This window comes from Molothrus aeneus, chromosome 1, assembly GCF_037042795.1.
Source record: "Molothrus aeneus isolate 106 chromosome 1, BPBGC_Maene_1.0, whole genome shotgun sequence".
Classification (NCBI taxonomy): Eukaryota; Metazoa; Chordata; class Aves; order Passeriformes; family Icteridae; genus Molothrus; species Molothrus aeneus.
In genome coordinates, this window is record NC_089646.1 from 81,422,067 (window position 1) to 81,998,782 (window position 576,716).

The window sequence follows — 576,716 nt, forward strand, 5'->3', positions numbered from 1 at the left end:
TGTTTTTCTCCTTAAAAAGAAAAAAGAAAGTTTTTTTACTGTCTACATAAGAATTAAGGGTAACTGGAAAATGGAGAAAATAAACTGCTCTCCATCACAATTGGGAAAAGAAAGTGTCAGTTTAAGGTAAAGGAGCACAAAAAACATTTCCAGTAACATGGGTAGAAATTCGTGAAGACTGTGATGTCTTCCTTAGCTAGATGCTTTTAGAAACAGATAGATATCTGCCAAGAAAAACATGTAACAAAGCTAGCTACAGCTCAATTTACCAAGGTAAGATGGTTCTAATGGTTTCTTGCAGTCTCTTCCAAGTTTGACAAAATTGGAGGTCCATGAAAAGTCTAAAAATGGGACACCTTTTATGTATTCTTTACCCTTTGAAATGTTCATATGCATCCAGTATGATATGTGTGGGTTTCACTGATATTTAGGACTTTTCCCCATCTAATGTGATTTGAAAGGCATGGCGATACTTAGGAACTTCTGTAGTCATTAACCAGTAAATATGGTTTTTGCCACCCATAGCAGAAGGTCACAGGCTTGGTGGGTACCTGGCAACATGGGGGCTTAGGACATGTCTGGCTCTGCCCTGGTAGGAGCTGGTTTTAGCTGTGGTAGAAATTTCCTGGTGGACACGTGCCTGATGCTTGCCTAACTTGGCTTCACTTTGGGAATGCTGGGCGTGTAGTCACTTAGATTTTCCTGCATATTTTCTGATTTTTATCATCATCATCATCATCATCATCATCATCATCATCATCATCATCATCACATCATCATTATCATCATTGTTACTGCTATAAATTTTAGTAATATTTTTACTAGATGATTTAGATAACAGGCTTATCATAAATGGCTAGTTGCGTGTATGTGGTATATCGCCTCTTGCATGTAAACATAATCTTTTCATATGAGAGTCTGATGCCTTCCTCTGATTCAGAATTGCTCAATTTATTCAATGCATTATTGTTTTAATTTTGATCAGATACTTGAAGGATAAGATAGATAGTTTTAGTGCCATATTTCTAAGATTGGATGTAAAAATTCTTTAAATATTGAATAACTGGGACATGGATATGTGTTGGTATTTTCTGAGGCACTCCTATTTATTAATAAAAAATTTTAGCTAAAATAGTGGTGTTAGAAGCCTGTTACATCATGACTGATGTATAAATTGTTGGAGCCTTTACAATATGAAGAGCCACAACTCTTCTACAGAGGCCATAATTAATTAAACTGATAAAAGGGAACAACTTCTCTTAAAAGCCCAGCCTTGTCCTCTGGCTACTTGTTAAAAATATGATTTGACTCCCAAGTAACTACCTGTACAGATTTTTTTCTTAAATCTCTGAATAATGGGGAAGAAAATGCAGACAGCTATGAACCCAATGTGTCTACTGGAAACGATGACCCAGTCACACTTTCATACTCATTAACTGAATCCCTGAAAATGGAATGATCAGAAGATAATCCAATGTCTTGAAGGGATATTAATCCTTTTTTCCCTTTGTTTTCATCAATATATTTTTCTTCTAACTTTTGCAACTTTTTATGCTTCTTTTGTTTGTAAAAATTTATGCCAAATTTTTTCAACGTGTTCAAAAGCCAGAGAGGTTTATTACACAAAGAATTTAATTAAGCTTTTCCAGAAAAACATTTATTTCTTCATCCACTATTTTTTTCATCATGACATCTTCAATTAGTTTTCTTTATTTACCTCAGATAGTACAGAATGGACTTTGGAAATTTTATTTTTTATATAAATTAACTTACTCATATTTGCTTTGTTAAAATGAAGAAAAAAATGGGGAAGTGCTAACCTATTATCTATGAGGTAAGGGTGTCTGAAATGTTAACATTTAGCAGATATTGACCAAAAGCATTATATAATATATCCTTACTTGTTTTAAATAGTGGCCAGTTAGAGCTGTAACCAGAAGCTGAAATGAGCTGCAAGCCGTGAGCTGGTCTGGCACTGTCCATTCACACTTAATTGTTTTCACTGGTGCAGTTCTGTCATTGTACTACTTTCAGTCCCTCAGTAACCTCAGCAGAACTCTAGAAATAACAAGGCTCACTGACTGACCATTATTGAAAACACTTGAATGACAGCTGTACTTCTGGCTTGTATCTCTTTGTTAAAGCATCAAGCTCAAAAAGGTCCTGTCACTATTCATCATCAGATCTTAACCTTAAGGCTCAAAATAGCCACTTCAAACTGAACTGGCAAGAGTCTCTTCCATTCTGATGCTGCTGACCAAAGAAGTAATCAAAGTTGTAGAAACATGTTTGGAAATCAAAACTCTTCTGTGTAAAGGTGGTAATCATGACAAGTTTTATAGGTTTTTCCCAACTCCACCGAAGATCAGTGGAATGCTGTTTTCATTTGTAGGCATAGTGTTTTGTTACATTTTTCTCAAGTGCTTGTAATACTAATTTTATCTTTTCTGTTTAATACAATCTGATGAAAATTGGTCTGTTATTCTTCATGTATTGCAAGAGGTACTTAAGCACATGCAGATGATGTAGAGTTATTTTGGGTAGCAAAGATGAAGAGCAGCTACAAATTCTGCGGAAAGATCTCAGAATGTGGAGTGAACGGATGATAAGAGAGAAGGTGAAATTCCATGTGTGCAACCATAACGGGACACACAGAAGAAAGCAATCCTAACTTCACAAGTGATGGATTCTGAACTTGCTGCTGTCACTCAGAAGCAAGATACTGGAACTGCAATAACTACTTTTGTGAAAACATCAGCTCAGCTTTCAGTGGTGCTCAAAGTAAGTACTGAATGTTAGGAATTAGTAGAAAAGGATAGAGAGAAACCAAGATAACCTCCTATTGCTTCTCTTTGAGGTTTAGTACTATGTAATTCCATAGCATGCTTAAGCCTAAAAGGCTGCTTACACTCTTGATTCCTCCTTTTTCAGGACAGACAGAAAATTGAGATTCAGAGAAGTGGATGTGGTCTGGAGAGGACAAATAGGTAATGACTAATCACTTTGCCTTATGATAAAATGATGACGGAAACTAGGTGGGAAGCTGTTCAAAACAAAAGGGAGTGCACCCTTTCAAAGCACACCTCAGCTGTGGCATTCCTCGGCCTAAGAGGCTGTAGGTACATCAGTGATGGAAGAAATTTTGGAAACCTAGCTCTATGAAGGACTGTATAAATGTACTGAGATCCTGCATTACTGGATGTCTGTAAGCCATTAATCACTGATGGGCAGCTGTATGCTTGCCTTGCTGAACTCCTTCTTAAGAATCTCTTATGGGTGACCACCAGAGACAGGTTAATTAGGCTAGATGGAGCATTGCCCTATTCTATCTCCTATACTAAAGAATTTGAGTGCTCTGGGTGGAGGGACTATCTGAATATTGTTTGGCAAAGGGTGAGTTGATATCAGGCATAGTACTGAGGAAACACTTTATTATTTGGTTGACTCAATGAAGGACAACATAATTTTGCCTTTTCCTTTTTTCCTTACCCTTCATTTTGTTTTTATCTTTCTGCTTTTCCTCATCTGCTTGCTTTTCATCTCTGCTTCTCTTTAAATTATTTTTCCTTTGTGCCAAACAATCCTCCAGCCCTAAAGAAAAACAGGGCTAAAAAAAGTAAGCACCCACACTGGTGAATAAAATCTGTGAAGCACTTCCAGCTTTCCTTCTTTGTTCTTGGCTCTCTACTGTGGAGCTGAGCTCAGAGTTTTTGTTCACCCAGCTATCAGACAGAATCAGGAGATGCCATAGGGTGAGATTTGAAGGGAGTTATGATTCTTGTTTAATGTCATTCTTTCTTATTACTATCTACTGAGGAAATTGCAGTTTGTTGTATGCTTGTTCATCAGCTGTTCAGAGATCAGGTTAAAAAGTGGTTCCAGAGCAACAGCACTGTCTGAGCTCCTGGTCCAGCATTGGTGAGATGCTGGTGGAGTCAGCCTCATTTGTGCTGGGTCTGTTATGCTTTCACTGTGTTTTCAGTGTTAAGATAGCAATAACAAACATTTGGAGGGATAGAAGTTTTTTTGTTTTGATTCAGACAGTGGTGCAAGCTTCTTGGTTTTTTCCAAGATGAAGCTTTTCTAATCAGGTCACCTTGAATTGAACTAACATAAACAAGTGGGATATTGATGAATTTTTGGAAGAGCTGTACTGCTTTCTTCAAATGGGTGGAATTGAAGTTGTCCCATGACAAGCTCCATTGAAAATTCAGTATTTCTTGTTATGCTTTTACTAATCTTTTTAGAAAGTGCTCTAAGTGATATATACACAGCAGAACATTTTCCCCCTTCTCTATTCTAAAATAATCAAAAGGACTTTGGTAAAAGACAGGGAATGTGTTTGAAATGAGATATGAGATGTTAATTTGGCCTCTACTCTGCCTTGGCATTGGAATAGCAATTCATTGGCAAGTTAAAACATTCCCTTTTAGCTCCTGATGACCCAAACTAGTTTGAGCCCCCAAGGTGTCAGTCTTTCTTCATTTAGCCTTCCTTCCTTGAGGCCATTGCTACTGGTTTTATAACAAGCAGGGTTTGGTATCATCAAACCCAGCTGTACACATGCTGAGTGATTGCTGTGACATAACAAATTACATTTCCAGAGGCTTTAGTAAAATGCATTTTCATTTATAATGTTACCAGAAAGAAAAAAAAAACCAAAAAACTCAAAACAATCAGCATGACTTGTTCTTCAGCACTTCAGTTACAAAGAAGGGAGTTAAAAAGCCTAAATACCAAGGAAAGATGTATGTTGTTAGATAATTAATTTCTGAGAAACCAAATATACCCTTAAAGATATTTTAGTCAGACGTAGTTAGACACTCCATTCCTGGGTCTTGGCATTGTTAAGGGATTCTCAGATCTTTATATCTGATTATAGTAGCTGAACATCTTTGGCTTTTTTTCCCATCAGATTTGTGGAGTTTATCTGTAGCAGCCTCCACAGAAAATCACAGTGTGTAACTTTCTATCAAACAGGACTGTCATTGATTTTTTTTTTTTTTTTGCTATAACATTAATGCCGTTGGTAGTTCCAAATAAAACCAGAGTCCTGCTGTGCTAACCACTGAGTAAATACAGAGTTACAAACTCATCTGTGGTTTTCTCAGGTATGGTATTTGTAGATGACAACACATTAACAGCAGTAACCGGTATTGTTGTGCTCTTAAATAGATGAAAACCCCCAGTACTCCTGATGTTGAAGAGTTAGGCAACATAGGATATATGTTAGTTATCTGTATTTTTGGATGAGTGATCTGAATTTGAGAACTGAAAGGAAAACTATAATTTAAAATGAAAAGACTCAATATTGGTTTTCTTTCATGATCTCAACTAACAAATCCAAGGAGTATTTTGGCACACTCTAAGTTCTTTCCTGCTGATTTTTCAGTTGTATTTGGCATACAGAATATGCATTTGAATTTTGTTTTGTGTGATTATTCATAGAGAGTTCCAAACAGAACGTAATTGATTCAGGTTTAAAGGATGCTTTTCATGCTGTGTCACTTTTAAGACTTGTGGTGTACTGCAAGATGCCACTAAATACAGCAGGAACTTTGAGCTTTATTTATTTATATTATCTATTAGTCTTCCTCTAATTGCAAATCCCACTGGTGTGAAAGAAAATTGCAGGCACTTAATTTCCTTAAAAGGGTCTTGGTTGTATCAACACAGAAATACTACAACCCATTCTTGCTCCCACTCAAGTCAGAAAAAAAAAATCTTTCCCAAGTATTTGCTACTGAACAAAACTCCTAAATGCTTACAGGTTTTCATCCTGCATCTAATGAAGAACAATCCTGTTAAATTGGGAGGCTTTGCCTGACAATCTGCTGTAAGGAATATCTAGGGCATTCCTGATGGCAGGTCCATGTCTGCTGATCCTGGGAACATCAACCATTAAATGATTAGTAGAAGTGTTTGGAAACTAATTTCCTCAAACATTGTGAAATAAAATTTTAAACCAGCAGTATTTTGTCCATTCACATTGCATTTGATCACAGCAGCAGAATGAAAGCGTGTATGACCATACAGAAATTTTCCAGTTCATACAATTTTTCCCTCAAATAATAGAACATCTCTCCAGTTCCCTCCCTAAAACAAGATAAGTAAAAATGTGAGTAGTGTAGAAAACTTTAGATAAAACCTGAGGTCCTTTACTGAACAACCTGAGCAAGTAAAAAGGCAATAAAATCAATTATACCGTATGTCTAGGGGATCTGATCTGTGCTTGTTTTCTCCAGAAATGCCAGGAGACATGGTGGAAGCAGCATGATCAGGAGGGATGGAGGAACATAGTTCACACCTCTTCCAGGATATGGAAAGCAGGGGGAGCTGAGGGTGTCACCATTCAGACATTGGAGACAGCCTAGGGAAAATCTTCACTTATCTTTCCATGGAGCTCCTTGCTTCCATATGCAGCTGCTGTGACTTTGCATTTGCTTTTGTCTCATGGAGAAATTACTATGCAGAACTCTCCCAGAAGCTGATGCTAATGAATATGTGTCAGACTGATTTTGTTTTTTTTTTTGGTTACATGATTTATTATAACCAGAAACTCCCAATTGTCTACCATGTTGAGTGACTGCTTGCTATTGTCCCATGCATGCACACTTTGGAATGAATGTGTCTCTTCCTTTGTGCTAGTTATCCACTTTTACTCAAAATGAACAGCTTTGGGGAGATGTTCTCTCAGAAAAGTCCTTAACTTGTGAATTAGTTTTTATCTTCTGGTCCAAGTTGCTGTGTCTTTGGGACATGATACATAGCCTATTTTTGTGAAAAGTCAAGGATATTGGCAGGCATGGAGGCTTTGGGTTGCAGTTGGATGACTGTTATTTTTTTCTTGGGATAATTCAAGTACTCTTTTCCATTTTTCAGCTGAGTTCTATTATCAATGCCTTCATTTTGATAGTACAAGGAAGTGATTATTATCAAAAAGAAGATAGCATTACACATGTAGCTCCTGTGTATTTCTTCCTTTACTTACTCTCGTCTTTTTAATTAGAATCTCTATCCCCTGCTGACAAACCCGACTGTAATCTGACATTTTTATGCAAATTATTTCATTAACAGTTCTATCACACTACTACTATTTTTAAAATTTTAGCCTTTGAATTCTTAGTAAACATATGGCTGATGGAAGAACAAATGGTGAACGGGCTTATTTTGTTTACACAGGAGCATCAGTGCACACACCAATCCCCCAGCCCTCAACTTCTGTTCTGTATTGAGAATGTCCACTAGAGACAAGAGGCACTCCAAGGTGTGTAGACATTAACCCTTGGTCTCCTTTTGTTATCTTCTGGAACTATTTAAAGTATGACAGTGGACTTGGAAGGTGAACATGGGTTTTGGTCTCCCCTGTCAACTTGTGTCTTTAATGAACCCCCAAGTCTGAATAAGTAGTAAAACCACTTAGTAATTAAATTGGAGCTTGGCATAACTGCAAAAAATAGTGGTTTTTTTTTTCTTTTCAATAGCATGTCTGCACACCCCTCTTCCTGCTTGAGTGTTCTGCAATGAGGCTTATTTATGAAACTTCAAGTTTTACAAGTCAAATTCTGGCTTCTTAGAGCAGAGTCAGACTAGGTGTCCCCTTCTGAAGCAAAACCTCTTACAAGTTTTCAGAGTGTCCAATCAAATATTTATTATGCAATATTTTTAACAAAACAGTTTTTATTATGCAAAATATAAAGAAAAAATATTTTGAACATGTTACTTCTGATTTAAATAATTTCGATAACTACAATGTTTTTAGGCTATGGAGAGGAATAAGAGTGATGCATATTTAATAACTAAACTTATACTATACAGAATACTAATTATTGTTGAGGGCAATAAGTCAAGCACTCAAATGTTAGGTAGTAATAGTTGGTGATTTGACTTTAGCTGGGCAGTGGGTAAGCACCAAAGCCACTCTGCTACTCCCCTCCTCAGGTGAGAAAATATATAATGAAGGGCTCATGGGTTGAGATAAGGTTAGGGAGAGATCACTCACTCATTGCTATCACAGGCAAAACACAGGTGACACAGCTTTGGGAAATTCACTGAACTCATTTATTACTTATTGTTGCCAAGCAAAATAAGAGTAGGGTAACAAGAAGTACAATAAACCCTAAAAACACCCACCGCTCCTTCTACCCACCACTCCCTCCTTCCTGGGCTTTATAACCAATTTTATACTGCAGCCCCAGCAGGGCAGGAAGATGGGAGAAGTCCTCCATGGACATGTCAAACATGACTCCATCCCACAGGCTGCAGTTCTTCACAGACTGCTCCAGTGTGAGGCCCTTCCATGCAATGCAGCTGCAGGAGCAGGGTGCTCCAGTGGGACCCCTGTGGGGCCCTGTGTCCTGTCAAAAACCCGTTCCAGTGGGGGGGCTCTTTCTCTATGGGCCCACAAGTCCTGCCATGAGCCTGCTCCAGCCTGGGCTTCTCATGGGGTCACAGCCTCCTTTGGACATCCCCCTGCTCTGGGATGGGGCTCTCCAGGACCTGCAGGTGGATCTCTGCTCCCCTGTGAACCTCTGCAGGCTCCAGGATCTCTACTCCCCCTGGACCTCCACTGGCTGCAGGGGAATCTCAGCTCCAGCATCTGGAGCATCTCCTCCCTCTCCTTCCTCACCTTGGTGTTTGCAGGGCTGTTGCTCTCACATATTCTCACTCCTCTCTTCTCTGGCCACAATTACTTTTGTGCAATAACTTTTTTTTCTTTCTTTAACATTACATCCCAGAGGTGCTACCACCATCACTGCTGGGTTCAGCCCTGGCCAGCAGTGTGTCTGTCTTAGAGCCAGCTGGCGTTGGCTCTGTTGGACACAAGGGAAACTTCTGGTAGCTTCTTAGAGAAGCCACCACCTGTAGCCCCTCCACTACCAGAATCTTGTCATGAAAACCCAATACAACTAAAATTAGTATCACCAAGTGGTCCTGTTTTCATTTTCCTGCAGTGCTACTACTTTATTACTTCCAATTTTGTTCATTATGGAATATAATTTTGCTTATACCCTGAACTGACAATGTCACAATGCAGGCTGATATATATATATTTACACACATATATATACATACACACACACATATATATATACAAAAGAATGAAAAATCAACTCATAGTAGAAACTAGCTGCACACTTTTAAATGGTCTGCCTGCAATAAATGGATGTGCTTTACTTTGCCAGCAAAGCTCACAGCTGTTTGGGAAATGGTGGGATCTCTTTAGTTTGGGGATCACTATGGGACAGAGCAAAAAAATGAAGGCTTAAAGTTTGACAGCAGAGAGTTCAGCTCAACACAGATTCTTAGCAGATTTTTGGTATTGCTTATGGGCAACTTTTGAAACACATCAAACTAATGACACTTGCTGAATTCTCAAGATGCACAAAAAAATGTAAAAAAGTGGGCTGGGCTTCCTTTCAAGTCAAGAAAGACATAGGTACCTCCTTATACTCTCATTGCTCTATCTGGCCTGAGTTCAACTAGTAACAACAGAAGATCAGACTGTGAGGAGGGTGCTTTAGTGTCTCAGTAAAATCATCAAAGGAACTAAATTCAGTTAGGTTTGCAGTGTGTGTGTTGGTGTGTGTGTGTGTTGGTTACTTGTTTCTATTTCTCAGTAACAAACACTAATTTAATTTATTTTCTCTTTTGTCTTTGCCTAGTACTGCTTCTGTAGCCACTTTCAAGTTGTTAAGCATTTTGCTCTGTAATAATTCCAGATTATAAAGACTGGATTTAAACAATGCCATCTAGTTCTTTCCTAACAGGCAACTGAATACAGTGTAAGAGCAACTGAGGAAAATATCACTTCAACTGGATTTGTAACTTTTATTACTCCTATCAAATGATCTGACAGGAAGTGCATAGCTGGAAAAATGCTTACAATATGTCACACACCTTGTTAAGATGCTGCCTCTCTTCCCTCCTACAAAACCCCCCTTGACAAGTACATCTACCTTACAGTGTTCACTGTCAGTCTTAGAGAGTGAAAAGGCAGAGAGCAAGTGAGATCTTGGTCACATAAATACGCTGTCTGTGCCTAACTAAAGGGGTATATGAACTCTCATTAAAGACAGTCACACTCTTTATAGGAAAACCCATTACTGATCAGTCTTTTTTTTTTGTTAATGTCTATTTGATTTACGTGCATTTTTTACTGGATTTAAGATAAGCTAAAAGCAAAACAATAAGGTTCATACAGGGGTTCACAGTAATTTAGATAGATAACTTTTTAAAAGTGACTTAGATGTTGGCCTACTTCGGGAATTTACTATTAAATAAAATTAAATAGCACAGACAATTCCACCACCACTTGGTAAGCTTCTTATAGGGCTCCTAGTGCTAGATCAGTGCCACAGAAATGTTGTCTGAGTTATGAGGACTTCACAGCTTGTTAAAATTCCTTTTAGAAACTGGGAAGGTCTGATTATATGACAGCAGGAGTTATGCCAAGTATCCTCTCTATCCACTCATCCCCAAAAAGGCCAGCACAAAACTGAAGTCTAGATGAGCTCTATGTCATCTATGAGCTCTGAGTCCTGTGTTTTAGACTTCTTGGCAGTGATAAAATTTCATTTATATATGAGTGTGTGTGTGTGTGGTGTGTGTGGTGTGTTTGTGCTCTCTATCTGAATTCCACTTGTACTGCTGGGTGATGTAGTAACACAGGAATTCAATATTAATGATTAGGGACAAGCAGACAGAGAGGAGCAACTAATGGATTGCTAATATATACTCTGGCTTAGTTTGAAGAGGTGCCTTGGGGCTAATATAAAACAAAAATGAAAACTTAAATTAGTCTATATAAGAAAGTTGTATAAGGCAGCAGAATAGATTACCAACCAAAGTAGAGGAGAAGAAGCAAATATTTTTATTATGTATTAATTTAAAAATCTTTGAATCTTGATTTAAATTTAATAGCCCTTATGTCTCAGGTTTGTAACTTTACATCATTTCAGTCTAAATTCTGACCTATGTAAGAGACCAGAGTTATTAATATTTCCTATTATTTCTACTCCTCAAACTTTATGACTGGATTTCTCCAAGGCATTCTTCATTCCCACTCTTATCTTCCTCTTCATTTTGAAAGTATCAGTTCAGGGAATTGGCTGAAAGATAGAAAAACAGACACATAAAAATTGTTTGACTGACGGTATTCATTGTAAAATACTTTTTTTTTCCTGGAGGAGATATGAAGGTGAATCAGGAAATGGATGGCATTTTCAGATCACATGAATCAGTACCCAAGAATTCATCATTTTCACCAAATATTTAACTACTTTTAGGGACTTGAAGTTAGATGCTCCTTATTTAGAATTCATATAATAACTTCTTTAACTGCCTTATCTGTCAGAGACTTTAATAGAAAGAAAGCAGCAATTACTAAAAATCAGGTCAGAGGTTTATAAATGTAAGTGCACATTTATTTATATAGCTGTGTTGAAAATATCTTATGCATTCATAAAAACAAACCATTTTGTCTATAAAGAGCCTTAATAATAGAAATGCCTTGAGAAATATTACTTTGTCTTTTGATCACAAATGGTAAACATAAACTCATCAGTTCTCAGGAGCCAAGTTTTAGACTCTCACCTAGCTTTTCCTAATTTATAGATATTATGGAGACCAGTCAGCTGAACCTTTAAATACAGAACTTAACATGAGTCGGTAACTTAATGGAAAACAACAAAGTTTGTAATTATTGACATTTACTTCCCTATTATTTAAATGAAGAATTGCAATGGTGTCTTTTGCTAAGACAATTAAAATGATGCTCAGTCTGACCTTGCCCTGTGTCTCCTACTGGGCATATACAGCTACAGCCTTTCCTGCCCTACTTTTTAACAGTGTACTTCCCTACCAGACCCATCTGAGGATGAGGATGGCAAACTTAAATCCTCTGGGTCATCTGCTTTCCTGGGATGAAGATGTCATTCCTGTTTTTGCACACAACAACATCACAAGTCCCTGGTATTTAAATATGGCAGACTTTTGATGATCCAGCCTTGCAAGATGTTGCTCAATGCAGGTGGGAATGCTAAGGGCTCACTCAGCTCAAATGCAGCAGGGCAAATACTTTCCTGAATCTCAGTGGGAAAGAAGAAAGAAACACTAATGTAGAGCTGATGATTGGGTATTTCAACAATATTGTGTATGTCAGGTAAATTCAAGACACCAGACTGCACAAACTCTCTGCATTTAAGCATTGATTCAGGCAAGGGTGCTTGTTTGTATGCACCATTCTTCTGCCTGGTCTGCTCTGGAAAGGCTCTGGTCACAGGTAGGGTTTCTCCTCAGTAATAAATGATGTGGTTAGAAAACACAAAAGTAGGCAATTAACTGTGAGACTTCAAAGTTTTCCTCTGCCTGTTTTTCATGAATTAAACAAAAATGACTAATGTTTTCAATGGTCTGGAAAAAGTAATATGCAATGGTAATAAAGACCTTAAACTCTGTGATCATGAAGCAAGCAAAGACCTTTTCCTGTGATGGAAGTATAACTCAAGGTTCAGTTTTACTGCAGCTCACACCTTCTTCTTTTTCTATTTTTTTTTCTTTTTAATCTGACTTAAAGTTTCAATGTACTGTATCTGACTGTTTTTCTAAATGGTGAAAGAGATGCTTACTATCCAAGGTGCTTTTGATGGGTAATGGGAAGACAGGCCTTCCCTTACACTGTGACTTTCCCACCTAAACAGATGGAAATCCACCCCCTTCCCTGCTTTCTAACACTCTTTATATCCTGCCACCACAGGAATGAGCTGAAATCTGGCTTCCCACCAAACTGGCCAAAAGCCTGAAGGTGCTGTGCAGCTTTTCCTCTTCCAACTGCAGTACCATGACTGCTTCCACACACTGCCATCCCTTAATATGCTGGGTCTGTTTTGTTGGAAGGAGAGATTAAAAATTACTAACAGCGAGAAATATAATGTCAGGAAAATACGAGGCAGAAGAGAAAGACGAGCTCCATACTGGAAGAAAAGCTGGATGCAATGGACTTGGTCTTCTTTTTTTCCCTTCCTTAAATCAGATAGCAGATAGCTTCTACTGCTGCTTTCTCCCTTGCCCTTAGCATAATATTCCTAGATAATTTAAGAATATCCTTATTTATTTTGGATATAGTAACACAATGAGGTTTAGCCTAGGACTGAGGCACCACTGTGCAATTTATGAAGAAACAAAAACTGTCAGCGCCTACTTGCAAGGGTACATCTGGGGATTGCATCACCTAAAATTGCTGGGCTCACTCACTCAACTCATCTGGTTTAACTCTGTAACTTAGACATAGCACAGAGTTACATGTAATATTAAAACTGTTACAGTTTTTAGCCTTAATTTCAAACATGATTAATCTCACAGGCAGTTTCAGACATCTTTGCCCTTGAGCTTTTAAAATAAAATTAAATAAAATTAAGCATTGACATCATGACTATTCTTGTATGAAACTAGTACAGAACTATAAAGTGCATGACTAAATGCTCTGTGGGTGATATAGAGTCAATATGATTCCAGTGGAATTTTTCTTAGAATGTGCTGTATGTCATTAACACAGTATGATATAAAGATATAAATGTGGTGAGTTTTGGGATTTTTTTTTTTTTTTTACTTATATGCCTATTGTTTCATAGCCAAACTGCAGAGGAATTTTTAGAGGCTAAAATGTATATCATTCAGGGGGCTAGAATTTTGATTAGGTTTTTTTGGCAGTTGGTTTTGGATACACGGTGCTTTCTTTTCACAGATAAAGTAGGGATGTTTTATTTTTTTTTTTACACAGCAGTTGGGAAACAAATATATCTCCTCTTTAAAAAGAAAGTCTAAATGTATTGTAATAGGCGGAGGTACATAAGAAATGTAGGACTTGTTGATCTGAAGATGTCTTAATAACACTCCAAAGAAGTTAATAGTGTAGGTATGTAAATCATCTTATATCTGTTCTTACTTTGATGGCAATTTTTAGATGTAAAATGAATTCTTATATTTTCTGTATAAGTATTTTCTGGGTCAGAAGGAAATCTCATGAGAAAGTGACCCCAGGCATTACAGTAATCACAGTAGTGGCTTCTTAGACACTATTGTTATTTATAAGGAAACATCCTTGAGTATCAGGGTTACATGACACTATGAAAAAAAATAGTTTGGCCTTTAGTATTTGGGTTGGGTTTTTTTAATATCAAAAAATAATCAGAAAGAATGTTCCAAATTCCAGGACTTCATTTTAATGATAATTTCAAACTTCTGTTAATGTTTCTACTTGAACAAGTTTCTTTTATACCCTAGCCAAAGTAAAATTGAGCTCGAAGTTTAAGGCAATTTGGACTTGGAACATTTGGCTTGCTGATAAGTTTTGATGCTAGTTGTTTTAATTAGCTAACTTTTATAAGATTACTCTAGCATGGATGAATTCCATGGTTTTGTTTGTTTTAATAAACTCTAACTGCTTTTAGTCTTCTAAATTGCTTGGTCTTGCTGTGAACAACAAAACTCAGTTTCTACTGCAGTTTGAAGTAGAAATGCGCAAATGCTGTCATAAAAGAAAAAAGCTCCAACTCTGATGGAATTAATTACAATGCACACATGAACAGAAATAACCTCCTAGTTTAATACAGGTGAGCTGACAAAACACAAAGGCATGCGCCGAAAACCCGGGGAGCACGAAAATGCGAACGCACGTACCTGGGGAGATGCCTACGCGCCCCGGCTGCAGCCCCGCAGTGCCACGTCTCACTGTCCCACGCACGCCCCGGGACCTTTATAGGGGACTCTCACAGGGCCTGGAAATGAACTTTTGGGGCTGACACGTCGATCGTGCCATGGGAAGGGGGAGGGAGGGGACTGGAGGGGGCGGAGAGGGACTCGCCGGAGGCTCTTACGTGGCCGCAGAAATGTCATTACCCCGCTCCCCCTCGCAGCGGGGCCGGGGCCGCTGCTGCGGGGCTCCTGTTGCCTACGCGGTTGCTCGCCGCACGCCGGAGGCGGGGGGCCGGGACACTGGGGCTGGCCGGCCGGCTGTGGCACGGCGTGAGAGGGGTGCGGAGAGCCGGCGGGCGCGCCGCTTGAGCTCCCGGGGCGCTCCCGTGCCCACGCTGTCCCGGGGCAGCCGCTGGCGCCCAGCCCTCCTTCTCCTCCTCTATCTGCTGCTCCCCGGTTTTGCTACATCGCCCTGGCCCCGGAGCCCCGCGGAGCTCCGGGCACCGGCCGGGAGCCCCTGCGGACCCGGCACCGGCAGCGCTGCCCGTGTACCACCGCCTCCCCTCCCTCTTGCTGTCGCTCGCTGCAGCTCGCCGGGATTTGTTGTGCTTAGTTGTACAGACGCCCCTGCTCAGGTCTGATGGAAAAGGAGCAGCCTCAGGTCATGTTTTTGTGAGCTGCGGTGATTAAAGAGTAAAAGGAAATAAAAAATAAAAAACCCAAACCCCAAGGACAAATATCTAAACCAGTTGCAACTTCTCAGCTGGCCCGGAGGGGGGAGCGCGGGGGAGGGCAGGGAGTAATGCGAGATCGCCCCAGCCCGGGGCAGCGCCGGCTGCGGGACGAGCCGCGCCGCGCACCGCATCGCCGGGGCCGGGCGGCCGTGGCTGCTCCGCCCCCGCGGCGGAGCGCTGGGTCCGGCCGCCGGGCGAGGCGCGCAGCTGCCGCGCCGCAAACTTGGTGGGAGCGAGCGGAGCGCGGGCGGCTCGGCGGGGCTGCGGCCATGGCGGCGTGAGGCGGGAGCGGGCATCAGCGAGGCGGCGGCGGCGGAGCCCCCGCCTGTCCGGCCGCCCTGCCCGCGGCGAGCAGCCCTCGGCGCCTCCAGGTAACCCTGCCGGCTCCTCTCCCCTCCTCGCCGCAGCGGCGCTTTGGGAACGCCGCGGGCATTGCGCGTTCCCGGCCGCCCTGTCCGTGACCGGGGCCGCCTCCCCGCTCCTCCACCGGCTGCGCCCCGGTGTCCGCCGGCCCCCCGGGGGGCTCGGAGGCCGGGCGGGCTGGGGTCCGGGCGGAGCGGCGCAGGGTGCCGGCAGGGGGAGCCGGCAGCGAGGCGGAGCGCCGCTGCTGCTGGGCTCCGGAGCCGGGGAGCGCTGCCGGCGCTCGGAGCCCGTCTCGGGCATTGCCCGGCCCCACCCCCGAAAGTCCACCGAGCCTTTCAGAACGGGCGGGCGTCCTCCTCGTAGACGGTGCTGTTCGCTCGGGACCAGAAAAAACAGACGGACAGGGAGCCGCATCTCCAGAGGGGCCGGAATCCGGACCGCGGGTGCTCCGCGCGGCGGGACCCCCGCGCCGCTCCTGCCCTCGGGGTCGCGGTCTCGCCCAGGAGAGTGAGGTGCGTGGCTGTCGCTGAGCCCCGGCTGCGGAGAGGCAGCCGCTGGCTCGGGAACGTTTCAGAGGGTTTTGTCACACTTCAGCAAGTGAAGTTTGCTCAGGCTCATCTTCTAGCGAGAGAAGAAGTGGCGTGAAAGGCACCGTCAGTTGTCTGAGAAACGTGGGTCTTCAGTGGGATGTTCGTGTAGTGCGGTTTGAAACCCCGATGTGCTTTAATTCTCGCTGTTTTATTTAACTGCACTGTCTTCGGTCTGTGGCGTGGCTCTATTTTGGCACTTTCTGAATTGGGGAGTTAGAGTTTACCATTCCACAACGATGCAGATGGAAGCACCTCAGTCAATTGTATCCATATATTGTTCTGTGAGGATTGCTTACCAGATAAATGACAACTATTAGGGTTTTTTTGTATCACTCCAGATGCTGAGTCTGCGTTGTAGATTGACACAACGATAATCTGCCCGGGATTACTCCTAGGGGGCAGCTGCAGTGGGGGGAGCTGTCAGTGTATCTGCTCCTTCAGCAAACTGGACTATTGGCAGGAGAGGTCTGTGCAGGAATGCACAGCCTTGTGAAGATGGTTAGAATTTGCAAGATTATAGCTGTGACAAACATCTTAAAACTAAAATGTGGCATTAAAGTTATAGTGGTAGTGTGTTCTGGGAGCCCTAAGGTAGTGCATCTGAAAGTCTTACTCTCTGAAAGCTGACTAACCACTCTTGGTTTGAATTTTGGTGTAAAAGCCTGATGTGATGCTAGCCCAGCTAGATTGATGTAGAGTAGATTTTTTTCATAGTGGAAATTGCACTCAAATCTTATTTCTAGAAGTTTGAACATCTCCTGGTTGTTATATAAGGCTGACTGAGTTCAGTAAAGTTTGACTTAGAATTGTTGAACTTGCTGAGGTCATATATGTAACACATAGTCAATCAAAAGCGTATTGCTGCCTTGAAAGGCTGAGGTATGGCCTTGGCTACTTTGCTTAGTAGAGTGAAAGATGTGGGTAAATTTCTGGATTTTGTGCTGTGTTCCCACCTTCCTCTCCAGCAGGTACCAATAATATAACTTTATTACATTTACTAATGAACTAATCTCGCTTTCTCATTTTAATGCTGAACAGCTGTGAGGAGTCCTGCTGAGAGCTAGGGTTTTGCTCTGGCATGTGGCAGTTTACTTCTGTGTTTGAGAGGTTTTTTTGAACTAAGTAGGGTAAACACTGTCTTCTGAGTTGTACTGCTTATTCCTTGGGATATTATTACAGATTTGTTTTGGTTGACAAAGCTGAAGGCATTAATATCTGAAGTGTCTCATTTCTTTTAATCTTTAACTAGTGCTGTTTTCATAAAATACTTACAGGTAGTAGGAGTGCCTGTGCACTTTGTAATGATCCATAAACATGGTTGTAGCAGGTTTGTTGTACTCATTTCCTCCTGGGCAGAGATGCAGAGGGTGGTAACTGTATTGCTGCTGTTTTCAGAAGAAAGAGTTGTGTGGTCGTTTGTTTTTCACTTTCTTTTCCCCAGCTACTTAGTGAAACCACGTGGATCCTGACTTCTGTTGATATAGTCTTGTACAAATACAGGATTTTCAATGAATGAAGTTCATTACTTTTCAGGGAGTAGCTGTACACTACAATCTGTGAACTGCAGAAATACAACATAATTCTCCTGCAAATTTTGGCTCTTGTGTTAGAGGTTGCATGCAGGAATTCAGCCAAGGGAGCAGCTGAGCTCCTGGGGTGAGCAGGAGCAGAGAGACCCGTTTCTGCCCTCTGGTCTGCAGCAGCTTTATCAGCAGTGTTGGCTGGGTCTGATTTCTGTGCTGTGGGACACGTAAGTGGATTGCTGATACTGCTATCAGTTAATAGTAGGTGTGTACTACCAGTACTATCTGTTGATAGTGGGGAGGAGGGTGTGTGAAATCTGATACTGTGCTACTTCATGTAAAGCAGTATCTGGTAGTTGGTTAGTATGTTGTGATGATGGACTTCTGAGTAGCAGTGAAATATGATTTAGCTTTAGATTTAACATCTGGTTTATAAAATTTTGATATGCTCTTGATGTTTGGTAATGTATGTTCTGAAGTTACTATGGCTCCTGAGATGAATTGCTATGGCCATAATTATAGAAAGCAGCACTGAGGAGCTTCTCCTTTTCTATAAAATAATTTAATGGAAATGTTTAATGGGTATTCTTGTCAATGCAGAGTTCTCAAAATTATTGTTAATCAGTCTGTTTCTCTTTATTATCATCCTTTTATCCTCTCTGGCATGTGTATGCATTCTGATTTGGAAACAGTGTTAAGTTACAGCCTCTATGTTGGTTCTGTCCTAACGTGTTTTGCAAAGCTGTAGCTGCTTCCAAAGAACGAGTTCTTGGGGTTTTTTGGTTTTTTATTTTGTTCTGATTAGTCAAATACTATAAACATTTTTCAAACTGACGCTTCTGAGGTATGTTTGCCAACTATTGGCGGTAGGCTGGATTTAATTTTCAGGCTGCAGCATTGCAGCTGTGACCCGTGAAAGGCAGGTGGCACTCTGCTATCTGCAGTTCTTACAGACACCTGGGGAATGCCACGGCCCGAGCTGTGCACTTCAGGTATGGCTTGCTGCTAAATCTGTTGTTGATAAAACGGCAAATTGTCTTCAAAAAAAAAAAACAAAACAGGTTGGGTCTTTTATTTTAGTTTTCCTTATAAATATATCCTATGACTTATTTAGGAAATTTGCCAGTTTGCATCTAACTATAGCACATTCGCTTAATATTTGTCAGGAAGGTAGCAAATGTAAACCAAGTTAATGATCCCCAAACTGCAGTCTAATTAGAGTCTTCTTGATTTTTTGCTGGAATGTATATTCCAAAGTATGAAGCACTCAAATCTTTTGTCTTTTAGTGGATTTGTTCATGTATCTATTCTCAAATTTGTGTTTTTCCACAGATACTTTAATGCAATCCAGTTGTCTGCTGTGTAGTATCAGCTCTACATAATAAATACATTAATAAAATTAATCTCTGCTTGGGGAGATTGATTTTGGAAGAAATTTCCTGGTGTCCCAGTATATATTAGAAAATCAGGCAACTCACAGAAAAGCTGATGTTTGTCAATGATAGTAGCAGGAGACTGGGATCGATACTTAGTCTGCACTGAGGCCTTTGCAATGAAACTCTTAAGTTTAACTCAACTGTTGAAACTTATCTTTTCAAATATTGTCATTTCTTTGCCAAGAGTTTGAATGACTTGTTCAGAAAGTTTAAATGCTGTGTAGCATGTTAGCTGTGCTACCATTTCCAGACTTATCTTCAATTAGCTTATCTGTTATGAAATTTCTTGCATGATAGCCATATAATACAGCTTTTCAATCCTTTTACATTTTTCTTTTTAAAATCAGGATCGGTCCTTGAGCTCCAGTACACCTTAGAATTGTTGGATCTTAATTTCTGACAGAACTTGTCAATCTTTTCATGGTTACCAACCTCAGTAGTGGAGATTAGTTTCATTTAGGGGATGTTGATTAAGCAGCTCTGAATCTTTGGCAGATATTATTCTGATTTTTTAATCCCTTGCTAGATGAATAGCAACATGCATCCATTTTGCAGTATTGGTTTAGTTTAGGAGAAGCTCAGAGAAATTATAACTTTGAAAATACTGAAATGTAGCCTTTTACTTTCCTCTCTCTCTGTAATACTGGGATATGTTCTTAGGCATTACTAAATATATGTGATGAACAAATTAGAGCACATGTGATGGCTGCAGGAGTGGCTTATAATGTGAATTGGGTGGGCTGAAGAAATGAGCTGTACTGTGAACTGTGTTGATTTTCCCACTTCTTTTCTCCACCTCTTTCCAAATTTCAAAATTGAGCTGCTGTCTTTTGTGCTGTTGCCCTTCTCTGAATTGCTAGTCTAGCTGGAAACTGAGAATGCTGTTGAAATGTGCTTTCTTGTTAGACTTAGGATTAACTGGGAATCAGGAATGTTTAAAATAAAGTTAATTATAAGGCCTCTGTAGCTAGGGAGAGAATATTTTAATAATTTGGGGCCCTGTTCTTCTGACCCACAGTAATCTTATTGCTGAATCAGTCATTTCTGTTAGTGGTGAACTCTACAGACAAAGGCATGAGAATAAGTATTTGTTTCTAATTTTAAAAGTTACTGGGCAGTTGTTTTCCATTGTGTCTTCTTCAGCATACAGTCTCTTCAGAAATTCCTGTTGCTTTTTATTTCACTGTTTATATATATTTTTTTTACTGCGTCATTTTAGTGACCTGCTTTCACTGGAAACCTACAAACATTTGCATTGGCAAATGTTTTGAAGGGTTCCCTGGGAGCATGGCTGAAATGACCTTCTTGTGGGAGAAAATGTAGGGGATGAAACAATTTCTGTTGACCTTGTCTGATAGAGAAATTGCCAAGTACTTGAGGAAAAACTCCTGGCCTTGCCATTTATAGGAGGATAGGTTATATCTGTTGCTTTGTTTCTCTCAATGTCTGGCAGTTTTAGGGTTTCTTTACTGAGTTGTAGTCAAAACTGAAGACTGGAAAGAAATTATCCACAGTCATTGGCCTATTGCATTACTTAACATGAGTTCAGTTGCTGATGGTCTCTTCTCTTGACGGTCTCACTTGTTTTCTCATTCTGAGCTTGCAATAGCAATATATGGTTGTTTTCTTCGTTTTTGTCATATAAACTGTGTGTGTAATCCAGATTTTAGCTCCTTCTCATGCTCCAGTGCATGCTTTTCCTTGTTGCTTTTTAAACCTAAGCAATGATACTGAAATATCTAGGAGACAGTATGTACACAAAATTGTTAGTAGTGTCAGGTGTTACATTACCCAGTGCTGCAGAATGGGACTCCTAGCTTAGCCAAAAGATGAGATTTCTTTGGATAGTTTTCTGATAGTGCTCTTCAAGGTGTATCAGCCTGGGGTAGCCAAGAGCCTCATGACTCCGATGATCCTCATCAGTAGCTCTGATGAGGAAGTTGCTAAAGATGATGTTGGTACTGTTGTTATCTGTTGTGCTCATTTTATGACCCTGTAAATCCATGTCCTAGCTCTCACTTGATAAAATACTTCAGAAAAACCCAACCGAGCAGAGAACCCCCTTAATTCCTGTCCGCTGTTGACAACTTCTCTTTGTGACCTGAGCACCATGGTGTGCCGTGATTCCTGAAGGCAGGCAGATAGAGATGGAGGATGCTGTGCCATCAGAGAGTCAGAGAGTGCTGTTGTAGTTTGTTGTCCTCCTTGGAAATTCTAGGACTGTGTCAGGCCATTGCCTACTGTGTCCTTTTAGTTGTGCCAGCGTAGCTATTTTATGTGGAACCAGAGTGTAAACAGTATTAGGGAACTGATCCTCTTAATGCTTTGCCTTTGAAGTAGCCATGGCCACCAATTTCAGTAAGGCCCCACAGGCTCTGATCTCAGTGTAACTGCAGGTGTGCAGTCACTATTGTCAGGTGAGGAAGGAGAAGAGGATTGTGTGTGCAGAATAAAATTCTAATAACGATGAAATGTGGAGGATTTTGCCTCGGTGTTTTAGAGTGTACCCAGACAGCTTTTTTTAATGTCAGCTTTATAACAGGCAGCAAGCTCTCTTGTGGAGGCTGCCAATGGACTGAGGCACAGCTTTATGCCTGTCTTTAGCAGCAGTCTAAACTCACCTCCTGAGGAGCGAGGTACCTGAGCGGCAACGCCTCGTTGCACTGCCCTTGAGTGTGTCAGAAGTGGGAAAATTCAGGGTAATAACCTGTTAAATACTGAAGTTCAGTCTTCCAGAGCTTGTCTGCCAGTCCTTATTCTACAGAAAAATGGTAATAGGTTCTGATGCATGCTGTTGGAATTGATAGTAGAAAGCCTCAAAACCCTTCTACATTTATGTGCCAGGAGCATGAGTTCACGTGTACAGTTCTAGAGACACACAAAAGGTGAAATTGGTGTTTGTGGGAAGAAAAACTTCTCTTGATGCATATGGGTAGAAGTCTGAAAATGCTGCTACCCTGGCCTCGGGAGACTTGTCTAACTGATGTAATTCTGTTGTAAGTCTTGGTCAGAGTTTACAGACTTTCTTGAATTGTCCAAGAAAGTTGCTGGATTTTCCAGTTTATCTTCTGTTGCTTTCCTAAGCGCATAGTGTCAGACTCTTTGCCTATGCATTAGCTGAATCTTTAATATAGAAGGCAACTCAGTGGAGCTTGGGCATCATCCTTTAATGGCTGGTTACAAAAAAAAAGTGCAACCATCAACAATAGCAAAAAGAGATCTGGGCTCTAGAGCTGAATTGCTGTTTTTTTTGGCATTGTTGTCTATTGTTTTACATTAAATTAATGGTCTGGGTGGGGGAACTTAATTTTTTCCTCCAGTAGTCTTTCTTTAAGTGAGTTTGCAAGTAGGTTTGATTAGAAAATTCCATTTTTGCTCACTTATCTATATCTGTCAAGGGAGATTGTTTTGCAAATTTATTTAATCTGAAGGCCAATGAGATCAGTATTGAATTTTGAAGAAAAATAATCTTGAACTAGAGGTAAACACTTAATTCTAATATTTAACTTGAGCCTTTATATTTTTCTCTGAAACCCACAATCATAAAGTGCTCTTAAAATAACTTGAGCAAGCATGTTATTTTTCTTAGAGTACCCCTGTGAACTCATTGCTGGCAATGGTTCTCTGCCTCTTGGGAAAAGGACACGTAAGTCTTTTTATAGGATGGCTGTTGACAAAGCTTGTCCTTCAGCTTCACTTGTAGAGCTGCTGTGTTGTAATTGTTTTTTTACCAAAAGGCTAAAAAAAGAACTGGTTTGCTGTGGAGGCATATCACTAATATTTTAATAAGAGGAAATATAAGACTTGTTTAACTGGAAATATAGGGAACTCCATTTGTTAGTTTGTGAGGAACAGTTCATATGCTTAACTTACCTTTCAGATTTACTGTGAATTCTGTATAAACCAGACCTGATTTATAATTGCATGTGTTTTTCATTTTTGGGATTTAGCATTTCCCGTAAAAAAGTAATTTAAACAAGAGGTTTGGGGTTTTTTTTCCCTGTTACTTTCATCAACCTTGACCCTTTTTATAAGCCCCAAATTTCTAACAGTGCCAACACTGAAAATTTTGGTAATGGCATGCAAAGTAAGTGGAGCAGTTGACACCAGGCCTGTTCCCAGCTCTCTGCACACACTGACACCTTCAAAGACTTATCCGTAGCTGTAGATCTAGTCTAGAGAACCTGATTACAGATGAAACCTGAGGATCTAGAGATTTCTGGTTTTAACTAGGAGCTTTAGTTTGCTTCTTGCTAAGTTGGTTGCTTGTCTTCTCTTGTCCCTTTCTACATTGTGAAAAGTGTTGCTTTATGATGTCTGGGTACCTTTTCTCCTTCTTGAGTATTTAGAGACTAAAACTTTCTAAGCATTAAAAGAAATTTTGCACGTGTTGAATGTTCTTGCTTTCACATAAAAACTTATTTTCTACAAATCAATCTTCATTTGAAGAAGAGTGTTTCTGTGTTTGTATTAATATCTATAGATAGTTGATAATTGGAATGATCAGTCTTCAAAAAAAATTGTCTGTTCCTGAATATCATTCATGTTGTCTTTTAGGTACTTTAATGCCACCTTTCATCCCAAAATATTAAGAAGAGAAAAAAACCACAACCTTTGGCTTAATAGTAGCATCTGGTTTTACTTCCATAATTGTCATAGTTGCCCTAAAATCATTAGGGTTGTGTGAACTGGAGTGCTCACAGGAGCCTTACTTTTGTGACTGAATGGGAAGGATTTGAGTTAACAAGACTTAGTATTATATTTTTCAAATTTACCTGTCATATTGTGATTGAAGTGAGTTTGGAATTGCTCTGCCAGGCAGCTGACTAGGGAGAAAGTGAGGAGCAGAAGATAATCTCTTCAGCTTTAGCAATGGCAACTAGTATACAAACTAGTGGTTTCTTCTTCTGAAATCTTTTATTTGGCTCCTTTTTGCCACAGTAGTTCCCAAGATTCACCATTTAAACAGCATTTGGGCTTATAACTGTAGTCTTTATGTTGCAACATGTGGAATATGTAAAATTTTCTGAAGAGAGAATGTTCATTGATGTTTCATCTTTCTATAGTTTTAAGCCTAATCAACAAGGAGGGAGTTGTAATCCATGAAATAGAGAGCAGCTAACAGGCAAGCTCTAAGTGATGTCCAGGTGTTAGAAGAACAAATTACTTGTTGGTAGAATTGCCTTGTTAAGGTTTAGGGCTGGACATGCTGCAGTGATCTCAGACCTAGGGGGAGGTTAACAAAGCTTGGGAAGAAGGATGTACCACTGATAGTGAACACACAGATGCAGAATTTAAGAGCCATGAAGACATCTGGCAGAACTCCCAAGACAATGAAGAAACTAACAAAGCAACTGTGCTGAAATCAGCTCTGTCAGGGTAAAGGGTAATTCTGGCATGGGCAGATTGCGGCCACCAACTCACATACTGCTGACCCAAGAAACTCTGTGACTCAAAAGAAGAGAAGCACTGAGCATGGGACTAATTAGCATGGGAAGCAAGAGAATAATTTACCAATAGAAAGAATACTAATTAATAAGAGAAGTATGTAACTTGTAGCCAATGAACACTAATTCCTTTGTTTGCTAAAATGTATAAATAGTAAAAAATTTTGATGGCTGGCATGCTTGATTTGAGTAGTATCACTGAGCACCCATGCTTGTGCAACTCTGAAATAAATAAGCAATGTCTCCCCTGAGTGTGTAATTATTGGCTTATTACACACTGGGTAATGAATCCAGTTTTTCTGGACAACACTTGCATGTTGGTCCCAGGAACTCATCAACAGAGAAAGTTGTTGCATCAATTTTCCATAGTCCAGTTTTTCTGGGGAATATACCCAGGTGTTCAAAAGTGAATGGAAGTATAGCATCCTTGCCCCAGGGCATCTATGGATGGAATCAGTTTTGTCTGGCAAGATCACTCCCAGTGCATTCCACTGTAGCTCAGCATGGGAAGTGAAGGATCCAAGTCAATATTCAGACTCATTGAAATAGTAAGATACTTCTCATACTTCTGGCAGTCATATTTTCATACTTGCAGTCCTATAGAAAAGATTTTGTAGAGTCTGTATTTAAATATCATCTGTGAACTATGTTTTCTTTAAACCTTCTTTACTCAAAGTTCTACTTCGGTAAGTCCTGAAAGATTTACTGCTAAGTCTTGCCAAGTTTGTAATGTTTCCAGACCTGTTGGAATGAGTCCAGAGGAAAGCAGAGCTGGAGCACCTCTCCTGTGAGGACTGACTGAGAGAGTTGGAGCTGTTCAGCCTGGAGAAGAGAGGGCTCTGGGGAGACCTTGTGGCACCTCACAATACCTAAAAGGGGCCTTCAAGAAAGCTGAAGTGGGACTCTTTGCAAGGACACGTAGTGACTGAACAAGAGGGAATGGCCTTAAGCTAAAGGAGAGTAGATTTAGATAAGATATTAGGAAGAAATTCTCTGCTGTGAGTGAGGGTGGTGAGGCACTGGAGCAGATTGCCCAGAGAGGTTGTGAGCTCCCAGTCCCTGAAGGTGTTCAAGACCAGTCTGGATGAGGCTCTGAGTAACCTGGTCGAGTGGAAGGTTCTCTGGCCATGGCAGGTGGTTTGGGACTAGGTGATCTATCTGAAAGGAGGTTGTAGCAAGGTAGAGGTTGGCCTTTTGTCCCAGGCAACTAGCAATGGGACAAGAGGAAATGGCCTCAAGATGGGCCAGGGGAGGTTCGGGTCAGACATCAGGAAGAATTTCCTCACTGAAAGGGTGGTTAAGCATTGGAATGGGCTGTCCAGGGAAGTGGTGGAGTCACAGTTTCTGAAAGTGTTCAAGATGGGACTGGATGTGGCACTTAGTGCTGTGTTTAGTGGACAAGGGGGTGTTCCATCAAAGGTTGGAATAAATGACCCTGAAGGTATTTTCCAATCTTAATGGTTCTATGATCTTTAAGGTCCCTTCCAAACCTAATCATCTCATGATTTAAGGATTCTGGTGTCTTATGTTGTGTGGCATAAAGCAAGCTGGAGACACAAGCTAATTGCCTTCCTCTGGCATTTCTGTTACAGGCAGCTGCCTGTAACCTGTAGGTCACATGTTCCATTCATTCAAGGTTCTGACCCATCAAGGGAAAATGAAGTATAACACATATCTGGAGTAAAACTACAGTGTTGATAGTTACTTTAGTAATGTGTGACAAATGTATATGAATTAAATGAACAATGTGCTAGACAGAACTCATTTGAGCAATAATTTCTGTGTAGAAATTGTTGGATGGGGCTCAGTGACCAAAATTATTCTAGCTAGATAACTGGTTCATAGTAATGTTCCCTCCTTACAATAAAACTTATCTATAATTTAAAAGATTCATATTAATAGTAAAATGTATCTGTGACACTTGTGATTTTCTAAAGAACTCCTTGAAAATACAATTTATAAATGCTTCCTCTTTGAGCCATTCATAGAGTAAACCATTGAATCTGGTTTACTCTATGAATGGTCAAAATTACCTACACCTTACAGTAGGAGTGCTTGCTTGGGGGTAGGCGTGTTTTTCCCTCTCTACACACATGCATTCACTTCAGTTTTGCAGTCTATTCTAGTTTGTCAAGTAGTGGCACAGGCTAGATAATAGATAATAATGTCTTCATTTGTATTTTCAGATTGCTGCTGTAGTATCCCACAATGTAATAGTGGAAGGACAGAGAGGCCTTTCTGCTGGGAAGAACTTATCAGCTTCAGCCCAGTGGTTAGTGTGCAAGATTGTTCTGAAGACAAAGTGAATTGAAACAGAGATCTGGACATTGTTCTGATAGTTGATAGTTTTATTTTGAGCTCTGAAGAGCTCATCTCTTTGAAGAACAAAGAAATATTGGTATCAAATATTGATTGTGTAATATCCAAAATTCATAAGCTTCTTAACTTTATTCTGGCAAGCTGGACTGCAACATTTGCTGGGGAATGAAAAAAAGTTAATAAAAGAAATACCATTTGAATTAATCTTTCATTATTAGTGGGATCTTTTAAAGGCAGATGTGATTAAATGATTTAACTGGATTCAGAAAATATAATTGAATCAGAAGAATTTTTGTAAATTATGAAGTTACGTTAATTTAGATGAACCAGAAACATGGACAGGCTAATTGGACTATGTTAATGTATACATATACTTATCTGAAAGCTGATGAACACTTTGTAAGTGCAAATGTTTCTCCACAGTTTGACTCTGATTTGATGGTATATTTTGCCATGCTCTTACTACAGGCTGTGGTTACGTGTCTGTGTTCTGTAAGATTTAAGTGCAGTTGTTATGTTTTAATTTCTAAATTCTTCAGGTTCTGCTGCCTCAAACTGCAGCTGTAGTTCTGAAAGTGGCATCAGTAGGTCCTAGTATGGTAATTAAGATAATGTGCTGTAATATGTTGCTTTTGTAGGGCTCTTAATTAAACGTTAGGTTGCTTAATGTTAATGAAGAGGGGTAGAATATTGAGGGTTGACATTTAGCACTACTTCATTATAAAAAAAATTGGAAATAAAAGTTCTACACTGTTTGTTATCTTCGTTTTAGATTAGCAATGCTAATAAAATGAGCTCTTATGCTCTGTTGAGTTCCTTTTTGCTGTGTGTACATTTTAAGGCCAAGCCAAATCAGAATATCCCTTGCTTTACTGTTTAGTAATTTGGCTCAGTTCTTGTAGATCTAGATCTGTCCTGTGCAGGATAATGCCCAAGGCGTAAGGCGGGCTGGGGCACTCCAGCATTCTGCTTTGGGTTAAATGTGTGTAAATGTATTAATGAACAAATAGTTCTCTATCAGTGCTGGTGTTGTTAGCTGATTCCTCTCTGCCTAATCCATCAATGGTAAGAACCTGTTGTGAATTTTGTAACTCGGTGGAATTACTCTTCTCTGCTTTCACTCTGCAGTGAGTCAGCCAAGATGGTGTCCCAGCAGGGGAAGTTGTGTCTGTGAGCAAGCTGAAGGTTGCCATCAGGAGGTTGCCAAATGTCCTGTTAGTGCTATCACATCCAAGACATGCAGGTCACCTTTCCTGCATTCCCATAGCCCAGGCTGAGTGTATTGCTGTCAATACTGAACTCTGAGCAAGCAGGGGGCTTGGGCTGGCAGGATCCTGCTGGCACTCACAGAGCTGTCAGTTTTTTTCCTGCTGCTTTGTGTCCTGAAGCTCAGGACAGAGAAGGGCAGCTGCTGGTGTGTAGGTGGGTGGGGATTTTTCAAGGAGCAAACAATGATGTAGGTGGGTCGGGATTTTTCAAGGAGCAAAGATAATGATGTAGGTGGGGAGAAACAGCTGGTAGAAATAACAGGTGGGATAGGATGTTTTGGGTGAGTGGGAATAAAGGGCTTCAGAGGAAACTAGAGCCTGTGTGCCATAGGAGGGCAATATGGTGGGAGCTAGTAGATGGGCAACTGCAAAATTGTGAAAGCCTTTCTCCCTTCTCTCCAGCACTGTATACACACCTGGCACCCCACTGGGAGCACAGTGTTACCTTCTTAGTCTCACCCTGACTGCTCCAGCATCAGACTCCTTTTGGACTGGATCAAAAACCAAGGTGCCAGCTAACCATTTCCACTGCTGCTGCACTGCTTTTCTTAAGTGCTTAGAGGTACACAATTAGCTAATGAATGCTAAAACAGAGTTTCTCACACACATAGCTGCTTGAAGCTTGATGGCTGTGTTAATGTCAATAACTGGCAGGCAGGAGAAGTTGCTATATAATAGGAACTACAGAAACCAAATTCCAAGTTGGAAAACTGGGTCAGGCTAATTGAAGTAATGTCACCAGCTCTGAGGGTGGACAGGGTTCTCCTTTGCATGTTGAAGGTCTGTGGATCCACAGGGCTTTCAGCTGTTCTCCAGGTATGAACTTCCATGTACCTTGTTTTTCATTTGTTTTGTGGGGTTTTTTTGTGAATTATTATCTGCTTTGCAGTAGAAGTCTAATGTGGATGATATGATCCTATATATGTGTTATGGAAATAAACATAAATAAAAAAGTTAATTTTTCAAACTTATGAAATGCATCCTGGTTTGTGGTACCCAAAAGAGATCAGCAAAACCATCCCATAAATTAAAGCATACACTCAGTGTGAAATGATAACAACTTTGTTTTATATCTTGGACAGAGGTCTTTGGTTTAGTGTGGCTGCTTCATAACCCAGACTCTTTACTCTCCACCTTTTATTTCTGGAAAAATAAAAATGTAATGTTTTTTACCAAAGCAGTCAAAAAGCCAATATTTTTATTTGCCTGAGAACTTACGATCATCAGGAGACTTATTAATGCTTAGTTTGGTGTGAGAACACAGTTGAAATAGGTTGGAAAATGATGGCGGACTTTTGCCTGAGTTCTATTTATTGTGGAGAATATGGAACACAAAATATTTGCTTAAATTATCTGTAATACAAAGTATACTCTGAGATAATAATTAAAAATTCAATGTAGCTTCTTTATTCCACTGTCAGCACATCCAGACTTTCCTTTTTCCTCTGTGTCTTTAAATATCTTCTTGAAAACCTTTCAAAGGTAGTTTTATTAACCTAACATAGTGCAGATGTTGCTAGTTTGAGAAATAAGTCACAATGACTTGTGGTATTGTGTCAAAAATATCATTTAGAGGTTTAGAATGAGGGGAGCAATTAATGAACAGTCTTCACTACAAACAAATGTCAGAGACTCCTCCAGGGCTAAGCTGCTTCTGTGCCATATTCATTAATTGCTCTTTTGAGCAAAGTTGGTGTTGATGAGTGGATTTAATTAAGTATACCTGAGAAAATCCACAAAAACAGATGAGAAGTATTAGAATGAAAGATTTGCGTTTGATTTAATAAATAAAGACCTTTTCATTCTCAGGGGGTCTTCTGCTTCATGTAACTGTTTCTGGCTGACATTTCTCCCTGCCTGCTGTGTTGTCCTCACTGGAGAGTGGCAGACGTGTCTTATGGTTTGCTTCAGGATGCATGCCAAATACCATGCCCATATTTAAGTCTCTATTATTAAATATGTATTAAATCTGTCATAATGGAAGATCTCTCTCAGAACTCTACCTGTTGAAAAATGGCAGGAGAGAGGGAAGAAGCACATGTGAGTAGAAAGATAGAAATCTTAAACTGCTAAAGCTCATTCCAAACTTGCTAACCCTATAACCTTGCTAAAAATACCTCCTTGGGAAAAATCTCTGTATTCATATGTAAAGAAAAAAACAACAAAAAAACCCCACCATATGTAAAGCTGGATTTTTTCAATGTACTTTGTGGCTTACAGGTCTAAATTGAAACTTGATGACTCGTGGCCCCCAAAATACATGTTATTATGTGAAATACAGTGATACATGTATCAGCATGGGGTTTTTTGTTACATTTTTGGTTCTATTTTGACACGTGTGAGAGTCTGCCTAGAAGGAGAAGGCTACTTCTGTATCTTTTTTCTGTGCATTGAAATGAAAATTGCATTAATATATAAAAAAATACTATTATTTTGTGTTTTGATGAGAGGGTTCAGGGCGAGAGGGCCCTTTTTTAGTTATACTTTTAGGTATTTGTTTTATTTTTATTTGTACGTTCTATTATGTAAAGTCAATCAGAATGTGAAGAACGGTTTGGTGAAAGTACTCATAATTTTCAGTTTTGAGCCAAGTGGTAACTGGAAGCTTTAATAGCCTTTCAGTACCACTTCAGAAATGGAGATGTGCCATTGGACAGACATGTCAGAACTTAGTAAAAATAGCATATCCTACAGTGGCATTCATCCAGAAATCTAAATTTAGCATTGTATCCTGGATATTGTACTGCAGGTGGTCACATGCACTAAATTGTATTCAGCACCCTCTGTTATTCAAGCACATCTCAGCATTCTTATTTTAAACATTTTATGGTTTTATGCAAGGCTACCTTACTGTTATTACTCTGGTTCTTTATATGGCATCAAAATGTGAGACATGTTTCATAGGACTTAAAAAAAAAGCCTTAGCCAGAGATGTTTAGTGTCATGGTTCTGCGTGAATGGAAGTCAGTGTCACAATTCCAGCTGACTTCAGCTGGGAGTATTAGTAGATCCTGACTTCTTTCTGATAATACATATAAACACACAGCCAGTTGGCAGGTTTGAGTGTGATTTATTTCACATTATTCTTTTTTGCTTGTAGCATTCCAGTAGAGTTTGGCCAAATAAGCTTGAAAAAAGTTCTATCTGTGCATTAGGGGAATGTAAAGCTTGAGGAGAAACAGAGCTCGGGTATTATGGTTTGATTAATTACTTGAATATTTATGCAAATTACAATAGGTTCTGATGAGTGTCATATGGGGAAAGTCTGCTCTGACCTTTTCTTTCCATTATTCTGCCCTCTTCTTCCTGATTCTGGAGCAATACCAGGACACAGGATTTTTAATAACTGTGGGCAGCAGGTTTCTTTAAAGCCCACTGGAATGACTTGTAGAAATAAGATAGACTTTTCTTATGACATAATTACTGAGTACAGGTGTTTGTTATTGTGTTTGTTTTCAGATAGGGAAACAAGCATATGTTTCTCACTCTCTCTGTAGATGACTGTATGTGTGTGGGCAGGGTGTGGGAGAGAGACGACAGAACTCTGTGTGTATGTAAATATCCTCTTAGAGGACAAACACCTAGGAAAAAGATGGTTTCCTTTAGTTTTTATATTTTAACTATATGCAATCATAATTTTTTTTATTCAGAGAGTATTACTTAATGGTTTGGAGGTTATAAATAGACTTCTGACTTTTTAACATGGTCTGTAAGGTGAGAGACTGCTGCTTCACATTTTCAGATTCATCTGCAGATCTTTATTGCTTTGGTCACCGTTTTTTTTAACAGCAATTCCTTGTCATATTGAATACTTGTGAGTATTCCAACAGTTTCTTGGGTGATAAAAGAAATTATTCATTCTTAATTTAGATGATGTCTGATATTTTCATTGTTTTCACTTGTAAGAGTTTAGGTAATGCTGGGATGAAGAGGATAGATTTTTAGTGTAATATTCATGACTAGAGTGAAGAGAAAGCCATTCATGTGTACTGAAGGGGACACAACGAGTACAGTGGGTAAGATAGAAGTGTGATTTCTCCAAACATTCATAGCAGAAGCTTATTCTGTTTATTTGCCATTGTAGACCACTGGTAGGCTTCAAAACAGTGATAAGACTGAGCAGCACTTGTGCTTTAAAAAAGCTGACAGGGAAGACCCCTGCACAAGCAAGTTTGCATTTTTACGTATAAGTCTTTGCTATTGTAGGAACAATAAGTAAAAAAAAAAAATCAGGAAGAAAAGTAAGCTTTTGCTCTCCAGTATAAATCTGGCATTAATGGGTCTGTAGTGTGGTGTGGTGTCACAAGGATCTCTGCTGCTTATTTGCATCTTGGAGGAGCAAATGTTACAGCCATGAAAGTGAACAGTGTTACAAGGGCAGCAGCCACAGTGAAACTTAGTGCATTAGCTGGAAGCAGAAATGAGTTCTGTGCATCTGGTTTACTTTCCAAGTGAAATTGATGTATGTGGAGAAGTGCAAGCACCAAAATGAGCCTTCTAAGAAAGTATTCAGTACAGGATGAATTTTGGGAAAGCTGAATGCTGTGTCATGAGATCTAATGAAGTTGTACTTATTGTCTTAGCATGACACCTATTATAAAGGCACATAAATAACAGGTTAAGAAAAATATGGGCCTATAATGCCTGTCTCCTGTCTAAGAGAGAAACTAATATGTACAAGCCTGTGAAACCTTTTGTAAAGGAGTTCAGAGTGCTTCAGTGGAAGGTGCTGTATGGGTAAATAGGTCAATTATGTCCAAGTTCAGTGAACTTATTTTAAAAATAATTTTAAAAATTGAGCACTAATAAGATTCTAATACTCTGATTAAGAAAAAAATCCCATGCTGTTCTAGTGTTAGTGTGAACAGCAACATGAACAGTTGAAAAACACATTTAAGATAACCAGAATTTTATAAAAAGAAAGACTGGAGATACCAAAATTTTTCTAAATTCTTCTATGTTCTAAGACTTAGGAAAAAAAAAAGCCAACAGCACCTTCTGCCCCTTCCCTGAAAATGACTATTTTAATGCTTATTTCAACTGCAGCAGTTGTGCTGGCCTAGATGGGGGCTAGAGGAAAGAAAACTTCTGAAGGCTGAGCTTATTCATGGACTCCTCTTCCCCCTCAGCCTCTGTGCTTCTCAGTAAATGCACCCTGTGCGGGCAAAGCATTTTTGATTCATCTCTCTGAACAACCACATCTGTGGCTTAGATGGCACATCTCTTTTTATAAGCAGGATTTAAGCTTCACAGAAGTAAATTATTCCCATAGTGTTGTGAGTTTTTGCACTAATTTTAGACAAATATGCTTTAGATGTGGGGAAGAAAGTTCTCTTTCTTGTTTAGGTGACAACTGGAGACTTGCATGAGAAGTAGAAAATGTGGCTAGTTCTTTATGATATGACATTTTAGGACAGATTGACAAACAGCTTGAACGACATTTGAAATGTGATATTTTGTAAGAACTCACTGCTTTGCTGTATGTAAACACTGCTGTGAGAAAAACAAGCTTTTATTTAAAAAAGAAAAACGATGAGGGAGAGAAAAGCAAGTTATGCCTTAAGCTATTTCCTTGTATGATTAACACCTGGACTGCCTTCAGAAAATGGCTTGTCTTTCTGCTTTTATAATTTCAGAGTGGTTATTGACTGAGCAGTAGGGGGCTTTTTTTCTTTATCTGGTGCCTTACTGAGTTCTTTGCAGCCTCCTGACTCTGTTAGGAGGCTAAAATTGCAATTTTAGCTATCAGGCATAGAAATCATTAACAACATTTATTGACTTCTAAACAGTCTGCTGTTATCTCAATGCTGTCAGATCACCTTTGCCCACTTTCTACAAAACATAATTGAAAACAATGAAATTTTTCAACTTTTGTGGACAGGTTACAGACTGGAGAAGATTTTTATCTGAGAAGACATCATTCAAGATGAAGCTGTAAGAAGCTGCATGTGCTAGAGGTAAGGACAGCTTTAACAAAGAAATCTCGACAAAAAAAAACCCCCGTGTGCCTTTTCTACATTGTCCTTTGCATTAAACCAAGGGATGTTTTGCAGAGGTCAAATAAGAAAGTTGTAGTGGAACTGACACAAATCCATTCATGCTGACTTCAGATTTCTAGATTTCAGTATCTGTAGCTTCCTTGCATAGCTCAGTTCTGTTTTACAGTAACAATTAATGCTCTGGTTTTGTTTCTTTAGGTTTGATTTGTGTATGAAGCTCCTTTGAAAGAATAGGATAGATAGCATTGCCACTGCTTCAGGTGAGGAAATGAGTGAGAAAAATTAAATGCAGCTTTAAAGTAGTCTTATGTATCGAAGAGCATTCTCCATGAGGAGTAATAATATCCTGTCAACTAAGAAATAAAGAAAAGGTAAAAAGAAGATAATTTAAATTAAAAAGCAAAGAAATCTTTTAATAGACCAGAAAGTAGGGCACAAAGAAAAAGGAAGCATACTGTAATAATATAAACTCTTTTTTAATGCATTAGCAAGTCAACACATTTCTCTTATATTTCACTTTGTCTTTGGAACCAATGCTACATGCAGATACATCTAGCTGGAAATATGTGATTATTTTTAATTAGAACCTTGCAAGTTTCTTTGCATATTAAGTACAACAGAGGAGTTAGTAAATTGATATATGAGAATGTTAGAAATAAGGTAAAAGTAACCTGGATGGTTATAGTTGTTACATACTGACTTTGACAGTCTGTACTGTAAGTTCTCCCATGTTTTGGAGTACATGTGAAAATTGGGAGTGGTGACAAAAATCTGCTTTCTAATGCTGTATAATAGTATCAGTTGGAGCAAGCCTTTGGCCTTCCAGATATGGATTATATCTGTTCTGAGGATGACATGGCTGGAACCATCTCCCACCCTCCGCCCCAAATTATGTGTTGATAAAGAAAATAAAATACTACTCCTGTTTGTTAAGCTTTGTTTCTTTTTGTCACTTCTGTGTGCTTTTCGTCTCATAGATTGTCCCTCCTCTGTACATTTACCAGACAGTAACATCTACTGTCTGGTAGGAGTCCTGTACCACGAGACACTGGGAGCTTAAAATGCTCATCAGATATATGTATGTGAACTGTATTATTTGTCCTGATCTTGAATCTGTCTTTATTATTATAGTTTTTGCATGCTGAATGTATTGTACTGCTGAAGGGAAATAATTCTCCCTGCCATCCATTGCTCTTTTTTTCAATTTAAGCAGGTTTTACCAAGTTCCTATCAGGTTGGGGTGCAGTGGCTTTGTGTAGATTAAGCATTAAAAATTGTGTGAGAAGGATAAAAGAAAGGTTGAGAGGAGTGGTCAGGAAGTAGCAGGGTGTTAGGAGATGGGTTTGGAATGAGTTCAGAGTGAAGAGGCTGATCAGGATGCATGGGAAACGGATACGTTGTTCTCAGACATAAGATGCGGAAGGCTGGTATCAATTTGTTGGGAGGAATGTGATGAGAAATGAGACTTGGATAACTGTTTGAAGGTTTGAAAGCAGTCTTTGATGTATTGTGAAATACGTGTCCAGTGACATTTCCTAAAACCAAGGATGGCAATGCTGTCAGCTCCACTTCAGATGAAGTCTTGTAATTTTTTAATGTTGCTACTGTGTGAATAACAGAAAGTAACACTTCTTCTGAGCAGTAGAAGTGTTAAGGCTGTGGTGTGCACAGGGAAGGTGCTTGAGCTGTGCTGTAAAGTGGCACCTGAGGCTGTGGTGTGGCACGGGAAGCCGTGTCACAGCCACTGCTGCAGCCAGCTGTCAGGGGCCAGGCCTGGTGGGGGACTTCACACAGAGCTGGTGGTGTTAGCACCGTAAATAGCTCTGGGGCACTGTCCTGTTGCATCACCTCAGAAAGAATTGAAATGGTCATCAGGACATGCCCACGGTGGGTACTCCCTCCAGTACTCCTTGGGCAGAGGTTTGCCTTCAGCTTTGCCGAAGTGCCTGGGGTCTCCCTGTGGTTTCTGAGATCGTTGTCTCTGTCACTGAATGTGCGTGGAGCACAAAGGTAGCCATACGCTCACGGGTATTGTGAACTCAAATTTACTGCCAGAATGTGAATTCCAATCATTATGGGGCACATGACATTTAAATAAAGAAACAAAATGCCTCAACCTTGATAATTCAACTTGCTGCATTCATATTCATCATTTTGGTTGTGCAAGGGAGGGAAGGAAAATTTGCCCTGACGTGAAGTGCCAAGCTCAGCTGGACATCAAACTGTAGCAGGTGTTCTCGAGGGATGAAGGACCTGCAATTTGCAGGAAGCCTGCTTGGGAGGAGTAGAGGGCTGTCTGCTTTTGGACAGCAAATTTGCAACTACTTGCTGAAACTTTTGCCCAGTGACTGTAGCTGCTGTTGGCCTCTTTGAAACATACAGAAGCTTGCTAGCTGTACCATGGTGATTAGAAAATATTAATTTTGTTATGCACAAAAATCCATAATGAAAGTCCTTAATGAAAGGTTGACCATTTTCTGCTACTGTTAATTTCTAAACGTTTTTTTTTTTTTCAGATGTAATTGCTGCTATGATTACAGAATGGCAAATTGAGTTTGGGGACATATGCAATATTCTTTTACCACTAGTCTAGTCAATAATTTTTAATGAGAGAAAGAGCTTGTTGAATACCCAAATTGGTTTGTTTACTTCAGTAGCTTAACTGCATTAAAATCAAAGAGCTTGCATGGGCAGGGGGTAATCTGTGTCATTGCTGGACACCATTAATCACTCCCTCGACTGAGTGCAACACTTTTGAAAAGTGACTTATAGATGATTGAATAACTTTACTCTCTACACCATTAATGGCTCCCAGCAGGCTGCTAGTCTGCAATCACAAACATCTGTGCATTTGAAAGTTTCCACTTCCCCAAACAGAGACGTATTTTACAAAGAAAAAAAGAAAAGAGAAGAAAGAGGAGAATTTGTTTTTGTGTGAATGGTCTTTTGGAAAAAGGGTGAGTGGAAAATGTTCATGCTTTAATTCTTTGTTCATGCTTATATGTTAAAGTGTCATATGAGTTTACCTTGAGGTCTTTATGCTCTTAATGGCATTAGAAGATTTTTTTGTTTTTAATTTGTTTTTGTTGTTTTTACTCCATAGGATCTTTCTGACATTTGATATCCAGTAGTGAAAGAAAATGTATCCTGATTGCCTAGTAACTCATGGATGTTTTTGTTTTAACTGTGTTTAAAGTAAATGTAGCCACTTACCCCTAGACACTGCACAGTGTGCATTACTTATTCAAAGCTGACTTCTCTTTTGGAAACCAGCTTAACAGAACAGAGAGCAAAAATCCTTTCTCCAGGCAGTCTGCTACTTCTAAAGTAGTCTTTTAGACAAGCATTTAATTATTCAGGAAAAGAGTGCTGGACGTTGGCTGTGTTTCCTCTCTACAGAGTGTCACTGTGGTTCCTCACCACACCTGACCCAGGTGGGCACTGCACAGCTGTTGTGGCTATCACAGAGTCACTGAGTGAAGGTTGCTTGGGACTGGAACAGATCGTCCAATCAACCACTCAAGTTCAAACTGTGTTTGTTTTCCTTTAGCTTCTTCAAGCACATTTTGCAGACTATCTCAGCTTTTTACTTTTGAGGGCTTCCAGTACTTGTCCTATATAACCAGTAGAGTATTAATCCAAGAGTAACATATTAAAAGCATGAGATTGATGGTGCTGTTTCGCAGTTCACTTTTCACTGTTCTTGCAGTGAAAAGACCTCACCTAAGAGGACTTGATAGGTAGAAAAAAAAGGATGACCCAAAGGAAATAAGAAGGAAGGATGCCTCCTTTATTCGTCAAAGATAATTGGTTCTGTACTGAAGACACATTTTAAGTTATCTATGGGTAAGGATATGACAGGAATAATCAGTTTCATGAAGCAGTGAAAATTTACTGTGTAATTGAAAGGTGAAAGGTTTGCATCCGTTAATCAGATTGGTACTGGGGTAAGATAAAGATAGCCTTGAGTTAGAAGTCTAACAATTAATAATGAAAAGGAAAGTGAGATGAATTGTGTGTGTTCCCTAGCAGCTATGCAGAATGGGACTCCTAGGTAAGTGTCTGTTACCCCAGAGCATGTTATAACCAAAAGTTGATGTATAGTGGGAGGACACCTTAAGCTTCAGTTGAGTACCTCTTTGACAAAGCTAACTATGATTTTAGGAGACTCGGTATCTTTGCCTATTCCAGCATTGCTACTACGAATGAGAAATATTGGATCCAGAGTTCCCACTTCACTATCAGTTGGGGAGGCAGATTTTTTTGTGTTGTCTCAAATAACTTGTCCAGCTACTTAGACGAGGCATCCTAATAGGTCTTGTGTCCCTGAAAATTTTTCCTATGAGTTTTTTTTTATTTTTCTGTCAGCTTCTAATCTGTTTAACATCTGTAGCTTGTGGTTTAAATGTACTCATCACTGGTGTCCTGGACTGAGCACCCAAGGGGTGAGGTCCAATTCTGAGCAGAAGATATGAGTTTTGAATATCCTGAATGTATTCTGGCTTGTCGTCTGAACTGGTAATTCTTACTGATGGTAGGAAAATGGTAGGAAAAAAGCATGGGTGACAGAGTGGTCATATTGAGCAATTTTTTGTCCACTACACTCATATATTTACTTTGTTGCACTACCTGTTTCATTTTTTTTAGTTTCAGAAAATTACTTGATTATTAAAAGCAAATCCACAGTAAGATGGAACTATCCCATGAACAAATACTTCCCTGTAGAATTCCTGTAGCCAGAGGAATTTTAGCAGCTACAGTAGTAGTGAAGTGGCAAGGATTGATCGCAAAACTTCTTTGCCAAGAGGGGATTTTGTTTGGCCTTATGTCTGGCCATACTGCTGGTCCTGATCTTGTTAAATGCTTTCCACTACCCAAATTATTTTATATGTATATATTTGTAACATACAAGAGAGGGGCTTTGTGTGTCAAGACCAGGAAAATGAGTTTTCATTCCATCAAGGCAGAATCGATAAGAGGAGGATCATTAGCTACTTGCACTTGTCCTGGAACATAAACTACAATTGCTATTAAAAGAATGTGGCTGAACATTAAACCTGTCTTTAGCATGAGCATCCAATAGAACATCATGAGGAGAGCACATAAATCATAATAAAGTTTTATAATCCTTTTCCTTTATAAATTAAAGGACATTAAGAAATCTTATTTGTTCTGTGTGATTTTTTTCTTTCTTCCTTCCCACTTCCCCTAGTGCTTGCAGGTAATGTTGGATTATTCAGCTGCAAATAGTTTGTTGTGAATTTCTCCCTAATATTCACACTTTCATTTATTCTTTTTTTGTTTTTATTGTTAGTGACTGAAACTTGGTTACTTAACTGCTCTTTGTATTCTCTGCTGCAACTGTCAATGCTAGTGCCCAATTCTGCTGATGGATTTAGTGATACAAAGCTGGGCTCCAATCACCAGTGTTTTCTGTAGGCAGTGGGCAGATGGTGATATCCAGGATCCATGATGAGCTGAGGCTGGATCCATGCTGATACTGGTAGGCACTGGCTGTGGATGTCATGTTCACTCTTCACTTGTGAGTTGCTGGTTTATGTAAGCTCTGAGCTTGTCCAGTGAAATTTTTCATAGCAGCTTCTGAGCAGCCTTGCTCTCATGGGGGCGGGGAGGTCTCCCTGTGCCAGCCCCAGTGCTCTGGCTGTGCCTCCTCTGATGTCTCCATACAAGCGAGACCCTGGCTTAGCTGCAGGAAACCTCTGGGATTGTGGCAGAAACAAGAGACTGCAGTAACTGAAATGTGCTCTACACGGTTCTACAGGTCCTCTAATTTGGAGCTTGTGTTTACAGACCTTGATAACTGAAGCTAAACAAAGCCAAATAGCCTTTAAGAGATGTAATAAAAACAAACAAGCATGTACATCTCTCTTCCTAGGTGCTTTCATTACAGCAATGGCTTGGGAGTGAGGCTGTAACTAATCCTCTAAAGTGTCAGCCTCCGTTATTTATAAATTGCTTTCTCATCTGAATGATGGAGTCCCACCCTCTCTCATGCTTGCAGCAAAGTTGATTTGGGTTTTATTCCCCTGTCTTCTAGTTGGTGCTAAAATGTACAATCATATGTTGTGCTTTTGACAAAGTTTCTTCTGCATCTATCTTTGTTGACATCAAGCACTATTAACAAATTTTTTTCTCCTGTTTTTGTAGAGAATTGTCTAACTGAAAACTGAACTGTGTAGGAGCAGGGGAAAATAGCATGTATGAGCAAAGCCAAGCCTTTATTTAAAAAAATATTTTAAAAAAATTTAAAAAATTCCAAAACTTATTAGTAATTAACTAATTATTAATCAATCTGAGCTACAAACAGAAGGAGGTCTTGTATTTTGTGACAACATGTCTATAGTGTTCTGAACCCTTTGGTTATTGTCTGGCTTAGGTGTGGCAGCGAAAGCTGTTTGCAGTCTTGTGCTTGGCATGGAAGTGGCCAACAGGTTGTAAACAAACAGGTTTTATGCATCACTGCTGAATTCCATACTGCAGTGTTACTGTTAAAGCTGTAGGTTTGTGTTGATACATGAGTCAGCTTCTGGTAAAGCAAGGGCCTGGAAGAAAGATTTTTTTCTGGAAACAGTACTTGTAAAGGACTGCTTGGAGTAAGGTACTAGTTAGGGCTTTTTAAAAATAATGAGTTAATAAGACTTGCCTTTTAATAAGATAAGATCAACTGTGTAAGATACATTTGCGATATAGCTCCGAAGTGTCTATGTTCCTAAATCATTACTGACTATTTTGTTCTTTTCATCCTCAGATGGGAAATTTAAGTACAAATATCTGTATTTAATACTCAGCACTAAAAGTAAAGTGTATGTTTGATCAATAAATTAAGGAATTATGAAAGGAATTTTGGATGGTCTGAGTTCACATGTCATACAAACACAACATGATCAATTTTGTATGAAAAAAATTGATCTTTTTGTCTACCAGAGGAAAAAGAGTAACTTCTAATCAAAACTACAATGGGATAGTAATAAGAAATAAATTGGGAAGACTTCTTTTGCTATAGGTCAATTATGCCACATAAAAAAGAAAGTACAACATCCCTAGGTGTATTAATATAATACAACACTGAGAATGTCACCAGTGTTCACTTTCACACTTAATTACACCAGCTTTTCCTGGAAACTCTTCAGTAATACGGAATCAGAGACTGTTCTGAGCTGGAAGGGACCCACAGGCATCCTCAAGTCCAACTCCTAATAATAATGGTGTCCAGTTTTTGGGGTTTTTTTTCCTCTCTCTCTTTTTTTTTTTTTTAAATCACAATGATTATTCAACAGGGAACAGTACAATTGCTCTGGAACCTCAATACTCTGGTACAGAAAATTGAAATTATTTTAATGTCATGGTAAGTGCAGGGAGGTCCTTCTCACAGTGTGGATAAGTGTCCAGGGAAGTCTGGCCTGGCTGCAGCGTGAGCCAGCGATGCAGAGTGATCTGCACTTGTAATGCAAAGTGTTGTGCAGGCGAGCCCAGTGTTGCAGCCACCATGGATTGTGTAGCAAAGAGCTGGGAGCCCTTTTCCACTGGCAGCTGGAGTCCTGCCTCTTTGGCTTATGCATGGAGAGGTCAGTGAGAGTTTGCTGGCACAGGAGTTTCTTTCTGACAGCACTTTAAGCACTTTTTGTTTTCAGTCATGTAAATAGTGTGTGAGCAAGATCAACTATGGTATAAAAATGGGAAAAGAGATTAATATTTTCTGCTTTGCTAAAGAACAGGTCGTGGAAATGACTTACCTAGCTAGTGTGCTAGTCAGAATTGGGCTGTTATCATCTGGTTTGCACTAGAAACTGTGAATGATGCTGGCAAAATAAGTGAATAGAAGAAACTGGCATCAAAGCTAACTACTTGCCCATATCTTAAGGTAGAAATTAAAAACTGACTTTTTTTTTTTTATGCTTGCAAGCATAATTACAGCTTGACTGGTATCCCTATAGAAAACAGATTTTTGGTGTTGGGTTACTTATTCTGGAAGATAGACTTCCAGAATAAAAACAACATGCTCAGGCATTTAAAAAAGTTTTTTTTAAAGTATATGCAATAATGATTTCTTAGCTTCAAGGCTTTAGGATAAAAATAGATAAAAAAGTGAGTTGAAAAAGCCTTTTCTGTCCAGGCCAATGGGTTGTCTGCTCTATATATTTAGCTGTATACAAACAAAGATATGAAGATAAACCTTCCCCCTTTGCTCCCCCCAAAAAAACTTTGAGGGGTGTTGTTCTTTGTTTAGGAGTGGGCTAGAAAAAAAGAATATTGCTCAGCTTCAAGCCTTGGCTGTCATCTCTTTTAGCATTTGTGGAAATACTCCCCAGCTTCCAGGAACGGACCTGTGAAATCTGTGAGATGAAGACTGTTTTTTAACAAATGTAGTCCTGGCATTAGTTTGTGTACTTACTAAGTTACATTTTGACTATAAATTCTTATTTTGCAAAGTGCAGAACATAATTTGTTGCTAAACAAATTGTAAGCTAATGTAGGCTCTTTTTTTTTTTGCAACAAATAATTTTTGATGCTCTTATTTATTTTTTTTATATCAAATACCATCTGTGTTCTTTATTATAATACTGTAGTTTTAGCAATTAGCACTACATTGCTAGTGCTGTACCACATATGTTAATAATTTCTTTCCTAGTTGGCATTGATCTTTTGTTCCATGCTGTTAGTTCTGAAGTCTGGAACTCTGTTGCTTACCTCTAAATTACTGACCCTGGAGCCATGAAGTATGTTTCAGGTTGTTTTGATATTACGTAGATTAAGTTTAGAATATTTTAAACTCCACAGTGCTGTATGTGTTGATTTATTTATTACTTAAATACAACACAAGTTATCTGAGGTAGTGCAGTTTTTTTTCAAATGCAGAGGACATTTGCAGTGTCTCCTGCACTGTCTGGGAGTTACTGCTCCTTGGATAATTAGTGTGGATTCATTCACTGTAATCCTTATGCAAGTAACTTCTGGATCAATTGGTGTGTTTTATAGTCAGACCTCTTCAGGAGTCAAAACTCTGCAGGAAATGATCTGATTTCCTCATTCCCACTTCTGTAACACTGAAGATGATGGCTAGCTAAGGGCACTTCCAGAACATAGAAATACCATTTCCATGTTGTTTGACTCGGCTGCATTGAATGCATCCTGGTATTAAACAATAAAACAATCATCTTTGTATGATCAGAAGCAGAGAGGTTTGACTTCTTTCTTGATGTCCTCTCATGCCTCTTGTTATCATGTTCTGAATGTGCCCACACAACACTTAAAGGAAGAAGGAAGCTTGTTCTGTTTGTGGTTCAAGCTGGCTGGCAAGGAGCCAGCTCCCATCTGAAGGCTGTGCAAACTTTTTAGTTCATTGCAGTGTCAGACTTAAGTTAACACAATTCTGCTGTGTCTACAGGTCTTATTTTTTCCCCTGGGTTTGTTGGGTAGCTTGGAGCTCCTGAGGTATGACCTTTTCTTCAGTACATGACATAACTGTACTCTTTATCACATATGCCTTTTTTTCCTTTGGCAAGCAATGAATTGAGATTCTGCTTAGAAACTTTAAGGCTCTTCACTTTTTCTGCTCTACCTACATGCCCAGACCCATTTGCTGTTTGGAACTTCTAACAACAACAGTTAATGGTTTTGGCTTTTTTTTTTTTTTTTTTTTACATTCAGTAGCTCTGTTACTGCAGCACTTGAAAAATGGGGTATGGAAGAAAACCAAAGTAAAGAATTAGCAATTTAGAAAATTTGTAGCTAGCTTTAGATTTGGAAAATCTAACCCAGAGGTTTTATGTTTGTGTCTTGACTGTTTAATTCACATTCCGTCTTGCAAGCTAGGCACTCAGAAAACAAGGGAGGTGCCTCTGGGAAGTTATGTATGAGACTTGCTAATCACAGTGGAGTGTGGTAGTAGTGCCCCCAAACTTTGGCTGGAAACCTCAACTCCATTGTTCTCTCCTCTATAACCCTCAGTGTTACTAAAGTGAGAACCTATGTAAATGGCTTCTCCCTCCTCCAGCCTCTCCTATAAATAGGTGTGCAATCAAAGTGCAGGACTGAAGATGAGAGGTGTTGGAAAAGGACAGAGCATCGAAAACAGTCTGAGGAGTGAAACTGTGAAACTCAAGCAGCTTCCAGCACTGGCTGATGAGCTTGTGCATGTAATGCAACCAAATCCAAGCATTAAGTGACAGACCAGTAGTGGCTGAGAAAACAGGGAGTGGAAGCAGGAATTTGAAGTACCTGTTGTTAGCTTGAGCTCTGCAAGGGCTATCATGCAAATAGGATTTTCTGCTCTACGTGAAAATTTTGGGTCTGTGGACTGACTGCACTCTTTTCATACTTATCAGGAAGGACCACTTGTTGCAAGAACTGAGTTGATGGCAGACCACCTAATTCCTTTGACCCTTCAACTGGAATAGCAAAAGAAGCCAAAGTCACATTTTGCTTACTTTTTTATTGCCTCTCTTTAAAGCAGTCATGATTTTCTTGAGGCTATGAACAGAATTCATTTTCATCATCAACACTAACTTTATGCTGGTTTCAGAAGCTTGGAAGTGATCTTTATCAGAAACTGGAGGCTGATCCTTTTCAAAGAAGGTGTGATGAAATCAAAGGGTACAGGCATTAATCAGACCTGCTTGCTGTCAATCAGGTTCTGTGTTCCCTGGATAATCAGAAACCTTGCCCGCTGCTCTGTCTCTCTGCAAGGCTAGCTATGCTTTTACAACTAGAGAAGAGAGAAAATACTTTTTTCTTTTCTCAAGGTAGACTAGATAGCTCTGGTGCTTTCTACACATCTATTAGCTGGGGCTGAAAGTCATTCATTAATTAGCAATGTTCTCTGTAGCAAGGAAATATTATCCCAGTTGTAAGATTAAAGTATGACCTGCTCCTTTTTAGTGCCAGATCTATTTTTCAATATTTGTAGTAATTTGTTTGAAGGGCTTGGCCTGGACACCCATTAAAATGCGTTTATTTTTAACACTTGCTCCAAAACCTTATAGCAGTTTCTTTTTTAAAATGTGCAAGGCTGTAATTTACAGCCCCTGCTCTGCAGCTCTGTTGGCGCTGTCAGGACCTACAGCTGCTTCAGCTAATGAGTGGGTTGGCAGGTGTGATAGCAGTGCCTGGACTGTGTCTTTTGATTCCACAACACTTTCTTGACAATCAAAGGCGGTGTTGACCATGAGTTTCATTATCAAAAAGGGTTTTTTTTTGTGTGTGTTGGTTCAATTTTAACACTTTTAACTTCGGATTCTGAAAGGTGTGTTGTTGTTACTTATTTTAAGGAAATCTGGTTGAGATGAGAGAGTGTTAAGTAGCCATTCTTTTAATTGGTTGCCTAATTTTAGTTTCTCTTTTGTTGTTGTGGTTGGAGGAATAGAGTTGATATGTGTGCAGCATCAGCCTTTTGCTTGTCTTTAGTTCCTGTGTGCACAAGAATTTAGGGGAGTTGCAGATTTAGTGCTTTGTTCTACCTGGTTGAAAGGTCTAATGTTAACCATGAGAGTTATACATATAACTTCTGCCTGCTCTCCACATCAAGGAAGAATATAAGCTATGAATTTTGGTTCTTTGGCTTCAAGTGGGGCTGGATTAGAGGACATGGAAATCGAAGATTATCTTGTTCTTCACTATTGTTTTTCTCTCACTTGTCTTTGTAATTGTTTCAAACCTATGTGTGTGGAAGTCCCAAGACCAAGTCTTCAGTGATCTTGACTATGCAGCTGTTCTGTGACTGAAGTTTTAAAGTTTTTGATTCAATTTTCTTTAAAAATTCTTTTGGGTGAAGGAGGTATTAATCATATCTTTCAGAATTTGGTATTTGGTTTTGTAGCTTAGTTGTAATGAGTGTTGCAATCTCTTGCAGAATTTAGTATGTCTCTTTTATTGGAGATTATGGAATGCATTTTATGGTTGGGGAGGAGGAAGCTGCAGGGGAGTACATTTCATTTTTTCTGCCACCAAGTCAGAGGAGCTCATTTCCAGACACAAGGCTCTTCTTCATCTCCTTTTTTTTAATAATTGCATGGCTACCACCTCAGTTTGATTTGGAAGACTTCACCAGAAATTGGCAGTTACAGGAGGGATGCTCCTTCCTGTTGGTCTGCTGAGGGCTTGTCCTCACATGTACCTCTGGCATATTGTTTGCCAGGTTTGGTGCTGGAATGGAAAGGGCCTTGCTACTGTGACCTGGATGTGCTCTGTCTGTCTGGGGCATTTCAAATTTGTATTCAAAGCACCCAGTCACTGGCAGATTTGATCAAAAAACAATTTGAATTCCTTTTCAAGACATGTAGCTCACATTTACACAGCGTTCAGTCTCCTCTCTAAACCTTACAAAAAGCCTAAAAATGTAGGGATTTCCTTAGATGATGATGATGATATTATTAATTATTACTATTATTATTAGTTTTTTGTGGTGCTTTGCACTAAATTTTAAGCACTGAAAAGAGGAAAGGAGAATATAGATGTGACAGAAAATGTGTGGGATATAATCAGACAAAATAGATGCTGTTGATGATTGTGTGACTGCTAAATGAAAACAAAGGAAAATGTGAGAAGAGTAGGTAAATAAGGATTGTTTTGTAAAACACTGACAGGAGCCTAACTTATCAGGATGGAAAATCATACATAACTTTAGAGAATGTTTCAAGGAGGTTTTTGGAGTATCTGCAGAATGAGCATAAATATGTATTCTGTGCCAGAGGAATGTTTTCCTGATGCCAGGTAATATTTTTGTTGTTCTGACTGTTGTTTTTTTTTTTTTTTTTAATCCTTCTAATCTAAATGAGATTAAAAAAAGCCACAAAACCCTCTTGACTACATTGTTTTCAATATATATGGTTTTTTTCTGGTTCTGTCTATTGACATCTCTATCTTATTGTGGTTCTGAAACTCTGATGTTATCTAGTCATGTCATTGAACTAAACAATATATTTAGGCTTACTGTAAGATTTAGGATTAAAGGAGATGTTTACCAGAGGCCAGTTTTCCATTGTTACAGGTGACTCTTATACTTGTGAAACTGTTATTTTCTTCACTTCTCTGTGTCTCTCTTCTCTCCAATAAAGTGTATAAATCCCACCTTTATTATATTTTTTTTCCTTCCTTTTTAATCCAGCACGTCTGCTGTGCACATCAGGAGAAAAGCATTGTGTGTTTGTGTAAAAAGTGTGTGATATGGATCATTATCAGTGATGAAATCTGTCATTCAGGCCACCCTTACATGAGTTATTGGAGGATAAGAAACTATTTTGCTGCTCTGTGAATCAACTTTGGGATAGACCAGAACACAGCTGCTGAATTTCAAGACTGTTTGCTAAGGGGACACAGGAGTGGAAGTTGGAAGTCATTATAGAGTCATAAGTGGTAGAGTTAGAAGGAAGCTTTGGAGATCATCTAGTCCAATGCCACTGCTGTGGACAGGAGCATCTTCAACTAGACCAGGTTGCTCAAACCCATCCAGCCTGATCTTGATAATTTCCAGTGATGGAGCACCCAGAACGTCTCTGGGCAGACTGTTGTAGTGTTTCACTGCCCTCATGACAAGAAATTTGTTCTTTATGTCCAGTATAAATCTTTCAATTTAAAAACATTGCCTCCTGCCCTTTCATGGAGATCTTGGCAAGAAGTCTCTAGCTGTCTTTATTTCAGCCCTCTTTACGTCTTGAAAGGCCAGAATTTTGGTTTCCAGTGCACTTCTGTATGGAATTTGCTGTCTGGGTCACCAATTATTGTTTTGTTTGTGGCCAACAGAGCCCTGTAAATATATCTCTACTGTTTCTTCGTCTTGTCCCCACTTTTGCATTGTTTCTGCTCCCCTAACCATCCTGTCTTGCCTCTGCAGGCTTTCTCCTTTGTGCTGTTCAGTCCTGACCTGGCCTCCTGAAGCCTTGCTGTCCTGTCTCCTCATAGTCCTTCCTTCCCTTCTGTTCCAGTTAAACCTAATTCATTACCCTTGATAACCTGATTTTTATCCTTTTTTTTTCCTTCAGTAATGCAATGTCCCTTAGTTTTTTACAGGCCAACCTTTGCATTTCTTGTCTGTGACTTCTGGTTTCTTGCCAAAATTGTTTTCTTCCTCCTTCCCTTCCTTTTATCTCAGGTCTAATTGACTAGCAGATCTGATTACATTGTTCCCTCCCTCTCTTGTGCTTTTTTTCCTGTGATGGTCTCTTTAACCAGCCAAAAGAATCTGAGTTTTAAATGAACCCCTCTTGTGGGGATATGTAGTTCTCTGCTTAGGGCTTTTTTTTTTTTTTCCCAAGAGCTACTGCCTCAACTAAACCATTTTGGTCCCTCTGCATAGCTTCCTATCCCTCTTCTTTTCTTCCTTTTTCCCCAAGCAGCTTCTTTCTCTCCTTGGGTACCTCAAGAGAGAGTTGCTGCTAATACAGGAAAGCCTCTGCCTCCCATTCTCAGTCCTTTCTTGTTTCCATCCTTGGTGCAGCTGGATCTACGGGCTGACTTCACTGGTTATGGCCTGAGGAGTGTGCTCTGCAGCATCCACATGTCAGCGAGCTGGCCAACTGTTGCTGTTGAGAGATGTGATTTATAAGAGATATATTTGTCTCATAGTGTTTGACTTTGGCCTGAAGAGAGAGCTAAGTGGAGAAAGGATAGACCTTAGCTGAAATATAATGTGCAGCTGTTCTCCAAACATACTGTGTTTATGACCCAGGATAATTCAGCCAGAACGATCTGGAAACCTTCAGAGATAAAATGCGTCATTTGATGGTTATACTTCTTACTTTCTGAAGCAGCAGTAAGCTTGCACTCTTTCACTTTCTGATAGGTGAACCAGCTGGAACTTAGAGTCTTGGAAAGGCTGGTTTGTAAGAACAGAAGATCTCAGTTCATTTGGACAGGCTGTATTTGCTCCAAGAGCTGGGCCATACACCTGGTGGATGACAACTTTTCCAGGGGAGCCAGAGTATGGCTGGAAAAAACTTCATTCTACCTTGTCGAGTAATAGTGTTGTACTGAGAGGGGAAAAAAAAATCAGCATGATAGATACCACTCAAGATCACTCTGGACATTTTTGTTTTCACCAGCATATGATGAGGGATCAGCTCATAGTGCAAGGACTGGAATGTGGCCAGGACCATGGAGATGGCTAGACAAGTTACTTATGTGCCTGGGATGCGTGGCCTGAGCCTGATGTTGCTTTTTTTCCCCCTTTGTAACCTCTACAGAGTGGAACATACATTCTTATTAATAGTGCACTGGAACAGTGGTATGTAAAGGAGGTAAATAACATTTGTTCTCCCATCCTTTAACACACATATTCAATGCAAAATGCCAAAATATGTGACTAATAAATGGTGCAAAGTTTCTGTAAAGAATGCTAATAGGTTTTCTGTGTTCTCACTTCCACTTGAAAGTGACTTCTAATACTCCAAACAGAAAGTACTGTACACAGCAGTAATTTTCTGTATGCTTACTAGAAAACTTCAGTACAGGATCTGATTATAACCTCTCTGTCAGCTTCAGTCAGAGGTGCTGAATTTTAACCCTAGAACACTTTGATTAATGTGGAAGATTATGCTCTCTGGCCTGTGCTCCAGAACAGAGGGAAATTTAAATGGTGGACTTGTAAAAATATTGTGTCAGTCAATATTTGTCTTTACACAAACATACTGAGTTTGGAAAGTGTTGTAGCTGTTCAGCTTGAGGAGGAGTCTAGTAATTATGTGGCAGTAGATTTTCCTTTTCCTTCTTCAGCTTGGCTCAAGGTGCTGCCTAGCGAGATTATCTGTGTGCTTGCTGCCACGAGCAGGGCAGTCCTAGTTCTGGCTGTGTGCTGGGTCTTCCTCTACTGAAGGTGCCCTGATTCACCCCAAAATGAGAACAGTTTTCTGTTGCTCAGAGGAGTGAACTGGCTTGCAAAGCATCCCAGTGAGCTCCAAGGAGTGGACAAAGAAGGGTGAGGGTGGAGTGAATCCATCTACTTACTCTACAGCAGTACACTCTGCTTAGCTCGGCCTCCTTGCTTGACATAGCAAATTCAGGTGGAATTCAGAGCAGCAATAAGGAGATGCTAGGTGCCCCATCCTTCCCCTGTTGCCAGAGGCAATGGTGTTTCTCAGAAAATAGTCTGGTGTAGTCTTCACAATGGTGCAGTGTGAGCAAGACCCTGTATTTGCCATGATCTTGGTCCAGGCAGTGACTGAACTGTTCAGCTGCAAGTTCCCTGAGCTGTTCAGTCTGCACTTGCCATAGGAGGCTGCATTGCAAGTGGATAAAAACAGAATCTGATGGTGTGAGGTGTCAGGCAGCCCTAACAGTTGGCAGGACCATCCCACCAGATCCAGCAGCTCTGCTGGTGCACAGCGCAGGCAGGAAGGAGCTGGGCCTTAGGGGAATGAGGGGAGAAGTGAGGAGAGGAAAGGATAGAGTGAAATGTGGCAGGGGAAGAAGTAAAAACAAATTGTGAAACAGAAAAATGGAGTAGAAAAAAAGCTATTGCATGGATTTTATGTTGCCTTATTTTTTGCGTTATTTTGTAAAGGACAATGTATTAAAAAAAAAAAAGAATAGTTAATTACTCAGATTCCCAGAACTCTGGTCTGATTGCCTTGCACTGCACTGCAGTGCTTGAGAGATTCTCCTTTGTATTTCACTGAATATGTTTTGAATGGTCAACTGTAGATTTGGTTTTGGTGTGAGGTGATATGGAGGATCGCACTGTCTGTGTGACAGCTGGCGAGAGCACTCCCACTGTCGCTCCTCCAGCCCAGCCTTAGGGAGGAGGCAATACCAGAGTTATGCCTGGCCTTTTTGCTTGCTTGTTCTGTGTGCCACCATGGGAGCTGGGCACTTTGGATTGGTTTTCTTTTTCCTTTTGGGGTTGGTTTGTTCATCCACTGGCTGTAGCAGGGATCAAGGAGAAGGGTGGATATTTTTAAACATGGTAGAATAGGATGTGAGTTGAGAGGATTTCTTATGTACCCATCTGACCTGAACAAAGATTTGAGGTCCAGCAGTAGGCTTTGGGGGAGTCATTTTTCATGGAAGTTTTCTGAGAGGGCTTGCACCTAGATTACTGTTCTAGTCCCTGGCTGCTTAGCTGAAGCAAACCTCTTACTACAGTTCTAACTTTCATTTTTAATCACAGACCTTGAATCACGGACACTAGATTGCTTGCTAGTAAAACTAAACAAAAAGCATGCTCTTTATCTACTAATGGATGCTCACACTATGAGACCAGACTAGAAATAGAATGAAGTGAAGCAACCCAAAACATATATGGTATACTTACAGACATTTTGTTTTTATTGTAGGGAAAATTTTAATACAGAAACATAGCCTCTGTGTATTTCTTCTTCACTAATTTTCGGTGGCTTGATGTCCTTCTCATTTCAAGGGTATGTGGCTATAGTTACAGGTGGTGAAACCTAGACTGGGGAACAGCCTGTGGAAGAAAGGCTGGTGGTAGAGGAGGTCCATTTTGTGTGAAATGCCAATTCATAAGTGGATCCACAGATTTCTACAGTCTGAACTGGGTGCTACATGGTACCTGTGCCAGACAGCAAGTGTGTTGCCATGCTAGTGTCTGTTTATACCAGCATTCCAGTTTTGACTTTGTTATTTATAATTTGACTGGATTGCTATAATTATTACTCACTCTTAGACCAATAGCTATTGCACCAGATGGTGAAAGTGATCATGCTATGACTCTGCTTTGCCTTGCTTAAGAGTTCTCAGCATCCAACTGTGCCTGCAGAAAAATTCTTCTAATAGAGATGGGTTCAACCTTTGACTGAATTCTCTGTCAAAGGTTAGAAGTGTCTTTAAACAAAACCAGGCTGTATCCCATAGTTAGATACCCATAATAACCAGCTAGGGAGTATACACCAGGTATTTAGACAAGCTAAATCTTCAGGATATATTTCAGAGGATTCATCTATTTGTGTGAAAATTAAACTTCATGTTATTTTTATTCTTTGTTGAAGTATATGAAAATTCATGATCAAATTTAGGTGTATCAACTTGGTTGTTGTAAGGGGAGCTTTGTGGACAGTATGTTATTTAGAGCTGTCACATTACGAGCTGCAGGGAGGCTGGCCTGGATTATAAATTTGTGCATGAGGACTCTGCTAGGCTTTCCCTTAACCTGACAAGAGGGGTGTGAAGAAGCTTTGGGTGCCAGCATGTGATGGGAACAGAGCTCACTGTAGGTTTTAGAGGGAGATGCTGGAGATGTCCCCTTGGCAGGGGGGTTGATGTAAAGGAAGAATGGGGTGAAGGAGATCACTTCCATACAGGAGCAGATGTCAGAAGAGAGGTGTAGTCTGTCACTGTATTTAGATGAGCGCAGCTTTTGCCCAATTGGCCCTCTGCTATCTGTATGTCTTGTTTTTTTGTTTTTTTTTTTTAAACCAGGGAGAAGAAATTACAATGCTCTTAGTTGTACTTTGAGACTGTGATTCCCTTTTCAGACTGTTTTCAGAGCTGCTTTGAAGCAGTTTCCAAAACAGTATTTAAAGATAAAATTGATTAAGGTTTATATTTTAAAAGTATAACAAATTTCTCCACTTAATAAAATTCAGGCAGGTATGCATTTGAACCAGTAAAATATTAGATTGAATTTTTATATCTGTGCTGAGTCTGTCTGAAGGGCAGACGTGGGAACAGAATATTGTCACTAAGCTCTGCCTTCAGGGACTGCAGTTGCACATTTTGGAGCTGTCTCCAGGCCACCATTGCAATCAATATTTGCTGTAATCACAAATGAAATGAGGGAGTCTTAAAGTGGTGGGTGCATTTAATAAGATGTTATAATAACCTAGCAATGAATTGAGGATCAATTGAAACTTTTTAAACTGGTGCTGAATTGATTTAGTGATTTGCATTTGGCTTAGTAGTGTATGACTGTTGACAATAATTTATTTAAAAAATTGCATTGCAATTTCCTCTTAATTGCACATGGTATGCTTCAGGGTGGCAGGGAAGATATTAAAATATGAGTAACAGATGTGATGTTTGCTAATGGAGCATCACATCCTGTATATCTTCCTCATCCTGTTATTTATTTATTTTAGAAAGAAAAAATCCACTTCTTCCTATGAAGTATGTGTTTTGGTTTTTTTTTTCCCAGAGGGCTGAACTAGTCATCGTTTCTCATAAATCAGTAAGTGGAGAACAGCCAAGTATAGCAGTTATCTACCATAACATTATTATTACTGTAGGGTTATTAAGTCTCAATTTGGCCTTCAGAATTTTAGCTGTGCACCACTGTTTGGGATCTGAGCTAAAGATGCCTGGAGAGAATTAAAACTTCTGCATTCATGTCTGTGAACTCTCTAAGAAATAAATCCTTTATAGCTGTATTCTGCCAGATGTGCTCTGTTCCAGATGTGGCCAGGTAAAGTTGCTCTTGTCCTAGGGTAGCTCTAGGGAATTCTGTTTACAAGGGCACTGCTGTTATATTGACCAGCTCTGACAACATGTGCAAATCTGTATGTTCTGTGTCCTGTTGCTGCTGACACTCTTGCTCTTCCTTCTCAGTGCAGACACTGTCTCTCTTTTGTGCCATGGGATGACACAGCACCTGAAGGAAGCCACAATTCCTGTTGTTGGTTTTTTTTTTTTTTTAATGCAGATACAATTTTGGAGATCTGGTGATGGGAAGGTACTAACCATGATTCCCAGGCACTTCTCTTGCAGCCTCTCACCCTTTCCCTCGATGAGAGCAGTGTCTTGATTAAAGACTTGAAAGAAATTCTTACTTTAACTCATTGTTAATTCAAGTTGGATTATACTTCTTCTAAGATAAATTGCCTTAAAGTATGACAAACTTGAGATTTTCAAAAGTTTTTTTCTCCCCCTTATTTAAGAAATAGGAGAAAAAAACCCAACCCCAGCATGCCTCCCAACAAACCATTAACAATTATTGATTATTACCAGTAGCTGCTTTCTGTGCATTTACTTCTTTCCTCAAATATCAGAAAGCTTGAAAGAAAACTGTTTAATAAAACTTGGATACGAGAGAAAATTGCTTTGCTGAAAGCATAGGAACTTTTTAGCTGTTTTAGTTTCCTGTAAGTTTTCTCTGTAGATCTACTGAGAAGTAAAATGCCCTCTTAAGACAGAGTGCTAGTTGCGTTGTGATGCAATAATATCCATCCTTTAAAGTCTTTTTCGTATTCTAATATAAGAGTTGTCTTTACTACCTCTGCTGATACTTAGAACTGTAGCCCAGTGTGTTCTGCTGGTGAGAACCTGGTGTTCCTATTTTGTGAAAAGTGATCTAAGTCTGTTGCAGTTCATCTTCACGGTCCATGTAACTTGTTGGTGTGAACACATATTTTAAATACTTTTAATAGTTTCTGTTAGCTATTCCTGTGTGTTTCCATGGAGACAAAATGGAGCTTTTGAAATAGTATTTTTCATAGAGGAATGCTGCAGTTTTGTGCTCTCTTTTGTTAGTAATTCTGACTAATTCCTGTTAATTTCTATGACATCATATGAGTTTTCTGATTTGTTTCCTCCCTAGTTGTACCGTTCAAATTATCATAACAATTTCTTTACTGTTCCTTAATGGCCTTATAGGACCACACAATGCATACTGCATGAAGTAAAGGTAGACCAGCAGATACTAGAAAAATGGCATTATGCAATAGATGTCAGGAAAACCTTCACCAAAAAGATAGTTGCTACTCCTGCAAATGAAAAATAACAGGTGCTACTTTTCCATTGCAGTTATCATCCATATAATCCTATGTGTGCTGGGTAGGAACACTGTGCTGAGATGAATATCCTGTATAGAATAGTCTTAATGTAATCACAAATTTATTACTGGAGAATCCTTCTTCCCTGTTGTAGACAGAATTATTGTGATAGTTGCTGGTGATGAGCAGATACATAGGAATGGTATGAGGTACTTCCACTCATGGGCTTTGTGCGTTTTAGGGCAGTGCAGGCTTGGTGCCTGGGTATCCATGTTGCTGATGTCATTGCTTGATGGGATGCATCACAAATGATAGAGGAAATTGATATTTAATATCACCTTTATCTACCTGCATGACCTCTGTGTAGCATAGGAGTGATTTAGTTGTGTAGAAAGATGGAAAGGTGTGCTGCGTTACCACTAGATTTTTGCTAGGAACAGCCTTTAGAGCATTAAAGTGGGACCTAAACTGGCTTTCTGGGGTTTGTATTACAGCTTTGCTGTATTGATACAGAGTGTAATACAGAGTATAAAATCCCAGGGGAGGCTGTGGAATCTCCATCTTTGGAGTTACTCAGAAGCTACTTGGACACTGTCATGGCTCAGCTTAAACAGGGTTTGGACCAGATGACCTCTAGAGGTCCCTGACAACTTCAGCCTTTCAGTGATTCTGTGATATTTTTGCCAGTGTAGTTGCCTCTTCAATGAAAGAAGTAAAGTGGCTATATTGGTAAGGCACTCCTAATGTAGACCTGATCGGTAATCATTTTGTGCGTGGTTTGCTATACTGTACCTTTTTTGTCTGTGTGGCATTGCAATAATTGCTTTGTCCCATCAAGAATTTAGGCACAGAATGAGGGTGCTGTATAGTAAGCTGCGTTTTGGTTGTCTGTGCATTCTCTGGTCTGAAATTTAACAGACCTTGCTCTGACATCTGGAGATTTTGTGACCACTGACATCCAAGAGAGCATAAAAACTGAAAAATATAAAAGTGCCTATAGGTTAAAAATACTGAGGAATTTTTATACTGTGTTGTACTTCTGCTGGTGAAAAAAGTATTTCTGGAAATTGTTTGTGGCAGGTGTGTGGCAAGCGAAATCCATTAATGTGAAAACCAGTAGCATTTGTATATAGCTGATAACAGCATTCCAAAACCAAGATTGCTAGCTTCTGATAAAATAAAATACAGAAATACCTGTTTACCACTTTCCATTTTGGCAAATGGACAAATTTGACTTCATTTAAGTGAAGTGCTTCTCAGCTCTACCCTCCTGCGTCGATAAACTTCAGTAGTTGAGCCTTGCCAAGATGAACTTTTGTAGTGTTCTTAAGGTCCTTAGTAAAGTTGTTCCTAAATTGACCAGCTTTTTTTGGAAATGGACAATGAAAATAAAGCTGGACAGGTAGTAGTTAGATGAGACCTTAAAACAGAGTTTATTGTAGGAGCAAACTGTCCTTGACAGTCCAGCTGCTTTTCTCATAAAAACTTCTGCAGACTTCTCTGGGTGTGGACAGTGAACAAGCTGTGAATCTTTGATGTTTGTGGCCTTGATGCCTGGCTGGGTGAAAAGCTGTCTGGAAGAGTAATGAGAGGAGCTACAGTTCACCTAGCCAGATCCTGACCCCTCCTTTAGCCTGCCGACGGGGGGGACTCGCCACATCTGCAAGTTGTGTCTGACTGGTAAACAACTGCAAGTAGACGGCAAAGAGGTTCAAAGGAGGGACCTGTCTGCAGGCACTTCCTAGGTGATTTTTCCTTGATGCCTGTCACTTTGTTATTAAAATCTGTCTGTTTTGTGCTGCATAAAACATTCGTGTGTGTTGTTTTATGGAGCACTGTGTTCAGTGCAGTCTTGTGTACATTGAGCACGGAGCTCGTTGCTGAGCAAGGCACTTGTGTAGCTGTTCAAAAACAGCCCATGCAATACACACAGAGACAAGAGAAAAGCATATTTCGTCTTAGAACATCCAGGAATTGCTTGTCTAGCTAACTTCAAGGAAAATAATTTTCTACTGGAAACATTCAGTTCATGTTACTGTGGGTTTCTGAATTTCATGACAATTTGTGGGTTTTTTGAAACTCATCTAAGGTGAAATTGGACTCTGAATTGCATCATGCACTTCAGTGCTAATGTGAGTAGCACTTGTTGTATTTTTATATTCACAAAATAAGACACCTAAATTGACTGTTAACACCTTATCTGGGCCAAGTCTTGGTTACAGAATGCTGGGTGAGCACCCAATCATTTCACTTTCCCAAGAACCAGAACTGGTTGTCTTTTGTTAGAATGTTTTTCTTTGTACTTGGATAACTTTTTTTTTTGGTGTTTTTATCATACAAAACCTAAAAATTTAAGTAATTGTTCTGCAACTGAATAGTCAAAATAGGAGTTTATTTAGACATTTTCAAATAGAAGCTTTAAAATATAAGTCTTTGACGCTTTCTTTTATAAAACAAAAGCATGTAGAAATGAATAAAGTGATTTTTGAGGGAAATTTGGGTAAAAGTTTTCAACCCCCCAAATCTGTTTATATAAAAATCACTTTTATTGACTCTTTTGTAATGCTATATGTCAAAAATAGCTATTTAGCATAAAAGTAATCTGATTTTGTGGCCTTCAAGGAAAAAGCTATTTGTAATTGTGAATTTTTTTAAGAAATTAGTAGAGCTTGGGAATATGCATGTGACAATATAGTAGTGTTTTGAGGTAAAATTTTGTTGCTGCAATGAATGAATAAATACTTTATTAGATAATGGCTGATTAACATGTTGAATCTGGCATATCTAGAAATGTGTACTTGAACCAGAAGGATTGTGAGGGCTTACTCCACTTTGTACTTCATAGAGAAGGTGTTTTAACCCTTTGAATGTGCAAAATATCCCCAAGTGAGAATTATTTCAAGTTCAACGTAGCAACTTGTACATTCTTCCTGAATATATAGGGCAAAAACATAGAAAAGGTTGGGATCAAGATTTTCATGAAGCTTTTAAATGAAACAGGAAAGGATCAGTAATTTGGAAGTAGCCAAAATGACCCTTCTAGTATAAAAGCTTGGAGTTTTCTTCTGCACACATATTAATTACTCACTATTAATCATAAACTTAAAAGTCTGCCTGTGCTTTCAAAGTATGTCTTGAAGGTTTGTGCATGAAGGAATACAAACACAGGTTTTCCAAAATGAAAAATAATTAAGATAAATGTTGAGAGAGGAGCCAAGTATTCGAATTTGGCTTCGGTTGAATTACTACTGTCTCAGGACCCGTGGCACAATTCCTTTGTGTAATAAATTATTCTGCCTAATGTGTTTAATTTTTATAGAATCATACAATATTCTGAGTTTGAAAGGACCCACTAATCATAATATTTGAGAACTAGTGTTTAAGCACACATTAATAAAATGAAAATAGTTGTAAAGATGGTCCTCAGTAACAGTTCATTAAGTAACAGTTCATTAATAGTGGGTCATGCTGAGTTGCCAAATCTGACTTCTCCAGGTACCGAGTGGTGGGCACTGGAGAAGTGTGACTGACATGCACACACATATTCCCAGGCTGGTTTTCCCATATCTATTTCAGGGACTGATGGGTTGGAAACACTAGTGACTTGAGCTTCATCCCTAGTGTAAGGGGTTTGCTGGGATGTGATCAGATTCATGCCTGTCCTGCTATTGATACCAATGCTAACCAACATAAAACTCAATTGGTATGTCTGCAGCATAGATAAACTCTGAAAAGAAAGTGGTGAAATGCTGCCCTAAGCAAATTGACCAAGGCTTTCCACTGGCAAATATTTTGCAGCAGCAAGTGAGGAGAAAGGAGCATTTTTTTCTGATCTATTTACAAGAAGTTCCACAATAATCATAGCCACAGAACTGTGTGGGCATTTCCTTGTGTAAACAAGCCCTGCCCTCTGTTTGAAGAGGATAAGTGTGCAGTCTTTTGCTATGTAAGAGAGACTTTGGCCATAGAATGTTGTAGATAAGGAACTCTGTTTACTCTGTATCTTAGATTTGCCTTGTGAATTTTGAGTCACAGCTCAGTTTATGGGTATTTAGGGAGTGAGAAACAGCAGCATTTGGTTTATAATTCAAACTGAAATTATTTCTTTACTGCTTGTTAATTGTGTGTGTTCACGTAAAGAGACTGGAAAAGTGATGTTGACAGGAGCTTGGAGTAACTCTACCTGGAGTCATAGGTGTTAAATGTACAAATTTCATTAGAAGAACTGAGTCACTGGTTAAAGGAACTCACCTTAAAAACCAAAAAAAAAAAAAAATTAGGGAGATTCTCTTATAGAGAGAGAGGTTAAACATTTGGATTTCTAGCTGATGACATTTTTGGGTCTAAACTACTATTCTGTCTCACAGAATATAAACATTTATTATCTTCCTGGTGCACAAAACACCTTTGTGCCCACTCTGTGGTTCATGGGAAAATGATTTGACCAGGAACTAGTTGTTTGGCCAATACTTGTCTCTACAACATAGAACATCTTGCAACATTATTCATTTTGAGGAAATTTAGGGAGAAAACTAGGAAAATATTTCTAAAATTTTGTATTTAAAGTCATGTGGAATTTCCTATATGAAGAAAATCTACTGTAGACTTGGCACACACAGACATTAATATTTTAAGTTTTTGCTTCTATTCTACTCAAAGTGCACTTCCCAACTGCCAAAGGAATTTTGCTTTCCAGTTTCCTTTAAGGGCATGAGTGTTCTTTTAATCACAAGCTGGCTGTTCACAGCCTTCTTTAAAACACTTGCTCAGCTGCTTCCTAACTGAGGATCAATAGCTTCATAGATAATTAAACTAACCATCTCTTAAAAATAGATGCCATCTTCCATATCCCTTATACCCCCAACCTCCCACTTATCCTATTTGACAGTCTCTGCCTATGCTGGTTTGCCAAGCTGGGTATTAATACTCCAGTGCCAGAATGCCTGGCTCGAGCCAGTGAGGGATCCTGTGCAGACAGCTGCACTGCAGGCATTGTAACTTCATAGCTTGAAATGCAGGCACTTATTTATTTATCCTAAATATAACTAACAGCAATAGAAATGCATTTTTTTTAAAAAAATGCACTTAATTATCAGCCCAGCTGTTGCTGTTATGAACATTTTCTAGGAAATACTGTTTCAGAAGTTCTGATTTAGTTTTTTTACTTTAAAAGTAAAATTAGTATACACTAACAATACTTTTGAACCTTTAGACACAATATTGAACTTGTGATTTCTATCAAAACACAATTAGGTGACTGTCACAAATGTATAACCTTGAACAGCTAAACTGACCTGAAATTTATAATTATTGTTATGAAACATGATACTGTTCTGCAATGAAAGACATTAAGCTGGTGTAATAAATGCAGTCTTCATGTATCATTCTTATTGAGTTGTCTTACCAGCTTTCCTGGAATAAATTATACTTACTCTATTGATATTTTCAATTGGAAGACAAAGCAAGTATATTCCTTAAGGTAATTCCTGTGTTCTTAGAATTTTTACTTTACGAAGTTTAACGTTGTCAACTCAAATTGCCTCAAAGAAGTATGGAATTGAAATCCAGACTTTGTCTGTTAAAGATTGAGAGGTTGATAATGGGGATTAGACAAAATCTCTAAAGAGGTTGTGTATAAAAGGCAGATTATAGGCCTTTTGGTTCTGTCTTGTAAAAGTATAGATATTCACTTTTTTATCTGTGAAATGAGATGCAAAACAGTGGTGTAAATTTGTACAGGAGACAAAAACATTTCTGTGTTTCATTTTCAAAACTCTACATTCAGTCAGTGATTGCTCATCAGTACCATTTTACTTTTGTATGACTTGCTGTGATGCCCAAGATTTCTGGGGGAAAATAGTGCATAAGAGTGAGATTATTCTTAAAAGGCATTTAAAATTTTGCATTCTGACATACAGAGCACTGTTGCCTCTAAAGTAGCTTGAAATGTAGAGGGTTTTATCAGTGAAGCTCTAAGTTTGCAGCGTGTAATTGAGAGGCTATTTTTAATTGTAAAATTTGGATGAATAGTAGAATGCTATGTTCAAAAGTCAGTATTTGTCTTACAGGAAATCCTACTTGGTTTCTCTGTAAAAACTCTGTCAAAACAAATTAGTGTGGCTTGCATATGGGCCATGATGAAAGACCTGGTAGCATTTGTTGTCTTAGTACTTAAAATTACCACTGACACTGAATAAAAATTAATGAGAAATTATGACTTAGAGAATAGTAGGAACATAGGTTTTATAAAGTCACTGTGTATTTTGTTATGTGTAGATAAGTTAATGGGTTTTTTTTGTTTGTATAAATTTGTCTCCAAAAGCATTCAGGAACAAATTTGCTTTATCCTTTCCACTACCAAGTATTTCCTTTACGCCAAACGTAAAGGAAAGATATGTTTAATATGCTTAATAAATGCATTCCCATTCCTCTACTGCATCTTTTTTTGTTAGTGGAACCCTTTTTAATATTCCAAAATACTGAAGCTGATACAAAACTAATTTGTATGAATTGTTCCATGAATACATATTAGAACATTCAGATGTAGTGTGAATATTCTTAAATTATAATTGTGTAGTTAGGGTGAACACTTATTTTACTCAATTAAATTTAAATCTTAATATGGTCATTTGGACCTAAGCTCGGGAGGGAGGTGGCATGAAGGGAATCAGTTTTCTCTGTAACAAAATGAACTTGTTTTTATGCCCCTCTCAGCTTCCTTGCAGATTAAATTTTAATCAAATGTTAGTAACATAGGAACTTTTAAGACATTTTTTAAAGTACTTAACTGTTAGCACTATTCCAATGGACTTTAAAGAAACAGTTGAGGAATTTCTAATTAGTAAGGGACTTTAACTCAAGTGCTGACAGGTTTTTAATCAGCTTTTAAATAATATGCAATGAAACTTTTTTTTTGTTCCCAATATAAAATACATTAAAGGAAAATTATATTAAATAAAATTTAAATTAATGCCTTAAAATCTTATCTATTGTACTAGTAAAGTTAATAAATATCTACTGATGGCTTATGTTATAATTCTGATATGACTGCCAATACCCAGTTGTTGCAGATGATGGAGTTATTTTCTGATATGGTTGTGTTTGTAAATGATAGTGTAATATTCTTCAAACTGCATTGGCAGTTAGTCAATGCATTTCTCCATGAAGTCTCTTTTACTAATGGAAATACTTGGTAGTGGAAAGGATAAATTATTGTTTGCTCAGATGTTTAGGGTTCAGGCTAATAAAAGTAAATTAGTTTAAAAAGTACTGGAAATGCCTGGCCTGGGATACACACAGGACTAAACCCCACTGCTCTTTCTCGTAGGAGAAATTTTTCTTACCCTCTTGTGTCAGGAGTGTTTGGTGGGTCTCAGCATTTCCAATCTCCTCCCTCCCTGCACTGGGCAGCAGATGTTCCTGCAATGAAGAGACTCAACAGCACGTTAACGATTCCCAAAATATTTTTGGCAGCCAAGTACTATCATACTGGGTGACTTGAGGAAGACTCTTAGGAGCATTGTAGGAGTGGGAATTCTTTTGGGATAGCAGATTTGTCAGAGGGCACAAGTAGAGATGAGAATAATCTTCTCTTGAAATCAAAACCTTATTTAATTTGAAATTAATGGTATTTATGATACTGGATGATGGACTTTGGTAGTGGTGGGCTATGAGTTTTTAAAAAGAAATAGGGAGGGGAAGAAGGAAAAGAATAGGGTTGTTATTTTAAAAAACCCTACAAATCAACAAAATACTTTTCAATACAAAATACTTTACAATGCTTGGGAAAGGTGGGAGGTGATTATTTGTTTGACATCTAATGAATTTGATATAGTTGCATGTAGGGGGATAGAATATAAGTAAATAAAGGTAGTATAGAAAGTAATCTTAACCCCTAAAGAGTTGCAGCTGGGTTAATTATTAAAGATTAGGAGCAGGCCTGACTTAAACAGGCCGCAGCTGCAGCCAATAAGAAGAGTGTTATAAAAAAGTGGATTGGTTATTTGAGGGCAACTGGAGTCAGTTGGCTACTGCAAGGATAAGGAAGATTCAGTGCCTAGAGGAGCTGCCTGCAAGAAACATCAAGGAGGTATGAAACTCTAGCGATATAGAACCTTTGCAATATAACAACAATAGAACTGTTGCAATATAATGACAACAGTTGCAAATGTTATATGTGAGCTGGAGTCTCTGATTAATTTTTGTACTTTTATAGCCACACTATTTCTAATAAGAGCAAGGAATTTCAACTAATCTCTAAACTTGTGAAATTAGGATATGTCCTTTAAAAGTCAGCACTGTTTGCCACACTATTTTCCAAAACTGTGATGGCCTAACACAGAGACCTGAAATTATCTTCTTGTTTCATAATTTGATGCTGTACCTGTGTGTCTGCCTTTGAGTATGCATGGATGATAACCCACAAGGGTGAACAGCAACATCTGAGTGTGGTGTAGTGTTTTCAGCATTGCTTTCAGCTGGTCTAGGGGTGTTTACCACAGATGTGTGGTGGGTTGACCATGACTGGCTGCCAGCTGCCCATCCAGCTGCTCCTGGGGTCTCTATGTTCCTCCTCCATGTTCCTGGCTTGGTTCCCCTGGCTCAGCCCTGGCTGTGGGGCAGTGTTTTGCCCTCCCTTGCCCAGGCTTTCCCTGGGCCTGAGGGGCTCAGCCGTGCCCTGCGCTGGGGCCGCTGCAGCTGTGTCAGTGCGGGAGCTCCAGACAGATGCTTCACACAGAGGCTGCCCCTTCAGCTCTTGCTGCTGACATCTTGACACCTGCACCCAGGTACAGGCACAGGTGTCAAGGCTCTGTCACTGACAGGGGAGGGCTTCATCTCTGTCCTGCAACACCACCTGCTCCCAGCCATGGGGCACCAGCCTTGCCTTGCCCGGCTCAGGTGGCTGCTGTGCTGTTGTAGGTCACTTCAAGCTGCTGTAAAGGCCACTTGTGGAACACCCTACAGGTGAAAAAAGCAGTGGGGGGGAGCAGTTGTTCTGCAAGCTGTATCCTCTCAGTTGTACTTGCCAAGCAGCAGTGGTCTGCACAAATGCCGATAGATGCTGTCCCTAGTGGCTTTTTTGTTCATCTCTAGAAACAGGGAAGAACAGGAGCAGAAATAAACTAGTTTTCTGTTTAGTATCTGGTCTCTCTGATTTCATGGCTTTGTCAGTGATGGTGCCTGGCCTGCCCTGGCTGGTGGTAGCTCAGGATCAGAGGGTTCCTGCCAGTTTCAAGGGCTTCTTTAGGCGAGCCTTGCCCAGGGCAGAAGGTGGTTGGCCTCCGAGAGGCGCTGGACCCTCCATCTCTGCATCTAAGGTGTCCTTCTCCAGTTAGAACATTTTACATCTCAAGGACCTAAGAGGATAAGTTTTGCATCTTGTTCTACTTGCTTTGCTTGATTTTTGTACAGTGTTTATCTTGCATGGTGGTACTGAGCAGCTTCTTAAGGTGATGTGTGCAAAAGTAGAATGTTTCCCCACTAAATCCTGATTTTGAATTTCTAAGTACACTTTCTAGAAGACAGAAGACTTCACAAATGCAGTTGAAAGAGATGATCCTGTTTTTCTTGCAGAGATAATGCTGGGTTAGGACTTCAAAGAATGCTTGTCACTATCAGACTGTGCTTAGGTAAATACCATCTTTTGTTTGCATGTGTTTGGCCTGAAAGTGTATCCCAGAGTTCACTATGGTGTGTTACTCTGTTACAAGCACATAATTATTTTGGAAGTAAATACAAAGTTCTCGTTGCATTTTAGTAAAAGTGACCAGCAAATATTTCCTTGTGGCAGCAGTGTGAAATATTCTCAGCACCCAGCTTTTCTTCTTTCTGTGTCCATGCATCCAGATTGCCAGTAACGTGAACAGAAGCTCAGCTGAGATCTGCTTTGAAGTGGGCTCACTTTTGAAAGGAGAGCACAAAGCTGCAGTGCTTTTCTTTCTTTTCTCACTGTTGTTCTTATCTTTCTTCACTGGATCATGGTGTCAGGGACATAAAAATTGCCTGGAGTAAGAGTTACTGTTCTATTTCATACAAAATTATATACGGGCATTGAAATTGTGGAGTAGTAGTTCTGGCAATACAGACCTCTGAAAATGATTTGCTTTTAATGTACTTAAATGCTGTATGTTTAAATGGTTAGACTCTAGTTTAAGAAAAATAACAGAAAAATAGTGCTTACTTTTTAAAAAAACAGTATTTGCAGTCTGAAGGTGTTTTTTTATGTCAACACTTTAGAGACCAAGATTGTGATTTGTTTGAAGTTTATTGGTCAGTGTGAAAATTTACTGTGAAAGCTGTCTGTGTTTGTCAAGTTAATTTTTCAGGGGTATGAAATTCAAACTTTGCAAGTTTAAATATTTAGCCTAGAGACTGAAAGCTGGTGTACTTCCTATCAAAAATGTTTTAACTCAAATTGTAAGCATAGTGAATTATCCCAGCGTTCATGTGGGTAATTTTTATTCTGTTTATGTGACTTATTAATGCTTGTTATGTTCCAGTGAACTGCAGGATGCTAAAATAAATCAATACATATTATATTTTTTCTTTAAGCTGGTTATTTAAATGTATTCAATTAGTTGATAGTTGAATTAAGAAATTACTTGGATGTCTTGAAAACAATACAGTTTAGTCCATCACATTTTTTATCTATTAGTCTTCAGAATATGTTTGCATGTTTGTTAAATTGTTAATAAATTGCGACTTGTTCAGATGTCCCCATGCTTTGACATTCTATGGAATACTGAAATTGCTGCATTTTGAAGTGGGATAACAAAGCTCTCCAGAGCTTGTCAAACATGAAAGGAGAGTTATAAATTGGAACTGCTTAAAGATTTATGCACACACAGCTCACCAGAAGTTTTGTGAAAAATTTTAAAATTTATGGACTCTTGTGAATGGTTACTTAAAAGTTAATTTGAAAATATTTCTGCAGTTGAGAAATCTGACTCTGACTGGAACTGCAAGGTGCTACAGTCACAGGAAGTGATAATGTGGTAACTTGGCTTCATTTCTCTAATTTGTGGTCAACAAGATCCTAGTATTGTAAAAGTGGAAAAATCAGTTTCAGGGTGCCTATGGATTTGTGTAAAGTTTTTGATTTATTTGTTATACTATATCTTTCTGTTTTGGTTGGCTTTTGTATTCAAATAGCTCTTTCTAAACTAAATGTGTCCTTTGTTCTCTTAGCCAGCCTGTTTTTTCATATGTGAAATAGTTTTCCTTAAATAGTTTATAGTTGTAGTTCAGGGTATCAGTTTTGCATCTGGGGGTATCTGGATGAATATATAGATGAGTATAATTGTGAGGACAAAAATCATAATGCAACCAAGATGGCTTAGAGTTAATTGATCTGGGGGTGGGTTGACAGAACTCTAAACACAGCCAGCTGTGTGCCCTGACAATGTTCTTGGTTACATCCATGGGAGTAGAGCCAGTAGGTGAAGTGATTATTCCCCATTATTCGACACCTATTAGACCATGTGTGGAGTCCTGTGTCAGGTTTTGGCTCTGCTGGTCCGAGAATGATGATAAGCTTGACTGAATCCACAGACAGACAGTGAGACCATCAGAGGACTGGAGCATGGAAGGGAGGGAAGAGACTGGGTTAATTCTGCTTGAGTTGTGCAGACTGCAGAGGAGGTAGTGTGAGGAGGCCTAGTACATGCAGACATATGTGCAGAAAAAGTGAGAGGTAAGTCCTAAATTGAAGCATGGAGCGTCCAGTTCTGAGTAGAGAAAAAATCACTATGAAGATATTTGAGGATTGGAACCTCTTGCTGAGAGACAATGTGAGCTCTCCACACTTGGATGCTGTCAGGACCATGCTGGATGAAGCCCTGAACAGCCTGGACTAAATTCACTGTTGTCCCTGCTTTGAGCAGAACATTGAACTAGGTCATCCTGCATTTCCAAGCTGGAAGGTATTGTGATTTTATGGGATGCTAAGTGATGAGTGCAGGGCAGGACACACTGTAGCTGCTGTGCAAGTGCTGTAAACTGCTGAGAAGAGTTTGGCGCAGAGCTGCAAAAACTTGTTAGAGCAAATCTGCAGGCAGAATTCCTGTTGTGAGGCTTCACAGTATGCAATTGTAGAAATCTGAAGGAAAAGTTCATATTATTCAGAATAAATTTTGCATCTAATTGGTAAAGCTATGTGATTGCTGAAAGTTTTTATAGAAATTACCTGCAAATTCTACTCCATACTAAAGAGTTTCCTGCCTTCTTTTCTCTAAAGCAAGGAATGTATTTTTCTTTAAATGTCATACACATGCACATTTGAATGGTTTTGGTTTATTCCTATTTGTCCTTTCTAGGTTTCTATTCCATTTTTGGTTCTTAATCATCTTCCATCTCGAATGAAAGTAGCTCCCTGGATGCCTGACTGCTTCTGATTTTGGGCTGCTTCACTTTTTTTGCTTCTGCCTGGCTTGAGATAGATGGTGTTTTTTGTTTCCCACTCACCATTTTTTTCCACTTAAGTATTTGTGTTTGTCTTGATAGAATAGTTGTTAAAACTCCTTGCTATCACACCAGTGACTTCATGGGCCAATTCTGTCAGAATTCTGGGGTGCAAGCTACCATGTTTCTTCAGCTAAAACTAATTTTATTGTTAAAGGTTTGTTTCCTCTATGGGCAGTTACTGCTTTCTTGAAGTAATTTTTTTTTTCTGATTATAAGAAAAAGAAACATCTCCAAATCACATCCAGGTTAATCAGTGCTACTACAAGTAATCATTATTACTATATATTTCATGTTTCCCTTCTATTGATGGCTGAAGGAGAGAAGGAAGAAAACTGTATGTCTGTTCCACTTATGACATGTAATAGGATCCTTGCAGAATAGGGAGTATTGGGTGGTAAGGTGAAACAGGAGAAAAACAGGAATGGGAAGGGAAGTATTTTGGATGTGGAAAGGGGGAAAAACTGCTGGTTGACACATGGTGTTGGTGGCTTGAAAGCTTCAGTATTTGTTCACAGGAGGTATGCACACTTGGTTTGGGCATCTCTGAGAAACAGGACAGAATGAATCATTGTCATTTAGCAGAACAGATGCTGAAGATCAATTCTGGAATCAGCACCACATTGACTTCATCATAAGAGTTGAAGAGAATGGTTTAAAAAGCCAAAGGCATCTCCTAAACCTTGTGTATTTTAGAGGCTTGAAGGACTATACAAGTATGCTGTCACCATGGTGCTATTTATTCAGCTCTTTGATTTTTGTGTTTTGCTTTTTGTCTTAGTTCAAAGCTTCTGTCTTCTGTTGTGGTCCTGGGTTTTGTATTGGGACCATATAACATACTTTCTAGATGCCTGAACAGTAAGTAACAATAGGAATATTATTTCTGTGGCCTGTTAAATGTTTGCTACATTTCAGGCCTCTGCTGACATGTCAGGGTGGTGGAGTTGCAGGTGTGTTGTGCTCCTGCTCTGGGTTTACTGATATGAATCTGTTCATTTTTTTTCATACTCATTGCTCAGAACTCACACTTACACTCTCTATCTTCTAAAATCCTTATTAGAGAAGAGAAATTTTGGGTGTAGAATATGTATGGGTCTCTTGCTCTGAGACGCAGTTTCAAAAAGTACCAAGTCCTTCTTTTATACATTTGAGATTTGAAGCATTTCCTGCCTCTTCTTGCACGGGGGATTAATTAACAAACCCAAAATGCCAACCAAAACTCACAACTGTTAGTTGTCTGAAGTATACCAAATTTTTCACTGAGGGCTAATTGAATAGTTAATGAGAAAAACAGGTTAATTTTAAATAGGAAGGTATTTTTTTAAAAAATGAAGTGTTCCTTAATTTGGGTATGCATTTCTTTCCCTAAAGCTGTTTCCCTTTGCATATAGAAGTAGATGTCTAGAAGTTTGGATGCTTTCAGTTGCAGAGACCAAAAAGTCCCCTGTTCATGCTAGTTGCTCAGATGTTTCCCCTCAGAAAACTGGGATATGTGGATAGGTGATTAGGTATGGATGTGATATAAGCATACCTTATTGAAAATGCTGATTTAGAAGGTGACAGTGTTAAAATACTTAATGTTTACTTAAAAAGAACAAAAAAATCTGGCCTAAACCTTTTAAGGCCCCAGAATGCTAGAGAAATGAGATACTGACAGTTAAAATGGACTTAATGCCCCATCTCCTGAACCAGAATTAGGAATCTTACAGGATTAAAATAACACATAGTAGCTTTGTGATCTAATTTTAGTTTACTCTGAAAAAATTGGGGGAAAACAATGTAGATATCTTCGGTAGTTTTTGTTGTGGGGGTCTTTTTTCTTTCTTTTAGTTTTACTCTTGTTTTTCAGGTCTATATATAAGATCTACATTGAGTTAGCATTCATTGATTTCTCTCAAAAGCAAGTTTCACACATCTTTGTTTAATGAAGGTGAAATTTTCTTTTGAAAATAATGATCATAAAGATTGTTTTTCACCTTGTGAAACATTACTTCTGGGATGACTAACACTAAAAGTAAATAAACATCACCTTCTGGTTTTTGGTATGAAATCCCAGTTTAAATGTCAGAAGACTTAATTATAAGAGCACAACTTCATTATGAGTTGTGGAAGTGATGGCTATCTTTTATTTTTTTCTTTCATCCATTTGCTAAGGCCACTTTAGTTATCAGATAGAAGCAGATTGTTAGATTTGTAATGGCTAATTTTGGTTTTTTGTCTGAAAAAGTAGAGCCAATCTGAATCTCAAGATATATCTGATATTCTATCTGGAAGATATTAAATTGAGCATTCAGCTTGTAACTCCAGTTGAGGATGCACTTTGGAGAGCTTGGCTTGGTGAAAAAGAGACCCCAAACAGGGATTTTGAATTGGACAGTATTTTAAGGAATTTAGAATTTATAGTAGAGAATTAAGAGTTTATATGGACTGTGAAAAATGCACTGATTCCCTGTAGAAACACCAAAACTGAAGCATTCAAAACACTGAACCCTCTGGCCCTTGACTTTAGACTGCCAGGGTGGTAATGGTTTGTCACAGTGAGGTTTCTGAATAAAATAAAGCTGTTAATAAATGACATGCATGGTAATTCAGTATAGTGTTCTAGTTAAACATTTGCATCTTTCTGCCACTCTCATAGATTAGAGGGGACTGTTGAACATCAGTGGTAACAAGATGCACCTCATATGCATGCTAATGGATTATAACTTTTTATAGGTGCAATTTGTACCTGTCTCTCAGTGGATTGGGAAGTGGTGCATGAGGAACAGATCGTTAAGCATCAGTAGCCAAGCTTTGTTAATTAGCACATCTTCCAGTGCCAACTCTCTTTGTCCACAGAGAATGTAAATTATTCTTATTTTCTCCCTCAATCTTTTGGGCTTCTCAAGCAATGTGTCTTTTCGACTGGGAGATAGAGACTGCAGATTTGTAGTTTTCAATTCTCATGATTAATTGAAGAACGTGCATGATTTATTCAAAAGCAGGGATGCTGCCAAAAATGATCTAATTGGTTAAATAAATAACCCTAAGCTTTTATTACTCAATGTGTTTTTTATTGAATTATTAATGCTGTATCACCCTCCAAATCAGTAAGAGTTAATGACTGATTTGCCTGAGGCTATTAATATTTTTCCAATAAGTGGTAAACTGCTATGACGACTTCTTTTGCTGACTTGTATCTCACTGTATTTGTTCACTTGGTAAAATGCTGTTGATCATAAGAGAAAGGACTGAAAAGCAGCATCTGAATTTCAGCTTGTTTTAGGTTTTTTTTTTGTGCCTGATGAAATATGTAAGTAATCCTGTTCATAAAATAGATTATGAAGTACGTTTTGGGATAGGGGAAACAAAAAAGAAGTATTTTTTGAGAACCATTTGTTGTCAGTAGGATTCAAAGAAAGAGAAGCATAATGCATTTACTTAGCACCTTTGCTGTGAAAAAGGAGGAGGAATTTGAGCATTGTATGATTTTGTAGTGTTAAGTAATATTCACATATATGAACAGAGGTGTGCACAAAGAAGTGCTTCAGTGTAGTATGGAATGGTTCTGAGCAAGTGCCCAGGAAAAAAAGATGAAATAGGCTCTGACCTTAGCAAGGCACTAAAGATCTTGAAAATTAAGCTTGAATCCTATTTCTTTGTATCTGTTTAGTTCTGAAACAGAAAACCATCACTAACTGTTTCTAACTACAGAAATAAGATAGGTAATCATCTAGTTAACTGTATCAGATGGCCATTATGAATGTGTATGAAAATGTGGGTGTACCTCTGAAAACTAATTAAATAAAAATTATTTTAAAACCAGAAAAATGTTTCATGATATTGACTACTAGTGGATGATATTACCCTGTGTGTATCCAAGCTAGTGTTTCTTAGACCTTTTTGTTTCAAATGTTAGCTTTTGTTCATCATGTCAGGGGTAAGTCAGGTGGCTGAGAAATGCACTTTTTCATATCAGATGTTCCAACGTTTTTTCCCTTTGAAACTTTTCCAAGTGGGTTACATTGCAGCAAATGACTGAGCCTTTTCCCTTTTCTCAAACCTTTATTTGAGAGTATGAGTAGTCACTAGGAGATGGATAAATAGAATAAGAGGAAGGAATAAAGCCATGGACTCTTCATGATGGAGAGGAACAGACTGTGTGTGGGGAAGACAGCTGAGTTTTAGGAAATCACAATATGGCATTTGGGAACTGTCGTTTGTGAATTCCTTAAATACAAGAAGAGAGAGAAACTTGAAGCGCAGTGATATCCAGGCAGCAGTGAAGTCCTGGCACTTGCTGTGGTGTGAGGTGGTGAAGGCGAAGGATGACAGATCAGGTCAGAAAGGAAGTCTGTCTAATTCACAGGCAGCAACTCTCTAAGGAGGCATCACAAATATTGCCATCCAGCATCTCTAGTTCAAGAGCTGCAGAAACTGGCAAACCTGTGGTATTCCTGAGACTCATCTCTAACTGCTCTTGGAGATGCAGTGCTAGACACACCTTTGGCCTGACCCTGTGGGGCATTTGCCAGCTACTTAGGGACAGTAGCATTGATGCTGGAACCCATTTGTGCAAAGAGAATTTGGAATTCCCTCAGCTCTTGGCTGTTTAAATTTTGGATGTCACTATAGCTTCTAACCTGAATTTGGGATTGTCTTTGAAAGGAAAGAGTGTAATAGTGCTTCAGTATTCTGGTAGTTTGTTAGCTTCCAGTGCAGCTTCTTGGGGTCATTTAAAAAGTGCATATACCATTGAGTAACTTTGAGGATGTGGAGTCAGAAAATACGTGAAGGCTGGGAGGGGTAAAGTCTCTTGGTCACATTTGTCCTTTTCCATTCTTTTCTTTTTTATGTGATAATACTGTTGCCATGAAGAGGGTATTGGAGTCTGAATAAATACTTAGAGATTAAAGTAGAAGCAATGAATTAGATTAGAGTTCCTAAGGCAGATTTGTGCATTTGCATTTTTCATACAGTCCCTGTAAACTAGTACTTTTTTTTTTTTCTATTTCTTGTTGCTAGGTGAAAGACCCAAGGGAGGAAAAAAGATGGTGCCTGCCCTCTCAAATTGTTATGCTCAAGAAACAGTAGACTGGTGTGTGGAGGGAAAACTGGGACTGGTCTCTAATATTTTTTTTTTACCAATGGCCTAAGTTTATTTATAATAATAACAACTAAGTAGTCTTTTTAGAAATAAATACTTTAAATTACTTACCGTTTTCAACTGTTTCAGTAATAAGCTGATACAAGAAGTCTATTGTTTACATTAATAATCAGGTCAGGTTTTGTCACAAAAATTTAGTCAGGTTAAAAAATAAACAGTATTTTATTCAGTGCAATGAAGGGAGTTGTTTTCTTGGCTTTTATGAGGATAGTTAGCTTTTGCACAGACTTTTATGAAATTCACATGCATAAGCCAATCTAATCAGAAATGTTCCACATTAGAAAAATATTGCAGTGGCTCTCAGAGAATCCAGAGGTGAGGTTTAATGACTTGATACGTCTTTTGCATTTTCAGTTTAATATTTATGGTTTTGTGAGGTAGTTTTGCTACTGGAAGAAATTGAAACGTGTGTGTACAGAGAAAGAGACAAAGGTAGGGCATGCTGTATTCTTTTTAAAATACTAGTAGTTCTTTGCTAAATACATTTTTTTGGTTGCTACCTTGCTTTTGGTTATTTTTTTGATAGTGTGAAGGTAAGTGGTTTTTTGCATATTTAGATTCTTGTATAATGGGATCTTAAAGCCCTTTCATCTTATAAAGAAACTTAGTGAATGAAACTCATGTTTCTTCAAAATAAGGGGCTGGATTTTGAGTTAGAAGACCACTGTAATCATAGCAGTTGATTTGCTGGGTGATCTGCCTGTGCCTTTGGGATGGAGCCATTAGAATGCAGCATTCTACAAGTGTTTTAAACTCTTGCAATGGATATTATTTCAGTGGTTTTAATTTTAAGATTTTGGCTCTTACAAGAATACATCTACCTGAAAAAGTAATTTCTAGGTTGTTGTAATCAGGAATTTGAGTTTTTCACAGTTCTGCTCAAAGATGTCCTAATCCTGACATAAAAGGTTAGAAGAAAACTTCAAACAGAAATGCAGTGATATGGTACATCTGAGAACTTTTTTCAAGTCACATCCTGGTGGTCCATGCGTGGAAACTCTTTTGAACTCCCTGTGAAACAGACTTTATCATCATGAGGATGATTGTGGATCAAACCTGTAGAGAGAGAGCAGTGTGCACTGATATTTACGTTACCGTGCTTTTACATCAAGGTTATTGTCTGATGGGACATACCTCTCCTGAGGAACAACAAAATGTTCAGGGCTGAGCTGGCACCTAGAATAGGAAAAATCCCAAAACAATGAAACAAAACAAACAAACAAAAAAAAAAACCAAACCCAAACCAACCAAAAAACCCCCCCAACAACCAAAAAAAAGCCCCAACCTTTGTTGCAACTTTCTTGAAACAAATAATGAGAATGAACTAATTGACACAGTGGATTACTCATAGCATCAATGCCACTGAGACTTCTCAGTCTGAAAGCCTTGAATTCAAACAATGGAAAATGGCATGCTGCCTGTCCATATTTGCCCTGTAAACATCATGATCTGTCATCTTTGTAAATGGCTCTGCAGCTGATAATCTCCATTTTTTTAATGTTTGGCTTTACATTTTGGGGAATAATCCTAATAAACATATTTATTATCAGACAAAAATTAGGCTATGTATTTTATTATCTATATTTTTACTTCATGGTGTTTATTTGCCCACCATTAAACACATAGTATAATTTTTTTTCCCCATATAATAATACAGCCAGAAGGTTCTTGTGTTATTAGCCACATGTTTGTGCAGGAAGAGAAGGTTCATAAAGCCAGTAAGATATTTTGCACTGAATTTTGTTCAGTATTTTAAAATGAGTTTTTTATAGCTATATTAGAATTCTAGTAATAGCTGGTCTGGTCACTTCCCCTATTTCTGTGTGACCCTTTGACAAGTCAGAGTCAAAACTTAAAGTCAGGATTTCCTTTCTGTGACCAGTGACTTGCCACAGAACCATGTAGTCCATCACACAGTTGATTTTCAACTGTACTTCATCAGCTGACACTTGGCCATGCCCTCCTAGCTGCTCCTGTGAGACAGTCCAGGTAGGACACCTTAGTGTATGTTTTGCTATGGGATGTATTTTTTTTTCTGATAAAATGGGAAAAAGACTTGTCTATCCCTTGCTCATCTCTCTCCTCTCAGTATCTGATAAATCACATTAATGCTATTGACCTACTCTTTAAAGAGCAGTTTTTCAGTGCTTGAAGGCTGATTGTTTTCATGCATATGAAATGGAGGTAATACAAAAATCTGCCGCATGTGCCTCGTTTGAATGAGTTTATGTGAGTGTAGGCACTTTTCCACTCACTGTTTTACTGACTATGTCAAAGGATATGCCAAAGAAATCTTTTAATATTTCATTCTCAGTTAGTAGGAAGTAATGAAGGAAATTTGTGCCAGGCTGTAGTTGCTGTCTAAATCAATGGCCTCTCTGCTTACCCAGAAAGTTTTTTCTTTTCTTTTCTTCCTTTTCTCCCCAGGTGTCCTTTCAGCTTGTGCTGCTGAGGACCCCACAAGAGAGAGACCATATCTGGTGTATACAGGCATAACAGTGTCAGTGAAATGAACTTGAGTTTTTCTCTTGCATTTTAACAAAAGCAAGCCATATCTCACTTCTAATCTTTCCCTCTGATTTCTTCTTGTTAGTTTTGGACTTCTTTGTTTTTTCTGTACATGTATGTGCCCCCTTCTGATTAGAGTACTGCTGACTAAGGGTACTGAATGCAAAACAGATCTATTAACATAGTTCAGTGATATGCAAATGCTTTTGCTGCTATTCTGCTGGACACAAGCTATCTGTAAGTATAACCATTTGGAGTGTATTTTCTATGCTCCAGACTTTGGAGAAATTGATTGGATCGACTCCGATGCCAAGCCAGTGTAGGTTTGGGATTTTTTTGCAAGTGTTTGGATTTTTGCTGGAACTGTCAAGACTTCTAAAATCTTTTGTGTTTAAGAACATTGAGAAATGTGAAAAGAGAAACCTGGAGATTAGAGATACCTGCCAGTTAAGAGCTAAAATCTGATTTGAAACTTCAAATACTAACTTGGATTAAGTAGTGGTTTTAAAATACTACTTTTTTTTTTTTTTTTTTTTTTTTTTTAAGCAGGTGGTAATGTTTGACTTTCAAAACCAGTGTGTTTGCTGAGTTCTACTCTGGTCAAAATTGGATGAGGTATTTAGTCAGAGCTTCTATTTCAGTATACTGGCAGTAGTTCAGGTGTTGGCATGTGCTCTACTGTCCCCGCGTGAACTGTGACCCTACCAGGAACTGCATCTCAACATGGACTGCGTCAAACTTCGTGTCTTCCTGTGAGTTGCTGGTCTGACTATTCTAAATATAAAAGTGAAACCTGTATTTGTAACTTCCTTAATTCATTTTAGGTAGGTGAGAGCTGTTTTGAGTAAATCCATTTAGTGGTATTTTTTTCTCTTTTTAAAATTTTTTCCCCCTGTGATGATATATTTTCATTTTTTCTTTTTTTTTGGTGAGCAACTGCTTCCTAAATGCAAAAAGTGAAAATATGAACATCTATATTTAATAATTGGCTGATTAACATATTTTTTTAGATTCTCATCAGGGTTTTAAGTATTGACACATAGTGACTATTACATAATTTTTTTTTTTTTAAGCACAAAAATGAGTTTGGGAACGGTAACTTTTAACCTTGTTATTTTTCAAACAAGCAACCCGTTCCATTGTTAAAGATGTATTTTGGATACTCTGACACCAGCTTCAGTCAGGAGCAAATATGCAGCTGAATGTGTTTAGGCCTAATACACAGTGTTGTTATTACATCCTGAATGCTTTGGCACTTCCCCAAATTTTTCAGCTGGAAATCATGAGACAAATGAAAATGGTTCATTACTACTCTGTGGTAATTGCTTCTTGCATCCCTCCTTCTTGATTTCCAGCTTCAAAAGAATGTGGTTGATGGTCTGTACGTGCATTATTTGGGTTGTACTTGCTTCTTCCTCAATCACATGTGTTGGTTATACTACTTATATCTATGTTTTACTGAAATATCTGCATGAAAGAGAGATGTTTGCTCTGATATAGAGGGGATAAGATAGTAGAGTCCAATTACAGGGACTTGTGGCATGTACATTTTCGGCTAATTATGCAGTGGTTTCATGGCAGTAAGCCACTCAAGAGGAATAATGCTGTAAAGCAGATTATCATAAAAACATGGAGTTTAATATAGAAGTTTGGAAGATAAGAAACAATGGAACCAGTGTAATCTCTTGTCCTTTGATTTTTATCCTTGCTTTTCAATGCAAAGTCGGAAGTGGTAAGTGTTATGTTTACAGTGAATTTTTGAACAGCTTGAGCTGACTGGATTTTATTTTGTTCTATAGAAAAGCTTGCTCCCATCTAGACTAGAAAGAGGCAAGAAGCACTGTGTGTGTACTCAAAAGGGTATCAGCCTGTCCATTGCATGTGGGTGTAGGCTTGGTGTGTAAAATGGTTGTACTGCAGGGATGTCCGGAGATGTGAACATGAGGTGAGCCACCTTTGTCCAGAGTCTGCTGTGATGTTTAGGAGTTCAAGATGTTGGAGGTGCAGGGGTTGCAAGATGACAGAAATCTTATGACTGAGGAATTAGAACTTAGCAAAAAAGTGAAGCCTTTTAGATTCCTAAAGTATCTGTGATCTGTTCAATATATGAAACTGGAGAAAAATTAAACAAGGAATGGTTTTATGAGCTTTAGTCTCAATAAAAATATTTAAAAAAAAAAAAGAAAAAAAAGAAAAAAAGGGAAACAGGATGCGAGGAAAAAGCTATGACATAACCAAGACAGTCAAGATGAAATAATTTGAGTGTGAGCCTAGAATAAGTCTAGATAATATTGATGCAGAACCCAGTAAGGTCATTGCACATGCATCACAGATAAATTTGAATTGTAAATAAATGTTAGTTTCCAAGGCACTGTTGAGAAGTTTTAGTCTGAAGTTAAATTTGTGTTGTCCAAGATGAAATTTCTGTGGTCATAATAAATGCCAAATCCTTCATGGTTTGTTAATGTAAAAAATCAGAACACACACCTCCCCTCCATGTACAAATGTCAGTGAGCTGCTATATCAATATTGCTGGAAATGGAAATGAGAGGGTGTGATTTGCTATATGAGGAATAACTGACCTTGTCTTTCCCACAAACAGTATGTGGGCTTTGGAAGTTGTCTTTTTGCAGGGCTAGTTCTTTCCCTGGTTTCACTCATGCCACAGGAGCACAGTTTTCTAGAATCTGGTGTTATGTTGATGTGGTGTGGTATTGCAGACTTAAATGTGTGTTCTGAAGATGGTTGTATTATTTCACAACTCTTTGCATTTCTCAAGTCTCCTATTAATGTTAGAAGAACTGGAATTGCTGTTTGTTTTGACTAGCAGGTAGTTGTATGAACAGGCTGATCCTGTTAGATATTTAATGAAAAATATATTAATGGTTGATAACACTACAGTCATTGCTTTGAATTTTATAAGCATTAAGTAAATATTCACTGTTTAGTGCTAAATGTTAAGGGAAAAATAGTGAAGCCTTGTGTTTTAAAAGAACTTCTCAATGAGGAGAAAATTTCTTTAGGTACTCTTTTGATTGCATGGCGATAATAAATGCTAAACAACATTTACTTCTTTTTACCCCCAGTTTCAGTTGCTTTATGCATATTTTTTTAAAAAATACCTACATATAGATAATTAAAAGTACACTGTACTTGCCCTGAATTAGCTATGGAATGCTCTTTATTTATATGGAATGCTCTTTATTTATATTAGATGCTGAGCTAGTTTCACGAAATCAAATTCTGTAGGTATGTAGTTACTTATGGTGAGACAAATTTTTAAAAACGGAAATAGAAGTAAGTTTAGTTTTCATATTACATGCATCTCAGCAAATTTGTGTTTTCTGTAATTATATAAATTGTTAGGTATTACTCATTTTTGGCTGCGTGCCTCACAAAAGCGTGCCTGTTCCTGTTTTCCATAATGCAAGCCAAGATGGGCAGTTTAGCAGGCAATCTCTAAGCTGACAGAATGCCAGCTTTATAAAGGAAAAACACTTCAAATGCATAAGTGATGAGCACAACACTTTTTTACTGAAGCTGGGTGAGTTCAATGCATAGAAAATGCAAGTTAGAGATAACTGAGTAATACCTTCTTTGTAACCTTTAAAGCAGCCATCACACTGAAAACTCTGTTACTGTGCAGAGAAACAGCCCTGATGTGGCATTTGTTTTCACCTGCTGTACACTTAGAGTAGCAAGCCATCTGTGGCTTTTCATGGTAGATGGTTGCACTGTCTTAGAATGCACAGGGGAAATTTGTGCAGCTCTATCTCAGCTTAAAAGCACTAAAATGGTAAGTCATGAAGTTGCTGTCTTTTTAAATAGAAAAATCCCATTGAAACTGGAAATATTGTGAGCTGTCTTCTTCTACATGCACTTCTAATAAATATGTAAGATTTATATTTCTTTGAGTTTCTTAATGGCAGAGAAGAACTTTTTTTTATAAATTAAAATGGTTTATTTTATTTTAATGGTTTTGGTTGGGTGTTTTTTTGTGTAGCTGTCAATGTTTTGTATATACATGTTTTTAATATATAACACACATACAGTGAGTAGATGTTGTTTTATGTAGGAAAAAAGTACTACAGAAACAGACTTGTAAGACAAATTTTAGTGAAGATAAGTGGTGAGCTGGTTAGACTTTTACATTGTTTACTTGATTCTTGAGGAGCAAGATAAAGAGGAAGGAAATAGGCAAGTCCTTTGTTTCTACTTTAGCCAAAAAAAAAAAGAAAGTAGTATTTTACAGAGATATCAGATCATGTTTTTATGTAAAAAATTATTTCCTGGAGACAGTCTTATAAATCTCAAAGCCTTGTAGTATTGTTTTGTTTCTTTGCTCTAAGGTACACAGAGAAGTTGTGTTGTGTGGCTTTCCTGGTGTGTCCTTTTGGGTGTGCTTGGCCTTATGGCATTGTTAAAGCTGGGCACCTGAGTGTCCAGAGCAGCTGCCATCCATCCAGTCTTCCTTGATGCCATTCCTTCCACAGCAGCCTGGTCTCAGCCTCTGTCTTTTCTTTTTAACTTCTCTTAAGGATGATCCTCTGTGACCCACACAGACACATAATTTATTAGTTTATGAACTGTAAAAATTAAATGTCTGTGGTTTATAGGAGGTCATCCTGTCTGAAGTATTGCTTATTTCTGAATTACAGCTGGTCATTTCAAATTGCATAGGCCTGTTGTACTGATCAGTGGGACTCCAGTTTCACAGCATGACCATGTCTTTTCCTAATATAAATCAGCTACATTAAATAGAATATTTTACTGAGCTTCTTGAAATCAGTAAAATGACTGAAACGCTTAGTGCTGAATACAGAGTTGCTTTTCTTTCTGATGTTCTTGTGATGTTGTAGAATGCTTTTTGTTGAGATAGGGATGAAGTTGTCTCTCTCTAATGAGTACTTAATTAATATGAAACCACTTCATCTTCATTGTTGTTTGGACTTTCTTTAATCATTGTGGTACAACAGTAGAATAAATAGGAAACAATAAGTCTCATTTCTTGCTTAAAGGGATTTTGGATTTAGATTGAAAAAAGAATTGTAGTCTTTATATGAAGAATCTCTCGCTTGTTGTTGTTTTTCCTCTTTTAAGGATTTGGACTAATTTACTAGGAATTTTAATGTAGGAAGGCAGGGTCTGGCAAGTGTGTAAAGCATGATACTTCTTTTTATTCTGATGATTTTATTGTTGTGTTTTCTTGCCACGTGCAACTTAAGTTTTATTTAGATGATACATCTTTTCATCCACAATCCAACCATGTATTTATGGTGTTCTGCTTTCATGAAAAGTGAACCTTTTCATCTTATATGACTGTATCTCCTTAAGGATCTTATCTTTTAACATAAACAAATAAAATAGATTGCCAGTATTTCCTGGTTTCTACACTTCTGATGGTGACTGAAGCCAGTCTGCTGTTTTCCTGTGATTTCTCTTCTGACATATATTGCTTACATTGGGTTACGTACACTTAGTGGATTTCTCACCTCACACTCAATTGCATTGACTTATATCCATGGAAACAATTTATTTTCTGCATGGGCATGCTCACTATAAATATTGTATGCAGATTTTGATGAAGAATATTTTATTATTTAATATTTTATTTTGTGGTAATTATCATAAGAATTGGTCTCTGTCATGTTTGTGCCCTCAAGCAGAGGAAAAAAGGGAGATGTTTAATAATGGAGAGCTGTAATGAGAACTGCTCTGTTAACCATAGAGGAAGCCTGGAGCAAGGCCAAATGTTTCTACCTTAAAACAAAACGATGGATGGTGAATTGAAGGGAGTACCCAGGAAAAGTGAAACAAATCTGTCTTATGTTGTAAACAACTGTGATCTTGCAAGTTGGTTTTAAGGCATCAGCAAATTAGAGTAGGAAGAGACAGGAGAACAGGGAATGGATTTGCAGATGCTGATGTGCAGCTTCTCTGAAGAAAGATGGAGTGGGAGGAAGGCCTGGTGATAAATTAGCAGCAGGGGCTGGTTGAAAAGGCAGGTTGAAGGTAAAACTGGCAGTAGGTTTGGGGAAAAGATATGCTTGGAAAATGCTTGTTTACAGTCATGTACCTGAAAGTGTAAGAACAGGCCACAACTGCGTTTCCCAGCTGTGAAAGATGATGTGATAATTTCACTTTGCATTTCACCTCTCAAGCATATTTGGCATGGATATCAAGGATCAGACTTTAGAAAATGTGCGTACATTAGATAAAAGGCCTTCATTGCTTTGAGTATTTCAGCATGAGAGAATCGCCTGCATGCAATGTTGCTGACCCTGATGTCTGTCATGACTGCAATCTGCAAAAGCCTCCAGCACATCAGAATATTGAGTGGCTTTGGCAACTGCCCTATTTGTGAAAAGCACATGTTGCACTTTTTGCTCACCTGCTGTGTAAAGGTAGTGGAGATGAGAGGGGATAGGGTGCTTTAGAAAAGACACTGCTGAGGTAAAAAGTTACTCACTACTGCATTCTGAAAGAGGAACATCCTTACCCCTTGGAAAAACCCCCAAGCTTACAAAATATTTTGAAAGTTTAAAGAATTCTAGTGCATTTAGACAATTATACCTTCAGCACTTACAGTCCTCTGGGCAATTGTTTTATTTCTTTGGGAATTTTCCTACAAGGTAATAAGGTAATTGTTTCACAAAACATGCTTAGATAAATTTTTCAATGTTTTCAGTATGGATTCAGCTATAGGCTTTTGTGATTTAGAAGTATTCACATTTATGCACCTTTTTCACTCTACTTTTAAAAGTCTTTTCTACTGGTGTATGCAAGAAACAAACATAAAAATTGTGCAAGCCAGAAATTCTGTTTATATAATCTGTATGAAGAAAATGATAAAGCTTTTTAAACCAGTGGGGTTTTTTTAGAGTAAAAAATTATTGAGTTGTAAGCCTGTGTGCTTTTGTTATTACAGCTGGGTTAGTTTAAGCTTGTTTTTGACCTTAGGTTCCCTTGTTCCCTCTAACCTTTTTGAGGCCTCAGAGCTCTCTCGGTTCATGGGAAGCCTGGCACAGAGGAGGAGGACACTGGCAGTGTTTGGACAAGCACTCTGAGTATTTCTAGATATCCAACTGTCACAAATTGTTCTTCTTCGTATACATGAGAGGAGACAAGCTCCAGTAATTTTTACTAAATGTTTTATTTCCCCTCCCTTTTTTTCAGTTTCACCTTTTTAACAGGAAGTAAGTTGTGAAGTTGTGTTTTGCTTCAAGTACCCTTCTGCTGGTCCTGCTTCATCTGGTGAAGTGCTGGACTACTGATGACTGTGATCAGTGCTTAGAAAAAGTGTTAAACCATTAAGCAATTGGTCTTTCCAGCCGTTTTGCTGGAGAGTTTTAACTTTTTCAAAATCCATCTTGAAAAGCTTGTGTTCATGTCAGGAGAAGAGAGCTTCTTCTATAGCCTCTGTATAGTATGCCAAGAGCTGCAACTGATTTAAAACAAAGGTTCATAAAGTCCAACAAGGTTTATTCTAAATAGGCTCTGAGTGTAAGAAAAGCATTTCAGGCACATCAGAGGTGAAGGTTCTGTCCCACCATCATGTATCTAGAAGCTGAGGGAGTTGCAACGAGTGATTGGGCCTTCTGCAAAAGAGAGTGCAAATGAGTAATTGCTGGTGTTTTTCCATGTGTTCAGGATGGCATTTACAGTCTGAGGACTACTAGTTGGGAAAATAACAGATCAAACACAGAGCATACAGTGGTCCTTGTCCTTAGGCCATTGTTTCTTCATGGGTTTGGTGGCACCAGTGTTTTTGTACTCAGATCTCAGTCAATTGTGATTGGTGACTGCTACTTTGCAAGTGAAGTACTTTAAACATCTTGATGGTGATGTGATTAATTGTTTATCATTCTTACAGGTTTAATTTTGGGGTTATTTTTGGAGGAGGGTTTTTTCTGTTTGTTTTGTTGGTTTTTTTTAAGTGCTTGGCACAGAGATTGTGGCCTCTTCTGTGGCCTCTTTTTGGCAGTATTTGCTTCTTGCAATTAAAAGAAACTGTTCTCTGTTCTGGTTAACCCCTTGAACATGGTCCCATTTTATTGGCTTTTGTTGTTTCTGTTGTCCCTCCATTCTTATCTTCAGTTTCCAGATTGTTCTGAATCATGGCTGTGACTTTCATATTTTTCCACTTTTCTCCAAATGTGCTCTTCATTGACAGCAGTTTTAATTGTAGGGTCCATAGTGTTCAGTTCTTCACAAAGAAGGGACTTTAATTTGCCCAGGCCAGGAACAGAAGGCAATTGTCCTGTGAGTGACTTTGTTTCTTGACTCTGAATGCATCTCAGATTCTGAACTTCAGTATCCTGATAGCATCCTAGAGGAGGATGAAGTAGTGTCTCTGGAGATCTATTCTATTTTAGAAGCCAAAAAGAAACTGCAGTGTGTGTATGCCTGGATATTAGAAAACTGAGGTTCTCCAAAATATTGCCTTGGGACTTCTGCTGTTACCTTTCTTTTATATGTATGCTGCAGCATTTTATTTTTAAATGAAAAATGTTTCTTAGTGTGAGCTCTCAACTAAACTATATGTGATGCTCATGACTAGGGATAAAAGTTAAGGCAATTTTCTAGCAGCTGACTTTCCCCCACTGCTTTATAATAAAATATTTAAAGATTTGTAATGGTTTGGATGACCATGATAAGTGATTCTGTTATTGCTCTGTATTTTATATTTGTACATGTGTGTTTTAAGACTACTTCAATTTTAAGGGTGATGGGAGATGAAGTTGGAAATAGTACCTACAAATTTCTTCTTCTGTTTAAGTGTAGATTACCTTTTCAAGCACGCACAATAAAGTACAATAAAATGGTTGTCTCTTGTGTTTAGGATTGGTGGTGATGGTTTTACTTGTGCTTTCTTTTGCTTATCTACTCCTTAGTATTAAAGTTGATGTTCTAGGAAAGGGAAATACAGGGCAACAAAAAAGGGAATCTGGCACCCATAGAAATAATTGTAAATATTGTCTCCTTTTTGTAGCTGGACGTGACCAGGTTTTCTTAGGACTTTAGTGAGAGTTTAGTAAAAAAAAAAATGGTTTAATTAAAATAAATGCTGGATTAGATTAAGGGATGATTTTTATCATGTTTCATATTTATGTTGTATTTTAAACATATTTCTCCTTTTGGTTCAGTTTAATAATCCACGATGTAGAATTTCTTAGAGCTGTTTTGTAGGACTAAGTTATGGAGTTTCTTTTAATGAAAAACCATGAGGGCACTCAAAGCTTGTCATCTGCAGAGTGAGGTACTAGCATTTTAAATTAGGTTTTAATTTGTGTGTGTGCTAGAGAAAACTCTTTCAAAATATGGCAGATGATGTATTTAAAAAGAATTTCAGAGGAGTTGCAGTGCTGTTTGAAGTCTAATTTCACCGACCTCCCTATTCAGAAAAGTGTTTGAGAACTCCATGAGACTACTTTGTTTTTGTTGCTCTTTGAAATGAGAAGCTAACGGGATAACTCAAGATAAGTAATGAAGAATTACATTGTAAAATTAGATAATTAACAGAAGGCAATAAGACTCTGAAAAACTTTGAAGTGTGGGCCATTTGCTACTTTTACCATATGTCTGAAGTTCCAGTAGACCAAAGCGTGCAGTTAATATCAAAACAGAATCAATGCTGCAGTGTGTCTTTGAGCAGAAGTATTAGTTCTGTGGAGATGGAAGGACATCCAGTATTCAGTAAATATAAAGAATTTTGCATCTTGGTCATTTTTCTTGAGGATCAGTTATAACTATTGCCTTACAAACAAGAGTTTAACCATATCTTCATGTAAGTCTGTCTTGTGTAAGTCTGGAACCCATTTTGAGGGGTAGAGAAGTAATTGAAATGATGTAATTTGTCTGATCTGAGCAAGCTGTCAAATCCATCCAGAGGTGGTGTGTGATAGTTCTCCCTTTTTTCATGTCTCAAAACTAATTTGTTTCAGAGGATCTTATTGCATTTTGTAATATATATAAATAGAACCATTTTGTGATACAGTTGATTTAAAATAGGAACGTCCAGGAAGAAAGGCAGAGCAGATGAATCTGCTGCTGTAGGATGAAATTATTGGAAATGTTGGATCCATTAAAAATTTAGTTCCCTCACTAGCTCTCTCAGTATTTTAAGGGTGAGCTTCATCCTGCACTGTCAGTATTTCTTATGAGATGGAGTATTCCTCATTAGTACTTTGGGAATATTTATAGGTATTCAAAGGCCGAAACTGGAATTGAATCACTTCCAGTCCTGTTTATTTGGTGTTTTGTGGAGACCAGTGGGAATGCTTACAGTAATATGCATGAAATTTCTACCACGGTTGCTACTCTCCAACTCTCCCCATTCCTTTGCCATTAAGGGGATATCTCTGGCATCCTTAGGGAATCTTTTTTCCCTAAGGAGGTGGATCATGCATTACAATTAGTACGTATGTAAAAACAAATTGAAAGAAAGTAAAAGCTGCTCCCCTTGGTTATTCTGTTGCAAATGAAGGTGATTCTTCTGAGGCAATTTTAGTAGAGTACATCCTAAAAAAGGCGTGCTAAACTTAGGTTATTTTTCTGACTTTTTCCAATTTTTCTTCCTTTGACTCTTTTACACAGAGGCAAGAGTAAAATATGCTTGATAGAAAACTAATGCAGAATGGGAGAAAATACCTGAAGAAATTGTGTTCCTGTGCAGTATATAGTACACACAGTTAGCAGGACTAGGTGGTTAACTAGCAAGGTTTTAGACAGGTTTCCTCACAGGTTTGGGAAGTCAGAACTTAAGTGCTCTTGAGCAGTTTTATTGATGTTGCATCCCATTGTACTGGTAAGATGCCTTGAAAATAAGCTTTGCTAATTTTGCCGTATTGCTATCAAAAGACTTTGACATTTCTAAAAGTGTCACTGAACAGGATATAGGGAAGATATTATGATAACTATAATTTTCTTCTTGAGCTTCCCCTTCTTAATTTTAGCTTTTATTTAGAAAACTGATTTTAACATGCAAACCGCAAGCCAAGCTCAGAACCTGAAAAAAAAATCAGCAGAAATCTTACATCCTAGTGATAAATCTTCTGTTACAATTTGAAGTAAATTCTACTATACCAGAAAAAAAAAAAAAGGAAACCATACTGCACATAGGCTACCCATCCATAACTATTTTCTGTAGTGACTTTTTTGACTTACAGATGTTTCAAGATAGGCAGAAATGGGTCATGAATTGAGACATTGTCAGGAAACGGCAAATAGCACTGCCTCCTGTGGCAGTTTTAAGCATGTAAGAATGTCTAAACAAGAACAAGATTCTTGGTGCTGAGTTTATTAACCTCCCACTTGATGACTTCTCTTATCCTTTCCATTTCAGTATTAGTTTTGATTTCCTTCAGTTACTGAATCATGATTTCCCCCTCTTCTCTCTCTTAATTCTTGCCTCTCAAGTGGCCTCTGCTTTTGTGTTTACAGACAATCCATTTCTTTCCCACTAGTGTTCTATATATGAAAATGAGCTATTTTCTTGACTACCTGATGAAAAAGTAGGTGATCCTTATACTTTGTGAAATAGGAAGGCAGTCTGTAACCTAAAACTGGTTTATCAAGAAATGTTTATTGGAGTCTTTCATTCTTAGTATTTTTCTGTGCTGCCCTTCAGTGGATAGGAGGAATTACTGAGCTACAGGAGGGTAGGTACTGCTTTGTGATTTGTGCCTATAAAACTGCATTCTAACAGCTTCATATCACCAGCCTGCCATAACAAGATGTGCATAATAAAGTAAAAGCAGAGTGCTCATCTTTTGTTTTTCCCTGATGCTTGGTCTCTGCCTTCAGAGCTGCCCTGTGCTGCATCCCCAACCACTTTGACTGTCTGATTTGCTTTACAAACTTTGGGGATTTTAACCATGAAGTACAAGGCCCATAGGTGTTCAAGGGAAGAGCGTGTTCCAACAAGGAAATAGAAAAAGCTTTCCCATTTTTTCCCAGTAGTAGCGCACAAAGCAGTGCAAAAGATCTATTTCTGGGTAGAGAAAATATTCTTCAAATGCTGCATCTGAACCGTGACCTTAAGAGGATTTTTTTGGGTGACGAGGAGGGACTGTAATGTAGATTAAAACTGTATAATGTTTTTCTGAATTTGGTGCCTAATTTTGGGCAGCTGGGGAGGTGTATTTGTTCTCTCAAAGACCATGTTCGCCAGATGTAACATAGTTAAGAATATGACTTGAATCTTAATAGAGAAAATATATGAAGAAAACTCTTTGCGCAGAAATGTACGGACACAAACAAAAGCAAAAGGCATCTTTTAGCTTTATTTTTGACTGGCAGTGGAGGGTAACAATAAACTGGTTTTTAGGGTTTTTTCCACCACCAAGAAAGGAAAAGGAGTATGAGAAATTAACAGAACTGAAGGTGGGGGTATTGCTTTTTTTTCCCCCCAATAGATTGATTTTGGTGAAGGAAAGACTCTTCTATTAGCAGTAAAATGTAGTCCTCAGACCAGTTCAAACGGTTGCATAATTTTAAATTGATTAAGACAGAGCAGAGCAAAGAAACTTCTACCAGAGTATCTGCTGAGTGCCCTGCTAGGAGCAGTTGCAGTAAGTCAAGGTTGCATATTTGAAAAGAAATGTTCCCTTTGCATTAAGTCCTTTTTCCCGTGGCTAAAAGGAAGAAGAATTTTAAGTTAGAATTTTGTTTAACTGGAGCCTTTACTATTGCTCAGTTTCTGAGTGAGAGAACCAGAGGGGCCTCCTGATTTGTAAAATGATGTGCATTTCTGGGCCAGCACTGACTGTGTGGTGTCATGATAGCAGAAGGTCTCCCACATGCTTACACATTTTTGTTCAATTTTGTCTCATCTGTGGTGATGGTAAGGTAATACAATTTTTTTTCAAAATGTTATGTGTTTTTTAAAATCCTATTACTTTAATGTTATACTGTTTAAATCCCATTTTAACATTGTGTTTATATGGGAAAATGTAGTACACCCTTCTGTGTGGTCTAATTTTCATTTGTGATCTTTGTGTATCAATACTGCCTCCAGTGTGATCTAATGTGGGAGCCAAATTAATTTGTTTTGGAGAAATTCAGACCTTGGGGTAAAAAGTGAGAAAAGTTGTGGGTGAAAGCCCTGCCAATTGCAGCCTGGGCACCAGCTATATGTATTTAGTCTGTGGTAGAGTTTGAAGGTTATCTTAGACAAAGTGTGATTATCTCACAAATTTATCTGCGGTGCAGCTTCTCTTTGCTGCATTGTTTCAAGTTATCTTAGCTTTGAAAGATGATGAGAACTTTGGAATATGGCAGCTTTTCCAGCAGCATTGTTTGTATTTCTGGAGGGAGTATCAGTCTTAAAATGATGATTTCCATATCAAGTTTGGGTGTGTCTTTGATGTTTCTTCTGCTTGTTAGTACTATTTATTTCCTGTAGTCATTCTAGGAAAATTTTAGTGGCTTGCTCTGATGCAGATGTTATAAACCAAATATCTCTTTCTTCTTATATAATTACAAGAGATCAGAAACAATGGAATCATACAAATCCTTGCAGATAAATTTAAACAGGACATGCATCCTACTATTCTGTACTAGTAAGCAAAATCTTTATTTCACAATTTAAATTTTTGGACATTCCTAATGGTGTTTCAAATAGGAGTTTCCTGGTTTTTAGTGAGTTTACAGCAGTTAGTTGTATGTGTATTCCTGATTCATACAATTACATTGTGAATTAACATCAGAATTGTAAGTGTTGCTTGGTGAGTTGTCAAAGATAATGAGAGCCCATACCTGATACTGAAGTTAATGCTGCATTTTAATAAATGTGCCTCAGGCCAGTGTGCCTGTGCCTCTGTTAACTTTCCTGCATAAGTTCTCCCAAAGCTTGAGTATCAAAACTCCAGATGAACGCCAGCTCCAGCTACCAAAATCTCCTGCTGTCTTTTGTGTTATGTTTTTGTATGAAAATGGAATCTCAAACAAACTTGAAATACAGTAACCAAAATCAGATCCAGGTGTTCTTTCTCAGCTGCCTGAGGAGAATGCAGAATCCTGTACTTCATGCTCTACTTAGTGTGGATGTAATAAGTTAATTGAAAATAAGTATAAATTCTGTGGATTGGAGATATGGGAGGAAGGAGAGCTGTGAAAGGAAGTTCACTGTGGGCACAGTGCTGGGCAGTTCTGGGGTCTGTTGCCTGCTATTTTAATCCTAGTGCACAGCAAAGCATGGAAGGTGTTTGTTTTCAGCAATGGCTTATGATGAACTAGGCATTGTAATCAAAGTCTTGACAGGGATCCTGCTTGTATATTAAAACTCTTCTTCCTTAATTTTGTTAGTACCAAACACAAGAAAAAAAATCTGTTGAGGAGCTTGGAAATTATTGTTTGTGTTCTCCCTGGGATGGTGCCCAGGACTGAAGTGTTTACCTCTTTCTATTTGCTTAGCCTGAGGCATTTGTGATTGCTTCAGCATGGTGAGCAGCCAGGGAGATGAGATGGGAGCTTGCCTGCATGTTGGGTGGCAAAGAGAGGGATAGGCTGCTAGAAGAATGTCAAAGCATTGCATGCTTTCATTGCTGATGGGGAAAACATTTGGTCCTGGGTAAGACTATTTCAGACAAGGCTTGGAATATGTCCACATCACAACAACCATATTTTTGCTATGTCTACAGTCACCTAGAAAAATGAACCCTAAACTCCCCAGCATTCAACTTCATGCTGAAGAGAGAGTAGAAGAGCTAAGAATCTTGCTGGGGGAAGGAGGGAGCATCTATCACTTTGGGATTTATGGTACCAGATGGAGTGTGCAGTGTGATGGATATGTTAAGTTTTGTCTTTGTGTCATGCATGCTGAGATGGAAGAAGGGAATGCATCCATCACTGAAGGAGAACAATCAAAGCCAGAAAAAAAAAATAGCACAGAATATGAAAGCCCTGTAGACAAAGAAACTGTTGCTACTTCTCTCTCTCATATCATAAATGATTTCAGTACATTTGGGCTGGGAACCTAAATGGTATAAACTTTGAGTTGTACCAACCAATGTACATGCACACTCCCCTCCCCAGCCCCCCTTCCCATAAGGTTTAAGAAGTCTCCCCCCCATTTGGAAAAGCAGATTACAAGTAAATTTTTTTCCCTGATACATAACAAATAAAATTTATAGACCTACCTAGGATTTAATATGATCTCCTGTACTTAAAATGGAATGGATATGATTTCTTTAAATAATTTTGGAACACTCAGACTGACAAAGTGGATAAGCCAGCTTTTGGAATAAACTGGCGTGTAAAAACTGGCAGAGTTTTTAAACACTGTGCATTGTAATTGCATTTTGTTGGGATATTATTTCTTCAGCTGCACAATTATGGGAGTCTGCTGCATATTAGCAGACACTTTTCCAATAACCTCAGGCTATATGCACTGAGTTGGATTTTCCTCTTCAGACTATCATCTTGGATTCTCCCAGACTACATACCACTGCTTTTTTTTTTCTTTCTGCATAGCAATGCATGCTGTAAGCAATAGTGAGTGTAATACTTTCTGCATTGTTAGGCAGTGAACATTATCAGCAGCTGCAATATTCAGGATTAGCCTTTTTGTTATTATTTGGCATCTGTGTACCTACATGAATCTGTTCAGTCCTGTTTCTCCAGAAGGCAGCTGGGCTCTCTGAGAGAGCACAACCATAAAGGTTTCCTGTAATTGTCACTATCCTCAGGAGTTCAATCTTAATTGGAACTGCAGTGTTTCCAGTGCAGTTCGCTGAGATGTATAAAAACTTGCATTTTGTTTGAAGAACGTGGGTTATATAAAAAAGATGTCTTCACATTTTATAATGGGGGGATGGGGTCAGATCAAGGTTCTCAAAGATATACCACAAATCAGTTCCTGAGTGAGAACTATAATCCAGGTCTCATAACCCCTAGCTTCATCCTTGGTCTGCTACCAAGCAGATGTCTCTGAATTAATTATGCTACAGAAAACATATCAGCTGGTATCCTGCAGTACAGCAAATGTATTTCAGAATAGTAAATAAAATCTAGGACTTCCCTGGGGCTTGAACTTTTTTTTTCTCTAGGAGGTGTCTGTCATCTAAGCTTTATTTGAATTTTTTAAAACTGAAATGAAAAGGTTCACTGGCTTCTGCCAAAGGTCAGAGTAAACATTATTTTTATGGTTATATATTTACAGATGCATTTGCTAAGGACTGATCTTCCATGATATCCATAGTTTTGGTTTTACCTTTCTTAGCTTACTTGCTGCTTTTGGAAAATAGAGGAGCCATGTACTGGTTAATGAAAGAAAGGAAGCAGCTGTCTCATGCAGACTAAATTACATGGAATTCAGTTTTGATGTTTTTTCGCAAATTTTCATAGATTTTGGAACACATGATGATCAATGAAATTTAAGATTTACATGCTGGCATCAGCTACCAGCATGTCACTTAAATCAGAGAATCAGTTAAGACATGAAATTACTTGGAAGAATTCCAGAAAAGGAATGACGTTTTATTCCAAGAGTATTCCAGGAGTGTTGTGCTCCTGTCTGGGTGGGTGGAGTAATGCTGACTATTTATCTTACAGGTGAAAATAGTAGAAGAGGTAGAAGCAGTACAGTGTTGCATATTGGAAAAGAAAGGAGATTTCTTAAGAAGACCATTGCATGGTATCCTTCTGCAATATTAAAATGCATATGTGCACAAACACACAAAACCAAACCAAAATGAACAAAAAAACTCCAAACCAAATACAATACCTCTATTGAGTTTCATCTTAAGGACACCCAAAAATGCTAGGAACGTTTTTTTTTTATCTAAGTCTTGTAGAAATACACACAGAAACAAATTTTGTATACATATGCTACAGTGTTCAATAACTCCTTTCTTTGACTTGCATTATGAAGTTGATTTCTCTGGTCATGACACTCTTGGCCTTCTGTGTCCTCAGTACTAACAGTGTTGTCTGATAGGTACTAAAACGTTATTCTTGTCAGTATCTTGGAACTGGAAAAGTCTGCCTGGATCATCACACCAGTGAAATTAAGGTTCAAAAAACCTTGTAAAAGTTGGAGACATGTAGGCAGCAAATACCAGTGGCAACAGAGCACTATAGACTTCAGTAAAAGACCAGAGAATCACAAGAATAAATAGTGTCACACTCAAGAGTAAAGATTTTCAGAAGTTTTGCTCTCAAACCAGAGAGATTAGAGTTGTATCAGAAGTGATTTATTTTGAATAAAATTGCTCAGTTGTGTAATTTGCAGAAAGTTGGATAAAGGCCATGTTTTCCCTTCTCTTTGAAGTCTTCATGAAAAACATGACTTCAGTGGGAGCAAGACCACAATAATTTCTCTTTTATTACTCTTTTTCTCCATCTCTACCATTTTAAACAAGGTAATACTGTTTGTTCTTTCAGAAGTCTTAATAATGTATTATACTTTAAAAATGACTATTTTGGGATCATGGTGGGGTTTTTGGAAGAACTAAGTGCTGCTGCTCTTGGACTATAAATCTGTGGTGGTTGGTTAAAAGGCTAAATGAACATTAACAGGTCCAGTCACTTTGACCTCAATGGAGTTAAAACAAGTAGCAGGGCAAGTTCAGTAGCTTTAAATGAGTTATTAGTCAAATTCCTGCTAAACCAGATAAATGTTATGTCATTCTCTTCTGTAATTTTCATCCAGAGAGCTCTGGCTGACTGGTAACTTCACATATTCTGGTCTGTGCTTTCCTGCTAGCAATATGATTCCTGTCCTGGCACTCCAGCCTCTGCATTTTTTCTATTTTGGCCTAAAGGAGTCTGTTCTGGTTATTTTGACTTTACCATGCCTATGGGGTCAGCCTGACAAAGTCAGGATGAATCACATGTACTGCTCATGTGATTTTCATGCGCCCGTGTGTGTGTGCACATGTCCACAGTTGTTCATGCCTGGGAGCTTGTGCTCAGCAAGGTGAGAACAAAGCTGGAACCTAAGAAAGTCCAGGTACTGCTCCTGTTTTGGATGTAATTTCTGAGTTGAACCAGAAGACACATGTGTCAGGACCTGGAAGTTTCCCAGCCCTGCACGTGAAGCAGGAGCAGGCACAGCACTCTGTACACTGAGCTTCTGCTTTGAAGTGTGTGTTTGCAGGTGTCTGTCTGTTTGGGATGCATTTGTATGGGCTGGTTCTGCGGTCTCAAGCAGAGGTGGCTGGGACATGTTCAAGGATGTTATTGATTTTTTTAATTTGTTCTGCTTTTCCCCCACCAAAAATCCCTACATTTATTTTATTTTGGTTTTATTCTGCCCAATATTGTGATTTGGAAAGCAAGTAAGCAAAATGCTGATTTGTAAGAAGGCTATTCCTATTTCTTTCATGTTTCTTATGCCTAGATTCTGCTCAATAATTGCCATCTTTGTGTGTGCATTCTTTAGTCAAGCAAATAAGCTAGATTTAAGGAGATTTTTTTCCTAATTCAAGGACCTCTTCAGTATGAAGAGAGAAAGATAAGTAGTAATATTTGCTAACATAAATCATAAGGAGAAATGTTAGTATTTGTAGAAGGAACACAAGGTAGTGGATTGCAGTTGCAACCATTCATCCTTGATTGATTCCTGAAAGTAAGATATATTTGCATAATGCAGGCATGTTTTGGGGGCAGGGAAGAGGAAGGAGAATATTTTTATCCTTTTATTCTTACTCTTGTTTTCCTCTCCTTTTCTCAGTTTTGCTACATTTTCAGTTTTGACAAGATTTTCTTTCTTGCCAGATATCAACAAAAGCAAAGAATGTATTCAGTAGTATTTTAATTAGTAAGTGAAGTTTACTTATATTTGTTCAGTTCTTCTGTGCATAGATGGTGAGAACACTGAAGTCTGGAAAGCCCCATCTACCTGGTGTCCCTAACACTTCTACTTTAGCCTCACTGACATCATCCACAGTCACTTGGAACAGAATCCTTAACTCAGGTTGTCAACTTTGTGGAGTAAAACCCAAGGCTGGCTGGTGAAATGATGTGGAGCTGGCATGTTCTCATCCCACTTGGTGTCCTTTTTTGTCTTGTGAGGCGCAGCAGGGGTTGTCATTAGGTGTTGTGTGAAGATCCTGAGTGCCTGGGCAAGCTCCCAGGTGTCTGGGTGAGGCGAGGTTCTGCTGTGGCACGCTGCCTGAGCAGCGCCGTGCAGCTGCAGCAGAAGTGGGAAGCCTCGGCGTGCAGATGAGCCACAGTGTCTAGACACGCTGTGATCGTTTCTTTGCTCAGTTCCATGTGGAGCCAAATATCTCTTCAGGTGTAGCAGACAGAGGTGAGCACAGTGCCTGCACCCATGTAAGAGCAAAGGTGGTAAATGTGTTTGTGCTCTCCACGGTGCTCCTGCCAGATTCAATCACACTGCTTGCTCATAACACTGACTTTTGTGCTGTATCCTATCAGCAGTAGGAACCAGCACTCCCACGTGTTTTGCTTTAAATCTTGTGATGATGTCTTGAAACCTTCCCCTAGTATACACCTAAGTCTATTTTTATCCATTTGCAGAAGTCCCCTTGCTGCCCCATTCCTTTAAATTTGTGGGCTTCTGGGAAGTAAAATGTACCATGGCTGAATTCCCTTCTTGTGTACCTGTGTTTGTCGTTGAGAGTAGGTACAACAGCTGTTTGGGAAGTGAGTTTGTCTGTTGCTTTTCCTGACCATTTTCATAGAAGTTTTTGTGTTAGACTGAAACTGATCATCTATTCCAGAGTCATTTTGAAAGGAAGGAGTGGGAGACAGAGGCATGAAGCAAAGCCACTCTACCCTTTTTACTTTAGCAACTGATGCTAAACCAAAGCAAAAGTAAACTAAAAAATGATTGCATACCTTCCAGTAAAATTGGTTTTTTTTGGTTTTTTTTTTTTTTTAGTTAGACTTCTAATTTTGGTGGCTTTATTTACAGTTTCTGTAAGTCTGGTTTGGTGTGGGCTGTGTAGACTGAGTTAACCTAATTTTAGCTTAAATAAGTGAATACTTAGGGTGGTTTCTGGTGTTATCCTATCCACAGCATGTACTGTATTGTGCTTGATGAGAGTGCTTCCACAGTCACGGGACTGCAGAGTTGCCATATGAAGAAGTGTAAGGGAAGCAAGACATGGCTCTGTAGAAATTCAACTTTATGTATTAGTTTTTGTGTGTGTGCATGTTTTCCCTAAATCAATAAGATGGATTCATACCCTGCTTTCCAGTTTTGTTTAGGTTATTAAGATTAGAATAAAAGAAACCTTGTTCAAGCGTTTATTTTGGTCGAATAAAATCTGTTATGTTTATGTAAAAATAAGAATCACGAAGCGAGCAGGTTCAGGTGCTTATAGAAAACACTAGTAGTGTTAGGCTTGTTTGGAAAAATTGAGGTATACAGGCTTCTTTGTAATGTTTCAAAGTCTAATAATTCAGCTGCTCATTCTGGTGTAGTGAGTGCATACATAAATCACTAGCACACTGCATCTTGGAGATGGGTTGCTTGTAGTTGTCTGTAGAACTTGCTGAACAGTAACAGTTATAATTAATTACTTGACAGACTGAATGTCTCAGAGTAGTTTGTCATCAACATGCACTGGTGACTGGTAGTTTGAGTGCTGAGGTGTTTGAGCATTCTCTGGTACACAGTAGTATAAAAAGCAGAATTTGGTCCTCTTCCAAGTTTTAAATTTGTCCTTGCCTTTCTGAAAAGTGGGAGGCAAAGAAAAGGTGATGCAATGTCTTGTTGAAAATATAAGCTTCTCCTACCACCTTGGTCTATGAAATTGAAAGTGACTTTCTGTACTGCAGCTTTGCTTGATCCCTGTGCCTTGGAGAACACCATCTAAATCTGTTTTTGGCAACTTCTACAGCTGAATTTCACAGAGAGGTCTGTATATGTGCACATATGATATAAATGATATGATAAAATTCTTAATTTGGGATAAAATATGTAAATTGTAATCTGAAGTACTTGATGATAGGGAGAATGAGATTCTTGAGAAATTTTGATGTGGTAAACAGAAATTTGAATCTTTGTTGTCCAGTCTGGAGAGTTCTTCTTGCTGTATGATGTTTCCAAACATTTCTATGGTTATGCATTTGGCAGACTTCCTGAGACTTTCATAGGTCAGGAAAGCATTGGAAAAAAATCACAAACACTTCCAGTCATCTAGTGCAGTCATTTCATATAAGTGAGTAAACAGAGCGGAACAATGACTCCTTTTTTGCCTCATGTCTCTGTTTAGGTTCAAGGGTGAGCTGTTGATTGCTGGTGTGTTTGTTCTGCTCTGTAGACGTTCTCAATCGAGGAAACTAATGCTTTAATTGGACAGAGGACTACTGTTTTTTCTTGTGAAGTGCCTTTTTCTTGAGGTGCTGAGAGCAGGAAACTGCTATGGGATTCCTGTCTTGCTGTTTCACGTAGAGATAGCACATGATTGATTAGCAGTACTTTATTTGGTTCAATAAATAAATAAAAGCAAGATCATTTTTTGAATATTTATCTTGTATTTGTCATTCCTACAAGATGGGTTAATGTCTTGAAATGTCCTTAATGGTGCATCGCTCTCGCGAAAATGCCTTTTGTATTGTTTTGAGATATTAGAGAGTAACTATGTTTTTCTTTTGAACTTTGTTTTATGGAAAGGTGGAAGAATACTGAAGTTTTACCCACCTGAATTTTGTTATGGATTTTACTCAGGGACAAATTTAAGTCTGTGTATTAGACACGTTTAATTTTAGTGCTATTAAGGCACCAAGGCAAAATTTTATAGTAAGGATTTTTCTCAAATTCATGTCTCGTGGATTTTGGTAATTCTGCAGCAAATATTCCTTTTCTGATTCTCATCCTAAGCTGCCAGGTATTTTAAAAAATGATTTTTTTTTTCAATCTCTTTCCATTTGCTTCTTCTTCACATTGTGTAGTTAAAGTGCCTTACATTTCTAATTTATTGGCTTGGGAGACATGTTTTATGTCTGCAGTAAATGTCTGAGAATTGCTGATGAGCTGCCTCCTCAATATCTATTATCTCTCTTCTGTGTTTCCTTAACTCCTAGGAGCCTCCAACGTAGACCCAGGACCCCACTTTGGCTCTGCACAAACGCTGAACAGAAGCAGTACATGATTACAGAGGGATGGTGACTAAAAGGTGGGTAAGAGACTGTATTTTGTTCAGTCAGTAGATGATAATGTCATGGAGGGATGATGTCTGGAAAAAAGACTTGTGATGTGACTTTGTAGACCATTACAGTTGTTCTGCCTCTCTCTTTTCCCTAAGCTAAGGAAATCCATCAAATGGAAGTGGGAGGAATGAATGAAAAAGAACCTGCAATTCTCCTCTCTTCTTACCTCTCTTGAATTGTGCTTAACCTCAAAAAGGGAAACTATGTAAAAATGGGGATGTTTGCTTACAGTGACATTGAAAGAGTAATGTGTTTGAAGGTCACTATTTCAAGATGCTGTTTTGGAGGCTCCACACAAACACTTGAACATCAGTCTAAAAATGTCTTAGGAAAAGGAAGCCTGTATAGCTAAATGACCAGGTAGAGGAGACTATTAAAAGCAAGAGAACATCTTAAAAAAAGCTGTGTCTATGTTCAAAGAAGGAAATAAAACCAAAACGTTCCCCTATCTGGCTAAACAGAAAGTTAATGAATGCTTTTTTAACCACACCAAGAGCGGGAGGCCAGCTGGAGACTCTGTGTGGCCTGTGTGTAATGACTCTATGGCAGGAATGATCCAAGATAAAGCCATGGCAGAAAACTTAGTAATTCTTGTGTGTATGTGCTCACCACTAAAAAGTGTGGAGTGGTTCCTGTTTTGGAAACTTTCTTAGGTTAGGAGAAACCTTCTTAGATTTAGGAGATTGCCTTTCTTTAACTAATTTAATGTTCTCAGTTTAGCAGGTCCAGATGTAGTCTGCCCAGTTGTTTTAGGAATGGTAGAGTGAAATAGACCAGCTTCTGACTGTGGTATGCAGCTCCTTGCTTTTAAGTGTCTCGCCAGTTGAATACTTGAAGATGTCTAATTTCATACCACATTTCAGAAAGCGTTCATGTGGACTCAGGGAGTCTAAAAACCAGTGAGTCACCTGTTTAAACTGAGTGGATTAATTAAAAAATTAGATTAGTATCTCTGTTTTAGAAAGAGCATTGAGTATTACAGTGGGGATACTGAGAAAGGGTTGATTTCTGTGAATTAAAGCCCGATTAAGAGGATGTTTAAGACCTGGTGAACAGGTTAATATTATCCTTCAACTACTTGAAGGATGTTTACAAAGATTATGGAGCCAAAGTTCCTAGTTCTGGCAAACCAATAGCAGGAGGTTAACATACACAGATTGAAATGTTCTGATTGGACATTGTAGGTAAACCTTTTCTGTAGGAGTGTAGTGCAGCACTGAATAAGACATGGGTTTGAGGTGGGGGTGGCACCTCTCCTAGTAGAGCTTTCAAGTCTTAGTTGTACAGTGCTATGGCTGACCTGATCTTCTGTGGCTTTTAATGGCTAGACAGACTGTCTGACTGGAGGACTCCCAGAGATCTTATGTAGCCAGAATTTTTGTGATTTGAAGTCAAATCACAGAAATGGCCTGTGGTCTTTGAAGGAGACAACTGGCATGCAGGTGAAAGACATCGTTGGATGTATTGTTCTACCTAAATGATGAAAATTGATTTCATATTCAAAGTTCTCTTGAAAATTTTTTAAAGGAACTAAACAGGCACAAGTTAAGGAGGAGGACTGTGTTATTAACTTATTAACTGTTTTAATAATTGTTTAAATGGTAAGGAAAAAAGCTTCAGGGGAAAAGTGTGTTGGAAATCACCAATGGATTCCCATAGATAGCTCTGTGAGTGCCCGGGGGTATTTTCATATTTATAAGTGACTTGGGACAAAAGTGTGGTGACAAGGTTTATTTCTGAAACTAAGTTTTATGGGACAAAAGAAGGTAAAAAAAAAAAAGGGGGCAGACTGAAACAAACACAAAAGAACTATGTAAAACCAAATGGCCATTAAAATGATAGAAGAAATTCAGGATCAGTAATGTTAAAGTATTTTGAGTTAGCTTGAGGCCTTGGGACTATAAGCAGCAATTTATTGAAAAAATCACCTCTATATTTTAGGAGCAATTGGGAAGCAAATTTATATCAGGAATTACTCTAAGAGGAGAGAAATTGAAATATTAGACCACTTTCTAAATCTGAAGTGTTTGTGTCTTAAAGATGGTGTGCTGTCCTGGTCTCCTTATCTCAGAACAAGTGAAGTAGAACAGGAAAAGTTTCAGAGAAAGGCAACAAAAACGAAGAAGGGTAGCAGGATGCAGAAGACATCAATGGAACAGTATTCCATGCAAGAACAACTAACTAGATGAGAGCTTCCAGACTGGAAAAGAGAGAATGACCAGGTCCTAATGCTAGGTGTTTGCAAAATTATAGGAGTTGTGAGGTGTGTGGATGAGAAATGAATACTCAGTGCCACCTAATTTTTGTATTAGAAGAGAGATGAGCTGAAACAGGCAGGGAGCAATCTTAAAGCTAGGAAAAGAAGTGTTTTGTTTTGGGATTTTTTTTTTTTTTTTGCATAGTGTGTAAGTTCTGAAATTCCTTGCCACAACATGATGTGTGTGCTGCATGGGTATAAAGAGCTTCTGAACAAATAAGGAAAAGGAGGTGGAAGAAAAAAAAAAGAATTGATAAACAAAGGTACTATCCCCAGGTAAGAAAATTACTGAGCTGCAAATTAGGGAAAGTATGAAGTGTTTTGGGGAGAGTGAAAGAGAATTTTTGCTTGTGGCTGCTCTAAACATCTGCTCTTAGCTGCTTCTGAAGATGGAGTAGTAGGTCAGGCTGGATGTTTTGTCCGAGTTGGTTTTGTCATTTCTGTTGGGTTAAACAGCCAGCCTGACCCACTGTGGTGGTTCTTCAATGCTGTCTTATAAACAGTAAGGTTGCAGGGTGCAGTCCCAGAAGAGAACTCTGTTACTAACACTATTTTAAAAAATGCTAAGCTGTTATGTAATTTGAGGTCTCCCACAGAGCTTGGAGCCTTTTCCCTCATTTTAAGATAAATCCTTTTAATCTTGTTTTGGCACTTGATAAATTACAATTAAATTTGCTTTAATATGTTCAAGCTGTTTCTTTGAGAGTTCAATTCTTAGTCAAAAAATCTCTGTTTACCCTGTTCTCTGTGCAGTCTGTAGTGCCTGTCAGGGAGCGAGGAATTACCAGAACACTTTTTCTCAATCTGTGAGTTCTAGTGAGACCCATTTTGGTGTAGAGACAGTAAACTTCAAGGGAAGAGATAAGCAAGATGAAATTGCAATGCCTAAAGGAAGTACAAAGAGAAGGAGAAACCGCTGATAAATTTGGAGATTCTTTTGTGCTTGTGAATTAACTTGAGAAGAAAAGCATTGGAGTTATATTATCATGATCAAAGGGGAAAGGCTAAAAGTGACAGCATGTCATAATGATAGCAGTTTAAATGTCTGGAACAGATCAGGTTATTGGAAGGAAGATGGTCATGGGAGAAAATTAGAGGAAAGTAGGTGAATTGATCTTAAGGAATTGAATGAAAACATGTAAACAAGGTTGAGGAACTACTGAATAAAGTTCTGAAGAGTTAACAGAATTTTAGGAGCTTAGAGAGGAGTGGATACTGGTAATGAAAGCAGCTATGTTTAGTTTTCCATCAGTGGTTTATGCATGTGAGATGGATGGATCCATGCAAGTATTGAAGAGTGTTCCAACTTCCTCTACCAGTATGCGTATTTCCTCTGGGTATCCTTCCAAGGGGACTTGAAATCAAAAAGAATTTGGAAGGGGATTTTTTTTTTTTATTAGGTCAGAGAAGTTAGTTGCTCTTGGCAAAAATTAATTTTGTTAAAACAGTAGCAAAAATGAATCTAAAGAAGCTGAAATGGAGACTGAGAATTTCTAAGTAACATGGCCAAGACTTGGAAAGACAAAAATGATACCAAAATTTCAAATAGTAATGTACAGTCCTGAGGAAAGAGTATTTTTCTTGGCAAGAGGGGATACAAAGGCGTGGGTTAGATATGGATGGATGAGAATTGCAGAATAAGAGCAGTTAAAAGGGAAATAAGAAGAATTATATAACATAAGTCATTATCAATTTAAAGTAATGCTTAGGTCAGCCATTTCTCCACCCACCTAATTCTTTGACCTCATCCATTTATGAAGAAAAGTTCCTCTTGGGCTTCTGACTCTTCTGGTGTCTTCCTTGTGGCTCTGTGTGTGTAGTGATGAGGGTTTCCCTTTGTGCAGGACATGTGGAATTTTAACAGATGAAGCATAACAATGAAAAGCTTGTTAGTAGTAGTTGTTCTTTGTTACAAGAAATCTGCATTCAGCAATAGCAGCAATAGCAATTTCAGAGTAGAAGCAACTTCATTCTCTATTAGGAACTTTGTGCCTGGTGTGTAACATAACTGCAGATCACTGAGCTGCAAACAGCTTTGTACTGAAGTGATGAATTGGGCTGTGCTTGAATCTGCATATGAGGTGAAGAAGGATCAGGGAGGGATGGATGAGGTCATTGTGCCTAATGGAAAACTCTTTGTTTCTTGCTGCAGAGAATGAGACTCTTCCCATTAAAGCCAATTAAATCTCTGAGATTAATGGCATCTAGAAGCAGGGTTTTAACACCTGGTGTGAAACTAAATGGTCTTTGATTTATAATCTTAATCTTTCTATTTTTTTTCTTATGCTTTAAAGTCTAGTTAGGGGTAAAGTTCATCTTCCCCCCCCCACTGGCACAACTGCCCTCCTTTAGGTCACACTCCTTCCAATAGAGATGCTACCTTTAATTATTCCAGATACCTCTCATTAGCCTAAAGTCTCATGGGATGCTTTCTCTTGTTGTGATGATTGAAAATGTCATAAGAATTTGTAGAAAAGGGCACTGTTTCAAGACTTTTTGAACCGCCTCTGTTGATCCATGTTTGGTGGATTTATATTTTTTTTTGCATGACAGAGATTTTTCTACTCGCAGTGTGTGCATTAAAATATGTATAATCTGTTTGCTCTGGAAGCCCTTTTGGCAATGATGCTGAAGCAGTTTGAATTATTTTTCACTCAGAATTCAGATTGTATCTTTATAAAATGTGGTGAAATCCAGTGCTGGAAAGCATGCAAGATTGACAGCCCTGGAAATTGAAATCCCTGTTAATCCATGTACTAGCTAGCACAGCCTAGCTGGAGCAGACTCTCTATTTTGGCAGCAAAGCTCATGGTTAACCTGATGAGATGACCTCTGTTTCAGTTATTTGTTGTTTACAGAGCACTGAAGGTTTGCAAAGATTTTTCACAGTAAAAGCAACGTGTTTCAATTTCTTTTTTCAACATCTTTCTACATGGTGTGTTTATTACAGGTTTGTGTCTTTTAAAAAAGCAGAGCTATGAACTCTACCCTGAATTTCTTCTGTAAAAGAGGTGTTTGTGTGTGTCTGTATTATTGGTCGTAGAAATTGGTAGGGCTGTAGTGAAAGAAACAGAATGCATCATGGTGACATTAGAATCTAAGGATTTCTGCTAGATCGCTCTGCTGTCCCATCAGCATCATGGTGAAAGTGGCATGTGACAGGAGAAGAAGTTGGCCATATATGAAAGGATGGGGGGAATTCGTTCCTGTATCCAAATGTGCACCTCAGAAAGAGTCCCATCCTCTCTCTGGGGGGAAGCATGCAGGGGTAGAGCATAGCAACCACATCATGCTAGGAAGTTTAGTAGTACTCTTTGCTAAGTTGAGTATCATTCTCACTTAAATGTCTGTCTTCTCAAGTTACGCATTTCCTAACGCTGCCAGAAATTGCCAGTTTTTACGTGGCCAGTTGTATACAATGTATGCAAGTTTCCTTGTTGGGTGTGGGGTTTTTTGTGTGTCCAGTCCCTTTTCTTTTTGAACCTCTCTAGATCAAATCCTGCATTTTATCATTGCATGAGGTACCCAGGGCAAAGGCATTTCTTCTTCAACATTTTCCCTCTGGGCTCTTTGTTTTTAATTCCAGCAATAGATTCCATAGACCTTTCTCATACCTGTGATACTTGTATGTATTTGCATCACTGCTGCATAAAGTGACACTTTTCTGCTCTGACTCTTCAACACCACACCCACAGCCAAAGGGAAGGTTTTATTTGTAAAATATTTTATTGCACTTGTGTTTTACCTTGTGCTATTAGTAGACACCAGTTCCAAGGATTCCTTTTCATTTGTTTGTTTAGTTTTTTTGTTTTGGTATTCCTTCAAGAGCTTTGATCTCGGTCCGTGGTCCTGGAAGTAGATTTAACAACACGTCTTTCTGTAGCAATGTGCAATTGACATCAATGCAGAGACTTAGTAAATAGATGAGAAAGATTATAACTGCAAAAAGCTTCCAGTAGAAGAGATTGAGACTGTGCGATTTTAATATTTGAGAGCATTTTTAGTACCACTGTCAGGTGAAGAAAAGAAATAAAAGCAGATGCAGGAAAGGAAATGTAGTGTTTTAGCATTTTATTGGTGTTTACATGAATACCCTCTTCTGCTAATGACAGCATGTTTTGGTTACCTTAAAAAGGAAGAGGAACTGAGGTCTACAGAGATTAGGAGGATGAGGGTGGATGGAGTAGGGAAGCACAAAAATGTGTACAGGTCCTTCTGTATACGTTTTGGGGGTGTGTATATATAATATATATTTTTGGTAGTCTCGGGCAACACTAAGGATTCTGGAGACTGCACGTCATCCAGCCTTGGCATAAAATGAAGGGATGGTCTGGAAGTTTCCCTTTAAGCAGCTGTGGGGGTTCTAGAAAAATTGGATACAAACAAATCAGCCCAAGAAAGCTAAATCTATGCCTTTACTGTTAGTAAAATCTGAGCAAAGATGCAATCATCCTATGTGTTTCTATTTAGGGGCTGAGGGTGACCTTGACACATTTGGTCTCTGAAGTGTGGATTCCTCAAAAGGAGCAGTCAGAGCTATGTTTCAGTGTATGCAATCTGTGCATACATACTGTATGCTTATAAGATTCCAAAGTGATAAATGAAAAATGATGGCTACAAAGCTACCAAAGTCATTTTGTATATGATGGAGACATCAGTGACACTTCATGTAATTTAGTCTTTGACTGATGAAAGCTGTCAGCCACTGAGCAACCATCGGGATAGATGTCACTAAAGAAATTGAATTTTCACAACATTGTTAGTTTGGTTTTTTTTTTTTAGGGAATAGATTTTTTTCCTGAAAGCTTGTAAATGGAAATCATTACAAAGATCATTATCATTAAGAATTAGATAAACCATGGAAATTAAAGCAATCTAAATAAAATAAGAGGATTTTTCAGGCCGGGAAAAAATAGAGTGTATTTATATCATTATTTTTGAGACACAAATACACAGAGCAGGACAGTGTATGCTCTGAAGAAAACCCACAAGAGGTTTTCCTTTATTGAAACAAGTAAGTCAAGAGCCATTCATTCCTCATTTAACTTTAGGCTATTTGACATCTCCTTATTTGTTGTTTCACATTGAGAGCATTACACCAGATAGTATATGAGTTCTGTTGTGTCAAGTTTTACTACTTTTAAACATACTTAAAAATATAACTTAAATTTTTAACCATTGTATTGAAGGAAGAAAATAAAGTTATGATTTATTCTCTTTAGACGAACTTTTTCTTTCTCTCTCTTTTTTTTTTCCTTCTTTTTTTTTCTTTCATGTTGTGATATATTTTAAGATCTAGTAAAAAATAAGCAAGTTTGTATTTACAAGGTTCAGGCATGTGCAGGGATGTTCCTCATCTGTGTAAAACCTCTGTATGTGAATACATGGGGTCTTGAGTATAAGCATTGTAGTAATAAAGAATTTGACCTTTTGTTTTTGCAAACTCTGATGGTTTGGATATTTCAGCTATAGGATGGTCTTTGAAAATCTTTGTGCCTTCCGTTGTTTTTAATTTTACATGGTTTATTTCAAGAAAAGATTTATTAACTTGATATTTCACAGAAATTTTAAAATATCTGTATCTTACTACAGGATTTAGTGAGTAACTAAAAATGTGGATGAACTTTCAGAAAGATCTAACAGAAACAAATTTTTTTCCTTCTGGCTTCTTATTCCAGGATTCTGATAGCTTTGTCAGGGTTCCCTATGTTTCTGATTAACATCTTCAGAAGACAGAACTGATGCAGAGAGGAACTGTCTGATTTTTCTGTTGCAGTTCTAACTGAATCAGAGATCTATATGCAAGGTCTGATATAGAAGAGTGTCATTTGGATTGGTGGAACTCCCTTTGCTTATAGTCATGGGAGTTAATCATGGGATTAGAGGAAACATTAAACAGTGCTTTCATGTGTGTGTCAAATCTCTGTAGTGTGTGGTAAAAATCTTGTTGATGTATAAATTAAATAAATCATCATCTTTGCATGGTAGTGTTAAAGGGCTACAAAGTGAAGTAGCAGCCTACTTGTCCCTTATGCAATCTGCTCTGGTGGGAGGTGTCTCTGCCTATGGGATGCCCTGACCAGGGTTGGACCTAGGTGATCTTTAAGGTCACTTTTAACCAAAGCCATTCTGTCATTATCTGATACTAATTGTATATTATTTGTACTAATTTGCATAATCTGTGCAGACTGAACCATTGGATGGTTTAGGCCACCTATCCCATTGGATCCCTCTGTTGCTTATCTAAGAACTGGTGAAAGAATCCAGAAGCCTGGTGAGATACCTGTGTGTTTTGAATGCTTACCTTGATAGAAAAGCCACACATAAATGAATAGGTGGGGAACAGGAGTGCTCTGTAGCAGAGATGTGGGATGGGAGCTCTGAGCTGCCTTACATCTCCTTGTCTTTCATATCAGTCTGCTAAACCTGTGAAAGCAGAATATATTGGTTATTGATAGAAAGAAACAAATCAAAAGCTGGTAATTAGCTGGGAGTTGAGAGGAGTTGGGAGTCTGAAATGCATTGGCAGGTGAAGCCATGGGGCTGAGTGGATTTGCCATAAAAGTTGTGGTCTCCTCCATTGTATTTTGGTTGCCTTAGTTCTGCACCACCCTGCATTTGCTGAGAAGTGTTTATTTAATACCCAGTGCCCTTTAAAACTGTACCAAAGACCTTCAGGACTGAACCTACTGCAAGAACATGAAGTTGCCTTTATTATCTAACTGAAGTAGGCTGTCACAATAGTCATTTTGTGACACTTTGGAACTTTTCCAGTAGTTCTTTATAGTAGTAACTGCTTTAATATAATCTTTGTTTTGGAAGTTTGCCTAGTATTAATGTGCAGAACACCCACTAACAGTTTTGTTTTAACAGTAAAATTTTGTCCTTTAGATTGCTGATTCACATTTAAAATGTATTATATAAAGTTTCTATGAGAGCTAAATACCAGGTACTGTCGAGTACTTTTATGCAGTGATAAACTAAATGACAGAGAATTGTTTTAAGTTGGATATAATTTAAAAAAAAAACCCAGCTATTTGAAATTACTGTATCATGGTCTCCTTTCTGGTTTCTCTTTACATCCATGTGCAAATTTTGGCACAGTTTTTAGTACAGTTTACAAATATAAAATAGTATGTCCAGATGGCTACAGCAATAATCTGTGATGCGATGATCTTCTTTTTTAATTATTCAACACATGTGACTCCAGTCTCTCTGTGGCATTTTCCCAATTTATATAGAATGCAACAGCTAAGCTTGCATTACTTTCTTATTGCCTCTTTTTTTACCTGCTTCGATTAACTTTGCCTTTGCTTGAAACTACTTTTGTACATCTTCCAGATTTGACCATCTCCCAGTCCTGAACTTGCGCTTTTAGTTCAATCAAGCTATGTTTCTAAATGGGTTTTTTTAGTGTTTTTTTAGTTTTTTGGACAGCTTTCAAAACACAAGCTTTTGTAATTTAAGAGTATTTTATATATAATGAAGTTTCAGTACATTGTTAATGTAAATTAAGTCACAGCTTTACTTGTAGTTGTGACCCTGGTCCCACATAGATTCTTAATTCTCATTGGTGAAATTTCAAAATTCACTTTCTCTGTGACTGAAAAGCTTGCAGTATGAGACTCAGACCTTAGCAGAAAATGGAAACATGACTGTACTTGGTCAGAGGGGCATCCAGCCCAGCATCTGGTCTTAGGAGTAGACAGCACATGGCTCAGGAAAGAGGGTAAGACCATAGCAAGCAGCAAGTGGGATTTTCCCAGAACATTGTTTCAGTTTTAGGCTCAGGAAGTTCCTGAATTTCACACTGCAAAATGGGAGTTTCTAAATATTTTATAGCTAGCAATGGGTCAATTTTCTGAAGGTCTTCCTGACCCCATTTTGAAACTCTGTAATTTTTTTAAATGAACGGGGGCCCTGTTGTACGGGCTCTGTTCTGAACTCCTGTTACTCTCAGCACTTGAAACTGTATTTCTCCTACAGAACAGCTTGTGTTCCATGTCATGATGGTGTTGACAGTCTGTTGGGCCCTAAGAAAATGTGTTTGGTTTGTCAATAATAGTACCAACTGGAAAAGGAGCAGGCAAGTGTTGTGTAGAGAGAAAAGAGAAGATGAAATGCAAGGATCTATGCATTGATCCCTTATTTGCTACAGTTTTTCCTTCTCCATTTCCTTTTCCTGCTCCAGCTGACACTTTTGGCCTTTCCTGGATCACTTTCACGTCATGCCTTTCCCTTGTTAAACCTCTTCTGTTTCTTCTTTCACTTTTCAGACTTTTATTTGCAAAAATCATTACCATTTCATTTTTTTCCATTATTTTGTAAAAGAAAACTTTGCTGACTTTGTAGTTTGTCAGAGGTGGAGTATCCTTCCTTTTATTGCCTCGTTTGTGATGGGCAGTCTAAGGATCAGAGTTCAGTGGATGTTCCGGGCGTGGTATGGGGAAAGGCTCTCTCAATGACTAGAACAAGGCACTACATATGAGTGGAAGGAAACTTTAAGTAGGAATCTGTATCTTGGGAGGATATCAAAAAGGCTAAGGAGCAATTGGATAGCTAAGAAAAAAAAAGGGATTTCAAAAGAAGTGCTGAGATTTTGTTGGAACTTGGGCTTAGTCTGTGCTGATTTGACTTTATTCCTACCCTAAATAGCCTGTGGTTCTTGCCTGCATGGTCTTGCTGGGTTGGCCTGTACGCTTGCTCAGGGGGCTGAGCTCCACGGGCTCTACACCCCACTGATGAGGCAGAGAAGCCCACAATGTGATAATTGAGTTCCAAGGTGTTGTTACAAACTCCTACCTTCACTCAGGCCAGTGTTCTTGAAGCAGTGCTTCCTTTGCTGAAATCACAAATATCAGCTCTGGGAGAAGTGCTGGGGAAATAGCTTTGATGACAGATTCTTGTTTTATGACTTGTCACCCCTAGCTACAGATATTAGCTGTCTTTTGGCAGAATGTCACTATGAATTCAAGGACTGATTTTTGACTGTGCTAGTCCATGACAGCTGATGGCTGTCTGCCTCTTGCAGAACTTAAAATTCATGCCACTGCAGAAGTGAATGACAGTATTAAAAAAAAGTTGAAGGAACTCAGTAATCATTTTTTTAATTGAAGCTGACTCTCACTTTATGCAAATACAAATTAGAATATGCTACTCTGCTGCATAGTAAACAGTCTCCATTGCTGGGTCCAGTGATAACACTTGATGGTGTATGGCTGGCTTATTTCACTGAAGAAGATCTGTAGCTTCCAGTCTCATCTCAATGTTTAGTGAGGTGATCTTTGAGCTATTGCTCTAATCTAATTGTGTATCTGACTGATATGCAAATTGTTTTTCTAAAGGTATACTGAGTAAGGAATGTATTTCTAAGTAATTATACTATAAAGAGGTATAGGTTCAGGGTTTTCGTGCATTTGACAGGAAATAGTATGTGCTACAGTAAAAACAACTGCTTGGGGGATTTTTTTGGCTTTTTTGTTTCTTGTTTTTTTGAAAGAGCCCTCTTGATGCCTGCTCCTGGCCTCCATCCCTTTTTTCGTCTGAGCTCTAGGGCTTGTCACTACTGGTGAATTGAAAGCATACACATTGCCTTAGCATTTAGCTAAATTTTTTGGTAGGTGTGGTGACAGTGTTCTTTTCTCTAACAATCTTCCTCTCAAATGTTTTGCATTGGTTTGAGGAGTTTGGCTCTAAAAAAATCAAGAAGAATTACAGAAAGAGGCACTGAGCTACATTGCAGGGGTATTCATGATGCCCTCTTTCTTGATTTGTCTACATGCTTACTAGTGATACACAGCAGTGTGGCCTTTTTTTTGGTGAAGAGGAAACAACAGTTCCTGTTTTCTTGTCACTTGCAGCAGCAAGCAAGTGTTCTCTTCTTTTAATAAATTGTAAAAAAAGTACCACTAGCCATACAGTAGACAAACTAGGTATTTTTCATAAAATTGTCATGACCAAAGATGAAATAATTACTACTATTTTAAAGTGTGCGCAGTAGCAAATGGGACGACATCTTTCTTTGTACTCATAATTCTGTTGTCATGAACCAATAGAATGTGCAATTTGTTCCATTAGTTAAATACTTTTCCCCCAGGCTTGTACTAGCACAAAAAGGTCATCTGGAGTAGTTACTTCACATGAGGAATTCTTTTTCCAAATCTTTACTGTTTTGCAAAGATGTGGATCAAAGTGCCCAGGGAAAGTGGAATGAGTCTCCTGCAACAAATTACATGAGCAGTATCTACAAGAGTAAACACTGGTGTGCATGCAAAGAAACCCCAGACCTGCTTGTGAATGCCCATACCCAGTACCTGTTCTGAAACTGGCATCTTTTAACCATGCCAAAACTTGCTGTTTGTACACTTATATTGACATAGACTCACTTCATCTTTTTACTAAAAGTGTAGCTTAAATCTATCACTTACAGAATCAGCAAAGATAGTTATTTGAAAGCATCTTGCTTTGGAACAGCTGCAGCTAGTGTGGCAGCTTTTGCATACAGTGGCTTATTTTGATTGAACAAAGGAAAATGTAGTTTATAATTCAGAGGTAAATTGTACTTTCAACACAGTGTACTTTAAGTGATCTAGAAACATTGACATCCTGATTATTTGACTTTATATGTATGACTTCAGTGCCTGTAGGGAATAGTCTTTAAATGAATCTGCTTGGACCTAGCAGTAGCAGTTACCTGCCTTGCATGCTTAGCTGTGCACACTTTTTCTCTTTTTTTAGTTCAGCTGAAACAGAAAATCTTGATTAGCTCGGTTTTTTCTTTATCAATTACTGTTGTTGGAGAAACCAAAAGCTACATTTGTAAAATATAATACCTTTGCCTAATGGGCCTCATTCATCTTTATATTTCTTCTAGGCAAGCTGGATCAAAAGACAGGGAATGAGGGATAGAATAAGTGCACAAGACCCTTTACATACAGGAATAAAATAGTATATTGAAATAAATTGCATCTTATAGTGCTGCTTCTTCTGCTTTCTTTTTTATTTTGCGTCTTCAGATTGTTTTACAAACTTGTAACATGCAATTTATTGAAAGTGTGAATAAAGGTCTCTGATAGCAAAGTTATGCAAATGACAGGTCGATGTGCAAATATTTGGCAATAGTTAAAAAGCTGGTCGTTGTCACTATTTGGATATATGTTTTGAGGAGTTTTGACCTGACCATTATTGTCATTGTTGAGAGAGATTTACATATGGAAATTATACAGAAATCAAGGAAACTGGCTGATTCTTTTCATGTTCAGCGTTCTCTTGGCTTTGTCTTGTCTTGCCATATTGCTTCAGGCTACCTATCCCTTCTTGGCATGAAAGCTGCACTTTCAGTAAGGAGAGGGCGTGATTTCAGCAAAGATTACTTTGTCTGCTTCAAGTCTTCTGACTTGTTGCAGTGTCTCAGGTCTGTGTAGCTGCTTCCACAGGCTCACTCTTACAGCTGCTGTCTTGGGCAGCGATGGAGCTGGTGCAGTGGTCCTGGCTCAAGGATGTACAGAAGGGAGCAATCCAGCCTGTACAAATTCTGTGAGAAAAGATAGAGTTTTGAAGTCTTTTCTAAGGTGTCTGTTCATTGCTTCATGCTATGGGTGTATGTTGAAAGGTGTATATTTCTTTGTAGGGGGTTTAATTGTATTTTTTGCAAGGGTTGAGGTTGTATGGGTTTTTTGGTTCTTGGGGGAAGAGTTTTGGTTTGTTGGTTTTCCTTGTTTTGTTTGTGCATCTTTAAAAAAAAACATTTTTTATTTTTTACTCTAGCGGTGTATTAGGTGCAGTCTCCAGACTCCTTTCTCCTTCCATGCATTAACTGGTGTAGTGAAATGGGTAGAAACTTAAAGAAGTTGTGATAAGGTTTTTATCTACTGCCTTGATTTACTGTTCTTCTGTCAGTTAGGGCCTCTGAAGATTCTCCTCCAAGTTGTTGCAAGTAAGCTTCTCCTCACAGTTCGCTACAATAATGTAATAAAAATACATCAAAATCATTCATAGATATAAATTAATAAAATAGTGCAATACACATAAACAGCTAGAGGTTGAGGTAGAGAGTAGTTAAGGCTGTTACTCTTTTTTTTCTGAGATGCATGGTCAGAAGTGTATTCACACCATTCTTTTTTCCTCCTCCTTTCTCCTTGTTTTTGGATATTCTAAATGAGAGAGTGTTTCCTGTCTCAGTTTTTGCCATGTGAGATACATGCAGTGCGAGGAAGAGTTCAGCTAGTAAAGAAAAAAGTCTTTGACCCCAAAATTCTTCCACAGCATGACTATAACATGCAAACAACTGTGTCAGAGACCACCTATGGCATGTAAGTAGTCTGTCATGAAAGTGAATGCTTTTTGGATTTAGAGGCCAAGGAAAGGTGGTGTTGTGAAGAAATCTTTGTTTCTGCTACTGAGGTTTGCTCACAGGGGACAGGTGGGAGAAGTCCTCTTGATGCCTGCAGGGTACAAGATATCAGACATTTACATAATTTATATCTTAGTCCTTACTAATACTATTAGTCCCATGAAATTAAGTATCCTTTTTGTAATGGAAACCAAGCCATCCATAACTATTTGTGTATTTAATATTTGGATGAAGGGTGGGGGTCCTTTTCTTTCTTCCTGGAGAAACAGGATTATCTTTTTGCTGTGTTTGCTGAGTAGAGCTGGTTTATTTTGAAACTTGGCTGGGATATGGAACCCTGGTTACATAAAGACCATGGGCTTCATTGACAGCCAGAGAGACAAAGAAGGCTGAGATTTCAGTACAAATGTTTCATTTCATTCTTGTTTAATTATTTTCTATTATATTCACACATTTATGAGTATTTATGAGACTTTCAAAATTAAGAGAAATAAAGTTTTGTTGTTTTTTTGGGGTTTTTTTGTTTTTTTTTTTTGTTTTTGTTTTTTTTGTTTAACATGGAATTACTGTATTCCTAGGTCTTGGGGTATTTGCTGTTGTACTGTGTGCAAGAAAAACATTTTTTGAGACCTTCATGAAGGTATCAGACCTTCATTTTGCTTGCACAAACATAATCTTACAGAAATTTGAATTAAAGTAGCTGTTAGTAGTGCATTTGTATGATCTTTGAATTAGGAATAGGAGCGCTACAACCCACATAAACTACTTGAATTTGTCTAAGAATAGTGCATCATACATATAAATATCAATCTTACAGAAAATGAACTATAAAACATTGGAACAAGTGCTTTATGCACTACATACATTAGTATCCAGAATTTCTATGACCAGATACTGCCTGTTGTAAGCCACAGGCAATTTGTAGGGCCAGATTCTTATTGGTAAATGACATCATAAGACACTACTGAGGAAGGTAAGGATATGAATCTAACTGCCTCAAAGCTTCTCCTTTTTTTGCATTAACTTAAGAAATTTTAGCAAAGAAGCTAAAATTGACTATTAAATTTACTGCTCAGATGTATTATGCCTTTGATCTATTTATTTTAGTTTAAATGAATGAGGATTAGAAGTGTCCATGTCTAGGCGGGAAGACTACTAAAGGCAGCAAGATAAAGTGGTAAGAGAAGAACAGTTAGTCTTATGAAGTCTGGTGCTAGTCATGTAAGGGACCAGAGTTTACTATCCATTCTGCTTTCTGAATGTAGCTTTTAGAGCACACTGCTGTTATTGTGGAGTGTCTTTTCATTAACAGTCCTTTGTTTTATGCATTTAGGATGTTTATTTTACGCAAACAGAATGTTTCCACCTTATTAAACAGCACAGTACAATTCAGTGAGATCAAGCATATTAGAACTCAAAATTGCTGATTTTCTTTTCCTGAATGTCTCCATTAATTAGCAGAGTGACATTTCTGCCTTTATGGAGCTGTCTTAAATCTCTGGTCTTCCCCCATGAAAGGCAGTGATGTCTCATTTCTGCATGTCATCAGCACGCAAGCCTCTGTGACTCACTTAATCTGCTAGTGGTGAAGGTTTCTTTTGGGTTGTATGATTAGGTTGTAACTGGTAGGCACATTTTTAGTGAGGAAATGAAAGGAACTGGGTTGGCTCTAAAATTATAATGGCACTGTACATATTCTATTACTTATATAAGGGTCTGGTTATTGGATGTTGAACTTCAACTTTTTTTCTGATTCAGAATGAAAACCATTGCATTGTTCATTGATATCTAAATTTTCCTAGAAAGGGGTCTTCATCATTTGAGTCTGCAATTCACAGCCTTGTCATCAGTCAGGAAATCAATGGGGACTAAGCCAGTGTCAGAAGCAGTGACCCTCACTGCTGTAAAACAAAAGTGTGTGTCAGAGCATTGAGGTGAATCTTGTCCTGCCCCTTTCTGTGCTGTTCCATACAAACTCTACAGATAGGCAAAAAATACATGCTCTAGGGCTGTTGTTCTCTCAAAGTAGTCATTCACATGAGGGAGCAATTCCTCTTCTACCTTGTGCTTTCAAGAATTCAAAGCACTCCTTTGTCTCTGGGGAAAGCAAGGCAAGAAGCAGTGGATTTAAGTGAACAGGGAAGAGAGATTTAAATATGTTTGCTCTGTTTAAGAGGATAAAATAAAAAATGTTGGAGAACATTTTTTTCCCCTCATGTTACAAAATAAAAGAGAGGGGGTAATGAATATTGATTTTTTAATCCTGCTGGGTGGTCAATTTTCCTAAATTGGGTAACTGATGATAGGTCTGTGAAGTGATTAGAGGAGCAGCTGACAGCATAATTTTGAGTAGTCAGATGCTGCACAAAAAGGAAGCAATGTTGTTTTGTTTTAAACTCCAAGAATTGTCTATTTTTTTCCTATGGTTTGCTCTTGTTCTTAAATAAATTTCTTTGAATTCTCCAGGTGCTTTTCCCACATGAGTGCAAGAAGAGTAGACAGTTAAAAGAAGTGACTGCTGTGGAGGACAGCATGACCACCATGAAAGGAAGCTGCTTCCTCACACTGCTCTTGGCAGGACTTGGGGTGTTAGGAATACTGGAGTCAACAACAACAGAAGATACCCACTGCCACAGAGCTGAGCACCCAATTATTGCATACAAAGGTAAGATGTAAATGCCTAAAATCTTTTCCAGAAGTAGGCTAAGTATTGTGTAATCACTTCATAGAAACCTCTGCTTTTAATGTAGAATGACATGGGAAAAAAGGTGCATTCAGTGCTGTTACATAAAAATCTAGGCTCTATTCTATGCAAATTAAATACAACTAAGCTTTCAAATTTTGTTCAGCATTTGTAGCTGAATATATCACTTAAAGGTGGGTGACCCATTTTCCTTTGTGATTAAACCCAGCCTGTACTGTTGCATGGAGTTACTCCTTTCCAAGTGCACAATTCTACATGTGTGCCCTTAATTTCATGAAGGACTGTGTTCAATAGCCTCCCCTTCTTCATTAAGGCGTTAAACAGGATGGGTCCCAGGATTAACCCTCATGTTATTCCACTTGTTGGTGGCTCAGGTGGGGTAAGGGGTATTAAACATTTACTCTCCAAATGATAGTTCTAGCTAAACAACAAATGCCTTCTTTGATACCTTAGTGGTGGTATTGAGTCCCTAAGCGTCATCCATATCTGCTGCCACTAGGTCGGATCTGCCCAAGTCAGATGTTTTCCCTGTTCAACCTTTCATCCCTGTTCAAACTTCCTTTACTATTGGAGCAGTAGAAGCTGTTCCTATTTTCCTTGACATTCCATGCAAATGGTAACTCCCACTGAACTTAGTTTAACCTGATGTAATCCTTGCATGCCCATATGGTCTTTCTAAATTCCTCCTTGTCCCTGCTTATGCCTGATACAGCCCTTTTTGCATTGGAGCTACATGAGTTCCTTCTTTCACCAGGAGAGACTCTTCATACATGTGGTTGTCATCTTGAGTGTTGGGGTGGAACGCTGAGGAACAGTTGGACAAAGTAAAAAATACTTGGAGGATGTTTTCTGTAAAAACTTGAGGCAGTTAATAACTTATCTGCCTTTTTTTTTGTTTATTTGAATTGAGAATTTTCCATTACTGGCACAACTTAGAGGGAGTTCCAAATAGTTTCTAGTTATGAGGATGTAGGGATTAAGATGTATTATATTACACACCGCATTCCTCCTGTTTCTCTAAGAAAGCACATGTGTAAGTTTTTTATTTCAATGAATTAGAATTTATTGAATTTTAATTGGAAAAAGATTTGTTTCCATTCTTTTCATAAACTTTGAGAAAATAATGTTGTGTTTTTTTCCAGGAACTATTTTGTTCTGGCACTTTAATGGTTTAATAATAGTAATGGTACCAGCTGTCCTGTTCTTCAATACACTGGAGAATGAACTCTGTATCTCAGAACAGCAAACCACCAGTGTATTGTGAAGGAGGGACCTTTATCACTCCCTTATTGATGGGCTAAATAGTGTGAGTTATTCTGATGAAATACCTGATTTCCTTAGCATTCATATTGTGATATAATTCAGTTTAAAATGCTATTTTTTATCAGAACACGCATACACAATACTCTAAATTAAAGTAATTAAAGTAGAACAGTTAAAATTCTGGTACTTAGCTTCTTAATTTCACAAACCAAGAGATCACTGCATGTAACAGTGGTTTTTGGTTTTGTATATGCAACTGTAAAAGAAAATAATTGAGACTCATTAGCAGTGCTATGTTCTAGGAGTTGATTAAAAATGTGTCATTTTATGAATCTAATTCAGCCAATATTTAGGAGGGTTTCTTGAATTTTGCCCGATCCTGCCTTCTAGACCTCTCTTGTTCTCTGTCATATTTAATTTCTAGTGATGTCCTTCCAGTTCTAAGTCATTATGCTAAGGCTTTTTGGGAATAGAGGCCATATTGTTGCAGTTGCATTTTTTGATATAGCCAAAGATACTGTCACAGTTTGAGTTTACCCAAAAAAACCCCAATTTATTTTTACTGTAAATATATGTGGGAAACATAATTATATAGAAACATTAATGATCAGATCTTTAATATGAGATCTAGTAAGATTTTGAATGCCAAGGTCCCTCTTGACCTTTTGATAAAAATAGTATTAATTAGTACGTATCCATGACATACCTTTATGAACCATCATCTCTTGAAAACTATTCTAACAAGCTGTAGTTCATACTTCACACAATGGTCTTCTGGGAGTCCTTAATAACTCTTGAAAGGTATGCGTAGAAACACATTTGCAGTGCAGTATACAGCATGTGATAGCTGGGTAACCTAGTTGGTGTGGGCACAGAGCATTTGATTTGTAGTTGCAGGACGGCCAGTTAATGGAAAACAGATGTTTTGAGACCCCAGGATAAAGTGCCTGAGAGGTTTATCTTTGAATCTGTGTGTTAGGAATGGCTTAATTGGGGTATGAGAATATAAGGAGAGAGATGTGTGTGAAAAGCCACTCTGAATGAATTGGCAAGTTTCAACCAACCTTACTGATAGCCATATTCTTCCTGAGACATTTGCTGACTTTATGAATGCCTATAGGAAGATGCTCTCTCTCTATTGATGTCATTAGTACTGCTAGATCAACATCGAGTTGAGAAATCAATTTATTACAGTTAAAATCCCTTTGAGTGCTGCATTAATGCCCTGGTCTGTAAAGTCATCTTGTAGCAGTGTTAGATCCACCAGAGCGAAATACTGTATGGCTGTAGTACTGTAATGCTGTGTGGCATGCTGAATATCAACCAAGACTGAGTGGTAGGTGCTTTAGAGCTTGTAAACTCAGTACTAACTTTACAGAGATATCAACTCTTTTATTTTACTTATAACTGATCAAAGCCCTCTTTTTTTGTAGTTTCTGGTATGCCAAAGTAGCAATGTACTTATTTGATTTGTCTTCCTTTGAGAGTTAAGGTAGATGAAGTATAAACTATTAAATAAAACTAATGGAGTGAGAGTCTGGTGTAGTGTATGGGTGAACAGCTGCAAAAAAAAAAAAACCTAATAAAAAGACAAAATAATCCCCAGGAGTTGTCACAGTGAAATATGAAATGGGAGTATATCTTCTGAAAGAGCTTGCTTTCTTTCCCACTGCTCATCAAAAATTGCTCACTTAGGTGATGATTCTGTCAGGCTACCTTGTGTAGAGATGCATATACTATTTCTAGCACTGATTTTTCCAGCTTAGTAGTTTTAGTTGAAGACTGTGATATATCTTCTGATAGGAAATGGCAAGAATTTCACCCAGTTGAGAACCAGTTGAGAACTTTTGCTCAAGTACTTTGTTAGCTGGTGGAAGAGGAAAAAGAAGATGCAGTAGCAGGCGATGCACACTCTTTGAAAGGATTTTTGACATGATCTCAAAGATTTCATTTTATGTCCCTCATACACAGTATTAATAACCATGTTGTAACAACCATGTTGTTTATCTGCATAATTAATATTAGGACTGCAAAATGCACTTTTTTGCTCTCCCAGAATCTATAAAAAAGGCTGCTATAAATCAGAAAATGTTGGCAGCTCTAAAATTTCTTATCATAGAGCTTCCTTAAACTAGAATAAGGTGCTTTGTGTCTTCCTTGGAAGCTGAAAATTTCCTTTTCTCATTATTTAAAGTTGTTAGGAATTATCACAGAAAACAGATTTATATAAAATAGACCTCAAAGTATTGGATTGACAGGATCAGCCCAGGAGTGAGCAGTTCAGTGTTTCATGTGGTGAAACTGACTGATGGTGCGTGGTCCCTCTTTGAAGTTCCTTTCTCTCTCTCTCTCTCTAAGGAGGAGTCTGCATCTAGAAGTGGAAAAAATGTGCTAATCTGTTGAAATGCAGGCTTAAAGAAAAAGTAAAAAAAAAAAAAGTAAAAAAAAATCTGTCTTCATATGCTAGGAATTCATCAGCTATACTAATTCCAATAGTTGGAGTCAAGGGCTTATAAATCAACTGTAACTTAGAACTGGGTGAAAGGAAAGAGGGTGCAGATCACAGAATGGATACACAGAGACTCACTGTGAAATCCTTGATCTTTGCACACCTTTCCAAATGCTTACAATGTAAAAAAAAAAGGAAATTAGGCTTGAGGTAGTTTAAGAACTAGGGCAGAAAAAGGGCTTAAATAAGCTCCTCATTAAAGATGGTCTTAAAAATTTTATTTGTATTAAATTTTATTTTATTTGGATATACTTTTTGTTTGCATATAGATATGAAATGTTAGCTCTGTAAGTGTATTAGGGTTTTTACTGATGGTAGTCTACTTGGAAAATAACCATTCTCCTATTATAGTGAAGGAATTATAGTATGGTATTTAACTTGAACAGTTAGAAAAGGCTGTAAAAACCACATTTGCTCTATGGGAAACAACGATGCTTTATAAAGGTTGAACTATTCTTAAGCAAAAAACCCAAAGCAAAACAGTTTAGTGGTGTTATGTTTGTCTAAATATTTCCAGCATTTCATGGTCCACCTGCTCTACAGAACCTTTGTGGTAGCTCTCTGTGGACCTGACCTTTTATTAAATCATATAAAAACTCAACAAAACCAAACCAAAAATGAAAGCAATCAACAAAAAGGATAGAAGTAGTTACAGTGGCCGCTTGTTTCCTCAGACACACACTTTTGCTGAACTTTGAAACACCAGACCTTTCCAAACTCAGCTTGTTCTGTAGACAGACCCTACAGAAGACTTGTTCTGTAGACAGACCCTATCCATGAGGTAGAACTGAAGGGGCCATCACAACTGCTTAGCAGTGTGTGAGTGAACTGGAAAAAAAAAATTGTCCAAAATACAGTTTCAGGTGTGAAATTTTAGGTATTGATTGTCCGGTAGTTTACCTGCATAAAGTTGAATTTGAAATGAAATGCAGTTGTGAACTTGACTTAATTGATACTGGAAGAACAACAGAGATCATATGCTCTGGGGCAAGTCTCATTCTTTTAGACTCTCATAAAATAATCAGAATTTGAAGTTGTGCTGTCTCAACAAAAAAGCATCAATTTACATAATTTTAGAAGCTATATTTAGGGATAATTTAAATACATACTGTGCTGTAACCAAGTTATCTGTTGAATAAACATGCTCAAAAATAGTATGTCTCAATCCATAGAAGAAATGAACTTAAACCCTTCATTTCAACTTGAGGTTAACCAGAAAAGAAAAATAGCATAGTTATTTTTGATTCCTTGTTAAAGAATCCTAAGAAATATATTTTCTTAACCTTATTGTCTGACCACCACAGAATTCCCTTAGTTGATGTTTGGCTAAGTAATATAGACTCAGTACATTGCTCTGCTCATTTTATCCGTGGTTTGTGTATGGAGTGCATGCACTTAACATGTGCCAAGAGGAAATAATATGTGGGCTGAATGAAGGAGGATAAATGGCATATGAACTTGGTTTTGTTTGTACTCTTCTCTTTCTCCTAATCTTGTTGGAAGTTTTCTTTTAAACTAATAGTAGTCTACTAAGCTGCTTAGTTTTTTCTTTTTTTTCCCAGTTTTTCATAAATACATTTCAAAGATGATCTGCCAGAATCTGCAATGGGATTAAGGTGTATTGCTCTCCATTCTGTATTGTCTTTTGGGTTTTTTCTTTAAATGAAGATGATTCATCGGTGAAGAAGCATTGATTGCTAGATGTTGCAACTTCGGTTTGTCTAGATGATAGGACTACAAGATTGTTTGCACTACATTGCCAAGAACCAGCCCCTCTTAAAGAGGAAAATAATTCCTTTACCAGTTCTCTACTTTTTGTATTGAATCAGGTTTGCTTTTACTTTTGTACAGGTGATTAAGCTTCTGGTAGGGAACAGCAACCTTCAACTCTTTACTGTTAATTAAAAAATATCTCTGGAGACTGAAGGTTACTATCCTCCTATGTTTCCCTGAATCACCCAGTGTCATTGATGCCCATTCACATAAAAATGAAAGAATGTCAGGGGATGAATTCTCTAAGCAAAGGACTTGCATACAGCTACTTTTTTTTCCCCTCTGAAAATGATCATTTTTTAAAGCAAGCATCAATTCAAAATTATTTTGGCATCCCAGTCAGGTGCTGGACCTTCATGGAATGCTAATAATTTTCATAAATTTTGATAATATAAAATTATCAATGGCTCCAACGACTAGTGAGCTGTGCAGACATGTCCTATGAGCCTTTCCATGGCTGATTTGTTCATTATTGCCCTAATGTGGCTCTTTAGGGCATGTGCAGTTCTCTGGTTGTTAACCAAGAGCAAAATGAGTGAGAGGCTCCTGCCGCATTCGACTTTCTGTACAAAGTGGGCAGATGGACTTAAAATCTGGATTTTTTGTTCTTTTTCTTTTTTTTCTTCTTCTTCAAAAGAGATGTATTTTGGCTAAAATGTTGTAAATCATCCAAACTGGGATATGTTAAATAAACAGATCAGCAATCAAGAAATAGAGCTCATATGCAGATGAAGTTCTGTCAATTTTTTTGTATGTATGCTTAGAGCAAGAGGGAGCGCAATATTGCTCTGGTTTTTTTTCTGCTTTATCTTTTTCCCCACCAGGTAGAATTTCAATTTTTGCATAAGAAAGGACTGGATTAAAGGGGGCTTAGGGGTGACCTTATCGTGCTCTACACTGCCTGACAGGAGGCTGTTGCAAGGTATAGGCTGGTCTCTTCTCCAAAGTAACAAGTGGTGGGAGAGGAGGAAGCGGCCTCAAGTTGTGTCAGGGAAGACTTATACTGGATATTAAGAAAATCTTTTTCATTGAAAGCATTGTTGTGCATTGAGCCAGGCTGCCCAGGGAGGTGGTGGAGTCACCATATCTGGATGTATTCAGTGGAGATGTGGCGCCTGGGGAATTGGTTTAGTGGTGAACTTGGCAGTGCTGGGTTAACAGTTGGACTCCATGATCTTAGTGATATTTTCCAACCCAAACCATTCTATAATTCTGAGTAACTTAGACTGCTAGGTCAGAATAGATGTCAACAATGGCAGTTACTGGACATCTGATCCTGGGCAACTTTGTTTTCATACTTAGTAATGACATAGTTACTGGAAAGACTCATCCCAGTGCTCTTCCCTTCCAGATCCTGTGCAGTGTTTATGGGGCCTGTATTGCTGTCAATTGATGGCACCTGCTGCCCTTACTGCCTATCACTGAATGTCACCTTCTGCTGCCTATCACTTTGGCTGAAAGACTGGGGAAACCCTGGCCCATCCTTTGGCCTTGCGTCAAGCTCTAAAGTTTCAAGAATTTTAAGAGGTTGGGAGGAAAAACATTACCTAAATTTTTGGTTTTCTTCCTAATTTTTTAAATAACCAGAGCCTTACCACTAACCTTACCAAGATACATTTTGTTTGTTAGATAGCTTGGGGGGAAATAGAGAACCACAATCAGTGCTTCTTCAAAGTGTTGTTTGTTTTTTTTTTCGCATGCTTTCTCTTCCCTGTCTTCCTTCTGTGGCAGTGCTTGTCTGCTGTTGACAAGACTTCAGGACACTGGGTAGCAGCTGATTTTGTGTGGCTGAATGTGGTATATACTTGTTACATGACAATTTGTCGTTTTCAGGTGGGACCAAACTTTGGCTTGTCCTAAGCTTGTCTTTCCATTTCCAGTACTCACTTCAGATTTTGTTTTGATGGATTTATAGCTATTTTCTACCGTTTCTGAGAATTAGGACCTGACTGTTTTACAACCAGCTCTACAATAAATCTACTAAAGTAGTTGTTAATAGTGACGAACCCCTGGAGTTTAGCAGTGTCTTTTAGAACAAAAGTAAGTTCTACAAAGAGAAGGTTTGATTGTAGTGTTTTGGTTCTTTTTCTTTTTTTTTTCTTGCATACTGCTTTCTTTTTTTGGCTTTGGGGCATCCTTTTATTTTTGTAGTGGGGGGAGTGGAGGAGGTGGGGAATATATTCCTCTTTGAAGTCCTGGCTCCAAACTCTTAAAAAGATCAGTGTCAGGCTTTGTTCTCTATACCCTTTGTCTTTACAATATATCTTATTTTGTTGGGTTTTGTATTTCCTCATGAAATATCATCTGACCTTTATTTTGTGAGCTACAGTCTTGGGCAGAATTGATAGATCAAGAAATTTTATTTTGCTGAAACAATGTAAATAAAAAGGTTTATTATGTTCATATAACAACATAAGTAAGAATGCATCATTGCAGAATGGTCAGTTCTAGCAAAAAAGCAAAAATTGAAGCATAGATATTTCCAACAAAAGTAAAAGTGCATAACTGTCTGTGGGCAGTCTGTATTCTGTTTCTGCTCCTAACAATACATGTATTAAAATTGAGCAGATTTCTTTAGAAAACTCCGTCTTGAGACTAAATAATGATTTCCCATAACTATACAACATGGTTTCCTTCAAAATGAATTCTTTGGCTGGCTGCCAAAGCCAGCATGTAAGTGTTAAAATGCAAAAGACTAAATCCCTCTGAAGAGAGTGCATGACTGAGGATGGAAATGTTTTTGGTCAGTCTGTCTCTCCATCACATTCAGGAAGATTGGCAGCAGCAGCACAGGGACCAGAGGTGGTAAATGTAAGGAGTAGCTGCTCTCCCTAGGAAGAGTATTAGGGCTCTGTGCTGGATGAGGTGTGAAGTTAGTGGTTTTTGACTGTGCTGAAAGCACTGAAACCACTTTCATCTAGGTGGGGGTTCAGTCTTTTTTGCCTTACACTTTCTTGTATTTGTATGCAATATGTGCGTTTGAACAATGAAGCATAAACAATTCCAAACCCTTGTTCAGAAAAATAAGAAATAAGTAGGCATTGCAGCAGATGTTCCCGTCTCTTCCCTGAGGGTGCAGACAGTCAGAAACCAAATTCCCTTTAATTATCCCAGTAATAGACATAGGCACATACATAAGAATGCAGCAATATGTACTTCTAGCTGGGGAGCTCTGGCAGGGCAGAGAAAACAGGAATGCAGGCTAGATTTTAGATCTTGAAGGTTAGAGTGCATTGTTCAAGCAGGTGAGGGAGCTGGGGAAGGGCAACTGCTGTGACTGTGTGTGCCCTGCCTGGAGAGCAGTAGACAGGTGGCCAGGGCAGCCACTTTGTGCCTTCTGAGAGAATCAATGAAAGATGCGAGTAGCTGGGTAAAAAGAAGCAAGTTTACCATAGGTTTGAGAAAGAAGTTCAAGTTTTCACGCATTCAAAGTCAAGAAACATATACTGTAGCAAGTACGTTCATTTTCTCTTTTTCCTATTAATAATAAATTACTTACACCCCTGCCTCATTACCTCCAAAATTGTTCTGAAGCTGTAATAGCTGTTCATAAAATGAATGCGCTGTAAACAGGTGGTGAACTTTCTGGAGAATATCAAGAGGTTTATGGTCTTGGGATTTATTTTATTACAAATGATTTAAAATGGAGAGGAGCACGAGAAGCTAGCAGAGCTTCTAGATAAGGCTAGATATAGATATTTATTTCTTGGCTTCTGCAGTTCTCTTTGTATGGTAAAGTAAGCTTCAGGACTGTATTAAGTTTTATTGCTTAGTGGAAGGAAGGCAGCTGGTTTGTTTATGGGATCTAGAGACCTCCAGAATACTGCAACTTGAAAGGGGTCTGTAGTTTTGAGATTGCTTTGTCTTTTGGTTGGTTCTCTTTTTATTTCATGTTTTCTTCCCCCCTCCCTATAAGCAAAGATGAGCTCTGAACTGCAGATGGAGATCTGACATGTTTTCATGTTTCCAAAGGAGAACCAAATGTAGTGTGGTTAGACTTAAAAGAGGAATCTTTTAGTTTGTGGTTGCTGATTTAATCATTTTGGACAACTTTGTAACTTCATCTTTTCCTTTATAGAGGACTGGATTGCATTAAATAACCCTGCCTAGACATTTTTTTTTTTCTTGGAGGGAAGTAGTAATGTTCTGTTTTCTTATATCTTCCTGGGCACCTTTTTTTGGAAACTGTAGAGTTCCTACTGTCTAATCACTAATTACCAGAATGCCTATATTTTTCAATATATTATTCAGATTAAAACATATCAATCATTTCTATAGGAAATATTTTGAATTTTCAATTCTATTAAAAATAAGGGCTTGACTAAACATATAAACATATATTCTTTCATGTCTCAGTTATGATGTGGATCCACATACTTTTAATTCTGTACACAGCCCTGGTATAAATAAGTTCTGTATAGCAAATTAAATGTCTTTTTCATTAAAATGCAATACTGAGTACTGTAACAGATCCATCTGTCCTAATCCTTTCATTTTACAGAAAAGCATCAAATGGTGTTGGACGATGTTGTCTTTTTGTTGATGAACTACTGCTCTTCTCCTCATGTGTTGAGTCCAGCCTGCTTCTGGTGTACTCCATTAGATTGTTAGAGCCTTCTGGTAGCACAGACTATTAGATTTATTTACATCTGTGGCCCTCCTTAGGCTTGACATTTAAATATTTGTACTTTATCTATGAAAAAGTGGACATGCCAACTACATTCTAGTAACAGGTGGACCAGGAATTTTGCTGGAGCATTGAGCTGGGATTGTCTTTTCAATTTGTATTTTTTTTCCAGAAAACATTTGTCTCTTTCTGTGAGGTTTAAATGTTAGGGAGTTGCTTACTCCTTGTTTATTTAATTGACTAAGGTTGTCAATGCAGTCGTTTTTCCTTTTTGTGTATGAAAAATTACAGAAAAAGCAATTTCCTGGTATCTTCTAATTCATCCTGGTGGTGTACCTAAGTGCCTAGTACTTAATGTTGTGTTAGTTGGGCATTTTCTTTCTCCTTCTACTTAACTTCAGCTCTGGAACCAAAAATGAATGCTGGTCCTACCTTTGAGCTCTACTGTTGTAAGATGCATTAATAATTATTTTGTCTGCTCCTGCAATGCATGCTAAAGGAGGACAGCAATAGGAGGATGTAGGAAGGATTAATGGATACCCAGACTGCTGACCCAGGGCTGTAATTGTATTTGCTTTACATCCCACAGCACCTCTGGATGTACAGCCTAGGGAAGGGGCACTCTACAGAATCTCCCTGTGGGATTTTCTCCAGACCTGTGGAATAAGGCCCCACAGGAAGGGCAAGGCAGTCACCTTGGGGATACAATTCTGCAATAAGCTGTCAGGGTCATAAAGCTGAAGAGGTGTATGGTCCTGGAAGCAGGTCTACCAACATAACACTGCATGTAGAAAGCATGTCTGGAATGAAAGGAAAAGCAGCCTGTAATGGGCAGGCCTTCCTGCTTTGCAGTGAGCTGCTGTCTTCCAAGTGCTTGGCTTCCACCATGGGCCTTATGGAAGAAGAGCAGGGCAGATGTTTGTGCTTAGATTTTGTAATATAGTTGAGCATATTGTTTTTGCTGGAGTACTGTAACACATAGAATGAATCTTTTCTGTAAGAGAAATCAAAAAATATTTGCTGTGTTAATTATAGTTGTTTGATGAGGTTTTTTATTTTATGATTCTTTTATCATATTTTTTATTTTCTTTCTCAAAAGAAATGGCACTTTTAATGATTTAATGGATAATGCATCCAACAGAAATAAACTAATTGGGAAAAGTCTGCTCTGGACTGTTTTGCAACAGAGCTAAGCTAAGGTTAGAATAGGAATTTGCTTCAAAGTAAAAATAAAGCATGACTTCTCAAGTATATAAAGAATAAGTTCCATTTGTATGGGTTTAAACACTTTGTACCAAAAATAGAATGACCACAGTTGTGGTGGAACTTCATGGTACTGCAGCCTGAGGAGTGCACAAAGTAGTTTGTTCAGGTGCAGCAATGGGTTTCTTTGCATTGCAATGACAATCAGACAAGCCCTGATGCCTAATCTGAAGTTTGTTTGCAGCTGTGTTTTCAGAAGGTCACCTGAGGGGAAAAAAATAACCTGTATATGATATTGTCAGTTACGTGTTTGTAACTATAACTGCTTTCTACCCAGTATTTACTTTCTTTTTTAGACTTATTGATCGAATTTATTTAAAAAATTGGAGTCATTGCATGCAAATGCTAAGAAACACATGCCTTGTGCAAATTCTAAAAAAGGACTTATATTTTTGACAAACTAGGCCTCAGCTCCCTTCTGGTAAGTGGGAGTGTGAATTGTGATTGATTTCAGAAGTAATACAGCTGTTCTTTTGCTGAACTTTCTTGGTGGAGTCCTCTTTTTAGTTGGAACCTGTAGAATAGTGTTGGCATGTATTTCCTTTCTTCACTTGAGTGGTGGCATCTTTTTTCCTTTCATCTGCAGTGAGTCAATGACTTACCAGCAAGGGTGTGTTTAATACATCTCTATGAGGAGAGAATACAGTATGAAAGAGGTAGGAAAACTGGCCATTGGAAGCATAAGAAAAAAGTATAGGCAAAAGTGAATTGTAAAATATTCTGCAACAGTCTCTGTCTATGCCCTCTTTCTTGCCTGTTTTCCCAACACAGAGCAATGCTTGTTAACCTGAAGTAGTTCTGGTTGAATTTATTATTCACAGATATATTTATAATATAACATTATTTTAAGATGAGAACTTAACAGTCACACTGAATTGATACCAGTGGTACACAGAAATTACTGAAGAAAATCTTGTTTTTCTCAGTTCTAGTTTTACCATAGAGACTGTGCAGTCCTGAAGCGCCACAGCAGAGCGTTTACAAGTGCTCGTAGCTGTGTCCTTCTAGCACCAATGTTGTAAAGAAAGCCCTAGGCAGGACATGCTGAATGAATGAACAGGTGGATTTCCTCTTGCCAGCCCTGACACCTTGCTTAATAGATTCCCCTGGGGTTAATGGGACTGTCACCAGGGCAGCGGGGGTGATGCAATGGAGTCAGTGTGGCACATCCCTGGGGAGACTTCTGACATGTCTCGCTGCCTTTGAAGAGGAGAGTGGTGTAACTTGAGTATCACAGGAGGAGATCTAAGGCTAAAATTATTACACAGCTTCAGGAAGATGGAGTTATTGTATCATCATTAGATTAGATACATTTAATTCTAAACTAGCTTTAGCATGCAGAAATACTTTTTAATTTTCTTCTGATAAGATTAGTGAGTTTGTTGTACTGATGCCACCCAGAGACTTCTGTTAATATTGCAAATCTGCTAGTTTTCAATTACGGTGTTATTTTGTGTTGTTATTGTGGTGGTATTATTATTGTGGTATTATTATTGCTATTGTTGTTATTTTGCTAACAGAGTTTCTTCAAGAAGGTGCTGCTGTGCATATGTTGAAGTTGTGCTCACTATTTTCAAAAAGGACACCATGACACGAGGTGTCACATACATACACTACAAACACTGCTGAAACTTTTTAATATCTATGTTAATTTTTAAATGAAATCAGGAGGTCCTTATGTCTTTGGACTTTGTTATTTGCAAAGTTGTATTATTATTATTATTATAGATCACTTCTGAATTTGGTTCTAAACATACCACTCCATTCCTTGTAAGTAATTTCTCAATTTATTCTACTGTTTACTGTAGCTCTACTTTGAAGTACTGAAGAATGAAACTTAGGTTAGAGGGAACTTTACAATTTCATTTGCAAAGAACTGTAGAGCTCAGCCCTTGGGAGGTCCTTGGAACAATGTGAACCAAACAAGTCATGGCCTGTTGGGCAGATACAAAATTTAAAGTAAAACAGAGACAAATTTCTGGTCTTTCATTTTTTATAATATGAGTATCTAATGTCCTTCTGCCCACCTTTGATTGTTAACCTACTTTGTCTTTAAACCTCTTAAAGAGAATTCCTTGACCTTTCCTCTGAGGGTGGAATCCGGTGTGTTTGCTTTGCTGTCGATTTATGGACCACGACAAACTTTGTTTTATATTAAATTGAAGCTATTAACCCTCCCTCCCAAACCCCGAAGCCCCCAGGAAAACTCGTAACATCCGATTCCCAGCATGTGAAAGAGAGCTGTAACCTTCTCAGAAAGATTTTTTTTTCAACATCCATCTTTTAGTTCCATGAGAAAGTATTTTTCTTGGGAATATTTTTGAGTTATAAGGCCTGCAGATTTCAGTCCTATAACAGCAATGAAAAATTTTTTTGGTTGTTTTTGCTAAGGGTAAGTCTGTCTTGAATGTACCAAAAGGATGTTGGCAATCACCTGCTGTCATGGCTGTATGTGTACCATAGTAGTTTTCCCTGGACAGCTTTGAGTCCCAGACTGATGCCTGCAGATTGGCTAGCATGCCTTCTTAGTTTTAAAGGAAAAAGAAATCCAGGCTGAAGGTGTGTTTAAATAAGTCTTCTCAGTATCAGGAGTAAGAGAGAAGTCAATAAAGGGCTTGGTGTTTTACTGTAATTCACATTAAGGTAGGGCAGAGGAGAGGGAGGGGAATGTCAGGAAGGGGAGGGTTAGGATGGGAAAGCGTAGGGATGTTGCTGTTTGTCACCTGTGATCAGCAAGCAATGCTATTAGGTCATGTGTTGGCAGGGCAGCTTAATTGCCTTACACATTTATTTGTGCTACTGTTGTAGTACACAAAATGTACTGCTGTGTTATTGTGTAAAGCTTGTCATGTTTCATCTGCATGAAAACCATTAATAAATTTAAATTATTACTTCTTACTAGTTTACCATTATGATTTTAATTGGAAGAAAAATAATTTATAGGCCTTTAGTAGCTAATTATGATTTTTTGACTCTAAGGAGATAATTCAAAGCAAAACTAAAAAGTCTTGTTTCACCTATGGATTTTCAGCTAGATTTCACTGTTTTGGTGAAAAGAAACATAATTATTCTCTTAATTGGTTGCATAAGCTTTTATTTTTGCAGTGTACATGGGGTTGGATTGCCTTTTTTAAAATTTTTGTTGGCACTGTTTTTGTTCATTTTCCCTTACAAAAGTGTCATGAAGTTGTAGCTTTATCTCATAAATACTTATTTCTGTGTGACACATGCTGCCACTGTGAGACACATGAGATACAGTTTCAGAGTGTTTTCTGAAAAAGAAGAGCTCTAGCAGCCATTTGCTCTTCCTGACCTTATTCCCTCAAGCAAGAGCACTGCTGAATGCAACAAAGACAGGATAAAATAATTTATATTTTGAAGGGGATTCAGTTTTCAGAGAGATTTCTTAGCAAGTCCTCATTCTTTTTCTCTAGCCTGGGCTTGCCTTGCCCTGCCTGGCCCCTTGCTCCAAACCTGGAAGTGGTCTCAATCACCTGCTTGCTGTACCTTGAAGATTTATTGTGTCGTGCTGAGACAGCAGGAAAAGTGGAAGAGAATTGAGTCTTTGAATTTCAGTCTTCCCTGTAGCCTTCTGGCACTGCAGTACTTGTGTGTCCTGAGCTTTCCCTGGCCTCTCATGCTGTGGGGAGCCACTCCTCTCCTCTTCTTTCAGAATACCAAGGGTCTCACTTGTCCTACCAATGTAGAGCTGGGGTAATTCCATTCTCAGCTGCTTACCTTGTCACTCTTTCAGAGACTGATGTTTCCACAGTGGGTCTGGCTGGTTTTTTTTGTTTTGTTTTCTATTTTTTCCCCCTTCTTTTGCCAGTAACTGAAATTCTTTGTGATTTACCCCTAGATTTCCTCATCTTCATGTCCTACCTAATTTAATGTTTTAGAACTTTGCAATTGGTTGTTTCATATGAAATGCATGATTGAAAAGTTAAAGCTGCAAAATCAAGTGCAAAAAGTTTAGGAAACACCTGATTTATGCTTGCCTGTGTAGCCATATATATATCTATAAATTTTTAAATAAAAATAGATAAGTAAGTATGTATAAGGCTATATATACAGGCCTGTAATATATTTGAGTGTTTTTCTTCCCTCGGAATCCTGCTGGGTTCTCTGCAAAGCATCTGCAGTAATGGCTGATGGCAGCTGTAATCACAGTTATCTAATATGTGGCCATATCCCCTTTCCACCCCAGTGTTTGAATCCTGGTTTGAGCATCCATCCAATGCAGATGGAAATCAACAGTGAATTTAGCTACAAGTACTGCAGAACATGTACAAACTGGCATTGCGAGCCTGAAATTGCCCAGATGCATACGGGCTGACATTAAAAATGCAGAAGTTACTTTTCTGACACCCAAGTGACTCTATTTCACAGTTCCATCTGTTTTTCCAAAGTATATGATGATACAGCTTCTGCACACTGTATTTAATGGTTGTCTGCAATGGCTGAACACGTTTTGACACAGAATAACATTTTTCTCCTGGGCCCATTCCTTAGGAATGGATAGCCCACTTGTGCTAAAACTTTAAATTAGGAACAAATCATCCTGAAACAGACACCAGACATGGATTGTTTCAACTGAGACATTTGCAAAAGCAAAAATATGCTTGTGAGTGAAGAAGAAAGCTTAGAATGAGTGTTTTTACCTGAGCTGCAGCTAATGATACCATTGTCAAAAATTGCACTTCTGCAGCACCCTCAGGGTGTTGGGTTGGTTTTGACTCCATGTTCTCAATGGTCGTGACCATGACCTTGATTTTGGTCTTTCAAGTGGCTGTTTCACACCTGTAATCTTCAATTAGGCCTGAAGCCCATTGAGCCGTACATACTCAGCCCTCTTCACCTTTCATGTAAGTTCCAGCCCACTGCTTTGTGACTACATTAAAAAAAAAGAAAAAAGCTTCAATCAATGTTCTGACAATTTCAGAATTCTAGAGAATGAGGGTTTTGTACAACTGGACTTTTTTAGTGAGCAATTTCTACCATTTCTATTTGTACAGAAATTTTCTATATTCTGTATGTCTATTCTAAAAAAGTAAAAATTAAAGATAATTATGCTCTATTCGCACAATATTGAGTTTATTTAGCCAAACTTTAGTGTCCAGTTAGTGATATGAATGAAAAAAGGATCTACTAGTAATGAAAATACTTAAAGATTTGATTTGCAACTAATTATGTGTGCTTAAGTTTGAAAGTAGGAACATGTTTGTATTCTGAATACTAGTAATGTCCCTTGCTGATTTTCAGTAATTCACATGCTTGTCTGCCCTGCTTAATGTAGCACTAAATTGGTCTGAGAAAGGAAAGTGAAAAAAAAAAGTTCAAAGAATGTCAAATATTTTTCCTTTTTCATCCGTCATTTCTCAACCTTTTTATTGTGAAAAATGATGAAAAGTCAAACCTGCTTGTTTTCCTCATTGCTTTTCACTTAATCAGATCCTTTTGTAAAGAAAAGAAATAACTAAATAGCTAACTAAAAAAAACAACCCTCTAGTCCTCAGCTGTTTTTAATGCATGGAAATTTAATCTAACTTTACTTGAGTATGTCCCAGTGAATTGCAGTTGTACTGTGGTGTTTTCTGTTTTACCCAAGGAGGAAAAACAATTCAGAAAAAAATACGGATAGTTGATTGAAATGTGTATCAGGCCCTATATATTTTACAGGCCTGTATTATAAATTGAATGGCGTGGTGGTGAAAGTCTCCTGTGTTTCCTTAGAGGACCATAAGGGGAAAACTTGCAGACCCACTCGAAATATCTGCAGATTTAATGGTGACTACCTGATGTACTACCCCTATAACATTTATAGTAAAAGTTGTATTTCTTGATTTGTTTTTAGAAATTGCCCCTTGGCTACATGTGTTCAAAGCAGAAGATGCTGTGGACTTCTCACAGTTAACATTTGACCCAGGACAAAAAGAGCTTATTGCTGGAGCAAGGTGAGAAATCTATTTTCTTTTTTGGGTTGCACCAGACTGGATTTTGTTCTTTGTTGATAAACAATATTTAGCCAAATTCCAATATCAATGTGCTCTTGTGTGACTCCCCTGCTTTCTAGACCCACTAAACTGAATGTTATGTATGTTTATTTCTCTAATCCCTGACCAGAGTTACAAGATGGACTGCCTGCCTGGCATCAAGGTTTACAATAGCTTACCCTGTTCTAATTTTTAGGAGGACTGTCCTGGAGTACACAATCCTTGTGTGCATCCAGTAGAACAAGCAGGTGCCATATGGTAATGTGACAAAAGATGCCATTGCACGAGGCTTAGGATGATCCCGAATTTGGCTACACGATGTGGCTCGTTGTGTTGGGATGTTTCTAATAATTATTCACTATGATGCCAGGAGCGATCTGTTAAAGACTGAAGAATTAGTGGTAAAGTTGGTGATAGTCACTGTTTGCACAGTAGGAGAGCACTCTGCAAGCTGTGATCAACAGTGACACTGTCTTAGATGTCAACATTGAAGCAGTGGCAGTCCTTAAATAGTATTTTTTCCCCTCTTAGCGTGTGAGGCATAGTAAAACATCTTGCTTGGCCAAAAAAATGTAACCATCTAAACTTATTATTCACACCCACCTTCTGAATATATTTTGCTTTTGAATTAACAAAGTTCTAGTCACTTCACTTATCTGTTAGGTTTAGCATTGGAATATATTTCTGTTTCCCAGTTTGCTTCTTAGCTGAAAATGAGGTTCAAAATGCAGAGTCATAAAAGGCACTGCAAGAAAATTTTTTCCATGGACCAGTGGAAGTTGCTTATCTACAGGGGAAAGCTTTCTGAGTGTGGAAATAGGCGCATGTGTGTGTGTATATTCATGTATCTTTGGCCCACATGAAGTGGGGTCTTCTGTGCCTTCTTGACGTTGATTTTTCAATTCTGTAAGCTACCCAATGAAACGAGGTGTGAGGTTATCAACTGCTGCTACTCTGTAAGGACTGTCATCATAAGTTGTCTGAGCCTCTCCCCAGGCCCCAGACCCATGGAAATGTGTGTTGGATTTGTTGGATTAGTGCACTCTGTACAGATATTCCAATAACTGTTCAAAAAAAAAAAAGAATACTTTTCTCTCCTTCCTCTCTTATTTTATTCTCTATACTGTCTATCTGGACAATCTGAGTAAAAAATAAGCTCATTTAAACCAGTGCTTTTGATGAAGCTTTTTAAATCACTATGGGATAAGCTTGGGATGATTTTGTTGAATAAGCAGTGACTACAAAAAAAAATCAGCTGTTAATTCTGCTTTTTGCTAAAGATACCATGCATCACAAGATGTATTTTTCCTAAAAGTTAATGATGCTTCAGAGCTTTATATCTCTTGTTTTGACTAAAATTAAAAAAAAAACCATTCAAGGTTATTAAAATTATAACAGCAATTTTGTTTCACACAGGTCAGTATAGATGGCTGTTACTTGTTCATAGAAGGCATTGATTTTCCCTTTCCTTATTCTGCATTTCCATTCTAAATTTTAACCTTTCTGGTGTTGCGTTTGGCCATGGAGATCTTCCTTTCGAATACTTAAGCTTGCCTGCAGTTTTCTCTAATTACATGTATTATTGATTTCAGTACATCCTTTTCACTACACACCCTTCTGTTCTTTAGGCATTGGGCCCCACGAGTCATTGTACATCATGGGGTCCTAGATTCAGAGACTTGCAGCCACTTGTCAGGGTGCTGTAGTCCCAACACAGCAAGTGTTGATCACTCTGATAATCTTACTGATTACACACCTTCTGCATGCAGTCTCCACTGCAGGTAGACCGAATCTATTTATTGTGAATCACAGAATTCACAGAATCACTAGGTAGGAAGAGACCTTCAAGATCATAGAGTCTAGCCCATGCCCTAACACCTTAACTAAACCATGGCACCCAAGTGCCACATTCAGTCTCTTATTAAACACATTCGGGGATGGTGACTGCATGACCTCCCCAGGGAGACAATTGCAGTACTTTATCAACCTTTCTGTGAAAACTTCTTCCTAATACCCAACATATCTTTCCCTTGGTGCAGCTTGAGACTGTGTCCTCTCATTCTGTCAGTTTTTGCCTGGAGAAAGAGACAAACCCCCTCCTGTCAACAACCACCTTTCAGGAAGCTGTAGAGAGTGATAAGGTCACATTTGAGTCTCCTTTCCTCTAGGCTAAACAACCTCAGCTCCCTCAGTTGTTCCTCACAGGTCTTATGCTCTAAGCGCCCCCTCCCCCCAGCTTTGTGTTGCCTCCTCTGGACATGCTCAAGCGTCTCAACGTCCTTCCCAAACTGAGGGGCCAGAACTGGACACAGCACCCAAGGTGTGGCCTCACCAGAGCCCAGTACAGGGGAAGGATGATCTCCATGGTCCTGCTGGCCACCCTATTCCTGATACAGGCCAGGATGGCATTGGCTTTCTTGGCCACCAGGGCACTCTGCTGGCTCATGTTCAGCCGGCTGTCAAGCAGTACCCCCAGGTCCCTTTCTGCCTGGGCACTGTCCAGCCACACCATCCCCAGCCTGTAATCAGATCTGCTCTGATCTTGATTGGTAATAAATGTAGTCAATTTCTTTAAGTTGTTTCTATTTGCCCATGAAGGTAATCAGTGAGTCATGTCTCCCTGTCCTTAACTCATGCATCTTTGGTTTTATTTTCTTTTCCTGCCCAGTTGTGGAGGGAGTGATAGAGCAGTTTTGATGAGAACCTGGTCTTCAACCAGGGTCAGCCCACTCCATCCGTGCACCTTCAGGATTCTGCTTTAGTAATTTAGTGGCATTCTAAACTAGAGAATGATTTTTCACAGCCAGAAGCTGTGTTTTGGTTCATCTTATGTTTATAATTGACTTTTTCCACCGTAATGGATTTAATGATCCCAAATTTCTCTGCCTTAGAAATCAAACAAAGTACTGTTGTGGAAGTTTGATACTATTGGAAATTTTTAAATCCCTTTTCCATTATTGATATTCATGGCAGGTGACTCTTTTTCATTTATGAAGTTCTACAGCCTCTAAAGATATTTATGATTTGTCTTATTGAGAATGGTAGCAAAGATCCCAACTGGGATCCAGACTGCATTCCTGTTGGGAGCTGCCAATGTCATGCAGCTGCATGGAAAGACAGATATGATCCTATGATACCCCAAAAGGTGCCTCCCAGATTGATTGAGAACTTTTGATCTCTTTGCACAAGGTTCTTTGGAGACTTTAAATTGTGCTAGTGTGCAATATTCTCTTTATTTATGCTTGAACAAGGTTTAATGAAATTAGTTATGAATGTAAGGAAGGACTGCTAAAAGGCAGATGAGAAGAGGGTTGGAAATGTGGTGCGGCTAACAAGGCCTGAGCATGTGCACAGCGTGTGCACAGCACCTGCCCATAAATCCATCAGCAAGTGCATCTAGAAAAGGATGTAGCAGTATAAATGGAACAGCAGTGTTGATAGAAAACCAGATAGTTTAAGTTGGCCATGAGTAATTTAGTCAAGATGCAATGAGTTTTGTCACATTTTGTTGAGGCAAACAAAATTAGAACAGAAATAATTTTGATATAGAGGTCTTCAGAAATATGGAAGGGACTTTATTCTATAGTATTCACCATAGCAGGCAATATCTAGGATGTTCATCCTATATTTCTGAGATTAGTCTTGCTTATCCAGTTTGGGAAATAAAGGTGGTCTTCTGATGTGTGTGGGCATTCTGTTGCTGTGCAAAAATAGATGGCTTACAATTGTATCTATCTGCCTTTCCCCGCCCTCAGCTTCCTTAGGTTGTCTTCCACTCCTTGTGAGAAGGTTATAACTGGTTGATAATTTTTTTTTTGTTCTGCAAAACATCCAGTTCTCCTATAGATATTGAGTTGATTAAGCTGGAGTCTTCTTGCCTTGTTTCAGTTTCCTTACACCATCAGCAGCAATCAGTGAATGGTACCACTCCAACGCTAGTATGTGCCTTCACATTAATCATGCAACCCATGCTCCCAGGAAACTGTATCTTTAAAATGTGCCCCAGGCATTGTTCTTAATATTGTATGTGACCTGACAGATAAAAATAACTGAGTTCTATTGCAATCTGAAGCCTTCTTGGGAGTTCATTTGTTTTCTTAGAAAAAAGCTAACCCATATGGCAGGGCAGAATTTACTTTTATAATTAAATGGCACCAGCGAAGGATTACTCTCAGGGCATTAGCTCCTCAGTAAGATCAAGGAAATGAGAAACTACTTGTTTATCTTATTCTGATAAATTCCAATAAAATATTTAGATGAAGTATTTATCTGTGTATTACCTGGTGGACTGATTTAGCATGTAATAAAATATTATAGTGATTTCTGTATTTTGAAATACCAGTAGGCCTAAAGATTCATGGATTTCTCCAAGAACACCCTTGTCATCTTTGCTGTGTGAAAGTGCTTTGCCATATGTTTCTTTAGGAAGGTCAGTTGAAGGGGGAGAAGACCAGATTAGGGGAAGGATAAGACAGTCTGTGAATTGCCCAGACAAATTGTGCATTGCATTTTTTTCCTCCTCATCTCCTGGCAACGTACATAACACATAGCAGCTCTAGTTTTGATAAACCAAAAATTGCTAGAAGTGTTTAATCCATTTTGGCTAAATGAGAGTCGACAAAAAGTATGTCTGAAATCCAGTAGTTTAGGGCAATTTTTAAATTTTTCTTCTTTTTTTTCTTCTTTTTATTTTGTTTTCCCAGTGGTTTTGTTTTATTCAAACCATATGAGAAGAATTATGCCTATTTTTAAAGAGAAATGAAGTTATCCTCTTTTCTCAAGCCTCCTATGCTTGAAATTTTGAAGTGGTAGCAGCCTGGATTGAGTTCATTCCTAAAAATGTCGATTATTTTTTAATTCAAGTTGGGCTATATTTTTAAATGATATAGTTAATATCAGAAATAGGTCTCAAAGCTATCCAACTTTCTTTTTAATTGGCTAATACATACTTAGATATACCTTACCTTTTTTTTTTTTTTTTTTAACACAGAGTATCCTAATAGTGGTGGCTTTCTCCTGTATGTTCTTCTTAAAGTTAATTAAACTTGGTTTTTAGGATTATGTCTTGCTTTGAGGTGGCTTATTGCCTCAGTCACTCCTTATCTCACTGATGAAGGACTGCAACAGTATGGCTTCTCCCTTAATTAGATGTGTGTTTGGGAACATTAATTTGAACCATTACCACTACTTGCCATAATAACAGAAAGCCAAATTAAAGGATTCATTAACAGTGGCTTAAGGATCTCTAATAAAGGAATAAATAACTACACAGGTTTGCTTTTTACTGTTGTCTGCTCCCAGCTGGAGAATCTGAGAGCTTCTTGTTAATAAGGTGCTCTGAAGGCTACAGATACAGGGAGAATATACAGGCAGAGGGAATTGGTGCTCTATTCTTTCAACATCCTTCTGGGTATCACTGCTCATTTAACACTTGGCTCAGGGTAATCAATGTCTGTCCTTCCACTGACTGAACTGGGTTAATCTAACCCAATCTAATCTAAAGTATGGTTTAATGCTAAATCTGTGACAAATTATCATCTAACTGCTGCAAAAAGAGAGAGGTCTTTTCCCCCCTACTGCTTGTCTTTCCTACCTTGCTAACAGGTTCCTGAAAATCTTTTAAAGCTTCATACATCTCCTGCTCATGCCTGGTTCCACTCTGAAGTTTTCTCCTTCTTTGCACCGATGCTGGTAGTAGTCTGGTTGCAGTGACACTAGGCAATTCACTAACTCCACAAAAGTCCTTCCTGTTCTTGTTCTGATTTAATGTCTTGGCATTTTAATTAGAATAGCTGACGTGGTGCATCATCACAGGAGCCCTGGAGTTGACTCAGAGTAAGAACAAAAGAGAAATGACCCCTTTAATAGGGGTAAATGGAACTTTTGTAATTGTAATTTCAGTTTATTAAAAAGAAAAAGAAAATATCCAAACTTTGGATACTTTAGACTTTTCCACTCCCACTGACCTTTCTTGCACCCCACCTCCAACAACTCCAGCAAACTTTATGTGCCCAAGTTGATTACTGTAATAGGAGACCACAAAAAGTTAAAACTGTCTAAAATTTCTGGTTTTAAGCCCATTTCCATTGTTGGGGGTCATTTGGATAAGATGGAACAGCGCTTAAATATAATTTCAAATTAATCTTGAAAAGAAACAGAAGATTAACATATTGAACAATGAAATGGTAACAAGACCGCATGGAATTTGCATGGCCCTTGATGTGAGTGAATACTGTACATTATATGTAATTTCTGCCAAAATATAAAAATGGGGGCATGTACTTTGACATATGTGTTGCAGCAATAAAAAAACTATTAAAGATTTGGCTAGCCACAGTTATGAAATACAGGATTAATATTTTGGCTGAGCTGGAATTTCAGGATAAAGTTGTATCCAACAACAGCTTACTAAATAAATAGGTCAATAACTTTACAAACTCACCTGGACTAAAACATAATACTCAGAAACATCTTTGACCTGCATGCATTGGAGGCAGACAGGTGTCAAATGTTGCGAGGCCATTGCCAGCTGGGCAATGTGGGGAACTGAGTGCTGTGTGTGAGAAGTCAAGGCCAACAGAGAAAGATGTTAATGGAAGTTTGAGATGGCAAGCCATGACTTCAGGAGGAGGGTGACCTCCAGAGGTGCAGAGGCACCTGGTACTTGTCTGCTTTTTCTGGAGAAGCCCATGGCAAGAAATATGTGGAAGTGACATCTGGCTGTTGTTGAGCATCTGTGCAGGAGTGCTGTGTTCTAGGATCTTCAGCATAGCTGGGGCTGTATGAGGAACCACAGGGATTCAAAGCATGATTTACTAATCCAGAGGAGAAAGTATCAGAGAAGAAAATCAGGTTTCACAGGATCTGAGTGGATTAATTCAATTTTTATTGGGATTCTATCATAATTGAATCCTATAGTGACTTTCTTATTCATTTTGACATGTTTATTGTTTCACTGTTCAGCTTATTATTGTGTCAGTCTGCCTTTTGCCACTTTGAATATTAATAAAATATGGCTCATCTTCATTCCTCAAGAAAACCTGTAATTTTAAACATTATTTTAAAAGAGCAATAAGAACAACAAAAATCACTTCTCCATAATTTTTAGGATGGATCAACAAGACCTACTAGTCAGAAAATATTTATCTCTGCGCATATGCTGTTTTCACATCTTTAGCATTTATCAGTAAGCCTCTCATTTCATTATTCTCATTTGCCGTGGCTTCCATTTAATGCAAAATGAAGATAATATATAACTTCTGGCCATTCTGCTTTTTGTTATTGTAGTTTGACCATTTTCATAAATGATTCAACTAGAACACTAGAACACTTGTACTAGGTTTCTTTTATTTCCAGTATATCATCCTTGGCTTTTTTAGATATTTTTCCTATAGACTTATAATTTAGCCAAATATATTTTGTACATTATAGTTTTATTTTTATTGATTATCTCCTTTTGTCCTTAACAGGTTTTTTTTTTAAATTTTCTTTCCACTTGCTGACTTTACTGCGCTGCAAATCTAGAATTGCCTTTCACCCAGAACTTTACCATCTCAATTGTGGAATTGTGAAATTTTGCTTAATAGTTGACTCCTGTGGAGTTTATACTTTGCATTTTCAGTCTTACTATTTTTTTCCTCCCAGTGAATTGAATAAAATTTTCTTCTTTCATGTGAGTTAGTTTATTGAAAGAAGTGAACAGGAAGTAATCTTTTGTTAGTTTATTTCCAGGAGATTTGGCAGCATGTCTGGTCATACCTCGAATGTTTGAGTTTGCTGAAACCCCGATTTCTTGATTCAGGCTTTCAATTGCAAATGCATGTGGGGGCTTAGGATGGGTTATGGGGATTTTCTGTGATATTGTTATATTTTGCCATCTTTTTTTAAAAGGCCTAATCCCTGAATCCATGTCTCCCTGAACTGTGTGTGCCATCTTAATGTTCTTCTAATTCATGTCTGTTTTTAGTGCAAAAGTATTTATTGTTGTCCCATTCATCTTCTGTAGCTTGCAATTTCACAAAAAACAAGGTAAAATGCCGGATTTAACAACCATTACTAACATGATATACTTTTGAATCTTTATGAATTTTTAATTGTTTTTTTTACTTGGATTGTTCAGGAATATACAGAAGATTAGTTTTATACTTTTAGCTGTAGTCATACTGAACATATTCGCTGCAATAGATTGAAATATATTGTTGTGAAGGAGGTGACTGGATCATGCTTTTTGTGTGCTTTCATTCAGCTCCCACTGATACCAGTGGAAGTGTTTACCCTTGGGTTTGAGCAGGCTCTTGACTAATGGGCTTTAATTATAACAGCTGAGTTAGAAGAGTTGTTCAGTGCTGTGAATATAAAGCAAAATGCTTACTGCCTGCTGGATCTCCGAAGGAGTAAAGGATGTTGCTTTATCTCAGTGTTAGTTGTGCTTTCTTCTCATTAAATGTCCTTCTGTTTGCAGATTTATGTAACATATTTGCTTTCCTCATTCATTAAGCACCAAATGGAAACAAATTTGCCAATTACCACGAGTGTCAAATCAGTTTAGTTCCAGCCTGCAAAATTTGTCTTGCTTGTTGCCACCATATTTGGAAAAGAAGCAGGGTTGTGTGCTAAGAGGTAGTATCTGTGCTTCAGAAATGTAATTTCATTTTTCTTTCTCATTCATTGTTGCCTTCAAAGCATAAGTGCACTGGAATAAAGCTGAACCGAGGTTGAAAGATGGCAGTTCAGGGCATAATCTCAAATAACAATTTGAAAAAATGTTTTTACCTGTCTCATGAGGAGAATAATGGCTCAGCACATGTCAAGAAAATTGGCAATGACATTTTCTTTGGACTGCCAGATTTATTAATACTACATTTCCTATGTGTTTTTTTACTGTCATGCTAATTTCTTTAATTTTATTTTAGATATTTTCTCATATGTGTGCTTTCTGAATGAGTTCTCACATGCTAGTGATGCATGCTTTAAAATATTCAACTGTTGGATTTGGAAAGCTGAATGAAATCCTGCAAGTTTTACTGAAGTGGGCACATCTAGGTAGGAATAGCTCTGATTGCTCTCGGAGTGCTAGTTTGACACTTAGCCCAGGATTATTTATGTAGTCACAGTCAATCTGTGCTGTCCATTTGCCCAGTTTATGTTGCTAAGGTGTTTTTACTGTCTCTTGCACATTGCTTTTCTTGTTCAATTTTCCTTCTGCTGGCTTTATAAAGCTAAAAATATTTTAATTGGTTATTGACAGCCACAGGAAATTGAAAAATGTACACTTATTAGCTCTGCCTCTTGATCATTCACATGAATGTAGACATTTTAGTCTCCCTAACACTTATAGGGTCAATTTTTCTAATTTCACACTGAATATATTAATGTGTAGAAGTGTTGTGCTCTACTGAATAGGATAAAAATCTCATTTTCTAGGAAAAAAAAAGGCAAGAAAAATGTTGAGTGTCTGTTTTTGTTCAGGCCAGCACTGCGGTTGTGCATTTATTTGTTTAGAATTTTTAAGTTTGGCACAATAGCTTATGTTTTAACAGGCTGAAATGATGTCAGAATAGAAGATGATAAAAAGACATTATTAATTTGATAATCTGTCCTAAAAAGGCCTCATCAGGCATAAATTTTCAGCAGATATCTGAAGATGAAGTACACATAGCAATTGAAATCTGTATGATGTATGGTCCCGAAAATGAAACATGTGAGACCAGACTGCTCACATATTCTGCAACAGAGACTGCATTTATTTGTAGAGTGAGATGGGGCATTTATGTGCCATTCCTGTGAGTCTGATACTACTGAGTTAAGAGAGCAATTCATACCTGCTGAGGATTCAGTTAATTTTCATTGGAAGGAAAAAAAGTTTTGCACCAGCAGTGAAGTTGGTTTCTTTGATATTGGAGTGAAAGTAGTACAGTGATGGGTGATGGAAGTTTAAATGCACCAAGATGAGGAGCAGACCAAGTATTTATGCTCCCGGCTGAATACTTCTGGGTAGGACATTCTGTGAAAGTGAAGGTATTTTTTGTCATTACAGAGGGAGCGTAGAAGTGTTAGGAGCACTATAATGCATTAGTTCCTGCTGTTTTGGTGAAAGCCTTTCAAGTCCACTTGCATGTAACTTGTTGGTGAAGCTTTGTGTGTGTACATTGTTCTGCAAAGCACTGTTTTCTTTGCTTATCCACTTCTGGTCTCTTCATGATGCAAACCCAAGCATTATAGCTATTTCTTTGTGCTGATTTAACTGTATAATAATAAATATTCTCTTTATTTTACTTTCACATGGATTCTTGCTCTTAATACCCCACCTCCTGCATTTTGAGTAATTCTCTTTAGCAATACTCCTAGGAAAGACTAGTGACATGGTTCCTGTACAGCTACAATTTAAGTAGACCGTACATGTACCAGAGTTAATAAATAAATACTCATAGTTGTTTCTGAGAGTCCATAAATAAAGATAGCCATGATGGTCATGGTCGTTGTCTTTCTGAGTTAGATGTATTTTGGTTTTGCTCTTCTCCCCTACTCTGCTGTCTCATTAAAAAAAAAAAAAAAGAAATGTAAACTACAGGTTCTGACCATCTGTGCCCATTAACAATACCTCATAGTTCTTGGGAAAGAATTAGCATTATTATCTCAAAAAATCTGGCCTGATTCTAATTTTTATTACACGCCTATAAGCTACATGGATTTAATATTGCAGATAATTAATGAATTTTGCAAATATTTAAAGGTAAAATTCACTCATCTCTTTGTCATATGGTTTTTTTTACTTTAAGCGAATTTTTAAATTTCTTATCAATTGGTGTTACAAATTTGTTATGAATAAATTAGGATGGAAGTAATTTATATTATTATTTAAAAATCCATTTTATTTTCATTGTTTTCATCTCTGAAACGTTATCACTTTGTAGTAGCATTGGAAAATCAGAATTGTTTTAAATAAGGTAACAGGAAAAAGAGGAATATGGGGTATTACTTCTGTGAAGATGCAGTAGAAAAAAATGAATAATGAAAAGAAGAAGAAGAGGTGTGATAAGAACTAAGAAAGAAAATAATGTCAGAGGAGGAATATTTCTTGCTTGTGGACCCCTCCCAAGGTCTGTAGGTGCAGTGATGCTGCTGTAGAGAAAAGGCAGAGTGAGAAATATTTTTGCAATAGATGCGCAGGGTTTTGAAATCTGTGCTTGGTTGGTCTGCATGTAGCTCCTGCTGTCTGTGGGAAAACATTCTTAGGCTGTGGAGAAGTGAGACCACATAGGGCAAGACTTTGCTCCAAATTGTGAAAAGTCAGGGGCTTGTGCAGATTTGCCATCTTACTGGGATCCTGTGCTTCAAACTTTACATACATGTGGCTGAGCTAACTGCATGAGGTTCCCATCTTTGTGGGGAGGAATGGGGAGCTTTGATCTGCCTGTGCATGTGTTCTGATGGAGCCATCCAGCACTGGTGACATGGACCTGCCAAACCTCTGGGTATTTCTTCCCATTGAGTCTAAAGGAAGATTGGAGCAATGAATCAGATGTACATGCATGCAGTATAAATATCTACTTCATTCATGTTCAGCCAGACCTTCAGACTGAAAATCTGTTTTAGAAATTAACTAAGTCCCTATCCCAAAGGGCTACATATTAAGACAGCCTCTGAAAGAATTTGAAGCCCTGAATACCTGTCACTTCTAAATTTTTTTCTGCCTTTATAGTAATTAATTATGTTTTCCATTTAAACAGTGGTAACATTTGGGTTTTTCACTGAAACATTAGTAACAATTCATTTTTATCTGCTATTTTTTTAACCCCAGAAACTACCTCTTCAGATTGAAGCTTGAGGATCTCTCTCTAATACAGGTATGTTTTTATTTCTGTTTCCTTAATTCCTCTGCAAGATGAAGGTAAACAGATATTTTAAAGCAGATAATCAAGATATTCATAAGCTTCATAGCTACACATAAATATGCATCTGTTTTTGTCCTTTTTCGGGCCCCTTATTATATAAGTCATATTATCCCTTTTAATTCCAGATTAGCCTTTGTCCCAGGCCATACAGATCTTATGTTGCCTTACTTTGCTGTGATTTTGTTAGAGTGGATTTTCATAATATTCATTAATACAATTTAAAATTAACTACGTTTGCGTTCAGTACTGTCCCTATTAATTAATGAAATAAAACTATACAGCTGAGTACATAAAAGTAAAATTCTTTCAGGTAAGGCTGTCCTTGTGATTTGTCAAACAACTTGAGTATGTTTTAATTAGGCTTTCAGATTTTATTTGCCTTTATAGAAACAAGATCTGATGTTAGCTTATATTTAATAAAAATTGCAATATTAATAAATATTCAGTTTTGTTGCTGGTGTTTAAAGCTGTGACACATGATGCACTTTTAATATACAGAATTTGGACTGTCTACTTTCATCTACTGTGCCATGTTCAATATCCTGACAAATAATTTAAGTGCTAAAGATTCTTGTTGAGAGACTGCACTAAGAGGTGCTGTTGTAGTTTATGCTGTTAATTCATAGATTGAAGTTCATGGCTTTCCTTTGTTAGGACCTATATCAGTAGGCTGAATTCACTAATGAGGGAGAAATCTGTAAATTACAGAGGCTTATAATTGTGCTGATTCAACCAGACCCCTTCTCACTCTAATCAGAAAAAAAATAGAAACTGAGCACAGAAATCATACTGCTGATGTTACAGTAGGTTACTGGGTTTCAGTCTTACGCCTTTAAACAGTTCTTTCAAGTTGACTTTTGGTAAAGTTTCTTATTTTATGTTCAATATTGTAGCACCACTTGTTTGCCTCGCTATCTTCTAACATTCTTCAACAAATCTTTAGAAAATTGTGTTTCTAAATCAAAAGTGTTCTTTTTTATTTTTCCTTTCGCCAGCATATCTTTACTATCCCTACACCTAGTATTCAATTTTTCCCCCTTATTTTCAAACCTACCATTATTACTCCTTCATATTTTTCCTTCCCAGATCTTATCTTCCTTTTCTTTCCTTCTACTTCACTTCTAATTCTGTTAGAGTGTCTCAGGACAGCCATTATCTAAAAGATGTATTTCCTTGGATATGCCAGTTTTGGCAGCTCCAAATCAGCTGTGAGGTGACTGAAGCCTTTCTTTTAATTTGTAGGGTGAATTATTTAGGATTTCGAAACTAGCTAAACAACACATTCAGGTCTTGTCTTGTAATCTGATATTATGTTTAAAATAGAGAGGAACAAAAGTGGGAAGCAATGCAAAAGCTGTATGAAATCCTAGCAGAACAGAATGATGGAATTTCAGGGGAAAAATAAAGCTTTTTGTGGTTTAACCCATTGGTACTTTATGTGCTAGTTAGCGTTTGTTTGGCAAGGGGCTGAGCACTTTGACATTTCATGTGCAAACAGAAGAAATTTTCTTTTAATATTTCTTTCTCTTCACACAGTTTTTGTCATAGTAATAATGTAAAAAAAACTCTCATTAAATTCTACTTATGTTGCTTGCTTTGATTCTTTTTTTCTTGGTGTTTTTTTTTTCTTTTGCATGAGCCAGCTTTTGTAAAAACATTGCAGATATTTCATGGCTAATAAGCCATGTTTTCACATCTGGAAAAAGGGCACACAGTAAAGATATGAGAGGCTTTCAGCATAGCTCAATAACAAGACAAAAAAAGCTAGAAACAAGACAATCCATATACCTGTTGTTTAATTATCTTAGAAAATTGCACATTGTGTGTGGGAATCAGGAGAAAAATTACTGACTTTTTCTCTTGCACAGCAAATACTTCCAACATGGAAGCAAATTGGAACAATTTACATCCTACTTATCTACAGTTTTCAATTAGACCTTTATAACTTTATTTCCTTAGCATTGCCACTTTGTTGTTTGGTTTTTGTTTTTTTCTTTTTGATAATAGCTGATTCATCAGTTGAATCTTTCTTCTTGTACTTTTCTCTCTGGAAAACAAAGGGAATGCCTCAAACTAAATTTTGACCATTGACACACATCAGTTATTTTTGTCCAAGTTCATTTCCTCATCTGTCATGCCTGTCTGTTGGAATATATTAGTTTGTGCACACACTGCCACTGGGAAGACAATAGGTTTTATGTTACTTATAATAAACTTGCAACAGTAATAATCTCATATTTATAGCAAAAGCATATTTGAAAATATATTGTTTACAAATGTCTCTGTATTTTTGGAAAGATAAAGATTAAAAAAAAAGAAGTGTTCTTTTTGGAGTATCATCAGACTTTGCAAGATTACCAGATACTGTTTTATAAGAGGAAAGCTTTCTAAAAGGGAATGCATTAAATAATGACTTCTTGTGTGCAAACATTTTCAAAAATTTCTTTGGGCCAAAATATGTGTATGTCCTGTCTTTTACAAGTGTATGCCTGGAAAATAGTTTGTAAACACAAGATAATCTTCCTTGGAAAAAAACAAAAACCCAAACCAAAACCAGACATCCATTTGAAATTCAAGTTATCACAAAAGAAATGCAGAACATCTATTAAAAGGATCCTGTTTCCACCAGTTCAGTGGAAGTTAATCCCTTGTAAAAGTGGGGTTAGTGTGCTTCCAGGGTGCATCAGACAGGATGTGCATTTAAACATGAGCTGGCGCTGTGTGCTGATACATTGCTGCCCATTGTGGGTGCATCAAAGTTGTCATCCCACATGTCATGGTTCTGCACTCTGTGCTTTATAGGAAGAGCATGTTGTTTGAATAAGCAAGTTTCATATGATAATATCTTTAGCAAACCAGTATTTGATGTATCTCAGCAATTTTCTTTGTGTAGAAGAATAAAGAAAAATAGAGCAAGTGAAAGCCTTTTAAGCTCTTGACGGAGAAGCCGAAGAGTCAAATTGTTCAAAGCTGCCTGCTGGAACAATGCATGCATAATGATTATGGATTAGGGAAGAAGCACTCTTTGGGGTTGTAGAAGGGCAAATATTTTATCTCTCTGCAGCAATAGCAGGCTCACAGACAGAGAAGGCCTGACTCTGCATGGATTTGTTTTGTGAGCTTTGCTTTGTTATTGCTCACCTCAAGTAACAGTAGAATGATCCATAAAAACATTGGCCAAGATGAAAGCTATATTTCCTGAAAACTGTGTTATATTTCTTAAAATATAAAAGCAGAAATCTAAATAGTAGTTTTTAAATGAGTAAATTTATTTTCAAAAATGTACTTTAAAAGCCATGACATCTAGGAAAGGTCAACGTTAATAGTCGGGCTTTGACATTATGAGGTGGGTGGCTGTCACAAGTGTCTGTTCTCACCTTTTCTTTTTTCCAATTTTTTGAAATGAGAGCTTCAAAATTCAAACATTTATTTGTGTCTACCTACATGACAAATTTTCTGATGTGTCTGTAAAGAGTAAAAAGCTAATACATGCTGGTTTATAAAAGTCTTTATGCTACAGTTGCCATAATCAATATAAGCCAGCCTGCATAATCTTTTGGATTTGATTATACAATCTTTTCACAAACATACAGAGTGTAGATCTTTTCTTCTTCCATAAGGTGAACTTCTTTATAAACTCAGGTCATTAAGGCATTTATAGGGCACATGCTTGAGTTTGCCTTTCTCATTTAAATGTTCCATCTATGAAGTCTATTGCTATTTGAGATGCCCAAAAGGTTGAATACAAGCCTGTTCCACCTGCTTCTGTATTTACATAGCTCACCACAGGTCTTATTCTTATTGAGAACCTTCACATCTTTCAGTTAGAACAACACACGCCTCAGAGTACACTTTTAAAGGCAGTTTTAGCCCATTTTTGCTGCAAGATTCAAATCAAATTCTTTATACCAGCTAAGAAGATTGTAGTTTCATTTTTATGTGTGTTACTCAACTTTAAATTCTGGAATCTTGAGGATTTTTGTTTATAGATTTGTTTGTCCATGTGTTTATACATCCACACATAAGGCATGCAAGGCATTCAAGGAATTAAAGGCAAGATTGGAACTATGAATTTTCTGGAAAAGGAGCTACTTTGGAGAGCAAATTTTACCTAAGGGAATTCTTGCTATTGTTTGCATGTGTCAAGTGTGTCTGAAATACATGTTACATGTGATTGTTCACTCTGATAAGAGACATTTATGGTTAGGTGGTAGGCTAAATAATGAGTTAAGTAAATTATACTGTTCTTTGAGTGTATGTTTTGTGTGTACCTATGAGAAATAAACAGGGATTTTTATTCCACGATTGAGGTTTTAAAAATATTCATATGTATAACCTGAAATGCTTTTTCAGACTTTACATGAATTTTAATACAATGTATAATTAAAAAAGAAATTAATTCAAAATATTTTTTAAATAAATCAAATCCTCACCAGGGTTGTAATTCCATTTTGAAAATAACAATTGTTTGCTGTTGTTATAAACAGGGGTTAATGTATCTTTTGTGAGAAGCCTTTGTAACCTTAGTTTGTCTTTGGTTAAGGTGGTACTTAGCCAAGTCTATAAAAAATGGAGGCACAAATCACTCAAACTCTCCTTACAGTTAATTTTTGGGTCAGTGCTCTTCAGTTCCCTTTGCTATGAACAAAATGAAAAGTTGTAAGTAGTTATGTAGGATCAAATCTTTACTTTATGCTCATGATAAACACTTGCAGTTATAATCAACAAATTTAGAGATAAAGGGAATGAAGCTTTAATATTTTAACCTCAAGTTTTCCAAGTCACTAAATAAATAGAATCCTTAAAAGGCCACTTAATTATTTTTCTAAAAAATTTGTTTACTGTATTTCAATCCATTTATTTTGTGTTGTATTTTACTTACAGTCACTATTTGTGTAAAAGATGCCTGATTTGTGAAATACATGAAGGAAACCTGATGAATCATCATTTTATTTTGGGGTGAAGCAACTGTGCCGAAAAGGAAATGAAAGAAATATTTTTTCTGATATCACACTTTAATGCATAAGGGACCTCAAGTAAGAATGTCCTTAACTGATGACAATCATAGTTTGGCAATATTGAAATTCCAAGAAGACTGAGATTTAACATTCTATTTGAGTGTCTAAGCAGGGGAAAAACAGACAAAACCAATGAAAAAAGCTCTCTTGGGTTCACCTGTGCCTGGTATCTGTTTAAGGGTGAGAGGAATAGAGAGCATTCCTCCCTATTACAGGTACTTTTCTCCCTTTTTTATGTGAAGGTAGCATCAGTCACCAAAATACTGTTTCTTCTTAGGCCCTTTACATTTGTGTCTAGGACACACAATGGATAAGCAGAGTGCATAAGTTAGTTTTACTTTTGATGCTGTTCCAAGTTCCTCAAAAGGTTGGAAGTGAAGGGAGAAACTTGTGCTTATAAAATTTTCCAAATAACACTGAGGTGACCAAATCACACAGAGTGACAAAAAAATAATAGAGCTAGTGCAGATGTTTGTTTTGGTGCTAGGGATGAGCAATATGTGCAGAGGTGTTCGGACTGTTAACTTTTGTCTAAATTGGTGCTGAGAGAAGAATTTATAAAAGAAAAAATTTAAGAAAAGGCAAAGGGTGGTACATCTACATATCACAGTGCTACTGCTGTCAAGTACCTCATCCTCTTGTTGGTACCTTTCTGGTGGCAGACTGTTGGATTTGATTGTACAATAAGTGCACAAATAATTAAATTAGTGTATTGGAAATTTAAAGAAGATTTATAAGTATTTGTGAAGCCAGAGCGAGTCCTTTGTAGCACGTATAGATGGACTTGGTGGCTAGTGTATTCCAATTCTTTTTTCTGGGATCCCAATAGTATTTTCATTATCTTGTTTGCTGCTTGCATAACAATAGTTACTGACCAAATGTAAAACTTCATCGAAGCCAGAAAAGGATGAATTCAGCTAGCAGTGGGTAATTTCACATATCTAATCTTTATCCAAATGACCTCTTTTACATGTAGCTGAAAGCTAGATATAGAGCATGTTAGATCCTAAACCTAGATAAATCATGTTAGATCACACAAATCCTGATATTCCCTTACAACATATTTGTGCAGAAATCAGTTACCAGCAGGCAGTGCTTCATTTCTGCTAAAAAAATTTTTCTGGAAACAGTTATTGAAACAGCTGGTGCTCTTAGCTTCACCTATATATTAGTCAGAGGATGGCTACTGTTCCAAAACCATTTAGGTTGTATTTGGCCAAGTCCTGATTCACTCTGCATTCTGAATTTTCTGAATTTTCTTTCCATGTGTGGGATTTTTCATCTGCAGAGGTGTGGTTACACATATCAGCTAATTGTTTAAGGGTTTTTTCCTCAGTGTGATGTTTTAAGTTCATATGCAGACCCCCATTAAAAAAAACTATAGAGAGGGCATGCAGGGCAGCCAACTGGATGTGTTACTCTTCTGCTCATTTCTGCTTGTTATTCATTTACACTTGGCTTCTACAAAATTTTGGACGGTTTTAGTCTCCAGCATCTGTGATTTCCTACCCTTCAGTACAGTTGAAATTTGTCATGTACATTTAAAAAGCATCTACCTGAAGAAAGAGTGCTGGCAATTTGGCAGGGCTTTGCTGCTGGTTTGGCTTATCTGTATGTGTTAGTATTTTCAGAGGTGGAGGAAAAGAGTAGAGTAAGAAAACCAGGCAGAGATGTTATTCTTCATTTATTTGCTGTATCTGTCATTGTTTTGTGCCAGTACTAAAATATGTGTGCAAGTGTATTCCTAGACAAATGAGTCCATTTAGCCAAGACACTTAACTTTTTTATTATCTTTTTTTTCCTTACCTCTGCATGTTAGACTTCTTTCTTGTATGTTTACAGTCATCTTCTGTTCTAGTTTTGTGGTAAAGAAGCAACATAGTTACTAATATTTTTCCCTTGCACTGGAGTAAAGCTTCTCTTTTCTTTAGGTATTAAAAATTTTGGGGGTTGTTTTTGTGTATTTTTTCTTTGCTTTGTTTGGTTTTTTTTAAAGAGAAAGGGGTAGCCTGCATCTCCTGATGATATAATATGAGGGCATTCATGCTCATGACAAATAGAGGTGATATCAAAAAGTATATGTATACATTTTACAGCTGATACTCCTGAAACAGCTGATTTGGATTTTATAGTGGAATAATTTCACCCTTCCTGATACTTTTCCCTGGCATTATCTATGGTGGTCAGCCACACTGCATTACATGCACAAAAGGTAGTTGAGGAAATGGCTTTCTCTCAGAAGGTGACACTCGTTCATGTTTTCACTAAAACTATAAATCATTACAATCACACAAGAGTAATCACCAAGTAGAATCTGTTTGAAAATAAATCAGGCTGCTGCTTTCCAAATCTTTGGACAGTATACAACCCTGGCATACTTCAGCTAATTCTGGACTCGAACAGCAGCCTGTGACAACAGGGTGATATTTATGGAGGGACACAAGCTCTCTTTGGCTATCAGCCTCTTTCAGTGTCACCTCTATACTGAGAAAGTTCAGAAATGTTAGGAAGCTGTAGAAAATGAGAGCAGAAGAACTAATATAGAGACTGAAGGCAGATTGTCTTACTTCTTATATTGTCTTGTCAGGTGGAGAATTTGCCACAAGCAGTTGCTGATGGAGAGTTCCAGCTCTTCAGCAACTGGATGCTGCAGTGCTGAGCAATTTAGAAAAGAAATGGAATATGCAGTATGCTCTGGAAGACATGATATCTGTAACAGAGTGTCTGCAAACATGTTTATTGATTTTTGCTTATGGACCATGATAGTTCCTGCTATGGAACTGCATTGTGTGTTCTGGCCTGTAACAATTAATTAGAGTTCCAACAACAGTTTCTATACTGTGCATATTTAAAGAGCAGGCCTAAAGATACATTTTTTTAGCCATGGGGAGAATTGTCTTTTGGAGTATTGCAGAGATCCATTCAACAGTTCTGCAAGGTTAGGTGGGATAGGGCATAGATGCTTTTGAGTGATGCTACAGAGAGGAGATGAGTTCATCTTACCTCTGCATGTTAGTGGTCATCAGTACTTGGCATAAAGGCATTGTTTAGTCTGTGGTGTCCCCTACAATTGGTTGTTGAAATAAAAAAAATGGTAAAATTAAGAAGACCAGCATTTAAACCTCGAGTAATAGAAAAATGGTGGAGCAGCCTCACGTCCCCTCACTACAGGGCAGAAAAATTTAAGATACACATCTTGACCCTCAGCTCTAAGGAGCCTTTGACTTTAAAGGATGCACCCAACTGCTGAACTATGGGAAGAATTGGCTGTTTCCATAAGGCAAAAGGTTCTGTTCCCTTCCTTCCTCGTGAAGAGGTGTAAATATTTTCAAGGTTAGGAGACTAGTTTTTTGCTGCTACAGTTTAGGAAAACTCAGGATTTTTAAACTTTTAAGGAAACAGAGCAGCCATACTGAGGCTGAGAGACATGGACACTTGTTGCTATAACCTAGGTAGAAGGACAGATTTGAGGAGCTTGCAACAAGAACGTTGGTTGGTCAGGGTTCCATGCAGAAATGTGTGGGAGGGAGGGGCCTACTCTCCTGAATGGTTCAGGGCACAAGGAGAAGGTTCCTTCCAGTGTGTTACTTGCCTGGTCAGCCCAATTTATGAGGTGGATTGTTGCTCCTAAATGTTTGAGAGAGACACTGCTTAGTCATAGCATAGGAAGCTAGACCTGTTCTGAATTGAGATTGAAAGTTGTTTTACTCTGATAGGCTTATCCAATATTTTGGGATACCTTTTGCCTTCAATTATTTTTCTGCTGCCTTTTCCTTACCCTGTTTTTAGTTCTCTTCTGTTTTGGCATGTATCATTTTACCCATCCCAGATGGTACCTCAATATGATGCTTCTTCTGCCAGGTCTGAGAGTGATAAATCATGTCAAACTATGAAAATCAATCAATTTATTAAAACTGAAAGCTTAATGTCCTTTGAAATATTTGGGTTTAAACACATATATGAGATTTTTATATTAAATTTTTTGTATAGCTGTTATTTTGAATTTATTTGAAGGCAGGCAAATCTAGACCCCCACAGAACACAAGCAATTCCCAAATGCTCAGTGGAACAAATTGCCCTCTAAAGGACATAATCTTACCCATAAAGCAATTAAGAAAAATAATGTCACTGTTTATGATGTCAGTATTTTACTTAAAGTTTGCATGCCTTCAATTCACAGCACTTCTAGGTGTTTGTCCTCAAAGTGGAGCTAGGAGTCTGAGCTTAGGTGTTTAGGCCCTCTGTCTGGTGGATGGGGATAGCTCTACACCCAAGCATGGGATCCACTGATACCTGAGTTCTGAACTTTCTGATGCTCCTGAGGAAGAATATTGAGTGCACAGGGAAGAATAAATGCCACCTTTATTTTTTTTTAGTTAAGTATCTCTATTGAATTTGACAATAAGATTTTTTTTTTTCTACATCACACATATGCAGCAGGCTTCCATTGTGAGTAAATAGTACGTAAAATGTGTGTCAAGCTCTTTCAGTCATGGTTTCTGAACTCTGCAAACAATATGAACTTTTGAAGAGTGTGTGACCACTATTGTGTATTCTTAAGCAAGGCTGAATTGAATATGGGCTGATCTATTACAGAGTTAAGTTAGTTATAGGTTTATGTCCTGTAGTTTGGTTTTTTCCCTTTTTTATTTTTCTTTCCTGATTTTAATACTATCTTCTTCAGTCAGTACTTCTGAATGTTGTATGTTTGCTCTAGTGCCTGGGAAAAATTTTTATTTGCTTCTCCAAATCAGGGATGTAATGGTGATTGGTATACTGCTTTTCCAAACAAATAATCAAAATACGAAAAGAAAAGAACAGACCATTACAAAGTTATGGAAAATTGAGAAATTACAGGGTCTGTACTTGGGCCTGTTCATATATATTGAGATATTTATAACAATTCAGATTTATATAAGTAATGAAAATTAAATAGTTCAAAGGAAAAAAAATGTAGTTTTACTAGAGGACCTACAGTTATGTCTATATTCAATTTTGAAAATTACCTCCTTGATGAAAACCTACAGTTTTTTTTTCCCAGGGTATAGCTACTGTTTTAGTAGTCAGAAATAGTCAGCCACAAAATGTTCATGTTTTGGTTTAGGTTTTAAACAGTCTGATTCAGTTAGTTAGGTTTATTAAAAATCAAATGAAAGACGTGAGAAAATCTCAGAATTTCATATATATGTGAGTACCCAGGATAAAGCAACCTTATGGAAATCACTTCTAGGAGAAACCAGTAACTGTGTCAGAAGCAAAACACATTTCTGTTAATTATTAGTTAAATAACAACTTCATTGTGGTATTGACCATTTTTATGTGCTATGTGATTCAGTTTCTTAATACTTTCATTTCTAAGTGCAAACTAAGGTGGGCATGAGTTTTCAGAATTTTGAAATCATCTTGGAGATAATTTGATTAATCAGTAAATATTTCTAGAGGTAGGATGGAGATTAAGTTAAATGTTTTCCATTGTTTTGGAAAAAAACCCACCAGATTTATACTGTTATGTATTTATTACTTTCTGAGTCTTTGAATTGAGCATTTTAAATTAAAGACAGTGTCTGGTACATTTATGTGACATTGGTTTCTGTTAATTGCATTTAAATATGAATGACAGAATGAATTCATTCTGAAGCCACATTGAGTGGAAAATGCAGTAGCTGCCCAGTATTTGTACACAGCATCGCTTCTAGGGTGTCTGTCTGAGGGCATCCTGCTTGTAAGGGTAATAGCTCATAAGCTCCAAGTTTTTACCTAGGTATTTGGGCAATTGGAGAGTGATTCTGTGCCTCCTCCCACTCATCTCAGGGACCTGAAATGATGAAAGATCAAACTGTTCTTTACTTTTTCCCCCACTTTGTAAATACGAGAACTATGAAATCAAGAGGAGAGACTTTGAGGGAAGTGATCAACTTTCCATTGATGAGATAAAACCTTTCTCAGGGAAACTGTGAGGCAGCAGTTCTCTGGCCTCAGAGAGCGGGCAAAGGCTTTCCTAGAAAAATCCTGGGAAACTGTGGGAAGCTAAGAGGAAAAGAATTCAAACAATTATTATCTCTCTTTCAGTAACCATTGTTTATAGATATGGTTCTCTAGAGTGTGTTATTGATAGCCACCAATAGTGTGTGAGGTTTTCACTTTGAGACCAATCAGGTCTTACATCCACCATTGTTTCTATAAGAACTGTAGATTTATAATAATAGTGTCTTTCATGCCTTCTGGATCATGGAGTCAATGCCAATTATTACCTGGCTGGGGGCCTCCTTCTGCAAAACTCTTTCTGACTCCTACGTGCATGGTTATTTTTGTTACTCAGTAGAATTATGCATACTCTTTTTTTCTGAATACCTAGGCAATAAAAATGTCTGAATTAAGTTTTATACTGTCAAATTCACACAAAACTTTTCATAGTGGCATTTTTTCTTACTTTAGTTATGTTAGGATTTATTAATGAAGCTTTTACAATATGTCAGGACAGGTCTGAAGAAACAATAATTCTGTATGTTCGTAGAAGATCAAAAATATGCCATCATATATTTTTGAAGACTGCTCTAGGCATGATTCCAGTCTTTTTTCACACATCTGACAGTGCTGTTACTTATAGAATATTTTGCTATTCAGCATGAGAAAATAAAGCTGAATGAGTTGTACTCAACAAAACTCTGTATATGCATTGACAAATTAAAGCTGAGTGGAGAATTTCACACGCTAATATATATGTTGGCAAAATCCTTTGTAAACTGCTGTGGTTTTGGGTTTTTTTTACATAAAATGGTCATAAAATAGACATTAAATACTGAAAACAGCAAGGGTGTCAGGAGACCTGCATGGATGCACAATGAGTTTCCAACTATACTCAAGCAAAATAAATAAATATTCTAGTGGTGGAAGCAGGGACAGGTGACTGGGAAGGAATACAGAAACCCCTGTCCAAGCTGCCTTGGGTGGGATGAGGAAATCCAAATCCATGTGCAATTGAGTCCCATGAGGGATGGAAAGAGCAACAAGAACTTTATTTTAAAAGAAAGAAATCAGATAAGAATCAGCTGCTTTTGTGTTTCCTCTTGGAGTTGTATTTAGATTATTATACTCTAGCTATCCCATAAAGGAGGCTGAGAAATAAATCTGAAACTTGGGAACCGATACATGGAAAATCATGTGCAAAACATCTACAAAAGCAGGCTTACTGTGTAAACCAAGTATATTTTTCCACTAAAATTTGTAGTTTCACTGATTTTTCTGCTACATGCCCAGCTACAACACACAAAAGGAAGAATTGCTTTCATTTTCAATTGTAGAGGAAGAAAAAAGTTCAGTCATTTTTATTTCTGTAAAATTGCATACAAAATGTAAGACGGTATTATTCATTGTACAATTGCACTTTAATTAGTTGACCTTCAGGAATGATAAATCTACCCAGGAGAATGTTGAAGGAATAATTGTATTTCCTTCACCAAAATTGCTGAAACTTCTGTGATGAAATAACAGGTAGCATGATTAAATGCTGGTTTCTAGTAGCTACATTCTCACTGGGACTTGCAAGTTGCTGAGAGGAGTAGCAGGACAGGCTGGAACACAGGTAAAAATATATTCCTATAAATTAATCCAATCAGACTAAAGCTCTATAAATGCATTTTAGAGTTGGTGCAACATAGAAAACTCACTAATAATGCTAAGGAAGGCCTGTCTCTGCAATCACCTGCGTGAACTGGCAAAAAAAATACATCCTATAGCCTGAGAAATCATGCTAGGACAAACACATCTGGCAGATGGAGTTAGGGAGTTTCCAAAAGGGAAAGTTCAATGTTTACTGCAAGTAGGTAAAATGTGTTATTGGTTTTTATCTGTGAAGAATAAGTGATATTTGCCAGACTTTTTCAGAACAGCAGGTATATGGGCAATGCAGAACATAACAGAAAGGATCATGAAATGCTTGCTGGGAGAACCAGCCATGCATAAACTCCCTGCTGATTCTAAACAGCCAGTTGAAGAAAAAGTGCCAGGAAACTGGAGATTACCTCTTAGAAAAAAAAAAAAAAAAGCCAAACAAAACCCCCAAAAAACTAAAAACACAGATTGAATCTGGTTTGTGTAGAAAATCAGAGACAAATAGATGAAAGAGCTTTAGTCAGTGTAGCACAGAAAATGGAGTCCTAAAAGATAAAATCTGAGGAGAAAAGAGGATTAAAACTAGTAATTTCTTCAAGAAGAACATCTGGTCTGGCTAAATACACTGCACGAAAAACAGCCCTTTTAAAATGGCCACAAAATGGTCACAAATCTAGAGTGTCTCTGGAAGCCAGCCAACAAGAAAAAACCTCAGCAAAAACCTACATGATCACCATGGCAGAGAAGACTCACTGAGCTCTGGAGCAAGGTGGAGGCAGTGCAAATGTGTGATTAACAGATTGGAGGAGGAAGGCCAGTGCTGTTTACCAGGCTGTTACACATAGTTTTCAGCCAGCATTTTTACAGAGCAGGTGATTGAGACTCTCCAGATGCACATCTCTGTGAAGATGTACAAATGGATTTGTGGATCTGGGTGTAGTCATTCAAGTTTCTTGGCTGAAACATAGTCTGCAAAGACTTGAATAAGGCCCAGGGAGTATCTGAAGTCATTCAAACTCCTAAATCATCAGTCAGGGCAGCATGTTGGTGCTGTGCCTCTGGGATCACACAGCCCAACACAACCCCTCTGCTATCTGTATCTGGCCTCTGAAATGATACTGATGCAGATAGTGAAAAGGAGTGGCTAAATAAAAGTAGTTTTTGTCTCAAAAGTAGGAAAGGGAAAAATGAAACAAAGAGCTTCTAAATCAAGTGATTTTCTAATTGCTCTTCCTGTAGGAAAAACCTAATTTTTATATGTATAATGGACTTAGTACAGCTAACAAGCTGATTTGCTCCTCTTATGCAGGGCAGGGTGTAGCACACAAATATCAAACTCCAATTTTAGAAGTGTTAAATCTATCTGAATTGAAACCTCTTTTTGGGCCACCACAGCCCCAAAACATAATGTAACTAGAATAAAATTAAGATAATTTAATTGGGAAACTGCACTTATCAGTCAATCCTGTTCCCAAAAATTCCCTTGATTCTGAGATAAAACAGGATGGAGATCTTCTAGGGAGATAGTAAAAACTGGCTTGGGTGTGATCCTGCACACCCTGCTTTAGGAGAATCTGCTTTAGGAGGGGAGGTAGACTAGATGATCTCGAGAGTCCCTTCCAGCCATTCTTAAGAGATGGCCACTGAAAACATACAATGGATTGGAATAATAGAAGAGATTGACTACTTTTCTGTCTCATTCAGAAGAAAGTTTTTCATATTCCTAATAAATATTTTGTATTTTCTGTATGAAGTAGAAAATCTCAAAGAGGCAGTGAAAGCTGGAAAGTGAAACAGAATTAACAGTCCAACAGCTAGCATACTGCTTTTGAGTGTAAGACTTACTCATGTCTTTATTTGACATCTGATTCACAGCCCAGATTTGGATCTCTCTCTTCTGTAGCTTGAGTTTCCCAAACAGTAGGACTCAGAAGTCTCTTTGGTTTTTCTCATTTTGCAGATACTTAATTCAAGCTCTGAGAAGCTTTATTAGTAAGTTTGTAATGGAACTTGGAAAAGCTTTTAGGAATGATTCAACACTTTCCATAGTCATCATTATTACTATTGTTGGAAAAGCCCTGTCCAGATTTGATGCCTATGTGTAATGCAGGCTTATGGTTTTGAGAGAAAGGAAGCCCACAGGACTTCTCAAATCTGACTTGTGGCATGCTTCTGGGGTGACAGGGTGAAGTGCTGTTAGAGCTGGCTAGTGTTGCTTTTGCTGACATTCATGTGGTGTAGCTGAATTTTTGAAACTCTTCAGGTCTGTCATTTTGAATCACTGCTAGATGAATGAGTGTGTGGGTTTGGATAGTGCTGCTCTGCTACCCTTGCAGCCCGATGCAGACCTTGCTGGAAGTGCTGTAGTGGCTGTGCATTTGTGTGGCATACCAGAGGTACATTAATCTCTCTAGCACGAGGATTTATGGCAACCTCAGCTGTAGGGGCACGGACTTCTATGCAGACTGTGCACCAGACTTCTTAATATCATGGCACTGGAGTAGCAGATGTTTGTGTTAATTGAAGCGTGTTGAGATATCCTTTCCTAGTCTGTGGTATAGACAGCACTTTAAAATGCCTGTTGAACAGACAGTGTAATTGCTGTGTGGAAGTTTATAAATACTGATGTTACTGATTCTGATGTTAATGCACTCTTAAAACAGCCACGGGAATATTGGTTGAGGCTCTTTTCCTGCTGGAGTTTGTTTTTCCTCCTATTTTGTTTTCAGAAGGGGAACACAAAAGCAAGTTCTACAAGTCTTCAGACCAGTCAGAGCATATTTGTTATAAGTCACATCAAAAAAGGTTTATCTAAATCTATGGTTTTTTGTCTTGAAAGTAAATAGACTGTAACGAGTACCTACAGCAATTTTTAGAGAAGTGGAGGAACTTCCTTTGTATTTGTCACCTGCTTGATTAGCAGAGACATCCGTGACGTGCTTGAGATCACGAAGAGTGCTTAATTCTTCTGGACAGTGGAAAGCAAGGTCCTCAGAGGGAGAATGTTTAGTTTCTTATGTAAGTTCTGCTGTTGCTGCTGTCATGAACACTAGGACAGCTGGACTGCTAAAGTAGGCTTCTTCTTGGAGAAATGACTCAGAGAGCAGAAATGTGTCCCTTTTGTCATCCGATTATGCATTATGCAGTGCAACCTCTCTGCAAAGCTCTTGGAAAGGAAAGCAAACAAAAATGCCACCCTTACAGACTCTATCTAGGATATATTCTTCCCTTCTCATGCCTTATTACTATACCAACAATCTATCATATTGAATTATATGCTTGGTAATACTCTGAGAATCCTGAAAATAGCTTATAAAAATGAGCTGACTGATTGGAAATCTGATGAATAATCCTATTGGTAGACAAAGCATATCTGAGGTTGCTCTTTCATTGAAGAACAGATGGGGATCTTATTACACAGAAGTAATTGATTTATAAACTGATTAATGCTCCGAGTAGGTTTCTGCTATTAATAGGCATAGCTATTTATGTCTTGATATGCATTAGTATCTACCTAATGACAAGAAATTTTTCAGCACTTTTCCTTCTTTCAAGAGGCTCTTAGCATTATTTTGCAGGATCTGAGGATCAATACTTCTTTGAACAGAAGCTTTTCAGCAGTCCCTTGGATAGCAATTACATTTTAGAAAAAAAGTCAAATAACATTGCATGTTCATATGGATGCATCCTCCTCACATAAGTCAGTGACAAGCCTAAATGCTTAGTGTCTTTGAAATTTTTGTCTATTCTAAGTTCTTACTTTTCCAGGTGTAAAGTCCAAATCCTCTAATGCCGTTTCTGGAATGCCTGCCAATCTTGCTAGTACAGGCCATTTTGATATCACAGTCAATTTTAATATAGTCTTGTACAAGGAATGTTAACAATATTCCTTTTTCAACTTTGTAAACTCAGTAATGATAAAGATAATAGTGATGATGATGGTAATAATTGCTATTACTTAAAATATGCAACAACCTCCTTTCTTGAATTTCTCTGCCAAGAATAATTCTTGGCTTCCATGTGTTCTTGTGTTATAAGACTGAGCTATTCATCTGGGTCCACTTTTGCCATTTTAAATTGAGACCATAGTCAGGACTTCAGTCAAGCACAGAGGACATTTTTTCTGGGCTTAGGAAACAAACAGAGCTCTCAGAAGTATAACTCTTAAATAGATGAAGATGAATAGAAAATGTAATACTGAGAAGATAATGTTACTTGCTGTTCTGGTTCTAGATGAGACTCTGTAATAAGATTTCTTTTTTGACAAACTGAGAGCCATGTTATTGTGAACAGATAACACAAAATGAAGCAGAGAAGAGCAGCAAGTGTATTTTAAACAGAAAAGAGACAAGTTTTAAAAATATTAAAGAAGAGGAGAGCACACAGTTTGCATTAAAAATAGGTGGCCAGAAACTACTATGAAAGTACGGTGTCTAGACTGTAGTTTTTTACCAAATTAGTTATGTTAAAAACAAGTTGTGAAAATAAAATGTTGCTTTGCCTACAGAGCTTCCTAACATGTTTAAAAAACCCTTATTGGCATTATTTAATGAGAAGCTGCATAGTGTCCTTAGGATTTGTATTTGTATGGAGGGAGGTGCAAGCACAATGAGCAGAGAGAAAGGAGTTAATCAGAGTAATGATTGTACCAACAAGGTGGTAATGTCAGAAGTCCATACAGCACAGACCAGAAACTGCATTAAATCTATGACCCTTTGCTACTTTTGCTTGTAGGGGAAACGGAGAATTAGAGGGGAAATATGCAAAATTTCTATACAATATGTATGCCTTGATTTAGATTCAAATTTATTAATTTGAAATGCAAACTTGACATTTAAAACCTGTTTTTTTTAAAAAGAAAGTGACATCAGATGCTGAAAGTAATCTTGCAGGGTTTCTCAATCCAGATTTACATGTAAACTTAATGAAGCCACATAGATGATATTTATCTATTTTTAACATTCTTCTTTGTATGTTTCAAGGCTTATTATTTCTGTTCAAATAGTAAACATTTCTAATGTCTAAAATTAGAAAGGAAAATTTCATTAGAGAAACCCTCTTTCACTGATTTAATGATGTCTAGTGTCTACCTGTGCCTGGGCTGAGTGTTTCTCTTCTTACATTGCAGTAAGATCTTTCCAGTGTTTGAAAGTGTGGCAAAGTTGAAACCATTTGGTTTCAACTTTGAGGAGGAGATTCACAGATCATGGAGTCCAAACCTTAACAAGAATCGTGAAAGTAGTGTGAGTGCCCTGCAGTGTATACTAATAGGAGCAAACTTTCCATAGAAATCTGTAGATTTATTTGTTAGTGTTTTTGCTGTAGGTCTGTCCTTCTCACTCGTTCAACTTCCCTTGTGTGCAATAAGGCTGTAGAGGGGCACCCATTATTGCTTCAAGGTTGCAAATGAAATCTTCCTGCTCAGGTTCTAGACCATTTATTTAATGGAATGATGGCATACAGGTACCTCACGCTGAATTATCAGCTGCACCTCTTGTAACAAGGTCTTTATGATACAGTGTTCAGACAGCTTGGTTTCAAGTTTAAATTCTGAAGGTTTGAATCAAAAAATGTGATGTCCCATATTCCTTTTTAACTTCAATAAATGGGGAATTTATGGTTCCCTAGATATTGTAGCCCAGAGACAATTTCTCTGTTCTCCTATCTGAAAACTATAATACCCTGACAGTGTGCATGGCAAAGATTAGAGGAATGATGATGATAGTGCTCAAATGTTAGACTTTTTATTCAACAGCTGGATAGCCTTTCAGGAGCTGCCACATGCCACTGCCTTCTCTCCTTTCCACTGTTCCCTCAAAAACCTTGCAACGTATGAAAGGTTAACTTGAGGATAAAAAAGTGTACTGATCTTTTTCACAAACTTCAGTCTTTCATGATATACTGAAGGTTTGAGCATGTAATCCTGACTTGGGCAAAATTCACATTTGTGTCAAAAGAGGCTTTATAGCTACAGGATCAAGAAGTCTGGATATTCTGCTGCCCAGAGATAGCAGCCTTATGTTGGATTCCTTTGACTTATCATTTGGCATTTTCAGATTCATAGACAGGATGCTAAATCTGTTATTAGATAGTGAAGAAGTACTGCTCCAAATGCTGAGTCTTTTTCTATTTTGTTGAGGCTGCATCCATCCAAACATTATTTTCCTAATTTTGAGTGCCTGAGCCTCATATTTTCTTAAGGCCAAGGAACCTTCTTTAAAAGATCACTAATATTTTCCAAATAATTTTGAAATAAAACTCCTCACGGGGTTGAGAGTGATGGTAGTGTTGCTCTGACAGATCCCTAAATCTAATCTCCTTGAAGGCATTTTTGCCTCTGCCATTTTGTCTAATCTATGTCACTGAATGCAGCTGGAGTGAAAAATGTTATTAAAATAGCTAATTTCTTTTCAAACAGAGTTACTTCAGTTGAAAATCTGTGCTCCCAGTTTATAAATCTGTTCTCTCTACATCTTCGTTCAAGCTGAAGTTGGTAAACTACCCTTGGAAATTTCAGCATTAAAACCTGGAAATTTACATTCTCAAGAATGTTGAAGAGGGGTAAGGAAATATAAAAAATAATTAGAAAGTAAACCCAACTCCAAATAAACTTCTGGGCCCAAGAGACGAAAAAATTCTCTTAATGGAGAGGTTGACAATGCTGGGTAGTTTTGCTGTGGAGTGCTGATATTGACACAGGGCTGTTATTCAACTTTCCCAAATCTCACTGTTAAAATAAGAAATGTTCTATGCAGGACACTTTTCATCATGTGAGCTGTATTCTATGGAGTTGTGTGAACTTGGAGATTCTCAAAATACCATGCACCTATTATGCTAATGAACTATTATGCTATTGATAGTGAGAGGTTTCACAAATACACAGCCGTGGGAAGATCAAATCATAGTTTTGAATGTGCTAAAGAAAAATAAATTAGGAAAGTCACTTCATTTATACTTATTTACATTTATTTTACACTGTATCCCACTTATTTTCAAAATAGGCCTGTAATTTCCACCTGGTGTCCTGCGGTTTTTTTGATTGATTCCTATCTGCTCCCCATGCTGCAATGTCTAAGCAGTGTCTTTCAGGCTGTTCAAATTGTATTTTCATACATTTGCCATCAGATAAGGTGTTGTTTTATGTCTAAAGATATACCATGCCTCAATATTTAACATTAAACACCTAGCACAGAGGGTGGATAGACACCTAGGAAAATAGATTTATACTTAAAAAAAACCAGTTGCATCTGATCCTCTGTCATTTTTATTGGCAGAACTTGAAACTGTATGTGTCTTCTTCTCATGCCTAGAAGTTTGAGTGGGGCTCTGACTACCACTAACCTCATTTAAGCCCTGCTATTTCATTTCAAGGATCTATCTGGCAGATTTTTGTCCAATAATAAATTAGTCTGGAGCAATCTTGTGTGAAACACTGGCTTGATTATAGCAGCATATTTCTCTCCTTAAATCTGCTTCCTGGCTTTCAGAATTACAAGATCTTAATTGGAAAGCAAATAGTAACTTGGCTGATACCAAAAGCCAGCATTAAAAAAAATTTTAAAAGAAATAAATAAAAAATTCAAAACCAAAATGCCATGTTACATAGTTTGTGACTAAATTTTAATAACTTGGCTATATTTCAGAATTGCCACTGCTTCTTGAACATCTCAGCTGGAAGCCTGAAACTATTGCAGTATAAAACAGTACTCATATGAGGCTCAGAGCATTTCAATAATGCATCACTGTATCAGATGTGCAGAGCTACTGATGAGCAGAATAAGAAAACAGGATTTTTTATTTGCAAATGCTTATTCATATGGGAAAAACTCATCAAGTGTAGTTTTTCCACCTGAGATACTTAGCCATGCAGTGGGTTTTTTTGATATTTACTTCAGCAAGTAGTTATTTGTCCAATTTTAGGTAAATTTTGTTGTCCTCTTTTACACTGACATTATCAACAATGCCACACAATGTGATTTGGGGTAATGTTGTTAAAGGAAGAAAATGGGAAAGACCTGCCTAAGAAAGCTTGTTCCAACCAGTCTAATAAGCACAGGACAAAATTGTGATTAATATCTCTTTTAGTCTCCTTCAGAGTCTCTCTCCCTCAGTTTTCCCTTGGTGATAGCTGCAGCATTTCTTCCTGGCATCCTGATGACCAAACACTGGTGTTTGCTCTTTGGGCCAACAAGAAATCCTATCTCTGTTTGGTATTATGTAATCTTTATTGGGAATGGAAGACTAACAAGATGGGTGAATCTATTCAGAAACGGCAAAATGAAATGCTTGTTTAACCCTATTCCTAAACCTACAAGGCTGAGTAAAGGCTTAAAACAGTTAAAATGGATTTATTCATTATTCAATTCTAATTGTAACCTCAGTTTTTCTCTGTAATTATTTGTTTGTTTCTTTTTCTCCAGCTAATTTCCAGTTGTGAATTATCTGGATTCCTATGGGATCTCTTAATCTATATGTCTCCTTTCTTGCATGATATTACTTGCTGACTCTGAGCTGTCTGCAGTTTCCCAATTGTCTGTCTGGCTTTAGACTAGCAGATCTTCAATATTTTCAGAAGGGTTTCCGTTCTGGGGCTTAGCCATGAAAAGGATAAATCATTCCCTGTTTTACTGGAGATTGATAAGGGAAACTTTCCAGTAATCATCCCCTTTATTTTTAGTCTGGAATAGAAACTTGTTACTTCTTCCGCAACTTGCTCTTCTCTGGTTTTTCACTTCTTTTGTCATGGGCGAACACTTGGGCATACATTCTGTATTGATAAAAAGAAACCTTCTGAAAATTGTGGAGTTCATCTTAAACATGATGGTCACAGGACCTTCAGGGTAGGGAGGAGACTATTAGAAGACTAGGAAAGACAATTATAGGAAGGTTTAAAACTAGCTGGAGAGGCTAGATGAGAATTTTGATGATGAAAAAAGGGTGAATTCTGTACCTAAGTAAGCTGTGTAAGCAATGTAAGGGAATCTGGGATTATTTAATAAAATCTCAGCATATTTTAAAATTTCTTGAATAAAGTATTGATTTTTTTCCTTCTAGAATAACTTACGTTTTGGTTTTCAAAATGTACCTCAGAAACAAATCCTTTCCTTTTTTATTTGGAGGGTGCCTCAAAATATAGGATGTTAATTTCATTTTTCCTTGTGATAAATTGAAAGTTCTGACTTTGGGATCAATTCACACAAATAAAGTCCATGCTACAGGTAGAGTGATGCTTCTGTTTGACATATTCATAGCTGGTTCCTTGAGTGAGTCAACCTGTTTATTGCCTGGGATGAGGACAAGACACAGCAAAGGGTTAAACAGAAACAACAAAGCAATGTGATTCCTGGTGCTATGGAAGTGGAAGCAGGTGGATGGCACTTCAATGCAGTCATTGGAGTGCCAAGGTACTTGAGCACTGGAAAGTGAATACTGAAACCCAAAGCCTTCATTACTAATTTTTCTTTAGTAATTTTTCTTTACTAGTAGCTTTTCTTCTTCTTCCCTGCCAATGTTGTGGTTTAGGAATGGTACTTCCCAATTCAGTGCCCCCACTGAGACTCCAAAAACCATGTGCTGCTCTCATTTCCAGTTTTCTCCTCCCCCTTCCCACTGTGGCAGGATGAAGTTGAGAATTGGAGATGCAAAAGCAAGGATCACAGGCTAAAATAATGTTTTACTGGAAACAGCAATGAGATAAGAAACCAAACTGTAACAGCAACAATAGTAATGACAGAAGGCATAAGAAAAGAACTGACTCACACAAATAAACCCCCCAAAAATGGACAGTACCAGATGGCTCCCTTCACCACATTTTCTTGACCATGAGGACTGCCTTCTCCATGGAAAAGAGTCCCTGTCCCGTCCCTGATTATGACTGATGTGGTATAAAATAACCTCTATGTCCCTTCCCAGGTATAGTGAAAATTCCCCCTGTCCTGGGTTAATCCCTAAAGGTAGTGTACCTGGATTATTACGATGAACCAACTGAAAATGGCAATTATAAATGGATGTGCATGGAAGACCATGAAAGGAGCAAGCTGCTCCTAACTGAACTCAAAAGACATAAAAATGAATTCTAAAAAAGATGAAGATGGGGCTGGTGACCGAGAAGTATGGAATAGTTGTCTGATCTTTCAGGAATGGATTTAGGAGAGCTGAGATTGACCTTGGGTTACATCTGGAAAGGGATGATAAGAGCAACAAAGGATTCTACAAGCAGCTCAACTGCAAAATGGAGACTAGGGCAAATGTGGTCCCACTGTTGAATGGGCACAGGAAACTGGTAAAAAATGACGTGGAAAAGGCCAAGGCACTCAGTGCTGCCTTTACCTCAGGTTTTGCTAGTAAGACCATACTTCATGACTCTCTGGCCCCTGAGACCCATGGGAAAGTCTAATCTCTTCTTTCACTCCTATCTTTTCTTTTGTCCTTCGGGGCAGCATCCTGAGTATCTCTCCCTCAGCCTTTCTTCCTCCCTGGGTTGCAAACAACAGTCTGTTCCAACCAGATCTAAATGTCAGCAGTGGATGTGTATTACATTTCCCTGACTTCTCCTAGCAGGAGTGGCAAACTAAAAAAGGCCAATGTTGATAGCAAGAATGTGTTTATTGCACTGGCACAATCATGGACACAGAGCGTAGCCAGGCAACAGGAAAACAGGGCTTTCCTTTTCAGACAGGACACAGAACAATCTCTAGATGTTCTTCCCTCTGCTTTGAATCAGGGAAAGCAATTTGCAAAAGAATATGTGCAGAACATGCAAAATCTTGCACAAGGGAAATTTCTGTAGCAAGAAATATTCAGAAGTCAGGGTAACGTAGGTAGAAACACATTCTCAGATTCAGGTAACAAGATTATGAATGCTGACTTGCAACCTGCCTAGAACAGAACAGATCGTAAGTCACTGGAAAAATGCTTTCAGTGTAAAATAAATAACATATGAGTGAAGAAAAGGCAATGTGTGCTGCTTGAACCTGGATATTATCATAAAAACAGAATGCGTTTTGGGTGGAGTCTAGGCTTAACACAGGATTTTGAGTCTTGGTTTTGTTTTACTTTGAAAAAACCCCAAATTTTGTCCATAATTTATAAGCATTTCATATAATTTCCCTTGCTATGAAGAATAACTTTAGTGATATTAATTATAAATTATGCTAGATTTTCTTTCATTTTTGCATAAATTATTTTTAAAGAGCATAAACATATATAATTTTGATGAACATTTATTGCTAGTTTTTAGTAAATTAAGATAAATAGTGGGTGATGTCTCTCTATTTGGAGTTACAATTAGAAGGCTGTATCAGTACTGGGTCAGACCATACCTGCTGTATTGTCTTGTCTCCAGCCTGCAGCAGGTGCCTGTGAAAAGCCTAAACTTTTAATGATAGTTCCTTTAAAAATTTTCTCAGCCACTGGAATCCAGGAACTTCCTGAGGTGAAGATAGGGTCCTAGGTGGGTTTTTATCCAGTCAGCTCTTAAGCTGTCACAGAGGATTTGCAAAGTGGGGTAACCACAGGAACAAAATCACACCATTCAGTGACTGAAATTTTAATAATAATTAAACAATTTTCTCTGTTTGATTAGGTTTTATAGCACAAAATAGAATAATGTGTTGCTGGCAGGGCAGATTTAATCAAGACCTCACTTCCCTGAGGGATATTTTCATATCAATTTCACCCTGTGACATTTAACTCATTTTTTTTGTATCTTTGTTGTTTTATGGAAGAGATTTCTGCAGCTCATCATGGGAATGAAGAACTTCTGGGGTTTAAATCCTTAAATATTCTTTATAATTCAAAGAACAGTGAATACACTTTAAATTCACTATTTAAAATCAGTGAACGATATTCTCTGTGCACCTTTCTCATAATTGTATAACTGTCTATTATCTCTCTCCTCAGATGCCTTTTTTCCTAGCCTAAGGAATCAGTCTATTTAATCCTACTCTGTAAAGAAAACACAAAAAGCTGAAAGTCTTTTGTCCCCTTTCTATGCATCTTTCCTAGTTTTACTTTCAAATTTGAAATTATGGGTTGGGGCTGAAATGCAAAAAAGTGTTCAAAACAAGGGAGTAAATGGATTTGTTCCATGGTACAAGGATGTTCTCTCATGTTCTGTACTTCTTATAATTAATTTGGTTTTTTTTTTTTAATTATTGTAACTCAAGATCTTGTTTTTGAATAGTAATTTTCAGTTCAGAGCTCATCAATGAATACATGAAAATAAATAATGTATCTATTTAAGGTATTTTTTCCTGGCGTTTTATTAAAACTGCAAATTAAATTCAATATAGAAAATTAGCCATTCAGATTTATAAGGGTTTCCTAGAACTCTGGGCAGTCAGTTCTTTTCTCTCAGTAACTTGGGGGCTTTAGCCAGTATTGTCACGTAACTGTTCATTCCCTTTTCTGCATCACCTAAGTATATGTTCAGCATTTATGAGTTCTGCTGTAGATTACTGTGTATCTCAACTACTCACGTCCCCCCCTGAAAATTGACCATATACCTACCCTCTAACTTCTTTACCTCTTTATCCATTTAAGAACCTTGTGCCCTTATTTTCTTGAAGAAATTCTTAAAGGTCCTTTCGTAAGAGAACTTGTCCAATACATATTTCAAATCCAAACAGAATGTAACTTCTGGATATCCTTTGATCATACTTTGTCCATATCTGTTTTTCTAGTAATTTTCTTAGGATTTTATTTCATTCTGGATGGAAGACTTGGCCTTTATTGTGCTTATTGTGGCTCTTGTCAGCATAATTCCCTGGTCTGTTGAGGTGCCTCTGAAAAAACAGAGCATTTTGGGCTCTCTAGAATTTTGATCTCCCATATTCTCTGACTATTCTGTAATTTATATAGCTGCTGAGAGTGTACTGAGTCCCATTGCCTGGGTTAATAATAAAGCCATTAAACGGTGTTGGCCCAAATGTCAGTCTTCAACTCACTGATAAATGGTGACCAGTTGGACTCTGTGCTACTGAATACAACCCTTTAAGCCTCATGATCCAGACAGTTTTTCACTTTTGTTATCAACTGTTAATCCAGTCAGTATCTCAATGGCTGGGCTCTGAGGATACTACAGGAAACACTGGCAAAGATATTGCTACAGGTAAGGTAAAACAGCAAGCACTGTTCTCATCAAAGAAGGCAATCATGTTGTTAAGAGATGATTTTTCCTTGTCTGATCCGTGCTGGTTGTTTCCTTGCAAATTTGCTAGAGAAAGATTTTGCTGTGTCTTCAGTCCGCTCCTTCAGTGCACTAAGGTGCTGCTCTGGTCCCATGGATTTGTACAGTTAGCTTAGTTATATTCAGTTTGGATGTCTCCTAACACTGATCTTCCTCTACATTTAGTAATGCTTTGCTTTCACAGGCTCTGCCAGTAGGCTCAGAGATATTGCTCTTGGACACTTTATACCCAGCAGTCAGGGTGGTTGAATTCACACACCAGACCTTACATCTTTGTTCCCTCTTTATTATTTATGATACAATTTTTGATAATTTGCTTGATAGAGACATCAGCACTGGTGGTTTCTTGGATCTTCCTGGAGCTCATTTTAGAAACAATTTTAGTAATTCTAGTATTAGTTTGCTGTTTTCCAGACCTCAAGTACATTTGTAAGTTGAAGGTCATATACTGTTTAATACTTCAGCACTTTCCTCTCTGAATTGCTTTAATATTCTTGAACAACTAACCATGCTGAAAATGTGTTGCTTTTCATTTTGTCTGTATTCTATGACCTCTTGTAACAACACCACGATGAGGAGAGTTTTTCATCAGCAGCCCCGTGTATTCTGGGATGAGAATTTCTTTGAGCTCTGCCATGCTGAACTTGGGCAGGGGGAGAAATATGGGGTTTTTTTGGTGTGGCTTTATCTTAATCACTTCTTTGATCTCGTATTGCTTCCTTGAACTGTCAAGATTCCTGCTTTTAATGTGTTTGAAGGACTTACTTGTAATATTTATGACTTTTTAAAATTATTCTTCAGTGCTTTGTTTTCTTTATTTTGACACTGCTTTAGTTTTTTGAAAGGTGCTTACTTCCTTTTGTTAACTACTTCTGTCCTGTTAATCTATTCCAAGTTGCCCTTTGCCTCAGGTTAGTTTTTTTTTTCTTTTTTAATTTTTGCAAGGTAGTGTTTATGTGTCTCCTTAAATGCTGCCAGCAATAAATGTAACTCTCAGCTGCCTGACCTAACTCTTTCTTATCATATTGCTTCCTCCTGAAGTTCCCTTTCATGAAGCAAACATGCTGTAGTATCCAAGTACATATTGGTTGCTATTACAGTGCTACCCCTCATGCTACTCAGAACAAAGTTAAGAGCTGTTTTTTCACTCTTCAGCCTTACGTTAAGTTTCTTCATGAAAACCTTGATTCGTGTTTAAAAATTTACTCTTGCTGCCAGGCTATAGTGTTATGGCTGTCCAGATTTTATAAGGGTAGCTAAAGTCTGCCATGCCTACTGTACGCTCTGGCCTCATAGCACTCCTTACAATATGTCTTTGGGGAAGCTACCTTTTGCTCTGGAGAGGATGCCCCTCTATGCACCCAAGTCCCTTCCTAGCAGACCACTGGAGAGACGTTTTCCATTTTGTCTTTCTGCTTCTACCCTTATTTCCTTTCAATAATTAACTTTGAAGATGATGTATAGCATGGACTATGGATCCCTCTAAATGTGTCTCAGCTTCTTTTGTGAAACACATGACAATCAAATCTCTACCTGACTTCATTTTGTTGGCATATTTGCTCCCATACACATTAGTGTAAGTAGAGAGAACCCAACATTAGATCATTTTCCTCTCCTTCTGCTCACTCACCTGCTATGATATCACTGGATGATCTCCAGCACTGTACTGGAGTTTTCCTGGAGGTCATCTCAACACATTCCTATATATCTTTATTTGGTTCTTCAACAGTTTAGTGCTCTCCCTGTCCCTTTGTAGGTGTTTAGAGTGAACCCAGCTGCAGCATATAATTTTCTCAGGAAAGACCAAAGGATGCATGTTCTGTCTGCTCACTAGGGCACATACTCATGTGTGGTAATGAGATACTTTGCCCAAATACAGCATATTTACTCTGACTGCCACTAATATTAGCTAGTGCCCTCTCTTCATCCACTCTTCTTCCACTTGTGGTGTTTGGATTGAGGACCATGCATAAAACCTGAAATGTGAGAAAAGGAATTAAAAATCATGTTAACTTCTTTTGCTAAGATGCAAAAGAAATTCCCTCTGTACTCCCTGTGCAGCAAAATACATTTGCCCTTTGTGTGCAGAAAGAAGTCAACCTGTTGATATTTTTGGTTTGCTCTGTGTTGTTTTGATTTATACAACTGCATGTTGCAGTCTGGAATCGAATCAGATTAGCATTTGTGGAGAACTGACCTCCTAAAATAGACAAAACTTTGATAAGAGATGTTATTGTGGTGGCAACAGTGGGAGGGATTTCCAAGCATGCATTTTAAGTATGTTCAAGCTGTTATGAAATCAGAATTGTTATCTGTTCTCTGCCTTCCATCACATCTGCATTAATCACCCTCCCCCCCACCCAGGATTCTTAAGATACCAATCTCTCTTCATTAAACCAAGAACAAGAGCCAAATGATTGAGATTCCTGCTTGGCTTATCACATTTGGAAAATTGGCATCCTTTTGACAGTAAGACATGACAAGCTACATCTATACTAGAAAAATAATGTGTGTTAAAAGATAACTTTCAGCTAGCACAACATCAAACTTGATTTTGTATTTAGATTGAGATTAAAAACATTTATTGCAAATGCATTACTGCATTTTTTTGAGACAAATTTGTGGCTTTTTATGCTAGGATTACTGTATACTAGAACTTGTTCCTGTGTATTTTAGGAAGCCTTTGTGGAGTTATGGACTGGCTAGGTAAATTGTACTAATTTAATTAACAAATTTGGTGAGTTAGTTCCACTATAGAGGAGTTCACGGGTATGTGTAGAAGGAAGGAATTTACTGTATGAGTAAAACATTAATTCCCAACTGTCATTAATCCAATGCAGCACTTTGTTGCCAGTGGGTTTGTGATGGTGGAGTAAGAGAAGATGAAAACTAGCAAAGAAATCTGTATGCCTTCCTCTTGCTCTTCCTTTTTTTCCATACCAGTATGATAGCTTTTATTTTGCATTACTTTTAGTTTATGTGCTTTCATATTCTGTAATGGAGCTGTGTTTAGTTTCAGCTGTAAGGGGGGCGTTTGGTGCTCCACAATGAGGCATACAGCCATCTCATTTTGTGGTACACCTTTTTTCTGGTATCATTGACTCATGTGCTTCAATACTGCTATTACTGGTTTTACTGTTACTGCTGTTACTAGTTCCAGCAGCTTATATTTTAGGGAATGTTTAATATTCTTGCCAAAGGCAAATTTTTTTAATCTGCAGAAGAATTTATTTTGAACAATTGAGTTTTCTTGCCTGAGGACATCAGCCATCCCTACAAAATTATTGAGATGTCATTTAATTGTCCCAGAAAAATGAGCAAAAAAACCCAATATCCAGTTCAGGTGCATTCAAAATTTTTATTCTGTTGTGCTACTCCATCTAATAACTATGTAAAATCAGAAGTTTTTAACAGTTGTGCACAGAATGCTTCTCAAAAAGCTGCCTACAATGTTATCTTATTTTCACCCCAATCACTTTGTGATTATGTGTGTGGAATTTAGGAAGTGAAATTTTTTGCGAATAAAACAATTGAAAAATTTTATTTTTCAGTACTCTAATTTTTACCAAAAAAATTATTTTCTCGTATTTCCCTCTCTAGCAGAGGAAGATTTCAGTCTGAATGGAGGAGGTTTCAGAAAGTTATAAAGTACCAAGAAGAGTAAGAAGCAGATTATTTTACTAAAGGTGTATTGATTAGTCATAAAAACATGATGTGTGTTAATGGATATCCTCCATTTTCACTCTGATTCAATCTGTTGTGTAAGAAAAGGAACAGGCATATATTTCTGGAAGAGTGATTAAAACCAAAAGAAGGGATAAAGTGTCCATCAGAATCAATACATTTAAGAGCTAAAGTGCCTTTGAGAAATTTTTTTTCCCCTCAAACTGATTTCTGACAAATGGAGAGCATTGTGAATTAAGATATTCACATTGGATTTTAGGTGATTTAAAGACAGCATGCAAACTATTAACAAAAAAGTGCAAAATGGAAGCAAAAATGGGCAAACATATATATAATTTAATTTTAAGATTACATAATTTTTATATATACATGTATGTAAGGTATTTCTGTAATGTACACAACCATGTAATAATTTCAGTTTGGAATGATATGGCATTCAAATTTTTAGGGTGTTTTGTTTCTTATGTTTCTCAGTGGAGTGGCTGGTCCTTGCTTGCACACAACTCACATTGAAATTTATTTGCCACATCTCATTGTAGGATTTTGTGAGATTATTGGGAAGTGTTTTCTATGGAACTGCAACTTTTGAAATCCTTTTGGCTTAAAAGAAAAAGAGTCTTTAGCTATGAATATCATATGGAGAAGGAAAAATTGTTGGGAGGGCAGAGTGACAGGTTATGGCTCCCCATTCCCTAGATCCCTGTGTTGCTGGTGAGGAGGAGGCCGAGTCCAGATTGAAGGGATGAATTTGTTCCTGTGAAAAGCTGGTTGTGGTTGTGGTGAGAAAGTGTTTTAGCTATGTCTGTTTCTGACCATCAGACTCTATTCTTAATTGTCAACAAAATGAATTCATGAGAAAGAGACTGGGTGGGCATCTGGCAGCCAGCCAAGCTGCCTACGGTCTGGCATGCTTGCTAAATGTACACACATTCCAGTTTCTGTCCTGTCTTCCCTCTGCTTTTTCCAGAAACTGACAGATTAATATTGAACATACCCAAATTCAAAGCACCACATTTAACACAGAATAATGGTAGTCTGGATTAATGTAGCCAAAAATTGTGATATTTCTAGGAACATGAGTAGGAAGGAATGCTTTGTTTTTATCCAGTCTTAATCTTAGTCTTATGTTGCTGATGTGAAATTTCTATTGCACTTGAGGAAAGGGCTGTGTAGGTTCTCAAGTCAGAGTTAGCATCCAGGCCAAAAGGATGTCTCTGCTCAAGCTTTACTTGCCATACAGAGTAAGCAAGGTTTTTGTTGTTTTGGTTTTGAGCTGTTTTTTTTTGTTTTGTTTTGTTTGTAGGTGGTTGTTGTGTTGGGGTTTTTCTGTTGTTGTTGTTTGAGAGGGCACTTCTTTGGTTTTTAAAATTATTTTTGTTTTACTTTTTACTTTGGCTGTTGGGTTTTTTTGATCAGTTGGTTTTGCTTGGGTTTTTTTGGCAGAAATTAAGATTGTCTTTCATTTTTCCCCCCAAGAATACTGAAATATATTCATTTTTATATACCTTGAACTTAAAATAGAAAATTAATTTTGCTTATTTGAATTTTTTTGACTTTGCAGTTTTGTAGAGGTGCTCTCAGAACAGCCTGATCCGAGTTTCCAACCCATTTCACAATTCACAGTAAAAGCTAAAGCGAGTGGACTTGGCTCTCATTCTTAAGTTCTTCAGTGTTTCAGACATATACTAAGGGGATTTCCTATTTTTAACTACTTTGTGGCTGCCCCTTTTCTGTAGTGGATATTAAGAATGTTTACAATTTCCCGCCTTTCTTCTGTTCTTCTTAGACAAAACTTGCTTTGATTTTGGAGTGCTTTGCTTTAGTAAAAGCTCTGGGATTTGTTGCACTGACTTCAAAAGATTTTCAGCAGAAAAAGCACAGGAGAATTTTTAAGAAATAATTCCTAGTAATAGATTTTGTAACTTTCTGTTTATAATTATAAGCTAGCTTCCAATATAAACCACTGTTAAAGAGATAAGAGCTATAACATACCCATCAGGGGACCAGTTGTTAATAAGGTGTAATTTGAAAGGGGAAAGCTGATGATATCTGCAAAAGGAAATAAGAGCCCCAAGGCTGCTTAGAAGTGCTTCATTACCAGTTGCACTGGGCATTCTGTTGAATGAGTTTTATTTATCATGTTTTTATAGTTACTTCCACTGAGCTTTCAGCAACATAGGAAGAAAAGTACCAAAGTACAATATTGTTGTTCTAATGCAGCAATCAAAGAGTTTCTAAATCAAGAAATATGGAAAAGAGGCTGCAGGAGTAGAAGAATATTACACAGCTGTTTCAGAAATAAATTTTTCAGTTGGCCTCCCTGCATGAGATATTTACTAAAATTTCTGTGTGTCACTGAAATTTAGGAGATACTCTTCTGAACACTTGAAAGGATCTGAATCTAAAAGTTGTGTAGTTTCCTACAAGCCTACAAGGTCAGCAGGGAGAGAAAAAGTAGGGGAAAAGTTGCAGATTAATTATTAATATATGATGATTGTTTTAGTGACTGCTTTCCTAAGATTCGTTGTCAATGCTGAATGAGATAAAACACCTTTATATGTAACAGGGGGGTGTTTTCCCTTTAAGCAGCTGTTCCATAGTCCCTGCAAAAGTGGCAAATTTGGTTCTGAATGTTTGTCTTTTAAAAATTGGATTGAAATCACCCACCCATTTAATGTTACTGCTACAAGGTTGCTAGATGTCACTGACCTCCACTAATTAATAACTTGAATGATGTTCAACATATAACCTAGACGTGCAAAGTTCTGTGTGCCACTGACATTGCTTCAGACAGTTCACATGTCTCAAAATGAGAGAAGGGCCCTTAGATTCAGGTTTTTTCATAGCCTTACTGTAATCTCACATCTTCATGATGAAATTGTGATTTAGAGTTGGATTCCAGGCCCCCTGGTTCCCACTGCTCCTTCCATTGCAGTTGGAGTAAACGATGATCCCGTGGAGGCATTTTCAAATTCTGAGCAGATATCCTCCTTAGTCCTGAGGCTCCTGTTTGTCTCTCTCACCCTTGATTTCTGTATAATTTAGCAATGCAGTTACAGTCCAATGATTTTCCTATTAGCTATAGGTTCAAGATTTCTGATTTTAATAAGCATCTTTTGCATTTTATGTCTAATGAGAATTTTTCTCAGCCTGCTGGGGTTCTTTTGTCCAACTCCACAGCTCATGATATTATGTATATCTTGATGACACTCACTTATGTGCCTCTCTACTTTTTATTCTTCTCCATATTCTTGCTATTTTGCTTCTCATGTTATTTTAGCATTTCCCTTGTTGAACTGTCAGTTGTGCTGTCATCAAATGTATTGCCAAGTCTTTGGAAATTTTTATTGTGTTTTTCCTTACTGTGTTCAGTTATGCTCAGTCCACTTTCTAGATGTCTTATATACTTATGTGTTATCCTTGAATGGGAAAAATAAAACTTAATCTTGATTTTCACAATCACATTTCTGGGCAATTAACCAGAAGGATGTAGAATTTGTGTCTCTGCTGTTGAAACATGTATTTTTTCTCACTAGCTTTTCACTGGAAAACCGACATGATTTGGTGGCTCTTATATTTCTTCTGTCAATAGCATTCTACTTTTTCTGTGCTTTCATCTATCTAAAATCTTCTTATCTGATTTTTTTGCATATTTAATGGAAAAAATGTATTTTGATGTTCCTTCAACAGATTTTGTCTCTTTGCTGTCTTGTGAGATACCATTTTAAAGTTAACTTTAAAAAATATCTTTATTATTGTAAATAACAGTTGTTGTAAAGCATAGTATTTTCTCTAGAACTGTAGATAGATATTACTGTCGACAGAATCAAGCCTGTCCATCCCTAAAGCCTAATGACAAAGCTATTTGAACAAGTGGAAAAAACAAATGGAAATTGTGATGAAATTGTTTTCTTCCTAATCTGACATTATGTACAAAACTACATGCAAACATACAGAAATACATTTTTTTTTTGGTAATCTCAGTTATCCAGTATCACTTAGAAGGTGTTAATAAATTTCATCCTCCAGTGTATCTCTCATGTTCATATGAGGTTTTTTCAGCTCATGCCTGGAAGCTGTAATGCATCTATCTTTGACATCCCAGGGGAAGAATATAGCATGTTGGCTGTGTCTTTCAGAAATTATTTCAGGAAGGTTTTTGATTTGCACAACGCACTCTGAAATGCCATGGCTTCCTTGACTGCCTGTGGCTGAAAGTTGAGGGGTGGTGATTGCTGGGCACCCTGCATCAGCATGGTTGTCTTGATCAGCAAGTGGGCATGGGGCAGGATTGCCCACATTCCAATGCTGTCTCTACCTTTAAATTTCCATGCAACTTATTAGCAATGAGCAGGTGTACAGGAAAAAAAAACCCCAAACTTCTGCTTGCCTGTGCTGAAGGTCCAAACCAACATTTTGAGGCACTCCAGTACCAGAGGACTCTTGTCACCTCTTACTTTGTTGTTAACCTTAGGGGCTTGAGAAGTATGAAATTATATTGAAATTCCTTTCATTTCATTGGAATAAAGAGAATCCCAATATATCAAGACCTAAAAGTTTAAAACACTATCAGTAAAAAAAGTAATATAACTCAAAATGTTGCTTTCAAAAAGTCTTGGAGCCTACTAAAATCAATCTTATTTGCAAAAGAAACCCCAAAAACCCAGGAAGCACCTCAAAATTCAGTGTGGTAACACAGATGTTAAATCTTAAAGGATTCATATGTAATTTATGCAAAACATTAAATTTACTATATGTACAATAATTTCAGAATGTGCATTAAAGATGTGTTGCGAAATCTTATTCCTACCGGCTGCATGGCTGCCAAGTTTGGTAGTGCAAGAACATTTTGTTGTTTTACCCCTTCAGCACAATCCTACATTCAATTTTTAAATGTCCATAAAAACTGTAAAAGCCTCAAAATACCAGATTGGAACAATAAAAACTTTGAAAGTCACAGTGCAACAGTTTTGGGTTTTTTAATAACTCTCTGGGAGCAGGATTGAAAATCTTAGTTCCAAACATACTCAAGTTTTGAGTTGCTAGCTTCTAGGTTTGGAATTTCATTTTTCTCTCTAAAACTGTGTCTGTTAAATGTAAAGTGAGTGGATATTTTGTGACATTTAGAAATCCTTGCAGAAGACAAAGAGGAGAATGCACAGGTGGATGGGTATCAGGCATTTGTGATGGTTCAGCCTTGGGCAGAGTCCTGTGTCATTCAAGTCAATGGAGTGGCCCAACACTGAGGGTTCATGAAAGTCTTAGTAACTCTGAGTTCTTCTCTAATATGATTAATTTTTTTTTTCTTTTATCATATTAGCTCTGAATTTTTCCAACAACTGTTTATTTGCATAATCAGTAAATCAGATGATTAAAATTTTGGCTGCTTCATGAATTGGCAGGGTATGTACTTCTCATTTTTTAATATACTTCAGGCTAGTATATTTGGAATAAAATTAAGTTGACATCAGCTCCTTGAAGCCATATAAAGCTTTAGATATTACTTGGTTTAAGTACAGAATTATATATCTATCAGGGGATCTCAGTTCTAACTGAATTCCAAAGCCTGGAAAATTCAAGCATGATTTTATGTTTATTTCCATACGTTTCGCAGTGCTTACTTTATAAGAAACTGTAATTTTTTAACTGTGGATGAACAGTAAAAGCTGATTCTGAACAAATGAAAACACACATGATGTTATTCCCAGGAAAATTGGCTGCTACATGTGGCAAAAAAAACTTGGAGGCAAAATAATGCAGTGACTGCAGCCAATTAGTAAAGTTGTCCATATGGTGCTGGACTTCTTGTATGAGCTGCGGGCCTATCACTTCACGTGAAAGCCTAACCAGGATGCCTTAAATCCTCAGAAACCAGCTTTTCCTCTTTTTTTGTGAGTCAGAAGAGGAAGCTATATTAAAAGGAAGTCCCTTTTTTAGTAATTTACTTTTGTTTTTAATTTAAAGAATGATAGTTTCCAAAGATATTTGTCAGAAGCCTATTGGAAAGATAGGCAGCTGCAGCAGCAATAGCTGTAAGGATGAGGGGTCATGACTCTGTGGAAAGCAAGGAAAATCGTTCCTGTGAAGTAGAGACAGGTATAAATCTTCCCTAAGTGGCTTTACATATTTGCTGGAGGCAAGGATGTCATTATACCAAAGCATGCCTTTAAACTTCTGGTAACCATCAAAACCACCACTAACTCTGGGGCGTCTAATTTGCTGCTAATGTCTTGCTGGTGTACTGCTCTGTGGCTACATTCTTTCTTCGGGTTTATGATCCTGACACTTTCTTTACGGCCACTTTAAATTCAGCTTTTGGAATCCAGCATCAAGAGCTAATTAGGCAGGCTGTAAGACACCCTTGCCAAACAAGTCAAAACATTTTGAAGCCATTCATTCCATGGCTGGACTTGATGTGAACAGTAAGGCGATATTGCTCACGTTTGTTGACATATATTATTATGGTTATTGCCATTATACCCCACGTCCCTAGAGTATTGTTTAAATACACGATAGAAGAGATGAAAGCAAGCAGATAGTGAAAAAAGGAAAAAAAAAAGGAAATATCATGTACTTGTTAGTTTTTGGCACTGTGTAATTAAACCATCTCCTTTAATGTTATTTTTGCCAGTATCTAATTAGCAGAGCCATCTGCCTAAGAAGTGCTGGACCATCTGTCTGGAATACTGTTCTGTTCATTTCTTGGTTCTTGACTAATTAACTTCTTTCTCTATGAAATGTAATAGTACATTCTGTTTCTACATTTCCAAGTTCTTATATAAAGATATATATGAATGCATACTGTCTACCTGTATATGTTTTGAATATCTGTGTAGCTACAGGAACACAATTCTCCCAGGAGGTCTGGTTGTACTCAGTTATGTGCAGATTTCACTGTAGGTGAAAGCCACACTTTTTTTTGTTGCCCTGTTGGTAAAACTAATACATCTCTCACTTAAATAATTCTAATTGGCCAGTTCTTTATTGACTGTGTTCAAATCTCAAATTTCCTGTCTACGTTTACTAATTAAAGTTAAAATTATAGAAAGGGGCCACGTTAAAGGTAAGGGCTCTGATTTTTTTTTTTCCTGTTATATTTTGTATTTTTCTGGAAAATTATGTGATAATTTAGGTCAGGAGGGACCTCCAGATGTCTTGCCTGAGGACTTCCTTTGTTGCTGCATGTTGGGCATGTAAGAGAATCCCTTGACAGTTACTTCTATGAACTTTATTTACTGTTTCTACACTTTCCATGTTCCTCTTTTAATGTTCTTCAAAGGTATTTGGATAAATTAGTTTAAATTAAAGATTTTCTTACAGTTTTTGTTGCAGTTAATTTCTTTGCAATCATTTAGTTTAACTTGCTGAAGATAAAATAGTTTAACTTCTACACGAGACTCTTACTGTTCATACAGAGAAGTTACTAAAATATATCTATTGTTCCAAAGAATATTAATTTCAAGAATGTAATTTTTAACTTAACATATATATGGCTGTTAAATGCCCATTTTTCTTTGTTTTGAAGATAATAGTTTCATTGCATATTCTCGAGTTGGAATTTTCTTTCTTCGTGGCTGGAATTTCTCTCCTCCTACTGCCCCTTGAAAATGCCAGGAGAGATTTCATCTGAAGTTTTGAAGTTCTTTACAAACATCAATGCTTAAAACACTTATACAGTTATTTACAACTGAGGTTTTTCAGAAAGCTGCCTGACATCAGTTCGAAACTTGAGTTCAAGCTTAGAGTGTGCACCAAAGCCTTGATTTTGTTCAGTCTGATTTTATGTCAAATCTGTATGGACCTTTGTGGTTCATGCATTTTTTTTAACCTAAGAAAACAATATGTGTTCAAAAGTGAGCTGTGACAACCTCATCAGAGTACATGGGTTAAGTTCAAGTTGTATCTTTCAAGTGCAGTCTTTATAGAGTTTCTCACTTTGACTTTAACAGCATTAAAAATCTCACTACATTACATAATTAAGGTTTATTTATGCATAAAAGAATGTATTTATGAAGGAGATTGGGAAATTAGGAGCACACTAAGTCAAGTCATTAAATTTATAGAGGTGCTTGAAAGACCATATTGATCATAGGATTTATAAAAGCCATGTCATTGTAAATATTATCAACTTGTTATCAGAAATAGACTGGTGTGCCACCTTAACCTATACAGCTGTGTTCTTTGTAGAGACGTGTAGTAGTAGCTGTGTATGACCTGTCCTTATTTTCTCTGGCACTGACTTTCAAATCCCTGTTTACTCTTTCCCAAGAGAGAAAAAACCTGAGTGTCTGTAATTTGGTTCAATGAACTTTGTTGCCAGCTTAAGTAGAATTATAACATTAGTTAAAACCAGCACACTGAATGCTGCAGGTTGTAATTTGAATGTGAAAATTGAAGGTTCTCATTAAGAAAAATAGAAAAAAAAAAGTATCCTAATAGGAAAAACCTTAGCTGTATAGATCTTTGTAGTGAATCACATATCCAACATGGATTGCATGTCATATCTGCACACCTCCTCTGAACTTCATGGAAATCTCATCAATCAGTATTAAACAGGAGAATATGTCAATTTAAGGGAAGCAGTGGGTAACAGTAATATCTGTAAACATGGTTTTGCACTTGCTTTCTAGAATAATGCAATCCATATGTGTCCATCTGATCTTTCAGAATGACAATTTTCAAGTCATAATCTTCTAATGGCAAAACCCACATTGTTATTATTCTTTCGGGACATTTTGTTTTTTCTTTGTGTGCTGAAGATTCAGGACACCTTTTTCTCGTTTTTTTTTTCCCACATTAAAATGACATTCATCTTAAAGAGTTTTATACCTGTCTTTCTCCTGTATAGAAGCATTAGACTGTGTTGAATATCTAAATTTCCATTTTGTGGGAAACTCCCCAGAATTTCCTAAAGATTAGAAAGTAAAAAGAAAGCAAGCTCTATGTAGAAATGTTTGACTGCATTACTGAACTATGTGGGAACCTTAGGGACCAAAGTACAACAGATTGAACTACTCAGCTCTCTTCAGATGCCTTTGTTCTGTATTTCATTTGCAGCCTCCTCTATTATTATCTCCTCTAGCAGAGGAACCAAGGGCTATGGCACTATGAGTACACTTGGTTCCAAAGAGGGGACTTTGCTTTGTCACCAGTGTGTCTGCATTTATTTCTTGTGCACATAGTATTACTCCTTTTTAGCAGGTGTTTTCATGACTAGGGCTTTCCCAGAGAGTTGGTCATTTGGTTAACTTGCAAGCAAATATATTTATATCTAGTTGTAGCAGTTTCTTCTGTTTGGGTTCTTGTATGTGCTGTTAATTACGATGTCCAGAAATATTATAAAATGTTTTAATATTTCACATACTTCTCCTTCAAATTACTTTTACTGTGGACTTAGAGCCAATTGAAAGCTGGGTATTTTGTCACTGAAAGTTGATTTACAATAAACATTTTGTATTTAATGCAATCTTTTTTCCTTCTGTTCGTGCCTGACATGTTTTTCTCAGTTCAGTTTTGGCAAGAACTTTCCTTCAAACCTTCCTTTTAAGTACCCATATTTCACTCTCTTTCTACTCTGACCTCCTCCTGATAACTAACTCTTCTGTTTCTCCAGGCATTTGAAATTTTCTGTGTTGTTCAGAGATAACATATTCAGCACTTGTGCCTTATAACATGGAGGTTCAGTGTGTCCTAATGGATTGATTAGGAATTCAGTTGGTCATCCTATGATCTCTGTTACAGATGTGAATTGCTTTTTGCATTACTGAGTCAAAAGAGTTGGGTCATTTCTGCTTTTTTATCTAACTCAGTATGAGATTTCTTTCATGCTGCTAGATACGGTTTGTTATAAATTCTAGGGTCATTCACAAGAGGATTCTTCCAGAAGTTTTCAATATATTCCCCTGTACACCGTACTCATTTAGCATTGCAAAAGCAAATGCTGTAAATAGGAAGGTTTACGATGGAGGAAGAGAAGTAATTACATTAGTTTTCACAAGTAGGTTTATTTTTTTTCTTGAAGTGAAAAAAACTCATTCTTGGGCTTGTTGAAACACAAATACTCTGAAGGCATTTTCCCCCTTAATTTAAACAGGCTTTTGCCCTATTATTAAATAGAGAGTCTGCTTGCTATTAATACAGTCTCCATTAAAAGACAGGTAAAAAATATTTTCTATATTAAATCTGGATAAATGGTCTTTCATTATTTCCTTGTAAATAAAAATGAAAAGGCCGTAGTTTCAGTAATTAGGCAGCAGTGGTTGCTCCAGAAATCTCAATTCTTCTTGATAAAATGTGCTTTGTGGCATTTTTATCTAAGGAACATATGGATGTGCACCATTGAGGTGAAAGAATGCAGCCTGATTTAAAATGCACTTTGACTACACAGGCATATAAAGGCATTCAAATATGTACATGTATTGGCACATTAACACCAAGCATGCAACCTGCTCCACTGAACAGCAAAGTTTGTAAGTCATAGCTGCTGAATGTTAGATATGGAAATAACTGGAATTAACTCATACAGTAAAACTGTAGTAATGCAGACTAGGCTTTACAGTCCTGGCATAAATCTCTTGAAGCAGTGAGACAGCTCGAAAAATGAGGATAAATTGCTTCTGCTCTGCAGTGCACTGTTTCACTGTTGTCTAGTATGTCTCTGCCCATGGCTTCTTTCTCTGAATGGATGTTTTAGTGCTTCTGGTTAGTGCTGCAGTCATACTTTTAGAGACTAAATTCTCCATTTGATGCTTGAGATAAATATCTCAAAAAGTGCAGTAGGGCACACTTTCCCATTAAGCAAGGTTTCTCAGCAGAGCTAACCTCAGATGCTGTGGTGATGCAGCCCAACTCTGTTGGAGAAAGAGGTTCAGCCTTTCTGTGTGCTCCTCTATCTACTTACCCTCATAAAACTCACAATAACAACAAAAAAAGGCTAAATAGTATTGTTGTAACTGTGGTTGTTTCTGCAGTAGTGATTGATACAGTGAATCATAATGTTGGCCAGCTTTCTTTTGGATTAAAATAATGAAAAACTTCAACAACAAAGCTACATTTCTAGGGAGAAAACTCTAAAGAGGCATTTATGGATAGGATCATCCATAGCTAATCATCAGTATCTCTGAAGCACATAACACAGCTCAGAGGCTTACATTTCTGGATTACCTGTATTTCTAACAAATTCCTTTTGCTTGCAGGCAGTGGAGTGGCAATGTGATGAAGCTACTAAAAGAGCCTGTTACAGTAAAGGCAAATCAAAGGTAAGCATGGGACGGCTGTTCTGCTTTAATAAAAATATTATGTTAATAGCAGATGTAATTCAGTGTATAAATCCCTACCTTATGCATTTTTGCTGTCTCTTTTTCTGAAGAGAGACATAGGAGAAGAGTCTACCACTGATGCATAAGCAAAGAAATAAAGAAGACTATGAGAGATAGAGTCACATGATTCCTGTCTGAAATGGCCATGAACTTTAGCTTCCAACAATTTACTGTTTTGACACCAAGGTTAAGCATATGCATGACATATGTAGTGAACTCTATTCTCACTTCATTTTCTGTGTTGTAAATCCTGAATAACTGTGTAATTACTTTGTAAAATTCTCAGTTTATAACCCTGTGTTTAAGATGAAATTTTATTAACTTTTTTATTTCCTATCTACTGGTACTATGAAGAAAATAATATTAAGTGCACTAACTTCTTAGACATTGAACTTGATGTATTTTTGTACTTAAAACCAATTCTTTATCTGGCCAACTGCAATTTCTATTATTCAGTACAGGAAAATGTAATGCCAAGGTGGAACCTTTGGCTGTGCCAACCTGAAGCTGGCTATCAAATTAATTATAAAAGCAATTAGAATTGCATGCAATCTATGTTTTTAATTTTTATACTGTTTAGTGATTGAAGTTAATTCAACTAGAACATAAAGGGAGAACACATCAAGAGTGATAAGTGCAAAGGAGCACACTTTTACTCAGTAGAATGTGTTGCATACGTTATTGTGCAAAAACTCAAAAAATCCCAAGCTTCAAAAACATATTCCAATAGCTCTATCATCTAGTAAAGGAGGAATCTCTTCTGCATAGTTAGCTAATCACTGACTTTTACATTTCTCCCATTAAACAGTGAATTTCCAGCTCCTTTTTTGCTAAGTGCTAGGAAAAAAAATTGCAGTATATGATTGTACTTCTGAGATAAACTTCTGAGGAAGAATGGCCTCACTTCTGAAGCAGGACCATGTTACACTATGAGGTATAGAAAAGAAAGGACATTTGGAACCTCATATTTTAAAGAAATGTTTAATTTTCTAGGTTGTTATTTTTCCCTAGAAAATTTATGCTTCAATATGTAATATATCCCTCAGGCTTTTATCCTTAGCTTTCATATGACAACACCTGGAAGTAAGGGAATATGGTCAAGTGTCAATGGAGAATGTCACAATGCATTGATCAAGAGGCATATACAGTAGAAACTATTCTGGTAGGAATGCTATGTGTAAACAACAAACATGGCTTTGTTTCACTGTGATTTTCCAAGTTAAAGCTGTGAGAATAGCATTCAACTTGCCTGAAAGTCATAGTGCAGTGACTGTTATCTAACTTGATGGATGGAAGTCATTATAAATTCGAGGCTATAGCAGTATACTTTGGAATAATATGTTGACAACTCTGTTACCACACATTCTATTCAACAGTGTAAAGCATCTGTTGCTACTAAATAATTTTGTTAGGAGAAATGGGCAGCACTGGTGATACACATCTAAAAATGGCCCTTAGTGTAGTTTTTCATTCCTGCAGAGTTTCATTTATGCTCATCATACTTTTTTGAAGAGATGATGATTGGAAGTTAAGCTGTCGCTGTAAAATGGTATATATATACAATTCAAATAATGACCTCTGTGATTGTTTTTTTGTATTGTTATTACTTGTCTAAGGATTTTATTTGTACCCATAGCCATGTTCCTCATTCACAATCTAGAAGAGGGGTTTAGTCTTTATGCTTCATTACATTCAAAAGAAATCCTGGGAGTAAATACTTCTTATTGTAATCACTTGGGTTGTTTTTTGTTTTTTTTTTTGGTGTGCAAACTTTGTGGCCTGAAAGGTTCATATGGGAGTTGCTGGAGAATGCAGAAATACTGTCTGAGAAAACCTACCCTGCTGGAACTTCAACTGTCTTTTTGAACTTTTCATGCCTCTTCTGATTTCACTGATGTGGTCAAGGTTAAAAGGAAAGATAAATTTATGAACAGAGAATAGATAGCCAAATTATGTTTGTCTTTTATTGCCTTATTTCCAAGACTAAAGCAAGGTCACTATACTCTCTGTAGAAGGAGATGCATACAGAGCCTTCCCTTGGAAAAACTGGGAATTTTTAGATCAGGAGGAATTAATTCCAGTCCTGCATTGTCCCTCTTCATAGGAAATCTCTGCAAACACAATTCCAGTTACTGTTATCAGGAAAGCTTGATTGCTTGCCTGTTGTATAAATAAATGCAGTCCAAATTGCAGAGTTGCTGGGGGTTGCATTTCTGTAGCATTTCTCAGGTGAATTCAGATTTCGGGGCAGACACATGTAACTGTAGGAAGACACAGGAAAGACTGGAGTCAAAATGTTCAGGCCAGCCTAGACTGTGGCAAAGGAGAGATGAGGATTGCAGGGATGGCTGTGGGTAGGTTACTCATTCAGATCCTGGTTTCTGTAGAAGCTCTCCTGACCACAGAGCAGCTCGAGAGCAATAAGTTCAGGTGGCAAAACCTGAACTCATGGCTTGAAAGTCACTTTAACTGATGGAGTGAATGCCCTGAAACCAGAAGGTGGCTTTGAACCCTGAAGCAACTCAAGTAGTTTTGAGATAATGGTCAGTGAAACACACTCCTTTTTTTTGTTCTTGAGAAAGAAGCTGCGCGGAATTTTTGCCTGTGGCTGTTATCAGTTGTTCTGAGGTTTATGCTTTAGAAGCCAAGGAGGGAAAAGAGCTGAAGGGGAAAATATACAGGGACATCTGTCACATTTGACAGTGTAATGTGCACTTGACTTTTGAAGGCTGATGTTTGTTACTCAGACTTCAGACATTTATCTACCAATTTGTGCTTTTGCCTAAAATAGCTAGTGGCTCCAAGAGTGAAACATGCAAAATTATGTCCTTGTGGCCAGCATGCATTAGCATGTAGGAATTTAAAACACCAGACAAGATTAAGAGAATAAATTTGCCTATTCATACTGACACTTGTGGTAGGGAATGTTAGAAAGAAAAAATATAAATGCACTTGTTGAGAATGCCAAACCAATGAGAGGTTGAAAATAATAATGCTAATTGAAATTAAGTCCCATCTTTTGCTTATTTAAGATTCTAATGGCTGGGTGTGTAAGTATCTGAACCTTCAATAAAAGTATTTAAAAATTAAATGCAGGTATGTATAAAATGTTAACCTATACAAAAATATTGCTGTGAGAGGATAATTATCTTGCAGTCAGATTGACCTTGGATTGTCAAGGTAGTCTTAAGTAACTACAAGCAGCTTGCTTGGCTGCTGAATTGTTTCTAATAGTCATATTTTTTTTCAGATATGCCGATACAAAAGTGGAAAGTACTTTCTAAATGTATTTCTTTATTTCAGATATATTTTTATAGGCAAATAGGAAAGTATATGGCATAGAGTTTGAGATGAACTGGAGAATAAGACTACATAAAAGATGGCTACCAAGCCTAAAACCACCCCCGAGCTAAAATATCCTTTGGTTTGAAGTCATTTGCCACTTTTACAACATGCATCTCATTTTTGCATGTGTCAGAAGTGAACCAGTACAGTCAAACTTGACTTCAGAGCTAGAAAGGTATCTCTTAACAATTCAAATGACTTAATAGTGAAATCCTTTTTCAGTATGTTTTTGGGTGGTGATAGTTTTATTCACGACCAATTTTTTAAAATTTTCTTTTGCATTAATGTGGATATTTTTTTCAAATTAGTAAAGTAGCCAATTAAAAAAAAAGATATAATTCCATTTTCCATTTTTTGCACTGTGATGCCAACAAGAATTCCATATGAGATATCTTATTTGCGTGGTTGCAATATGGATTGTTGTCTAGTTGGCACAGGATTTAGGAACGTTAAAGAAAGAATCTTGTGATTCCCAAGAATGTCAGAGTTTAAGAAATTTGCATTATTTAAGAACAAAATGAGTGGGTGATCAGTGTGCAAGTAATTTGAAAATGACACTTTTTCAGGGAGATCTGGAACATGAAGAGGAGAGGTTGGATGGGTTGTAATGTCAGAACCCACTTATTTTTCCTACATGTACATTCCATGCCTTTTTGCAAAGGGCAGAATGGAAATAGACCAATGAATGAATTACTGTTTTACATTCTGGGAACCTCCTTGAGCAGCTTTCCAATGAAAAGACCAAAAAAAATCCCCCAAAAAGTTACCTTCTAATTTTTGGGGTTTTTTTAAGTGATGGAGTTAAAGCAGTCTGATAAGGAAACTGCCAAAACAACCAACACTGCCAATCTGTGAAATAACTACTTTTTTAATGGCTTGTTGCATTGCCCAACTCAGTTATATGGTTGTGTATTAGCTTCATTGTGGTTTAAAGAATATTAAGATGCCAGTTTATATAGTTCAATATAAAAACATCATATTTTTTTTACCCAATAGGAATCAAATCTTACTTCTAAGCTGTTTGTCCCTTGCCCTTAAAGACTCAAAGAGAAGCATTTAAAAACTACTTTTTCACAAGAAACTAATGCAAATGTGGGTTTGGGAGGTATTTTTTCCAAGAGGTAGTTTCTTTCCTGAGATTTTACAGGATTTTTTTGAATTTATTTTTAACTTGACTTTTATGAGGAAAGGTATAGAAGATAAATTGTAAAAGTTTTCTCAGAGCCCTTTAAAGTATTTTTCCCATCTTCTTTTGCAGTGTACTTTGTGCCTGTTCAATTTATTTAGGATTATATTTGTTGTCTTCCAGGATGAGAGTCTATTTTCGAGATAAACAAGCAATCCATTTAATAAAACTGTAGGCCAGATAATGGGACTTCTATGCTATTACTCTTGTATGGATTTACTTACATGATTTCACTTAATATCGGCTAGAATTGCATAGCTGTATTTTCATAAGGTTTTTTTCAGACTTTTTATGAGACTATCTTGTGGTGAATGCTAGAGAGCATTCAAATGTAAGTTTCCAGGAAATTTTATTTTCTCCAAACATATTGTTGATCATTTTATTGGATACAGACATTGATTTTTTTCAAGAGAAGTGTTTAAATTTTTTCTCATACAGTTCTGGGAAATTTTTAGTACTGCAGGACAAAGCTTTCTGTTTGAATTAACAGTAGACATTGCTGTTGATTTCTAGCTCCTGAAATGAGAGATATGAACATCACAAAACCTTCATCCATCCTAATGGGTAAAAAAACATGTCAAATTATTCCCCAGGGTGAGCATCTTTGTATTGTGGTAATGAAATTTTTTGAGAAACTTTGAACTTACAGGAAATGAGATGCTTCTAATAAAGCGGGGTAAATTATGAAATTAGTGGTAACAAATCCACATCAGAACATCTCAAGAATTTTATTTTTACTAGTCTTACTATAGTTTTGTTACTGACAACCTGTTCTTTCCCTGTTTTCTTCACAACTTCCTTTCTTGGCCTAATCTGTCTTTGAAGTCAACATCTGATCTCCTGAGACAGTACTGTATTATTTAAGTCAGCATTTATCAGATCATCTCTCTGAACTATCAGTTCAAAATTTAGCTAAGTCTTTGAAATATATCCTGAGAGGAAATCTTCTGTACTAGAGAGGTTTATTTTTATCCTATTAAGAACGTTTCAGAAAGGTTGATGGATGCATGTATGTGAATAAGAAATCTGTGCAAATTGTAATCACTAACTCAGGTATGCTTAAGCCTTGTTTACCTAATTTTTTTTTTTTTTTGTGTGTGGATAAATAACCACGGAAAGCAAAGTGTTATTAGTCTTCTCTGTACTCTGCAGTGTCCCTGAGTATATTCTTTCTTTTTTGTGTGGCAGGAGGAATGTCAGAACTATATTCGAGTGCTTCTCGTTGGAGGCAATCATCTCTTTACCTGTGGAACCAATGCATTCACTCCAATCTGCACCAATCGCACAGTAAGAGTTAAAATATTTTACCCCACAAGCTGGAATCCATGCTCTGAGCCAGCAGATTAAAAGGCAGAGCATGTTGTGGCTGAGAACTGGCTGTTTGGGTATTGATGGGTGAGCTGAGGTGTAAAAGGCTGATTTAGCTGGTGGCAAGCCAAATAGAAGAGCTAACCAATCTCTTTTTGCACTCTTTTCTTCTGCTGTGGGAGGAAAAGTAGTTCCTCCTACATGCCAAGTTTTATGAACCTTATGTGTTTATAAGACTTCTGCCTCTGTCAGGTTTGATTGGCATCAATAGGTTTAGTTATCAAATGTGGTTGGGTAGCTGCATACTGTGTATGTGTAGTTCTGGAGAAATGAGAGTACTTGTATTAGTGATTTCTGACTAATCTCATTCTGGTGAGAATGAGAAATTTCGACTGAGATCTGTCATTTTATGTTCAAAATAAGCCTAATTGTAGCATCAGTAATAGTCATAATAAGTATAAAAATGTCACTGTTTGGACTAGGCTGCCAATTTGTTTCAGGAGGGGAGAATCACTTAAATGCAAAGAATGGCTGTATTACTAAAAAGCTCATTGGCAGATTTATTATATTTAAACCCATTGCACACCTTTATTTTCAAATAGCATATTAACATCATGCTGTGGTTTATGGCTCAAAGTGTTTGAGCTACTAAATCAGAGTTGGTTCTGCTGAGTTGGAAAGCTCCTTTTCTTACTCTCATTTTTCATGTGAGATTTTTTTCCTAAAACACATCAACAAAACAAATAATGTTGCCCTCTGTAGTGGATGCTGTATTGATTCTGGCTATCAGGTTTGGTTTTATTTTTCATATTAACAGTCTTTGCAGAGGTAACTAATTTTTGAGCCCCTTCTAATGGAAAACATTTAGGCGTGGTGGATAATGACTGACATGTATGCTTTACATATTGAAGTGGCAAAAGTGAGATCTGGCAACACTACAGTAAGACTTTCTAAAGTGACAATTTCAGATTGATGTAGAGGTTGGTTACACAGAAAAATAAAGTAGATAACAGGTGTTTGTCATAGGATTTTGCTCAGATTGATGCAGCTTGGCTGAAATGATAATTTTCAGGTAATTTTAATCCCTTTTTCTAATTATTTTACAGTTAAGCAACTTGACAGAGATACATGACCAAATCAGTGGCATGGCTCGTTGTCCCTACAGTCCCCAGCACAATTCCACTGCTCTTCTCACTTCCAGTGGAGAATTATATGCTGCTACAGCCATGGACTTTCCAGGAAGGGATCCTGCTATTTATCGAAGTCTGGGGGCCCTTCCTCCTCTCCGAACTGCCCAGTACAACTCCAAGTGGCTGAATGGTGAGTGCTGATGGACTGTGAGACTCATCTTTTTAACTCATGTTCATCATACTCTTGGTATTGAATTGATTCTGAGAATCTCAATGTTTTTGGAGTATTGCTTATTTAACTTTATTTTGCTTTTTTAATATATTATTTTACTGGTATGAGTACTGTGGAATTTAGTTCATATAGCTGAAGCTTATAGATGTGCCTTTAAATGCACGTCATTTTTGTAGGCACAGGGATGAGATGCACATACAGTGCTCTTACATGGCAAAGCTGAGTCAGCTTTGGGCAGCAGCTTGCATTGAGCATTCTTTTCTGAGTCCCTCAAAAACCTAAGGCAGAAAATAAACAGTTTGGAATGGACTGAATTCTCCTGGCTTTCCCTGCAGGTCCCAGCCTTGACAAGCAGAAAAAGTTCAGCTTTCAAGCTGCTTAGGTGGCAGACTGACATTTTTGACACTTATTATAGCTAAAGGATAGGGAATAGATTACAAAACATATCATAAAATTGTGTTTAGCAGTCAATTTTGTTTCATGGATGTTAATCACATGATGAGGGTTTCCAGCTGGGAGAAGCTGCAAACAGGCAGAGATTCCCAAGATGTGACAGACTGAGTTGCCATTTTGTTTATTACAAAAACAAAGAAGCAGATTCTTCTGAAATGAAAAATATTATTAAACATAAAGTGTAAAATTATGTATATTATAGTTTGCCCATGCCATTCCAGAAGAAAAAAAATAAAAATCATAATTCATGTTATGTGACACAACAGTCACTATTCCTACAGTACATTTCATGTTATGATGGGATTAGTCTCATGTTGGAAATAAAATACAAATATAAATCGTTCTAGCTTCAGAACATTTGGTCAGCTGCAAGTAACAGATTTTATTTTGAAAATATCCATTCTCATATTATGTGAATGCTGAATTGTGGTGGTTATACGTCTGGTATATTTTATTTGAACAGTGAACCCATCAGAGGTAGCTCGCAGAAATTTGTGACCTTTTCTAAAGGCTGGATCATTTTAGAATGTTAATTATCAACAACAAAAAAAGTCCTAAATTGTGTACAACATAACATTTATAGCAGTGCAAAGAAGTGAGGGGAAAAATGAAGTCATTGTATGTATATCCCTGGTCAGGTACCCTTTGTCCACTCAGCTTGGTATTGGAACTAATTGCTGTGCCAAACCTGCGTGCTTTTGTCAAAGGGGAAAACGTCTTCACACAGAATTTGCAGCTTAACAGGGTATTTTTATGCCAAAGGCATGCTAAAATTCCCTCTAGGTTTCTCTAATTAATCATATTCACTGTATTCACATTTTGTCTATTAAAAGCTTCAGATGTACTTATACATTCTCCGTTAGAGTTCATTCTTCTGACTCAAAACTGTTTATAATTAAGTTACCAGGAAACTGTAGCTTTTATCTTTGAGGAGGAAGAACAAGATGACTTTTGTAATTGGAGCCAGATAAAGTAAGTCCAATGAAAGCCTGAAAGCAGCCCAGTCAACTGTATTAAAGGGAGGGGTTATTATTTTCTTGGGTAGCTAGGAGTGAGGGATTCATCTGCTTTTATGTCAATTTGCATGCTTTTATGATTCAATGCCAAGAAGCTGCATTAGTTTTTCAGTGCTTGGATTGAAGGGAAGATTTTGCTGCTTTCACTGAGAAAGTAACACAGATCGATAATCTTGCAAGAAAAGTAAGGCATCAACAGGAATGGAAGCTCCCTAGTCAATATCTGTTATGCATCGGTAGCTCACAGTTACTGTAATTCAGCCTCATTTGAGGTGCTCATGTGCATGGATCTGTCAGTGTTTCCAATTCTAAGTTTTCCTCAGAAGCACCCTGTTTTTTCTCACTAAGATTTTCTGCTCTGTGAATCATGTTGGACCAAATCAAATCATCTCTGGGGGCGATGGTTGTACTCTGAAACACAGCTGATTATCTTGTTCTGTGCTTTATTGCTATGCAGTAAAGACATTGTTGATTTTAGTGGCTGGCACAGCAAATTCGGAGATCTTCAATCCCATCAGTCAGGCAAAAAGGACATGCCTATATGCTGAGGCAGTCTGCTCTTGTTGTTCACGGTACCTTTTGGTGAAGGATCTTGACTTGCAAAGCTCTTAATCACAGGAGAAAACTTGTTCCTAATCTTGTCAGAAGGTCTGTAATCACAGGAACAATGATTTACAGTGTTGGAGAGGAAAATGGAGTTGATGTGTCAGGTGGCTTGGGTGAGATCCCATATTACCATGATGTGATTTCAGCCTCTGGAATCACAGATTTCACCAAATAAAATACATTTACGTTGTTGACTGAGTTTCCCATTTGTTCTGGTTCAGCCAGAGTCACGTATTTATTGTCAGATCCTGCCTTCTGATGGGGGCTTGATAGGTCTGGGAGCAATCCACATCAGCCAAGTACGTAAGTTAGCAGCTATTCACTGAGCATCATTATGATCAGTTGCTTAATATTAAAAGATTTTTGAGAAATCAGGTAACTTTCATTTCTGAATTATCATTTTCTTGATGCATTCAAGACTCATTTATCTGGGGGAGGACAAAGATTTGGTTAGTTCAGTTAGAAGTATTAATTATTCAGCATATGCGTTAAATTAAGCTACAGAAGTATGCTGAGAGAACATAACTGAAAGGGAAAAGGTAAATTAATGTGAAGCACAAAGATTTTGAACAGGCACAAATCCAAAAAGTTAGATGGACAGCACAGCAACATTGCCAACACAGAAACCCTGTTTCTGACTGGAGCTAGTTATTGTGGAGCCATCTTTGAGGCTCTGTGAACATACTGTTTGTTCACCTGCTAGACATGCTTCGGGATTTAACTCCCTGAATTTTGTCTGGTTTGAAAATTTTTATTGGCAGAAATGACTGTTTACCAAATGTTACAGATATCTGCACACTTCCGCAAAGTTTTTCCTGTTTTGGAAGATTTTAGAGTGTGCATGGTCATGTTGTCTTCATTGATGGAGGAAAGAAGCATCTGGTGGTACTTATTAAACTTAGTCTCTTTTAAGATTTACAGTAGTAATTATTCAGCTCCTGAATATCCCTGTATAAGATCAACTGTTCCTTTTTTTTATATTATTATTATTATTTCAGAACTTCCTTCTACTTCTAGGAAAATAAATTGATGTTCTGTTTATCAATGGTATTTCTGTCTTCCTGGTGCTCCTGTAGAGAACATCAAATGCAGCTGGCCCAAAGGCAATGAGCAGTTTTTTGACCACAGTTGTAACCATGCAGAAATTCAGTTTGTCTCCGTGGTGAGATGCCACTGAAGCACCAGGCCACTGTAGTAGCACTCACCTTAGTTCAGCAGGGGTTGGGCTGCCACATGGAATTTATCAAGTGACAGTGCAGGGAGAGACAGCCCCTGTGTGATCCTCTTGCCAACCCTGTCAGTCACTGTTCTCAAAACGAACACGATCACCTAGAGGAGTTAAAGAGAGCTGCAAACCAGCTCTCTCCCCATCCAACAGCCCTGCTGGCTGCAGGATAGGAAGCCTGCAAATGTGAAATAGAGAAACAAACTCTCCTTCCCATAGTGTCATATTTTGGCCATCTCTTTTCCCACGTAAAGGAAAATGGAATGCCTGAAGTTACTCCCATGGATATGTATATATGCACAAACAGATGAAGAAAGTGGAAAGACTATTTACCAGTAATTTATTCTGTAAGGTGTCCTGTTCTGCTGCCTACCCTCTCTCTCTGAATCCATGTTCAAGTGTTTCTGTGCTTCAGAGAAACAATTTGAGGTGATAGAGCACACACTGAGGGTTATGTCTAAAGCAAACATCTCTCCCACTGATTTCTTCTCCTGACCAAAGCAGTCAGCAAGACCCTGAGCTTCAGCCAGCTGCTCAGGTCAGTAAAGGGCAACATGTTGCTGGAATGTTTTAAAATTTCCCTTGTAGTATTTCATGAGAAGAATAGTCTGCCTTACCAGTCTGCTTTGGACATTATTAAATGATAAAAAATAAATTATTCTTTCATTAAGCTGGCATGCTGTCTGTTTCAGTGTCTTTAAGCTGTCAGTGCAACAATGTTTAAATAATATCTGGAGTTGATGTAGTATGCTTCTAATTAGACTTTACTGTAGAGTTGATCTGCAAAGTGCAGCAGGGGCAGAATTTGTCACAGTTTTCTCTAGAGAACAGAAGTAAATGTAATAGTTAGATTTGCTGTCCACAGTTGCAGTGCGTCCAGATTGGCAGTGAAAAGCCTTCAGTGTTTAAACTTAGAAACCTTTTCTGTAGTCCAACATTTACAGTTAGTAAAGGTATTTCTCCTTTCAATACACCTCTTTAAATCACTAAATGTTATCTGATACCACAGTGTGAAAGTTGGCCTTAGTCTATAATGTCTGTTTGCTTCCCTCAGCCAATAAAAGGGCAAAACATTAGAAAAAACAAAAAAAAAAAGAAAAGGAAATGCTTGTCTGTTTCATCACACAAAGAAACCCTAGAACGTTTGGTTTCATAATTTGTCAGATGCCTTTCCTTACAGTTGCATGGGTCTCCAATTATCTTGAAATTATTTCAGCCATTTTCTTTACCCTAGACATGCAAGGGTAGATGCTATCGGAACATATTAAATAAATAAAATCTGTGTTCTAAATGACACAACATTTCATCAGTGGGCAGATGATAGATGATTAAAATTTAATCCTGGATCAGCTGCAGCAATAAAATAAAATAAAACTAAAATAAAATAAAATAAAATTTTAAAATAAAATAAAATAATCTCTTCCAAGTGAGAAGCCTTTCCATCTGAGGAGATGAATGTTTGGATTGTTCTGCTTTACTGGTAGACATAATATTACCATTTTTCCTCTTGCTCTTCTAAGAATTTGGTTATTAGATACGCTTACTAAAGTGGTTCTTCTGAGATCACTTTCTTAAAAACACTAATAAAAAGATTATTAATCCAGAGCAGATACTTTTAGTCTTCACAAGTAATAGTAAGAGTAAAATTCTTACAAAGGTGATTTGGCTAGTGGGATTTAATACAGCTCTGAATCAATGCCTATTATTGTTTGTTAGCAGATTTTTATTATAACTTTTGCTACTAGTACGATATGTAAAGAGAATTTATGATCTAAGAATAAAAATTAGTTCTTTCAATTTTGTTTTTAAGGATTAATGAAAATGGCTATAATAATTCAGTGTTATCCTTTCATTTTTCTGGGTTTTAATGAAAAGCCTTGTAATTACCTAGTGCAAGCTTTTCTTTATTATGTAATATTTCATGTAACTCAAAACCAGTGTGTGCTTGAATGTGCAATGTACTCTTTCAGATAAGAGTCCTGACTGAAAATATGCAAAGCATATTCTGCCAGTTTTGCTTATTTTGCAAGAAGATAAATAATTACATTTCTTTGGTTCTGCCACCCATAAGGTTTGCTCTTTTCTTTTGTATATATCATCATTTTTGCCAGTATCCTAAAATAGGAGTGAAAATACCTGCTGGGTTTTGAAACCTGTCCTTAGGCTTCTTCACTGGAGCAGTTACCAGACAAAAAATTTGAGCAAATTTGAGCAAAAAAAGCTGTGTTTTTCCTTTCAAATCCATACATCTTCTCCCTGATGGCAGTGACAGAGTAGGATAGCAGTAAGCTGGTGTGAGGTAGAATAGAGGTGCCTCCCTTAATTTCCTTTTTCCTGTATAAGACTAAGTTATTACAAAACATCTTCAATTCCTTACCTGTTTGAAATGGTAGACAACAAGTACTACCCATGGAGTTAGGATATTTTTAGTTCTTTTCTTCCCTAGGTAAAGCAGCAAGGTTCACCTACCATTTATTAAAAACGCAAAGAGGTTACTGAGGACAGAGCTTGGTCTTTTGTATCTCATCTAGCCTGCCTCTGTCAGGTGCCAATCAGAGATGCTGAATGAGGAAGGAGGACACTGCTGCAAGCAGATCATCTGTTCCCAGCTGCAGAGGCACAACAGGAGTGTGACCCTCATTAATGCACACAGCTGTGATACACAGTGACCCAGAGAGAATGAAAGAACTTAGGACTGAAATGCATCTCAGTCAGGGGAAGGTGGAAAATTTCAAATTTCAGGGAACATGAACACATGAAAACCAGCATTTATCAAAGAAAGGAGAGGACTGAAAGGTTACCTGAATATGAGGAATAATGTCTTTACTGTGCGAGTAACTGTATACTGGAACACACAACCCAGAGAGGTTGTGGAGTTTCGTTCACTGGGGATATTCAAGAACAGCCCAGACAGAATCCTGACCAATGTACTTTAGGATGACCTGACTTGAGCAGGGAGGCTGAGTGAGATGACCCTTCTAACCTGACTCATTCTCTGATTCTGTATGATTCTGTGACAGAAATATTGGAGATAGAGATGAAATTTCAACAGCAGACATACCAAGCCTTAAGGTGAAGGGGGAAGAGGATGATTATGAAATTGGTTTCCTTTTTGTTATGAGAAGAAAAAAAAGAAAAAGGAAAAGAGGAGCAGGTTGGAATGGGTTGATGCTGTCTGTATGCCAGGCACTCACCAACAAAGCCTCTTTGTCACTCTCCTCCACAGCTGGATGGAGGAGAGAAAATATAACAGAGGGTTCATGAGTTAATGATGGGGAGAGATCACTCAACGAATATCATCATGGGCTAAACAGGCTCAAATTAGATATATGAATTGAATTTATTGCTAACAAAATCAGAGCAGGATAATGAAAAGTAAAATAAAACCTCAAAACCCTCCACCTTCCCCCCATGCCTCCCTCTTTCCCAGCTCTACCTCCTACCCCAGTGGCACAGAGAGACAGGGAATGGGGGTTATGGCCAGTTCATCACCCATGGCTTCTCCCTCTGCTCAGGGAGAGGGATCGTTTCCCTGCTGCACCATGGGGTCCCTCCCATGGGAGACAGTTCTCCATGAACTTCTCCAGTGTGAGTCCACCCCACAAGCAACAGTCCTCCCCAGACTGCTGCAGTTTTGGTCACTCTTCCATAAGGTGTGGTCCTTCAATGACAGGCTGCTCCAGCATGGGTTCCTCTTTCCATGGGCCTTCCATGGGGTCACAGCGTCCTCTCAGGCATCCATCTGCTCCAGCATGGGGCTCTTCCACAGGCTGCAGGTGGATTTCTGCACCCCCATGGAACTCCATGGGCTGCAGGGGCACAGCTGCTTCACCACAGTCTTCACCTCCAGCTGGAGAGGAATCTCAGCTCTGGCACCTGGAGCACCCCCTGCCCCTCCTTCTCCACTGACCTTGGCGTCCACAGGGCTGCTTCTCTCGCATTCTTTGACTCCTCTCTTCTGTGGCCACAGCTGCAACTGCACAATAACTCTTCTTCCTTCTTAAATCTGTAATCACAGAGGCATTACCACTATTTCTAATTGACCCAGCCTTGGCCAGTGGCATGTCCGTCTGTTGGAGCTGCCAGGGATTGGCAGAGCTGGACAGGGGAGAAGCTTCTGGCAGCTTCTCATGGAAGCCACCCCTGTAGCCCCCCTACCAAGGCTTGGCCATGCAAACCAAATGAACAAGTCTGCAGGGAAAGTCATTTACTTGTCTCCTTCCCTGCAAAACTAGAACTGAGAAAAGAAAAAAAAAAAATGGCAGTGAAACTATTTGGAGAGAAATGGGTTAGCCATCATAATTGGGTTTTCTTTCCATACCATAGCAGGTGGTTGGCAAAATCTCCTTAAAGAACACTAGATTCCTCTGTGTCTGGAAATCTGGATTCACTTTTAAGTAACCATCCAAACTTCTGGATCTTTTGATAGATCCCCGTACTCCAAATTTCTAGAGATTTTGAGTGAATTAATGAAATCCCTACATATTTTTCTCACTTACCCCCCTGCCCTTGCATACACGGCTTTGCAAGGTGTCTATTCACTGAATATAGGTGACAAAATCCACTGAACTCCAGGTGTGACTTTCAAGGACTTCAGTATTAGGTTAGAGTACGGAATGGCTGCTGTGACTAAGTTTGCCACTGGCAAATTTACATCAGCAAAATGATATAATAAATTGCAAAGTATTATGCGATGGAAGAACACTTTGCATTGAAAATGAAGAAGATTTATTTAAAATAAACAACAGGAAATAAACCAAGGAATTTCGTAATACCATATTTGAAAACAATTTTTCAGAAAAGAAATAATTGCATTTCAGAATTTATTAGAGTACATCAGTAAAAAAGTAATAAGTGAGCATCCACTTTTATGATTATGCTGAATTGTATTATAAAATCTATCAGCAATATAAGAGAAGATTGGAAAAAAAATGTCTGGGATACACAGTTTTAGTGTATTTTGCTGTCCTTGCTCTTCCATACCTATAAAATTTTCAATTTAGCAAAAGGAAAAGAATGTAAAAAAATCATGGAGAGCTAAGGCATTGCAAAGGAAATAGTCAAAACAGATTGGTAGCCAGCTACTCTATGGCAGGTTGGCATTTTTAGCATGCATCATAGGTAATTGTGAAACAGAGGAAAAATAGCTATTAATAAACCATTTCCAGCAGTTTGCTAGAGGACTTAACATTTTACAGTTCAGCTCCTGAGGATGGATATAGCTGTGATGACCACAAGTTATGTGTTACTTTTGAGACATATAATGCTGTAGGAAAATTTTACTCTGTGAATAAAATTTGTCCCTAAACCTTCATGAGCAGTGATGCCTTGATCAGCCTAATTCAAGGTCTGTACTTTTTTTCCAACAGCTGCAAAGAGCCACAACTAAATGAGTATATTTAATGAATATCCAGAGATGGCAGAATGCAACTGCAACTGGACTTTTTTGATTATGTTAATAAGATGAAAGGAAATAATAAAGACTGGCATGTCTGAAGCTTAAATTCTTTCCATTGTTTTAAGTGTCCCTTTTGAAGAGCATTTCTAGCTGAAATGTGAAGTTTATTCAAAAATGCTCAAATGCATCTTTCTAGAATTTAATGCTATTAAGCATTTGGCTGAATACAATTATTTGGAAGAAATGGGTCTTTAGAGATCAACAGTGTGGTGTGATTCATTGATCTAGTGAGGTCAGTGAAAAAATGAACAAGTTCCAGAGAGATGTCATTCAACATTAGAGCAGTATCTAGACTCCTAAGATCTTGAATATATTATGTATTCATGTATCTTTGTGTGTGTGTGTCTTATATTGTGTGTGTGCATATATACATATATAATATGATCTGCGTCTAAATCAGAAAAAAAATATTTTAGCTTTCTTTTAACATTTCTGGGATTAATTTCACTTTGGATTGGGTCTTCAAATGCCTTGCACTTCAGATGTGAGTGCTCACATCTCACAGGGTCAGTCAGTGGAAGTCACAGCTCTTACTTGCTTAGAGTAGGCTTTGGACCTTTAAATCCTTAAGGTTAATTGCTGTTACCTCCTTAAGGAAAGTTAGATCATTTCCTGTAACTTGGTTAACTCTGGAAGCATTAGCATCCACTAACTCTGTAAATGAAGCCATGTTAGATTGCTTCAGAAGTGAAGTTATACAGATTGAAGAGCAGAAGTGCACTTTCTTGCTCCTAAGTTCAGACAAGAAGAACAGGCAGAGGTGTACTTTCTTGCTCCTAAGTTCAGACAAGAAGAGGCCAAGACTACCTCAGATGCTCTCAAGGAGCTCTTTTATGCTCCTGTTTCCCATTTCTATCCACAGAAAAATTCCTGTACACTTCCTCTCATCCTTTTACCCCTCAGACTGTATCCACACCACTAAATAAAAAAGGCCCAGGAAATAAGCTTATGCATGACACCTTTGGCTGGTGGAAAGGGAGAATAATCTAAAGGAAATCATTGTGTCTTCCTGTTAAGTGCTTTCACGTTAAGAACAGAGACTGTGCTCCCCAGAAAATGCGGGTTTGTCTCCAGCCTTCAGAAAAGCAATCATATTACTTCTTGAAGCACTATCTTGGCTTCATATGGTTGAGTTGTGTTTTCTGCAGTAACTTAGAAGAGTCTGTGGGGAAGCATCCTTGTTGGGCAGTACTCACGCTGCTTTATGAAGTAAATTGTAGAAATTCCCAGGATTTGTGCTGAGTGAGCAAACTTCAGAAACAGCAGTGCTTCCAGTGCTAGCCACCCAGTGCTTTCAGTGCTTGGGCTTGTGCTCTGTGTTGTACTGCTCTGTGATGTACACTGGAGATATCTTTTGGGTCACATTGACAGTCATTTTCTTGCTTTCCTGATTACACTGGTTCCATTTAATTTGGGAAAGTCTAGTCAGCCTGACACATCCATAAATTAAGTATATAAAAAAACCTACAGAGGTCGTATACAATATTTGTGACATTATTACAGGTTGACGTTCTCATACTAGCTGTATTGTGCCACACACCAGAATCCTTGCACTTGTTGTGGTGATCTGATAAATCAGAAATGAGATGTGTTTGCCCTTCCAAGAGCTATTTGCAAAGTCAGCATGAAACAAGAGATTCACTTCATTTGCTGCGTTAAAAACTTACGTGATAAAGCTACCATGTCAACAAATAGCAGTTCACAGCACAATAGTTGGACACACAAGAACTGATTTTTCCTAGCTGAGATGCTACTTTTTCCTTTGAAGTTTTCAGGTGACCCTGTTCATTTTTCCCAAAGAGAGAATGAAATAAACAAAGTCTGATGTGATAGTCTTTCCATATCCACTGAATTCCCTAAGGTATCTCTGAGATTATTACATTTAATGCAAACGAAAGCAGTTTTCACAAGTTTCAACCACAGGTCACAATTTCATTGGTTCATAATCAATAGAGTATAGGTCTTTGCAGATATATATATTGTTTCTCAGTTTTAAAACCATGAAATATGAGTACTAGGTATTTTTTATACATCTATTATGATTATCAGTGCAACTTTAAAATACTGTCTTTGAAAGGCTGACATGGATTTTCAAGAGCCCTGAATACATTCTGAATGTATTTCATATTATTTTTACTTCTACAGTTCTGAAGTTTGTTTTATTTTTGTAATTCATCATTCCTCATGCTGGGTGATTCCAATAGTGTTTTTTTAATTCTGCAGTGAGATTCTGTGGTGCCAATGTAGATATCAGTGGGCCTTCAGTGAGATGTATCTTCAGGCCTCATGGCAAGGCAGGGCCTCCTTTTTTTAATGTTTGTACAAAATATTTTTGTTGGTGGATCAAATTGATTTTGAGTATTTGCACAGTAGGTTTTTGAAGCTTTTGAAGCCTTTGAAGCAAAAATCCCTATTGTAATGAAAGTTTTACACAGATGTGGAATGAAGATTTAAGGTTCTAGTAGGGTTAACATTATTAATAGTTTGGTTCTTTGTATACTGTCAATCTAATTTTATTTCTTATTGTATAAGTGCTGTCCAACTATTTGCCTTCTTTATTCCTTTTTTTTAAAGATACAAATGCACTGATAGTATGCAGCTTAGGAAAGCTTGAGACACCAACGTGTTCTTAAAATTGTTGGGTTGTGATCTGCCAGCAAAATACCTGTGCAGCTCTGAATGTGGAAAAAATGTGGTGTGTTCCAGACTGCTCTCAAGGAAGGACTTCATAAAATAGAGGGTGAAAGTTACAGGGAGGAGTGAGAGCACTATTGGATCTGCTCAGCTTCATACATCTGAGGCAGCTCATAATCACTGCTGCCAAAAACCTGCCCTGGGAGCTCTCAGCACAGCAGATAGAGATGGAAACAGCACAAGAGGCCACATTAGCTGAGATCTGGTCTGTCTTTGAAAAAGAGTTTTCTGACAGTTTGGACTGCTGTGAGGCAGTGCCAGTTTGCTTGCCTTTCTAGTGCCCCTCCAAAGTTCTGATAGGTTTGAGATACTCCTGTAAAATGCTTACATTGAATTGCAGCAGCCTTTTTCTATACAATAGTGCTGTCAAAAATGTTCATCTCTTGATTTTATTTGAAGTGCTTCCTCACAACAGATGTTTCTAGAAAATTTTTAAATTTTTTTTTCCACTTCAGAATAAAATTTGGAAATGAGAAACAAAAGTTTCCTTGTTTTTCAGAGGTATCAGTGTTCTAAAATGGTTCCTTGCACAAGTGGGGCTCTTCTTCACAAATCTGTGTATCAAATTTATCTTTCCTTTAAGAACTTGTCAAGTTGTCAGCCTCTTCTAAGGTCATGGACTTTCCTCAGTTCTAGTAATCCTTACAGGAAATGGACCACATGTTTATTGTCTTTGGTATCCCACTGTTCCCTTTTTTCTTTCCTTTCAAGAAGTATTGCCATCTGTTGCTTTACAGGTTTTTTTTTACATATTCTCTAATTTCTCCTTCATCACCATCGGGTTTTTGATCGATTTTTTGATTAGTTTTCAATAATTTTTTAAATAAGAAAAAAGAAATCTGTAATGCTCACAAAAGCATTAAGCAAGATAGGGTTGAAATGCAGTTATCTTACCATCAAATATTCTTGTGTAGTTCTCTTTTCTTTTAATTACAGCCTCTGAGCACATTTTTACTCACCATCAATTACCACCTGTTATCCTGCTCATCTGCAGTAATGGTATGGTGGCAAAGCAGAAACAGAGTTAAAAGATAAAGCAATTACATTGTAAGAATTTAGTGTCATTATGTGAAGAATGAAAACTCTGAGACAGTTTTGATGGTGGAATACAGTGAGCTGAGCCAAGGCTGCCCAGCACAGTCTTGTTCTATAAACACCTAGAGCAAAACTTGTCAGGCTACGTGCCATGGTTTGACCCCAGATGGCAGCTCAGCTGGTTTTTTTGCTGGTGGGGTAGTGTGAGAAGGAAAAGGCCTTGGTTCTGTGTAAGTTCTGCTCAACAATGACAAAAACATCCTTGAATTACCAGCAGTTTCCAGCATAAATCCAAAACACAGTGCCATGCTTGCTACTATGAGAAGAATTAAAAAATTAACCCAGACAACCCCAGCACAGCCTGATCATGTATCCCATAATCCCAGCTGGACATGAGCTGGTCTATTCAGATGTCATGGTGCCACATCCCTAAAGGATATTAAAAAGTATGTTTATCTAAATATAATGCTTGAAGATAAATCCAACGTCCATGTTAGTATGAGTGCATATATCACAAGAAGGCAATGCATTATCTTTCCTTCTGTTATTTTCAGAACCAAATTTTGTGTCATCTTATGATATTGGGAACTTTACCTACTTCTTCTTCCGAGAAAACGCAGTGGAACATGACTGTGGGAAAACAGTTTTCTCTCGTGCTGCTCGGGTGTGCAAAAATGATATTGGTGGCAAGTTTGTGCTGGAGGATACCTGGACTACCTTCATGAAAGCTCGTCTGAACTGCTCTCGCCCTGGAGAAATTCCATTTTACTACAATGAACTTCAGAGTACTTTCTTCCTGCCAGAACTGGACTTGATCTATGGCATTTTTACCACTAATGTGTAAGTAGACTGAATGATGTATTTTATTTTCTTGCTGCTTGTGATGCCAAAACCTAGAACTTCTGAGCTACTCTCTTCTGCATATGCCAAGTAAACATCATGAATTTAAACTGTTGTTTTGCCCAATCTACTGTTTTCTGTGAACAAGTATCAGTTCCAAATGTTTTCCCACATGAAATGTTGAAAACACGAGAGAAGGAATAAATTCTTATTATTTCCTTACTGCAGGGAGCCAGTTGTGTTTAAGACAATTCTTTCATGGTCTTCACTTATTGTTAGGAAGTAATTAACTTTTATTTTTACTATTGTAATATGCAAATGCGTTATGTATTTATGAAATAAATGATTTATAATTGCAATGTGACACAATCATGAATTTGACATGATGGAATTTGACCATGTCATAGAGAACTCATCTTACCCAAAACAGCACAAGAGGTGCTCTTAGGTATTTTAATATAGTTCTAACATGTTCTTATGTGAATTTGAAGGCCAAACAAAGAATTTAACCTCATTTTAAGTGAATGTGTTATATCAATAAGGTAAAATTAAGGAAAAAAAAAGTACAATTTGGTCTTAGAAATTCAAATTTGTTAAATATTAAAAAGTTGGATGGACATAGAAAAAAAGATACATTTATCTCAGAAATGTCCTTTTTAAATTTAAACATGATGACTGGTGTTCAATGCTCCTCAGTGAGAGCAGCCTCTGTGTTATGGCTGTGCAGCCCAATGTTCAGACCACTGGAATAATTTCTGATTTTGAGTTCTGATTCTACAACCTTCTTGTACTGTCTTGCTGTGTAAATCAGTTTTTTCTAGATTTTAAAAGATCCTTGGGCACCTAAACCATAGGTAAGGCACCCCTGAACACAGGGATGCCTACCTTTTATAAATATCCATTAACCAGTTGGAGGCATTCACAGATTAATGCCAACACATTATAATACCTATGCATTCTAGACAGTGAGCATGAATTTGAGCTCATTTAGGCATCTTCTAGACTGAGGCTCACCCCTGGGCTGGCAGCTCAGGCTGTGAGCAAGACTAGTGATGAGATGCTTGCACTAGGCTAAGTCATGACATTGAATGATGAGCTCAGCCTGTTTCTGCAATGGAATAATGTAGGGAATCTAAACACTCTTATGTAAAGAGAAGAGCAGAGACTTTGAGATTACTGGCGATTAGAAAATTTGCTGTTGTTTCAATCAGTACTTTTAATCTTGTTGTTCTGTTTTCCTATTAGTTCATATACTAAAAGACAGATATTTGTCAGGTGGCTTCCACATTCATTCTTCAACCAGATCTTTCTTGAGAAGTCAAAGTAGCGTGGACATGTTCCTCCCATGAAAAGTCTTATCAGAGGAATTCTGCTCTAGAAAATCCACAGAGCTTTGGCCATGGAAGGGGAATGGTGTTCCTGATGCTTCCTGGCTCTCCTGAAAATGGACTTGCTATTGTTAAGACTACCTTTGCCACAAGAAAGTAGAGAGTATTTTAACCTTGCCTTTACTTTCTTCTTCCCCTGTGGCCCAGTGTTCTGACTGTCCAAGAGAGATGAACTGTCCAAAGAGGAACCAATTAATTATAAAGGTTTGAGGGTACAGTTTTTCAGTTGCTCTGTTTAAATGCCTGCCATCAAATGTTGTAACTAAATTTTTTAAATATTTTTGAAAATTTTTAGAGCTAGGATTACTTCCCCATGCTGACACCTGTTCACAGATTGTGGAACCCATATGATCCACCTGTCTGGCCTGCAAGAGACGGTGGAGAAACACAAGGGTGTCCTATGACAGGGGACAACATATTCCTTTCTGTTCATGAAATGGCATCAGATATAATTTAATGGTATTCATAATTCTTCAGTCTCAATAACTTGATAATTAAAATTAATTTATTGTACCTTGATGCTTTTTTAGTATACTTTAATATGCTTGTGGAGGGAAAAAATGGAAATATTTCTCTGACAGCCAAACATGCACCTTTTATACATCATTGACTATCAAGTCCACTATAGCCACTGCTTCATAAAAAGCTGATTTTTTTTCTTTCAGACTATCCAAAAAATCTATAACATGAGTCTCATGTCCTCATAGGACTTCATGAAATTCAAGAAAACACTGGTACAGTTAATAATATTAGTGAGATGCAGTTAGTGATATAAGCAGGGATTTATCAGCTCCAATGATGATTGATTCTGCAGAAGTTGTAAGCATGGAACTTCAAGTTTTGGACTTCCTTTTGGCTTCCTTTGAAATAAGAGAGACAAGCATAAGAAAGCAATTTGCTCTTTTGTCCTGGTATTTAATCTGTATATCCTAACACTTTTTTCAGTTGTTGGGGTTTTTTTCCAATCATTATGGAGTTTCTATAGTAGGTTTTCTTAAGCCTTGTGTAAATTCCAGGGTAAGCTTAAAAAAAATAGTGGGGAAAAAAGAAAAACAGAGAAGAATTCTGTGTGGATCAGTTGCCAGCAGTTTTAGCTGCAACAGGAAATCTGTGCAATTGACACCTTCATTATCTATTCCATTATCTCAAAATGAGGAAAAGAACAATGCAGCTTTCCATATTAGGAACTTTCCTAGCTTTTAGATTATATTCTTTGCACCATGCAGAATTAATTTATTGCCTTGTACATCACATTTTCAAGGCAAACCCAGGAAATTGTGTGTTTTGCCCAGCTGCCATTTATTGATGTTTATTTTTTTAACATGATATCTTGTAAACAGTCCAAGTTGTTTTCTCTTGATAGGTTTCTGCAACTTGCATTCTTATTGCTGTACAACATCTCTTGGAAGACAGGATTTTTTTTGGATGTGTCTTGTCCAGGCATTCCATAGGATCTAGAGACATAACACACATTGAAAAACCTTACTTATGTCATGTAGTCATTTGTTGTATGGAAGAAACTTCATTGGACCCTGAGAATAATATCATCCTGAACTTTGTACCTAGAAAAGAGGTGTCTCGTGGTATTAGAACAGCAGCACAAAGTAGGAAGTTCTGAGTTTTTCCCCACACCAGCTTCTTGGTAAGGCCAATAAATATTTTAAATGAAATGACTATGCTAAATCAGCTCATCGTTTATCATTATCTTGAGATATCATCTCCTGGCTGATCATATTTGCTACTTGAAGGATTGAAGAGTTATTGCCTTTTTATTTATTTTTCAGCAATTTGACTTAGTGTTATTACATAGGTTAATGTATTTATTTCTTTTGCAGGAACAGCATAGCAGCCTCAGCAGTTTGTGTTTTCAATCTGAGTGCCATAACTCAGGCCTTTAATGGACCCTTCAAATACCAGGAGAACTCTCGCTCCGCTTGGCTTCCATATCCCAATCCTAACCCTAATTTTCAGGTATGGGTATGTGGGAGAAGGACAATATTTTATGTGAGCTTTCCTCACAGTACTGTATGGTTCATAAATTATAAATCTAGTTTTTCACTATATTGTAGCCTAAGACTTAAAAAAGCCTAAATTAAAAAAAGTACTTAGGAGGGCCCCTTATTTCAATGTATTTAATTTTAATTTTATCCTTCCACAAAAATATTTGGGTTGAAAAAACAGATGTACTTTGAAAGGTTGGAGAAAAAAGGCTTAACTTCAATCTTCTGTCAAAATAAAACGCTATGGCTGTCTGTCAAGGTGACATTAACTCCTGTATGAAGTATGATCAAACTACCAATCTCTTTTACATTGTATTCATGCTATTAGGACTTAAAAAATTGAGCAGTGTCTGGCAGAAAGAAGAAAGTGAGAGGGAGGTGGTAAAGGAGGAGTGGTCAGAATTTTATATATTTTTATGTGCAAGGTGGTTCACACTCCCTGAAGAGTCAGATTAAAAGAATTTATGTTATGTTCTTCCCCTCATTTGAACTTGTTGGCCTCAGAGGGTGTAATAATCTGCAGCTGTGTGACAGTGTAAAACCAGTTAGACCAAGGTGGGTCATTTAGAGGAACTCTGCAAAAAGAAAGGTGTATTTCAGTAAGCACATATACATTGTTTTCATCTTTTTCATAGTCCCCACTCCTACCAGGACAGTTTTTAGTGAGTGTGCTTCTTGCAAGGGATATGGAAGGAAAAGCAGCATTAATGTTGTGATTAACAACAATAGCTTTTCATCAAGGTATTTAGTGTAGTCACCTCTATCCAACTTTCACCCTCACTTAATCTCAATGCAATTTCACAAGTTCACTTCTGCTCCTGGAACAGCCTTCCGTAGCTTGTAAGAGTCATAAGATCTTTGCTAGCATGAAAAAGAATCACCCATTGGGGATGGTAGGTAGTTTTAATTACTTCCTGATCTATGCAAATGAAGGAAAATAAGGCACAGCTTACTGGCTAGAGCCATTTTACCTTTCCTAAGTAGTATGTTTGTCATCAGCCAAGTGACAAGACTGTAAGTATGCCAGAAGCCTGCACAAGCAGGCTGTATTTGTATGCACTTTTCACCTGTTGTAGAAACAGGTATTTGACAATACTTTTATTGTCAAAATAGTGATAGGAAGAGAGTCTAAGATAGGCTAAATTTCTTAAGGAGAAAGCCTGAAAAAATGCTTGTATGTAAAAATCCTATCACCTTTCTGACTAGGTAAGCACATCCAATAAAACTTACTAAACTCTCCTTTACAATCTTTGCATTAATGTGGTGTTAATTATTGTGAGAGCAGCCCATACTGGATGGTACTTGCAAAGAAAGATGACAGCCTGATGGCTGTGTAAAAACAGTTTAGGTCTCTGCTGTACTGTTAGTGCATGTCTCCAAGTCCCAAACAAGACAGGTGTTGAAATTTATTTCTTAGGTGGCCTGGCTGATTTTAATGCAGCTGGTACTTCATCCAATTTACAGGAACAGTGACAACAGTTATCTTATCATATCTCACTGAGCCACAAACAGCTTTGAAGGCAGAGCTAGTGTTAAAAGCTGTAATGTGGCCTTTTGTAACAAAATATTGAAGGCAATTGATGTCAACTGATCTCTAGGTATCTCTAATGTCCAAATTCGCTTCTTTTGCTGATGCTGCTTTTTATTCCCTTGAATAACTTTCTGCTACATTTCTGGCTCCATAACTGCAGCAGTGATGCATATTAGAAGCTAGTCTAATGCTTAGAGATTTAACCATTTTTTGTGACTTGACTTTGTGACTTTGGAGTACACAACTCACATGGGTGTACTCTATAATATTCATTGACTGAGTCATTGGTTTCCTTCTGAGAAAGGACTTTTCTTTGGTAGAGCAGTTATGATAAAGGATCAGAAGTTTTGTTTAGTCCCAGAAGTTCTGTGTAGTCCCAGAAGCAGATTTATCCTCTGAGTATTCACCTACTTACTAGCAACAGAGAGAAGTCTGCAATTCGAAGGAAGACTACTGCTATTTAGATATAGTAACATCAGACAATACATTTCCAAGACTGGTTTATATTATTTATTTTCCATTTTAGAATACTATTGGAGTCCCAATTTTGAGGAACATTGTTTTCTTCAGAGATCATTGCTTTTCTCTTTAGACAGGGCAATGTCTATCGTAAGACCAAGGACCATTTGCATTTTAGTGTACTATGGCTATTCAGTTGGAATTTTTCCTGCTTGATAGATCCAAAGAACTTCTTTGGTGTGGTTTATTTTTTTCCCTGGTCTGACATACAGAGCAAGTAACTGTTTCCTGCCAGTTGCTAATTTATCATTCTTTGTCATCTGATCTCCCATTATGAAATAATTTGTTTGACTTTTTTTAACATTTGTGAATTTGGAACAATCATTCAATTTTGGATTGAAAATATGGTAATAATAATAAAAAAACCTGGTATGGTTTTGCACACTATTATTTTGCTCATGCTATAATTCATGGCATAGTTTATGACATAGTAAAGCAGAATGAAAATGGTGACTTAGTTATGCTTTTCACGCCATCCAAATATTTGATAAATGTTGCGAAGTAGTGCTTTACTTTGCTAGATGCATTTATGTCTGAGTAAACATGTTTACTCAGGTAAATGTTTATATATTCCTGTGCATGAAGAAGCTTTCTCTTTTGTGTCCTCAGTTGAACACAAATATGTTATAATTAACTCCCAGTTATTTTGCTTTGTTTATTTGTGTTTGAAACTTGTCCATACAGCTAGTGTATGTTTTCCTTTAAGAAAAAAGCACAGCTTTCATATTAAGAATATGGTCCGTTTTAATGCAAAAAAAGTCTTTGCTGTGGATTATATTTAATAGAGCTCTGCACTGTCCATTTTTGCTACTTAAGACAGAGTCCTAAGAGGCTTCTAGAACTGCATGTTGTACTGTCACCTCGGATTCCTGTCAGACTCTGGCTGTGGTAGGGCGTGGGGTTTCCTTTGAAAATTTGTTATGTCATGAGCACTGAAGTCTGTCAACATTATAAAGAAAACTAGACAGAACATCATTTGGTTTTTTGTATGGTAGTTTTTCTCCTTCCTGCCCTATGAACATAGGATATAGAAAAATTTTTCCGTAATCCACTCTTGCTGGTCAGTCTGGTGCTCTTCCATACTGTTTAGAATTAGGGAGCCTCCATAGTATTGGTCAGGAAAAATTACCTCCCTGAGTCCTTGAACAGTCTGGTTAGCACCAAAATGGGACCTGAAAGTCAAATTTTACATTCCCATTACGAGATATGCTCTTGCTTTTATTTTCTTGTGCTGTAAATCAGAGAGTAAATCTATTGTTATTGTTGGCACATAGAGTCATGCTACTTTTCTGTCTTTACAGTGTGGCACCATGGACCAGGGTTTGTATGTAAATCTGACTGAGAGAAATCTTCAAGATGCACAAAAATTCTTCTTAATGCATGAGGTTGTTCAACCAGTTATTCCAATTCCTTACTTCATGGAAGATAACAGCCGATTTTCCCATGTGGTTGTGGATGTTGTGCAGGGCAAGGACATGCTTTTCCATATCATCTATCTTGCCACAGGTATGAATCTCCCTTGCTGGGATAACTGCAAAAGTTTACGAGGTCTTTGGGTTTTAATGTTCTGTTAATTACTTACGAAATACATGTACAGCACGTTGAGCATCTGCTTTTCCTCTTTGACACAATCACCTGTCTATCTTCTACCTTTTCTGAATAGATCAATTTAGCCACTACAATGTCTTTTATGTTATTTTGTGAACTCTAATTTTGGTGTTTGTTTCCTATTCTCTTTGGAGCTGTGAAGCTTGTAAATGAAATTAGGCGTTGGAAATTCTACAAACAGGGCTTCCAAAGTTTCACCATCTTTTGTTCCATTTACTTAGTTAAAGGTACAAAGTTAAGGGCCCAAGACAAGACGGTTTAGGACTCTCTGATAAAGAAGTAACTTTGTAAATTTCAAATACAACTACTCTTTCTATTCTGAATTTTTTGCTCAAATATATTTTGTTAAATTTCCTTTTAATCTCATTTTTAAGATATTCATTATGCAGTTTTATACCCTGCCTCATTGTTTGCCCATTTATATGTAAGCTTAGCATGAAAAGAAAAACAACCCTCCACCCTCCAACCCTCCAACCCTTCATTAGAGCTATTGCCTTCTTGGTTCAAAATTTCAATCTTAAAAATAATGAGGGTGTTGGAGAACTGTTTTGCAGAACAAAGGCGTCCCCAGCTGAGACTGAACTACTGAATTGGACTAATAAATTTAAAGCCTCAAGGCATAAAACTTAGGATAGTTCTTAAGTACTTGGGCCTATGCACATTAGTAGGGAATAGTTCATCAAAGCAATGGTTTGTTAATGTTCAGTTTGTCTCATTGTGCTCTTTGGAAGCTGGGCGCTAACAGAAAAGCTTTTGATAGATTAAAATATGCTTGGATTTGACCGGTTCTAGTCAAAACAGCCTGCTGGTTGGTAAATCAGAGCGTTTTAAGTGAACTCATGCCAATGATAAGTGGTGTTTGTATTGTAGAGGTGTCCTGACCAAACCTGAATTACATATACGTGCACTGAATTGATTTTATATGAAGAGACTATCACTACGTTGTGGTATATTTACATTATTTACAGTCTTGGAAGCACCTAGAATAATGACTTTTGTCATAATTCTGATTGTCTTTAGGTTTCAGTTTCCCTTGATGTGTAACCATTTACATTTGAGTCAGCAAGTGAGGATCTAAAATTTTACGCTTCATGGTTCATTAGTAAATTGTGTTTGGGAGTGATTCCATGTTCTTTTTGTGCTGCTAGAAAATAGATACTGCTCCTATGCTCCTTGTGATGTATGCTTGCCTTTCACTTTCATTCTTTTCTGTATGTCTGATTCTGATCATTCATGGAAGCAGGGTACTTATCTTAGCTGGATCTTTAGTCTAAACTCTGCACATGCTTTCCTGTAAGTGGACAGTGTATAAGTGTGAGAAAGCATATGATAAAACCCCTGTTCTATTCTTGCAGTTTTCTTGATGTAGTCAATTCTATTTCACATGTATTTCACTGAATCACAGTGGATTTCGTTAACATTCCTTCTACCCCAATGGAGTGTAAGTGTTAAGACTTATTTTCTAAGAAATACTAATACTCACTTTTGGTACAGAAGGTAATTGTACCTTCTTATTGTACTTTCTGCTGCCTCTAAGAAAGTGCATTCAACTCTGATGTAAGTTCTGCCGGTATGCAATTTTCACTTAGCAGTGTAAAGCAGGATGGATCCAAACCAAGCTGTGAGAGATGTACACCACGTAACTATTATAGTTATAATTAATTCCAATGTTCTCCAAAAATTGTCTTTGAAAATGCACAAAGCTTCAGTGGAAAAGTAGGCATACAGATTGGATTTAATAAAAATGAGTATTCTGCTGTCTTTGTTGTTCAAAGACAAAATCCCATTTTTTGAAACAGATGGCCAATAGTTAAGAGAACATTCTTTCTCTCACCTACCTACCCTGTTTTTAGAATACAAATATTACAGGGAAGAATGACCTTGGAAGTATAAATTTATAATCTAATTTGATTAAACCTGAAATAGACGTAGTATTACTGATGTAGTGTTATTTTAGGAGAGACTGGGAGTAAGCAAACAAATGCATTAATCTGCTGAGTCAACAGTCTTCATTTCCTAAACCTTTGCCAAATCATCATTCTGCTAGGAGATTCTGGTGTGCTAGGGCTTAACAGCTACTGCTTATATAAAAAATATGCTTTGGTACTTTGGAGAAACATCTTAATCTTTCACTGTACTGAATTCAAACACAGAATGAAGGGATATATCAATTCCTGCACATTTTGTGCTGCTGTCTTTAGGCAAGAAGTAATCCCTGGAACAATTTTCCATGATTTAAAAAGGAAGATCAAGGAAAGCATGCATGGATGAACTAAAGCATTCATGATGTTCTGAGCTAAAAAACATCTATAACAATACATAATACGTAGAGCAAGCTATAGAAACACTAAATATACGTAAAACTCTCCAAGTTTGAAAGGCCTCTTTCTTCATAAAAAATTATAATCCAATCAATATATCATAGTTTGTTTCCCTCTCTTTTGTCTCTTCTCCCCTATCTTCATATTTCTTTCTTCCATTTTATTTCTTCCCTACACTATAGGTGCATAGGTGTCCCATGGTTAAAAATGTTGCTGTTAGGTTTTTTCAAAATAAGATACTGCAGCAAGAGCAGGTAGCCCTTTTTCAGATGACTTTTTTAAAATGTACTTATTTACTCAAATGAATAAGAAAATTATTAGATATAGTGTCTAGTTTGAGGGCTTTAGGAACATATAATAAACTTGGAAGTTCAGAAAAGGTAATACTTGCACTGTCTGGTGAAAACCTTAAAGGCCATCCTTAAAAACTGCTTGGTGAAAAAATTCCCATTTTTCTGTTCTTCAATCCCACTGTACAGAGAATGTCCCCTCTGTATCCTGAGTAGAAGTGTTATATGCCCAGTGGTAGATCTCAGTTATTGGGATTTATAGGACAGCATTGATGAAATTGGGGTATGACTGACCTAGAAAGAGAGTATGAAACCTGAACCAAGATTTATTGTTGGCTACACTGCATGTATCTAAAGAGTGAATTGTTCACTGAAGCGAGCCACAATTTTTATGCCATAAATCCAGGTTTTACCTGAGGCTTAAAGGTCACTGGAGGACGTTACAACAGGTGTCACAGACATCTTTTTATGAAAATCCTTTTCTTAGGATTTTTTCCTGCTGAGAAGCTGAGAGGTTTCAGTGACAAAATGTAAACAATGGTTATCTGCTGCTGTGGAATGCAACAGGTGCATCTGTGATTGGCCCATCTTGGATGTTTATAATTAATGGCCAATCCCAGCCCAGTTCACTTGGACTCTCTGTCCGAGACACAAACCTTTGTTATTCATTCCATTCTATTCTTAGCTTAGCTAGCCTTCTGAGATGAAACTTTTCCTTCTATTCTTTTTAGTGTAGTTATAATGTAATATATATATATAATAAAATAATAAGCCTTCTGAAATATGGAGTCAGATCTACGTCTCTTCCCTCATCCTGAAAACCCCTATGAGCACTGTCACAAACAGGTTTCCAAGTTCTAAAAATTGCAGTTAGCAATGCCAAGAATAATGACAAATACAATTCTGATGAAGAACATACAGCAATTATAATGAACAAGTAGAGAGGTTTCATGAAGAAATTTCAAATTATGTTTTTGGAAAATGCAGATAGAAATTTCATACATTTGCCTTTAGAAGCGTTGAAACAAGTAGTAAATATCCACAAATGTAACATTTTTTTCTCATGAAGCCCTGAAACTGTAGATTATACAGAAACTAGTCCCAATCTAATAAAGAGATTTGGAGGTTTGCTTGAAACTCAATTTAGGAATGCCATCATAACAGTTTGTATTTCTTCTGTTTGTCTTTGTCGATGGGAGTAAATTGATGCCAAGTATTACCTGATATGATTCCTCTGTGATTTTTGTTACAGTTCCATCTTGTAAATTTTCATTTGTAATCAGTACACTTCATTTTTTTCTAGGAAACAACCCAAGGTCTTAGCAAGAAAAAAGGTTGTGTGTGTTCTTACTTAAAAGTCTCTGATGAAATATTGTCATTTTCCTGGTAGACTACAGCTTCTGATCAAAGTGTGCAGCTTTCACAGTTCAATACACATGGTGTCAGAATATATGTAGTATCTGTGCAGTTGCCATCCTGAAAGTTATAAGCAAAAATATGTTTCATACATGGTGAAGAGAGCAACAAAGCTTAAGTTGGCTGCATTTTTTCCAATTTGGTGCTATTCCTGACTGTATTATCTTAAGTGCATTGAGGTTCTTGGAAGTAATCTGTAAGTAATTTCTGTAGAAAGGAGATACAGACATTTCATCTCAGTTAAGAACCACTTTCTTTGTCTAGAAATTACAATATGAATGCAATAACAATAAGGACCAAAGTAGTTGTTATTCGAGTCAGAAGTCAACTGTGAAAGTAATAGGTAGTCTATTTGCGTCTATTTATACTTTCCAGCTCAAAACCAGAAACAGTGGAATCAGAGTACAGATGGATAATGGGGCATATACACTGTGGCACACAGTTGTCACTTTTTAAAAACCATTTTTCTTTTGTTGTTACAGAAAACACAGTTGTTTTGTTTTTTATGCCTTTGCTTGACAAAGGTATAGTGCGCTTTTACAGAGTTGTAAAGAACCCTTGCAGTGGCTTTAAAACTATTTTCCTGTAAATTGTTGCCTTCTGGCCTTATGCAATGCCATTTCAAGCGCCTTGAAGGAAGGATACTCAAAAGTTACTTTGATTGGGAAAGGTGGGGCATGTTGGAAGACACCAGTGCTGACAGCAATGTGATGATCTTGAACATTTGTTTCAAAAAGTCAAACAGGGAGCCATAAAATTAATAACCTTACTCTCTTCTGCTTTTGCAGTGACACCTATTTCTGATAAAGGAAAACCCTAGCTGAACTAACACTTTGTTTGTATTGTTAATCTTTTCAGGAAAAAAAATCTCTGCAAAGTTCTAAAAAAATATGTAAAAGATTGTATTGTTTTGTCGTGGAAGAGTCTAATGATCACTCTGGGATTTATCCTAGCTTTTCTAAGAAGGCTTGCTGTATATTTCTGCTAGCATATTTTTGTTATTTTCCATGTAGAATATGTCTAAAGGCAAAGAAGGATAATGCAAAACTTTGGGTTTTTCCATGTAATTTAACAAAAGAAATGTTGCTTTTTCCCTGTTTCCCTGTCTTATGTATTGTGTCATTCATACTGGGCTAAGTGGTTTTAAAATGGTACTAAATGAGAGTGGCTACATCTAAAATCATGACTACAGAGTTATAAATTATACTGTGTGGCTACAGAGGATCAAACTGGGCATTTAAAATGTCCAGCAGTACTGATTTCCTTGGCTTTATCACTGTGTATAGAGATGAATCATTCTGCCAGATCCAGTTGGTGAGCTTTCTTAATAAATAGATGGCTCTAAGTAGAGCTGGTTAAATTATTCATTGACAGCAATTTATATGTGAGAATTGCAGCCCTTTATTTGGTTCACAAATTACACAGCACTTATTTGTAGTCATTTTTTGTTATTATAATCAACCCATAAATAGGTCATGATTTTGATTAGTTTGTTGCTGCTATTTGCTCAAAGAGTTTGTTCATATTTTAGTTATCAGGTTCATGAATTGTCTGCTGCAAGTAGATGGTGTTCGGTTTTCTCGAGGGACAAATTTAAGTAGAAGAAGCCCATTTTTCTGTCCACAAATTATCATTATGTCTTTATAATTGCTCAGCTCTGTCAGATAAAGACTATAATTAAGTGTCCGAAGAACATACAGTGTGTGCACTTCTGTGCTGCCACTGGAAATCAGAATTGCTGCAAGAAGAAGTTACTGGCTAAAGAACAGCTGGCTCTGCTTGCATGGGAGAGAGATTAGTGCATGGGCCAGGGGGGGAAACAGATTGTAAAGAGCTGGAGACGAAGTCTCAACCTTCCATGAAAAAAGAACAGCTCCTCTTTGTCATAGTGATGCTGAGCTTTCAAATCCTGTTTGACTACTTTATAAACTTAGAATGGCCAAGTAGCCTTTCCTTCTTTCTTTTTTTTTTTTTTTAAATATCACTTCTTCTTCCTGAAGAAGAAACTAGACTTGACGACCCCTATGTTCATTTATTTTTAGGTAATTCTAATGCAGAAAATATGAAGCTATGAGCAAGAGAGGTATCTTACGTGAAGCTCAGTGTTTTCCTGCTGTCTTCAAAGCTGAGATCTATACCTACCTACAAAACTCTCATTTTGCCCCAATAGGTGCACTGCCAGTCAACAGGCTTGGTCTTAATTTTGGGAACAGTGTTGGAATTAGCCTTATTTTGGGGTGAAATTTGATCTTTGTACCAACTGTGTAGCCCTTCTGTGAGTACACAGTGCTCAGGACTCTTCCTGAGAGATTTGGGGAAGAAGCTTTCCCTTTGAAGGGATTTGACTTTGTCACATGTTGCTGAATCTTCTTTAGAATATCCTGCAGGGCCTTTTATTTTTAAAAAATCCTTTCTTTTAAGGTGGACATGCATAGGAGTGACTCAATAAACCCATGCCAACCAAAGAAGGAAGTGAAATAGTTAGATCATGAGAAGAAAGAAAAGTTTGAACCTTACATGAAACTCAGCTTTGACCCTAAAAATCCCAAAGTTGGATCACAAGTATTTGTCCATGATATATACAAGATTTAGTGGGAGCTGTCAGGAAAACAGTCATTAAGTGGGATATTCTACTGAATTCTTGGTTTTGTTGATGTTTACAAGCTTCTTCATTCTGCATAATTTTTCCTGTTAAACCTCAATAAATTCGGAGATTTACAGCTAAGCACTTAGAATCAGTGGCACTAATAATCACTGGGATTTTTTTCCCCTTGCTCTGGTCATTGGACATGGCAAATCTTAACAAGTTAAAGAATTTCTCAATAAAAGATATGCCTTACTTACTTTGTTATGTGTCTTGTGAGTCATCAAAATGCGAAGATGCTGGATTATATTATTTTGTTATATTTGTGTGAAGAATCCTGTAACCTGCAGGTTGTATCACAAAAGATGGATTATGTTCCATGCATTTTACTTTAATCAAGTCACTGTGTAAGAGTCATAATATTTGGAGCAAATAGTTACTTGTTTACAGATTAATTCTTCTAATTATTATTTCTTATCCCATAAACCTTGGAAATTTGGTTCTATGGCTATGTCCCTTTAGGAGGAATAGTGATGACTGCAACCAGAATAGTGGTTACATCACTTGCCTAGGAAATACACAAAGATTTTCAACCAACAAGCTCTGTGATACTTTCTGGTTATTGCCAGGTATCCTGGCTACTAGACCATTATATAAAGAATAAAATGAAATATGATTGTATGTATTGTATACCATTGCTATGTACTGTGGCTATAGCTACTTTAATGTAGTCAGTAGAGTAATGAGATGAACAACTTCTGGTGAGAGGTTCTGAGATTCTTTTCTCTAATTCCAGCTTTGTTTCTGTTTCTTGTCCATTTAATTTCTTACTTAGTACTATTAGAAAACAAAATCACCATCATTCTTTCCTCTATTTCTCAGCAAAAGCTGTGTTTTACACTGAAATTGCTGCTGAAGTTTATTTGGATGGATGTACTGGATTTGACTTATCTAGGGACTGAGGCACTGGGGCGTGTGCTATGCAAACTACAAATGAGTTTGAGTAGAGGACAGTTCCTGAAACTTTCTCTTCCGTCAAGTTGGGGATGCTTCTGGATCTGCACAGTAGTCAGTTGTCTTTCTGACACTGCCAATAGAAATAACCATATATGACTTGATTAAGAAATCAGGCAAGATATGTTGCGGGTTATTATCTGACAAATAGTTTTCTCCACTTGTGCATCTAAATGCTTCTTTCATCTGGGCACTGAAAAATTTATTCAGTAGGAAAGCACTATCATATTCATAGCATGTATTGGGTCCTACAAGGTATTTATTGTTTTGGTGGTACAAAGTAAGGCAATAAAAAATAATAGGAGTGGTAAGCACTCCCTGTCCAGTCAGATCCAATCAGAGTTTATATATCTCAACTTTGGAAGACTGGCAGAGATCCAGTGTTTTTATTGAATAGTAATTTTTTCCTTTGAGCACAGTGTGGCATTCTTCACTGCTGCTCTGTGTCAGATATCAAGCCTTAAATCCCACAAACCACTTCATCTTGTGATTAATATCTATATTTATTACGTACTCTACTACTTTAGTTAGAGGTTATACAACTCTTGAGACGTGCTCATCTCCATTATTTGAGAAGCCCAGTCCTAGACATTGATTAAACATTTTAGAAGATCTCTTCAAAATTTGAAGTTTTCTTTTCATGAGAATTTTATGGGAAGTTAATATAGACTTCTTTGTTTTGTAGTGAATTTCAGCGACCAGTAACGACCTTATAGTTTTATTTCTTTGTCTTTTTAGAATCCAGGATATTGAAATTGCACGTCTCTTGAGAAATGTAATGTTTCCCATTTAGAACCATAAGAACTCTTGAGTCTTCTTTGCCTCAGGGTTTCATGTTTTGTGTGTGTATGTGTCATTTTTAGTGCAGTAAAAGCTAGATTTTGCCAAAACAGAAAAAGGGGCTGTAATTTCAGTATATTTCCAAATGGGAATTCTCTGGGATAGATGTTATTCACGTCTAGCTCTTGATATTGGATCTGTTTAGTTATCATCTAACTGTATGTAGGGAATAAAATTTTGGAAATAGAAACGTGTTGTCAGCCACAGTCCTCTCAGCTAGTTGTATCTGAACTGCTGCCTAGCTTGTCCTAGTTTGTCTGGAAGTACAAACTAGGTAACTCACTGTCTACTAAGTACAACCTTAAGTACAGCCCTAAGCAGCCCTTTCATAATCACTTCTTCTGATAGTGTTGTTCTGAAAGAAGGACTCATGTCCAAGAGACAAAACATTTGAGACTTCTGAAGACATCTGATGGGAATCTTGGTACTGATGGTCTCATAGCACATGCTCAGAGGTCAGTGTGCATATTGGGAGCATCTGTTTGATTCAGATGTAGTAATAAATATACAAGCAACACCAATAAATATGTACATTTTGTTTTGTCCATAGGTTTGGGGCCCCAAAATGTGTCTTTTTATATGCCAAGTTATTTTAGTGTGATGCAGGACAAAAAAAATAGTTTTACTGGCCTTCTTTGAGGATGCTTACATCATTTTTCATGATTCTTGTATTTATTTTTATTACTGAGTACTTTTTCAGACAGAACGTGAGCAATTTAAATAAGAATTCACAATGAGAATATTGTTTGGTAAAATCAAGAAATGTTTGCTCGATGTTGTTACAAATCACGCCTTGATCTACATAGCCTACTTGACATTTCCTGACACCTCCCCAAGGAAAAAGAAGAAAAAGAGTGTGAGGTACTAGAGCCAAGCTTGAAATTCTTGTCCATCATCTCTTTGCCAATTCCTGAGAAACAGCTTTCTTTTCCCCAACTCATTAAAGCCTCATCTGAAGATTTTATGCTGTAGTTTTAACCATATCCTCTCTGCTTAAATTGCATTTCTTAAACCAATGGCAGTAATTAAAGTATTGTTATTCACATTTTAATATAACTTCCTGAAGGGATTAGAAAGGGTGATACCCCATAGAGACATGATCAAGTAGCCATGCATTGAGAAAACTAGATACATTTCTCAGGGATTATCTCTGCAATAAACACATCAGCACAAGAGAGGAGGCTCAGTCTGCTGCTGACATCATCTGGATGGCAGCAACATTTGTGGGGGGTATGTAGAGCTGAGGTTTAATTCCTCATAATGTTCAGAGTTCAAAGCCACTCCTTGCACCTCCTTGTTGAATGTTTGATCCAGGAGAGAAGGGGCTGCAGTGGATGGGAAGGAGCCCTCCCAAATCCACTCACTGGCACTGTTTTAATGTACATGCAGAGCACACAGTTACTGTGGCCATGTAGCTATCAAACCAAGTAGGTAGAGAATTCAGCAAGAGAGATTATGCCTTGTTCCCTGCTCCAAGGACTATTAAAATATTTTTTCCAATGTCTTTTTTAATTAAGCAGTAACTTCACAAAAATCCCTAAGAACATGGAAGACACCTATTCCTTGCAGGGAATAAAAAAAATCATGATTTTTCTTGGCTGCAACTGAGACTTTTCTGTCTTTGGTTCAACTGTCTCCTAAATACTGAGGGAGAATAAAGTAACTACCTGTCACTGGTTTTGAATTTGTCATGGAATCAAATCAGTGGCCCATCAAACAGCATGAAAAAATAAGTTTCAGCAGGGAAATGAACCTGTTAAAATATTTGTGATTAGATATTGTTATAGTTAAATGAAACAGGAAGTGAAGTTTCAAGTTTTAATTTTTTTCACTTTAGGTGGTGTTATTGTTCAGAATACTGTTCTTTCATAGTTTCTCACACGAAATCTATAGAAAAAAAGTTGACAATTGAATCCAGATTTCACAAGTCCCCAAATTGTTTAATAAAAAGAGTTTCTTTATTATAAATTATGCTTTATTTATTTTTTACTAAAACTTTTATAATTGAAAAATAATTAGACGAGATTGCAAGTAAAATATTTATGATACCCCTTCATAAAGTCTTAAAAATAGATAATGATTTATCTCAGCAAGTAAAAGGAATGTATCACAGAATGAAACATTAATAAATGTTTTCTTATCAATTATAGTCTGTTAAGAAACTGTAGCTGCCATAGCATTTGCTCATAGGTATTCTACAGACACGTTACTTCTAAGTGGAGTGCATGAACTGTTATGGGTACATCAATCTTCAACACAGACAAAATGATATGGATTTCTATCTCAACTCTAAGGCGCATCTTTGGCAAACTGACAAATCTCTATAAGATTGGAAATAGAAGTAGTAGATAAAGATGGCTCAATGAGCATGATTCATTAAAAATATATATATATTGAGGTTGTTGAAATTACTTTTTTTGGTTAGGCAAGAAAAAAAACATCTGGTCAAGATCTAGGAAGGGTAAAACTTTGCCACTAGAGTATATGAGAATCCATCTAATAATCTGAGATAGTTTCATTTTCTTTGTGAAAGAAAGAGACATAATTGATGTGGTGGCTGAGACATGTAATTCAGCATGTACTTGTTATTTAGTATAGGTTCTTGCTTGGTCTTTTCCAGAAAATTGAGGAGTTAGAAGCTTCAACTTTGTAGAAAGTCTTCTGAAACAAGGCATACTGCTTGCTTTAGCTGCCAGTTGCTTTGCATCTTTGTCTCAAGTAGATCTGAATTTCTGTTAAGAGCTTGAATTCTCTATTTGAAAGATTCTTGAATAAGTCTGACTGGAGCTGGATTTAAATTCCAATTTGAGGCGTGAAATGACTGCTGAGAAATGGTACACAAGTTTCCCTATTTCCTAAACTTTTTGATTCATTGGAAATCCTACTAGTGGAAAGGTTATTTTTACCAATTTATAATGTTTTACTTAATGGATTGGTGAATACTGTCTCTGCGAAAAGCAGATATTTAACTCTTTGTATGGAAGCTACTGGAAAAAAGCTTTGCTAATTCAACTGCAAACTGACTATATCCCTGATGCTTTTGAGACACTATAACACATGAGAATTTAATCTACAAGGGACAGAAGTATTCTAAAAATTTTTGAATGTTTACAAACCTTTCCTCTGGAGAACAGTTTCCTAAAGACAGGATTGAGATGGTAATTCTCTGGATTTCCATTAATAGATACATCCCAAAATTGTTCTATTTTCAAATGGAAACAATTTTTTTTAGAATTTTATTTTACTTTTTTCTAGAGAGGAAATTTGTTCTGCAATCATTATTGGATGACATATGTTATTAATTTGTATGTTCTTTCTGTCCTCCCAGACAAATGGCTTTGAAGAAAGGTCTTTATTTTTTAATAACTAGTACCTAGATCAACACTTTTTTATTCAAAAGGTTCTTAAAGTCAATAGTTCAAATCTGTGTTAGAAAGGATAGCCCAAAATATTCCCTTCATAAAATACATATATTAAATTTTGACATAGAACCATGAGAAAGTCCTCTAGTTGAAGAGGTACAACTGAATTTCTCCTGGAATAGCCACTGGGGCATTAAGAAGTTGCTAATAATTTTAGAAGGCATGCGAATAGTTTTTGGTTAAAATTGCTCCTTTCAGATTCTTGATTGTGCATAAATGACTTAAATTCTCTCCCCTGCATGGAAGTCTGGGGACATGTAATAGACCATCAGACCTCCTCTGCTGACAAGCATTATCAAAAATGTATCTCATTTCAGTGTTGATTTAAAATAATTTCCAATACTATAAGGAAGAACATCAATATTTACTTGAAATACAATAGGAAAGAGGGAATACAAAGGAATCAGAGCCAAAGATAATGAACATAAATCTAAAATATTATGTGTGCTTGCTTTTTATGGAGTATCATTCAAAACTGCTGTCGTTGCATCCAAGAATTGAAAAACAAAACTGCACCAGATTGCAGAAATACTCGGGGTCTTACCCAGATAAGAATAATTTAATATAGAGTTTTTCTGTGTTTTTCTTCTACTGCTTTCAAAGCTGCCTTCTGAGAAAGAGTCAAACCTGTCCCATTTCCTAAGTTAAGCAGCTGTTTGGTGTTTGAAACCATTAATACACTAAGCATTGTGTGGTAGAGCTGTTTCTATATAATTTTAAATTACCTTCTAATAAATATATTAAATTGTGCATGTACCTTTTTAACACTTCTTTTTTCTCCTTTCTAATTGCCAAGACACTGGGCAACTGAATGTCCCATTTTAAAATTGCTATGTATTGCATATAGTTTGGCACAAAGCAGGAAATTTTATTTCATTTGTAGTTTCTTTTTCTTAAATTTAAAGTCTTAGCTTCCCTGCTAATTTTTGTTAACTTCTCTGTCTAATAATATACTGGCAGAGCAGCAATGACCATGGACTTTCCTAAAAGCTTTTAAGCTGTAAAATTCAATGCTGTTATATTGCCAAAGGTCCTTAGATTTTTGTTGTTCTCTAGCAATAGCAGTACTGTGTAAACAACCTCTGAAATGCAGAGCGCTTTTATATTGAGCATGGGGAAAGAATGATTTGGTTTAAATTCTGGAATGATAAAAAATTGACACACCCTGTTTTTCTTCCTGTAACACACCTAGAACAGAGATGTTTTTATGCCTGTATTATACTTCACATGGGGACAAAAACTCCAACAACAAAAATATTCCTGATTTTGTACTAAGGTCTCACATGAACAAAGTGCAAGATTTTTCAAGTCCCAGAATGTAGCATTTGAAATTTTTTTTTAAATTGCATCAGTAATTTAATTTACTGAAATTTAATTAGATGTCAATGAGCAATGGTTTATGAGTTTTCCAGGTCACTTGCATATTTTTTTTCCTTCAAGTATCCTGTAATAGAGTAAGAAAAACTAAGAGACCTGAATAATGGAAAGCTTAATCTTTTCTGTTTCCTGCAAGTGATGGCACACAGGGTAACCAAGATTTTGTGTGGCCATTTTGGTGTTTAAAAATAAATCTCAATATCAACCAGGCAGAACAATTTGCAACATTTATCAGGGAAAGGCAACAAAATATTTTTTTTCTGTTTCCAGCTACAGTATGTCATAGAAGGTTTTGTTATACAGTTACATAATTGCTTTTTTGATCTAATAAATACCCTTTATATCTCAATTTCTCTGAGTATCCACCCTTGCCTTGTTGTCATCACGATGATAATGACTTGTAATAGTGAGAAAATCAGAATGGTTTATTGTTTAAATGATTCATAAACTTATCACCTTTCATTCTCTGTTAAGCCCACAAAACAGAACATTCAGATTTTTAACCTCCGTTTTTGTCTGATAGTTGTAGAAAATCACATCTATATAGTTTATTACACCATCAAAATATATTAAAAATAGAAAAAAAGAATAAATTAACTATCACTAATCAGATGGTTCAAGGAGGTTTCAGATGGAGAGACAAACGTTAAACAGCTCTGAAAATAAAGAGAAATTAGAAATAAAATAATTTAAATCTGCATCTTGATGAAGCATCACAATTACATATTCATTTTGAGATTCACTCTTTTCCCGAAAGAATTAATGAATGTACATATAAAAATATTTTTAAAAATTGAATTAAAGTTGTAAATTAAGGTCGGAATTTTAAAATCAAACTATATTATTTTTATCCTCTGAATCATTCTAGAAGTACTATGCTTACCCATAGTATATATTTAATTTTTAAAGAAGAGTTGAAGCTCTGTCTATCAGTTATCCTTTAGACTGGAGCATGATTAAAAAATGTATTCATGTATTTCAAGTATAAGTATGTATCCCAGAAACCTGCAGGTAAAAAAAAAAAAAGAAGTTACAGAGCATGGTTATATTATCTTGTCTTCTAAACACACCCTTGCTTTAAACCTAATTGTACCCCACCCCCATGTGCAAAAACAGATTATAGCCAAAGCTTTAATTATCCATATTCTACTGATGATTTTACTAATTTTAAAGTTATTTTTAGAAAGGGTGGAGAAGAGGAGGATTTAATCCCCATTTTATTCTCTATACCGTATGTGTCTTTTTTGATGTTACACAGATTGCTAAATCATAAGTCCTGGGCTTCCCCTTTTTAGGCTGAACCAGCTGCTGCATTTGCTGTTCCTGCATCTTTTTTTTTGTGTTGAGCGCACTAAAGCCCTTATGCAACCTAATACTTTCTGTTCATTGGAATGATTTTCTGCTGTTAGCCAAATGCACATTCTACTTCACAGTAGGGCTTTTTCCAGTTCCTCTGGTGGAAGACAGCAAATATTGATGATACATTTTTTCATGATGGCTGAATGGTTATAAATCACCTTGCACATTCTTTGATTTTTTTGCTATTGTACATTCGGTTAATCAGTTTTATATTTAGTATTTCAATTTATTATTCTGAAAGACGTCTGCCTTGAAGATGACTCCAATGCCCTATTTTTTTGTTGTTGTTTAAATGGTGTTTAATACAAATGTTATATGATTATTATAACCAGTGTTTATATGTACATATGGATATTAATTAGAAGATGTTTAGCATTAACAGATTTTTTCCTTTAATTTCAACAGTCTTTATACTGTCTTAATGCTTTTATTTTTCAATGGGAAAAATTATTTGTATACAACTAATACTATGCAAAACCAGTGTGTAATGGATAAATTAATGTACTTGCTGAATATAATTTTCCAAAGTCTATTTCAAAGTAGACTTCTTGAAAATATAAATAATTCATATTTGTTTCAGCTACACTTCAAAATGTATTCTCTCAAGTCTCCATCTATTAAACTCCCTGGTCATTGTGCTGCCAGATTGTTAAGTTTATCAATGAGTCTGTTTTCACATGTTATGACATGCAGAGTATTTCTTGCACAGGTGGTATCTTATTCAAATTTAGTTACAAGCATCTCCTGAAGTTGCAAATGTTGCTTTAGAGTCTGTGTGTTGTGTTGAGTGCCCCTTTCCATCACATGGACCCCATCCTTTCCATCTGATTAAGACGTATTATTATTCTGAAGAATGTTTTGTGGGAATTTTGAAAAACAGACCCATAGTTACATTGACAGTTTATAATTTAAAGTATATTTTGCTGTTTCTTTAGATTTTTCTTGGTATATTTAAGGAGATTTTAAGATTTGTAAAGGCACCTTGTTGTGCTCAGAAACTGCAGAAATGTTTGTTAAGTCTTAAATATAGGCATACAGCTGTCCTGAAGAGATATTTGAGACTATTATAAGTTTATTTTGCTTTCAACTCATATAGTTTAGAAGACAGCAGTGATTTTAGCTACATTAATGAAATACGATACTGTAGGCTTCTCTTTTGAAAACTATTGGTTTGGATTCTGTCTCCTGGTGCTGGTTTAGTTGCTTTCTGGAGACCACTACACTCTCCAAGGTACAATGGCAAGAGTTAAGATTGAAAGTCCTTCCCTCTCAAAAAGGAATGGGTAGAGATTTTTTCTCTTCTTTTGAAGAAGTGAAATGCACTTACTTCTATACTGCCTCATGATGATTTGTTTGCTTGAAGAAAGCAGCAATATTTTGTAAACATAACAGCTCATGTAAATATTTATACTTCTCGATAGCAAGAGTTCACTAAAGCTTCCTTGAGTGGTTTTATTTCTGTTAGGAAACTCAGGGAATTACGAGTTTATTAGTTTGTTGCATCTGCTGTTTGCTTTGTATGTTCGTTTTCTGTTTCATTTTGCTGGTACCACCAAAGATGTTATAATGATTCCAGCTGCACTCCTGCAGTGTTTTCCATTGCTGGCTATGATTTACACCTCTTACATCTTAAAATTTTTTTTTGCTTTTAGAAATCATCCTTTCCTTTTGTCCAATTATAATTTTGTTCTTTACAGACTTTGTTGCCTCCAAGCATATTCTCTAAAACTCTGTCTCCGGTTCTCCATGCAGTTCTTCATTGTCTCCTACATATTACATAGCAATATTTCAACAATAATTTTTCTCTTCATTCCCAGTGATTAGATTTCCAATGTTCAGTCGCTGGTTTTGCAAGTCTCTTTAAAACTACTGCAGTGCAAGCTAACAAAGCACATTATTTACTCATTCTTGCCAATGTCATTATCTTTTACTACTCCTCTATAGAGTTGGCCATCCTTAAAAAAAGGCTGTCAGGTGTCTGGATCTATCCCAGTATGTCTTGCTTACAGTCAGGATGCAAAGATGCCATTCATTTGAATTCTTAAATGGCTGTTAGGCTCAGGCTTGATATTTGTGATGAAACTGCAGCTTTCCCTGTGTCTGTGGCAATAAGGTTGCATACATTAAGTTGCTCTGTGGTTACTAGCCTTCTCAGCTGTTTCTTGGCAGAAGTGGACACTTAGTTTGATTATATAACTAAATATTCACTTGAAAGATTATTACAGATCTAAAAAACTCCATGTCCTAGAGCCATGTTCCAGACTTATTTTTTCCCCACTTTTTTTTTACACCTTATTTTGCTTTGCAACTGTGGTGTGAAAATAGCCAGACAGACAACACTTTTGAAGATAGGACTTCTATAAGTTTCCTAATTTCTTTAGGAAATCTGCAGTCTTCGCTGGAGCATTGATTTATAATGATTTATTTAATAGTGATGCAAATATTGTAGTAGATTTGGAAACAGTGGAGCAAAATCCCTGGCTTTTGAAAGCAGTGGAATCACTGGCTATGATTTTCCACTGTAAGGAAGTCTGATATAGCCATGTTGCATGCTGGTATATTTTAAGGATGTTGATAGCTACACACCCTAGCTATGTACCATAGACTGGTGAACAAAACACAAATTCAATCTGTGCCTGTCTCAAAGTTGTGGAGTGAAACCAGATCCTCACCCTAGCTTGGCCTCCCAGGTGGTCCTTGCAAAATCAAAGTCATACACAGTAGGAATTTAAGGCAGAGAAAATAGGTTGCAGAAGTCAGAAGCAGGGGAGTTTATTGAGGCAGATCTCAGGTCACATTCTATTCCTTTTTGTTGAGTTTGCATATGACCCACATTGCTCCTAAGAGCAGTGTTTCTTGCTCATAATCTGTGGGATCTCAGGCCCTGTTTCTTCAATTGAAGCTTCGTCAGTTGTGACTTCCAATATTTCTGAGTGCTGATCCTCTTAGACAACAAACAAAAAAGGAATGGTTTGGGAGATGCTGAAAGAGAGCAAAAGGAAATATGAGGAATGAAGAATGTATGCCAAGATAAGAGGGAAGAACAAGAACAATGAAGATGTCTTGGGGAAGGCATTAGTGCTGCAGTTCTCAAAGTGAGAATATTTTATTTATTTCTGGGGTGATATGCTGCTGTAACCATGATCTCCAGGTCATACACTTGAATAAAAAGAACTGTAAGTTTGCTATCTATAATAAACGAGCCACATGAAACAGAAAGTATTTGTGTTTGATCATATTCTCCTGTCCAAAGCTGTATTTCTAAATTGAATGTGTTTGTAGGCATAGGGGAGGGAGGCCTGCAGTCATGTGTTTTTTCTTCTCTTGGGGAAGGTGACAGCAAATGATTCCGTCTGTAGATCCCAGACCCAGCACAGTGGTAGGAAGAAATATTAGTCTGTAGAAGAAGCACATGCTGAATGCATGTGTACCTGATTTTTGTCTCATACAGGAAAACTGTGACAAGCCAAATACAATGTGTCGTGAATCATACTGAATCTGTTTGCCAGTTAGCATGTGATATAGAGTTGCACTGACTGATCTATAAAGCAATACCAATTAATTTACATCTGTAAAATGATCTCACTGCTCCTTCTTCTTCCTAGTACATTTTTCCAACTTCTATGCTCAAAAGAAAATCATTCCTCTTTCACTCAGTAATTAACACAGTGTTATGGTTTAACCCCAGCCAGCCTCCATGTACCACACAGCCCCTTCCTCACCCCCCTCCCCTCCCCTCAGCACAAACCCAAAACACAGCCCCATACCAGCCAGTGTGAGGACAAGTAATTCTGCCTCAGCCAAAACAGGGACATACAGACACTGGAATTTTGGGACAAGTCTCAGACCATATTTTGACCATGAAACTTGCTGTAATTATAGTCAAGTTTTTGCATCCAGTAATCATCAGTGGAAACACTGCTTGTTATGTTTTGAACTGAGCTGCTTATTGCTTAATTGTGGGGCAAAACTGACTGTTGGCAACAATTTAATTAGGTTTTGAATAAAAGTCTGTTTTAGGTTATTTGGAAAAAAAAAGATCATCAAATTAGATATTTTAATATCAAAAATGTTAATAAAAATTAAAATGTAGTTTATTGGAAGCTTTTTTCCTATAAAATGGTCGAGCATGTTTATATCAAAAAAGGAGAAAAATGTAAACAGGTGCATGAAATGATTACATTAAAACCCGAGAGGCTAGGCAGAAGATTTTAACATGCATACATGATTTGGTATGATCAAAATTTTTCTATGGACTAAGAGGAATCCATTTTATACACTGAGCTAATAATTAATGGTTTTCTAATTCATTTTGACTGTTTAATAGAATTAAATAATATCATGTAATGTTCATTGTATCTTACACATAAACTTCCTATTAACTTCCCCTACTATTTGGTGGACACTCTCCCCTCCAGTACTGCTCCAGGTCTTATGATTGAATACTCAGTCTTTCTCAGGAAAATGAGGAGCTTTTAACAGTCATCTTGGTTCTCCCTCTTCTCTTTACTTTTGGAGTCTATTTGAGGCTGCTTTTTTGTATTTTCTTACAGCTGCTTACTTGCTGTTCCTCACCACTTCCCAAGCAAAGTCGTGTTGCCCTCGCGTTGGGAATGTTGTGTTGCCCTCCCTCAGCCCAGTTACCCTGGAGTGTGCAGTGACTGTGTAGGGGGGCCAGCCCCTGGCCTCAGGCTCTCCCAGGGTGGAGCTGGTGTTGGGGAACACAGACGTGTGGCCACCAGGTGTTCCCTGCCATGGATAAAAGCAGTACTCACCAAGCCAGGGCCAGATACATCCTGAAAGCCTGCACTGCCAGCTCTGAGCCAAACCTCTGGCCTTGTGCTAGGGATGGCAAACCCCCTGTTTTCTGCACTGCAGAACAGGCCTTCCCAAACATTCCCCTTGCCATTATTTCCAACTCAAAAGGGAAGTCTTTCAAGACTTTAGGGCTTATCTCTGTGTGTGTTTGCAGTATTGGATCTTTAATACTTCCTATTGCTGGCACATAAAAGATTGCATAATGCTGCAGCTCCCTAAAATATTTATCGGTGTGAGAATGTGATCCTTTGTGTTCAGAAAAAATGTACTTTGATATTTTTAAATTATTTTAATACTTTGCAAGAGTGAGTCATAAATGTTATCATATACTCTGACACTGGTTTTCAATGCGTTACTGTCTTTCCTGAGAATTCACATTAAGAATAAAACTGAAGAGTGAATGCTAAAAGTTATGATTTTTCAGAGGTCAAAATCAGGATAAGTAAGAAGAAAAGGTTCAGTCTCATTCATTCAAATTCACTGAGACTCAAGACCTGCACATACTCATATACATGTGCTTTATTAAATGAATGTGATACATATCTAAACTCCATAATTTTTAACACAGAGAATACTAAAACAAACTGGAGAAATTATGGAATTGAATGCTTTTTAAACTGCTTTAAATATAGTTCCCAAAGTGTAAAGCAATCCTGTAGATGAAGCAGTAATGCTTGGCATGAATGTGCATATATCAAGCCAGACTTGAAATCTTGTTTTCTTGTGACTACTGCTGTGAAGGCCATTCTGCACTAATAACTTTTTAACTTTTTTCTTTTTTTTCTTTTTCTAATGTATTGCATCACATGAAAACAGACTTTAAAGTTTTCTAAGTTCTTTTAACTGTACTATAATACATAAGGAAACTTCAGTCAAAATAATCCTGCATTCTGAAGCTTCATTGAAAACATCCAACACAAAGATTTTGTCACTGAATGACACCAAACAGGTAGAATTGCTAGTGTGATTTTTAGTAACTCATTTTCCTCTTGCCTTTTCAGACTATGGCACTATTAAGAAAGTACTTGCCCCAGTGAACCAGACTTCAAGCAGCTGCCTGCTTGAGGAAATTGAACTCCTGCCGAAAAGTCAGCGAGAGCCCATCAGGAGCCTTCAGATCCTGCACAGCCAGAGTGTCCTTTTTGTGGGCCTTCAGGAACATGTGATTAAAGTCCCCCTGAAGAGATGTCTCTTTTACAAAACATACAGGTATGAGGAATCAGCTAGCTTTATTTGACTAGAAATAAGAGAAAAAGAAGAGAAAGAGTAAAATACGTGCAGGGGGTTGCAGAAAAATGGGATGGATAAATGGCTGCAAGTAGGAATCCAAATTAATTGTCTCTCAACAATGACTTCCTGTGTACACTGTTTATCAAAAGTGGCTCTGACTACTTGTACTAACTTGTTAGGACTAGGTGAGGCTCTCAAGGAATTGAAGTGTCATTATGTAGATTTTAAATTGTGAAGTGAAACAGTAAGAAATGTTTTATATAGAAAACCGTTATCTGGTAAAGTGCCATATAGCTGCTGGTTTAATATATTTAAAGCTGGGGGCTTGAACAAATGTAGGGGTTTTTTGGGGTTTTTTTAAAGCTGTTTTATAACTGAATAAACATCTCTGTGAACTCATAAAGAAATTGGTAGCATGAACTGAGAATCAAGAGTACTTGGCAAAGTGGCTATTTAAAGGTAGTGTTGGATCAGCAAATTGTAATGTAAAAATGTGAATATTCTACTAGGTAAAAGGGCTATGCAGTCAACAGTTGTTCAATCAAAGAAAGAGGATAACTTATAAATAATCACTTGGTTGTAGACTGTATTATGATAGTTAAGGGACCTAAAGTTCAGCACACAACTTTTTCAATGGGCTATCTGAAAATACATCTGGGTTGCAAAACATGCTATTAGAGATTGTTAATTTCATCTAGTTAGTTGTACCTTCCCTTTGGTATGTGTGGTCCTGATAATTCAGAGCCGTTGTTTTGTGTTACATCAGATAGACACTCATGAACCAGTCATGAGGTTTTGAGAACCGTGACAGAAACATGTGGTTGTTTTTTAGCTTGTTTTTTACCTTGTTTAACATACGTTCCTCTGAAAAGTTGAGCTATTAAAGGAGGGAGAAAGGCTGCCAGTTGCCTTTCTTGGCTGCTACACTCAGGCTCACAGTGAGATTGTTTGTGCAGCAGAGATATTATACCCCCCTAAAAGGCAGCATGACCATTTGCAGGTAGAGACATTTCTGGCCATCACAGGGACCATGCAGTTGGTCACAGCAGGGAAGTGACCATGGGACACAGGTATAGTAAAGCTGTGGCTTGGTGACAGTGGAAGGACATTTCCCAAGGGGACCTGGCTCACTGTGGTATTCACATGCCCTCTGAACAGAGAGACATTTAGCTTTTTCAGGATTCTCCTGAGAGGAGCTGTGAGAGAAGCAGAGAAAAGAATGATCAAAACAATTCTTATCTCATTTGTTATTCCTGTGTTTGTGCCCATGTGGAATATGTTCTGGAGATTGTTTACCCTAGGTGATTGCTTGATTGGCTTCTGGTGATGATGTTTTGGATTCATTGACCAATTGGATCCACGTGTGTGTTTTGGGACTCTCGGGCAGAGAGGTTTCTAGTTAGTTTAGTTAGTGATAGTTCTTGTTAGTGTAATATAGTTACAGTATAATAGTGTAATGGTACTGATAGTGTAATATAGTTACAGTATAATAGAGCATAATAAAGTAAGTAATTATCCTTCTTATATAATGGAGTTCTGCGCATCATTCTTCCCACCCATTGGGCATCCTAACACTGACAGCTCACCATGGGGACTGGTACCATGCAGGATGCCAGTGAAAGGCTACTGGGTTGGAAACAAGACTGAAGGTAGAGGGGTGCCTTAGAAAACAAGTAGACCAGGGAAGGGAAGAATTCTACCTTTCACAGTTTTTTACCAGCCTGTTTTTTGTTTATACTGTTTTATGTAGCATATTTTTGGCATTTTCTATTGAAATAGAAGAACACTTGAATCCCCATTGGAAGTCCTGCAAAGCTTACTTTAGGGAAAATTTTTATATGGGCAAGGCTCTGCTTCAAGCATTTTGTTGGTTTAGTGGCCTACATAGGATCAAGTTTCAGTTTCCATGGAAATTTCATCTTTCCTTGCTTCAGAGGGTTGAAAAAGGATGTTTGGTGGTGAGTATTTACACCAAGCCTGTAGTCCACTTTGGACATTTCAAGGCTGGTGCCTCACTTTGTTTTCAATGAGGTGTGAATGCCCAAGGTCCCTAGTACCTCTGCTTCTCTCAGGACAATTCCCAAGGCGTGTCAATTCTATTCCAGCTGCAAAGCCCAAACATGCTTCTGTCCTTGCAGGGAAGGACTGCTGTTTCGAATCCCAGACCCCATGTGTGGCTGCAGGCTATTCATTCCTCTCCCTGTTTGAGCACTGGGATATAATTGTCTAATTTTTAAAGTTTCTTTTAGAACAAAAGAAAACAAAACAAAAATAAGTGGTGTCTTTCCCATTTTACTGAGAGCAGTAGTTAAATGCCTCAAATACTGCTCAAATGATAATTTATTCCTCTGCCCAGAGGTATATGAAGTCTCATCTTCCAGTGGAATGACTTATTTAAAAGGAGATAAAATGATTCCTTGTGGGGTTTTTCAATCATGTCTTTTGTAGTTGTATGACTTCTCTTGTAGTAATTAAATATTCATTGCACCAAAAGACTTGCCATCCTTGCTTTCTTCTTGGTTAAAGACTTCACCATCAATTCTAGCTCTGTTTTGTGAAAAAGGAGAGGATTTAGAGATGTGATCCAAACAAAAAAAAGGAATTTCCTTTTCATCTATCTTTAGGGACTCAGGTTATTTGAAGAATGCAGATGAAAACTTTCTCTCACCTATAATTTACTTTTGGTTTGACTAGTTTTTTCCTGGTTTATGCTGGATTTTTTTTTTCTTTTTGCATGTGAACAGAGTACAAGTACATTACTTGGGGCTATACATTTCTCCGGGCATTGAAACATCTAAAACTTGCTCATTGCATTTCTGGGTGCTTCAATACTCACATTCTTCTGTTATGTTGCTAACTATTACTTCTATACTGTAGCAATGAGTAATGAGTAAACCCAGCAGGGTAATGGATAAACCTGACTTAAGGTAATGCCTTGGAGCATAGTGGTTTTGGGGTTTTTTTTGGTATTATTTTAAATAATGTATTCACGTTTATCATACTTAGGGCTGTATAACTGTGCCAAAGCTTCATTCTAAAATTCCATCAATGATAACTGGAGTGTCTAACCCCAGATCAAGGATGTGCACTCTTCAGTATCCACTCCACATAATTATTGAGGAATAGGGCATGCTTGTGTATGAATAACAGCCTTTAAAAAGTCAAAATGTTGAAGACGTGCTACCTCACCTGCTCCCTTTGTGTAAATGGCAGAGTGCTCAGTGCCTAATCTTATCTAATCTCTTTCTTTAGGTTTCTTGCTGAGCTTTCAGACAATACAGCTTCAGTCCCTCTGTTGAGCTGATTCTTTCATGAGCTAATATCTCAATGTCAAGATCATTTTCTTGAGATTGCCCATTGTAATTGTTTTTCATTATTCCTTGCTTCATCTTCCCACAGTAGCCTCTTAAAACATGTGGCTGTGTCTTTTATTTGCAATTTATTATGTCTCCTTAATAATCACTCTAATATGCTCTGCACATCACAAGTCTGTTCCTCCAGCACTTTTCAGTGGTGGAGGAACCCTGTGACCTGCTGCTGCTCTGACAGATATTCCATCTGCTTCAGCACACTCCAGTCATGATTCTACTCCTATAAATACTGCTAGCAAAGGCTCTTGAAAATATATTTGGAGGTGAATGTTTTGGGGTGTTTTTTGTTTGTTTTGGTTTTTTGGGGGTTTTTTTGTATTTCTGTTTTGTTGTTTTGGAGGGGTTTTTTTGTGTGTGTTTGAAGTGCAGTTTGCTGCACTTTATTACTGTGACAGCAGACCTTACCATGGGTAAAACCTGTTGTCACACCCATAGTTTAGGTTACTCAGCACTTTCCATTATGCCCTGATGTTTCCATCATTCATGAGTTTCCCATGCCAGTTATTTGGATTACCAGTTTCCATGGGGGGCAGGTGGAGGGTATCTCATGCAGACTTCTGCTAATCTGCTAATGCCTGAATAGTTTTGAACATCCTGTCATAATTGTGCTGGTTTTGAGAGTCAGCTAGAGAAAAGTAATTTGGGGTGTGCCAGTACTTTGGAAAATCAGTTCTCAAAAAAAAACCTGCCATCTTCAAGGTGCAGGAAGCAGCAGAGCAGTTACATAAATTCAGTTCTCCTTAGGGAAAATCCCTAAGGTTTGACCAGGTTATTATCACTTGGATATTGCAATTCACACATTTATCAAACTTTTATAGAAATCCATCAATGATATTCACTGGAGCTATTTTCACAGATGGATTCTCCATCTCTGCTTCTTCAGAGTTGAGTAGGCCAAGCATGAAGCACAACTGACTTTTAAATATGTGCTAATTAACTATAATGTGACATAAACAGAATAATTATCATGATAAGATAACTTAAACTCTCTAAAATTTCAGTTTCTGTGTTTCACTTTGAAGGCTATATGCATCCATAATAAGGAATAAGATATGTAGCATGAGGGTAGAGACTCTGTACCCTGAAACAAAGAAACAGTCAGCTTTCTTTTGTTGGCAGCTGTAGCCTTCAAAAACAACCCCTGGTGGCAGTGATTTTTTCTCAGGCAAATTTGTCGAAGTTATGCTTTGTACTGGCATTTTCAGTGCATTAGTTCTGAAAGGACAACAAAAGTCTATGTCAGCCCAATGTTCTTTAAAATCTTACCAAGCAAGGGTCAAGGATTGATATTTCTGATAGAAGATAGATTTCACACACTTGAAAGGCTTGAAACCTAATCTTGCTATGATGTTATGTCTAAGTAAATAAATAGTGCCATCTGCTAAAAGCTGTACAAATAGTGACTTCTCTGACATGAAAAAACCTGACAACTTCTGGAAATTTTTGAGTATTTTTTTTTTACAATATATATAATACTACTGGGTCACAAGTTTGTCTTGCTAAGTAATGTTATCATAGCTATTCTACTAAAACTAACCTTTTGCTCTTTGAACTTCTTTATTCTTATTTTGGTGTCATTGTGAGCCTTCAGTTAAGCAATCTGTACATACAAGAAAACTCTATCAGCAAAATGCTAAAAAGAGTATTGAATTAACTAATAGAAGAAAACAATATACTTTATTTCATTCCTAGAACTCCAGTAAGATCATTGATTTAAGTACTTCAGCCACTTTTGCATTCCTTTATTTTGCCCTAGCTGTAGATTTTGCATCCTCTGAAATACCCTCACACTCAGTAGGAACCTGTTTTCCTGGTAATAAACATTCTATAACATTAAATAGTAAAATAATTATTCCTATATACTGATATAGGGTAGCTATACATTGACAAGCTAATAACAAGTATGTGGTCTTAACCATTACTAGGTGATCATGTGTCCAGAAGAGCTTGCCAACAAATGGAATTGAGATTTCTCTTTGGAAATAATCATTCCAAAGTATTTCTTTTTGGATATTTAGGTGGATTTCCTGATTTCAAAATATGCAGGCTTTATTCCAGTTTAAGTATGAGAAGTCTGCTGCTGCATTATAATGTCAGAACCACATGAGGACTGATCTGAATTAGTGATTCCAGAGTAATATTCCAGAATCAGAGTCCTCATAAATTTCCCAGACTGGGATAAACCATACTCCTATCTGCAAGTCTAGATTATAAGCACATATTAAAAATGGCAGTTCTTTTTTTGGGTGTGAGATACACTGAAAAGTTACCTTCAGTAGATGTCAAACTTATGGACACTATTAAAGTCAGCAGAATTACGAAATAAGCACAGTTTTAAGTTTTTTGCACTCAAAAGTAGTAGAATATTAGTCCCATACTGCAGAGGGAATAGCTTGACCCTTTCTGCATCTGTGAAGATGAAAGCTTTTGCAGAAAGTGTCTGTCTATCTGTCCTGCAAAATGCATTAGAGACAAACTGTTCATTTACATTTTGCTGCCCGTGAAATTTTAGTGACAACCCTTCAAAGTGTGATCTATGTATGTATGTATTGTGTTTTAAGCAGATATTTTTGTGAAACAAGAATTTTACAGCCTGCTCCCAATTTATTTCTTGAAGTAGCCTTATGAGAGAAAGAAAAATGTCTTTTGCATTTAGTTTGCAGAGATGTAAGTAAACCAGATAGACTTGACTACATATTTGCAATTCAGATTTTATTAGTAGGATATGGTTTTAAACAAAAAAGTGACCTAAGAAAGAAAAATTTAAAACAGTCTTGTGGTTTTCATATATCGTGATGCAATTAATTTTGTTGCTTTAAAGTATCACAAGATTCAGGAATTCTAAGTTCAGTGTGTTTACCCTTAGTAACTATAGGTGCTTATGGGCAAGTTCAGGAAGTGGGGGTTGGACAAGCGGACAGTGAGGTGGCTTGGGAAATGGCTGAATGCCAGCTCACCTAAGGGTCAGTTTCACCTAAGGGTCAGTACTGGGCCCAGGATCGTTTAACTTTTCATCAGTGGCTTGGCTGAAGGGGCAGATGTCTCCCCAGCAAGTTCTCTGATGACACAAAGCTGAGGAGTGGCCGATACTCCAGAAGTCTGTGCAGCCCTGCAGAGAGACCTTGACGGGCTGGAGAGATGGGTGGAGAGGAACCTTCTGAAATTCAGCAAAGGCAAGTGCAGGGTTCTGCACCTGGGGAAGAATAATCCCAGGCTGGAAAGCAGCCCTGGGGAGAAGGATCTGGGGGTCCTATTGGACCAGTTATCCATCCACTGGGAAGAGCACTGCCAGCAGGTTGAGGGAGGTGATCCTGCCCCTGTAGTCTGGTGAGGCCACATCTGGAGTGCTCTGTGCTGTTCTGGACTCCTCAGGACAAGAAAGACATGGAGCTCCTGGAGAGTGTGCAGCGGAGGGCAGCAAAGATGAGTAGGATCTGAAGCATCTCTTCTCTGAGGTGAGACTGAGGGAGCTGGACCTGTTCAGCCTTGAGAGGAGAACACTGGAAAGAGATTTATCAATGGATATAAATATCTGAAGGGAGAGTGTTGAGAGGATGCTCTGAAAATTGTTTTTCACATTTGATCCATATATAGTCACTTGGAAGCATATACATTCAGTGAATTGTGTAATATAAACAACTTTTATACATAAATTTCTGATTCTGGATTTGATGGAAGGACCTTGTGGGTTTAAGGCCAGTATTTTCAGTGATTTTGCAAGACTGAATGGTATATAAATATATTTGGAGTATGCTACAAAAATTAAAATAAGAGGAAGCAATGGTAGTCTGCTCAGAGTGTCTGAGATGATTAAAGGATTTGATTTTCTTACCAGTTCAGGTGAGAGTTAAGCAGTATTCTGAATATTTGACATGCATCTTAGCTTGAGCTACCTGGGATTTTATAAGTTGTGTCCCCACCATTTATCTTCTGGATCATTCATCTGTGTCTTTAGATGCCTGTTCTTCATTGCACACACATATATATGTATACAGCTGCAAAACCAGTAGTAATGAAAACACTGATAGTTACCTTTGTCTGGTATCACATTCATGTATTCATTCAGCAATGGATAGAACTGTGCATCTGGAGCATGAGACAGGCTTATAGCTTCAGTTTTCTGTTTGAATTTGAAGTGATGAACCTGTCTTCTGCAAAATAAGATGGTGACCCCAGTTCAGTTCCTGATATACAAAGTGTCAGGTCACATTTGGTGGTAGTGGGGACTAATGGGGGCATGGATATTTCAGTAGAAATTATTGAAAGGGTCAGGAGACTCAGTTCTTTGAAATGCTGTGTATAGGTAAAGACAGAAAAATGTTTCTTGAACAGTCTTAGAAGATGCACCTCTTGCATTTATATATATTGTATAGTAAAATGTTACAGCTCAAGAGGATACCTGATTAGCACTTTCATATTCATATGGGAATATATTCTTCCCCTCAAAGGAAATTTTAAAATCCCTTCAAAATTAATGGTATTATGATACAGCTTTTAAACTTAGGGTTTTTTTTTTTTTGTTCTTTGGAACACACATAAATTCTTTTTAGTCTAAAAGTCGATGGGATTTTTAACATATTTTGCTCTGAATTGTGTTCAATTCTGCCTTATTTTCTGACTCAATAAATCATCTCAAATATAACTGAAGTAGGACGATTTTTCTGGCTTACTTGATGATAATTATAAAATAGCTGAAGAAATAACCTGACTTTTACTGACTTGCTTTAGAGTGAGGTGGCTTACAGTCAGTAGTCAGTCAAAACCCATTGCTAAAGTGTAGCACCACTGCCAAATGTGTGCCTTGCAGGAGACACACTCTGCTACCTATCATTTACATTTGGTAAAAAAATGTGAAGTGACAATGCAGAGCAAAATTAGCATGTCAGGAGAAGCCAAAGGCTGTTGAATGTTTTTGCAGAGAGTGCTGACTCGATAGGGTAAGTGGCATCAAGAGTCTTCAAATGATCCAGTTTAATTTAATTCCTGAATTTCCTTCCTGGACAAAATTGCCAGTTTTAGCAGTGCTGGGACAAATCATGTGAAGTCTTAGAGATGTGAGCTGGTGCCTACTGGGATTAACAGACAAAACATTCATTCTCTGCTGAAATTGAGATGTAAGGTATACTTCTAGAGACAAGATGACAAAATATATTATCCAGCTCTGCTATTTGCCATGTGACAGTCTGAAAGGGCCCTGTCAAATGAAATACCTAATACCTACTTTAAAATTTATGTAGTTTTTCAATAGTGGCATCTAAAATGACTTTAATTTAGACAGAGATTTGGGAGGAAAAGGAGATAAAGATGTTTAGTAGTATCTGATTTTTGACGTTCCTTAGTTACATAAAATTGACATAAATTTGACAGCCATGTTCTACAGTTTCTTTTGTTACTTCATGTACACATTGAAGCTACTCCTCTTACTGCTGTCTCTTGGGAGAGAGAGTCATGAAAAAAGAAAACAGTATGAAATTTTTCTAAAGACACATAACTGGAATTAAGTCCCTTTAAATTTCCCGTTTCAGATAGAAGTTCTGATTTTTTTATACTTACAAGCTTTATTCTATATGATTTTTTTATCTGTTAACTTATTTTGTTATCTGTTTTTCTTTTATCTAGGCATAGTAGATAAAAATAATTAGTTGCTGTTACTCACACATTAAATCAAAGGAATCATCCCTCAAAGAAATGAAACTGGTTTTAAAAGGTGACATAATTAGGTAGTAAGGATAAAACCTTACCCTCATATTACCTCCCTCTTTTAAAGAAACTATGTCTGCTTTTCAGAGATATAGGTGATCTGAAAAAAAAAAAAAATAAGAAAACCCTCTGAGATGTGAGCCAGGGTAGAGAACAGAAAAGAATTGTTGTGCCAATACTTGAGAACAGGGCAGTTATTTAAGTCAGGTCCTGCCACATCTCCTGAATATGTCTGACAAAATGAGCTGAAGGAGGTTGATGATACTGAATTACAGTTTTCTAGTTTTTTTTTTTCTGTCTGGATATAAGATTTACAAAATCAAACATTTTACAATATGAGACTTAAATATAATAATGTCTGGGACAAATAATTAGCACATTAGTGAAAAAAATCTCAGCAAAACTAGAGTTTCTCATGTGAGGAATATTTCTCTGAAAATATTACTTGTTGCTTTGTTTGAAATAGTTCATATGTTTAGAGGATTAATTTCTGTATTGTGGTGTAAAGAAAACCATGATTGAAGAATAGTAATGCCTCTAATTTGTGGAGGAAGTTATCCTCTTGTCATCTGCATGAGGTTAGCTGAGTTACTAACTTCTTAAAATGATAATTTTCATGTGCTCAGTGGATCTTTTTAACTAAATTCTGAAAAGATTCACCTCATTGCACCTTGCTGCAGTGCGGTCCAAACCCGGTCAGGTACTGAAAAAACCCCACTCAGTGTTCAAACAGAGTGATCAAACATTCTTTGTCATAGCAGTGCAAGAACTTTCTTTTCTTTCATGGAACTAGGATCTGTTCTCATACCAGATAATTGTAAGGACAGTCAAAATATGTTTCTAGCACCTTTCTTAAAACTTCTGAGTGACTTATAATGAAAGTTTCAAGTCGTTCTGATTTGCTTGGATCGTAGTAAAGTGAAAACAAAAGCAAAAGAGAAAATGGGGTCTAAGACCAGAGTGAGAGAAGGATCAGCTTACTCCTACTAAAGAGGTAGTATGTGACTAAGTGAAAGTATATTTCAAAAGACTTTGAAATATTTTTGCTTTTAATGAAAAGTTTCTAAAGCATAATAACTGAGTTTATAAATTTGAACACTTTGAAGTTAGAAAATTGACCACTTCAGCTTTGAGGCGCAAGTTCTCATTTCAGGGTTACCATTGCTAACATTGCCAGTTGTGCATTGTCAGCCTTTAATTTGTTTTTGTATTCTTTTCTCATCAAACACATGCTTTATCAGAGATATTTAGGAGGAGAATACTGGACATCACATCTGGCAAACTTTGGAAGACCAAGACGCTTAAAACTTTCCATAATTTGCATTAATGTTCATTCTCACTTTCTAGATAGTTAAATGGAAACATGTGTTGCCTGAGTAACAAAAATGCTAAACACTCACAGCTGCAGGAGCCAACAGTGGGAACTCTCTTCTGAACAGCAAATTCCCTAAACAAGAAGCTTTATCTTTGGGCTGGAATCCTGATTAGGGGTATCCATACCCATTTTGACTGTTATGCCTCTTAGATTGTGCCCCTTTTGCAGATGAGAACTATGCTCCCACATGGTACTGGTAATCCACATTGCCAAGTGGAATGTGGAAGTGAATTCTTTGAAATTTATAATTATGGTATTTTGGAATAACACTCCAGGGAATTAATGACTCTGTGTTTGGTCAGGTGTTAACATGGAAGTACATGAGGAGTGCCTGAGATAAATAGAAACATCAATAAAACACAAATTAGTTAGGACAAAATCACAGAATACTTGAAATTGTTAGGGGTCTCTGATGTTCATCTGGTCCAGTGCTAGCTGGGCCTCCTAGAACCAATTGTCCAGGGACGTGTCTGGGTGGCTTTTGAATATCTACAAGGAAGGCGATTCCAGAAGCTCACTGGGCTATCTGTGCCAATGCTCAGTCACTCTTTCTGCAACAGTGTCTCCTGATGTTGAAGCCTCCTGTGTTTCAGTTGGTGCCCATTGTCTCTGGTCCTGTCACTGGGTACCACTGAGGACCCTGGACCCTCTTCTTTGCATTCTCACTTTAGGGTTTTGTACATATTGATGAGATTCTCTCTGAGCCTTCTCTTCTCTAGACTAAACAGCTCTCCCAGCTCTCTCATCCTGTCCTCACTGGAGAGGTGCTCCAGTTGTTGAATCATCTCTGTGGCCCTTCAGTCAACAGATGTGATGGGAACAGATAATTAAAGAGAAAAGGATAATGTCCATGGATTTAGTTGAACAAAAATGATCAGTCTAACATTTTTTACAATCTAGAAAAAATTTTTAAATGCATTATTTTTTATTTGTAGTTTATAGGTATTCTTACAAGTATTAAACCAATTATATTGTGCTTCACTATCATGGGAATTCCACCTCCTTTTTTTATGGATCTTTAGCTATGAAACTGCAGACCTATTGCCTGGACTGTTAACACTAGACCTTAGCAAGAGAAGCCTGCTATTTATTAGAGAAATGAACCTCTAATTTTGTACAGTGGATGTTTCAGAGTCTGTATGAAACTGGACCACCATCCTTCTCTGTGATCCATTTCTTTCCCTCCTCATGTGCCCCTAAGAGAGAGTGTTGACTGCAGCATGTGATATGTAAGAGGTGTGATGGCAGCCACCAATGCCCCTTTGAACTAACCTCCAGAAATTTTATACGAGTGCAGAAAACAGATCAGAAAGTTTTCTAATTAATTTCAAAGAGCAGACACTGTCCTCTGATTTCTGAAAAAGATGATATCTACAATTCTAAAACTGACAGAAGAGACTACTGTAACCTCTTGAAATTTTTACTTGGAGCACACAATATACCCTCTTTATGAATTTCTGTAATTCTCTAGTAATTAAGTACAGCAATCAGTCAAGACAACATACCATGCATGCAGACAGAACTTCAGCTATGCACTTAAAAGAAATACTAGTTTTGTATAGGCATTCAAATTAATTTTTCCTCTGGTTTTGGTCATTTTGTCTGTGCCATACCACAACAGGGATCAATTTCACTATCTGCCTATGAAGTACCAAGAGATACTGCATAGTTATTTAGAAATCTTTGGTCAGTACAAATGAAGATAAATGTCCCGGTTATCTGATTGGTTTTCATCCACAGTGCATGCATTGGATCCCAAGACCCTTATTGTGGCTGGGACATGGTGATGAAGAAATGCACAACGCTGGAAGACAGTCTGAGCATGAGTCAGTGGGAGCAAAGCATTACCGTGTGTCCAGTAAGTCCAAATGCATTCATTTGTCTCTTGAAACCTTTGATTCCATGAATTTCATGAAAATGAGCTGGCATAGATTTTTCAAGCTCAGAAAACTACATTTAATGTCATTTTCCTTAGGTTTTCCCATCAGATTTTAGCAGAATACCTAGTTTCTTTTCTATTTCGTATTAAACTACTTCTGTGATAAAGTTATTTAGAGTAATTTCAAAGAGTGGTTGTTTTTTATCCATAATGTCTATTTTTCCACCTTGAAAACAAATGTTTTCTAAGATTAGTGATATTGCCATATTTTTCCCTGCAGAATTTTTCTCCATTATGTCCTTTGAAAAAGTTTACTCACTAATGGTAAAATCTTTTCTTTTAGGATTATTATTGGTAATATAAAAAGCCAAATAACATCTTCTAAAGTCCATGAATTGGAAGGCTGAATTCCATGAGTTAAGGCTCACACACATTATCAACGGAAGTGATAATTATGATAAATGCAAGGTTCATATTTACAGTGGCTTAACACCTCTCTTTAAAAAATATTTTTAATAAATTCCATATGATATAAAAAAAGCATCAACAAACTTGATATTTATCTCTCATTTTAATTTTTTTTTCTGGTTGTTTTAATATTCATTCTTTTCCCTTGCTCAAAAGCATGCAAAAAGAAGGGTTTTTGTGCTATTGAGCTTTTTTTTTTAAGATCCTTGCTGCTTTGTCCTTCTGCCCATAAAGAGGGAGCCATTCCAACTCAGTTCTACTTTCATTCCTAGTAAGGACTTCTTGATCTTGTCCCCCCTCACCAGTGAAGCACATGCATCTATAAACTTATGCTCACATGGCATTTGTGTTCTTATTTCCATGTGTTTACAAGCTGCATTTAACATCTTGATGACACTTCTCTGTCCTAAGCTGGGCTTTGGTAGTGAACTAGAGATGTGCAAAATCAATATAAAGTTATTTCAGCTCTGACTTGTGCTCTCTACATGTGTTGCAGCAGCCTCATAGATACAAACACTACACTGATTCTGGCCTTGAGAACGTGCACCCGTGTTCTGACTATGTTTGACATTAAATAGCAATTTTTAAAACATTTTTTTCAAATTTTTAAAACTTTTAAAAAATGCTTGTGTCATGCCCTGTCATTTGCTTCCACCTTCTCATATAGAGGACTAATAAAATAGGCCTGTGTTGGATTCATCTGCATTAGCATTTGAGCTGAAATCAGGAGCAACTTTGGGGAAAATACTGTGATTATTGAAATGCCTTATTTTGTTATTTGCAAGGGCAGTCAGCCTGCTCATGTGCTCAGTCTTTGAATTGTGGCATTAGGCCTTATTTTCTTTTGTAGATATAGAACCCAAGGCCAAGATGGGGTGGAGGGAGGAGTAATTTAGAAAGCATAATTCCATTCTGTTCTGTTCAACTGGAAAAAGAATTATTTAGTATCCATTATATGACATGTGCACAGGATATGGCAGTCTAGTCAAAGCAGGGGAGTACCTTAGTCTTGCTTAGAAATTTATCCATTGCAGTGAGACTTATCCTGCTGATCTGAGATTCAAAGACCTGATGAAACTCCAAAGAAATTTTGTCCTTGAGCAGATTGAACTTGCATAATATAAGGAAGATTTTAGAATTATCTAAATTGAAAAGTGTGGGTTTACGCCTTTACTATTTTAAAGCCTTTACTATTTTAAAGCCTTACACCCTGAGTAACACATTGTTGAACAGATTGGAAAAACTTCACAGAAACTTTCCTCTGAAGTAACACAGTATTCTTGCAAACTGCAATCAATTACAATTTGGCTTAGTGAGGCTTTCAAATATTTGTTTTTATAGCATTTTTTGTGCTGTGCTCACAGGATATATATGCCAAGATGTAATTAATTTAATTTTGTAGGCAACTGAGCTATCTGCATCCTTAACATGTGCTAGATATATTCAAGACACTGTTGCAAGCAGAAAATAACAGAATATTCAAAACCTACTTTCCCTTTTTTGGTCCCAACTGCTTCCAATATCTTAATTGTTAGTAAAATTACTCATATCTTTTTAACATTGTAGATTTTTTTTAGATTAATGAATGATCAGTTTCTTCTAAAATTGGATCAGAGAGAGGTCTGATTATACAGTAGATTACTCCAGAATAAAAAGTGTGATCAGTTTCCTTGGAGAAATTATTTCCTACAGAAATATTCATATGGCTGAGTACTTATAGGCGTGTCATGGTAGAGGAGAGACGTGAAAGGGAGAGATAGATGAGTGTCTTGCTACCATCTCTGGACTTTGAAGATCAGTTTTGAAAAATATGGTTATTTTGGTTATGTTGCTCTGATTTAATTCTCAATTTGATTTTTAGGTTGTTGTTTCAGTTGGCGTGAGTACAGCAATTGTGCATAACATAAATATGGACACTAATTAATGCTATGGCACATTTGATCTTTTTCCAGTTGGTGATTTATCCTATTACTCATCCAATAATTTTTATAGCAATGAAGGTTCATTGTTTTTTTGCAATATTTTCCAGTGGGACAACTTGCAATCCATCACTTAAAAATATCTAGGAGCTTTTACAAGGAAAGGAAAGTTAAAAAAACGAAAAATTGTTTTTCAGGATTTTGGTTTTGGTTGTGCTTTTCATTTTGTTTGATTGTTTGTTTGTTTAACAGAAGTATGCAACATGAAATGGCTTTATTTTTACAGTTATTCCTGGGGAAAGTGTAGTATGGGATCTGAATTCATTTGGAGCTTCAGGAAACTCTACAGACTCACTAAATTCTACCAAAAGTAATCTCAAACTAAAGATCTCTTGACAGAGTTAAAAACTGTGACCTTTACTCAGAGTGCAGAGGCACAAAGCAGGAATATGAGGTGTGTGCAGAGAGACTTCAGACAAAGGTGGATATTTGGAAGACATTAAGAAGGAAGAAAGGTCTAAAGCTATCTGCAGAAGAGCAAAGGTGACAAAACCAGGGTGGTAGAAAGGGAAAGCAGAGTGTAGCCATGCCGAGATGTGATTGTCATTGACTATGATTTTGCCCTTGAGATGTCAGATGGTGAAAAGCTAATGGGCTTGGATTCTGGTGAGGGCTGCAAAGGCCCCTCATTGGTACATTTTGCTTTCCTGCAGTCGTATGATAAAATTGTTTGATATCACTTCTGAAAGGGAGATATTCACAGAGAGACAGAGCAGGTGAGTCATGGGGAACAGCAGAGACCCCAGTGGGATGATCTTTGCATGAGCAAGGAAAAATAATGAAGAGAGAGAATATGTCACCAATTTTTCTTTCTGAGTTCAAGCTTTCAGCTATGTTCTATGTATACTTCTCTGCTACTTAATATGTACTATGGTACACATAGACCGCTGTTAGCTTGTGTAACCATAGACAGGTTTTAGTTTAAAATGTAGGTGCAACGATAAAGATGTTTTGATGCAGCACAGAAACAGAAAACAGTAAAGGCATTTTCACATCTCTGACATAATTAGATTGAGGACATAGAATTGTTAGTTTATGGACTATAAATATTTGTTAGACCAGCAGTGTAAGAGAGAATGACTCTGCTTGTCACTTAAAAGGAAGTATTTCTTGTTGTCTTACACAACCCATCAATGTAAACTCTACATGAGCAAAGGTTGGTGAGTTATTTTCAATAAATAGCTGTCAACAGATTTTGAAGTGATTATTTATGGTTATGTCGGTTGTAGCTGACAGAATATACACATAGCTGTTCTTGCACAAGGGGCTATGGTGAAAAATAAGCAGTGGGAATTGTAATTAGTAGTGAAATTATGATATCTTTGCCACAGTGGAAAGAAGCAGCCAACATCCAGAGTGTCAGGAGAAACATGCTTTATGTTCTAATTGAATATCTTGTATCTTCAAAGTACTTGTGCAATGTCCACTTCTCTCACCACTGCTAAAATACTAAAAATAGTAAAGGAAGATACCATTTCAGATCAGTTATGACAACCTACAACTGTAATTCCTGTTTCAATATGTAAGCAAATATTCAAGTGTTATGTTCTTGCACGTTGAATGAAAAATGCATGACTACAAGTGATACATATTTATTCTAAGACTGAATTTAAATGCTACTTGCACTTGTTTGTGCTGTTGTTTTGACTCAAAGTTAACATGAAGCAAACAAAAGGCACATTCCTTAGTATTTAAGTTAAAAGTAGCCATAATTTCCATTTAGAATCACAGATTTGTCAAGATTAACACCTTGCTACAAGAATATTATGAAAATTTGCCTTGTCTGGTAGCTGATTTTACCACATCCTGCCCCATTTTCTTTAGAAAACTCATTTTCTAGCAAATTTTTTTTTCATCTGGGCAATGAAGATTTCATATTAAATGTGTTACAGCTGCTTGATAAAAACATTCCAGTCAAGATGAGAATGGTCTGAAGCTTCCAGCCAAAGGGTTTGAGAACTGAATTCTATGGGAGCAAACTGTTTCATCATGTAGGATTAGGTGCTGATTTTTGGAGATGTTTCTAGGATTTATACATAGAATTTCATATGACATTTAGAGACTTTCATATTTAAAACCACTTTTCATCCTTATGAAAAGGACAGAAAAAAAAATCCGTTTCCAAAAAAGACACTCATCAGGGAAATTTGAGTTTGATCAGCCCAGTCTTGTTACCTTTCAGCATCTGTGTTTAGAATTGTTTCATTGGAAGGAAACTGAAAGATCATTTAGTTTGAATCCCCCCTGCCAAGGGCAGGGACACCTTCCACTAGACCATGTTGCTCAAAGCCCCATCCAACCTGGCCTTGAACACTTCCATGGATTGGGCATCCACAATTTCTCATGGGAAACCTGTTCCAATGTCTCATCATGCTCATGTAGAATTTCTTCTTAATTTCTCCTTATCCTCTGCTGGCTCTTCCTTTTGATCTTGGTTTTTACAGTTAGACTCCAGGTTCCATTTTCACTGGAAAATTTCAGGAAGTAGGGATTACAGAAGACAATCAAGAGGTAGGCAAGCACGGTTGTGAAAGGTAACAGTTAGTTGTGATTTCTGTTATTGCTATGGTGGTGGCATCCAGTGGCTCAGATTGGTCAGAAATTGTGGAAATTATGAGCTACAGGAATTATAAGGGGAGGTTGCTCTGGAAGGTGTATCTCTCCAGTGGAGACTGCTATTGTTGGTGGCTGAAGGCTAAACTTTTCATGCACAGCAGAATAAAGAGGTTGTGTGAAGGAACTGCCAAGCCTCAGGTAAGCTTTTCTGTTGTGTTTGTTTCTAGATGAGGAATCTGACAGTGGATGGACATTTTGGGGCATGGTCACAGTGGAAACCTTGCACCCACACTGACGGGGCCAGCGTTGGCTCCTGCCTGTGCAGGACGCGCGTGTGTGACAGTCCTGCTCCTCAGTGTGGAGGATGGCTGTGTGAAGGGCCAACCATGGAGATTGCCAACTGTTCCAGGTATGCATGACAATTTCAGGTTCTATCATTTGTGGTTTAAAAATTTTGAACTTAATCAGAATAAAGCCCACCCTTTGAAATCTCCCCTTAAATCTACTGATCCTGTGCATGAAAGGACAAATGGGACATTAGACAGTTTCTCTCACACTTTGTAGGAGAAAGAATGAGTCAGAGATCACAGAATCATTTCAAATGCTGTGTACCAAATAATGTTGTCCTCAGATAATTTTAACAACAGCTCTGAAAGAAAAAAAAAAAATCAGTGTTAGATAATATCCAAAGTATGATATTTTTCTCAGTTCTGTAATTCATACAAGTTTCTTTTCTGGAAGTAAGAATGCCTTTCTTTTTTGGAGGTCTCATATTACCATTGTAGTCCCCCATTCTGCCCTGGAAAAATGTTTCCATTGTATCTTTCAGGTGTATCACGATAGTGATACCAAGTTCTGTTTCCAGTCTGTATAGAGCTCTTTAGCCACTCTTTTGTCTTCTTCAGGAACTTGACCACTCCCAGAGCAAATCAGTGAGAGCTGATCATTTCAAAGAGACTCAGAACATTACGTATTTTGAACTGCATCAGAAGTTCATGCTCAAAACATTTTACACATATATTTTACATACTTTAATTGCAAGATGAAACATATACTGGTGCATGCTGTTTATTTTCAGTGATTTTTCCTGGGTTTTTTCTTTTTTTTCAACATCACAATCACTTCATGATAGTGAATAAAACTGTTTACATTTCTGCACAAGGTAACTGCAGGCTGTGTAAGTGAAAATAGTCTATTTTAGGAGAATTACTAAAAATCTAATAATATATAGCATCAGGTCAGGAGAATGATAGAAAAGATAAACATGCTGTGAGATACTGAACAATCAAACAACAGCTGACAGGTTTAGAAGGGAATTTGGAATGTGATTTGGGACTGGATTTGCATTCTACCTTTGGCACTATTACACTACTGTTTTAATGTCTTACTTCTGTTAATGCTGCTATATTAGTAAGGCAATGTTTTAACTTTTACTTTTATGATGAAACATCAAAAGGTCAATATAGTTTAGTTTTATTTTTCTTTATTTCTGTTTGTGTTCTACCAGTACAAAACCACAAAAACTGCAAAAAACTAGCCATTTAAAGCTTTGGATAACGCTGAAGTGCATAATTTTTTTTTTTTTTTTTTTTTTTTTTGCCTAGTACAGGATATGGAATTCCTTTTCAGATTTTTGGTCTGTAATATTTCTGTAATATTTTTTCTAGTTTTTTTTTTTCAGGGGCGGGGGGGGGGAGGTGCATGGGAATCCTTTCCAAAATTTCACATATGCAAGGTACATACAAGTGTGTGAACTCTCTTAGCTTTTTTGTTAAATTGCAGGCAAGGTATTGACATCTTATCAGAACCTGAAATTGAAATTGAGAACGAACTGAAAATTAGAACTAATTGAAATTGAGAACTAATGCATTTTAATGCTTTTTGCATTTTAATGTCATAGAGTAATTTAGGCTGGAAGAGACACCTCAGATTGAGTCTAACCATTAATAAGCACTGCTTAGTCCAGCACTAAACCATAACCCCAAGTACAACATTTGCAAGTCTTTTAATGCCTCTAGGGATGGTGACTCCACTACTTCCCTGGACAATGTGCTCCAATGCTTGACAACCCTTTTGGTGAAGGCATTTTTCCTAATATCCAATCTAAGTCTCTCCTGACACAACATGATGCCATTTCCTCTCATTCTGTCCCTTGTTGAAATCAAGAGATCAATGCCTGGGAGAAGAAATCAACCCCCACCTCATTACAGTCTCCTTTCAGGTAGCTGTAGAGAGCTATATGGTGTCCTCTGAGCCTCCTTTTCCTCCAGGCTTTAATCACTTTCGTTTCAGACAAGGTGGCAAAATTTGACATTTTAATCTCCCTGAAAGTGATATGTAATTTAGAGTTAGCTTCAGAACATTGATCCAGGAGTTTGAATATGTAGTTTACCCAGAACAAAGTGACCAAAAGCAACTAAATATCTTCATGTCTTTGTAATTCTTGTGTAAGGAGGTTATTTTAGGCATTGCTAACAGCAAAAGCAAATTCTTTGCAAAGCGTGGAATATGGAATTTCATAGCACCATATTTATTTTGGTTCAGTATTCCTGAAGAAATGGAACATGATGCAGTATTAATGACTTCTACAGAAATATTAGTAGGCCAGAGTCTGCTGTCAGTCACACCTAATCAGCCATTCGCTATGTATAACAGATGACAGAGCCTGAGCTTTTTATTCTACCAGAAATGGAGGCTGGACACCATGGACTTCTTGGTCACCTTGTAGCACCACTTGTGGAATAGGCTTTCAAGTTCGTCAGCGTTCCTGCAGCAATCCAACCCCTCGGCATGGAGGACGCGTCTGTGTGGGACAGAATCGTGAGGAGAGGTGAGTTATCTTTTATCTATGGTCTGTTTTGATTTCTTCTGTGCAGTTGTATTCCACAGGACATTTTCTCATTTATTTGCCTTGGTTTTCCCTTCCCTTTCCTTTCACTCTCTCTTTAACTTCACTGCTGTACAGTACAGTATTCCCATTAACGAGGCTGTGGGTCTGCAGCAGATCTTTCATCTTTTGCTTCGCTTCATTCCTCCTGAGCCACCTGAGAGATCCTGGTAGTGCCAGACAATTGGGCTGAAGCAACGTGCTGCTGTCCCTTGAGACCCTGAAAATTGATTCTCCTTGAAAATTGATTGCACTGTGTTTGAATTGTAACTTAACCAGCCTCAAGACCTGGAATTCAGAACAAAACTTAATAAGGTCACAGCACTGTGTTACTGATGCTGTGAGTTCATATTTTCTGTTGTAAATAAATTAAGCATTTCTATAACATAGAAGGAGGGTTTCAAGGGCTTTGTTTTCTATTCAATAAATATAATACACCTTGAACTCAAATATCTTTAGTAAAGTTTCAAGCTTGGATGGGTTTTTTTAATTGTTTGTATATATTTTTTAACCCCTGAGCAGATCAAGTTAGCTCAGATTTTGATTTCACCATGTACTGTTTTGGCACCAGACTAAGTATTTTGTCACTAGCTCAGAATGTCAAGTTCAGGTCTTTAATTCTATTTTACATGCACCCTAATTACATTTCTAATTTATGTGGACCCTACATGAATCTCTAATTTTTGTGTTTGCAGTTTTAACAGGGATTAAATATTTCTTTAAATCAGGCTAGAATATATTCAGATAAACTGCAACTCTTGCATGCATTATGTTGTTTTCAGAGTCATACCAGAAAGCTAGATAGCAGAAGACTAGCATTGGTGTGAAAATCTGGAGTCCCATCCATTCCAAGAGATGTATGCGGATATATTTCCTTCCAATATGCACTTAGAGCTTACTTCAGTGTTTCTTTATGGATGATGTAGTATCCTGTATTGCTGTTGGATGTAAACTAAAGTCAGTAACCTTTATGAAGAGTTTCAGTGAGGCATTTAATTAAACACCAACTCTAGCATTTCTTCAGATTAAGAGATTCATTGAAGCAAGGTTGCATCACACATTTACGTATTAATGGATCACCAGGGACCTGGTCTTTCTAACTCCTAGATGTAAAGGATCAGTATCACAGAACGTGTGAACATTTCTCGCTGTTTCAAGGCCATGAATATTTACCATTTCATTCTGGAGGAGAGGATTTTGTTCTTCTGTAAATTGCTTTCGAAAATAGGTTGCCCAACCAGAAAGCCATCACCATCAAACATAGATTGTATCTGCTGTTATTTAGCTCAGTCCCAGCATGAATAACAGTTATTGATTTTGAGAGGTCAATCCAGGGCAGGACACAACAAGATTAAACATAGAAAAAAAAATTCAGTTTGGAGAGACTTTGGGATGATGGACTGCAGATGCTTATAGTAATTTTTCATTTTAGTTTAACACAGAATAAAAGTTTGATAATAAATAAAAAAAACCTTGAGAAATACTTTCTTAATTATATGAGCATTATGACAATGGGTGTACTGTAAAAGCAGTTATAAACTGGAAAGTGACTTATGATGAGTTGAAATAATAGCAGTCCAGAAGGATTGAATTTTGGTATGCAACAGTTCTGAAGGAACAATAAGCTTATGTTGCTTTGCTTTTGTAGCCTGCAGCTTATTTGTCCTTTCTATCTCCATCCAGTTCAGCAGCAACCTGGGATGAATGTGCCTGTGAGTTTACTGCAGGATGCCTTTTTCTCTCAGAGTTCTTCTGTCACTGTTTCCTGTCTCTTTGAAAGACCCTTCACCCCAAATAGCCCTTCACCTTTCTCACTCATAGCTTACTCACAATTAACCTTCCTGCCTCCTCCTTGGTTTTGTTTGTTATCCATGTTATGTCCTGATACTTTTAATTATTTTTTAAGTGTCTTTCTTTTTTTCCCAGAGGGTGTGGTAAGTTAGGAAATTTTGTCAAATAATTGGTGAAGAAGCCAGAGGAATGAAGCATCAGTTTTTGCCAGGATTTTTGTCAGTGTTAAGCCAAGTATTTGGATAAATCTTTTCAGAGCTGTAAAAAGCAGAAGGTCCTGGGATATTTGCCAGCCAGGGCCCATCCCATCACCCGCAGGAGGGGAGCAGGGCAAGCCTGGAGATTATGGCCAGACCCAACCAAGAGTCTAGATCCTAGTGACATCATGACAATGAGAGAAGTCTGAAGTCCAGGTGGGAAGCTAAACCACAGGCCAGGGTTAGGATCAGGTGAAATAGAGCTCCTTGGCCCATTGGTGTGGGTGAAGGACCCAGGGGAAGCTGGTTGGGGCCATTAGAGTTTTATGAGTGTCCTGATGTCTCTGCCAGCCTGTGGAGAGTTTTGAGCTGTGAGGGCACTGGAGTACCAGCATTTACAGTAGTATTATTTCCCTGTTTCACTCTCATTGAGTTACATCAGCACCAAATGGAAGCAGTTTCTTTGAGCCCATAACATTTAGGCAGGCTGAAAAAAACATTACATGTGCAGTAACTCCTGAGAAACATTTACTGTTTTTGTATCCAAAGTGCCAAGAAGCAACTTCTCAGATTTTCATATTTAAATCAACCAATGTTTATAAATAGCCTAACAGTTTACTTTTTTGATGACCCAGCTCATATGTAAAATGAAAATATATTTTGTATTAGTAAAAATTTGAATTAATTGGTTTACACATTGAGTGCATTTGTCTTTGTAAATGTGTGTACTCTAATCACCTTCACATGTTCAGGAGTATAAATATAGGATTCAGTTTCCACGGCCATCTATGTGCCAAACTTTGAAACAGCTTTTCAACAAACAGTGATTTCTGTAGAAATCCAGTACATAACTCCATAGAAAGCAAACACAAAACACAAAAAAGGCAGTGTATATCTGAGGTAAATTTACTTTCAGATCTGGATCCCTATTCAGCTTGAGAGTATTTGTTCATGTGTTAAGAGCTAAATGTTTGTCTAGGATATATTTGTTTTAACTCATGAAAGCCATGATAGGATCATGGCTAATGTAGGCAGCTCTGTGCTCGCTGGCCATTCCCTTGAAATCAATGGCAGTATTTGCCAATTTAAAGCATTGAAGATAGGTTAAACTGTTTCATGTTCTGCTGAAGGGGTGCATGGGAAGCAGGGGAAGGCAGTTGAGAGATAATAGCAAATACTTGTATTACAAAGCAAATTCCCCTTGTAGAAGTAGGTCAAAAGTGCAGCTGATGTGCGTGTAGACAGAATATGGAGAGGGAGTAAAAATAACATTGTAACAAAATTTGCTAGTAAAAGAATAATTTTGTAGTTAAGACTTCAGATGGAACACATCTTGATCAATTCCTTAGGGGCTTAATTTTTCTGATTTTTCCTGTACAAGAAATATTCACTGAAGCTGCTGAAAATTCTCTAGATCTTAGTTTTTAGAGTCTGTAGTATCCTGTCTTGACATTACCATGTGGTGAGAATGTTTGTCCTTTCTGTGGAAGATGCTGGAGATATGGCCTCATTAAGTCCACTGGTCCCCCTCCTTTCTGTGCAGAAATAAGGGACATTAAAATGCGAATTCCTTGCTTTCAGTGGATGCACTTATCTTTTATTACACAGGAAAGAATAGCAAAAAAACATGGCAATTAGAAAAGTAAATTGGCTGCAGACAAGGAGTAAATGTTTGAAAGCTCTGGATATTTTGGCGTGTATAAAACAATTAGAAGCAGGACATATTGTTGCATTATTTTGCACGTGGTTCTCAGCAAACATTCAGCTTTTGGGCTTGCTTCCATGAGAAAGAGGGGCTGCTGAGAGTCAAGTGCCTGCTCTGTATAGCACTGCTTGTTTCTGAGCAGTGTGAACAAGCCCAGTCCACTTCAGCAGAGCAGCTTAAACACCACAAGACTTTAGGCTTGCTTGCACTCCCATGGATATTTTGTCTTCTGGGAAGTGTCTGTTCCCACCCTCCTTGCTTTCTCTGCTCATGGTCTTCCACAAAAGCCCCTGGGACCACATGCCACCTCCCACAGTCTCTTGGATGGGTATTTCTGTCAGTGTACCAGTCTCAATCCAGTAGGGCATGTGTATATCACGTGCCTGCCTTCAGTTAGAGGAATCTAGCATTCCCATCAGCCTCAGTATAGTCTGTGCATCCCAGTAAATCACCAGCTGGTAATCACAATACCCACCACAGAACAGTATATTGCACAGGAAGGGGCACACGGGGATGAAGCTTAGTTTGTTTTTCTTAAACACATGGTAGTAGTATAACATAGTTCAAAATTACAAAATATTTGTTTAAATAACATCTCTCTGCGGAATAATAAGGGCATACTTGTAACTGTCATGCAGTTAGCCCATAATACTCAGTGCTGGATAGCAGCACTGAAATAATTGAATAAATTGATGTCTTACTAAAGGTTGAAATCTTTATAGAAACAAGAATAGTAATGTTAGTTGCAATGAGGTTGTCGCTGTAAAATTTGCTGTAGGCACTAATAGCTGTGGACACAACTAGACAGGGGAGTTCACCCTTCCCCCAGTATGACAATTCCTTTATTAGGGCATTTGAACTTGGGCTCACTTCAGGGGAAATGTGAAGGGTCACTGTACAAAACCCACATTTCTCTAGGCTGTTCTCCATTCTGATCTTCCTGCTGTTAGGTTAGGGGAGAGGGCAGTGCTTTCACAGATTCAAGTTTCTTGCATTGCATGTTTTGTTGAATTACTGTAAAACGTTAGCCCTGTGGGTCCTGAGAACAAAATTAAGAGGGGAAGAAAGAGCAAAAGGGAAAAAGGGTTGCTGAGTGACTTGAAATGCAGCCAAGAACAGATATAATGAAACTTGGCTCAAAGCCCCATGCTGGAGCACAGTTCTCAAAGATCAATTGCAGTGATGTCTCTAGCTGTGAAAACATACCTGATGTTTTCAGAGGCTGGCTGGTTGAAATGAAAATAAGATTCTACTTGTATTCTGTGTTGGTTTTTTGTTAGTTGTCCTTTTATTTTTTTTGTCTTCCTGAAAAAAAAAAGGAAAAATTGAAAGTGTTGACTATTAAAAAAAAAAAAACTAAACAAAAAACAAAACTGTTTTCTAAATTGAAGTAGTTTACATAGAGATTTTAGGGCATCTTTTCAGCTGCATCTTTAATTAGTGTTGGATAACAGAATTGCCAGCCCTTTGAAGTGCTTACTGTGAAGGGTCACTGTTATTAGGATTCTTTTCTGTCTCCTGCTGAAGTGAGAGAGTGGGAGGTCAGGCACATAGGCACTAAAAGAGCTACTGCATAGTGGTATGACTGTCCTCGAAGTGAGATCTGTCATACCTAACTTTAGGGGTTCATGAGAGTGAACGTTTATGTATGAGTCAGGTGTCTGAACTTCCACTGTGGTCTGTAGGAATTTAGTCAATACAGGCTGTGGAGAACAGTAATTTGTGTCCTTCTGCTCTATATTCCTTAACTTCTTCAAATCAATCATTCTAGTCTCCCTAGTTTGTATTGACAAGATTTCCATTGCCTTTAATGGCCGCTTAGATGTCTGTCTCCCATGTAGCATTTATAGTCCAAGAAAATCAATCTGTACATTGAGGGGTGTATTTAAATGACCTTTGCTTTGGGGTGACATAAATCATATTTTTAATTGGGCTGTTTCTTTCCATGAGCTGTTGCTCAAGTTAGATGACTGCTTCATTTTTAGATAGCTAAACTGTAAATGCCTTTATTTTAAGGCAAGACAAGTTCCTTAATTTTGCTCCTGCATGGCTGAATATAATATTTCAACTTCATGGCAGATTTGCTTCAGCCTCAGTGTGTCTTCCAAATTAACTTAACACATCTTCATTAAGAACTGAAATTATGCAAAGTTTGTACTAATTTGACTAAATAAATGCTGATGTTACATCTATATTTTATTGACCATACATTCTCAACAAATTATCTAGAAGAAACTATCACACACATTCACACATAAATGACTGCATGTGACAAAGAAAGTGTGCAGTTGGAGTTCTAGGAGAAGAATATTCAGGCACAGAACATTCCTATGTATCTTTAATATAATGTGAACTGTAATGTGTTTACCCAAATCATGCACTGAAGAATTCTGACACCAGATTCATAAATATTGAGGGTTTGGGCATTTTTTCCTCAGTTTCCAGAGGAAAGGTCAATATAAGCTGTGAATAATTTTCGTAACTCTACAGAAGCAGAAAACTAAATGTCACTCCCCTATTAACCTCACTCCCAATCTTTAGATTTTGATGGAGTTGCCCAGACCTAGGGACAAAGTTTGAATTTTAGGCTCCAGCGTGTGCAATAAATCTACTTTTGTATGTTACTTACACCACCAAGATTATTTTTTTGCCCTCCACAGAGTTCCAAATGTTCAAATTCCTTATAATGAAGGATAATGAAGAATTAGAGCTTGTAGATATTGGGGCTTTCAGAATAAAACAAAAAACCTGTTGTGATTATTCTTGTTGAAAATGACAACTGTTCATACTGTCATTTCTCTTTTTGTAGAAAATGAATAACTGGAGTATTAGAGTCAGTTTTGACTGTAGAAGAGTGCCAAGAGATGAAAACTTGTTAGAAGGGCAAGAAGACATTGGATTTTGGATGAATGGTGTAAAAACTGAGGAAATACTGTATCAGATTGATTTGTTCATTCAGGACAGTCAGTATTGTAACAAGAGCTACCCAGATGCATCAGGGAATTTCTTTAGAGTTGTCTGTTTCCGAACTATGCTGTGTGTTTGCTTTATCTAAGTAAGAATTTGGTCTCTTAGAGAGCCCTAGTCACACTAGCTGATGGCCCAAATCCTTTGGACCTGTGTAGAGCTTCCTTAAAAAGCAGCATATGCTATGGCTAGAATTACTGGATGGCACGCTCAAAAAATCAGGAATCTAAGGCTTCTACTAAAACTGAAAAAACTCAGCTGAAGCTGAGACCTTCCCACATTCCTTCTGAATGTATTGTTACAAAAATGACGACTCAATAGTTCTCCCCTCAAGATCCTACTAGGTCTCTGAATCAGTTTGCAGCCTACAGGAAAATCTTTCAAAGATTATAATAGCTAAAAACACCCTTTAAAAGGTAAAGTAGTAACATTATAAACAAGTGCAGTTCTCTATGCCTAGAATCAATGTTGTAGCTTTTATATTGTCCGTAGAAGCAGAAATGCTATGAAAAGCAAGTGTAGCTATCTGAAGATGAGAGAGATAGATCCTAATCAATTCTTAGCTGGAGACTGATAAAAGACTGCCTGCATGAATGTTTGCCTTCTGTTTGGTTGACTGCCACAGAGGCATAGCCACAACTGGTTTTAATAAAGTAGTTTGCAATCTTGCTTGCGTGACCACAGTACAATCGCGTGGCTGCATTGCATGGAATGTTAAAAGTCACTGAATTAACAAACAAATGCTCCACCCACACAACTGCAACCTAAAAAAACCCCACTCAAATGTTTAGTCACACTGTGCAGTGTTACAACTGTTAGAGAAGTGCTTAATGAGTAGGGAGAGGCCTTTGTATAAAATATTTCCCTGTACTTATAGCTATCTAAATTATGCAAATAAGGGAGGTTTGGGGGAGGTCTTGTCTTGATAATAAATAGATTCTTTGCCTCCTTATTTTTCTTCTCACAGGTACTGCAATGAGCATTTGTTGTGCCCCCCTCATGTGTTTTGGACAGGCTGGGGGCCATGGGAGCGCTGCACGGCTCAGTGTGGAGGAGGGATCCAGGCACGGCGCAGGACTTGTGAAAATGGCCCTGACTGTCCTGGCTGCAGCGTGGTAAGCAGTTTCCAGCTTTCTCCTCATCAAATATCTATGGCCATGTGCCACAGATGTCTCTATGTCATAGAATCATAAAATCATTTAAGTTTGAAAGGACCTCTAAGGTTATCAGGTCCAACCGTTAACATACCTCTGGCAACTCCTCCATTGAACCATATTCCCCAGTGCTTCATCTATGTGTGTTTTAAATGCCTGCAGGGATGGTGACTCTGACACTTCTCTGGCCAGTCTGTTCCAGTGCCTGATAACCCTTTCAGTGCAGAAATTTTTCCTAATATCCAATCTAAACCTCCTCTGGCAAAACTTGAAGCTATTTCCACCTGTCCTAACACTAATGCTCTATAAATGCCCATAAAGCATCTATGTCTATAAGCTCTACCCCTAAAGTGAGTAGTCACCAGACTGTTTTTGTCTCTGTGTTGCTTGGTGTGCTGAAATCTGCACAATTTATCAATCAGAAATATATATAATTCAGCTTTTTCACAGTATCATCTAGAATTTAAGTTTCTTGAGGCGAGATTGGTGCAGATGTAGATGTGTTGTTGCAGGTTTATAGTGTTTTTTTTTTTATTTTTACCATCAGAGTGCATAGGTACCCTAGCCATGAGCCCAGGACTCCAGTGTACCATGTTCTGTACAGAAGAGAAAAAGCTAAGTTTCACATGTAAATACATAAGGAGTCAATCAGTGAATGCATGAAAGCACCAGGAAAGTGCTGAGGCGATATTTGATAGCAGTGATATCGGCACAGCAGCAGCCCAGCAGCTGGCAGTCTTTGAATTTACAGTGGGATGATTTGAATGAGTAGAAGTGTTTTATTGACACTCAGTTTATTAAGAGAAACACATGGAAAAACATGTAGGGGATTTTTCTTATATATGAACAAATAGAGGTGGGGAGATAAAGAGGTAGAATAATTTTTTTTCTTTTTACTATTAAACCAATTTTTATATGTCTTAATTTCAGAGAGGCCTAATTCTGAGGTTTGTCATAATCTGTGGTCTGTTTGTTAGATTGGCAGTAATTCATTACTAAAAAAAGGATAATTTATTATCCTGTCAAATTTTCTAATTTGAATGTTTTGTGCATTTTCCCAGGATTTGTTCTCTTTTTAAAATTTATTCTGATGATAGAATTGCATTTTGAGTAGATTAAAAATATCCAAGAGTCTTGTTCTTTTATTTCAGTTAAACTTTAAGAATTAACCCAATAAATTAGAATTCTATCAAGGTTTCCAAAATATTTGTCTCTTCTGATGGTGCACCGAAAAAGCAGACATATGGTCTGGATCTAGTGTTAAACTTTCCTGACTCTCACTGAAAAGAGCACAATATGATGGTTTTCTCCCTCACTTGTTCCTATTTATCCTATAATAATGTTAGTGAAATATAGTGGCATTTTATTTTGCAGAGAATCTTCCCATGGTCTTAAATCAAAAATATGTGGCTCTAATTTGCTTGGAAAGCTCTATGATGAAAGTAGGAAAACCTTTCGTGTAAAAATTTCTTATTATAACCAATTTGAGATTAATGGTACTGGGGTTTGTAATTTATTAACAGCCTTAGCACATACTCTGCTGCACCATGGAATAGTTTCCAGTTCAGCTGTGGAAATGTTGTGGAGATTTTTTATTAATTAGAAAAGTATGGTGTTGATGGTTTATTTTGAGCTTTGGAGTACATAGTTGTCCTGCTAAAACTTGCCACCAATGGAAACCCATCCAGTGTAGAAATCCTCCATAAACTCTGGTGTTCTTGCAAGACAAAGTATATGTGTATAAATTATACTGTGGTATATAGTCTGTGTTCTGTTTAAGTTTCACTGAATTTGAACCTTTGAGTTACTTGTCTTGATTCAGAGGCTTTGCAGCCATAGCAGGGCATAGTCACTATGTGAAGCTGGAGAAAAAATACTTTATTTCTCTCAGAGTTTGTTTCATTAATCGGAGAAAGTGAAATCAGAGATATTTTTATGCCTTCTTTTAATTGTTGAATGATTTAAATATTTAAATTAATAGTCTTATGAATGAGGAGCGCAAATATGAAACTTGTTGGATGTTCTTCTGCTTCAACCAAATTTTTGGTTTTATTGTAGTAGGTAAGTATTTTTCCAAACAGTTAGAATTATTAGTTTTTATAATTGTGAATAAAGGAGAAGTTAATGTGACTTCTTACTACTGTTTTCCATTCTTTACTGGTTGTAGTGATACTCAGCTTAAGTTTTGCAAGATATTTAGTGAATTTAGTTTCTTTCAAAAACCTTTTATCCTGAATATCTCTGAGTACTTGAGAATCTAAAAAATCTTGGGAAGTGTTGTAGTGAAACTGGTAGTAACATACTATCTACTCTTTGTTTTGTCTGGAGTAAAAGATGTTATGAGGCAAACATTTACCACTTGAATTAAAGGCATAGTTGGGGGTAGACTCAGGAACTTAAAGTGCTTGGTTCTCTCAACCATTAAATGATGGCTTTAAACTATAAAGAGACTCTCCAGGTTTCTGGTTTACCTTCTTCAGAGGAACTCCGTGAAACTTTCACAGCATTTGAGCAGCATGAGTTGCAGCTGAAGAGTTCAGTGTCTGTGGCCTGTGGAGAGGAGAAGAAAAAAAAAAGGGTAGAGGACTGGAGAACTTATTATTTAAGAAGAGATACTAACTATGTTAGACTTCGTTTTGTCTTGAAATGAAAATAAATTTTTGATGCATCAGAGTTGTAGGATGGATGAAATGCTGTCTTGGGACCCCTTTCAAGTGTGCTAGTTCTTTGTTTTTAGAACTTCATTTTTAGGGAATTGTGGGAAAAAAACAACAACAGCAGCTGTTTTTATAAGACTTAAGAAAGGGAGCCTTACAGTATGCTTGCCAGCAGTATAAGGGGACCAGATTTAATTTTTTAGGAGAACCTGCCTCTTCTGTTTTCCCATCTGCAACCTGGCTGTGAGACTGCAGTATAGCCAATCCTCATCTATTTTCCTGTCCTTATTTTGCAGCTTTTACCATATTAATGGCTATTGTCTGTGTCCACCTAATGACTTATACCACACAATTTTTAATGAACAGTGTTTCTTCCTTTTAGTTTGATTGTATTTCTCCTAGGCTGCAATATCACAGCAGGCAGCTACTGTCTGTGCTTGTCTTTTTGAATGTTTCTCATCAGTTGGTTCCTTGACTTTATCTGCCTTATAGCAGATAACAGCCAAGCTGCTTGAATATTTTTTATCAGAACTCAGAGTTCCCTACTGTTATTTCCAACTTAATTTATAAGATAATAATGATAAATCTTTTGATGCGTATAAATATTCCACAGAGAGAAAACCGTGATGGTATCTTAAAGATGCATCTGTTGCTTTAATGCACTCAATACATGGAAATGGATGGCCAGAGACTTAGGACTGAAGGCATTTTCACTGAATATAGAAAACCATAAATCAATATGTTACAGGAGAATTAGACCACAGAGACTCATAAGGTCAAAAAGATGAAGTTTGAAATCAAAATCAGGAGTCATAAGGACCTGTCAAAGTCCTTAAGTTAAACAAAGCTACTAAAGAGTGCTTAAAATTGCCTAATAAGAGATAGAACCATCATAACCAAATTTAGGAGCAGCTAAAATCTGGTTATAGAAAGCTTAAGCATATCACAAAACAGGAATTAATCTCATGTATACAGGTGATACAGGCACTAGAGAAGGAACTGTGGAATTCTCTGGACTGTGCTAATGTGACTCAGAGGACAAACATCCTCAGATTTTACAGCATACTCAGATAAGCTATATGTTTCCTTCAGAAAATGCTTCTTTTCCCTTGAGAAGCATTATCTCACTTGAATTTGTCTCAGGCCAGTAATAAAGGAATAACTTTTTAAAAGAATTATTAATAGAATGAGGAATTTAGTTTGAGGTTGAAGTTGGGTGACATGCTTTATGTGTATATTTGTCTGTGTTCTTGTTTCAGTCATACTAACACATACATTAATCTTAGTTTTTGTACTGGGTGACTGCTAAATGGTATATACTTTCCACATAACAGAAAAAAGTTTTGCTGCAAAACAAAAACAAAAAAAAGGAGGAATTTTATGTTTCTTAGAAAATAATAGCTATTTTAGGGGGGTTTTTGTCTTGTGGTTTTGTTGGGTTTTGTTGGCTTTTTTTTTTAATTTATTAGTATTATTGTTTCAACATTCTGAAATTGTTCGGAACACAAAACTTTTTTCAGAATTTTTTTTTTCATCAATTTTTAAAAGAGAATTTGAAGATGGAAAGTTTTCAGAAGTACTTTGCCCATCAGAGAGAACAGTCTGCCTTTTTTTACTTGCCATCTCACAAAATAAGTTTGAAATTTATAGTCCAGAAAAGTGACCATAAAATAAAATTATTATGCTTTTTTTAATCGTTCTTTTTTAAGTTTCCATTTGACTTAAGAAAAATAATCTATTGCATAACCAGAAAACAATCTCACAAGCATGATGTATAAGAAATTGTGCTATTTATATGATGTTTGCCTACTTTATGCTCATTCCCTTTCTCAATCCTTTTTTCTTCTGTAATGCAAAATTTATTGGGTATTAACTGTTTTTATGTTGTAAAAGTTTAACGAAGTAGAACCTCTCTTCTTTTGATGCTGCACATTCTACTGCAATTTTAAGCCATAACAAGTTACTTAAAGAGGGTAAAACCAAAAAAACCCCAAATCATAGGAAATAGTTTCAGAAAAATGCTTAAGCATCTTGATCAATGGTACAAATCTGCTTACCTTGGTCAGTAAAGTGAGTTACCAGCTTGGCATTCATGGTCAAGGTAAATGTGAAATATGAACTGGTTGAACTGATGTGCATATATATCCAAATGTGAGCTGTTTAAGGTGGAATTTGGGCATCCAGCAATCATTTTTCTGTTTCATTTATTTAATTTTGAAAAAGAAGCTAAACTGTTAGGTGTTTGCTTTCTTGCTGAGAATAGTGTGAAGCATCCCTTTTTTGAGAAATGTAATTTTTAAAGTAACTTTAAGCTGTGAAATACATTTTTAGCTGCTAGGAAACTGTCGCTAGGCTACTTCAAACTATCCAGTTCAACCTGTGACAACTGACACTGACTGCAGTCCTGTTCTGAAATTCCTGTAGCAAGCTCTTTCAGGGACTTCCAGGTCATGTAAAATAACTCCTTTCATGGACCAATGCCATCTGATTTGTGATCTCTTTCAAGTCTAATTGTAAGGGTTTGCCGAAGTGAACACATTCAAGAACTTTGCATTGGGCATATGTGTATCTGTCATACAGATGATGAATGTTTGATTCAGAAGTCCGAATGTTATTTAAAAAACATAGGAAATAAATGTTAGTGTAACATGGTCGAGTGACAGCCATGTGCCTCCATCCAGTTAGGGAGTTGTACTGACCAGAGACAGGAAAGCAGATTTCCTTCAGCCAGAATTTGCCCCAGTTTCCTAAAACACCAGGCACACTGGAGTGTGTCATGTCTCAGGTCTCACCATTTGTTGCAGTTTTCAGTGGTTCTTGTGCTGTAGGTGTAGTTTTCATTATTGTTATTTAGATGTAATACTGTCCCCCCAGCTCTCTGAGGCCCTGTCTCTGAGTTGTGCTCATTGCCACCTCTGATAGCCACAGAAAAAGTACCTGAAACCCCCTTCAGTGCAGTGCTGGGCTCAAGGCCTCACTGTTAAGAGATGTGAACTTCTACTTTTCTTTGACTGGATTGGTTTTGGATGTGAATGAAAAAGGAGAAAAATAGGAAGAAAGAAGCTTGGGTACCAAAGTTTTGTGCTACACTAATTTTAAATTGAATTAATGAGTGAAACTGAAACTTGAGGATATTTCCTAAGGACTTGTGCTTCATGGAGCCTAAATTTTTTTCATTGCTGTGGACCTGGAACATTCAGTTATCTCTGGAAAGTAATCTGTAACTTTCACTGAAGACTAAAAACCAAAACAAAAAGGTAGATGGCCTACTTCTAGCTTAGCTTTATCGAGTAATAGAGCTTATGGGATGATGTTGCGGTCTGTCAGGTATTCTTACTCTTCTGTTCATAAGTAAGGCACCCACTCCCCCATTACAAATACGTTTGATGGGAGAGTGGTCTTAGATTATAACAAGGAATTGGGACAAGTTGCATGAAAAACAGGGGCCCAGTAGAGGAAAAAAAACCTAAATTCATTTCTACATTGAGACAGGTTTGCAGTTGAGTCCATTGCTTGCTCCAAGTGGTGTCAGGTGCTGGTCAATGAGTGTACATATCAGCACACGTGTTGTTTGGGACTAGACACACATCTCTTAATTTTTAGCAGTTGGACTGCTAAATCCTACAGGCAGGGGTATGGGAAGGGGAAATGTGAGAGGATTAAATGGATCAACTTAAAAGACTTGAAATATAAACTTATAGGAAATCAGGCTTCATTATTTCCAGTGCTTGTGGATCTAGTTTTTTTTGTATGGGATGTGCAGCTTTATTTGGTACATAAGTAGTATTTCCATGAAACCAGAATTGACATAAACAGGGAGAGCTGTTAAAAAAAAAAAAGTCTGTCCTGGAGTATCCTGGACTTCTTGGACAACTAAAATTGTATTTAATATAGGATGTTTTGTTTTTAAAAAGAAAAAAAAAGACAGTAAACCTCTAATCCAAATTTATGGAAAACAAACTATCAATGGAGGTTGAGACAGGCTGCTTCTGATCACCTGATCTGTGATTTTCAAATTGCTGAACAACTTCAGGGTAAAACATAATTCTGATGTAAATGGAAAGTGCAGTGCAGTCTTAGGATATTACTAATGTAGACCACTTCATATCTTTCTGACATTGTTCTTCAAGAAGATAAAAGGGCTTTCTGACAATCAGAATGGAGCAACTTCAAAGGAAATGATATTAAATTCATGATAGAGTGGTTAAATAGAGTGATTATTAGTCATACTTGTTTATATATCTCTGTTACATCAATGTTAGCTTTATCCATCTTTACCCACTGGACATAAATAGTGGTTTGTCACAGAAGGAGAAACATCAGGTTATTGGAAGGTTACTCTAGATCTCCTGAAGGAATGTGTTTAGGCAGATTTTACTTATAAGTGTTTTTAGCCATTTTGGAGGAAAAATTTGTATTATATTTTGTGGTGACCTGAACTTTTGGGGCATCATCGATACAAAGATTGATTTGCCTGTCATATAGGGGGCACTAGATGTCTCTGAGTGCTGAAGTAATAGAAATCAAGAGTTTTGTATCATAATTGCAGTCACGAACTCAACAGAAGCTCCCGCTTTCACCTTGAAGCACAGCAAGGAACAAGACAGGAGAATGACCCTGGTGTTTGAATTGTTTATGATTCTAGCTATAAGCCAGAATGTTTGTGCAGTGGTGAAAAAAAATTAGGTTCAGTTACAACATTTAGTTTCAGCAAGATATTCCCAAGGAAGACAAAATGGTACTCTAGGGATTCATATATAAACTAATCTCAGAAGGGATGATTGTAGCAGTCTGGACTGAAGCTGGATAAAATCACAGTTTTTGTTTTGTGTATCGCAATAATGTGATTTCTCCAACACTGCTGTTATCTTCAAAGCTGAGCTTATTTTGAAGCTGAATTTATCTGACAGCTTTGTGTCAATGACTGAAGTCATGAAAGCTTATTATGATTTCATCTACAAATTTCAAAGTCTCTTCCATTACAAAGATATGTCTTTTTCAAGTGTGAAGAAACCTTAATTTTGCTGTAGTCAGTTCAGTAGCAACCTTCATTGTACAACTGTAATCAAAAAGGCAAAAAAGGGTGCATGAAGCATAACATTGAAAATTACCTCAGAAACCTGATAGAGCAGTTACATAAAATTCTTCTGTAGCCATGCTTACTGATCTTAAAGGATATGGCCCATGGTGGAGGTGGGCTGAGCTCAGGAAAGTGTTCCAAAGGAAGGAAAAGATTGGGATTCTTGTAAATCAGAGTACACAGGGTTCTAGTGTATGAAGGACTAATACATAAATTAATGACAGGTTTAGAGAGGGAACATTGGGGTTTCTGTGTACTCTATAATGTAGCATACTGAGTTTTAAGGAAATATGGAGCTAGTGAATGGAATTCATTTCTATCCAGGGCATTGTTAAATGATGTAACTTGTTGCAATAAATTGTTGAGGCTTAAATCTTAAGAACCAGTAAAATTCCACACAACTAAAATTGTGGAGAATGTTGGGATAAAGTAGAATTATAATAGACAAAAAATTAGATTTTGTTAGCATAGTAAATAAAATTTTAATGTTTTAAATCTTTTTCTTGGATATTAACAATCAGATTTAGAGCTGTGCTTTTTGCATTCTGCTTATTTCTGTGCTGCCATTTGACAATAACCAGGGAAGGCATGCCTGATCTAGAATGGCATTTCCAATGTTCTTCTTTTTAAGGGAGCATCGACACAGTTTGCTACAAATTGTCCCTCTGATTTATTCTGTTCTTTTTAGGTTTGGTCACCTGTACTTAAAATGACACAGTGCAAACACAGTAATTGTGTTTACACATTTTATACCGAAAAGTCTGCTCACACGTAGACCTTAACACAAAGCGGAGTTTTGTTTCAGTATTCTTCAATTTGACCTCAGTAAATTGAGGGATGGATGAAGCCTGAATAAGTAATATGCACTGTTGCCATTTATAGCTTCACTAATGCAGCAACTCTTGAAGAGTGCTAGAGTGATTTGTTAGCTGAGCTGACTGACAGCAGTCCTTAGCCATCTGAGTGCAATTAAATGGAACTCCATCCAAATTAATTATGTTTGTGTGCCAGCTTTTATTTTTACTTAGTCTTAGGACATCATAGTAATTTTTAATTTATTTGGCTGTGGTAGGATTTTAATTTTCATTGAAAATAGTGTCAGGCAACCCTGTTCTTACACAAGTTATAGGAGGTCGAGAAATAATTTTTAAAACTTCTGGTTATTTATTGATGGAGTTATCAAAACTTCCTTTTATTTTTCCTCCTTGGTTTATCCCATCCTCCCTTTCACACTAAGTTGTTGACTGAAAATACTTCTTCACTAATACTGCAGCCACCAAATAAAAGGCATTTAGTTATTCAAAGCCTCAAATTCATCTTGAACAAATATGTTCACAAGCCTTAAGAAAGGCAAACATACTTTTTCTTTGTGTTTATTTATTACTTTTTTTGTATCTTCAGGGTGATGTGACTAACCTCTTGCAGCATTCTGAAATAATAATATTTAGATCTGAATACTCCAGTAGATGGGATTGTATTCTTCTTGTCTGAGAATATAAACTCATGCAAACATTGAGCTCATTAACCAGAATACAGTGTTTTGTCCTTGCAGGTTGAAGGGCACGATGAAGTCTCACAGTCACCCTATCAAGACCCCTTTTGTTACTTGAAAGCAGAATCATGCTGCATATTTCCTTCGGCTAGAGAAATACAGATGAAAATAAAAATATTAATCCTTCCAAAACGGATATTTTTTCTGATTCAACAATACTTGTTATTTCATCTGAAACATCAGAAAGCTGAAGTTATAAAGCAGGCCTTTCAGTTTATGTTATTAAAATCTCCAGCCTTGTTACTTATAACAATTTCTAGCATGAGAGATCAGTGAAACAAGTTACTACCTTGTAAAGATACAGGTGTTCATTTATCTATTGTTTGAAATTTGTGATGGCTCTACATGGACTGGGACTGCTGCAGAAACAGGTCAGCCCCAAAATGCAGTTTTTTGCTTTGCCCTGTCAGAGAGGGTCCAGATGTAGAAAAGCAGCTGCAGACTATACCCGTATTTTTTCAGCTATCTGATTCAGAGGAAGGACCAATTCCCTTTGATCTCTTTGTAATTTAAATAGATCTCCAGAAGGAAAAGTGGAAAAACCCCCCACCCAAAATAACAGGGCTGACCTATGGTATTGCAGATACTTTGCCAGTTACACAGGCTGGACTGCCAGACACCAGGTCAGATACCAGGCTGTTACTCAGCCAACATCTGTGCAGTGCTCAGCACAACACTCTTCTGGGTTATTGCTCTGTTGCTCAAAAGCAGCCCCATCTTTAGCACATGAAGATTATTTCTGAAGGTAGTGGCAGATTCCAGGATGCTTTGTAAAAGTCTGTTTATATGTTGATCTTGTGAGGACTCTGTATGTAGCTTTGTCAATTTACTGTTCTGGTAATGTCATACTATTGTGGATATACTTATTAGCAAAAATTTTATTTTTCAAAGCTGAGTTTATTCTGCCCCCATCCCTTCAGTACAAATCCTATGAAAAACATGAGAGTTAGTCAATAGACCCACATCTCTTGGCATTGCCTGACTTAGCTAAGTATTTTCACAGCCTTGGATGACATTAGCAAGCAGAAATCCAGGGAGTATATCTGGCTGTTACTCTACCTAGAAAACTTATAATTCTGCTTTAAGCTGAAATGAAATATGCTCACTGTATTTAAAGTATGAGAAGAGATTCATTCAGAAGTTTCTGAAATTTTCAGGCAGTTGTTCACAAAACTAGAAATATACTGTATGTTTTCACATAGGAACGCATAAACCTCCTTGCAAAGGAACTAATCTTCCTATTAAAAATAGTTAATTTATGTATCCTATGCCTTACTGAAAAGCTGATCCAGAATCCCAATGCACATATTGAAGCATTTGTATGAGATAGCTTGGCAGAATGAATATTTTGTTAAAGAGTTTTAAAGTACTTATAAAAAGAAGTAATAGCAGTGAGTATTATCTTCTTCTGAAATGTAGGGCTAAAAGGAATATTAGACATATAGTGAAATCTATCATCAGCAATTTTGTATGAAGTATAAAAATGATCCATTACACAGAATGCAAGAAAAAAAGCAACTGGTGGATTATAGGAGCTAATCCATCAAAAGTCTTGCTGGGAGTCATATGAATGTAATTTTGAAAAAAGAAAAAAGTAAGAAATGGAGTGTTGTTTGGTATTTCTAGTTAGGGAAATATTTTTGCTTCTTTCCTTTGTTTTCAGAACGACTGGTGTTTTATTTGCCAGTTAGTTTTCTAAGTAAAACTGAAGAAGTATAATAATATGATATGCCCTATCTGTAAAGTGAAATCTGGCTTTCCGTTATAGTCCCAAGAAAACTAAATAATATTGCCATAGGAAGAAAAAATATGTATGATCAGAATTTCCTGTGTTGTGAGAGGCAGGTAGCGTGAAATGCGGAGAAGAAATGAAAACCTAAATAACAAGAGTGAAAGATTTTACAAAAGTATTTGTCCTTTCTAAAGCTACAGAAGAGCTTTGCTTAATAGAGTCAGACAAATAGAGATGAAAATGAACTATTAATCTTTTGCCTTTTGTGGGGTAGGTACCTTTGATTATTTGGGGGAAATTTATTGATGAGTTTAGTTCTTAAAACTGCATTTTTCCTGCAGTCCCAGCCTGATAAAGAGCATGTGCTTTTTTAACTTTATACTCACCCGTTTCTTTTTTCCCTCTGCAGCACACCCTCCAGAGAGTTTGTTTTGTTTTTGTGAACATAGGTACAGTGCTTTTCCTGCTGTTGAATCAGTTTAGCCACACAGGGCTACAGCACAGACCGTGTTGAACACCATTCACTGTGAAAGTGACCATTTACTCCTCTCTTCCATTTACCATCTTTTAAGCAGTTAATTATCTGTGAAAGCATAACAGATTTTTGTTTAGCTTGTGGCTGCAGGTCTCCTAAGAGGGAATATCCTTTGAGATACATTGTGAAATGTCTTTCTGCGTCTAAAGTAAACTGTATGAGCTTGCCACCTGTGTCCATAAATTTGTTGACTCCTTCAGAGGTTCTGATAGGTTTGTAGCTTCCTTTTAAAGAAAAACAGAGCATATAATTTTGTTCTCCGGCCGATCATATTCCATATTCCACTAATTTCATGTTTTATTATGATTTCACTGATCTGCCCAATTCAGATGTCATGCTCATTTTTTCAGTTCCCCTGAACTTCCTGAAGTATCTTTTAAAAGTGATGTCACATTTAGCATCTTCCAGGCCTCAGATGGGAAGATAAATTTAGGCAAGAAGCTGTGTGTCACTAGTATTAGTTTTCTTATTTCTGCTTCTGTAGTTACATTCTTTGGTGACTTTTTTTTCTCTTTTTATCTATTTGTGCCATCATGTCTTCAACTAGCACAGCCTGCTGTGTTCTTGCCATTTCTAAATACCCCTTGTATGCATTCCCAGTATACTGGGCAATTTCTACTTTGTAGCAATCTTTCTGCCCCTAATGTCCTTGAAGAAGGACTGCATCTTAGCCTTTAAACCTCACACAGTAATTCCTTGAATAGTTTTCTGGCCTCTCTTCTTGGGGCTTTAGCTGGTCAGAGTGACCCCGAGATGCATTAAAAAGTCTCTTTTCCCAGCCCAGCGGTCAAAGAAGGAGTCAGAGCTCTTCATTTCTCAGTCTCAAGATTGTTTATTGTTCCTTATCTATAAAATTCTTTCTCTTGTCTAGCCGAGGTCCGCTCAGCAGGACAGTCAGAGGCATTCTGCCTGTCCCTGGGGCGGTGTTATGTCTTTATACTTAAAACTACGTCTACAATATCTACAATTACTTTCCAATACCTATCACCTATGTTAGACAGTGAGCTTCTACTCTAAACCAATCTGTAAGTGCCAACATCACTGCAGAAGATGGAGGCCAAGAAGAAGAAGGAGAAAGGCTGGACACACCCAGATTCCTCCATCTTGCCCCCTGAACCCCCATTTTAAAAATCCCAAAAAATCTATTTTTCACCCTGTGACAAACTATTTTTCTACTTAAACTCTTTTGACTTGTAATTCTTCTTTTAAAGGTTGGTAATTGTTTTTCCATGGGTCAGGATCAAAGGCACAGGAGTCTTGGGCTCTGTGCCAAGGTCTCTGAGCCCCCTGGGGAGGGGCTCAAGCCCTCCAGGGCAGCCAGAGGAATTTCCTGGGTTCTGACACTCTCACCATGTTTTTACATTTATTATGCTAGATTCATTATTATTTCCCTTCATTCTTGGTTTGTACCCAGCTTCACCTTTTTGCAGGAGAGTGATATCTCCCTGCTGTTTCGTTCTGATTTCTTTTTGCCCTTCCGCAGATTTCTTGATTGGCAGCAAGCATTTGCTCTCTGCCTCTAAAACACTGCCCCTGGTGAGCTTCCCTCCTGTCGTGCTCTGCTGGGTCACATCCCTCTGCAGGTCCCTCATTAATGGTTGTACTGAACCCAGCTCTCTTCTTTGTTCATTTGTACTGTAGAGGAGGGGTCAGGGACTAACCCTCTAATACTATTCTCTTGAGCAGAGTCACTTCTCAAAGCAGCAGAATTCAGCAAAGAAAATTCTTTTTAAGCTTTTCTGGAAAAAAAAAAAAAGCCAAACCATATATTTTGTTGACCAAAATATATGTACTTTGTAATTTTATTCATATTTCTTAACCTTGGGCAGTTAAACCAGTAGCCTAGTTTGCTTAGTCAAGGGGAAAAGCTGAATTCCTGCAGAGGACCTTTTGCAGCTGCCGAACAGTTATATCACATTGAAAACCTCCAAAATACCCCTTCTCCCCCACTTGCACCCTGATAGCTCCACACTTCCACCCTAAGGGTGGTCAAACAGGAGGACTTGGAATCCATAATCTTGGAAATTTATGGAAAAAATACAGCATTTGGTTTCTGTGGCTGTTCAAAATCATACTATATTTTGTATGCAGTCACAAAATGACACACAAAGTGGTTTTAGTGCTTGATTGTTACTGCTAAAACAGGGCCTTACCCAAAAGGCAGTGAAATCAGTTTAGTCTTCCTCTGATTTCAGGGGTAATTGAGTCAGCCTTAGACTTTTTGTCATTCTGACTGCTTTTTAAAACAGATAAGTACTTGCTCATAAATGGATTCCCAACAGTTTAAGAATAGTTTAACGTCACCATCAGAGATATTTATTATGAATTGAATGCAAGGGGTTTTTGTTTGTTGGCTGGATAATTGTAATTTTAAGCATCTTTTCTTCTTACATGGTTCAATGAGTATAAATATATATTTTTTAAGCTAGCTTCTTTTTTTTTTAATTGTCACTTATCAAATACAGTAAAAAAATAAGTCCTTTGAAGCTTCAAATTTGACATGTTCTCTTGGGGAAATGACTTTAAAGGCTGTGGGAGTATGAGAAATCCCTGATGAATTAACTTTCCAACTCTGTAAATGCACAGAACCAAGTACTTACTTACTGGAATAAGGAACATGATTAGGAAAGCAAAAAGCTCTAAACCCCACAGCTGGAGCACAGATGCCAACAAACACAACTTTGATGCTTCACAGATGATTTTGAACACAAAGCTGTTCCAATTGATTCCTTCCCTGCATTTTCCTTGGAGAAACATTAAGTGCTCTGTGGTTTGTTTGTTGGTGTTCTTAAGTGGTGAAGGGATAATACAAGTTCATAAAGAAAGGTTTTTTCCTAAATGGATGCGTGCTTTCTCAATTCTATTAATTAAAGTTAACAAACCATATGTCCATAGATTTTTAAGTATACAGTACAAACAGTGAAATTTTTCAGTGTTTTTCTGGATGTGAGTTTTTAAAAGTAAATAAGGATGAGATAAACTTATTCTGTGATAGGAAACTTGAAGGTTTAATGCCAGAGAGTTTGTACCATGTCAGAAGACCTTTTTTTTTAACTTCAGAAAAGCAGATTAGCTCTTTAAGGCCATCTCTTAACACTTGCCAATTTAAATCCTGCCGTGGAGTCTAACTTGCAGTTAGTGTTGAGGTTACAGAAGGTATCCATTTACATATAGGCATATCTGAGGCATATTCTGGGTTGTAAACAGGTAGTTTTGTAGCTGTGTAGGTGCTGAAGTACATGGTAGTTGAACATATCGTTAAGTTTTAGTAAGGATCAGTAGCACAGCCATATTGGGAGTGCAAAACAGATACCAGACAGCATTGGTCCTGCTGGGATCCTGCTTTTCTTTGGAGAAGTCATGCTCGTCTAGATTTCCTGAAAGCCATTTTGTTGTGAAATGGTCATGTAGGTAAAGAATGACTCTACCTGTTTCAGTTAGTGGTTTAATTAAATTCTCATACTTTGAATAATACCAGTCATTGCATGAGCCTGAGTTTGTTTCATTCATCAAAAACAGTAAAGCATGAATGGTTTCTCTGAATTACTGCAAGTAAAATTTGTACCATTGTCACCATAAGTCCTGCTCAGTCCCAACTGTAATTAAAAACATGGCAGAATAGGACTTCTGAATCATATTGACAGTATTCCATGTTACACAGACAGATTGAACAAAAAAAACCAAAAACACGAAAAAACCCCCACAACACATTAGAAAACATAAAGATTTATCTTAAAGAGCTTGTTTAATAACACTTGTTATTTGTAGATCAGGAACCAGACAGCACTAACTGTAATGCCTGTTGCATGGAAGAGCATCTTCCTGACTTTCTGAGTTATTATGTTTCTATTTTCTTACACTTACATTGTATCTAGGACAGATAGTACTCGTGTAAGGATTTAAAGTACTGTAATTAATACAAAAATATGGCAAATTTTGAGGGAAGAATTCTCAACGCTTTTTTTTTAAATTCAGGTCATCTTTTAAATGGTTTCAAAATTACAAATAAATCTTGAAAATTTGTATTGGTGAGGGAGAAATAAGTGAAAAATTGATAGTGTATGATGAATGCAATTTTACCTATATTAACACATCCTACAAATTCACAATTCACCACTTGCTTATGTCACAATAAAGTCCTGAATTAAGGAAAGCAGAGCTGAATTGTGCCAGGACCCTTATTACTGCTCTCCTCTTCCCACTACCTAAAATTCTTAAATCCGTGGGCAGTTTTTTTGGTTGGTAAAAATTATTACATGCTGGATCTTCACAATGTAGCAAATGAAGTAAATAATTTCACTCCTTTCAGAAAAGTAGAAAATAAAAAAGAAAGGGGAAACCATTTTTTTACTCACCACTTCCTAAAACTTTGATGGGATTTGAAATGTTGGAGAAAAACTTTCCCTCCCATCTCTGCTAATCTAAGGGTTGGCTGCCCTGCAGATGAGAGAGTAGCTCTACCTTATTAAAGCTTCATGCTCAGAACTTAAGTTTTGATTTACAATATTCTCTATGACTTGATGCTGATGAGGATTCATTTCTATCACTTTTTTCCCACTCCAACATTGAAGTATCATGCTATGAATGAGAAGTCTGAGTTTGATTCTTTCCTGAAAAGGGTATGAAAATTGAAGTTTGAAGTCTGTGGAAAAAAATTACAACACATAAACCAAAAAATTTGAATATCAGTCTCTGCCTGAAACAATTCCTGGACTGTTACAAAAGCATCCACTGAGCATCAACATACTCAGAAACACGTTTTAAACCTTTTCAGTAGTTGTCATTATTTTCCTGAGGCTCCATTCTAAAGAGATTTCCATTTCACAGTCCCATTTGCACCCTCTATATCAGATGAGTATAATTACTGTATAATCACAATCAGGCCCTGGCATTCATAGATCTTTGCTGATATCACACGATAAGAAAGGTTAGATTTAAAGCTTCTGGATTTTTGTTTCACATTTTCTTGTCTTGTAGTTCTGAATTCAAAGATACCAGTGGTAAATAAGTTTCATATATGTTGGTTGATACTGGTAAAGGCTTCATCACAATTACATCTAAGAAACATGATTGATTTCTTTTCATTTAAGGAAATTATGAAGTTGCAAACTCAATCATTCCAATACAGGACCTAGTAACAATAAGAGTTAAAGTTGCACATGGATATTTGAAAATATTCCTAACTGTGAAGTATTTTATGAGAATTTTGTTGCACTTAAGTTAGAGAACAGATTGCTTGGACTACCACCTATTTACTAACACTTATAATTATGTTAAAGGCAAAAAAGAATACACCATTTATATGAAGCCAAGAATTTAATCTTAGTCTGATTACAGTCTTAATGTTTCTTACATTCATAACAGCCTTATCAAATAGTTTAAATTACGTGCTGGTAACATAAATACACAAACTTTTTAGTCTCTGCCTTTCTCTGGTGTTAGGCTGGCCCTCCCACTGCCCCTCAATGTGGGGGTTGATGCTTTCAGTCTGGGGGTGGATTTACAGCAACTGGATACTATCCTGAGCCCTTGGCCAGAAGTATGACATTGATATTTATGATTTCTTTTTTCTCAATTTAGGATGTGGTCAGGAACTTTTTTATGTTTGTTAAGAGGCTTCACAGCCTGCTTATTATTTGTTGATTTTCAAGTCCATATTGCAGCTGAATTTACTGTGTAACGTGTGTTTTACATATGTTGGGTGCTTGCTCTTTGTTCTCTCTGCTTCCCCAAGGCTTGAGAAGAATGGCCTGACTTACCTTGCTCCTGGGGTCACACTCATTTGATGACCTGTAATTGGCCATCAGAGACGTTTATGGCCCTTGGGCTTCAGGTATTGCTCTCTGCCAGGTCTTTCAAAGCTTCCTCTCTGCTGTGTTTTATTCAGGGGTCTAATGGGTCATTCTGCCCTCAGTGACTACATGTTGCAAATGCCCATTAGTTACAAAATACATATTAGTGTAGACATTACATCACACAATTATAACAGAGCTGATGAAAAGTTAAAGCAGATAATAGAGATCTGGTAATTAGACAATTGCTGGTGCTTGCACAAACAAATCTTCTGGCAAACCAGCACAAGCTCAGGCACAGCCCAGCAGGTCCTTTAGCCTAGCATGTTGGCTTGATGCAAAACTGGTGGCCAAGTACAAGCAGCACTTAGTCTATATTTACTGAGCTACAAAGCAAGGAAGCATGTTAGTGCTTTACTTATGCTTAGGTTTCAAGTTTTTAGGTGGACCATTTATGCTGGAATGCAAGAGGGGCTCCTCAGACAATTTAATGGCACTTGCCATACCAATGAAAAAAACCCAAAACATTGGATTTTCAAACCTGAATCCCTTCATATGGACATCAGTGTTTCAGAAATCCCATTTCAACTAAAGATTGGGATAGCTGACTCTGGATTTTATGCAGTACACTTCACATCCACTGGAATAAATCACTTATGGCACGAGCTTATGATTCTTAGTGCTATTTGCCTTATCCTGTGGGCAAATAAAGATGCATCTGGGGTTTTTGATCCTGCTAACAAACATTGGAAATTCTCATTTAACTGCTGATTAGTAGGAGACTCCCTTGATCAAATGCAACTGTTTTATGCTCATATCTCACTGGTTGTGATGCCAGGCAGGCCCACGTTTGTTTTCACTTTGCCGGAAAGAAGATGATACTGTATCACTGTACTGATAAAACTACACAATCTTAACATTACATGTTGCTGTTCTGATCAAGAGCTCCTCTGAGCCAGATGCTTCTGTTTATTACTCAATTAAAGTAGATATAAAATACACAGGTCATCTGCTCATTGTTTTTCTTAAGCTCCTATGCCTAAAATGGTTTTTTTTTTTTAATTAATAATCTTCAGTGTATGAAAGGGGCTCATGGGACCTCATTATAGGAGTCTCAAGGAAATCTGAAGTTGGCATAATGTGAATCCATGTGACCCTCTAGCAAGGAATTGCTTTGTTTGTTAGAAAGGCAAGCAGTCTCTGCACCCACTTCTCCTTCCTGCTAGAAGAAAGGATCTCTTCAGAAAAAACCACAACTTTAGGGTGTAATAATCACATTTAGTACTATTGTAACAAAAGATGATGTTCCTGTTCTCACTCAGTTTCCTCCTGTGCTAAGAATTGTTCTCTGAGGCTAAATTGATAGAAGGAGTGATGGGCATGTAAAGCATTTGAGGATGTTATTCTCATTTGACTTGAAATACTGAATGATTTAAATTTTCTGATGGCTTAATGTCACTGAATCCTACAAAAAGTAATTAGCATTTTCTGTAATGATTTGTGTTTTTGAGAGATGTGAGCAGCCATGTGTTTACAGATCCTGTGTTCAAGTGGAATGTTCTAGCTTGGAACATTCACACATACAAAATGAAATGTCTTTTGCCTCTGAGGGATAAGACTGTGACACATTGGACTGATTCTGTCTGGAATCTTTGTTTAAAAACAAAGAATTACCCTGTTGCATCTGCCATAGGCTCTTTCAAAGGATACACATAGAAAACTTTCCATTTTGTAAAATCAGATACTTTCTTTGTCATCCTGCAAATTGATCACATTAACTTTTTTTCTTTTGTCATGAGATTTTAAAAAACGCTTCCATAATTTAAGAAGTGATTTGGCTATATCAGCTAGAGTTCAAGGAACAAACAACTTCAAAGTTGTGACTTCTCACAGACTTGTCTAAACATGGAGAGACAGAGAGGCAATCTTAGGTGGCAAAACAGCTACAAAAATATTATTTTGCTTGTATGAAATGTAAAAGAAAGAAAAAGGCAAAGTAAAAAAACTCTGTTCCAAAATGGCATCTGTTGAAATAATTTGTACAAGCAATATTTGATGTTAAGAGTAAGAAAGCTGGATGATGATACATGATTTTGTGTACCTTAAACAAATCCTTAGTAAACTTACATGTGGCATTCCTGCCTCCTGAAATCCTTCTAGGCATCTCTTTCATGCCTCTCTCTGGTACAGAAGTACCTGGGTTGAATGGCTTAGGTTTCATATAGCACTGGGATCCATTAAGACAGAGAGTTCATGTACCATTCAGTCTCTGCAGAGTGATTGCTTTTATAAACCAAGCCTTCCCCGACCAGAATGTTCTGTACCTCATCATCACTGATACTGAAATATTTACTAAAACACCCACGCCTTGATAAGAAACCGCTGTTTTAAGATGTACTAGAATCTGTGACCAAAACATAGTCCCACAAAAACACATTTATGAATTACAGAACTAAAAGTTAAAAGATATACCATTTCTTGTGCTCTTTTAAAACTGCAACAGTGTAAGTAGGTGAATTAGCATTTTAGGAAGCCACATTCAAGCCTTCCCTTTGAGGATTTGTGAGAATTTAATCTGCATGAAGATTATTGAAAATTCTATTCTATCTTCTTTCTTCCTTCTCCCTTGGGATCCCAGGGACTGCTTGCAGTCTCTCACACTTTCATCCCCAAATTCTTATCAAATATCTGCATTTTCTTATCAATGGAATTTATTTAGCTGTAGCTGCTTTTGTTTTATGTAGTGACATTAAGAACTTCTTGTGGGTATGCAAATAGCTCAGCGTCATTACCTTTATTGCTTTTCTATTTTTTCTTTTGTTTCCCTTTTAAATATCTTTTCCAAGGCTTCTTAAGGTAAAATAAGAAACAAAGCAGACTGCCTATCCTGCCTATTTTGGCCCATTTTCTACCTTTACTGGTCTTACTGGTGTTGCCTTGTCTTTGAGCATCTAGAAAAAAAGACTTCTTCTCCTGTGAACTTATGTATTTTGGTAACAAATTCCTGAGTATCAGAGAAGGCTGTCAGAGAGAAAGAAAGATGCTTTACCAACTTGTCCAATTGGGGGAAAAAATCCTTCAACACAAAAATCTTTAACTATAATTTTCTCTTTGTGTATGTACAACTTCAGGCCAACTTTGCACCCCTGTCATGGTCTGCATTGAGGCTTGCTGGATGCCAAGGCTGCTCTGTTGCTCCCCTCCTCATCCTGGCAGGCAAGAGAAAATATAATAAGAGGCTCTTGGGTTGAGGTAAGAACAGGGAGAGATCTCTTACTAGGTTGCCCATCATGGCCAAAACAGATTTGACTGGGAAAATCAATTTATTTTATTTTATTTCCAGTCAAATCAGAGTAAGGTAATGAGATTTAAAACCAAATCATAAAAGAACCTTTCCCCCACTTCTCCCTTGTTTCCAGGCTAAACTTCATGGGCATGGAGGCTGAGGTTCACACATCACCTCTGCTGCTCCTTCCTCCGCAGGGGTAAAACTCCTCAGTCCTCCCCTGCTCCTGCATGGGGTCCCTTCCACATGAGACAGTTCTTCATTTACTTAGTCAGCTTGGGTCCTTCCCAGAAACTGCAGTTCTTCATGCACTGCTCCACCATGAGTCCCTTCCAGAGAGTGCAGTCCTTCAGGGATAGACTGCTCCAGCAGTATAATTCTCATCAAACTTACCTTGAAAGTTTTATTTCGTAGGCCAGAATGTTTATAAATAGCCAGACATTTCAATTTTAAAATCACAGTGTGAATACAAAATACTTACATAGAGCAAATTGCCATTTTTAGGAAAATAATAACACTAACACTTTTATTTTCCAGCTGTTAATGTCGTTGTCCTGAAAATGAAAAAGAGCTGATGGTATGCTCACAGACCTGTCAAAATGAAGCCTTTATTATAAAGTCTACTGTGTAAATTCAGGGCACCCATCCTGAACTTGAGCTAAAATTCTGTCACATGAGTTTCAGTTGTATATTCCAGCCATGGTTCCATAGTAACAGGCAGTAAATCCTCTCCACATTGCTAGGAATATTACAAATACATTATCATGTATTTCCCATCCCTCTTTTCCAATAAGTTAATGTGGGTTTGTTTGCATATTGCTCTGATAAGCAAGCACAGCATTCCTAACTACCCAATGGCAGTCTGCAGCCTCAGCATCTGGGAGGCATGTGCCACAGTTAAATTTTCCAATCTCTGGCATGTGACTCAACTCTTGTAGCTTTTAGCTATTTATGTACTTTTTCTAGTATGTTGAAGAGAAAAATTTTAGTAGATGTCATATTCACTGACAAACTGGGGTTTTTTTTCTGCCCAATTTGGTCACTGCAGTGTGAATCAATCCTTTCTCATCTCCTTTTTTTCTTCATCTTATAAATGAGTTTATGTGCATGTTATGTCAAGAAATAGGGCGGAGCCGGCATGCAGAAATTTGCAACAAGACTTGAGATGAGCATAGCTGTGTATAAAGAGAAGCTAAGGATCCTGTGTGTACATTAAGTAGCAAAGTCCTTCTTTAGGACCTTTCATGAGTATTGTGTTCAGAAAATATATATTGTTATATCTCCAACTTGTTAAGAGTCATAAAATGCTCCATTTGAACTGTGCTTTGATTTAATTTGTTCAGGAAACCAGACTGTTCCTGGTCAGTTTATTTTCATTACCACAGTATTTTCTTTCCTATGATTTTTTTACAGTCTATAATCTCCTCCTTTTCTTTTCTTCATTAACTTTCTGGCTTCAATGTCTTCAGCAGTGCCACCTTGCCCCTATACACTGCTTAGCCTTTCTGCTGAGATGTCAAACAAGGTGTAAAATGAGAGAGCTTTAATCCTAAGGAATTTCCCCAGAGCAGCAGAGCATAGTGTTCAGAAATCCTAAGCTGAAACACACAGTCTATTGTCAATTAAAACTTGATCTGTTTTACACCAAGATCATGCCACCTACAGAACAGCTCCTATTTGAGGAGGTGCAAAGGAAGCCCATGGTTATTTTTGATGTATCTTCATACTGGAAACAGAGCATAATATGAAGTCAGCATACAACTAGTAGTTTTTTTTTTCCCCCAGAAACATCTGTCTTACCAGGAATTTGCTGACGATCAAAAAGTGTTTTCTTTGCAGACACAGAGCTTCAAAAATAAAATGTAGACAACTTAAAAGCTTTGTAAATAAACTTTATATAAAACCAAGAGCATTAAAATGTCTAAAAATATAGTGTTGTATGAGAGAAATTGATTTATAGGGAGGTTTTTCGATTGGCACAAATTAAATTGAAAATGTGAAACAGGAGGTTCAGTTCTGATGTGATTCTGACAAATGACAGGCACCATTGGTGGATACAAAGGCAAGATGCAGATTTGCCTAAACAGAGCCATGTGTTTCTTCTGGGAAGCTATAGGAGGTGTGAACTTCTGGGTGAAAGTTGTAGTGGAGATACATCAGAGGCCATATGAGAGACCCATATGCCTTTAGAAAAATTTGGAAGCTAGGTGAGATAACCCACAGCATTTAAAATGCTAACAGAGCCATACATTGAATCCTGTGTTAAATAAACATGATTTAATTAAAAGAAATTAATACCCACTCATGAGAAAATGACAGACAATTGTATATTTATAATTGTCTCTGCAGTTTCACTTACTCAGCATGTTAAGCAGAAACATGAAAATTTGTAGGTAATTTGAATTTATATTTATTATCACAACTAGAAGCCTAGTTTTCAAATATCTGTTTCTTTGTTTCTGCTTTTCAAGCAACAACTTGTAAAATTTTAAACTACTCTTTTGATTGTCCTTTTACTTTTTGGGGTATTTTTTTTCCTCACATATCCAGGGGCTCTAACACATGAGTTAAACTGATGCTTGCTACAGCAATTTAACTAGCTCAGGTGTCCCCCTTTACTAAAGGTCATGTTTTCCCATAGCAGAGTTGGCAGAAACAAATATGTTGGCTTTTTGGTTGCAGTGCTTCCTTGTCCAAGTGATTACAAGCTATAACTGAGGATGATTTTGTGTTTATCTTCTTGACTGTAACAGCAGTGACTGAGGTGTGGGCACACAGTCACATCTGTCAGCTCAGCTGTAACTTCTGCCCAGGGGAAAGGCAGATGTTTGTGCTATGATAACGTATTAAATTGTGCTTAAGTGCATTTTTTGGTTCAGTTTGCTTCCACAGGCCTTGGTCAAGGCCTGAAAAAGATGTTTATAGCACAATGGAATTTTTTCTAACCTACCTTCTGTATCTATTTGCCATAGATGGTGTCCAGTCTCAAACATTGCTTTAAAAGAATTTGGGGAATGGGAGATGTGTTTGTTTCTCTCTTTTCACTTATACATAAAGGAATGGCCTTTGAGCTGTGAAGATATGGATTTTCATATGCAAATTAACTTTCCATCTTTGAATTTCCTCTGAGTAGATGATTGGAACTTTCTGGTATTTGATATTTTTGAAGATGAGATAAAAACTATCTAGGACTGGATGGATCTGACAGCTGAATATTTTGCAATATTCACTGGGCTTCCAAATCCATACTCAGATCCCTTACTAAGTGACTTCATATTCAGAAGGGCAGATCACTGCCTTTCTGCTACCTCATCAGAAAGTGCAATGATCAAAATCTCTGAACCTGTGTCTTTGTGCATCTAAATCAATTTCCAATGGGTTTAAATACTTCCACAGTTGAACACATTTCCGCAAGCAGTTCTGCTTTTTACTGCAGCTCCTAGGTTTGGACTGGCAACTCTGAATTGAAGTTCATGGCTCCTCATCTGTTCACTTTCTACCGTTTCCATCACTTACACATCTGTTATTTAGTAACTGCTCTAACATTTTAAGTGTTATCTCAGGAGTGAGATTATTGAATTTTTCCCTCCAGTGATTGGTTTATCATTTAAGTTGTCCTTTACATGAAGAATACAGTAAGAATACTACAATAATCAGCTTTTCAGAGCAAAACCAGGTTTCAGCTCTTCCCAAAATTAAAAAGTTTTCTGAAATTTTGCTTCCAGTTTTTTATAAAACACAATTTATTAATCTTTATAACTAATGTGGGAAAACCCCAAAAAACAAGTAAAAGAGCTGTAATTGAATGCTTGTTGTCTAAATGATTGCATAAGCAGCTAATACTTTCACACTATCAGGTCAATTTTGATGTACCAGTGATTAATAGCTGCATTTTTTCCTTCAGATTTTGATCCTAAATTGTGATAGTCCAGCTGAACCTAAAAGATTGTCTCATTGTAGAAAATAAGATCAATGATGAACTGTAGGCTGGTAAAAGCATTACTTTTAATATAAGGCTGCACTGATTATATAATGAATGATTGAGGATAAATTAATAAGTATCTGAAAGTGTGATCTCTGGATAGATATAAAATAATAATGACTATTCTAATTTTCTGCATTACTTGGCAGCAGGCTTTTCACACAGTTGATTTTTCAGGTTTAAATAATATGGAAGTAAATGTGTCCTCAGTATGCACATTTCAAGAACTACCTTACAGCTGTGCCTAATTTGAAACTGCCTTGTTAAAGAAAGGAGCCAATTTGCCACATTGAAAAATATTGAAATTAGCATTGGGTGAATCTAAGCATCAGGTACCTAAGAATCAAACTTTTTATGGGTCACAAAGTAGCCAAGTAACTCTGACGTTGCCTGTGGAAACTGAAATTCCAAATTTTCTTCCACTTTTGGTGTTTAAAAATGTGTTGTTAGGGATCTCCTTTTACAACAAGAACATAGCTTTCTTTGTCTATCTAGAAACCTGCATGAAGGAAAACATGAGATGAAGGTAATTTATTAGTGATAACAGATTTGCAGTGATTATGAAGCAGCACTCTCTAAAATTGAGGAGTTGATAGCCTTTTTATGTCTTTTTGACTATTGGATTAGCTCCTAAAAGTCTTACTCTCAGTTAATAAATACTTGGATAGCCATGATTTCCAGCAATTTTAAAAATATATTTTTAGTTAATAATAACTGTTTCAGCAATTTAGAAGATTTTGTCAGGAATTATAGGGCCAACATTAAAAATGTTAAGCTTCTCAGTAAGAGTATTTTGAAACTAATTGCAAAAAATTGAGTTATTATAGCAAAAGAAATCACCCATTTTCCATCTGAATTAATCCTCCTTCCTTTGAATTTGCATTTATAATGAATGAAGCCACATGTACAGATTGTTTGCATGGCCCAGCTGAGCAGTAAGTCCTTGAGCTCCAGGAATTCACTTTTTCTTATGCATTGATCATACCTCCCACAATGGAATTTTGAACAACCTCCTTTTCCCTGCTTCTGAAGTACTGAGTGATCAGGGAGGCCACATCTCTTTTCCTGGTCTTTTCAAATGGCACATTCCTAATTTTAAAGGTAAAATTGCATTCTCTCTCTTTTTAATTAAATTAATAAAGATGTATTCCAAGGGCTGCTATTTACATGTGGATTTTTAAAGCTGAAAAAATCTATTTTGATTCATTTACAAGTAACACATAATTTACCTTTAATGATATTTATATTTCACCATCTACTTGTCATGATGTTACTCAGATTTTGGTCCTGGCTTTCCTACTGCAGTTGAGGCCTTCACTAAGTGGCCATATAGAAATCACTTTTCAGTCAGTTTTGGTAAATCCATGCAGTCATTTATAAGTGGACAATCCCTTCAGCCTTACAGCCTAGATTATTTATGGTCCTGTGTGTTCTGTTTTCATCCAATCCGTAATATCTAATACTTCTTTTCTTTCCACCAGTCTAAATGACAACGCTCAGGCAAAAATAATTGAATCCTTAGTTGTCTGACAGGCCCTTCTGGCTTTCTTAAGTTTTTCTGGGTTGAAGTGGTGACATCCCCATCTTCTCATCCCCCACTTTTGGTGGTTCCCACCTCGCAGTGGGGCTGCTAGAACGAGAGGCATGTTTATTATGTGCCAGATTGTAACACTGCATACAAAACCACAGACAAGGTGGAATTTACAATAAGATTCCTGAACTGGAGAAAATGACCCCTGGACACCAATCTCCTAAGCAGGAACTTACCTGCAAAACAGTAATTTTCAGTAGTAGCAATTTCCTTCAGAAAAGTTTGATGAGTTTGACATAAAATGTAGCTTTTGAGTGGGGAGTTACACAAATGGCTGGTAGAAAATGGAAAGTGCTGGCTTTGTTCACTCCAAAAACTGATGGGTTTATGAAGAGGTGATGAAAATAAGAACTTCCCTTATCAAAGTAAAATTAGCGATATTGAATACAGGAAGGATTTGAGTCCTGAACTGTCCTAATCCCCTGACCTGCCCACAGGGCCTTGAACTCCTCCAAGGAAAAGGGATCCAAATTCAACCTTTAATTCCTTTTAAATTGCCCTTTAGACCAATGGGGATTTTTCCAATTCTTTTCTTTAAAATACAAAAAATTGAAACAAAAAGTTGTGTGCAGTCAGAATTTGCAGCCAAAACCCACATCTTTTTGGTTCAGAAGAAAATTACTTTCCTCCCTCTATCCATCAAAATACTTTTCAAGTCCATTATGGACACAACTTCCTACCCTTACTTCACATTGCTGCAGGATTGCATCTGCAGTGAGCAATAGTCTCTGCAGTCCTGGTTCCATTGGAATCAGGAGAACTCCTCCTATGGATGTCGACTGAAGCTAAAACACTGCCTAAAAACTAGGATGTCTAAGTGGGGTTAAAATACACTGGGGATCTCAGAAATTCATTTAGGGTTTGTTTTCCAAGTATAGCAGTGAAATTTCCAGGGTAGAAGATGTTTTGCTTAATAGATTGAAATTAATGGAGTTTGAGTGTTCTTTCATGTCATGATTTTGGAGGAGTATTGTAGCAGCACCATTACACTCAACTAAGGTATATCTACTGGTATTTGGTTGAAGAACCTGGCTTTTTAAATAGAATAAATAGAATAAATAGAATATGATGGAATAAATAGAAATATGATGAGGGACTTGTCTTTTGTTTGCTTTAATTTGAAAATGCCTCTTTAAATAGACAATACTTTATATTTCTGTAGTAAAAATAAATGAGCCATTTCTTTTTTAAAGTTCACGTAGTGATTTTTTGAGTTTTTTAAACATGGGAAGATAAATTTTATCTGTCTTTTGGTTCCTGGGGAGAGAGAGGGTGTGTTAGTTCTTTAGGGAGCTTGCATTTTGACATGTAAACAAGGCCCCTTCTACATGGGCGCTGTTTTTCTCTGGAGTTTTATAGCCCTGTTGCATTCAGTTTGGCCTTTGTTTTGCTTGCATGTGAGAGCTATCCTTTCTTCTAACTATGAACTGCTGTGGCAAACTCAGGGACTGAGAGATGGCTGAGAGACTGAGGTTCTCATGTCTTGCAGCTCTGTCTTGTCTCAGGTGACAGACATTCTACACCTTTCGATTTATGGATCAGCAACACTGTTTTCTACTGGTGTCTTAATACCTGAAGAATTATTTTGGGCTAGTAAAATAGAATTTCAGCGTGCTGGAACAAAAAGCAAAAATTTCTAAGTATTTTTTAACCAATGGATTGTTTGGTGATTCAAAAAATATTTCAGAACTAATAAAATATATTGAAAGAAAATCATAAAAGATACCTCTTGGACTGAAAATATTTAAGTGCACTGTCAATGTTGATTTAGCTGCTTTGTCTGTCACACTAACAGGTGAGAAAGAAAAACAGAGATGAGAGCCATGGAAGTGCATTCCACACAGACATACCAAATGCATCAAAGAAATAAGAGCTTGTTAGGAGAAGTCCCTCCATAATATAAACATATAAATGGCAATAGAACTCTCTATCTGAATTGTGGTTGTAATGAAAAAAAATGTACTTCAAATGTAGATAATATTTTGGTCTAGTTTTTTAAGGCGATATCAGAGTATCCTGTTTTTTGGTTAATTAAAATCAAATTTAAACTAGGAGTAAAAGTCTCAGAGATTCTCAAAATGTTTAGGAATTTGACTGAAGTAGCTATGCAGAGGCAAAAAAAAGTAGTCAGTTCCATGTCCTCTAGGAGAAAACAGTGAGTTTTGTTGTTTTGTTCAGTGTTATTTAACAATAGTCTCTTCTAGTTTGAAATTACATTTTACTTGTCCTTTTCTAAAACAATATAACGAAATAATTCTAAATTAATCTTGGTAGAAAACAGGATACTAATGTTCTTTTTCCATTTTGCAAAAATACTAGGGAATACTATTTAAGGACAGAAACAAGGGAGCTGCTTAATAGCATAATCATTAACGATGATTCCAGATATATTATGATTACAAATAATCATTTTAATTTATGATGTCTTTTCTCATATTACCACCAATATTCTTGTTGATCATTTTTTATTTAAATATATAATTTTCATAGACATGCATTTTGTGAGGTATGTATTTATTTGTGTATTTTGTGTAAAATTTCCAGTGATCTCCAAAAACCTGCAATTTTGAGTTGTGACCTAAAATTTAGTCTTACAACTCTTACTGCATCTTTACCAGGTATAGCCAGGCCTAAATTCAACTGTCTCCACTGGCTAAATCCAGTCTAAACTAAAAGCCGCAATATGGTGAATTAGACCACAAGTTTTAGAACAACTTACAAAGAGAACTTTGAGAATGTAGTTAAGCTTCAACTATTGCAATGATATTTTTGGAGTCTGTAAATGGTCTCAAGTAATTATTGCTCTGAGTCCACAAGTGTACCCTAAGGACTAATGTGCATAATCTGTCACTGAGCAGTATTTCTCTGAGTACCTAGAGAATCCCCCAGGAGAGCTTGACCCCATCTCTCCCTTCAGTCCATGTGGAATGTCAGAGGTGTGGTTTGGCAGCTGCTCAGTTCCTCTTAGCAGCACTATTGAAGCAGAGTTCCTCACTGCTTTTCTAGCTCTGCCTTACCACCTAGATGAGAACTCAATGTTTCATCTGAGACTTTTATTCATCTGAGACTTACACGTGGTTACTTGATTAATGTGCCCATGATTCTAGCTGGTAAAACTGATTTAGAGAGGGCCATATTCTTGAAATCCCTCTTGGGTAAATCATTCAAGCATTGGACAAGGTGATAAGAGGAGGATAAACCAAGCAGAGGTATCAGTTTCCATATTCCCTCTCTCTTCCTTCTCAAATCTTTCCTGTTAGACTATGTCTTCATGCTAGGAGCACTTAATATATCCATGTGTAATCTGAACTATGGCTTTTCTCTCCCCCTTTTCCTCACTTCCACATCTGAGGCAATTCAGAGCAAGTTCATTGTTCTGTTTTTACCAGAGTTCTCAGCATCAGATCATTTTGATGTTCTCAACGAGCACCGTGTGGTTTTTGATTCCTCCGTGGCAGATGTGGTAGTCAGCAGAGCAATGCAGCACTCGCTGTCTGTGAGAGAAGCCAAGGGGCTCTTCCAGGTCATTATTAGTGCCAGAACTCCAAGGAGTCATCCATTCTGGCAATAGTCCTCTGAATTTTCTCTTGGAGAGATTATTTACTGCTGTAAATATTCTCCAGTTAAAGTACATGTACTTTTGTTTCCCCAGCTTTCTGAGCCTTTCGTGGTTATTATCCAGTGGTTGAATAGATAAGCATGACAGCACTCAAACTTTCATATAAGCTATGCAGCAAGCAAGAGGAAAGGAAACACTAATAAGTAGTCTTCACAGACACTCTTCAGGAACATCTTTCTTTCTATGCTGGTAACAGCATAGGAACATATGCTCTCTGTCAGGGTGTATGAAGGGACTACACATCCTGAAGCATACTGAGCACTGGCAGTCTGTCTTTCTAGAAGCAGGGGAGCTGACATGTTCATCTCAGAAGTGTGTTAGCAAAGCAACATTCAATGCATTGCCACTAAATTAACTTCTTCCTCTACTAGCTATATTTATTTGACAAAGAGTTCATTACATACCTCACATATTCTGCTTTACCTGACCCTCACCTTTCTGTGCCATGTCTAATAAAGAAAACCCTCATATTTCTAGCAGCTTTTGGTTTTGACTGAAAAATATCAGTATAAAAATCAATAGCAAATGAAGAACTGAAACTTTTAGACTATTGTGACTATATTGAAATAAACAGTGTAGTAGCTACTATACTAGTTGATTTTTTTCCTGCTTACTTACTAATAAAGAAGAGTTTGGGATTCAAGATGTTTGAAAGTAATACAGCACATCTCCTCTTCCAAGACATTTACCTTTGCAACAGAAAATAATTTGATTCAGAAAACTGAAATATGTGACAAATGTTAAATGGACTAAAAGCTGGTTCATTGACAAATTGAAAAATGTGGTGTCAATGGGCAGATATAAATTACTGTGTCTAGTAGAGTCTGCCTGAAATCAGTTCTTGGGTCAATAGCACTTAACATTTTTATCAACAGTCTAGACAGTGATATAAGACATTTTTAGTAAAGCTTGAGTAGTACAGAGATTGGTGAGGTAGTAAATAATATGTTAGATAATTGCAGAAGCTAATAAAACATATTTTAATATTGCCAAATACTACCAGCCTCTTGTGTGGGATAAAAATCTATAGGTAGTTGTTAAGCTGTGATTTAGAAAAGGACAGGTTATCAAAGATAATTGGGTCTACTTCGACTCTTTGTACAATCTTGTAGAAGGAAAAAACACTAATGCAATAATGTGCATATTAAAGTCAGACTCTCAGGCGAATGGGATGATGATTGCTTTTGCATGCTGTATTGATAAGATGGCTTCTAGAATGCCAAGTCCATTTTTGGTGTCCAGTCTTAAGGAAAATGAAGAAATAGGACAAATAGAAGACATTAGGGTGCACAGGACCTGGAGATCAAGTTTTAAATCCTGTGTAGGTTTAACAAGCTGAGCTTAGTTTATCATTATATATGGGTATTTGGGCATGAAATTTTTTTTGTAGGCTTGGGACAAGAAACACTCTCAGAATCATTGAAAAAGGCACAGCAAAATTCAGTGACTGGAAAATTAAATTAAGGGGAAAATGCAGCCTCATATTAACTTGCAATTTGTTAGATTTGCAGATTACTAAATAGCAGAACAGCTGATCCAGGGAGGTGATAGACTCATCACTGCTAGACATCTTAAAAAAATAAAGGAAAAAAAAAGCAGAGGGAAAGGCAGATTTAAGGATTTCTTTATTTACAGTTCATGTGCTGCAAGGAGGACAGTCATACATGTTCTGTCCTAAGTCTAAGACACACCTGATTTAAAGAGTTGGGTCCTGAGGAGGCATGGAGAAATTACTTCCCCTGTTGTACCTGGGAGGAGAGAGTTTGCTTGTTCTTTGCTGTCTTCTGAACCAGAAACCAGACCAGGCTGGCACTCAGATCCCAGAAAGGTTGATCCTCTTCCCTGAATGGTGCCTGAGTATGACTTGTGGTCGCCATAGAAGTGATCAAAAGGTTTTAAGGTAGGGAAGGACTTTGCACAGCCCTCGGGGGGGAACAAGAGTAGTCCAGCAGAAGCCTTTGGTCTAAGAGCTCTTTATATATGAAGTAACATAAAACTGTGGAAACACAAGGTTGTCACAAATCCCTGTGGCCTCAGAACTTGAGAATCCTGAACATAATGGAGGGTTCTCCAGTGTATTGCTGTGTTAATGGGACAGGGATTTCTGAGGATTTTTTTTTCCAACTCTAACAGATGGAAAAATTAGAAAGGCTTTCAGACAATAAGCTTCTTTTAGATTTGAAATAGCAACACAGGCTTTAAATTTAAATATGGACTTAAAGTGATTGGTCTAAACCTAGTTGGGTATGTTCATAAGTTACACTATCTGTGCGAACAGGGAGTGGACTGAGGGAAGTACAAGGTAAAAAGGACTATTATCTCCGTGGGAAAGAGAGGATTAGGTAATCTATTGCTTGTTGGAACATGGTGGTATCAGCTGGGGTAGAGATTATGGAAAAAGGAGGTTGTACTATATGATAAACCCATTATTTCTATTGTTTCCTTATTTTTTAGTATTTAGTGAAATTACAAATTTTAGTAGGCTCCTTTTCAGAGGGAGGTCTCTCTTTCTTACAGGCAAGAGGTAGAGAGATAATTTAAAAGTTTTGCAACTGATGCCTATTTTTTTTTTCATCTTTAATAATTTTTCAGTGTGAATTCATTCTGATATTCAATGCTTGTTTAAATTCATCCATAAATTATAAAGAGAATTTGCATCAGATGAAGTATATTTTGTTCTGGAAAATGAATAGGCAGGACCTACAGACCATGATGATACTCATCAGAAGACATAGACTGTGGGGCTTGAGAATACTGACAAGTCTGCATTTGTGAGAATACTGGCAATTCTTCATTTTTTTCTTAAATGTCATCTGTTCTGTTTAGTGCGTATCACTCCACAGGGAATTTGCTTCTGAAGATACGTTTAGCAATTCTGGAGCTATGAGTAGCATGCACCTCAGTGAGCCAGAATCTGTAATATAAAACATATTTTATCTGTTGTCCCTTTTGAAGTATGTAAGCAATATACAAAATGGGCAGTGGTTTGCTTTTTTATATGCCACTAGATGTTACCAAGGAATTATTTGCTGTTTTGTGACATGTACCTGCAGTTTATTAGAATTCTTCTTAATTAAAAGCTTTGGCATATTTACCTTCACCTTACTTGGGGCTATTAATTTATAAAGGATATCCTTGATTACAGTACTTAGAGTGTTTGATTTACTGTTTTTATGGATGTGATAGATCTAATTTGTGCTGATATATTATTGCTTTTAGCAGTGTGGTACTGAGCTTGCATAGAAGCTGAAAAACCACTTTCAGCTTGAGACTGGTATTAAAAGTTCATTGATGATCAATGCCATTAGAAATGTTGAAAAAAAATCCGAGTATGTTTTTTAAAGGGTTGTCTTTTTGTCTGAGTGTTTTTTTTGGTGTTTTTAAGGTTGTATTTGATGATTGTGTTTATGATGGCCTTTTTCTTTCAGGAATATCAGCCTTGCAACACCAACGCCTGCCCAGAGTTAAAAAAGACAACTCCTTGGACGCCCTGGACGCCGGTGAACATCTCAGACAACGGCGGTCACTACGAGCAGCGTTTCCGATACACCTGCAAGGCGCGCCTGCCTGACCCAAACCTGCTGGAGGTGGGGCGGCAGCGCATTGAGATGCGCTACTGCTCCAGCGACGGCACCAGCGGCTGCTCCACAGATGGTGAGCAAAGCCAGGCGGGCTCACCCTGCCCCCTGCGAATGACATGCCTGCACTTCCATTTTCAGCACAGAGCGGAGGTTCCTGCTTGCTGGTGTTGTGTGTAACAGAACTGATAATGAAAAGGAGGGCCCAGTGATCCCAGTAGGGAGCATAGCCTGTATTCCTTCTGGATGTAACATCATCATTCAGCCTAAGCAAGTGTCTTGCATCACCTATTATGAGATTTGCTAGGTTATTTTAATTCTGTTCACAGTAATCCTGATCTTGTAAGATTCTATTACCCCTTATACTCGCCTGAGCTTTTACTAGGGGTGAGTTTGGGCAGCATTAACATATTTCCAGAATATGTAATATTCTAAGAAGCACTTCTGCTCAGTAGTTTGAAAATAACAACTATAAGATTCATACAAGTGTTTAAATAAATAAGGAGTTTATGAACTTGATTTCTCTTATAAAAGTTTGTGTTGTGCTTTTCCTGGTAATTGAAAGTCCTGTTCATTTCTGAGATTGAAAACCAAACCCCTTCAAAATCTTTTCAAATTTAGATGATTTTAAATTGGAATTACTTTGTTTCAGAATTTTCTTATTTTCCTATCAGTAATACCTAGTTTTGTGTAAGTATAAAAAATTAAAACTAGGATAAATTTTGACAGTCATTCTAATTTTATTAATGCATTTCATCGATTAACTAGTTTTAATTGTATATCGATGTATCTTTTAAGGTATTATATTTTAGTCATATAATTTAAAAAATATTGTGCTTTTATTATTATATTTTAATATTTATAGGCCTGTTTTCCACTTACATAGTCTTTTGTATCTTCACAAGACCCAGGTTAGCTGAAGAAAAAAAGGATAACTGAAGGCATTTGGCTTATCTAAGGCCACAAAGAGAGAACAGTTTCTGAGTCCCTGGACTTTTTATCTAATTCTCAGTATTCTTCAGACAGACCAGCTATTGTGAAAGTCAGTTTTAAGCTCCTGCCTGTACTAAGTTTACATGTCAAGGTTTTGGTAGTGGGGGAGGCTGCAGAGTTGGCTTCTGTGATAATATGCTAGAAACTTCCATTCTCTCCCCCCATCACCTCCGCTCCCCCCTTCATCCTGTACAAAACCTTTATTGTTTCGCTTGGCATCTGTGTCTCATTGGAGGGGGCAGGATGTTAGCAATTTTTTGAAGAAATATACAGTAGTGAAGTGTGTGAAATCATAAACCAAAGCTAATGGTACTCCAGATAAGACTTAGTTTTGTGCTCTATGTCATTTCCATTTCAGATAATCTACAATGTCAAATGTTGGGGTTTCACTTATGTCTGGATAGCAAGGCAGATTTTGGCATGGAGAAACTCTTGTCACAAGTGTCTTCTATTCTGTTTTCATCCAAACTAAATTTCAGACTTTATTGAGCAAAGATTTTGCTCTTGGTGTATGACCTGTCTCTTGTTCTTAATGAGACTTCAAGGTGGTGCTGCTGCTTTTTGCTGTCTTCCAGCACTTAGACGATCATATGTTTTTAAAATTTCATGAGATTAAATGAGAAAGAGAATATTTTTCTCACCAGGCAGTGCAGACTTGGGTAAGTTATCACAAGTAGAAGTAAAGGTACAGAAGAATCTAGTTATAATCTGATCTGATAGCTGAAATGGCGGCATGTAAGAGAGGAGTATACAAAAGCCAACGCATGACAAGAGGAGGTCAGTAAGGCAAACCAGAGAAGAGCCACTTTGTTATAGATCCCATTGCTGCAAGAAATTCAAACTTGGCATGGAGACACCTCTCTCAGCTCTGAAGTCATAATCATAAGACCTCTCCTGGAGATGGATGCATAATCTGACTCCTGCAGAATATAGACAGAAGTAACAAACCTAATAATTTGTTAAATAAAGCATTTTTTCAGTGTGCAAGTGATGGGGGTGGGGATGGTGGTTCAGGTGCATTTTTGCCTGATTAGCATGAAGTTTTTTGGGGTTTTTTTTGCTTCTGAACATAATACTCCTGAATTTCCTGGCATTGTACTTTTTTTTTTTTTTTTTGCATCTTGCTGAAGCTGCTGCTTTTATTCATTTGGAAATAATTCATCACTGGAGAAATGTATGTGCATGACCCCAACCCTGTTGCATAGTTATAGAAATGTTCATCTGGGTGAAGGATTTTTGCTGACTAATCCCAAAACTACTGAATATTTAAGTACTTTTTATTGAGTACTTGACAGGGCAGAAACTATTATACATCTGTCTGTTCTTTCTAGTGAGTGCCCTTATGGCTTTGTCATTAATTTGCACTCATTCTTTGATTCATTTTGGCCTGTGAGTCTTTAATTATTCTGTAATGAAAGGTGAAACTCGATCAGTGTTCCAAGTGGCTGCATTAACCAATACACTTCTGGTGACAATAGCACATTTTATTTTGAGACTGTTTGCTTAATAATTTTCTGATTATGGATGTCAGAACAGTATGGAGTGGAACATTTATTGAGGGAGGGATGAGAGGGCACCATTTTGATTTGCTGATGAGATGAAACTTGCTGACTGCATCCAAACTGCGGCATTCAGGAGCTGAAAGCATTCAGGAGCACTTCCCTGCTCCCAGGTTTAGATGTGGGCCAACACAATGCCATTTTTCTGCTCCTTGATTTCACTGGAAGAAAATACATGAATAAGAGTCATGTAGAGTAGCTGTAGCTTTTGGGACAGAGGGAAGTCACAAGAATGGGAAGCCATGAATTGTGGCAGACACCTTCATAGGTGCATTCACCTCGATAGCAAGAAAACATCATAACTTACTTCCACCTGACCAGAGCCTGGATGCTGTGAAACATTATTTTCATTATCTCCATGTTGAATTGTAGCAATTTTCTGGCTTTTACAGAAAGATTAATTCTGGTACAGAGTGCCTGGCATACCTCATTACCAAAGATGTGTTCTGCAGAGATCAGTTTTCTGTTCCTTGCAGATAGGAGCCATTTGTTAGAAATTTTCTCATTGCCTATAATCTCCCACTGTGCAACTATAGTCACGCCGTGTTAAACAGAATCATGTTTCACTGTCAGATGCTAGCAAAGCAAACTTTCTTTGCAGTCTGAGCTTAGAGATAGAACTTCTTGCCGGAAACCCACTAGACTCCTCCTGAGTGTGGTAAGATTTCCATCTCAATCAAGTAAGCAGTAGCATTTGCAGACTGTATTCATGCTTTTCTGATTTGAAGTTTGATTAGGAAGAAATAAAAATAAATCTTGTTCCCTGCCTCTGGGTTTTCATGTAGTGCTCAGATAGGAAAGAGACAGCTATTCCAAATAAACTGAAAGAGATTGTGTACATTGTTGTACATCTTCATGCACAGTCTGTACAATCCAGCATTCAGAGTATAGAAATTACCTTACCCTAGGCTTTAATATGTGCTTATGCAACATATTAAATATCTACATTAGACATGCTGGCTCTCTGTAAGATTATCTGGTGTATAAATAGTAATAATTTTATTGAAAACATAATCTTTTAACCCAGGGATAAATATTTCACAAGGTATGAGGTTGCCTGATACTTCTAGGTTGAATTTATCTTACCAAAGTCTAGACTGTACAGTAGTCTTCAAAGAGAACTTCAGCCCCCTGAGGAATGAGGGACCCATTGAAGATAATCATCTGATATAATGGGTGCAGTTCACCCATAAGGAGATAGATACTGCCTTCTTTCCATGGTGTACAACGCAGACAGCTATGGTGGGCTTAGACAAGACACTTGACTTTGACATGGCCAGAGTGAGACCAGGTTAACTTCCAAAATACCTTCTGAAAGCAATTAACAAAGGCAATACTTCTAATTTCAGGAATTTCTCTCTTAAAGATTCTTTTGTTTGCTTTTTTTTCCCCCAGGCACCTGGAAATCTGCACCTAGGTTCCTAGTTCTTGCTGCTTCCTCTATCTCAAACCTCATAACAATAGTTATTTGTGAAGGCAGGATGTGATTTTGTCTGAATTACTCTCCTAGTGGCTATGATCTCTTGTGAAAAGTTTGATTAAATCTTTCCTTGTGTTAACCACAGGAAATCGATAGTGCATTCAGAATTTTTTACAGAATAGGACATGTGCTGATAATCAGGAATGTCCTGTACTCAGGAGGAGTACGCTTTGAGCTGTTATCTCTTATACTGTCATACTGAAGCTAAGCTGTGGTATTCTGAGCAAGAACAAAATGAATTCTGGAAGCTAGAACTGAATTTGATGACAAATTCAAGTTTGATTGACAAAGTACAACTCAGTGGAACTTTGGGGTTAAGTAATTAAACACAGAAAAGCTGTGTACAAGAAATAAAGTTATGTTAACATGATATCCTCCATCTGCATACTCTTTGGGTTTTTAAAATATGTCATGTTTGCATTGCATTAATGTTTGCCATTACATTTTACTATTTCAATTTTACTATGTTTTGAAGGTTTATAAAGTTTTTTATAAGTTTTAGGTATTTAGGCCTGAAGTTATATAAGTTTTGTGCTTCAATAGTATTGTCAAATAACTTGCAGACTATCTTCATAAAGTGACAACACTGAAACAATCTTTGCTTATCCTTGTTACCTTTGCACTTCAAGCAGTGTTTCATGCTGTCACTTAGAAATGATTCAGGATACCTGAATTTTGGCTTCAGATCAACTTTTCCTAAAGTCATGAACCTAGACTGCTTGGATAATTGAATTTTCTTTGTTAGGTTGGAACTGCAGGACATAAGTCATAAATCAGTCAAGTAATATAATTTATCAGGTGTCACAGCTACTTCTCTCTTACTTAGAGCTGTATTACTTAGCTACAGGCTAGACTAGGGAATTATTATTAAACTATGTGCTTTAACAGAGCCTCACTTTTAAGGCAAATTAATTGAACTTGGCTGAGAATGTTGCAATTTTCAAGCAGAATCAGGCCAACCAAAGTCTCATTACAAGCTTTTGCAAAGGCAGATTTTTTCTCCTGTGCTAGTCAGGGCAGGTAACTTTCATGTTAACATGTCTTCAGACAGAATTAATTTCTTGTGTATTCATGAAGCTATTTCAATTCAACCAAAAAGTTTTAAAAATATACTTATAAATCATAGAATCATCTTGGTTTATATCAGAATTATGTAAATTAATTAGGCAATTGTTTTCAGCTATATTTGCATTATGAAATAAGTAAATCATCACAGGGCAGTACTAATTTCTCTATAATTTTACTGATGCTGAACAAAGCAGAAGTACTTAAAATGAGAGAAAAGTCTTTTGTTTAGATGTCTCTTGATATCTTTTGTCTTCCATGATCTTAGAAGTTAATGGTTATTTTGTCCACAAAATCACTGTGATGGCTTTTACTGAAGTTTTTGCAGTACTTGCTGTTACTTGTGGAACTTTTCACCTTAGACAAGCACAGCTGCTTTTTAAAATTGTACTGGGATCAAGTAGTTAAAGCTGCCCTTTTTAGCCGCAGTGTGTAGCAGTTTGTTACTGGAGTATGACTTCTGAACAACTGAAAATTAGCTTCTTGGTAAGCTGTAAGCAGAATTTTTGCTTCTAGTTGTTCATAGGGCTCCAAGTCAATCATAGGCTTTCTGAGAACAATTTCGTTTAAAACATTTATATGATGAACCTGTCATAAAGGTTGGATCGGAATTTGACTTACAGATGTTCTGTCTGTCTTGGGAAAGCTATTCATTAGTTTATTGATGGTGCTATGGCTGATCATTGTCTTTGCAGATTTTACAAGTATTTCTGTAGATGGGCTTTAATTAAGATTTTGTTTTGGCAGCTAGACTTTTGCTGCTACCATGCCAAGGGCATTGGCCATTGCATCCTGGTTTGACTATATATATTTATCTTGGGAGTGGTAAGCTGAGAAAAGCAGCTTAATGTTGGATTTTGTTGGGTGGCACAATCTAGTTTCTGTCTCTGAAGTTGGATGTAGAACAATCTGAAAGCGGCCCAAACTGCAAACAGAAGCAGCAAGCAAGAAAACCACAGTTTAATGAGACAATTTGGAGTTTTCAATTTTGTGCCTCTTGCTCTGAAAGATTACAATGCTTTTCTATTTATGCCTTCTCCTGTCGAATTTGATGTAAACTGTGATAAGGTTAGGACCTGGTGCTGTATATACACTTACTTTCTGAAGAATTTTTGCTTCAACAAATTCTACGATGTAATATTTTGATTGATTTTATATTGCCCCACATACCCTCTACCACCTCAGTTAAGAAACAGGACTTCTCAGCTGAAGGACTCAGGAACTGGGGCCAGAGCCCCAGATGAGTTCTCTACCAGTGCTGAGTGGAGGGGAAGGATCCTTCCTTGACCTACTGGAAAAACTCTTCCTTGGGTAACCCAAACTCCTTCTTTTCCCCAAGGGCACATTACTGGCTCACATTCATCTTTCTGTCCTCCAGAACCCCAAGATCCTTCTCTGCAGAGCTGCTTTCTAGGGGATTGGCCTCAAAGTATGATTGCATGGGGTCCTTCCTGTGCCGATTCAGGACTTTGCATTTTCCCCAGCTGAACTCCATGACGTTTCTCTCTGCCTTGTCGAAGTGTGACATGACTGTTTGGTGTATCAGCCAGTCTTCACAGTCAAGGCAGACTTGTCCAGGTCATTAATGATGGTGTTAATCAGGACTGAACCTCGTGACTTCTCTGGCCTCTTAATGGCTGATCACTGTCCTCTGGGCCTGGCTGCTCAGCCAGTTTTCAATACATTGCACTCTCAACTTATCTAGCTCATACTTTGTTGACTTGTCTGGTAGGAAGTTATGGGAGTCAGTTTTAAAACCAATACTAAAGTTGAGATAAGTAATATGCACTGTTCTTCCCTCATCTGTGCACCTTGTCCCCTCATTGTAAAAGGCTATAATGTTGTTTAAGGAATATATAGTATTTCCAGAATGCAAACTGATCTTGTCACTTTTCATGCTGTTAACGGCATAATGTTAATTTTTTATTGCGTAGTTTCTGTCTGAAAATTCTAAAATCCCCTTTATGAACACTTTATTAACTACTGTAAAACTGTGAAAAGACTGGTCCTTATAATAAATTTTTTAATGCTTTGAAAAGAAGAAAACTCAGGGGAACACTTGCTGCCGACGAAACTCCACACTGAAAAGATTCTTTTTGGAATATTTTTCTGTTTCAGGTCTAAACTACCTTAGAGCTTTCCCTTAGAAGATTTCACTCCCCAGTCCCCAATTTAAATCCCAAGAAATCAAATACCATAATGTCAGATAAGGTCGTACGTTTTTCCTAGGACTTAGAAAGCTACACATATCCTGCAAAAATATCTTCAAAATACCCTAGTATTCTTATGAGGCTTGTGATGGGTTGAGCAGCACAAAGTGATACACCCTGCAGTGATTTGTGAATGGAATGACTGGCAGTCTAGTCTGATTAATACTTTTCTCATTGTTTGCATTGCTCTTAATTTAATAACTTAAAAACCCCCTTGATTTAGAATTCTGGTATTAAATATGTTATTATTTTGTTTTCAGAGCTCACTGTTTACATAACCTGAGAATTTCCATTATCAGAGTGATGCAAAATTGCATAAAAAGGGTCTCACAGAGCAGGAAAGTGGACCTGTATTCATAATTCACATTCTGTTTCTCTGTACTTGCTCCTCTTTTTGCATTTGAATGTATGTAGTGTTTTTTGAAATGCTGCTTTTAATATCTGTGTAATAGAATCTGGCACAGCAGGAGAGAAATAGTTACCCTCTATAATTCCTGAAAGGTTTTATCCATTTTTAGTCATTTTTATACTGCAGTTCTGCTGTTTTCTTATTAATTTCAGCAGTTTCTTATTACCAGTATTTCTATGTCAATGCATCATCATTCCAATATTGCACTTTATCAAGCATTGAATCAAAACATGCAAACTCTCATTTACTTTGGGATGATTGTGAACATATTTCTTGGGGAAGAAGTTAAGCAGTGTTACTAATGCCATAAGCATGGGTAGAAATAGGGTGGACACTGCAAATAAGAGGCTCCTCCATCATGAATATGCAGAAGGCTGATCCAACAGGACTGCTGTTGGGCAGACTCCTCACAGTATTATTTCTGTCTGTTTTCATGGCATCGTTCAGTAAATCTTCTGATTCTTTATCTCCATTTCATACTTCCACAGTGCCTATGCCTGTGGGCAGGGCACAAAACAATTCCTTAAGAATAGACATTTGTGCTGCAGTTAGAGCTGCCAACAATCCCCCTGCATTTCTCCACTGCTGATGCAATTCATCTGTACTTCTGTTGTCAATACTGAAGCTCTAGCATAGAGAGCCAGCCCCATTCTCTGCTGGCTGAAGTAGCATTCACAGGACCTTCCCTCATCACAGCTCCTTAAATAAGTACTTGTAATAAAAGATGCAGTTATTGGTCCATCAATCTTAGAGTTTCCATTGGGAAAGATGAACTCCTTTGACAACAGTAGGAAATCCCAGCAGAGTTGGTGGAGATGCTTAGTAATGATGCTTAGAGGTAAAGCTACAACTCAAGAGTGATTTCAGTGTTGTGCTTAGTACAGTTGAGGGAGTCTTTTCACCTGCAGGATCAAGCCCCAAAGTGACAGAGATACTCAAATGAACTGCAGATTGTTGGAACTTCACCCAGGGATATATCCAGGTCTATTGGTTGGATGCTGTGTACACGATCTGTGTGTCCCTTCTCACTGATAAGTAGCAGACTTCATCCATTGCTCTTTAATCTAATGCCTTTTCTCTGCACTAAACTTAGAAAATATGTTTTCCATTTGATGAAAAATGATTATTTTAAAAAGGAATTTTCATAGCTGATTCCATAGCTGCTTTCCATAGCTTATATGTGGCTTAGAACACTTAACTCAGTGGAAAATAAACTGATTTTTAAATTGGCAAAACATTGCTTTTCACAAGAGGGTAGTTTTGCTAGACTTTGTGGAATAATTAGTGGACACTATCTAAAGTCTGAATATGGCTAGGATAAGCACAGTGCATGGGATACCCATGAGCCTCTGTACACAGCCAGCAGCAGTGAAGGCTGGGTGGATTAAGTAAGCAGAGCCCTGCAGGAGGGCAGGGGAACTGGCTTGAGGAGTTGTTGCAGGAAGCTCAGTCCTGTCTCCTTTGTCACTTTCTTCCTGTGAAACAGAGGCAATTATATCTATGTAATATATTTGGAGATTTTCTGATGGTAATTCCTGTGCAAGAGAGAGATAATTTTTATCATTCTTTGGTGGAGTAAATTGTCTAGTTCAGTCATTGCGGCCATAAAGCTTTAACGGAAGTGTTGGATCCAACTCTTCTCTTGAGTTCTGTGTAAGTGATTGTGAAATTTCTGTTGAAGAAAAGATTCTTAAGATGAAACTAGGGTTTGGATTGTGAGGCTAAAGGACAGGACCCTTCTCTTCGTAGTATTTACTAATAGAAGCCTAGAAGTAAATTTGAAGAGGAAAAGGTTGTTTTGGGATGAGACACCATTTTAATTCAGTATTACTTTTTTGATCCTTTTTGTATTAGGATTGTCAGGGGACTTCCTGCGTTCTGGAAGATACTCTGCTCATACCATCAATGGTGCCTGGTCACCCTGGTCTCCATGGTCTCAGTGCAGTCGTGACTGCAGTAGAGGTATCCGGAATCGCAAACGGGTCTGCAGCAATCCTGAGCCCAAGTATGGGGGACTTCCTTGCCTTGGCCCATCTCTAGAGTACCAGGAATGCAACATTTTGCCTTGCCCAGGTAAGTTTCAAATGAAATGAAAGAAGCTAAAACAAAATAGCTCAACGTCAAATTTATATCTTCCGTATTTGGTTTGGTTTTGGTTTTTTTTTCCTATTTTAGTTGGTGAGTTTTGGGTTTGTTTTGGTTCTTGAATCAATTACAGCTCAAATGTACCTTTATAATGTGAGTGGATTTGGATAATATTCCCATGTGATGTCAATAAATTTATTGTCAAGAGTATTAATAGCTCTATCTTTTTTCACTTGTGAGTGTGAGACTGGCACTAAAAATATAATTTTAGTATGTAAACTTATAGGAAAATAAAAGACATAAGAATTCTGGCAAGACATGAAATCTGGCCTAGTCTTTATTTAAACTCAAAATATTATTTTCATCACAGTGGTTGCTGGCATTAAATCTGTGTTAGCTTTTAAGTGTAGAGTTGCCAGCAAATAAGGTTCACAGCTGATCACCGAATTAGATGGTTATTCAAGCAGTTCATAAAGATTGTTCTTGGAATCTTGGGTTTCTCCTTAATTTAAAGTTGTTTTATTATTCTATGAAAGGGATTACAAGTAGAATATATGTTTACAAGAAACTGCTTTGGATTAAAAATCATTGTTGTATCTCTGACCTAGGGGGAAAACAATCTTGGTTTCAGTCACATCTCACCCTTCATAAAACAAACATTCAAACTGAAAGGATTTGAGCTTTGCAGAGGCTTTGTAGGAAAAGAAAGGGGAAAGATATAGGAGAACACATGAGGAAAAGAAGGTGCTATTGGTTTAGGAAGAGAGAGTACAAGGTAAGAAACAATAGAGAGGAAGAAAGAAAGAAGACTGAATGACTCAGTTCTTTCCAGCAGCAACAAATAAATTTAGAAATAAGCTTTCATTTCATTAATGCATCCTTAATTGTATTAATTATGCATAGCAGTGCTTCATATTTTCTTGTTGAAGACTTGAAGATTTTGTCATTTACTCAAGTGCGGACCTGATGAAATTCTATGGCACTATACATATTATGTATGTGTACCTCTATTTTAAAGCATATATGAGTATTAGCACATACATATATGGTTTCAAATTAAAACTGTATTCCTGAAATCATGGATATATTGGACATGTTTTTATTTTTTTAAAATGAGTATTTTTCCAATCTTTTTGCAGTGCTTTCCCTAAGCTTTTAGAGCCCTCTAACAGTCACTGTCCATTCCTTGCATCAGAATTTAAGCCAAAGATCTGTGCAAAAAACACTTATCTCTTGAAAACATGAAAAACATGTTTCCATCTTGAATTGAACCTGAGCAATATGTTTTGGCACACAGCCTACAAACCCAGGAGCTCTGTGAACATTCTGGCTGTTCACTGAAAGCAAATTTCTCTGCAGTTTTATTGCTAGCAGGAACAGTAGGATTGTTGGAAAACTTGAATGCCCTGAGGCATTCAAGCTCCCAGCTCTCCTTCTGGTGGGGCAGATCCATGGGGAATTTCTATTGAGGATCCCTGTTTTGATATGGGGAAGCACCCATTGAGCCATTGAAGTTCTAAAAAAGGCACTTGGGCACAACCAGCCAGTGCTTTCTGCTGCAATTTTCTTGCTGTATCCAAGGAGGAATGTAGCTTCCGTTGCTCATTTTCTAGTTTCTCTGTCTGGGAGTGTAAAGAGAGTGTAAAGCTTCTTTCTGAGCATAGAGGCATGACCAGTGAAGGGTGTCCATGTTTTCTACATTAAGCTCTATTGGAGAGAGGTGGAAGGGAACAAACAGAGAGCCAAAAATTTTTCAGAGAATTAGGAAATTGTGGTCCACGTCTTCTCCATGTGGGCACAGCCCTAATGCATGATCTGATTCATTAGTTCCCAGACTGGAATCATAATGCCTTGCTTTTTTGGGATAATAAAATGATAAATGATTCTGTTTCATGTAACTGCACTGTTCAAGTAGTTTGGCAGTAATTCATTAAATCAAAAATTTAGAAGACCATTGTACCAATGTGTGCAAACCTCCCCAGGGATGTATGCAGTAAGTGAAGCAACCTAAAACACAGCAGCTGCTCACTGACTCCTGCTTCCCTTGCAAAGGGAATCTCTCCATGGGACACTGCCCCCAGCCTCCTTTGAAGCACGTGAGTGGTGTGGTGTAAGGTACCAGTTCTGCTCACAAGCTCTGAGATACCTGATTGTATCACCATACTGTAGTAACTGAAATACATTCATTAAATGGACACAGATTGTCTATAATACTGGGCTAGATTTATTGTTCAGCCCTTGCTGTTGATTTTCAAATTAAATGCCGTCTTGAATTTTTGGGGAGGTTTTAAAAGTTTAAATTAGTCAAAAGTTTTCAGAAGTGGTATTTTTATTAAGCTCTGCAGCTATTCACTGCTAGTTCATTTTTTGAAAGAAATTGTTTTAGCCAGTAAAACACACCTGAAAACTTCGTTGTAGAGGCCCTAGTTGTTTATGAGATAGACAATATCCTAGACTAAAAGCCATAATTTTAAAGCAGAAGTTAAAAGTGCGCTTTGAATTTGAAAATATTTTAAAAGATCTATTGATATAAAGTGTGGTGGGCCTTTCTGAAGTGAGAAGCAGTGCCCTAATCTATCTAATAATTTTATTTAGAGACAAATTTCATTTTTCTTTTCAGTGCAAAGCAAATTTGAATAAAGATGTAGAGAATGAAGTATTTAGATGTATCATAGCCTGTAACAAGGAATCACAAAGTTCCTCAGCTACAGAATTACTGTTTGCTAGTAATTAAGAAAAAACATAGGAGACTAAATCAGATCTCAGATAAATCTGAAGGGAAAACTTTGCAAGCACTAGATGTAATTGATTTTTTGAGACATGGCAGAGTAAAATATTATTGCCGAATAAGGCTTACCCATAAATTAGACATTGTCGGAAGGAAATAAATTCTTACTGGAGAAGCACACCAATAAATTTGAATTCTCTTAATTTTTAATGAAAGAGACAGAAAGGCTAAGGAATGTAAGGACATTTTGTTCTGACCTTGACCTGAAAGTATTTTCCATAGTACTAGAATTAAAATTGTAATAAAGAATTTGATGCTAAGATTTTCCTGAGCTCTTCCAGGTTAAGGACAGCTTCACCTGCTCCCTTCTGGCACAGAACCCTTTAGTAACAATCCATCCCAGTCATTACACTTCCAGAAATATCTGGTTAGCTGACAGAGGTGCGATGGAAGCCATAAAGGACCCTTCCTGCCACTGTAAGCTCAGTTCTGCTTTGCTTCCTCTTCTGCTTATTGCAGGCAAGATCAACCTCTCATGATGTAAACTGATGACAAAGGGAAGTGATGGGGAAATATATTGAGCAGTGTTTAAGTCATGCTGAAAGTCAGTAGGACTTAATGCTTCTCAATGAATTAATCTGGGCTCAGTGTCACCCTGGAACATACTAAGTGCTCTGAAGGACTAAAACAATGAAAAAGCCCATGGAGCAATCAAAGTGTACAAGGCTGTCTTGTCTGGTTAACTGTCTTGCAACCCTTGCAACATCTTAAATATGCTTATTAATATATTAATAAACAGAAATTGATAGTTAAATGCAGGATCCAAGAACTTCAAAAAATTACTGAAGTGATCTAGACTCTGCCTTCAGCAAGTTCTGTTAAACCTTTTTTAGGCCTGCAGTGGAGAAACTGAAATTTTTTCTGCAGTAGTAAATGGTCCACTGATGGGCAGATTGGTAGTAGTCCCTGGGCCTTTTGCTCATAGTATTTGAAGGCTGAATATATAATAGTAAATTGAATAGTGCCAGAAAATTGCCAGAAGTTGTACCCAGGTCCTGGAAGATGATTTTTCCATTTTGTTCAAGTTTTAAAATGATCCCTCATATAATTTTCTCTTCAACTAACTATCACTCTCCCAAATCAGCTGCAGAAATAGTTTGTGAGCTAGACTAGTGTAAAGGTATGTTCATAAAGTACTGTTTCCATCTGGGTAAGCTACTTTGAGGGGCAGGAGAATTTGAGCTATTGTTTTGCACTAGCGAATTATGCTTTTAACCTGTGCCTCAGCCCTTTTTTTATGTCTCAGAGATGTGAATAGCATTAAGCTGGCAAGAACTGAACTGAACAGGCTCAATAACTTTGAATGCTCACTGACATTTCTGTTTTCTTTGAGTTACTAATCTGCAGTCAATAATGAATCTAAAATCAGTCATATCAGGATTTTGTTGTCCTTGGGGGATTTGCAAGATATTTACATTATGAAGAGAAATAGATGATGAAGAGAAGTGTTGTTTGAATGATAAATTCTGCAAATCTACAAAAATTACAGGAATTTGCTGACTATAAGATCTGTTTGCCTGACAATGATACAGCCTAAAGAATCTAAAGAACGCTGTCCTAATTCATAGTATTGCACATCTCTTCAGTTATCTCTGTAGAAAAAGACAACTTTTCTTCATTTGTGTTTTGTTTTGTTTCTTATTGCCTTCTCTTATATTCCTTTGCACAGGGACATGGGGATGTGCCTTAATGGGACATTTAAGAGCTGTGTGAGCACCACTGAGTAGCATGAGCTACAGGAGTTCCTGTTCTCTCTTCTCAGGGCATGGTGGAGGATCAGAGGGAAAGAACAGTTGCCATCTCTTAGATGTGAAATTCTGATACTTCATGAAAATATTTTGTGATTTTACTAATTTCAGACTTTTGTTATAGTAGTTCTAGTTTAGTTCAGTTGTGACTTTTTAGCTGAGAAGATCTGAATAAATTCAAATGTCACTAAACTTGCTAATAACAATAATGAGTTTCACATATACAAAAATCCCTGAAAGACTATTTAAGTTATTTATGCATCCCCTAAAGCCAGTTGCTTTTTATTGGTTTTGTTTTTTTTTTTTCTTCTTTATTGTTTTCATTTACTCCGATTATTTTTTCTTTGAACTCACACTTGGCCACAAGAAAACAAGAATGTATTTAAAAGAATAAAATTTATCCTGCAGTAGCTTCATAAATCACAAGGAAAAAAAATAACTCGGGTAAATGGAAGCTGAAGCCCTTCTCATAATGTGCACTGATCTCTCTAGGCTGCTTCTGTAGACAGCAAGAAGAGGGATTAACTGCTCTTTGAAGCAGCTGTTGGTTTTCTGACTTAAAAGTCTCAGTTACGGGTTTAAATCCAAGTCGACCCTTAGATTTTGTTATTGTTCTTTTTTTAGAACCATTTGTTTACCTTGTGTTTCTGCATTGCACTATTTTGACTGTTTCATCCAGCATTGCTTTTATGACTAAAAGGTATCACAGAAATAAGACTTTGCCTTTGTAAACTATGATGTAAAAGTTGCTCCTTTCCCACCCTGAATCATGCAGCAGTATCCCACAGGATTGGGAAAAAGCAGTAGACTAAGTGATGTGGAATGGGGTGATCCCCAGATGTCTGGAAGGGAGCAGTAGGCTGCCCATCATGCAGACAGCTTATAAAGGAGCCTGCAATTCTATCTGTGTTCTCATGAAAGCAGGTGAGGTCAGTGTGTCTGCCCACACTTCCTTGTAAAACCCAAAGTTTTACAAGTTTATCCAGTTTACTTTATTGTCTCTTGGAAATTCTCCAGTTGTGTGGATGTTTTGTCGTGTCCTCAGGAGATCCCATTTCTGTACACTGTTTCTTCCTGGCACATCCTCTTCCCTATAGTGTGTTTTTTTTCATTACAGTGAAGAAATACTTATTAACCTCAGCAACAACCAGCAGGCAAAAAGTTGTTTGCTTTACTCTAAAGGAATGTGCACTGTTTGATAGCGCACTCCTAGCTATAAAAGTACCTTCTTCCTAAAGGGACCAACCTCAGCAATTGTCAGAAAATGTAAAGACTCTCTAAATCTTTCATTGTGCATCTACTTTAATAACTTTCTTTTGTCCAACATCTCTACAAAATGGTTATGTAAAGAAACTGTAGTGACTGGAACTTTCCTTGCTGCTGTGTATTTTTCCTCTTATAAGAGGCAGAAATAACATTAAGGGCTCCATGACAAAAGGAAAAAAAGAGAAAAAAAAATCCCAGATGGTGCTGTGTTGCTAAGCAACTTAAAGAAAGATGAAAGAAACCACAGAGCTCTATTTAGGTCTTGTAAAAAACTCAAGCAGTAAATACCCACTCCTTTGATCTTATTTAACCATGATGATGCCTTATTATCCTCTATTGCCGAAAAGAAAAAGTTCTGGGGACAGATAAAAGAGGTAGTTACAATAGTCCTTGAAAGGTTAGAGGCAGCCTGTCAGTAAATAGTTACTAACAAAAACCAAAAACAGTTATAATTGCACTGTCCAGCTCAACTAGGATCAAATCTAACATTGTCTATTATATTTGTCCTATGCCACCTTCCCCAGACCCACTTCTCCCATTACATCTGAAGCCCAATAGTACAGCCATGATCACGGCACTTGTGGAACATGGTGACGTTCCTGGGTGTCACATTGGTCTCTGCATTCTCAACCATCTGTAGATCGATGGCAATTTCAAATGCAGGTGCATTTGTAATTCTCACTTTGGTCCATTGAAAAATAAGTAGGGAAGTGTTGGGGGTCACTGTCTCCATTACAGTGAACAGTGCACTGGCAATATTTGCAGACAATTTATGTTCTGTGTAGTTAATCTCAGGCAGAATCAATTCTGTTTCATGAAGGTCTATATGCTGCAGCAGACATGCCTCTGATTATTCATTTGAGCTAGTCGAAGATCCCATTAAAGAAAAAAAAAAGAATAAAAAAGAGAGTATCTAGAAAGGTAAAGCCTTTATGTCGTATGAAATTAATAGCTTGGGTAACAGCTTCTGCTTTTATTTGGCATAATTTAAAAAAACAGAAAAAAGAGGCAAGTTCTGAATAAAAGATGCTGTGTCTTGAAGTTGTTATAAAATTGCAGAGAATATTTCATCTGCACTGAAGACAAATAACCTATGGCTTTCTTTGATATGAGTTTGCATAATACTGCATTAATAGAGTTATCTCAGGCAAAAAGACATATTTGTTTTCCAGTGAAAAGTATGAATAAGAAAAATATAAGTAAGAGAACAAGTCAGATACTCTACCAAGATATAGTATTTATTTATGATAGGTGGTATAAAACTCTCTCATGCATGATGATTTGTTGTATGATGTAGTAATCATTGAATTCCTTAATAATGGAAATAATTTATTTAAATTGCATACTTGGAATATAGTACCAGATTATGGAAATCCTATCTGTCAAATCAGTCTTCATAGTCCAGATAAATTAGTTGCAAGAGTTTTCATGACTACCGTTCTTAGCAAGGAAGTTCCAAGTCCATGCTTTCTTGATGTTTAGGATGGCGTTGCAAATAAACAATGCTGGGAATAAAATACAGTATATTCAACAACTTAGTTGTTGAATATTAGTAAATAGTCTTTAGTATGAAATGAGGAATTATCTGTTTGATTAGCAGTTGAAAACTTGAAGCTGTACTCTATCTGAAATTACATTAAAAATGCATATATAGCTTTTAATATCAAAATTCTCCTAGCTCATTTTCTCACTGTTGAAGACTACATAGAAATCATTTTACTCACTCACCAAGTGCATTTGTGATATGCAATCCTGCAAAGCCAAAAGGAGTATTTTTTTTAGTGTTCTATATCTCCATCTAAGAGAGAATTTAAGTGCAAATATAACATAGATATTTTCACTGTAAGCTAATTTTTTAAGATTTGTAACCTTTTTTTTATGGTAAGAGATAATAATGGAATAGCATTTCAGTAAACCAGTAGAAACAATCCATTGAAATTAAAACTATCATTAATTGAACAGAGAAGATCAAAAAGACATGGTAAATAACTTACTTCTGTAAGAATTCAAATGATAATGCTTTAAAAAATGGTTTGAAAAGAAATTAATCTTTTTTGTAGGATATGAAAATTTTGAAAGTTTAGGTTTTTGTAAGATGAATGAAGAAAATATTACTTCCCTGGGAGAGGTACATCTGACTTTGTCACGTGGCTACACATATGAAGTCTTTGGCAGATGGGCTGCAATGTGGCTCTAAATACCTGAAACACATCCTGAAGCAGTAGCATTAAGAACAGGGGCTCAAAGGAGCCAGACTGGTGCAGGCAATGAAATGAACTTTCATTTAAATCTTGTCTAGTGGCCATGTGTCATAAACCATATGACAAATGGGTCTCCCATGAAATCCATACTACATTTCAGAAGAATGTTGTGAAAACTTGACTGGAGAATAGTTTGACATACATACTTGAATAAGTAAATGCAGAAGAGAGTGGGGAGGGGAAAGTAAATGATAATATTTATTCTTCAAAAACTTGTTTTGGAAACTTAAAATGGCAACTCCTTTTTGTCAATGTGTGTTGCTTTCTTAAGCTTCTGCCATTGTTCTACTTCTGACATCTGTGGTAGAGCTGTGTTACGACTGTAAGATTATATTGGCCCATCAAATCCTACAGCTGTGTTAGGTCATTTGAAATGGTTGTAGGGTTAAGGCAATCCACCTGTGTTGAGAAACAAATTCTGAATTCCTCCATCCTTCTGTTGCTATTATTTGGCTAGGTTTTATTTATATCAACAAAAAACTATTCCGAGCTTACGATATTTCTGCTAAATAAGCTTTGGTATTTTGTTTCCTCAAAACTGAGAAAAGAAAAATAAAGATTTTTGCCCTTAAAGATATTATGATACCCCCTAAAAGTGTCTTTTATGTATGAATAATTTTGTTAGACTTTTCCAGCATACCAGGGCCTTTTTAAATTAAATTGCATTGTGATTAAATTTGTGGGAACTATGTTCAGTGACAGCTAAAAATATCCAATAAGTTCAGTAGGCCATGAATTAGATCCACAGAATATGACAAAGATGAGCTGGATTATGTCATGTCTCGCATCAACTTGGAAAAATACAGTATTCTTTGTCTTTTCAGTGGATGGAGGCTGGTCTTGTTGGTCATCCTGGTCAAAGTGCTCAGCCACGTGTGGAGGAGGGCATTACATGAGAACCCGCTCGTGCACAAACCCAGCCCCAGCATACGGAGGGGATATCTGCCTTGGCCTGCACACGGAGGAAGCACTCTGCAACACACAGCCATGTCCAGGTACCCATCCATCTTTGGTCTCTATGTGCCACAGAATAAGGCATTCCCATTTAGGCAACATAGTGCCCTTGATCTATTATTCAGGAGCAAATAATTTCTTTCCTTTATTAAGTGCATGATCAGCCCTTACATGCTACAATGCTACAGTAAATCAAGTACTAGCAGAATACGTTCTACAGGAGACTACCTCCTTCCTCCCTCTTTAAAAATTAAAATCTAAGTTGCTATATCTGAATCTGGATTAAGTAAAATTGTGTAATATTTGAAGTGGACCATGCAAATGGTTTATGAGACTTTTAGTAAAAATATCACAAAGAAGTGCTTTTGTTACAACACCAAACATTCACAGCAAGCAAATTCCTGAGGTTAATATTCAACGTGTGTCATCACATCAGGTGATATCAGGTCCTTTAAGTAGATAATATTTGCCCTGTTTTAATATAAAACACAAAGAAAACTTTCATGGTCTTTGTAAAACTCCTTCTTCAACTTTTAATGTTAAGGAACAAAGACCTGATTTTTTTTAAATGACTGTGGAGTGCTTAGTAGATGAAATGTCTCAGCACTCCTGCTAGTTGTATGATATTATGGATCATGTCTATTTCTGTAACTTTGACTCTGCCTTTTGACTCATCTTAAAGGAAACTAATTCTTTTACATTTAAATTTAAGTGAGAAATTGAGATTAAAATCACTTTCATTTATTGTTATTAAATTATTAAAATAACTTTCATTTATTGCTGATTAGTGGATTACAGGCAACAGCAAAAGGAAAGAAGGAGCTCTGATGCCACACTGTATTACTTGTTTCACTTAGAGCTCCTAGACTTTATAGCAAAAGTTTTCTGCTCATGTGATGAGGCTATGCAAGTGAAGGCAAAAGCCCTTGTATGGCAGACTTTGAATGGATCATATTACTTCTTATGATTCTTTCCTTCTCTAGGCACTACATATCTTCCAGCAGAATAAAAGTACCTACTTTGTCAAAATTAAAGCAGATTGGTTTTAAAAAAAAAACTCCAATTAGGTTAAAAAAAAAAATGCCAAGCATAGAAATTAGTTGATTATTTGATTTTTTGAGACAAATATTGTACATTTGTATGCAGAAGTCTCACAGCTGCCTTGAAATCCTTTAAGGCATCTTTGAAAGGTCAGAACTGGAGTGTTCATTTTGCTAGTATTGTAGCTATTTCTCTTGTTGTGCATTTATTTTCTGCCACCATTCTTCTATAAATGACAGTTTGCAAACATTGATAAATAATGCCTTCATCTCATTTTGACCTGCTTGTGACCCAAATTTTGGAGCAGATGCAGAATTCAGGAGGAGGTTGGTTTCATTCATCTTAGTTCAAGAAAGTGGAAACTCATATAAAACAATAACATTTCAGAAGCTTAAAATGTATTTTTCACATTCTGTAATGTTTTATTGATACTTCAATCTCACTGAAAATTTGCCGTAGGTTTTTGAAACAGCAATCATCTACTAGCTGTGAGAATGGCCCTTGCCTCATGTTTACAATATAGATTTCACAACTGCTTTTTACTGCTCTTATTTCACATGGGTATGGGTCAAAAATAACCACAGTGCTTCATAGATCAAGTTGGACAGACACTTGAACACCTGCAGAGCCATTTTCTTGGGGTAAGGGCCAGGGGAAGACTGGTTTGTCCTTGTGCAGATCTGAAAGCACCATTGCTGACATTCACTGCTTGAGTGACATGCTCAGTGTAAGAGAATAGTAATGACACTTGGAATCTAAGAATGACCATCCAGCACAGAAATGAATATGCAAAAAATGGAAATGATTTATAACCTTTCTTAAGTTGTGAAAAGAGTGAAGATTTTTTGGCATTTGAAATACTCCTTTTTTTTTTTCCAAACAAAACTAGCAGCAAATGAAACTTTCTGGAATCCCGATACTAAGGATTTGTTGAGGATGTAGAGATTTAATGGAAAATCCAACTGAAAGTATTCAAGTATGCACTTAAAAGAAAGTAATAGGCTTTTGTCTGTAAGACACATCGCTTTTTCATCTTTCCTTTTAAAAGCTCTATCACTGAGTTTGTAGTTTTTATTTTAATTTACACAAATGCAATCACAGCAATATGAAAGACAGCACTGCAGTATTGATCAGTAGTGGCTGATTATCAGTAAGTGTAACCAGTTGCAGTGTGTCTGCAATATGTTGCATAAAACAGTATTTTATACCTTAAGTATTTACTGCTTTTCTAAGAGGTGAAAATACTTTCTGTCCTTGGTTTGGTAACTTGCACATACAAATAATGGACAAAGCTGAACATTTAAAAATGGTGGTGTAATACTGCATGAAAGAGATTTAAAAGTTACATTGATTAATCTGATCTTTGTGCAGTGCTGCCTTCTTAGGAATTGCTTTATCTTAACCTGGCGTCAAAGGCCAGCCAAGAGTCTGTAGGAAGAAGATGTGACATGTCATGATTAAGCCGTGCCATGCTAGAGCTGAAAAGCAGTTCAGCAGGTTAAACACCTCTCCAGTTGACCCTCTCTTTTACATTCTCATGACATGTGCACAGAACTGAGGAGCAAGTTCAGAAGCCTGACTGGGGTGCAAGAGAGCCTCAGATACTTTGAAGATATCAAAGGAATGAGGCATAGCTCAGCAAGATAGCTGAGTCAGTACAAAAACATGCAAAACCTGTGGGATCACCTTCGCAGGGATGGCACATCTGACAATTTGAAGTCATGCATCTGTTAGTCTTGGGTATCTTACTCCTCTGCAGCTCTCTGAGCTCCCAACTACTTCTTCAAACCACAGGTTTGGTGTGAGGACCCACCATTGCAAGGGTGACCCTCTGTTTCATGCATGCACTGATGTCCCCCTTCTCTCTCCTCCTCTGTGATTCTGTGTGCCAGATGAAGCTGATCAGCTCAGCACCAGACACAGACTACCTGTCCTGTAGTGTTTGGTGCACTGGAGGACTCAAGCAGTTTCTTTATGGGTCTCCTAAGGAACAGGACAAAACAGTAAACTTGCCCAATCACTCATGTATGACTTAGCATGATCCCTGTGTACTCTGAAGTTCCTATTTCATCATGGGATGTAGCTCCTTCAGCAAAGGATCAAAAGCACATTGGACAAGATGGGGCTGCAGAGTGCACCAACCACCAAGATGCATTTTGGATTCCCACAAGTATTTTGGCACCTCCTGCGTATATCCCAATTATACCCGGACTGGACAAGAATCTTGGCTCTGGCTTAAGCATGCTCTCTGCCATCAGTGAGAACTGGGCCAAGAATTGTAATGAATGGGCAACATTCCTTTAAGCTTGAATGAGCAGGGCTTTATTGTTACTAAATTTTTGGGGGAAAGATCCATAACATATCTTACTTAGATCTAGCAGCTGACACAGGAGGTGATAACAGCAGCTCCTGGATGTGCCACACTAAACAGGAAAGCAGGAAGAAGCCTGTCCATTTGCTTGATTCCCACCTCAGCTCTCCTACCCCCCTGAATTAGGATTGAAATACATTTTGGCATCTGCCTCTGTGCTCCTAGTCGCCACTCTGCAAATTAACCCCTCCCAGGACCTTTCCTAAGAAACAGAAAAGCCAAAGGACAGAGCTGAGTATTTCTGCTACTCACAATAACAAGATCTTACAAGCTGATTGTATCAAGATATTTGTCCTGTTGTTCAAAGAAGGCCCCATCAAGACAGTTACTAATTGTTAATTAAATATCAATATCCTAGTTCCTACCTGACCTGCTAGGTAAATCTATTTAATAAACAACAGCTATTGCTTGGTGTTTTTCAAGACTGCAGTCTCAAGTATTTCTGCTGCAGTCTATTTAAGATGACTGAGAGTTTTAACTTCTTTCCCGTGTGAACAAGGGGAAAGTAATGAGTAAATGTGAACCTTGTATTCTGGAATTATACAAGATATTGGAAGGGGCCCCAAAGACTGTAAAACTTCCTTGGCTTTCCACCTGATTAATGGTGTAGAAAAGCTTCACTAATTCACTAATTGTAATGTTCTTCAATCTAACTTGAATCAAAATTAGAAAATACACAGTTTTTCATTTGAGCCAAAATGAGATTTTGTAAAATTGCTTCATATTGGCATAAAATCACTTAAAATTTTGAAGTAAAAACAAGTTTGGTTTGAAATAGTAGGACTCTATTTATTGTATGTCAAAACCATAAAGCCTATCTCTGTGGGAAGGCTGACAGAAGAAAGGAAGTTTACCTGAGCTCTGTCTCTCCTATATTTGCCAAACTCAGAAGAGTCCTATGAAGGCAAGGCTTGCCCTTGGGTTGTAAGAATGCTGAGTGCAGTAAACTCACACCACCTCATGGGAATGAGATCAATTCACTTCATTTAAGGAAAGTATCTGAGATCACACAGGCATTAAATAAAAATATCTTAATCAAAGCTACATGAGGAGAGGAAGAAATATAGAAAATAAATAGAAGGTGACAAACTGAATGGGGAAAAGAAGATGAGAATCTACAGCCAAGAAATGAACCTGAAATAGGAAAAGCTAAAAAAGAAAACTTTAAAAACCAAAATGCTTCTGCTTTGGGGTTAAATATACATCCTGTTTCAAAATGGAATAGTCTTATAGTTCTCATTGCTACTGGTCCGGTACATAAAAAAATGCAGTGTGTTTGTCCACCCTAATGACCAAGACTGGAAATAATTCCACAGCTATCACTCTTTCAGTCACCCCCACAGAATCCTCCAGCTTCTCATGTCCACCCACAAAGGCCATGGCAGAAGCCAAAACCATGAGATGTCTGTGGCAAATTTACCATCACACCCACATTTCAGAGACTTCTACCAAAGCCAAACTGCCTTTGTTTTATCGGAATGAAGGGGCTGCCCTCTGCTAGATGTTGGTAGCTGGGGAGGAGGCTTTCTGTCCTAACTCAGAAATACAAGCTATTTCTCTCTCACTCACTGCACATGAACTCCTTAATCCCAGTGTCTGCATGTGTGTCCCTCCTGCCTGTTGCAGACAGCTGGTCCGAGTGGTCCGAGTGGTCTGACTGCGACTCGTCTGGCCTCCAGAGCCGCGCTCGGCAGTGCATCCTTGTGTTTCCTGTGGGCAGCCAGTGCACGGGCAACACCACAGAGAGCCGAGCCTGCGGGGTGGACTCCAACTTCATACCAGGTGAGACCACATCAGTCAGCTCCTTGAAGGATTAGTGAAATCTCTCAAGGTTTCAGGAGCAAGGCATAGCACTGTTCCAGACTGCACTGTGCAGATCCATGAACTGAAGCAGAGCTTGCCTTTAGTCAGCACAAGGATGTTGGTCTACTGTGTAGAGACGATGTGTATGTGTAGATCTGGTATCTACATAAAAATCTGTCCCATGGCACCCAGAGTCACTGCCTTGGTTAGTCACTGTCACAGCATTCTGCAGGTCTCTCCCATTCTACTTGGTAGCAGGGGATGAGTACACACAGTAAGCAGAAATAGTTTTCTTTTTATTTTAAATGGTTTTGGGACTAAGATTATTAAAGAAAAGTTGCTGTGGGTTTTGTGGTTTGCATGTACAAAATGGGTGCTGTGGTTGTAAGTCTGGAAATCATTTCAGACAGTCCCTTACCTTGATAACTGCTCAGAAAGGTAAATACTATTAGCTTTGCCTCCAGTCCTTATCTCCCATGACTGCTAAGTACCTGATGAATAGTCACATTATGTATTACTCTCTAGTATTAGTTGAAAGTCATGACTGTACTTTTGTTTTTAAATCACAGGAGTCCTTTAAATCCGCACAACAGTATGGATGGTCACAATGCACTGCTGTTAACAGTTGACTTTCTCCCTATGTACATTAAAAATAGCTAGGGTTCTTTTCACAGACAGAAAAATTTACATTTTAATGTATCATTTGAAATGTAGCTGTGTTTATTCAGTGCTGCAACCTTTTCTTTGAGTGACTGTGCAGTAAACTATAGTACAACGTAACAAAGACCTCAGCAAAGTTAAACTCTGTTTTTATGGATGGTGCATAATGCTTTAACTCCCAAACTGTATTTTCCTCTAAAACCAATGTGAAAAATGTCAGTATGAAAGCAAAAATGCCCACATTGTATTTTCCTTTTTCTAAGGCTTTTGAAGCTCTATTAATATCCACATTCTGTGAATCGGCAGCTTAATCCAATATAAGCTCTACATCTTGTTTTGGAAGGAAGGCATTTTCAGAATCTGAAACAAGCCACCATGTCTCTTCCCTTCTGGTTTGCTGCTCCTCCTCACATTACCAGTAGCACAACAGATAAGGTCATGCCATTACTCCCACCCCAGTGAATCGAGCTTGCTTTCTCTGGTTCACTTGGCTCACTTTTCTCATCCAGGTCCTCTAACTGAGAGGTTTCCTCCGTACCTCTTGGCTGAAAATACCAATCCCTTCAGAAGTGGCAACCTTCGTCTGTTGTAAGAGTAGAGCACACAGTACTAGCCCATTTCTGTATCTTTTCCCTCACTTCATTTTTTTTTTGGAAAAACATTGTCAAAAAACTCAAAATTCTGCATTTTGAAATCTGGGTATACTGTGTCTGCTACCCCACTTTTATACAAATGATCCTTGACCCTTTCAAAGAGGTCCAAGAGACTATAAGGCAGAACTTTCCTTCATAGAAACCGTGGTCTGGAAGTAAGGAGTGGAAAAGCTTGTTTGCCTACAGATTTTATCCTGTATTTTCAAAGTAAAAAATGGTAAGGATACAGGCTGAAATTGCATTTTGTTAGTTTCCTATTGAGACCTACAAAATTAGCAGTTGTCTTTTTAGAAGATGTATAAATTCCCACTTTTCACATTAGTGCTAGATGTGACTTCTGGAAGTAATGAGCACATTTGAACGCAAGGTAATTAAACTGTAGTTAATTTTACTTCAGTAAATCAACTCTTTCTCCACAAGCCTAAACTCCACAAAGAATGTTTCCATGTGCATTTCATCCTTTTTATTCCAGAGATGTTTTGAGCAAGAATTAAAAATAAGTTGTTGCTTTTGCTTGGGAAACTAAGGAGCCTGAAGATGTCATAGGTCCTTTCTATTAATTCTACCCTATAGTAAAAATATTTTTTACCTTTAATTGAAGTGGATGTAATAGAATGAATTTTTAAATCCTTTCTGTGTTAATCTAACTAGAAGTTCTCTGTAATATTTTTTTCTCCTTGGCCTAAGTGGTTTATTTATTTTTCTAGAAATATCTGTGGCACGATCCAGCAGCATAGAAGAGAAACGATGTGGCGGTAAGCTTTGCAGCTCAAGATGTTTGTTAAATGCTGAAATGTTGATTCTCCATTTTTTGATTTTGTTTCACCTTTTGCACTCCCTTATTAGTAATATTCTACCTTCTAAATGCTGCATTCTCATTATTTACACTTGTACAGAAAAAAGTAGTTACTTGTACAGAAAAATGTAGTTACTACAGGATTTCTCATTAAATATCCATCTGTCATTGGTGACCTTTGAGAGTAGAACATGCATTATTGGATGTTTTTATTTTCTTCTTTGTCAGTGTAGCAGTCACCCTTGTACTCAAAAAGAAATATCTATAATAATCTAGTTATCAGAAGGTCAAAATTTGTAAATTTGCTGCTCCGCCTTTTTCAGGATAACAAGTGCACAAACCTCTTTTAGACTCCAAAAAAACAACAGAAAAACAGCCTGCTAACAAATTTAATGGCCCAGACTCTATCTGGGACTCATTTTCAGCTTCATTTTCAGAGACAAAACTGAAAAGTAAATAAAAGGTTCCATTCGGGAGAGTTGTGATGCTAGAAAAATAGATCTTGAAAGGAAAAACTTTTAAAACCATTGAACATAAGAAGAAAGAAGAAGGAAAATGAACTTTTTTTTTTCTGTGCTGAGCTATCACGCTTAGTCTGTGTCGTCATGGCAATAGCTCTGGCCAGTCCTAGTATTCTTCCATGCACAGATAAGCTGCATTTTTAACCTAATAAAGGACAATGGAAAAACAGAGGTTATGAAAGGGTACTTGTGCATATGGTAACTTGTTATGGGAGCCAAGATAATGTCATTTGATTTTTTTTGCTAATTAGCAGTTGTACTCTGAAAACATTTTGCCAAGTTCTACAGCACTGGGAAACCCTCGTAAAGGTGTAGAAGGATATTTTACTGATAGATTGATATACTGACACAGTCAACTGATTCACCTAAATATTAGTTTGTCTTTCTAGGTACCCAGTAGGCATGTAAAGGTTTTGTAAACCTTAGATTTTACAAAAAATGAGACCCATGTGCTGGCCCATTTTTCTGTATCACAGTGAAAAAGATCTAAGAGATGTTTTAAAGACTAGCACCAGTATATCAGTTTCAAATCCTTAATTTGTACATTTAGGCAACAACAAACAAATTTTCAGTCATGCTAAGATGAAATTTCCAATATGAGCTTCTCAGTGATACTTCTCCCCTAAAGTAAACCAAAAAGCACAGCTCCTGTTCAAAATAGCAATGGAAAGCAGTCCAGTTTGTTTATTTTGAGCTAATCCTACTGGTTCCATATCTGATCTGGTTTCTCTGTTCAGTAACATCAGGGGATGATTGTGCTTTAAGTTCCCTCCTACAGTTTCATGCAGCAATGGGCTTCCTCTCAGTTTTAATCCTTGCGTAGGTGGAGAGGGTTTCCCATGGTCTGATGCCATTGTGCCTGTGAAGAGCAGAGCAGATAGGAGGGTGCTGGGCTCTGAGGTGTTGACTTTGTGACTTTGCACTCTCTGTCTGCCCTGCTTAAAGGTGTATTGAGATTCAGGGAGTCTATCTCTCGCCACTTCCCATTTCCCCCTAGAATGCTACCATTTCTTCCTTACTCCCTCTTAAATAAAGAAAAAGTTCCAAGAGCTGGAGAAGGAAACAAACTGGCCAAGATACAAAAGGAATTATAACCAGCAAGAATTAAAGCAGAGATGGAAAAAACATCTGCTGCTGCTTCTGGGCTATGCATCCAGTAAAAGGGATATGGAAAACATTTATGGAACGCAGGAATGGGGTTCAATGATATCAGGATTTTTTCAGTTTTGCCACGAGTCACTATGTATAAGAGAAAAAACTGTAACAACAGCAGAGGAGGTGATACTGTAGTTCACTGAAAGAAAAAAACTATTTATTCATACTATATACATGATTTATACATAACAAGGCTCTGTTACACAGTCTGAAAAAAAACCCCGATGAACTATTCAAACATACGGAATGCAATTAATTTTTCTTTTATTTGTGTTCTGAACTTGTTTAAGCATCTTTCAATGATCTCTACTTAAAGAGATGTATGGATATCTGAGATTCTTATAATGGTCCCTTCAGGGAGGTAAAATGAATTTACTACTGCAGGGATAAACCATCACAATTGAGATGTTTCAGGGAAACATGAAAATTCCCTTATCCTTATTTGAATCAAACACTTGTCTACATTTTTCCCTGAGCTGAAGCTTTTACTGCTACTGCCTCAAAATTAAGATTGCCTTCTTCTCTCCGCTCCACAGAGTTCAACATGTTCCACATGATCGCCGTGGGATTGAGTAGCTCAATCCTCGGTTGCCTTCTCACCCTGCTTGTTTACACCTACTGCCAGCGGTACCAGCAGCAGTCCCACGACGCCACCGTCATCCACCCGGTGTCACCCGCTCCGCTCAACACCAGCATCACCAACCACATCAACAAACTGGACAAATATGACTCTGTGGAGGCCATCAAGGTGAGCAGAGGGCTGGGAGCTACTCAGTGCACCTAGATGACATTTCTCCTTGCTGCTTTTCCGCAGTGGCATTTGAGCTCAGCTTATGCTGATTGTTAATGACAAAAGTAGATTTCACTTGAGGTATTGTAATTGCAGATCCTTTCACTTGTCAATCCTTGTTAGGCAGGAAGTTGGATTTTGCATCTGTGTATAATTTATACAGCAGGTTTTGCTGGGAAAAAAGCAAATCACTCAAGTTGTTTTGTGGGATTTTTTTTCCTAATTGTGTTCCCTAGTGGCTTGTTCAAGAAGTAAATAGAGCCATTTACCATGGCATCTACTGAAGAAATTCCTTTGGCTCTGATAATCCAGTTTCAAGGGCACTGTTCATCTTCCTGCACTATGTCTCTGTATGGGAGATGTACCTCCTGAATACATTCTGGGTCAGACTCTCAGCTACTGTTTATAGCCAAACTACTCTGTGAAAAAGCAGTACAGGTGTACTGAGAGCCTATAATGATATCCATACGATTTCATCATTATTCCCAAATTGCTCTTCTCTTTTTGTGACCTTTTAAAATAACTCTGCTTTTCAGATCCACTAAATTAAGGAAGGATGTGCATTTTGAAAATACCTAGTTCAGTATCTTCAGATTACAAAGTTTATTCATGCATCTGCAAAGCTTTTTTGCAAATGAGGATTTTTCTTATATCCTACTTGGATAATCCAGTTCTTAATTTCTGCATTTTTCTTTCTAATTAAAGACATTTTAATGAAAATTATTAAAAACATCAAGAAAAGATCTTCTAGTCAGCAGTGGAATATGAACCTAATTTAAAGCTTTTTGTAATTCCACATCATCTCTCTAGATAGCTACAGACAAAAAAAACCCATTGCTTTGAAAATTAGTATTCTAAATACCCACATTACTTTTTTAAAAAACAGGTTTTATGCTTTAAGGCCTTCAGACATTTCTGCCACTTGAAAATCAGGGAATTAAGACAGTAAAGAGAAAACAATACTTATTCAGTAAAAAGATAGTGACTCATTCTATTAGGAAGGACTGCATATATATGATTAAAAATATTCACAGAATCATAAAATTAGTTCTGTAATATTATAGGGGAAAATGCCTGGCTTTATTAAGTAGAATTACTTTCTGTAGGAATGTTATTACGTAAGAAGATACTTCTTGCAAATGCAAGTTTCTGTAGATATACAGGTATTTCTCAATGCATTTTTGACTGGCTTGCTATACACAGGTATGTGCCACAAAAACTGCCTTGAAAGAGCACTTAGTGGTTATCTTTCCTGTGTCCTTTTCATTTTCTGATTTCTTTTTTTTTCTTTTTCTTCCCAGGCATTCAACAAAAACAACCTGATTCTAGAGGAGAGAAACAAATACTTCAATCCACATCTTACTGCAAAGACTTATTCTAATACCTATTTTACAGATTTCAATAATTATGATGAATACTAATGGGCTTGTGTATTTTCTGGCCTCCTGTAACTCCCCAGTCCCAAGGCCTGTGCTACTCAAGTGCTCATGTGATTGAGGCTTCAGAGATGAAGTTCAGAGACATTTCAAGCACGATTCAAGCCATCAATGTCCCATTGCTGCCAAAAGCCCAAACCGCCTATTTGATGTTTTCTTTGCAGAATGCAAGGTTGGCCTTCAGTGTCAGGGGCAGCTGTAGCCCCTCAGTGTTGCTGGATCACTCATGAGGATTGCATTGCTTCGCTCAGTTTCATAAATTTCCACTCATATTTCTCTAACAAGTGACTAAGTCATTTCGGAGTTTAAAAAAGAAATTATAATGTTACCCCTTAAATCTGTGCCGGGAGTACAAATCTAAATTCTCTTTTTAGGTGTTGTCTTTTATTTCCTTGGGGTTTAAAAAGGGAGCTTTGCTGTTAGCCCTCTGTGCAGTCTCCTGAAGCTCACACTGCCAAAAAAGAGCTCACAAGGTGCTGGGGATGACAAGAAGAAATGTGGTGGTTTAGTGATCCTCTGCTGCAGCTCTGGGCTCTGTAGGCTGATCTTCCTGGGCTGTAAATCACTCTGACTGCAGTTCAGCTGCTCAGCGTGCAGAGAAGTACTAAGGCTGTACCGAGGGATACAATCTTGTAATTAACCTGGACTCCTCCGGGGTCAGTGGTTTCCAGCTGCGAGCTGAGCCCAGTCACACAAAGCCTTCACCTTGCACAGTTTAATTTTTGCGAGGGTGTGGAAGGGCATGTCCCGCAAGGAGGCCGAGGGAGGAGGGCAGATGGGAGAGGCACACTGGGAGGTTTTTCTCTGTGTCTTTAACAAGCCAGCCTTGCTGCAGCACGTGGATTTGTTGTGGCATTCCACAGGCTTCCTCTCCCTGGTGCATGCCCATGGGACACGCTTGTCTCTGATGGCTGTGGCCACCAGGCTGGCCACAGGGCAGTACAACTGCACTGTGTATTGTGTGCCATCTCTGGCTCTTGGGGGCATGTAGGCATAATCATAGGTCTGCTTTTTTCTTTCCAGCTTTTACTTTATATGCACGTGTCCGACAAAAAAAGCTGGGTCAGAGAATATAGATACATTTGCGAAGGGCTGTCTCATCTTGCTGCCATGTCTGACCTGCATCAGTCAGCCCCTAGAGGAACATTCTTATGGTGTTTTGAGTGATGATCTTGTTGGACTTCATTGATGTACATATTTAAGTTTTAAATTATCAGTTTTAATTCCTTTTGTAGGGGTAGATGAGGAAACTCAAAGTTTTATACCATTTTTCTTTGTCTTGTCTGTTTTCACCCACATTCATGACATTTTTATTTTTGTATCTGAAATTCTATATGTATAACTAAAAAGAAAATTGCAGGGATTTGAGTCATATTTTACAGAGTTTATAGTAGCAAGGAAGCATTTGCTGTTCTCAGAAGCTAGTGAGAAGAAATTAAGTGAATATTAAGGATTAAAGAACTGGGCTTTCATTTTCTTGGTAAAAGCAAAAACCATCACACTAGAATACTAGGGAGGTATGCAAGGAGAAACAGAGTGAAAATGTTACCATTCTGTTTATAGCCCTTGCTAATTAGGTTATGGTATGATAGAGAAATAGAGTAAAACATGTACATATTATAATGATTCGCAACTATATATGAAAAAAAATCAAGAAGTACCAATAAACACTTCCCTAGCCATGGTAAATACTGTATCTACTCATGGCAGTGAGCTACATTTTGGAATGGGGATAGATCTGAATGTAGCACTATGCTTCCAATCTATTCTACAGAAAAATGATAAAATTCAAAGTGGTCTTTAAAATGCTATGCAGTAAAATGAACACACATTTACCATCTATGAAAGTAATTAAGATCAGCCACCTATTTTTTTTCCAGCTGAATAGTTCTCCCTGTTACTAACTCAGTCAAATGAAAGCACCTCGCCTTCACACCAGCTCATGTCCAGAAAGTATAATAATGCTGGGTCTCTATAATTTGTGATTTTTTACTGTACATTAGATTTGGTTTTCCAGGAATAAATTAGCTGATTGCTGTGGGTAAGAGAAAATTTTCTTTGCAAGAAATAGAGGGAAGAAAAACTCTCCTAGTCATAACCAGTATGGTATTTGAATTACTGTGTCCATGCTAAAAGATAAATTTTATATTTAAATAAGATAAAACCTATATTGTTGCTACTGCCAAGAAAAAGCAGCACATGTACATACGCGCATATGAGCGACATTGTTCCTTTCTGCCCCTGTACTAAGAGCACGTTAGTCCAGCTTCTGGATTTTATATTTAGACTATTAGTTTTGAGACCAACACCTTTAAAAGATTTGAACTATGTATTTTTATTTTACCTTTTTTAATTAAAATTACTGAAATTATCTTAATTATCTTCTTTTTCCTAACTCCTTAGTAGTTTGAGGCGCGCCTAACTTTATAGTGATCTATTTTTCATTCTTTTTGTGGGTAAATACATATGTTAGATATGTGTTACATAGGTGTTAATAATTCCCTTGGTTAAGTCTGCATGATCATAGGTAGAAGTCCATTTAGCAGATGCTCAGTCTGCTCACACTTCCCTCTCCTAGAGGGGTATTTCAGGTGTTCCAGATCTTTGAGCAGCTCCCATGCCAATATGTCAGGAAAGTAATTATTTTAATTATTTTTCTTTATGATTTAGCTTCCTAAATTTATCTATATAAATTTATTCTATATCACAAGTAGAAATATATTCAAAATTCTATCTGAAGCAGCAGGGTAAACATGGAAATTTCACAGCACTTAAATGAGAAAAACCAGATGGCAAGATGTTGTCTCACAACCTTGTCAAGCTAGGTTGTGAGACAACAAGTTTTAAAGCCTTTAGATATTTGTGTCTTAGGTAATTTTAAAGGACCTCAGATGCACTGCCTTTATCAGTATTTCACCTTCTGAATTCTGTGTAGCTACCCAGGTAGTTTAGTACAGCTTTTTCTAGTACATGGAGCAAAGCAAAGTGCAGTCTCCATTAATTTTCAACTGACTTTATTTAGCATTTTTTCTAAAATCGGCTACAAAGCTGAAAAAGTAGATTTCATAGAATTGTTTAGGTTGGAAGATGTCCAAGATCAAGTCCAACAATTAACCTAGCACTGCCAAGTCCCCTATTAAAAGATGTCCATTTCTTTTTGAAAGCTCTTATTTTTCTGTCAAAAATATAACAAGTGGGCATTTCCTGCAAACCTTGTTTAAGCCACTAGAGCTCTCAGATTTTCTCAAGGATAAAATTTGGTTATGAAAGCACTGGTTTTTTCTTTGAAAGTGAAAATCTAGTCTCTTGCTCATCAAGTGCCATCCTTAAATATCCTCCATCCTTTCACTTGGATAAAGTGATCTATTTTGGATAAATAATTGTATTACCTCTGAAGCCATTAGTTACTATTACTAACCATGCTTAGACTGATTGCATTAATTTAAAAATGCTTCTCTATTTTGAATGCAAACAGTTTGGCAGATAAATGAAAATTCCCGAAGTTGTTTCCATGTAGCTCTGCTGCATGGAGGGTGAAGGAAGCAAGGCTGCCAGTCCCATTCTGCACGGTATAGACACTCATTGGCCAACTCAAAGTACTGCTATGCCTGAGTACACATTTTGTGCTTATTTCTTATTTTTCTGGATCATAGTATACGTTCCTCAGTTGCTTAGAAAATTGACTCCCATGCTTGCAGATATATCTTGGACGTTGATTTGAGTTTGATGATCTTTATGGCCTTTTTAAGTTACTCTATGTAGAAGCTTTTCCAGCCGTTTGCAGTCACCTGATGTTGAAGCAGTGTGGTTTGGCTAAAACTAATCGAGAGATTTTTTACTAGGATTAGGAATTTTATAAGAGTGGAAGGAAGAATGGGGCTTAAATGGCTTTGATTTCTAGGCTATTAAGCAGCACTGATTGAAGTCTCACATTGGTGTGGGGTACTGTGCATCTAGTTAGCTCTACCAGAGATCCACAGCACACTCTGGAAAAATACCACTCCAGCATACAAATTAAGAGCTACTGAGGCACTTATGTTAGTGAAGAGATTTCTCACAGCATCAGACCATATGGCTGTTCAAACCAGAAAAGAATGTAAGAGGTCCCAGATGTAAGTAAAATGTTAATAGGATTAAATGCTTCAGTATTTTTTTCCTCATAATTATAGAATAAATATATTCACTTCTTTAAATGTGGGACCAGTTTTAATAAAATCAGCGCAACATGAGCACATTCCTAATGTTGACTGTATGCATAATGGCTTTGCTGTATGAGATCAATTCTGTAAACAGTTTGGTCCAAGCTTATCTTGCTCTGCTTGAGGCGTCTGGCCAATTTTAACTGTAGCTGCCACCAGCATCGTCTATGTCTCATCTAGGAAAATGTACTTAGATGGGCAGAGTTACGTCCTGATGAGGGCTTGTGTCTCTCCACCAACAATGCTGTGAGCCTAGAGAGAGATGCTTCTAATTTGCAGTGTAATTTCCATGCCTAGGTTGGCATAAGCTAGGCTCTTGGATATAATTTTACTCATCACATAAGTAACCACACCGAGATCAATGGTATATATGTAACAAGTTACTTATTTTAATGTGTTTACAGAATTGAGCCCAAAATGTATTGCTTCTGCACAAATCCATGCACAGTACAAGATGACTTCAATAGTAAAAAAAACCAGATTCATTTAAAATTGTTCACAAGCAAATCTGCATCTTGATATCAGGGAATAATACGTGTTCATTGTGTGGGGTATTTGAATTCATTCCTTTCTTTGCTAAATAAATGAATGATAAAACAAGATACTGCTTGACTTCATTTAAAAGCAATTCTTCCAAATAAAGAAGGATTGTGAGATCTGTGGACATTTTCCCTTTTTTCTGTCTACTCTTCTCCACAAAAATGAACCCATTTGTGGCTGAAATAGCCTTTAGCTGGACTGTTCTGTGTCACTAAATGAATGCTTTGCATTGTGTTGCCATGCGACAACATTCTCTAACTGGGATGGTACAAAGAGGGAAATACGCAAACCTGGGAGGTTTAGCAGCAATTTCAGCCCCAGCAGAAGGATAAAGGATAGGCAGAAGTGAAACCAAAAACATAGAAGAATGTGACTGGAGGCTTGGCAAACTTGTCAATAAACTCAAAGGAATGCAGGGGCTTTTTGGGAACTACAAAGGATGAGGCTATCCAGACTGTAAGCTCCTGAGTAATCAAGCCAACAAGTAGCTCAAGAAAAAGCAGTCTGATTGCAACAGGTATTTGTGCAAAGTTGCCTGGTGACACTGGTGGCACGGGTAACACTGTCAGCATCAGGTTAACCAGAGGGGGTAGAAATACTCTCGCAAGCAGGGAGCACCGCTATACAGGTGGCATTTTGACAATACCAAATATCCTTCTTGTTGGCAGGAAGGATAAAGCAAGAGGAGCAGATCTGTAGAGCTGGTGTTGAACTTGTGGATTTTGGACTAGCTCCAGGCTAGTCTCACAGGCTGTGCGCCCACAGCCAGCTAGAGTGTCTACCCCTTTAGTTTCCCTCATTTATTAAAGCAAAGAAAATGCACCATAGAGATGGTGTGCTCTTAGACTTCTTGGTGCAAGTTAAAGCACACTGAGACGTGCACTGGGAACTGATAAACCTTTTGTTTCCTGTTGGCTTTTTGGATCCAGGTTGGATACTTTATCACCCACTTTTCCCCTTGCCTTCTCTGCTTCTGGGAAATCGATCACAGCTTCTACCTTGCTGAGTATTTATCAATTTGGAGAAGAGATTTTATGCCAGTAGTGAGGTTTGCTAAAAATTTTTACAGTAAAACTGACATCAAGCGCTGCATGAAAACTGCTATAGTGAAAACAAGTCTGTCTGTCTGTAATTGGTTTTAAACTGAAGGTACTATAGCAGTTCCTCAACTGAAATGATCATCTGAGCAGAGATGGTAATTTTCAAAAAAATATTCAGTGTAACTTTCAGCATTTGATAATCCAGTCCTAGAGGCTGAGAATGCAGAAGGAAGGTGTTATTTTCACTTGGGTTTTGTTATTTTTTTTCCCAAGTAGTCATCCACAAACCTCATCCAACAGTAGATTTGGATTTGAAATTTTGTTCACTGCAATGTAAGAAAGATATTAAACTACTAAAGAGCATCCAAAGGAGGGCAACAAAGATGATAAAGGGCCTTGAGGGGAAGGTGAATGAGGAGTGGCTGAGGGCACTTTGTCTGTTCAGTGTGGAGAAGAGGAGGCTGAAGGGAGACCTCATTGCAGTCACAACTCCCTCATGAGGGGAAGAGGAGGGGCAGATCTCTTCTCTGTGGTAACCAGGAGAGGGAGTTGTGTCAAAGGAGGTTTAGGCTGGATATCAGGAAAAAGTTTTTCACCCAAAGGTTGACCACTGGAGCAGATTCCCCAGGGAAGCAGTCATAGCACCAAGACTGACAGAGTTGAAAAAGCTTTTGGACAGCACTCTCAGGGACATGGTGTAACTCCTGGGGGGTCCTGCACAGGGCCAGGATTTGGACTTTGAGAGTCCTTATGAATCCCTTCCACCTCAGCATATTCTCTGTTTCTGTGTGATTGTCTAATATATTCCAAGATTCAGCAACTATATTTCCTAATGGAAATATAGTTTTGAATGATTTCTCACTGTTGAATGAATTCTCACTTTTGAATGAATTCTCACTTTTGAATGAATTCTCACTTTTGTTAACTACAGCAGTAGACATTGACTGAAAGTGAAAGAAATTTCAAATAGATAGGAAATTTAAAGTCCCCAACTTTTAAATAAAACTTTGATGGCAGGAAAGCCGCAGAAGAAATTGCTTTTATCTCCTTTTGCTCAAAAGTACTTTCTTTTGTCATGGCCCTATGAAATAATCTCTACAATGGAAAAATTGTTTATTATAGTGATGCATCCAAGATAAAATAATTGATATAGAGCTTGGAGATTTTTAGCAATAGCAAACATTTTGGTCTGGTATCATGACAATGCTGTTGCTTATTGCAATAATGGGAGTAAATGATCCCTATACAAATCTTTATAGGGAATCATTTTTCCTTTCCATTAACTTCTTCAAAAACAGCTTTGTTAGCAAAACTTTTCATGAGAGCTGCCAAAGATACTCACGTTTAAGAGGAAGCATTGTTGTGGTGGCTCAAGCATAGAAACACAGGTGCAGGGATCTAAGCCAGTTAAAACTGCAGCCTTGTTCCATTGGTGTTTAGCTCAGTTTGGATTTACACCTATTCAGATAGCTTATGAAATTTTCCCAGCTTGTCAAATTTATCAGCCTTGTGTTCATTGACTTATTTAGTTATCCACAGGTAATGTAAGATAATGCTTTACTGATCATCTGGGACACAAAATAGAAGCTCAGATGATGGGTGGGGACTGTTTTTCCACCTTACATCCTATCACATATTATCCTCTCCAGTGATGGTTTTGGATATTTTAAATCATTTAATTTGATAAATTATCTTTTATCAAATTGGATTCTAAGGTGGAGAGAGTAGATAGTATATCACTTTTCTGGTCTTCATTACTCTGATTTATATTATTTGACTGCCTTTTTTTTTCTTGATTTAGTGTCTTTTTTCAAACTTTGGTAATAAGGCTTTTTCTGCCCCATTCAGGTATTTAATGTCAGCATGACCTGAACTTCATCTCTTTGTGCTCATCTAACAGTTCTCTCCAAATCAGAACACTTAAAATGTGTACTCAAATCTCAGTCAGACATCTGTGGTCTTCTCAGCTGTTCTTTTTGTTTGCCTTGTTTTTGTACAAGTGGAAGCAGCACTAACCTGGAAGGGAACACCAAGTTCTGCAGTGATAAATTTGGAGTCTGTTCTGAAGAAAAGAAAAATGAACTTCTTTAATGTTTTATATTCCCTTTGAAGCTTCCTTCATGATATTATTCAGGTGCCATAGTGTACAAGTATATTTCTCTCCCAGAACTCTTCAAGTCGATGGTTAACAGTAAACACCATGTTTATGGGATTTCTTGATCCCATGAAATGTGTCTGACACTAAAACAGACATAAAACTTGCCATACCACAGACATAGGTAGAAATGTTTTCAAATCTCATTATTTGGCCCCAAATATGGATTTCCTAGACATATTCATAATTTCTCAAGAACATCCTTAGGTCATATTTTTGAATCCTTGTCCATTACTTGTCCATGCCCACAATAGGCCCACCTTTGCCTATGTTTTCCCATGAAATCTTAGTTAGAATTTCTCCTAAGGTACAGATTAGAGTAGAAGATACTTTCTAGTAGTAAAATGTTGCTCTTCAGCACTGTGCTGAAGAAGGGCACAGGTTGAAGAGGGAATTCTACTATTCCTATCATTGGCATTTATGTAAAACATGAAACTAAAGGAAATTTAGCAGTTTGGCTTGCTGGAAGTAGTTTTGGAATATGAATTCCTTCCTTAAATTACAGCAATTAACATACCATAATTAAAAGCTGTCATGCAAGGTAACACCAGAAGTGTCTTCAAGCCTCTTTCCTGGGAGTAAATGGGAGCATCTGTGTCTATACTTCTTTCCTTGTCATGGAATCAAATCTTTCTTCTTCTTTTTTTTAATTTTCTTTCTCACAGGAACTGTCCAAGTTGTAATGGGATTACTTGCTGCATAGCAATCCTCCTCTCTGCCATAACTGAAAAAGCTGGTTTCTGGTCAAAATCTGATTTCTGGTTATGATTTTTAAATCTGATACCTGTGTACTCTCTGGTCATCTGTGACTGGGTTGCTTCAGACTCCACCTGACAAGACATCTCAGTTCCTCAATAAAAATGTGATTACAGAAGGCTCATGTGTGTACTTAGGGACAGACAACATTATTGGAATGTTGGTAGTTTTTCAGATTAAGGTAAACATTTTTCTGAGAAAAAAACACAGTAGGTAAGTGAACACAGTCCTCCATGTTAGCAATCATTTATGACAGGAAAATATGTGAATCAGATCTCAAAATCTTACCCAGGCTTTATGATTAAAATTATTAGGAGAGCTTGATCAAACAAAATCAGAAAGCAGCAAATCCCTAAATCTTCAGTAAACACATAGAAATTTCAGGAAAGGAAAGTTCATCCACCATATCTCTTCAGCAAATGCACTTAATCTAGAGTTCAATATCTATTAAAAATCTGCATTCCATTTTTAAATGCTCACAAACACAAAGTAAATAACTGGGCAATCAAAAAGTGTCCTTAGAGGGGCTGCACTCTTGTCCTTGTTCGAGAACTCTGTGATGAAATCAGCCAGTTATCAACCTGGAAAATTTACAGATAATAGCATTTAAATATTACGTGGCTGTTGTAACCAACACCAGGAGCCTTCCTCAAAGCTTTCTTGGAAAAGCAGGAAGGCTTGTGCTGCTGAGCAGGTCAGGATTTGATTTGTTTCATCTGCACATTTTCTTCCACCAATAACAGGTGGAATTCAAGGCTGTTGTTTTTACATAACTCGTGTGTGTCTGTGAAAAGTCCCTGCTGAAAAGACAAACTGCTGTACCACTGCCTTATGGCTTCCTACCTGCTGTTTGTAGCCTGGTTTTGAACAAAACATGTATATTCTTGTGTTTCTTGGCTCACATGCTCTCTCTCCTGTGCACATGTGCACAAGCACATACCTATACATTACGACAAACAGAGACTGGGACAAGGATTGCTGAAGTCACTGTCAGATCACAGTTTTAGCTTTTTGAGTGTGTAATGATATTATTATCATTCTATTTCCTGTGTTCATGTTTCTTACTGATGCTTGAGAGCTCGCACACCAACTGAGACCTGGTACATAAACACAAAACAGCAAATCAGGTTTCTGTGTGGCAGTTCTTAATGTGAGTTACCTCAATATTTGAGCAGTAGTTGCTGACAGCCTGTGGCTTAAATAATGTATTATTATTACATTAGAGAAAAAGAATCTAGAGGGTTATTCAGACAGTCAATACAAATTCAGTTTAATATCCTCTTGATTTCCTCGTTAATGTAAACAACACGAGCGTTGCAGAGGCCAAATTATGAGCATTAGCAGGGGTACCACTGCCTTGCTAGCAAGCTGGTCTGCCATTCCTGCTCCAAAACATTGTTCTATGAAGTCCCAGTGGGGGTCAAAAAGGGATGCTAATAAAAACCAAAGCACGATGCATGCAAAGCATGCCCCCTCACAGGTGGGTTCTTTTCCTAAGAACCTCAAGTCTCTGCTAGGCATGGAATCTAAGTAAAACTAGCATTTCATGAGGAAAAAAACCCATGCTGACCAGCAGTAATAAAGCACCATGAGACTTTCAAGTTTATGTCTAGTGAAATGGGCCCAATGTAGTGAACTCAGAGCTATCATTAAAGGGTGGGCAATTGTAAGCAGTGAAGCATCACGGGTTTCCTCTAATAGCAGACTCAGAAATATGTTTCAGAAATGGCAACTGCACCTGGAGGTTCTGTTTATTAGAGCCCTGTGTCCAGATGGTAGGCTTCAGTCTGCTTTGTCTGCATAATAAACTCCCGTTTTCTTCTCTGCAACAAATAACATTTCTACAAGAAAATTAGCCACTTTTGACAGTTAGTAATTTAAATTGACTTCAGAAATAACCCCATAATCAGCCCATAATGACCTTTTCCTCACCAAAGCCTAGCTTACTAAAAAATAAAGTATTATTTCACAGTCTGGCTTCTAGCTACACTGCAAGTATTGAAGTTAAAATGTTCTTGTTCAGTACTTTTGTCGTGCTATCTGCTTCAGCCAAATCAAGAAATAAAATAGATGATTACCAAGAATTTTTATCTCTGTGAAGGCATGTGAAATGGCATTTATCTTACCTAACTCTGAGCAAGCGTTAAATTTTGAAAGCCTGTTTAAAGACAACAAATGTAGTTGCAAAATTACTTCAGTCCAAGAAGACTGAAGCAGAGTTTAAAATATTGATGGTAAATATGATTAGAAGTCCTAGGGTGAGAATTAAAAAAAACCAAATAAAACAATGAGTAATGTCTACGAAGATCAAAAGAAGACATGCCATATAGCAGGCAGGAATACTTGTGGCTCTTTCTTAGCAGTGCCAGTAGGTGAGATGGGTAAGTGACCTTTTGCTCTTTTATAGCTGGAAGGGTTGAAATTATTTATAAGTCTGAATCTCACCCAGATCATGAACCAAGTCTACAAATTGTTGTGAGGGATAATTTTTGTTCCAGAGAAGCTGTAGGCAGCTGGCAAAAGAAGGAACTCTTCCTTCACAAGAATAGATTAAAGGTGTCACCTTGGTTTTGCAACAAACACTGCAGTACTTTGTAGGGCATATTTACACACGTATGGGGGATGCCCTTACAGCACTTCAACTCTTTTCAGCAGCCAGAAGCCCACCTGTTCTGACTGGTTAACTGAGGCTTCCAGCTGCTGAGAGCTGCTGAATAAGGTCTGACAGGTGGGATGAGCTGGTCCCAGAACTTTCTTTCTGTAATTTGTTTTCGCTGAGTTGTGCTGGTTGCCCACACCAAGGCACCAGTGGATGTATTCACCCTCTGGTCAGCCCAACCACACCTGAACCTTCCTCCTGTTGGCATGCAGCACCTGGGAGCATCATGACATCTTCCCTACCAGTTTTTTGAGCATCAGTAGCCAGGATAAACAAGAGATGGTACAATCCCTTTTTATTGGTGGGGGCATAGTGGCATGGCAAGATTAAGGAGCAGTTTTATCAAGGCACAGAGCTGAATGGCTCTCACTGAAGGGAGTGTGAGCATTGTAAATTCTCTGAGATAGAAAACTTGTTTTGTGACAAAGGCAGGCATCAAACCATAGCCTGTGACCTAGAGATTTATTCAGAGAAGATAATGTTTTATCTCACAGAGACAGTTTTGAGTTAAAAATGACACAAGGGTCCACATCTCACCTATAACATCCCTAGAAAAGGGTGGGGTCTCATTTTTGCCTGTATGGTCTATTATCAAGGAAAGATCTGATGCAGGTCCAAGCAATTGCTGAAATTTGGATGAGAGCATATCACATTTCAGTGTTCTCTAATTTTTTGCCATGCTGTAGCTCATCAACAGTTTTGGCAATACCCACAGATTTTTCAAGCCTTTTTTCCATAATGTAGTGCAGAAATATGCGTTGGCATTATCCACTTCAGCAGTAGGAAATGTGAGAATACTTGAGCAAGTATATCAGTCCATCATCTCCCTCAAGCTTTTATAAATTTACCTGTGGAACTGGGATGCTATAAATCTGCACATAATTAGGAAAATTCTAACATAATCTGAACTATGCTGTGATCCTTGAGAAAGGAATAACCATTAACCTGTAGGAACTTGGAGAAGTTTAGTGTGCTGTTATTCCCCTCTCACATTCCATGTGCTATCGTTTAGCAATTTCACTGCAAAGATAAAACAATACCACTGGAATGAAATACATTAACACTGTCTGATTGGTAGGTCACTAGAAAAGAATTTTCCTCTGGATGGAGAGAATTTTTTTAATAGGCTTCCACAGAAATCTATTTTGACCCCCATGCTGTTTTGTGCTTTTTGTGTTAGTCAGGATGAAAAAATCCAATATTTCTGTGTCCAGGTTGTGGACACAGAAATTCAGAATTAATAACTAAAGACAAGGAAAAGCTACAAAATCAGAACATCATGCAAACAAACAGACCATACAAACTCTTTGCAGAGTCTTGTACAATATTTTTTGGACCCATGCTTTCCTGCCTGAGGGGAGAGCTTGATTACTGCACCAGCTGTGAAGCAGGATGTCCTTGGAAAGCTAAGACCAGTTACCATTCTCTTTCTCACATCCAGGGACCACCTGTTGTCTGTGGAGTGGCTGTGTGTCCCACAGAAGGGGATAATCAGTATCAAATAAGAGAATGGGGAATAAGGAGGAAATTAATACTTTTTATTAGGGTTATTCATGGTTTTAATAGAGCAGAGGCATCTGAAAGTAGATAGACAATGTTTCTCTGATGTTTTATTTATGTTGTCCCTTGCAATTACCCTGTTCCAAGCTGAATGGATGGATCATTTATTCCATAAAGTGTATTGTAACCTTGGAGTTCTTTATAAACTCTGCTTGTGTTCCTCTTGAGTCTTCTTTCTTTTTCTTTTCTTTTTTTTCTTTGTAATAGCAATTATATAACTCACAGATTAATGTGGTTTGTTAGGCAGATAACACTGGATGTTTAATGATTAAGCTGAGGCATCATTCAGATTTCCAATGGGCAGCCCATTTTGAGAGCTCACCAAGGAGTGATGCTGCCACATAAAATGTAGTCACTAAAAGAATGTAATTTTAACTTCAATTTTAGCTTTATTTAATGGATGTTTTCTAATGGTGTAGAGTGTGTCCTTAATTTGCCTCTCTGTGATGTAGGATCCTTGAATAAGGAATTCAGAGGCAAGGTTTTTAACTTTTTTTTTCCCAGAAGTATTCTTTATTATGGAGGCAATCAGCATTAAAAGCAAGACTGTAAAACACACCAATTTTTTTTGGATATCTGTAGTGGCAAGATGTCAGTTTGGAATGCACGTGCTCTCCAGTGAATGGAGATAAATAAAAAAGATCTACACACAAACATTAATAACTACGTTAGAGATGGGGCAAAGGACGGCCAGAGCTCTGAATTGAGATTTGTAAACTATGCAGAAAAGGTGGAAATTAATATGCTTTTAGTGTAAACAGGGACAAAGGATCACAAATGAAGTTCAGGGCAGAACCAGTGGAACAGTGGTCTCTGCCCCAATCAATACAGTTCCCATCAGGGAGTCCTCCTGAGATGTGCAGCCCTCTGAAACAAGCCAGTCAAGTGCTCCTATGAAAGCCTGAGGTGCCCATACACCTGTAAATGTAAAGTATGGGCATGGAAATAGTATTAGTGTCCATGATTTTCTTTCCTCTGCCAGGAGCAATCCAACCTGCCGTCCAGACCTGCCTAAGCCCCTGAAGGATGTTGGTGGGTGGATTTTCCAAAGGTGAGTGTGAAAGGCTGCTGTAGAGTACAATCTGGCAGATTGCAGTGAGTCCATGCAGCTGTCAAAGGCAATGAACAGCAGAAGTTACCAACAGCACTATATTTTACAGGCAGAAACAGACTAACAAATGAAAGGCAATGCCTGGATTGACTGAGGATTTCAAGCACAGCCATTGGAGGCAGCCTGATACTGGGAACAGAAGAAAACCAAGTCTTTGCCCTCAGCTGCCCTGTCCTGGCTCCCCAAACTGAGGAAGTGTTTCTCATTCTGACGAGCAGGTAGGGTTTTCAGACACAGAGCAAGACTGGCTGCAGTGTGAAGCTGGTTGGAGGTCGTGTGAGGTAGCTCCTAACAGGGGCCGATGCTTGGGCATGGGGAAATAGTTTACCAGCCTGTTTCATGTACTCTGGTTTAAAGAGCTGCCAGATTTCATGCTGAGAGTGTGACAGCTTCCCTCCACCTCCCTATATCCAGCCTGACCCTCTGTTCTTCTGGCTGTACAGTACCACTGTGCTGTACTTGCTTTAGTCAGCTGCCAAGGATCCCTGTGTTGTTGGCTCTGCCGAGTCCCACAGCCTGAGAGCTCCCTCCCTCCTTGATCCTTCAGCCCCCTCTCACAGCTCCACTACAGAATAAATAACAGCAGTCCTGAGGGAGAAAGATGGGAACTGTCAGAGTATGATGAGAGAGAAGGGATCAAACACAGGAGGGTGGAGAGGAGCGCAGGAGCAGTCAGGGATCTCACAGTTGATGAATAGGGAGTGATGATGAATTGCAGCCTCTGGACTGTGAGATGTCTAATCACACACAGCTCTTGGGGCTGGTGACAGAAAGGTGCCTGCAACACCTAGGCCCCATATGGACTAATCTGTACTTTGGATGTGCCTGGATTGGCTGAGGAGTCTCGGTTTGTTCTCAGCTGGGACAGGCTTGGGGTGTGTGCTGTGCTCAGACCTTCTGACAAAAGCAAGAGAGCAGTTAAGGAATAGCCACGTTTTAAAGACTAAAGGTCCAGCTCAGGGTTGTGACTGCACGTGCAGGTTCTCCTCTGAGAGCAGGGGATGGCAGAGATTTCCAAAGCTCAGCCTGCAAAAGTTATGTTGATTGTCAGCTGTTGGCAACTCAGAAAGAAATTATTCTCCTCTTAAAACTAGAAAAGGGTGAAGATGGTATGGGCTGGCTTTCTTCTTCACCCTTTCTCTCAAGAATGCGATGTGCAACCAGGTTGTGTGTAAAAGGCAGGCCACACTGATTAAGTATATTGTAATGATGTTGTACCTGCTTGATATTTTCCAAATTACTTTTGTATGTGACAGCTTGTGATGGCAAGAATTGGACTAAATGTGTATCAGCAGCTCACATATTAATACTTAGATTGGCACACATGTGTCAGGTTAACATGACAATTAATTTTTACTAAAAAGTATAAAAGCAGTTTTGGGATAAAAGCTGTAAGGCTTCTCAGTAATGCCTGGACTGCTGAATTGTGGGGTATGGTGAATACTGGGGTGGCATACCCCTCATAAGAGATTTTTGTCTCAGCCTGCAGCAGTAGGATAAAGTCTCATTTGCAGAAAATGATTTTTTCTGCACACCTTTAAGGTCTATCATTTTTGCTTTATTCTGGAAAGGAGCTAATCACAAATCTCCAAAATAAACTTAATATAGTCTCCTGCTGTTCTTTCACAAAAATTCAATAGACTTTCATCCGGGCAAAGGTTGAATAATTGACATTTGAAGTCTCCCTCCTCACCCACCCTAAACACAAGAAACCTCTGGAATAATTCTCCTATTTATATCATGGGTGTGAAAGTTAAAAAAAAATATTTGTTCCCCATCCCAGTCTTTCTGATGGAATCTTCTAGTTCCCAGCAACACTGCCAGAAGAAGACAGCACCATGTAAGCAGCCAGGACAAATCCCTCCCCTTGTGAGCATCTGTATAGGTCAATGGGGCTGTGAGGGAGGGGGTGGAGTTGCAAGAGGACATTGCTGTCCTGATAGATTAGAAGATGGGTCAGCAGTGCTGGCTCACACTGAAAGAAGCAAGGCCAAGGACAGCTGGGGATAGGGTCATCAGGCCACCCAGCTATCCACACTTTGAGGGTAGACTGAAGAGAGAAGTGGGTGAAATACGGGACATTTAGGAGGGAGCCCAATGACTTTGTCAGATGTCCTCGTTATAGCAGTGCCTGCCAAACCCACAGTAGGGATTTCTGGGCATAGCTGAGCTGCAGCCTCGCAGGTGAGAAGCCAGGGGAACATGTATCCAAGCAGGCCCATGGGGAAGCTTGTTCCAGACTTGTATCAATAAAGGAAGCAATGGAGCAGTGCACTGCAGATCCTAGAGCAGTGGCACTGCCATATGTTTTCCCTGGGTGTTGTTGCAGCGTGGAGGCAGAACAGTTGCACATTTCTGAAGGAACAGAAAAAATCAAAATCTTTTGTAAGAAAATGCTAATTTTAAGAAATTATTTGACATGGAAAAATCACGGAAGTTTTTAGGTAGAGCAACAATTCTGTGTTGACTTAGGCTGATTTTATTTCACTTTCTGTTTCCTCAAACTATTTCAAATCTGATTACATTTCTGCATTCTTTCCTCATGTAATTGCACTTCAGCTAGGCAGTGGGATTTAAGCCTGCATAGAAATAGGTTTTTTTTCAGCATGACTGGTTGATCTTTTGGGGGTTTGCCTGTGTTTCCATTCCAAGGGACATGCAGTTTTCAGATTTACACATTTTACAAGAGGCCACTGTGGTGGGCTGGCAGCTGTCACTTAGACTAGACTCTATCTTTGAAATCAGTAACAGGCATTGCTCTGGATCTGAAAATGTGGCAACAGGAGCTGCAATTGCCAGTTTCTGTGGCTGACTCTCAGATGTGGATGTGAAACAGTGAGTACTAATTTATTTTGTGATATAGATTCTATCTTCTTTTCCTGAAGGGATGTAAAGTGAAATTCAAGTATTAGGAGTTATCTGATTTCCTAGGCATATCTTAATCTCACCTTGCAATGAGTGCTGCTGAAGTGCTGTATTAATTGGGAAGATGACAATCCAGCTCAAAACCAACATTGTTCCATGTAAACGTTTCAGAAAAGAAGAAGAAAATACAGCTGGAGGGTCTTGATCTTTCTCGTTATGTGTTTGCTGCTGAGTGCATGTTACAAACCACTTTTGTGGCAATCCACAGGTGAGATGAGGCGGCACAGCCCTCACTCTGCAGGTGCAGTGCTAATATATTGCCACTGTGGAAGAGCAACTGTGGAGACTCAGCATTGAGGGAGTGGAGAAGAATCATGCCAGGATTCAGTCAGCATTCCTGGAATAATTTTCTGTGTTGTAGCCAATGGCTGATCATAAAAATGAGTAAACAGCAATGTGTTTCTAGTAAGTGCTAGGGACAGGCCCTAAGACTATCTGTCACTTCTAGATACTTCTAAAGTATTTCTCTACTTCTGTTTAGGATAGAACTTCGTGAAAGCTGGTATTTGTCATAATGCAAAGTTAAAAAGAAAAGACACTTTATGTTTTTGAGAGATGTTAATGAATGAAATGCATATTTTTTCCTTTCTTCACTCTGACATCTGTTTATCTTAAAAAAGAAATTAAAAAATAGAGAGAAAAATGAAAGATATGCAAAAAGTAGCATGCAGATGACTCATGCAGTTTAAGATGAGAATAAGGCACTTTCTGTTCCCACCCCCATTTGGTCTGGGAAAGGTTTCATGGGAGAAGGTACAATAATTGGAGTAAGACTGGATTCTCAGAGGGACTTTTTCCTGTTTGATCTGCTCTAGGTGACCCTTCCTTGGCAGGAAAGTTGGACTAGATGAGCTCCAGAGATCCCTTCTAACCCTAACAATCCTGTGATTCTGTGATTTTCTAATGCTATAACTTATATAATATACTTTGCAATACAATATTACACATAGAATTTTATATTTTCTCATGTACAATTGCATGTTATGTATTTATCATGTAACATATTAAAACTTCCTAATGTATGAATATAAAATTACATAGAAAACAATAATTTATTTTTATAAATCACAATTGATTTTTAGTTTTCCCCACATCAACCTGACCTTGTCCAACGCATTTGACACATTATTTTAGTCATGGCATCAAGAGATACTGAAATGTCATTACCTACTCAAATCTGCTTCATGGGAAGGTGTAAGGAATGCTGTACAGAATAATCTGGGGAACAACACAGTGGGCTACGTGCCTGACTTGGGTTAGTTAAAGGTGTGGTTGCTCTGACTGCAAGAACTAAGAAGGGCTATAGATACAGATATACAGATATAGCAGGAACCAGAATATCAAACCTCAGCCACTTTCTTCATGCTAGATATCTTAGCTAATATATTTCCCACATTTAACATGACCCCTTCCAAATTCTTCCTAAATGTTTGGATGAGAGCAAATAATTAATGATGCTGCTGCCTGCCTTATGTCTAACCAATGCCCACAAGGAACCTGCAGCATTGCACTCCTGACTTATGCAGCAATTGGTCTCTGCAGGCACTTTGTGTTGGCAGCCCACTGAAAGCCCTGCTGCCCTCTGCCTATCCTGCTCCCACTGTGCTGCCTAAGGTCCCAAGCCTCAGCCAGTCAGGAACACCAGCTGATGCTGTCCATGCTCTGTAGTGCCCTGAATGCACTGGAATGGCCCTGCCTCATCCCTGCTGGCACAAACCTGCTTCTCTGAGATTGCCCTGCAAAAGGGATCCTTGTTGAGGCTACTAAGCCCCTTCTGCAGCAAAGTTGATCATGCAGGTGTCTTGTCGAAGTATCACACCAGACTCTTGACTGTGGAGAAAGGAAAGGGGCTATGGAAGGACAGGAGCAGGTAGGCATGCTGGCTGGTGTGCAGGACATGCTTCTGCAGCCCACCTGCCTGTCCTGGGGCCAGACACTAACCTTTACTCCCTGGCATAGCTCCAGAAGCAGCCTTTGGGAGCCCACTGTCAGCTTGCGATAACCATGAGCAGTCACGGAGTTCCCTGTCAGCTCTTCTTGACTACAGTCAACTGTCTGCCTCTCTCAGGGGTGGAAAAAATTCATGAAAGCTTACACAAAACTTTTTTAGGGGATCTTTTTCTTGAAAGTAAACAGGTAGAGTATCTTGACTTCAAATATTGATGTTTTGGAATGAAAAGGAGCAGTTGGGACATTGCCGGTGCCTTTCAGCAATCAGTTATCCTTGCTCCCACCAGGTAGCACAGCTTTTGTCCCTCTCATTCAGGAAAGCTACAAATCACTTCCCATTTGATCACATCCTTGTCATAAAAACAAATGAAATCAATTAAAGCTCACACTTCTGCATGCTTGTCGTTCATTTTTAATGATGGATTCATTTGGCACCTACTTCTTTTAGCTCACCAGGAGGACTACATGCTCTCTTTCATTGCCATCTCAGTGCATTTCATTCTGAGTGCTGTTTGATTATGGAAGATGGAAAAATCCTCCAACAATTTTTTTCATGGAATGTGGTCTAAGTTAAGTTGCTTCCCCTGGTGCAATACTCCAGGTTACTGCTCACTGTAGACCTAAAGAGAAAAAAGACTGTGCAGTGTATTTTGGACAAGGACGGTAGGGAACTTGTATTAATAACCAGCACTTCTTTATGGTTAAAGAAGCAAGGTTTTGAGGCTGACATCAACATCCACTGCACAATCAATGTGCCTGGAATTCCCAAAGCGGTATAAAAATGGCTTCAAATTTCATTGATTTCCCCCAAACAATGTTTTGTGTAAGTCTCCATCCAGTTTTTAATTCTCATTTTTTCTAGAATGTTGAGTGCAGAAAATGGAAAATACTTGCCAAAAAAACTGTAAGTATATATTTTCCTCTCATAAAATGGTATATGATTGGATATGAGTTCAAGTAGAATTTCAAATAATTTTCTAATAGGTTCTGTCCAGGCTTGCTCCATAAATCAGACCTATTTATTAAGACTGGGACTCCTTAAGAGAAAACATGAACCTGGGTCATGTTTAAGCACAGATTATGCAGTGACAACAACCCTCCCTGGAAATATATAGCCAGCTAGGGGTAAAGTGGACTCAGGCAAAACTTAGCAGCTTGAAATCAGATTCATTTTAAGGTTTATTCAATATAGAAATGAGGGAATGGTTACCATGGCTGCTGAAAAGCTGGTTTTAATCTGGAAAAAAAGATAAAAGGAATTTTCAGTGAAATTTCAGCTATTTCTTGCCAGTACTCTGCTCTCTCTGATACCTTCTCCCCCCAAGCAAAACCAAACAAAAAACCAAAAATTAAACCACCCCCCCAAAAAAACTAAACCAAAACAAAACCCCAAACATCAAAACCCCAACATGTCAACAATAGAAGTATTCATATTGGAAAATTTTGTCTGGCAAAGTTGGCTAGATGTTTATGGAAGTTTTACACCTGATGCTTTGTGTCATTCTCCTCTGTTGATGTAGTTGCACACCTTTATATCATATATCCAGGGATATAGCACAGTCTTCCTCTTCCCAAGGAATCATGGTGTTACTTCTAATGGAGACCTGAGGCAGTTAAACTCTAATTCCCAAGAAATACTTCACAGCAGTTCTGAGAAGATTTTTTCCCCCCTCAGAGATTCAGGTATTCACATTTTCTGACAAACTAAATATTTAATTTCTTGCTGAAAAGTGGGCTGCTATGACAGCAAACCCCAACTTTCTGCTAAAAGCAGTAATGGAGGAAAACTTCAAATACACTGCAGGCAAACTACAAAACTACAAAAAGGGGGGGAAAAAGTGTAAAGAACTGTAATCTGGTGCACAACATGTCATAGAGTATAATAATATAAAGTTTGTAATTTAAATTCTTTCAGGATTTGTTACAGGCTGAAATCCACACACTGTAGGCTGCTAGCATAAATAGCAGTAGTTTTTGCCAAATGCCATGCTATAGTCATTTGTGTTTTGTCTAATTTTAAGTGTATCCATACCTAGAAATGCTGGCATTTGTTTCTGTGCTCTCTATTGTTGGAGATGAGCAATATTTAATATTAAGCTCCAAAGACAGTTCCCGTGTCAACAGATAAACTCCCAAACCCCCATATCTATTTGAAGCAGAATTCTTAGTGTGTCAGTGCTTAGGGAAATTAGCAGGAAATGTTGCATGCTCTGTACTTTTGAAAACAATTTTTATTTATATATTTCAAAATGGATTAAGCTGCCTATTACAAAGTTCCTATCTTTTAAAACCTGATGCTTAGTTTGTAAAAGAGAGTTTTGTACTTGGCTCATTCTTTCTCTATAATGTATTCATCCAAATCATTGAACTTTCTTAGCTCCTTCAAAATAATTTTTTAATGATGCAGACACTGTTTTGAAAAACATTTTCAACTATTAATACAGGCTAAGGAATAATGGCAACATCATCAGCAACAAAACCCTCCTGTGTCTGTAATTTTACCTGTTAATCATACACATTTGGTCAGATTTCCTTGTCGATGCCCAACTAAATCCATGCATTTAGAACTTGTGTATTAGTTAGTGGGTTTAGTTAATTATAAATGTTTGTAAATTTTAAAAGTTGAATTTCATAGCTGGTTGTCTCAGAGTAGGACATGAGCTTGACTAGGCAGGTTCATTTCTCTCCTGGCACCACCAGAGTATAGATTGTTTTTACTTAGTTTTGATGCTGTCTGTCAAAAAACGTTTAGAATATTAATTTTACATTGAATTAAAATACAAAAGACTATGAAAACATTAGCTTCTTGAATTCCCTTTCAAAAAATAATTACATATTCCCCTGCTTCACCCTTTACTGAACATCTGTAGCAATTTTTCCATGAGTGTGTTGAGAGCAATAATAGTTTTTACAAGATTCAAAAATGTTGCTTATAAAAGCCAGATCATGTCCCACCCATAAAATTTAAATTTCACATTTTGATGCAACAGGAGGTTATATCCCTTCTGGTGCAACATTTAATCTTTGTAACTTAATGGATTATGTGTTATTAAGGGGAGAAAGGAAGAAAACAAGGTAGATGAATGTTCAGAACCTGCTTTCAGAAAGGTGTTTTTCTTGGTGTAGCACCTCACAGACCAGCTGTTTGCTTTCCTGCCCCACTGTGAGGAAGATAACATCACTTGCAGGCTTGGACCTCCATATGGATACTGCAGCTCAGGGCAGCAAGCTGCCAGTGCTTGGGAGCTGGTCCCCAGACGCATCCAAATGCTCTGCACTCCTTCCCACTGGCTGCCAGCAAGGGCATCCATTGCTGCCCTGGCTGTTTTGGCTGGCCACTGTCAGGTGGTTCCATCGCTGCAGCTCTGCAGCAAGCACAGAGATGATGTTAAAGACTGACAGCACTCTCTTGAGTGCAGAACACTTGTAAGCAGATCCCCTTGCTTCACACCTTTCAGCAGAGCCCCAGACAAATCTCCTTTCCTTACTCCTTTTTCCCACAAGAACCCATGTGGGAAGCTGCTGTCAGACATCAGTGTGACTGCTCTTCCTGCCACACGTGCACAGCTGGCAGGGCCAGGCCCTGGTGTTCTGCTGCAAATCATGAGCAATTCCCTCCTTAGGACAGTCTTCCTGTTTTGAAAGAAATGTTTCTCTAGCATAAGAAAACTACATAAGGCTCAAGCCCAGCCATTCAGCCATTAGTCCCTTTCTGTTCTTTTTTGTTTACCATCATCTGTCATAAAAGCTTCCTTTTATTGTTTCCCTTTCTGAGAAATCTTTGGGTAGATGGAAGGAAAAAATCTTTCAGGTCTCCATTATCCTGTTTACAATTAATGTCTTATGCTTAAATAATAGATCAGTTCCACCATCTATTACAGAATAGCATTTATTATTATTATTATTCAAAAGGAATAGCATTTTTTACTTTCATTCACAGACTTATTACTGGGAAAGACACAAATGGGGAATGACTAGATTTTGCTTCTGTGGATAATGAGGGCAGGGCAGTTCTCCTCTGAGGGGAAATGCAGATTATGGAGAAAAGTAATTCTTCTCAAAGGGAAAATGTTTCTGTATAGAAAATATTTGAAGGCCACATCAATTTTGCCCATTTACTGTTTCCTTCTTTTTTTTTCCAGTAGTTTACAACTTGCTGAGGTTACTCCTCGTGCACTGGGCAATGAGATTGATTTGGTTATGGTAGGAAGTAAAGTGAGAACAAAAGGGAAGCATAAGCTTTTGATTTCTCTCGCACTCAAAAAAGTTTAATCTTTCTCCAAGCAACATGAAGAGTTTCTATAGCTTCTGTGAACCCCAGCACACCTGATGGGAACCTGTCGATACTTTGCTCTTGAAAAGTGCAACACTTACGAAGTGATGTGGCAGAATGTGTACTGTAAATTTCTGCCTTTTGAAGGCAGCTGGACATGACATTCAGTCTGACTGTGAAAATTTATTTCTTTCTCTGCTCCCCTGGATAAAAAGAAATTGTTGACAGCTACTGGGGGGTGGGATGTGGAAGGAGAAATTGGAGTAGAGAAAAGGAAAGGCAAAGCCTGAGTGCAAAGGCTTTAATCAAGAAGCAGGGTTTTTTGACTGAGTAAGCTCCTGGAAGTTATGAGGATTCTGTATAGGAAAATAGCAATCTGCTTTAAGACTGAAGGAGAACCAAAGGGGAGTTTTACCTAGTTGAAACAGTTTTCAGCTTCTCTGAGAGGATGAATTATGAGGAAATCAATGAACAGTACAGAGAGTGAAGCAGCTTTGGCCAGCGTTACAATGACAGCGTATCTTAATAAAAGCAGAAATGTGTTCTCTTTTTATTTGTCAAAATTAGGCACTGCATCTCCATAAAACCACTCTAATATTTCAGCTGTCTGAGACTTCACTTGCTGAATGTGCCTCAGTGTATGAAGAACTGCAGCTGAGCAATTTTAGGAAGCTTTTCTTTGCCAGCCAAATTTGTAGGCAGGTGGTAGTGATTGGCCTGGAAATTATATTCTTCTTATTTCTTAGTGTTTCAATCTGTATAAAAACAAATCTTTTTTCTTTTCTTCATGCTGGTCTACAGCTAGCCTTTTCACAGCCATACAAGTAATAATATCATTTTGATGCAATTTTATCGTAAAAGTATTGGGTGAAGTAACTAAAAACAGAATCAGCATGTGTTATAAAAAGCTTTGAGGAAAAAAAAAGTAACAGTTTAAAAAACCAAATTCTCTTATGTCTGGAATGACAAACACTGTCTAAGACAAAAGAAGAACAGGTGACATCTACTTTATTCATGCAAACATATATTTCTTCAGTCAGTCAGGGTGAGATATTATACATCCAATAATGTGTAAAGAAAAAATTTTACTTGAGCTGTATAATTTTTTCCTTATTATTTTTCTGGCTTATCATGACAAATTTAGAAAGTATAAAAAGCAACCATAAGCTAATGGAGAGTTAAGGTTGACATATTCCCATGGTATAATTGGGGTTTATGAAGACAATCATGAACATACTACTTTTTCTTTTTTCTGTCTCTGTCTCCTCCCTTTCTTTGTCCCTCTGATATCTCCCATCTCCAATAATCTACTTTTTTGCTGCCTAGATCCTATCCCAAATTCCCTGTTTGTATATCTGGCTTTTTTTTCTCTTTCCATAAATTCTTTTCCCACTTACTGAGTTTTTGTCTATTCTTTTTCTCCTCCTCCTCAGGCTGGATTACAACTAAAAAAAAGCCTAAAAGGAGAAGAAGAAGAAAAAACATGTATTATACCCTAAAAGATTCTGTAAGCTTCTAAAGCTATGTTTAAAAGAGTTTGGTTGCAGTTGTTCATGTACCATATACCTTTGAACTAGGTTAACTGCTCAGGATAATCTCTAGCCTTGTCACTTTAATCCTTTTTATTCTTTCTCCCCCTCAGAACCTTTCAGTACATTTTGCATGTTATTATACACCATTTTATCCCTTTGGAATGCTTTTACTTAAATGGGCCATCATAAGATTTCCTCCTTGAAGCTGATGCCAGGAGGCATGAGTGGGCAGTACTAGTGGGGATGAAACACACATGGGCATGTACCAGTGAGAGATGGTGTAATCAGATTGTTGCTGCATTTTGTCATCAGATTTCTGACCAATGCAGAGTGCTACACTCAATGCAGAGAGACCTGTGTGAGAGAGACGTGCATGTGATGAGAGAAGATGATGTTTTTTACAGGCATCTTTGAATCCTTGTAACCGAGTTTAAGATACTTGCAATTGAAATTGCATCCAAATATGCTGCGTTCATGACATCTGTATTCCCAGAAAAACTATCTAAGAGTTTATTTAGGAATTATTTCAGCGGTAATTAGGCTTTTTGCTCCTGATTAGATATTTAGAGTGACCCAGTTAGTAGAACTATTACATTGTGTTCAGAGAAAAAAGAATGCATATATACATATAAATATAAAATTTTAAAAATTGTATATATTTAGGAATTCTAATTTTAGATACCTTTGAAGAATTCCATTCTAAATGTGAATTCCATTCCAAATGTGAATGAATACTTTTCTTAAAAGAAATCCTCATTCTGACTGTGTATCATGCTCATTTTAAAGTTTTATCCTTCAGTTTAAAATTAATTTAGCTAAATTCGTGTTCTGGAGTCAGCCAAGCAATTGCATAAACTGGACCAATGCTCAATGCTTTGTTTTTCCAGTATGGAGCTAATATTACTGAGCAACTATGTGTTTTTATTTGCAACAGAGTAAACTGAATTTTTTTGTGAGTTCAGACAACCTGGACAAATAACATCTATTCTTACAGGTTTTCTGATGTTTAGCAGTTTGTTAACAAATTCCATCATCAATATGCAAGGAATAAACTGAAATGGAAAAGATTACTCAGAAGCCTCCTCTCTGAGTAGCATTCTGCACCCTTTAATTGAGAAAGGCAGAATATGTCCCCAAATTTATCTGCAATGTTTTGCAATGTTTTACTCTACACTTTTTTTTTTTGCAGTCTGTTGTCTTGCTAAATTTGTCATATTTCACCCTCATTTGGTTAACTGGATGTCCACATTCCAAGGCTCTGCTTATATTTTACATAACGCTGTGTACTTCGTTTGTGGTTTTCCTTTCACATTCCACGTACACAGCTGTGTTGTAACTTCATAGCAAAGAAAACAATTTTTACTTTGTATAGCTTCTTTTAGTTTAAAGACCTTTGCTGGTTTTGTCTTCTAAATTTAAAGCATAGAATTTTTAATACATTGAAATAAAAAGAAATTGAGGTAAAAAAAGTCCAGGGAAACTTGTAAGTAGTAAGGGATTGCTCAGAAAATAAGGTCATGGAATTTTTATTTTTTTTAATGTAAATATTCTATTTTATCCCTTCTCAAAATAGCATTTATTTTGAATATATAAGCAACTTTTGGAGAAAATGCTCACTTGTTTAATTGCAAGTAACTTAAAACACCTTTAAAATTTATTTACTGTGTATTTTGTTTGCCCTGAATCAATGTAATAGAATAACAAAGACATTTAAAATAACAAATAAAATGATCATTAATATATGCTGTAAGTTTGAATGTAAGAGAAATTTATAAGGGATACCCAGGGAGCTCCAATGATAAACAGGAAATAGATGTTCAATTTTTCTCATTTTTGAGCTCCATAAAAATATTTCCACTACATCTTGGTGAAGTATTAAGGTTTATTTGTAACTTGACATATTTCAGGCTACTAGCCACATGTTGGTGGGGCTTGTACTGAGAAGGATGTTTAGTTATTGTTTGCAGAGTACTTATAAGAAAGGGTCCAGTGGCCCACAGATCACAGTTTTGAGAACCAAAGATAGTTTGCTATAGGCTTGGCCAGGGCAAAGCTCAGGTGTATTTTAAACAGGCTCTTTGTGCCATCATCATCATCAAGGCATTTGGTTATCCCTATTTTGCAATGAAGCTCTCTCACTGACAATACCACAGTCAGATGATGAGGGTTGGCCACATGCACCAGAAGTTCTGGGAAATCTCTTCTTCCAGCAATCCCAAATATTTAAAGACTGCATTTGAATATTTACCACTCCTTCCACAGCTCTCCAAGCCAGGAACTTAAACCAAAGTGCAGGGCTTGGCTGCCTCCTTTGTGCTGCTCTGCCAAGGTTTGCAGAGGACTTCTGTGCCTGTCCCCATGCTGCTAAGGTGAAGCCAGGATGCGAGTGCCATCCCATATGGAAGAGGTGTGCAGGCAGGAAAGGAGGGAGGGAACTGGAAGCAGCTGCTTCAGGGAGTGGAAGGCCTTTTCCAGGACTCCTCTTTCTGCTTTCTCCCAGTTCTGCCAAAGTCATCACATTCTTGCAGGCTCTGCAGTGCACTGCTGCTGTGGAAAATCCAGCCTTGGGTGTTTGAACCAACATAATTCAAACTAAATGTAGTAACATTACCATCATTCTCTCATTGTCAGGCTCAGAAATACACTTCAGCAGTGTTTGAATTTCTTTTTCAGTATTAAGGAATAACATACGTTAATTTTTTTCCTCTGATGAAGAAATACTAAGAAAAAACAGGCAGATAAAATGAAGCAAGTATTTGTGTGGGCATGAGGAAGTATCTAGGTGTTAGAAATTTTTTTAAATCAGCACTTTAAATCCAGAGAAATATGAATTTAGGTTTTGCTACAAGCAAATCTTCTTATGTTAAGATGAATAGCATACACAAACCTTTCTTCTGGCTTATACTGCCATCCTGAGTGGGGGATGCAGGGGAGGAAGAGTACAAATGCCAATCTTGAGATTTTAAAAGTCTAATTTAATACTGTGAGCAATGCCTTAATCACAGTTATACATGGATCATAACCCATAAAATTATTGTGGGGTGAGTGCATCACTGCTCCAAACTGCTGTCAAAGAGTGATTACAGGATTCTTTCAAACTAGAGGGCATATCAAGGAGGGGCCCACAAGTCTCTCTTCTTGACTCAGTAATAAGCAATACCAGCATTAAAAGTTAGGATGATGGACAATAATCTTCTTCAAAAATCTACAGGTGACACCAAGGGGGAAAACAACTGCAAATGCTTTTTAGAAAGTGTCCAATTCAAAGTGATCTTGATAACTTGGAGAAATAGCCCCAAACCACTGAGGTGATGTTCTGTAAAGCTGAGTACAAAGTACTGCATTTAAAAAGAATGACAGAAGTAAAAAATAGAGGAAAAAATGGTCAGGCTTCAGGAAGTGTGGAAGGGATGAGTGTTTATTGGGGACTAGGGACTAAATACAAGTTGAATAACTCAATGCCTATGCAGGAATTGGAAACTCATTTTATATTCTCAGCATTAGTGATTTCTCAGATGGAATAGCGACATCCAACTGCTCAGAGAAAAGCCAGACAAATAGAGAGAATAATGTTTCTAAGAAAAGACAAAGAACAAAAACTTTAAAAAAGAAAAGTTGATAAATTATCTGATTTTTATCTCCTAAAGCACCAAGAATAAAGCATGACCTATATGGAAGCTTACTAAGTGTTATGAAAAGGAAAAAAAAAATCATGACTGGGAGCACGTTTTACAATATTTTAGTATATAAAAGACTCCTATGAAGGAGATAGGCTCAGATTAACCTTATGTCCATACAGAGTAAAACAAGAGACAGTAGGGCTTAACCAAAACTGAAAAAGTTGAAGACTAGCTTGCAGAAAAAGAATTTAGGCTATCTCATTGGTTAGCAAGAAACAGAGATCTGTGTTTGAGGGGTCATTAAAGGAAACTGGAGATACATAAGAAGGACCTACAAAATATCCTTGAACCTGTCTCAGAGCAGAAGAATGCTCTGAATGGCACCTTAATATCCCAGAGTTCTTGGGGTGTCCTGTGCAGGGCTTTTCCCCCTAATGATGCCATAAAGATTTTAACCCAAAGGTCTCTAAGCCTGAGTGTACCTCAGAGAAATCACAGATTCTACATATCTATTTCACATTTCTAGCTTAAATACAAGCTACAGATCAAATCTGTTTCTTACATCAAATTGTTGGTAGGCCAGCTCCCCTTCTATAAATGTTTCCTATAAATGTTTCTTCTTGATATGTGAGGATTGGGCCCAGAGATTAATTTTTCTTCTTGACAGTTTGCCTGAAGTTTTAGTAGAGGAGATGTATGGAAGCTGGAGCCACCTGGCCAAATCAAAGGGTAAATGCAGGTCCCAGCTCCTTTCCCTAATGTGTCCTTGCACTCAACTGTAGCAATGCTTTGGCAGAGATTTGCATTCAAAGAGTCTCTGGGGAATTTTGTTCTTGCACATGGATACAGGTCTTTTTTCATGATTAGTGGACTTATTACTCCTAAATACTGTTTCACAAAGCTATATGGCCCAACTAATTTTCAAGGAGACAAATCACTAAATGTTTAAGTGTAAGATACCAAAATTAAAACATTTTCTTCCAGGGAACAGTATCAATGCAGCTGATCACAAACCACTGGTGGTTCGTGTCTATGGTAATCAATGCTACAGGTAATTTCTTGCTACTCTCAAAGTTCGAATGAGTTAAGCATAAAAAAATTTAAAAAATACTTTCTGAGCAATTCGATGATGAAAAAAAAATGCACTATTGAAAAAGTTTGCCCATGTACAATTGTGTATCACCAGCTGTTTCCTTTCATTTGTATTCAAAGGGCCTGCAGCCCTGCTGTTTAAATTACTCATGGTATTGGCTAAATGGATGGAGTGGGACATGTTATTTGCATATTGATTTGTTTTGTATGGAAATAATTTTGATGAGTTTTTACCTTATTAGATTGTGCATTGTCATAGTGTGTATATGAATACAACAATCTCAGAGTGGGGAGAAGTTTTGAAAAATGGAAATGTAAACACATGGAATTTTTATTTAATTAAAAGGAATTTAATATTTAAGTAATAAACTCTCATGAATTTAGGGACTGGAAATTAGAAAAACACAAAATGTAAGAACTTGTAGGTATCAGGTATGAGCCTGTGTCCTCGGTGTGTAGTCATCAGCTACCCTCAGCTTAGCTCAAAGACACAGGCTGAGGTCTTTTGGGCTGCTGGCAAAGGGTTTTGCAGGCTGGGTGCTTAGTTCTCATCCAGCATGCTCTGTATTCCTGCTCATGAAAATTCTAAACTTTTACTTAAAGGAGTAACCACTGCACAGGGTCTTACAGAAGTGACTCCAGAAGTCTGTGAATGGCAGCATGTTGGTAGTAATACTCAGGGAACAGATTTGACTAACAAGTTTTTCTCCCGATTTCTTGCATGCAAATAAAAAAAATAGCAGCAGTTTAATCTTGGAAGTAATTAATTACCTTATTTGTATAAATATATATCACACTTTTGGCATTCCAGAGGTAGATGCATTAGTGACTGTTTAGCTGTAAATGTCTTTCCACATAAAGCCAATGAGTGTTTGCTTCAATGAGCACTGACTCAAGGCTTATGGGGATTTAAGAACCTGCAGATGTCTCTGTCCTTAGTCACAGTTGTCAGGGGGACCATCTAATGGTGTCATGTCCAAGGCACAGCCATTCTGGCTAATTAGCTATTAGTCTGGCAGAAATCCCTCCTCAATGAAGTTTCAGTACAGCTTGTCTTACTTTCAAGAAGCAAGTCTGATACAATTTCACCAGCAGCGACCATTTGCTTGCTTGCAGGACATTGTAAAAACCTTATTTCTTGCTTTATAATGCTCTGTCAGACTCAAAGGGTAACTGACCAATGGCATTTAAATGTTTTGCAGAGGCACACCTCAGAAAAACATCAGAAGATGGAAACTCCAGTCACACATTGTAGAAAAAAAGGCTGTTTATTTATACTAAATGTATCCTTCCATTCTCTAGGCTTCCTAATTATTTTGCTGTTAATGTGAACCCTAAGCATTTATTAGCAGAACCTCTGCATTTCTATTGTTCTATTTTTTAACATGTTAACTAATCATGTAGCTGCTGCAGAGTTCAGAAATATATATTTTGTATAATTTGAAAAGTGATTCTGAAGATCAACAAACTGCAAAGCTCAGAAATCTGCCAGATGGTCCAAGCAGAGGAAGTACACTACTCCTGCACTTTTCACAATTACAATTGAAATAGTGGGATTTGGAATTGACCTGAAATAATCTCTTGGGTTCCAAACCTTACACAGAAAAAAAATAGATTCATTGTTAATAAATCAGTATTGCTGTTGTACTCCATTGCAACATATACTTTTACTACTGGTGATTTTTGAGAGAGAATAATAAAGCTTGAAATTGTATATTACAAACTGGCCTGCTCAAAATCCCAGGACCCATGCCTTTAGCCTGTTAGAAATCCATTTCAGAACCTCACAGTATGCCCCTCCAGAAATTTATGGAAGTGTGCTTATGCCTCTTGGGGAGCACTCTGGTGCTCAATGCTGATGACAGGAGAAACAAGAAGGGTGTGTAGTGGGTTGATGCTGGCACCCACCAGAGCCTCCCTATCACTCCTCTCCACAGCTGGACAGGGAGAGAAAATATGGAGGCTCCTGGATTCAGATAAGAACTGGGGGAGCTTACTCACCAAATACCATCACAGGAAAAACAGACTCAAATTTGGGATATTAATTGAATTCATCACTAACAAAATCACTAACATCACTAACAGAGCAGGATAACAAGAAGTAAAATAAATCTTCACTCCTCCATCCTACCTGGGCTCTACCTTCTTCCCTGCAGTGGGTCAGGGAGATGTGGAATGGGGCTTATGGTCAGTTCATCAAATGCTGTTCCTGCCACTGCTCAGGGAGAAGAGTCCTTCCCCTGCTTCAGTACAGGGTCCCTCCCATGGGAGACAGTCCACTATGAACTTCTCTGGTGTGAGTCCATTCCATGGGCAACAGTTCTCCATGAACTGCTGCAATGTGGATCACTGTTCCATGGGGTCAGTGCTTCAAGGAAGGCTGCCTCAGCCTGGGTCCTCCACAGGGTCACAAGTCCTGCCTGGAAATCTGCTCCAGTGGGGGCTCCTTTCTCCCTAAGTCCACAGGTCCCTGCCAGGACTCTGCTCTAGCACGGACCTCCCATGGGGTCACAGTGTCCTCTTGGGTGTTTACCTGCTCCAGCATGGGGTTCCTCAGTGGGCTGTGAGTGGATCTCTGCATTCCTGTGATCCTCCATGGACTCCATGGGCTGCTTGCTTCACCATGGTCTGCACCATGGGCTGCAGGGGTACCTCATCTCCAGTGCCTGGAGCACCTCCTTCCCCTCCTTCCGTGCTGACCTTGGTGTCCACAGGGTTGCTCTTCTCCCATACTCTCACTCTACTCTGGCCACATCTGTGCAATAACTTTTTTTCCTTCTTAATATGTTATCACAGGGGTGTTACCACCATTGCTGCTGGGCTCAGCCTTGGACAGTGGCACATTCTTCTTGGAGCCACCTGACATTGTCTCTGTCAGACATGGACGAAGCTTCCCTCAGCTTCTCACAGAAGGAGAGCTTCCCTATATCCCCATCCTACCAAAGTGTGGCCATGCAAACCCAATATAGGGAGGAAACACAGGATGAGCAGTGGGTTTCTCTTCCCAAAGGTTTCAGTGTTGGTGTTTTTTACACATGAAGGCACATGCAGGGGCTGGTTTGGAAAATATTCTGGAATCACATAAAGACTTTTGGTGTTTACCAAATAAATAGAACTTTGTCCAGTGATTTCCAAGAGTTTTAAATTACAGGTCTAAGTTAGTTTAAGTAATGGAAGATATCTGTATTTTTAAAAGTACAGGAATTTGTGCCAGTTCATCAGATGAGTTCTGGAGATCTGTCCAGTTGTTAATGGTTGACACCTGCTTTTGAAACACTGTTTAGGAATTTATAGAATATCACCTCATAATAAAGAAAACAAATTTACAATGGCCTGAAGTACAGAAATGGCTAATATAAAAAAGTAGTTTTTTCTCTCTTTACCTTGAAAAGGCATTTTAGAATATATTTTTAGTTTCAAATTAAAATATCTTGTACTAGAAAGCAACCTGAGATAGTAGCCTAAAGTTATTAGAAAAATACTGAAATTTAATTAGATCTTCAGCTCTGCCATAATGTCATTTCAAGGACATACCTGCATGATCAAAAACTAGTGAAATGAAAAATTGCCAAAAACTCTTAATGAATCAATGAATGAAGAGTCCAACTCTTTACTTCTTAATAACTGCACAATGATAGTGATCAATAATACTGATAATTCAGTGTGCAGGACAATCTGACTTTTGAAGCTTATGTTTGTATGTGGAAAACAAATTAGGACTAATGACTACTGTGGAGTTCTGTACATAACCTAGGACAGCCAGCATGATTTATCACTACTTATCTGCACCTGGTCTCAATGTATGCTCAATCATTTAGAAAAGAAATGAACCAAGCTCACCCCAAACTGCTCCTATCATGGTCAGACCAGCATGCTGCACCTGCACTGGAGGCAAGCTATTATTTATTTCTCCTAACCAGATTTCTCTTTTAATTTAAAACCCAAAACAAACCATGGTAGTTTTTCCATGCTAATATCAGCTGAGGGGTATGTGTGCCATGCCTCTGTTCCTCATGTCATTCTTGTTTTCTACAGCTCTTGTGAGGCAGTTTCATTGACCATGTGCCTGATTCATAACAGTCCAATCTTCTATATTTCATTCAGTAGAAATATTTGGCAGCATAGTCTATATCATCTAATATATTGGAGCTTTAAGCCATTATTGATAACCTGCGAAATAGGCCTTAGACTTTTGCTGGCAAAAAGCCTCTAAGGCAGTTGATGAGCTGCAAATTTCAGGTCTGAGAACTCGAAATGTCAGTAAATAGACATAGAGTGTTTACCTTCTCAGTGATTTGAGCACTATGCAATTTGGCTTTCATACGTATTGCAAACATTAAGTGGAGCCAATTTGAAATGAAATAGCATTATACATTACACAGAAGTACATAAGCACTCACCAGCAAATAAGGCTGGTGGTACTAGGTGACACAGGGTGGGAAGGTCATAAGGTAAGCAAAAGCAAGAGCTGCAGCACCCTCATGGCTCAGATCATGGAGGAGATATGACCTATGACACTCACCTTGGGAGCCACCAGACCACTCAATGCGCAATGCAGGCACTCACCTTGCTCTGTGCAGAGGACCTCAGAACAGTAGAATTTCTCCTCGTGTCCAGTTGAAGTGTTAGTCCATTCTGTTTATGAAATGAGTGCCCTATTTATCAGGTTGCTTGAAAGGTGATGGTTTTATTTCTCTTTCAACCCATGTTCTGAAGGAGCCAGACTGGCTTTTTGAAACAAAATCTATTCACATAAAGATTCAGATCTGAGCAGAGCAAACACATAAATTTAAAAAATTCTTTACTGATGTTCCTGGTACAGTGATCTGATGGTTAAATCCTTTAGTATTGCTGTTCAACCTTTGGAAGTGGAAGGCATAGACTCCTCACCCTCCCTTTTTGTTGTAAGTGGTGTTATTGTCCTCCCTTTTTGGTAAAAACAACATCATTGATTGAGGCAAAAGGGCTTCCTCCTTCTTTTCCTTCCCCCCCCACTCCTGTCTCTAATGAAATTTTGTAAGATTTGGGGCTCTTTTTTTTCAGTGTTGAATCTGCAGGATCTGTTTCTTTGAAACCTTTAGGAGAAAGAAAAATGCAGTTAGCATATTCTACTTTGTGCTTCTGTGTGCTAATGCTAATTACCTACTGTTTCAGTGCTACCCTCCAGTATCCAGTCACAAAAAGGGAGTAGATGCAAAGAGATAATTTTGCCTTCCTTGCTGGAAATTGCTGCCAACATTTTGTTCTTTTTTGTAACATTACCATACTTGCTTTCTAGCCAAGTAATATGATTCTACTGAGCTGTACACATAAATACATGTGTACATTGTAACTTTTTATTATTAGTATCATAAGAGCAGGTCTCCAAGTTGATACAGTCTGATGAGGGTTGCAGATCAAGTTTCTACCAGCTTTGCATCAGGAGTTGTACAGGAGGAGTTGCAAGAATCAGCAGGAAGTACAAGATTATTAATCACAAGGAGCAGGCAGACTGGTGGCTATACAGGGTCTTCATTCTCACACCTGTACCCAGCAGTCAAGCAAAATCATTTGGCTGAATTAAACAGTGATATCAGTACATCTGTCTTCTCTGTTTCGATATGATTTCATATCATAGGCTACTACTTCATATCATAGGCTATTTTGCAGTGTGCAGATTTCTGTTGGAAGTTACAAACATAAAACATTATTGAAATTAAAGAAAAAGCAGGAGCCAGAAGTACTTTAAGTTTGCCCTTCCTTTTAGAATGAATTTCATGCTCCTGATGGAAGACCACCATACTAATTGTCTCAAGGCTTTTTTTTTTTTTTTTTTTTTTGTGTTTTACTATGCATTTTCCCACTTTGATTGGACTGGGATCATAAAATTAATCTTCAGAAAAAACTGAACTCTTTAAAAGCAGTTGCAAATGTATTCAGGATCTTGGCAGGAGAAAAAATAAGACATCTATTAATTTCTTACTCTGGGCTTAGATACTACTGACATAGTAGAACCAAGCTCTTCCAAGACAGGAAATAAAGTTTATTTGAGTGATAGAGTCAATATCAAATTGGCTGAAATAATCTGACAAATCTCAACAAAGCACATCTTACAGCATCACTGTGAACAGCAGAGCTTGTGCAGGCACAATTCCACAGAGGAATTCAAGTATGAAGATACAGGAACTACTGGGGACCTGAAGAATACTCAAACTTGATCTAAGAGAACAACAGTGTTTATCATCCATAATCTATTAAGATGAAAAATAATTTGCCATGCTTTGTGATTTTTCCCAAATAATTTGTTTTATTTTTATATTCATCTTCTCAAATTATTTGTTAGGCAGCTTTCATATGTGTAGTTGAGCCATGTTTGCATACTTTCCATCACAGAAAGTTTTGTATAGCAATTGGAAGGTCTTTTATTTTTTGTTTTGTTTTGTTTTGGAGTTTGCTGCTTGGAATTTGTGACTGAGCACCTTCACTTAAATTCATCCCATCTAACATCAGCCACATTTCAAGACACAGGACTCTTTAGAGTGTGGCTCAGCCCACTTGAGGTCTGCAGCTTTCACTGCCTGCCAGAACCCAGGACATCTCCCCGGCTGTCCTGGATGGCTTGAGGCCGTGCCAGGGGGCTCAGAGACCTTGGCACAGAGCCCAAGACACTTGTGACTTTGATTTTGACCCATGGAGCAAATAACCACCTTTATATGAAGAATTACAAGTCAAGAGAGTTTAAGTAGAATAATAGTTAGTTTGTCACGGGGTGAAATGTAGATTTTTGGGGTTTTAGAATGGGGGCTCGGGGTCCCAAGATGGAGGAATTTGGGCGTGCCCTGTCCTTCTTCTTTCTTCTTCCTAGCCTCCACCTTCTGGGTGATGTTGAAACTTTTGGATTGGTTTAAGGTAGAAACTCACTGCCTAACATAAGTGATAGGTATTGGTAAGTTATTGTAAATTTTGTACATGCAGTTTTTAGTATAAAATATAATACTGCCTCTGAGGCGGGCAGTGTGCCTCAACCTGACCTGCCAGACGGACCTTGGCGGGTCGGAGAAAGAATGTTATAGATAAGAAGTAATAAACAACCTTGAGAACGAGAACAGAAGAATCCTGACTCCTTCTTCGACTTCTGGGCTGGGAAAAGGACACTTGTGTGTATCTCAGGGTCACTCTGACCAGCAGAGATTCTGAGAACTGCCCATGCAGGACTTTTGGGGAAGTACTGAAGCATATATCTGGTGTTATATATCTGGAACTTGGTGATACTTTGGTTCTCTGGATGGTGTTATATTTATCAAAGGTTTTTACTGAAGCTGTTCAGTTTGTCTGAAGAAACACTCTGTTGTTGGTTCTATGAAACACACTAGGTATTTCTCGGGGCTTAAAAGTCGCTGCTAAGCAATATTGTAAATCAAAGGAGAGTCTGACGAAGGGGAGAGAGAATGACGCATCTGACTCCATCATCAGAAGGCTAATTAATTACTTTATTATACTACATTATATACATTTCATCTAAATTGAATCTGCCATGCACTCAATCTTGCTCACAACTGCTCACACTGCACTCATCTCTGATTCTCCCCTGACTGTCCCGTGACAGTCCAACACACACACACACACACACACACACACTTGGCCCTGGTAGGCCAAGGGAACAAAACACCATCACTTTGGGTAAACCATTTCCATATTGCATTCTACTTTTGCACAGCACAGGCACAGCAAGCGAGATAAGAGTTGTGTTTTCCTTCTTCTCTGCTTGTCTCACAGCTTCTCTCTGTTCAGAGGCATGTGAATACCACAAAGCAAAGTTTCATAGTAAGCAAAATTTTGTCTTAGTGCCTGACCTTGCTGTAAATTTAAAAAAGAGCATGGCAGTGCATGGCAGTGTATGTACAGGAAGGGCCTGACAAAAAAAGACAAAATACTGATCATTGAGGAATTTAATAATTCTCACATTTCTTCTGAGAGCACGAATGGGAATAGTAATGTAGAATATATATTTTTTCATAGCTGATAAAAACAAAGCAATTGGATAAAATAGAATCATCAGTGGTGAGCATTAGGGGACCTTTTTATTACAATGAATGAAGAGTGAAATGCTCACGTCTCTGTAACAGAAGAGGCAGATACTACATCTATTATTCCTCTTGCACATCATCCCAGAATAATGTACCCCTAGATGTTTTGTTCTGCCTGATTTTCATTTAAGTGGTTTCTGGAAATTATGGTATAATTTCAAAATGACCTTCATAAATCCTTTGGGAACAATTATTTTAACATTGCACAAAAATTACATCCTGTGATGTCCGATGCTTCATCTTTGAATAAAATAATGCATCCTCATCAATTTAAGTAAAAGAACCTGTATAAAATCAAAGACATCAGTGACTCAAGTGCTTTTTTTTACCTAGATATTTGTAATAGAAATTTAAATTTTCAAAGAACCAGAATCATCATATGTTAATCTCATAAATCTTCTCTGAATAATTTTCAGATGCTTAGTTCATGTGGATCTTAGAGTACCTGCTAGGATAATTTTTTCCATCTATGTGGCCTTGTAAAATTATTTATATGGGGGAAATATCAATATTTTATTTTATCTTATCTATCAAAAAGCCTTCACTTTGACATCCACAGATTACTTTAAATTTAGACCTGATAGAGAGTGACATAGACTGAAGCATTTTCTGCATGAAACTAAGTCTTGCACAGGCAGCCTAAAGAGCCATTTTATGTAGCATTTGCTATTCTTGTCATTATTTATTCTAAATGTGTTTTATGTTGTTTTTCTTCAACCATTAGACACTGTCTTGCTAATTGCTGTGCAGACTGTCCTTCCTTAGGTTTTCATAAGTCAGCCCCTAAAATCTTGCTAATCCCTTTCATTATTCCTTTCCATGCTCCCAACACTGAGAGTGCATTTCTAGAACAATACACTCCAAGCTGTGCACATCATCCCAGTGCAGGAACATGCCAGGTCTTGGTTCTGCAACTCTGTATAGACAAGCTACAAACAGCCTGTACAAGTCTGGCAGAGTCTGTGAGGCGTCATGATAACCTGGGTGGCATTGCTTTGTTATCATATATGTGCCAATTATGTATATTAATACAGCAATTTACAAAGACAATTATATACATATTTTTAGAAAACTACATTAAATTAATTTCCACACTTCAGACCATATTGCATTTTCAGAGGAAGCCTGCAAAGTGTCTTGTCAATTGGCATGCTGAAGACAGCAAATGAGGAAAAAAGGTGTGCCTCTGGAAATATTTAGTGGAGCCATGGCTTTAGACTCCTCTCTGACTGTCAACATGACACAGAACTGTTTGTTGGCAGCAGCTGGAACTTTTTGCAAGGAATATGTTGATCAATATACTGCACAAAGAACTGTCTTGCAGGCAGCAGTGTAGCAGGGAAAAGTATATGACCCCAATGTAGATGGAGAAATTGTTGGCCTAAGCCCCATCTCTATAAGCAGAAGAGATACAAGATCTTTGGTGGGAGAGGGAGGAGGTGACAATGGAGTGTAAATAATCAAAATTCTTGAAAGGGATAAAATAGGACAAGGCATAAAAATGAGCAGAGTTTTCACCATGGTTAGGAAAAAGAAAATTAAAAAGGAGTTGTGTGATACGTGCTGCAAAAATAGAGGAATATCTGAGTGGTGAGTGAGTGAGACGTGCAAATAGTGCAGCCTCTGCTTGGAGCAGCACAGAGAGAAGGTGGTAACAAAACATTCCAGGTACATCCTCAGGAGATGGAGCTGGAGACAAGGTACAGCACTCAAAAAGGAAAGTGAATTTAGGAGGGAGTTTGTGGGATGAACAATAGAGTCCTTGAAGACAGTAGTGCTCTTAACCACTGGGAGCTTGGCATGCTGCCATCTTTTTATTCTGTCTCACTACTCTCATATGTGTCTCAGTCATGACAGGACATCCTGGTTCTGGTCTAGGAAAGAGTCTGAAAGGCAGTTTAGCTCAAAATGTAACTGTTCACTCTTTTCTAGGTCTTTACTGAATTAGCTGTCATCTGCACACCCATTCCTTTGATGAATTTGTTTCCTAAATCACAGAGCTGAATTGATGAAATTTTTGGAGTAGAAGCAGTTTGAGTTGAACTATGATTCATTTATTTCTCATAAAAGCTCATTAAAGGCTGATAATTGACCCAATACTTTCCATCAAATTTGAATTAAATCACACTGGAAATCAGTTACCAAATTCCCAAAGGTATTTTTACTTTGTAGGAAAATGAAAATGAAAAGAGATTGCTCAGAGAAAAATGCTTTAATTTGACATTTCTGAAAAGTGTAGATTTCTGCACTTTGTTCTTCTCCACCTGAGAATATAATGAATGCAAGTATTTCACTATTTTGCTTTGAATTACAAAACAAATAATTTGTTTAGCGCTTTCTAAATTATGGAAATCCTGTGGAACCATGAAAGTGCAGGGGAGGAGATTAAAAAATGCAAATTTCATTTTAGTTGTCCGCTCTCTTGTTTTGAGCATGGTCTCAGTTAAATTAACAGCAGTCATGGATCATCCAAATGCTGAACAACCTTTGGATGCAAAAGTTCCAGAGGGCTGGAGGTAGTAATGGTTGTCTCCTTCCACTCTGATCTTGCTGGGATTTGGAACCCAGCCTCAAGCATCATCACATTATACCAGAGGATATCTTGAAAGGAGCTGAATGGGGACTTGGACCCCTATGGCCTCTTCTGTGTGATGCAGCCCTCTTGCCAACATGAGACAAAGTATTTCCTCACTCTCCCCCCCTCCTCTGATCCACAAATTCACTCTGAGCTCATGTCAGAGGGGTGATAGAGGAGCATGGTACAAGATACATGGAAAACAGATGCTGATCTCTCCCTTTTTCAAGTGCAGAGGAAATTTTAATTTCTCCTGCTAGTTATGCTGGTTCTGCAGTAAACAAAAAAGCACCCAGGTTGATCACTTAAAGCCAAAGTCTTCCCATTTCAACACACACAGTTCCACAAACATAACTTGACCACTGCTGTGAAAAGAAATATTGTACTTGAGGGAAATAGCTCATGTTCAGCTGACTGTAAATCTGTTTCAAAGGTTACACTATTCACTCTTCCTTGTCAGTTTTCAGTTGAAACATTTTGATTGGTGGGAAGAAATATTTGTTTTAGTTGAGTTTAAGTTCAAGAAAGCATCACCTGAACTTCAAAATGAAAACTTAGGGTCAGACAGAGAAAAAATGACAGATTTTTTAGATAGTGGAAGTTCAGTTCAGCACCTGTCTTTCCTTCTGCAGAATGATACACTTCTCTCCAGATTTCTCTCTTTGACTGAATTTCAGCAAATTTCTCATTGTATTACTTCACAGGTTTTCTATTTGTATCTTTTTGTATCTTTGAACATTTGGGATATCTCTAGTTCCCAGTGTACTATTCCTCTGCTCTCAGAGGTATTTGCAGGTTCTGCACATTTGTTTCAAGTTAATTTCATTGTCTAAATCACTAAGGGTTACTTGCCATATTCCCAATGAATATTTTTCTCTGAATTACTTTGTCTGAGAAGTCCCTTTGCATCCCAAGTTTTCAGTTATATGCCAGGGATCTTACAAAGACTGTATATGAATTAATTTTGAGACATGTTTTAAATGATAACAAACCCAAAGAGTTTTCATATACCCTTTCATCTTTGCCACCAATTTTTTAAAAAAAAAAATCAAGTTTAGCTGAAGACATTTCTTCTTTTTAAATCTTTCCACCAATGATTCATTCTTAGACTTGCCTTTTGGTCAGTCACTGGAGACCCTGAAAGTGAAGACTATGGTACAGTTGTTTAATTCTTAATTTCTTTTTGAATTAAACCAGTATTCTCCCTCTCTGTATATATGCATGTTTGTTTGCCTGAATCCATGATACTCTCCTGTAAAGTCTGTTCTGGTGCTCCTGCAGATGGTGATGGCCAATAGCAGGTACCTTGGATAGAACAGAAGGGCAAGGCCAACAAGTAAAGTTACTTTCCCATCACACCCTCTCAGCCTCCAGCAAGCTACTTCTCAGGGGCTTCATGGGAGAGAGATGTCCTTGAATTGAAAAGTCTCAGTAGGACTCTTCTCTCAGAGCTCTGTCCAATTGCTTTTTCAACTCATGCATTCACAAAATCCTGTAGCAAGAAGTTTGAAAACATCAGATATGTATTACACGATGGATATTTCATTTCAATTATCTTGGATATACCCAGGTACTCAATTAAACTGACAAGTCTTTTCCTCTCATTTCTTGTCTGTTTTCCCTGTTTCTTGGCCTTTTTCCTCCCTTAAAATAACTTTGTTTTATAACTACTTTAAGGAGGTAAAAGCCCTGAGGAGAACCCAGCTGAAGAGAGCAATTTAGATAGTTTATGAAGCTGAGGATCTAAAAAGAAGTAACCCAGACAATTACCCCAAGAGAATCTATAATTTTGCTCTATAATGTAGTCAAACAAACATACTATTGAAGAATAGATTAAGATATGAAACGCTGTTAATCTGCAATGATATATTTACATTAGTTTTCACCAGAATATATTTGATTTACTTCTCCTAAATGGACGTTTAATGGACACAGCACTCAGCCAATGACAGGCCATAAATTACCCATCCCAGGAGGGGCACCACACTGGGCCAGGTTTGGAGACAGCCTGCCAGCCACAGAGCTACCTCCTGTCTCCTCCTGAGTTTGGTGGAAGCAGAGGCTACTTAGAAAGTTAAAAATATATTCTTTCCTCTCCCAGTGAATCAAAATAAGTCATGAACACCACGTGATGCTTCCTCACCTCCCACCTGTTCTGGTACACACTCATGTCCTGATCAAACTGATATTCTGCCCAGATCTTATAGGAGTTCTCCTTTTTGCTGTCTAATCCCTGTGTGCTTGAGCTACTACTGTTTCCACCAGCTTTTGGAATCACAGTAAGCTCCCCATTTAAACCTCAGAGTTTAAACAGCAAATATTCTCTCCTCATGTAACATTAGCTAGGACCTGTTCATATACTGAGTTTTTATCTTATCTGAAAAGAATGATTAATCAGTGCACAGAAAACTATCCCTGTTTGGGGAGGGAAATCTTTCTCCTATATTCATGCAAATTATGAACTATTTTTCCATTGCCAGACTTGAGGTATTTCTGGGTAGGTGGTAAAAGGAGGGGTGAAATTATATGAGCAGTATAAAATATATTTTAAATGGGTTAGGAAATAAAAACAAAGGAAACTTTGTCTATAATATTTGAGTTTCTTCTAAAAATATGTCTTGCTGTAATTTCTAGTTTTACTGGTTACAGGGATTTCAATCTACTCCATTTACTCTAGCCTCTTAGAAAAAGATTACAACAGCCTTGGGGTAATTAGAAAGTGATGAAAGAGACCTTGCAGAATCCTCCTTTCAAATATTAAGTATACATGGTCCAATCAGATTAGCTTTAAAGCAAACTTCCAATGCTGCACTTTTTACAGCTTTTATTGTCCACCTGAGCATGCAAATGTTCTTAAACAGAGAATAAGTTTCCTTTTGTCTGAGATCAAAACCTTTTCTGGTAATGAATGATGCCATACAGTTAGCAACATAAGTCATTTATATGCTCTTTAAATCATTGCACAGCATAAGAATCAGATCCTACACCAGATTCTTTTGCCTGCATAACAAAATCAAATTTTTGATTGCTATATGCATTCATTATGCTCTCCAGACATAAAATTGTGTAAGAATCTAACCAGAGACAGAGAGTACAGGATAATCTGAAACAGATTAACCAGAGGAGGAAACTGAACCGGCACAATGAAAGCCAATGATACTTTCCCAAAGACAAATTGCCATTGTATTAAGGGACTAGAAAGCACCCCATAGTCTGGTGTGTGTATATGGGGGACAAAGACTAATAAAACCATTGATTTTATTACTGTTATGATGTTTCCAAGGATTTAGAAATAGTAAACATCTATGTTATATTTTTTTCCAGCAAAAGATGAGGGCAAAAGTTTCATAAATCAGTGACTAGACTTCTAAGGACAGTAGATGAAGAACATGATCATAAGTTAACTGTAAAATGAGTGAATGATAGAGATTAGAAACCACTTAAATTGATGGGCCACTTTATCTAGAAAGTATATGGTGCAGCAAGAAGTACTCAGAAATGAATACAAAAAATAACCAAATATGTTGCTTATGCAAACATTTATTCAGTTCATGGGAACCATCAAGGATAGGAAGATGGCTGAAGTATTACATACCATCATTATTTCAGAAAGCCTTGGGATATACCATAAAACTGTAAACAAGATATATGAGAAGCTACACCTATTTTTGGAAAGGCCTGCCTTTGAAGCAGCTGAACTCTGGGTAGGGAACTGCAGCAATATATTAACATTCACTTAGTGTCCAGTCTGTAAATTAAGTGGAAATTGAAACACATTCTGTATGACACAGTAGATACATTAAAGAAAAGGAATCCACTAAAACAGGCTTGTGCATTCAATAAGACATTAAGACCAAGAATTAGTCATGTTACAGTGTAAGTCAGTTGAAGGGGCTGCTGTGCTCTCTGGGGTCCTGCTGATTCTTTCTGATGTGGATATTCCCTCTTCTCATTCTTGCTGCTTACCTATAGAGGGATATCAGCTCAGGAAAGGCTTACAGGAATGAAAGGGTAAGAGGGGGGTACAAAATGACAATTTCTTTTTACCATGAGGAATAGTGTAAGATAAGGGAAGTCATGGTTTCATAATTTAACTTTTGAATTTCCAGATTATATCTCCAGTATGCCTATCAGCATCACAGTGCACCACACATTTGCTAATGGCTTATGAGCACAACTCTCTCACTGCAGTTAAATTACTTGTAATATATCAAGATAGAAATATGTCTTCAGGAAGCTCTGAGAAGTGGGAACAGAGAGCATGATAAAAACGTAGTGTAAATTTTGCTAGGAGCACTGGATAGCTCTGAAATTACCTTCTAATTTGCTTGCTCATACATTTTTTTAATATAAGCTGAAAAGTTCATATAGGATCTGATTCAGAGAAGACAACCTTGGGACACTTGGAACTCAGGCCAGAGGAAAAAAAAAAAATTACTGGGTAATCACTGGGTAATCAGTATGGGTTTACTTGCAATATTCCAGTCACTTTAATTTTTGGAGTAAGAGCTAGAAATATTGTTTGGAGGAGTAACAACTTTTTATGAGGGTTGTACTCTTTTTTTCGCCCACCAAATCTGACAGTATGGAGGGAACCATGAGCACTCAGGGCAGGACAAAATACTCAGTTCATGTTGTGGAAAAGACAAAAAACCTGTGACAGAGACCCTGATGAAATGGGAATGGCTATGCCATCAAACCAGAATCAGTATGACAAGACTCAGGTGTGTAGGATAGCACTGAACTGGAATGAGGTCTCAAGGACTTGGGTCTGGAGCATTCTCATTTTATACTTTTATAGCTGGCTGAGCCTTCTTCAGTTGGCACTCATCCACACCTAACTCTGTCTTGCTTTAAAGACTCAGACCATGTGTCTTAAAGACCCAGCTTTCTAATGATTTTTCCATCTGCTTTTCAGCAGTTTTATCTAAACCATGTTTCCTTGGCTCATTGAGGACATCATCCCTGTACGTGACCAACATAAGAATCTGAATCCTGTGATTACATTTTTACTTTTTGCATGGACTCCAGCCTCTCTTTGCATACTTTTGGGATGAATTAGGAAGGTGTGATAAAACGAGACTATTTTTTTGAAGGATCTCTGCTTTGGTTGTAGCAAATGCTAAGAGCTGTGTAGAGAATGGAAAAGAAATTGGGGAAAAAGAATAAATAATGGTCTCCTGGCTGGGGATGTTGAATTCCATCCAAGAGACTGGATTATAAATGTACATCTGCCAAAAATTTCTCAGTGTGATCCTGGGCAGGTCATTCACCTAAACTTCTCACAGGTGTTCTGTGGTTGTGTTTTTTACCCACTGTTAGGTATCAGTATGGCTTGGGCTCATGCTGTTTTGTTGCAGAAGTGCCAACTAGTGACAAGTCAGACTGCAGGAAATTTTATTATTTAAAAGACTCAAAGATTTTGAAAAACAGATTTGTTCCAAGTCAGTGTATATTCCTTAGATTAGGTAATTTCTGGTGGGTCAATTTTTATTGAACAAGTGATTTCACACTGTTTAAACAGAGTAGTTAATTTTGTAAGTTGTACTATCATAAAAGAAGTCTATCAGCTTTTTAAATATTTGAAGCAACATAAAAAAAAAGCAAACCTCAATTTAGGCATTGGATATTCTCAAAATTCAATGTTCCTGCCAAGAAGAAATTTCGGTGTGTATTGAAAAGAACCATGTTTGCAAAATCCTGCTTTCGAGATAAATTTTTATTCTAGAGGATGACATTTCATTTGTTTCCATCACTGGTACTTTTCACAATGATAAGCCAATGGTTTGGGGTGTCAAAGACACATTGCTTTATAGTGCTGATGTTCTGAAAATTTAGGGCCCTCAAACTGGCCACTTTAAATTAATGGGTTTTATAACCTTAATGGATCTGTGCCTTGGCTCTCCAGCCAAAAAGTGAGGATAATAAACTCTCAGGATTTTTCTGTGAATATTCAGAGATAACAGTAGCTGCAATGGAAGAGTCTAAGATGTTACTTCTAACTCTTAGCAGGATTTGGATGTTGTGCAGTAAATAAGACCTGGGGCCATACTCTATGAATCTGCAAGTGCCAAGTAGCTCATCAGTAATTAGGTATCAGCTATTTTGTGCCCTGATGCAGCTGAAATGGCACAGACAATGCAGAGTATGGTCATGCACTAAAACAGTATCATAAACATTAACCCCAAGAAACCTAGCTGAGATTTTACAAAGAATCAAATTCTGGTCTCTGCTCTGTGAGAGTTCACAAATTAAGAGAGATTGCAAATTATTAAGCTCAATATTGCTCCCTGAAGAATAATTGCAAAAATTATTTCAATTAAGCTCAGGTTGCCACAGATTCTCCTACAATTTTAGTAAATTTGAAGGAATATATATCTATAAATTATATTGAGACAAAAGATTATATATTTATTTATATTATGCTTACTTTTTGAAACAAATTTTTCAGGGTAATTAATAAAACCTGTAGAAAAAATGTACTCTCCTAATGATTCCAGTGCCAGCAGATTTCAGGAGAAGTCTTTCCTGTCTGCAAATCCTTATTTATTAATTCTAGGTCCTGCTGTAGGCAAGGAAAAGCAGTTACAGAATTTGTTATATGGTATAATAGCCAAAAAAATTTTCATCATATTGAGAAGAAAGAAGTGAATTCTGTCTATAACAAATCCTCAAAATGAAAGTTTTACCAGGCTTTTAAGTTGTAAATTGAGTATAACTGCTGAAGAACTGTTGAGTACAGACAAAATCTTAAATTAAATGGAAGATGTTTCTCTGAAAAGTCTCTCTACCTTCCTAATGAATAAAAAAGTAACTTTCAGGGAATTCCAAAAGGCCAGCACTCAGATTTCATTGCCATCCAAACCTAAGAGAGAAAGGTCTTTTTTTCCCACTCTCCCATGTCTCTTTGTGAAACAACAGAAAATATCCTTTTAAGCCTTACCTAAGAGTCAAGAATACTCTCAAAAGATAATGATTATTTTAACAAGCACAAGAGTTAAGGAAGATTTTTAAAGAAACTATATCCATTTTTAAAAAAGAAAAGAAAAATTACTATCAAAACTTTGTTAATATAATTTTTGTTGTTGTTACTAGTGTTATTATTACTGTGTTAACATTTTCAAATTTGTTAAATGAAAACCTGCTTTAATAGAGAATATTTTTATTCACATGAGGATTAGCTGGCTATAAGGCACTATTTATGCAGCAGACCTTCAAAAATATGATAGACAATACTCTCCTCTTCTGAATTTTTAAGAACTGTATGTATGTCTGTGGGGACTGTCTATGTGAAAAAATTTCTTTAAGAACTGCAGAAAAAAAAAATCGAACACTTAATTTGGAATTACTTATTTATAAATCATGCATGTTTGGACTAACTTGAAACAGAACCTGAACTTCTGTCAAAAATTAATTGACCTATATATAAATACCTGAGAAACAGCAATGAATACAGGAAAGACTTGAAATTGGAAGTAGCCTGACACGGGGTACCTGTATCGCCCTGAAAGAACAGGAACTGAAGAAGCTGCCAACACTGCATAAACAAAGGAGAGCAGCAGCTCACATGCAAATCTTGGGGAGTCCTGGACAGATGTTCTCTCTTTTCTGAAATTATGGAACCAGGAAGTAAATGATCTTGAAATGGAACAAGGAAAGTTACACACAATTCTTATGTTTCGCCTTCAGTTCTTTTGCTATCTAAGCACTCTGCCCCAACTTTTTCAAGTAAACAATCAAGGAAACCAAGGAAGGAGCTGACTGACAGCATCATAAAATGTTACCTGCTGTTTCGCTGTAAAATCTGCAATATAGGAGTATCATCTTAACACCATCACCAAAGTAAAAAGAGCCAGAGAAAAATTATGAAAACCTACTGATTACATTTTTCTCGTTTGTCTAATGATCTAAGAAATAACAGAAAAAAAAAAATTTGTTTTGAACACCAGCAATATTTCCTGCTGAACTGCAAAATAACCCAGACTATAATCTGTAGTAGATGTTACAGTAGATTCATTTTCATCATACAAGATTTTCTGACTTAAGGCAGTTACTCAGACAACTGATGAACTAAACTTACATATTCCTTTTGACTTTATCTGTCTTATTTAGGGTCCTTTCATGTGAGTTTTATACATAATGTCTGAGAGGGACTGACTGACACGAAATAGGCTTCTCTTGGTTGACCGCAAACTGTGCTGCTACACCACAAAACAGAAGCCAGGTCACAATTTGAGTGAAATATGCTTCATTGACTTAGATGGAAAAGACTTGCCCCTCTCAGAGGTCACATCAGTCTCCAAATTGTCTTTTATTATAGCTGGGAATTCAGTAGCAAATGCTTTGTCTCTTTTCTAATGATAAAAAACCTGTTGGTACACCTTACTGTTTTTTCTGCTTTTTCACTTACAATTTCCCCCCAAACATGGAAAAGAAGTTAATTAACTGTGAGTCACATTTCTGCGTGGCTTTTCTGAAAAGCAGTGTTTAAGATCCTGTCTGACGCTTTCTGTTTCTCCACATGGTTAGGGGACTTCTTGGTATAGTGCTAGGTTAAAGCTACACTTTGTGCTCTGCCAAGGCTGTTTTAATGGGATATTGTCCATATGTACTATACATGGGGTCTAACAGAAGAGCTCAGAGCAGCCTGGCTTACTTTTTACTTTATATGATTAACATTTTAAGCAGATTTAGTGCTGCTAGGTTCTGTGGGAAAAATCCCATTGCACTCTGACAAGTGTTTCATAGCTGTTTGTGCTGACATCCAGCACTAATTGGTTTTTGGCACTTTGGAGGACATTTGAATTCAACCATCCACTCTGTAGATTTGTCTGGGAGAGTACTCTGGGGCACCACACAGGCTACACACAGATAGCCCCTAATTAGCCTCTCTGGAGGTACTTTCCCACAGGTACCAGCTGAGCAAGATGCTGTCTGTGTAAGCAGGATGCCTCTGGCTGATTTAAAGTGCTTTTGCTGAATACAGAGAGTGTCTCAGAACTTACTTTTGCTTCAGAGCGGGACCTCTGCTAATGAATACGTTAAAAAAACACAACAACTTTATTTGTTAAAGAAAAGCCTAGCTGAAATCTTCTTGGTGCTTTAAAGGCAGGACTTTTCAGGTTGACTTCAGATCACCTAAACCTGCCAGGTAAGTAATATTCTATGTCTTTACTCAATGCCACAGAAGGAGAAAGAGAATGCCAGTTAAAGGAAGAGACACTGGTGTGGCTATGTGCATGTGGGAGGTGTTACTCATGATGAACACAAGAGGAATTTTACATTTAACTTTCCAATATTAAAGTACTACTTTTGAGATTCGTGTGCCTAGGTCTAGAGCAACAAAGAGCTTACAGGTACCACAGGGGGCTGTTCAGGGCACCTACAAGAGGTTCCTCCACTAATTTGCCTTTTAGGCTGTCATATTGCGTGCTGCATGCAGACATCCTGGGAAGACTATTCTACAAAGGTGTCTTATATGAACCTGTGTAAAGATTTATTTCTCAACTCTTCCCACCCCATGTCAATGCCAAGACAAAGAATTCAAGGTAATGAACATGACTTTGCAATTCCTAGAGATGAGAGGTTATTCATAGAACAGGAAGAGGGTAAGAGCTCTGGGATTAAATCTGTGCCTTCTGGCTGATGTGCCATATCAAGGGAGATAGCTGAAGTAGGAAGTAAAGCTAAGAGTAAATGAGGGGGCTAATGCTCTTATGTCACCAGCCTGCCTACTGAAAAATAAAGTCAAGCCTTTGGTTGGGCCGATGGTGGTTGCTCAGGGTGGTTTGGGTCAGCTGTGCACCAGGTATTTGGCTCGAGGACAAACTGGGGCACAGATGGGAGCAAAATCTTTGCATGCAAAATGTTCCACTTGTAACTAAGCCAACTTGGACTGCTTTTCACTGGGGAAGAGACAGAGTGCTTATAGGGTAGCCAAGAGTGGAGGCCAGAAACTTCAGCATTGTCCTGCTGACTGTCCAGATTTTCAGTGATGTAATGGCACAAATCTTCTCTTAGGAGTTAGCTCTTTTGCTGCTTGTTCTTCTGTTTCCATCCTCTGTGTAGCATGAAGCATATGTTGTGGGAATAGAAACAAGAAGCAAGTCTGTTTTCTTCATTTTAGATGCTATTTCCGGTTCTCTTCAGGGGAATGCAGCTGCAGATGTAGGTGTACTCAGTAAGGGGCGTGAAGAAATGAAAGTTTCCCATGTTGCAAGTGATGGAGAGCTCTTGTTTCCCCCAAACTCTGTAGATAATGAAGCAATAGCAATATGAGGAACAGAGAAAGAGCTTCTGCTTTGTTCTGTTTAGCTAGAAGATTGTGTAAGCAAAATCAGGCTGCCACTACTGCTCACAAGAAGTCAGAGGCCAAAGGCTCAAGAGGTACAAACCATCAGGGAAACCAAACAATGAAGTAGGTGACAAAGTAAATTGCATTATAATTATTCAAGTTGTTTTGGAAAAACAAAAAAAAAATTGGAAAAAAGGGCCTTTGTTAATAATTACTTTCCTTCTTCAGAGAGGCTGCTGGAGAACCTTCAGCAGACTAAATAAACATGCCAGGAAAACCAGCTGAACAAAATATTTTCATTCCATACGTGTCAATCTACTTAAACTCAGCAGAGAAAACATAAATCCTAATGAAAACAAAGTATGGAAAATTCTACTTCAGACTAATTGTGCTGCATTTGCAACAGCTGTAATGTGGCTACCACAGAAAATTATTTACTTCCATTCTCTGAGCTGAACTTCTTTTTCATTCTCAGGTTTACCTTAAAGAATATGGATGTAATTTTCTTATTCTGAATGCAGATATTGCCACTGAAGTACCTCCAAATTCACTCAATCCACTGGGCACTGGAACAGCTGTTTACAAAGCAGTCTGTATCATCCAAAACCTCATGAGACAAGCAGGAAAATTTGGTTTCTATTCACTGCTGGAAAGAAGGCATGGTTGCAAAATGTGGAAGAAAATGCCCTTTAATATAAGCCATTTCTTCTCAGAACAATATGACTTTGTTCAGAGTTAAGTGTTTCAAAGGAAAACTAAGAACCCTGGTAAAGTTACTTGTGAATAGTACATTTTGCCCTTCTTTCCTTTTCAAGGTTTGTGGAGGACAAATTCTCCTCTTTCCAAGTGGGAAGGATGACTCAGAAGGAAGGGTGTCCACTTAGAATCTGACACATCTGGGTCATGTTCCTTACTGTGCTGCAGATTTACTGCAGGAGTTTACATACGGCATCCAGATCCAACTTGAAACTAATGTCAAAATGCAGCCCTGAGGCATCACTAACATTCATAAAGTCCTTGCAGAGTTTTAAGCTCTGGTAGCTTTTGCCTGTGCATAGGTGATATTCTCAAGTGGTGATTAGCATGTTGAAAGGATATGTTACCTACAGAAAGGAGCAGCTGCAGAACAAAACTTTCTGGGATGGCTATGTGTTTTTTTAAATGTAATAAAACAATGTTTGCAGTATCATTCTGGGCTTAGATCACCACTGTGCCTTATTAAAAGTAAAAAAGTTGACCTATATCTCCTATAAATTGAGAGATGAACACCAGGTTCTTGAATGTCTTCCAGTTTGTTGCTAACGGTCCATTATTGGAGCTGTTCTGTTTGTTCATTTTTTCTCTAAATAATTAAAATATTAATTATGTCTAAGAATGAAGAAAGAAATCAAGAAGCTGAGTCTCTAAGCTACTTGGCAGGCAAGAAAATTGAAATTAAAGTCTCATTTTATTCTGTGTACTTTCCAGCTGGCTGTTCTATACACCTTCACAGAATTACAGGATTATTGAGGTTGGGAAGGACCTCTGGAGACAAGGAAGACAGAGGATCTTTGAAACGATAGATTTTACTCTCAGGCTATAGCTAAACTGCAGAAAATGCAGACCTCCCAACTCCTGTACCATTTTGTGCAACATACCTGCATTCTGATTCAATGTTAGGGTGAGCTTTAGGTGTATACTTTTTTCATCCTCACTTCCCCTCCCCTGCTGTCATTTACACAGGAAGAACTTCTCAGAATAACACAGGCTGAAATGACCCTGGGTCTTCATTTGTGAAGTGAGGAAAGTGCAACATTACCAAATAGAAGGATTTAGCCCTTATGAAAGTGTCAGAGGAACAATCATTTCTGCTCAATTAATTTCTTTCACTTCGTAGTAAGTAGTATGTAAAAAATTTATTTTAATCTTTGAGCCTCCCATGTTTCATACCATGGAGGTTTTCTGTAAGTCTGGCTCGCATGTGTTCTGCTTTTCATCTCATTTCCACACTTTGGTGCCACTGTATGTACAATCACTAGGAAATGAGGGAGAGCTGCAAGGGGGGAATTTGTCTTATTCTTGTTGTTGAGGAGGATTTCCTGTGAGACTGCGATCTGCAGCACAGGCACAGCCCTTCCCAGAGCAAGGAGAGTTGACATGACCCTGCCTCTTCCAGCGTCACTGGAACACAAACAGGACTGAGCTTCCTTCTTCCAAGGATAATCTCTTTTCTTCCAAATATAGGCTGATGATAGCTTCATATATGATACATTGTAAATCTACACATCACCGGCCAGAAAGAAGTCCCAGAAGGGAATTCTTTTTGTGGGAAAAGAGTGAAAGAGCTGTGCTCTTTCTCAGGGGAGAGAAAAACATTTCATGCTGAGCTAAAGTCTTGCATTTGTTATTTTTAGTCAAGCTAATAAATGTTTTGTGTTGGCAAAGATAAAAGCAAGGACATGAGAAAAGAAATACATGAACAAAAAACCCATGTCATGTTGAGGGAACAAATAGGTAGAGTATAGAGAGGCTCTAGGGGAGTAAAAAACCAAACATTTTCTTACATTTTATGGGAATATTCTTTTTGTGGATTTTATTCCAGTACTGAGCAAAACTGAAAATAAGCCACTATTTGTTTATGAGAAAGGGCTAGCACTTCTTCCAGTTCTGGCAGAAAGCACATTTTCTGTCTGTTACAAGATTCAGACTAAATACGGTTTTGATTTAAAAAAATAGTGATGGAAGAGGGAAGAAGGAAGGAATATGACCACCAGTAATACTTGCTGCACTAATAGTGCAATGAAAGGGAGGTTGCCAAAAGATTCAGCAAATCTTGGTGTCCAAAGAAATCATAAGGAAGGGCTGCAGAGGAAAAACCATCTGCTAGGAAGGCTGATGGGAAAACTTCTACCTCAGCATAAGGTGCATGGAAAAAAGTGTTTGCTTGCTGAATCAGTTCAATGAGAAAAAACAAAAGGTGAATATATGCCTATAGGAGGGAAAGGAGCTTTGCATTATGGTCACTGAGAAAACAAATGTTTGTCAGGTATGCATGCCAGAAAAACCTGAAGGCTTGTCCAGTGAGGCAGCTCTAATGAGATCACCTGATACATTTCACAAATCACATCCAAGAAACAGCTAAATTTTAGAGTCAGTCACTGAAAAAAACATGTAAAAGATTGATTCAATCTAAAGTAATTCTTTAAAGTGGGCAATCTATAGTGTGTGAGGACATTCCACGAATGGAGACAGTCTTCAACAGAACAATTGATTACTCAAGTAAATTTCTGGTCTTCAGGGTTAAAAACTTACAAGGACATTTAAATCCTTTATTTGATAAAGAAAAATAGTATCTTTAGTGAATTATAAAAAGGAAGAATGATATAAAACTTCATAATTTTAATTTATAACAATAACACAACTATGGATTATTAATGTAAGCAAGATATTTTTTGCTTTTTTACAAAGTCAAACATATGAAAATGGAAGGTTTACAGGCCAGAATAATATGAAATTGTTTGAAAAAAAACTTAAAGACCCAAAGACTAAAAGTCATATTTCAGAAGGTTCCCTAAGTGCCATTCTACGTTCAGAACTATTTAGATTTTTCCATGTTACAATCTACATTGACCTCGGGGGATAATTATGGGGAGACTTTCCAAAGTTGAAAAGATTACTAATGCTTGGAAAGATAGAAATAAATCAAATAATTAGGATGATACTCAACAAAAATAAACATTACTTCTCCAAACAGGATATATGGCAATTACAAATGAAATTATTTCATCAATCAGATACTTCCTGTTGCACCACTGGCTAGAATTGCTTATGAAGTTGTGATTGCAAATGTATAACATATGATGACCTAGTGCTTGTAATCTTGTTCCAGGCAAAATTCACTCACTAATTTAATCATGCAAATTAGGTTTGTGAAAGAACTGACTCTGCAGTCCAGATTATGAATATTCTTTTTATTACCAGCTGATAGAAAAGGAGTTAAAATTGTAACAGGCGGGAAAATTTCCTGTAAAATCCAACATACATGCAATCTAGTGAGTGGAATATGGGAGGCCAAGGAAGTATATATGATGGGAAGAGTAGGGATTTCTTCATGGTTTTTCATGAGGTGAACCATTTTAGTTTTTTGTTTGCAAAGAGTAGAACAGAAACATGCAAAATTGAGAGCATTGTTTATGATTTTAATTTGATCAGTAAAATATTGTAACTCATAATCATGTCTTGCATCCCACCTGTCCCCCAAGCATTCATTTAATTAAATCTTGTTGAAAGTTGAGTGGAATTTCATCCTACTTCACTCAAAAGAAAGATCTAACCCCAGGTTGGAGGTACCATAAACTAGAGAGCGAACTGTTGTAAAGGTAATTAATATTTGTCAAAGGCAAAGACCATAAAATATTTATTACTTGGATGTCACTTGCTTTCTTCCTCCAGCAGTTCAGAGCCCATGTAGTTAAGCACCAGCAGAATGATGGATACACGTGCCACTCTCAGCATTTATAGCCAGGCAGTGATTGATTAGGCATGAGAAAGGAAAGGAGAAGATGAGTCTCACACCCAGACAAAACCATTCAATTTAGTAAGGAAGCAATGAGAGTAAGAAGAAATTCAGTGGGTCAAAGTAGGTTTTTGATTAAATTCACAAAACCAAAAGGTTGTCTGTCTATGTTTGAGTTAAAGAGCAAAGTCCCTACTTTTTCTAAAAAGTTCAGAATTAGAGGAAAGGCATCTCTGTGTTGAGGGTGATGGGAAGAATTAGTAAATGAATTGCTTCTCAAAGACAATCAGATACAAAAAAAAAGAAGAAAAAAGGGAAAGTTTATGTAACTTTTTATTTATATGATGAAATGATAAGAATTAGTTTTTGCATGCTATAAAGACATTCTTTAGAATATTCTTTTTTTTCCCTCCTATTCCCTCTGAATTAATCATGAGCAACTGGAAAACCAGTAAATTTATGACTTCAGATGAAATGCAGGTGTTTCCTTGAGGGAGAAACAATTATTAAACTACAGCCTAGTTTTTAATATACTAGGGACTAGAAAAAAATAACACTATTAAAAACTTTATTTTCTATTTTTTAACACTTTAATGAATTACAATTAATTCTAATACCTGGAATAGCAGCTGTGAGGAAAAAAAATAGTGTCTATTAGAGACTTGAACTGTCTGCTCTGTTTACGAAAAACCTGAGATAGCTCCCCAGCCAGTTCTTAGTTAACCACAGAAACTTTTCTAACTGAGCCAGGAATTACTAAATTGACACTAAAGATATATAAAGTGTATAGTAAAATAGTATAGTCCTTTTACCACCCAGAAACTGCACTTAAAATAATTAATAGTTTACTTTGGAAAGGTCCTCTAGAGGCCATCTGATCCAAACTACACTCAAAGCAAGACTAGCTTTGAAGGTTAGTCCAAATTTAAATTCAGATTATGTTACTTGGAACCTTGGCTGTAAAGCTGTTGATTTCAGCTCTGGTTTATTCATTCCAAAAAGCACAACACCCATCATTAATATCCTGAAGAAGTGTTAATAGAGATTTAAAGTCTCTTAAGTGTTACTTTTAACTCTATCCTTCAGATACAACAAAATTATGGAAGATCATGAGGGAACAAATCTGTTGCTGAAATAATCACCTGCAATGAGTCTGCTTAAATCCTTCAATCATGCAGGATTGAAGTGGGCATTGCGTCCATCCTGGTGGAGGACACATCGCAACAATACCGTGTAGCCTAGCTGCTCTAAAGGGAATTGTGAATTGCGTATCCCCATCCTCTCCTCTAAAATTCTGTGTATTAATGTCAAACCTAAACTAGCTGAACCCCTTGTCACCTCCTGTAGGCCAGCTGCAGTCACCCTTCAGCATGCTCCAGACCATGCAGGGAAAGGCAGTTGCCATGCTCACAGCACTCCATGTGTTTGTCCCCCAGAGATGCTGACATGCCTCTCTGGAGTGGGATGGCCAGTCTTTACTCTAGAAGCAGCTTCTTTTAGAGCATTTATCAACATTTTAATTTAGGCAAAGAGCATTGACTACCTCCTTGATCTTCTGTGCCTATCCATGGAGTAGATTTTGTGTCTCAGCCATATTGCCAATAGTTAGGTCTCTTTAGATATAACCAATTGCATTGCTCTAAAATCTCTCTGTAGTATATCCTGTGTCATTTGAATGGCTTCTACCTCCTTATTAATTGAAATTACTCCTCTCATTTAAAATTACTGGACCGATATTTAGCTTCCTTTATAATTTTCAAGCATAATATATATGCTTTATAATTTTCAAGTATAATAAGGTTGTTATCTTTAAAAGAGTCCAAAAACCTGTGTGCATATATTTCTGTATGCTGCAATCTAAACAAGCTGTCTGCTCTCACTGGATATTCATAAAACAGGAGCTTAGCAGTAGTGTTGTCCCAGATAATCTAAGGAGATCCAGCAAACCTTTGCTACAGCTGTAAGATAACCTCTGGTTTGTTCTTTACTGACTGTCCTTTCCTAAGTACTGCTTGTGGTATTAATTCCAAATGCTACTGATTTTTATCTCATATCTAACAGGGCACAAAGCCCAGTACCTCTCAGATTGTATCTTCAGCTCTTAGCTGGTTATATTCTATGACTTGTATTAATTTGAAGGAAAAGAAGCTAACAGCAGCATTGTTTTTATATAAAAAAATAGTATGTATCTTAAAATTCTATTCAATTTCATGGAAAGAAAATACGTGATCTGAAAAAATATTTATTTATTTATTTATTTTCTACAGCAGTCTTGGTGAAAACAGAGTCAAACTGTGTTCTGTGAGATGATGAACAGCAATAGCTCAGAGTCCAATCATCTCCAATAATTTACACCTATGGAACAGGACAAGTACTGATGGCTACACAGGAAAGTACACTCTTAATGGACAAAGCTCTTGATAAATACAGTATTTTGTTACATACAAATTTCCATATTACTTCAGAGAATTAGTAGTGTGCTGGAAATGGATGAAATAATAATTAAAGAGAAATAAGCAATGCTGAGACTTTTGTTAAAGTGGAATAGCTATTTATGTACTTTGTTCAAGCCTTATTACACCTTAACACTACTGAAAAAAAATATGTAAGCTGCTGATCTCAGATGGTGCAAAGTATGTCATAGTGGCAGCATTACCTTCTTGTAGGGAATTCTGGAGGAAAAATGTGAATGAGTGATGCAGCTGTAGTTTGCATTGATATCCAAAGCAGAGTGGCACAAAACCACCAGAAAGAACAGAAAAGTAATTTACAGCCTCTGATTACAGATGAACTTTGTAGAAATGAAAAAGCCTGTAACAGAAAACAGTTTTCAAAGCACTGATACAAATAAGGTAAGAGTTCAAAGAAAGAGTAAGAAACAGTCTAGACCACATTTTTGGTGCCAGTTTTGCAAGAAATATCCTGCCTCACATTTTAAGCAGGGCTGCTTTCTGCCACTGGATTTAACCAGAACCATCTTGTAGGTAACATCAACTTCTGAGCTGGAAGTTCAGCCTACTACTGGAAAAAGACCTCAGCCGGGGCTTGTACAACGGACCACTTATAGCTCTGGGCTCCTGACACAAAGGGTTGGGTGCTTCCAGCTTCCTGCCACCTCTGCCTAAGCCCAGCAGTCCCTTTAGCCCAGGCTGGAGTCAAGGCTGGGTGGCCCAACCAGCCAGGGCAGGAACTCCTGAGGATAGAGAACAGGAGCAGCGCCATGTAAGCCCCAGCTCTCTGCACAGCAACCACAGCATTTTTTTAGAAGAGGAGAAGCTGAGGCAATTCAGGAAGCATTGTAATATTTCAGATGATTTTTACATTCTCTGTAGGATGAGGTGCTCTTGAAAAGAGAAGATATTAGTGTTCACACAGCTCTAGAGGAGCTGGGAATATTTCATCTGCTTGGACAGAATCTCTAAACACATTTGGTTCTGAATATTCAAATTTCTTTAGCAGTGTTTTTGAATGTATTAATTAACTCTCACACAAATACTTATAAAATAATAAATTACCTAAGTGAAATAATTTGTAAATATCTTTTTCATGGTTTTCTTGGCTATATCATATCCATGTTAATATCCATAATTTTCATCTGCAATGCCAGTTGCTTTGGCTGTTTCTGTGTCAAATAATTTGTCTTTCTCTTTCTATCACATAAACTACATGAGCATTTTTGAAATTGCTGTCCCATTTATTCCTTGATGGGCTATAATAGTCCTAATCAATATTGTGTTGGAGTCCATTTGGCCCACAGTACTGTCATTTTTGCAGCAAATGGGAGTCATTTGCTGTCTTGCTGTCTCATACAAAAATAAAAAAGAGATTTATACTTTTTTATACTTGCAGTTAACTCTTCTTGTTCTTTGTAAAGAAAGGAAATAAGAAAAAGCAGGGGTTTTTTTTCACCTTTTTTTTCCTACTAGAAATCAGCAATATGTTTTCTGCAAATATGTTGAATGGGAAGACAAAAGCTGAAGAACATCCTACCTGCTGGACACCTTAAAAAAATTTGTCACTGACCATCTTCCATCATTTAAGGGCTAGTGCTCATAGCTGTGAAGGAGTCTTTTCTGCTGTGTTCATTTTACACCCCTGGATATCATGCTGGGCTTCACATAAATTTACCTGGATCTCAGCTTTAATATCAATTGATTTGTTATAGACCCACCAGCTAGAATGCAGAAAAGAATTTCCTATACTTTTTTAAAGTGTTTCCATTTCCAATCTTATTTCATACCAAATGCAATCAACAAAAATTTTGCTTTTTAAAAATAAAAAACTATAAATGCCAAAATAAATTTTCCCAGAACCATCCATATTCTCCTGAACACTCATGGTATACCTCTGGACTCAATGCCAGATGGAGAGCAGAATGTTCAGAAATCTAGGTTTTGCAGAATTTTTCTGAACAACTGTATTTAAAGATAAAAACACAAAGGAGGAAATATTAAACTAGAGCCTCCAGCTCTAGCTTCTTTCTTCTGTTTCTCTTTCTGCATCACTCTGAAATATTCCTTCAGTTTGAGTATTCTCAAGGGCGGAGAGTCCCAGCTTCTGCAGAATCACAGAGACCTGTTCATTTTGAGCTTGTTAATTTTGCAATTACAATGGAATATATGTCTGTCTTTTCCTCTCTTCTACTTTTATCAAAATTTTCTGTCTGGCTCTATGGTGCCTGTGAATCTTTTCAAGGCTTTTTCTGTGGTTTGTATGACTTAAGGACTTTTCCACCACCCGCATCTTTCTTCCTCTGCAGAAAGCCTTCATTAAATATCTACCAGCTCAGTTGGTCACCTTTAAAACTTGTTTGTACAGACAAACAGATTAACTGGCCCATTTTTCCCCAGTGCACTGGAAACATAAATGGTTTCTTCACTACAACCCTGTATTCTGTCTCCTTACAAATGATATCATACTATTAACTTTCTAACATCAAATAGCTACTCTGAAAGTTCTCAGTCACTAAAATGCCCTCAGTATTTCATTATCTCTGCTTTTCATTAAGTTCTTCTTCTGGTTTGGACAGATCTGTATTCCATCTTAAAAATTATTTCCTTTCCTGTTTTCCTTTCTCAGCCTTTCCCTACTTTGGTATGTCATATAATCTTTATCAAAATTAATCTCCACAGAAAACAAAGGCATTTAAAAGACAATTTTAAATGTTGTAAAATATGTAGCCATACCACATGATAAACTAAGTCTTAACGGATTTGAATACCAAATACCAAAAATTAGTTGTTAATTTTCTGCCTCTCCCTCCTTCCTTAGTTTTCAGAGAGATTTTTAGTGATCACATAAGAGTTTCTCAGAAGACACATTCCACATTCTTTGTTACGTGTCTTTAAACCTCATACACGTCTTAGATTTTTCTCATATCCCCACTGCAAAACAAATTATGTTTAAAGCAGAGCTTTGTCTCTTCCTGTGATTTACAAATTTCTTGTGACTCCATTGTGCAGGACTGCAGGCATTCTCTCAGCTGATTAGTTTTCATTGATTGTTTTGAAGCTTTTGCTTACCTGTAGGAACACAGTACTTCAGTGCACAGTCATCCAAAGGAAGGCAAAGTTACTCTTCATGTCCATAGGAAGGACTCTTCCATCAGCTGATATGGATGATCTTTTGGCTAAGTCTGTTATTGAAATCTGCTCGTATTAGAACTTCGGACTACTCTTTTCCTTTTTTTTTTTAAATTTTTTTATTTCTTTTTTATTTTTGGCTAGCCATATTATTGTGCCCCATTAAGAAGATACAAACTCTGTTAGGTCAACCTGTCTGGCATAAAGATGAAATTGTTAGGGGAAAATTCTTGTAGAACGAGACCTACTGAGGGAGGCAGTAAAATCACAGCACACCATGGGTGCTTGCAGTTCATACCAAGAGAGAACATATTAAAAGCAACAGGGAGTTTGCATATTCTTCTTCCTTAGCAGCATTTTTTTTAGTTCCACATTTTAAGTAATGGGTTTTATTCTACAGTTGCTCCTTCTTTTTACCCTCAAACCCACATTTCAGTGTGTCTGCACTCTGCAACCTAGTAAGCAAGTAGAACACGCTAAAAATTATGTTTGTTCATTTTAAAAGAAGCTTCTAGTTTGCCATAATTGTATGCTACACATTCATGAGCTGCATAAATGTGTATTCTGATCTGAAATCTTAACTCTCAGCAGAAAATTGCTTTAAAAATACTTAACTTGGACAGAAACTGATGAGTCTTGAGGACAGATAAGATCTGTTCCTGTGAACAATGCCCTTTTACTCATAAGAATTTTGGCCTAAAAGCATTCCAGTATCTTGGAAGTCTTGTGTGTGTTGTGACATCTGCATCTTTCATCTGTTTTATATTTTCAAAGGTTCCTGCTTCACATTGGCAAAAGGAGCTATTTTCACAAACCTTTTGAAACCAGACTGGCATGAAAGTCAAGAACTAGGTAAGTCAGGTCTTGGCTCATGTTTAATAGTTTTAAGATCAGAAGGAACTTGGCCTTCACAAACTTCATTTCAGAATGATTCATTATTTTTCTTCCTGCTTCTGCAAATAGCTAATGTCAATCAGTCAAATGCACACCTAAATGAAAAATATATCTGTCAAAAGAGAGACTGAATATTATGATTTTGTCTATTTGTCTTTGACTACTACTGTCGATGCAGGAGTCTTTCTCCAAATATTCTTCTGAAATGAAGCTTTTATCTTTTCTTGTCTTTTTGGACAGCCAGTGCTATTTTTTCCATTGAACAGAAACAGGGTAAACCAAGACTGTACTGAAAGTTCGTTACAGTTGGGTGTCAGCTGTTGGAAAGAATTCATGGGAATATATTCTGGTTTTTTGAGGGGCATTTCATGGGCCATAAAGGTTATTATTTCTGACTAAAAGAGGGAAAGAGAGATTTAGTGAAGGAAAGAATGGGAAAAGGTGCATGTTAAGAGCATCAGAGTAGAAGTCATAGTACCGTCAAATAAGGGAGTTGATAATTTTGAGAGATTTTTTGAGAGAGATTCCAAGAAGAGCTTCAACTAATTTATTTTGAGAGGAACTCATAGCAAAATCCCTAGATGCTTTTGTACCCAATCATTTCCTGAAAGAAAGATTTTCATAGTACAAATTTTCAAGAAAGGTTTTCAATCATTTACCCATAGCTGTTACACTTGCAGGCTATCTTTGTGCCCAAACATTGTCTGTACAATCTTTAGATGAACAAGAAAGCATCACTCAGAGATAAATTGGAGAAAATTGTTTTTCCATTAACTGATAATGTTGAACTGACAATTTTGATGGCTAAAGGATAAAACTAGGAATGAAAACAAGTGCTTTGTGCTATAGCAAAGAGCAAGTGAAAAGAAAGTGTCACTCTTCATTTGTTGAAAATCACCCATTTGTAACCAGACTGGATTTGCAAACACCAAGGATGTCAGTAGCTGAAGATTGAACACTTCTATGCTTTACCATCACTCCATATTTTCATAGATGGAGTCGGATCAGAGTAAAAGAATCACAGCAAGGACTAATGTAAGATAAAAAAGCTTTTTGAAGCTGCTCAGAGGTTTTAAGTCTTCAAAATAATCCTGCTAGGAGTGAGTGTGCAGAAAGCTGGCCAACAGTAGAATTCATTCTAAAATTCTGCCAGTGTGCCAAACAGAAAGAATGTGACTTTGTTGTGGCTTCCCATAACACCTCCAGCAAAGATTATCTGCCCCTTTCTAGGTCAGAGAGCCTCTTCATTATTTAAAATACTATAAACATTCTAACTTTTCATAATAAAGTATCCCTCATGTGGTGCCTGGCATTATTTTTTCTGAGTTTGAATGAAAATATGACAGCTGTATTAAATGACGAATGGCATAATATTTTGTCATTACCATACGTCGCAAGACTTTATTTTATGGTGTTCTATTTCATCAATTAAAGAAAACATTTGAAAGTAATCACAGGAAGATACTAAAGTTTGCATATTTGGATACAAATATGGGAGGGAGAGCAATTTCAAATGGTAAATATTAAGAGTATGAAAAAACATTTATATGCTTTCACAATTTAATTTTGTCATATATTTCAGTGCTGTTTTGGAGCACACTATGTGCAAGCAAAAACAATGAGCAGAAACTCACTGTTTGTATCTTATGGTTATGCATTAATACAATGAAAAATTATTGTTTCCTTCACTTTAAATTACAGTTCTCTGACAACTAGTAATTTTGTCCTGTTTTGTCAGATTTTCCCAATAGTACCTCTCTTTGCTACTCTATTAACATAAATTTTTTGACTGAGGTTTCCTCCCATTACTACCTGACTACTGACTAAGCTCAATCAGAAAGTGTCAAACATAATCCAACATTATTACCTACAAACAAATTGACTAGCACCACTTTCTATAAGACTCTTTTTTGGAATTTATCAAGGCTGTTCTTGTCCATCAGACTCAGAAAAACAATATTCCTATTCTCATTTATATTCTATGTGCACTGTGGAGTTTGGCATCATAAATGAAAACTTCTCAAAGCATATTTAAATCAAAGGTAGCTTTCTACCATTGCTGTAGTTAAATTCCACTCATTCCTTCTTTTTTCTTGACAGCCTAGGAATGCTGAGAAATTACATTACTTTTCTTCAAACTATTAAAATGCAATTTGCCAGATATCATGTTTTATAATACCCAATGCAATCTGTATTATTTCATTGTCAGGAAAGAAGGCATTTAAAGCACAGACCTTCAAACAACCAAGTCCAATGGGCCAAAGGGGAAAGAGAATTAAGTAGAAAGGGAACATAATTTGATATCTGAAATATTGACTGTGCATAAAAAGGTGTATAACTCTTGTCACATTCTCTGTGTTCCACTTGATTTCCAGCAGCCTGAGTTTTATGCTATTAAAAAAAAAAAAGGAGAAAACCAATATTTTCAGATTATGAATATTTCTGAAGTATTTCAAACAAGTCAGACAGAAAATGAAACATAAGGTGAAAAATATACTGGAAATGAGATGTGATTGGAGAGCAGTGTTTTTCACAGGGAAGAATTATAATCTTTAGGGAAGGGAGAAAGTTTGCTCATGAAAGTCTTGTACTTGAGGGAGTCTACAGGATTAATTAATATCTGTTGATCCCGTAGTCACAAAAGCATTGATGCTGGAAGTGACTTCTGGAGGTCAGCTGATCCAACCCCCTATTCAAGCCGGACTTCCAAGACTATGTTGAGTCAGATGGCTTTGGAGTATCTCCAAAGAGGGAGGTGATAAGTGTCCCATTTCCTCTGGTCCTGTCTCTGGGCACCACTGAAAAGAGCCTGGCTGCTTCTTCTTATCAACCTTCGTTCATGTGTTTATATACATGTATTTACATATATTTATAAGAACCCACCTTTGATGTCAGATAACACTCACTGTATCACTCATCCTATTTTCCTGTAAAGCAGGCAGCAAAGAAAGTAACCATCTTTACAATAAGTATTTAACAAGATAAATAAAAGAGTTTTTGGGAAAGGATCCATAAAAATACAGAAGCAAATGTTTTGGAATAGCTACTGAAGAAAGTTCAATGCAAACACAAAAGCAAAATGTAAGAAATTGGGGACAAATGATAGGTATTTGGAAAGGATGGTAAGTGATTCGCAGTAAATAATTAGCAGCAGTCAGACTACAATCAGAAAATGGCAGGAACACAGAATAATTGTTAAAAACAAAGCAGGAGCTAATTTCTGGTGTCTAATATTGTAAATCAATTGCTTAAACAAAGAAAAGTGTTCAAATTAAATAGCAGTTGCTTAATTGCAATGATATAAAGAGATGGTTTTTGGCAACAAATCAAAGCAGTAGGAAAATGAGAGTAGTAAAGGTAAACTGATAAATCCAGGTTATAGTAAACTTGATCAGGTAAAGTGGGATAGCAGGGAGAGAGATGACTATGCAAGTTCAGCAAACAGAATGAATAAGGTAGCTATGTGAATAAATGTGGATCTAAAGTAGTCAAAGCTGTGGTTTTAGAAATGCTTTTTTCTGTACTGCCTAGTGTTTTTCTAGTGGAGATGCTGATCTAAAATAAATTTAAGTCTATACATACTTAATATTAATTTTTGTAGGGCTACAGATCTACAGATTAGATTGAAAATTACTATTCTGAGGAAGGACTGGAAAGCTAAAATTGCAATTTTAAAATCCTTAGTTTCATTTTAGTAAATGAAAAAAATGTTCAATGCTTGAGACGAAGCATAAACCAATGACAAGAGTAGACATAGAAAGTAAAAGCAGTTTCTGGTAAAGTAAAAGCTGAAGAAATAAATGTGCAATAAATCAAAACTAGAGACAAACAAATGCAAAGGGAAATCAAACTAAGCCTAATGTCATAAAGCCTATTCTCATAGAAACAGTTTTTACAATTCTCTGCCCTTGTTCAAATAACCCGTTGGACATCAGCCATGCAAGGATGCTAGCCTATTTCAATGATGTGTCCAATTCCAACTCATTTTCTGTCCACAGGCATCAGTGGAGACAAATTAGTCAGCTGTGAGTATTCCTTGATTTCCACTGTAGGCTGGGTCTAAGTATAAGGATAGAGAAAAAGAAAGATGTTTGAAGCAATTGAAGAATTCTAGGTGGTGGATTCTCAAACTCTTACTTTAAGTTTCTGTATTTTCTTCTTTAAACTTCCTGTGTCACAACCTTTCATAAAATACTCAAGGTTTTGTTTTTAATATTTAGGTTAAGCATCAGTCCATGAAATGGATGAAGAAGAAACAGAATGGTAAGATAAAACCACTGACAAAATGTTACTTGGACAGGTGATATTTTCTACCTAATAAAATTAAAGTTAGGTATCTGGTTTTGGGTTACTTGGGGAAAGAAATGATTGACTTTAACTAAAGAGTAACAGATAACCAAGGCACCACATGCCAGCTTGCTTAAACTTTATTTTTGAATTTGGGAATCCTTTTCTGAACAGTGTAATACTTGGCTCTTAAAAGAACTAAGTATTTTGCTGTACCTTTTTTGAAGATTTAAGTGTAGACTGAATGCTGCAGAAATAGACAGTTCAAATTCTAGCAGTTCATGGAGGTTATGTTCTGAAAGACACATTTGAAACTTTACTATTGACTCTATCTACTGTAAATAAATATACATAGTTATATATTATATGTCTCTATTTTAATACATATGTCTATATATTAAAATGGTATAAACCAAAGAAAGTGTACCCATAACTCTGAAGTGAGCTGTGGTCACCATGTTTATCACTGACAAGAGCAACCCATCTCACCCATGCAGGAAACACACCTCACACAGGGGCAGACTGGACACTGAATAATGTAAAACAGATTTTTACCGATTTTACAAACTTATAACAGGGAAAAATCTTTTATTTTATTTGTTCTTTCTGCTACAGATGTTCAGAATAGTTTGTATGTGTCTAATTTAATAATATGAGAAGAAAGATATTCCACTGTACTCATCTTTCCCTATGGGAGAGGCATTTAAGAAACAAACATATGGCACATGTTAAGCACATTCCTTCAGATTTTATTTCGGAAGTGTTTTAATGAGATGAATATGACATAAAAACTTATGAAATAGAATATGTTTGATGGAAGGATTAGTGTGTAGAAACCACAATTTATGCTTAACATGTTTTTAAAATTCCTTATGAGCTAGAAGAAACACTGTTATTAAAAAATAATAATTTCAAACACATGAGGAATTGAAGAGACTATACTATTAAGCAAATCTTGAGAGAAAGCATGTTTTACCATTCATTCTTAGCATTTTCAAAGTCTCTGTGATGATCACTTAGCCTTCCTTCTCACAAAGTTTTTTTTTCCTGTCAAAACAATCGAAATATGGATAATGGAATGAAAAAAAGTCTTTTAGAACACTGGTTTTAAAGCATACAGTAGACATTTCTGTAAGTTACAAGGATCTTCTAGGATACTGTCTTGAGTGGACCTAAAAAAGGGTGGCATGCCCAGAGGACAATTTTGATATTTCAGCTTCAGGGTTTGGCTAAGCATTGCTGGGGAAGGCCCCTTGGAGTCTTAGAAACTTGTGCCCAATACAACAATCACTATAGGCTGGACTAACTCCAGGGCTGATGGAAACTGCAAGTATTTGTCATAGTGTATTGCTGTAGAGTCAAATGCCCTGTATAACGGGTATGTGTTACCGACATTACAACCTTGCTCCTTTAGAATCCTGCAGCAGCATAATACAAATGTCTAAAGGTAAATCTGATTCCCAAGGAAAAAAAAAAAAAAGGTAACGAATTTCCATAAGATAAACCAACCAAATTTAACCAATATTTAATTGCCCTTCTTTGGTTGTTGTGATTTTAAATGTCCCCTTACAAAATTCTAAAATGTGCACCTTTTAAGAAAGACAATGTTAGCAAGTAGATTAAAATAATAATTTTGTGCATGCTGTCATGAATCTTTTTAAATTATCTGGTCCAATTTTCTGTGTATAGCTCCCATAAATGGGAGAAAGTTTTCTGGAAAAATTAGGATTTTTGCTTTATATTTCTAATCTGCAAGTGGCTCAGCTTCTTCCCATAGAAGTAAAAAGCAACCAAACGAAACCCAGCTCCCCCTCAAAAAAAGAAACAAAAAAAAAAATCTCCACAAGAAAGAAAAAACTTCAGAAGGGTACAGGTATTGTGAGCTAGTTAAAATTTAGGTTTCATAATTTTGTGTCTGCATCTGTATGAGTGCACCAACCCAAGCAGTGTGCTCAGATAAAATGCTGGAGTAGTCACTGCTAAATGTGGGGTCTTTGGTCCTTTCCACTCTTAGGAGGAAGTCTCCCTTTCTTGTCTGTAAAATGTAAGACATGTGAGGGGGAAATGCCCTTTTACGCAGTCATCCAGTGGAGCAGAAGAGACTGAAATACCTTTTACTTTCTTTTTGCTGGGCAGTGACCTAAGGCTGCACCACAGACTCTTTTGGGAACAAACCTGAATCCTAAAGGTACAGACAAAGCTAGGATAGAATTTCTTTTGTTTGGTTGAGGTGAGTCAATAGAGTTTTAAGGAGACAAAGGCAGCACAAAAGTCAGCAGACAAATAATTGAGCTAGATCATAATTTACCTGAGGATAGTCTTACCAGGATGGTAAAAGCCCACCCCCACAGCAAGAATTGTGAACACATTGGGCCATATTGTTGCTATGGTGGCAACTCTGAGTAAAGCTGATAATTGTTCAGGGCTCGTTTTATCAGAAGAGAAACATGGATGTTGTTGCCAAAAGCTGAGATGTTCAAGAAATTTAGGTGCCTCAAGAGCCAGATGGGTCTGGCTACAAAAGACTCTGAAGACTTACACCCTGAGCATTTAAATTGTCATTAGAATGCCACCTTAGACATCTGAATTCCAGTGAAAATATGGACCTACGCCCATAGTACTGCTTGGCCAATCAGTCTCTCTCAAACACAGCAGTGCAAACAGGGTTACATGAAAGGCATCCTGATGCAAGTTCCAGCCTGCCACAGAAGTAAGACAGTAATATTCAGCTATTTTGCAGTACCTCACAGCTCTAAAAGACAGATATTGGATGCAATAACTGCAGACATGTTTGCCTTTCTACTGGCTATGACACAATGGACATAGAAGGAAAGAATATCTGTGATTTATTTGAGAAGCCAGTTGCCATCATTCTAGAGTTCTCTGATTAACACAGTGGTCTTACACTGTGGTCATACACTGAAGATTTCTAACAAAATTGGTGTTGCTACCATACCACAACACAGTAAAAAATGCTGGATTTATACATAAGAAGACAAGAAAAAATTATTAATTGCAGGATCACTAGTATATTTCTAACAGGAATAAAAGCCAGATTTTGAAGTAGAAATAATTGAAGTCATGGAGGTAAAGCAAAAATGGAAATAGACTTTTTGCCAAAGCTACAATATACCACATAGCCCAAGATGTTCTTATCTTACTATAACTGATTTTCCAGACTAAGAAAAACAAATTTAAATTAAATTACAATACTGGAACCAAACAAGTAGATAAATGGCCATTATTAAATTATACCCAGAAACTGGATGACATTTTCTTTTGCTAAGTTCAGGACTGAAATTTTTATTTAGGACTTTAAATTTCTCCTTGTTTTTCCTGTAGTGATCCTCAAATATTTCTTACACAGCTATTTCAATTAGCAAACCTAATTGACAAATAAGAATGTGAGCATCAAGTAGAATTTCAGAATCTCCTTTATCACTTGAAGAAAAAATTGGGCAGTTTAAATCAGGAAATTTAATGTTGTAGCCTTCAATTTTCTGTGAGCTTTGAACACCATAAATAATTAAGACACCTGATGACCGAGTGGTAGCATTCAATTATTAAGTGAAAATGTAATTTTACAGATGGATCCCTCAGTTTATCAAAATATATTGAATAAATGTGGTATTCTACAAGCAGTGGTAAAATTCCCATATGTTCTTGTAGTCTCATTAGTGAATTATTAAGATGCAGGGATAGAATTTAACAGCTAACATAGATTCTACAGCCCATGTGCTACCCAGTGTTTTTTGAGGAACCAGGAGAGAGAGAAGAGGAAAAACTGGTTTTAGGTGTTTCTTGGGAATTCTTGCAAACTTAGTTTCTAAGTTCAGTCTTAAAATTATAGAGATCTATCAGTCACAGTTATTTCTAGGGTGGTAGACCCTTTCACACTTCCTCAGTCTTAGACATATCAAAGATGAAAATATAAAGAGATCAGCAAGGTGATTAGACAAACAGACAGACAATATGTATTGGGAACAAATCACCTCTCTTGGTACATAAACTCCACTAAACAAAAGGCTGTTATCTCATTCAAGCTGTTAGACCACTTTTTATTAATTGCTTTTTGCCTTCATCAAATACTAATGTGTTAAAGAAAAATGTTACCGAACTATTTTGGAAGTAATTAAAAGATATCAATATCTGTGCATTGTATTACTGATAAAAATCAGGCTCATCATTGCAGTGATGCTGTAAAGAAGGAATATTAAAATACCCATTTTGCAAGATTACAGAACTGTGGCATTATTAATGAGGAAGAGGCAGCATGAATTTACAGAGCAAACAAATCATAGGCAGTCACAAAATGGACCTCTTCCTCGCTTTGAATTGTAGATTATGTCACATTCAAGCACTTATTAAGTATCTGAGTCCCAGTCTGCATTCCCACTAAACAAACATACAGTCTGAGATTAATTGCTTGAGACAGAAGAAATATCCCCACTGAAATCAACAGGCAGAGATGCAACACTTGTTGTGTGACCAACATTAATGTATAAATACACTCTCTTGTTCCCTGTCAGTGAGTCTGTCAGGCATGCCCCAGAGGCACACGGAAGGCTCACTACTGTCACAGTACATAAAACAAGTCTGAGTGTCCATGTTTCCCACCTTTTACTGTTCCTTCCAGGACACTCCATTATTAATACCTCGTTGGAGGTCTGCAGGTCTGCCTCTCTGACAAGGTTGGGGTGGACAATACGTGGTTTCTCAAGTGTCTTGTTGTGAGACTGCTTTAGAACTGCAATAGGATTTCTAGGCTATTCCAGCTGTTATTGTGCATTAGATTTCCAATAGATGCTTCTGATGGATGTCCTCCCAGGCACAGTCCATGAACTCTTGCTGCAGCACCACAATCAGTAACTGACCTGAAGGATTTAGAGAAGCCACAATTGAGACTAGTGTTGTGAGTCACTCACTACACATCTACCAACATTATCATTATATGGACAAAAATAAACAGCTTGAATTCTGTGTTATTATACTATTACAAAATTTAATATTAATTACACTTGTCAGGTTAAGAAGTCATCCCCAGTATGCTCCTTGGGGCAATGAAGTTAAAAACAACATTCAAACAAGCTGCAAATTTTTGCTTACTGTTGCAAAAAAAATCACTGTGACAAAGTAATAAAAGCTCTGTCTTACCTTGGAGAGAGAAGTAAGAAGTCTCAACAGAGAAAGGTTTTGTTGTCTGATTGGTAGATTTTTTTTCTCTTGCCCTTCAGTACAGAGGCTTTATTTATTTGAACCACACCTAATCACACGTGTAACTGGTCATTTTATCCTGACTTTCATTCTTCTAGGAGCATCTTTCCTGTCTTCCATTTGGTTCCAGTAAATTACATGTGTCCTGTGTATTTTAGAAGAACTGAATCCATGCAGCAAGAAAACATAAACTGTCATGGCACAGCAAAATATAGAGTCCAATACAAATGTGTATCAAAACATGAAAGCTCTGACAAAGAATTTTAAATCATAAGGCTTAGCTCATTAATTGTTTATTCAGGCTAGGAGGCCATTCTGCAATTTTCAGATTGACAGATAAATAAACAGAATAGCATCTGATACATTTTTAGTGCAGAAAGAATTGAAACATTCTGATCTTGTTTTCATTTTCCATCATATTGTTCATCATTTGTTGTTGCCAGAATTGTTGTTGATTGTAATGACACTAACTAGTATTGCAAAAAAAATGCAGTGTCTCTCAAAAAGAACTTTCATCCTATATAGCTATCTTAATTACTAGATTGAGCTTCAAATGCTAGATGTTAAGTAAGTTTTCCCAAATATGTCTAAATCATCAGTTGTTTAAATCATCAGATGAGCAGGTTCTTTTCTTTCCCCCTGCTTCCAAGTAACTTCCGTCCTCCACAAAGCTCTCCATAAGAATCACAGGGATTGTAGCCCTGAAAAAAAATACTGTTGTCTTTTGAAACAAAGAAGTTTCTGGTGAGAATAAAAGTGGAAGTTAACAAAGAGAAGAATTAACATTATAGACACATGTATGGATATCATCTCTTCCCAATGGAAAAGAGTCAACAGTGTATCTGTAAAGCAAAGTTCTTCTTCTTAAACCCATTAGAGTTCTCTGAAGGGATTAAAAGCAAATGGATAAAATCCAGTTGCTTTAAAGTAAACTAAGCAGTTCAATGGTGTGTAAGCCAGGAGATAAGGCCCTTACTTGCATATAAGTCAGGAAATACACAATGTGAGGGACCAGCCTGTTCTTGCAAGGAAGGAAAGAACGACAGCTTTGGGATCTGTGCTCTTCCTCATATTTATAAACAAGCTGAAAAAGAATACAAGGTAAGATGTGGCTAAATAAATTTTTAATACTAAATTATTTGGAGCAGCAAAAAAGAGGACAAATTTTAAAGAGGCCTTCAGAGAATAAATGACATAATGATAATGGTAATGATAATAATTTGTATTGATGACATGATAATAATGACATGATGATAATTTGTATTTGAATTTCACTGTAGATAAGCTTCAAATAATACAGAGAAAATAGTGTAATCTTATATTTAAAATTATTATGATCTTTGAATTGCTGTTATCAGTCAAGACAATAAGAATCTTACAATTAAATTGTTTATTTAGTAGCCCTATGTTTTTTTCTATATTTCTTCCCACATATTTTTGAATGGTGCCTACGAGTGACATAGTTCACCAAGAGCTTGAATACTGATTCTTTCATCTCCATAAGGATATTAACAAAGTTCAGAAAAGGACAATAAATTACACAGATACAGAATGAAGAGCAGGTCAGCTAAGTAGAACTGATCAATTTGGACAGGAGGTAGCTGAAGACAAATACGACACATGTCAGCAAAACCAGCAGTGTCACACAGCAGTTGGGTTCCAATTCAAGATACAGCAAACATAAAATAAAAACAGTATGAGACACTTTAAAACAAGCATAAAGTTTTTGCCGCTAGTGAAGATAGATCTGCAGTAGTTGTTGACACAGGATGTTGTAGGTGCTATAGTTTTCCTTAGATTCCAAGAGATGGCTTAACAAGTCCAGAGGAGAGCAATGTGTCTGGTGGTGTTAAACAGAAAATAGTTTCTCTTGGAAAAATACTTTAGAAAGATATTAGGGTTAAATACATAATATATAGCTCCCCTATTCCTTAGCAATGTCCTTTGGCAGTTGTTGAAGGCAAGAAATAGATCTTGGTGTGCCATTTTTGGTAAAAAAAAACTAGTGGGTTGCTTACAAGTGTTTCCACCAGTGCCAGATCTGTATTCAAATGTCCAGTCAACCTGGAAGAGGCCTCCATACCTTCAGCTGTTGTGGACTGAAGGAATGGTGATAATTTTTTCAAATTGATAATTATTTCTGCACACCAGATAAACTTAATAGATCTCCATCTAATTCACCTAGTAACCTAGTATAATCCTGAATTTCATTCTAGAATTCATATATCCCTAGGAGCTGGCTGGTTCATGAATCACCAAGAAATACATTGTCACACTGAGCAATGAGCATCCATTCCCTGCATTTTCACAGACTTCTAACAGGCTGCAAATTTTGGATTTGCATATGTGTGTGACTTGAATCACTGAGAAAAAATTAATGCAATTAATTGTTGCAATTAATGTAATGAATGTAAAGAGGAGTGTGTCTTCAAAGACCAAGTACTCAACCTGGGAAACATTATTTTCAATAGTTTAAAACCTCTCATTTTCTACAAACACTTTTGAGTTTAAAGTTTTTTCTTTCCCAAATGTCTAGCTTGTTTGGTATAATGAAAGAAATAGTTTGAACCTAGTAAGTCTTATCCAAATATGTAATGATATGATGATAGTTATATGTGTGTACTCCAAGCCAGATATGTTATCATTGAATTTCAAATATTTTCCTTTAATGATTTTTGCTTTATTTCAGAAAATACATAATGCTATTAATACAGTTTCCTACCTCAAAAAGGTGCTGTGCAAAAGGTCTGCTTTTTAAAAAGAAAGAATCTGATATGAATGATGATTATTAAAGCTAGAATAAAGGCATTTTGTTCCCAAAGACCTTATGGGGGGAAAAAAAAGCATATTCTATAAAACAATGTCATAAGAAATATCATTGAGTTCCAGTATTCTTTACTAGGCATTAGTAGCGAACAGTACAAAAATGTTTTCCATTTGGTTGTATCAGGCTTGATGAATAGACGAGGTGGTAAACTGTTTGAATGGAAAGAGGGTTTTTTTTCCCCATAGACCTGCTCTTCTGCATGGCTGTACCTGAGAATAGCACATCAGAAAACAGTCCTAAGTTTGACAATCTAGACTGAAATGTTGAGTATTTTCAGATCAGGATATAATTATTTAGAAACTATTCAAGAATTTGGTATCTACGCTGAAGAAGTCAGGAAGAGAAACTTGGTTTAAGATTGTAAGAAAGAAAAGATTAGATCTTTTCTTTGATCACTCTTTTTTGGGATCTTTATTTAAACAAGTACATCAAGTAAAAGAAAATTTACATACTACACCTCCATCCTTCTAAATTAAAAAGTAGTTCACAAAATCTTTTTAAACACAAATAAATCTAAAAACACCAAAAACCAATACCAAAACCAAACCAAACAAACAAAAAACCAAAAGAAACAAAAAAATCAAAACAAAACAAAAAAAATCAAAACAAAACAAAAAAACAGCTGCAGACATAAACAGTTCTGAAAAAAATTGAAAAATCGTTTTCCAGCAGTTCATGGTTTACATACCAGTGAGACAAAAAGGCAATCATTTTTGTTCTGAGAGAAAGAGTGAGTAAGAAAAATAAGTTTAATATATATAGGAAACTGCTATGAAATATCTATATTCCTTCTTATTGTAGCTGGAAAATCCAGCTAGTTGATTTAGAATATGCAGAGATTAAAAATTACTACTCTCCCTAAAAACTAGAGTCACTGGAAATAGCAGAAGGCATCTGGGACATTTCATTAATTTTTTGTTCAGCAGTTATCTTCAGCTTAATGTATAAAGACATTGTCCAAGATTGTTAGCCAAAATATGACTTGTTTCTGTTCTGCTTCCAGTCAAATAGATGTTTGGTTCCTTTTTCTCTTTTCTTGTTTCACACTGACGCTTCTCATTAGGTGTTAGCCTTGATCTATGTATGTCATCTGGTGTACATGCTCTGCCATGTAGACGAGGAACTCCACTGTAATTTACCATGGTTAGTCATAATGTAGAACACAACAACTGGAAATAGCTTCCATTTGGCAAGGCACATTCTTCAGCAGTTAAAGCATTTGGGAATTGTTACCAGAAATGCTGATACCATTCCTCCAGAAAAATAACTTCTGTTATCTGTGTAATAATTTGGCTTGTATTTAAATTCTTCTGTATGTTGAAGGTGACATACTATCATGACATGTTCTGCCTTTTTTTCTTTTTAAGAGCTAAGCTATTTTTTGTTCTAATTCTGGGTTATACATTTGTTGCTTTACAGGACATGGAGATGCTGTGTAAGAGCCTGCACAGATCTGAACAGTCAAGAGATAAGCCACACTAAAATATGGAATTCCTCCTCTGTACTTCAGTAGAAAAATTAACTGCAAACATTGTAATGTAATAGTTTTATTTTTCCAGCATTGTCTATTATTTATTCTTTTTTTTTTTTTGGGGGGGGGTGTCTTTTCAGAAGTTTTTGGGTTTTTTTTTAATAGTATAGATTCAGAAGAGCAAGGGAATGGAGTTTGCCAGCTGGGATGTAATCCTTTCATCTTTGAAACCTGCTTCAAAAGTGTAGTTTAATTCAGACATCTACTGATCAACAAGCCACTGCTTAACAACAGAGTTAAAATACCAAATCTTAGTTTGTTTTTCTTTTCTATAAACAATGAAAGTGGAGGAAGGAAACAGGTTAATCAAAAGAACATTTCCAAAGCATGCGAGGGAAATATTGCTCTAAAGATACACCACCTTTAGCATATTTATCTTCTGATTTGAAAATCAACACTGAACCTGATATTTTATCAGACATTGGGTCTTGGAGGATGAGAGCAAGAAAACTGCAGCTCCTTAGTTTAGGTAAATCATCAAGGTTGCTTCAAGACAAGAGAAGAAATGAGAAAGACTGAAGGCCCTGATCATGACCATCAGACATCTGCAAATCAGATCGGCCAGGAGCTTTAATTGTGAGGTTACTAGAGACAAATCAGTTTTATTGATCAGTAGCTACTCAGAAAGAATGGAGTCATGAATGTAAAACCATAGTCCTGTTGGCCATACCTCTACAGAGAGTGCATTTCAAGTGGTTCATGTCAAATCGTGATTGAAGAGAGAGAGTTAACAGGTTGTTTTTTTTTTCACTTTGCTATCAGTTCACAAGGCAAGATATAAATCAAATTTAATATCTTCAGTGTACTTAAAAAGACAAGGTGGCTGTTGATCCTCTAGTTCTGAAATTTCTCTGTGCTATATGTCTGTACATGCCTACAATTGTAAGAAGAGGAAAGGGGAATCTCAAATCTAGCTTATCTTCCTTTAGGTTTCAAAATCTCTGAAGTTCAAATGTGCCTGGATCATGTTCTTGTTTTGATTTATGACTGTGTAGGTGGGAAGGTACAGCTGCTCTGAAATTCCATTGATGATTCTGACTTAAATTTAGGCTTTCTGAAATAAACGGATTTTGAATCAGGCCAATTTCTAACTGGTGATTTTCAACAGCTGTGAAAATAGAACAACTTTAAGACAATAAGAGACAGATGACAAGGAGGACTCAGGGTTGCCTTGTAGCTATGTCCAAACTGAAATGAGAATAGCTGAATATCAACAAATACCAGTCAAATATCACTGTCCAGTGGAAAAGAAGATTGGCCTCATTTTGATGAAGGGATAGGAGTACCCTGAAGCCAAGCATAGAGATAGATAGCTGGGCTATGAAAACACAGAGATTTTATCACTTATTTTAATGTTTTCTAATTCTGCACAGGTTGAGTAATTTCTCTGCAAGACAATACATGCCATGGGAATTTAAGTACATGTTACAGAGTAGAGGGTTATTCAGGCTCAGGAAAGAGAAAATATTTGCTCCCCATCTTATACATTCCCTTATTTTTCAACATGGGTCACTGTTATTCCTACCAAAGAAACCCACCCCAAACCCTTCTTTGATATCACAATTCAGTAACCTTTATATTCATATGTAAACATTAAGGCATTTCCTAATTCCTCATTCAAGGACTGCAGTATTTGAATTCTGCAGGTGTCAGGAAAGACATTCTTTTCCTCTGGTTTTAACATACCAGTTGAACAGTGGGATTTTTCCCTAGTTTCCTCTGAACACTGACCTCCAACTATGTGACAAGAATGCATCCTCTCAGCAACAGGGCCCACAGAGTTGGTTGTGGAGCAGCCATGTCTCTTGATGCTCAAGTTACCAACAGACCTGGTTTTTTTTTCAGATACTTGGGATACAGAATTAGGATGGCAGAAAACATGGTAAAGGTCATGCCAGCCTAGGCTCTGGGACAGGATCTTTCATCACAAGATCAACAGCAAAGCCAGGTGCTGCAGCATCCCAGTTCTCAGCTCTTTTATCCATCTTGACTTCACCAGGGAGCTGATGTGGCACAATGAGTGCACACACTTGAACAGCAACTTTTGTTTCAGCATTTGTACCCTTAGTGCATGCACCTGAAGATTAAAGCAGAATATTGCACATGGTGAGCTGTTAAGCTGAGGGAAAGGACAGAGTTTTCCTCTTGAGCTGAAAAAGGCAACCCTGAGTCACCTAGCAAATTTGAGATCAAGTTCCTGATCACTTGGATACACTGATAGTGCTTGAAAGCTATTGCTGGACAGAAGTTATGCCACAGCTCTAGGAGAGGCAGAAAAGTCAGCCTTGGAGGATATTCTGTCGGCCATATGAGCCATCACTTACAGGTCTGTAGTTCAAGGGGATTTAGCAAGTGATGGCTAGTCTTCTCACAGTCACTTGAAGTGAACAGGAAATTTCTGTGGTTTCAATAGTGACTGCTGTGTGGTGTGAATGGCTGGGTATTTCAAAACATTTTCATTGTGAAATACAAGCCCCTTAAGTCTTCAAAAATTTTCTTTATAGGATTAAAGCCATAGAAATATAAAATATGCTGAGTTGGAAGGGACCCATGAGGATCATGGAGTCCAACTCCTGGCCCTACACAGGAGTGTCAAAAGTATCACAACATGTGCCTGAGAGCTTTTTCCAATTCTTTCCAATTTGCCTTTCTTGAACTCTGTCAGGCTTGGTGCTGTGACCACTTCCTTGGGGAACCTGTTCCAGTGCCCAACCACCCTCTGTTTGAATAATCTATTTTTAATATCCAACCTAAACCTCCCATGACATAACTTCATGTTGTTTTTTTCAAGTCCTGTCACTGGAGACAAGAGTGAAGACATCAGTGTGTGCCCCTCCTCTTCCTCCACAAGGAAGTTGTAGACTGTGATGAGGTCTCCTCTCAGACTCCTCCGGGATGAACAGACCAAGTGACTTCAGCACTCTTAAGGTCTTAACCTCTTCCCCTTAAGGTCTTTCACCATCCTTGTGGCCCTCCTGGACACTCTCTAACAGTTTAATGGCTTTTTTATATTGTGGCACCAAAACTGCATACAGGACTCAAGGTGAGGCTGCCCCAGTGCAGAGCAGAGGACTCAAGGTGAGGCTGCCCCAGTGCAGAGCAGAGCAGAGCAGAACAATTCCCTCCCTTGCCCAGCTGGTGATGCTGTCCCTGATGCACCCCAGGACAGGGTTGGCCCTCCTGGCTGCCAGGACACTGCTGGCTCGTGTTCAACTTGACATTGACCAGGACTTCCAGGTTGTTTTCTGTGGCACTGCTTTCCAACATCTCATTTCCCAGTCTCTCTGTACATTCAGGGTTGCCCTACCCCAGCCGCAGAACTCAACATTTTTCTGTGTTGAACTTCATAGGCTTCATAGGGTTGGTGATTGCCAATCTCTGATTTGTCAAGATCTCTCTTCAGGACCTCTCTGCTCTCAAGAGAGTCAACAGGTCCTCCCAGTTGAAGCATCCCTGGCAAATTTATTTCGTATTTGTTTGAGTCCTGTGTCCAGATCATTAAAGAAGATTTTGAAGAGCACAGAGCCAAGGATGTGGCCCTTCAGAACCCCACTAGTGACAGGTCATCAGTCTGTTATCACCCCATTCACTGTAACCCTTTGTGCCCAGCCCATGAGCCAGTTGCTCACCCATTGGTTATCTGGCTGAGTGCTGACAATACACAAGAGCTCTAACTGCTAAAACTGTTTTTTATTCTTGGAATCAAGAACTAGAAGAAAGATGAATGCAACAGTGTTGCTCATCTCTGATTTTACCAATTGGAATATTAATTCCCATGAGTAACTTGGAAATTTAAAAATACCTTAGGTCAAAGTAGTATTTGTATCAGAACAATGGCAGTAACAATCACTGAAGATAAACACAGCATATGGATATATTTTTTATTAGATAGCCATTTTTAAAATATCTGAATATATATAACTACATATCTTTTGAATATCTAAATATACGTAATAAGTATTTCTATTACATCTTCTAAGAAATATAACACTGTTTAGATAGAGACAACCAATTCTCATAATTTCTTGTTAAAAAAATGAAACAAAAGCACAAAAACATAATTCTTGCATCAGGTAAATCCCTCATAATCTTGGGAAACCCATTTCTGTCAGAATGCAGGAGTTTGCCAGTCTGAATTCTTGAATGAGATATTATTCTCTAAAACAGAGTAGAGTTACTGTGCAGTAATTGAGTATCATTATATAAAACATGCTGAGATGCTCCAAGTTGTAATACCAGCTTAATGAACCAATTTACATAACTTGCTAGTTTAATCTAAACGTCAAATATATTTTCATCATCTTTCTTCCAGTTGAGCTGTCTCTCTAACTTCTCTTTCCCCGGTGAAAGTCCATTATCCACTAAGAAGATTAGCTAAATCCATTTTTTTGTCTGGTTTGAAAAAAAAGCTCATAAGGATACAACTAATCAAAGTGCACTAGCATAATGAAAGTGCATTTTGCTGTCTTTTATCTTGGGAAGTTTTATGGTAAGTTTTTTCTTTTGCCAGACATTTTCTTTACTGAGGTCTTTTTTCCTAAATTTGACTTAAGCACCAATAATTCAAGCAAAGCATGATGGTTGGTCTCCATGTCTTCCTTGTTTGGTTCACTTGTCCATTATGGAAACTGCCTATTCTGGACAGGCTGTAGAGGAATATCACACTCATTTCAGGTTTGCTGTGCTGGACGGAGAAGTGGAGTCAGAACCTGTGTTTCTCCCACTGTTCTGCACTCCTGTTATCATGCAGAAAACTAGAAAAACTGCAGGGTCCTGTTACCTAGTACTAGACTGTAAAATAGAAATATGTAGTTAGGAATTCCCTTTAATGCTCAAACTACTGTTTACATAATATACTGTGTATTTTTCTTCTCCATGCTTCCTAAATTAAAATTAATATTTAATTGTATCAAATATGTCCAAAGTGAAAGTCTGAACAAAGCTATCTCCATTAAATTGTAATACTCTTGATACATTTTGTGATGAGAACTGGAAAGGTCATGGCCTATCACTGCCTAGAGCATGACATACAGGCATCCCAAAAACATGACATCCCAAGGGAAAATAAATTTGTATTATTGCGTTTCAGTGCTTATTCTGGATTTAAGTGTTACAGGATCTGGCTTTTTTATTTTGTCTTGTCAAAATTTGCCATTAGTGACTGGAAACATCAAGAAAATCCATGTAGTTGAGTGCACATCTCTTCTTTTGGTCACTGAGTCAGTATTCCCATGGAGTTCAGCTCAGCATATTCAGCTCAGTCTCCCATAACATTTACATTTCAGAGGATGACTCACAGTTTAGCTAGCAGAAGATAATCTGGTAGATGAGTCCTTTAGCTGTAATTATAAGAAATCTCCAGAATCACCAGAAAGACTTATGAATCAGATTATACTAGGAAGATCCACAGGCTCCAGCAAGTTCACAGCCCCAAGGCAGTAACTTTTTTTTTCATCTGGTGGTTGAAGGAATAAGGAACTGATGGATATTTGCTCTTGCTGATCAGTCTCAGTGACAAACTTCAAGAAACAAATGCATTCCAATTACTAGTCATCTTCTTCATGCACTCCTAGAATGTCTGAAATCCAGAAAGGGGCATAAGCACACTGTACATAGTAGAGAAAACCAATAACTTCTCTAGAATCCATATAAAAGTCACAATCAGACTTTAAATACCAAGACCAGTGATTTTTTTTTTTTCAGTTTTCAGTTAGTACTCAAATCTTTAAAAACATCAGCTGTACATACAATTTTAGCATGGTTGTCTGTCTTGCATTTGGAATTAAATGGTAACTACAGGGAAAATTAATGAGCTGTAAACTGCACAGGCATTTTTTCTGTTTTCTATCTATTGTTCTTATTGACCACTTTTGGAATTCATTATGGCTTTTTCCATTTATTTTCATGCTCTTCAACCTATTCAATTCCCTTTGTGAGCGGCACCTTGATATTTGTACACAACTCCACCCCATGGCACAATAAGGTTTCTTCCAACACTTTTGGAAATCATATTGTAGCTCTAGAAATTTCTTAAACAACACCTAATTTACTTGGTAATATGAATCTTTTAAAAGAAATATTAGTTACTCCTTTCAGTCTAACACTGTGATTTAAATCTCATCTATTTCTTATTCTGAAGATTTATGTAATCTGGGTTGTGCTGGAACAGCTTAATGGTCAGGTACTCATGTCCTAGGCTGTGAAGAGACAGTGCTAATGGTTGTTTCAGAAGGACTGGAAGTTCACAGGTATTCAAAAGCACATTTTCAACTCGTATATTCTTCTAACAGCAATTGCAGAGGACTGCTAGGATTCACATCTTTAAAATACATCAACTGAATCTATGGAAAATGTTATTTACAGGCATACAATTAAATTGAACAAGGATGACGGCTCTGATGTCAACTGGCAAGACTTCAACAAACCCAGCCAAGCTGATTGAGAGGTGACCAAAAAAACAGTATAGTTTGAAATGGAAACTATGTCACTGGAGAAGAAAAAGACTGAATGATAATTGTGTTTTCCATTAAGAGTGTCTTTGAACAGAACAGGTGGAATTCAAATTCTGGAAGAGAGAGCAATTTTTGGTACGCAGATCTATGTATCTTCCAAGGACTTCAGCTGTTATGAAATGTCACAGGATTGAAAAGAAACTATTACAGTGTGTTGCACTCACTGTGCTCCCCAGATCATTTACATTCTTGGAAAGAAAAACAATTTTGTTTTTCAGACAGAAACATGACAGAGTAAAGAATAAGAGCAACAGAATAAGTGGGATGGAAAAATGGGTATAAAATAAGTATGAATCCCAATTCTATTCTGTCTTAGTAGAAACTCTCTTAGGGGATATTGGATCATATTCATTCTATCAGTGTCAGCTTTACAGTTAAGATGGCTTCACCATTGGCATCAAATCATACTGTTCAAATATACTGTAGGGCTTTGTGGTCAATCTTGAAGAGATTTTCCTTAAAGCTGCTTCTGCAGTCAGGTTTGTTATCAGTGCACTGATTTCACAAAGTTGAGTGTTGTATTCCTGCAGAATAGGCAATATTTCACCTCCTCTGTCCCAGAGGTATGATCCCCTTCTCACAGGTAGCAGGGCCAGGAGAAAACCAAATTCTATGCATCTGACTGAGAACCATGGTTCAGAAATTCTATTCACCTTCTTCTAGAATAAAATCTTGCATCACCCTGCAGCAGCAGCAACAGCAACAGCAGCTTTTTCCAGAACATTTGCAAATCCAAGTTTGCAAATCTCCAAGCTTGTACATGGCTTTTTCTAGCTTGGCTGGTAAATTAAAGTAGGGGTTATTTTTACAAGCTAAAACCTTTGAAGTGCTATGAAAAAGAGGCCCATATCCAGTCATGTCTTCCAGTCTTCAACACATACTTGGCCTTCGCATCATGCGTACTCAACAGGGCACATCTCTTCATATCTTTCTCTGGAGATGTTATTCTAACTCACAGATTCCTTCCTTCTGACTGGTAGTTAATCATAAAATCACAGATTGATTTAATCTTAAATAAGATCATTTAGTTCCAAACCCCTGCCATAGGCAGGGACATTTTCCATTAGACCAAGTTGCTCAAAGACCCATTCAACCTAACTTCAATTTTTATCAGCTTAAGGGCTTCACTTATCTTGCAGACACTCATTCAAACTTCCATTGACATTTTCTGGTATTTCCAAATGGACATCTGGTTGGATACCTCTAAATACAAGTCACCTACTAGAAGGCTTGCTACAGGCTGAAGAATTTTCAGAATCCAAAATTTTAACATGTGTATCTGCATCACATTTGGAATTAAATGGTAACTGCAGGGAAACAGAATGACCTGCAAACTGCACAGACATATTTTGTGTTTTCTATTTCTTGTCTTTACTGACAACTTTTGGAATGAATTAGGATTTTTTTCATATGCTATTGGACTTTTCAGCCTATTCAATTCCCTGTGTGAGCAGTACCTTGGTATGCATATTTAACTTCATCCTATGACACACAGCAAGACTTCTTCCAAAACAATTGGAAATAAACCTGTTGGTCTAGAAATTCTGTAAGCAATGTCTGTCTTATGAATATGAATTTTATAAAAGAAATCCTAATTACTGCTTTCAGTCTAAGACTATAATCTAAATCTCATATATTTCTTATTTTAAAGGTTTATGTAATTTAGATTATATTGGAGCTGTTTAATAGTTGTGTCCTAGACTGCGAAGGCATAGTGGTAATGGTATTTCAAAAGGGCTGGAGGTTCACCGTTATGGGAAAGCACATTCACAAAAAGGTGGAAAGGACTTTAAATTGAGCTAATTATTCTAAATCCTATATTCTGATAACAGCAACTGCAGATAATTGTTTTAGGGTAAGGTAGGACTTAAGGCAGCATGGTGTTAAGATGTTAGAAATGTAACAGCTGGCAGGTTTGGTTGGTAGTGCCTTGAGAATAACCTAATACAAGTTTAAGTAACCTTTTGTTTGTTTTGCCACTTCTTTCTTATTGCTACTTGGCAGTAAGCAATGAAGAGACATAATGAAAATCAGAAAGCAATGAAGAAATAAAATATGGCCAGCAAAATCCCCCCAAAATCTCTATTTGTGATTCATGTCCACCACAATGGCTGAACTCTGTTGTCCTGGTTTACACAGGAATAGAGTTCATATTTTTTTCTGTAGCTGGTCCAGTGCTGAATTTTGGATTCAATATGAGATGCTGAATAGCACAGTGATGTTTCAGTCATTGCTGAGCAGTGCTTACCCTAAATCAAGGATTTTTCTGTTTCCCACACTCTGCCAATGAGGAGGTGCACAAGAAAGTGAGATGGAGCATAGTCAATACAGCTGATCCAAATGGGAAAAATGGATATTCCATACAAGAGAATGTCATGCCCAGTATATAAACTGTGTGAGTTAGCTGGAAGAGGCAACTGATTTCAATTCAGGGATGAAATTTTGGCATCCCTGAGAGGGTGGCTAGAAATTGTGCTGTGCATCCCTTTTTTTTCAACCTTCAAGTTGTTTTTCTTTTTGATTGCCAGAAGTGAGCAAATGGCTGTGTGGTGCTTAGTTGCTTGCTGGGGTTAAACCATGACATATTTGAATTTCCAAAGGCAACTTGGCTATTTTATTTTATCTAGTTTGGAAAATTATTGCTTACTGTCTACTGATACAAATGCTTTCCTGCAGAATGCCCTTCTGAAATAATTTATCTGAAATTTTGATTTGCTTTAATTGATAGAAAATTATAGCTACCTAAAATAATGTTGAATAAATTATTATCAGACAACTAGAGGATTTGTTGATGACCCACAACTAAAAACAAATAAAACAAGTCACGTTGTCAGTTTTCACATCTGAAGGCAACTTTCTAAAGATTGAACTTACATGAAGAGCTGGTCTTAGACAATTCAAATATGCCTGAGATGCTAATATACATTGATATTTTGTTGATTCATCAGGCTTGTTTTGATCTTAAACTGTCACTTTCTCATTTTATACATAGGATGATGAGTTGACCAGTTTTTTAACTAGCCCATGGAATAAATTTATTTTCTGCAGTAGACTTTGTTGAGGATATTAAGATACTGAATTGTCAAGCAAGTAGTGGCTGATGTGATAGAGACATGCTTGTATTAACCTTGGTATCAATATATACAAATGCATTAGATTTTGAATATTTTTGGTTCCTTTTGTGAATAATACTATGAGGTAGTTTATGTTACATAGTAAATTTACAGTCCATGCATTAAAATGGGTAGCAAATTTCAGAGGAACAAGTGGAGTTTTTTTCATATGTGGAGAATAATGCAATTGTGTGTGAATAATAGGATATTTTGACCAACTAGTATGGCAGACTTTGTCTGACATTGAATTAAAGTGTGTGACTTTAGGAGAAGGAGGCACAAGATTTCATGATCTCTACTTGGTGATACAATCATTTGCAGGTGTGTGAATGGATGCTTAGAGGTTACCAGGACAACCATCAAACCACAGCCAAAATGCCAAGAGTGGATTTATCTCATTACCTTGCTGAAAACATGGGGTAGCAGAGACACTCAGGGTCACGGGCTCTGTTTGGCTTAGTTCATCCCAGCAAACAGAGACACACAGGAACATGGGGTCTGTTTGGCCTAGCTCACCCTAGGGGAGGGTCGTTGCTTGCTTCACTGGAACAAAAAGCTTCAGACATGTCTGAGAGCCTCTTATCTCTCTACAGGAATCCTTCTCAAAATAGGCAGAAGATGCACAACACTTGGCATAAGAAATGGCGTTTTCCCACACTGACATTTTTAGCATTCCCAGATACAAGGTCACTTTGAAGTTATTCCCTTGTCCTTGCCAAATCTTTTTGGCAAACTTGCAAAAGCAAATTTCTTTTTCTGATCATTGACATGGTTAATAACTTGTGTACCTGCTGGTTAAAGTCTTCTCTGCTTCTTTCTCTCCACTGCATAAAAGCCAGAAAATATCTTCCTACCTTTTCTTTTCTGGATACAGAAAAATAAAGTCTGCTTTCAATAGTTGTTCAAGATGCCTTATGCTTTTGAAAGTAATGGTAGATAACACCCATGGCTGTGAAAATGGTAAATTCAGGGTGATAAACTTGTTAATTCAAGCCAGAACACACATGTAAGTTGTACTAAACTTGGTGGTTTCTTTGTGTTTGATGTCATACCTGCTCAGAACATTTGTGTGGAGAGGAATCCTTGACCTGGTCCCCAAAACACTCCTGTTTTGCTCATCTAAAGCCATCATCAAACACAGGAAATATGCCCTGCATTGATTTGTAAAGCAAACATTGATGTCTAAGGTAGAGAGGAAACAAATTAAAAATACATTAAAACTATAAACACTTTACAAAGAAGCTGTAAAAAAGAAAATTCCACACAACATATGTAACAAAATGTACATAGCTCTATGCTACTTTTCTGAGTTTACAATCCTGCATGGCTCTAGGAGGAACATTTTCTAGGAAAGTCTCTGCCCAAAATCTTTGCTTTGTTGCCCTGTGTACTGTGAGATGAGGACTCCCTGTTCTATCCTAGCTTCTTGATAAAAGACAATCTTGCACTCATCTCTTGGACTGCCAGTGCTAGAATTCCCAAAAGAGCATCCTTATGGCAGCATTTTGCCTCCTGAGGGAAGGCTGGAGTAGGATTGAGAGTATTAAAATACAGGATTTCTCTTTTACTGTCTCATAATATCTAAGCAAACAGCAGTGTCTTTACTCTCACTCTGCTAAACAATCCTCATTTGTACTACTGAGGGTAATTGATTACTTTTACATAAGTAGTACATATAAAAGTATATATGTGCTTCTCTCACAAGCACCTATAAACGTCTATCAATATACCAAAAAATAATCTATCCAATCCTGTAATTTTTCTTAAAATTTGTGTTGCAAATTCTTTTCCCTGCTATCCTTTACCAAATTTGAATTCTAAGAATCCTATAGAAAAATATTTTCTACTAGTTATGTAAAATTTTTCACAGAATCATGCAATCATAGAATATGTTGAGTTGGAAGAGACCTGTCAAGACAATTGAGTCCAAATCCTGACCCTGCGTAGGACACTCAAGGAGTCACATCATGTCCCTGAGAGCGTTGTCCAAAAGCTTCTTTAACTCTGTCAGTCTTGGTGCTATGACCACTTCCCTGGGGAACCTGCTCCAATGCCTGATATCTGGGTGAAAAACTTTTTCCTGATATCCAGCCTAAACCTCCCCTGACACAACTTCAGACCATTTCCTCAGATCCTGTCACTGGTCACCATAGAGATAAGATCAGTGTTTGTGCCTCCTCTTCACCTCATGAGGAAGTTGTGACTGCAATGAGATCTCCCCTCAGTCTCCTCCAGGCTGAACAGACCAAGTGACCTCAGCTGCTCCCCATACAGCTTTCCCAAATGTCCTTTCACCATACTTGTGGCACTCTTTTGCATACTTTCTAGTAGTTTAATGGGATTTTTTATTGTGGCACCTAAAACTGCCCCCAGCACTCGAGGTGAGGCCGCCCCAGCTCAGAGCAGAGCAGAACAATCCCCTCCTTTGCCTGGGTGGTGATGCTGTGCCTGATGCACCCCAGCACAGGGTTGGCCCTCCTGGCTGCCAGGGCACTGCTGGCTCGTGTTCAACTTTCTGTTAACCAGAATCCCCAGCTCCCTTTCCACAGCAGTTGTCCCTTTCTCCAGCCTCTTGTTCATGTCTATACACATGAGCAGGGTTGACCTGTCCCAGGTGGAGAGTTCTGTGTGGGGGCAAAATGCCACTGAAATTTATTTTAAATGTAAACACTTTCTATGAAAGGTCATGAGAACAAATAAAATTAAAATAAAATATATGATATAAAAAAGTTACCCTTCCTGAAAGGACATTTGCACAGAGCAGGATGGGAGCACAAACAGTTTAGAGATCTCAGGCAGCATGGTAATAGACAACAAACTGAAAATCTGAGGACAGGTTCTGTCCTTCATCTTCTGAAAATTTTTTACCCAAATTTTCGTGTGCACACTCATTTCCAGCTCTATATTTTATTACAAAGAGAGTCTTGCATTGTAGCCATTTGAACAAAATTTTATTCTGTCTAGAATTCACAGTTCCTGCACATGCAAAGATGAACTCTGCAGAACTGACAAAGAAAATCCAGAATCCAGAATCCACCAGACCTGCTAGTACAATGGGTATTTTGTTTTTAGCTCTGCAGTGCTATGGATACATTGCATTTACAGCATGTGAATAGATTGATTGCATAGGACATGCACAACAGAAATTGATCTATAACATGATATTACCCACCATCTTCAGGAGCAATTACACACTTTTCTGCTTGGACACCAAATGCAGAAATATAGCAGCATCACTTCAGCTACCTGGAAAAATTAATATCTAATATTTATTATTTGTTTCCAGATGATACCTCCTGCTTCTCTTCACCCATCTTGACTTGTTTTCTTATTTATCAGCTATAATGGCTCTTTACTATCATAGGTTGCTTTGTATAGGATTTTCTCTTCTATTACAATTTCTACAGTATCTAGAATAACATAGATCAATATACCTGAGCTATTTATATACAAATACTCTGCAAAATAACAATGATGCTTTTGTAATTTCTCCCTTTCCAAATCTAATTTTCAGAACTGGAGATGATGACGATGCTTTGGTTTTTTTTTTTTTTTTTTTGTTTTGTTTTTTCAGATAAAAGTATTATTAATGTCAGCATGGGCAAATTTCAGTACTTTATCAGTTGAAGTGTGCAGGAGCATTTAGCAATGAGCAATTTGTGATTTCTCATTTGTTCAGTATTATTAGGAAACAGCAAGAAGTTTTATCAATACAAAAGGCCATTGAGTGAAATATCTAAAGCCTCATAAATTAGTTCATAGCAAATCAGCTCTGATCTTTAGTGGATTCAATTCCCACTTCATTAATTGTTAATTGTCTTGACAATAAAAATATCAGTTCAAATTACAAGAAGTGAATTACAATAACTGCTCAAATGCCTGTTCAGATAAGCATGAAAAAACATAAGTAACTTACCATGAAAATTAATATAAAAATCCATTCAAAATCCATTGGTATACGTATTAAATTAGAACTGGTTTTCTTCATGTCAAAGAAAATTATACTCTACAGAATATGCCTATAATTGGAAAAAAAAATATTTCTGCTAATAGCACATTAAAAAAAAATTGTGATGATCATTCTAGTAGTTTTGAATATTTCACCTAATTTTCTACTGTCATAGTAATAAATACGTAATTGTGCGGAAGGAAAGGAAAAAATAGAAATGAATTAGATCTGCAGCATACACATACTTTCTGCTGTTTTCTAATTTTTGCTGTCTAAAGCAGGTCATGAAATTTTACAGCACAGTTGAGTTTGATGCTGGAATACAGACTTTCGCATTTAGACAGGGAGTGAAACGATATTTCCACTCCCTGTCTAAATGCAAAAGTCTGTATTAATGCCACACTTGGGGTGAGGATTTACTCAGTAAGAACTTCAGCGTGTTTAATGTTAGGTTCACATAATAATACTTCTCCTATACACTAAGCTAAACTACTAATAATTCTTTTGAATTCCAGTAAGGAGATACATTTTCAAATTGAACTGAAAGTTCAACTGTCCAACAAGGATAGTGAGACCTTGGAGAGACAATAAACCACCACTGGAGTCATCATTTCAACTTACTGCTGGAAGTAAAACCCTTTTTTCTAGTGTGGCAAAATTGCTAGTCTAGTCCAGTTAGTGCAGTGTGAAAGCTTTCAAGATAAATCCAGAGTGAAAAGTTTCTCTCATCTCCTCTTCTTGACTGTGACTTCTTAAAAAATAGGCGTCCATTTGAAATAGCATTGAATGTGTGGTGGCTTATGGCTCCTGCAGTGCAATATACCTCCTAAGAGAGCAAAAATCTATTACACAACTTGTCTCAGAAGCCAGTCTTGAAACAGTCTTAAACTTTTTATCTTGTCTAGAAATTCAGTACAAAGGTTGTCCCATTCATCTCCTTTCTCATTTTCCTTCTACAAGCAAAGCCATGTCTTTAGCATAGTGAACAGCAGCCCATGACTCATATATTTTAATATCTTTGCCATTATAGCTCAGATTTTCAGGTTGTCAGACTCATGAATAAACTGTAGCTGCATCTGTGAAGCTCCAGAAGAAAAGTTTTTAAGTTATTATTTTCATGCCATTTCAATTCTTAATCATACATAATCACTAGCTCCAGAAAAACATTTTGGCATCATTTTGCTGCTCAAACATCAGGTTACATTTGGAACAGAGCCCAGCATTTTCATATCTCATCATCCTTCCTGGGCACTACTCAGACACACAGATTGAAAAATACAAACTATTAGGCATTGTTTGTATTTCAAAAGTATTAATTATCCCCTTTTGCTCTTCATTTAAGAATGTATCTTCATTTCACAGTGTTGCTCTCTTTCTGACTATGCCCTATGGGCAAATTTTAATTCCAAACTTAAATGCAAAAATAGATGTAAAAAGAAGGTATGTATTTCTTCCTCTGGGGTCATGCAGTCCAATATCCCACTGTGAGGCAGACAATCACCAACTTAATCATGCTAACCATGGCTATATCTGGATGTCTTCTAAACCTCCAAAGACAAAGAGAGATGAGCTCCTTTTCTGAACCATCACCAGCTCCAGAGTTGTATCACACCCCTTGTGAAATGTTGGGTTTCACAAGGGGTGAAACCCAACATATTGCAGGAAGTTTCAGGGTCTGAAGGCCTGAACAACCGACTTCAAAGAGCATCTTTTGCTGCTAGTTATGTCTTGTCAAAAAGTGCATTTCTAAAGCTGAAACTGTAATCTAAAATGTAGGAGAAAGGAGGTTTTCCATGCTATTTCTAAGGAAAACATACAATTTCAGGTATAGAGAAGCAACAAGTGTTTTAAAATTTTCATTTTCTTATTCCCTAGCAGATTTTCTTTTCATTGTATTACAGTCCGATAGGTCAGGCCTCTGCATCCACAGTAGTACAGACATTGCTGTATCACTGATATGGCAAACAATTATTTCAGTGCAAGTCAAGAATAACATTTATTTTGTTGATTTTTTTTCCCTACTGTCATTCATAAAGAACAGATTGTATACTGACTAAGGGAAGAGCATAATTTATTTCAATGCATTTTTAGCATTATCCTTTTTACTGTGCCATGTATGTAAAAGTTAGTGGAAAATGAGAAAGTCTAAGAAAGAGGGAATCCACATCTGAAAGATATGCAATCTGAGGTGTCCTGTTGAAGGTCTCCTATTCATTAGAGAATATGGGTAAGAGGCAGTGGATTTTTTTTCCTGTCAGTGGTCCATACAGAGCATGTATGAATGGGGAATTAAAGGTCCCAGTTAACTTTGGAAGCACCACTGCCAGGCTATGTCAATGCCACCTTGTGTGATACTTATTCATGTGATGAATCTCTTTAATTCTGTTCTTTTCCACAGAGAAATCAATTTCAGTGATATTGCCTGGATGAACTCAGACATTGCACAACAAGCTAGTAAGCACATCTGAATTAATAGCTTATTTGCAAGTGTCAAGCTGCAAACAGTGTAGGCATCATCCTTAGCATTGATCATGACTAGACATCATATTTCTAAAGCAAGTTTAATGTGTCTCTGGTAGCTGCTAACTGTGAAATACTATTCTAAGCACATGCTAATAAAAATGCATGAACTCGTATGCTTTAAAATAACATCAATTTCCCTAGGCCTAGGGAAGACTAACACGCATAAAGGTTTCATATTTGGGTCCTATCCAGGATTTTTCCTGCCAAATGAAACACCACTAGTTAGGTTTTGAACTGTATGGATTTAAATTTGCCCTTTAATGAAAAAATACACTCATGACTGAAATATTTAATAGGTGATTTTTACAATTAACACAACATCCTGGTAGCACTCCTCACAGCAACTGAAATGCTCATCTTCTGCTGGCAAACCTCCAGGCCAGCCCATGCAGCCCACCTCTGCTCTTTCACTGGCAGATACATTCTACACTCACTTTCAAAAGTACTGTTGTCTCATCCAGACATATTTAACAGCTACTTTTCCTGTCATGAGAAACTTTATTTCAAAAAAGGATAAGAATATTAGGTGAGGTGGTTTGGAGGAGTTTTCAGGATCATTCTGATTCTGCAATGATTCCAAAAAGAAGAAGCAATTACTCCTATTAGGAGCCTTTTAGGATGTCTTTTCCACATTTGTTTTTCACCTATGAGCATATATGTGCCTTGCAAATGAAGACAGGACTATTTTCCTCCTTTCAGTGACAATGGAAGTATAGTTGAAATTTAGCCACCACCATTTCAGTTTCTTTTGATTGCCTTGTCAAGCAAAAGTTCTCCACTTCCATGAGTTTCTTCAGCTGCATGGAAAATTTTTCCTATTAATTTTGCTCTGAGAACAAGTTTGCATTACACTTCAGCAACTAGAAAAACTAATTTCATGATATAACATCAATTGGATGTCAGCTTGGCAGGCTTCCTAGGCTCTTTGAAGTTAAATGAAGAGAAAACAAGCCTCAATTTGGTGGTCTCTCAGTACCTCATGAGAGCAGACATTCAGCCACAGAATGGGGACAGATACTGCCAGTATTGGGAACAAAACTAAGGCTTATGAGCTGGAAGCACAGAACTTGAAGAATACTTTTTTAGAAGACATTTCTTATTATGAATAGAAGGAAAGAATCAGAGCTGACCTGGCAGCCTGCTGAGGGCTCAAATTGGCAAGCACTTCTGAGATGCAAGAATTTCACTGAAAAATAATTGTATGGGAAGAGGGTAACGGTCTCAGTAATTAAATTTTCTTCTGGCGTTCAACAAGTATTATTTTTTGGCTGCTAAATAAATTTTCTTCAAGGGATTGCAATTGCAGCTTGTTTTTTCAATACCTCTGTACTAATAAATAATACCCTGTACTAAAAAAATAATAATGTTCCTTTATAATTCAGAACTTTTTCCTCCAAATCATGGCACTTTCTTCTACTTGGATAAAATCCAAAAGCACAAAATACTTTTCTGTGAAACACGCCTGCTCTTGGAACTCTACCTCTTATAGACCTTCCCTCTAATAAGGTCAATGCAGCTATTTTATTCCCAAAGTTTAGTTTGTTTATTTCCAAACTCCTCTGTAGATCTCCAGAGCTGTAGATCCTGAAATTAGTAGGAACTTCTAGGAAACCTAGTTAATATGTGCATTTACTTTTTTATGTATTTTCCTTTTTTTTTGTATGAACATTTTAAAAAATTCAAACAGTTCTCTCAATTTCCTGCAGGGACACATAGAGCAAAATTTTGATACAAAGAATTCCTGTGACAGCAGGACTTACAGCAGAATACAGTTATCTACTGTTACCTAAGACTTATCTCCATCTCAACTTTTTTATTTCAAATACAAAAACAAAATAAATTTTTGAATGTTAAAAATTATTTTTGGGGATGAAAAAGAATTTGCATATTTTCAAGAAAGAAATGCTTGGCAAAAGGCAGTGTAAGAAAACTGATAGAAGTCTTCCAGCTGGCATAAAATGCTGCATGACAATATTTAATGATCAATTCCATATTATTGTGAAATTCAACCAGAAATAATATAAATTAATAATATAAATTACTTCTATTTGTATTTAGAGTTTTGTTTGCTTTTTGGATCATGGAGAGCACATTTGTTGGTAATGAGTAAGCATTCTTAGTTGTTCAATGATTTTCTTTTTGAAATTGAAAAAAACCCACAGGGCCAGAGGGCCTTAACTTCCACTTCTTCACTCTGGTTCTGTTTCAGCAGCAAATGAAGTAGATTTGAATTCTTTGGATGTTTCCTCCCATGGGGTATAGAGACATCTATTTTTTGAGTATGCAAAGAAGTGATACCTTTGACAACTTTGTGTTTTCACACTGATCTGTCAATGGCTGGTTGCTGTTTCCAGAATCCATCATATGAACCTTAGGACCACAGTGTGCTCATATGTGAAAATACATTTTTATTTACATAATCATCTTGATATTGATATGAATGTACAAACCCTGAAGAAAAAATAGTATTGTCATTCCAAACACCTCCATAAAGTTCAATCTTTTATTTTATTCAGGCCAATCAAAAATCTTCCAGTCTCATCTTCAAAAGATATCCATAGATGTATACATTTATTAATTCTGTTTGGATTTCTTTTATCAGCATATAATTTAAGGAAACTTATTAACTCAACTTTCTTATAAGAGTCTGTGGAAATTGGTTTAGGATCCCTTTTAGGATAGAATGTCCTAAAGTAATTATGTCTTGGAGGCATTTCTATTTTAGTCTTTTCCCAGGACTAACATAATGCATATTTGATTAAACATTACTAGGCATTTTTCTTTCTTCCCATGAGGGAGGAGTAGAAAGTGTGTGAAATCAAACTCATACCACAGGATCTGATGTATAGTCCTACAGGAGCAGCGTAGGCCTTACATGTTTACTGGGGAGGGATCGCCATCTTGGAACTCATGGAGTTTGAAAAGTGTAAATTCTGGTTGCTGATCAAAATCTCAGCGTCCCATATAGTTCTCTGGCCAGAAAAGGATAAGCTAACACTTGTCTGTACATACAGAAGGACAATTCTTCAAAATAAACAGAATTGTTTGTCATTTGGCTCTTTTCTGATTTGGATAGATTTTCAGCTGTGGTATGCATAATTCAAGCACTAGAAGATGGGCCTTAAATCAGAAGTGTCTCGTTTCCTTGAAACGCACATGAAAACCACTTTGTGTTTGATATCTATATATCAGGGAAGACTGCTAAGAAAGGTGAGGATACTCTTGGCATAGCAGAGCTCACTGCTGAGCTGGGTAAGCAGTCTGTGGAACCCAGTGATACCAGCACCTGCTCTTTTTAGTAACTTGTTTTCTTTCCTTCTTTACACCAAAGACCTAATGTTGGCTAACGTGTTGCCATTTATTCACCTCTGCGAGAGAGGTGCAAACACACAATAAATAAACATCTCTTAGATAAGTTTAAATGGGTTATTTCATCAAGGGCTGTAAAACCCCTAACAGGGCATGATGATTTTATAGTAGAATATAATATAACAGTCAAGGCTATGACTTGATCCAACCACTGGAAGATGCTGACAAAAAATTCTGGTTTCTATACGTAGCTCAAAAAATATTTAGCATGTATGCTAAAGTGCTATGTTTGCTGGTGTTCAAATCGCTCCAAATTAGTTTACAGAAAAGTAGAGACTCAAATTTTCTTACTAGCATAATTCATGATGAAAGTTATGTCAACTCAAACTATGTAAGTAACTCGCATTATATAATTAGATAATTAATGCTGAACACATCTGATGTCCATGAAGACCCATAAGTCATAAAAGAAATAAGTTTTTTATATGGATTGATTACATAATGTGATTAAAAATCTACTTTCCCAATGGATTCTTACAACTGGAGAAGCCTCTGACAGCATGGATTGGTGCATTATGCTGAATCAAACCATGAAAGGTTTTTTAAAAAAAGCAAAACATTTTTTCATCCTTTCTTTCCTGATATGTCTTCTGTCATATCAAGGAAAGGGCTTATTGCTGAAAATGAACAAAATAAAAATATGTCTCCTTTCATAAAATCTGTATTTGGCTGGATAAGTAAGCAAAAAAGGGGTATCCATGCAGGTAGACAAAGAGAAGTAATGCAGTTCAGAAATTAAGCTATAGCTACAGTGCCAGCTGTAGTGTAACTACATTTAAGCCACCTGTTTGGGTTTTTGGTCATGGACATGTTTCAACACACCATATCTCTTCTGAATTTGTTTTCATGTTTCAGACATGCTGTATTTGCAATCACAACACAGGAGTTCTCATACATGCAGGGCACAGTCAAGTGAGGGGATTTTAAAGTACTAATAATACTGTTATGCTTATTTATTATTATGCACATACTCAATTCCAGACACAGAAGAATGTCTTTTTGAGTGGAAGTCTTTCTACCCACTTCTAGCAGGAGTCTTTTGTAGCTACTCCATTGTGACAATGTTCACTCTGTGTATCCTTGCTAAATCTTTTCTATTAAGATTTATAATCTTAATCTTTTGGTCTTAAATGCTAACACACTTTGTTAGTAAGAATGTGAAGTCAGTGTGTGTGTGTGGTGTATGTGTATCAAACACACAAAAAAAGGGTGTGTTTGCCAAAATCTGATAATGCATAAGAGAAAGATCACCATCAGCAGGATTAAACAGTAATGGGGGAACTTTAGAAATGGATGATTCATCTTGAAAGCAGTATAAAAGAATAATGAAAATTCATAGCAGTAATCAGAGACCACGGAATAGAAACAGCAGCCACCAAAACTTGGTTCAACACTGCCAGAATTTGCCCCACCAGGATCATTTCTTTGCTTTGGGCAGCAAGAACAACTCCCTGTTGTGCAGCTGATGGGGCAGCAGCTCAGTCAGCAAAAAACAGGGACAAATACCTGAGGTTTGTCTGTGCACAAGAGCTCCTGAGGTGCTTCCTCACCAACTGTGAATTAATAGGTTACAGAGAGCAAGACAGACACCTGTAAGGCTGTAGCATCCATGCCTTGTAGGACAAAATGCAAGCAGGGTAACCAGTGTTTTTGAAGGAGCAATGGCTCTTGTAAACCAGAGGATCCTTTGAGGATGCCATGGGTGTGATGGTAGGTCTGTGAATATGTGTCTCTGTGTGCATTTATGATTATAATTTTTGGGGACTCTTTATTAAAAAAAATGTAGACATTTTTAGGTGCTTGATAGATTTTGAAAGTGTCTTGTATTGAGATTTATATGTTGTATTACTGATATTGACCCTGAAAATGAAGATGATTGCAGGTTTTATGTCATTTATAAGTCCTGATTCAGTTTAAACTAAATAAACTTAGAAATTTTTCTCTATGACATAGTATTTCATCAATTTTCCCCTTGACTAGCTCTGAGGACTTTTTGTCTGAGTTTACTGATATTGTAACTCAATATTATACTGTTATGAATAATAAATATTTTCATGTTGTGCTACCAGACACCACATTGTTTGTATAGATATGGTCCAGAACACTGTAATTCCAGCATGCACACTAGGAACATATGAAAGCAGCAAGCTCCTCATTCCTCGGGCCATCTTCTGTCCTTCATCAAAAATCTTGGAAACCATTCCAATTGAAATTGTAGTTGTAAGCTGGTATAGTTGTTTTTTTTGGCTCCCTTTTCAATAATTAGATGAGGAAAATACAGCTGTCAGCAATTAAAGATAGATCAAAAATGGAAACATCTGGGAAAAAAGTAAAAGTCTGCATCATGTTTAAGACTTGGAATGTGGAAATATCATAGTAATATAGGTGAAATTATTTATTTACATGAATTTCACAGTACCTAGGGCAATAAGTTACACCGCTTTAGAACTGGAATCCAGGCAAAACTTTTATTTTTCAGGATCCCATCTTAGTTATAAACAGAGTGACTAATGATACAAAACACAACCACGTACAAAAATGTTAATGTAAGTGGTAACTCAGGATAAGGAACAGGAACCTCAGAGTATTAAACAAGGAAACATCCAATATGAGGGAAGTCACTTCAACTTTAAGCATCTGTCACTCCTAGCATATAATTTTGCTAAGACACAGATGACTCTTTGATGGAAAGATCAGAAACATCTGAAAGTACTGATGAAGTGGCTGGTTATTATGCCTCAGCTGAATGTCATTCCATTAATATTGGGTCTATGCAGCATATCAGTCTAAAGAATAAACGTACTGGAGTTCCTGCTGAATAACAATTAGGTGCAAATTCCTTCAGGGACTCCAGATGACGTACAATTCTGAAGGCTGCTTTGTAATTGGAACAGTTCTTGAACTGCTCTTCATTTGCTTAAAGATTCAAATTTGTGTAGAATCCTTTACATTTCAAGCATAAATCTTATCCTCATATTTAACTTGTTCTAGCTTCCAGGTAAATAACCTGATCTTCCCAGTAAAAACTGGCCCAAATTATCAACCATCAGAAACACCTGAGAAAACATAATTAATAGAATTTATGCATAGTATTTTATATATCCTCATGCATTATTCAGCTTGCCACTGGCAAGCTATATCTCACCTATATCTCACCTATATCTCACCTTATCATATTATCAGGTGGTAAAAGTCCAAGGAACAAAACTATAGAATCACTGATATTTGGAATAATAGAAAAGTCTATGGTGGAAGGGGTTTCGGGAGATCATCTGACTGAACTCTAGATTAAATCAGCCACTGCTCTGTAAAGCACAATCCTGTATATTTCCAGCAAGGGATATTCCATCGCTTCTCTGGGCAAACTATTCCAACATATAATTGTTTTTATGGTGAATGAACATTTTCTTAGTCCAGGTGGAATTTGCATTGAAGTAAGTTGTGCCCATTTCCTGTTGTCACTGTGTTGTCACTGTTGTCCTGTGGATCCTTGTGAAGAGAGTATCTTCACCTTCTCTGTATCTAGATTTCCTGAGTCTCCTTTTTTTTACCAAGGCTAAAGTTTCTCTGATTGTCATGGTCTCCCAGACTGTGCTCATTTGGTGGGCTTCATATGACCATTTCAAGATTTGCAAGAACTCTTGAGCAGCAGAAACCAACCTGGACTTCTGCTTGTTACCTTGTTATTCTTGACACCTCTTGCCAGTTTTAGAGACACCTGAGCCCTGTCTTGCCCTCCTGGGCCACTACACTTGCTGAGTGAGACCCAGCTGAACAGCAAACAGAAAATAAGCACAGGTACATGCTGGTTGAGTGTGGAGCCTCTGCCCCATGGGTCCCTCTGAAGCACATGATGAGCCCTGCCCTGCTCTGTCCCCCAACATTTTCTGTGTGGTTTGTTTAGCTCATGAGTGTAGCTGCTACCACACATCCACTCTGCTCTCACTACAAAGTTTAGGAAGAAATCACTGCCTATTTTTTTTTTCCCAGCTGATGCCTTTTTATATATACGATCTTTAAAACAGTGGAGTAATTCTCAAGCACCAATTTGCTGGAGTGGGAAAACTAGGGAAGGAAAATGTCACATTTCTTGCTTGTAAGCTAATGGAAGCAGAATAGAGACAGGGCAGAAAAGTACATGTATATTCATATGTACCAGACAAGAAAACAACAAAAAGAAATTTGTCTTTCTGTCAAAGAGAGTCAGCTAGAAATTACTATCCTGCTCTGCTAATGGCAAGTAACATATCACATTTTAGTGGCTGTATAAGCAGAAGGAACACAATTATACTCCTTAGAATAAAGTCTCATATACCAAATTAAACAAATTCCAGGCTGGTTTATACACTTTAAAACATAAATGTGCTAATATGACATATCCTTTTGCTTTCTCTTTTTTGATCAAGGCATTTGTGCAGATTGCTCTGACCAACATAACTTTAATAGATGGTAAATTAAAGTATTCAAATATGCCAAGAACATAATTTTTAATCAATTCTCAAAAGAAATAAACACTATCAAAATAGTAATTATACTATTCTATATTTCATACAGCATTGCTGGTGGGTCTGAGTTGAGTGTTTACAGATGAGCAAAATAAATTATTATTGTGAATTGTTGAAATTCTCTTTAACATCTGAAACACTGAAAAAGTATAATGATAAAGTCTGAAAAAGAGTGCTGGCTCTAGTACAATAAATTAGTTGAAGTAGTTGTGAATCTGTAAACTAATTCTGCACACCGATTATACACTGATTTCAGTAATATATGTACATGCAAATATGCTTGAACAACAGAGTAATAAAGGACAAATGGTGCATTATGTTCAAGTGTGAAGGATTTTCTCTTCTTGTTCCAGTTGCTCGTATTACAATGTTGACTAAAAATTAGGCTGTGTACTGTGCATAGAAGCTATGTAATCTTTTGCTGTTCAGGCAGCATGTATTGTAGAGTGCTGTAACCTGGCCATTATGGTCATTTTTCTGGAAGAAACAACAATTAGGAAGGGGAAGAATGATTGAATCCACAATCGTTCTTTTAGATTGCAAAGACTTCCTACCTCATCAAAAGTCAGCCTCCCAACCTGAGACATTTCATATCAACACAATTGTTAAGTCTGTAGCATTTGAACTACACTGTTGTCACTATCTAAAAACACAATACAAAAAGTATTTCAAAAGATTTTTAAGAAGTCAAAAGATGAGATTCCATAGATATGCAAATCTGAATATGAAGGAAAGACAGCTAGCTCCCTTTATACACTGAAATGAGACTATCCTTTTTGTTATGCTATGTAACGCTATCATCTTTGGGTGAATCTAAGATAGAATTTCAAATATTATCAACCATTTTAGAGAACAACTAATGTATATCACTTTGCTGTAACAACCTTTGTTGTTACAAATCATCCCTGAAAATAGTATCATCCCTGGAAATAGTATCTTTTTTACTCAAAGTGAAATAACAGGATGCAAAAACAGTCACATTCTTTTCTAAAAGGAGGCAACGGGTGGTAAAATTAAAAAAAATCCCATTTTCCTGAAGAGAAATTAAATGTGGAATTCTCTTTGACATCAGCAGCGTTATTTGTTGGTATGATTAGCTGTAGTACAATAATAACAAATATTACACATGCAAAAAATGCAGTAAGAATTAAATGGTTTTAATATAATAATTTTAAGGGTTTTTTTAAATTTGATCTCTCTCCATATTAAATTATATTAAATATAAAATACAAGCTGGTTACATCTATAAATGTTCACAAGCTTTTTCTAATAACCTTGTAAGAATCTAATAAGATAGCAATATTCCAGGACAGAATTTCAGACCTGGAGTATAACATTATGTTGTACTCAAGCATGAAATCTTTCCTTTAGGTATCTAACATTAATTAAACTAATTTCAAACTATACATTTACGCATTAAAAAGTCTAGTTTGGTTTTTCCAAGTCAGGAAGTTTTTTTTGCTATTTTGTAAGAAATGGGATTTATAATTCTGAAGATGTGGCATTCTCATAAATGCAAAACTTTTTTTTTGGGTGTGTTCTTTGCTTAGATGGTGGAGCTGGTGAATAAAACTTTGGTGTATCTTGTTTTTTCTTCCAAGTTCTATGCCAAATTATTGATTTACATGCATAATTACCGTGGTCCCATGCTTAAGGAGTTTATGTAGAAAGTCCTTCTTCCTCAAGCACTCCCCCACCATCAAGTGAATAAATATACAAGTCATTGTTTAGCTCTTACTGGAATAATCCTGGGTAGCTGAGTGTGGAGTGGTGTAAGAGATTCTCCTTTCTGCTGCTGTTTAAATTGAAAAGGAAAAAAAATGCAGACTTTTCTGCTCAGTCTGTCCTTATTCTTTTCTCTCCCTCCCAGCCTCTCAGCATTACCAGATTATTGCATGGTTGCCAGAGGCTCCATGCAATTCCAAAAGTAGGAAATGATATTTTTTCATTTTATTTCTTCACCCCAATGTTTTACCATGTAACACTGTTTCAAACACAAATTGGGTTTCTATGTTTTTTCCTAATTTAGCCAGTTAATAGCTGTGTCATTGGCCAAATTGTCAGTTATTTGATTTAGTGTAATAAAGTCAATTTCCATTCAATCTGATGTTATTCAAGACTTTACATTCAATTAATCAAAATCTACTAAGTCACTATGCCCACTTTCAAATCTTTCAGAGAATTAATTTAATTCAAATAATTTTATTATATTTCCACATTTCTTTCTCAGAGATCCCTGAAGGTTCCATACAAAGTGCTTTGATTAAACTTAATCTGAAGATAAAGATAGGATACTAAATTTTGATCTTTTGTTGCACTAATTGGAAATTCAAGTAAGGATTAAAAACAGTGAGACAAGTCTTATGTTCCTGTTTTTCTATTCAGCAAAGGGCAAGGGCATTTTAAATTTAAGAAATCATAAGATATCCACATACAGTATTACAATGTACATGGATAATATATATTATATAAAGCACCTCTCATAGACTTTATTTGTTCAGGGTCATTTATTTATATTACAATTTTTTAAATCCAAACAGACCCTTATTTAATGAGTCAGTAGGTTGATGCCAATCCAGTTGCAAAAACTGTACTGTAGATTTAGTTTTTTATTACTTTGTTCCTTAGGTAGGCAAACAGGGCATAGAAATATGTATTAGACTTCATATGAATGCTTAAAATAGGCTTAAAAAGGCATAAAATTTGGAATTTTAATACTGCAGAAACTAAGAGTTCTAGTTTTCACAAATAGGATGAGTACACATACATTGGTCACACAACATGAACTCTGTGAGGAGAAATCTTGTGTATTACAAATAAACAACATTAAATTATTTCTATTCGTTACCTCTATTTAGTTCTATTAGAAGAATTATTACATATACCATGTGAGTTAAGCAAGGCCACTTTATTTTTTTTCAATTGATGCTCTTTCTGGTTTTGGACATGACTGTTGTGATAAAATCACACAAACTTGTTCTAAAAGTTTATCTAAAATATTTGGTAGTCAAGAATTTCACTCTGTTTGAAATTCACAGATATTTGCATGAATAACACAAAGCAAATAGCCTTTTTATTAGGACTAGGAATTCAATAAAACTTTTTTTTACATAAAAAGCCTGAAGCCAAAACATTACATTTGAAGTACTCACCAAAATTCCGTGCAATTCTGAAAAATTTCAAGGTAGAAGGATTATAGTTATTACATTAGGTCCCATGTAGGTTGAAAGATGCCTGTGAAGTTTCTAGGGTGTCAGAAACTGAACATACTAAAATAAGTGTTGGAGTAGCATATTTGCTTAAGAACTAGATGTTTGCATTGAATAGCATAGTTTGAACACTGATAAGGAGGAGGAAAAGTTTTATTGTTCAACTTAGCTAAATATTAGTAAGAAGTAAGAGCCAAATATTTTTTGGGTCATATTGTCACAGCTCTGAGCTGTGGGAGGATAATTCTGTTCCCAACAGCTCTGTGAGCTATACAAAAGAAAACCCTACAGGAGATGGAAAATTTGACAGATGAATTCCACTTTCTACCTCCACAACAGAGAAATTTATCCCTCCCATAATGTTGCACGTGTCAATAGACAGTTTTGAACCTAGGAACATCATGATGCAGAATTCACAATAATGTAGGCATAGCAGTGGCATTAACACATTTACTATACTATTTTTGATTAATAAAAGACATGTATGGGGTTTTAAAACCACCTACATTCAGCAGTCCAAATCTGCACATCATTAGATGTGAATATACTTCTTCCTAAAAGTCATTGTTGTTTATAAGCCTTTGAATATGTCTTCAGAGCTGTGAGGTTTGACCTGAATTTTCAATAGTTTATTTAGCAGTTTGGGAATTCTAACACCCTGCTTAATAACTCTTCAAAATTTGAAAAAAATATCTGTGATGACGTGGCAGTTTCTCCTGCAGAATCTGTAACATGTAAATAATTTGTAATAGACTGTACCATGTGAATAATTAGTAATAAACTCTAATCTGTATTACAAAACAACTAATTCTTTTCCTGCCCTTTGTGGTTTCATTCTGGAGTAGAATTCTCTATGGATTTTAGTCAGTATTTGTCTCATGATCTTCCTTATTTGATCTGAAACATTGCTTTGAATCAATTCATAGGCTGATACACTATTACAACAAAACACTTTAAATCAAGCATGAGATTAAATTAAGTTTTCTTTTCTGCAGTAAGTACTTGTTCAAGACTTGTTTACTCAGCTCAGAAAAAAAGCCCAGAAACTTTTACCATTTATCTTGCCTGCTAAATGCAAATGTGACATACAGATTTTTGAAAATACAGCAGTGCATTAATGACAGGTTTAAATAGTATTGCAACTGTATTAGTGCAGCAAGTTTAATGGAGGCAGACCTTTGTCTCCAAGACAACTTATTTTTTTCCAAAAACATACAGAATTGTGAGATGGTAGAACTTCCTTAAATGAGATGATGGTGACTGGCCTACCCCTGAAAATTATTGTATCCATTGATTAAAAAAAAAAGACAGTTACCCGAAGACAACAAATATAAATGCATAAGACTAAGAATATAAATGCATAGCCAAAAGAACTCTCTTCAATCTTTTTCTTTGCTAGAGGTATACTGTGGAATTGCAATACCATGGTGATTGATGAGGACCAGTTACAGAACACATATTAGTTACACCAAAGAGTTTTGGTTGAATGGATCATTCACAGCCATAAGTAGTAGAGTCCAATGAATACAGCTTACTCCTGAAAGATTGTTTGAAGATAGGATTCTTTATATTTCTTAAGATGATGGAACGCTGAAATTCCAATTAGATCCCCCAAATGGCTTTTAAAATATTTTTTCATGTTAAACACATTGTCTTTTTAGAAGAGCAAGAGATGTGTGTATAGCATCCTTATCTGGACTACAGCTCAAGAAAGAAAAACAGCCCCTAAGGATAAATAAAACTGGCATCAGCTGATTTTCTTCGCAGCACAGAGCAGAAAACAAGAAAGAGTGGAACACACTGAATTGCCATGGGAGAAGTTAGAGCTGCTTTCACATTTGGCTAGCACTGCCCCAAAAGTATTTTTATCATAGATCATTTCTCACTTCAGTCTCTAAAGCCAGCTCCTCTCCACTGGATGTTAATGTGTTCAGCAGTCCCCAAAGCGTATTTAACTAGACCAAACAGTGTTTGCCCTTGAAGAGCTGCTTTTGGAGCATTCTGGAGCTTGACTATGAATTTGTGGAGCTTCAGCCTTCACGATTTTGATGCGTTTGATCCATCACACACTGTGCTACAGTATAAACATTATGGAAACAAGAGATAATGGCTCACAATTTACAATAGTCACGTTGAAACCAGCTTTCCCATCTTCTGGAATCATGATCAGCTTAGTTGTATGGCAGTGAAATGGGAATGCTGAGCAGCTTTCAGCCTTGTCTGCTGGAGAAGAAAGTTGCAGACACAAGCTTCTGATGAAACCTGTCAACCCATCTGCAGGGCACCCCCTTGTGTCCAGGGAGTTTTTGCTGTGTGGTTACTGAGGTGCTCACCTGCTGCATGGGAAGAACTGGGTCCACGGTGCTTTAGGTTTGTATCTTGTTTTCCTTTAGCTGTCGACACTACAGCCAGAACACCTGATCTTATAGGAGGAATTAACCTTTCTACAAAAGGTCCTTAATACAAAAAAAAAAAAAAAAAAGGATCCAAGAAAGTAAATGTTCACCATTTAATTACTAAGAAGGTTTTATAACTTAATCATATGGAAGTGTTTGAGTTGCAAAGCTGTCACAGGGTTCAGGAGCAGTGTCAGATTTTCCATGTTATTTCCATGGCAGTATTAAATCTCTTATAACTACATATAGAAGGCTTTGTTTTCCAAGTGTGCCTGCATAAAAGAATGTCTTAATTTTTGGTCACTGTGAGAGACCAATTGCGTCTGTGCATAGAAATGCATACAGTCTAGGATTGCTTATGTACTGGCACTTGGAAATTTAGGAAAAAATGGAAACCCAGGTTTTGCATAAAATCCTCTATCTATAGAAAATAATTACTTCAATTGTAATAAAGTGATTTTATAAAATTACAAACTTTCATAGAAATCTACCCTAAGAGAGCTATTCACAATGTAGCATATTTAGGAATGGATAGGCATTTGATTGTTTACAGGGTGCAGTTTGCAGTTGGCAAGGTTTTGGTAGCAGGGGAGGGGAGAGCATCTTGCAATGGTGACCCCATGTCAAGACTCTTTTTTAGTAACTAGTGAGTGTTTTCCTTATCTTGGTTTTGACCCATGAGTTTCCTCTCTCCTATGCCTCCCCTTCTCTCTCCTGTCCCACTGGTTGTGTGGGGATGCGAAGGTGAGCAAGCACCTGGGTGGATTCCACCTGCCAACAACAGCCTGGGCAACGACACACAGACAGAAATTTTTAAATTCTTTGGCAATTTAGTCATTGATGTGGAATTTGTGTAGTTGTTGAATATTTTTCCCTGATACATACAGTGCATTATAATTTTCAACTACTAATTTTAAAGAGCCAATCAGCAATCCAAAATAACTTCCCTATCCAATAACTAACACTCTTTTTTTCCCTGTTATCTTTCTGGAGTATAATAAAAATGCAATTTAAAAATCCATTCTTTCCTGTTTTACATTGAGATTCCTGACTGTTCTGCTTAAGATTGCAGCCTCTTGCTTTAACCTTTGTGCTGGCACATTAGTCTGTTCAACCACAGCTCCAAAAGGTTGGATGATAGCCTTTTTACATGGTAGGTAGGTCCATTTTTTAGCAGATATTTCCTATTTCTCTTTTTCCAAACAGTTTAGCTCAACTCATTCTCTACCAGACTATCAGTATAGCAGCATAAGGCAGTAATGATTCTTAATTAAAATACAGGGCTACCTGTGGTCTCATTTGAGCAGAATCCAATTGTGAGAGCAGAATTTTAGTGGAATCACACATTTTTTGTGTCTCAGAGCCAGTAAAGTGAGTTAATGTAATTGTCATTGATATGACATAAAGATGTTTAGGGTTTCCAGAACTTTCCAGAACTGCTGCAACACAGAGATAAAATATGATTTTTGTTTCCTAATGTGTTGTTGCCAAGTTTTTAGCAATAAGTAGAAGAGTACAAAGCACACACGTACCTAAAATTATTGTTAACATTTTGCATATGATATTTGCAACCAATCTGGCTTATAATCAACTACTCTTCTAAATATTTACATTATTTACATTATAAGCATTAAAATTACACTCCTCTGCTTGTTGGAAAGACAATATTTTGTTCTGATGAAGCAGAAGTTCCTCATGGCTATTTTGACTTATTAGATATATATTTAGATGAGCTTTATATATGGAATAGAATAGAATAAGATTTTTGTTTGTATTTTGATTTGTGTGACTGATCTTAATAAAGAGGTTTAATAAATATCAGAGGCTATACTTGTAAGAGTATTTTTAAATCTTACCTTTCATGTAATAAAAATGATATTTTGTTTAGTTTTGACAAATGCAGTCATGATTACATAATCTCATCTGGAACATAAAATTTGGTGTGTCTACTCAAATGCAAATACTGAAAATAACTATAGATATCCACCATAACCTTAGAGCAAACCTGAGCTAACAAATCTTAGTTATTTATTCACACAGAATTATACTTTACCACTAGTCTTCTTAAACCAATTGTAGTTCACCTTATGATTCTCACTTTTTAATTGATTTTTAATTTTTTTTTCTGAATTTTTCATATTAAATATTTGAAGAATGGGGATTTAAATTTAATGTATAAAATGTTTGAAAATATGTGGAGTATAGCTCAGATCCCTTTTATGTATCTTTGCATAGAAGGTCACACATAAGAAATATTTTTTTCTGCCTCTCAAAAAGGCTATAACTCATTTTCACTTTGAAAACTAATCAGAAAAGTGTGCTTTACATCATGTGTTCACATTTAAAAATAAAAAAAATGTGCACTTTTAGTTTTACTGGTAGAAGAGCTGTTACTTAAATATCGCATTTAGCTTGATTACTTCGCCATAAAGACTTTTAAAGTACAAACTAAACGTCCTAAAAATTGTCCTGACCTCCACAGAGTTTCTCCTTTCCAAATATTTCTCCGTCATACTGCTTCTCTCACAATCTATCATCAGTACTTTACCATAGCAAAAAATAATCTCAAATTATTAGTGAGAGCCTTTTACCTTCCCTTCCCTTCCCCCTTTTTTCCCTTGGATTTTTTTTTCCCATTACAAATCTCACATCTGTAGCATGCTCAATTCCATGAAAGAACAAACACAAATAAGTGAGCACTTCACAGTTCACATAACACATTCACCCAAGGAGCAGCATTCACCTTTCTGGTCAAGCTGACAGGCTGATGCAGATGTGCAATACCCTCTGCCTCCCAGAAAATAGGAGACTATGCATTTGATAGAGTGGGGAGAGAAAGCCTCCAAAACCTCTGGGATAATGTCCTTCATAAAACTCTGTCAGAAAGAACAGCCTTGCATCAACAGACCATGTGACCAGAATTAACTAGTAATGAAACTACTCTGGAATGCCTTTGTTATGCTTTCAAACTACAGTTAACACAGTGTTAATATGGTGTCCTTTTGCATTTTTAAAATCAGTAGGTGCTTTTGCACAGACTTTTGGAGTTGTGGGTTTACTGCATTGTTGTACTTTAATAGCACTTGTGGGGCCAGCTTTTTGTCATCTGTCCTAGTCACTTATTTGTGGTGGTTCCTAAAAGCATGGTGGTGGTTTACTGTAAGCCAGATCATCACTTTAAAACATCCTGAGAAAAACCAAACAGTCTTTCTTGAGATTGCCAAGTCCATTCAGAATACTTCAAGTAATTGCCAAGAGCTGGGAAGCTGAGAAGGATCAGAAGGGATATAGTTGAATAGCTTTGAGCAGACAAGGCATCCCAGAAGGCTGCTCCCTCTGGCTACTGAGCACAGCACAACACAAGAAATTCCACAGCTGTAGAGCAGGGGTTCTGCTGCCATTTTGGCATAGAGGGAAGCCCCTGCTGCAGTCCAAGGCCACCACTAGCACCTGTGTACCTGCTTCCAACAGCCTCCTTTCCTGACAGCCTTCTGGCTGACCAGCTTGGAAATGTCTCACCAATGTGACAGGACTTAGTTCAGAGCTCTTACTGAACAAAGTCTTATCTCAGCAGGGATTGTGGTACCTTGGTGCTGGGAGTAAGGCAGTCTCTTCTGGCTCCCATTTCTCACCAAACCTTACAAAAACCTGGCCAAAGAGTCCAGCTGCTACTGAGCTGGGACTATACTTCCATAAGTCTTCCGCCTCTCACATTGAGCACTTACAGTAACTTTTGCTCAAAAACATTAACATGCTCAATACATTTCTACATGCTATAATGTTCTTTTGTGTTCCATGGCAACTCTTTGTGTCATTTCTTCTGTGTCTGTGACCAGAATCATCACCATGGCACAGAAATTCTCTTTGGTGTTACATCAGAGATTAGTTTGTTTCCTAAAGCCCGTGCCGTGATTGAGACATTACTCATTAGGAAGCAGAGGTCTCCCCTCTATAGGCATGGAACCAAATTGTTTTCAGAACATTCAGCTGAAATCCGTACTCTTAAATTAGGTCATTGCCCTGATAAATCCTTCCTAACTATATATCCAGAGAGCTGATTAAAATCCAATCTATTTGACATTATAATTAAGCCTCGCATCTAGTTTACAGTTTTATAATTACAGCTCTGCATCCTGAGAAAGATCAGAGGTCTCTCTTGTTCAGCTGAGGATTGGAACAGTTCTGCTGAGAGTATCTGAGGGGAGGCAGAACTGGTCTTTACACATATGTTGGAGATAGATAAATGCTGCTGAAAGAGGCCCTTGCTGATGAGCAGATCTGCCCAGACCTGCAGATGTGTCCTGCAGGAGCCATGTGACATTTGGAATGAGAGAGAGAGACTGATTTTTCAATGCAACTTAGCATGTGAATGTCTGTGACCAGAAACAACACAGGCTGATTCTTTTATATCAGTATGGTATGATCCAGCTCTCTACAAAAGACTACTGTTGCCCTTATTTGTCTAATTTTTGTAAAATTTATTTTCCTAGCCAATGTTTGCTTTTTCATGTTTCTGAAAACCAGGGGAGGGCACAGGAAAAGGGGAGAGCTGCCTATAAAACGTCAAGATTTTTGTGTCACTCTGAACTCACTTAAAATGTGCCTGGGGGAGATGGAATTTGTGTTTTTTCTTCTTCTGACAGCACTGAGTCTGAATTTATTTAGAAAGTAAGCAGAGAAAACTGAGATACAGGGTCCCTTCTAGTACACATCCAAGCAGAAAAGCACCCATCCTCCAGTAAGAGGCATAAAAATCCCACACATTTTCCTTGTTAGACTGCCACTTTCATTATGAACAGGTTTCTCCTCTTTATTCAGACGTTTCCTTTGTTCAGTCAATGTCACTTCAGCATCTGACATGACCAGATGCTTTCAACCTCACCCACTGCAAATACCCCACAACTTTTGCCATGAGCTGAAGTGTGCACTCCACCTTCTGCTGAGAGCAGTGAAAACTGGTGCACAAGAACAATCCATGTGTTGCTTCCAATGGGATTTCTTTAAAAGAAACATCTTCCCTTACATACTTTAAAGACCATTAACCTACTTACTTACCTTTAAACATCTGCATGAAAAACAGTATTATAGTTCACACTGTTACATTGTTTGGAGTAAGTGTGAACAAGGGTATATGGGCGGGGAAAAAGAAAAAAAAAGCCTGGTATTTATATTGTGTCCAGTTGAAAACAAAACCTCCAGGCATCATTTCAGCTCCTCTGTACTTCAGCTTTCCTTTCATAGTATACCAGAGATTTATAAATCACCTTTTGCCAAGGTCCTCCTGTACCAGACCCATAGTCAAAAATTTCCCACTGACACACCTTTAAAAGAGAAAAAAGTTTTATCAGATTATTAACTTCAGAAAATTTCTGATCATGGTAGAAATATAATTTTCACAGCAGCTATGTGGCAGACTGACCCATGCCTTCATTGCATTTTAGGTGTCCCAAGAGCCAGTGGTGATTTGCATTTATTGTCTCTCCAATTCAGTTGCCATTACTCAGGTTACATAGCATTATTTTGTTAGAAGAACCTTTACCTCTATATTGCACAGCAGGATGAGGAACATGCACTGATCAAATATTTTTCCTATTCAAACAGATGGTGTGCTACTCTTCATTACCCTGGGAAGCTTCTCAATTCATCCTAATTTCACTCTTTGCTTTTTCACTTAAAAAAAATAAAAAAAGTTAAGAAAAAAGCGAAGCTAAATAGCATTATAGTTACTTTTCCAAATAAACCCATTTGTCAGTTTTGGAAATTATATTGCTTTTATAAAGTGTGGTTCTTCCATAGATAGCATTTTTATTTGATTTCTGCGGTACTGTATACATCTTCAAAAAATATCAAAATATTTTCTTTTACTTTTGTGATCAGTTTCTTCACTGCCTCCAAACCTCTTTCTTAGTAACTGAAGAACTTTTTAAGCCTATTTTGATATGCATTGGAAAATTTCAAATAAAGCATTTGTTCCTGCTTTAACATGTTATTACTGGCTCTGTTTACCAAAATACTGTGTGTATTTAGATGTTGCACTGAGGAGACTGGGAAGTATCCTCTTATCAGTGCCTTCTCCAATTGAAATCTCATTTCCTTTTTAGTGCATGCTCCTATACAGTGATGCCCTTTTGTAAATGTATTTCTAAGTATTTGCAGTTCTAGAGTTATCTACCCTTTTTATCAGGCAAATAAATATTTCAACATAAGTTGAAATATTAAGTACTTCATTTTCTGGTGGGAAGTGGTTGCACAGACATACATATACTTTTTAAATTTGGCTTTATTTCCTGCATGTGGTCAATCACATTCAAATTCTATTTTACAATACTGACTAAGCAGTACATAAAATGACCCTTGAATTACCGCTGCAATCTGCAAAATATTCCACAGTAAGACAATAGGGTTTGTTTTTCCCTTCTGCATGCCTTTCCCCTGTCTATTTAGACTGGTAATATGCACCTCTTGCTCCATGAGAATCAACCCCATTTGTTTCTTACAGATTGCTTTATTTTTCTTCAGTCATAAAACTCAGCTTGTGATTCTTGGGGTGTCCTGCATAGAGCCAGGAGCTGGACTCGGTAATCTGATGGCCCTTTCCAATTCAGCATATTCCGAGATTCCATGATTCTCTTTACTTATCCAACTTCTGTTTCCCTCTATGAAGCATGAATGAATACAATTCACGTGTTCTGTAACGCTCGGAGGCAAAGTTAACGTAATGTCATCTAAAAGGACCATTTGTCAAATCTTGTTGTCTGAGGTCAGTTTCATTCAAAGTCACCCTTTCCACCTGGGAACCCATGAGCCAGTCAGTGTTGTCCCTCTCAAATCCAGGTCTGCACAGCGAGATGGCAATTAGAGTTAACACAAGGAAGTTTGATCCCCTTGTTGCCATTTGTCCTCCATTTACTTAGATCGGTCTGAGCTTCTCTTTTATCCTACTTCCTCTGTGTTTTAGTGCATGTGAAGAAGCTTTGCCCTGCAATCAAGCTTGAAAGAACTTGAGAAAAAGGATATTTAGCTAAGTCAATAATGATTCTTTCTAAACTCTATTTCCTCCATGCAATTAATTTAACTGTAGCCTGCTCTGAGAGGCTCAGACTGAGACAATTCCTCTTACCCATGATGTTGTGCAGCCAGGAAAACATTAAGAGGTGGTTGTACTGTGTTTTTGTAGGCTCTAGGCTTTTTTTTTATATCAATACTAGCACTACTGGGAAAAGAACAATTTCTTGCTAGACAAATGTCTAATTCAATGGAGCACTAAAATTTTATATACAAACGTATAGAAATATGAGTGTGTGTGAGGGGGGGTATGACTATTTTAAGGAAATAATGAGACTCACATAACTTGAAGTTCTGTTGTTTGACAGTAACAAATAACCATATTCATGTAAGAGTAGAAACTAACCACACTTACTAAAATTCTGTCTCTGTTTGGTGGGACAACACCAGCTTCTAAAGTCTGAGTCTCATCTATATCAATGCAACAGCATCCTGAGGAGAGCAACTGAACCCAATGAATTCAAAAAACAGGATTACTTGGAAGAAAAAACATGTTGCTTATGATTCAGTAATATTCCCTGCACATTGACTGCTGAATTGGAATCCACAAAAAATGGGTTATTATGGAAGCACAATGACAACATGTGCAGTGCCTTCATTTAACAGTTATAATTCTTCCTAAATACTAAAATGCTGCATTTTTAGAGAGAAAATGTAGCAAAAGATGGCAAGAGAATAAATCTTCAGTGCTAAATTTTGTGCACTCCTACTATTATTTTAAAGATATTTATTGTCAAATTTCCATAGGAAAAGCAGCTATATATAAAGCTAGATATAACTAATGATAGAAAAGTAAAATAAGGAAGTATGTAAAGTTAGAACAAAAAAAAACCAAAACAAAACTAAATAGGAAGAAGATGCTAGAAAGAAAGTACTGGTACCATTTTAAACACCCTGTTTATAACTTCTTTTCTATTTATTCACTTTCAGAAGGCAAAATGGTCATCTAATCAGTTCCTCCACTATCTGATAAACATTTTATAATGGAGAACGGATACATAGGAAGACTAAAAATGTTTTATCTAGCTAATGAGAACAACAAATTAAGCATAACAGTCCAAGTGTAAAATAAATTCAGTCACTAGGGTCAAGTGTTCCCTGCATGCACAGAATTTTCAAAGGGGTTATTAATAGGTAATTTCTATTATAATGAACATTTTAATGCAAACCTTCTTTTTTTAATGATACTTCTTAGTATTCGTGAATCCAAAGTCTTGTAAAATACACAACTGTACAAAGTCAGCATCATCCCGAGCAAAATGAAGCAGGAAAGAGGAAAGCAGGAGAATGAGTAACATGTGAGCAACATCTAGTGGCTAACATCTCATTATGAAGCCTGGAGGCATTGGGTATTATTTTAAGCCTGTTTTTGACACTGAATGCTTTTGTGAGGAAGCAAAGCATATGAGGGGAAAAGGCAGCACTGTCTGAAGGTGCAACCTCTGAACTAAAAGTTCCCAAGAGCTCCTCTTGACTCTTTCTTCACCTTGTGGCCTCCAGTAATAAACTGCATTTGAAGGATCAGCCAATACCTGCTCATGACGGTACTTTAGGTTCACTGGAAAGGGGATGTGACACAAAGCCATTGCACTATAGCACTGCAACTCCATTTCTTCAGTGGGCTGGAACTTGTCTGTAACAGCCCTTTTCAGATGTGTAGTAAAAAGAAGTTCCATCCTTTATTTCTGAGAATAATTTTCATTCTGTCTGAACAGTTGCTGAACTCACGTATCAGCCACAGGTTTACAAATGAGGAAAGTGATCTTACTAAAATCCTTTACTATAATCCTGCCTCTCATGCCTTCTCTTCATCAAAGACACAAATCTAGTGATATTTAGAAGACATAGACATAGATGATTTAAAGATAGCTGTTTTAAAGAAATTTCTGATTACTTAATACTGACACAGAAACAGGCAATCCAAGTAAAAGAATAACCCATAAGCTTTCCACCTCATCCTACTGGAGAAACAAAGCAAATGTAGAGAATAAGAGCTCGGTGCTCTTCTACCTAGCAGGGGGAAAATGTCAGTACACAATCATGAATACTTTTTGCACCTTATAATAGAAAAATTATATACTGCATAACCATACATGTCCATGGACAACCCTTACAGCAATGTTAAAAGAATACTGTGAAAAAAAACCATAGTATGTTCTATGCAACTATTCCATGCTATCTCATGAATTTTTTTCAGATATACTAAATAGCTGATTCTCCATGTGTAGAAAGTAGGAAATATGAAGTAGGAACACAGACATTTCAGCTCATAAAAAATCTTGAAAAAATTACATTTGTCACTTCATGATTGTACCTTATGAGGTAACACTGGGTGTATAACATATTCTGAAGAGTTATAGTTTTTTCATCAAGAATGTTGGTTTTTCCTACACTTTTTCAAAATCGCATTCACAGTTCCTTCAAGCAATCATTTTCTGTTGCTACTGATCCAAATCCCACTCCTACAGATCTGCTTAAATTTTTTCTAGATATATACCTAAAGTAGATAACGTCTTTCTTTAGCAAGATTTAGCTAAAATCGCCATAAAAATCATGTAACTTCCTTGTTTAAAATATTTTTTGTTTAAACTGTATCTTCTACTACCACTTTTTGAGACAGAATACTGCTGTAGTAGAAATCCATATTTGAGTACATTTTATAATGTTCTCGCCTTCTTACTTTTTCAGAGGATTACTGTTCACAACCTTGTAGCTGGAGTACTGCCTTCTTCTGCAGTTTGAGAAGATCCCTTTTTCCTTCTCTTTTTCAAATCCTCAAAGTCTTATTAGAAGTTGAGAAGCAGCTCTGTGCAGACTGTGATCTGGAGAGCCAGCACACAGTCCTTACTGAGAATCCTGGAGGAATGACAGTTCTCTTCCATCCACTCCAAGCACGCATGAAGACAGAAGGCTACATGATTTCAATGACCTATTCCATATTATGGAGACCTCCTAAAATAAAGGAATTATAAGAGATGCCGTCAAACTTGTGCACTAAGATCAGTTCCTCTGCCATGAATCTGGAGTCACAGGTTCATTTTGCTGGGTTTCGATGTACAGAAACAGATCTGTTTGTCAGATACTCTTACTGAATGTCCAGGTAGTATTTCAGTGTTTTTCAGAGTATTTTTCATAGTTCAGTGGGACATCTGAACACTATTCTGTTCTCTTTGGAAATGCTGAAACCACAAGAGAAACAAAACCAATGAGACAGCAGAACAAGTTTGGAGGCTCCTTGTGCAAGCCATGACTCTCTAGCACAAAGCTGGACAGATTCCCACAGGCCTCACTCAACCCTCCTTAGCTATAGAGATATTAGATTTTGTGGAAATGCACACAGTCATTTAAACTGATTCTTCTAATTTAAAATGAAAAGGCTTCTCTCCATGCTGCTAAGCCCATCACAGTTTGGCAAAAACACACTTTAGAGAATACATCCTTTAATTTTACAATATATTGAACACACCATCTTTTATTCCATCTTACTCTGCTTTTGGGAAAAGAGCTCTTCTTGTCTTCAACTAATAAAAGTAATTGAAAAGTTATTTAGAAACTTTCTTTGCTTCTAGTTGTATGTCCTGGCAAGCTTTAAGATGTGACCAGCTGCAGAAGACATTACCAGGTGACTTCACTAAACAGTTGTCATTCCCATGACAAAAGCTTTCCTGAGAAAAAGAAAAATACTTCTATATTGGCTCTGAACTGTGAACTGCTATCTTTTGACATCCCATTGTGTCATGGATTTAAAACTGAGAACGTGGCAGCCCCATTCTGAATGGGAGGCTGTACAAGATGACCTCCAGACCACCCCTCCATTTCTTTAATTCTGTGAAATAATCCCACACTGAATTTCCAGGCTCATGAATCAGCCCAAAAAGGATTCTAGCTAGAAGCAGAATTCAGGACCACCTTAACAGACTCCCAAAACCATAGTTTCCTTCATCTCAGACCCTCAGACTATGTCATCTAATTGTCTCCTAGCTTCAGCTGTCAGTTTTAGTCCCTCATAGAAAAATTCTGAGTGAACTCAGAAATGGGCTACTCATTTTTCTGCAGGCATCTGTCAGATCTGTAGAGTTTATGCCATTTTAGAAGGCTTATTTAAAAGGGTCAACAACCTTATCAGGCAATGCCAAAGAAATATAATCAAAGATCAACGACACTAAATTGCAATAGATTCTAAATTACATGGTTTGCACTTTCAAAAGGTGATTCACAATTTTCCATCTCCTCAGCTGACATGTTTAAAATTGGTGCTTCAAAATGTCTGCCTTTTAGCACCCAGATGATGACCTTAAACCTGTTATTTGTGCAAAAGGAAAAAAACGGGAAAAAGCAGGAGGGGGAAGAAAAGTATTGCCTGAGGAAAGACTGTGGTAAAATAGCAGGATAAAGGAAGAAACAGGAAAAAAAATGTAAAAATATTTAAAAACAACACAAGTCAATAAAAGGGAGAAAAGCAATTAAAACGGAAAGATAATGGGGAAGGTAAATGGAAATGCAGCAAAGGTAATGCAAGAAAACACCATCTTATTGAAAAACTTTGTTTACTAGAGGAAGTAAATTTTTCTGTGTTCGTGTTCTGTAGTTAATATCAAGGTGATACTTTGAGACAATATTCAGGCACTAGAAATATGTCTTAGTTCCAGCTTTCAGTCTTAGTTCCTATTATCTCTGTGTGTTCACTGGTCTTTTTTGAGTTTGAACTGTTTGAGATATGATGGAATACCCAGATTTTTACTTGTTCCTCGGAAATTTTACCATGAAAGAAAACTGGTATACAACAGGATACAAGGAGGAACTATGATTTTTATATCTAAAAGTCACGCATTTCAGGAGAGTCCAAGATTTAAAAAGAAAGGCTTGGGAAATCTTCCTAATGTCTATGAGTACTTGAGGCAAGAGAGTAAAAGAGATGGAGACAGACTCTTCTCAGTCATTCCAGTTAAAAGGTGAGAGACAAAATGCATAATTTAAAATACAAGAAATTCCATTTAGACTTAGGAGTTGCCCAGAGGTTGAGGAGTCTCCATGGTTGGAGATAATCACATAACTGTGAAAGGCCACAGAATAATAAAGACAAGACTAGACACACTCAGTGTCCCTTTCCAACCTCAGTGATTCTGTGATGTTAAGATCCTGGGATATGGCTCTTGGGAGAATCCTGTTTGGAAGTAGATGGAATCTAGATTTGGCTGGAAAAGCAGCAGAATAGAAGAGGGAAAAGAAGAAAAGAGTGGGGGAAATGGACTACATGATAAAAGATACTTGAATTTGGATAAATCTTCTGAGCAGTTCTAAGAGGTGACTAAAATCAGTGACGCTGTTATGCAAACTGAGCATGATTACTCTTGGTGAAGATATCATACCCTAAAAGGCAATCTCTGGTTTTGTTTTGGGGAATATCAGAGACAGGGTTGTTGCATGAGGGAGGCAGAGATGGAAAACAAGAACACATGGACAGAAGGAGACAAATTTAGAGATGAGTAGAGACAAGTCATTGACATAGGCCTAAGGTCAATGTGCAAGCCAGGATTGGAGACAGGCTCAGGGTCCATCAGGAAACAAGGCTGGAGACTCCAGGGACTGGAGACAAGTACACTTACAGCATAGCTGGGGGAAGGAAACAAGGCTCAGATGTGAACTTAAATGGATCAACATGCAGAGTAGGTGTGCGTGGACACTCCAGATGAGAGTGTGCAGGGGGGTTAAGGATCATTGGTACACACAGAGCCCTGACATGTTGAGACTTTCTGGTTTTCATGCTCAGCTTTGAAGAACTTTATTTTCATTAAATACTGTGTTGATATCACAAATCCTTAAAAGAACAACCAAAACACAGTGATTCAATCATGCTGACATTTACCTTGATCACCACTAGAATCCTTACAATTACTATTTGTGACACTGATGATAGATTTTTGACACCAATAGAGACAAAGGTCAGTTCATCCACATTCTGTTCTTTAGAGGCATAAGATACTCAGTTAACTAGTCAGAATAAATACTCATGAAGAATTAAAGCATATTCCCTGGAAAAAGAGTAGAAATTTTCCCCCTATACTCTATGCAATATCCACAGGGTGTTCATGAACTGAAATTATTTTCAAAATTATTTTTGGTTAGTTTTTCACTAGGCCATCAAAAAGTATATCCATGAGCAAAGAAAAAAGTAACTATTATTTAGTTCCAATATTGGTGTAGTTAATACTGCACATGTTTCTTATCATCTTATTGTCAGAACTTACTTGCATGATTCATTTCCAGAATAAAAGCAAATCTTCTCTTCAGCCTCAGGCAAAACATCAACACAGAGAATTTCATTCCCAATATTTACACTGATACAGAACTGACCCATAATAAAGGCTATAATGCAAATTATTTGATAAGATTAAGTACTGTCAACAACCCCCCTTCCCAAATATTTCAACTTGAAGTATGGTTTGAAATCTTGAAGCTTCAATTTATTATCCCATTTCCTGAGCAGAAACATCTTGAGTGCAATAATAAAGTACAGTTTTGCTTATACAGCACTATAAGATTCTCAGTATTAACTCTAATACAGGAGCATTTTTCCTTTTTTATATAATACCCTTCTTATGCAAATACATTTGCCACAACTGAATCCTTTTAGAAAAATACTAAAAAAGTTCAAGTCCAAGTCAGCTATCAGTCATGTGGGTAAATACTAACTTAATTTGAAAGAATGACTTAGAGAAAAAAAATCAGGAATTTTTTGAGCTTTCTGCTCTTTTTTCTGCCATGAAAAGATAATACAGTTAAAAGGGTCACACTGAACATAAGAGTGAGAGATGTGAAAATAAAGACAAAGGTATATTGGCGCATTGCTGTGGTATTTCTGTATGTTCTTATTTTATATTCTGTCTAGAAAATGGTTCCTTTGCTTTTAGAAGGAAATCCTCTCCACACACATATTGAAACAGATGATAGAGACTCCTAGAAGAGTGAAGAACTCAACTGGTTATGTGAAGATCTATTAAAAATATTATATGTTTTTGAAAGATTAATTCAGTGAAGGATAAAATATTTAACAGCTCTTTTTTGCCCCAGATGCATCTGAGATAAGAAACAAAGAGTTTTATCCCACATAACAGGCAGAGACTGATGATTTATTTCCTGACACCACTGAAATTAACATTAATATTTATCATGCAAAAGGTGTAGTAACAAACTTTGGGCTTATAATCTATTTAAATTCAATTAAAGTGTCAGCTAATAACTAGAATTAATTATTCTGCAACCATACATCCACTCAAAGGTCACATTCAGTGAATCCTCCTGCCATTTTCCAGCATTTTGCACACTGAGATAAAATTCTGTGTGGCTCCATCTGTGATGAATACAGTACTGTTCTATAATATTTTCTGTATTTAGATCTGATTATTTGAGAAGTTCATTATTCTAGTTCACTTATTTTATTCAAGTCAACAGATGATTTTTCAGGGCAAGGAACAGGATGGTTGGAGCAGCTCAAACTATGTCACTCCTCAGGAGCTGCTTGAAAGCAGACTTGAATAAAATAACTTTAGCCACCAGCACTGAATATTTTGCCTCCGTGCCTGCCAGCCTAAAACAGTACTTAAACCATGAACAGAAAAAGCCCACAATGAATAACAAAAATCAAAGGAGCTATGGTTAATTAATGAGGAAAACTTCAGGCAATAAAATAGGACCAATTCTTTGAAGGAACAAGATTCAAATGTGATCTCTCTCAAAAATATCTTCAGAAGTTTTGATATTTCCCTTCTCATAGTAGACCAGCGTGGAAGACTTTTTAAAAAACATTTTTCTAAGGACTTGCATCTATAAATAAGAAAAACAAACAATTTTTGTTTTGAATTTGTGTTTTGAGGAGACTGTTCTATCCATGGATTGCACTTATGATGGTGCAAGAAACACATTTTGGAACCTCCCAGGAGAGAACTGTTCAGACACCAGCCTAGGAACAGAAATGACAAGATTCCACCAAGGAACATTGAGATGCAAAACTTCTGTCATATAGGAGGACAACGTGGAGACAACACCTAAAGGTAAAGCAAATCCTTTCATATGAACTTTTGACATTTTCTGGATAAAGGGTCAAGAATTCTTTAAGTTTGGAGAGCTATGTTTTCATAGAAATGAATTATTATTCACACAATGGATCCCCACATAAGATTTGACTAGAAATAATTAATACCACACATGCTGAGTTCTGAGTTACCATCAGGTAGAAAGTAGCATAAGGAACTAAAAGATAGTATGGTGGCTTAAGCTTTGTTTCATAGTTCTAGCACCCATACATGTGCAAAATTTGTCCTTGAAAATTCAGTACTTATCTGTCTTGTATGGGTAAATCTTGTCATAACCACTCACCCAGAAAGAAAACACCCCACATCTGGACTGGGACTAACCCTTCACAGTTCATTGTTTATCTCAGTGATGACTTCACAACAGCACAGTTGTGCCTGAAGAGAGGTACTGGATGTTCCCATGAAGCTACTGACTCCTATCATAAAACTTTTGTGCATCTCCTTTAATGGGGTCTAGATCACTGAGCAACTTACAAAATTAAACCTTGAACTCAAGGATGGGGAAAATGGCAGGAAGTTCAGAGCACAAAAGCTGCACCATTTTCTGATGTAGAAATAAAATACACTTTATTTTTGATGTCAAATCTCAACAATAAAAGAAAGTATATGCATGATAATGTGTTAAAAGTCACAAGTGTACATTTCAGTCTCTCTGGTTTCATGAGGTATTATCCAGTTTTGATACTCAGTAATTTCTCCCTTTGCTGCTTCTCAGCTGGCTCTGACTTACAGACACATAAGACACAGTTGGTTGGGTTACCCTATAACTCAGCTGGACCTTTACAATGTTTTCTGTAAATTAATTTGTTCAATTCAGAAGGCTGGCTATATAAAATAAATGTGTACTATATGAAATCACTACTTCTATTAAAGCAAAAAAGCAATACTGCATATGAAAAATTTGGTTGCAGTTCCAACAGTGTAAATTATCTGAAAGCCATTAGGGCATTTCTCTTTGAAAGTTATTGTACATAAAATGCATTATTAACTTACTAAATGTTATTGAAATGCACAGTTAAAACAATGTGATTAAAAGACAGTGACTCTACACTCGAATTGTCCTTTCCATTATAGAGTTTTCTTTTTTTAACAGACTATAGAGGCACTTAGTTTACTAGCACGAAAAATTTTCCTTATAAAAAGAAGATTTTACTTCTCTCTCAGCTGGAATTATTCAGTCATGGTAAAATCTTTCAAGCGTTTAAGGAATAAAGAATAAATTTGAATCAAAGATATTAAAATGTGTTTCGACATTTTTAATCTACTGATGTAGAAGCTGATTTTTGGAAAACCATAGAATCACAGAATCATTTAGGTTCAAAAATACCTCTAAGATCATTCAGTCTGACATTAACCCAGCACTGCCAAGTCCAACACTAAACCATGTTCCTCAGTTCCTCATTTACACATCCTTCAAATAACTCCACAGTGACTCCACAACTTCCTTGGGCAGCCTGTTTGAAAGCTTGACAACTGGTTTGGTGAAGAAATATTTCCCATTATCTAATCTATATCTTCCCTGGCACATCTTGATGCCCTTTCCTCTTGTCCTACCACTTGTTTCTTGGGAGGAGAGACCCATACCCACCTCATAACAACTCCTTTCAGGCAGTTGTAGAGAGTGATGAGGTCCTATGAGTAAGTCACCCCACAGAGGCACCCTCAAAACATGAGGAAAGCAACAGACCAACAGGAACGTTGGACCTTGCAAAGCTCTTGCTGCATCCTTGTAGCAGAAGATGCTGACAAGCATAAATGTTACACAGTTATACATTTGTCTGCTTTTGTACTAGCGCTGAGCAGGCATCCCTCACACTGGTGACTGGTGGTACACGTAAGCTACATCCAAACACAGAGCCACGCATGTGAATCCTCTCTGTACACCAAAACTATTAGGGGCAATGTCTTGTAAACACAGTCTTTTTTGCCTTGTTTTTTTGAGAGAAGGGAATCTGATTGAGTGACAAAAAGATGTGCTACAGTTCCCTAGGTGGGTCCCTTCTCAAGATGGTCAAGGCGTCAGTGCTGCAGAAAATATCATGGCATATACTCACTCTTGATTCGGCCTAGAAGAAAATGCAAAGGATGTTCAGTAGTCACATGTTACCACATTTAGGCACTCTGGCAGCTTTTAGACTTCAGGAAATTAACAGACTTCATGAAAACTTGGTCATGCTTCTTTCCATGTAATCAAATCTTCAAAATCCCCTAACTTCATTTTTCATTTTACTTATGTCCTGCAAATCTTCTTTTGCAAAACATCTACTTCTTGCTGAAGATCGGCTTTTGGAAAGGATGTTAAATATAATTTAGCTACTGACACATGACCTGAATCTCACCATTGTAATTATTGTGGTTTGTGTTTATTTTGGGGTAGTGCTAGAGAGAAACAAACACAGACCTGTGTCCCCTGCCACATAAAACAAAGCAGTGTCTGACTCAATGATCTTACAGTATAACTAATGAATTTCTTCCTTTGTAAGTGTGTGTTGAGTGACTCTGTGGAAGACATATATGTTAATACATAAGGTCAAAGAGGGAAAGCCTGGAATTTCTTGTATATACTTGAATAACTCTAGTAATACAGTTTCAGTGATCTATGAAGTATCAATTCACAAGAGCTTTGAAACAAATCAAGTCTTTCAGGTCGCCAAGGAAAACCCACTAAGTTTTACCCTGTTCCCTGCAGTAAAACATGAAATTATGGAATGAATTATTTACAGCTTCAGAGGTCTCCATCTGTTCTGTTTTGCAATACTAACATTGTATGCACACTTCTTTATACCTCACTTGATCTGGTATCTGTTCCCCATTCTTAATAATTTACTTCCAGCTTCATAATCTGTTAATAAGTAGCCAATTCCCAAATTGGTGTCTACAAGAGCTCTTCAGTAGTCCTTGTGTATATAAACCGCTGGCTAACCATACAAATGTTACAATCAGATAAGTAAAGTGGTAAATTTCTAGACAGCTTTGAAATCATTAGCCTTATTTATAACATTGTTGCAACAGCTGTTAGGCATCTGAAACTTGAGAGCTGGTGGTAATTGTGTAATACACTAGTCAAGAACATGTTTTATTAAATCAAAAGTGTATTGAAAAACCAGTTCAAAATATGTATGTATTTTTTATATTAAGACTTGAAAAGTAATATATACGCTCTTTTTGTTGGTTTTAGTGTTGCTAATAGTTAATTAGATATGTGCAATATTCAAGGGTAATCTCCTCTTATCTTTTTAGCAGCTCTAGTTTTCTCTCTCTTTCCAGACAGGCCACATGCAATATGTAATCAAAGCAAAAACTACTACTTCTTTCAAGAACAGTACATACTATACATTCATTGAGTTTTTCTGCTTAAGTCAAAGGTGTTCACCAATGACAGAAAGGAAAGCAACCAAAAGATTCTTCATAAAAAATAAGCAATGAGGAATGATAGATTTCAGGTTTTAAGTGGAGAAACATGCAATTACTTAATGTTTTTAAGATATCAAATGTGGGAGGTCATGTTTCATGTTCCTTTTACCTTAATCCTAGTCAAATATATGCCAAAAGCCTGAGTTTTGGTAAATGTTCAAGCCATTGTACTTCATCTGAACTCGTTTATTCAAGGAGCAATGAGCAACTGCTAATACTGTTGTGGTCTCATGGGTCAGCAGGCCAGCCTTTGTTGCTGCTGCCTTTCATTGTCAGCAAAAGGAAAGCAATATCCTCAAGGAAAAAGGAACTTACATTCTTGGTTTTATTAGGGTATCTTCAAGGGGTTGTGTTGCACGCTGTGTTTCACTGCAGCTGTCCCTGCAGTGTCTTCCATTGAGCAATGTGTATTTCACAAAATGCTTGTTCCCAGTACTGCCACATGAACTGGGCAGTTTTCAACCCTATGTTTATTTACTCCAGAGTTGTGCCTTGGCAAGCAATTTAAATTATATCATCTTCTTTTCAGATTCTTGTGCAAAGTTACCTGTTTTAACTGACTGACTGAAAAATATCTTTGTGTCTTGGCAGTATCCAGAGCCTATGTGGGCCAAATAAGACTAGACAGTCAATGCTCTCTCTGATATTAAATGTGGGGTTTTGTTTGAGTTTTTTAGTATTTGCATAGCAAACCAAATTACTTTCTGTTTATTGCTTTGCTTACATATGATTCACTTTTCACAGTGTAGGAGGGGAAAGGACACAGAAAAATTAAGAATCCTTCAACCATTTAGCCCAATGTCACAGATTCCAGTCTGGGAATTTTTGGAATAGGTAGATTCAGAGTTGCAACCTCTTGGACTGAAGTGGTTGAACCAGCCCTTCAGATTCAGGCAAATTATTCTTATAACAGAGCCTTTTCAGGCATTATTTCATTATCATACTCAATTTTTTGCTTTTAAACATGTTCATGTATGCTTTTCTCAATGGATAATTGAGAATGAAAGGCACACTATCCAGTGGGTTTTTTTCCCTGTGATCTCTCTTTCTATCTAAATCTTGAGTCTTAAGAAGTCATATTGTTTATGTTATCATTGTTTATGTTATTATATCAAGGGATATGTTCAAAACCTTTGGCAACATGAGAGACAATAAACTTTAATACTTTCCTCTCTATTGTTAAGCATATGTTGACACAAAATTATTCTTTCATATAGCTGAATGAAGGTATTGTTTTACTATGTGACAAATAATATTCCTTCACCTCTATTCCAAATATAATAGAAATACTGTTAATACTGCAAGGCTGAATTAATCTCCATGTGAAAATTCTTCCATACCTTAAAGAGGATATGCTGTTAATTCTGGGTCTTGCATCTTATAGATACCTCCCAATGTCTCTGTTCTATCAGTTACTTTCATGAAATTTAGAAGTAAATGACCTCTTCTAATTTTATGTCAGAGTCCAGTCTGCTGGAGAGGTAAAGTATATTTGTTTATTCTTTTTTTTTTCCATAATTCATTGAATTTTTTTCCTTTAGTACTACACAAAGAATGGGAGCAATAGAGAGGTTATTTAAATTTCTGACATTCTGTGAAAGTCAGAGTTATAGGTAGCTCCAGTACCAAGTTCTGTCTTTAGTGGATCACCATGTGGAACTGTATGGGGTGCCTCATAGAGAGGTGGAGCCAGCAAGCAGCTGGATGGGGATTTTGCAGTTAGCCAAGGCTAATCCACCACAAGAACTGGAAAGGATTTATGCATAAGAACAGCCTTGAAACTAGCACTTGTCACAACTACTACTCACTAGGAAGAAATGTTTGCACATGCATGTAGCCAGTCTAGTTTTTTTTAATTGATGCAGCATTGCTTCTAGCCAGATCTCACCATTTCACTGAGAAACCATTGCATCCTCCATCATCAGTGACCTAAATTACAGGTATATTATGAGTATCTTTATGGACAATTGTACCTTTCCACAGATTTTTCCAAAAGTCTGGTGAAAAGAGTAAAAATATTCTTCATTCCATATGGGATGGTATTTGCTGTAGTTGAATACAGTTACTCTCCCTGTGAATATCAATAAATGTAGAAAAAAGAATCTTCAATACTTTCAATTTTAATTAGTTTACTGATTAAAAGACCTCCCTATCTGTAGACACCATTCATTTGGAAAGAACAAATGAAAACAGGTTTAATAGGACAGATTTAGATAACACAATCATAGCAATTGTAAAGTCAGCTCATGCTGCTTTGAAAGAGACAGTCACTGTCTCAGTGATGGTACAAAGAGAAAAGAAAGGGAAATATTCACTGAAAAAAAGTGAATAGGAAAAGAAAGGGAAATATTCACTGAAAAAAAGAAAATAATATCTCTGATACATTTATAAATATTGCCTGGTTCCAACATATTTTAGAAAAAGCAATTAAAATTCTTCCCCTATATATACATAGTTATTCCAAATTAGTTAATAAAATAGACAAAATCAAAATAAACAAATCAAAATATACAAAAAGAAAATTGAAGAGTGAATAAAACTTTCTAATTTGAGTATAGGGGTTTGCTAATCAGTCTTCAATAAGTAAATGCATATCAATGTTATCTTGATAGTTAGTTATTAATAGAATGTCATTTTATCAATAATTACTATATCTAGGAAATCTAGATCCAATGATGCCACCTTTTATTAATTGTGAATGAATCCCCATCAGGCAGTGACTTGAACATGATGGTCATATATTCCTTGAAAAATGGATTTGCATATTTAGAGAGATTTCACAGAGCTGTTTAAAAAATAACAAAAGCTTGCAGGTTGGAGTGAACCTGAATGGTGGATAAATACAGAAAAATTATGATCCTCCTTACATACAGTTAAGAGAAGAAGCTAATTTAACTGACTAAATTATTTACTCATCTTCAGTCTTAAAACAGTCTTGCTAAAATGACATTATTTCCAACTCTACAAATTTTAAAATGATTAGGTTATTGAAGTTATGTTTCTATTCCCATTATACCTGTAATAAACTTCTCTTACACTCAGCAGTTTTATCTGGCCCAATTGTCTGTAAATACAGCTCTTACATTTTGCCATCAAAAATGACACTGAAACCTGTATGGCTAAAAAATTTATGCATCGTGACTTTACTGAAATGAAACTGCAATGTTACCATAAATCTTCAGTATTTAAGATGAAAATGCATTCCCATATTATTTACTGATGTTTTCCATATATTTTTGTCTAAAATGTAAAAGGAACAGAAATCTATGAGCTGATCATTTTGCATTGAGTATTTTTGCAAAGAGAAAATTGTGCAAAATAGATGGTCTCTCTGCAATCATAATTGCTACCTACTAAGATTATTCAACTGCTAATTAAAAGTACTGAAACCTGGGAATTGTAAAGGATTAGGGATTCTTAGAAATTGTCATTCAAACTCAGGAATGGGAAGACTCAGAGAATGCATTGTGAATTACTTTTATGAGATCAGTCTTGATGGGAAGATATGCACATTGGAAATTATGAAAACTTAAAAGAGTATGAGAAAACTTAGAAACCCTTGAAAGTACAGTACATGGTGATACCTAAGCCCAAAATATCTAAAATGCCTGAGTGTGCCCACATAACAAAAAATAATAAATATTTGATAACCTATTTTACTTTAGTGGGACTACAAAATATATGGTCTTCTAGGATGTCACAGTGTGTTTTTGAAGACAGAAATTCAGGCAGAGCATTCTCTGGTGTAGCATATTAGTTTACAAAAAATGTTTTTTACATCTATTTTTCACCATTGAGCAACACAAAATGACTGATTTGTCTTCATAGCACAGGATGCAGCACTTCAGCTGAAATCTCATTTAAAGGAGAATATGGGGCCAAATCCCCTCCCTGGCCCTGCTGCCCACGCTGCTTTGGATGCAGCCCAGGACACATTTGGCTCTCTGGGCTGGGAGTGCCCATGGCTGGGTCATGTCCAGCCTCTCCAGCACCCCCAAGTCCTTCTGGGCAGGGCTGCTCTGGATCTGTTCATCCTCCAGCCTGGGTTGATACTAGGATTTACCTTGACCCAGGTGCAACACCTTGCACCTGGTCTTGTTAAACATCATGAGATTCCCATGTGTCCACTTTTTGAGCTTCTCTGAGTCCCTCTGGATGCCATCCCAACACTCAGGTGTGTCAGCTGCACCACTCAGCTCAGTGTCATCTGCAAACTTGCTGAGGGCTCAGTCAATCCCTTTTTCTGTGTCATTAATGAAGATAATAAATTCAATTGTTCCCCACACAGATCCCTGAGGGACACCACTTATCACTGATGTCTATTATGATTTTGAGCCTGTGACTGCTACCCTCTGGATATGATCACCCAACCATTTTCTTATCCATCTTACAGTTCACGCATCAAATCCTTCTCTCTCCAATATGGAGAAAAAGATATTGTGGGGGACTGTGTCAAAGGCCATACAGAAGTCCAGATAAATGACATCTATAAGCTCTCCCTTGTCTGCTGATGCAGCCACTCCATCAGGCTCATCAGCCAGGACTTGCCCTTGGTGAAGCTGTGCTGGTTGTCTTGAATCTCTTCAATATACTTCAGTCTAAATTCTAGGAGTTCCATGATAATCCCAGGCACAGAAGTAAGGCTGATAGGTCAGTAGTTCTCAGGATCTTTCTTTCTATCATAATGAAGATGTACAAATCCATATGATCAAATTCTGGGGCCCAAAGGAACAACTTTCTCTCCCTTGGTTGTTGACTGTTGGTTGACATCTGTTTCGACATGTGAGCTACTGTTATATTCCTCTTTTTCAGGAGCACTTTCAATATCAATCCATAAGCCTTATCTTCATTTGGAAATAATTCACTTTTACACCAGTCAGAAGTTTCAGAAAAAAATATATAGATTAATATATTGTGTTGATGGTCTAAGATCATTAGATAGGGAGTCTAAGTGCCTTTTGTGTTTCTAGACTGTCTTTGTGTTCCTCAATAATTTACACAGATACAACTGGGAACTACCTTGTTCCACCTGCAGATAGTGTTTAAATTACTTTCTTTCACTCTTGCATTTTAAGTTCAGGACAAATCTCATTTTTCATTAAAAATATATTGAGCTTACTTGGATAGAAAAGCAGCAAAAGGGGAAACTGACAAATAAGAAATGTACCTATTTAGGAGGCTAAAAATTTTGAATTAAGAGCTTGATAAATTGTTGCACATACTATGCATCATGTGCAATTCAAAGGGACTTACAAATATTTACCTTAACTGTGAAAGTGGCCTACTTTTTTTGCAATTGAGTTTAAACAAGCAGTATTTATAATTTATCAAGGAAAAATAAGAGTGCATATATATTATTATTATTATTATTTACCACCTTATCAGACAGCCTTAATAAAAGGGAGAGGAAACAAATTGCATGAACATGAATGTGTTGAGCCAAACAACAAGCACAGGGTGTCAATCTCTTGCACATGGATATTGGTGTCCATCAAGTTTGCTAGAAGCCTTTTCAATCAGAGGAAAAATATCCAAGCCTTGCAGTGATTGTAAATTGCATGGATTTCCCATTCTCATGAGCTAGCTCTGGTTTGGTTATTAAATCCACAGCCCATACAAAGGTTTCTTTATATAAATATCAATCTTTCTATCAGTGGTGCGTGAAACCTACCTAGCAACATAAGGTATTAAGATCATCCATCAGCAGCCTTAGAGCAATCAAAAAGGTTTCATCACTTTCTTCTCTTGGTTGGCTTTTCTAAAGGCCAAATAGAACTTAGCAGGATATTCATATTTCAGAGAAACTGTGGGCCATTAACCATGTCTCTATACATAAGGATTTGTATGAGAAAATGTTGACATTTGCACTGGCAGGAACAGCACTGATTAAAGTGTTTTACCAAGTATCTTGTTCTTGACCAAGAAAGGGCAGATTTTTAGAAACAGAATTGTCTCTCAACTTCCCTGTGTTATTGAGGCTCTTTGTTTTGTAAATTTGCTGTTTCTCAACTGTGTAACAGGGAAGAGAAATATTACCTTCTTAGCATGTCTCTCTGTCTGATAAACAAATACAATTTGGTGTGTGCTAAAAGAAGTGTGAGAGAGAAAATATATGTAGGTAAGCAGTCATGCACTCATAAAATAAATTATTTCTTATGAAATAAAATTGAGGAAGTAAGGAAGTTAAATACAAACTGCAAAGTTTTAAATTTAATCTCAATAATAAAAAGATTCATTCATTCTCTCCTAGTATTTCACTTATTCTGTAGTTCAGAACTGAAAAGTCAACACATTGTTCACCATGTCACAGTCTTTTCTACACAATAATTTACCACATCAGTAACTAAAAAAAACATATAGTAGATCAAAGTATTTGAAGACAGTCACACTTAGCTTGTTCCTGTGACTGCTCATGTTTGACCAAGCTAATTATTCCTTGCTACTTTCCAGATTTACAGTAATTTCCAAAGCATGTTTTTAGAAAGATAGCTGCCAAAAGGGCAGAAGAAACAGCTCAGAGAACACTAATGGGACCTAAAACCAGCAGCTTTTTAAAGGCATGTGACCTGTCATAACAGTGTATCTGACTGCTGCATCTTAAATAAGAGCAGGGGAGTAGGGCCAGTAGTTTGATTTTGTGATTTGACTTGAAACTGATGACATTGCTTCAATTCACAGAACAGCAAAACTTATATGGCAGAGATCATCATATTTACAATTCACTGGAAGGAGTAGGTGTTGCCCTAAAGTTAGTTTCAATACTTCAATGGCAAAACATATCTTTATGTATAGCCAGATCTACAAGTTTAAAAAAAAAGAAAGACTCATTTTCAATTGCATATATTTGTTTATGCTCAGTAGTCACTTGATTTTAAAGAGCAACCAACTGATACCATTTTGTATAAACCCTGGAAAAATTTGAGGATGGCACAGCTAAATCATGCAGAAAGTGACACAGATACAAAATTGCTAGAAGCTTTGGTGGCAAGGCTAGTTAATAGCTTACTTCTTCTCACTGTAAATGAAATACAATTCCACATTTCTTATTAGAACAGCTACAGCATATTGCAGTATCTTTAATTTTTAATATCAGATTATCAACATTCATGAAGCAAAATATTTGCATCAAGACTTAATCAAGGAATTTTTTTTTAATTGAGTGCATAAATTTAAAATTCTACTCACTTCAAAGATATTACTCCTTTTTTAGACATCCAGGGCAATAAAAGGAAGCCAAAGCTGAGAAGCACATTCTTTAAAATGCATTGTTTATTTTGTCCTTTAAACATACAGAGACACTACTGAAAGCTGCAATAACAAAACTTTACTAAACCTAAATTCTCTGTTTCCTAGCAATACTGAGTGAAGGACTGATGTGACAGGTAAAGAAGGAAATTTTTAGAATTTAATATTTAAATATTTTCATTAGTACAATTTATATAGCAATTAAGCTGCTGCTATTACCTAAGCAAAGAAGACTCTTAGAAACAAGTCCATAATATAAGTCAAAACATAATATGGGTCCAGCCATGACTGAGATTTAAAGTTGCAAGGGTGATCCATCTTAATGCAGCAATTTGCACTAGGAAAATCCTGACCAATCCCAGGCTAAGGTTAGGGGAGACAGATCCAGCTCTACCTGCAATTTGATACAGCTTAAATTCACTCTTTGAATATCCTCAAAGGCTTTTGGCCATTACGGGTGAAAGCACGGAAATTGATGTTTTTTGTTAAAATATTCAAAAAGCACTAGACCAGAGAAAGGGATTGAGAATAGCAGTAAGCATGACTTCAAAGATTAATGATGACTAAGCAGGTAGGATCAAAAGAATCATTGCTGTCAAGCACTATTCAAAGGACTGGTAATGTTCTCCATGCAGTGACTTCATCTGAGAACCATGCTCAAATTTCCTATTGAGGACCTTATTTTAGTCAACTTTGACCACCTTATTTCATCTACCAGTGAGCCAAAGAAGAAAGGAAGTGAAGGATGTGCTCTGAAGACTCAGCAATTAACTAGCAAAAGTCCATTGGAAGTGCAGCCTTTGTGTACACTACAGGATGATATTCTTGTGATTAGTTGGTTGCTTATATGTTCATTTTAATTCTTAAAATTCCAATATTTTGTCTATCAACATATCAGATAAGAACTTTTACTTTACTTGCCTCATTATCTGACAATTTTTGCAGTATTTCTGATTCTGCAGGATACACCTACAATGAGAATCTACTGTTGCCAACATCTAATTTGTATTGACTGCAATTTGTAAAAAGGTTATGAAATTTTATGGTACTAAAACATTTAGTTAAGCACCGTCACTCAGCCTCCAAGCACTGTCTTACAGTAATATGAATTACTTTCTTCTGATATATCAGTGATTTTATTCCATTTTCCTGGATATCATTAACACATTTAAGTGCTATAGCTATTACGAAATCCTAGGACTGGGTATCCCTGTGCCACTGGAACTACTGATCAATCAGTATCTAGGCAGAGATGAAGCCAATTTACTTTAATATCATTGAAAATGGTCTGCCTATACAAGATGTATGAGCTGTTTAACAGCTTAAATACCCCCTCTATTCGATTAGTGTATTTTATCTGTTTTGTACAGCAGATGCAGTGCAGTAGGGTCTGAAAAATCAGGTATGGTATTTTGTGATATTTTAATACCTTTGGGGTACTCATCTAACAGAAATTCCAATTCTGATCTAATTAGTTATGGGAATAAGCTAAATGTGTGAATGATTTTCCATTTTTAATACACTGAGCTCAGTAAATCAGTGACAGTAAGGGTAATGGGGTGAAACTGCTCATATTGCTGCTTTCAGAGGATTCTTTTAATATCACCCTTTTCAGCTAGACCATGCAAGTCTTGTTGATAGCATTGTATTACTGTGACTTTATTTATTGCAGAATCAAGAAAAAACAAATGCCTATATTTTTTAATAATTTCTTCCTTACAAAGAAAAATGCTTGCTATGAATGAACACCACACTGAGACTATTCATCATGTAACTGCTACAAAACATGTGGGTTTTTTCCAGGCAGGATCTTGTACTGACATTGGTTCTATAATTTGTTGGAAGAAACCCTTCAGGAGTCTTGCTCTTACACACAGTGCTGGAAGACCTCTTCTACTAATTCACTGCCAGTAGATCCTTCCAGGGTTGCACAGACAATTTACTCTCTCTGGGATTTGAACAGAATGGTAAAGGCTATTCTTTTTTAAAGCAAAAGTAGGAAAAAGCAGTCCCCAAACAAGGACAATTTAAGCTAGCTTTCTAATTCTTGGAGGGAAAGTTACATGAGAAAATTGTCTCAATCATATGTACTTGGATTTAATGCTAGAGTTTGAAAAAAACTGGATAAGCATCTTTGCAGTATTGATGTTGATTTACAATAGCACCTGGAACACTGGTAATGATACAAAAGATAGAAATAAAACAAATATTGTGATTATATTTCGAAAGAGAGAGACAGGCAAGAGAAATGGTCTGACAGAAACATAATCAGCACAAGAAATGAGAGTACAAAATCTTGCACATGGGGAGGAACAACCTGATGACACTGCTGTGTGCTGGGGACATCTAGCTTGAAAGCAACTTTGCAGAAAATAACCTGGGGTTTGTGGTGGATACCTAGTTGAACAAGTCTGACCAGGAAATTGTTTGAGTCCCCATCCCTGGAGATATTTTAGATGTGTAGTTGTGGCACTTAGGGACACAGTTTAGTGGTGGACTTGGCGGTGCTGGGTTAATGGTTGGACTCAGGGACCTTAAGAGTCTTCTCCAACATAAATGAATCTATGAGCCCATAATGTGCACTTGCCACAAAGAATCCTGATGGTGTTCTGGGCTTCCTTAAGCAAAGCATTGCCAGCAGTAAAAAGGGGGTGATCCTTCCCCCTTATGACCTTTGTTTCCAGAACTAAATTTGTAGGTGAAGGTGTAAAGGTGAAGGTGTACAACTGAATTTGCAGTTTAATTTAGTGTTCCTGGTTTTCTCTTTTTATGTGCATGTTTATTTTATGGTAAAAAACCAAGATTTTTGCATGTTTATTTTATGGTAAAAAAACAAGATTCATTTTGCAATGACCATGAAAACAATATCCAACTTATTTTTAAGTGACTTCCTCATTATTCAGGAAGACTAATTATGATTTCATTAATAACATTACAAAGGTTGTAAAACCTTTGGATTCCTTGAAAAGGAATAATAAGTCTTAGAAAGAAATCCTTACTTAGTATATCATACTTTGATATTCTAAAGTTTTATTTATGTGCGCCTTTACTGAAGAGGACTCTATAAAACAATTACCAGTTGCTATGCAACAAAACAAATTGAGTTCTGTGCATTTGAAATGACAAATGTTACTTAACCATTTAATATAAATGTTATATATCTATTTAATATTGTATATAAGTGGGTTAAACTAATATTGTGATTCTTCTAGGCCAATTTATTTAATCAGAAGTACTACAGCATCTCCAAGTGCAATGATTTTCCTAAAGGAATACAGCAATATTCTGATTTATAAACATGGAAATCTCAAATGACAGCAGCTGGAGTCCCTTATGCCTGAAATTGGGACTGCAGCCGATGCTGAGCACAGTCCTGGTTTCACAACAAAAGACTGTTAATACATGGTACCTGGATAAGTACTGAAGAATTCAGAATGATTAAATCTCTGGGAAATATTTAGGGAAATGTATCTTCTAGTTTTGTATAATGAGAAAAAGAAAAATTTTCTTAATCATAGTCCTTACATAAATGCAACAAGAAGGAATCTTTTAATTAGTAAGAGCACTGCAGGAGCCTGTGGCTAAATACTGACAGTGGAAAACTGCAAACCACAATAAACCTACTCTATTGAAGCATGTATGATATCTAACCATTAAACCAACTTTTTTTTCAAAAGTGACATTTGATCCCTTTTTCTATAGTGTTTAAATTGTGATGGAAATACAAGTATACGCCTGTCTTAGACCTGAAATCAGACTACATTGTCACAGCAGTCCATACAAGTTTTCCAGCCCGTGATCTGAGCAGCGTCCAGTGTGGAACACATATGAGACGAGGTTCAGAATCCAAAGCAAGTACACTTTTTTGTTGAATTTCTCCCATCCCTTTGTGGGAAATAAATAAATTACTCTCTAGCTTCAGCTTCATAACATAACAGTCCTTTTAGATTGCAGGATGGACTTGGACTAGGGTAGAAACCAGGTAAATTACATCACACAATCTCTCTGTACCCCCACATAACACTTTGTAGCATTCCCAGAAAATTTGAGTCAATTTTCTCTAAAATATCACCTAAATAGCTTATGCTGTACTATGGGGTCTATTTTTTTGTCTCTTTTTATTATATCTTCTAGAGTCTAACTTTAAGAACTGTTGAAGATTAGTGCTTTTATTTAAGAAAATCTATCTTTTATAGATAAATAGATAAATTTAACTTCATTTTAACTATTTCACCTCAACTTCATACGCTACAAAATTAAAAGATTCATTATAGATCATTTTCAAATCAACATGGAACAGCATATATACAACACAAATAAACATCTGTATTATATTCATTGTGAGGACTCTGATAGTGCTAACCAAATAGACAGTGCAATTTTTCATCATTAAAAGGATTTATACAGAACAGTGGACAGGATTTTTTCTGTTTAAAATTGTGTTTTTCTGTTTAAGAGGTAGCAGCCTCATTTGGATAATGTGAACACATCCAGTAATGTAATATTTCTGCTGTGTATAAATTTTTGCATTGAATAATACATTTTCTAAAGTTTTATTGCTTACAAACACTTATTTCAGGTCATGTTTTGGGATATGCCTAATATCATATTATGTATGCTATCTGAAGAAGTCCACAACAGGCAAGATGGGGCTAGCAGGGTACAAACACCGCATCAGACATACATGGAACTAACTCAAAGAACTAAGCAGAAAACATTTTTCTCTTATGTGATAGCATCTTTACTTTAGATCTCAGATTCTACAGAACTAGCTTAGGCCTAATGTGTGAGCAAGCCAGGGTTGGTGACTCAGCAGCTGCCAGTCTCCCCCAGGCAGATGATTATTCTTTAGACAAAACTTAATTTGCCTTCCCATAAATGTCCTGCTTCCTCTCTAGGACTGCAGTGTTGATCTTTACATATATTTATCTTCTTCTCTTTCTGAACAAAATTCCCTATTCAAATGAATCAGCAGTTTTCAACTTGCATGTGTGAGGTGAATATGTGATTAAGTGTCTGTGAAGAGAGCTGGTAGGTCAATGGGAGTCTCCATTTCTAGCACCTCTGTATCAAAAGTAGATGCAATTTCTACACAAGCATCTATGAAAGTGTTTAATTAAGATATGTTTAGGGTACATCCCTACTTTTTAGTAATTCAGCCATCCTTCTTGAATAGCTACACAGTATTTATGCCTCAATTAACTGATGATGTTTAGCTAACTGGTGTAGTCGCAAATAAATCTGGCAGAAAGAAACCTGGACCTGATTCAGAAAAAACCTAGGAATCCATAGCAAGTACAGGGGGAAAGACAGACTAGACCAAGACTACCCTCTTTTCAGACAATTTTCTGTTATATTTTCTTTGTCTTTGCATCAAGATACAAAAATACTCAGAAGTAGGATATCATCCAAGGCTAATAAAAAAATTTTAGCTCTATTCCCAATTGTGATTTAGCACAAGCTAACTAGATTTGTGTAGGAGGTTTATGGTGTTGCTGTTTGTCATCATATTATTCATGTTCCGCCCACTGAAGTGGGCAGAAGCAGTGATGTTCCTGTTCCTTGTTTAGGGCTGGGGAGGTGCTATAGATTTTTGCTTTTTGTTACAATTTATTACACTTACTTTGCAAGGTCAGTTCGGGTAGCTGTGGAAGGCTTGAATATCAGGCTCCAACTTTAAAGAAAATATATAAATATAAAAACTAGCTATCTATGTTACAGCTGGAGAATATGTTTAACATTGAACTTTCTGCCAGCACTTTGTGAATAACAGTGAGTTGCCTAAACATACAATTTTGTATTATTATTATTAACACAGTTTACTTCTTGCAGAGTGTTTACATACTCAGTGTAAGCAGCCACAAGCTGTTTTCAGAGTTATTATAAAGCATCCTAAAGAATTAAAAGAATAGATACCGTTCTATTTTACTTAAAAAATTTAGACAAAAATATCAGAAAAGGACAATGTCCTTTCCTTTATTTTATCTGCACAGATAAATCCTCCTTTACATATTTTGGTCCCCTCAGAATTTGTAGTGCACTGTGTAGAACATGTATATTCAGTTGGTTAGGCACAGCTAGAAGTAACTCAGCAATGAGTAACATTGGAAAGAAAATTTTTAAAAATCCACTGAATAAATCCAGTTGAATCCAAATGAAACAGAACTAAAAGGGATAGTCTGACCTGGGACAGGCTGTACCAGGAAATAACAAATGAAGATAAATACTATTCAGCTTTTTGGTAGTAGAGAATACAGCTCAATATTTAAATTTTCTATTGGTGCAAACTTGTTGCTTTCCCTACTGAAAATTCAGATGCAAATAATGATATTTAGGTAGAAAAGCTTTTAGCACACTGTTGACAATTCCATTTAATCATGCTATTCTTCAGTTTTTATTTCAAGTGTAAATAGAAGGTGTATTTTCCCCTGATTCTTGTCCTGTCTAATGTGAATATTTACTGAACATCAAAGGAAAATAGCAATATTCCCTAAAGCTGTGGTCTCAAAGGATATGGACTCTCTAAATTGTTGTGCTTAGGATGTCATTGCAGCTTCTGCAAACATTGCAATGAATCCTTATCCTGCATCTGCAGATTTATGCCTTAATCCATTGCTGACTTAGTAATAATAATGAGACACAGTCATGTGGCTGTAAATATAAAGCTAACATAACTTCCATCTTATTTTTCAGCTGACTTAGGACATTTTTTTAAGCAGCTAATTCTCAGAGTGAAAATGGAGTTCAGCAGTGTCCTGGACACAGGAGTTGAGTGCATACTAAAATAAGTTTTCCAGTAATACTAACTTAGGAGGAGTCACTGATTCCCTCAAGGATAGAGAGGCTGTTCAGAGAGACCTTGACAGAGTACAGAGTTATCACCAGCTGTATGAAATTTAACAAGGATAAATGCCAGATTCTGCATCTTCAACTGTGTAATCCTGCATGTACATATGGACTGGGGGACATGGTTGAAGCATAGACCTGAAAAAAGAGATCTGGGGGTTGGGGTTGATTTTTAGCTCAGGATGAGTCAACAGTTTGTGCTGGCAGCCAAAAGGGCCAGCCACATCCTGGAGGGCATTAAGCACAGTATAGCTGACTGTTCAGGAGATGTGTTTGTCCCACTATCCTGGGGACACAAGCTGCCTCAGCTTGACTAATGTGTGCAGTTTAGGGCTTCCCAAAATAAGGAGGACATTCACTAGAAAGTGTCCAAAGGAAGGCAATAAAGAGGAATAGAGGGCATGAGTTACAAAGAGTGACAAAGGATACTGGATTTGTTCAGCCTAGAGGCAAGGACACTGCAGGGTGCCCTCAGTGCTGTTCAGAGCTTCCTCACCAAGGGGAGCAGAGAGAGAGGTGCTGAACTCTCCTCTTTGGTATCCAGTGATAGGACACAAGGAAATGGCTTAAAGTTGCATTAGAGGAAGTTCAGATGAGCTATTGGGAAAAATTCGTCACTTGGAAGGTAGTTGAGCACTGGAACAAGTTCACCTGGGAAAAGGTCACAACCCTAGGCCCTCCAGCATTCAAGAAGCACTCAAACAGTGATTTAAGATATATGCTTTAACTTACAGGTTGCCCTGTGTGGAAACAGGATTTGGATTCCTGTTTGCACAACAAAAGTTTTTTATCTTTTAAACTAAGGTAAACCATTCTATTTAATTCTTGACTCATTTATTTAGTTCTAATTTAACACAGGGAAGTTATTATCCTATGCATAGATTAATTTTATGACTGAAAAACAAATCAACATGCCTTTCATATTCTGGTTTTGTGCTCACAAAGCATTCTTGCACATGAAAAGCTTTAACTACTTTTCTCATTGTATACAAAGATCTTATTTAAGCTAGTTATGAGGCTTTTGCAGCAGCAGGACCTCTTGGTTACAGTAAAACAAGTCCCAAACCCAGAAATTTTAAGGGATCTCTCCTGTGTGACTACAAGCAGAGTCCATTGTTACTCAGCACAGTAAACAGTAGTATTAAGAATATGTGTGCTGTGCTAAAACTGTTGTTTATGCAAGCCATGCTACTTTGTATTTCCTTTTCCTTGCACAGCACAACACACTGTAATGGCATGCACTAGGAATAATTTTCTACTTCCTTTTCTGTGCTGAACCTTCTACAGAAGCCCCTCTCACCGTGATCAGTAGCCACAATCAGCCAATGATGGAAAATTAGCCACTGTGAAAATCTTTGCTAGACTCCCTGTAAGTGAAATGGAAGGAATTTTTTAGAAATTTTCCACATCTAGATACTTTGTTAAGCCATATAATTGCAATAATCCGTGGTTCTCTGGGCTTTGTATGGGTCTGGTTCCGGCTAGCTGGAACCCAAGCCCACACGGCATGGACTGAAGATAAAAGACGAGGAGCGCTCTTCCGCCACGTGGGACGAGCGTCCTGTTTATTGGCTTGTGATGGGACACTGCCAGCTGCAGCAACCACCCAGGTGGCAAAAGAGACCAAAGCTTTACCTGCAGTGGGTTTTATACTCCAGGGATGGGGGCAGGGAGAGAGGACCACGGCCAATGGGATAACATTGGGGCGGGGCGTGGGGAGGGGTATCCATGAGGCAGACCACCAGGTGTGTAGAAAGGAGTGCATGGGGAGAAACCATGTGATGAGGAAGGGGGAATAATCTACATGACATACCATATTCAGTACAAACTTCCCATTACCCAGTGCAAAACAACTACTAAATAAACTGTTTAGTGCAATACAACATATAACTGTTGTGTTGGTCATACAAGCATAGTGAGTGTCTTTTAGCTCTACCCAAAGCAACGCCAGTTGTGTTATGTAAAGTTCAGTGCCTGCACTACAGTCAGGTCCTAAATGATCTGCTCATGGCCACATTGCAAATTTGCATTAATGTGCAGAACAGAACCAACCAAGACTGCCAGTGTGCCAAACATAGCACAGTTCCTAACCCTCAGTTTATTACCCTTTTTTACCAATTAAATTACCAATATAGTAAGTACAAATTCCAAATTTTACAGATTTTGTGATTTTATACATCAAAAAATAACTTTCCTTTTCCAAGTCTTCTGATAAATTATCATACTTCAGAGAGTCTGGTCTATGCTCTAAAGACAGTTCTGCTGCTGAAAGCAAAATTAGTAAACCTGTTGCTGTTTTAGGAGTAAGAATATAAGCTTCTCCTACCTTTGGTGGATTGGGAATATTAAATGACACAAGTTGTTTTTGCAAAAATAAGGATTAATTTACATGTCTTTAAAAATTTAATTATGACAGAAGAGCCTATAGATATTAGACAGTTAAAGGAAGCATTCAACTGCTTTATTTTCATTTTCTTCATTTAATAATTAAAAAAACCTTAACAGTGTGACTTTCAACTAACATTTACTGAATTTCATATTAGTCTCCTTCTGAATGACAGAACAGTGGCACCCTGACCTGAGGTAATAACTGGTAATGGGGAGATTTTGTCCTCTGTTATCAAAAAAGCCGGCATATATATCCATATGGATATATACATATATACCTACATATCCAGTTTTATACCTTTGGTACACTACTGACTTCTTCTCTGTCTGTTTGCATTGCCTTTTACTGTTGTTTTTAAATTCTTTCAAGAGCATATTCATTTCAGCTTTACAAAGAACATTTGCCAGAGTATTTACTGATCGTTGAACTATATACTATGATTACAAAGCTGATTTCAGATCATTTCATGTCATGTGAGAAGATTAATGTGACTGAGTAATATCTCTGCTGCTTACAGTCATGTAGATCTGCAAGTTCTCCTTCACTTGTGACCTCTTTCTTCAAATGCATCAATTTCCTACACTTAATACTAAAAGCCTAGTCATAAAGTGCTCTGAAAGAATTTTCCTCTGGAGCTATTCTGAGATTTTTCCAATTAACTTAAAAAATGACTGATGCTATAAAGGTCACATATTCCATCTCCTTTTCTGTAGCACCACAATGTCAAAGAAAGATTTGCAATAGTTACATAGGATTTTTTTGTTCCAGTATTTTTTTATGTTTCTTTTAATTATGATGTAAGAAATATCCAGTGTATGCAAGAAGTGACAATAGGAAAAAAAAAACAGCAAAAAAAAATTTTTTTTTCATGGCAGACACCTAAATTACTGATATTAGCTTAGCTTCCTCAGTAATTACAGTCAATAACTACAGGTGTACACTTAGCCCCGGTAGTTTTTGAACTGGTTGAAGATATTAAAACAGATGTTTTCCTATAGATGTTGTAGAAATAAGCTGAAGAGAAAACTGTCTTCACATGAAAACCTGTCTCAGTCATATCAGACATCAGAGAGATCAACTACAGGAGACTTTCACAGTCAGCAAGGCTTCATTAATGTTGTCATATCTATAATTTATTGTCTAAGTGTGTTATTTTGCCTAAAAATGCTGAAAAATATGGAAAAATCAGTAGAATAATCTTTAGGAAAAAAACACTGAATCTTTTCTGAGAACTCAAGAATGGAGATGCAGGGGGTTACTAATTAAAATCTGTATTTGTTATAAAATGTAATGTTATTTGCATATTTCAGTATGGTTTCTTTTCAGATTTACAATTAATTTGTATTAAGTCCTTCACATAAATTAGGCTTCATAGGATAGCCAAGGCATTAAATAATGAAGAAAGCACTTCTTGGATTTATTTTTAGTTTAAAAAAATGGCCTTGAAAAACTCAGGAGTATTTCTGCAGTTGTCACTGAAGTATTTATTGTAGACAATCTATGCCATATTTCACCTTTGCTTTGCTTTTTCTTGCAATAAGATATTTTTATTGTAGCCATGTTTTTTTTCTTCATTCTCACCTCATTCTCACCTAGTCTGGCTATTCTTCTTCTCTGACTATTCTTCTTTGACAACACAAAATATCATCAGATAATAACTCTATTGCTAGTGACCTTCATTAGTTCTTTTCAGAGATATTGAAGATGAAATCTCATTTTTTGCCTGCCAGTGGCCCCAATTAATATATTTTGAACAGGGTTTTAGACCTGCTTCAAAGGGAAGATAAGAAGAAAGTGTGGTGGAAGTATTTCTTGAGGAGATCTACTAGTTCCCATCATGTGTCCTTGGCACACTTACTGAGACCTGGTCACCAGATCAAGCTCTCTCAGTAGTGAAAGCAAAACGTGGCTTCCTTGATGCGTGTCAAAGGTCTGCTATCAAAGCAATCTCACCAGGAAAATTAGATACATTTTGGAAGGCTGGTATGAGCTCCTATGGAAATCTGGCTGATGGAAAAACAAAGAAGCATGGAATGGTGTCTGTGCATAACACTGCCTTCTACCACTAGTGTGAACCTGGGAGTAGTTAAGGGATCAGTAAGACTTAAAGAAATTATAGCCAATATTTGACAGGCTGACATGGCACTCAGAACAATAATAAAACACCTAGGAACAGCATTCTTTTTCCATTATTTTTAAATAAATACTGCAAAGATGAAGTGTTAGGATATTTATAGGAACATATGCTATCAAAAACAGTACAAGGATGGATTCTGTCATCCACTGGAGAGACTCGTATTGTTACTACACTCTTGTATTACCGAATGCAATGTGCCATTACAAAAACAAACTCATAAGAAATGGAAAAGAAAATTAGAAAAGCCTCTATTGAAAGAAAGAACAACATACAAAAGCTGCTCCAAGAATTAATAAAGCATATTCCTTCATTGGTGACTCAAATTTACCTCTGGAGGCTACATGGTTACAAGAATTCCAAGTTTCAGATAAGCACAAGAGGCCCATGCAAGGCCACGGAAAAAATGCAGAAAATCCAGGGAAAGCAAGGAGGAATTCTTAAGGAGGCTCTACTTCTCTGAAGACACAAAAAGAAGAGTCCAGTGTATTGTACTGGGCACTTTCAAAAAAAAAAAGGATGTTCCTGTTGATTTTTTTTCAATGTGCTTAGGATGGAGAAATTAGAACTTAAACAAAATAGTTTCCTACAGGTAAAAAATATAAAAAATAAAACAATTCTGAGAAAATATGTCAACTGTTTGTGCAGTGAATCATACCACAAAACTAGAAAGGCTGTTTCAGTGATCACTTCCAAGCCCAAGCTGGTTGTTGGGAGCAGAATGCTGATCAGTCCACGTTGCCCAGATCTTGCCCTCACTTCACAAGGAAGCAGACACTATCAGAAAACCTATCTCAAGCCTTAACCTGGAAAAAAGTGACTGCCTGTTTTCAAATTTAGTTATCAAAAAGTTCTGGTTACTGTATCACAAGTCCACCAAAACATCTGTCACTGTATTAAAGCACATCCAGAACAACTGCATTAATTTTAGAGCAATAGCACATTCTGCAGTCAGTGAGGGGAAGACTGAGGTTGGGAATTACATTGTGTTCCTGCTTCCTAAGGAGATGAACCAGGAGAGAACAGGATGTTTTTCCTCAGACTTTTAAAATTACTTTAGTGAGAACGTTTCTGAAATCTCCATGTGTTTCTTGGCAATAGTAAAGGTAACTATTTCTTTGATTAAAGACCAATTTCAGCTTATTATATCTTTAATCATCTCATCATTTAATACAGATAATTTAATTTCTTGTAAAATTATTTTGACAATATTTTTCTCAACATGTGTTGACAGAAGGTGTTATCCATCAGCCTGTCAATAGGGTATGACAGAGTAATTTCTGTCTGTCTGTCTGTAGTGAACTGAACAGGTCCTGACATGCTGGAAAGCAGTTTTTCAACTTAACACTCTGATTAAATTTAATATTAATAGCATTAGCATTCTGGCTATGCAAGGAAATATAATGACACAGGTTATTAAACTTCATGCTGGAGGGAAGGAGCTAATTGTCTGTAGAAGTCAGGAAAGAAGTTCCCTTTACTACAGTCTATCATCTCATAATAGGTTGCTGTATTACCCAGGAGTTCAGTTTCATTTAGAGTATCAGCCTCAACCTCTCTCTCAAGAGACAAAACCCGCTGAGTCTATGTTCTGCCCTCAACAGGAATTCTTATATTTTTGCATATGAGCATTTTTTTCTTATCAGTTACTTTTAATGTTAGACAACTTATTGTCTGATACCCCAACTGTTATGAATCTTTGCTCCCCTCATTTACATGGGAAACACATCTCCTAGGATCTCTTCATTTTGGTTGAGAATGCTGCTTAATTTAATGTCCTACACTCCCAAAATCACATGCTGGGAAACGACAAAGTGCCCCTAGTAAAGCAGAAGTATTAAATATTATACAAAGAATTTGAAAGCACTTTTTCACTGTATATTGTGCCATTTACAGAGCTTAATTTCTGGTGGCATAAAACATTGCTCCAAAAATACTAATCAGGCATTCAAACATACAAAGCTGTTCAACCTAGATGCAAAAAGCATATAACAGTCAATTCCTTTTCCTTTTACATGTAGAGACTGCTGCTAGGAAAATTCTATATTTTGATAGGGAAATTAAGTGACACAAAGGACTATGTTTATAAAGAAACCTGTAAAAATACCTCCCTACTTACCTACCTACCTACCTACCTACCTACCTACCTACCTACCTACCTGTCTCACAAGAGTACTTGAAATCCAAATACTCTCAAAACCACTTGGTATTCTTTTGTGAAATAATTTCTGCTCAGTTTAATGTAGCAGCAATACTCCTTGATGTTACTTGTGAACTGGTTTATCTGCTAGAGGTTTGTGGGTGCCACAGAGATACAAGGCACAGTGTGGGATTCAGTATTGATCCCTGTGGGACCTCACTTGTGACAGGCTGCCAGCCTGAGTGAACCCCACTGACTACCACTCTCTGAGTATGACCTGTTAGCCCATTTCCTACCTATCTCACAGGCCACCCAGCCTATTTGTATCTTGCCAGTGTGTCCATGAGACTCTTGTAGGAAGCAATCTTGAATGCTTTTCTCAAATACAGGTAAACAACATCCACTGCTCTTCCTGTGTTGATGGAAGATATTTTTTTGTTGTAGAGGATGATTAACTTAGTCTGGCATGATTTAGCTTTTGTGACTCTCTTCACCAGTGTGTCTGAAAACTTCCCTTTCTTTCATTAGCTGTATGTAGTGGAAAGGCACTTCATATTAGTCCTTAATTTGTTCAGGGTGTAGAAAACTCATTCTGAATGTTGTTATTGTCTTCTTGACGTGACCTCTTGAGAATAACTTTCTGACTAGCAAACACAGGCAGTGAAAGTGAGTGAGCCTGACACCAAAAGGGTTTCCTTGCTATAATCTAATTTCATAATTACTTTATTTCCAGGGTAATCAGTTCTATTTTCAGACTTTCTTTCCCAGCTATCAACTATATTAGGTGAAAAGTAGAAAGAGGATTCTACTAATTACAGTTTAATGGCTGAGTCAAAATTGTGTTACACTTATCTGCCCTGCCTCTGCCAAGAGGAGAATGCTGAATATGCTTTCTCTGCTGACAAATCCTTCAGGATAGCGTATCCAGATATAAAATAAAATGAATCACAAATTAATAATTCTCACCAACCTCTGGGCCTTCAGTTTTGGGAGGGGAAGTGATGAATTGTTTGCAAATAATTTTTAATTGCTTATTTTTTTATTACTTTTAATTGCCCACTCCAGTCAATTAGAGCCAGCGTAGGCTGGTTGAATTTACACTGAGCTCAGGGATCCATAACAAACTCTTGACAAACTGTACTTGCTCTTTTCTGCTTGGTAGGTGACTGAGCAATGACTTTAACTTACTGAATGTGTTAACAGCGAAAATTAACTTAGTATTTAAAGTCTTTTCTGTATGCAGTGATATAATTTGTTTTGTCACAGTATTACCTTTACATTAGCACCAAGAACATTATAGCAGCAATAAGACTGACCAGATCTTGAGCTATAGGACAATTACATTGTCAGCAGTGGAACTCTGATATTGGTGTGCTAAGAAGGATTGCAGACTTTGGGTTGTTCTGAAATCTGATGGAGAGTTTCTTTGCTATCTCAGATGCTGAAATTACAGTCTTGAACTGGAAACTATACTTTAGAAAACCTAGCTAACAACTTGTTACAGAGAAGTCAAACTTTCCAGGGGCTATAGATCTTCTTTTTCAGTATATATCAAAGCCTGTTTTATGTCCTTCATACAGAGGTCCTCAAATACTCAGACTGGATTTGCAATAGCTTCAAAAGTAGTACACAATGTTAACAACAGAAACTGTTTCTCAGCTAAAGGTAACTTATGCTTTCACTTATCAGTTTATAACTGGAATCAGACAACTATGGAAAGATTTACTCTGGAAGGTAACTCTGGACATCTCTAGTTCAAGCTTCTTCTCCAAGAATGTCTAAATTCAAAGCTATATCTGTTTGCTCAGGAGCTCAAACAGAAGTTGAAGATCTTCGAGGATGGAGATTCCACAGCTTCTCTGGTTAATATTTACCAGTGCCAAATAATTTTCATGGTGACAATATTTTACCTCATCTTCATCCAAACATATGAACAACTTGACAAGTATTTATTTGTATTGAATAATCATATCCAAAGGCTAACTGCCATTAATAAGACCCGTAAGAAAGAAACAAACATTTCCAGTCCCACTGAGCTCCAAGAGAGAAGTAAAAAAGAAAAGAAAGACAACCAGTTGAGGAACTAACTTCCTGATAAAGGTATTTGTATTGGGAAGCAACTGGTTGCTATTTAATTCCTTCTTCCTTAAAGAGATACAGAATCCTATTGCCCTTTTTGACATGGTTAGCTAATTCATGATTCTGACTGTGTTTACCTTCAAAAAGGAAAATCTGATCACAAATGAAAACTGTAAAGCTGCTGGCATAAAATTCAGTGAGCAGACAATATCCAATTCCTTGCTCCATCATGCCTGCAATTTGTCTTGTAACAGTGTAGGTGATTTGACATGGTGTTGATTTCCATCATGTCACCTTCTGCATTAAGCCTTCTCTTATCCTGTTTGAGCGATACACTTGGCTTCCCAGGTAATGCTCACAATCTCATAAATTCGTCATACCTAACTTTCCCCAGACTGCTAGCATATAGAAAAAATTACCTATGTTTTTTATTATCTGTGGTCAGTCGGTTTTCTACTTTGGTGCCCCCTCTAGCATAGTTCTAGACCACGTGAACATTGAAGCAAATATTAAGAATCAGTGATATGACCTTATCAAGGAAATATCATGTCAGGAATTTGAATCTAGTAGGAGCCACAATATTGACTCACTGTTTTTAGCATGTTCTTGGAGCTCAAGGTTTATTGCCATGTCATATGAAGTATAAAGCAGAATATAATCATGGGTAAATTCTGTTCATTTATTGCTGCATCCCAAGGGTGTGAGTGCTGGCAGAACATCCCAGTTTTATCTATTACTGATGTAGTTCATTAGGTTTTTAACATGCTGTTCTCACAGCGAAAGTTTACATCTGCTTAACTAGAAATTGACTGAAGCCACCTACCCCAGTACCACTTTAAATCTTGGGTTTTTTTCCAGGACACTTACAGATTTTAAATTTGAAGCAGTGACAGATTTCCTTAATATCATAAGGAATGTGAAAAAACCTCTAGAAAATATTCAGAAGCTTGAGGGTTCTTAAGGAAGGCCCTTAAATTCTGCAAAATGGTTAGAGGAAGGTTCTTCTCCTTAATACAACTTTTACCTTTGTGCTGAAATTAGTTCTTCTTTCCAATTCTCTCCAACTTTATTTCCCTACACACCCCGACCTACATAACAGGATCTAAAAGAATTAGCATGCCAGCTGTGACCTGTGTTTCACAAAGGGAAAGAAATGGAAAGCCCTGTGGTTTAGTGTGGCCTCACTTGTTGAGTTTTTCCATAGTTTGCAGCATCAGCTGCAAATCTGTGTTCTTCTTCCCCTTTCCTTCATTCATCCTTGCGCAAAAACTATTTCCTAACTAAATTCACTGCTCTACCAAGCACACCACCCTCAAAGAAAGACAAATTTCCACAACACTCTGATTATTTTTCAGTGACACTAACATTAAACAATGGCAAAAGGAAAACCACCATTCCACTTTACAGTGGCTTCCAGGATAATGTGTTATCTGATTTCCCCCCAAAAGAGAAGACATTGTGTCCATCATCTGCCTCTTTCTGGTGATCAGAGCCATCTTCCATGGCTCTTCCAAGCCTCTGCTGGTACCCTGGTACAGGATTAATTAGAATTTGTTTGTGCTGAACATTTGTGATTGGAAACTGGTTTCTGCATTTCTAAAGATAGAATATTTGCACTACTCAAAGTCCGGGTTTATGACTTGTTTTTATTCTTTTTGTTACCATTAGGATCTTCTTCTAAAATGTCACAGCGCTTTTCACTGTGGGCCAGCCCCACCCACCTTTATCCTGAAAATACATGAACACCACACTAGTGCATTGTTAATAGAGACATCACAAATGGCCAGCTGCGGTCCTGTTTATGTACAAAAGAGGATATTTCAAAATCACTTTTCTTCCATTCTTGAGACAAAAAATTGTTACTCAAGTTTTCAAAACTCTGCTAAGATATGTTTTAAGTTTTCCATCAGAGTCACCTTTCAAACAGTCTGCAAGTGTTTGAAACACCACACCAAACCAGGCCCTTGCCCTGTGTCCATTATTAAGAGCAGTGCAGGCAGCATTCCTTGCTGGTATCTAGTCTAGTGGCTACCTACTTTCTTCTCTGCTAATAAACATATGGAAAATTAATTATTTTTTCATTCTACCTGACAATTCCAACAAAATAACTTTCTTGCTTGTTCACCAGAGTATAAGACTACTTAAATCCTATATTAATTGTGTATGGCTGCAAATGATCAGCTTGCTGAGTTTAACCCACAAAAAAAGGAGGTCTACTGCATATGATATTAGAACCTGTTTGATGTGACAGATAACAGTAAAAAAATCTGCCAAAAGTTAGATAAAACACTGTGAAAGATGACTGGACTTCACAGGTTGCTAAGGAAAATCAATTTAGAAAAATGGCCAGACTTAGCATATCATGGAAGGGAAATATCAGAGACCTTTTGGGGAATGAAGCCTTAGTGTGGACAGACAATATCTATGTAATATGCATATTAGTAATAGAATTTACCTGGATTCAATTTAAAAGTATCAGAAATATGAAATTTTGGTGTAGCAAGATCAGGATCAATGGGAAAGAAGTAATCAAGAGTGGGTCGTTTATTTGGGAGGAAGCTGGAGTGGGGAAAGGATGATACAAGAGCAGAGAAAAGGAGGATCAGAAAAAATGGAAAAGGGTTAAAAGAAATCAAATCATGTTATTGGTTTTCTCTGGGGTTACCTTTGGGACAGCCCCACTGCTATCCTGGAGGTAAAGCATGATAACAAACAAATCTCTTGTTCTGACCATGACACACATGTCAAAAACATTTCCAAAGATGAGTGGAGCAGAAACTTTACGTGTCTGTCAGGAAAACACCTGGATGATCAGCTGGAACATTAGTGTGTCACTGCTCATGCTAGACCTGATCGCACTGACATCTTCCCAACAACTTCCAAACAGTGCATTACATCCTTTACATTTTTGTACTAGTTCCTCAGGGAAATCTGGGTGATTTTTTCAGTCCAAATCAACCTCTGCATGGAAACCCTCTAGGAACTGAGCAAAGGAAGCATGAAAACAAATGTGAAGGTGAAGAATCACTGCTATTTTTTCATTTTATTGCCCTGGAGTACCATTAAGCTCTGACATTTCCCCAGCTGTTTACTGGAGAGATATAGAAAAATGTAACTTTCTCAATTTGCTTAACACAATATTTGTACAGCCAAACTTTCCAATGACCATTTTCAACAAACATTCACACAGAATAAATGCCTACAAGTTTGATGTGTCATTCTATTTAAAAATTCCTAACAATAGAAAGTACTCTCATGTCCTTTTTATCTTTCTCGTTTTTGGTAGATTTATTTTTAGTTTTTGGTTAATATAACAGAACTACCCTGTTACTTGTCAGATATTCTTAAAACACCTTCCTACAGTTCAACTCCATTTTTCCCAGGCAATGTAGAGACTTTGCTTATGTGGACAGCTTTGCTCTGGGGAGTTTGCTTTTTACTGCAGTTGGCCATGGACATTTGTATGTGTAAGTTTAAAAGATCCATGACCTGACTTATGTAACACCAAGATTTGTTTGTTACTGGTCATGTAGGGATTGAAAAGCACTATCCCTACCTACAAGTGAAGTTTCCCAGCACCTCCAGTGCTTAAACACAAGAAACTATACACGAAATTTAGAAAGTATGAAACCAAAGGTAGGAACACTGTTTATTTGACATTGTCTTATATTTTCTTGTACATATGATTTCCAATACAATCTCTGATTACATGTTCACATAGCATTTCTCCCTTAGGGCACTGTCTTAATCAATACAGCAGTTCTACTTTGTGCTGAGTGTCTTTTTATTAAAAAGAAGGAAGTGTCTATTAGTAGAATCTTTGCCTGTTTTGTTGGAGAAGCTAATGGTTCAGAAATAAATGAAAGAAAAATTGCAGATGCATAAAGAGAGGGTTAAAATCAATGAGTACCGGCTGGTAAAGATTTTGCTGAGTTCTAGCTGTCTACCTTCTCCACCCAGGAGTTTCCTTCACTCACCTTGCTCCTGTGACACTCATGAGACATCTAGAATCCACGCATTCCCCAGAGGTCTGTGTGTACCAAGGTGTAATATACAAGATAAAGGAAATCAAGTGCCTGCTAGCAAACAAACTAGTCCTACCAGATTTTCTTATTTTAACCACCTTAACTTAAAAATATAAAACTTAAAAACTAAAAAACTACATCTAAGAAATGTTTGAGGCAAAGGGCCTTTCAGCCCTCCTGCTTCTTTTCTAGGGCACTTGTTGCCTTTACCATTAGTGTCCAAAGCATGCTCACAGAAACCCAGAGCAAGAATGGAGTCTGTAGTTAGGAGGCAAAGCCCAGAGGTCAGTCACACAGCACCAGCAGGGAGGCACTGGGATGGTAAGGACTTCACTCTGCTCTTCCCTTTCCTTCAGCTCAAAGGTCTTTGTTGAAGCTGTGTCCAGTTTGGACCGGCTCTACGTTCAATTTGGGTTAATGTAAATTGCAGATTGTCTAGTGAGCTTACTCTGTCTAGTCTGAAGTTTGAAGGAATTAGGATTTCTTTAAAAGTATAAGCTACCAGGACACAGAGAGATAAATTGCTATTTGTGACCACCATAAAGGCATGACTGGAAAAATGAACTCTATCTACAAAAATACTTGTTAGTGGGGTGATGGGGAAGTTCTTCTACTGTAGGATTGTAGAGGACTGAAACAGAAAGCCTCGGGAAAAACAGAGTAAGAGTTCTCCAGTGTTTGAGATAGACCAATGTCTGTCAGGAATGGTCTTCTCCTTCCTCAGTGCATGGGGTTAAGTCTAGATGATTTCTTGGAGAAGGCCATTTCCATATCTTCATTTCTGTGACTTCTCTTAATGAAGCTGCATGAAGTGAACTCTGAAAAAAATTTAAAAATTAAATCAGTGGAGCTCCAACTGAATATCCATACACCTCAGCACACACACATGGAGCTGTTTTCAGTTGACCACTGCAGCAGATACAGGGTAAAAATGAGATGTGGAATAAACTCTCCCTTGACATAGAACATCTTTAAGTTTCCTTCACCTAAAGGGAAGGAAGCTTATACCAACTATTGTTTCCAAAAAGAGTTTATTTAATCCAGAGATGGAGTATTGAGCCTATGTCATAGGCAATTACTGTTACAGCACGTTGCAGTAGCATAGACAACCACCAATGGAAGATAACAAAATCCCAACAGGAATGTTTCCTAATAGGAACTAATAACAACTTTTTTTTTTATTCACTTCAAATTCATTTATGCATTTATGGGTTCTTTTATGTTCTTGTAGCTGTTGTTTAACCTTGAGCAATCTTGGTAACATGCTTTTTTATTTAATAAGTGTGTGTGTAAGACTGAAGGCTAATGAGGTATTAATATGATTTATCTACTTTAAAAATGCTTAGTGTGAACTATTCTTCTTGTGGTGTATCAGCTGTATCTGGTTTGGTGGCACTAAAAAGGTCAACAGCTGTTGCATACCTGAGTCACATAAAACATAATTGCAACATCAGTGCAATTAACCCATTAGCCCTGTAAAACTAATACATAAAGATGTTACTCTGAAAGAGATAAGTAGCCCTTAAATGGTTGCACCATTACTTCAGAAACAGTTAATGGGTTTTTAAAATACAGCTCTGTATAAGGAGCTATTGATACTGTAAGCACTTTCATTCAATACACCAGTACAGAGGAATTCATGCTGAAACCCATTTTTCTGGGCAAGCAAGTATCTTACAAAGTGTATGTACAGCATGTCATTGTTAGAGGCACTTTGTTCATAGTGGTTGATGGGGCATGACTTCTGCATATAGGGGCAGTTCCTCAGATGATGTAAAGTGTTGGAATATTGGTGGCTCTGTCAACATTATGGCAGAATGCAAGGACCCTCTCTCCGCGGGTTTGGTTGCCTTGTAATTACTGGTAATTGCCAGCACACACACAGTCTGCAGAATTAAGGCATTTGGGGTCAAGAGTGCACAAAGCACCCAAGATACAACATGGCATGATATAACACAACACGACATGACATGACATAACAAAACATAACATAACACAGCAAACAGACAGTGCATAGTACATGACTCTCCATACTCTTCCACTATCAAGAGATAATTTCTAAGAAGCCAGGTAATGAAAACAGCAACTGGTTGCATTGACCATAGATAAAAAACTGTACTCTGAATGCTGACACCCTAAACCCTCTTCCAGCTCACAGAGAAGCTCTCACAGTAGCAGAGACACCTACTTACAGTCAAAGTTGCATGGCTTATGTCACCCTACCTGTATTATCTGAACTAGGATATAAGTTTTCACGCTTTTTCGTTTTCATTCTTTTTTACCTCTAGGAAGGAGCCTTACTGCTCACTGTTTTATTATTATGAGACCCCGAGCTTGCTACCCTGTACTTAGCAAGTAGATATTGCCATAGAATTCTCACTCTCTGTGTGCAGTTATTAACATCTGCGCATGTTTATCTTTTTGAAGGACTGACACAGAGCGTTTTAATCAGGAAACTGCAAAATGAGCTGTCAGTTGTGCTACTAAGCCTGTCAAAATCCTAAGTGTCACATGTCATAATTCTAGAGTGATGAAGAGTAATGGTGAATTTCCTAAGTAGAATTCTGCGGGTTTTCGGGGCCCGGCTAGCCGCGGGGAAACCCCGATACTGGGTGGGTGCGGGCAGACCTTCTCCTTGACACGTCCCACCGCGGAGCGCCCCTGCTAAAGACGGCACAGCCAGACAGAAGGAGGGCTCAGAGGCTCAGGTGCTGTTCCGACAGGCTTTAATGTAGGGAATTCCAAGGGCACAGGCAGGGAAAGAAAGCGGGGTACAGCCTCGATTGAAAGGCACCGCAACCGGGACCGGGGTTTTTAAGGGGGAAGGGGTAGGAGGGATCGGGGTGCACTTCGACCGCTAAGGAGTGGGTACAGAGGAGGGCTTAGAGTGGGGTGATTTGGGGTACAACAATAGGAAAACGGGGAGAAGGTGTTCTTAGGGAGAGATCCAATGAAAAGGTGGGGAGCAGGGAACTTTCTGGAAGATAGGGAGTGTGTTACAGATGATTGATTGAATCATCCCATGGTGTCCCAATCCCATCTTCTCTGTCCCCTCCTGCCACAGAATTGAGCACAATGAAAACAATCAATGAATAGAACTAGAATATGGGGCACTAAGAGCATTATCAAATTAAAATGTGAAAATGGTGTACCACATGTACACCTACATGAGTTTTGCTTATATCTCATGGTGACAGGTTATCTTTCTTTTTCCCATGCTTGCTACATGTTTGTTTCAGAAATATTTCACACTAGACTTCAACCTGTAATTTGCCTTTTGCAATATTGAATAAAACCAAATTGATCTATTATTTCAAAAATATTGTGTTCAATACTACCACAGTTTTAAAATGCATTAGGAAAGTTTTGTAAAAGGACCTTTCCTTTTTTTCTTTTTAACAGAAAAAAAATTATTTTGTGTAAATGTCTTATTTTTGAACAATTCTTTTAGTTGCCTGTAATTCCCATTACAACCTGAGAAAAGGGCCCTGAGAGTTATCCAACTGTCAGCCTCACCTCTGTGCCTGGGAAGGTCATGGAACAGATCCTCCCAGAACTTTTGCTAAGGCACATGAATGTGATTTGAGACAGCTGGCATGGCTTCAACCAAGGGCAAGTCCTGGCTGACCAATGTGGTGGTCTTCTATGGTATAGTGACTACATCAGTGGACAAGGGAAGAGTTATCAGGTGTGTCATTTATCTGAATTTCTGTAAAGCCTTCGTCCCAATTCCCAGCCACAGTCCCATCATCCTTCTCTCCAAATTGGAGAGTGATAGATTTGATGGATGGACTGTTCAGTGCAAAGAACTTAGTTGGATGGTTTGATCCAGAGACTAGTGGTCAACAGCTCAGTGTCCAGAGGGTTGCCAGTGACAAGTGGTGTCCTTCAGGGTTACATATGGGGACCAGCCCTACTTAATCAATCACATAGTCAGTGAGATGGATGCACCCTCAGCAAGTTTGCTGGCAAGACCAAGTGACACCAAGCTGACACACCTGATGGAAGGGATGCCATCCAGAGGGACCTGGACAAACTTAAGAGGTGGGCCCATGCAACCTCCATGTCCAAGGCCAAGTCCTGTACCTGTGTCAGGGCAATCCCAAGCACAAATACAGACTGGGTGGAGAATGGATTGAGGAGGACTTGATTGATGAGAAGATCAACATGAGCTGAGAGTGTGCATTTGCAGCCCAGAAAGACTGTTGTGTCCTGGGCTGCATCCAAAGCAGTGTAGCCAGCAGGGATAAGGGGGGATTCTTCCCTTCTGCTCTGTTCTGGTGAGACCCCACCTGCAGTGCTGTGTCCAGCTCTGAAGCCCCCAACATAAGAAGAACATGGACCAGAGGACTGGAGACAGTCTGGAGGGCCATGATGGTGAGCAGAGGGCTGGAGATCCTTTCCTATGAGGAAAGACTCAGAGAGGAGTTGCTTATCTTGGAGAAGTCTCCAGGGAGACCTTCCTGTAGCCCTTCAGTATCTAAAAGGGGCTTATAAAAATACCAAGGATATATGTTTTAGTAGGACCTGTTGTGATAGGGCAAAGCTTTACAACAAAATATGATAGATTTAGACTAGGAATAATAAAGAGTTTTTTATCACAAATGTGGTAAGACACTGAAATATATTGCCCTGAGAGGTGGCATATGCTCCATCCCTAAGAACATTCAAGGTCAGGCTGCATGGAGGTTTGAGTAATCTGATTTAGTTGAAGATGTCCCTGCTCATTGCAGGGAGCTGGACTACATGACATTTGCTGGTCCTTTCCAACCCAAGCTATTCTATTAGTCTGGGAGTAGATCCTGATGTCACAACACTGATTCAGGCTGATTTTGCAGGATTTATATCTCTGCATGAAGAGTTGATGCCAAGAACCTTTTAAAAATGCCTCCAGGGTGAGTTTTTCTAATTGAAACATTTGTCTTTGTTTCTGTAATTATGTGTTATTGACCACCCTCTGTTTGTTGCAATACTTTGATTTATGGCATAGTGGAATGAAAATTTTCATGTGACAGCATATTCCCGGAAAAGATGCATCAAAGGAAATTTTTCTTTACCACTTTTTTTACCATGGCCAGTTGGCTCATGATTATTCTCTGAAGTTCAGATATATGTTATATAAATATATTGGTGTATCAGAGATCAGGGAGGAGGTAGACTGATGCACAAGAGTTTTGCTTGTTACTCACAGAATCAATATTTGGAAGATTTCAAGCAGTATACTGTGAAATGCTCCATAGAAGTGTTACAGAAGAATTGTGACCCTTTTGTCTCAAAGAATTTATTACTTGTTTCTTTCTGAAATAAAAAACATCTAGGTAGGGGCCTCCTGGGTTGCTCTTTGATTAAAAACCATTCTTCATAAAATGAATAGAATTATATCAATATAACCTTCAATTTCCAAACTACTTTTGCTCCTAGTGTTCATTGTTCAATATTTTTAATTTTCAGTCATTGGTGAGTCTTTCTATTCACTACAAAATTGCTTTTGCATTAGTCAGCGTGCTTTGCTAAATAAGCTAACTGGTATTTATGCTACTGAATTTCACAGGGATTATTTAAATCTAACCCTCAAAATTATTCATTTTATTATGCTCCCTATCCCTACTCTTCTGTGTATCTGTCTCCAGACTTTGCTTCATGAAATTAATGTGCCATGGACTTAGGTTTGTAAATGAATGGTACCAAGAATTTAAATCTCAAGGTCATTTTTAGCAGCGCCATATAAGCACTGGCAGTTATTGAATTACATAAAGTCAATGAAGTTAAGCAGAGCCTTAAAACCACTTCTAGTAATTAACACATACAACATATGCTCTGTGGAAAACCTACATGACAGTGAAAAGGATAGTACAAATCAGACCAGTGCAATCACTCTTTCAAAATAATACAATTCCCAAAACAGTGCATAAGATCTCTGATAAAGGCTTAAATAATTTCAGAAGTTTCTATAACCAATGAATACTTTCTAGCACACAATAAAAGACTACCCTAGAGTACCCTCATGGTGTTTCAAATTTCAATGTACCAAGATTTATTATGATAATTAGTTGAAACTGCTCAAAAATTGGATCATCTTAGCCAGATATCTGCTGTTGTTAGTAATCTCTTGAGTAGAATTGAATAAAATAATATTAAACATTGTACAAGGTGAATGGCTTAAGTTTCTAGCAAACACACAGGATACATATAAATATTTTCATATAGAATATTATAGAACTACATATAATTTAGTCAATAAAACATAGAATTAAACATATGAAAAGGTAAAATATTTAGATTCCTTCAAAAGAGCACAATATTGTAATTTTTCCTTTTTAAATTTTAGCCTCTCAAGCAGTAGTGTAGCTCTTGGCACCTATCTAGAGAAAAAATTATAAAATGTCAATATTAATTTACATTTTCAATGTAGTCATAAAAGCCTAATACTGATGTCTCTATACAGAACAAAAACATTGCACAAACAATTTTCAGAAAATGTACACTTCAGGAAGTTCCCTGTATCTCAATATGAAATATTTAACTATGCTCAGTTGTTATTTTATCCCTGGGTCTTCATTAGGATACAAAAGCAGCTGAAGCCCAAGGAAGCAAAGGTATTTTTTACAGGTTCACCATGTGTAAAATCAGAATAACATGCGAATCTAAGAAGGATTTTGTAATTACTGTTGCTAATTTTCTGGAAAGCTAATAAATATAAAGAAGTTTCTTACTTTAAAAAGAAATCCGAGTAGAACACACAAAATTAGAAGTATCACGGTGAAGCAATGTATTTTATTAAACTATTTTGCTCTAAGGTTTTATTCCATGAGCTGGAGGCATAGATTGCTGTTGCAGCAGCCACTGAAAGCCATTCAATTATATATTTGCAACAGTATTTAACAGGAAACTCCCTGTTGCTCATCAGAGTTCTGTTTGGAAGCACAACTGCTTCCTCTCAAAGGCTATCATGGAGGTGTGGAATTTGATTGCTGCCTACTCTCTCTTCTAGCTGAATATCAAACTGAGATGCAAGAGTGGCTGAATTGACAAAGCCCTTGTACTCTAGAGGAATTCAGATGTTTTAATTTTAGAATCACTCTAGTGGTAGAATATGTTTCCTCTCTAAAGCACAAAGGAGGTTAGGAAGGCTTTTAAACATTTTGCTCAACTGTCTGCAAATACAGAACTTTTCTGTGGGAAACAATTTTTCTGATATTCATATTTGTAGCTTGCAGGAAGTATGGAGACTCCACAGACAGCTTGCCTCTTGCCTGCACTTGATGTTTAGTGGTAATTTAAGATATCATATCATCACATCTCTAATACATTCCCATGAAATACTTTGGCTTAACCTTCTCACTCCATAATGCCAATCTTCCACAGAAGTATTGTGCCTGATTTAGTATTGCCCCCATAAAAAAAAGCGCATACTTTCACTTACTTTATCATTCCTCTTAGGCTGCTTCTTCAGCATCTTGACTTTTTTATCATTTTTCTCTATATTCATTTTCAGATTTTTCTGAGGTACAGCCCAGAACTGTGGTAGATACCATTCAAAACATCCATTAACAGTAAGAGGCTGATACCCTCTTGCAATGTACAAATCTCAACATCTTTGGCCCTTAACTAGGTATTCTACACAGCAAAATCATTAATCACTTGCTATTTGGTACCACCTCTCCTTGGGTCTGTATTGCTGATGTCCTTTTCTTCTTCCCTGTCAAAAGACCTCAATCCAGCCAGAGATGGTCTGAGGACATTTTCCCAGTGGACTTTGATCCAGTTCAGCTTCAGATATTAAAGGAGGTTTATAACAACATAGATGTTATAAACAAGGCAAACCCTCCTTTTTGTTTCTTTTAGTGTTGAATCCTACCACAAGGCCGCCTTGCAGAAATCAGTTTCACTGTATACAGATATAGGAATTTCCACTACTGGGTAATAAACAAAAAGCCAATTTCTTATGGATCAAAAGCCTTATTTTTCAGACAGCTCTGCAAACAAAAGTAACTGAAGCGACAAAGATCTTTGCTACCAAGACATATTATTTGAGAGATTTATAAGAATGACTCACTCCTCATAGAAATGTGGAATGCACAGAAATATTCAACTACACATGAATTGTCTGTCTTTGCATCAATGATTCTTATGCTCATTTTGTTCCCCATGAACAGCTGGGTAATAGTGAGTTTTGTGTTTAGGACTGAAAGATACGTAAAAACCCCAATGAATTCTGAAGTCTAAACCCAGCCTCCTGAATTTCCTTTCTTTACTCCCCACCTTTTGTTCTTCCTCCTAGTTTGTTTTAGGTAATTCCTATTAGTGTTCATTTGGCACCAATCAAAGTGCAAAACAGAACATAAAGCAATTGCCTCAATAGTTGACTGATTACTTCATTTTGCTGCACAACTTGCAGTAAGCTATGCCCTGTTTAAAGGTAAAGATGTGCACAGTTGCATCTCCTCTTATGGGTTCTTTTTTAATAGGAAAGGGTCAACATTAAAAGCTTTCTATATGAAATCATAGCCAGGTGAACATTTCTGGACCTCACTCCAAACCTCACTGTGTTTTACATAATTTAGAAACTAGGGACTCACACTTCCTCCATTTAGGAAACAGCAATTAATCCATCTTTCTGCACAATTTGGAAATTGTTTAACAGAAAGAGCAAATGGCAGCATTTAATGTTCTTATTCCCCAGTGGGATAGGGGCTAGAATGGGAAGAATGAAAGTGACAGAACTTGGGTATTGATATAAAGGCAATTTAAAAGGAAAAGCAAAAGCCACACATACAAGCAAAGCAAAACAAATAAATCATTCACCATTTACCATGGGCAGGCAGGTGTTCAACCCTCCCAAACAGGGTTCCATCACATATAACTGAGATTTGGGAAGACAAACACCATCACTCCCACTGTCTCCCCCTTCTTTCTTTTTTTTGCCTAGCTTTATATTCTAAGCATGATTCCATATGATATAGAATTTTCCCTTGATCAGCCAAGGCCAGCTGTCCCACTGTGGCCCTTCCCAACTCCTTGTGTACCCTCATTCTCCTCACTGGTGGAGCAGGGTGAGGAGCAGAAAATGCTTTGCCTCTGAGTAAGGGCTGCTCAGCAATTGCTAAAACTCCCCTGAGTTAACAACACTGTTCAGCACAAATCCAAAACATGGCCTCATACCAGCTGCTGTGAAAAAAATTAACTCTATCCCTGCTAAACCCAGGACATTATTTAAAAAAAAAATAGAACTCCTAAGAGGCTTTAAGGTAATCACAAATTTACCTGGTTTTCTAAGAGTTCTGTGGTGGCTTTTTGATTTTCTGTCAACAGCAGGAAAATAAGCAACATGTTGCAATGTATTTGCATAAAAAGCCCAAATTCTTGTACACACAGTCATCTGATTTGCATCTATGTCAGTATGGCTAGAAGACATGGTAAGTGAAATCTTCTGATACTGCTTCTATCAAAAAAATATATCAGGCTCAAAATTATGGTGCAGTTACCACTAAAAATATATATAATTTTGCATATGTATGTATGACATATGTACATATTTGGTGTGCTTCTTTGTGATGCTCTTATAAGAATTCTTCCCTAATCCTCGGAAAGACTCTCTATTCAAAGCAAAATTCAAGCTCTGAGTATTCCTAGTGTTTTATATGGCAACAAAACTGTCTGTTTAAATGAAACATGAGGAAACCTTCACAGCAGGAGATTGCTGTGAAACACTGATGTATTCATCTGACATTTTCAGATATGTTGCCTGGGGTTACATCCAACCACTTCCCACTCAGTTTTATTGAGTAGTTTGTTCCTGTGTGACAAAACAGAGATAACATTCAAAATGGACAAAATTATATTTCTATTATTTTCTGGTTTTAAGTATGAATGGAAGAACACGACTCACAACAAGAACAATGATGCCGCAAATCAATAGAAAATTCAAGAAAGTTGTTAATATCAGCTGTTTACCCATAAAACTGTTGAAAATTAAGATGAATTATGAAAGAGGAAGAGTTTGACTTCTCTTAAAACAATGGGGGTAATAAGCCTATTGTATTTCCTCCTGTGTTATCTACAGCATTTAGACTTTCATTTTGTATGTAAAGAAGTAAATCTTTTTAATTTATAAGCATTGAAAGTGCACTGCTACCATTTTTGATACTGCTTGCTGGTATATCCTGGAGACTCAGAGTCACAATTCTGATAGCTATTTTCAAACATATTTGATGTGAGTCTTCTATTTTTTATGACCTGCAGTTTGCTCCATCTTTAGTCAGTGTTTTGAATCAATGTTAAGGGGATTTCCATCTGCATGTATTTATACAAGATTTGGTGTGAACTAATACATAGGTAGAAGGTCACCGAGGCTTCCTTGGCTCAAGACATACAGTATCTCATAAGAACATGTAATCCTAGTTCTTCTAACTTTTCCTTGTCTTTGCCAGCTGCTTCTCATTTGTTTTCCAGTGCTGTCATACAACAAACTAAGTCTTTTTAAATATAACAAGGAACAAAACAAGAATCTGGACTTTTAGTTATCCTCTACCCATTCTGATAAGCATATCACAGCAAACATTTTCTTTAGAAGTGGAAATGTATCCAAACAATTGAATAACTGTTTCTCTATCTCCAAAATTATTAAAATAAAAGGTAATATTGACTGATGAGGGCTAAAATATTTCCAGTTTGTAAAACTGTGACAATGGGTAATACTGTAAGAAGCCAAAAATAATTAACACTATTGAGAAATTATTTGAGAAATTGATGTTTGCCTCAGCTGGGTGAAAAAAAAAATATATATATATAACACAGATAGTTTATAAACTAGCTTTAGATGAACACAGAACCAATCAAAAATTCCACTTGAAAACTTTAAGGATGTCCTGGAAACTTTATTGTGTGTTGTTTAAAACTGTTCTATCACTAGCTGTGCATTCATAAATAAATATCCAAATGCATCAGTAGCCAACTGAAGGATAGCCAGCAGCTCCTAATAGATAGAAAAGGAACCAGGACTGTCTCTAAATCTCTGAAAACTGTTTTGATAAAACTGAGACATTGTTTGATAAAACAGAATTGGTGGAGACAAAAAATTAAATAGGTGATTTGAATTCCTGAGTATTGGAGATGTGTTAGCATCTCCAATAAGAGCAAATTGTGCATCTTTGTTCAGTATTTATATTGGTATTTATCTTATGTGAGGCTTCCTGTTGTCACTGGTGAGAGATAAAGAAGCATTGCTCTGCTTACCTCTGAAATACATGACTGTGAGAACAAGAGGTGTGCTGTGGGTGGCACAAAATGGCATTGTAATCACTGATCTCTTCAATGAGGATGGCCAGGCATTGGAATAGGCTGCCCAGGGAAGGGGTGGAATCACCCTCCCTGAAAGTGTTCAAAAGGCACATGGATATGGCAGCTGGGAATATGGTTTAGTGGTCAGCACAGTGGTGGTGGGTTAACAGTTGGACTCAGTGATCTTGGAGGTCTTTTCCAGCCTTAGTGACTCTCTAATTCTATCTCCTGCATGCTCAGGACTAATCTGTTCACCAATGGGCAGGGAATGACAGGGCATTTTCTGTGTAGGCATATGAAACCTCCTTTGAGGAATGTTAAGGAGTCTGTTTCTTTGAAGTGGGAGTTGGTATTGCAGGGTCCAGCTATGCCTGAGATTGCTCATAACTCTTTTCCAACAAAAATTACCTCCTGACCATGGACCCATGGGTCAATTCATATTCATTGAGGAATAGCAGTCCTGTGGAACTTTCTGGGCTGCACTCCTCCAGGTGACAGACCAGATGTCTGTGAAGGAGTGAACTCTGAGGTCTCTGCTGATCCCACTTTCTTCTCATCCACTTATGAAATGAAGCTGTGACTCAGCTGCCACCAAACTCAACTGACTAATTTCTAGGAGCAGTCTAGTATAAGGGAGAAGAGTTGAACTTGGAGCAGATAAAAGGAAATTCTAAGGGGGTGGTAGTTCTTGTCTCCATTGTCTTTACTTCCTGCATGTATTTGTATTCTCTTCAGTGAACAGCATTGCCAGTCTCATCTGGAAAGGGGAAGGGAGGGCAGGTGTGAAATGCCTATGACAAATCTGGGTCTATTCATCTGCAGGAGTCTCAGAGAGGTGTGGTGTGACCAGCACTGCTTAGTGAGATATCCTCAGCTGAATCAGACCATGAAATGAATGCTGTTTGAATGTGAGACACACAGGTGCCCCCCCTCCCAGATACACACTACTCCTGTTGCACTGAGTTAGTGTTTTAATTCATACAAAGAAAGGCAGAGGGAAAGGTTCAGATCTTACACAGAACATTTCTAAGACTGCAAATCCTCAGAACAGATCCTTTTCCTTGCATAAAAGGAAGGCTGAAGGACTAGCTGTTTCCCTGCTCTATTTAATACATATGTTCTTTTATATCTGATATAATGCACTTATTCTTTATTCCCTGCTTGCACTAATCAATCATCTCATGCCAGAGAATTTGCCCCTATCATCACTATTTCAGCCTGCTGTATCACTTAGCTTCTTCTCAAAAACATATAACTTAAACAATTGCAAAGAGTTCACACTTGTTATGTGTGTGGAACCTCTTGACAAATCAGCCTGCAGTGTTTTAATCACCCACAGCGAGTCTTCAGGAATCTTGAATTGCACTGCAGCTTTTTCCTGTCCCTTGCTCGGTCAGTGTTTTGTTGCCTGGCTAAAGTAAAACCAGAGTCCACATGCAACTTAGAGAACACACAGAGGATTTTGCCTTTGAAGGAAAATTATGTTTGGGCTAACTGCAACCATGCTGATATTGTACTGTAGCTTGGCTTTGGCTCTGCAAGATAGTGATGAATAATACATTCTATAGGGAGTAAATTACCAACAGACAAATTTCTGGTTATTTTCTCTTGTTAAAAGCCAGGTGTTTTTACGTTAATCTCAAAGTTAGTGTGCCTGTTAGGATCTAGGCTTTAATCATGATGTGCTGAAGGAGTAGCCTGTTTCTACTCTGGGTACCAATATTTAATACTGTGTATTTTTGTCATCTTATCTGTAGTGCTGCTGGTTTTCTCTTTTTCATACTACCAGTTTTCTTTAAACTGTAGAATCTTAACTGAAAAAGACACGTACCTCTGTAGGTCTCTATATATTGATAGATAGATAGATAGATAGATAGATAGATAGATAGATAGATAGATAGGTAGATAGATAGATAGATAGATAGATAGATAGATAGATAGATAGATAGATAGATAGATAGATAGAATTCAGCTGCAGAAAGCTGAAAGCCATCAAGTAATTGAACTAAAACATTAAAATAAAGTATTATGAGAACACCGTGAAGGAAATGCTGCAGTAACTCAAAAACAACCTTATAGGAATCCCTTTAGGAAATAAAATAACCCACTTATTTTAAAATGTTTCAAATTATTCAAAAACCCTAAATAACTATCCCATGTATTCTTGCTGGGCCTTTTTTTTTATTAGAGTAACTTCCTTTTTATAAGTGTTATTTAAAAGATTGTATAGTATGTGTTTCAGGTTTTTTTTTGTTTGTTTGTTTTTTTAATTTCATTATGAAACATGTTCTTCTAAGAAGAGAAAGCACTGAGGCAAGTTCTTCTTACTCTGGAAGAAGGAGAGTAAGATTGTTTGATCCCCCTGGAATAACCAGGGCTTCTTCAGAAGAAAAGGTGGACACTTCAGAGTAAGTCTGAAGAGGAAGCTTACTTGGTGAGCAGGAACTGAAAAGAAGAGGATAAACAGGAGCAAGCACACCTATGAGATGAGCAATATCTCCATGAGGACTGAAGAGGAATACACATGAATATGGTTTTTTCCAGCAAGACACTGATTTAACAGAAACCAAACACAAGAGTAAAGGCACATCCTCTAACGGAGCAGCAGTAGGAGGACATTGATTTATCAAACCTGCTTTTCTGTCCCAACTTAGTCATTTTGAGTTTTCTCTGTTCTAAAAATTAAATAAACTGGTTTACATTCTGTTCATATGGACTTGGATTTAAAGCCTTCTTGAGTTATACAGAGACCTTGAGCTCACTATTAGCAAAACGTGTAGTTCAGCCCACCTCATAACTCTAGCTGATTTATCTTCCTGTGACAGAGATCATTGTGGTTTATTAAATAATGTTTTGAATAGTGTGTGCATGTATTCACAAGTGTACATGTTTTACTTACATTACACTAGAAATAAATTGGAAATCTGAACACTTAAAGACAAAAATTGGTTCAATAACATAAATTACTGTCTTTGTGACTTTAAAACTTAAGAATTATCAGTTTTTCTCCACATATTTCTTTTCTTTACCGTAGAAATAATGGTCTTGACTTCCTTCTAGGAAGCACTTGAAATTCAGTGGATGTAACACTGGAATTATTGGTTGGAATTATTGATTACAATTACTGTTAATACACTCCTAGCACTATTATGATACCAGAGATATTAAGTGAGCAGCTGTTTCAAGTGATAAACACACTGGCCCATGTTTGATAAGAGTTTAACAAATATAATGTTTCCTTCTCTTTGTAAATTTCCTCCTCTTTTCCAACATCAGTAATACACAAGCAACATTTTTTTGGTGGGCATTATATAATAATGTCAATTCCTTCATTTCCTCATGTGCAGAATTAAATTTTCCCCTCACATTTATTATTTTCTATTAATTTCGTTTCTATTTCCCCTTCTTCTCTTTACCTCTTTCTAAGATCTTTAAGCAGGTCTGGCATTTAAAGAAGGCAAATTCTCAAGCTGATTTAGCTATTTGAAATTAAATGGTAGGATTTGAATATCTCCTGCAAATTCATGACATGTCTAAAACACAATCAGACTTTCAACATTTGTATAACAATAATAATTTTATTTTTTTTAGGTGGGAGATTTTTTTTTCAATGATTAATTGTTTGTTCCCATTTGCTTAACACTTTAGAACCACAGGAGCAGTTAAATAATTTGACTCATCTTTTCTTTTTTTCCCACGACATTCCTTAAAACAGTTGGCAGGGTGTTTTAATATTTGCAATTTTAGCAAATAAATGTCTTTATTTTGCTTTTCTTCTGAATAAATATATTTTCACAAAATCACAGAAGGAGTGGGCAAGATTGGCAGGGACTTCTTCATTCCTCTCTTCCTCAAGGATGCATCAGGGATGCCGAAGACAAAGTCATAATCTAGGTGTCAATCTGATGAGAAGATATCCATTAGATTGTTTGCTTACAGGTTTTGTGAATTGTGAATGTCCACAGTGTGCTTTTATTTAAATAACATCATATAACTTATGAACACTTTCTTTAAAAGAAACTACATTTTAGTGTTTTTTCCTTCTAATGATTCTGACCAATTAAGTTTTAGATGTAGTCAGTGTACATTTTCTAGCTTAAAATGCTTCCTAAACTATTTACCTTAAATTAAAAGTTCTGATGGTATAATCTCTTTATACAAAATCACAGTACAAAGTCCTTGAGGTGCAGTTAAAGTAAGGAATAAAAGACAGTAATTTTTTCTTAGTATATTAGGAGCAGAAAACTTAATTGCGAGTAACTCTGACTAATTGGACAACAACACTGAAAAGGGGACTCCAAAACAATCAGGATCTTGTACAGGCATTAAATCAGTCCTCTGAGTTTACTATGACAGAATCTAGGAAAATTTCCATGCTTGATCCTTTTTTTTTCTGAGTGAATAATCAGATCATTTGCTGAAAATGGAAAAAAGTGTAAAAGAGGGTGAGAAACAAATTTATAAAATGCACAATAACAAAACTACCAAAGCCAGATGGCATTTATCCAAGATTTATAAAAAATGAATGGAGCCAACTGTAGAACTATAAAGGTTGGCATAGTATCTCTTGCTTGAAATTGTCCTGGTCTGACATCAGCTCCTTAAGAGGATTCCAGTGCAGCTCTGGGAACAATAGATCTGTAAACCTGATGTCTCTAAGGACCTAATAGCAGGAAATTTAATAAAGCAGAGAAATGGTGAGCATTGGTAAATATTATTCAGTGTACAAAAGTCAACACAGCTTCATTTTAAAAGCGAGACAGGACTAGAAGAAATCACTGCTGTTCTTTAAATCGTTAAACAAACCAGAGGATAAATGGGTCAAAATGGATTTCTGAAAGATTTCTGACAAAGCACCTCACCAACAGCCTTTTAAGGAAATTAAGCAGTCATGGAATAAAATGGAAGGTCCTTGTTTGGATAATTAACTTCTTAAATAAGGAAAACAAACAGAAAGAAAAAGCAGATCATTCTTACTGTGAAGAAAAGCAATCAGGGAATTTCTGCAGTATTTTGTTACTGTTACTGTTTGTGGACAGAAGACAAAGCCACTGGCTTTTTGCTGAATGAGAAGCCCTGGGCTGAGCCCTCTCTGGGCACAAAGCTTTGCCTTCCATAAGCCTTAACCACTTTAACAATTATAACCTCATATACTGAAGTTCTGCTTGTCTCTCATATGACATCATACGTGTATGGCCATTTGTTGTTATGTATAATTCTTCTTCTTTTAAATCATTCTCTGTGTACAGACTTTGAATGATTCCTTTTTCTCCAAAGATTCCTCTGTTGTTGAAAATCAATCTTTATTTCTTTTAATCATGGAGGAATCTTTAATTTGATTCTTATCCTGAACCTTTATTTCTCCCATTTTTCCTCCTTTTTGTCCACTTGGCTTTTAAAAATTTCAGGATATATCCCTATAGAAACATACGGGGTGTTTTCAGTGCTTTGTCACAGCCTTCACAATGACATGCAAGATGACAGAGCTGATTAGTGCTGGTCAAAGTGTTGTCAAAGCAGTGGTGCACCATCTCCATCAGTGACTGGCTGTCAACATTGTTGGTTCATCCTTCCCTGAACTGAAGAACAGCAGCCTCAAGCCCTCTTCACCTTCCAGTTTCAAATGTTGACATCTTGGGATCATTAATTATGCTTGTTGGCATTTATTGATCTACCCAGAGGATCTGGTGATTCTCCCTGGTGACACGGCCGAGAACCAAATGTGCTTCTTTTCTGTGCTCTCTGTTCTCATCTGGATGCAAATACCTTTACCTACTGACCTGAGGAGTACACCCTATGCCTAACTAGTGGTAAAAAAAATAATAATCCCATTATATTTCATGTTTGTCTCACAGGTACTTTGAAATTTATTACTTAAAAACAGAAAAATCCATAAAAAACCTATGTGACTATTCTTTAGAATTAGATGCCTGACTCCTCTGCATATTGATAGCAGAAAACAATCCTTGATTATAGAAAAAAATTGAAATTGATTAGAGAAGCATTAAAATCTGAACTTTTTCTGATGTCAGGAATTTACTATCATGTGTGACAATCTATCCAGAGGAGGTAATTTCTGGGTAAGGTTGTGTAACTGCCAGCAGTTGCTGCCAAAAATATTTCCATGAGAAAAAGTCTGCTAAATTGAAATATGATAGGTTTTCAAAAATTACATCTTTATCTGAAATATGGTGCTGAAATATTGATATTCAGTATGGAGGACACTTTAAATGATACCTCTGATGGTTCATTTGTTTTAGCAAAGCAACATTGATAGAAAAGTGATGTTAACAGTTGACTCTAAAACTAAGGAAAATAACTGATCATTTCTAACACATTAAAAGAAAGACAGCTTCTGACATAGAAAGTGCAGGGCAGCTTTATGATAGTGTGGTTTAATGGAGTTTTTTTAATAGTTTATTTTTTGATTCATATGGTTCATCAGGTTTTGCCCAAAAAGTTGTTAAAATTACTGCAGGGGGAAGGTACTTGCACAAAGCCAGGCAGAATCTGAATTTATTTTATTTCAGCAATGAAAATAGTTCATTTTATGAAACAATGATGGAACTGCAGCACAGGATGAAAGGCAAGCACTGCTTGCTTCATGGATGTAGGTCCAGGAAGCAACTTATTAACAGCCTCATGTTAATTTTAATTTATTCACATATTTCATCTATATTTACATTGCATTAACCTTCAATGACTGTTATTTAACCCTGCCCAAAATCTCAAATATCAAACCACATAGTCTTCTGCCAGATCTCATCTGCTATGAATCACTGCTTTCTCTCATTCTTCTGAAAATGAGTTGTTATAATACAACACAGGGAAATTATTCTACAGTCCCTCCAATCCAGCTTTTCACAAGATTGATGACACAGCTCCTTAATTAGTCAAATACAAGTGCTATGTCAAAAGTAGATGACACTCTTCCTATATTCAGTATCAAAGCTTTGCTTTACTATTTTTATAAAATCAGGGTCTTTTCTAACTTATCTCTAACTAAAATCATCTGTATGGGTAGCAAATAAAGACAAAACCAATACAAACAAATATGAAACAATTGCCTGAGGAATTAAAAACTTTTTAGATTGTAAGCATTTCAAATCATGTTACTAGACTATATGTGAAATTTCAAGGACGCAATGTATTTAGTATGAGGAAGACATTTAGTATGAGGAAGACATTTAATGTGAGCCTGGGAAGCCTTTTCAGCATCTTGGCAAAAATCAGAATCTCCTTCAGAGTTTTGCTGCTATTTTCTTGACACCTCTGTTGCACACCAAAAAAAGGTGTAGAATCACTGAATTTTAAAAAACATAAATGTACAGATCTATAAAATAAATTTTTGTATTCTTAGTGGAAACACAGGTTTATCTTTTGCAGCCTATGTTAGAAACAAGTTACTAAGACAAATTAGGGAGGGGGGTGGCTTATTGAGTCAGGAATAACTCTAGGTTTGTGAAACAGCTACTTCTTTGCTGCCTTCTGTGGGCAGTGAATTTCCATGGAGAACACACCTAAGAGACTGCAGCTTTAGCACTGACTTAGTAGATCAAGATTCTGTTGTCCAAATGAGTCACTGCACAGGACTTTCACAGAAGTTCCACACAACTCTGAAAATCTTTCTGCTTCTTTGGTAGTTTGAGATCTCAACTAGGAAAATATTGTATAATTGCAAAATAAATAAAATGGCCTAGAGGGGAAGCCGTATGAGAAGCAGCTGAGGTCACTTGGTTTGCTCAGCCTGGAGAAGAAGAGACTGAGGAGAGAGAGACCCCACTGAAGTCTACAGCTTCCTTGTGAGGGGAGGAGGCAGAGCAGGCACTGATCTCTTCTCTGTGGTGACCAGTGACAGGACCTGAGGGAAGGGCCTGAAGTTGTGCCAGGGGAGGTTTAGGCTGGATATTAGGAAAAGGTTTTTCACCCAGTGTGGTTGGGTACTGGAACAGGCTCCCCAGGGAAGTGGTCACAGCACCAGCCTGACAGATTTCAAGAAATGTTTGGACAATGATCTCAGGCACATAGTGTGACTCTTGGGGTGTCCTGTGCAGGGCCAGCAGTTGGACTGTGGACTTGCAGATCTCTTCTAATACAAGATATTCTATGATACTATGAAATTAATCACAAAATGATTCAAATTACTTTTGCCACATAATAGAAAAAGCTATCTCTGCACGTTATGAAAAATCTGATTGGTTTAGAAATTGCTTCTGGTTTTAGTTATAAATTGGCAGATTAACCTGTAAAAAAATGCCTTGTCCCAAATTTTCCACAGTGCCCTGATGACAGTTGACCCTCACTGACCAAAGAGGCATTCTCCACCATATGTCATCATTCTCAGTATATAAAGTGGGGGGAAGAAGGAGAAATGGGGGTGATGGATATTTGGAGTGATGATGTTTGTCTCCCTAAGTAACCATTGCACATGATAGAGCCAAGCTGTCTTGGGGGTAGCTGAATGCCTGCTGTCCATGGGAAGTGGGAATTCTTGTTCAGCTTTTCTTGAGTGTCCATCTTTTGCTTTCCCTGTAAAATTGACTTTATCTCAAAACAAAAGTTTTCTTACTTGTACTTATCGGACTCCCTCCCCCACCCCATCCAAGGGTAGTGAGTGAGCAGATCTGTGGAGCTTAGTTGCCAACTGGGGTTAAACCATGCCACCCATTAACAAAATATACATGAAGAGTTATATTTGAATATGTTCAACAAACAACATAATAAGTCTACTTGGAGTGTATTTGCAGGTGGTTGACCTTTGAAAATTTTAGTGCCTGTTTTGAACACCTAGAAGCACATTTCTTTATGCAACAATTGTGAAACATTTTCCCTGATGAATACCTGAAATTTAAGATTCATTTAAAATATCTAAAATAATATTGATACATGATTGTGAAACTGGCTGTTTTTAAACAGTCACATTGATTAAAATAAAATTAAGTATTTTAAGTACTGCTGACTGTAATTTCATTCTGATGTCTCCAAGGAGTCTCCTATGTTATGCACAGCACCACAAGAGCTTATAGAAACCTTTATAGAAACGTGTGAAAGGCAATATACAAACACAGCAGAAGTGAATACACTCAGAAATTCAGGAAGACATTACTGTCAGATTTTATAATGTTCTCCAACCTCTACTGCTACTGTCAGGCACTGCTAGTGAAAAAGTAAAATGTCTCCATCCAATATAAAAGAAAATTGAAGCAAAATGGTATTTCAACTCTATCTATGATAGTCTTTCTGTGAAAGAAATCTTGCTTAGTTCTCCAGACTTCAGATATGGCTTTACTGTTACTAATATGTACAGAGAAATGAAACCAATGCATGTTTGTTTATTAGTTTGCTTTACTGGAAGGGGAGATACTTTTCCTACTGTTCTAGGTTTCCACTAAGGTAGTAGCACATCTTTTATTTAATGGAGATGTAATGTACATTTAGCAACACTTTTCAGTCACTATGCTGCTGGGATATGAATAAACTGGGTTATTATCAGCCATGAATTTAATTTATGGAAGTATAGTTATGGGCAAGTAAATGCAAAATTGAGAACACCGTAGATCATAGCATAATTTAAATTGAAAAGGGCCTCTGGGGTCATCTGGCCTGCCAGATGGCAACAGGCTTAAATTCAAAGTCAGATCAGGTGACTCAGGACCCGTATTTCTCCCTTTTAGGGATCAATTTAAACTGCTGTAATGTATGATTACATGTAGTACTGATCACATGTATTGGCGCTGAAACTGTGGATTGGAGGTCAGGTAGCTGTATAAGGAATGACAATGTCTGGCCCAAAAGACACATAACTTAAGCCAGCATGGGAAGCTGAATAAATAAGTTGAAGGGACAGAGCTGGAGACCGTGCCTTAAAATGAGGCACTCCTTGCTATGGCAGGCACAACTTGAAGGGACTAGAGCCACTGGAATAACCAAGGTAGACTACAGGGAATGAGTAAGAAGGAAGGAGCAGCAGAAAACAGGAGTAGGTATGAGCAAGGTATGATAGAAATTAAAAGTTTATCTTATTTGGAAATAAAAGTAATTCATTGAACTTCCCATAGTGGAGGCTTGTTTTACTCATAACACCCTGACAAGGCAAGTTACATCAAGTTACCAAGACTTGTTATAAAAAAGCTGCTGCAGTATTGACTCTCCTAATGTCTTGGTGTGAAAGGCTATGCTTAGAAGAGCAGCATGATTCTAGATATTCCAGAGACTTCTCTTTAATGATGCAGGCAACTCAAGCAGTGCCAAGACTGTCAGCATCAGTAAGTAATTATCAATATGTCAGCTTTTTATTTCTGAACCCTGCATAAAAGAGTTTAGCACCATCAGTTTTCAGTCTTGGCCAGAAGCAGATTGATAGATGGTTTTTCTTGGAAAGGTATTACAGAGATCAAGGTCTGTCAGTTACAGAGACTGAAAGAGGTTGACAATGCAAGTAGTAATACTCTGTAGTGTAGTGAAAAAAGGAAGCAAATCTGATAATGCAATGATAAAGTCTGATTGTGGCTTCATGGGGTTCTCTAAATTAGCACTCATTTAGCTACATCAGATCCTAACTGCAGTGGAAATAACTTGTCAACTAAAGGTGCTGTATTGGACCTTCAGATATCTTAGCACAATATGAATGCTATTAATTTCATGCTCTCCACTAAAGTGTTGGCAAATGTGAAATAAATGATTCTTTTTACAACCGACTGGGGCTACGTGTGTCTCGGTCTTGTGGGACTGACAACAAATGTGAATGTTGTTCACTGATGTAAATTTAATAACTTCAAAGTTATTAAACTGTGATTTATTTTGCTACAGCAATTAATTGGCTGGACTCAAGAGGTTCAGTGCAATTTATTATTGATTATTTTATATATATAACTTAATTTTGCTCTTGGATCTAGCAGTATAGTTTCACAATGGGTCTGATTTAAAACTATAACTCTAAAATACCATTTATGTTTTAAGAAAGCTCGGAGGAATGGAAAAAAAATTGCAATTTTATTTTTCTGAAATACAGGGCACACACTAAAATTAAAATTAAATTCAAATCATCCACTGCTGAATTGCTGTTTTTTAATGTATTTGGCTCCTCTATTCTACAGAAAATTTATTTCTAAGTTTGCATTAGTTTGCCAAAAAAATAGTTATTTTATACAGCCTAACCATAAGGTAATCAGCACTGTATTTGAAGGCCACTTAAAGAAATTAACTGTAGAGTCAGCAACTTTATGAATTTTCAATACCATGGCTTTACTCCTCACACCTTGATGAATAATTCAACTTCATTGAGCAAGCAACATAAAGAATTTCAATAGTATTACTAGTGAATAAACGAAGACGATTAAGAAGGACATGGAGCTGTTAGAAAGAGTCCAGAGATGATCAGAGGGCTGGAGCACCTCTCCTATGACCACAGGCTGAGACAGCTGGGCAAGACAAGGCTCCAGGCAGAGCACCTTCCAGTGCTTAAAGGGAACCTACAAGAAAGTTGGAGAGGGATTTTTCACAAGGACACACAGTCATGGGGCAAAGGAGAATGGTTTCAAACTGTAAGAAGTGAATTTAGATTAGATATTTGAAAGAAATTCTTTACTCTGCTCTTCCAAAATAATTCCCTTTTAAAAATATGCTGTGAACTTGACTGAAAGTTACTAAAAGACTGGGACATGACAGGAGAAAATATTTTTAGCAATTTACTGTTTGTCAAGGGAGAAGAAAAAGTCCAGTCAGAAAACTTTGTGGGTCCGGTCAATTCTGAAATCAAGTGTAAAAATAGTAGCAGCATAAGTAAACTCTGATCTAAAATACTTTTTTTTGTTTTCTCTTGTAACAAGAAATTAATTCAATTAGTTGGAATAGACCATGCGTGTTAAATGTGACAATTTGAACTGGGAATGCTACCTTTTAGTCCTGAGAATTCTAATTACATCATTAAGGTTGTTTATAAAAATCTACAAAATTAAATGATTGCTATTAAACACCATCATTTCTGAGATAGAAGCTGGAATGGCTCCTGGGTCTGACAAGAGACAGCAGTCTTTCATTTTTTTCAAGCAGCAGATCACTGCTTTGAACTCGAGCCAGGATAACAACAATGAGAAGTTATTATCAACAAAAGACAGGCAGCACGCACTCTGAAAGGAGATTATAGTGTCAGGCAGTTTCTTAGGGTGCTGGTACCTTCCTGGGAAGCGTGTTTTGCATGCAGTGCTGCTCTACAAGGATATTAAGATGATGCTTCTGCCTAGCTGAGTGTACAGTCACTGCTCTGCAGAGAGATCATAGTTCCAAGCATCATCAAATATCCATCTTCCAACAAAATTAAAGTCATTTTATAAAAGAGAAAGTAATGGCCTCTAGAACACAAATTGTCCATGTTTAGGAGAAAAAGTAATCTACATCTACAGCTTCTGTGATGGAAGAAATCCTGAAAAATACCCTGGTTACTGTGTCTGGATCTGACCTGGATCGTGGCTGTGCTTTGCTGGCTTGACTTCCTTATTTGATTTCTTACTCATCATGAACTTATCTGGGATCTGGACTTGTGACTGGACTTAGTGACTGTCACCATACCTGCCTTTCTCACCTTGCTCAGGTCTGTGGGATTGTTCCCTTTTCAATGAGGCGTCTTTGACTTTGCTTTGTTCTTGTGTGTGCCCCTGGCCGCCTGCGCCTGGCAGAGTGGCCTTCTCCTGCTGCTCCCTGCTCACTATGCTGGGCACAGTCAGCAGGGTTAGTGCAGCAGGAGCTTTCAGGTGCCCTGAGCAGAAGGAGGTGACGAACCTCCCTGTGCCAGTCAGCCAGCTCCCACTGGCTTGGCAAAAGCCAATACCATTCCTCTGCATGCCAGAACATCAGCCAAAGGAGAGCACAGTACCCTTGCTCAAATATTTTTTCAAGTGATAGAGGTGGGAAAGACAGAATGGGTTCCTGTTCGTGTCAGGAGACACAGGAGATGTGAGGCCACCCACAGGAAAGGACACAAAGGAAGATACAGGAGGAGAGATTTGAAAAATGACAAGTTGAAGGGACAGAGCTGGAGACCGTGCCTTAAAATGAGGCACTCCTTGCTATGGCAGGCACAACCTGAAGGGACTAGAGCCACTGGAATAACCAAGGTAGACTACAGGGAATGAGTAAGAAGGAAGGAGCAGCAGAAAACAGGAGTAGGTATGAGCAAGGTATGATAGAAATTAAAAGTTTATCTTATTTGGAAATAAAAGTAATTCATTGAACTTCCCATAGTGGAGGCTTGTTTTACTCATAACACCCTGACAAGGCAAGTTACATCAAGTTACCAAGACTTGTTATAAAAAAGCTGCTGCAGTATTGACTCTCCTAATGTCTTGGTGTGAAAGGCTATGCTTAGAAGAGCAGCATGATTCTAGATATTCCAGAGACTTCTCTTTAATGACAGTTTTAAAATATGGCTGGATGCAGAGAGATGAACAAGGAGATTTCCTGTTCAGACTTCCTTCTTTCTGGAGCTCACTTCACAGATCTGACCAGTTTTTTACCCCATTCTGCAAGACACCACAAAATTCTACCAAGCGCATTTGGAAATGATAACATGTTACCAAGCCTTTAAAGATGAAGGAGTATCTTCTGAAGGAATGGCTGACCATCTCATTTCCTTAAAATAATAATACATATTCTAGAAAAATAAGTGGATGACAAACAACACCACAGTAATGCTGTTAAAGTAAATATCTCTTCACAAAGTTTGGACTTTTAAGCACAGACATGCTGTTTTTAAAAAATTTTCATTCAAGTGATTATTTAAAGAATTTGGCACACTTTTTTTGGCATAAACATTGAGATATTAATTTTTTATGCAGAGGCCTGTATTTATGGCACTGAAATTAGCTGAGAGAAGTGGCACTGAGCTAGTTTAAGCTGTTACATTTTGTGATAGTTGTTCTCAGGGAGAATTCTGAAGTGCAGAATATGTCCTTGGTTATGTTTTTAACAGCTTCTCTGAGTTATAATGTGCTAGTAGAGACTGTATGAAAGAATCATTCTTTGACTGCTGCAGCCTCTGAAAAAACTGAATGGGTTAATAACTTTATTTCTCTTTACAGAATACTTCCATCTTGATGTCATTTAAACGATTCTTTTTTTTTTCCCTCCTTCCAGAGCAGTGTTAGAAAGCTGCAGTGGTTATAAATCCTTCACTGTGGCTTTTGAAGCTGGAAATGCCAAGGTGCATTCACCATTTACCTCAACAGGCCTGTTCATGGCAGCTATTACAAATGAGGTGAAATGCATGTCAATGTCATGCAACATAACTCACTTATTACTGCAGCTGCCTTTGTAAATAACCTTTACAACATCAAAATTAGAATCTTTTACTATTTCTAGTATTTAAACACTTGTTTTTAAATGGCATTTCAATAAATTCCTGGTATGCTTCAATTGCAAAAAAAAGAACTGCTGCCTGGAAGCAAATGCATGGCTCCAAGTTATCCACATGGCTGGATTGCTTCTGAGTGCTGCTTTGGAGTGAGCTGGGCTGCTCCTTCGGGGGTCCAGACTTGGGATAGTTGTGGGGAAAGGATTTTTGAGAAAACCCACCATGCAGTGTTAGGGCTGAGACTGCTCAAGTATGTCTTACTGCACTTGGCACAGACCTCTCAGTCTTTGCCAGCCAGCTCATTTGTCCTCACAGTATTGCTCCAGGGAGTTCTACCCCATATAAGAATGAAATCATAATAAAACTGTACTTTGAGACATTAGATAACATCCAGCCGTGCATGGATGCTTCATGAGGAGTTGAAGGAATGACAACAGAGTTTTCTTTATCTCTTTCTGCAATTGTAGACACCCAGAACTCTTTTGCACATGAGAGTCTCCAGACCCTGACATATATACCCTACAGGATTCACACACAGGATAGGCTGTGGGTTTGTACAAGAAAATTTGTTAAGGAAAATCATTTAGTAGATTGAGGTGATCAGGAATAGGGCTCAGACAAGTTAACTAACCAGCAGACTCTTTAAACAGCCTGGTTTTGTACCTTTTCTCTATTTTCTCAAGTTTATTCCTCTTAGATCCACACTGAACATAATTTCTCAGCCTTCGGCCCTTCCTTTAGGTTTTCCATAAGGACTTTTGTAAAGTCCACAGGGACCCAAGTATCCCATAATACTCAGCCTTGTTTCCACCTGCTTATCTGCTAATGGTTTAGCTTGACCCACTTTAAGACTGTGCCTGAGTAGTTTTTCAGTGATCAATCACTGTCTGAGCAGTTCTGGTTTTCGTTACTATCTCAGTTATCACCTACCTGTCAGATTTGTGTATCTGTGCGTTCAATTTATCACCTTTCTTGCTATTTATTATTTTATTTATAATGAATAGTCAGATAATTAATGAAGCAGATGGTCTGACATTCCCCATACTCTTACAATGATCAATCAGCCTGAATGGTCTGCAAATGAAGTCCAGGATGCATCGTGTGTGATAATTGGGGTTTTTTTTCTTTATGTTCTCTTTGATTTCCAGAATGTAAATGGTACATTTTTGTAAAGTAATGTAAAATTTTGTATTACGTGCTGGGTAGACCTCCTGTACTGTGTCAGTGAGTGAGCAGGCTCCCGTAGGCATGTAACCACAAATGGAATACTTTTATGTTTATCTCTCTTCTCTGCTGCATACTGAACTGTGGCAACTGTCCAGTTTCAAGCTGGACATGCAAAAGCTGAAAAGCCAAATGCCACAGCAACTGGTCTGTAAGGAAAGGCATTCTCACACAGGTTGTGCCAGATGTAGCCAGAACTTTTTTCTGTTCAGAAGATCTTGCTGTCCAGCCTCTCCTCGGCATTTGCCACCTTGTGAGCAGCTGGCCATTTGCACATGCCAGATTTCTCATCCAGTAGCACCCCCAAGTCCTTCTCCTCATCCCCTGCTCTGCTCAGTTTCCTGTCCCCTGCAAACCTGTGCTGAGGGTGAGCTCCATCCACTCTCTGTGTCGTTGGGGGAACCATTAAAGAGCCTGGTGCCAAGGCAGAGCTCTGAGGGACGCCCTTCATCCCACCCTCCACCCAGACACAGAGCCAGTGACCACAGCTCCCTGGCTGCATCCATCTGGCCAAATCCTCATGACCCCAACAGGCCACTCTCCAAAGCCAGGGCTCAGCAGTGTGGGGCTCAGGGTGTTAGGTGGGACTGTGTCCAAAGCCTCACAGGGGGTATGGGCATATCAGGGCTGTCAGAGACTGAAGTGTTATGGTTAATGCCTTAAACATTTTATGAGAGAGTTTTGCCCACTATGGCAAAACTGGATAAAGAAGCTGTGACCACCCAAAACCACCCCTCCTTGACCTGACTGGAATTTCAGATTGTGAGTTGAGCCACCTAAGGGAACCTGAGATAAAATAAAGGTGACGCTGTTGTTGAATTACTTCAGGTCTAGGGACAAGTAAGAGCAGAATATATCCACAAAAAACCCAAACCCAGCAGATGTCCTGCCCACAGGCTCACCTGCTAAGGCCAGCAGACACTGCCCCACAACCAAGGGGGAAAGAGGAGATTTTTGGAGATGGGGCATAACCTCTGGTCAGAATACACTGAGCTAGGGTTGTCCCAAGGAGGAGTTGGTAGCTACCATGAACTCTCTGACTGTGATGAAAGCATCTGGAGCTGACAGGTCCACCCAAAGAGCTCTGTGTGATCCTCAGCTCTTCCAGCCTCTCCCATCTGCAGAGCAGTGGATACTGGGTGTCTATCTCCCAAACTTCTCCACACTGTGAGAAAGCTGTTGGCCCCAGCAGCTCGAGCAGCCCACCAGACTCATGCTGCTGACCATGGCTAGTACACTGCATTTTTAACTGCACCCTCCTGGATGTTTAGCCCATATGACGCTGAAGCAACTTGCCAGATGCTAGAGCAGACAGTGAGAGTTCTGCCAATGGCCTGCAAAAGTGCTAAACCAGCCTGGCAAAATGCAGCAGTGGCCAAAGGATCAGAGGTACTAGCAGCCTGCAGAGCAACAGATGATGCAGGAGGGAGCCTGACTGTGCTGCAGGCAGCAGATACAGAGTGCCTTGCTGCACCCCTGTGTGGAGGCTACTGGAGCAGTTCCATGCCACACAGGGAGCTAATGAGCAGCGAGCACATTCTGTATTGAACTGGTAAAGCACTTCCATGAGAAGGTACAAAGCTCTTTGTCATGTGGTACAGAGAGGGATATCCCTTCTGGTGCAATGTAATGTGGATATAGCATTTCCCTCTAGAGTGCTTGCAGCAATATAGACATGAACGAATCCACATAAGCAGTCCAGAGGGGCAGTGAAAACTCTCCAAGTTGAATACTGTCAGCAGCATAGGCACAGAAATAATGCACTTAAGATGGCAAAGAACAAAGAAATATCCCTATTTTTTATTTTTTTTTAAGAGCCAAACAGATCATACACTTTTTTCTTGATCAGATTGAGATATTGTAAATAAATAAAAACACCCTGTGTAGGAGGAAAACAAAGCAAACTAGGTGAAATAATATCCTTATTATTTTTGATGCTGAATTGCAATTCCTCAGTACTGTTATAGCAGGATGATTTAGCTTGGCATAATACTCCCTGTTGTCTTATTTTCCTGTTAACAATGTTTGTTTCTCTCTGTGGCTGAAGTAACTCTTCACTCTTTCTGCTAGAGTGATGCATGGAACCTTCTGCTAGTCAGCAGTGACTGCTAGTGGAGAAAACACTAAGGAAATATTTTTCTTCATCCACACTTTATTATCTAGGACATAAACCAACATTTCCTGATGAAAGGGAGCATATAAAAAACACAAAAGACAGGGAAAGACGGGAAATGGCTGAGAAGGTAATTTGAAATTCTCTGCAATTTTTTCAGTAAAACAAGATTGTGGAGAAGTTACAATAATGTCTGGGATAAGACAAATCAACCTTCAGCCATTACTGAAATTAAGTGTAGAATATCAAAGCACTTGCATTTCCAGTAACCTTGGATTAGCACTTGGGCTGCACTGTGATATGACTATAATCTAAAACTTAAGCCTGTAAAACAAATGTATGCAGTCAATAGCCACTAGGTTTTATTATTTTTTTAGATAAAATAGAAAGTTTCTACTGCAACAACCTCTGCCATGGAAGCAGATCTGGATTGATTTGGAGTTGGAGGAGGAAGAATTTGGAGGGCTCTCCACCTACTGAAGAGCACAGTCCTGTGTCTGCTTCCCCTCCTCGTATTCTTCCCTCTTCCCTTACATGTTTAGACTTAACTCTCTGCCCTTAATTAATGAAATCAGACTCCATGGAAATCAATACTTTTGCCATTGGTTTCAGCCATTTCCACAGTCACCCTCTGTGCTTTTCTGACACATTCACATATTCAGTGTGTTTTAGGAATACATTTCCAAGCCACAGCAGGAGGAACTCCAGTGTGCTCTTTGGTGGAATAAGCAGGGCAAAAACATCTGTTGATGTACAGAGTGTAAGTGTGTGTGAAGAGGGAAACATGGTCCTTTCTGTTTGCCTGTGGTCTTTAGAAGAAATTGATTTGTGCCACAGATGTCACCAAACATCTTTGAGTTCTCCAAAGTTAAAAATTAAAAGGTGGCTTCAGTTTAAATCAAAATTTGGTAGTTTGAACTGATCTTCACCTTGCATAAATCTCTTAGCTAAGCTTAAAATATAATTTTTCATACTATCATGACAATGGCTGGTTCTCCCATATGTTTGTTTCTCAGTGATATTGGCTGAAAAAGAAAGGAGAAATCATATACTGATGTCTTTGAACACCACATCTGGAGAAGATTGCTTAAAATGTAGCATTTCAAAAAAAGCACTTTGATTTGTGACATTGTTTCAGACTTTTATATTCACAAATTGAGTGAAAAATTATATTCTTCCTTTTGCAGCATTCTAGTCTTTAATTTTTGACCTACCAATATGAATAATGTTAAATTAACAAAAAAACCAAAATAATTCCACTTTAGATACTTGATATATATTGGATTTTCTGTAGCTTTCAGAATGTCACTCCCAGATCTTCCTGTGCTGGTTCACAAAGGTCAAAAACAATTTCAAAGATGAGGTAATTAATGAAATGTCACAGCCCTTCTAAGTGAAACCATTTCAGAGCATTCCTGCATGCTATTGAAAATGACAAAGATGTGCCTTACAGAGCAGATCCTGAGATTAGATATGGTATTCATTCCTAAGCTTGCTTATATCATTCTATCATTCCTAAGGCTGCATGATGTACTCAAGGCCCAAATCCGTCAGTAAGGAGTTTGGGCAGATACTGTGAACATGCAAGTTGTCCTGTTGTCTTCACCACTTCCCATCTGTAAAAATGTGAAGCAATACTGCTATTCCCTGTGACAGTAAAAAGGTATCACTTAAAGCTTATAAAGAAGAATTCATTAAGTATTTGAAAATCATAGCAATAAGTGCACCAAAAAAAAAAAAAAAGACTTATTTCTGTCAGAGTGGGATTTGGATGTGATTCAGTAAATAAAGCATGCAGCCACATGCTCAATGAGTATAAAAAGACATATAAAACAGCTGGTTCCTCCCTTGAGCAGATCCATTCTCTGTTGCAAGGCCATAATCCAAAGTCAGTGATTGTCACAAAAAGGTTTTAGCTAACAGCAGTCAGCTGCGGACTAACTCTTGGCAAGGAAGGCATCTGCTCTAAAATTAACAGCAAAATGTGTCTATAGATTTAGATAATATACTCACACAAACAGGAAGGATCCTGGAATCATGGAATAATTTGGCTTGGAAGGGACCTCTGAAGTTCTGCAGCATAGTATTCTGCTCCAAGTGGGGCCAACTTAATCACTAGGACAGGCTGCTCAGGAACTCTTCCTCTTGAGCTTTTAAAATTGACTATTTCTTTAAAACCAGCAGGCAGCCTGTTCCAGGACCCAGACAATCTTGCTGTGAAATCTACATAGGGAATCATCCTTCAGAAACTTTCTAGTTTTTGGTGTAAAATTTTGCAGGTATGCTTTTAAAATAGTTCCCTTTTCAAGTTTATATCCAAGGTCATTGTACATATGGGGGTATGAGAGTCCCTCGTTGAGAGGGAGCTGCATTTTGCACAAGCTTTGATAGAGTCCATTTTCAACTGGTCCGTTCTTAATTTGGTAATATCAGCCATAAAATTAGGATGTAAGGTAAGCAAAATAGAGATGCATTTTACAGTGCTTTGGGTATTTCAAGCTGTCTGTTGCTTGATGAAGCTGTCTGTTACTTCATTAAAAGGGTCTTTGACTTGGAGATAGGAGTGGCATGTATGCTCCAAGAAATCACTGACAAAACTGAGAAGCATTTTAGAAAATCCCTTTGTTCTCTAATGCAGACAAGGTTTTCCTATGCTAGGACACGTAGAAAGGTGAGATTGCATATATTTTCTATTTAATAGTGCATAAGGAAAGAAATTTGATGCAGAAGAAAAGCAACTTTTCTGTCATTAGACCCACCTAAAATCACTGGGTGGGGCAGCACCTGTACTGATGCAGCTGTTTGTTCAGAAGAGAACTGAAGTCTGCCTTCAACATGCACACAAGATAACAAAGCATTCTTTCCTCTTGTCAAATCAATTTTATAGATTTAACGTTCTTGGCTTATTATAAAAAAAAATCATTTCTTGTTGCTTGATTGATTTATAAATGTTTACATATTCCGTTTTTCATTGTAATTCTTGTCTGTGGTCTTTGACTTGGTAAAAGTTGTTAGCCAATTTCAAAAAACAGACTTGCTCTAAGGTTTGTAACCAGCACATAGTATCAGACAGTTTACATAAAGTCTCATTTTCTGGTGTGTTAGCTTTTTGTGGGCCATTTCATTATCATGCAAATGGAGTTAGGCCATTTTGCAGACAATCTAATTGCTGGCATAATATGTCCTCATTATTTGTATAGTGCAGCAGTTTGCATTAGGCATTACCAAGTGGAACAGTTACCAAAATAACAGCATGATTTTTGAGAAGCAGAGGCTACATTTCATCAAAGGATGTGCATACTGGTTTCTAAATCCAGTCTAGAATCACCAACAGCCTTCAGCAAACCTAAACTGCACAGCTCTTCCACAGGATAAACATGCACCATTTGTGTCGATAGGAGCAATATCACTTTTCTGACCCATATATTTGAAGTTTTCATCCTCTAATGCTTTCATTTCTGCACAAGCTTTAGCTCTTAAATGGTGATGTTGAAGACAGCATTACGCTATGCCTATATAGTTGCAGCAAAGGAATAAAGATAAATAAAGCACTACTAAAATAGCAAATGGAAACCAAACTGATCTTTTTTTAGCTAGTAATAGGAATGCAAAGCTGAAACTTTCATCCTGCTTCCAAACAGTAAATCTTATCTTTTCAGAAAATGCTGCCAATTTAGCACTGTTGAACTTTGGAAGATAGCCATCCACACATAAACACATTTGCACATTATTTTGGTTGGCTCCTGCTAAAGCCATATGCTGGGATTTTTTTTTAATTAAAAAGACACCTCAGAAAATCATGCAGTGTTCACACAGAATAAAAGAGCCCTAAAGGTTCTAAAATGTCAACAAAATACTAAAGTAGAAAGGATAGTTTTATTCCCTCCACTGATGTAAATAATGTTGGCCGAGTGAATTTTAACAGCCCTTTTTTATGCATTTATGAAGGCACTTCAGTCACTTGTGTTCTGACATTTAAAGTTTTGATGCAGGAAGAACCAGTCACTTCTAAACCCCACTGACCAAAACTAAGCAATTCATACTCCTTTGCCTGTTACCAAAGCTGAAATCCTCATCTATGTAGTGCAGAGTATCAAAGCAGCTAAAGAGTTGGTTGTCATTTTTAAACAATATGCAAAATTACTTAATGCAATTGAGTAGATGAAAACTGAAGGCTCAGAGATGGGTTTATATTTTTTCACTTTCAATTTCCAGATTAAAAATGTACCCTGTAAATGAATATGTTATGCTAACTAAGAATAGATTAGACTGCAACTGCCATGATACCTAAAATATGAAGGGATTTGTTTCTTGTTTCTTTTCACTTTTGGCACTAAACTTGTGGATTATTGAACAGTACTGAATGTAGATTTGCCTGTTCTAGTCATCTGATCAATCACTATTGAGCTGTGTATATAACTGCAGGGTATCCAGCTGCCATCACTAGTGCCACTGTTCCTCAGCCATGAGAGGGGACAACACAAGTTCCCTTTCCTTCCTTGCACAAAACCTCCAACATTTAAACAGACTTCTCCAGTCTTCCAACAGCTTCCAGTTTGCCAGTCTCTTTGCTGGAAAAGGTCTGAAAATCTCTTCTTGAATGAAACCAAACATTTGTTCCTTAAAAAGGACAGAGAAAAAGAACAAAAGAATGAGCTAGCTATGTAGGGGGGCTCCATTTCAAGTCTGTTTTTGAGTTGCTTCCAGCAACAACTCTGCTGCTGTTACTGCTGGAGTAGTTGCAAGGAACCATGGCTCCATTGCCTGCACTGCGGAGGGTGAGTGGAAGCTTTTTTCCTTGGAATGAAAGTGAGGAAGAACATCTTCTCTTTGTTCCATACAGATCAGTGATCTCCTGAGCATTAATCAGACAGTGATTATTTCAAATGAAGATTCATGTCTACAGCAACCCACAGCTGCACAGGAATCTAAATCCTTTAAGGAGCAACAGATGTGCTGTCCAGAGGATGTGTACACACACACACTGCAACAACCATGGTAGACTTCTGCACTATCAGAGGGAGCAGTAATTTTGTGTATGTTATTTCCTCCTTTGCAAAGACTTCTGTATCCTGCTTTTCTCCCTGGTGCCAGTGATGGAAATGCTGGTGAGCTCTTAATCTTGTCTCAGGATGTGGGTGGGTTTGGATGTGAGTCACTTTCTATAGAGCAGTGCTAGCTGGAACCAGTCATGGGCTTCAGGCTGACACTGTTTGCCTCACCTTATCAGAATCCTTTGTACTGTCATGGGTGCTGCCTCACCTTCATAGGACTTGGCTCAGATCTCACAGCATTTCTGCAAATACCTCTCAGAGTATCTTCATTTTTTCTTCCAAAGGTTCCTGTACAAATATGGGCTGATTGCAGTGTTTTTATATGAGATAAGAAATACATTGCTATAGAGCCTTCCAGCAATTTGATTTATAAGAGTGTGAACACTTTGGTAATTGTGTGTAATAATTTACCAGTCCAGACTACAGTACTTTACACTTATTAATGCTGATGAAAACTTTTTATTTGTAAATACTTTCTGAGTCTTGTTGACTTCTATGTTAATTTTTGACACATCTTTAAAAGGATGCTTTGTTGCACTGGAAAAACTATCTGATGGGAAATTCCTTCTTAATGTACTTTGTGTTTATGCCCTCAAACAGAAGAGATATAAACAATATTTTAGATACATTTTTTCACCAAGCATATTGTCATCCAAAAGTTCAATAAATATTTCTAGTAAACTTTTGGTCTAAACAATGGTATAAAACTCTAAGATCCACAATTATAAATATTTTTGCTAATCAGTGATGTGATCACATCAGGTGAATTGGTTTCCTCTTCCTGATTTGTGAAAAAGTGAACACTTTGTGCTTTCCAACCTTTCTGTTTCTACTTGGGCACATTATTCATCTTGGATCCCTTTTGTTTGGCAATCATGTTACCACAGTGAAAAATCTGAATGCATGCCGTCAATATACAGAATATTTTTATGTTGCTTTAACCTTTCAATATTTATTCTGTCTTTATTCTCATGATCTTTGGATTTTCTGCTGAGCTAGGACTTTTCATTTGCAACCTATAGCAACCCACAGCTCTTTCCACCTGTTACAGTTAATTTAGAGTCCAGGAAATGTATTTGGTGGTCAATATTCCTCTGGAACTTGTATTTATCAACAATGAACCCCACTTGATGCCACAATTTCTGCTTACCTGACCAGATATGTCTGGGACTCTGAAAAGCCTCCAACTGCCATAGTCTAACATCCTGCCATCTGAAAAAATTTACTTATTATTTATTGTCCCTTCAGCCTTGTTAACATATCTTAGAGTGATCCACAAATCAGTTTTGTTTTCCTCTGCTGCCATCATTTACTAGAATTATCAGAAAAATCATAACAAAAGGTCACACAGAAGTAATGGATGCCAGTCTTTATTGGGAAGATGTGAAAGAGTTTGAAACTAAAGTGTCCAATTCATCAGGCAAGAACACAATAGTTAAAAATTGTTTCTGCTAGAAACACTGGGAGATGAACAGATTTCTTCTTCTTTGAACAGTGTTTTCTGTTCAGTCTACCCAAGAAGGTAGCTTCATTTTGCTCTGCAAAAGTACAGTACCAAACTGGGGAGAACTGCAAGAGCAAGGGAGGAGCTGCTGATTTTGATGAAATGGAGAAACAATCTGCAAAAAATGTAATTTAATAACATTCAGATACAATTTAACAACATCACATATACATGGTAAGGTCCATTAGGAAAGGCTCTGAAAGTTACTGTACCTGAAACATGTAGAAGTACAAGCTGCAAGAACAGCAAATAGGGCTCTTGTACTTGGTGAGGCTTGAGCCAGGAGAATGTTCATATTGGAGTACCAGTGAGTAGGCCTGGGGTGCAAAAGAAGCTGGGAGAGGTCACAGCTGGAGACAGCTGACCCCAACTTGACAAAGGAATATTCCACACCATAAAGAATCACGCTGAACAGTCCAAATGGGGGGAGTTGTCTGGAGAGCTGTCCTAGGGCCGGCGCAGGCTGTGCAATGGTTGGTGAGCAATTGCAATGTGCATCTCTTGCTTTGTATACTGTCTTTTAATCATTACTAACATTTTTCTTTCCTTTTCTGTCCTACTAAACTGTCTTTATCTCAACCCAGGTGTTTTACCGGTTTTCCTATTCTCTGCCATCTCTGGGGGACAGAGTGATCAGATGGCTCTGTGGTGCTCGGCTGCCTGAAGGCTGAACCATACAAAGGGATAAGCAAATTCTATGTTAGAAAAGAATTCTTTCTAACGTTCAGCACCAGGTGGGACTGCTGAAGAGTCGGTGAAGCTGCAAGAGACATAAAACAAATGTCTGTTGTGAATATCTTGGGGCATGAGATAGCTGGGATTCATCTTGCCCAATTCTATCTGTCAAAAAGTATTCGCCATTCAGTTTATCCTCTGGGAAGCTTTCACGGTGAGTGGAGGCAGACTTAATGCCAGACACAATTTACCTTATGCTAAATGAAGTGTCTAGACCTTATGGAATCACGGGGTATTTGCTTGGTTAACCCAAAAGGAGTCTGGAGGAACCACAGCGTTTTGGCCCTGCCACTGGTTTCTATAGTGTTATTTTAATGGTTGTAAGAAAAAGGAAAGTGTTCATTCTTTTTCACAAATGAGGAAGAAGAGACCAATTCACATGTGATCATGTCACTGATTAGCAAAAATATTTATAAAAATAATATATATGTATTTTTATATATATAAAAAATATAAAAATATTTATAAATGTAAATCTTATAATTTTATACCATCATTAAGTCCAAATGTTTGCTAGAACATTTATTGACTTTTAGATTGGAATATTTATGGTTAAAAAAGGTGGAAATATATCTAAAATAAAAAGTGTTATATTGTGCTTGTTCAAGATATCTATATCTTTAGAGATCTGTAAGCAACATGGATTGCTAACTTTTCCCATGAGTGAATGTAAAAATGAATGAGTATGGTTTGAACCACTTTATCATTTGAATAATGGTTCATCAATGTATAGAAAAAACTGAGAAAATCCCAATATTTCTTAATCTTTAGCATACAACTTTCTCTGAATGACACAATTGATAACAGCTATGTCTCATTACACGCTACTTGTTCATGTTTTGGCAAGCTTAACTTGTGCAGAGAGAGTGAAAAGCTTGAGTGGAACAGTTGTGATGCACCAAAAAAAAAAAAGAATATTTTAAGACAGCAACCTAGAACAATTCCATGAAAATATAATTGTGGCAGCAGCTCTCTGGCCACAGAGAGCAACAGCCACAACTTTCCCAGGCATTGTCCTGGGGAAGGCTGTGAGAAGACCAGAGAAAAGAATGATGAACAATTCTTATCTTCACTTGCTGCACCTGTTGTTGTGACCATGTGGAATGTGTTATGGAGACTTGTTTACCAAAGGGTGATTTCTTAATTAGGCAATGGTGATGGTGTTTTGATCAATTGACCAGTCTGGTCTGTCTGTATTGGACTGTCTGTAACGGCGATGAGTTTCTTAATAAGTGTAGTGTAATAAAGCAATTGATCAATCTTCTGGAATCGTGGAGTCAATGCTAATTATTACTCAACAGGGACCCATGCCAAGTCATGTATTTTGCACTTACAAACCATATCTGCATTCAAAAATTAAAACAAAGGTTATCATCCTTGGATGGTTTATTTGGCGTGAGTTATTTTGCTGTTTTTAATAATAACAACAATAATATAATTAATAACAATTTTGTAAAAACTAGTGCTGGAAAAACCCCAACACAATAAGAAGGATAAGGTAGGAAGGAGCATTGATCCTAAGCAAAGAACAGAAATTCCAGAAACAACTTTATCACTGTCAGATGACTTTATAAAGTTGGTGTAAATAGGATCACGATGCCTTAAAGTACCTTCCATCTATAAGCAGCTCAGGTAGGAAATTAAACCAGGATGTGTTAAATGTGATATGACCATTGTATATGAAATGTCTTACCTTAGAGAAATACAAACACTTTGGAAAGAAAAAGCCATGAGATTGCCATCATGCTAATTATTATTGAGGGGTTCATTAGCAGTAAATCTGGTCCCTAGATATAAGAGAAAATCATAAAAAATAAAGCACAACTGCCCTTTTCTTTTCCTTTTTCCTTCTCAAGCCAGATTGCTGAAACAGGTTTGCAGTCCAAGAGCTCCAGTTCATGTTAACGAGTGTTGAGTCCATACGGCTGTTGCTCTTATACCCCATTTCAGGTTAATAATGTAGAAAAAATTCCCTTTTACGAGTAGTAAGTTAACACATGGCTGATATGGGAGTAGATGGAATACGTACCAACTTCTGACCTGACACTGCACTGGAACCATAAGCTGTCAACTCTCTTTCACATCAACCAGCTAAAACAAGAAAACCCTTGCAATCATTAAAGCTTTGATTAAAGCTTTGATCTAAATCAGTAAAAATGGAATATTAATTAAGTGTACCCAAAATAATTACTTTAAAATTATCTTGACATTCACACTGGACACACAACTGGAAGGAGATGCTTGCTTCAGTATAGAACTAAACCAGCAAATTAGATTTCAGTCAGGCTGAAAAACTTACAGATTAATGCAGGAAAATGTATGCTTACAAAATCATCCATGTGTGTAGTAACCAATCTTGGACAGCAGTGCAATGGACTGTCTTCCCTTGAGGACTTGTCCTAAAGTTTCTAGGAAAATCTGACTAGGCAGGTGACTTGGAAAAATGCCATTAGGGCTCATATTTTTCATGATGAGGTTTATGCAAAAATACAGCTAAAATAGGAGAGGATATATACCTTACACAATGGTATAAAAACTTCCTGAGTTTTGAAACTCTGATAAATTGGGGGGACATTCTACTTGGAAAATCACTGTGGATTTTTTTTTCTATTGACACATAAACCCAGGTTTAAATCAATATGAAGTGGTTCTTCTTTTGTTTTGTTGTTTTTTGGTTTTTTTCATTTGGGAAATAATCAAATCATAAGCATTATTATCATAAAGTGACCTACACATGACATCACTGATATAGTAAGAGGTGGAAGATAGCGTGTTGGCAGAAATATGGCAAGTATTAGTTTTTGCAACGTACAAAACATTATCCAAAGGATGAAAAGATGAATTGCAACTGCATCTATCTGCATTTGACGGATGCTTTTGTTTTTCTTTTAGCAATACATTAAAAAGAAAGAGAGCAACTCACTAAAATGTGATGTCTGACTACAGATTACTCCTGTGGTGTTTCACACAGCTTAACACAGAGAAACTACAAGATGCCACAAAGACATGGAATTATAAATTATGAATTTAAAATGCCAAGTCACTCTTTATAAAATGAAATAATGCAGAGGATAACCTGATGTCCTGGAAACATTAGGGTTGAGATTCATCTGAGAGAAAACACCAACTTGCTTCAGAAATGTTAAGAAGTGAATGAAAGAAGAAAGAGGGAGGGTTTCCTTTAATCATGTGGAGTAAATCTGAGAGTGAGTTTTCTTAGATCTGCACTATCAGTCACACCAGGATCACAAAGCAGCATCCTGACCACTAAGCTGAACCAGAACACTGCTTATGAGAAATAGAATTACTAAAGCCTGTACACAAATTTTAGCATTCCAGACCCTGAGCAAGCTTTTGCACTTTATAAAAGACCCCTTCCAAGCAAAGGTTCTCTGGTGAGCAAACAGAATTAAATTTACGTGTTAATTAACAAATATTAAATACTTGAATTAATAATTATTCATTCTTAAATCTTTATAGTGAAAAAATGTCTTAGACAAACTATAGTTTGTTCACTTCAATTTGATTTGTATGTAGACAGATCAAAGAGGTCTGTGTAGTAGACCTCATGTCATAATCCACTGCCTCAAGTAAGCCATCAACACTGCTTCAGTATCTGTGTGTAGATAGACCAAGTATGTGATGGTATCAGCATCCCGTGGCAGTTGTAAAACCTGCATTCTCAGGAGGCATTAACATCAATGCCAGAGGTTCATATAACACCACAGTGGCTGCTCTCTCTTATGTGTGTATTTTAATACACATTCCAGGAAAATTTAGGTGCAGTTTTGCCTGAAGAAGAATATTTCTGCAAAACCTAACACTACCAAAAGCTGTGGCTTATTCTCCACTTTTATTCTTGACGTACAGATAGCATTTTTTCCATATATCTTGGTGTGTTATTTCCATGCCTTCTAAATCTGAAGGTGAGATGATGTGGAGTTGTAGATAGCATTTTTTGTATTTTGCCTCAAGCTCAGTAGAGCTGTTGGAGATTTAGAGGGTCACAGCAATGCTTGCTAAATGACACTGCTGCAATCTGCCTTTTTACATTCTCAAAGAGGGAAAAAAAACACCTCTTGCAAATGCAGTAGCCAGTATTCCTTGGTAATAAATGGGTAACATGAAATAAGATTTTGGTCTTTCAATAGGCAAATTTCTAATCCATTTCAGGATCTCATTGTTTGAATGATGACTAGGCTTCTGGAAACATATATCCTCACTAATTAGGAGTGTTACCTGTGTTTATTGCTGCATTTTTTTATTAATACTCTTCAAAATGTATTGCTACAAAACAATCAATTCTGCAAAGCAGTCCAGACTTCTAAAAATATGTACTGCACCAAAACTTTAATCAATTCAAGCCTCTCCAGAAGTGCTATGTTCTTTTAGTTTACAAGTGTCTCCAGAAATGTTATGTTCTTGTTGATTGTGTTAGTGGCTGATGGTTTATGTTGGCCACGATTTCAGTTTTGCTGTCATCTGGTTGTATTCCTCCTGAAGACAGAAGGGATTTCATGTGATTAACTTAGATTTCTGCAAGCTGGATAATATCTTGATTGAACTTCACATAGTCTGCTTGGGTCCTTGCCATCAGCTGCATTTCCAGTTGAGTTGATGCAGGTTTTATCATGCCATCAACTCTTTAATAACAGTGTCCCCAAAAGTTGTTGTTCGTTTGCTGAAACTTTTCATTAGCGGGCCCTAATGGAAAATATAGACAAAAATGTTTACAGCACCTAGGTGCATACTTGAGAAATATATCTTGCTCAAACCAGTTTCATATGTCTCACTTTCTTATCCATAACAATATTTTTAACTGTTTTGGATTTTTTTTCCTCCAAATGTATGTCAATGCAGAAACAGAAAAATTCCAACTCATTATAGCCTTGATTAAACTGCTGGAATCCAAAAAAAAGCAAAAATACGTAATCTCTCTAATCATAAATACCCCTAAAAAGTATCACTGATAATAAACCCTAATGCCTAAACAAAAAAAAAAAAAAGGAACACTGATCTTTGACTCTTACTCTAATCCTAAAATTAAACAAAACCCTAAACTGAAACCCAAAACCCTCATCTAACCCAAATTTTAAACCCAGCCTTAATCCCACCCATCAACCGAAAACTAACCACACTCAAGCACAAACCCCAAATTTTAAGTACAACCCTAATCCTAAATCCTATCATAATGCTGAAGCCAAACTCAATCAGAGCTGGATGTAAATCTGAATACCAGTGAATCACAATGCCGACCTTAAATGTCCCTCTTCAAAGTGCTAGAGGAACCCTGACTCTGAACACAGAGCCAAACCATGATCCGAATTGTTGTGTGCAAGAACAGACATGACTTCTAAAGCTAATCCTAACACAAACTCTAGTTCTGCTCTGCCCAAACCCATAATTATAATTTCAACCTCTAAAACTAAACCTGGCAATACCCTTTGGCCACTGTTACCTTCATCTCAGCAATAAATTAAATCCTCCGTTTGACATGAAGCATTAACACAAAAACAAACTTTAACTGAATCCTAACTTTAATGCTACTCACAAGATTAGATTTTGGGCTTTGGTGTTACAGTATGAATGTGGGGATGGCTGTTAGAAGTCAGGGATTTGTTCTAGTTTAGGATCAGGACTTTAACTATGGGTAGATTTTCTTTTTTAGGATATGGTTTATAATGAGGTAAATGACTGGAGTTTGTGATAGGCACTGGGGCTTGTGATTGGGTTAGAAGCTGAAATGAAGGTTGCCATTACAGAGTGTTTTTCCATGGAATGGGGAAAGTCATAAAAGAATAAATTTTAAATTGAAATGTAAATAGACTATTCAAAGGAAAAAAAAAGGTAGTGATTACAAAATTCTGGCTCAAGATAATTCTCATTCAGGCATTCCTTAAAAACTGCAGGGTAAAGTAGTTGAGCAAGTAAGCCAGGCTCAAATGGCCAGAAAACCAGAATACAGTGTTAATTTTTAATGATATTAGTGGGATCGAATAAGTACAGACCGATGCATCTGTTGCTTACACAGTAAAATTACTGACAATCATGACAAAAAAATGGAATTAGAGAAGTCATAGGTAGATACTGGGCACTGGGGAAATCCAAATAAGTTTTGTAGTGTTCAAATATGTATCATTTATCTCTAAAAAACAAATAAAGAGTTAGAGGCGATAGACATACAATTCACAAAGTCTATGTGGACTTGCAAAGGGTATTCAAAAAGGTTAGCCACCAAATGCTCTTCAAAAAAATATCCTATGATAGGATAAGAAACAAATCCTTTACATGACAGAATAACAATTAAAAGATTGGAATCAATCGTCAGTTTTAAGAATATAAGGAAGCTGCAAGTGGCACTCTGCATCACTATATGGAGGCATATTAAAATGACAAGAGTTTCCTAGCTGATATTTTGGATTTTAAAATCTGCACAAATAATTGCGCAGAAAGATCTTATGAGACTGGTTGGTACAGAAGAATAAAGGAGCAAAATAACATTCAATGTAAAATGACAGAGAGAAAAAATAACTCTAACATTGTATGCAGCGTGATTGACTCTGCATACATGCTGAGTGATAATTGACTACTTGGACTTAAAAAAAGCTCTTCAAAGCATTTCAGAAAAAAATAGAACACAGACTACCACTACATTCGGCTCGGAAAGTAAATCAGCAGAGCAGAAAATATGACAGTATCAATGTACAAAGGAAATATGCACCTGTTCTTGGAGTATCCTGTGTAGTTCCAATACCTCTCTGACAAAAAAGGATGTAGCAGATTTAGAAAACAAGAGAGTAAGAAGGGTAAGCAAACAACTGAAATTGAAAAAAGCAAACAGATGAGTACTCTTCAGTTTTGTAAAGAGAGCAGGGTTGTGAACAGCTGTTCAATGTCTCTTCCAGTATAGGAACAAGGTGATAAAAAATGCAACAAGATTTAGAAGTAATATTAAAAATATAATGTATAGCTAAACTCAGGGAACACTTTCCTGTTAAATGTTGTGGTAAAGTTGACAAGAGTTCACTAAATGGATGGCTGATACTTTGAAGAAAAGTTGATTGCATTGAGAAATGCAGAGATATCTCTAAGTCAGGAATCTTGGTTTACTAGGAGAATTTCTGCAGTGTAACAAAATATGAATTTATGGTCACCGGCTATGGTAGGAGATAAGATTCCAGCCTAATTATACACTCGGATTTATCTTGAAGTGACAGTTCTAAAGCTTCAGTTTCATAGAATGGATGAGGAACCAGGCCAGAGTGGATGGATAAAAAGGAAAAACATAAATGAATCAAAGCAAAAGCAGAATGAAAAATAGCTCAGACCACAGAATGAAGAATAGAGAAGGATGAAAAAGAAACAGCAGAGCAGTGATGGAGAAAAAAATGGAATGAAACACAAAAAACAACACAATCATCTTTCAACATGCATGATCTCTGACTGGAACAAATGTAGAAGACTGCTGGCATAAATAAGAGAACAGAAGCATGTATTACAGGAAAAGGCAAAAAAATTCAAAATTTGCAGGTCCACCAATCTGAGAATTGAATAAATCTATTACTGTTCTACACAAAGTTTACCTACATCAGAAGCCTAAGCTGAAGGACAACATAATGAGAATGAAAATATGTAAGTTGGCCAAATATACATCGGGAATGGAAATTCAGTCAGAAGAGCAGTGAGGCTGTGAAACAGACTTAGAGTTGGAATAGCTGGTGCTATTTCCAAAATTGTGAAAAAAATACTGCAACGTGTCAAAACAGGAGACTAGAATCCGTGAACTCATTGTTCTAAGTCCCATGTTTTAAATGCCAGAAAAAAAATTTAAAGGAAAAAATATCAGACTTATCTCAAGTTGGATTTTTGTTTGTTTGTTGTTTTTTTATTTTCTAGGATGGGTTTATGCATCTCTCTATCACATAAAAAATAGATTCACACAGTGTGGAGACCATTCAGTTACCTAGTTTGGTTTCCAGCAATTACAGGCCATTACATTTCCTTCAGCTAACTCCCTCCTGAGAACAATAAACTTTCTTTGCCCAAAATACATTTTCTAGGTGGGTGTCTGAGTTCAGTTCAAGGAATTCAAAAGACAGAGTGCACTACTGCCTTCAGAATTTGTGTCTTTGGATGACCATGTACATAGTTAAACTTATTTATGGAATATTTCTAATTTGAACTTCTTTGCCTTAAGGTTTTTACTGTACTATTCTCCATGAGGTTAAAAATCATCTTGGGAACTAGGATCTTCTGCCTGTTCAAGTATTTGTAAAATACAATCAAGTAACTCAAACCTGGAAAAGATAAAAAAGCCTGAGATAAGCCATTTGTTGTTATTTCTGCTAACCTACAAGTAGTGCTTGGGTATATCTTCTAATTTTTGTTATTTTTCAGTGATCTTGAAATATGGATAGGAGACTCATTTGTACAAGCTTTCTCTGCTGGGGTTCATATTTTGGAATCACAGGTCCCTCAAATACAGACATACTGTAATGTATTATTTATCTACAGAATTTGGCAAAAACTGTAATATCAATGTATCTTTGTTATATGCACCTGTTTTCTTGGCTCAGTGAGGGATGATTTTTGGAGAAAACAGTGAAAAGATGAGGGGAATTGCTGTGATCATTAATGAAGTACATTCACCTGTTGAAATGTCCACATACAAGAGGCTTAAAAACCTGTGTGCAATGCAAGGACACATACAGGACATAGATACCAGCAACAAAGCAAAGTCTGTGATGAAGATCTGAAAAACCTGTATTAGCATCAGAGTCTAATATTCTGACCAATTTGTATTAGCTGCTCCACACACTGAGGATTTAAAGTTTAACATCAAATTTACTGATTTGAATCTCTTTTGATATTGCATGGAAATTTGATTTGGCAAGGTGATGCAGCAACATGCTTGAATCACAGCACAAGTACAATCAATCAGAATATACAACTGGAATAAATAGTTGAACCACAATATTAACATAATTCTCAATAATATGCTTGCTATCCTCAGCTGCTGGCAAGATGTATATGACAAGAATTTACATCACATCTGTCATTCTCATCAAAGTAATTGTTGTTTGTTGTTCAGTTTTTATACTCTGTGTTGTTCACTCTTTATATTTGGTACCTTATTAAAAGCTGTGTGACTATTTCTGCTCTTTTTATTAACCAAGGGACAGAAAAGTGGTTGATCTACTCAGATGGTACTATTGGTTGATTTACTCAACTAGTACAACCAGTTGATCCACTGCACTCATATAGTGGATCACAGAATATTCTGAGTTGGAAGGAACCCACAAGGATCATCAAGTCCAGCTCTGAAGTGAATGGCCCACACAGGGGTTGAACACAACTTTGGCACCATGCTCTGGCCAACTGAGCAAATCCACTCAAATGATGTAGCCATTTTTACATTTTAGAAGACAGCCATCCAGTCCTCTTTGTGGTGAGTTCAGCTTTCTTTGTCACCATAATAATTTGCTACATCCCTGTCTGAGCTTCCCTGTGGATGGGCTTATCACCATCCACATATTCTGTGAGACTTCTTACATTTTTGTGGGTCATTGAGCAATCACAGCCAGATAGGCTCTGGACAAATTGTAAGTTAAGGAACATAGTCTAGGAATTGCCCTTTTTCCTTTTTTTTAATATTGTTTTCCACTACGTGAGCTGCATTTGCATCCTAAAATCTAGTCATCACTAGCTAATTAAATCATTGCTTAAAAAAAGGCAAATTGCATTTTCAGATCAAAACTTTGACTTCAGATGATGGCAGACAGGTTGGACTCATAATGCTTGTCTTGTGGGACATGAGCATTAATTCCATGAAGAGAGATAAAATAAGAAGATTAGGTAACAGAGCCTCAAGTCCAAGGTGGAAGTACATCTTTTTATTTATATCTTTTATATCTTTTATATTTGCACCATGCAGAGTAAGACATCGCAGTGTTCCTTCCTCATGCAACGAAGTATTGTGTTCTCCTTAAATTAAATTAAAGCATCGGTTGTTCTCCTTAAATTGTTTTCAATGGTATTGCTTTCCAAGGGAACATCTTCCATTTTAGCTCAGTTGGTCAGAGCATGGCGCTAAAAAACAGCAGGGTTGTGGGTTCAATCCCTATATGGACCATTCACTTGAGACCTGGGCTTGATGATCCTTCTGGATCCCTTCCAACTCAGGCTATTCTGTGATTAATTTCTGTGATTTGTTCAGATAGTCTTAATTATGGTGTTTGTTGTCTTAAAAGACACATGGAGTAATTAAAATTTTTCTACCTGGATAGCTCCTTTCCAGTACACCCTCTGAATAAAGATAGGTATTGCACTCCAGGATAGCTGCTCTCTCTGTCATGGCAGGGACCATCAAGGAGCCCTCAGTGTCACCTAACTCAGCCAAGAGGAGCTCTTATGTCCATAAAAGCTGCACCAAATTGTGCCAGACTGCCATTCCACAATCCAATGGATCAAAGGGACACTTCTCTGTCTGGTAACAGGCAATTTGAGCCTATTTGTAAAATTTGCTATGTGCTAGAAATGAATGTCATAATGGCCAAGACTGGTACAAACAGGAGGGACAGAAAAGCTTTGACTACTGGAGGTGGCTCTGATTTGAAAGTTTTAAACAAAGCAATGAGAAGCTGAAGAAGAATGTTCTAAAATAACTGAAAAAAAAACCCCTTAAAATGTATATTTTTTACATTGTAGAACTGCCGACGATGAAACAATCTGAAAGAATGGTAAAAATTTCTACACCAACAGAAGGCAGATAGATACTGGCAGATCACATTCCTGTGATTCTGTTCAATATATTCATGTAACACATGACTGTATTATATATAAACTGGAATGCAATGACAAAACCAGGTGTCTCCAAGTCTACAAAGCATATCAGACTTATAAAAAATTAGGAATTTTTTTGCAGAAATTCATATTCTAATTTACCTGAATGTGTTACAGAGTTATTACCAAAACATATGACTTTATTTTAAAGGATTTTTTTTTATCTTGCAATATTTTTTATTTGTTGCTCAAATCAAGTAATAAAATCAAATAGGAAATATATGGCAAAAAATGCATAAAAACCTGTATATGGAAGAATATCTCATCCTAAAATAGTATCAGAAATTCAGCCCAAGGAATGTTGGAATGTGTTTTTCTCTGAATATGTGACTATGAAAATAGATGTAATCCACATACCAGATGTTAAGCTAAAAAAAGAACAGCAACCTCCTTGAGGTGGATTCTATTTTTGCTTCAGTAAATATGTGGGTTTTCTTTATTTGAGTTGGGACAGATAGCTAAAAAAGTCTTAAACACAGTAAAATAAACTATATAAATCAGTAAACTAGCATGCATGCATACAAAACTTCAAAGTAAAATAGCAAGATTCCAATTGTTTGGAATTGTTGCTTTTTAGTGTGCACCTTTAGATGCTACAGGAATGTTAACATTTTACAAAGAGGTCTGCACCTGGGTAACTCACTGAATACCAAATTTGCTGAATGGGAACTTGGCTAAAATTATTACATCAGACTCAAAAGAGTATTGTGGGTCTGTTGTGCAACAGCCTCCACAGAAGAAATGCAGTTTTTAATGATTTGTTTGGTGTATTTAACAAGTAGGTAGAAATCTGCTCTTACAATCTGCAATGGATTCTTGAAATCACAGCAATATGGAGCAGTCTGGATTGTTGAGAGAGTATCAGCAGTATCTCAGCATTTCAAGGTTGAAATCACCATGGCAAGATACAAAATCCAAAAGAAATAAAACCAAAACAAGGCTAATCAGGATACTCAATCTAGCTGGGACCTCATTGGAAATTATCATGTGATCAAACAGTTTTTAGAGTAGGTAGTTTTGGCTGGAGCTGGTGTAAGGCAGCAACTCAACAGCAACCAATTTCCAGCAAGGAAACTCTTCCCCTCTGGCCAGAAAAGACATCTTTGGACATCTAGTTGGGGTGATGAGCATGTTCATGTTTAACCTAACTGCTCTTTGCTCACAAAGGGCTTTGCAGGGATGGGGCACCCTAAATGCCTCCTTTCCTCCTATTTCTTTTCTCTGGCTCTCTAGGAGCAAATTTAGTGTGATACAATTGAGACATTATAGTTGTAGTTCTTATTTGCTAGATCTCCTGTTGGAAGCTGAGGGATGTTGCTAACTGCTCCACTGGGGAGGTGAGGAAAGTGTAGAATGATCACTATAATCTTCCTTTAAGTTCTCTTCAAGAATTTGACTATATAGGTATTAAGAACATCCTTGCATTGCTGCTGGGACTGCCAAGGAAAGCACAGAGCATCCAAGGACCAGCAATTTATGTAGAACCAGCTTCCACAGGGAATGGGGCAAAGTCATGGGTAGATTTCAAGTCTACCTTTGCCTTGTTCAACCATAATTCTGGGTGTCTTCAGGTTTCTGTGAAGGTAGTGACTAGCATTGTCCAAAGTCTGGTGTATGAAGTATTTCTTTCCTCCTTGTATTCCTTTTGATCATTGCAAAAATGCAATTTTTCTCCACCTCACTGTCATAAATTTTCAGCTTACCACTTATAATTCTGCCTTGATAGTCTCATATCTCCGAGTGGCAAAAATGTGAGTCACATTAATCCATTGTATCCAGCGTTATGAACTTCTCAGAATCCGTGTCTGGTGCCAATTTGTGTCACTTTGGGTGCCTGAACAGATGAAGGCAATGCATTCATGTCATTGCCGCGGTTGATTGCGTGCTGTTTGCACAAACAGGACTCTTTCCCATGAAGGCAGTCACTGCTGTCATAGGACCAGGTCTCTTTCAAGACTCTAAGCCCCAAGGATGTTAGTGGAAGTATTTCTTCCACATCTTAAGATTCTGCCTGATCACCCTCCCTGTGTGGTCTGAATCTGATTCTATTGCATTGAGATGTGCAAATATGCTTATGTTTAAACAAATTTTTAAAAAACTCAGAAAGGCCATAAGCCATAGAAAAGAGTCCTGTTGGCTGCTTCTGCCTGGGACAGAACTCAGTCTGACAAACTACAGACGCCAAATAGATAAAAGTGAAGAATATACAGCTATGCCCTAGGAAGATAAATATTTAGGACCATTTTGTGACATTCTTTGAATAGAAATATAAGTAGAGGATTAAAAAAACAATAAAAAAAAAGGAAAGAAGTATGAATAAATGCTTTTACATTTCCTGATGCTTCATAAAAGTGAAAATTTGCTTCTTCTCTGTCAGAACTCATTTTTTGAGTTCTGATAATCCACAGGGAAGTGGTTGGGAACTATTTTGATGTTAGGGAAATAGTTTCTTTTACCTGAAATAAAATAGTTTTCTTTAATTCTGAGCATGCTTTGATATGTAAAGCAATCAGAAAGAAATTAATAAGCAAAGAATTTTAGATCAAATCAATTAAATATTTTGTGGTTTAATTCTTTTTCCTTCATTGAATATTCTTATTTAATAAAAAGTTTCCATTCTTTCCTGGAAAACATATGACAGCTCTAGAATAATATATAAGATAAAATATATAAAATAAATAGGCAAGGTAAATTGTATGATTCAAAGTTACCAGGGTAGTTATTTGGGCAGTTAAAGACCCAAATTCAAGCTGCTGTTTGAATCAAGCAACTTTGCCCTTATGCTGGCTTTGTGTTAGGCAGCCCTGTAACCACAATTTTCTTCTAAGATGAGCAGGTTTCTCTTTCACAGAGATGTATGATATGCTTATATGAAGCACTTCACAGTACTAACAGAAAAGATAAATGGAAAAAAAAAAAGGAGGCGAGGATTTAAACAATTTGATTACTGACCTCTGGCTCAGCTGCAGTCAAGAAGTTACACTAATCCAAGCTCTTCCACCCAGTGTATTTCAGAAGATATTTTTTAATGTTACCTACAATTTTGGAAAAAAAATTCCCAGGAGACCTTATGAAAATTAGGCTTGTGTGGCATTGTTTTGAAGGTCTTGGTCACTAAATTGTTTTAAAAAAAAATCAAACAAACAAATACCACCTCCTCCTTAAAAGAACAAAACAGTATTTTAGTCTTATTTGCAAAGAAAATACAGTTATAATCATAAGCTCTGTTTCAAAGTGGAGAACAAAAATGGGAGTAAAACTTTGGGTAAAATTTCCAGTTAAACCCTCATCTTTAATAAGACAGGTTTCTAACAAGATTTAGGGATTGTTTTTACCTTTATGTATTTTGAAATATGCATCAAACTGCCAAAAATTAAAGAGACCAGTAACTCAATACCTATTTCCCTATGAAAACTGGGCTCTTCACATTGAAGTGATACTTCCATCTATTTTTCACACCATGCAATCATTTTTCAAATAAAACACATACAAAATATTTAGGGAAAAAATACCATTTCAGCAGAATAAAACCTCACCAAAAAATGCTCTAGAAACTGAAGTGTGACCATATGAGCAACTCCTGAGAAAATTCTCTGCCAGAAGCAGAAAATGATTAGAAAAAACTTTGCCATTTAGTAAATTTTCAGGTTCTTGACTGGAACAATTTTTATAATGATGTGACATTAATTACAACTCTCCAATTACTTTTGTACGTCCACCCAACTACATAAAACATATGAGGACAATTAATGTATAATTTCTTTTCAAATTTACATTTCTTTTATGAGACCTAATTTTTTTTAGATTAAAATAATTTCTTGCAAGGGAAGTTGCTACTTGTGTTGTCTCAAATAAGTAATTCAAGTTTCCTGTCCTATTTTCTTCTTTCACTGACCTTCGCCACACCTCTTTGTGTTTTTCTGCTAAGGAAAAAGATTAATAATTTGAAGGAGGTTGCATTTGCCACCTCAAGAAATCAGGTTTTTTTCTGAGTTAGTTTAATGTATGTTGAATTACGACTTTCATATGCTCACTGCAATCAAAACAAATGAACAGAAGCACATTTTGAACATTCATCATTTTTCCAGCAAGCTACAGTCACATGAGAAACTGTTTAGTATGCACAGAGTGGTTATAATTAATTTTTATATATTTGGTTAAGCTTAATAAGCCCTTTCTTCTTAGCATATTGTGACTACTTCTTGAATTAAGAACCATTTAAACATACAAGATGGATGTCAAATATGAAAAGGGTAGACCTTTTATATTTGTCTGGTAGTATCATCTACAACAAGGTACAGAAAGGGCTTATTTGCTCTTGAAAGCATTAGTGTCCCCTTCACTAGGGATGCTGCACCATAATTCAGAACACCATTGAACAAACCATGATACATCAAGGGGAGTCCATTCCAATCCCTAATCACCCTCTGGGTGGAAAACCTTTTCTGATATCCAACCTAAACTTCCCCTGACACAGCTTTATGAGGCTCCCTCAGGAGATCAGTGCCTAATCACCAACTGGCAATGGCTCTAAAGTGAGAAGGAAGTATCGTGTGTTTTCCCAGATGCTGCTGAATTGCAAATTGTACTTTCCTAGGGTAGTCACTTTTTCGTATCACACCATCTCTTTAACCAACAAAAATAATATATTGTAAGGGAAAATATGAACAGAAATCAAATTCAAATGTGACTACTGCAGACTGTCTACATTGCTATGGTTGTACAGCATCAAGATCCTTCTTTCTTTTGGTGAGGACCCTCTATAAAGATTTATAAAGCAGTTTACTAACAGATTGAAAAGAAAATGTGTACAAAATGTGAGATGACAAATGAAAAAATGCAGAGAATATTGAAATGCTGTTGAAGTTTTTGTTATTATTATTATAATTACTATTATTATTATCATCATAATTATTATTTTGTTCTTAGCAACCTTCATATGGAATTACAATTTCAGTCTCTGCCCATTAACACCATAAAACACTTTAATATCCAGATGAATATTTCAAAGATAAATATCTATGTATTATAAATTAAGTCACTAATACAGTAGTAAGAGTGACAAACATTTGAATGCCTTAAATCAACATGCCAGTGACATTTTTTTTTTCGTAATTTCTTTTGTGACAGAAAAAAGAAGGTCACATATTTTCTCCATTTACATTGGGCTTTCAATTTTTTTTGAGTGCAAATGCGTGTCCAAACTTGTCAGCTGGGCTTGGGAGTTCCTTGACATCTTTCCCCCACATTGTAGGATTCCTGAAGACACTGAAAGCAAGATCTGGATACTACTTAGATCTGATTTCCCCCTGCCAAGTCCTACCACTTGCTTCTCTAAACATCTCCCAACATCCACAGGGGTGTAGTGCAGTGGTAATTCCATGTGAGTTTCCTAGCTTACTGCAATGATCCGTCCCCAGAAGAAGCCCTCCAGAGATAAGATCTGGGCATCCAATGCTGCACAAAAGGCGGGTTCCTGGCATCTAGAATGATGTTAGATTTAATTGTTATCTGTATTCCTTTTTTTTTTTTACACTATCATTTCTTGGAATCTTATTAAAACATCTGTTTTATTGAGTTATTTGTTTCCAGGCCTGTATATTGAGCTCAAGAAAGAAACTGCACTTTTTCACTCTCTCTCACCCCCTGTGCTGGTGCAGACCAGTTTCAATCTCTGCATAAGCATATATGAAAGTGTCTGCAGCAGGGGTTCTGCTCAGAACAGTGCTTTTTAGCGATCCTGTTTCCCTTTCCCTCTTCTATCCTAGTGTGCAACAAATGCATAGCAATACTAATATACTTGTAACTTTTAAAAAGCTGACAAATAGACAAATTTCAGTCATCATTTGGATTTTCTAGCTATGTGAGTTCTCTTTCCAGCCCCATGCTGAAATAAGTATCACCCTTGTTCATTAGGGCTGGCAGTTAAATTTAAAAACACAAATAATCTTCAGCTAGCTATTAGAGCTCTGTTTGTGCCTGGCCATGTATCCCATTGGTCCAGATCCCGATCCCAGGGACTGATTTCTCAGATTCACCTCAGATCTCCCTCATCACTATGTGCTTAAATGATGATCACTGAGCCATGGTCACCATCACTCGACCTGATCCCATCTTCTGTTCACAGCTTGACCTTGGACTTGCCTTTTCCCCATGGTCTTAACCAATGATCTGGACCCTTGGGTGGCCCTGATTGCCTTTGTCAGATCAGTCCTGCCTGTCTTGGGGTGGTGAGCCTCAGCTATCAAGGTCTCTGTCCTGCCCTGATAGTGTATTTGGGTCACCACCTGTTGAGAGCATCTGGGTCTTTCTGCTCCCCAGCACAGCAGTGTGACTGCGTGTCATGCAGCTGTGTACTACTTTGTTTGATCACTGTGTGAGTTACTTGTTATTGAGCACTTTAAAGGACAAAATTAAAACTGATGTATTGGCTGTACAAACCTCCTGGACCAGAGGGGAAAAAAACGCAGATTGAAAGTAAAATGAAGGCTCAGTTGAATGGTTCATCTAACATCATTAAAAAAGCAAGAGGATATAAAAGTGCAGGAGAAAATTAATAAATACCATGAATAAAACTGACAGGTTTTGACTGCATCTCAGACTTTAAATAATTGCTAGAGGCTAGAGGCTCCTGGGATGATTTACAATGAATACTAACAAAAAAGCTTGTCGACCTTAAGTAAATAAATCCATGACTCTAAAGGGTTGTGCTGGTCTGACATAATTCAATATGCGTAGTGTAAAAAAAAATGTGTAAACTACTCAGCTCACACCTCACATAAAGTAATAGATGTTGTCAGATGAACACTGAAGTCAGGACGTTATTGGTTCTTGAGAGAAAGTTACTTTCAGAACTCAAGTCATGCTCATTCTTCAAGCCCTCTGTAGTGCACTATTTTGTAACTATACATATATATGTCTACTTTGCCATTTAATGGTATTTGAGAAACATTATTCAGATCTTTACTGTTTAAAAATGCCTAAAAACATTCAATGTTTCAGCAAATGGATTTGAGTCTAACTGTCCTTTCCAGTGGAAAAATGAGGGCAAGGATGGAAAAAATCTGAGACATCTCAGAGACCTAGCTCTTCAAAGAAGCAGATCATTGTTTACTATCCTTGTGGGGACTCATTTTGAAAGATAAACAGGAGGCTGGAGTGGCTCTGTGAACAAATGGGTGCAAGGTTTTTATCTTCTAAAAATTAGTATCAGTGAGGAAAACCGACTTTATATTTAGGATACTGTGAGTCTTGTATCACCTTACCTCTGAGAGCAGGAGACTTCAAGAATCATACTGTTACTGTCCTCTCCTCAGTGTTACACCAGAAAATGAAGGGTGAAAATTAATGGTGTTAAAACAAGATTAATTTACACCAAATGAACTTTCATTTCAATAGTGTGTTAGAAGACAGAATCTAATATCAAATTCTGCATATCTGACCGATATATTCAAAATCAAAACAAGGGCAAAATCCACCCATGCACAATAAGATAAAGATATCAAAATACCACTTACCTTTCATTGAAATCATGTTTAAGAACAATTTAGCTATTTGCTAGAAATCACCTTGAAATTCAGACACAGGGTACAACATGCTACAGAAATAGTAATTATATATACAATTCATATCACTTTTACAGACTATAAATCTTCATGGAGGTGTTTGCTCACAACTTTAGCTCTAATGGGTCTTTTCTTAATGTCTTTATTAATTTTGTCTTGTTTACTGTTGTAAATGTATCACATTCCCCTGCTCACTGAGATGAAACTACATCGTTTTTTCTTACTGCTTCTTCCCAGGAGTATGAAACACAAATGATTTACACCTCATCAAACCTCACATTTTTCTTCTGTGATATAGCTAGTCATGTTTTCTTGCAGGTACATAAATTCAACTTGCAGATGTCTCATCAGCCTCCCTCTCTCCTTGACACCTGTCAACTCTTTGTGCTCTTTGTGAGGGTGTTCAGTGCATTATTATTCCAGTCTGAGGAAAGTCCTTGGGAAGTGTCTGTCAATAGAGTGTGTAAGACCATTGACATACAAGGTCATCCCTTTCTCTAAGCCACTATTCAAGAATGGCATGAGTCAGAATGCAAAGGTGATAATGAGAAGTACTCATTACCTCCCTTATGCAATAGAGACAAATCAAATTGCAGCGTGTTCTGAGGATCCTGATCCTGCAGCAAGCTCAATGCGAGTAATAGAGAACCTTGGATCATACATTTGCATAGCCGGCTGTAAGGTTTCATTTTTAATTACCTGACCTGGGTGAAACTACTTAAAAAGTGTCCAGAATGTTGTTGTTTTTTTTTTTTTTTTTTTTATTTCAGCATTGAAATAGGGCATCCAACACCCTCAATGCTATACCATATTTATTACCTGGCATGCTTTAAAGGGCAGAAGAAGGCATCATGAACAAACAGTAAAGGCTGAAAAAAACAACTAAAGTTAAGGTATGTTACTCATAAGGACTGATGGCAAAACAAGGAGGTCAGTGACTCTAACATGTAAGGAAAGGACAAATGCTATTGTAACTATATTTTGTAACTATATTTTGTTTTTTAGATGAGACTATCACAATTTTGTCAGAAAATTAGGCTCTTCAAGATTTATACAGTAACTTTTCATAGACATGTGATGTCTTGTAAAGTCAGTGCAGCATTTCTGAACCACGTTAGATTGAAACTCACACAGAGATAAGTGATAGAATCACAGATTGTTTTGGATTGGAAGTGACATTAAAAGTTCATCTAGTTCCAGCACCCCTGCAATGGGCTGAGACATATTCCACTAGACCAGGCTCAAAATTCCTTGCCTTGAACATCTTCAGGGATGATACATCCCCAGCTTCTCTGGGCAACCTGTTCCAGTACCTCACCACCCTAATAAAGAATTTCTTCCTAATATCTAATCTAAAGTTACCCTCTTTAAGCTTAAAGCCATTACCCCTTGTTCTATTACTACATTCCTTTGTAAATAGTCCCTCACCAGCTCCGTTGTTGGTCTCTTCTAGGTAGTCCTCAGCCTGCCTTCACACACAGAAAACAAAAGAAAGCAGCCTGGGATCAGCAACTTCAGGCCTGCTCTGAAATGACCAAGTCTTGGAGTGACAGAATATTTAGCCTCAAAACTGTTTCAATGCCTGACCTCTGAAGATACTGCCAAATAAGACAACAGTGCCAGTTATAAAATCTACTTGTATAATGTCGACATCTGTCAGCTGAATACTGTCTAACATGTATGTTTCAGTGAAGCTGAAAAAACCAAAAAGCTGTCACTCAGAAGTGTGCCTCAAAGGCAAGCCTGCCCAACCTAGAGTGAAATGTACACTACCCTTTCTTCAGCAAGGTTTTTACCTTTCCAAATAAAGGCAAAAAAAACTGCATCCAGCACACAGGAAAAAAAAAAAGCATCAAACACTGCAAACAGTCACACAGGGCTTTGAAACCAAGATAAAGATATGACAGAACATTAGAAGGCAAAGGAAGGAAATCAGAAAATCAGATCAACAGGGCCTGAGAGACCAAATTTTATAAAGGGCTGGGTGGTGGGTGGATTCGGAAAAGCAGGAAGCTGCAAGGTGGTGATACCCATTGAATGATAATATGTGAGCCTAAATGGGAAATCTGGAATAAAGTTATGAAAACACCTGATGAGCTGGGGGATTGTTGAAGATGGAAATGCAGCAGCACAGGGACATCTCATGGTTATCCAATGTAAATGAGCAAAAATATGACTCTCAGATTTGGTTGTTTAAAGCATGACTCAGATTTGGTTGTTCAAAGCTGTCAACTAAAGCAGAGATGGAAAGGAAGAGAGGCTATGAAATAAACTTGAGGCACTGGCTTTTGGTCATATTGAGTTTAAAATGATGATGACTCATCCCTGGTGAAATACTGGGGGTGCCACCCTCAGCATGTGATTAGAAAATACATAAATCAGCACAGAGCAGATGTGTATGGATGAACTGTCAGAAATAATGTACTTAGTGGGACAAACAGAGAGTGAAGGATAATGCTTCGGAGTACCTCCGGGACAAGAGGAGAAAAGAGATGCCATCAAAATAGCAGATAAAAGAACAGTCAAAGGAAAACAAAGTGAAAGGACTATTATCCTGAAAGCAAATGGCCCACAAGCACCAGTATTGCTAACAACTCTCAAAGAGAAGAAATAAAGTCAATTCCCTAAGATGCAATAGCAACTAACACATTATGGGTTCTGCTTAGGGCAGTACTCAGAAACTCAGCAACAGGAGACCAGCAGAAAATCAGCAATATCCATCTCAGTTGAAATGAATAAAGATGATGGAGCTCTGATTTTTGGGCATGAACAGACATTAGATGTGTATAATATCTAGCAGTAGATATGTATAATATATATTTAGAGGAGGGAAGTCAATATGTAAACAATGTTCCTGAGAAACAAAATGAAACATCAGATGAAAACGCTGTACTTTGCCTAAAATATTCTTACTTGTTTTTAAAGAAAAAAAAAACAAACCTGAACCAAATTATTTGGTGTTGCAAGTCAGTATTTCAGGAACTTCTGTTAATAAACACCTCAGAAGTATTCATCCATTTATTTCCTGGAAATAAATGCAGCTTATAAGTATATGCCCATGTTTACATAAAAATATGTCCAATTTTGTCCACATGTATGTCAAGAGAATAAACAATAAAAGAGAAATAGTTTATATATAATCTCGCATAGAAGAGATTATATAGAATTACATAGTCATAATATTATTAATTAATAGAGAAAGGCAAATAAAATCTAGTCTAGAGTTTAAAAGTCCACTTACTGAATGCCAAAGTTTTTTTTTAAGGGACTCCTAACTGCAGTAAGCCACAGAGCTAAACTTTTACATCTAGAATCACAGAATTTTTTTGATTGGAAAAGACCTCTAAGATCATAAAATCCATATAATTTCACTCTGCTGGGTGCAGAACATTATTGCCAGCAGCTTCATTTACTCCAGAAATGTTTAACAACCACCATGCCTGAATTCTGCATGGCTCTAGGGCCTTCACAAAGTAATGGTTTTGGAAAAAGGAGGAATCTTTTAGAGAAAACTTCTGGTATTATAGGAAATGAATGCTAAAGGCCATTTGTGGCACAAACACAGCTTTCTCTAGTAGTGTGATTATTGCTAATTTTGTGTAGGAAAAATCCAGAATAGCCAGAAACAGTTCCACCTGTCAGTTGCCATATTACTTGTAACATCTTATGTGTTATGCTCCAAATGCCTTGCTCCATATAAATTAGTTCTACATGTGTTACATTAAAATCAATTCTTTTTTAGCTCAAAAAGTATTCCAAGATTACTGTGTCTAAAAATAAGTATTTAGTGTCTTAACCATGTTAATAGAGAGAATTTCAACAAAAATATATTATTCTTCTTAACTGAAAAATAGATTGAGGAGCAGCTTCATGGGGCATTCAGTGCTGAACCCTTTGCATTTAAATGAGTTCTGCCATAACTTCAGCTGGAGCAACAATAAGCCTGTAGTTATTTGTTCTCAGTTAAGTTTTCAATAAACTTTGATTGACATATGTGTACTTTGCTGAATTCAGCAGCACAGCACAGTAATCAATGCATTGTTGAGCTAAGCTATTATTTCAGAAGCACCTGCCTCTCATATAAAATTGGAAAAAATCTTGGAGAATAAGCTATTTGTTTCATATGACTCTGGAAACAGATGCTCAAGTTGTATCTATCTGTTCACGTGTACTTCATGGGAGATCCTCAATGAAAAGTGTTCCTTAAACTATGTAATCCGCTATATATTATTTTCATTATATTTAAATTAACCATCACATTTCAAGATAAATTGATTGTTTTAGAATGCAAGCTGTTGTTATTTTATGAAAATCACCAAGGAATACTAAGTTTGAGTGTTTGGTCTCTAACACAACGCTGAGGGAAGATCAACATAAATCTGTACTACAGGGATTTTGCACAGACTATTGAGTTCAGACACACGCCATGGAAATTGTTATGCAGGAGCAATACTGTGAATTGTAAACACCATATCACAAAGCTCATAGCTTCAGGCTGTGGGCTTGCTTTCTTTCTTGATAGGACTTTCATTGGTGGCTTCAGAAGACAACATGGGTATTATTCCCACATATCTACCTCCATCAAAAAGTTAGCCAAGACAGAACATTTCTGCATTATTTCTTTTTGAGTCAATTCAATTAGAAAATTTTTAAAAGTCATTTAAGAAGCAAATAAACCACTGTATTCATGTCATCATCCTCCTAGTACTCAAAAGGCTGCTGTGGCTTGGACCCAAAGGACAGTGTTACCCCTGAATGGAGAGAAGGGCAGCACTCTCTTCTCAACTCAACTAATCTACTGCAAAGATTTTTTTAAGGCATAATTATCTTTTGCTGTAATAAGAAAATAAGAATGAGTTGCTTCTGTGAAACGTGTTTGAATATCTGGGCAATAATGACAGCCTTATATCAACCCCGAAATAAGCTAGAACCTGCTCCAAACAGTAATGTCTTGAGTCTAAAGCTGAAATAAGTAGTGAAAATTAAAATATGGAGCTTTTTTTGGTCTAAATGTATTTTTTCTGCTGTATAGTTCTATAATGTAGATACTGATAGAAGGAGTGATAATGCTGAAAACAGCACAAGAAATCTTCTTTCCTTATATTTTTGGTAAGGTCATAAACAATACTCATATCTGGTTGCTCATTCGGGGGGACAAAAAAAAAGAGAGATAATATAACTCAGGAAATTTAGAATCTCCTTTTTGAGCTCTTCATATTGGAATTGACTGATGGCTTACTTTGCCAGTATTTGCTTGATTCTAAAAACCTCACCCAGCTATCAGTGCTTGACTCAGCTAGGCACACAGAGAGAGAAAAGAAATCCAGGAAGAAGTTCTTTTGGGCACCAGACTGACTAACACAAACATATTTTCTTAGCATCCCTAAATGGGTATTTTTTTTTAGCCATCATCTAACTAATGGCAAGTTTGTATGCTAACTAACATGAATCCCCCAAAAAGCCTTTTACTCCAGAATAAACAGACTGCTGAGGGAGAACCATCAAAGAAAAATGCAAGATTGTAAAATTGCTTTGGAAAATAGTTCTATGGTGCCTCCCAAAATAAATTACAAACACTTTTGTTTGTAACCTTAACTTCCCAAATTAGAGGGAATTTTAGTGAATTATTTTTTCCCATAAAAATATTTTTTGCCATTCCTGAAAACATACTTTATGCATTTCTTGCTCTCTCTCATTCTCTCTTTCTTCTTTCCTATCTGTGTGTTGGTTATAGGTGGATACATGATGCAGCAATTAACAATCAGCTATTAGCAATGTGAGCTTTTTGTCCCAGACACACTGTATTTAATTTTTAATGGGCAATTTTCATCAGCTTTGGTAGGAAATAGCTCAGACAAAGTGAACAAATATTTTTATATTTGAATGACTTTGTTGACTGCAGCTTGGAATGGACACATCTTCCCATAACTGCTGACAGTCTTTACAAACCTTCCTGCAGGTAAGGAAGAAGGAGCTAGAGGTATCACCAGCAAATGGCTTACAGCAGTTTCTAAACTTATCCCTTCTTCAAAATAAATACAGAAGAGCACCATTGGGTCTTTAAACTCAATCAGAACTGCAAAATCTTACAAAGCTGTACATTATTGCAATCCTTCACTAGGAAATTCTATATGCTGCTAAACACTACAGATATTTAGAAAAGACTACATCAAATTTGCATGTCAAAACCTCCCTTCCTCTCCCATCTACCCCACAATTTATGAAACTTGGGTCCCTGGGTATATTTCTCAAACACATTTTTACAGATTTTCTGACAGATTTCACCTGATGGTTTCTCTGGAGACATTGAAAAATGGGACAGCTGGAGTTACTTCAATTTTTCAAATTTAGTGTTAATAAAACTGACTACTACAATTGCTATAAAATGTCCATGGATTTTTCCTTTTTAATTTGCTAAGCTAAATTAGGAGCAGCTAAGCTCATGTCCTGACTCATTTTTTCTCTGCTCATAATATAATGCATTTGCATAAAGCAAAGAGGGAAACATTGACTAAACTTTCAGCAATTTTAAAACCCCCTAAGGACACATTATGATTATGCCAAGTGATACAGGGGCAGGTGCTAATATTAAATAATCATATTCATACCAGATGAGCAATGCATTCATGTTTGGGTTAACCTGTCACAGGAAACCCAAGGAACAGACTAGTGAGATTTTTTTCCCCCTTCTATAATACAGGTGCAGTTATTAAAGCCTTCCAAGCTACCACTTGAAAGAACCCTTGATTCTTTTTGTATCTTTAAAAGCTTCAAAATATTCAGTTCTCAACCACAAATAATTTGATGATGATTAAAAAACTCTTTTTTGCCTTTAGGATTCTCTACTCGGGAAAATTCATTTTTCATCAATCAGACAGCTCAGCTAAGTAGACACTAGAAGGAATATTGCAATGGTTTCTTGGTTTGCTCAGTTCATGTGTCTTCTGCACTCACAGCTGCTTCTCGCATCTGCCTAACTTCTTTCTCACCCTCTTTCCAGAATACCCATTCTCTATTTAGATATAATGCTGTAGGGGAAGAACATAAGTAAATAAAGGTAGTATAGAATGTAATCTTAAACCCCAAAGAGTTGCAGCTGAGCCAATAGTTAAGGATTAGGACCAGGCCTGATTTTAACAGGCCACAGCTGTAGCCAATAAGCAGAGTGTTATAAAAGAGTGGACTGGTTGGTTACTACAAGGATAAGTCAGTGCTTAGAGAAGCTGCCTATGAGAAACATCAAGGAGGTATGAAATTCTAGCAATATGGAACCATTGCAATTATAATGATAATAGAACTCTTACAATATAATGATAACATAATCCCGGTCCATTTTCTTGTAGTCACTAAATTTCCCAATTTTCTTTTTTTTTTTCTCCTCCAATTGCAATTCCTTTAATGGTATCTCCATTCCAGAGTGTTTGTAAGTCCTTCCTTTCTGTTTTGCCCTTCAGTGGGGATCAATTTTGGCAAGCTTTGGTGCGTGTCCCCACACTTGGTGGCGTATGGCCTGCCATGCCTTTTGATGACTTTGACTTTGGGAAAGAATTTTTTTTTTAAAGTATTCATGCCATGTCCCTCATATCTTCCCCTCCAAGTCGTGTCTTCCTCCTTGATTTTTTTCCCCTGCTTTTTCAACATCTGTGAGCTTAGTTTTGGCCTGTTTTGGTCCTTTGTACTGCAACTCATTTCCTCACAGACCATTTCTGAAGATACTAAATCTTGTGATTTTCTGGGTTTTTTGGGGTTTTTTTCAATTGAATTTCATTTGATCCTATCTCCTTTGTTTGTAAGTGTTTGTAAGCCTTTCTTTTTGGGTTGGTAAGATACTGTTTCCCTTACAGAAAGGAAGTTTCATGTCCTTTTGGGAAGGGAAAAGGAATCTTGTGATTTCAATGGGGACCAATAGGGGAGTCTTTGGTGCATGTCCCTGCACTTGATGGCATTTGGCCTGCCTTTTGATGGCTTTGACTTTGGGGAAGATTTTTTCCTTTTTTTTTTCTTTTTTTGAAGTATCCATGCCATGTCCCTCATATCTTCCCCTCCAAGTTGTGTCTTCCTCTTTGACTTTTTCCCCCTGCTTTTGCAACATCTGTGAGCTTAGTTTTGGCCTGTTTTGGTCTCTTATGCTGGGTAATTCCCATCTTGCCTGTAACCTATTTCCCACTGACGGTGGAAATTTTTCCTCTTTTAATGTTTTCACACCAATCTCTTTCATGAGATCAGTGTTCTTGTTGAATCTGTCTCCTCAACAATGGGCCAGAACTAAAGCTCCTGGTTAAAATGTTTCAAACATTCCTTTAGGTTATCTTACATAAATTTAATAAATGAATGTAATTTTTCTAAGTTTATTAGAGCAACTTAATTTCTTGAAACAAATGTGACTTTATTGGTACCAGGTGAAAGCGTAAAACATGTTGCAAGTCAGCACCAAAGAATGTGCTGTGCAAGACAGTCACTGACTTATTTGAAAGGCATTGGGTGTTTTTCTATTTTAGGATTAGGATATGCAGTAGAAAAGAGCAAATCCAGTTCTGTTCTGATTAAAACAAATAATTGATACTTCAGCAGACATCGTAAGAAATGAATGTTAATGACTTTTTCTTTAAAGGATTTATGTTTCTGTCACTTTATCCCAATAGATAAGTGGTGCAAGAACCTAGAGAAAGAATTGGAATATTAACCTTGTGTCATGTCTTCCTGTTGATTTCTGACATATCTTCATGCTATGTAAGTAATTTCCTATTTCCCACCACATGATCTTGTCACTAGTTCAGAGGCATGCTTACAGTCACTGGAGTATCATGTCATCATCTCAGTGTTGTCCTGCTTTCTGCTACTGACTCTTCCTACAGTTTTATTACTTATTCACTGCCTTTCTTTTCAAGAAGGATCTGTCTGGCTGAACCTATTGTATGAGGCCACCATACATATACCAATCACATGCCTAAAGCATTATTTCACCACATCTCACTAAAGTGGGAACATCTGTGTTGTCAGGCAAGCTGACATTGAAACCTGTAAAGTAAAATCACTCTGCTGTAAGTACCATTTATTTCTTTCTAAAATCTTTCTCACAGGTTTTTCTTCATCCTTTGGTTAGGGCAGTCTCTCCATGAAATTAGTTTATGTGGACTGTCTGGCCTTCAGTGGAGACACTTAAGTGCAAATTAGCCAGTTCTTGCAGAACTGCATTGCTTTATTTGTCTTACAAAGGCTGTATGAATATTACTGATTATAAAGGTGTTAGGTTTATTGTCTCTTCTCTCAAAGGATTCAATAGTTGTCCTTTACTAATTTTGTCTAGATAACTCCTTTACAAAAAGGCATCCCAATGTAGATTTCTGCAAGTAAGTACTGCTTCCTTTTTGCTTAGTCTGGGTGCCATGGCTATACTGTTATATCACAGATTCCCAAGAAGTTTTCTTAGGTGTTAGAATAAAATTTCAGTAGTTACCTTTCTTGAAAGGTTCTTGACATAGTTTTAGTCAGGCCAAGTTGAACAGTCCAGAACAATTTCCACTTAAGGTTCAGGAATTAAAATGAACAAGTGTCTGTTTCTAGCAGTGATTGAAAAAGTGGTCACCTAGTTTTAAGGTTTCAGGGACTAGATTTCATTAGTATGCTCATGGATCAGAGTGTCCAAATCACTACCATAGACATGGCAGATCTACAGAAAAGTTCAGATCAAACATCAGAGGAAATTCATGAGATGCTTTTAGTGGAAGACTGGAAATACTGAATAGCAAGAATAGACTAGACCACATCTATGCATCAAGCAAGAGCCTTGTCCTCTCCATCTGGGAATTGCATACTTGAATAATATATGGAAACCATCAATGATTTGTGCAGTATAGCTACCAGATTGCCCTTCATTAAAGGCTTGTTCTGCATCGTGTCATGATTCCTCTGTTGCATTGGTAAGGAATGCTTTCAGTTTCACATTTTCTCATCATTTGCTTCCAGAGTTAGGGACTACTACCTAGCTGACAACAGGAATTTCCACTGTCTTGCCTTTGCTTCTCATTCAGGTAGCAGAGATGCTGATTTTTCCTTCTTCTGAGAGCTCATGGGCTGATAATGTTAGCCTAACTACTCATTTCTCTGTTTTGTTTTTTTGGTAGGATTTGGGGTTGGGTTTTTTCCTGGGAGAGGAGGGGTAGTATGGGGAGGAATAGGCAATCCACAGTCTCATTCTTCAAGTTTTCTTTCTCAGGCTTTCTGAGCTTTTTTATTTTATTAGTCTTTCTAATTTTGACTGTTTTGGGTATTTGTCTGAATGTCCCCCATCATTTAATTTGCGACAGTCCTTCAAAACATGAGAGAAATTTTCATACTCTGCCTGAATGCCACAATTAATTTAATCCATCAGATGCATTTTAAAACTGTTTTTCTGCTTGTGTTCACATTCTCTACCTTACTTGTTGGACACTCCAAAACTTGTTTTAGTTCCAGCATATGCTATTAGTTAAAATTAGAGCTGCCTTAAGAAATTAATCAACAGACTGATGCCTTATTAAAAAAGCTTCCTCACATTCTTATATATGATTATAGCTTTTCTGAGCTAGAGAAAAAATGTGGACCAGCAGAGGGAAGAAGGAGGGAAAGTGGGGAGAAAATAAGTTAGAAAGAAATTAGAATCATACTAAACAAGTTTGGAAAGACAAGCTGCACCAGTATGAAATTCAGTGAATAAAAACAGCTGCCTGTATTTGCAATTACAGACTTAGGATGCAATTGCTGGTTAATGGCTCAGTTAAATTATGAAGCAGATAAAAATATACTAGTTAAACAGATAATAACAGATATCTCAGGCTATAAATTTGATTTATATGAGGACAGTTTTCATCAATGAGTTAGTATTAAAAGTCTTCACAGAAAATAGTTGCTGAGCTGGTAACTCTGTCATCCATTCTCTATCATTCCATTTGGGCAAGAGTAGGACTCACTTCTTCTGGGTGCCTACTGTTGCATTTATAAATGTAGCAATGCTTGACTTAACTACAGATATCCCTAGATTTATTTTCTCATTTTTCCTCTAAAGCTACTATACTAGCAGTTTGGCTAGTGCTGGGCTGTTCCTTACGGGTTGGTACATGATACACAAACTCAGATTTCATACAGATACTTATTCCACTGTAAGCATGATTCTAGCTGCATCTCTCATTCTAGGTTAAAAACAAATCACATAACTGGACACATCTCTCAGGAGGGCTCTAGAATGCACACCTTTCAAAAGGCTGCCTCTACAACATCCATAATTATATTCTGGTTGCCACATAGCTCTGGGAAACAATGACTTCTGCAGCTCCCAACACACTTGTTTGGGGCAGCTGTAAATAAAATCAGGAGGGAAAGTTGATGCAAAAGTAAAGCAGCATAGAAGCCTTGTTTCCTTGCAGTATCACAAGACTCCTCTGCAGCTCAGTTAGCAGCAGCTACTGGGTGAAGTCAAAGCTAAATATCTCTGCAATCAGAGGACCTGGGCCTTGCAGCCATGGGCCAGAGTTCACCTTTATGCTTGCTGGTATTTAAGACATTTCCACATTCTCCTACTGTGTTTCACAAAGAAGAGACATCACAGTAGAAGAAAATGAGACCTCTGTATAAGTTTGCTGAGACAGTGTTCCTGAAGACCAAACAGCCTGGGGTCAGCCAGTTCCACAGTGCTGAAGCAGGACCAGTACCTAATCTCTTCTTTCTAGGCCTGCTTATCATAGCATAGTCTGCTTCCCATTTCAGGCTTGTTGGAAGCTCCCTGAAAAAACTAAAAAGGGACCATTCTGTAGCCACCTTGACAAGACTTCTATTTCCTTTAATCCAGCATGAAGTAGTATAAAAATGTCTAAGGTTTGTTAGCTTCATTTTACAGACCGGTTAAATACCAGAGCTTGAAGCACCAACCTGAAATCTATGCTTAGCCTAAAACTCTAAGACTGTGAGACTGAAAGACTGTGATATTAAGATGAAAGAGCTGACACAGTGAAACTGATATTGATGGTAGATTTCAATAAGTGCAGAATCATATTCAGATAAGTTTTCTTACAGTCACTCTAAAGAATTTGCCTTTCAGCAGTCATTCTTCTGAATAAAAAGAGAAGAGCATTTATTACAATACAGATGTTGACAGCCATCTACCCAAAGCCTCAAAAAAAGCATTAGAAATTATGATAAATTCCAGAATTCTATTTTCCTCTGCCTTCCATCTGTGCACAGTGCAGATGTGTTAGACAATAATCAGTTTCCTGACTGCTTACTCAAGCATGTGTTTAAATACTGTCCATTTCCATTAAATTCCTTGCTTGAGGTTTCTGAGTAGAAGTTATTTTTATTGCTTTTATTTTATTGTTCTGCCTTGTTTCTTTGTTTGTTTTGTAAAAATTGGAAATTACTAATTAATGATAAAAAATGAATAAAGAATGTTTATGATCCATCTCAGGGGACCATGTTTATTTCTTTGTTCAATTACTTTAATGGTTTGCTCTTACTGTCACTAGACAAGACTCCTACATCTATAGGTAAGAACTTCGTGCATGTAGCAGAAGATGAAAAAAAATCCTCACTTCAAGCTCATTGCTATTTTTGGAACTTGTAGAGGAATTTATTTTGCCAACTTCCTCCCTGCACAAATGACCAATTTATTGGCAAAGCTCCAGCTAATAGGATCTGTCTGCCTCATCTATTTTAAACCATCTGCAATGTAGACATCTCCATATGATGTAGTTTCCTAGAACTCTTCCACAACAAATGGAAGGAAGAGCTACTGCTGTATCTTATCTCAAGGTAGATGCCTATCTGAAGTATATCAGATGCATCATGGACCTCATGTCTTACTCTCTTTCTGAAAATAATATAGGCAACTGTCTCAGGTACAGCTATCCAAAATGACATAAGTCAAATTCTTCCTTCATATTGTTCTGTTGCAAGATCAATATGGAGACTAACAATAATTCTTCCATCTGTGGATCATTAGGCACATTTTAGCAGGCAGATCCTAAATAATAGGCCTTTCAGAGATAAAATGCTTGGAGCAGGCAGGCCCTTGAAACTAAACTGAGCAAAAAGAAGGCTCTAAGCTTTTGTAGGGAAGAGATCAATAGGCTGTCTATCTTTGAAGGTAAGTCATAAAAGAGACCAGGACTTGTCTGAGTGCAGAAGAAAACAATGAACCACCTAAAAAAACTGCAGACTCCTTCAGGTAGATGAACTGCATGAAGAAGTACAGGAAGTTCTTATTTTACTGCATATGGTTGTCTTTGTGATGGACAGATGAGATATGTACACACTTTTCTCAAGGGAAAGGTTTTTTCCTGAGCTATAGGAGCAGAGGAGCTCTGTGGGAAAAGGGAAGTTTGGTAACTTCTATGTAGACTCTGACCTCCAACTCAGCAGTTCCAGTTTCGCTGCCAAAGTTGAAACTGGAGAGGTTTATCCATAGAGCTTCCAGGAAAATTATTGTCCAGTGTCACTGTCAGGCAGTCATTTGTGGGACAATCACTGGCACTTGCACTATTCTGAGCCCACAGTCATTGAACCTGTGAGCTATGTTCAGGAAGCTCTTTCCAGCAGCATTACCAAAAAGTCTAAGATACATAAGTGTTTCCATCACTTGGCTCAGAAATTACTGTTTTCCCCACACGTTCAATTATGTGCACTCTTCTGTCAAATCACTTTCAAAGTCCTATTATACAAATCTATTTTTTCTAACAGTGTGGTCAACATAAACATGTCATCTTGCAAACTATGAAACGTGGGAGACCTGCATGCCAGAATCCCTATTGGTAGACCACCTGCCATCTGAAACATGTAACAAAAGCTAAAAGGTCAACGCAAAGTCTCTTGTACCATTGCATTTGGTTTGCAATAGCCACTTAGTAAATAAAAAGGACTTTTATCCAATGAAGATACTTAGAGAAATAGATCATTTTTCTAAGAGTTCCCTGAACACTACATGAAGAATTATCTAGCAATAAGGAAAAAAATAAATCCCACTTAGCACATACCATTCTCTCCTGGAACTTGAATACAAAGTCATTAAACAGAGTTGGAAGAAAATGCTGGAAGTAAATCTTTCCAAAACCACATTCCTGAGAATTTAAGCAGCTTCTCAATCTCATGAAATCAACCAACAGGAGCAAATTCTCCATAATCCAGCAGCACTGAACACAGACTGCACACATAACTTCTCTGTACTGATTGCAGTGAACCCTCCCTACCACAGATCCCTGAGCAGCTCTGGCTGCTACACTTGGACAAATGCAGGAGGTTTCACCCAGTGCACCAGAGGTTATCAAGGCATATAGATAATTGATAATAGGCAACTACTAGATAGCAGTATGAACTGATATATCCAGGCTGTGCAGGACAGAAATATCCAGCTGTCAGTGAAAGGCATTTCCCAGGAAACAATCATTCCATCTTCATCTTTGTGAAGATATTTTCATCTTTACAAATGAAACATAACAAAAAAAAAACCCTCAGAAAATCTCTTTATAACATATTATGATGTCTTCCCTCAGAACTGACTTCTCCATATTCCACAGACTACACACTACATGTCTCGCTCCCTTAAGTGGTTAGTATCTGTTCACCTTTCTCAGCTACTCTTTTTCTTGTTTTCCATCTCTGTTTTTCTCTCCATTCAGCTCCTTTCACACTTCCAATGTTTCTTCTCCTTCCTATGTAACAATACCTATTTCTTACAGAGATGGTTTAGCTGGTGCATAATTAAGTAAATTCTGAATAATTGTTCTTAACATAGATTTTGTTTTGAAAACTGCTACCACTATTTGAGACCTGGAAGACACTTCGGGCTCATGTCCAAGGAAATTTTTCTTCTTCAAGAATATTAGCAAGTCTACTAAAAAACACTGGCTGCTCCTACAAAATCCCGTCCTGTCTATAGATCCTTAGAAAGTCCTGTCAAAGGGTAAAATATTCTCATTATTGGTTTTCCTAAATAGTTACATTTCCTATTTAAATTTTCCAAATGCTTTTCATAATATACATCTTATGAAGTTATAATTTTTTCTTCCTTATGCTGTATAATCTATTCATTATGAAGTTGCAAAGAGACTACATTGAAATTTTTGCTGATGGCATGAAGTTATTCAATATAATAAAGATGGGAAATGATTATGAAGAAGAACTTGATTCTGAATAACTGGGCAATAAAACAGTATATGAAATTCAATGTAGATAAACAAAAATATATGCACATTTGTAAAAACATCACAGACTCTTCATGGAATACTGGCTCTGATCTGATGCTATTGTGGGGCTAGAATATATATTTGGGTTGAGAAATATTATTCAATAGTTGTCAAGAGAGAAAATTAAATGTCAGCAACAATTAAGAAAATAACAGAGAACAAAACAGAAAGCATTATTAGGCTGTGGTGTAAATCTATGGTGTCCCACTTTCTGAGATACCGTGTGGAATTCATGTCTCTCCATTAAAAACTACCTGGAATCTGAAAGGAAAACCAAAGTGGTGTGAACATGAACACGTAAGGATTTGTAAGGGCTTCTGTATGCAGAATGAATGACAAGATTAACTTCTGGCCAAAGGGATGACCGAGATAAGAATGGTGTGGTTATAAAGTCATGTGTGATGTGGAAAAGTTGAACAGTATCACGATCCGTCCTTACGCCTTACGAATGGGCTTTGTGATGGTTCGTAGGGGTGATCTCAGGGTGCAAAAAACCAACACAGCGCAGGGGATTTGCAGTAACAATCAACAAATGTAACTTTATTGAAATTACCACAGCAGAAATGCGCTGGGGAGGGAACCAGGGAAAAAAGGAGAAAATAAGGGAAAAGAGGGAGGAAGAATGGGTTATAGCTACCAAATGTGGTGCTGCGTTATCCTTCGGGGTCCAGCCGACGGAGACCGCCAGGTCACATCCAGGGAGATCTGGAAGCCACAGTTCATCTGGACCACAATTATACTCTTTTTCATTGGGGGAAGGGGGAATAAATTTCACAACCGAAACAAAGGTCTTCAGGGGGGAAGAATAGTGTTTGGTAAGGGATACACCAAGTCCAAACTAGACAGCAGGTGAGAGCCATTGTTTTTGTGGTCCACTGCCTGCACCTGTGATATCCATCTTACTTTGGGCAGCTTTCCTTCCCCCCCCACTGCACACCTCCCCCGAGTTGGGGGTTTCAGTCCCAGTCTCTGGAAGAAGGTGAGAGAGGGCCTTCTCACATAGGGATTTCATGTCTTGGCTCCTTGATGAAGAGGCTTGTTACATCTCTACTTGTCTGTCACGATGATTAAGGACGGGTGAGAAGGGTCTTCGCTTGGAGGAGGGACCACCCCAAAGCTCAAACCAGCCAGGCTGGGAGGCGGGGAGGATTCTAGAGCTATTGTGCAAAAAGGGCAGGGTGTCCCTTTGAACTCAGTGTAGCATATAGCAAACAGCACCTGTGGAAACAGTGAGCTAGCAATACCTTCAAGCCTCAGGCACATGACTTTTCCCCCCACTGGTTCAGCAAACAGGAGTTTTTAATTTTTCGGTGGTCTCTCTCCATGACAATCGTGAAGCAAATGAAGGATATTTCGGACAGACTCTCACAAGCAGTCAGAAGCTCACTCTATCTGCTGGCATAAGAAGCAGAGACAGCAAATATGCCTTAGAACAGCATAAAAGCCAAAGGAAAGAGCTTTTCTTTTGCAGGCAATGCACAGCTGAGCTGTGAAACTCCTTCCCTGAAGAAACAGAAGGTGAAAAATATTGACATTTTCTGTATAAAGGATGGTAGAAAAATCCATTGAGAGATATGGAAAATAGAAATTACCTCCATTCCAATAACCTCAGTGTCACTGCATGCTAAGTGTCAGGAGAACAATTTGGGGAAGCCTGCTGATAGAAACAGGATATTGATCTAAATGAATCTTCTACGTGAATCCATGCAGACACTCAATAGCTTTTTCTGGGCCTGAATCACTGAAAAATTCCTAAGGAATGTCTCTGCTGTCCCACAATTGATAGGAGTTGGATGACTTCTTTATCAGAACTAACTCAGAACAACTATCCTCTGGACAAGTTGCTGGCCAAGGTGACTTTTTTTAAAGATGCAGTCCCCTTTGATGGAAAATGTTCCGGATTAGCCAGAATTATCATATTTCTTCACTGGTAAAGCCCTTAAACTGACAGCCTTTGGGCTGGTAGTTTTATACTGCCTGACTCTAAATCTCCAGCAGTCTAAATCTCTGAGGAGTTTTAGCCCAAAGTTTTTGAAAAAAGAGAGAGCAGAGTTGTATTGCCCTCTAGCAAAATACATATACACAAACCAGATGCAGCATGTTTAAAGAGTTTCCTCAAAATAACACTAGCCCAGGCATGCCTAACACCTTTAAAAATTATGCACAAGCTACAGGAAGGCCATGTCATCTTGCTGTTCAGAATGTTTGCCATGTCTTAAAAAGACAAAATGTCCCATGTGCATTTTAATTGATTAAACAGTCCATAATAGCTTCAAATTAAAATTCTCAACTTTCATTAATTCTTGAAATTATTAATGCTATTCATGGGCTCAAAAATATTATTCTACCAAAAAATCCCTTGACTTGTGAGCTCATCTAAATTAAAACACACTGTTTGCATTATTCATGTTGTGAACTTCATTTTATTTCAGTGGGATTATTCATTACAGGAAAGATTGTAAGTACAATCACTGGACTCCAACTGCAGTTACCGTTCCCCACTCTGAGCCTATTCCTGTCCACCTGCTTACCTACTCATGGGTCTTTACTACGATAGCTAAAAAACCGCCTTCTTTGTTACTTGCTAATATTGCAGATATCTGGTGAAAGCTATCATACCTAAAAAAAAAAAAAAATAAAAAATAAAAATATACAAATTAAAATATACAATCAATTTTCAGTGTTTGTTGTCTTCTGAAAATGTTAGGCATCCTGCTAGCACACATTTGTCAGTGACACATTTTACGAAAAATCCTTTTGCCAGGATTTTTTCCTCCTGAGAAGCCGAGAGGCCTCAGAAACAAAATGTAAACAATGGTTATCTGCTGCTGTGGAATGCAACAGGTGGATCTGTGGTTGATTGTTTTTAATTAATGGCAAATCACAGTCCAGCTGTCCCAGACTCTCAGTCACACAAGATTTTATTATCATTCCTTCCTTTCCTTGCTAGCCTTCTGATGAAATCCTTTCTTCTATTCTTTTAGTATAGTTTTAATATATAATTTTCTTTTAATATACTATATATCAAAAAATAACAAATCAGCCTTCTGAAGCATGGAGTCAGATCCTCATCTCTTCCCTCTTCCTGGGACCCCACCACACACATTCAGACTATCAAGGCTGGAACTATTTTCTTTAGGAGTGCATTCAACAAGTCTTTAACTAATTTATGTAATCTAAATCTCTGTCACACTGTGGCCATGATTTAAGCAAGACTTCTTTCCTGAGGTGTCCTACAACATCCACTGTCTCCATCTCTTTTCCTCTTTTCTCCTTAAATAACATTCCCCTTTCTCAGGAAGATGTCAGTGACAAGGTAGCAGAAGGAGGAAAACATTGTTAGAGAACAAGGATATAAATTCTGCAGTGTCACATACAGCTAGATATTTTCAGAGACTGTCTCAATGATGATCTGTAGTACCCCCTAACAGAGGGAAAAATACAGCTCCTATGTACTTCCACCCATTGTGGCTGCCCCATCTTAGGACCACGTTAAGTTCTTGGTCAGTGTACTCTGAATATATCCATGAACACTGAAGCTGCACACTTGAGAAGCTGAGAATCAGGTCTCCAACACTCATCTGTAATTCCACATCAGCCGTCTCTTTTCAGTTCATGGCAGGGTTCACCTTTTATTTCTTGGCTTCTGATCAAAACTAGCTAATTACCAAGGCAGCATGAAGCTAGGATGATTGACAGATAACACCCCATGAGTGAATAAAAAGCTGCATTTTGAAAGGATAAAACAATAAAGATGTTTCAACAAAAAGATAAACAGCAAGTTTCCAGCAGGGAGTGTTAAAAGGCTCCCAGAACATCACACCAGAATTGCTTTTTGTCATCTGGCTTCACAACAAGTGACAATCCCAGCTTAGGGTATTTGACTGACTCTAGCTCATGCATTCAACTTGTGAAGCAACTGATATTCTGAGAACACCACAAGAGAAGGGGACAGGTAGCAGATTACTTCCAGAATTGTTTGAAAAATACTTGTAAGTTTTCTGGAGGCAATTGGAGAAAGGAGACATGGAGCAGAATAAAATGTTCAGTGCACTTTCTCTTTGTAGGTACTTGGATGTGGGTAAGGAATAAATTTGAATTAACTAACACAGTCAAACAGCAAACACTCTCATACCTAAACCTGCATACAGAAATAAGGCAATGTTATTTCTGCATATGGAAGCATTATATCCATTAAATAGAGCTTTTTGTATACTAAGTTAAAGCATGCTTAGTAATTTTAATTAAAGTTTTTATTTGTCTGGAACACTGATTTTATGAGGAGTTTCTTCATGGTGATTTTATTGCTGCTTATGTCTTGTAATAGGCAAAATAAACTGAATTTACTAATTCAAGATGGCAAAGTCACCACAAGTTATATGTTGCTACTCCATTCAAACCCATATTTGCAAAACTGTTCTATTCCTCCTTAGTTATATGACAAAGAGTAAATTTCAAATAAATTATTAAATCCAAAACCAAGTCCTACCATTACAGTCAGCTTATTTATCTAACATTCTATCCTTAATTGTCTGCTGTGCCATAATGCCTGTAAAAATATGGGTCCCTTCCAATTCCAGATATTCTCTGATTCTATGAAAAGTTTTCTGCGCTATTTTGTGAATGGAATTTAATTCAGAAAGAAGTTTCTATATGTGTTCTTATTTGTCTTGATAAACTTAAAACATTATTTGGCCTGACATTAGATTTATCAGCTACACCATAATGAGTATTTTGTGGCTTGAAGGCCAGTCTTCTCTGTCAAATTGTAACACTATCAGACAATCTGTCTTAGTTCATTATATTATATTAATTATATTTATCATATTATCACAGCATATTAGAATCATGCAGTGGGCTAGTAATCAAATTAAATCACAGTACAGATTCCATATTGGAAGATTATTTTCTGATTTTTAAAATGTGTTACAGGAAAACCACAGATCTTAAAATATAGGACCAAATGCAGCTCTGGAGAAATAAACACTCTTTAGAAGCCTGGTGGTTTACTCAAAGCAGTATTAAATTTCTATTTCACTTGCATCTTTGTGAACACACAGAATTATTTTGATGCTTCACAGAGGATTGTCAGTAGTGCTCCAAACACAAATGTGAAATGTGAAATTGAGGCAAAAGAAAACAATAAGAAAGAGGAAGTATCTCATGAACGTAATCAAAAAAGTTATGTTGGTATACAGCTCTAATTTATAGCTGTGTACACAAGACTGGGGAAGAAAACTCAATTAGATTTCTTCATGTTTATGGTAACTCTGGAAAAAAAAATTATAGGTTGCTGCAATATCACAGAACTCATTTGCTATCAACTGAAGATTTTCTGTTTTGAGGACCACCCAAGTGCAAATATTTGCTTTTCCAAGTGCTTTAAAATGTTAAGTTGCATTGGTTCAACATATAAATACAGAAATAATTTTGCTTAAGTACTTTGTTGTTCTAAAGAGAGAAGAAATATACTGAAATAATCACTTAATCCAGCCTTAAGAGCAGGTCAAATCCAAAACTGTATTTGATAAGAAGTCTCGGTGTTTATTTCATGTTCTCTGTATGATGCCAGCATGCTAAGAGAAGTTAAAAAAACACACTACATGTCTCATATTTGATTTTGAAATTGGAATAATAATTTACTTGTTAAGAGCTAAATATTATTCTTTGTCCAAAACATCAGGCTACTAAATCTTAGGCAGTCTTCATGCTGTTTCATAGGTTTTCTTCCCAACCTTTAGTCAAAGCCCTTTGGTGAAGTATTCTGTATATCAAATTGTTCCTTTTCACTAACAAGAGAAAAATGTCAGAAAATGGCTTCTGCACCTTGTATTACCTGAGCACAAAATACATATTTTTAAGAGATCTGAAGTTCAAGGATGAGGAACCTCTCAAAAGAAGCTCACTTAGATAAGGAGGAAATCTTTACTCTAATTGGAGTTCCTGCTACTCTATCAGCTGTAACATCTTAATGTTGCCATCCAGACACTGCTAAAGCAGACATCAAAGAGAACCAAACTGAAAACAGAAGAAAGAAATGAGAAAAAGTAGAGGCTGAAGTATGAGTATACATCAGATACATATTGCTTTATACAAACTGGATGCACCACCGTTTCTAAAAATGATGGGGTTTGTATGTCAATGTAGTTCTGAATGCAAATACACGCAGACTAAGATTTCATTCCCATTTCTCAATATTTTCCTTTCAAACAAGCAAATTTCAGGTATATCCTTTTAGAGACTTTGAATAAAATACCTGTAAATATTATGTGCCTAGATTCATGTGGTGTCCTGGATTGAAAGAAGTATTATTTTATTTGCACATAGTAAACCATTAAATCACAACTTAATTTAAAAGATATATTGTTTTTTAAAATTGCAGAGTACGGAACATTTAGAGTAAGGTGAACAAACAAATTTACCCTGCCTACAGAAAAACACAATACAATTTTACACTGTTTTGCTTCTCTACATAGTCACTGATCATTGTCAGCGAGTTAGAATAAAATTTGAAGCAACAAATTAAATCAAGTCAATTATTCCACCCTCTGTCCAAAAAAACTCAGTAAACTGATCTATGTTCTTATAATTATACCATTCAATTTTATTACCTTTTCTTACATTAGTTCCAGCAGTCCAAAGGGGGTTTTGGAAGTCCTAAATAAGATTTAGCATATAATACAAGACTTTCTTTTTAAAAGTAGGAGTTTATTGTAAGTAGTCCTTATTTCACCTTCCAAGTGTGAAGTTTCAACTCAAAAACCTCACAATAGTCATTAGACCATAAATAATTTTCTTTCTTTTCCAGTAAAGCTCCCATTAGCTCTCTTCAAGGCTTAATCAACATGTCTGTTCACTTCTTCCTAACTCAAAGACTTCTGAAAGGTTATCAATAGTATTTTCAAAAGTATATACAGTAGAAAAAAATACGTGAATTATAATAACTTCTTAATAATAGGCTTAAAAGCCATGACCACAATTATAGTTCTCCATAATACATGCTTTAGAATTCACAGATTTACTCTACCATATTTCAACTCTCTTCTAATAGCTGCTAACAACCTGTTTTTCCAAACTTTGTGCCAATTCTACACCTATAAATCACCAACCCAACCAAGCCTCACTACATCACTGGAAACAGTCCACATGCCATAGGAAGCTAAGTGTAGAGTCAGTTCTTTGAGAATGTCTTACTGCAATCACTAAAACTTCAGCTGCTTCTTGTGATGATTCCTGCCAGATTCAAGATAGCAAAATCCAACATCTAGGCAGGCAACAGAATTTTTTTACTGCAGTCCCACTCTTCCCCTTAAGAACTATCTGCAGTCCCCTTGTGAGACTGCTAAGAACAAAATTCTTTCTTCCTACAGTATCTTCCATTATTCAAAACTTCCTTGCCTGATTACAACTTTTTGTTTATCCTCAAAGCAAATCCTAATGCAACTGGTATACACAATCTTGTACTGTAATACAGTACTCAAAAGTTTTCATTTCTTTTTTCTGTCTTTTTATTTGCAATATTGTTCACAATGATTTCCCAATTGACAAGTCTAAAAATTCTGATATCCACTCCAGCAAATCTATGCTTCACAGTCTTCAAAGAAAATTAATATAATCTTTAAGTTATTTTTCAAAAAGATATTTTTTAATAAACATTCAAATTGAAACTTCTTTAGGTAAATTAAGCTGCTGAGCCTTTTTCTATGCATTTTTTGCGTTCAAGAATGTGCTCCAGAACAGCTTGTGTAGAAAACACTTTTCCTATTCTCTATTCTTTTTAATGTACCTTTTTCCAAAATAAATACTTTACTTCATAAATGAAATCAGACAAGACATTTCAACTAAGAACATAATGGTCTGAGAAAGTTATGAGAAAGGAACAATGGGGTTAAAGCAGAAAATGCAAACTCACATGTAAACAACAGCTCTCTGCTGTGATGTTGCATTAGAGCAAAAGCTGCTGTGTATTTCTACTGTGACCAGTGCTGCACTTTCTGCCACTATTGTTTTTTCAGCAATTAAACATTATGAATTCAAAAACTCGCTCTCTCACTGTCTCGAAAGCTGTGGTGCAGTCCCATTTTAAAATAAATTTTAAAACTCCCAGTACTCCAGTTGGCCTATTCATTACAGTTTAATATCTATTATGGTGACAAAATCAGTGGAAATTATTGGTACTATTTAAACATTACACTTCTCTTTAGAATTTTCTCTTTAGAATTTTCTTTGATATAGTTGAGTACAGCACAAAAAAAAAAAAAAAAAAAGATAAATCCTTAAGGAATACTACTTCATTGAACACATGCTGTATTAGAGGCTTCTAAGGAGGTTTAGCAGCCTATCTTCAATTTAAGGCATAAGAACTTGGAATTCTATATTTATGAAGCATCACTGCCAGAGAAGCTAGGATCACATTAACTAGAGTTTCTTGCCTCACAATTAATTTAAAAATCCTTTCATTCATTAAGCCTTCATGTCAAAGGAATAATAGGAAACCATATTAAGTAATAATTTTAATGTAAAAATATTAAATTCCTTCAGTTTGGTCTGGACCACTAGCTAGAGAGCTATCCAGAAAATGTCATTAATTGGAAAGTATAGCTTCAGCTTCAGTGATTACAGAACTATGAAATACAGCTTATCCTCTGTAGCACAGATATTTCTGACTCAAAAGCAGAAACTTTATAAAAACTGCATATACAAAATATCTTCTTTCAGAAAAAAAACCATGCTGGTTGTGCAATTCCACATAATGTTCATGTTAGCAATTCACTGGTTCTAAGGGACGCTTGTGAGAAGCTCTGAAGCTAAGCCTAATAAAATATATTTAATTTAAATCATTCTTTGTTCCCAAATTCACAATATGAAATTTCCATAAGGCTGTCATGAGAAAAGTTAGAGTTAATGAAAAACTGACTGGTAAATAAAAGCAACAAAATATGTTTCCTAATTACTAAAGGAATCATCATCTACCCACGTGTATACATTTTTCAGTGCATTCATAAAAGTACTTATTAGGTTTTGAAAGAAAGCACTTGCATAAGAGTTGTTATGCAATGATTAATTGGAATTTTCCAGGGAAAATTACAGAAAATCCAGGATTTATTACTACACTTCAGGACAGGTGGACTGTTCAGAAAAAGAAGGGGAAAATACATTTTGCCTGGAGACATCCAAGTGTCTGTCCACTAATAGAAGATTTTTAGAGTGCAGTGAGCAACAGATATAGATTGCTTCAAAGGACCAAGGAGCAGGCACACCATGGGACTTCCAAAGGGGCGGAAGGATGGAATTACTGCAATGAGACAGACTGTCCTCTGCTGCCACCTAGAAAGACACTTTTTTAAGAGTTTTAAAACAAATCCGGGACATAGGATATTTCCTGCAAAGGCAATACAGACTGAGATTTGTCCATGATGCCCAATTTTTTTTGGTCTTCTTGATGTGACTTTGTGCTTTCTCTCTTTTAGAAAACCCCACGATCTGTTGCTAGGTTTTAAAATCCCTTTAGTGTTTTGATGTGTGCACAGTAAAGGATGAGTTTAGACAACTTAGTTTGAAGTGCTGTCACAAAACCACTCAACACAAAGCTCACATTATTTTTCTGAATATCTTCCCTCAAATATGTCATTTATTGTCTACAGGATCACATGATTATCAGCCAGTGGCCTTTTAGGTCTCTAGTCCTCCACCTTGTCCTTCCCCCAAAGTTTGTGATGAATTACACTATTAGAAGGCCAAGAGAATATTTCATCAACATCTAAGAAATGAAAAACCCTTCCAACATCACTATAACAAACTCAGTAATTCTCTTACAAAAGGCAAAATCTTTGAAGAGCTAAGGTACCCTGGGGAAGTGCTGGGGAGATCAGAGGCAGCTGGTGTGTCCTGGGTTAACTGCTAAGTGACAGTTCTGCAGCCACATTTCTGATAATAGAAAAACAAAGTCACAAAGTGATCTGTAGGGGAAAAGAAAAAAAAAAAAGAAGAAAAGAAAAAAGGATCAAATCCTTCTTGAACTCAAAGTTATCAGTTGCAGATTTGAAAGGGGAACTTCAAATGCCTGGTGCCAATTACTGTTACATCAAGCAAGGGATTCCTCTGCATAGTTAAAAGACAGATTCATTATTTGATTGTACAGGATACTGAGTAAAATGATTCAGCTTTGAAGTTAAAATCTACCCTTCCTCCCTTCCCTGATCCTCAATACGGGTGATTCCACAGCCTACAGCTCCTAAAATGACCAGGATCAGGATGAAAAGAATCTTCCAGCCTTTTCCTGTGCCCCTTCAGGACCTGAGAAGATCAACAGCTCCTACAAAATGCCACATTAGCAGAATAAGAGCTCTCAGGATGGAAGCATTACTACTGCCTGCACATAGGGGAGGCAGGGGCAAGCACTTGGTAAATGAGGGCTCACAGCATTCCCAGGAGTGGCCCACGATGGGCAGGGCCACAGCCTGCCCGGGCAATGCCCCAGCACTGACCCAACCTGCCTCTGTGCTCCTTCCCCAGTGTTTCACCTCCCCATCACAGCTCCTGCCGGCTCACCCTCTCTACAGGCCTCAGCTGCTGCAAGAATGGATTCACAGCTCAGGAAAGATGACCCCAGTACAGAACTGCGCTCAACAAGCCTTGAGAAAGCTCACAAGATCTTTCTGAACCCTTTCTAATCTTTTTTTATTTATATTGCTGGTTACTTCCAAGTACTGATTATTTCTTTGAATTCATAAATATAAGAATTATTATAAAAAGGTGGGCATTTCATCCCAGCTCTTAGTTTTTGTCATTTCTCATTAAAAAAAAAACAAAACAAAGAAGGAAACTAGTGAATATTAAGCAAAACCTAACTGCTAAGTGGTGGAAAAGGCAACCATTTTGAGAATAAAATTATTAGGCAAACAGTGTTCATGAGTTCACACTGACAAAAATTCGAAAGATAATGCATGCATTTATTTGGCACCCGGCAGTAAGAAGCTAACAGGGGCAGACACATAGCAAAGATCAGTTTATGGATAATTTCATTACAAGGCGTCCTTCAAAAAGATAAAATGAAATTTACATTTATATCTTTACTAATCTAATCAAGGCAGATAGCACAGAATTAAAAATCTGACTTAGGCCAAGAGGTGATTCTATGTAAATAACCATATTTAAACAAAATGTCTGCTAAGTTGGCACTCTTCTTATTAAGTTCTTTTTTCTTCTTAGAAAAACAGAAATCATGTAACAGACAGATTTTTGCATCTCTTGCATCCCCTGTGTGCCAGGGAGGAATAGAAGGGTGAGTACCTCAGGAAGGGCCAGGGTGATCATGATTTCCTAATGGGAAATTTGAAGCAAAAGATGCAGTTTTCTCTACTGGCAACCCCACAACCAGCAACTACCAAACTAATATAATGAATGCTTATAACAAATTTGATTTAACATAATTCTCATATGTTCTGCCATTATCTCAACCTTTCTTGCCTCATGTTGGGTGCTAAAAAGGACAGTGTTTGTTTATGCCAGCGGGAAGATAACCATGACACAGCCTCTTGCTTGCTGAGCCTTCTTCCTACCACCTCCACCTGCCCCTCCAGGAGAATGAGAGAGAGAACTGGGCAAAAAAAGTAAAATTTGTGACTTGAAATGAAAATGATTTATTAGGAGAGAAAAGGAAGAAGGAAAATTAAAGTTAGAATACACAAAACAAGTGATGTACTATGGAATTGCTTCCCACCCACCAACTGGTGCCAAGCCAGTGACAAGCAGCAGGCCCCCCACCAGCTTTCCCACTAGTTTATTGACTGGGCATATGGTATGGAATATTCCTGTCTCCAGTTTGGGTCAGCTGTCCTCATGGTTCCAACTTTTAGCTCCTTGTGCTCCCCAGCCTCCTCCCTGGTGGAGGGGTGTGAGAAGCTGAAAAGTCCCTGATTTTGTTTTAGCACTATGTAGCAACAATTAAAACATTAGTGTGTTTGTTATCAAAATTATTCTCATCCTGAAATGAAAACACAGCACTCCATCAGCTACGAGGAAGAAATTTATACCAGACAAAACCAGGACATTACATTAATTAACAACTTCCATTCATCCATGATTATTGAAAACAAAAATATTAATATAATTCCATGGGACAATTATCTGTATAAAAATGCTCTGTCTCCTGAAACATTTACCTTTGTGTGGGATGTATGGCCATAACTACAATCTTAATTTCAACCAAGACTGCTATTTAACAACTAAGTCTCATATCCTTTCCAGGGTAGAATCTCAAGAAAATTAACATTTGGTGGGGAAATCAAAAGTGCCCTTTACTCAAGGTGGTTTCTAAGCCTTAGCTGATGGTGAATATGTTTCCCTATGAGGAAACCCCAATACCAACAATGGACAGAAGCCCTTAGGTGCAACTACTGCTGATAACTCATATAGACCAAGTAGTTTTAATCTCTAAGTATCATAAAATGCTTTACTTTTTTTTTTTGCATGTATCCTTTTGTTCCTCAACAAAATGCTGCTCTCTTGGCAGTAGGGTATAAGGTTTTGTTCTGTTAGTACTAAAAAGAATATTTAAGAAAGGGTCTTCATAAAAACTAATTACAAAAATGCTTAACTTTGAGTAATCTAACTAGAGTAAATATTTCATTAATAGCACAGAGACAGATAGTTTTTGGGCTCAAGGAAGAATGAAAATAATTTCTGTTAACACCCAAGTTTGCCTTAATAGATTCATTTGATGTTGGTCATATTCAAGCTGAGATTGCAATCCAAGAGGGTATGCCCATAAACATTAGATGCTAAAAATCTGACAAAATGTAATACCACAGTGCCCTATATAAAAATCATACAATCATCATGCTCTTTAACTAGCCAAAAGTCAGCTCTATGGAGAATCAGGCATGATTTTTTTTTTTGTAATGGTGTTTTTCACATACTACAAAATATTGATCCATCAGAAGTAGGGGAACAGTTAATAATTGCACAGTTCAGGGTTTAGATCATTCACCTAAGTCAAAATTGAATTAGATCAGACCCTCTGCTTTAGTTAATGATATACTGAATATTAAAAAAAAAATTAGAAAACCCCAAAAATAAAAAAAGGAAGTCATAAAAGACAAAACAAAGTAAGCAGCCTTGGCTGCCCGATGCTGACATGGCTGAGTCTTCTTCATGAGCACAATACCTAGAACTCAGACTAAAGGTCAAATTTGGCAAAATAGAAATCCAAACCAGCAGATCACATTCCAGCTGAGACTTATCTTCTGAAGCTCATCAGGTCTTCTTCACTGTCTCACTCATTTTTGCAGTCCTTGCTCCTTGCCAGGTTTTGGCTCAGCTTACTCCACAATGGGAAAATCCTTGAAACTTCAGTAAAGCTATATAAAATGCTAAAAATTATTTCTTTTGCAGCACTTATTCCAAAGATGTTCTTATAATCCCATCAAGAATTAGTAAACCTTAAAATGGATTAGATAAATCATATTTTATGCTACCCGTTATCAAGACATGTTTCTGGCAGCATTCATATAAGAGCAGCTTGATATATTTTCTCCACTAAAATAGAGAGACCCTCCATATCAATACACTTCCCACTTGCAAATCATACAAATTTATTTTCCATCAGAGAATGTGTCACTAGGGATTGAAAAATTAAATTTAATTCCACTTTCCTCATAAAAAGGACCAAAAGGTGCTTTAACATGTCCCTTGGTTACTTAAAAATTTATTAGTTTTGAGAGGGAATGCTTATTGAAATTAATCTTTTAAGCTGTCAAAGATCAAGATGTTAAAAAAAAAAACCACCAAAAAAAAAAAAAAACCGACATAAAAAGCCTCAAATTTTAGTTCTTGGTTTTGAATTGTTACTACATCTCTGAGCAGCTGCCATGTTGACTCACTGTTTTCTCATCACATGTACTTATTTCTTTTTAAAAGTCCTAAAGACATGGCAGAAAGTAATGGCTTCAGAGAGCTAATTTTACCAAAACCACAATCCCTGCAATTCTCAAAAGCACAAAATTCTACATCATTTACTTGAACCTCAGTTTGATCCTATGAAGATATTAATACAGAGGTTGATTAATATGAAAGGGTTTATCAAAATGTTAGGTAAGCGCAGTTTTAGTGTTTGAAAAAAATTGGGTTGTGTTTGATGATTTGACAGCTGACAAAGGCAGGAGAATAAAGATTGTTATGTTTAATATGGTAAAGCTATTAATTTCTTTATGCTTGTATAATATAATGGTTTCTTATATTTTTCTTTTCTGAATGGTCTACATCACAATATATTTGACCACTACTAACCTATTTCTAGCTACAACTTGACAAGGGTAATAAGTCACTTATCAGTTTAAATCCAGTCATTCTCTAATACACTTTTTTTTAAAAAAACCTGACATTTACTTTAAAGAAACATATCTTTACTGTCACAAAATAGTTTTCTGCTTGTGGTCATGAACTTCCTGAGACAGCAGGAACAGACACTAAAATTGACAAAAAAAGACAAAATTGATGATAAAATCCCCCCCTTATTAAAAAAAAAAAATCATTGTTATTCCAACGTATGTGAGAGATTTGCTTTTATCATGTGTATTTTTCCATGGCAGATTCTTAAACTAAAACATCAGAGGATAAACTGGCCTTAGAGAGCAGTGCTTGACAGATTCCTTTTGTGAAATCTTTCCTTTTCTCCCATCTTTCCAAAAACATTCTCATTATCTCCACTTTCGGTCTAATTTATCAGAAAAGATTCTACATTGTTTCTGAGACAAGTCTTGAAAACCTCCAGGGATGGAGATTCTGCCAGACTTCTCTGTGTGCTCTTGGAAGAAATGTCCAATCTAAGTTATTGAACTTGCAGCTTGGTCGTTGTCCCTTACATTGCCTGCCACAATCAAGAGTGTGCCTGCAAGTGCTCTTTGAGGAGTTTTAGGCTGCTGTGAGTTTATTTACCATTTAACCTCTTGTTTCCCAAACTAAACAAGCCCAGCTCTGTTAATCACTCCTCACAACTCATCTGCTCTGGGCCCTGACTCTCCAGTCCTCTGCTGGACCCTCTGCAGCTTTCTGGCATCCTCTTGAAAGGGGTTGTCAAGTCCCAAACCCTCCCATTCCAAGCCACTCTGCAGCAGGTGACCTGTTCAGAAGGGACTAAAGAAAACCTTTTAAATGTGCCTGACACCACACTCTCAGTCACTGCTTACTGAAGGAATGCAGCTTTGGGGTTTGTTATAATAGATTTCAGGACATGAAAGAGGCAAAATTAAGTATATATACAACAGACACAAGGAAAACACAGAGAAGATGATAAAAAAGGGGTCACAGTCACAGTGCCTATAAAAACAGGGACAAAGGAAAAACAAATAACCAGGAATTTCTCCAGTGTACCACTGACTAAGCCCCAAAAAGTTTCTTTCCCTTTGGCAGAGCGAAAGCACTTCTTTTTGAGGAACCATTTGTTACATTTCATGACTGTAGTCTCAGCAATCTTATTTTCCTCTCCTGCAAAATTTGGGTTAGTAAACAAGATTTTTTAAAAGCATCAGGTGTCTATGTGAATTCTGCTCCCCCCTTTTTGCATGATCAGGTAATTGATACTGCAGTGCTGAGTCAGTACAAACTCAGTGCTGCACTAGGAACCCTCTTTTAATATTCAGCGTGAAAACCCCCAGTCTGTGAGTGCTGCTGGGCCTTCAGGTGCCACTGCTTCTTGCCTTCCTGCTCCTACCTGAGAACCAAAAAATCACCAAAGGCCCATCACTGGGTTTCATTTTTTTGCAATGGCAGGTTAGGTGTCATTATGATTCTGGTATTTGGCATTCCCAGTCACTGGGAGGCTTCCTGAAGTCCTGTATCCTGTTTGGGATTTTTTACACTGTTGATATCAAACTTTCCTTGGGAATTGTAGTCTAGCTAAAGACAGGCACAGAATGCAAATTGAAGATGGCAAGAAAACTTAATTTCCCAGAAAGTTAAATAAAGTGAGCAATAAAAACATATCCTAAAAAATTTAGTTGCAAATAAATCATAGTACACATAAGACATTTCTACTGTAGTTCTTTATAAGTCTCATTATAACAAAACATTAGCAGAAATCACCACTTCTGCATATGAAAGGCAAATTAAAATGTTTTCACTTGTCAATTTTTATACTAACTATTTAGGTATGGAAAAGAGACATTGGATCATAAAATCACCCTTCTTGGCTTTTCAAATACATTTTTACCCAAAAGCTTTTTTCTTATTTAACACCTTCAGATTATTCTGCTTTATTATGTCAGAGAATTGTGTAATTGTGCTCTGTGCAGCACACACCTGATTCAAATGCTGGGAAGATGCAAGTTTCTTTCATTCAAGACTGGAAAAAAAAATATTTTCATACAAGTACATATAAATAATTCAAGTAATGAAATAAAAGAATATTTCTGTGAGTGTTTGTATATAATACCATTTTACATGCCTGTGCTTTATTTCTCTAGAAACAGTTTGGAGGGAAAAAGGTAGCAAAAGTAATGAGAGAAATGGCAGAAAAAAACAGAGTAACTGCAAAGAATTTGTCTATCTTATCCACTCCTAATGCTGAGTCAGTTTGCTCTGACTATGGCTTGTTTCTTTCTTTTAATGCAAGGTTTAAAATGGAGTTATATTAACCACTCTTTATCAAAGGCTTGTTTACCTGTTATAAATACAGAAAGAACACTTAGATTCTACTCAGCTTTGCTGTCACTAACTTTTTCCCAGGTAAGAAACTGGCATGAAAGCTGGAAAGGCACCCAGATGCTTAAATTCTAGAGGCGGTGACTCATTCGCAGGCTGTACAACAGCTGCAGATAAATTGTCCTTCCCATGTTGAAATCTTGAACACCATCACTGCCTTTTGGCCTTGCTCACTAATCTGGAAATTGTGTTTTGACTAGAAATGTGAGGCAGCTTTATACATGCTCCCTAGGAAGGCTACAGACCTTCTGAGCAGGGGAGGAAAAGATTCTTCACAGAAAGAGTGGCTCAGCATTGGAATGGGCTGCCCATGGAGGTGGTTGAGTCACTGTCCCCAGAGGTGTTTAAAAAAAGACTTGATGAGGCACTCAGTGTCATGATTTAGCTGGTAAGGTAATGTTAGATCACTGGTTAGACTTGATGATCTCAAAGTTTTTTTCTAACCTTGTTTATTCTGTGATTCTGTAATTCTGAGTTGTACTTTGTAGCAGAGAGCAACTGAAAGAGATGGAGATGTGGCTGGGGACAGATGATGAGGGCTTTCACTGGAATATCAGCAGCAAAGGGAAAACTGGGAAGTGCTAGGAATGCCCTAGCATTGAATTGGGTAGAATCCCTGGTGACAAGGGGCAAGGAAAACATCGAAGTACTGAATGTCTTCTTCATCGCTTTATTATTTTTTGGCTAGAATTTTCCTCAGGGACACCAGGACCTTCCAATCCATGAGAAATTTTGGAGAAATGTAGATATATCCTCAATAGAGCAGGATCAACTCAGGAAAGATTTGAAAGAACTGGACATGCACAAGCCCGTGGGACCTGACAGAATGCATCCTTGAGTATTAAGGGGGTTAACATTATGATATTTATGATATCACTCATTATGATATTTGAAAGGTTGTGGGAATGGGAAAGTTTCATGGGTATTGAAAAAAAGCAAAATCACTCCTGTCTTCAAGAGCAGGAAGGAAGATGAGGAGACCAGCAGTCCAGGCAGCCTCACTGCATTACCTGGGGGGCGTGATGCATCCTGGAAGCCATTTCCAACCATATTAAGCAAAATTTAGTAATTGGGATTGGTCAGCCTATGGTTGTGAAGTTGAAATGCCTGACCAACTACTCTTCTATGATGAGATGACTGGTTCAATGGACAGGGGGAAACCAGTCAAAGTTGTTTATCTTGATTTCAGAAAGATTTTTGACATCATCTGTCATGACACTCATAATAAATTCTTCCTTTTTCTCCAGATTTCTTCTCACTCTCTCAAAGATATGTATACATTGATCTACAAAGATTTTATCCACAATTTGTAGAAATGTGTAGAATTATATCCTGTCAAAATGATTTTGCCTATTTTGTTTAGCTCCTCCTTTGTCCTCATATTCATCTATGAGCGTATCTAAAATGGATATTGACAGATGTAATAGACTATGCATTTATTTTTTCCACAGCTTCTCTGTGACTTTGAGCTTGTATTTATAGCTGCTGTATACCTGCAGCATGCAACACAAGATCTGAGAATTGGGATGGCATAATAGAGTTGACAGCAGAAAGATAATCAAGAAAACAGATATTTTTCAACAGGCACTAGAGTACTATGAGTTTGCCAATAAAATCCAAAGTCAGAGCAAGGCAGACATATCATACAGAATTACTGACACTGAAGCATCAATAAAGCAGCAGCAATGTTTTAAGAAATACCCCAGATTTTTTTATGAATGTCTAATTTGTGCCTAATATGTTTTTATCTGTAAAATAAAAGCTGCATTAATTTTGAAAATAAAGAAAGACTTTTGTGTTCAAACACTACAGCTCTTTGCCTTGTATTGTAGAAGCTGACTTGTGCTCAGTCACATCACAGATGTTGTGCTCATATAATGATCCCACACGCCACATTATGCAGATGACTTTGTTACATTTAACACCCTGACTGAACCATACACATCCCAGAAAATCTCAGAAGAAACATTTTTTTTATTTGGAAACTTCTGAAAGTTGGTAACATTAAAATCAATGGAGTGAAAAATATAGAAGAAGCATGGAAAAATTGGAAAGTTTTAAGAGGCTGGTGCTTTTAAGATAGTAGAAAATAGTCTAGTTCTTGTCAGCTTCATCTTAAAAGTTATAAGGAGGTCAGTGGTGTGGAAAAATAAAGTCCTATGTAAACAATTTCCCAAAGTAAGTGGGCTATGGAAAATCTCCTTGGAGCTTTTCAAGATTCATCTGGACAAGCCATGATTGACCTGACCTTGTTCTGGCTGTGGCCCTGATGTAAGAACTTGGATGAGGTGCTTCCAGTAGTACCTTCCAGCCATGCAACATCTGTGATTCAATGAAATATTCCTGACCACTGCAAGCCTTTGGCACTATCTAGGAAAAATAAAATGAGAGGTGGCAAGGACTGGAAGGAGCACAAGGGTGAGAATGGGCTTCAAAACACTTCAAACATCTCTCTCTGTTTTCCTAACTGTTTTCTTATGGCTCAAACTTCCTGTCTTATTAAATCAGAGAGAAAAATGCTTGCAATTAGTGAGTGCTTTACATACCTTTGTTACCAAATCCAACAGAAACAAGGTAATTTTACTTTGATGAACAGAGCTGTCTATATTCTATTGTCCAGTTGTTTATGCTTTCATTAAAGGAAAATTAAAAAATGCAGTTTGATGAATTTTGTTGATTCTGAATAGCCAAGTCTTTAGACTTTAACTTCTTGTGTTCCAATCTACTACTACAGGATACAAACTATGACAAATGTAATTTCAACTATAGTATATCTTGAATTGAATTTTCAATAGTGTCTTCTGAACAAAACTATGAGTTTTTTCGCAGGTATTAATCAAATGCAGTCCAACAACATAAATTCCTTTTGCAATTTGCCTGATTACATACAATATGCACAACAGGGTGATTTTCATGTAAATAAAGCAATATTTAAAATTATGTTCAACATTTCTCTTCTAATGGAGACTAGTGCTTATTTACTTAAAAAGTATCTAAGCTGCTGTTGAAAAGCAAAACTGTAGCTATTCAGGAAGATCTAACACACTAGGAACACAGCAAAGAGTAACTGCTGACACCCTTGCCACTTTCAGAACAGCCTTTATGAAAAGGCGTGTCTGTCAGTAATTCCAGCATCCAATCTATTCAACAAAATGCAAATTCTATAGGTTCTGGTCTCCTCTGCCTGTTGTCTATGACCACTAAAGGTGAAATTTAAATCAACAGTGGTTTCCAATCAAAGCATAAATATTATCTTACATTATGTTAGAAGATGAAAAACTGCTACTTCTCCTATTTATAGAAATGTAATTTGTCACTCAGAAACATTCCAAGAGCTGATCTAGAAAAGAAAAAATGTTTAAAGTGGGTCCAAAGCCTACTGAAGTCCACAAAAGTATCTGGCAATATTTTACTTCTGGGCCTAATTTGCATAAACTGACATTTCGTTTTCTGGCAGATATTGTATCTGTAAATGTAGACCATACAATTTAGCCAGTCGCAGGTGCAGTTTCATATAGCCAGTAGGTATTGGAGATAATTACACCTGAAAATAGTTCTACAGTGGCTTTTCATAAGTACCTTTGAAAGGTAATGTCACAAAGAACAAAGATAAAAATTTAAAGACATGATCAGATCTGGAGAACTGAGCTTCCCTCCCCTTTTATCCAGTGAGTCTCTGTACAGTGAATTTGTCAAGGCATGAGTACCAGACACTGAGATAGTAGTCTCTGCAAATATTTATTCTTTTTATAAAGAATTTCCCAATAATCCAAGTTTGTGTCTAAAGCCAGTACATTTTCCTACACACGTCACCATCAAAACAGTGTCCATACTAATATCTTCCTATGCACATAATTTTGGCATATCTTGTATTTGAAAGTGATAAAGATAAATACAGTAGTTCTGTATTTTCCACAATTTGAGTATTTTGTGCTTTAAAGTACCAAGTGTCTCAAACATTTTCTTGGCATTACTTCCAAATTCAACATCTTCTTCTAAAGACCCTATCTTCTTATATTTTTTAGTTTTGCAAAATTTAAAGCGCTTTTAAGAGTGAGAAGAGATATGACTACACTCCATAAATACAGCATCAGAAGCATGAGCTCTGGGAGGAAAAAAGTACTTAAGTTAAAAGATGTTTTTGTCACAGGAACAAATGGTTCTCTGTTAATGAATAAATCTGTGCTTGGATCTAGAAGTTTAATTCCATTTGATTGAGCTCCGGGACATCTTTTTGAGTGATACAAGTGGGAAAACACATACTTGGTGTTAAAAATTGAGTTTCTATCAGTGTATGAAAAGATGAAGTAGTTTGACTTACTACAGCAGAAGAATGTTCTCAGTGAGTCAAATGGTCCTTCCTGGTGTATATTCCTACTCATTTTTACAATAAATACAGGCAAGAAAACTTTAACTGCTGCAGTAGTAGCACTGTACAACTTGGAAAGCTCTTGATAATGGGAGACAATTATTTTATTTTTAACCCAGTAAAAACTGCTTTATTGAGAAGAATTTCATCTCATACATAGTAAAAATACTAGCTTCTGACATTTTCCATCCCAAATGACATTTAACAAGAAGAATATAAAATGTAGAATCAAGATGGGAAATATTTTTCTTTACTATTCATCTATTTAGATGAAATGCGTATTAGAACCACACACATATATCTCTGAAGCATTTGAGAGAAAGAAAAAGTCTTTATTGGATTTTAAAATTTTGTGCTAAAATTTTATCTTCCCTAAATGGAAAAAGAATGGTCTCAAGTTACCAGGTGTTGTTTAGTTGTAGAAATGCCACTACAAACCACACGGGGAACATGGGACAGAACTCCATCTGAAATTCTCTTCTGAGCCTTGTGTTCCAACTGATTTTACTTGATTAATTTAACTAATTTAATTTTGGATGAGCCCTTCTCTCCAGTGAGAATCAGATAATATCTCTATCCAGGAATTTTATGGGGAAAAAAATGCTTTACATCTTACTCTGCCTTTCAGCTTCTTTGACCTGTCTACTCCTTCCTATTCAGGAATGCCCTGATTGGGAACTTGCAGTACACCGGTCCTTTTCTTTTCAGTTTCATACATCCCCACTAGTTGCTTTAATTACTGAAGATATAGATATTATTTTTATATAGTGCTGTTTGATATGAGAAACCATTCAGGATGCTCTACACAAAGTTTACTCATTGTTCATGTGGTCCAGCTTCTTGGAAGTATGTCTTAAGAAAAGGAGGCTGCTCTGTGACCAATAGAAAACACCTACCCAATACTGTTGTTTACATCTGTAGTTTCCTCACAGTTTATGAAAATTGACAGTGCTGTGATCACTACTAAATACCATAATCTAGCCAGTCATTCTGTTAATTCACTGCCCCAGAGCTACTCTTGAAGCCTTTTCATGCCTTCAGACTTTGTACTGCTGGGTGTAATAAACAAATCAAAGAGAAGTTGCACATTTGATCTGTGAGGTATTTTAAGTCAATATAAGCCTCTAAGCAGAGAAACTAATTTGACACTTCTAAACAGTCTATTACACAAGAATTCATTAGCAGGGGTCTGGGTAAATACCACGACATGATTTCTAGGATGTTCTTCCTTTCATTATCTTTGCAATGAACAGACTGCCACTAATGGGAAGAAAAAATAGGTGAGAAGCTGATTCAGAGTGAGAAATCTTGAGAGAACATCTGGAAGACTCTTTGAAAATTAATGGTTGTCAGAACTTGCTGACTTGATTGTACAGTATTTCCTGTCTTAAAACTCAAATATCTTCTGCTCATGGACTTAGAAATATTCCTTCTTCATTGCCTTTATCTATTATGCTAGAGAGCACACTGGTTTTGCTTAAAACTCTGCTTCCAACCATTATCCTCCACTGGAGCAGTTAATTAGCTGCTTCATTTACAAATGCTTACATTTGGCTTCAAACTGCACTAAAGGAAGCAATATTTTGTGAGTAAGAATTTGATGTCACTAGAGACCCTACTTGGGTTTTTTTTTCAACTAAATTAGCTGTAAGTTAGTTGACATGTACATGTAAGGAACATGACTGTGTCAGGAGACATTTTCCTGTGTGTCTAAGAGCTACTAGCAACTCTACCATGCTAATTTTACAGTAAATGGAGTTAATAATAAATGCAGCATCTGTAAGTCATTAATCTGGATAAGGAAAACATAAATTTCTTGATCATTTGAGAATATTGAAGGGGTAAAGTTTTGCTGGTATGCAGCATTTCTGAAAGAGCAAAGAAGAGTGCAGAACAGCATAACAAGTTGACTAATGTGATATTCAGCTTCCTGGTATTTGAATGACTAGGTCATAAGCTCTGAATTTCAGTTCATGAAGGAACATGGCCACTATTATTTCAGGTGAATTATGGTATTAATGTCTGTACTCACTGCTGCTTTGGGTTGTTTCTTCTGCATGCACACAAGTGGTTTCTTTCTTCAGGCAGCTGTGTGCAATGCTCTGTGGTGACCTCCAGAGCAGTTGTGCTCTGAAAGCAGTTGTGCTTGGGAGACTGATGTTTCCAGCCAAGCAAGACAGAGAAGACAGGGTAGAAAGGATCTAGCTAGCTGGGAGCCTTCTACAGAACCAAGGACCTGCAGGCAGTGGAGGAGAGGAGCATACATATATCACGCCAAGGTGGCAGAAGGTAGGTGGAGTCAGGATTTCATAGACACCATTCAATATGGTCTCTGAATTGGCCCGAGAGAAAACCTGACAGAAAAAGCCATTTGAATTCAAAGCTCCTCTCAGAGATGTTCACTATAGAGAAAAGGACAACCTGGCCAGCCTAGCCCAAGCATTCAGCATTGACCTATGGTTCCACCATGCTGCCAGTGCAGAAATACAGCCAGAGTGGCTGTAGCCTCCTCTGCACCATGAGACAGTGCTCAGCAAGCAGATTTGAAGAAGTGAGATAATCTTGCTGCTTACATCTTCACCTGTTTTTCTTCCTTCTAGGAACTGTATCAACCTTCCCTAATGATCTGGGAATTCAGCACTGTACAGCCTAGCATTATTAGCATCTACAGCTCCCTTATTTGGTGTGTCTGACACATGCATTTTCAAAGTGCTAAATGCAGTTGCAAGTCAATGACCATTTTTACACCACCCCGGAGTTAATTCCTCTAGAGAAGCAATGTAAATTCATCTAGAGAAGCCACACAGGCTGTGAAGCAATAACCCAGCAGGCAACTTGCATGCTTGTCTAAACTTTGTTGTCTAGGTAGGAGGAAAGCATCATTTTTGTCTCCCACAGATGCAGCCTTCATCCATCATTTAACTTACTGTGATTAATTTACTGAGAAAAATGTGAAGTTTTATGTTGCTGTCAAAAGTAGCCCTTTTTATTTTTCTGAGTGCTCAGACACCAGAGCTCTCTCCCTGATGATTTGTAGTGTCATAGTTCATCAGGAAATTATGAACTTTTTGGCCTCTTTCCCCCTCTGCTTTTAGCTGTTAAAAAGAAGGAAAAAAAACTGAGATGCAAAGGGGAAAATCTACTCTGAAGTAAATTGATGGTATTTATATTTGTCTCACACATGGCCAAGATTAAGTCACACGCATAGCACATTCAATGTCTGGCTGTGAAAATGTTCGCTTACATTTATTCCATTTATGTGATCCTTCATATCAGCAGTGTGCCTCTGCTGTGATTGAAATGCCAGGTTTTAATATAGCAGCATTCACATGCTGGATGTGGGGAGGGGACAATGGGGTGCTCTGTCAGATGGTCTCATTTGTATTTGTTTATTATTTCAAAAGTCATGATGGGCCGACAAGTTTCTTGGTTCAGTTCTGGGGATGAAAGATCTGGAAAGGGCTGGCCATAACATAGATCCTGAAAAGATTTCACATTCAAATTTTGCAGAAAAAACTTGTATTCATCAACCCCCCCTTATGAATGATCAGCTTTTAAAACCCGTGGAGGTGGTTTCAAGCTTCACTCTTTTGTGACAACACGTCAGCCAAAGAGTCATTAGTGAGCAGATAAAAGGGATGCAGTTAGTTAGATTTGAAGGTCTCAGGACTGAAAGGTATGAAATAAAAGTCATAAATGCTGTAGCTGTAGTTATCAAAACTAAAATTTGCCATAATTTTGAAGTACAAGGTGAAAATGGAGAATATGATAAGATGAAAAATAGAAATGATCATATCTGTGAGAGTCTTTTGATCTTCAAAGAACAAAGGGCTTAAATTTTGCTGATGAATCTTGTTAAAATTATTTCATGTCATTCAAACTCTATGTGGCACAACACTGGAGAAAGGTTCAGGTGATATTGTTATGGAAAAGGGAGGCTTGTTAGCTTTCTGATGATCTTTGCATCCAAGATGACAGAAAAAAACAAGCTGCAGGAGATGGGATTTGCCCTGACAAGTAAGTTTTTATTGTTTCTCATGATCTTGGTATTTCTTGGGCTTTCAAGATGGTTTTGGAAATAAAGCTCAAATATCTTTCAGAAATATTGCCTTTCAGAGAGATTTAACTTCTCCAGTTCAGTGAGGAAAACACTGGTATTAAGTATTAAGTAAATTCTACTGCTAGATTTTAAGGACTGTGTTGATTTGCTACAGTGATTTGACCTATATTTTCTAATCTTTTCTGCTGAAGTACAACTTTAAACCAGTGCTTAGAGCAAGCAGAGGCACATGAAAATTGGCCCTACTCCACAAAACTCTACAGCAGGGATTTCTGCATGTGACACTTGTGATCACAAGACCTGCTCAGGGCCCCTAAATCAGTGCTGCTTTCCTGCCTGTTTGTACAGGGCAGTCAAATGCTGTTGGCTGCAGAGGGGAGTGAGGGAAGATGGGTGACCTCAGAACTGCTGCTTCCAGCACCAGCACCCCAGCTCATGCGGCACCACCTGCACCCTTTCAAGAGAGGGCTGTCTGAAATGAGCTCAAACAAGGCAGCACAGGGCTTCCTCTGTCTCTCAGGCAAAAGGCATTGTGCTGAAAGGCCAGTTCCTACTTTCCTGAGGACTGACTCCTGCCAGAAAGGGAGAAGCATCCTGCATATACTCCATATGCTGCAATCTCAGCAAAGAGAAGGAGATCTGGAGTGGGGAAGGGGAGCCATAACCTCACGCCATAGGGTTAGGAGGTCTTGGGGTAGCTGTTAAATGCAAGATAGTATATCTTGTCAAGGGTACAATCTAAAGAAACTTGTTTCCAGCAGATGGGAAACACAAGTCACAATGAGTGAATGCACATAACTGTTGTACACTAGCAGCAAAGATTAGGTTTCAAGGCACTCTGAATTTAGCAGAAGGTAAGGAAGAAGTTTTTTTTTAAGTCCTGTATCTAAGTTGAATTCTGCATATTCTTGACCTATTTATTTCTAATGGGAATTTGTAGAAAGAGAATTTTCAAAATTAAGAACTTCTGTGAGTTAGAGACCCACCATAACTACTGTTGAAGAAGTTTTATAATCACTGTACAGCAAAGGAAAATGAACTTACATTCTTCCAGTGCATGATAAGACATCTTTTCTGTGATTAAGACAGAGAGGGAGTAAAGAACAAGCACAGCATCGCTGCTATTATTTATTCCCAGCAGCAGCAGTAGCCAATTCTTTTGGATAAAAACAAATGCAGTCAACCTTAAAAACCTAAATGAAAAAGCCCTTATTAACTAGAGGTCCTCTGAAAAACCCAGCTTCTGGAAATATTAGTTTACAGGAAAGAAAAAGAAAAACAACAACAGTGTTTTGTGTGTATTTTTATTTGGATGGGAGTTTTTCTGTCATGCAGACTCATATGGTAAATATATAAATGTTTATTGAGGAATTTTCTAACTGATGTCATATTTTTCAGCTATATTTTCTTCTACACCTAAAACAAGCTTTTACTAAAATTTATCTGTAATGATTACAACAGGTTCCATAAGAATTATTTTTAAAATGGTTCTTCAGAACTTTTAATATCACCAGAAGACAGCATAGAACACTGCTTTAGAAAATGCCTAAGAAACCTCTTTTATCAATATTTCTCTTTAAAAGATTTCATGCATCAATAGAAAATTCTGTTTCCACCTGTCTGTCTTGATGGGAATTATTGTAAGATGTTGCCTAACAATTATTTTTCCACACACAAATTTTTTAAATCATAAACTTTATAATAAAAAAGGTCACTACATTTATGCTGTTTCTAGTGCCTTCAGGTAGGGCAGGGAAGGGCTTATCCAGCCTCAACAAGTTACACTAAGCTGTGGCAGCTGTTTCACAGATTTTTCACTCATCAAACAGGTCGGCAAAAGTCCATTCGAACATAAAAATGAAGATACAAAACTCCTTCTTTCACTGAGAAAAAACAAGGAGCTCTTGGGTAAATGATGAGAGAAAACAAGGCAAGGCAGGAGGACCCCTTAAGAAGGAAGAGCTGGAGGATCAGGCACAGCTGAGTGAACAAATTGTGCAGGAGAGGACGGAAAGCTGGAATAACAATCCCAACTCTTGGCTGAAAGCCTCAAGTCTCTGATGCCAAATGTCCGAACCTTTTGAAAGTCCCCGGTACAGAATTCCAGCCAATACAACAATCACATGTTTGGACTTGACTGCAAATTCCCAACTGCTCTATTAAGCTGTGCTCATTTGACTTTTCACATCGAAACAGCAGGTTACAACAAATGGAAGAGTTCCTATCTTGCCAATGCCAATCAACATTTCCTGCCAGGGCTGGCGATTGGGAATTGTTTGGTCATGAATGCATTCAGAAACCCAGCACAGCAGGGAAAGCCACTTGCAGTTTGACATTAATCCTAACAAAACCTGAGTAAGAGCAATAGAATGCTCACAGTAGTACTAAGTTATTCTATCAGATAGTGAAATGAAGTGAGTTAAAATACCAGAGACCTATAATGTGCTGGAGAGACTGCAGAATCCACACTTCATGATCAATCAGGCAGCTAGAGCTGGAAAATTAGAATATGCCTTGTAATAACTCAGCAGACTGAAATGTGCAAAATCGGCAAGAATTTTAAATTGGTTGATTTTTTTTTCTACTGCATTGGTCGTTTATTTACATTTTTTTGCTCTTTATTATTTTTATTATATTTTTTGTGAATGTGTCCTATTTATATTTCAGTTATTTGAAGAATATATAAGAGAAATAGTTGCATACAAGTGCTCTTAACATCTATAAAAATACTCAGTAACAACTACAGTTTTGAGTGATGTCAGTAATGAGCTTACTATGAACTTTTGTGAGAATGGCAGGTTTTAAAATGAGACTAAGAAAATGTAAGAAAAAAAACCAAAAAATAAAGGAAGGCAGGTTTTATCTTTTATCTAAGAATGTAGAATACTTTACTTTCTAAACAGAGAAAATAGTGGCAAAAAACCCTCCTAAATTATAAAAATGGGCAAACTAGAAAATTTAAAAGCTCATAAATCACACTCCCTTCTATCTATAGTATTCTTTCTTTTGGTGTCATCAAGAACTTTTTGAACTGCAGGAAACAGCACAATCCTCTTGAGCCTTTCGGGTTTCCCTGTCATACCTCAGACGTGGGTTTTATCTGCTGCCTGTAGTGCCTCCTGTGAAACACAGGCTCCAGTTCTTTGCCTCTACCTGCAGGCTGCAAGAGCCCTACAGAAACAGACTCAGCTACTTCCAAGAGAAAGGACAGCCCCAACTGGAGGGTCTGATCCACTTGCTTTTTAAAGGTACATAATACACAAACTGAAAAAAAACTGGAAACAAAAGGATGCTCTCCATTACACTCTGGAATCCCTGGCATACAATTTGCATTGTGATCCAACATAAATAATCTTTGTATTCCTCTATTATTCATGCACACAAAGAGCTTTAAGAAAACAATCTGTGTCTTCTTCCTTATAGTAAAACTTTATAGGAAAAATTCTGAGATAAGAAATAATAGCTATTTACTGAGAGGATGGTTTGTCTAAAATTAATGTTTTCCTCCTACTCCCTGCTGATGATAATTTATACAATAAACTGGCTGAGCTGAATTGCTTTACTTCCATCATATGCATCAGATAAATTATTTTTTATTTCTCACCAAGACTGTTTTCTTTTGAAAAGACAGCATACCCCTAAGAGAAAAGAAAATCAATGTAGTAAATCTTCAAATAAAAAACAAATTGGTTTTGGGTTTTTTTTTATATTTAAGTATTCTATTCTTGTGTCAAATATGCTGTAAACAACTGCTACTTCTTATGAACATTATTATTATGCATGGTCTTGGAGGGAGCAAAAAGAAAGAAAATTTAGCCGGGCCTAAAGGTAAAACAGCCCGAAGGGTATCAAGTATTCTGCCCTGAAATTTGTTTTCATTAAATAACAGAATATCTGCAGAAACTGCACAATGTTGGCTTTAAGAAGTGAATTGTTTGGAACTGGAGATTAAGTTGGCCAGGTAGTAGGGAAGAAGAACCCATTCACATAGCTGGGAAAATGTCTCCAATTTTTTTTTCCCTCCTTTCAATTTTTATTAAAGTAATTTCAACCTTAACTAAGGGTCATTTCATCAAAATTAGTTCTGACAGTCTCTTACTAATAGCACTTGCAAATACTCTGAAATGTGTCATTTCCAATGAAAGACTCTCAGATTCCAGCACATCCAAGTTATTGGCACAGTGCATCTCCCAGCATAGCCATCACCCTCCTGCTTGAAAACAACCTTGATAGGATTAGGAAAGAATCACAGAGGGGTACACCTTGAATGCAATTTCTCTTCTCCAGGCTGCCTTGGTTTTCACTGCTGCCTACAATCTCACCTATTTCTAGCCTCAGTCAAGCATCATGTACAGCAGGATAAATGAGTGATGGGAGGACTTGCAAGACATGCTGAGTGATAGTGGAAAGGATTGGGGGGATGTTCTCAGTACAGGAGACATTGTAGTACATGGTGCACAGTAAGCTGGAGATACTTGGAATAGCAGAGTTATCAATGCTCCAGGGAAGCAAGAAGTTGGAAAGAGAGGACTCATGAAATTAGGAGCAGCAGCAGGACTGTAACAACACAGAAAAGCATAAGGAACAAAGAAACATGGGGTTAAATACACACTAAAGCTAGAATGAACTATTCTGAATTATTCTGTAAGGCAGGGAAACAGACTTTTCAGATATGTTAGATAGGCATAGAATGTTTATGTCAAAGGATAACACCTAACAACCTTTATTTTCATTTTTACTACTTCTGCATTTTCCTTGAAAACTTCTTTCTCTGTTCCAAAGACCAAAAGTGAGAAATTGTGCAACATGACTCCACATGTTGGTTCAATAGTTGTTCTTTTTGCTGGGGCTGCTTCAGCCCCCTGCCACTGCAATATCTGCTTCTAAACTTCAAGCTGACACCTTAAGTGCTTGCTCTTTGTCACTCCTTACTCAGTCTTCTTTCTGTCTTCTGCTGCAGAAGCCAGAATATTTCTCAATTTAGATTATTCTAGTCAAGATTTCTCCTCCAGAGGACATCAGAAAGACAGAACCAAAGGAACTCCAATGCTATCCATGCATGATTTGACAAAGGGCTACACAATACATACTTCAGCATCTCTTTTGCTTTCCATCTCCTTCAGTGGCAAAGAAAAAAAATTATCTCAAAAATGCAAAAACCTCTTTGAAAGGTAGGATCTAGTGCGAGTCAAATCATTTTGCTACACCATGAGCTCTCTTAACAGGTAAAGAAAAAGTTTTATGGCAGCTTCCCTAATGATCTTCAATTACGTTAACATGAAGTCTTGAATTCTTGAACTCTTAACACCATTAAGAGCTGCAAGTTTTAAATTATATTTGTAACTGCTTCAGCCTTCATTCTAACGTGACTTCATGAGCAGAATATCCTTCAGGAACTGCCAGGGCTCAGGTTCTGTCTGGTCAATGATTGCAGTTGCCCAAAGTGCTGTCAAATTTTGAAAATTTTTTGGCCCTTTTCAGCAGTTCAAGGCAAGTGGGTGGTTGTCAGCTCTCCGCACAGGCTGCCCAGGTGGAATATTAAACTAACTTGAGCATTTGTTTCTGGTCTGCTCTTGTCAAAATCGATTTGTGTGAGAAAATCCCCAATTCTTAGCCTGTCTGTGTAATACATTTCTCCAGGCAAGTGCTTAGAATGATCTGCTTCACAAACAGCCATAGGGATTTCTGCAGATCCAGGGAGAACAGCATGAAGCCTCTCCTTCTGGAGAAACTGGAAAAAATCCCAGTGATCATCACAGACATTTGTGAGCACCCAAACACAGGATGCAGGGATTTTACTTCATGTCAGGTGCTAACTTTTCACAGAGGCCAGGACAGGATACTCTACACAATATTAGGTAGTATAGGGAATGGCATAATAGTCCAGTCTTTTTATTACTTTTCTGGAAATTAGCTCTTGGCAGTGCTTGATTCTGACAGTCACATTAAGTATTTCAAAGTAACTTGAAGGCAAAATTATTTCATTAGTTTTTCTTTGAATGTGGAGAGCTTTTCCTGGGAAGACAGGAATTACATTTTGAGTGCAAATCCATGTGTTTCTCATGACAGAAGTACAATTTTATTCATGTTTATTAAGGAAAAATAAAGATATGGAATGTGATTCAGTTTCATTTAGAAGCTTCAGATGGAATTTATACAGATAGATATTAGATCCCTTCCTTTCTGGAGGAATTCAATGTAATTCTCAATAAACCTGATAATTTTCGCAACTTGCATTTCTGACACTGGACAAAATGTTCATTAAATGCATGTAAACTTTCTAAGCACTCTCTCCAAACTGATGCACTCATTTCAGCCTTCCACTCATTCCACACACTTACAGCAGTGTCCCGTCCAGCAGACAGCATGTTATCCCCCAATAAAGAGTTAATAAAGCATTGCCAGTTCAGATACAGATCTATTACACCAATATTTATGAGTGATTGAATCTGATGAAAAAATTTTTCTTCACTGTCTTCCTTATATTCTTAGAGACATCCCTGGACAAATGACAGGAAATTAGGAATAGCTGGGGTGTATGACTCTAGAAGATATTAATGCCATACCTACAGGATAAGTCTTGGCAGGAACACTCATTGTTTTCCATTGAATATATTTGTACAAAGAGGGATGATTTGCTGCTTCTAATGCAACTCTTTGTATTACTGTGGACCTAAAGAAGTCCACTGTTCTACATTGTGGATACGCAGTAAAAATTATAGCATTTTCTGGAAAGGTTGTAATGCAAGAGTGAGGTAAATACAAAGTTGGAAGAATTGTCACTATCATGTTTAAACAGCTTGGATTCTGAGCCTACACAATTCTCCAGCAGCCACATAAGAAATGTGTGGCAAAACCACAAATTAAACAGGTTTTCTGAACGCTGTACAAAAGCCTTATTCACAAGGCAATTCTTTCAGGTTTTCTCTGTTTTTCATCAACAACTGATGGCTTGTAAGTACTGAAGAAGTGTGCAGTTTACAAGTCAGGATTTTCCTGACTAACACTTAATAAAGAAAGATGATGCATACAAAAGGTCAGCCAAAAAATAAATAAGTAAAGCA

At 37.3% G+C, this 576,716-nt stretch overlaps 1 protein-coding gene, 2 long non-coding RNA genes and 1 other non-coding gene across 6 annotated transcripts; 2 read left to right on the plus strand and 2 right to left on the minus strand.

Moving 5' to 3' along the window:
- Positions 1-10,850: 10,850 nt before the first annotated feature.
- On the minus strand, positions 10,851-15,235 carry LOC136553948 (uncharacterized). Of its 2 annotated transcripts, XR_010783256.1 has the most exons (3): positions 14,877-14,964; positions 14,680-14,777; positions 10,851-11,111 (listed from the first exon to the last, which is right to left on the minus strand). It is a non-coding gene; the product is annotated as an uncharacterized lncRNA (long non-coding RNA). The 2 variants fall into 2 exon arrangements; XR_010783255.1 differs by having other exon boundaries at positions 14,680-15,235.
- Positions 11,200-11,268, minus strand: LOC136567579 (small nucleolar RNA SNORD123). Its single transcript, XR_010785134.1, has one exon. It is a non-coding gene; the product is annotated as a small nucleolar RNA SNORD123 (small nucleolar RNA).
- A 435-nt stretch (positions 15,236-15,670) lies between the features above and the next one.
- SEMA5A (semaphorin 5A) lies at positions 15,671-329,318 on the plus strand. Of its 2 annotated transcripts, none has more exons than XM_066559905.1 (24): positions 15,671-15,799; positions 34,256-34,331; positions 97,161-97,252; positions 114,362-114,560; positions 131,889-131,988; positions 143,828-143,873; positions 184,619-184,681; positions 190,461-190,559; positions 191,687-191,900; positions 204,984-205,269; positions 208,493-208,628; positions 212,009-212,213; positions 232,758-232,965; positions 245,173-245,290; positions 250,542-250,723; positions 253,001-253,144; positions 260,829-260,976; positions 294,270-294,495; positions 303,990-304,208; positions 313,108-313,278; positions 318,276-318,431; positions 320,473-320,520; positions 322,774-322,985; positions 324,329-329,318. In XM_066559905.1, the coding sequence occupies exons 4-24, from the start codon at positions 114,428-114,430 to the stop codon at positions 324,446-324,448; spliced, it is 3,234 nt and encodes a 1,077-aa protein (XP_066416002.1). In that variant the 5' UTR covers positions 15,671-15,799; positions 34,256-34,331; positions 97,161-97,252; positions 114,362-114,427; the 3' UTR covers positions 324,449-329,318. The 2 variants fall into 2 exon arrangements, with proteins under 2 accessions (XP_066416002.1, XP_066416011.1); XM_066559914.1 differs by lacking the exon at positions 15,671-15,799 and adding an exon at positions 16,238-16,303.
- A 44,299-nt stretch (positions 329,319-373,617) lies between these two features.
- Positions 373,618-390,045, plus strand: LOC136553957 (uncharacterized). Its single transcript, XR_010783258.1, has 3 exons — positions 373,618-373,667; positions 385,662-385,739; positions 390,002-390,045. It is a non-coding gene; the product is annotated as an uncharacterized lncRNA (long non-coding RNA).
- The last annotated feature ends 186,671 nt before the right edge of the window (positions 390,046-576,716 follow it).

Excerpts from the sequence above, each read along its gene's own strand:
- SEMA5A (XM_066559905.1), top strand. The coding sequence starts at position 114,428 with ATGACCACCATGAAAGGAAGCTGCTTCCTCACACTGCTCTTGGCAGGA. Across the intron at positions 208,629-212,008 it reads ATCCTAACCCTAATTTTCAG|TGTGGCACCATGGACCAGGG; the intron begins GTATGGGTATGT and ends CTGTCTTTACAG. Across the intron at positions 304,209-313,107 it reads CAACATTTTGCCTTGCCCAG|TGGATGGAGGCTGGTCTTGT; the intron begins GTAAGTTTCAAA and ends TTGTCTTTTCAG.